The 576,716-nt window shown below is 43.9% G+C and overlaps 2 protein-coding genes across 5 annotated transcripts; one reads left to right on the plus strand and one right to left on the minus strand.

Moving 5' to 3' along the window:
• The first annotated feature begins 245,345 nt into the window (after window positions 1-245,345).
• On the plus strand, window positions 245,346-354,705 carry LRIG1 (leucine rich repeats and immunoglobulin like domains 1). Its single transcript, XM_044253201.1, has 19 exons — window positions 245,346-246,181; window positions 283,005-283,076; window positions 291,119-291,193; window positions 321,300-321,437; window positions 323,588-323,731; window positions 325,374-325,517; window positions 327,778-327,921; window positions 330,446-330,589; window positions 332,598-332,678; window positions 338,280-338,351; window positions 339,137-339,208; window positions 343,072-343,235; window positions 348,157-348,477; window positions 349,647-349,928; window positions 350,391-350,810; window positions 351,163-351,288; window positions 351,880-352,026; window positions 352,635-352,919; window positions 353,017-354,705. Exons 1-19 carry the CDS (start codon window positions 245,961-245,963, stop codon window positions 353,274-353,276), a joined length of 3,312 nt encoding a protein of 1,103 aa, XP_044109136.1. The 5' UTR covers window positions 245,346-245,960; the 3' UTR covers window positions 353,277-354,705.
• Window positions 354,706-355,493: 788 nt separating this feature from the next.
• Window positions 355,494-484,377, minus strand: SLC25A26 (solute carrier family 25 member 26). Of its 4 annotated transcripts, XM_044253202.1 has the most exons (10): window positions 484,118-484,375; window positions 470,423-470,579; window positions 466,181-466,290; window positions 449,829-449,933; window positions 448,642-448,689; window positions 384,483-384,527; window positions 367,283-367,352; window positions 360,981-361,045; window positions 359,942-360,015; window positions 355,494-355,838 (listed from the first exon to the last, which is right to left on the minus strand). In XM_044253202.1, the coding sequence occupies exons 1-10, from the start codon at window positions 484,148-484,150 to the stop codon at window positions 355,721-355,723; spliced, it is 825 nt and encodes a 274-aa protein (XP_044109137.1). In that variant the 5' UTR covers window positions 484,151-484,375; the 3' UTR covers window positions 355,494-355,720. The 4 variants fall into 4 exon arrangements, with proteins under 4 accessions (XP_044109137.1, XP_044109140.1, XP_044109139.1 ...); XM_044253205.1 differs by lacking the exon at window positions 470,423-470,579 and having other exon boundaries at window positions 484,118-484,374; XM_044253204.1 differs by lacking the exons at window positions 448,642-448,689; window positions 449,829-449,933 and having other exon boundaries at window positions 484,118-484,377.
• Window positions 484,378-576,716: the final 92,339 nt, after the last annotated feature.

Consider the following 576,716-nt stretch of genomic DNA (forward strand, 5'->3'; position numbering starts at 1 on the left):
TAATTCACTCCAATATATCTTCTTTTCCCTCTTTCTTTTTTCTTCTTCTGGAATCCCAATTATTCTAATATGGTTTCATCTTATGGTATCACTTATCTCTCAAATTCTCCCCTCGTAGTCCAGTAATTGTTTGTCTCTCTTTTGCTCAGCTTCTTTATTCTCCATCATTTGGTCTTCTATATCACTAATTCTCTCTTCTGCCTAATTTATCCTAGCAATAAGAGCCTCCATTTTTTAATTTTACCTCATTAATAGCTTTTTTTATTTCAGCTTGGTCAGATTTTAGTTCTTTTACTTCTCCAGAAAGGGCATTTATTTCTCCAGACAGGGTTTCTCTAATATATTCCATGCCTTTTTGAGCCTAGCTAGCACCTTGAGAATCATCATTCTGAACTCTAGATCTGACATATTACCAATGTCCATATTGATTAGGTCCCTAGCCTTCGGTACTCCCTCTTGTTCTTTTTTTTTTTTTTTTTTTTGGTGAGTTTTTCTGCCTTGTCATTTTATCCAGATAAGAATATATGAATGAGAGAATAAAATACTAAAAGGGTGGCAAAGACCCTATAAAAATGTATGCTAACTAAGTCAGAGAGACCCTAAATCAGGGGGGAGAAGAAAGGGACTAAAAAGAAGTTTAAAAAAATTATATATACATATAATATATATATATATATATAATATATATGTGTGTGTGTATATATATACATACACATATATATATTTTATATATATATAATATATATATATATTAGACTGGCAAATAAAACAGAGCCACTCCCTTGATTTTGGGTGTATTTTGGTCTCTTAGAAGAAACTACCTCCCAAAATTTTAAAGACAGAAAAACTTATATATATATATATATATATATATATATATATATATACAAAAATCAGGCTAAACACGATGAAGGGATGGAATATTACTGTAAAGGTGAAAATTTTATAAAATCTAAGAAAGTATTTGGTAAGTTGGTTGGAAAAAGAAAGTGGAGAGAATTTTCTTAGGCTGGAGAATAGAACAAAGCCCTATGCTAGATTTAGGGTATATTTTGATCTATTAGGAGAAATTATATCCCAGAATTATTTGGAAGAAAAACCCTATATGTATATAAAAAAATAAAGTTAGATACAATGAAGGATAAAATATTACTATAATAATGAAGGTTTAAAAAGATTTCCTTTTAGAAAGTTATTGTTAGGATAAACTAGTCAAAAAATGTTAAAAGAGGAGAGAGGAAAAGTTAAAAAAATAGAATAAGAAAAATACAAAATTTTAAAAATTTAATTAACTTCGTAAGACTACGGAATCATGGGGAGAAAGCCATGAATTCCATGCTTTGCTTTCCCCTCCTCTGTAATTCCGCTGTTCTCCTTGATCATTGAGCTTGGTCTTGGCTGAATGTTCTTGTTGATCTTCTGGGGGAAGGGCCTGTTGTAGTGATTCTCAAATGTCTTTGCCTGAGGTGGAACTGCACTGCCCTTGCTGGGGGCCAGAATAAGTAATCTCCTCGGTTCTCTCTCAGAAGTTTTTGTTCCCTGAACACTTTCCATAGAGCTCCTGAGGACAGGAATGAAAATGGCGGCTTCCCAATATGTGACCCAGAGGAGCTAAGAGCTTGGGGCCCCATTCCTCAGTGTGCCCTCGGAAAAAAGCACTCAATCACTCCCGTCTCCCTGATTTTTGACTGTGCTCTGAGCACACACGGCTTGTGACCAAGTGTTTCTGTCTCTGGTGCACAGCCCCGTTTGGAGTCTCCAAACCCAGCAGATTCCTGCTGCTTTGCTCTTCTGGTCGATGAAGGTAGGTCTCCCCAGATCTGCCACTTCTGGGGTTCCTGCTCAAAGAGAATGGCCTGACTATGCCACAGATCACAGTTTAAGGTAACCCGGAGCTGGGAGCTCACTCCTCTGCTCCATCTCTGTAGTTGGCTTTGTTGCTCTGACACCTGCAAGCGCTGCTACATTCAAACACCCCTGATCCTTCTGTGACCCTGTGGGACCTGAGACCACACTGTCTCCGTAAGGGTTCCACCCTCGCTTAGCCTCGGGAGCAATGTCCCTCAGTGGAGCAGACTTTTAAAAGTTCGAGTTTTGTGCTCCATTGCTCCACCACTTGCTGGGAGCCAGCCCCTCCCCCCACAGTCTATCTTCCCGTTGCTTCAGATTCACTTCTCTGCACGTCCTACCTTTCATAAAGTGGCCAATTTCCTCTTTCTAGAATTGCTGCTCTCCTTCTCTTCCATCTCCTATTGGGTTTATAGGTGTTCAGAATGGTTTGATAACTATCTAGCTAAACTCCTGCGACCTAATGTCATCTCAGTTGGCTATTCCTCTGCCACCTTGACTCCCCCGCTCATTTTGGTTTTAATTTGCACTTCAGGGATGACGAGTGATGCTGAGCATCTTTGCATGTGTCTGTTGGCCATCCACATGTCTTCTTTGAAGAAATGTTGTTCATTTCTTTTGCCCATTGTTAATCAGATGATTTGCTTTTTTGGTGTTCAGTGATATAAGTTATTTATATATTTTGGATACTAACCCTTTGTCAGATATGTCATTTGCTAATATCTTTCCCATTCAAGATATTATCTTTTAGTTTTGTTGATTGTTTTCTTTGCGGTGCAGGAGCTTTTTATTTTGACATAGTCCCAATGGTTAGTTTTTGCTTTTTGTTTCCCTTGTCTCAGGAGACATATTTAGAAAAATGTTGCTATGGCTAATGTCAGAGAAACCACTGCCTATGCTCTTTTCTTGGACTTTTTAGGGTTTCAGGTCTCACATTTAGGTTCCTCATCCATTTTGAGTTTATTCTTGTATATAGTATAAGAAAGTGGTCCCTATCTGTGTTCTTCTGATCTGTTTGGAACTGCTCAGTCTATATCTTTTGGATTTGGGGAAGTCAAATGCGGGAACAGGTTTGGAAGTGCCTTAGAAAGTCTGTACACAAACAGAGTGGTGATGGAGTTACCATTTATGCCATGGTGTAGCTGTGGTATTTGATTTGCATTCATTAAAATGAACCACAGTGCTAAAAACTGCTTCCCCCCCCCCACCCAGGGTCTTTTCTCTTTATATGAGAAGTGTTCACAAGTTTCTTATCCAAATGCTATAGCATGAGGGGCCCTGAGAGCCCCCCGTCTGGTGCCACAGGTCTTCAGCAGAGAAAAAACTGTCATCTAGAAACTTTTGAGACCTGTATGACAGAAGGTAGTTTGATTCAATATTCTTAAAACAGTGAAAATGCCAATTTAGAGTACAGTGGTGTGTCTCTTTCATGGGGGTAAAAGAGCAACATGGAAATCCCCAAAGTATGGGTTATTACTCGGTTTCTTTCTTGTTGTTAGGGTATTTTGTTAAGGTTGGGCCCCCCCCCACACACACACACCAGGGTTATCCTGAAGGTCTGGCATTGTGTCCTGAAAAGCCCTTACCTGTTGGCAGGATCTTTAGGAATGTTGTTACTAGCGACTTCCAAAGCATGCAATTCCTTTTGTTAACAAGCCACCAATAGAGAATAAAGGGAAGGGCAGTCCCCAGGAAAAGCAAGGGGGTAGACATCAAGGTGTGGAGAGAATATTAAGAACAGTGTTCTATCTGGCCTTTGATTATTCTTGAAATTAATCAAGTCTGACCAAGGGGTAGACATCTGAGCAAAACAAATGAACAGTTACAATGTACAAAATAGAGAAAGTCTATACCTTCTTGCAGTTTACATTCTACTATAGGATTTTAACCTCTTCTTGTGCCAGGGACCCCATGGCAATTTCAAAAAGTCTATGGATCTCGTCTCAAAAGGGTATTTTCAAGCATATAGAATAAAATACATAAAATTCAAAGAAAAAACAATCATATTGAATTTCAGTAACTTGCAACACTGTGCTTGACCCCACATTACTGCATGGTCTATCAGCAAAAAATTACTTTAAGTAACACAATTTAATAATTATCTCCACCATCCACTGTGTTTGAACTTACCTGGTCTTTATTCCGAGATAGTATGCTTAGTCTTGTTACAACAGGCCATACAGCCTTATAAAGAATTAAGAATTATCATTTGAATTGTTAAAAAACAAAATTCAACAAATTAAAGTTTAAAGATCTTATTGGCTTTATTTAGTGATTCATTTAGCAGATAGAAAGGAGCTCCAAGGAGCCTTACAAAATGAAAAGACTTTTGGGGCCCCTGTGTGGCTCAGTTGGTTGAGTGTCTGCCTTTGGCTCAGGTCATGATCCCAGAGCCCCGGGATAGAGCCCTGCATGAGGCTCCTTGCTCAGCAGGGAGTCTGCTTCTCCCTCTGCCCTTCACCCTGTTGTGCTCTCTCTCTCTCTCTCACTTTCTCTCTCTTAAGTGAATAAAGTCTTGAAAAAGAAAGAAAGAAAGACTTTAATAGGTGGAAGGGAGTAGGAACAAGGAAGTTATAGGAGGCAAAAAAGCAGGTTGATATTGCAAGGTCACTTCCTTTAGGGGATGGCAGGAGTCTCTTAGACAGGTTACCTAACTATGCTGATCAGGTGGTGCTTAATGGACTGGTTTAAGATTCCATTTTTGGGAGAGGAGAAACTGCAATTCAGTTAACTCTTAGGTTGGTGGCCTGGGACTCAGCATAGAGTCCATTTGGACTCTATTGTCATTTTTTTTTTAAGATTTTATTTATTTATTTATTTGACAGAGATTACAAGTAGGCAGAGAGGCAGGCAGAGAGAGGGAGGAGGAAGCAGGCTCCCTGCTGAGCAGAGAGCCCGATGCGGGACTTGATCCCAGGACCTTGAGATCATGACCTGAGCCGAAGGCAGCGGCTTAACCCACTGAGCCACCCAGGCGCCCATCTATTGTCATTTTTTTTAACACAACTGTCAAGTCCTATAAAATTTTAACAAACAATAGAAACAACTCCTTCTATGGATTGGTTAACATTTTAAGTAGGAAATACTAGAAAACAATGAGATGTCTGAGTTGCCAATATGAGAGGCCATGATTTCACTATTTGGTGACTGAATGACAACCAGGGACAGTGTGTCTTTATAATTGACTGGCTACATCTTATGAGCATCTCTGGATGGAAAGTCTTCACTCACATGTCATCTCACTGTGACCCTAATAACTACCATAATTTCAAAGTGATGAACATACATGATATTTAAGATATTGTTAACAACTATAATGTGATAAAGCATATCTGGGACTTTTGCTGATAAGAAGTCACAGGCCCTGCTAAACCAAGGGATTTACTGCCTATACTCATAGTTGAAGGAAATGCAAAATTTCAGTTAGAGGGTAATAAAGATGTGAGTATTTTTATATCCAAGGATCTCCTAGACACCCAGGTTGACCCTTGGTATCAATTGCTTGTGGGAAGGCATAGAGTCAATAAATAAATAACATGCAAAGTGATGAGAGATATTACAAAGGCTAATAACACAAAGGGAGATAGAGCCATGGAGGCAGAAGAGGAAGGGTTCTTATTTTATATCAGGAATCCCACTCTAGGCTTACATTTGAACAGTGATCTGAAGGAAGTAAGAAAGTGAGCCCTATTTAAAAAAAAAAAAAAAAAAAGAAAGAAAGAAAGTGAGCCCTATGACTATCTGCAGAAAGAACATTGTAGGCAGAGGAAGCACCAATTTTGGTCCCACATCTTTGGACTTTTTAGATTACATCAGTCAAGTTTCAGTCAGGGAAGCAGAACCACTGTGAGGATTTTATAACAGGAATTTTTATAGGAATTAGACTTCATACAACTGTGGGATGAGCTGGGGACGTAACAGCGTGGAAGAGGTTATTGGATGTTGGAGAAGAGTCACTAACCAGAAGCGGTGAAGGTGAATAAGCTTGCAAAGGGGGCTCTAGCAGCCAGGCACATCCAGCTGTTGGGATGGGAGGAGTCTATGGAAAGCTGTGGACTGTGCAGAGCCACCACCTCTGTGGGTCCATAGACAAGCATCAAAGATGGGCTTCAGAGGGTTGTTGATGAGTAGCCAGGATGAGCTAGACATGGAGCAGAGAGAGAAAGAAACACCTAGGAGCTGCTAGGCACACCTACGTCTGTCGTTTACCGTATTTGACTATAAAGACCTTCCAACAGTAATGACCACTCTTGCACTCCTGCCTTCCAAATCTCAAACAAATTCCTCTTTGGCCTCTCTGGCTCAGAACCATTCAGGGAAGAGGATTCTGGGGAAAGTAGTTCCAGCCTCACCAAACTGACAAAATGCGAACGACCACATATGTCAGTATAACAGCTTTGACTTTTAATGGGGAGACAGAAAGCCACTGGATTGTTCTGAGCAGAGGAACATATGATCTGCGTTGTAAGAATGACTCTAGCCCCACTATTTAGCACAGTACAAAGAACCATATTTACTCTGATTTTGCAAACTGTCACTATTTACTTGACACATAGAAAAAGTTTCTCTTTCCTTCCTCCCTTCTTCCCTCCCTCCCTCCCTTCCTTCCTTCTTCTAACCAGGATAGCCCCAACCTGAACCAATTAACTGTATCTACACAAAATCTCTGGAGTTCTGATTTTCCCTGTCACTGGAAGATCAGAGAGGGTTGCTTTCAGGTAAAAGACCTATAGCTTGGGGGTGGGGTGGAGATTCTGTAAAAATAAATAAATAATGGTGAGTCACTTTGGGGAATAATATGGAGGTTCCTCGAAAATTTAAAAATAGTGGGTGCCTGGGTGGCTCAGTGGATTAAGCCACTGCCTTCGGCTCAGGTCATGATCCCAGCGTCCTGGGATCGAGTCCCACATCAGGCTCTCTGCTCCATGGGGAGCCTGCTTCTTCCTCTCTCTCTATGCCTGCCTCTCTGCCTGCTTGTCATCTCTCTCTGTCAAATAAATAAATAAATTCTTTTAAAAAAATTTAAAAATAGAACTACCATATCAACCAGCCATATAAACTCACTATGTTGAAGATATACCTGCACACCCATGTTCACTGCAGCTCTTTAATAGTCAAGGAATAACCTAAGTGTCCATTAATGAGTGAATGAATAGACAAATGAATAAACAAGATGTGAGATATATATATAGAGAGAGACTGATATAGATATATGTACATATATATGTATTTATATAATATATACACACACACCTACATATAAACAGTGGAATACTATTTATCCATAAAAAAGGAAATTCTACCATTTGTGACAGTATGAATGGATCTTGAGAGCATTTGTGCTAAGTAAAATAAGTCAGAAAGAGAAAGACAAATACCATAGATCTCACTTACCTGTAGAATCTTTAAGAAATAAGTAAAAAATTAAAATATTTATTTATTTATTTAGCACCTTCTGTGTACCAGTACAAGGCCACTCTTCTAGAAATGTGGTATTTATTTTGAACAAAGCAGACAAAAATTGCTACCCTTGTGGATCTTACATTCTAGTGGGTGAGATAACATAAAAATTAGGTTACATAGTATTTTTAAATGCTTTGGGAGAATAATAGGGTACTCAGGAGTCTCAAGGAGGGTTAGGGAGACCAATCACAGGATGAAATAGGGTAGTCAGAGAGGGTCTCCTTGAGAAAATGAAATGTTAGCAGACCCTTGGAGAAGAGAAGGAGTAAGTCATGTGGGTGGGTATTTGGGGGCAGAAGGAATATCTATAGTACAGGCCCTATAGCAGGCACATGCCTGCATGCTCAGGAAACAGCAAGGAGGGAACAGGAAGGAAAGTCATAGGAGATGAGATCAGAAAGCACAATGGGTCCAGAAGCTTTGAGCCTTGAAGCCCCTGTAAGGGCTGTGGCTTGTACCCTGAGTGAAGTAAGGAGCCATTTCAAAATTAGAGCAGAGAACTAACAATGCATCAAACTGCTGACATGTTTTAGGAACATGTAACTTCATTATCATATATTGCATTTCAGAACTAAAATGCAGAGGTTGCCTGGTCTCCCCATTGTTTTCAAAACCAGATAAGAAGACTTAAGTCTCGGGACCTCTGGGTGGCTCAGTGGGTTAAGCAGCTGCCTTCAGCTCAAGTCATGATCCCAGGGTCCTGGGATCGAGTCCCACATCGGGCTCCTTGCTCAGCAGGGAGCCTGCTTCTCCCTCTGCCTCTGCCTGCCTCTTTGTCTGCCTGTGCTTGCTTGCTCTCTCTCCCTCTGTCTCTGACAAATAAATAAATAAAATCTTTGAAAGGAAAAAAAAAAAAGAAGACTTAAGTCTCTCCTTAAAGAATAATAAGAAAAGAAAAGAAAGAAGGGACCATGAGCTACGTCTACACCATCAACTTTGATGACTGCAGAGGGCTCAGGAAATGGAGACTGGACTCACCTGAGAACATTCTACATGTTCTCCAGGAAGGATTTCAAATGGCTGAAGCAGCCTTGCTCCAAGATCCCCTGGGGTTTGGAATTAGCCCAGACTTAGTTTCTGTAGGCCCAGAAATACTAACTGGGACTTCCCAAAGTACATTTGATGTTGATTTATGATAAAAAGGTCTCCCCGTTCTGTTCCTTTGAGTAATAGGAAAACCACCATCTCTAGGTGCTCTGATCTCCCGGTTGGAAGAATTGTCCTTTATCAAACTGGAAAAGCTCAAGGGGGAAGAGATCCAAGCTCTTGTGAGTACCTGGGTTAGATGGGTGTAAGAGCCAGCCTGGGATACTCATGCCACCAAATCTGTTCTAAGTCTAGTCATTAAATTACAGTGGATCCTGGACACAACTCTACATTCTAAATGATGGAACCAAACCAAAGGATGTCCTGAAGAAAAAAATAAACCACCCCAGAAAGTCACTCTCCAGCCCTCCAATTAGACCATTCTCAACTTAGAGCTTAAAAAATTACATTTCCAGCACCAACTTCTTTTATATCCAGGTGAAGAAAAGCCTGCCATTGAAAGTAATTAAAAAAAAAAATGGCCTGGAAGTACCATTTTGGAAGGAGGTTGAAGAGAGATTGCCCAATACTTGGAATACACTTTGAGACTGAGTCCCATCCTATATACAGAAAATTGTATTCAGTCCATTCCCCGAGGCACAGTGATGAAATCCCCTGTGGAGTAAACAGAAAAGAGAATAAGCATCAAGACCCAACAGGACTGACTCGACCGGAATCAGAAGAGGACTGGCAAGCTCACAGCAAAATCATAATACTGGTCACAAAATCCTCCCTAAGGCTGCCAGTTTCCAAAAGTGTAGCCAGAGAAAATCAGCATGTTGAAAGACAACTATGAGAGACTCAAACAACGAGACTTTTTTTTTTTTAAAGGCATGGCCCATGATACAGTTCACCTACAGAAGGTGCCACAGATGGTGAGAAAAATGAACATCTTCTCCCAGGAGAGCAGGAAATCAAGAAGGTTGCAAACCCCAGGGTAATTTAAAGTAACACTCATTATCTTTCCAATTTTTAAAAGAAGCATTGAATTGGGCCCCTGTTAGCTAAAGATTTACAAAGCTGGGCCAAATTCCAACAGCCTCAACTCCTTCCAGCTCCAGGAAGCTGCTGTACACATTTTTGGGAAAGGGGCCTAAAGAGCTGGAACCACCTGGTTTCAGGGTTACTTGGGGGCATAGAGTTTGCTTGACCTGGTTCTTTAAGGGCCATAAAATCAGAACCGGCATTTACTAACCTGGGCCTTATTGCTAGGTTATAAATTGTCTACTTTATTCCTGCCCTGGGTTAGAAACGCTCCATTTTGCTTGTTAATTCCTGCAATGAGAATTGCCTCCTTAGTGATTTAGTCTAGAGACTGATAGAAGCACGATCTAGGCAGACGATAAGCTTTGTTCTGCGGGCAAGAACATTGTTTTAGGGAACTCCCCAGACCACAGTGAGGATGTGAGAACCAGGGCTCTGGACATCAGCTAAGCGGTAACACATCCAGGGTCCTGAATATCAAGCATCTCCTACACGTTACCTCCTTCACTCAAGTTGGTGGGAGAGTGTCAGGGCCAAGGGAAGTCATTACTGGCAAAGACATTGCCCTGCACTGAAGAAGAGCCCTGCAGTCATCTTCAGCAGAGAAATAGTGACGGCATCTCTCTTCTTGGACTGGGTAGTCATTTGTTGGAATCTCCCTATAACTTCAGTTGAGTTGGAGAACTGAGTCTTTCCAGAAAAAATCTTGCAGATGGAAAAAGCCTACAAACAGAAGTTGCTGGTTTTGATTTGAGGCCCGTGCCCAGCACACACCCCCTCACAAACCAATGGAATCAACCCAGCCAAAAGTGCCTAATACAAACACACAAGAGAAAATAAAGGTTCTAGACAGAACCTGAGTATATCTCCATGCATAACTGAAATCTCTACCCCTGTTGGGAAGAGCAAGGTTCCATTCCGAGGGGCTTCACATATCTTTCTAGTTATAACAAGGGCATTGCATGGTACCCTCAATGCAATTTTAATAGGTCTCACTTGTAACAGAGCAACCTTGACCATGAGCAGAGCAAGTAACACCTCTGGTATTATTGTATGAACTCTCAGCCTTTGTCTTCATATATTTTGGTGGGTTTGAAATCTTAGCACCTGACCTAAACATAAAAGTCCATGCAACCTAGTGTCAGTCTGTTTTTTATAGAGACAAGTGGCATCCTGTTCATTTTATCAAAAACATTGTCCTTAAAACCAAGCAGAAGAGACAGAGAAAGAGCAAGAGAAGAAAGAAAAGGGATCATTCTGAACACTTCTTACTCACAATAAGCATAACTTATTCTGTCAACATATGAGTCATAGGATTTCATAAATCGTCTAATCCACCCTTCTTATTTTACATACAAGATTAAGAGCCAAAGAGGGGAAATAACTTGTCCAAGTTCACATGTTTATGAGTGTAAACATAATGTCAAAATCTATGCCCAGCTACCGATTTGCTTATTGTTATTTAACATCCTGTTCATTCCTTCTAGAAGAGTTAAAAGCATCCCAATATTTGTGTTAAAGAAAAAGCTGGGCGTGTCACCGTCAAAAAGAAGGGAAAGGTAGTTGAACCAGCCGCATATCTGTCCTGGCCTGAAAAAGCTATTTCCCCCAGCCCTGGCGACCAATGCCACTCTTGGGTAAATAGGTTGGTCTGTGAGGGGGAAGAGGGGGTGAGGGTTGCAAGGCCGAAGATGGTAACTTCACTTTCACCCTTCCCTCTTTGCTGGGAAAAGAAAACTCAAGAATCAGTGATCCCGCCATCTTACTAAGACATCATTTCTACCTACAATGATTCATTCCATTGTTTTTACCTACCTACGATTCCTCACTTCTGTAGAAATCAGACTTTTAAACTAAAAAGTTGGTTCCTGGGCTATGCATTAGCAGTGTTCCAATTTCATGGGGAGAGTGCGCCCTTAGTTATCTGAAGGTGTGGTTCTCGTTTTCCTTTTGACTGGATTATTGGGAAATTCAGAGATGCAATAGCGCGAAAGCAGTCTTCACATGTGGCGTGTGGCCGCTGTTAGAGTTTATCAATATTGGGCGTAGCTGGACTAGTCCTCCCTCCCTTTTACTGAATTAGTATTTTATTTTTTGACATTTTTCTCTGGCAGAAATCCCTTCAAGTTTCTGTTCCAATTCACCAAATTCTCTGCCTGATAGAATCTCCATCATGTGTGTCTGGGACTTATTTAAGATAAATTTTAAGTTCTATTCTTTACATCTATATTGAAGATAGTAGTTGATCTATGCCAAGGTTTCTCAATGACAGCACTATTGACATTTGGGGTTGGGTAATTCTTTGTTGAAGGGGCTGTAGCATGGATTGTAGGAGATTTAACAACATCCCTGGCCTCTACCTACTAGGTGCCAGTAACATTTCCCCTTTTTGGTTATGACAACCAAAATATCTCCACTCATCCCTGGGGGACCTCAATTAACCCTGTTTAGAACCGCTTATGCAACTTGTTTCAGAAAGATACCCCAGGGGGCGCCTGGGTGGCTCAGTGGGTTAAGCATCTACCTTCAGCTCCAGTCATGATCCAGGGGTCCTGGGGGCTCCATACTCAGCGGGGAATCTTCTTATCCCTCTCCGTCTGCTCATCTCCCCAACTTGCCCTCTCTCTCTCTCTCTCAAATAAATAAAATCTTTAATTTAAAAAAAAATAAGAAAGAGAGATACCCTATAGAATTTAAGTTTCATAAGACCAAGAACCATGTGGGTTTTTTTTTTTTCACCGTATTATACACATAACAGGTGTTCTAAAAAAATTGTGTGGACTGAATGAAGGACGCAATTGGTGTTAAAGGGAAAGCCTTGCATCTAGGCTATTCCAACATCAATTGGCTACTCCCTAGCTATGCCTTTTATCTAAATCACTTTATCTCTTTCAGTCTTCCGGGCATAATATGTATTGCAGGAAATAGTCTTCACCTTGACTCCACTCTCTTGTGAATTTCAAATAGACATTTGTGCAAGATGCCTGTAACCTGCAAAATGACCTTTAGATCTGAAAGATAATGGAGGACAAATGTCTGAAAGTAGACGCTCAACTCCAGAGTAAAACCCAGATCGACCTAAAATAATGGTCCCTGCATATCCTATCCCCAAGAGTTCTAAGCCAGGCTCTGGCCTTGAGGTGAGGCAAGGACAGAGGAAGGAAACAGAGCTGGATGAAACCGCTCCAGAAAACCCAGAGGGAGGTGTCAGGCTAAGGAAGTGGGACAGGGCCTACTTGTAGTTTCTTTACACAACATAAATTGTTCTATAACAATCCAGGTACTAAAGGAAGTTAGTATGTTCCTAAGACAGAAGATTCAGGAGCAGTTAGGAAGGAAGACCTTAGATGCCTTTACACTGAAAGACTATGATTCCCCATTCTCCCTATTACGTAAGCAAATCAATTGAAAATGATATATGTGTATGTACATGCACAAAACCAAAATTTGTCTATATTCTCACTCTCTCCCCTAAGCTGCTAGCTTTTCTAGACACCTAAGGGCATGACCGGTCAGCATGTTGGAGAGTTCAGTATAATGTGGTAGATTTTGAGGGAAGAACCACCAGGAGTCAGGTTCTATGCAGATGGAGAAGAGGTAGGGAAAAGGGAGGGGCATCCCACCTGGATATCCTGGGTAAAAAGATCTCAGTAGTGTGTGTGCAGGAGCACTTTGTGTCAGGTCCATTTCATGATACATCCAGTGATCCCAGAGCTATCTGCCGTTAGCTATCAATGAGCAGAAGGGTCAGGTGTCCGTGACAGCACATCATCGTTACAAAGCTCTGCAGGAACAAGAAAAGGCTGCAGAAGGAGTGTTGCCCCTCTGTGTTATGAATAACCTCTTTGTCGGGGCAGGGGGCCATTGGGCTTTTGTATGTCACAGCTTCCTCGCTCGGGAAAAAGAATAATGTTCCTTACCCTGCCTAACTTGGAGTGCCATTTTGGGGGCAAATGCAGTAAGGAACTTAGCATTCGTTTGTTTGTTTGTTTGTTTGTTTGTTTGTTTTACACAGATTAACTAGTTGTTGTGTTATTCAGGATTCTCCAGAGACATGGAAGCAACAAGAGGTATGTGTGTGTCTAGTATTTATACACATACATACTTACTTTAATTTTTCTTTATTATTCAACTTTAAAAATTTTTCTGTTTAGACATGTCATGTATGTCATTGTAAAAATTCAAACATTAAGAACTGAATGTCTCACTAATTCCTACCCATAAGAGTTCACTCCTGGGAATCTGCGTACATGTGAAGATTTATTTGTATGCTTGTATTACCATAAATACAAAGAGCATGAATCACCATCCAGTTGCGGCTTAACAATTGTAGGATCCAGGGTCAGATTGCCCAAGAGCAGTGGCAAAGACAAGGTCGTGCAGTGGTGTCTACAGACCAGCCCTAGTCAGCAGCAGGGGCCATGCCCATATGCCTAGAGCCTGCTAGTTGGCTTCTGGCTCAGTGCGTTTCCATGTTGTCCCCTACCTTTGTAGCCAAGACCTGTCACGTTAATTACTGTTCAGGCTTTCTAAATGAAACATAATACTCCTACCTAAGTCTTAACACTTTCCAACTTCAAATATTCCACAGTCTCTCTCTCTCTCCCCCACCCCTTGTCCTTGTATGCTACTCCTTCCTCTGGAATGTGTCTTGAGTCAAATTCAGTACTGCCAGTACTCCCGCCATGGTGAGTAATGATTGGTATATTGAGAGTGATCCCCTTGTGGGAGCAACTGAAAGAGTCAGCCCCGGGTAGGAATAACTGGGTTAAAAAGAAAGACACAAAAAGATGTCTGTTATGAGGGCATTTTTGTTTCTTTGTGTTGCTGGGTATTTCCCAAGCTTGAGCTACTCATCTACCACCGTCACTATATTTTAGCTTTGTTTTCATACCAATGGTAGTATTATTTCCTTCATGTTTTTTAATCAACTTCACTTTTTTACTTCAACTTACTTTTTAACTTAAAGTTGTCTTAGCACTTCTATCATTGGCATAAATGGAAGGCAGCATCACTTGCTATACGTGGAAGGTAACCATAAAATAAATACATAACTCTTAGTCGTTTAAGTCTATTCATAAAACAACTTTTCGCTAGTTTGGGAAATATTGCTTGAATTGTCCAGTTAGAGAATCTACTGTGTTAGATTATGAGTGGGATCTTGGGATTCTGGAGAGATCTGTAAGAAAAACTTTAAAGAAAACTCAAGAGTACAGGCTTTGCAAGACTCCTTGAACATTTGGAGTCACAGAGTCTTAGAACTGGGAGCAGAACTTAATCTGACCTCAGCCACGGAACCGAAGGACCTGAAGAGGGAGCACCAGCTGTTCCCCTCCTGGGCAAAGGTAATAGAATCCAGTCAGTTCTCCTGACCTCTACCCTCTACTCTTCCCATAAACTACCTGGTGCTGGAGGTCAGCCAGCCCCGTGTTTTACTTGTCCATAGTTGGTTGCATAACCAACAGCCCCAGAATTTAGCAGCTTAAAACAGCAGCCAACTTATTTCCTCACAATTTTGTGTGTGAGGAATGTGGGCAGCATTTGGCAGGATGAAGCTATTGCTCTGCACGGCATCAGGTGAGGTCATTCACTGAACTCTAAACCAGGTCAGGCTGGAAGGTCTAAGAAGTCTTCATTCACATCTGGTATGTTCTGCTTCTCCTCATGGCCCTGCCTTACATTGATGAGCTTGGGCTTCCTCACAGTATGGAAGCCTTAGAATAATCAAACTACTTACATGGAATCTTGCTGCGTAAGTGTGAGGGAAGAGTCCAAGACAAACACAGGGGAGACCACAGATCTCTCTTTTAGTTTTTTTTTAAAGATTTTATTTATTAATTTATTTATGTGACACAGAGAGAGAGGGAACACAAGCAGGGGGAGTGGGAGAGGGAGAAGCAGGCTCTCCACCAAACAGGGAGCCCAACATGGGGCTTCAAGATTCCAGGACCCCGGGATCTGGACCTGAGCTGAAGTCAGATGCTTAACGAATGTGCCACCCAGGCACCCGAGACCACAGATCTCTAAAGAACTGTCCAGTCTTGTTGATCAAAACTAGCCATAGAGCAAGTCAAGGTTGAAAGTCAAGAAAAATCAACCAAGGAATAGAGTGGCAAAGAATCTGCCGCTTTCTCGAATCTATCACATTTGGGATGACCACCTGCCAGCTATTTTGCCTTAAACAAATTGTTTAACCTCCATACCCTCATAAGGACAAATGCACATAATAATATTTACCCAAAAGATTGCTATGAGGATTCAAGAAAGAAAGCATATAGAATGATTAACAGTGTCAGGAAGATAGTAAATGTTTAACAAATTTTAGCTCTTTCTTTCCCTTTCTACCAAAGGTTGATTTTCCTCCAATGTTAGGATGTTCAGGAACCTCGGTGTGGAAAACCATGATCCTGGGATGGAATACTGAAGCATAATAGAAACACTATCTACCAAAAAGTTAAGCAAAAGGGAAATGTCCTCAGATACCAGTCTCGCAGTCCTCCCAGACTAAACCCATGTCCAAGCCAAAACAGAGGCTATGGATTGGAAGGTTTATCTTCAGAAGCTGACCTTTAAACATTCCAAAGCCCTATGTAAGAAAACAGAACCGCAGAACCCAGCCATAGCTGTTTGGAGTCTGATCTCCAAATGATAATTTTATGGATTGTTTTGTTTCTTCCAGTTCCTAAATCTGCTTTGTGTCTGAAACCCAGTGAATACTGAAGATATTCCCTCTGCTTCCATTCAAATCCCGATAATTTTATTAAGCTAGGCTGTTTATTAATAAAGCACTGGAAATTTTTGCTTGGAAAAGAAATGCCTCCTATACTGTAGGACAAGAGTTCTCACCTGGGCATGATTTTGCCCCACCCATCCAGGGGACTTGTGACCCTATCTAGAGACAATTATGGTTGTCACACCTGGGGAGGGAGGGTCGTATTATTGACATCTAGAGGCTAGAGGCCAGAACAGTGTCTATGACAGCACCCCACAACAGAAGATTTAATGGCCCAAAATGTCTATATGGCTGAGATTGAAAAGTGCTGGTCTAGGACATCACTGCATTGCAACTTGCTCTAGGAACTCATATAAGATTTATGTAGATTTATGTGGATTTATGTGGAAAAGGCTAACTTGGAATCTACTCTAGCTTTTATTTTTTTTTTTTTTTTAAAGATTTTATTTATTTATTTGAGAGAGAGAGAGTGTGAGAGAGAGCATGAGCGAGGAGAAGGTCAGAGAGCGAAGCAGACTCCCCATGGAGCTGGGAGCCTGACGTGGGACTCGATCCCCGGACTCCAGGATCACGCCCTGAGCCAAAGGCAGTCGTCCAACCAACTGCGCCACCCAGGCGTCCCGTCTACTCTAGCTTTTAGTGACTGATCTCTATTACATCGCCGGTGAAGTGGCATCCACTGCAGGGGTGCGGAAACAGATGGCAGGGGGTAGAAGTCATATTGTGGGAAGCGGTTGCTTCCCCTGAAGCACATATTCCCAAGTGTTGGCTTTTCAGCACTTTTCAGGTGGTTTCTGCGATCATGATGAACAGATGTCGGAAGAAACAGTATGAACACAAATCCAGACAACAGACGGAGAAGGTAACAAAGGCTGGCATAATTTTTGCATATTTGCTGCCCCCCACCCAGCTTCTCTCTACTTCCAAAGGGACCCCACCTCAACCCCCGACTCTAAACCTTGAGTATGTTTTTGCTGGTCCCCAAGCAAAGTACCAGAATCTAAGTTCCTTCTCTATCTCTATATCTCCCCACCCTCCAGCACCTACAAGAGCCTGGCAGGAAATGGCTGCTTTTCGGTTATCGAATAAAGGAAAAGGCAAAAGAATGAATGAACCAGCCATACGTCCGAAAACACGAGTGAGCAACATATTAATTCCTGTCACAATAAACCAGCAGTGAGTGCAGTTTTTTAAGGTGTCGAAAGCAAAGTCGTAGAACTAAGATTTGAAATTTTGAAAAAGACCTGTATATTTTGAAAAATATCTTCAAGTCAAAATCTGAAGTAAAAAAAAAAAAAAAACAAAAAAAACCCCACTTTCTAAAAAGTGAGGGAATGAATGCCTTGCAGCAATGAGAATGAGTGCAGAACTGATCCAAGAAACTATGGGGATGAGTTTCACGGAAATCGCAATGAATGAGAGAAGCCAGACACAAAGGAAAACATCCCCAATGATGCTATTTGTGAAGCAGAGTTTCTTGGTCTTGGCATTATTAGTGACTTTTGAGACCAGAGAACTCTATGTTAAGGGCCATGCTGGACATTGTAGGGCTTCACCTAGGCTTCATCAGGCTCACCCACTCCCCCACTGTGACAACCAGCGATGTCTCCAGGCACCACCAAATGCCCTAGTAGATGAGGATCACCCCCCACAGAGCCTCTGCTACAAAGCAACCTGTGGTCAGTAGAGTGGTCAGTGCCCGGGAGGGGGTCCAACAGGTGTTTTCATGGGGACTAGTAATATTTTTTCATCTTGGTTCTGGCTAATTTTGTGTTCTGGCTTTGCTAAAAATTCATCGAGCCCAACACATATGTTTTGTGCCTTTCTGTCTGTATACATTTTGCTTGGAAAAACATCAACAAGGCTGTAAGAAGAGAGAAACGAATTTTCAACAGCTGAGGGCAAAGGGTTTGGGCCACTGGAAGAACCCATACAGAGGTCAACATTTTCCAACAATACAGGTTTATTTCCAACATGCGTTACTATTGCTGGTGTTTAAGTAGAGTTTTCAAAATGGTAATTTGGAAAGAAAGCCATTTCCCAGCTCATCTTTAGAGGCAGAAAGCTGGTGGAAAAACAAGTCTCTGACCTCCAGATAGTCTGAGGCCAGCATGTCCTCTGGGCAGTCCTTGGCCCGCAGCCTCTGAGGTGGAGTTGCACACCCACTTACAGATTACATTGTTGAGATTATCAAGAAAGGGTTCCGTTTGTCAAATGTCCCTTCCTTGCTCTGATAATTGTCAGGTTCTTGGGCTGCTATTGTCCTTCTTGTTCTCACAGTGAGTCATGGCTGTAACTAAAATAAAATTCTTCTTTGAAATGTCTCTGTTGATACTCTCTGGGAACCTTTACACTTGCCAGGGCCCAGCAGTCCTATTGAACTGACCTCTGAGGGCCTTGTCAGATCCTTTTCTTATGTAGGAATTTTGCTTTATCTATTACTGTTTTAAATCAATAGACCAGTGGCTAGAGCTTGGAAACATTTTTACTCTTTAGGGATTATCTTTGCCACGTGGTGATTTTAACATAACCTATCTGACATCCAAGTCATTCTATTTTAACATCTGTACTAAGGGGAAAAGTAAAGACTGGAGAGTTGATGCTTGGATGGTTTGGAATATACTCAGGACACTATTTTTCTATAATTCCCTAAGGAGAAATTCTCTCAACTTTCCCACTCTTTATTTTCACCCTTGGCAAAGTGGGTTGTCGGTGCCTGACCCACAATTTCACTGAGCTCAAGGACATACACAGGCACAGAAGTACAAAGCAAGTGTTCTTGGAAGGTTAAGATTTCTAGCAAGATCGTCAAAAGCTACACAGTATGAGCTATTCCTACAGGTACAAAAACTTGATCATGCATCTTCTGAGCAAATTGTATCTGATTTTCCTCAGGTTCTTAGCTGTCTTTCTGGAGAAGGACCACATGGTCCCAGCCAGGATCCTTGTTCTGAGCCTCCAAGAAGATGGCACCAAAATCTACAGATCTCTTGTTCTCTTGTGGCACAAAGCTACCAACCTTTAAAAACACACAAGATCCAAATTAGTGGAACAAGTGAGAAGTTGGGGGAAAGAATCATACCCCAGAGTGTCCCACCTCAGGAAACATGAAGTTTCCTGACTTAACACAAAATGACGGCCTATTAACATTGGGCAAATGATGGGAATGTGTCCCAAGACAACATTTCTTCTTTTGAATCAAAAGATGTATTGAGCGAACTGGGTGGCTTAGTTGGTTAAGTGTCCAACTCTTGATTTCAGCTCAGGTGGTGAGTTCAAGGTTGTGAGATCGAGTCCTATGTTGGGAATAGTTGCTTGAGATTCTCTCTGCCCTCTTTCAGCCCCTTCCCCTACTCATGTGCTTTCTCTGTGTCTGTCTCAGTCTGTTTCTCACTCTCTCAAATAAGCAAACAAAATCTTCAAGAGATGTATTGAAAGCAGTTACTACTACTGGGTGCCCCAATCCAACCATACTCATTCATTTATGCATTGTTTGTGGCTGCTTTCGAGATGTGACCTCACAGTTGAGTAGTTGTGGCAAAGATCAGAGGACCACAGACCCTCGAATATTTGCTATCTGCCCCTTACAGGAAAAAAAAGTAGCTACTCTGCTATGATTAGAAAGTTTCATTTTATCTATGAATTGTATCTTTAATTGTCAGAATAATATAATCATTGTCTTCATTTTTAGGTTTATTCTTAAAGAGTTAACAGTCTCCTCCCCTGTCCCTGAGATCTATCTACTTCTAAGTTTCCCCTGGAACACATCTGTGCAATTTGGTACTTTTCTCCTTGTTCACTACTTGCAATCTCACTCTTGCTCCCTCGCTTACTCTTGCTTCCTCTGCCTCCCCACTCATTTTGCCTTTCCTTTTCTTTCCAGCTGTCCCTCTCCCTTCTACCCACCTCTCTACAGCCCTGGTAAAGAGAAAGGACTTTTGATAAGACAGAGAAACAAAACAAAGACATGGGACCTTCATAATACATCAGTATATTTCTGTGAAAGATGATCCTTACTGCTCAAGGATTTATTTGTCCTGAGAGATGCTTCCATGTAAAGACTCTTAAGGACACAAATCAGAACCTCTCAGGGGCCACGGGAATCTGCCATTTTATAAACCCATTGTAGTTGGAGACCACCCCAAGGTTAGACAAGGCTCCAGACCTCTTCTGGCTATGGATCACTTTCTATCTCCTCTTTCCCCTTGTGAGTTTGTGTTTGGAGGTAAAGACAATACATTCTTCCTGTCAACTGTCTTGAGTGTCCTCTGCCCTGATCACCAGGTTCTTGATGAATATAGATCTTTGACAAAGCCTGGAGCACCCTCAAATGGTTAGAACAAACCAATGGCTGTCCAGAATGTGTGGAAATGGAATACTAAGCTTAGATGTGCTTTCTGCCAAACTACGCAAGGAATAGGAAGTTCAGGCACATGGTTATCATACAGAAAGAAATTTCGGGATTGGAACCATGTGTGCAAAGGCCTCGTACCTGGAGTAAATTAAGACTATGGTGGTGCTAGAAGAATGCCATTAAAATCTGGCAAACCACCCACCCAGTTTCATGAGGGAAAGCTCAATGCAAACAAGCTATTTCCCTAAGACCTATCATATAATTGATAGCTGTTTAAAGAGTTTATAGCCCAATGGCCTCTACTCTCACACCTGATTCCTCTCCTAGAATCCATGCTTGCTGCGAACCAAATGGCCCCAGTGAACCAGAGACCCTCATCTTATCAACTCACCAGGGAGGTTTAACAGAATTATTCTTCTCTTGTCAGTGTTGATAATTATTTGGACATATTTTCTATGGGGGCTTAATAAAACTGTGTTCCAACCACATGTTTACAATCCCTGTCACTCACAAGATTGGGAGCTCCTTCAAGACAACCACTTCTTCAACCTCCTGTGTCACCTCACACCATAGCTGACACTGAATGAAGGCCGCAAGTCATTGATTCACCAGGGAAGAAAAGCTATGCTTTGTTTCGTGGACTGGGGATAGGGCTTCTGAGGAGGTGGATAAGAATAGCCAGCTAACTTGGAGAATTTTCTTGCAGTCCGGCAGTAGAGATGAAGGCCAATCTCTCAGTGGGGGGCAGTGGAGGTGGGGGGGGGCACCACACACAGCTGCTCAGAATTTTGCTTGTGTGGCATTGGTTTAGGGCCAAATTATTGCACTTTTTGCAGACTCAGCCCCATAAACGGACATTTTCTGGACCAGAGTTCTCTGCTCAGATCCCTCCCGCCACTCTGACTACATTTGTCCCAATCACGTCACTCTGTGGGTTGAAGAAATGTGAGGCCTTGGGGAAGATGAAAGGACATCTTTAGGCAAGATGGCTCATATGTTAGCCTCACAGCTGCCATGAGGGCCACGTGAAGATTGTTTTCAGTGCTTTTTCGACTCTTCCTTTCCTGCTGGGAGTACCAAAAACTCACATCAAGTTATGTTGGTATGGTGGCAGTGATCTTGAAAGAAAATTTTATTTTCAAACGAACACGTGGGAGAGAACATTCTTTTCCTTTTGAGCCTGGCCCCTTTCCCCCAATCCAGTGGCAGCGTGACTGAGCCACACTCGTTCCCATCTGTTTTGCAGCTGCTCAAAGCAGGAGACTGGGATACTTTCTAGCACTGGGGCTGCGTCAGGCCTGAGTTGCTTATACATTGCTTTTGGCACTCATTTCTCAAAGCACTCAGCCTATTTTCAAATAAACCCCTGAGATGCCTTTTTTTTTTCCCCAAAGAAAAACATTCTCGACATTCCCATCTTCTTTTGGGCACAAGGATGGGAGCATTTCCTTTGTCTCTAGCTTAATGTTTTTGTTCAGTTTAACAGAAGTCTCTCAAGCACCTACACATGGCCAGACTCAGCCCTGTGTGTTGTAGGAAGTCTGATGCTGAATCCAACATAATCCTTCCCTTCCAGAACCTCGTGACCTCTCAAAGTGGACACCAGTGAATAATTCATTGTAATATAATATAATAAGTGCTTATGTAAGTACCAAAGTGCTGTAGAAGATAGAATAATTAGATTCTCTCTCTCCCTCTGCTTCTCACCACCCAGCCCTGCTCTTGCATTGTCTCTCTCGAAGAAGAAGAAGAAGAAGAAGGAGGAGGAGGAGGAGGAGGAAGAGGAGGAGGAGGAGGAGGAGATGGAAAGAGGAAGAAGAGAAAAATGATATGGAGGAGAATGAGGAGGAGGAGAAGAAGAAGGAAAAGAGGAAGAAGAAAACAAGGACAACAGAATACTTAGTTCTGTTTGGGAGTGACAGAGAAGACTGAACTCAAGTTGGAGTTTTAGGGGGATAAACAGAAGTTCGACAAGCAAAAACAATAATATAATAAAAGTAAATATCTATACCTTTTATTATGTGATTTATAAGAATGTATATCTCTAGATTATACCATTTATTGAGCACATGTGATATGGCAGACATTCTGCTGAAGGATTTATATATATTATCTCATTTATTTCTCACAGTAATTGTTATAATAATAGCAAACATATTTCTAATACTTGCTGTGACAGACACTTTATATATACACATAAAAGAAATGCAGTGGAATCTTTGGACTTTTTTTTCACAATTCTGTGGATTACTACTCTGAGACTCATCAAGAAGAAAATATTAAACATATTTTCAGTGCTTCTAAACGTCTACTATGTCAAAACCATGCTTAATCTATAGAAGAGGATAAAGGGAAGAAGCATGGAAGGAAAGTTGAAGGGAGGAAGAAAAAGGGAAAAAGAACAGGATGTCCTCTTCCCTGTCCTTGGTAAAGATCTATAATGAACTTTCTCATAATCTTTTCCCAAGCTACATAGAATCCTGCTGGCAAGAGTCTGCTAACATCAGGTGCCTGGGTGGCTCAGTGGGTTAAAGCCTCTGCCTTTGGCTCAGGTTATGATCCCAGGGTCCTGGGATGGAGCCCCAAATCAGGCTCTCTGCTCAGCAGACAGCCTGCTTCCTCCTCTCTCTGCCTGCCTCTCTGCCTACTTGTGATCTCTGTCCGTCAAATAAATAAATAAAATCTTTAAAAAAAAAAAAAAGAAGAAGAAGAGTCTGCTAACATCAAGGCAAATTAGTCAACCGTCTTGGTTCCCATCTGGAATGGAGCTTTGGAGCCAGCATTGTTCTACAGCTGATGTCCAAGATAGTCTGTAACTTGACTTTGGACTTAGTTCTCCTTGGTATATTCGTAACTTTCACCATTAATTCTAAAAGTCTGTGTTTGTATTTGTATTGACACAATTGGGAGGATTCATTGGAATGATGAAACAATGGGGAGTACTTTTCACACGGTTAACAGTTACTTATTTTCCATACAAAAACTATTCTTTCTAGTTTTCTCTCTTCTTCTTCTAACTCCAGAGTGTAAAATGAAGTGAAAATAGATTACCCTCTTGCTACAAAAACAGGACAATTTCATGGGATACAACAGTCATTCAGCTGACAGTTTGATGTCATGTATTTTTCACTTCATTTGTCCCAATGTGGGAAAAACCAAGTTAAAATATTCCCATGTCCAGTGATCAACCCAAGACCAAATCCTGCCAACAGGACACCCTTCCAGAGAAACCCTTCATGGCATCTTCAGAAAAGACCCTCAAAATTCAGTAAACTCCTCACAGTGTGACTCAGTGAACAAATTCCTCTTCCAACCAAGGATTATTTGCTTCTAGAGCTTTCCACCCAGGCTCTTCAGAGAAGCTGCACACTATAGAATGGAAAACTCCTAACTAATTTTCAAAAGCCTGCACAATGACATCATAAATTTCCATAGTTTCAGTAGCCATAAAAATAGGCTTTGCACAGAGAGTCCAGGGTCCAGATAACCTTAACAGAGATCAAGTCAATCACAGAAGTAAATCAAAATATTTAGCTGGATTGATTAAGAAATATCAATACACAGATATGCCCTCTTCTCTTTTCTTCAAAGAATCTTCCCATATCTCTACATGGGAAGTGGGCAGGCAGGATATGTTTTTCAAAAGGCAAGGCAAACATTATTTTTAAAACTTGTTTTACTTGCTTTTGGTTATCTTCTATGCAATAACACTGTTTCTTGGCTTTGCTTCCCTCTCTTCATTTTGGTTTTCAATATTGTCCTTTCTTTGTTACCATTCCCTCCCTATTTTATGAGAGTATTACATACGTCATTTAAAATCTCAGATTAATTTAGCAATCTCAAGAATTTTGAGGATGCTCAGTGCCCACAAAGCACAGCGTTGGTGAATCTGTGGCCTCACGACCGTGATACAAACAGTCCTGTGATTCCCCAGGAAGTAAAGGGCATTGCTGAGAGAGAAGGGAGGTAGCCTTGGGAGCTAATCTAAGCATTCATTGAGGTTCTTAAATGTGAGCTCTCATTGCAGGCTCCAGATTCCCCCCGGAATGAAATTACATTGAACATTAAACATTTTTCAAAGTTCACCTTCCACTTTAGAGAAGAAGAAGAAAATTGCTTTGGCAATGCAGATGTCTATTAGTATACACATCAAGAATAATAGGGGCACGTCTTAAAGAGAGAGAGAGGGAGCTTTTTAAAAAAGTATGTAGAAAACAGGTCCCAGAGAAGTAATTTTTCAATTTCCTTGATTTGTTTAGTGGGAAATTGCTCTCCAATTTATTATAATTTGAAAAGACAATGAATTCTTCATTTGGAATTAATATAAAAATGACTGAAAGGCATCTTGCTTGTCTCACAATTTACAACCTGTTTGGATAAAGCATTTTGAGTCATGGATCACTGTTAAAACCCAAGACTTAGTGAAGGCTGGTAATGCTTTCCATATGGTTTTCCCTAAATGATAATTATAGCTCATTCTGAGCTACAAATTATATACACTAAAAATGTTAATTTAATTTAGGGTTACTGACTAGATTTTTTTTTTTCTAAAAGCAGGTGTAACAGGAATTACATTGTCTCAATATGGTCAGTAATGCCAGACATGATGAATTGATGTAACCAGATTATTCCTGAATTTGACTTGATTTTGTGGAATCTGCTTGCAAATATCCAGCCTGGTGTGCATTCTCCATGATTTGTCCTGAATGGATTAAACACTAATGAGGAGAATCAAAACAAATGCTTCTCCTGGACTCTCCAGCAAGGCTGTTAGACACGACCTATCAAAGACAGAAGAGAAGAGGATGCAGTGGAAAAGCCATCTCCATGTGACTCCTTGGTATTTCATCATCAATCAGCATGAAGTCCAAAACACCACTGAGTATTGAAGTTGAAATTAACTGCAACCTCTGACGGAAAAGTACTTACTTAGAATCTTTCAGTTAGTTTCTGTAATGAAATATGGCAATGAATTAGCCATGATGGTCTGGAGAAAGGTGCTTAATAAGAAAAACTGATCATACTTAGAAGCCACGTTCTTCTCATGTTTATTTGAGTGACTCCTCCTCTTCCTTTCCCCCTCTGCCCCCTAAAGCTGTCTTTTCGTGAAGCCATCATGGCTGACAGCAGAGACAAATCGTCAGGAAGAGCTTTAATTAGACTTAAAATTTGCAAGGTGTCAGGAGACTTTGTAATCGTTAAAGTCCAGAGGCTCTCACAAATTAGTATTCAGGGGCACCTGGGTGGCTCAGTGGGTTAAGGGTCTGCCTTTGGCTCAGGTCATGATCCTGGAGTCCCAGGATTGACGCCCATGTTGGGTTCCCTGCTCCTTCTCTCTCTACCCCTAGCCTGCTCCTTCTCTGTCTCTGTCTCTCTCTCCTTCACTCTCTTTCTCAAATAAATAAATATTTTTAAAAAAAATCAATATTGAGAAGAGATGCAGAGTGTACAAGGGTTAGGGACTGAGGTTCTGCAGCCACAGTACTTGGGTTGAGAATTGGCTCCCCACACTTACTCCTGAGACCTTGAGGAAGTCACTTGGTATGAGCCTCAGTTTCTTCATCTGTCAAATGGGTATAATAATAATAAAACTTATGTCATGGGTAGGTATTATGACATCAAAAAAAGCTAGATTAGAATAGATTCTGATACCTAGAAATAATCTCTAAATGTTCACTGCCTTCGTGTAGGGAAAAAAATAGAATGTGTTTTTAAAATGTAGGTCTCTGGATCTCCACCTTGAGGGATTCCAACTCATTAAATGTTATTCAGAGCCCAGATATCTGCATTTTGACCCCCATCCCAGGTTGTCCTGGACCACACTTCAAGTGGCATTGTCTTGACCCAAACCCATTATTTGGAAGATAAGAAAAATGATTTCTAGAAGGTGACATGCTAGTGTCAAGATCACACAGCTAGACAGTGATCCACCCAGTAGAGATCTCAAGCCCCTCATCTTCTATTCTTACATGGTCTCCATCAGAGCTGCCTCCATTTACTGAGCCTTTAGTAGGAAGTTCTTAACCAGAAGGGCGCATCAAACTCCTAAAGAGCCTTTCTAGATACTCAACTCAAAGGCCCAGCCGGGACCTGCAGAAACTGATGATCACTGGCAGATCTCATACCTAAACCCAACGCTGCCTGATAGTTTCACAGTACCAGGTGGTAACCTTGGATTAACTTTTCATACTCATTTTAGTCTAGAGCCAAGGGCACATACTTTAACCCAGATTTGAGTCATTCTTTTTTTCCTAACCATACTGCTGGATCTTGGTAGTATAATAGACACAAATTATTAACTGTAAATATATTTTCCCTTTCCCTTCCCTTCACTCAGTGGGAAACTGGCATTGGCCACTGCCCAGGCAAAACATTTTGCCTCTTCTCTGTCTCTGAGGTCCTTTAACAGATAGACTGGGATCATCCAGTGGTTCTCAGCTGGGGATGTTTTGGCCACCCAGGGAACAGTTTGCAATGTCTGAAGACATTTTGGACTGTAACACGTGGAGGGACATGTTTCTGGCATCTAGTAGGTGGAGGCCAGGAATGGGGCTAAATATCCTGTAATACACAGGACATCCCCTATAACAAAAAATTATATGGACCCAAATGCCATTGATAACTCAAGCTATGAGAAGAAAGAAGGACTCAGAAAAGGCATTTGTGTCAGAAAGCCTTGAAAGCCACTTCTTTTTTTTTTTTTTTAATATTTGTTGTGTTATGTTATTCACCATACATCATTGGTTTTTTTTTAATATTTTTATTTTTTTATTTATTTGACAGACAGAGATCACAAGTAGGCAGAGAGGCAGGCAGAGAGAGGGGAGGGGGAGAAGCAGACTCCCCGCCGAGCAGAGAGCCCAATGCAGGGCTCGATCCCAGGACCCTGGGATCACAACCCGAACCGAAGGCAGAGGCCTTAACCCACTGAGCTACCCAGGCGTGGTGTTCCAAGATTCATTGTTTACTTATAACACCCAGTGCTCCATGCAATATCTGCCCTCCTTAATACCCACCACCAGGCTTATCCATCTCCCCACCCTGCCCCATCTCTAAAACCCTCAGTTTGTTTCTCAGAGTCCAGTCTTTCATATTTCATCTCCCACTCAAATTCCCCCATCCACTTTTCCTTTCCTTCTCCTAATGTCTTCCATGTTATTCCTTATGTTCCACAAGTAAGTGAAACCATATGATTATTAACTTTCTCTGCTTAACTTATTTCACTCGGCATAATCTCCTCCAGTCCCATCCATGTTGATGCAAAAGTTGGGTATTCACCCTTTCTGATAGCTGAGTAATATTCCATTGTATATATGGACCACATCTTCTTTATCCATTCATCTGTTGAAAGACATCTCAGCTCTTTCCACAATATGGTTATTGTGGACGTTGCTGCTATGAACATTGGGGTACAGGTGGCCCTTCTTTTCACTACATCTGTATCCTTGGGGTAAATACCCAGTAGTAAAATTGCCGGGTCATAGTGTAGCTCTATTTTTAATTTTCTGAGGAATCTCCACACTATTCTCCAAAGTGATTGCACCAACTTGCATTCCCACCAACAGCGTAAGAAATTTCCCCTTTCTCCACATCCTCTCCAATATTTGTTGTTTCCTGTCTCGTTAATCTTTGCCATTCTAACTGGTGTGAGGTAGTAACTGAGAGCCACTTCTAGAGGGAATAAAAATGCATGTGGAAAAAGAAGGAATAAGAGAAGAGTGGGGCCTACCATTCAGAAACATTGAAGAGTGTCTAAAGAGAATACGAGCGGCAAGGGGAAAGAGACTTCTGGTGGCTTCAAGGTGTGAGAGAGTTAGAAACTGAGAGGAAATGGTGCTTTGAGTTAAGAATTAAATATTTTCCACTTTCCCTCAAGAGAAGCAAGTTAAGATTAGAATGTCTTTCACATTTGATATCCTTAAATTTGAGGCTGCTCCAAGATTGGGCCCACGGATGGCTACCTTATATTATGATTATAGAAGAGTCCTTAGAATTAGAACCCCTTCCTAAAGTTGATAAAACCAATCTTAAAGCATCAAAATAATTCTGCTTTTTCCTTATTGAAGCCTTATGTCAATATCCTATACAAATACATATACCATAAACAGTCCAAATGCTTTCCGGGAGGAGAAAGAGCAGGAAGGTGGCAGAAGTCAATCCGAAGACCCAGAAAACCCTAGTAACAACTTTATGCTTTGGCTTTTCCCATTGTTTGGTCATTAACTAACGACACTTACTAAAGGCCATTAACTATCTTGTTGACTCCAGAAAACCAACTAGCCATATAATTTATCAGTAAAACACTTAGGGACAAAATTTTCTGTAAATAAAGCCTGTGGGAAAGAATACCCCCTCCATGGATGGTTATAATAATGGCCCCAAGTGAATCATGCCTCCTTGTCCATGCATCTCTACAATAGGATATTGTCATTCCTCCCTACCCCTTACAATCTGTGCTAGTCTGGGGACTTCTACTGACCAATCAAATGTGGCCGACGTGATGTACAAACTCTGAGCCTCGGCCATAAGAGACTTTGTGGATTCAGTTCCTACCATCTGAGAACCTTGAGACCTCCATGCTGTGGAGAAGCCCTATCCAGCCTGTTGGAGCATGGCAGGGGCAGTAGGGGTGGGGTCTGTAGGGGAGAGCTGAGACACCTTGCCCATAGCAGTGGCCACCAACCACTCACCATGTACACGAAGTTCTCTAGACCCTTCAGCCCCAGTCAGTCTGTCACATATCTACTGCAGCTACATGAGCAACCTCAGTTGCCACTCCTCCCAGTTGGAAGAAATAAGTCATTGCTGTTTGGGGATGATTTGTTGCTCAGAAATAAGTACCTGAAGATTCCCCCCAAAGACCCCAGGATCAAACTTGCTTTAGGCAAAGGTGGCTTGCTCTAGAAGAGGAAGTAGCTGTGTCCGCTGCCCTCTGTTGTGTTTCTGCTTCTCCTGGGCCCACAACAGCTCAGTGTGGACCCCAGCCTCACCCTAAGCACTTTCCACTTTCTTGTTATGTATATTCTTCCCTCTTGTAGCACCTTCTGTCCTCCCACAGACACCTCCAAGGTGCCAGGGCCCCTAACAGGGTAGCTTATCCCCACCAGCCTTCTATCAAGTGGGGCTCCTCCTTTTTCCTGCCCACAGAAACGTTTCTTCCCTAAATATCCTGCTCCTGCCTCACCGTTACAGGGAAAATGGTCCAGATCTATCGAGCTACTAAGGTGTGAATGACGATGGAATGTTCTCACAATCATTACTATTAGAATGCTATATACCTCAGACATACACCACCTCTAACTTCCCACTGACTGGATAAGGGGGAATGCATGAGGAAAAAGAATGACTTTCCCAAGGTCATGGAGCTAGTAACGATAGAGCTTAATATTTTCCGATTCTAAAGACAGCGCTTCTCTAGTATTTAACATTTCTGGGTCTATAGCTGTGACCTTGGATACTTAATTTCGGAAACTGGGTCAGGAAGGAAATAGTTTGGAAAATGCCAGGCATTCTCTAGGTGTCCAGTGCGCACTCATTGTCCATAAAACACTTTCCAAGCCATTGTGGGAGCTACATGTAAGAACCACCCAAGATTTATGAGCAAGTGGCTGCATGTTACTTGTTTTTCCCTGAAAGGTCCCTTTCCCAGTAGCACTGAAGAATAAACTAAGAGACAGAGTGAGCTGCTAGGGGGCTGTTTCTGTGTACCAGGTAAAAATAGGCAGACCTGAACTAGGGCAGGTTAAGAAGTTTAGATGTTGCATAGAGGTAAAATTCACAGAGTTGTAGTGACATTATGAGGTCTGGGATTTAAAACCTCTTCTTTCCAGTGACATATAATAATAAGCCTTTGCTGTGGATTAGCGAAGTGGGGCCAGGCTTTGGAATCAGACAGAAATAGATTTGGATTCTAGTTCTATCCTTTTCTCAATAGCTGTATCTGTTTGGGAAGAACACTTGACCTTCTAAATCTCAATTTCCTCATATGTAAAGTGGAGCTGTGATAACAATACCAGTTCAGAGGCTGTTGTAAGTACTGAACATGACGATGTAGGCAGAGCACTAAGCATCGTGCCTTGACTATCATAAATACCCAGTAAGTGGTAGTTATTATTGTTGTTCTGCTTATATTTGAGTATTTGAATGTTTTTGCCACTTACAAGCTTTTCTTTTTTTAAAGATTTTATTTATTTATTTGAGAGAAAGAGAGAGGAGAGAGCATGTGGTGGAGGAGGGGCAGAGGGAGAAGCAGACTCCCTGCTGAGCAGGGAGAGGAATGTGGATCTCCTGGGATCATGACCTGAAATAAAGACAGATGCATAACCCGCTGAGCTACCCAGGTGCCTTAAGCATTTTTTTTTTTTTTTAAGTAAACTCTATCCTCCAATGTGGAGCGTGAATTCACACCCCAATATCAAGAGTCACATGCTCTAGGGTGCCTGAGTGGCTCAGTTGGTTAAGCATTTCACTGTTGATTTTGGCTCAGGTCATGATCTCATGGTCATGAGATCAAGCCTGATGTTGGGTTCCATGCTGAGTGTGGAGTCTGCTTGGGGTTCTCTCCCTCTCCCTCTGCCCCCTCCCCCCACTCATCTCATGCTCTAAGAAAAAAAAAAAAATAGTGGCCTGCTTTACTGACCAGGCTGGCCAGGCACCCCCCCACTCCTTGGTAAATTTCTAGGTGTCTGTGGTCCTCTTTGCTTTGCCTCCATTTGTGTGGTGACGTTGGGGTATGTTTAAATGATTGGTCAAGCACTGTGGGGGTCTTTGGAAAAACTATAAATACCATCATGGATGTCCCTAACTTGTACCCCTTTTGTATATTAAGTTGACTATTTTAAGATGTCTCATTGAGTATACAGTGGTACCCTAGTGTATGACACATATTGTGATTTAAAGAACTCAATTATCTGAGAAACGGAACATCTCGATTCCGGATTTCATTCTGGAAATCTGCCTCGAGAAAATAGCCGGTATAACAAGGAAGGTAGCAAGCATATTCCCTCCAGCAGCAAATGTCTCTGAAATATCAAAGTTTTGCCCGGTGTTTGAATTGAGTCATATTGTCAGGAAAAACACATTGCATTCCTTTGCCATAAGACAAATGCCATATGTTAAGTTTATTTTTAAGTGGTGGATAAAAACAGGGAGACCATGTTCCAGTCTGAGAAAATATTGATGCCGTGGTGTCAGCAAGGCAGGTTATGGTAGAATTCATACCTGCAGATTACCAAATGAAAAATGAACCCACAGCCCCAGCCTGACATCTGTGTAAATGGGGCACAGGGACGGAGGGCTGTCTACCTTCCTTAATGTTCTTGGGATAAAGTAAATACTGAAGGGCTTGACGTCTTTCCTAAGCCTAACAAAGTTGGCACAGCTGGCGCCCAGATGCACTGCTGGGTGGGTGGAGGGTCCTAGGGACTGGTCCTAGCAGAATCGAGAAGATGTTTTAGAGTTAGGGGACTTAGGGGAAATAGTGGAAAATGCCTGCTTTTACCCAGGATTGTTCTTCAATGCAGTTGAGAAGTGGATGAGCAGTTGGAGTTTGGGGTGTCCCTTTGCGATCCCCTTTCTGGCCACCTTGCCAGCCCTTCCTTACTCCATAGCCCATCCTCTTCCATCTTGGTGGTCACAGTGTCACTTGATAAGGTCATCGAGACAGTTTGAAAGTGTCTCCTAAACCTATAAATGCACACACGTCACGCTCAGCTCTTCCCCTTTTCCTGCCCATGCCGACACTTACACACACCCTCATACCAACACCTGGACAAGGGGGTTGATAGTATGTTTGTCGTGGCAAGCAGCTAGAAGCACCGTCAGTGGCCAGGAGGAGATGACATAAAGCATGGTGTTCTTATATTGATTCTGAGATTTCTCCTTTGTCACATGGGACCAATATCAGCAGCTTACATCATGGAGTTCCGTGAGGATTCAGTAAGAACACTTCCTGGCAAATAATCAACAGACCATAAATCGTTGCTATGATTTTGACTCCTACATGGAAGAGTAGTCAGCTGTTAAAAAGAGGGACCTAGGGGCGCCTGGGTGGCTCAGTGGGTTAAGCCGCTGCCTTCGGCTCAGGTCATGACCTCAGGGTCCTGGGATCGAGTCCCGCATCGGGCTCTCTGCTCAGCAGGGAGCCTGCTTCCTCCTCTCTCTCTCTGCCTGCCTCTCTGCCTACTTGTGATCTCTCTCTGTCAAATAAATAAATAAAATCTTTAAAAAAAAAAAAAGAGGGACCTATGCTCTTTTGTAACAACTGATAGTAAAGGGAGGGAATAGCAAGTGCAAAATGACAAGTCCTGTATATACCATTTATATTTCTATTTTTTTTATTCATAACACCACCAACAGCCTTCCACAAGCACGCATGACCAACTTTCAGCCCTTATTTGGGATAGCACATCAGCCAGGCAGTGGAACTGGAAAACAAAAATGTGCAGAAATTGCATGTATATATTTTTGAAAACCTCACAAAATGATGTCAACCGTTTCTTTGGCTACATATATGTGTAGAAAACAGAAAACTGGGGCACCTGGGTGGCTCAGTTAGTTGGGCATCTGACTCTTGGTTTAAGCTCAGGTCATGATCTCATGGGTCATGGGCTCGAGGCCCATGTCAGGCTCCACACTCAGCAGGGAGTCTGCTTAAAGGTGAAAATTCTCTCCCTCTGCCCTTCCCCTCACTCACACTCTGTCTCCCTCTCTCTAAAATAAATAAATAAATCTTGAAAAAGAAAATAAAAACAGAAAACTGTCGGGAAAAGCACAGGTCAAACTCCTAAAGGAGTAAAGTACATAAAGTCTGGAGGGTTTTGTGTTTCTTTGATCTTGAAAACAAGGAGGCAGCGTGGGTTGGGCTGGGTAGAAAGAACAATCTTGAGTCTTATCTACAAGAGCTTTCATTTTGCGTAGGAATAAATACTCACACGTTACCTGTGCCATTAAAAATACTTCAAAGTAGAATGAGTAACAATGCCCAGGTGCTCACTTTTAACCAAGTTATGGGTACTTTTCTTGAGCAGACATGACCTAAATCTGACAACTATAGAGTAGGAGTGTGCTCAGAGACCTTCTGGAACATGACTTGTCTCCAGCTAAGGGAACCAAGGCTTTGGGATGGGGGTGACTAGCTCAGGGTCACATAGCAGAGGCAGGTGGGAGAGAGGAAGGGACAAGTGGCCCGCATCCGGGTGGGGCTAAGTCGTTGGGAAGAAACTGGCAAAGTTGTAGATCAGGTAAGATTAAAAGGGCATGGAGCTCTGAAGAGGAAGGGCTGAGTTGCAAAGGTGTTAGAAGTTTTGTAGCAGAGGTCCACAGAAATAAAAATTGAGGGTGCAAGTTGCTTATGTTTCCCCCTTCCCATTTCTTCCCAGGAAGCTTCTGGGTGTGTCTGCTCACCCTCCAGGGCCTTCAGGTGTGTTAGTGCTGGTGATAGCAAAAGGAGAATTGAAAGATACTGTGAAAATCTAGAAATCTTTACCTGGGGGCGGTTTGGAAAGAGTGGGAGGCACAGCAAGCAGTGACAACACTCCAGAGATAAGGGCAAAGGGGGAAGAGGACTTCACAAGGTCAACAAGGGCTGAGAATGTAATTCACTTTGCACCATATTTCCAGAGACTTCAGTAAAAATTTAAATTGCTCTCAGTATTTTCTGGATGTCAGACTTGGTATTATGTTGAATGGCCAGTCGCCCATAGTCCAAGATCCTCAAGTTTGCACCCAAAAAATCACCATTGCTGCTGAAGACGGAGGCAGACAGCCAGCCCTCTGAAAAGTTAAGTCAATATTAGGAAGGGGACCCAGAGTCCTCAGCCATCTTTAGTCCGAATCGTGCCCTTCAACCACCTGTAGGCTTTGCTCTCATCCCTTTGTTTCTCTGGCAAAGGTGAAAAGGAAGTGATGGCTTTACAGAGCCCACAAATAAAACCTCTTTCTCTCCCAGTGTAATGGAAAAGGGATTTCATAATGGTACCAGCTGCCAGCTTGCCCGGCTTTCGACTCCCATCTCAATGAGCTTCTAAGACTTCCAGCAGAATTAAAAATAAAAATGTACAGAAATAACATACATGTCATATCATGACCTGAAAAATAAAATGCATAGGCACACGTGTGCACACACACATACATACGGGGGCAGGGACAAGACACACATCCTTGGTTGGCAAAGCACCAGGTGGGGAGTTAAGGAATTTCCTACATTTGGTGCCCTGTTAAAAGTAAGCTGAAGGTTTCCCTGTCTCATTATAAGCATCGGCCATAGAATCTTGGTCTACCTGCCCTTGGTTACCTCAGCCCCAATAAATGGGCTTTATATGCGGCATTTTCCAGATCAAATGAGAATAAGCCTTGACATTCATTTGCCAAAGATTACCTGGGTGGCACCTTCTTAGAAGAATGGAAATGCTTTCCCTGAATCCCGCACACGTTGAACGAAGAATAAACAACCTTGTTGAAATCGTCCACATGACCTGGAATGCTAAAAGCCTTTGGTTTGCTTGCTGTAGCACAAAAATATGAGAAATATTTAATCTTTAAAAATACACAATGGTATCATAATTTTGCTGCAGGTTCAAAGAGAGCACAGTATAACTCAGTGTATTTAAAATGTAATGTCATTGTATATTTTCAAAATGCAAACAGCAGAGAGTTTGATGAATAGCTAAAGAGCACTAGACCGTATCTTATCCTTATAAAAGTGTCTCCCGTGAATGTTAACTGTATCTCTTAGAACATTCTTAATATGCTCCATAACTGAATGTATAGACAACAACTCTATAGAAATATCTATCCCTACCTGGTGTGTGGTCTATGTCAATTTCATAGTGGAGGTTATATAAATTCTGGGTGCCCAGCCTTTTTCTTTTGAACAAGGAGACAAATCTGAAGGTTTACAATTTTTCAGATATCTTATATACCTTAAGCTTTTCAAAAATCTGTTTTTGACACAATATTCCTCTATTATTTTATTACCAGATTTTGTATAGTGTATCTTTACCTGTTTGAATTCGTGTCTAATGTCCAATCATGCATTTAAAACTCTATTAGTTTTATAATATAACATTGATAGGTGTTCTTATAAAAAAGAATTTGTACAGTGTGCGTTTAATTGAGCTCCAAGTAACGAAGACATAAATATATGGGGATCTAGTCTCTCTTGCAGAGTTTAGAAGCAAGCCGTAAAGCAGCACTATGCAACTGCACTTTCTGTGATGATGGGATGTTCTGTTATCCTTGTTATCCAGCTCAGTAGCCACTAGCCTCCACATGGAGCTGTCAAACACTTGAGATGTAGCTAGTGGGGCTGAAGAACTGAAGTTTTTATTTTATGTCATTTTAATTAAATTAAAATATCCACATATGGCTCATGGCTCCCAAAGTAGACAGCAGAGCCCTAGTAGCTTGGTATGGAGCAGACTTACGCTCTTACTGCCTATATTCTCCTGTTCATGGTCCAAGATGGCTACTGAAGCCGCACCATGAATCCATATCCCAGGCAGCAGAAAGGAACATGGGCAGAAAGGCTAGTCCCTTTCCTTTTTAGGAGCCTTGCTACCTGTCCTACATAACACTTTTAACTTCCAATTTGCCCAGAACATAGTCATGTGGCTACGCTGAGCCAAAAGGAGTCTAGGAAATGTTCTGCCTTGTTTTTTGACTGAGAAAGGGATTTGAGGGAAGACAATGGTCAGTCCTTGCCACAAAAATATATAAAGTCCATTATTCTCACCTATTGCTCCATCCCCAACCCAAATTCATTCGTAGTCCTTAAAGATAACTGCCTTTAATAACATTTTGTACAACCATCTGGCAAATTTATATATGCAAACACATAGACTTTTTTCCTAAACGTTTTTCTCTTTTCATATACTCCTCTACAAATTGGGTTTTGCATTTTTACAACATGTCTTGGATGACTTTCGTTGATGGACTATATACAGCTACATTGTTCTACTTCATCTAATATATAGTAAATTCTATGAAAACAAGAATTAGGCCTGTTGGTTCATCTTTGTGACTTATGTATAGTAGACATTGAAAAAAATTCAGCAGCATAGTGTCTCATTTTATGAGTGTACCATAATATACATAACCCATTCTTTCCTCCAGCCCCCCAAAATAACAAACACCCCCTACCAAGAAAAAACAACTTTGTTTTGTTTCCTGAGTAATTTAGATCACTAATTAAAGAAGCTGTAGCCCTACCCATCCCATTTCGTAATTGTCTCCCCCAGTCAACTGCAAAAATTGATTGTCTCCACTCTTGTGATTTGAGTCAGTTGTTGTAACAACTCAGAAATATGTGTCCATGTGTCTTTTCCTCCATCCATGAAGCTATGTGGGAACTCAGAGCACCAGCTAAGGGAAAAGCCAGACCAGTTAAAAAGTCCCTCAGGAAGAGAATTGTGTGAGTATAGACAGACTCTACAGTTGGAGAAAAGTGGTTATGGATGATGCTTAGAATAGAAGTGTCGTGAATGGATGGCGTGGAAGGTTCTAACCATCCCCAGCTGCTCCCATCCCTGGGGGATCTTGCTGCCGAAAGTGTAGCTGAGGAAACAGAGACAAACAAGAAGAAAGCAACAGCTTTAAAATCAGAGAAACCAGGGTCGACCCCTTTCTAACTGTGTGACTCCAAGTAAGTTATGAAATGTCTCTGAGGCCCAATTTCCTTGTCATTAGAAGGCCGATCGTGCCCGTTGCTTCCTAGCATTGTAAAAATTAAATGAAGTATCATGCATTGCCTGGCACTTAGCAGTACTTGCACAATCAGAGCAGTACTTTGCACATATGGAAAATAACCCTGTGTTGCCAGAAGATTGGAATGGGTCCTATAAGCCACTAGGTCAATGGACGGAGGGAGACTTCTACAACAGCAGAATTGCCCGTCCGTATTAAGTCACTCAGACTGTAAGGGCCTAAAATTGAGCACGTATTCATTTCTCTCAAAAGAGAACAATTGTCCTTACTGAAATATAGTCCAGACATATTTGGGCAGCTCCCTCACTAACAGATTTGGTCATTTTTGGTATCAGGATGACATAGGGACGGGTCTAAGAAGAAGGACAAGAGCAGCCCACTCGACCAGAAGCTCAAAATCCCAGATTCTAATTTAGAAATATCTCGAAGCAAGAGTTTTACATTGACTAAATGCGGGAGAAATACTTAGGGCTGTGACTTAAAAATGCAAGTTCCTGTGGTCCCTGGCTGGCTCAGGTGGAGGAGCATGCAACCCTTGATCTCAGGGTAATACGTGTGAACCCCACGTTGGGTGTAGAGATTACTTAAAATGAAATCTTTTAATTACAAAAATAAGTAAATAATAAAAATTTTTTAAATGCAAGTTCCTGAGACCCAACTAAACATGCAGAATCAGAATGTGTGGGTGTGGGGTCTCCCATTTTAGCAAGCTTACCAGGTGATTTCTGTGCACAAGAAAATTTTAAAATGATTGTCCAAGGGAGACTTATTTTAAATAACAATAACTAAAATAAATAACTGTATGCTTTTCAGAACCTACCATGTGGAAGTGACATCGTTGACTGACACTAGAATACAGAGATACCCCTCTTCTCAAGGGGAGGTAAATAACCACAGTGTGATGAGCACAGAGTAGAGATCAGTAGGAAGTCCAGAGAAATAGGGCGTAGGGGGTGGGTCACTCTACCAGACATTGCTAGAGAAGGTTTTAAAAAAGAAGTGATAGCCACTTACGTTTATTGAGGCATGATTTGTAGTAGCAAAACTGTAAAAGCAGCCCAAGTGTCCGTTAATAGAGGAATGGATAAAGAAGCAGTGATATAGATGGATATAGATACAGATATAGATATAGATTAGGGATATATATATATAAAATATTGGAATATAAAAAGATATTAGAATACATATAATGGAATATTACTTAACCATCAAAAAGAACTCTTGCCCCTTGCAACAACATAGAAGGATCTAGAATTTATAATGCTAAGTGAAATAAGTCAGTCAGAGAAAGACAAATACCCTATGATTTCACTCATATGCAGAATTTAAGAAACAAAACAAATGATCATGGAGGAAAGAGAGAGGAAGACCAAGAAACAGACAATTAACTATAGAGAATGAACTGATGGTTATCAGAGGGGAGTTGAGTGGGAGATGTGTGAAGTGAATGATGGGGATTAAGGAGAACCCTTGTAATGATGAGCACCAGGTGATGTACGGAAGTGTTAATCATTGTGTTATACACCTGAAAGTAATATAATGCTGTGTGTTAACTATACTGGAATTTTAAAAAGAGAGATGATATCCGAGCTGGGCTTTGAAGGATGATTAGGAGTTCACCAAGTTGCCAAGATAGCATAATGCAAATTCTAAAGCAGTATCTCTCAGGCTTTATTGCATATAGGGATCACTTGAGGATCCTGTTAAGTGCAGGTTCTGTTTCAGTGAGTCTAGGGTGATGCTCCCAGGTGATGCTGATGATTCACAGATCGTGCTTTGTGTAGCAAAGCTCTGGAGGCATTGGGTATTATTGGGCATTAGACCAGGTTTCTGTTCTGTCTATATGGAGGAATGAACTATCTATTAGGCTGATGTTTATTGACTTCTCTTTGATGGAGAACCAGCTGACCCCCTTCTTTCTGCTCAGAAATTTATTAACCACCATTAAATAAATAAATCCCTTAAGCGTCCCACAGCACCACCCATGTAAGAAGCAAATCAACTCAAAACACAGCATCGGCAATTCTAAGCATTTAGAAACCTGATCGGTAAATTTTAGTAGTTACTGCTTTTTTTGTTTTCCTTTATTTTGTATCCTTCTTTCTTTCCACCTTAGCCACAGATTCACATTTTTTTTTTCTTTTATTCTATCCCCAAATGAAGGAACAACAAAACACAATCTTTCCCATACAAAGCCTTGGTACTCTTCAGGTCTTTCCTTTATGATATACCTTAGTGCAACTGCCAGAGGTTGACTCTTGTTCTCTTGTTATCTCCTAAGAAATATCTTTCTGTCATTGTCGTTGTAACCTCTTCTTTGGGACTCAAACTGTCCTTTCAACAGAAAGCAGAGTGTTGAACAGGGATTGCCAGCCCAAACTTTGGGAGTGGACAATCCGAGATTAAAACTGGGGCTCTGGCACTAACTGTGTCACCTTATACAAATGACTTAACCTCTGTCTTCACATGTAAACTGGAGATCACGAGCACCCATTTCATAGTGTTTGAAAGGCTTCAATAAGCAATCCGAAGTAAAGAACATAGTACCTGGTTCATGATATGTATTACCTCCAAAAGGTAGCTACAAAATCATCATCTGCACCCACCCTCCTCTAATAACCTCCGCCCCCCCCCTTCCATTTCAGTTTCAATCCCTGTGCTACCCTACACCCACCCTCGCCATTGTTTACCCTGTTTTTTGCCTGAAGCCAACTCCTGCTTGTGTATTTCTTCTAAAGGACCCAATCTTGTTTGCACAGAAAAACAAATACACCCACACAAACCACATGTTTGCTATCTCACCATGTTTCATTATAAGCCTCCAGGACAATCACAGCAGGCAAGAGGAAAGGCAGCCTAGGGAGAAAATGTACTTAGGCACACTTGCCAAGGGAAGGTGTGGCCATGACAACCCAGGTACACCCAGGGTATAACTGAGATTTTTCTGTTTGGGGTTTGGCTTTCTTAACGACTGATCGTATCTAATCTGCCTCCTATGTTTGAAGTAATAACTACTGTTCTCTGTCCTGTAGTGCAATAGTAAAATTATGTGATACCACCTTAACCACAGGCATTCCAACCTTCAGAAAGGCTCACCGCTGATTCCAAGATGGACAGAGGCTGCTGCAGTTATGTCTGGAAACACTGAAGTAATTAACCAACTTGTTCCATTATCAGTGAACTCTTTCGCCACATACCTCTGCCAGCGTCCAGGATCATATCAAAAGACTTTATAGAGTGCACATATCAGGAAGAAGGGTTGTTTCTTTGTCCTGTCTTATTGTCCTTTGTCCTGAAACAGACTAGGAAGGGAGGTAGTGGATGGTGAAGAGGGGAGGGAAGACTGACCTCCAACTACTTTTCTTGCTCATATTGATCTAGGGGAGCTGAACTTTATTCCCAAGGCTGCTGCTTCTCAAACTTACAAAGATTTATTGATTCATTTAAAAAAAAGTATGTCCTCAGTGCCTCCTATTCATGTGAATGGGGTCCATTGGGAATACACTGATCCCAGAGCAGCTCCTAGATTTCCCTGTGGCGAAGGTCCAGGGGCGGCATCTGGCAGGAAAGGCGGGCAGGAGAGCGAGGAGGGGCTGTGGTACCTTCCGTGGAGCTACGTTATGTACAGCAGGGGTGTGGCTTCCTCTTTAGTGACTTATTGATTTGGGGTGGATTGGGGTGAAGGTCCTACCCCGAGGACCTCAGGAAGGCCTGAAGCTACCCTTTTGCTCTGCCACTGAATGTTCAACGAAATAAACACGATGCCTCCCCGCAAGAGAATTATAATCTGGGGGTGGGAGAAACAGATACTAAATGAGGAAACAAACAGAACATTTGACAAAGGGAATGGCCAGGAGTGCCATGGAGGAGATGAGTAAAATAGGGTGACGGAGAATAATGAGGAACACCAGGGAAGGTGACGTTTAAGGAGATACTTGAAAATGAGGAGTCATGGGGCGCCTGGGTGGCTCAGTGGGTTGAGCCTCTGCCTTCGGCTCAAGTCATGATCTCAGGATCCTGGGATCGAGCCCCGCATTGGGCTCTCTGCTCAGCAGCCAGCCTGCTTCCCTCTGCCTCTCTACCTACTTATGATCTTTGTCAAGTAAATAAATACGATCTTTAAAAAAAAAAAAAAGAAAGAAAATGAGGAGTCAGACATAGAACAAGGAAGCAGGGGTGTCAGCGGGTACGGGTATGCGGAACAGCACACAGAGCTAGAGGTGGGAGCCGAAAGGCAGTGGAGGACAGCTTTCCCACCAGAGGGGAGTAACCCAAGATGAGATCAGGGAGGAGACAGTGGCGGGTCCCACAGACTCCGTGCTGAGGGGTTGTATTCTATATCAAATGCCGTGGAAAGCTACCAAAGGGTTTTAAAAGCGGAAACTCATCCCCCCCACACCCTTACTGATGGGTTGATTGATTGATTGTAATCTTATTTGGCTTTTGTTTAAGATTTTATTTATTTATTCATCAGAGAGAGAGAGCGCACAAGCAGAGAGAGCAGCAGACTCTCCCATGAACGGGGAGCATGATACGGGACTCAATCCCAGGACCCTAAGATCATGACCTGAGCCAAAATCAGACGCTTATCCGACGGAGCCACCCAGGCGCCCACGTTGTAATCTTATTTGGAAGATCAATATTTAAAGTGATTAAAGGGGATCTTCTTTGACTGGAGGGAGAATGACACCCCAGAACCGGCCTGAGAAGGGTTCTCTTCTTGAGTTCCTCCTGAAGCACTGCCCTCCACCCCCTACCCCTAGCCCGGAACCTTAGCTCTGCAGGACACCGTTACCTCACCCTTCTAGACCAAGAGGAGCCACCGCCCATTGATACTGAAGGCTGGGAATGATTTTAGCTAGGAGTGAGTGAAAAGACTGACGTTAGAGCCTGGAGCCTCGCTGCTCTGGAGAAAGTGGATATGCCATGATGCCAGTCAGGACTGTTTTGTGGATTCTGTGAGCTTTCTTCGGCATCCTAGGCCGGAATTCAAGAGAACGGATGATCAGAGTTAGGCAAGATGGGTGTGATCAAAATGCTAACATATTGGCTATGGGTCCAGGGTGGTTAAGAAAACAGAAAATAACTCAGGAGAGGACTGGAAAAATAAACTGGGTCAAGGAAACTGAGCTCACCAGGAGGTCAAAGTGCACATTAGCTAGGCAAGAACATGGAAGGAATAGAAGAGAGTCAGGGGGATGTTGAGTGGACATGTTCTGGGCGACAAGATCCAAAAGGCAGCCTGTTGAGTTCCTTAGGGCAAGTGATGTCCAAATTTGCTGACGCATAGAAGGACCAGGACCGGTGGGGTCAGTGACTGTTTGAGAACATGTGGGTTCGTGACTGTTTGAGAACAGGGCTGCGGAAATCAGGGCTGCAGGTGATGATAGGAAGCATGGAGAGGAAAACTGAAGGCTGGGTATGGTAAGAGTTCATCAGTTATGGCATGAGAGGGCGCTCTGCCTGAGTTGCGAGGTCTTAAAGAGAAAAGCTCTTTTGTCTTAAAGTAATCAGTATTCAGACTCCAATACAATATAAAGAAAATATAATAAATAGCTTTGTATCTATTGCTCAGCTTAGGAAACACAGCTCTGCACTCACTATTGCAGGCCCCTCTGTAAACCCTCATAGATCCTTGCCCCTTCTTACTTCCAAAATGACGTCTGTCCTAAATATGATGCTTATCATCACCAAGAATTGCTTTGTTTTTACTACATATGTGTATATCCTTGCACAAAGCCTTGTTTTCCACGTTTTTAAATTTACATAAATGGTATAGTTGATCTTCTGTTTTTCTACAATTTCTTTTTATGAAATGAACATTACATGGTGAAATTTATCCAGGTTGAGATATATGAGTATAAATATCAACACACACGCAAAGACCTACTTCTGTTTCATTCGTGTATCCCGCTACAGAGTTTTTCACTGGAAGCCTGTACAATGTAGCCTTCTTCTTGGTGAACATGAAGTTGTTTACAACTTTTGTCATCTCAGACATGGCTCCAGTGAACATTTTGTACATAGTTCTTTTGCATCTGGCTAACAGTTGTTCGGGACTCGCCCAGCAATGACACTGTCGGGTCACAGGGTAAGAGCTCTTCTGCTTAACTAGATACACCAACTGCTCTCCAGTGTGGTCCTCAACACGGATGCTCCATCCAGAAGTCCACGTTTCCAATACCCAATATCATTGCTTGATGTTGTCCAGCTTCTTAATTGGGTGTGAAGTGATATTTACTGAGGTCTTGGCATGTGTTTCCCTAAGTAGCAGCCTAGTTCAGCATCTTCTCATTTTTGGGTGTGATATGCATGCTTCCTGATCTGTGGATTGCTTCAGATGTTTTTCCCATTTTCTTTAAATTGAATTATTTTTGTATTCATATCTAGGATTTCATTACATATTCTGGATACAATCCTGAATTGTATATGCATTTAAAGATTCTGTTCTTCCTTTTGGCTTCTGCTGTCTTTTGTTGAACCAAAGTTCTTAATTTTAATATACACAAGTTTATCGAGCTTTTCTATGCTGTATTTTTTTATATTTTATTTATTTATTTATTTTGACAGACCGATATCACAAGCAGGCAGAGAGGCAGGCAGTGAGAGAAGGGGAAGCAGACTCCCTGCTGAGCAGAGAGCCCCATGGGGGGCTCGATGACCCCAGGACCCTGAGATCACGACCTGAGCCAAAGGCAGAGGCCCATACCACTAGCCACCCAGGTGCCCGTTTTAAATGCTGTATTTAAAAATCCTCAAAGAAACAGTTCTAGAGTGAATGTGACCTTGGAAGCAACCAAGAGAAGGGAGGGAAAATTTAACTCTTATTTTTTGTCCTGAGTTATACAAAGTAAGAAAGAGTGAGTGGTTTCTACTTGAAAAAAGAACTTCTATGAAGGCATGAGATTTTTCTAGAAAATAGATCAGAATATATAGCACTATTTCGTGTCAAACAAAGAGGATCTGGCAGAGTTAAGTAGAAGGGTTTGAGTGGTGGACAGGCAGGCGAAGGAAACTGAAAGAAGAGGGAAGGATGAGCCTGGCAGCCGTGGAGAAGAAAAAGACAGGGTTGGAAAGACCTTACGGACTTAGCCATGAGCAAGGGAGGCCGAGCTGAAGAATCACCCATGTGGATCTCTCCGACCTCCAAGGCTCTTCTTAAACTTTAAGGTGCATATGAATCACCTGAGGATATTTGTTCAAAGTGATGCTGATGTTGCAAAATAGCACAGTATGCCTTGCAATTAAGACCTTAACAGCATTTCTCAAGATAATCTAAATGGTCTCAGAAAGAATATTCACAAGCCGACAGATAGACAGAAATTTTATTTGACCCAGGACATATCTATGGTTCCTTCCAGAGATTGAGCCTTACCCCACTACCACCACCATGGCCAGTTTCCCAGACCATGAGACTCAAGCCTTTGAATAAGAAGGCTCTGATGTGGGGCACCTGGTTGGCTCAGTGGGTTGAGCCGCTGCCTTTGGCTCAGGTCATGATCTCAGGGTCCTGGGATTGAGTCCCGCATCGGGGTCTCTGCTCAGCAGGGAGCCTGCTTCCCTTCCTCTCTCTCCTGCTTCCCTTCCTCTCTCTCTGCCTGCCTCTCTGCTTACTTGTGATCTCTCTCTGTCAAATGAATAAATAAAATCTTTAAAAAAAAAAAAAAAAAAAAAAGAAGGCTCTGATGTTCAAGTGCTTAGTCGACTTCCCAGTTTACGCAATGCCTTGGCCAGGAATTGAGAAGTGGGCTGATGTGTCCAGGGCCTTGGTCACCGAGGAAGCTGAGCCACTTGAGGCTGACGGAACACAGTCTCTTAAAAGGAAATATGCCCCAACTGCCTAAAAAATAACACTAGCCTCTACCAGGGAGGCTGGAAGAGCTAACCTGTCTTGCTAAGGAAGGTGGGCAAACAACAAAGCTGTGCAGGGAGTTGTCCTAGAACGGACAGTCAGACAAATAGGACCTTGCAGAGGTATCAGATTGAATTTGTGACTTCAGCGAATTCAAGCACCTGAATTCGTATTACATGTTGTCATGAATGGCACCATGGCGGGGAGAGAGGGCGGGGGGCGGGGGGACATGAGAATTAATCTTTCACAGTTGATTTTCCCCAGACATACAATTATTGAACCCCTAGTTTGTTTCGAAACAATCACAGGCTCTAAAATAGGTTGTATCTGTAGAATATAATAATGTCTGAATTTAGCTGACTTTTAAGCCCTAGGTTTTAAAGAAATGAAGGAAATTCAAGTCCTCCCTGACAGTTTGTCCTTCACCCCTTTTACAACTGGGGGCAAAGCCACTTCCCTTCTCTGGATCCCAGTGTCTTCATCTATAAAATAAGGGAAATGATGTTCATACCATCGAAAGATACAGTCCATGACTTTCCTTTCATTTGGTTATTTTTAGCTCGTTTGGATGGAAATTTCTATAGAGGCACTAGGAGTCGGAGCTTCCAGATGCTCAGCAAATGCCTGGGCCCTTTAGTCTGACAATCTGGGAAACCAGAGAAAAAGGAACCATCATCTCTGGAACAAGCAGTGGAAATATTCTGGCTTCAACTAGCCTGTTGTGAATCTGCTGGTTTGTAGATACTCTGTCGCAGCCATTTTAGCTTATCTGGAGAAACACTGTAACTGACCCAGGGACTTCTAGAACCCTGAGACAGCTCCAGTGACATAGTTTTAAGATGATTTTGTTCTCCTCCATGGAATTATTAATTAGCCCCCTGAATGGACTCAGCCGACTGAATTATTTTCTCGCTGTGCTGACTGAAGAGATGACTTTCATTGGTAGGATGTTTACTGGACTGTAGGCACAGCCCCCCTCTCTCAGTCCCAGCAAGATTCCAAACTTTGTCCTTGCCCAGGGGGAGGAAAAAAAAGAAAAATTCCCTCAACAATGACCACCGGTGGCAAGAGACTGAACTGCCATTATAGCTCAAGGAGATGTCCAGCTGGAAATATTTGAAAGGATTTTGATACCCCGTGGAGAACTCCAGAAGGGGTCCCAGGGTTAGAGGTCATGTGTGTAGCCTCGAAGGCTACGTGTGACAGAGTTGTTTTTCTATCGGCCCTTGACAGGTGAGTGGTGGACATCACATCTGACTCCTCCGGGGAGCTGACAAAATGTCAGGGCTCTACGCCCTGCTTAGTTCAGCCGTCAGTCACTTCAGGGCCTTGTACAAACAGTTACCAGTCTCCAGGCCCTTCCTTGCCATTCAGCCTTTTTAAAAGTTAAACAAAGTCACTGACCATCACAAAGAAAATATTCAAAGCATTGTATGGGAAGAAAAGGGGGTGCAAAGTGGGACTATTTGCTCGGCTGTGTTTGGATTATAAACAAATATTCACACCTGTGCTGATGAAGAACCGAGCCAACTATCTGAAACAAACACATTTTCATACTTTTCATAATTCCAAGTTTTTCACCACAGATTGCCAAGACTGAAAATTAAAGCACAAAAAAGACAACAAACCAAGTATTCTGTGGGAGGTTAACCAAGGGGGAACATCGCTAAATTAGCTAATCCTCGTAACCAACCTGGGATATATTTCATTTCTGTATTCAACAATCTTGCTGGAAATGGAATATCTTTAAAGTAGCATTTAAAGAGCTGATGGTGCGGAGAGATTGTTCTAACATGTAAAGTGAAAAAGCCGTGAATGCATTTCACCACAGCGTTCATGCCAAGTGTTAAAATGGGAAGAAAAATCAAAGTCGGGAAAACTAACATGATCAATTTAGTAAAAACTGTGGTCAGGTCAGCCTCACCAAGGGCAGCTTCTTGTTTTTGACGATGGTCAGCCCAGTAGCATAATAACTCTGTAGTACCCAAATATTGATGGGGTTTCCAACACTCCAGAGTCTACTGACAGCATAGAGACAGTGCCTATCAACAAACAAAGGAGTCCTTTGCTGGTGTACTCTATGCCGTTAGGGCATTTTCTTAAAAGTTCTTCAGAGGTAATTACCTGCTATTTTTAGAGGCATTGAGGGCACTGTTTCCTTGCTCCATATCCTCAGACATCTGTGTACAACTATTTGTTAAATTTTTATTTTCTGGAATTCAGGGTTGGCTTAGGGACTCAGTGAGTTTGCTCAAAGACGCCAACTGGTAGTCAGTTTCTAGAGTAGACACAGCCAATGAGGTTCCTCTGGTAATGAGGGAGCTGCTTGGGTGCTCCATGGCTGACTCGCTCTTAGACACCCCAGGCTGGTCCAGAAGTAACTGTAATACTTAGCAAATGTTAAAAGAAGGAAGGAAGGAAGGAAGGAAGGAAGGAAGGAAGGAAGGAAAAATAGATAATTACCCGTTTTCTTAGATAAAGCCTGGAGGGTTTGTGTTAACCTTCCAGACTGAAAATTCAGTCCCTGGGTTTTCCTTCTCCCTTGCAGACACTAGTTATGGTTACCAGTCACAAAGCCATTTTGTGGTTCGTTCCCAAAGAGCATTTTAAATGAACTGTGTTTGAAATGGCTGAACATTCACGGCCCGAGGACTGTATACTAGAGGAGAAATGAGTCCAGACTCAAAAATGAATGACGCAAGGATCCTGGCCTAAAATGAGTTTCCTGGCGTCAGGGAGATGAAGCACGTACATGAAGATGAGTGTTAATGTGGAAAAAGCTATGAACGTTCTAAAGAGGGTGATGTCTTTTTGCTTTGAGGCCAGCAGAGAAGGAATTTGATTTAGAAGAGATGTCAAAGTAAGGCAGGGTTTCTCAGCCTTGGCATTACTGATATTTTGGACCAGATAACTTTGTTGCAGGTCCTGCCCTCTGCTTTGTAAGATGCTGAGCAGAATCCACAGCATCTACTTGCTAAATCCCTACAGCGCGCACACACACAGGCACATCAGTTGTGATCATCTAAAACGTCTCCAGACATTGCCAAATGTGCCCAGAAGTGGCGGGGGGGGGGTGGAATGACTCCTAGTTAAAAGTTTTATTCTAGTCTAATCTAGTCTAGTTCTTGTCCAAAGTTGGACAAATAGGTTTATACAAACATATACATCAGAATCACCTAAGTACATGTTAAAAATAGTTTCCCCAGGCCTCTTCCTGGCCCTGCTGAATCAAGGACTACCTAGTGAGACCCTAGAGTCTGCATTTTAGCAAGTTCCCCAAGGAATTCTTGTGTCTATAAAGACAACTGCAGGCTTATATTCTCCTTGTTTGATAAAGTTGTCTTTCTGTTCCAAGGACAGAAAACGACTAATGCTTAAAGATGGCTCTTGAGAACTTGAAATTATGTATTTGTATAGATGACATTCAGGGCTGGCTTCCCTATCTTGAATTTTGCCTTCTGTCAAGTTATGTTGGAGAAAGTTCAACTCCATCCTGACTGCACATCAGGAGCACACCAAGAGCTTTAAAAATGACAGATGTGTGAGTTTCACTATCCAGAGAATCTAATTTGATGGGACTGGGATGTGGCCTGTGCAACAATATTTTTTAAATCTCACTGGGTGACTCTAATCCATTTCCAAGGCTGAGAGTCACTGTCCTAAACCAGAGATTCTCAAACTTGAATAGGTTTATACAAACATATGCATGATACAGAAACTAGTGAAACAAGTCCCTGCTCTAAGGACTTGTCTACGTTTATCATAAATCCCTGATCCCAGGCTTGCAGAAAATAAAAGGAGAGCACCCTTCCCCCCAAGAAAGATAGAGATGGTGGAAATATGTGAGACTTTGAACCTAATGAGATTTTTTTCTCTCATATTTTCCTCTTTGGGACAGTAAGCTAATGAGCTAAAGAAAACAGTTCATGAAACTCTCTAAAAAGCAGTGAATCTCCTTAAGGATCATTCCTCTTAAAGAGATTAATGTTAAATGTGAGGGTCAGGAGCCCAAAATAGTTATGTCCAGTGATGCAAATGGACAGTGCCAAACTCACAGAGCAGCAAGTTCAAACACTGGCCACTTGGGTGCTGGCTTGGCCCTGCATGGACTCCAGCCATCCCCTGTTCTACAACTGGACAAGCCTTTCTCATGCTCACCAGAAGGTCAGTTTACTTTCTCTTTGCAAATATATTTCCCTCAGGCTGGTTACACCTGCAGTAGTAAACTCTGAGATTCCATGTCCCCAACTATCTGCCTTTTCTAGTTCCCTCCCACCGTGTGGCAGCCACGCTCATTGAGATCTCTCATCTCTTGTCTCAGGAAATATTTGTGACCAGACCACACCATCATGATTCCCAAGATGGTGGGGCTTAGTGGACATGGGAACAGTATTTGAATCCCAACCCTACTGCGGAGAACTTACCTAGCCTCTCTGATCTTCTGCCTCTTACCCCCAATGAGACAGATCTTCTTTTCATTAAAGTTTCAAAATGCCAAGCCAAGTTAAAGTTCAAAATGCCCTCATCAGAGAGGCTTTGCTTGAAAACCCAATCATTCCCTATTATACTATATTTTAATTTTCTGCATAGCATTGACTGTTTATGAACTTGTCAGTTATCTCCTCTTACTGGAAAGGAAGTTTTAAGCAGGGACTCAGGGTACCTTGCTTATCGCAGTATCTTCAGCAATTACAGTAATGCCTGGTACACAGTAAGCTTTTAATAAATATTAGTGGATTCCTGTAAGGTGCTCAGTAGGTGCTTAATAAATAGTAGCCATAATTACTACTTCTAGTTAAATTTCTTTGAGATGAAACAAGATTTCGATTCAGAAAGTGTCACTCTGGGGGCGCCTGGGTGGCTGAGTGGGTTGAGCCGCTGCCTTCGGCTCAGGTCATGATCTCAGGGTCCTGGGATCGAGTGCCGCATCGGGCTCTCTGCTCGGCAGGGAGCCTGCTTCCTCCTCTCTCTCTGCCTGCCTCTCTGCCTACTTGTAATCTCTCTCTGTCAAATAAATAAATAAAATCTTTAAAAAAAAAAAAAAAAGAAAGAAAGTGTCACTCTGTTCATGATGGAGATGATACAGACTTCATGTGGGGGAAGCCGTGACTGATGAGACTAATTACTGAACAGAGTCTGAAGAGGCAACAGGGCAAAGCTTTGTTGCCATTATGTCTAATCCTACTATCAAAGTTAATGCTAACTACTCTGTTTTCTCTAGTGCTCATAAAACATGATTACTTTAAAAAAATTTTTAATGAATTCCAGCACAGACACAAGGGCAGACACAGATGCACTCTCAATTTCTCTCCATTTTTTTTTTCCTGCTTTCACTGATCTTAGGTCACTGAATATTGGCACATGTTTCTTGCTTCTTACAGCCCTAAACTAACCTCATTACCACCATCTTGCTTTGGGACAGAGAACAGAGCCACAAATCAGAGCCTGGACCAAAAGCAAGAATGGTTTGGGGTTTTTTGTTTGTTTGTTTGTTTTCCTAAAGTCAGTGTTTAAAATCATAGCATAAACAGGAGCCTCATGTGGTCTCATAGGAAGTATGGCAGATTTGGGCAGAAGTGGTTGGGTGTTAGGTGTTTTGTTTCAGGTTTGGTTTTGTTTACTGTTTGTTTGTTTGGTGTTTGGTCTGGTTTTTTATTTTTTACAACTGTGTCATAACTGGAGAAGATAAAGCAGGTAGTACGAGAGGCTTTCGTTAAAGACTGTTGCTGACCTGACTGGTTAATTTTAGCCATTCTGACTGGTGCGACGTGGTATGTCATTGAGGTTTTGATTTGTATTTCCCTGATGCTGAGTGATGTTGAGCACTTTTTCATGTGTCTTTTGGGCATTTGGATGTCTTCTTTGGAGAAATGTCTGTTCATGTCTTCAGCCCATTTCTTGATTGGATTATTTGTCCTTTGGGTGGTGAGTTTGATAAGTTCTTTATAGATTTTAAGATGTGGAGAAAGGGGAACCCTCCTACACCGTTGGTGGGAATGAAAGCTGGTGCAACCACTTTGGAAAACAATATGGAGTTTCCTCAAAAAGTTGAAAATAGAGTTATCCTATGACCCAGCAATTGCACTATTGGATATTTACCCCAAAGATACAAATGTAGTGATCTGAAGGGGCATGTGCACCCCAATGTTTATAGTAGCAATGTCCACAATAACCAAACTATGGAAAGAGCCTAGGTGTCCACCAACAGATGAATGGATAAAGAAGATGTGGTATATATACAATGCAATACTATGCAACCATCAAAAAATGAAATCTTGCCGTTTGCAATGATGTGGCTGGAACTAGAAGGTATTATGCTAAGCGAAATTAGTCAAGCAGAGAAAGACAATTATCATATGATCTCACTAATATGAGTAATTTGAGTGGCAGGGCAGGGTGTCATGAGACAAGATGGGACCAAGGAGGGAGACGAACTATAAGAGATTCTTAATCTCAGGAAACAAACTGAGGGTTGCTGGAGGGAAGGGGGCTAGAAGGGATGAGGTGGCTGGGTGATGGACATTGGGGAGGTTATGTGCTATTTTGAGTGCTGTGAATTCTGTAAGACTGATGATTCACAGACCTGTATCCCAGAAACAAATAATACATTATATGTTAATTTTTAAAAAGCCTGGTGTTGGCCTTCTAAGACAGAATCATGGCCCTCAGACTCTGACAGGCAGTAATATTTATGGAAGTTCAACAAACAAGAAGATCCATCTGACCATTAACACGGTGGCTGCTGGCTCCGTGGTCTACGTGTTGTTGTATTATAGCCATTTCACTGTGTGTCTCAAGAGGATGGTGGAGTGAACTGCATTCTAGAGTCGACCCTTTGTTTCTAAAACTCACCACTATTTACAGCAGGAGCCAGATACTTTCAAAGAAAGGAAATGTGATTCTCTTTGCATCTTCTGTGGTCCAGGCCACCCTGCTTCATACTGAGATCTTTCTCAGCAAAGAGACATGGACCAAAACAAAAGAAGCAACAAAAATCCTGTTAGCAGCTATTATTGACCTGAGCTTAATGGTCTGAGCTACAGGTGTTACATATGTGACCTCACAATCATACCTGCTCCCCCATTTCTCTAATAGAAATGTTGGACCTAGGATTATTCAAGTGTCCCTGCCTAGAAGTACACATTGTGTATATGAATTCATACAGTGTCTATTAAGTATGCCTAACTCATATCTCCCCCAAGATGTGGTGTGGGCTGGAAAGATACGCAGATTCAAAGAATACTATAAGAGGTTAAAGCTCACTGCTACATTATTTATATTAAAAAAAAAAATTCTAAATGATCATCAAATAAGCAACGGGCTAGGTAAACTAGGGTATATATATTCATATCTGTAATACCATGCAGTTATTAAAAATAATGTACATGAATAGTGACATGAAAACACATTGAATCAAACATGAGTACACACATACGTGCACACATACACACACATACGCCCACACATCCAACCCTACTTGCTATGGAAATTTGTACACCTATAGATATGGTCAGAGAAGTGCATTGAAGGGTAGTCACCAAATCATCAACCCTACTCATCTCACATTGAAGAAGGATGCTGGGTGATTTTTAGCTTCTGCTTCGTGCTTTTCTATGGTTTCAAAAAGTTCTTCCAATGAGCCTATCAATGTGTATGATTTTTTAAATAAACTTTATTTTTTAGAGCAGTTTGAGGTCCACAGCAAATTAAGCTGAGGGTTCCTATATAGCACTTACTCCCACCCCCCCATCCCCCCCCCCACATACACATACACATGCATGCTTAGTTTCCCCCCGCTGGGGACATCCTGCTCCAGAGAAATACATTTGTTACAGTCAATGAACCTACAGTGACACAAGATCATCGCCCAAAGTTCATAGTTTACATTGAGTTCACTCTTGGTGTTGTACATTCTATGGACATGTGCAACTTTTCAAAGCAGGAAAAGTATTTAAAGGGTTTTTTTTTTAAATAGATTGATGAACTATTCTGAGTTATTAAAGGGAACTAGGATGTTTATGGTATCATCTCCTATCAACTTACCAATCTTTTGGGGATCTTGAAATGAGGATGAATCATAGAATGGAGAGTGTGGATTTAACCCACTATAGCATCATGTTATTTGTACATTTTCTCCCTGCCTTTGGGTTGCTTGGGAAGCTGAAATAAACCAGCTACTCCCCACCTCTCCCTTTGCCCACACTCCCATTACAAAAAAATGGAGTTGTGGTTCTAGGGACTGGATAAACAAGAAAGCAGTGAAGAGACACAAAAAGATGTCCGGGTAGGTGATTCCTAGAACAAAACTTCACGTCGTAAAGGTAAATTTCTTGGTGTATGCCATGATGTTTCAGACCCTCGAAACACCTTGGGTTGTATTTCAGCAGTGCTCCCCTAACTCTGCATCCCCAAAAGTGGGGAAATGGAGAGAATGGGTTCAACATGAAAGCTCACCAGATTCTAGAGAGCAAGATAAATGTCACATTGTTCTTGTATCCCCAAGATTTCACTTAAAGCCCGGTTTGTGGTTATCATTCAACAAATCTGTGAATGAAGGAGAGAAGAAAGCAGGAGAAAAAAGGGGAAAGACGAGGAGGCCAATGGACAGAAGAGACTATATCATAGACCAATTATCACCGACTTTTTAGTGAGATCCATTACACTTTACTAAACTCTCCATGACTTAATATTTGTGTTCCTTTAAAAATAAAAATTTATTTATTTGACAGAGAGAGGGAAAGGACACACAAGCAGGGGAAGCAGCAGAGGGAGGAGGAAGGATAAGGCTTTCTGCTGAGCAGGGAGCCTGATGCGGGACTTGATCCAAGGACCCTGGGATCATAACCTGAACCAAAAGCAGATGCTTAACCGACTGAGCCACCCAGGTGCTCCAATATTTATGTTCTTAAAGCCGACTTTGACCACACCTCCCTGGTCATGTAGATTTGGCTTCTTGCTTTACAATGGTTCTCCAATGAAAATCAAGTTTAATTTATTCTTTCCTCCTTTTCCACCACCACCTTCCGAATGCTTACAATTTCCATTTGAAGTAACAACAAAAATAATCACTCATTGTACATTGGTTAAAGTTGCATAGGCCAACTTGCATTTCTAGTAGGATTCTCTTAACTTCTGACTAAAGAACATCAACCCTTTCTCTAGGTATTGATCCCAGACATCTCTTTAGTCCTCATTCTCACGCTTTCATGGGGCAGAAGAACAGCAGAATGGAAAGAACATGGATTTCATTCTCGCATTTGCATCTCGACAGCCGTGTGCTTTTGGGTAAGTTCCTAGAACTGAGTGTCAGTTCCTCATTTGTAGAAGAGTGAAGAGAACTCAGTTGGATTGTGAAGTTCATATTAAATGTGTACCTGGAAATATCTGTTTAAATGGTTCTCTTTCTCACAAGGCTTTATCACCAAAACAGTGAAGGAAGTTCTCATTTTTCAGTTTCTGCATTGTGTTAAGAGAAGAGAGAATGGCCAAAAGCTTCAGCCCTTCTTGGGAAATATTTATTTTCAATTCTCAAAGATTAGGTCTGGTTTAAAAGGAAGGCCTAGGAGGTCTGGACGCTGGGGTCTGATGAACTCAGTGGGAGACACCTGGCTCCAAATTTTTATGCAGGGAGGTAACTTTCAAAACAAAGAGGCATACCACCTGCTGATTTCTTTATTGGGAAACCAAGAATTACATAACTCAGAATCATAAACAATCCACATACAAAATGAGAAGATATAGAAGGGACAAGTTTAGTCAAGTTTATGGGCACTTTGAGACCAGTAAGCACAAAGCAAGCACAGGTGAAGAAATCGTCAGTTATCAGGCTGCTGTATGCCAAGTCAAGCCTCAGGATAAACATGAGGTGATATGAAGGTTTTATCCAGCTCTGGCATGAGTGAGCAAAAGGGCAATGCAATAGGAAACCTAGAGTGAAAATACTTTGATCGTTCAACAATTTCGTTTGTGGGAAATTATCTCAGATCATTAACTTAGTGGCCATATTGCAGAAAGAGTTACAGGGAACAATAACATATGGGGGGCTGATGATGTAATGATATGAACAGTTGGCTGCCTTTCGCTGATAGGGAAAGCAGGTGTATAAACATAAATGTACCAAACTGAATGTGAGGAGTGTTTTCTTTTTTTAAAGGATCTCATTTGGCATCAGAACATCTTTCCTGTAGACCAGGGGTCAGCAGACTTTTTCTGTCCAGCCAGATCATAGGTGGTTTTGGCTCTGCAGGCCATATGGTCTCTGTCCCAAGGACTCAACGCTGCTGTTGCAGTATGAACACGAACAGAGGCAATTCGTGAAAATACGAAATTTATCACTGCCTTCTAATGAAACTTATTTATAAAAGCAGGTAGTGAGCCACTCTTGGTCTGTGGGCCATAATTTGCTAACCCTTCTTCAGACCAATCTACTCTATGTTGGTTACCCTGGGCTCCCAAAATCTTTATCTATGACCTACCGACATCGTATTCTTCATGTTCAAGAAGCATTTAGTTTGGTTTTTCAATAGAATGGATTTGTGTTGTGTATTCTGAATCTGTGATTTAGTCCAGGAAATATCCCTGCCATAAAAATATCACAGTAAGATGATATCTTCCCTTCTTAACATTATCCCCCCCCTTGGGTGATTTTCAGGACACGGCTGTAAACTGCCTCGTTCAACTTGTATCTCTAGTTTCAATCCCATCTTTCAACAGATTCTTCAAGCACCAATAAACCTTCATCCTACACACAGTAGAGAGGCCCCTGTTTCTTTCAAACACACTGGATGAGCAAAGACAAGTGTTTTTAAGACTGTGTCTTATCAGTGGACACTCCCGAGTGCCTTGCTGCTCATGTGTTCAGTGAATATTAGATGAATGAAAAAGCAAGCAAGTGAAGGACCAGAAGGAAGAAGGGAGAGGGGAAAGACAGAGCAAAGAAAAGAAAAGAAAGGGGAGAGGCAAGGGAAGGTAGGAAGGAAGGGAGTTATCGAGCATCATTGAATCAATGAATTAGTGTGTTTCCCACATCAATATTTCTAGTTCTTTCACTGGCAGATTTTAGTAAAGGGCCTTCAGGATACATGTTTTGTGTAAACAATTCAGTAACAGGAAAGAACCCTTCACTCCTTCCCTCGACACATATTTATTAAGGTGTGTCAATGAGCCGTGATTTGGGGATACACTCATGAACATACTAGACAAAATTCCTGCCCACGCAGTGCTTACCTTCTGTTGGCGGGGCAGACAATAAAAAACCAAGTCAATAAATAAGATCCATGGGATTGGCTTCCAGTTCTCTCTCTGTACCCATCAGCACTTCCCAGTTCCTGGCCCTCAGCAACTGTTTCTTAAAAAAGTATTCAAAGTCTGTGAGCCAGTCCCCTCTCTTCCTCTGGGTCCCTCCAGCAGGACAGATCTGCAACATGGTCGCAGGGGGATGTTGGGACCATAGACCAACATCCCAGGCACTGTGAATAGTTCATTTGCTCCAGCATCAGGCTGGGGGGCAAGGGGGTGGGGGATGGGGCGCGGGTGTTGTGGGAAGGTGCTTCTTTCCAGTGACTTGAACTTCCCCAGGCTAGTGGCTGGCAGGAAACTGTAAACTGTTGGTGGCAGCTTCAGGAACGAGAGCCAGCGGGCTGTCCCTGACAACAGGGAGCTCGTGCCATCGTGGGGCCATATCAATAACACCGCAAAAACCCTGGCAATGACATGGGAGGGGGGGCGGGAGGAGGTCTGCTTTTTCTCTTTCAAAGCCCGGTGGTACACACCTACAGCCGAGGCTCCTGCAGGGATAAACAGAAAAGGGGATTAGCAGCCAGCACTGAGAGAAACAATCAAGGATGTTTGCTGCTACGGCAGCCAGACGGGCCTCAGCTTGTCCAGACAAAGCCCATCTCCACCTTGAAGTCTCCAAGGAAATGTAGCCAGCATCAGGAGACAGGCACAAGAGACCTAGGGAGCAGACCTCAGGAGAAGCCCCACCGCAGGGCAGGGCCGGTACGCTGCTCACCCCAGAAAAGCCAGCCAGTTTCACGAGCTGAGAAATGTTTCAGGGATGCATCTGGAGCCTCAGATGTAATATATGACCACAAAAGAGGGCTGTCAAAGAGAAAGAGGCTAACAGAGCCATGTCCTCTCCCGAGAGCACATAGCTCAGGGGAGCGATCATGGACCGCGTCTCTACCTACTAATAATCCTATCTGTGCTTTTCAGAACACTCTCAATTAAAAAAAAAATAAAAGTTACTATTTGTCGAGGGTTTACTAACCTGCCAAGTGACATGCTAAGGAGTTTTTATCTGTCGTCTTGCTTAATCCAGCGGACCACTCTGTGAGAGAGTTATCGTGAAACCCATTCTTCAGATGAAGAAACTGAGGCTCAGGGAAGCTAAGTCAACATACTACAGGTCACAGCGATGACAGGGGATGAAGCTGGGGTTTCAGACAAGCCATCTGACCTCATCCCACGAAGCTCTCTTTTATTTCTATCGCTTCATTTATTCCTCACCACGACCTCTAAGATAAACAGATTGCAAATTATTTTCCTGATTTTGCAACCCAGAAATGTGCTGTCTAATACATAGCCACCAGCCATATGTGGCTACTTAAATTGAAACTAATTCAAATTAAATAAAATGTAAAAGTCGGTTGCTTAGTCACACTAGCCAACTTTCAAATGTCCAGGAGCCACCTGTGAGAGCACAAATACGGAACATCCCGTCTCTGCAGAATGTTCTGAGGGACAGCACTGGACCAGAACTCCAAGGTTCAGTTCAAGTTTCAGAGCTCTCTGCCAGACACTGTGCTAGAAAGTAGAGTGAGGAAAAAGGCATCGTTGGGGAGGTTACAAATTCCCATAGGAAGGTCAAACCCTGGAAGCCATACTGGATTAAACAACTTGTTGTCGGTACAGATAGGGGCCAGAACTCCAGAACCCTGATCATACCTGTGTTCTCCACCACATTGACATTTTGGCCCCTTAACCAGCAGGAAAACAGAATGACTTCAACTATCCCAACGGTGGGTCTTTCTAGGTGTGTTTGCATTAGACTTGTGATAAACCAGGGTGCTCTTTGAGAAAGGGTGTGTAAGAGACAGAAGTAAAAAGGAGAGAGTTTGTGTTGGGAAACGCTCATCAGGGTGGACATGCACGGGTGTCATGCCACACCTGCTGGGAAGCGTTCTCTTGCACACCTAGCAGGCACGAGAAGATATAAACCCACATCTTCTTGCATGAAGCCTTGTCTTTGTTTGGGGCAAATGCTCTGGAAACATCCATCACAAGCACCTAACCCTCCCCCAAGAAAACCCTAACAAAACCAAGGCCACCCCACAGCAATGGGAGTGTGGAAGGAGCACTAAAGAGCACAGATCCTAGTTCAAGTCCCACTGGCCCTCTCTGCAGGTGCAGCCTTAGGCAGGACATTCTCGCTTGGCGATGCCGCATATCCTGTCTCCGTAAAATGGAGATGATAATGGTTCCAGGATCTTAGATTTCTTGTGTGAATTAAATACAGTACTATGGGGGCAGCTGGGTGGCTCAGAGGGTTAAATACAGCACTATGAGCACTCCACAACTCCCACGTAGGTCAGGAGCATAGGAAGCAGTCTGAAAATGGAAGGTTTGGGTCACTGAAAACTTGTTTACCCCTGTGCAGCAACAGATTCGATTTTTCCAGACCACTAAGTATTAAACTGGTTTTATATTTCTATTTGACACATCACTGTCACTGTCGCACTGAGTCTGATACAAATACAGTGAGTTGTAGTCATTTGATTATTTTATTCATGTAGTTTGTTTATGTAGCCATATAGTAAAATTTTGGCCATAGGGAGAATAAGAAATCACATAGCAGATCATGGTCCTTTGAGCAGTTCAGGGAGGCTTGGCCAGGAGAGCAAATCTATTCGCTTGTCAGACATTTACTGGGCATCTTCCATGTGCCAGGCAAAGATGAGTAGGGTATAGCCCCAGCCTGCAAAAGTTTGAGGTCCAGGAAGAGAAAAGGCAAGAACACTCACACACAAGTCATCCAAGTACCACCAAAAAGATATAAAAATCCTGTGAGGACCTCAAAGGAAAGCCAAGTCATATTCAGTTATGAGGAAACATTTCCTCATGAGGAGTGTGGTTGGGGTGGTAGAAGATAGGAAGCGGAAACCAGTTGGACATAGTCACGATAGACCTTGATAGGATACCACTTCTGTTCGAGACACTGGTGGTACCAGTTACGAGCCTAGGCCATAACGGGGTGGGGGAGCCCTTCTGAGGAGGGAGACTGTGAGTTCAGATTGGCCCCGGGCTAGTTCCGTTACTAACAGAAAGGCCACCCACGCCTGGATGCCAAGGCACTCGTCCTCCACTTCCAGCCATTCCTTAAGTTACTGTACTAGCTGTTGCTGCATCACAAATTACCCCCAAATTTAAGCAGCATCAGAAAACAACCGTTTATGTCTCCCACAAGTTCTGAGGTCCGGGCATGCTATTGTGACCTGGCAGAGAGACTCTGTCGGAGGCAGCCCTCAAGCTGTCCCCCGGGGATAGGGGCCCTTCAGGGCTCAGTTGGAACGGGAGGCTCTGCTCCCCAGCTCACTCCTGCTGCTGGCGGGCCTCGGGTCCTGGAGGCTTAAGCCTCTCCACTGGTTGTCCCAACAGCGAGGGATCCCGGAGGAAGAGCCCAAATGCAAGGCACAGTGTTTGGCAACCCCATCTCGAGAGGGACCTACCACCGTTTCCACAGTCTGCTGTTGGTCGCGGTGAGCCTCACCAGGGCCCACCTCCAAGACTGCCACGGCAGCTCCAAGCCCTGCCAGTCAGCCTCCATGTTTCTCAAAGCTTGCCCCTGTTCTCCACGTCACTTCCGCGGCTCCTGGCCAGGTAGTTGGCGGCTATTGAGTCTCTAACACGCTACTTTCAGCTTCTCTGCCCGCAGCTTCATCCTTGTTACCACTCACTGCAAGAATGAGGTCTCAAATCAAGATCTGCCTCTCTCCCTACACACCCCTCCTACGCCCTCAGCTTGAAACCCATTGCTCAGATGAGGCAAATCAAGCTCCTTAGCATGGGAATGGGTCTTCTGTATGTGGGCTCAGGGAGGCTCCAGCCTCATCCTCTGACACCCTCTGCCTGGGACCTTATGCTCTAGCAGGTCAGGACTCTGTGTCTCCTTCACTCTCTGTTCCATTTCAGCCATCCACACCTTTGCTACACACTTCCCTCTACCCGCGCACCCTTCCTCATCTCTCCCCGCCGTTGCAGGATCGAGCTGTGATTCAGAGCACAGACACAGACTCTCACCATGTCGCTCAAAGCTGAGCTCTACCACTCAGTGTACAACGTGGCCCATTGTACACACTGTATGTGCTGGACATTGGCCAAAGCGATTGTGTGCATATGTTAACTTTTCTATCCCCACATTGACCTAAAGGGAGATGATTATTACTGTCACCATTGCACAAATGAGGAAACTAAGGCTCTTAAGGAAGAGCTGTAAACCTATGTGCAATTCAGGACTAACTTCTGACACAGTCTCTGCCACTAAACCTCATCCTTCTAAAAACAGGCTCCCCCCTGGAGGCCTCCCATCATACCCTGGGAATAACTCTGACATGGTAGCTACCATATTGGTTTGAAATGATCTGTCTTTGAGTCTGCCCTTTTAAAACTCAGCTCTGAGGGGAGGGACTGTTTCTCTGCCAGTTAACCACCCAATGGAGTCTTGGTCAGTAGGTTCCTGGAGAACATACCTAAGTTAGCAGTGCCTGCGGAATATCGGGCAGACGCCATGGTGGTTGCCCAATAAAGGAGAAGATAAAAACTGAAGAGAAGACCTTAAATAATAATAAGAAGTGGCGGGGGGGTGGGAGGTTGGGGTACCAGGTGGTGGGTATTATAGAGGGCACAGCTTGCATGGAGCACTGGGTGTGGTGAAAAAATAATGAATACTGTTTTTCTGAAAATAAATAAATTGGGAAAAAAAATAATAAGAAGATGAGGTAGTGAAAACACTGCTTTATTTTTAGAACATTTAACCTTTTCCTTAATAAGACTAAAGCAATGACTCTAAACCACTAGTCTGAAAAACCAGCTATGCAGAGTTCAATCTAGCAGATGGAATCAGATCAAGAAGTAGCCAGAGTGGATTTCTCCCATGTTCTGTTCTCAGGGAAGACGGACTGTGCCTATCTACGGGCTGAGGCACAGTGTCCCGAACAATCGTGTCTACCGTGCTCATTCCCTGAACACTCCTATTTCCATATTCTCAGAAGCCACGAGTCTGTCTCATGGTGTCATGGAGGCAGGCTGGTCTGCGGAACCAGGAAAATCATCACAAACTAAGCAAATGGAGAAATTTTTTTAATTAAAAATTTTTTAAATAAGCTTTAAAGGAATTTTATGAAAGTCACAAGATTTTATTACGATATTTTTGAAGGGTTTCCTTTATGAGGGAAGGTATCAAAAAGTCTTCAGACTACTGTGAACTTTATGAAAATATCTTTGGGTTTTTTGCAAATGGTGGCTTGTGACCCAAAAGTCCTAGTCAAACCTTATTCGGAAATAATAGGGGAATTACGGTAATTTGTCTTTGGTGATCTAATCTCTGACCAGGCTTGCCTCTCAGACACACCTTGTAATTTGTTGTGTGTTGAATCTGTGTGAAAAAAGAAATTAATCCCCCAAATTAGTCCTTCCAGGTGTTTCTAAAAAAGAAAAAAAAAATCGTTTCCATATGACAGCAGCTCTTGTCAATATCCTGCTAAAGAATGAGACTAATTTTTTTTTTTTTTTTTAAAGTTTATACAGTCCTGACTTTGGCTAGGGACCTCTTCGGTTTTCCCGTCTTCAGTAATATCATTTTAAACATTTCCTTTCTCCAAATGACTTCTGCCCTCTGTATGACTCTACTTGTGATGCACCTTGGTATTTTACTGTGAAAATATTAAATCATTCCACATGTGCATGTGTTTGCCTCTCCAGGTATATTTCAGAATTTACTTGAGAACTGTGATTGTAGCTTCTCATCCTCCTCTGCCTGCTCTTTCTCTCTCCCTCACCCTCTCTATCCTGCAAGCCCCTCCATAGTGTTCCCTAAGCAAGTACTCCTTCACCCTTGATGGGCTGATTTCCTCATGAAGAAATAGAAACTACTATTTATTGACCAGTATGTGCCCTGCAGGAATGAAGTGCTGTACCTGTGTCCTTTCTTTAGTCCTTACAACAAACCTCTGAGTATTGTTATCCCTCCTTTCCAACTCTGGAAACTGAGGCATAGGAAGAAAAGGCAACTTGCCCAGAGTCGCAGCTGCGAGTGGCAGAGTTTGAGTCAGACCTGAATTGTCCGGTTCTAGAGCCCATGGCTTCCTGGGATCCCACTCATTTTCCATCCTTTTAACTAGCAACTTCTTGGAAGGCATTGCTTTGCAGATTTGAAAAGGAAAAGTGGTACCTCGGGCTAGTAGATCTGACATCTCTGATAAGACACAATGGATAGACTGCTTGTTGTACAGTCTTCGTTTCTGGAAGGATCTTGTTTCCATGCCTTTAGGACAGTGCATAATAGGCATCTGGGAGCACCCGGGCTGGCTGGCATTGACAGCCATCTGTTAACGAGTCCACCATCTTCTACCTGCTTGCTCCTGAAAGTGAGCTTCTTGGACCAGAAGAATCAGCATCACCTGGGGTATTAGCAGACTTGCGGCTTGCCTCAGCCTACTGAGTCAGAATCTACATCCGAATAGTATCCCTAGTATCCCTCGATGGGCTGGGCACGTTGCAGTTTGAGAACTGCCCTATTTATCAGTTGTCACATGAAGTGGGACTTTTGTCTCCTGTGGCTATTGGTAACGAAGTCAAAATGGGTCAGCACTGATTGCAGTGAATCAGAACCACATCCACCCAGGGGATAGTGGTGGTTTTCTCCCACGTTCACACAGTCATTGGCCCTGGCTATTCTAGTCTATGTATCCATATCAGTATTTCAAGTTAGCCGAAAATTCTCTGGATGTAGAGTAGTGTTAGGATTAAAATACAAAACCTTGTCTAAGGATAGCTTGAAAATTCCCTGTGCTTTCTAGAGTATGTCCCTAATGCCCATCTTTGGGATATCCAAAGTTCAGCTGCTAAACCCACGTGACATTTTAATCTAGCCCAATGTCAAAACACTATAACTTTGTTAAAGAAGAGGTGAGTTTAGGGTTACAGCCCCTTTGTAAGATCTGCCACCAGTCTCCAGCATGTGCCAGGTTGCGTTGTTGCTGTGGGCGTGGGATAGAACAGCCTCCTCATTTTTCTCTCTAACCTGCTTAGAGCCTAAGTAAGCATTTTCCTTGCACTGGTTTGAATGCACTGTTATTTTTAACATAGGACTGGTGATTATTCTGCAGGAACTTAACCGTGTTTTGCTTCACCATGGAGATCCTGCTTCTTTTCAAAGAACACACTTCAATTCATTCTGTTTTGCCACGCTCACCTTCAAGTATTTATCAAGTGATGTGGCCAGTACAGAACAAGTCAGACATGAATGATTGTCCCCGAGGAGAGTATATTCTATTATAATGGGACCCTGCGGCAGTTGAAAGCAACGGGTTCAGGCAGAGTGAAGACCTTGCAGGGGGTCTAGGGGAGGGAACCCATTCCCTGCAGAGGACCAGGGGGTACAGAGGGGGAAGTGTACAGGGCCCACAGATCTGAGGGGTGGCTCTTGCTGATCCCATGACATCTCTCCGGGGTCCAGCAGTGGGGGTTGTGCAAGGAGCACGTGCCCATCCCCCACCCAGCATGCAGGTGACATGGGAACACTGCTCCCTCTTTCTGGGTTTGTTTGGCACATTGAAGCTCAAAAAGTTAATCCCTTCTTTCAACAGACTGAGGTCTTTGTGGCTGTGTGGTAGATGCTGGGATCTCAGCAGTGAAGAGGAAGACAGTGTCTGTCCCCCAGACAGTTTCCTCTAGTGGATAAGCCAAAGAACGAGCACATAAGTTAGATAAAATAAAAATTTTAACAGGAGAGTATCTTTTGGAGAAGTATACTCACAGGAAAAAGATAGGAAAGAGTGTAAACTAATCTACAAGGTAGTGTGGCGGGGAAACGAGAGTGTGACCATGGTCTGGGAAGGTCTTACAGCAGAGGAAGGACTTGAAGCCTGCATAGGCAAAAAGTGAAGAAGAGACTATTCCAGAAGGCACATAATCTGAGCAAAGGGGATAGGGCTAATATGAGCATGGAAACTTGGTCACTGCATTTTTGCCTGGACCTGACATATGTTGACTAATTTACCCAGGGTTCCTGCGTGTTTCTTCCTCTAAAACATTAGGTTAAAAAATGCATTTAGTTAACACTAAATGCTAGTGTTATTAACTAAGCTTCTCTAGAGCTTAAGTGATAATCTATAACTACATATACTACATAACTATACAATTACATATAATTATATAGCTCATCTTATATAATTATATAATTAATAATATGTTAATTTTATAGCATAGTTCATAATTAATGGTTATACTACATAATTAACATAGTAGTGATATAATTCATAATATTAATGTATTGGTTAATATTAATATGTAATTAAATGATATTATATATAAATATGTTATTATATGGTTATGGTTATGGTTTTATATATATGTAATAATCTATAATTAGCATTGTTAGGCCTCTTTATATGCATGGTTGAGTACATTTAATACTCACAGCAACCTCATGAGGGTATTTTGATCTCCATTTTATTAATAAGGATCAAAGTCACATAGCAGACAGTAATGTTGTACATGGACGCAAATTTGGACAAGAAGCCCATATTCTTAACACTATGCCAAGCTATTCAGGTATTCTACACACTGTAGAACCTTGAATATTGTATACTCAGGTACAGCACAACATTAAGATATTAGAACAATAAAAAAGAATCCCTTTGAACAATTTCCGTTCTAGATGGGAAGAGAAGGTATGATGTATAGAGCTGAAACTATTGAAGCAAGATCATGCGTGGCAATCATCTCTTCCTTAAGTCCAAAAAGCACATAAAAAGGCATGGGGGTGTGGTTATTTGGGTAAGACTTCTTAGAATTGGTCATTTTGAGGGATCTACTATGCGAGGCCGAAATAATGGGCCAATTAGTTTATTTAGAGGGCCTTGTGACTATCTAGTGTCCAAATGTCCCTTCCCAAGATGGCTAAAAATGCCTACTCCCCAACTGAGAAGGATTTGGGTCATTTGGGAAATTATATCCATTGAATTTTTGACAAGATTTCTAGAGTGTGTGTTTGCTCACTCATTCTTTTTCCAGTTCATGGGAAGCAGATTATCAACAATAATTAAAAGAATGGACAGAGTCACACACACAAAGCCGGGTTTGAGAAGTGACCCTGCCGCAGTGGCCATGAGTCTAGGTTGCTCACCTAAATGCTCAACCATTACACTTACGCTGTGGCCTAGGCCCGCAGTCATCTCCACCAGGAACTCAGTAGAAACACAGAATCTTGGGCCCCACCCTGGACTGGCTGAATGGGAAGTTCTAGGGGCAGGGACCAGGAATCTGTGTTTTAACAAGCTTTCCAAGTTTGGGAAGCCCTGTGCTGGGCCTTACCTTCCTCATTAACAAAAGGGAGATAATATAGTAATAGTAGCCCGTTCACAGTATCATGGTGAAGATCAACAGAAATAATGTCCATAAAGTACTTTACGTAATATCTTAAGTAAGAGTATTTGATAATTATTATCTTTAATAATTTTGTTGGTTGTTTTTTTTTTTTCTTATTTTTGGTTTAGAGGGATAAGCAGATAACTCTGCCTTAGGGTTCAGCAGAAATCCGCTCTTAGAGTCAGCGATGAAGACTTGTCTGATATACGTGGTATGGTACTAAGAAAATCTGAATTGTATAAATAGGTTTCTGTTGTGGTCATTCTTCAGCTCTTGTTTGAAAATGAAGGAGGTCTGTGGCCGAGTGTTTTTACGGCGGGTCCGGAGGCTGTGTGGAGCAGGTCTGATGGATGTGTGAGTCAGACGGCAAGACACTCTGGACTGGAGCAGCTCAACAGGGCAGTTTAGAGAACCACCTCCGGGTTTCACATTTGGGAACACAAACACTTAGGAAGTGGAGTGCTTCTCCCCAGGGAGAAAAGGCACTGCGTCAGCTCCCTGTGAAGTGCCCATACATATCAGGGGCTGAATAAAGTCCTGTTCAGGCATGGCTTGACCCACTGTGACCTGTTCCAAACCATCTGAATCCTTTCTAACTTCTCTGCAACTTTGTTTAGTATTTATTTGTATGAGTTTGGACATCAGTCTTGCTTATAGCTTCCTGGCTTCTCACTTGCTTTTTCCCTCTCAGACAAAGGTCTGTAAACTCCTCTGTAATGGGCCAGATGGTGAATATTTCAAGCTTTGTGGGCCCTGGGTTCTCTGTGCCAGCCACTCAAGTCCTCCACTGTAACTCAGAAGCAGCCATAGACAAGGTGCAACCCATTGAGTATGGTTGTATCCCAATAAAACTTTATTTATAAAAACAGGTGGCAGGCTAGATTTGGCCCACAAGCTTTAGTTTGCTGACCTCTGACTCAGAATCTCAAAACATCCCATACAGAGGACCCAGATGATCAGGCAGAAGAATAATTCAGTGTGTACAGGTAAAATTCTGGCTTAGAAGGACTTCCTGGCCCCCACCAAGCCATGCCTTGGGTAATGAAAGGTAAACAGCACTAATTGTCCCTGCGGACCAGCTGAACCAAAACCCACTCTAAAACTGTTTTTCTCCCACCTGGTGGGAAAACACCTTCTCTCAGTTTAACAACTTTTAATGAAGGTATTGCCTCACAGGTTGGGACCAACCACCTCAAGTTCCACATCTGGAACAAGGAAGTTTTCCTGTAGGTGATGAGATCTAAATATTTAGATACCAATGATGTAGGCAGCCAGGGCCCAGACTTAAACCATGATAGAGAGTGAATGCCAGTATCTAAATTTTCTGGAATAGTTCAGGGTATACATCTCCTAGTGTTTAGGGGTAACTACACTGGCCCTCTGCAAAGAAGTAACCCAGAAGGTGTGGATGTAATGAATTACTTTCTCCTTGCCAAAGTAATAATACCAACCTCTGTATGATACTACGGCAGAAGAAACCAGTTGACAAACGTTGTGACCTAGACTGTTCTTTCATTCGAAGAGTTTTTTTTGTAGTGCCAGGTGTGGTTTGAGACTCAGCCTTGTATGACTTATTCATTCCAAAGCTGGAATTTGCTTGGTTCCAAGGGAGCCATTTGTAACAAATGTCGTTGGTGGCTTGTCCAACAACCACTCCAACTCCTGCTTTCTTTTTCCTTGAAGATGAGCCACTGATTTTGTTGGCGTTCTTCATGTAACAAAGATAAATCTCACTTGGTTTAATTCAATGAGGATCATCCCATTAACCATAGCAGTGAGTTCACAGATGTGTATGTAATCCTGCGTCACCCCATGACAAATCAGGAAAAATCTGTGGGGAGGCTGCAGGAAAAGGTACCTCCTTCCTTAAAAAGAGGCAGAGGGGAAAATGTGTTCTTGGGTGGGCACTATGGATACAGAGCTTGGAGCTGTAGTTTCCATCTCTGAACCCCGTACGGGTAACAAAGCATGATAAACCTCCAGCTGCCTTGTCATGAGACCTTCTGTTATTGAGAAAGTAAGTGTTCCTCATTATGTAAACTAACTTGAATTTTCTGTCTCTCACAGCCAAAAGAATCCCAAATGATACCCCTGCCTGCTTGGTCTCCCCCAGGCCAGTTCAGGTCCTGCTGCTCTGTCAGCTCTCCAACTCTCTGCTTTCACTATCCACACCTCATCTTACCCCCCAGGAGAGATTTGGGAATTGTTCTTTGTCTTATTTTGTCTTAATAGCCCTTGAGGTTGAGATCTTACCTCTTAGGATTTCACCAGGGAGCCACTGGTCGGTAAAGAGTTATAAACACAGCTACTCAACAGATCGAAGTGATCTTAGTTTGTGCTTTTGTTATTGGAGGTGTTGGTAAATACTAAGGCTGTGTTTATTTTTCATTTATTCAGTGCAATTGTCCTTCCCCAACAAAGATTGTAGGCTAGTGGATACAATCAAGTAAGCCACTACCTACAATGTAATGATAGAACAGAGAGGGAACTGGGGGCTGTGGAAGTCCAGAGGGAGGATCCAATCATGGGCTCATCCAACAGTCAAAACCTTCCCATTTCTTCCATGCTTGCAGAGACTCCTCCCCTGTAAATGCCAGACACTCACTCCCCAGCCCCTGCGGCAGCTTAGGCATCCCCATATATGAGCTCCTTCTGGCCAGCGAGACATGACAGAAAGCCTTCAAATGACTTCTAAGAAGGACTTTCCTTGAAGATTAAGGTCATCACAGAGAAGTGTTTTCTTCCCTTTCTGCTCTTGGTGGCTTCCTGGGAGGGCATAATCAGAGCTACAGCAGCCGTCTCGTGACCATGAAATAAAAGCCAAGGGCATTGCAGAAATCTAAGTATTGACATTATCACATCATAGAACCAATCCTATATCTGTGTATCTCCAGATTTCTTATTATGTGATGTTAGCACTACACTTTCCTATCTGTTATATTTTGGCCATAGCACGCTAAATAGTACAAAGTGTATGTAACCTGGACTGGGGAATCTAGGAAGGCTTCCTGGAGGAAGTAACTCATAAGCTAAAGCATGAAAGATATATACACATGATGTAATAGGAGGAGAAATAAGGGAGTGTTCAGAGACTTGGAGGAGAGAGTATGGCAAGTTTAAAAATGCAAAATCAGTGGCTATGGCTGAAGCATAAAATATTTTCTATAGAATGGCAAGAGATAAGGTCAAATAAGTAAAAGGAGGGAGGACAAATCATATATAACCTTGTAGGTCATGTTAATAAATTTTGTTTTTTCCTAAAAACATTACAAGCACTATTGAAATCTTTCTCATTCTCAGATCAGAGTTAATCACTTCTTTTACACACCCTGATGACACTGCTGATGGTTCACTGTCATTTGCTCCTCTTAGAGCTTATAATTTGTTATTCAAGTATTTGTTTCCTCCAGTTTAATTCAGTAATGCTTATCCCATCAACCAAACCAGTTATTGGTTTACAGATGAGTATGTAACCCAGTTCTGCCTAATGGAAAATAAGGAAAAATCTGCTGGAAAGCATCTGGAAAAGTTTTCTCCCTTGAAAAGAAGCATGGAGAGAATGCATCTCCTGGAGGGCAGGCTATGTCTTATCTCATCTGTATCAACCCCCTCTAACAAATCCCCATCGAGGTTTGTTGAACCAAATTGCTTATCTCATTAGAATTTACAGAACCTGGATCTATTTTAAAGTACTTTACCTCCCTTGATCCTTTCAATACTGCAATGAAACCTAAGGGAAGTCCAGGCTTCTCACAGCTGGTTAGCGCAGAACCATAAGGGCTGGAACAAGGTTGTATCTCTCCTCATCCGGAAATGCTTTTCACTGTATCATACAGTTTTGCTCCATAGCAAGTGCTTCCATCACTAAGAGTTTGTACGTTCATTCATTTGCAATGAGGTTGCAGTTTATTGAAACTTACAAAAATTTTTTTTTCTATGTAGTCATTGCCAGAAGCTTTGTCATAGTAGAAACATCCAGTCACACTTTCTTTTCTTGGGGAGAATTGAGAGTGGTCCTTTGTTGTGGTTTGAGAAAGGCTAGCATTCTCCCCATATCTCCTGGTCCTTAAAGTTCACAGAATACTTCAGGCTGGAGGACACACTTGTGTAGGAACTCTCTTAGTTAGCATGACTAACTACTTATCATAACAGATGAACTTGAACATCTCAGTGGCTCAACTCAATGTTTTATGTCTCTCCCACATAGAGGTTCATTTTTAGCGGGACCACATTAGAGAGCAAGGCTATTTCTCTTTTGTGAGTCCATTCTCCCCTGTGGTCCCTGTGATCTTCTTAGTCTAGTAGACAGACAGAGGAAGAGAGAGAGGAGCTTTTCATGGACCTCCCTTCTCCCACCTTACATTGAACAGAACTCGGTCATATGGCTGCACTTGCAGGCATGTAAGAATGGGAAAAGTAGTCCACCTCTATGCCCAAAAAGTTAACCAAATTATTTTGAAAAACAAGTGGTCATCTCTGACTTACAGATCAAGGGGTATCTTGAGAAGAAAGTGGTGATAACCCTCCACCTTCTGAGGTTCAACTTTATAGTACTTGTTCTTTTTCCTTAGAGAGAGAGATTGTGTGAGTTGGGGTAGAGGGTGGGAAGGGGATGGGAGGAGCAGAGAGAGAGAAAAAAAGAGAGAATCCATCCCCAACATGGGGCTCAGTCTCACAACCCTGACATTATTTCACCCTGATTGGAGTGAAATCAAGAGTCAGATGCATAACTGACTGAGCTACCCAGGTGCCCCCAAACTTACAGTATTTCTGAAGAACTAGGATAGAGCAGAGGAGGTTGGGCTATGTAGAGGGGACTTTGCCATAAGGGAGAAGATAGACTTGCCTGTTGATTCACCTCAAAGCCAAGATCATGTTTTTCATGAGGGAAGATTAGTTCCAAACATGACATATGGATGAAGTTAGAAATCCCTCCTTATCCAAAAGGATATTTTTATCCATTTGGTGTTTATATATTGTTTATATATTAAATTAGAATCTTTTAATTTAAAAGATTTAAATATAAGTGTTTAATATATTGTTTACATATTAAAAAGAGCTGTGTACTGAAGAATTGCATGTATTTACTGGAGCCCATGCCCCAATATAATACCATTTAATACCATGAAATAACCCATCCATTCATTCATTTTTTTCAACAAAGCTTATTGAGTACCTACCGTGTGCTTAACAAATTCTAGGTGGTGGGATACTGTTGTCCCTGCCCTCATACCTTCAATAATAAATAAATATGATTTCAAGTAGCCATAAACACAATGAAGAAAACAGAGTTTGGTTGCAAGGTAAAGGGATAGAACGTGACTAGGGGAGAAGGGTCTGGCACTCTTCTAAATTGGCTAGAGCAGGATATAGCGAATGTTTCCAAGGGAGAGAAAGGCTTCCTTTCCCCATTTCTAAGACCCAGTGAGACTTCGGCTGGGCCAAAAAAATATTGATAACCAAACAATTTTCTGTGTTTGTTCCAAGACTACTCCGTGTTTCTGGACCTCTTGCTTTCAAGAACCACACTAGGCAGCCATGGTGACGAAAACAATAGCATAATATGAGCTTTGGGTATAGACTCATATTTTCCAGGATTTCTCAGTAGAGAACAGTAATTAAGAATGACCCCTTGTGCCAGTGAACACCGCTGGGATTCTCAGACTTATCTCAGGAGGTACAACTCCTTAGAAATACACCGATGAGGGATTAGGCATCAGGATTGCGAGGTTTGAGTGGGATCAGGAATGGGGCCTCGCAGGTGGAGGAAGGCATATCAATTCCGCCCTCATCCCACAATTATTTCTTTAACACTTTCTATGTGTCAGATACCATGTTAAGGCCTCGAGATACAGGGAACAAACATGGCACAGCCCTCATTTAGAGAGGACTTAGCCTCAAGGAAAAGAGAGAGCTTGACAAAAAATCGAAGTCGTCCATGAACACATGTGTATGCTCCCACTGTGTGCGAAGCCCTTTGCCCAGTTCCCTAAATAGCGATGTGTAGCCTCTTGGGTTGCTGCATGTGCCCCTTCATGAATACGTGAGTATATTTTTTCCTCCTTGAGGCGCTTCTCCCTGAAAGGGCACTTACTTCCCGCTCTTACTAACTCTTCTGCAGGTGCTTCCCTCCTGAGGGAATTCAGCCTCGTTCTGCTTCATGACCAGGCAGCTGTAGGGGTCCCGCAGGGCAGTACTCTTACCTTATCCTGGGATCCAGCCCCAACATGTGTGTTCTCATTCTGACCCTCCCAGGTCACCCTGTGGCTGCCAGAAACCACGAGTCCCTGTTGTGCATCGGTCCTCCAAAGTCAACCTTGTCATTATGCAGATGCTCTCAGAGGCCACGTCTGAACACTGTGCCAAAACAACTAGTCCAGAAGGAACATTCGGTCAATCTGGTTTGTCAGAAAGCCAAAAAAATAAGACATTTGTTCGATTGAATTCATGTAAGAGTTAGTTTGTTTTATTTTTAGCTGAATTTAGTCTTGTTGGCTGGCGTATCTAGGCAGAGTTCTTGTCTCCTAGGGTTACAAGACCTCACGTAGTCAACAGCCACCACAACAAAAATGTGTCCGCTTTCCCCACCAAGATCTTGGTCTTATCTCCATAACACTGTGAAAAGCAGTTGAGGGCAAGAACTGTGTCATCTTCTCCATCACTCAGGGTAGGTCTGTCTTAATATTTGTGTCAGTCAGGGTCCTGCCAGGAAATAGATAGCCCACACGATTGGAATCACTTGGGGAAAGTGTAGCAGAAGGACAGTTTGCAAAGGTGTAGGCAGCTGGAGAGAAATGCCAGGGAATAGGGCAATGACTCAGGCTAGTAACAGAACTCTGGCTAGGCCTGAAGGGACATGAGGGGCAGCCATCTTTGTCCAAGGAGTGCATCCATTTTATGTCTCATCCATAGCAGGAGAGCTGGGAGGAACTGAACCCCAGCCTCACTCTCCTCCCTCCCTTAGATCACCTCTCTGGGATCCCTTATAGCCAGACACACCTGGCATGGGGGCACAGAGCCTGTGGATATAACTCATATCTGTCAGCCTCCCGGAAGACAGAAGACTCCAGAAGGGTGGAAAGTAGAGCCAGAGGAACAGACAGAAGGTGTCAAGCCCAGTACTGTGTCAACTAATTTCCAGGAGAATTTGATTCCACACCCTCCCTGGACCAGCATCTCACTTTTCAAGTTAAGCAGTCTTGTGGATTCACAGACTCTTGAGCATAGGGGAATTTGAAAACACCAACTCCTCTGGGATGCAGAAAACTTCTCTCAAGTCCATCCTCTTTTTGAATGCCTCTGTTGATAGGAAGATCACTACATGCCAAGGCATTTGAGGGACCATTTAATGAGAAGCCTCTGCAACCCAGCCCCTTTTTCTCTGGTTTCTAATGTTCTAGGTCACCAGAACAAGTCTAAATCTCTTTCACAAGGAAGAATGTTAGAGCCTTAAAACTCCACATCTGGGCATGGGGTGAGGAGGAGAAGCTGCAAAGCTTGGGCTGATCTCCCACGCCAAGGCAGAATGCATCTCATCTTGTGGAGAGGGTGGGGAAACCACTTCTCTTTTTGCATCCCACCACAAACTCCTCTAAAATTCAGAGCATCCTAAAAATGAAGACACGACTGTGAAATCCCTGAGAACCAGAGCTGGGACCCTTCCGACAGATTTAATTATATTTCAAAGCCACACACTCCCCTCTGCAAGACAGAGGAATCCAACAGCGATGGCCAATGGCAGCCAGTGTCCTTAATGAAAACCTAGCACTAAAAATACCCTCGGCCAGCTCCGAGGACCGCCCTGCTGCCAGGCTGTTCTATTTCTTCTTCTCAGAAATCCCAGCCTGCCGAAAGCACTCCACACAAGAAGGGCTGGGTTGTTTGCAGGCATCAGTGTAAAACGTAGACAGTAGTTTATTTGTTAGACTGGTAACACATGAGAAATGGAGGAGAGATTTGTTTTCTGTAGCAGGAGGCAAATCAAGCCAGCTGGCAACGTGCCTGAAACAAATGACCAAGAAACAACCAGATCTGTGTGAAACTTAGTGAGAAAGTTTAGGGTCCGTCGGGCAGAGAAGGGGCCGCCAGTGGAAGATCAAATGGGCAAGTGGAGAGGACAAAGAAGATTGTCGAGTCCTCTTAGGGGTAAACTCCCTGCCCTATTTCTTTTGCACCCGTTTTAAGAGCTGAAATTAAATTGGGTTGGTTCCCTTTTTTGGATTTCTCTTCAACAGCTGTAAGCTTTAAAAGATCAAGTGAGGACTAGCAAGAAGTCATTTGGGTTGTCACCCCACTGTTTGCTGTGGAAACTCAGATGCCACGACAACCTTGAGAGACACGTGTTGTGAGCCCATTTTTTTAACCGTACAAATATTTTTAAATTTACATTCCGTAAAATTCACTTTTTTTTTCCCTGTACAGTTAGTTCTATATGAGTTTCGTGAAGGCATCTGGTTGTGTAATCTCCACAGTGAAGATACAAAGCAGTTCTGTCCCCTCAAAACGCCCCCCTCGCGCTAGACTTTGCTCCTCACAACCTTCCCCGACCCAGCACTAGCCCCTGGAAACTACTGTTCCTCTGTCCCTAGAGTTCTGTCTTTTCTAAAATGTCATATACATGAAATCACATAGCATAGAGCCTTTTGAGTCTGTCCTGGCCACATTTTACAAATAAATCAAAGGACGCTCAGAGAAGTTCAGTAACCTGCCCAGGGTCACACAGCTAGAAAAGCAGAAAATTGAATGCAAACACACTGATTCCAGATCTTATCCTTTCTCCCCAGTGCTGAGCTGGAGCTCTGTTTCCTCAACTCCCTCATCAAGATTGTGGGGGAGGAGAGAGCGGGAAGAGGTGGGGGAGGGAGGGTGGCACAATGAAATCATGGATGCAGAAGGACTTTGGAAAATGTAAAGCCCTTTGTCCAAGGCAGCATTGCTTCTTGTTTGTAGCAGCCTTTGTCCCAGACCAAGCATTTGCCAGAGGGCACTGAGCTCTCCAGATGACCCTACTGAACTTAGTGGCATACCTTTGAACCTCGCCCTATCAGTCTGTTTAAAGAAACTCTCTCACCCTCTCTCTGTCTCTCCCTCCTTCTGCTAATGTAAGAAGCACCTCAGGAAGTCAGAGGACCTATCTTGACTAGAAAAAAGAATCACTGCTTTCCACAAACACAGATTTATTTATGGGCTTGGGGTCGTGCAGGGGTGCTTTGGTCATCTGAAGGGATTTTTCTATTCTCAGGACATAAAAGTAACTGCTATGAAATAGAATTTGACTTGACTATTATGTCACAAGAAGTAAACATCATCTGCTGGCCTGATGGCTTGGGTGCCTCTCTCTAAACTTCTTCTGCCAAAGGCTTTGAAATGTTTGCTTTCGGGCTGGATTCAACCATCAGAATATTTAGAGAAGCACATGCCAGAGCCCCACAAAGCAGATCCTTCTCTTGGAAAAGATAAACCTGCAAAGCTGTGGTTTTCTTGAAGCCACAGAAGTATGAGTGTTGTTCCTTCCTCCACCCCTGCCCCCTCTAAATGTTATTGAAAGCAAAGGTCTTCTTCTTTGTTACTGCTGCAGATGGGGCAGTTTTAACAACAGATTCAGCCAAGGTTCGTGAGACACCTGGAGGGTCGCTCGGCTCCGACTCTGCCCAGTGGAGAGATGATGCCGGCCACACGTGCAATTTCTAATTCTGTAGGACCCCATCTTCAAAAGCAGAAAGAACTAATGGAAATTCATTTTAATAATGTGTTTTAAACTCAGATATCCAAATTCCATAATCAACATGCAGTTATTCATGAGGTGGGTTTTTTCTCATCCGAGAAAACGACTATGATGTCTGCTCACAGAGTAGGCTCAAGGATTAAAGGACTGTCCAACTGAAGAGCATGACATGTGGTAAGTGGCAGGTGAATGTGAGTTGTTACTAGAAGCCTCATCGGTATGACGGTTGTGACTGGTATCATGACTCTTACCATTGCTATTCCGAAGCCAAACCTCAGGGGCACCCGGGTGGCTCAGTCAGTTAAGCGTCTGACTCTTGATTTCATCTGTGGTCAGGATCTCGGGGTCGTGTCCAGCTCTACACCCAGCAGGGAGTCTACTGGAGATTCTCTCCCTCCCTCTCCCTCGGCCGCTCCCTCTACTCGAGCTCTGTCTCTGTCTCTCTCTTGCTCTAAAATAAATACAGCTTGAAAAAAAAAAAAGAAGAAGGAGAAAGAGAGGAAAAGGAAGAGGACGTGGAAGAAGAAGTCGTCAAACCTCACCGGCCTGTCTTTGGATTTTGTATGGAAATAGAAACCAGAATCAGATTCACCACCTCCGAGGTGGAGGGGATCTAGGAAAAAGGCAACCAAAGGAATGAATCATATTTTACAGCCCTTAAGAGTTAAAAAAAAAAAAAAAATGGGGGGCACCTGAGTGGCTCAGTTGGTTAAATGTCTGCCTTTAGCTCAGGTCATGATCTCGGGGTCCTGGGATCGAGCCCTGCATCGGGCTCCCTGCTCATCAGGGAGTCTGCTTCTCCCCTGTACTTCCCCTGCTTGTGCGCTCTCTCACGCGCGCTCTCTCTCAAATAAATAAAGTCTTTATTTAAAAAGGGAGAGTTAAAAAATTCTTTCCTCCATGTTATTTCTTTGATACTCACACTTAACCTGTAATGTAGAAACTATTCTATCCTCTTTATGGATGAGGAAAGGGAGGCTCAGAAAAGTTAGGTGAGTCACCCAACCAAAGCAGGAGAGCCAAGACTTAACTACAGGGCTTTTAGCCCCAAAGGTATTTCTTTAATAAAACTCACAAAACCGGCAGAACCTTGGGCCTCTCTCTGAACGCTGGTTCTGCTGCTCGTGGTTCTGCTGGGCAAGATGCCTGAGCTTTCTGAGCTTGTCTCTCATCTGTAACACAGTTTATCTCTTCGACCCAGGAGTCGGGAAGGATTGTAGACCGAGTAACAGAATACTCCACAGAAAGTCAATGTACACTCTGTTTCTTAAATCAGAACTTTTCTTAAATCAGAACTTTTCTTAAAGTCCGTTAAATCAGAACTCCTGCTGGACCCTCAACCTGGATGTTGTGTTAATTGGATGTCAGTGTACACTTTCGGTAGAAACGATCAGTGTCCAATAGTCTCAAAGTTACACTTCTTTCCATGAGAAAGCTCACTGAGGCTTAGGGCTGAGCGCGGGCACCATGCCTTTTATGTGTGTCCATTGACTTCAGTGTCCCCATCTGGCTTCACGAGGTTTTGTTCCACTGTGAAGCATTCCTCATCCCCCAAGATCCCGTGAAGAGGCCTCATCTTGAAGCCATCACTGCCATCCGGCTAGCAGACACTGAGCTGAGCTCTTCAGTGAAGGCATAACTGGGAAAAAAAATTACCCCACATCAAGAGAAGTGTGGCTCGACGTCTTAGCAGGACACATATGGCTGCCTCCCATGGGACAGTTGTGGAGAATTTAATAAAAGTAAAAAGTTGCTCATAAAAGTGTGGGTAGGGTTAAGAGAAACCAGCAAGGATGGTATAGAGCCTCATGCTTAACTGCAGAGAGGCTGTGTCGGGCCACGCTTGAATGGGCAAGACAGAGACAGACCCAGAACTTCTCCGGAGAGTCAGCTGGGCTTGAGGGCTGCCTGACAGGAAGCATGACCTTCAGGAGAAAGTCACAGCTAATCTGTAGAGGAAGGAAGAACGGAGGAACAAGGAAGAGGGACAATAAGCATGATGACCTCACTCTCAGATCTCAGGCCAATGCTCCTGATTGGCTACATTCAATAGAAAGTCAGAGGGAGAAGGAGCCCATTGAGGAGTCCATGATGATCAGCACACCCCCCGCCCCCCAGATCACAGCACTTGGTCAAGAAGGGAGTGGAACTGGAGGGACAAATGGGAAATACACAGCACAAAATTATTATTTGATTTGGATCTTGAAACATTTCCTAAATGACCAATAATTCTCCAGCCTCTGGATTTAGGAGGCATTTTGGAAGAGAGCATGACCAACCTGTTACTCTTCAAGTTCTACCCTTATTGATGGACAAAGTCCTCTTCCTGCTTCCTTTCCAAATACCTTTCTTTCTGAATGGCATTCTTCCAACCTGCATACTAGACCAGCTCTATAAAAGTGTGTTCAGTGTGCAACTTAAGAAACCAGTACAAACCATGAGAGACTATGGACTCTGAAAAACAATCTGAGGGGTTTGAAGTGGCGGAGGGGTGGGAGGTTGGGGTACCAGGTGGTGGGTATTATAGAGGGCACGGCTTGCATGGAGCACTGGGTGTGGTGAAAAAATAATGAATACTGTTTTTCTGAAAATAAATAAATTGGAAAAAAAAAAGAAAAAAAAAAAAGAAACCAGTACAAGAGGGACACCTGGGTGGCTCAGTTGGTTAAGCAGCTGCCTTCGGCTCAGGTCATGATCCCAGCGTCCTGGAATCGAGCCCAACATCAGGCTCCTTGCTCAGCAGGGAGCCTGCTTCTCCCTCTGCCTCTGCTGCCACTCTGCCTGCCTGTGAGCTCTCTCTCTCTCTCGCTCGCTCTCTTTCTCTCTGGCAAATAAATAAATAAAATATTAAAAAAAAAAAAAAAAAGAAAGAAAGAAACCAGTGCAAGAGAACCAAGATTGATTGAGCCCTATGGTAAATCAGGCACTGCGCTAGGTAGTTAAAACAGGTTAACCCTCAGGCTGGTTCTATCATCTAATTAGAAAGGGGGAAAACATGTTTGAAGTTTACCACTTTAAAATGTAAACGTAAATGTTATAAAGATACGTTATAATGGAAAACTCAGTTGGGTTTTGCAATAGATCGGGAAATGATTAACACTCTTCAGAAAGAAGTGATTTACACCAAGAAAAATGATTTGACATGGTGGAAATCTGATGGAGGTGGACATGGTATTTTATGGCAAGCAAGAGGAGAGACTGCATTTCACACAAACCAAAGTATTGGCCAAAATGTCTTAGTCCCTGAACCTGATTTTTATTAAGACTCTGTCTGATTTATTTCAAGCTCTTAAGGTTAGGAAGAGGTTAAATCAAAATAAGGAAGCCAGTCCCACAGAAGCAGCCCTAAGGACCTATACAGCTGCATTCCTGACTGTACAGATTATGAGACTAAACCCAAAATAGCCCATACATTCAGTGGTCGTAATGAGTAGGGCAGAGAAGGAACAGGAAAAGAGAGAGAATTGGTCATTTGTCATCTTATAGCCCCAACAAAGGTAGAGATGTTTTTTCACTTCCCAACTGACTCTGGACACAGAACACATTTGGCTGCCATGACAAGGATCAGTGTAGTAGAAGTTGGGGTTTGGGGTAATTTCAAGTTTTAAAATGGGAACTCTCTCACCTTCGTAAGTACTTAGTCAACTGATTCACTTACTAACTTTCATAAATTTTTTATTGATTGTACATCTAATAGTCATGTGGGAAATTGGAAGTAATGCACACAAAGAATAAATAATGACTGTCAGTCACCTTTTATCCCATCTCACAAAGATTTCTGCCGATAGCTTTTCAGTAAATCTTCATGTACATTTGGGTTTGGGGCCCATTTTCTTTTTCCTTTGGCACATTTGGGATTATACTATAATTACTATTTCCTCTCAGTCCCTAATTTAAAGACTAACTATCATCTTGGGGCACCCAGGTGGCTCAGTCTGTTAAGTGTCCAGCTGTTGAGGTCAACCCAGGTCATGATTTCAGGGTCATGAGATCAAGCCCTGCATCAGGCTCTGTGCTCAGTGCAGAGTCAGCTTGAAATTCTCTTCCCCCCTCTGCCCCTCCCTGCAGCTTGGCTATAGATAGATAGATAGATAGGTAGATGATAGATAGATAGATAGATAAGACTACCTATAATCTAAAACAATGCTTCTTTCTCAGAGACTTGCATTAAAATCAATTATACATTTATTTTTTTTAAATAATTTTAAAATAAAGTAAAAACAAGTTTTCCCTGGAAATTAGGATTCAGTATACGTGAGGCACATGGACCTTCGGTATCTTTAGGTTATGATTTTATCATTTTTGATTCATATCACCAGTTGTGAATTCGTGCACAGCATAGGAGTAGCGTCCCTATAATGTGAATACAAACATCCTCATTTTCAACATAGCATCTTTTTTTATTGTATCTTCATTATTTATTGTATTCATTGTATTTTCCTACATCACAAAATATTTCTTTTTTTATTGTGGTGAAATATACATAACATGAAATTTACCATCTTAACCATTTTTAAGTGTACCACTAACAGCATTAAGTATGTTCACGATGTTGTCTAATCATCACCACTATCTCTTTCCAAATCCTTTTCAACATGCCAAACTGATACTCTACACCCATTTCTCCCATACCCTCAGCCCCTGGAGAAAAATAATATTTTCTAAACATTATTTCATATTGATGAAATATTTTGTAGTCATATAAAATGTTTCTTATATGGATATGCTATATCTACTGAACCATTATCATAACTTTGGACAATTTTGTTGTTTCTAGTTTTTTTCTAAGGCAGCGACAAATGCCCATATGTGTGTGTATGTTTCTATTTGGCTCTACTTGTATCTTCTGTTTCTCTGCAGCAATATTTTATTTTCTCATTTGTATCAAGTGTGTTTGAAATTGCTTGTCAGAGCATTTGCACAATGGATGGTAGATAGTCTTTATCACATAATTTTACACATATATTTGCAAATAATTCATGTGCATAATATATGAATATATAATATATAACCCATATACATATTATTATATCCTTGAAATAAACACTTGGAAGTGAATTTACTGGATGAAATGTGCAGTATTTAAAAGCTTTAAAGTTTCTGACAAAATAGCTTCATTAAATCTTTATCGTTATTATTAAAAAAGACTTTCACCATATTCTCTCTAAAACTGTTTATCACATTTAGTAGACAAATAAATAATTTCTAATAGTTCTGATTTCTCTTTAATAGCTTATTAATGAAGAATATACTACTTTTACGTGTTTGCTAGCTATTTCTTATTTTGTAAATTATCAAGATATTTGACTGTTCATTTGCTTGAGTTCTAGTATTCGTTTTATTCATTTATCTATTTTAATGTTGACAGAGAATATTTCCCTTTTGCCAGTAATATTTGTGACAAATATTATTGCCAGTTTTTTGTTGGATTATTATTGGTGGTTTTTAGAGCAAAATTCAAAGTGTGAAATCTCTATGTGATACAATCTTTTTAGCCTTTGGGATGTTTGTCTTTGTTTTTACCAAAGTTCTTCCCCAAATGAAGAGTCAGTAATCACATATTTTTTACATATTTATGGTTTGGTTTTCCCCTTAATTCTTAGGTATGCCTAAAATTGATTTAGAAATTGTGTATCTAGGGCGCCTAGGTGGCTCAGTGGGTTGGGCCTCTGCCTTCAGGTCAGTTCATGATCCCAGAGTCCTGGGATCAAGCCCGGAGTCAGGCTCCCTGCTGGGTGGAGAGCCTGCTTCCTCCTCTCTCTCTCTCTGCCTGCCTCTCTGCCTACTTGTGATCTCTGTCTGTCAAATAAATAAACAAAATCTTTAGAAATTGTGTATCCAGGGTCTCCTAGGTGGCTCAGTGGGTTAAGGCCTCTGCCTTTGGCTCAGGTCACAATCCCAGGGTCATGGGATGGAACCCACTGGGCTCTCTGCTCAGTGGGGAGTCTGCTTCCCCCATCCCTCTCTGCTTGCCTCTCTGCCTACTTGTGATCTCTGTCTGTCAAATAAATAAATAAAATCTTTTTAAAAAGAGAAAAAAAGAAAGAGAAATTTTGTATTCAGTAAAAAGTCAAACTCCCCCCCCCACACACAAATAACTAACTCACTGCCATCAGGTTATCTCTTTGTTAAAAAAAAGCTTCCCCACTGATTTATTATAGCATCTTTAACATGTTTGTCAGAATTCAATGTGCTGGCTCTTTCTCAGGCTACCTAGTCTATTTCGGTGATTACCTTTTTATCCTATAGCAGTGCCATACTGTTAAAATCATTTCATTTTTTTAACTTTTTACTTTTACTAGGTAGAATTTCAGGAATATACAAAATAGATAAAATTAAATTGTGAAATCCTATGTACTCATCACCCAGGTTCAACCCTACAGTTTTTTGTTGTTTGTTTGTTTTGTTTTGTTTTTATTTATTTGATAGAGATCACAAGTAGGCAGAGAGGCAGGCAGAGAGAGAAGGGGAAGCAGGCTCCCCGCTGAGCAGAAAGGCAGACTCGAGGCTTGATCCCAGGACCCTGGGATCACGACCCGAGCCGAAGGCAGAGGCTTTAACCCACTGAGCCACACAGGTGCCCCAACATTACAGTTTTTTAAAAGGCCATGATAACAAAGCACAAGAAAAATGGCAAAGAGAAAGGAGAGAGGAGATTAATAATGTTACCATTTCATCTTACCCAGTTATGACTTAGTCTCTACCAATAAAATAAGTATAAAATAGTAAGACGATGGGGGAAAACAGTTGTTCCAAGAAACTTAGCTAAGTAGAGTCAATGTAGTTGAACAAAGGATATGGGAGGTATCCTATATTCTTAGGATATTCCTAAAAGGCAGGACAAAGAGAAAACCTAAGTAATATAAGAAGCATGTGAGTTCATAAGAAGCGATGAACCTTTTCTTTACATGAAATTCAAAGAGGAATGTTTTATTTAAACATTGTTGAACAAAATGGACAATGTCTTCCAAAGTAGAATTGCAAAAGATAACAAAGCAAATTTTTGATTACTTTTTCTTTTCTCAACCTTGGATAAAAACCAAAGTCTGTTTTTAATCACTGTCTTGAACACATTTCCAGCAAGAGCTAAAGTCATAGCATCCAGGTAAATAATTTTTCAAAGACACATAGAGAATCTAAGACCATAAGTCACACATGTTTAATTAATGGTATCTGTGTCATGATGAAAAGACTGATAAATAGATATTTGTTCTTTTCTTAGAAAAAAATAGGAGATTGAGCCACCTTGCTTTTGACTGGTGATTATCAAAATATGGCAAAATGCTTTTTGTGACAAGTGTTAGTGAATTTTATCTTTTAAATATTTTATTTATTTATTCAACAGAGAGCATAAGAAGGGGGAGTGGCAGAGGGAGAGGGAAAAGAAGGCTCCCTGCTAAACAGAGAGCCTGACATGGGGCTCGATCCCAGCTTGGGTGAAGGCAGATGCTTAATAGACTGAACCACCCAGGTGCCCCATTTTGTAAGACTGATTTTATTTATTTATTTATTTATTATGTATGTATGTATATATGTATTTATTTGACAGAGAAAGAAAATTTTTAAAATGTATGTTTTTGATGCTAAATGCTCAGGGCTGGTAGACTATTCTAATTCTCTAGTCAAAAAAAAAAAAAGTATATTTTACGGTTCTTGTTCCAGGCAAAATGGAATAAGCATGTTCTTCACTGTGTCTCCTGTCGAACGTAATTACAAAATCTTGATAAGATGCACAGAGCAGTTATTTGAGGACTCAGAAACATAATTAGTAGCAGGTGAATTGGGGAAGATTAGAATCTGAAGTTACAACATGGTTGTGAGTTTATCATTTTCCTCTTCCTGCATGCCCTGGCCTGAACACACAGCAGCCCAAAACCCCCAAGAGAGCACAGTGGTGCACACAATGCTCCAGGAGAAACCTTCTAGTCCTGTCTTGAAAAAAAGGGACCAGAAATTTCTAAGCCTCAGAAACTGGGGAAATCCTCTATTTGCCTTCTTATTTCCTTCTCTTGCTTCTCTCCCACCCTGTCTCTTAAGCCGCCCCATAGTGGCAGAGACAAAGGTTGTCAAGGAGCTGGCAAGACCCCTCCAAAGGCAAGGGGTCTTGAGGGAGTGACCCCTCCATTGCACTTGATTCCTTCTCTATCCTCTTGCCACTTGGGCTTAGGCACGGTTGCAGTCACAGATATGCATGACGGAAAAGGCAACTAAAGCCCCAGCTATCAGCCACAGCGCCAAAAAGAGGAGCCCAAAGGAAATAAAAAGTATCAAGGACATCATAGAAGAGGAACTTGAGAAAGCAACTCTCAAAGTTATTTATGAATACATGGTTTCACCCTAAATGTGTATGCAGGAGTCTGATCCTAATCGGCCAACCAGAGACTGTGAGAATTGAAATAACAGATAGACTGTGGCCAGGCTCCCAAACTAACCCCTACATGACACACACGTAGGACAGATCTCAATAACACTTGAAGACTTTGAAAATTGAAATAGCTTAGGAAACAAGGCTTATAGGTTGGAATTTGTGGTCTTAACCTCACCAGTTTGATTGCCTGTCAAAATAAAAATATGAACAATTTTCATCAGATTTAAATAAGACACAGACTTTTATAATATAATATTCAAAATGTTCAGAATACAATCCAAATTACTAAGTGTACAAAGAATGAGAAAAACCTCAAACTGTGTGGAAAAGGCAATCAGCAGACATCAACATGACAATGACATAGATATGGGAATTGTCTGACAAAAATCTAACAGCAGCTCTTATATAAATGTTCCAACAAGTAATCACAAACACACTTGAAATAAATGAAAAACAGAATGTCTCAGCAAAGAAATAGAAAATATTAAGATGAACCAAACAGAAATTTCAGAACAACAACAAAAAAAATCAGTAACCAAAATTTAAAACTCCTTGTGTGGGATCAATCGCACGTAGAAGATAATGGCAAAGAAGCCATGTGCTTGAACATAGATCAATAGAAATTGTCTCATTTGAACAACACAGAGAAAAATATTATTTAAAAAGTTAAAGCCTCGGGACGCCTGGGTGGCTCAGTTGGTTAAGCAGCTGCCTTCGGCTCAGGTCATGATCCCAGCGTTCTGGGATCGAGTCCCACATCGGGCTCCTTGCTCAACGGGGAGCCTGCTTCTCTCTCTGCCTCTGCCTGCCTGTGCTTGCTTTCTCGCTCTCCCTCAACAAATAAATAAATAAAATCTTTAAAAAGTTAAAGCCTCAAGGACATGTGAACCACTAACTGAAAGTCTAACATTCATGACATTAGAGTCCAAGAAGAAGAAAAGAAGAAGGAATAAAATGCTGAAAAAGCACTTGAAGCATCAATGGCTGAAAACTTCCCAAGTTTGGCAAAAGACATTTATCTACATATTTAAGAAGTATGGCCAGCCACAAGCTGGGTGACTCCAAAGAAATCCAAGACCAAACATAACCTAAGTTGTATATCAAAGAGAATAAATTTTCAATGAAAATTTCCTGAAAGCTGCCAGAGGAAAACATTACATTTCCTAAAGGGAAACAATGAGTCAAGCAACTACACATTTCTCACCCAAATACCAGGGATGCCTGAAGAATGTGACACAACATTCTTGAAGCACTGAAAGTAAAGAACCACTAACTTAGAATTCTATATCCAGTGGAAAAAATCCTTCAGTGATGAGGTTAAAATAAAGATATTCTCAGTAAAGACCAACTAAAAGAATCCATTGTCAGCAGAGCTGCTTTTTAAAAAAATCCCCAGGGGCGCCTGGGTGGCTCAGAGGGTTAAAGCCTCTGCCTTCGGCTCAGGTCATGATCCCAGGGTCCTGGGATTGAGCCCCGCGTCGGGCTCTCTGCTCAGCGGGAAGCCTGCTTCCTCCTCTCTCTCTCTTTCTCTCTGCCTGCCTCTCTGCCTACTTGTGATCTCTGTCTGTCAAATAAATAAATAAAATATTTTTTAAAAAATAAATAAATAAAAATAAAAATAAAAAAATCCCCAAAGGAAATACTTCAACAGAAGGGAGATGACACCAGAAAGATAAAATTGGAACATGGGGAATGGAGGGAAAGCAAGAGAAATGGTAAATATAAAGAACTCTCAGTTGAAGATTTATTTATTTATTTATTTAACAGAGATCACAAGTAGGCAGAGAGGCAGGCAGAGAAAGAGAGGAGGAAGCAGGCTCCCTGCTGAGCAGAGAGTCCAATGCAGGGCTGATCCCAGGTGGGATCACGACCTGAGCTGAAGGCAGAGGCTTTAACCCACTGAGCCACCCAGGTGCCACAGAACTCTCAGCTGATTTCTTAAAAATACTTGATGACTGAAAGCTAAAATTTTAACACGGTATAGGAAATTTTTAATGTATACAGATATGATGTATAAGAACTATAACATAAAGAGAGGAATGTAATGAGACCTACCTAGTAATGAGCTTTCTACATTGTATTTGAAGTGGTAAAATATTATTTTTAAATAGATTATGTGACATTAAATATGTATAAACTTTAATCATTAGGCCAATCACTTAAAATCTATGTAAAGAGATATAGACTAAATTACAATACATAAATTAAGTGATACTTACCCTAGGGCAGAGGTCAGCAAACCATGAGCCAAATCCAGCCCAAAAGCTTTTTGTTTTGCCTGTGAAGCAAAAGTTTAACATATTTAAAGATTCTAGGAAAAAATGAATATGAAATAGAGGGCAGAAAAAAACATCTTATTGTATATAGCCCACAAAGCTTAAAATATTTATCATCAGGCCATGTGGAGGCAATATTTGCTAACTCCTACCCAAGAACAATGAAAACATATTCACATAAAAATCTGAATATGAATGTTTATACCTGCTCTTTTCATTATCAACAAAATCTTAAAGCAACCTAGATGTCCTTCAACAGTGAATAAACTGTCACATATACATATGATGAAATGTTAGTCCATAATTTTAAAAAAACTAATGAACTTTTGTTACACACAATAACATGGATGAATCTCAAAGACTTGTGTCAGAGGAGAGGGGGGTGCTGTAGTTTCAGAAAAAGTCAGCTAAAACAGACAGTCTAAATAAGTTCCAGAGTCTCATAACATCCACTTTTCCAGCTTTAATCAAAATATTCATCAGACCAAGAACCAGAAAAACTTCAACAATGAAAAAAGACAGTATGTCCGAAAATCAAGATGGCAGCAAGTTTAAAATTATCTAATAAAGAGTTTAAAGCAAACAAATAATCCAATTTAAAAATTGGCAGATGACATGAACAGACATTTCTCTAAAAAGAGTACGGAAGGCCAACAGACACATGAAAAGATACTTAACATCACCCATCATCAGGGAAATACAAATCAAAACTACAGTGAGATATCACCTCACACTAGTCAGAATGGCTAAAACCAAAAATGCAAGAAACAACAAGTGTTGGCAAGGATGTGGAGAAAAAGGAACACTTGTGACTGTTGGTGGATATGCAAACTGGAGCAGACACTAGTATGCAGTTTCCTCAAAAAGTTTAAAATAGGACTACCCTATGATCCAGCAATCACACTACTGGGTATTTACCAAAAAAATATGAAAACACTAATTCAAAAGGATACATACACCCCTATGCTTAATGCAGCACTATTTATAATAACTAAATTATGGAAGCAGCTTAAGGGTTCATTATAAATGAATGGATAAAGAAGATGTGGTAGCTATATACAATGGAATATTAGTCAACCATAAAAGAGAATGAAATCTTGCCATTTGCAACAATATGGATAGAGCTAGAGAATACCACACTAAATAAAATAAGTCAGAGAAAGAAAAATACCATATGATTTCACTCATATGTGGAATTTAAGAATCAAAACAAACAACCAACGGGAAAAAGGGAGACAAACCAAGAAACAGACTATTTAACTATAGAGAACAAACTGAGTGGAGGGGAGTGGGAGAATGAGTGAAATTGGTGAATAGGATTAAAGAGTACACTCTTCATGAATGTATAGAATTGTTGAATCACTGTATTGTATGCCTTAAACATTATAACACTATATGTTAAACTATACTGGAATTAAAATTAAAAATTTAAAGAACAAGAATCTAATGCCTTATCCATGAGCATTCATGAGCAGAATCAAAATAAATTAAAAATAGAAAATCTCAATAAATGCATAAAAGATATAGAGAAAAACAAAATGAAAGTTTTGGAACTGAAAAATACAATAATCAAAATTTTAAAATTCAGTGAATGAGTTCAATAGCAGAATAGAGTGGACAGAGGAAAGAATCACTGAACTGAATGACAGGATAATAGTAATTACCCAATCTAAGCAACAAAGAAAAAAAATGGACTGAAAAAAACATGAACAGAACCTCAGGAATCTGTGTTACTATTACATTAGTACCCTTGAAATCCTAAAAGGGAGAAAAAGGGCAAAACTAAAAAGTACCTGAATAAACCTACAGACTCAAGAACCTAAGTAAACTCCAAACAAGATAAATCTTCAAGACACATTGTGGTCAAACTTCTGAAAACTAAACATAAAGAAATAATCATAGTACCAGCAAGAGAGAAATGACACCTCTGGGAGAAAACCCATTCGGATGACAGTGCATTTCTCATCAGGAACCTTGGAGGCAAGAAGGAAGTAGAATAACATTTTTCAAGTACTGAAAGAAAAAACTGTCAACCCAGAATTTTTTTTTTTCTTTTTTAGAGAGACAGAGCACATACATGAGCAGGGGTCGGGGGAAACAGAGGAAGAGGGAGGGAGAGAATCTTAAACAGGTTCGACACTCAGCACAGAGCCCGACAACACGCTCAATCTCACAACCCTGAGATCATGACCTGAGCCAAATCAAGAGTCAGACACTTAACTCACTGAGCCACCCAGGAGCCCCAACCCAGAATTTTATGGCTATTCAGTAATAAAGGGGACATGAAGACAATTCTCTAAGGAAAACAAGGAAAATTTTTCACTAAAAGAACAGCTAAAGAAAGTTTTCCAACAGAAAGAAATTGATAAATAAATAAAAACTCAAGAGTATCAGGAAAGAAGAAAGACTATAAACAAAAATATGGGTAAGTACAATAGACTTTCCTTCCCCTTTTGAGATTCCTAAGTTATGTTTGATGATGGAACCAAAAAATTACAGTGCTGTCTACTGTAATTCTCAGTGTATAAAGAGGTACTCTTTTAAGATGATTATAAACAGGGAAGGCTAATTAACATAAAGGGAGATAAGATTTCCATACTTTCCTTAAACTAATACAATGATGGCACCAGTAGAACAATGAGTCTGTGTGTATATAATGTAATATCTAGAGCAACAGTTAAAATAGTTATTAAAATAAAAGTGAAATTCTAAAAAAAAAAATGTTAGAGTAACCTATGAAAGTAAGAAAAAGAAGACAGAGCAGTGAAAAGAGAAAAAGAAGAAAACAAATTTTAAATGGCAGACTTAAGCCCTAATATATAAATAATTATTTAAATGCAAATTATATCTATACCAATTAGAAAAGTTATAGTAGATATAGTATATTGTATGCAATTATATAAAAAAAATACACATCCACATTAAAAGGCTGAGATTGGCAGAGATAAAAAAGACATGAATAATGTAGACTTCAGAGCAAAGAAAATCACCAGTCCAAGAGGAATATTATATGATGATAAAAGGGTCAAACTACCATGAAGACAGAGTAATATCAAGTTTGTATGCAGCAAACAACAGAGCTGCAAAATATGGAAAGCAGACACTGATAGAACTAGGGGTGCCTGGATGGCTCAGTGGGTTAAGCCTCTGCCTTTGGCTCAGGTCATGGTCTCAGGGTCCTGGGATCAAACCCCACATCGGGCTCTCTCCTCAGCAGGGAGCCTGCTTCCCTCTCTCTCTCTCTGCCTGCCTCTCTGCCTACTTGTGATCTCTCTCTGTCAAATAAATAAATAAAATCTTTAAAAGAAAAACTGATAAAACTAAAGGAGAAATAGACAAATAAAAATTATATTTCAAGCCTTCAGCATCCCTCTCTCAATAATTTAATGGGACAAATGGAAGCCATTTGTCCATCAACCAGCAGCATCAAATCAACATTTATAGAAGACTCAACCCAATAAAAGCAGAATACACATTCTGTTCAAGCACCTACACAATATATACCAAGAAGTGGTACATCTTGGACCATACAATGAACACCAGGAAATTTAAAAGAACTGAAATCATACAAAGCATGTCCTATGACCACAATGAAATCAAACTAGAAATCAATAAAAGAAAGTTAACAGAAAAATCACCAAAATTTGGAAACTAAAGAACATACTTTTAAATAATCCGTAGATCAAGCAGGAATTTTAAAGAGAAATTAGAGAATACATAGGACTGAGTGAAAATGAAAGCATAACACATCAAAATTTGTTAGAAATAGCTAACGCAGTGCTGAGAGGCAAATTTATAGTGCTAACTGTATTTAAGGAGGGAAAATCTCAAATAAAGAATCTAAGTTCCCACCTCAAGAGCCTAGAAAAAGAACAAAATAAACCCAAAGGGAAAGAAGGAAAGAAATAATAAAGACGAGAATAGGAATCAGTAAAATTGAAAACCAGAAAACAACTTTTAGAGAAAAATCTATGAAAAAAAGAGCTGTATTTTTGAAAGAACCAATAAAATTGACAAACCTTGAGCAATAGCAACAAAGTAAAAAGGGAGAAGACTTGGATTACCAATATCTGGAATGAAACAAGGTGAACACTACAGACTCTGCAGACCTCAAAAGAATAACAAGTAAATAGCATAAACAACTCTACACACACAAATACAGCAACTTAGATGAAGTGGACCAGTTCTTCAAAAGACAGAAACTACAAACTCACTCAGTATAAAAAGGATCATTTGAGTGGCTGTAAAAAAATTATAATTAAAATTAAAATATAAATTTAAAAAATTAAATACAATGCAAATAAAATAAAAAACAAAAATACAAATTAAAAATTTTTAAAAATTGAAATTAATTATTAAAATTAAAAATTTTTAAGTTATTAATCAGATTTGTTAGAAAAAACTTCCAAAAACATGACCAAGTGGGGATTATTCCCAGGATGCAAGATTGGTTCAGTTTTTAAAAACCACTCCTTGGAAAAAAAAAAAAAAGAAAGCCACTCCTTATAATCCAAAATATTAACAGACTAAAGAAGAAATTTATAATCACATTAATTGATACAGAAGAAACGTTGACAAAATTCATTACCTATCATGTAAAAAACTCTCAGAGAAATAGACATGAAACTTCTTCAACTCGTTCCAAACATCTGGCATTATACTTGATAGTGAAAAACTGAATACTTTCTCCCTAAAAACAGGAACAAGGGAAGGATGCTCATTCTCACCAACTTTATTTAACACTGCACTGTAAGTTCCAGCCAGTACAATAAAGAAAGAAAAGAAATACAGATCAGAAAAGGAGGAAACACAACAGTCTCTCTTTGTAAATGACAAGATTGTCTCATAGAAAATCTCAACGAATCTACCAAAAAACTACTAGAACTAGTAAGTGAGTTCAACAAGGTCACAGGGTACAAAATAATTTTTTGAAATTAATTGTATTTCTATGTACTTAATAATGAAACACATGGATGCTGAATTTTAAAATGCCATTTAAAATCCCTCAGAAAACAAAAATGTTGTATAAGATATGTACAGAATTCTGTGCACACAATGCTGATGGAAGAAATAAAAGAAGATCTGAATAAATGGAAAGACGTAGTGTGCTCATGGATTGGAGGACCAAACACAGTCAAGTTGTCATTTCTTCCTCCAATTTTGTACAGGTTTCGTTCAATTTCTATAAAAATCTCAGAACATTGCTTGTAGAAACAGACAAGATTATTCTAAAATTTATATGGGAAGATAAAGCAAGTAAAATGACCAAAATGATTTTGAAAAAGAATAGGTGGGAGAGATCAGTCTATTCATTTTCAAAATATTTTATACATCTACAGTAATCAAGACGGTGTGGTATTGGCAGAAGGTCAGACACGTAAATGAATCGAATCAAACATAGAGCCCAGAAATAGATCCATACAAATATGCCCTACTGATTTTGACAAAGGTATAAAAACAATTCAGTGGAGAAGATGGCTTTTTCAACAAATGGTGCTGAAGGAAGTAGACATCCATAGCTGGAAAAAACTAAACTTCAGTATAAACTTCATACCTTAAACAAGAACAAACAAAAAATGCACCACAGAATTAAATGTAAAGTGTAAAACCATAAAACCATTTCAAATATAGCAGAAGATCTTTGGTACAAAGGAGTAGACAAAGAGTCCTTAGACTTAACATCAAAAGTAGGACCCATAAAAGGGGGAAAACGGTAAGTCGGACTTCGTCCAAATTAAAAACTTATGCTCAGCAAAATACTCTGCAAGGGGATGAAAAGACAAGCAATAAACTGAAAAAAAAAAAAATCTGCAAAGCATGTATCCAACAAAGGACTAGTATCTAGACTACAAAAGAATTCTCAGGCTCGCCAGGGAAAAAAATAAGCCAACTAGAAATTGGGCAAAAGACATAAAAAGACATTTCCCTAAAGAGGATATACTGATGGCAAGTAAACACATAACATACTCAACATCATTGACCATTAGGGAAATGCATATTGAAGCCTCACACTGATCAGAATGGCTAAAATTAAAAAAAAAAAAAAAAAAATCGGGACCACACCAAATGTTGGAGGTGATGTGAAAAAAAAACTGGACCACTCATGCATTTCTGGTGAGAAAATAAAATGTTAGTCATTCTGGAAAGCAATTTGGCAGTTTTCCAAAAGGTTACATACTGAATCATTCCATTGATATAACGTTCTTTTTTTTTTTTTTTAAAGATTTTATTTATTTATTTGACAGAGATCACAAGTAGGCAGAGAGGCAGGCAGAGAGAGAGAGGAGGAAGCAGGCTCCCTGCTGAGCAGAGAGCCCGATGCGGGACTCGATCCCAGGACCCTGAGATCATGACCTGAGCCGAAGGCAGCGGCTTAACCCACTGAGCCACCCAGGCGCCCTTGAAACGAGAAATGGACACCAGATTACGGTTGCCTGGGGTTAAAAAGAGGGTGTGGATGGGAAATAAGTGGATATACCTATAGGAAGATAACATGGAGATCTTCTGTATCGTGATTGTGTCACAAGGTGGTTGTGCTATTGCACCGTTATTACCATTGCGGGGAACTGGGTAAAGAGTCCACTAGATCTCTCTTATAATTTCTTATAACTGCATGTCAATCTACAATTATCCCAAAAAGTCAGAATTTTTTTTTTTTTAATGTATGGGTTTTTTTCTTCTGGGGCTTCTGGGTGAATGATTTCTAATTCCGTGGATGCTTGCTTTATGCATGATTAAAGGCTACTTCCTAGTAACCTAATAAGTGAATTATTCAGAGTGTTTTAAACCTGATATTCACTCATTTGGGCTAGAAGATTCTAGCTTTCAATTCTACTGTCTGTCATGGGTTCAGAGAACTAGGAAGCTCTTCCTGTGTGTAGCCAACATCTGATCATTGGAATCTCTGAGCCTTGGGGGGTAGACTATGTTGTAGCATGTTATCTAACTCGACCGTAACCTTTAATTTTTCTTCAGAGAGTTTTGGGGGTTTTTAAATCTTTTTTTTTTAAGATTTTATTTATTTCTTTGACAGACAGAGATCAAAAGTAGGCAGAGAGGCAGCCAGAGAGAGACGGAAACGCAGGATCCCCACTGGGCAGAGAGCCTGATGCCCAGCTCAATCCGAGGACCCTGGGACCATGACCTGAGCCGAAGGCAGAGGCTTTAACCCACAAAGCCACCCAGGCACCCCCTAGGGTTTTTTAAATCTTAAATTATTCTTGGTTTAGCCTCCTAGTTGATGGAGTTCGTGGACTTGTTTGCTTAACTAGACAACGTGTAAAATTCCTATTTGTATGAGCAAGATGTCTAGCATATAACTTTCCACTAACTTGACTCTCACGTATCTTGGTGTTGTGGTTAAGAATGAGTCATCCTCCCCTGTATTGCTAAAGCCTATATATATATATATATATATATATATATATATATATATATATGTAAAATCCCAACATAATTTGCTTAGAAACTGACCCTACATATTATCACTGAATTATCTTTCCACTGGAAAGTGGAAGAGCTTGGTGGGGTGGACCGGGAAGACTTTGGCTCCACTAACAGCCTAGGACCGGAGAAGTATGAAGGCCCTCATCTTAGACTGTCTGGCTTAACAACTCATTTTCCTAGCTGAGTCAAATAGCAAACAGTCCAGATTGGGGTTGCCTGCAAAGGCAGATACTGTGATACTTGAATGAAACAAGACGGAGATACGTCAACCACAACATGCATAAAAAGCAGTGATGGCCATCGTCATGAGTGGGAATGATGCTGACTTGCATTAGGGCCCAGGTGCAGGCTCTTCCTCTTGCAGACCAAGGATGCACTGCTAAAAATACATTTTTATTTTCCACAGAACAAAATGGGCTTTGTACATTTGCTGGTGTCATTTGTGGCAGAGAAGAACTTTCTCGAATTGCTTTGGAATGATGAAGAGTGCGTCTCTCATCCAAGAACTGAAATGATACGTTCAGGTGAGTCTGGAGTCCAAATCCTCAAAGGAGGGATTTAGGAGAGATTTAGCATTTGGGAGGATCAGGTTTAAACCAAACAATCCCTTTGCGAAGAAATTCCGTTCAAGTTCTTTCTTTAAAACAGGAAATTAAACAGAGTCATTCGAAGGCAAACTCGGGAGAGTGGTGGCATGGTTTCTTCGTACTGTTGGTGGCATGAATTTCATCTGGGGTCATCTGTGAATTGAAAACTCCATTTAAATTTGATCCTGGTAACCACAGCTCCTGGAAAGGGCAACAATCCGAATTCAAGGCAAAATGTGTCATTTTAGAAACGTATGATATACCTGACGTACAACTCCTCCCATAATTATCAAGATTTAAGTCCTCCTAGAGTATTGTTTTAAGTATTTCATTAAATTCATGGGCCTATTTCCAAAAATCCTGTAGCAGTGGAGAGGGCCAGATCACAGAACATGAATTCCTTCAAGACCCTGGTAGAGTTAACATACTTTATTAAAATTACTTGAGGCAAGCCAGAAAGCTGAACTGGTAAAGCAGGCATCGGTTGGCACATTTTCCAGATGTTTTTAAGTTTCATTAAGTGAGTATCGGCAGAATAGCCAATACTGGGTAAACGCAGCAAGATCACACCCCACCCAGTAAATAACTCTTTCAATTGCTTTCAACAAAGCCTTCTCTCTGAAACTGAATTGCACATTGTTCTTTATGAACACAAGAAAGGCTTCCTACACATCCTCTTAAATTCTTAGCAGGGCAGAATGTTGGTGAAAATTCCTCTTGAAACATTTAATGGTGAATGCTTAAAATTGATCTGATTTTACTGGCGTATTTTTTTCTTTGAGCAAAATTGAGGGTTTGGGGAAAAACTACTAAACTCAGTCAAGGTCTTCACCTATCTTATTGGGTGAGATGTTCACCAGCAGATCAGAGTGTTCAAGAGGGTCTGAGGGTCGGAACATGACCACCATATTTAAGAAAGAGCAAGGGAGGCAGTGATGAGCAGAGAAGGGCAGCGAGCTCTGTAGGAGATGAGGTTGGGGTAACGGCCACTGTCTATAGAGCCTCGTGGCCCCATGGAAACACTTTGGCTTTTTTACTCTGAGCAAGAAAGGGGGACATCTGTGTCTTTCCAGCAAAGCAGTGACAAGACATGGAACTGGGCGTGGAGTCAACATCCCCGGGACCCCAGATCCCCAAAAGGAAATCAGGGGCTGTTGGGAAGAGCAGAGGGGAGCAGATGCTGGGGAGAGAGCCAACAATGTGTACTGCACCCTGGGTTTTCCCACAGTAAATGATAGAAAGAAAATAAAACAAAGTATGCTTTTGAAACCCGGGATCCTCACACATGTGTAACACATACACATACACAGAGAGAGGGAGAAATAGAACTTTTCTATCCCACATACCTTCGTAGCCATGAAAAAAAGTGAACAAAGTATAGAAACAAAAGAATTGAAATGACTGAAGTGCTTTGATCAAAACTAATTTTTTTTTTTTAATTAGGGTCACTTTGAGGAGTTCAGACTCCTCAGGAGTACATCTTCTTGGTTCCATCTGTCCAATGTTTCAGGAAACAGTCTGTTTTGGCAGTTAACTGTGTCTACCATTCTTACATAAAATATGTTAAACATCTGTCCCTGATCAACTTAAATATCACTGCCTTTATTGTGTCTAATGCGGGCCCATCAAAAATATAACTTACAAGAGAGGATTTTTTTTTCCCCCAGCCCATCTTCAGAAGAAGCATAATCATATTCTCAGGGCTAAAGAGGAAAATTACAATATAACAATCTCAGTATAACATTTTCTTTGTAAACAGGGATCATTAATTTGGGGACCACATGGGATGAATTTGACCCAATCGCAATTTAAATATGTCCATCCTTGTTTGCAGCTTGTAGCTTAAAGGTATCTCTTTGTTAGCCAGGACAACACCAAACCCATCATCCAGGAAAGAATGAACTTTCAACCATGCTAACCTGCCAGCCGACGTGGAATTTCTACTTTCTGATTCTGGTACTCCTAAGGGGAGTACCTTGGGAAACTTAGGCGTACCTTAGGAAAGGTTCTCTCTACACATAACACCATGAATACTGTTTCTTGTTGAGACTTTGCTGTGTAGCAGGTACTGCATGGAGCTCTTCACGTACAATAGTCCAGCTTCACCCCTTAGAGCGTGCGACCTTGAGTCATGAACTTAATAGCTCTGAGCTTTAGTTTCCCCATCTGTAAAATGGGGAGAACTTCATAGAGTTCTTGTGAGGATCAAGTGAGTTAATGTATGTAAATTGCTTAGAATAGTACCAGGCACTTCATAGTGCCAGGTTACACACTTCATGTGTAACCTATTAGAATCTAACAATCCTCACGGCAGTTAAAAAATCACACCATTATGTTTCCCACCTTACTGATCAAAGGTAAGAGAAGATAAATAACAATAACCATGATTGTGATAGACTACTAATAGCTGGACTAAGCAAGTTATATACATTATTATTAATGTTTACCACACCCTTATTCCCATTGGGATGTTAAGAGGTTAAGGTCATATGGCTGGACTGATGGAACCAGGATTCAAATCCAAGTCTTCCAACAGAAATATCTGTGCTCTCTCTGTTACACCAGGCTCCCTCTTTGGGAGTTTGGGCTGCATGGTAGGAATCAATCTAAATCTAAGTCTTCATAAATCAGCCAGTTGGTCTTGAATACCCTCTTTTCTTCCACTGACCAAATAAATAAGTTTGGCATCTTAAGGTCATGATTTAAAAAAAAAAAAAAAATTTTTTTTTAACTGTATCCTTTTTCTCCAATGCTATGCTTTTGTCTATTTCTCTCTTTGGTTAAAAAGTGAAAGTGGTTGTTAAAATGGACTTTAGAAGTGCTTCTTGATATTAAAGCCTATCTCAGGAAATGACTTGGCCATGGGAGGATGGGTGGTGCACTAATATGGATTGAACGCAGGAAGTCCCTGCATGCCAGAGCCAATATTTTCTTACTCAAGCAACAAGTTTCAAAGCAACAGACTATCAATGTGAGCATGGGTTAGAACTATTTCCACACTGCACGGTCCAGGGATGATCCTGCCTGGAATCATCTGGGCCGGTGCTAAGTAAGGGGCAGATTGCTGGACTGAACTGGCTGAGTCCAGAGGTCGGAGGGAAGAGTCAGCCATCTGTATTTTCACAAGTTGCCCTTGGGATCCGTGTGCACTAGACGGGCCGGACTGTTGCTTCACACATAGAACTCTCCCGCACCCTCATCATCTTTAGCACAGGCTCCCACAATCAGAGTGGAGAACTTTACACACCAACAGTCAGCTCCCAGGAAAGCTCCTATCAGCAGTCAAAGAGAAGTAGAGAGCAGAGCAGGTGGGGAATTACGACGAGGAGAGAGCGCGTCACGCTGTAATCCCTAGAAGCTTCTCTTATGTGAGAAGTCCAGCCATGAACTCAGTGGCCCAGGAAATCCTGGATGCAGGGTTTCTCCTCCCCATTGTGCCTGCCTTCTTGGCCACAAGCTGGACAGGCTGCAGCAGAGGACAAAGGCTGGGCCTCCTTTCAGCCTGCCTGATGCTGTTAATACACATTCACAGCTTGATGAATTAGAGGTGAGGTTCGTGTATCCCGTTCCTGATTTGAGCCAAGCTCCACAATGAGATGATGGGGAGGGCGGGGGAGGTAGAAATCATACGTGGCCCAATAACTGAGGACTTAGGATGGACTCTCTCTGGCTAAACATTTTGTGTGCAATATTTCATCTGATGCTCACAACCCAAGAGACAGGTCCTCTTTTCTCCACCTTTCGTTAGATGAGTAAACAGAGGCACAGAGGAGCTGAATCATTTGCCCCAGAGCATTCAGATAATGGGACAGGAACAGACTACTACTACGGCTCATTTCTCCACTAGGTTTCAGAGGTTTGGCCTCAGTTAGTCCAAGATCCCTTACACTGCTTGTCCACTGATTCATTCTCTTAGATGCATAAGTGTAGAAAACAACAGAACAGGGAGTGTGTTTTGACTCACATGTCTTTGGAGTTTGAATATGGGTATAAAGGGGTCTAAGCTGAAACTGACCAGCAGCAACCATCTGAAGACCAAAGAGATAAGAATCTGGTGAACAGGGATGCCTGGGTGGCTCAGTGGGTTAAAGCCTCTGCCTTCAGCTCAGATCATGATCTCAGAGGTCCTGGGATCGAGCCGTGCATCAGGCTCCCTACTTGGCAGGAGCCTGATTTTATCCATTTGACCTGTGTCAAATGGATAAAATTTAAAAAAAAAAAAAGAAAAGAAAGAAAGAATCAGTTGAACACTCACCACATTGCAGTTTATAGGGATTCTAGACTTTTTTTTTCCCCTAACATCAAGACAACCCAGCAAAACCACAGCCCACTCTATGTCTGTGATGTTAAATGTAGGCGATGCTTTGGGTAATCACCATGTGCCAAACACTGGGTAGGAACCTCCCATGTATTTCTTCATTTAACCATCAAAACAATCCCAGTAGAGAAGTGACCAAAGTGATCCCATTCTCCTGATGAGGCAAATGAGGTCTAGAGTGAATCCTTCCAAGTGAGGTCTGTATGACCCCAGAGCTGAGCTATTCTGCTGTACTGGTCAGGGTTCTCCATAGAAACAGAACCAATAAGATGATATAGATATACATGGAAGAGGAGAATTACTACAGGAATTGGGTCACATAATTATGGAGGCTGAACAGTCCCACAATTTGCCATCTACAAGCATCTATATGAAAACTAGTGTTCTCAATCAGTCTGAATGAGAACCAGAGAAGCCAGTAATGTAAGTTCCCGTCTGAGTCTCAAGGCCTAAGAACTAGGAACATCCATGTCCAAGGGCAGCAGATGGATGTCCCAGCTGAAGGAAAAAGACAATTCACCCTTCCTCTGTTTTTGGTTCTATTCAGGCCCTCAACGACTCCAATGGTGCTCACCCACATTGGTGAGGGCAATCTTCTTTACTCCATCTATAGATTTAAATACTGATCTCGTCCTGAGTTAACCATACAGACACATCCAGAAATGATGTTTGACCAGCTATCTGGGCATCACTTAGCCCACTAAAGTTGACACAGAAAAGTAACTATCACACCTCCCTTTATAGCTACATGGGGGTAGAGGTCAGTAGGAAGAAGCAGGAGATTAGAATTCTAGTTCTGACTTTGTCATTTCCACACCTGACCATTCTGTGACAGTCCCATGTCCCCTATGGACTTCAGTCTCTCCCATTCATGAATTGCAGATATTGCCCTAATTATCTTACAAACCACCAATCATTCTTTCAAAACCCTAGAACTAACCATAATAGAAACCAAAAGCCCAATTTTTTTTTTTTCCAGAGAAACCCAATTTAGCAGGCATTCAGTTGTCATAGTGGCCACATATGAACAGTTTCAAGGAACAAAACTGTAGTAGATTTACGGAAACACATTAGATGGCAACATTCAGTTTTGTCTTGTAACTGGAATAAAATACCCACAACCTATCAAGAACTCTCCTCCCCACTCCTGGGGTGAAAAATGTTCACTTAAATAATATTTATAATCTCATTGCTTCTGACACTAAAATGTGACCAACCTATGCCCGTGTTTCACCGTGAAAGAGCAAAGGGGGGGCGCGGAGCTTCTATAATTTGCATGTCGTGTTGCATTTACCTGTTGCAAACAAAATCTTAGCTGGTATGGACACCAAAAAGATAGCGAAAACATTGTTAAGATGTTTCAAATATGCTGAGAAATAGGTGCCCTGGTGATACTTAAGGACACATATCATCAAATAAAACAGGTAATTAGCCATGATAATGGAAATATAAACATGACCTAATTAGCAGAGCTTTTCAATACTGTCTCTTGGTATGGACAGTAAACATTTGGTCTATTGCTATCACACCCATGTGCATAATTTCTTAGTTGATTTTGGCGCCACTGACTCGGTAGTAGTCAAGATGTCCAAAACAGTGGAGGGTAGTCATGATGCTGAAGGTTTTATATTCGTACAGTTGCCAGTGCAGCAAAGATAACATATGTATGCACTGGAGGTGTTCCGTGTTACCAAATCAAGCCTCTTAGAAGAATTACCTTCATCTGATGTCTGTGCTCCAGCACATTCTGTAATAGCATAGAAACAGCACTTGACCCCATGCCTTCCATGACTCTAGGTTGGAGGAGAGGCTTAGCTCGTCAGTCAGCTGCTGACTGCCTGCCATTATCCATCAGTCTACCAGATCTGCTCAGCATAGAGTTCCCAATGACCACCCTCTTGCCAAGACCAATAGATTACATTCTCCCCCATCCTTTTTGATCTCTTTAGAACTTTTTACTCTGTTTACCACCCTCTCTTTAAAAAAACACACTCTGTTCTATGATGTACATCTCTTGTGGTCTTTCTTCTACCTTGGGGGTTATGTCTTCTCCATTTACTTTGCTGCCTCTCACTCTTCTGCCCACTTTAAGTGGAACTTTACTGGTCATATGTCACTCTTCTCCTTTCATGAATATCAATATGAAATCTCCTGCCCATAATAATTAGAACTAAGCTTTAAGCTTTCCTTTAGTTCTTACTGGCAGCGCCTTACCTCCATCTCTTGTTACTTGTCTCTTGGATCCTCTCAATACACTCCCAATTTTTCTCCTTGCTCCTGTTTTGACATCCATTCTGGATTCAATATTTCCAAATCATCTGTTTGATTCTGTTGTTCTTTGTTCTCTGCCCTCTGGACTTCTTTTCACAAAGTCATCTTGAATATGAGGCAGTTAGGGTAGTTTGTGACTCCCCAGTGCTGGGTGGCCTGAGGGGCTGAGGTGAAAAATGTGATTGCTCCTGTGACAAACAGATTTTCCTCAGGGACAGCTACCAGACCGAGGGAAGGGTGACTTTCCCACAATCTTCCAGAAGCAGGCATTTTTGTCCCCGGAAATATGATTACCAGAATGGATTCTGATCATTAATAAACTGTTGTCAAGTTTCATTCTGGCATAAGGACAGTATGTGGACAAACACTGCAAGTAGGGAGGATCAGTAACCACCTAACTCAAGGATACCAGGAAAGCCATTGAAAGTCTTTTCGTTTCTCTGCCAGCCTGTCATAGCGCCCACTTCATTAAGATTAAGTTAAGTCGCTATAAAACCCAAGGAAATAGAAAGCTAGACTGAAGTTTAATGCTCTCTTACATAAGCAAAGGTCCAAAGGTAAGCTGCCCAGGTGGGCTGGGGTGCTCCCTGGTCACAAGATACAAGCTTCTTCCAGCTTCCTTCTCCATTATCATCCACACACTACTTTAACCTCAGGATCCAACATGACTGCTTAAGCCCCAGCCTTCAGGTCTGTGTTCCAGCCAGTAGGAATTAGCATAAAAGATCAGACCACCTTCCATCAAGGATGCTTCCTGGGAGCTGCACAGACCACTGTCTTTGCATACCATGGGCCAAAAATCAATGACCTGGTCACCACACTTGCAAAGGAGATTGAAAAATGTAATATTTCTTTTGGGTAGTCATGGTCTCAGTTGAAGAATGGGCATCCCATTATTAAGGAAGAAGGGGCAAGTTCAGCTATGGGAAGACCATCAACTCTTGCTGGAGCACCTGCAAATCCTTTGTTGGAGACACAGACCTTTAGTCTGAAAGATTTTCAGTGATGCCCAACTCTTTATTAGGTACCCTTGTGATTCCTCAACAAGCAATGATTCATCAGTTCCCTTCCAGTATGACATCCACGATAAAGGGGATGTCAGGCCAGTAGGGAAGGTTACCACCAAGAGGCAGAGGGGTTCTAAAGCCAGAAGGAAGGAAATGTCAAATACACACAATCCACTTAATAACTTCATGGGGAAGAACAATAAAATAGAGGACTTAGAACCAATCCCCGTCCACTGTATGAACTTGGAGTAAATTTCCCTCCTATAAAACAGCAATAACTGGGTTATTGTGATGTTGAAAGAACGAGCATGTTTTAAAGCCACCAATGCCCTTCCCTGATGGGTCATAGACATTAATCAATGTTCCTATGACTAACTACAAATATTAGGTTGAACAAAAGCTGCCAGAAAGAAGCCAGATTCGAAATGTAGATCTGATGTTGTCTGTTAGCCCAGCTGATGGCAATTGGCTTGTTGTTGGCTTCACGAAGGTGGGAATAGAACCAATCTTGTTCCCCACCCCCCGGATCCTCTGTGCCCAGCACAACACTTGGCACGCGATGGGGACTCAAGAAACATTCCTTGAATTAAATGAGCGAGTGACCCAAAGGGGTCAGAAAAACTATGCCAAAAATGGTTATGGACATCGTAGTAGAGAGTGCAGGCATATTCCAAATCCAATGAAGGGGAAACGAGTGTAGGAAACAGAGATGATTTTGAGAGCAGCTGGAAGACAAGAAGAGCTGACTTGCACACTGGACGCCAGGCAGCTATCCGGCAGAACGGCGCTGCTTTTTTCCACAACTTTGGGACGTGGACCTTTTTGGTTGTTCTTGAATTTGGGGGTTTTAAGTCCTTATTTGATACTTTATAATTTGCGTGGGAGAAAAATGTAAACCAGAGTTGATGTAATTCATGGGGCAAATGAACACAAGCAGAGAAACCCGTTACGTGAAACGACACCCGTGAAGAAGTAAAAGCCCTGGGAGCCACTGGCAGCTTCCTGGGGTCTAGATTGTTCTTCCCTTGAATTAAACAAATCTCAACGTTTGTAAAATTCTTGAGAAAATATGGTGACCACATGAATTAAGTCAGTAAGCACTTTCTCTTTATAAATCGTGACACTCTGTTAACGGGGTATTTATGGTGTCAGTATGATCATTCCAGGTTTGTCACAGGACATTTGATATCCACCTGGATTCTGTATCATGTCACCACTGGAATGTGTAACTATTTCTCACCAGCACCACCAATAGCTCCTACTGGACTAATGCCATTTAAGTCTTCTTTTGTCTTTATAAGAAAGTCATATGTATTGGTCACCAGATGTACTTTTTCTCTCGCATACACCCTATCCCACCTCAGTATTAGCTTGCTGTGTCTTAGTCATCTTTCAACAAACAGAGAGTCTCAGTTCAGGATTCAGGTGTGCAAGGAATATCATTTTTTCTACGCTTTGCCTTAATTACTGTCTCGAGTCCCTTTCCGACAAAGATGGAAGAAACTTAATCCCCACCAATTTAGGATCTTTACTTTACAAGGGGGCTGCTAAGTTCTAGAGATGAGACTCATCTTCAGCCAAAGCAACGAAAAGAAGCCCATCTGCTCTTCTGTTGACTGACACCTGTCTATGTAGCAGGGGCTGCGGGTGCCCCCTCCGTAACTGTCTGGGCATCTCGGGGAGGGGTGTGTCCAGTCAGTGAAGGGCGGTCCCTCTAAGAAGGATGCAAGTCTGAGGTGTCAGCAGTAAACACCTCAGCAGCCGGGAGACTAGAGCATCGGCCAGGTACAGCCCAGCAGGCTAACCATCTGTCCAGGCTGCTGCTACATCAGCCCCGTTCCTACCATGAAGCCGCTTCAGATCTAGCGCCTCTTCTGCTCTCCCGGCGGGCACACTCCAGGATGTATGGAAATTCTTATCCTGGACCGCGATAAACGAACTAAGGCCGCTAAGACCCTGTTGGCTGAGACAATGTATGGTCATCTCTTTTCTAGAATCCTGCTGCCGTGTAAGAACTCTTGGCTGGCAAAGCGTTCTTGATCCCGAAACCTTATCTGCAGAGAACACCATCCCCTCTCCAAGTCTTGGGCTGGAGAGTTACAGCTCATGCAGGGCGAATGAAAGAACCTGCACCTTAGTCCTCATGGCAAGCCTTTGAGCCTCCTCACCCAGGCCAGAGATTCTTTTTAGTGGCAAAAAAAAAAAAAAAAAAAAAAAAAAAAAAAAACCTTGCTCTGACTGAATACATTTTCTCCCAAATCTGTTGACTATACCCATGACTCTTTTCTAGTCCTCCATTGTCTCGGTGGATGCTATTGAATAGAAATAAAACGTGCCACAATGGTGAGCCATGTACATTCATCACTTTCTAGTAACTCCATTGATACTTTAAAAAGGGAACAAGTGAAATTAATTTTAACCATATGTTTTACTTAGCCAAATAAAATACTATCATTTCAATATACAATCCATCCTTTAAAACAAGGAATGAAGTATTTTACATGCTTTTTTTGTACTAAGTCTTTGAAATCCAGTTTGTCTTGTAAGCTGACAGCCAGAGCAATCACATTTCAGGCAGGCGGTAGCCACGTGGCTAGTGGCTACCCTATTGGTCAGCCGTGGTGTAGGACATGAGTCTCCCTTTCTATTCCTTTGTTGTCTAATTTTTAAAAATGCAAACCCAGAAGTGTCTCCTTCTTATCTGCTTTTCTGCTGCTCTGTTTCCTGAGGCAATAAACCCAGAATGGACAACTTCCCAAATGAGGAACATGGTCCTGGGATAAAAACAAATTCAGGAAGAGGGATGGAGTAACAAAGATTAGTGATTCACAGATGTTACCCCACCATTGTTTATTAATAAATTATTTATGGTTTATTGTAAATTTATCATTTATTATCTTCTATGGCATATTTTATGTTAATATGAAATATTATTATATTAGTAAATATTATGTATCATATAATGCTATCCTACTATTATATATTGAGTGCCTATTCTGTGTGCATTATAAACCTTATTTCTAAGACTTACAACAACCCAACATAGAAGTTATATGTAAATTTATCAACCGGAAGGCACAAGCTCATAGAGGTTAAGTAACTCACTCATGATCAGGGATTTAAACCCACATCTTTCTGGTGACCCCCAAGTCCTTTCCCCCTTATACGGAGCCATACCAATTTCTTTCTTTTCCTGCTTGAATTAGTTTTGTTTGTTTGTTCTCCCTCCATATAGTGGCTTTTGCAGAGCATATAGAAAAGACTGCCTGCTGCCCCTATGTGACCTTGGTTGAATTAGCTCTCAGAGTCAACCAGCAGGGGAATCCAGCAAGGCTGTGGAGCAGCTGTTGGAATGCTGGTTCAACCAGAGATTGCCCTGGCCTTTGCTGCCATTCAGAGTGGGGCCATCACTGCTGCCCATGACAGGAGAACCTTCGTTTCTGATAAATGATGGCAGCTGGGATTGGAAAACCCATGCCCAGCTTTTGGCAGCGAACTATGGGCTCGTTCCCTCAAAATGACTGCCCACACGTTCATAGGCACAATTGGATGTGAGTACTGGGATCTCAACCATCATTCGGGATGCAATAGAGCGTGACTTGGGGTTTTAGTCCAGGCTTAATCTTTTCTATAATAATTTTCATTCTTTATCTGAAGACAGCTATTTCTTTCTATTCTGCTCTGTGCCACACAGATCTGATTTTCTTTTTCCTTTTTGAGAGAGGGCAGTCCACAAAGTTCAAAGGGCTGGTTAAATTACCTACTTCAGTTCTGCTTAACTCTTAGGTTGGTCTTCAGTATATGGATTTTATTTTCTCCTTCTTATTAGCAATCCTAGGTTAGACCACATTTACCTATTACTATATAAATAATTTACCTATTACTATATAAATAATTATTTACACATCTGTCTGACTCGTTTTTAGCAACTTGAGGGAAGAGATCTTGTCTTATCTATGTTGTTTTCCCATTGGTCAATGCATTCATTCCACATATATTCGTCAAATACCTAGAAGTATGCCAAGAACAGGCCTGCAAAAAAAGATACAATGAAGGGCTCTATTTGGTCCTTACCCCCAAGGAGTATAGAGCAGTGTTTCTGATAATGGAATGTGCATCAATTCTATAGGAAAGAGATTCCTTGAAAAATGTCATGTTAAATTAAACTCAACCTCCACCCATCAACACTGCAGGACTTCTCCATGTCTTTAAAATACTGATATGCACCATGAATCTCCAAAAAGAAAAATAAGATAATATAGCATTTCCTGAAGTGGTTTTTTGTTGTTGTTGTTTTTAAAGATTTTATTTATTTTTTTATTTGACAGAGATCACAAGCAGGCAGAGAGGCAGGCAGAGAGAGAGGAGGAAGCAGGCTCCCCACTGAGCAGAGAGCCCGATGCGGGGCTCGATCCCAGGACCCTGGGATCATGACCCGAGCCAAAAACAGAGGCTTTAACCCACTGAACCACCTAGGTGCCCCTCCTGAAGTGTTTTAACCAGAGAACTCTTTTATGTCATACAATCACTTGTGAAAAGTGTTTTGTGGAACATGTTTTAGGGAATGGCAGATTTGAGGCTAGTAGAGGGGAGATGCATGGAGAAATAATTACAATAGTGTTGGCTAACAGTTATGGAGTTCTTACTCCATTCCAGGCTCTGTGTAGATGCTGAGAAAAGGAAAGCCTCCTAAGACCAGTAGAAAAGACATCATCAAGGAAGGGACTCAAGCTGGCAGTTGAAAGATTGGGTAAAGACGTACATGTAGATCTTGAAGAATATTTATTGACAAAATGAGTAAAAAAGATATATCTGTACTTGACTTTGTAGGTACTGCCATTATACATGTTAATAGTTTCGTTTTGGGTCGATGTTGAGGATCCTATCTGTAAATATCTCAAAATTGGAATTATGGGAGGCTAATTAATGGCACCCAAGATGTCCCTGTCCTAATTCCCAAAACCTGTGAATAAGTTATGTTAGATGGCAAAAAGGACTTTGTAGGTGTGATTAGGTTAAGGATTTTGACATGGGGAGATTGTCCTGGATTATTGAGGTGAGCCAAGTATAACCACAAGGTTTGTTATAAGAGGGAGGCGGGAGATCAGAGAGACAACAGACAATGTAACCACAAAAGCAGTGGTAGATTTGAAGAGGCTCTACAGCCCACTTTGAAGATGGAGAGAGGATGTCAAAAGCCAAGGGCTGTAGGTAGTCTTAGGAGCTAGAAAGGAGGGGCACCTGGGTGGCTCAGTGGGTTAAAGCCTCTGCCTTCGGCTCAGGTCATGATCCCAGGGTCCTGGGATCAAGCTCCACATCGGGCTCTCTGCTCAGCAGGGAACCTGTTTCCTCCCCTCTCTCTGCCTTTCTGCCTACTTGTGATCTCTGTCTGTCAAATAAATAAAATAAAATGATGAAAAAAAAAAAAAAAGGAGCTAGAAAAGACATAGAAACAGATTCCCCCTGAAGTCTCCACGAGGAACCTATTTTTGACTTCTGTCCTCCAGCACATTCCATTAGTAAATCTGTGTTGTGTTGAGGCCATTAACTTTGTGGCATATTGGTACAGGAACTATGCAGCAATAGGAAACTAATGCAGAATGTATTTTTTCTTTATTTTTAAAACCACACTTTTAAAAATTACTGGCAATTCCAAATAGCTCGTGTTTATATGAGTTAGGGCTACTATTGCATGCCATATTAGAAATCCAAACGAAGAACATGGTAAGCAATTCATATATTTAAAATGACAATAGTATTTTCTATTTTCTAAAACAAAAACAACAAAAAAGAGTAGCCTTATTCCATATTTTTGCTCACTTTTTTAATGGTTAGCCTAATAGAAGACAGCTGAATTCTAATAACTGCTCCTGCATTCCATCTGTCATGATATCACACATCAGGTAGCCTCTGGAAAACTCCAGTGATTGAAAGGGCAAATACTATCTTAATATTAGCATGAAACCCATTTTGACCTCACCGACCCCCTGACAGACTCCTTGGAGTCTCCAGACCACAAGGTGAAGATCCTTAATACAGAGAAAGGACTGTAGTCCCTGGTACCCTTTGTCAGACAGGTAGTCTGACTCAATCCTCACAACAATTTGATATGGCCGACACTAATATTAACCCATTGTACAGATGAGGATGTCGAGATTTGGACAAGGTAAATAACTGCTACCGGACTACCTACTGGCAGAGCCAAAATTCAAACCCAGTGGCATGACTCCACGCCCCATGATGTTTCTCCCACCGCTCTACTGTCCCCAGTTATCCTGATGGATTATTAGTGGGCATCATTAACCCATGTGCATAGGACTCCCTCTTTTCTGCCTTTTTTTTCTTCTAGATCAGACCACCTGCCAAACACTTCAGGCCACCCATCACATTTTGTCTCGTTATCTGCTTTGCAACTTTTAAGGAGCTGTAGAATCACAGAGCTGAAAGACAATTCAAAAATCCCTTCCCCCTCTTTGGACCTTTGGAGAAACTGAGGCCCCAGGAAGAGAAGTCACTAGAACATGATAACCCAGCTAGTTATTAGCAGAGCCAGAAAAAGAGCTCAACTCTCCTGACTGTTGAATTGTGAGTCCCCTGGATACCATGTTACATGAATCCCATAATTCAAATGAAGATTTTTAAATATAATAGGAAAGGGACGCCTGGGTGGCTCAGTGGGTTAAAGCCTCTGCCTTCAGCTCAGGTCATGATCCCAGGGTCCTGGGATCGAGCCCCGCATCAGGCTCTCTGCTCAGTGGGGAGCCTGCTTCCCTCTCTCTCTCTGCCTGCCTCTCTGCCTACTTGTGATCTCTGTCTGTCAAATAAATAAATAAATCTTTTTTTAAAAATCTGTTTAAATATAATAGGAAAATAGCAACCGTCTTCACAAAGCATTTCCTCTTTAACAGCTACCCATTGTGTCTGTTCTCCAAAAGGGGTAAGGAATAGCTGAAATTTTCCAAGGTTTGGGGTCAGCTCATGAGGAAGACATCTTGGCTTGATCCCTTGCAGGCATGATATCCAACTGCACGGTGACAGTAACCTCAGTCCCCAATACCAAGGGATCTTAATAAATATTGACAGGATGATGGGATGCCTGGGTGACTCAGTGGGTTAAAGCCTCTGCCTCCGGATCAGGTCATGATCCCAGGCCCCACACTGGACTCTCTGCTCAGCAGGGAGTCTCTCTCTCTCTGCCTGCCTCTCTGCTTACTTGTGATCTCCGTCTGTCAAATAAATAAATAAAATCTTAAAAAAAAAAAAATCACCTAAAAAAAAATTTTAACTAACTAACTAACTAAATAAATATTGACAGGATGAAAGGAAAAGCTGGGTGGCTCAGTCGATTAATCATCTGACCACCATGATTTTGGCTTAGATCATGATCTCACTGGTCATGAGATCAAGCCCCACGTGGGACTCTGCATTCAGCATGGAGTCTTGAGATTTTCTCTCCCTCAATCTCTGCCCCTCCCCAACCTCTCTCAAATAACCAATCTTCAAAAAATTTAAAAATTAATAAATATTAATAAAAATTAATAAAATACATACATTAATATTGATGGGATGCATAAGTAAATGAATCGCTCCTTCCCCTCATTCCACCTCTGTGTGGTTTCTGAAAGCCTTGTTGGCAGGAACGTGGTCAGTTTTGCACTTCTACCTATGAAAGCCAGCTGGGAGTTTTCTCCTAAGCAAAAAGAACCATTGAGATTCCAGACAGTAAAACAGCTTCACATTTTGCCTTTTATTTCCCTTTCAAATTCCTGCTCCTGATCAAGGCCTCCACCCTCCCTGCCAGTAAAGAAGGAGGGAAACTTGAAGAAGGAGAAGGAGGAGGAGAAGGAAGGGGGAGGGGGAGGAGGAGGAGAAGAAGAAGAAAATGAAGATAAAGTTCTTTTCTAAGAGCTCAGACTTTATCTACAGCTTCCTCTTAAAGCTACCCAGCCCTTCCCTTTAGATTAGAATAACTGGACCCTTTTCTTTTAGTTTTTCTTATCAAGGGGAAAATAAGAAAAAAAAAAAGTGCCTTTTCACAGGCTCTCAGAAATCATCAGATTGCATCTCTGGAAGGGGTGAAATGTTCAGACATTCAGGGAATCAGGCCCAAGGAAGGTCTCCTCCCAGTTAAGGCACACCTGCTTCCCAAGAAGGTTCTGGCTCTTGTGTCTGGGGACAGAAGGGGGTTTACGGAGCCCGGGGGTGCAGCTGTTTGCTTTAGGAAAATAGCTTATGCTGTAAATACTCCAAGGTATTGTGCCTCGTGTACAAAAATCTTGGTTCCAGAGCAAATCCATAAATCTGAGCCTGACGGGGGAGCTTAGTGGGCCACATGTTCGGAAACATTCGGAGTTCTCTTTAATGAAAGCAGATTGCCTTGCCCGGTGGACTTAGGGGATCCTATTTTCTTTTTTCATTTCAAAATCCACAGGCTCTCAGAAGAATTGAAAGCAAGTAGGTTACACCAGGTGCTTTGAGGACAATGAAAAACTGCCGCCGGACCTAAAAGCATTAGTCATTTGGGGAATTTCTCTTTTTCAAACAAGACCTGGTGGAATTGGATGCTCGGAGAAGTTATTACAATTTAGCTGCGCCAGGTGGTTTCTTGGGCAATGTCTGCAATGGACCCAGTTCAGTCGGCGTTGTCAAAAATCTGGCTTGTTTCATGCAAAAGGAGATAGCCAAGCAGATACCAGAGTTCTCCCCTAAAAAAAGAAAAAAAAAAATCAGTTAAGTTGTTGAATTATAATAAAACCTCTCTTACAAGCTTCTCTGCACTTGCACTCAAAATCTTAACGAGAGACGTGGATGAAACTAAGGATCGTTTGTCCCGAGAAATACTCCAAACCGAAAATTAGTGCTAAAATCATTCAACCTTAAACCCGGGACCCAACAAATTACTCAAACATTGGCTATTTTGACAGTTCAGTTCTTTATAGTCACCTCCCTTTGTTACTTTAATTTCTTCCCCTCAAAAAAGAATGGTTAAAATTTATGGCAAGGAGAAATAACTGATTACTGCTGGCAAGTTAACTGAAGGGGCCAATTGTTCCATACGGCAAGAATCAGAAGGCTAGGAAGCCATTCACCAGGGAAGACTGATGTGCGAAAGGGCAGAGCCATGTTCCCTCCATTGTGTGATAAAGAGTTTCGTGTTTGCTTCCAAATTCCCAAAGGCAGCCTGGTGTGCAACCGACTGGGCCATAGGGAGAGCATGCGAAAGTTGAAAGTATACGCTTCACACACAAGATGGGGTCAACTTCCAGGAGACAAAGGTTTCCTGTTCACTTTCGTTAGAGTGGTCTGCACACTCTATGCCTCTGTCAAGACAGGAGAAGCAAAATGGCCACTTGGCTGGTTTCCCATGGAAGCCAAATGGCCCCGGGACTCATCAGACTCTAGGAATGAGGTCATCGAGACCCCTTGGGACACCCACACACATGTACAGCAGCAGAGTGTTTCTAGGCACCCCCGGGGAGGCTCCCAAGCCCTTAAGCCAGCTGTAAGGGGCTGATGCTGCTCCGGGCAACCTCGCATATTGCCGAAACTTCTCTGCCATCTCCTACCAGAATCTCAGCATCTCAGCTGGCTCTCTCCCACCGTCCCAGGGGACGTGGCCATCCATGTGTGAGGACTCCCATGAGCCCAAGACAGAGCTGGGTTCCACCAGAAGTGGGAGAAGGCTCTGCCCTACATTTTGTCACACGACTCTAAGCAACGCTCTATGTGCCCATAGTTCCAGAACACCCCCCGTCCTTTGGAAAAGCTACGATTGTAGCTTTTCCATGAAACTCCCCTCAGGACTTATAAAGGATCCATGGGATTGGGGAACAGACCCTGCTTCGCATTGGTTATTTCCCTCCCATCCCCAGGTGCCTGCTCACAAAACTTCCTTCTCGGCAAACCATTTTTCTGTCAGACTCTAGCAGTTCATACAAATAAGACGCCAAGTAGACCCCAAAGTCCAGCCAGGCCCTGAACGCCCATGAAGATCATGTTCCACACAGTGGGTCCACGCAAAACCTCAACTGAAAAGGTTGAGTGGGTGGCTCTCTGTCTGACACACTTCCTTATTACCTCACCAATCATTTGACGCGTTTATTGTATGTGTTGCTAAGAATGAGAAAGTCATAGAATAAGAATAAGAAAATGTTGTAAGTAAGAGCGAGCTACAAGATGATCTAGTCCAGCCAACTGCAGGAAGGAGAAACCTCAAACCTTATGTCCTCTGCATGGTCGTAATCACCACAATAGCAACCGTAATGACTAACAGGCATGGATCGCTTTAGAATTTACGAAGCATTTTACATACATTATTTCATTTAAATAATGAACTGAACCCACCCATTTGGACCCCTAGTTGTTAAATAGCAATGAAATGGAACTTTCTGTTTCTAAGTAGAGAAGCTTAAAAAAAAAAAAAAACTTATTAAAAATAGCTCCAAAGGCAATTTGAACATCAAAGAGCTTTTTATGAAACAGCATTTTGATGAGTTAAGTGTAAATGAATCAGAAACATATGGATTAAATTTTATTTAAAATAAACAAGGGTTTAAAAATTAAGAGGCAAAGTAGTTTGAAAACACATCCGATTTAATCCAAAGTGTCTGAGCCCAAAGGGCCGGGGGCTTTGTAAACCAGGGAGGTAAAAATTGACAGTCTTTTACCTGGAGTTCTTGTCCTGGGTTCTACACCAAATAAAACCCTACAGACATTAACTCCTACACAAAAGGAGACCTAAAAGTTATTTTGAAATTTCCCTTTAAGTTATAAAACTATTGTATTAATACCAGATGGCTAAAATTATGAATTAAGCTAGCCACAGACTGATAATGTCATTGAGCTTCTGTTTTTCTAACATTTTAACTCTTCTGTGCGATGCTCGGTTTTCAAAGATGTTTTTGAGATTTGTATCTCTTCCTCTCTGTTTCTTTTTTTAACATCCAAATTTTTTTTTTGAGCTCTGTTATTTTTTTCCTTCCAACATGTAATTGGCGGCCCACAGACTATGAAATTTTTATTTCCATTTTATTCCTCAAAATTGTTGGTTGTTCCCTGAGCCAGATTTTTTAAGATCCGCAACTTTAAAATCCACCTGCCTTGGGGCGCCATAGTTGTTTTCCAGTTACAATAAGAACCCTTGGTTCTAGCCGGTTACCAAAACTGGCTAAGTTTGGGTTTGCACCAGATGATGTCCTCTTGTCCTGAGAAATGCCTACCTTACTGACAATCCTTTATTTGCCTTTACTGAACATCACAGCTTGGCATATTCTGTACACATTCCTTATGTAAAAAGATCAATGTTCTTACTCCATTGCAAACCTGAGTTTTCACATGAGAAGATTCTCTTCTCCTGCCTTGGTGATGAAATCCTCAAAGCAGTTGTCGCTTAGTCCAGCCCCAACAGCTATTAAATAAGTACCACTTGGTAGAGTCATTATACTTAAGAGATTTCTAGGAGACGTTTTAGACAGTGTCTGGATGTCTGCAGTAAAACTGGAGGGAGACACAGATTCGTAGTACCAATTTTCCTCTGCCCATCCGTGTCATCCCGTCCTTAACTGGGTTCCAGAAACCAGAGCAGCCTGGGGCAAATTGTCAAATTGTCCAAATTTGTCCTCGGCAAACTTCCAGCTTTTCGTATTAGTTCCACTACTTCTGTGCCCACACGCAGACCCAGTGTTCTCATGCCAAAAGTCGTCCAGACCCAAGTTCAAGACCCACATCTACCACTTCCTGGTAGAGTCAGTAAGAATTTGCCCCCCACCCCCAACATGGCATGTCTTTATTTTCCAAGTCGCTTCCTTTCCATTTTATGTTTGAGTGTCCTGGGCATAAAGCAAGATGGGTTGTCACATTACTCGCCTTTGATGCCATCTGGGGGGCTGTACATTCGAATGTGACTTTTGTTGCATTCAGAAGATGCCGCATTCTTGTCTGACAACCTGACAACCTCCATCCCTACTTTAGTCTTTGCCCACATGCTTCCTCTGCCTGGAATTTGCTCCCCATAGCTGACTGCCTTTCTTGCTGTCAAGAACCTGTCCATCCTGCAGGTCTGCCTTTCCTGAGTCTCCTCCATGAAGGGCCTGACCAGAAGTGATACCTTTGTCCCCTCAATTCCTGTGTCCCAGTGGTGCACCACCCCCCACAACACACACACACACATACACACACTGTATCAACATCAATATTTGGTCTGTGACAGTCTCACTTCCCTTCCTAACCCGGCTCTGTCCAGAGTGGGACCTACTTGCCATGGGTAGCATCTTCGTTTTAAGTACTCAAAATTAAGTAAAATTTAGAATTCAGTTCCCTGGTTACAGTAGCACCATTTCAGAAGCTTGTTAGCCACATGGGTCTAGTTACTGTCATTGGACGACACAGACTTGGCATATTTTCATCATTGCGGCAAGTCCTCTTGGACAACACAGTTCTAGACGCTATGAGACTTAGGACTGTGCCTCTGTGCACTTTCTCTTCTGCAAACTCTCCCCACCACCTACTGCTCAGACAACAGTGCCTGGCAGGTTCTATCTGCTTCTGTCAACTTCCTGCCTTTCATGGGGCCAACTCAGTACCTTTTGCAGAGTGATGATGGTAAAATCTTATTTTTCCAAGTGCTTTATACCATAGTACACACTTTAAGAGGCAGGTGTTAGTAGCTTCCTTGTACAAATGAAAGAAGTAAGTGATCTGCCTGGGCGGAACACACGCGTTAGGTGAAGAAGTCAGGATTTGAACACTGCCATTTCTGACTCCGGTGCCATGGAATTATGCGCCGTGGCCTGAATTAGGACTTCTCAACTCAGCCTTAGTGATGCTCCTGTTTGAGGCCAGAGAATTCCTTATTGGGGGGGGGGGGGGCTGCCCTGTGCACTCGTTTTGTAGTATTGCAGGCCTCTACCTGCTAGATGTCAGTAATGTTACCTGACCACACCCCCCACCCCAGTCCACACCAGAAATGTCTCCAAATATGGCCAAGTGTCCCCTTGTGGTGATGGGCGGCGGGGGGGGGGGTGGGGGGGTGGGTAGCAACTTCATCCCTGGTTGGGACCCACTGCTGTAGATGGTCCTTCAAGTGGGTCACAAGGATGAAGAAATGCTCCTCAAAATACTGGCTTCTTGCTTTTAGCAAGTGAGAAGCATGTTTACTCCTACTCTTCAGGGAAACCAAATGAGAATTCTCTTAATCTGCTGTGCAATCCACCCGGCCAACTCCCCATCTGGGAAATGTTCTGTGGCTGCTCCCTTTCATGTTCTGCAGAGATAGCGCCTGGGGTTGCTGACAGCCCAGATGTTTCTGCCTCCCCACGTGACTTACGTTAACACCCACATGCCCTGTCACACAGGGCCCGCCGGCCAGCTCTGCCTTGAGACCACCTGGTTTAGGCAAACAGTCTCAGCAAACAGCACCTCTGGGCGGGGTGGGGCGGAGGGGCGGAGGGGGAGCTCAAGACACGTGGGAAGGAAGAAGGAAGAGCTAAGATCTGGCCTTTCGCTACAGGCGGTGTGAGCTGTTTGAGAAGACCCAGAGCTTAGTGAATGGATCCCAAACCTGTGCAACATGCCTGGGAATGATGTTTCAGTCTTTTTAACAATCACAAGATGAATAAGACAAATAAATGGTCTTTTAAAAGGCCATGGGATCTTTCCAAACCAACTCGTCCCCACCGTAGATTCAGCCCTCTCCCACCCCCCCAACTTTCTGTTTTTCCTTTGTCTTGCAAGTGTGATGATGCTTTTTTTCTTTCTTTTTTAAAGCGTATCCCAAAAGCAGCATTTCCCCCCAACCGGCCCTATGAGAAATGCTACAGATGAAACATGGGTCACACAAGTTGGAGAAAAGCTAATAATTCCTTCCCCTTCCTGGGGTTCCCAGGGCACACTCACATGTAGAAGCTCTGAGAGGTCTTGCAGCAAAGAAAGGCAGATCGCAAGCAAAATTACCCTTAGCTGGCTAACTCACGCAAAAGGTGCCTCTACCTGCCCAAAAACTCTTTAGGAAGAAGCAAGGTCACAAAACAGCAGATATGAAAATATTCTTCAATGTTGAGAGTATAAATGCAAACATCTGGTAGACCCCAGAAAGGCTGCTTTTTGCAAGGAAGCAGGAAAACTCTAAATTATAGGACCACTAGGTTCAAAACAAACTTCACGGGCTCAGAACTTTAAAAAAAAAAAAAAAGGATTTTTCCCCAATGAGTATATAAATCTTTATTCTTATAAAAATAATCTGTTTGAAGAGTTTTATTTTAGGCTCCGAAGTTCAGCTGTTCTTCATGTCTCTTTCTTGGGCGTCCAACTCCTGACTCTAATTAAGAACGTTACACTCAGCTCTTAACGAGCAATAAAACCCAGAGAATGAGGAGTTATGGTTGACGAATAATGACTGTCGTTAGGCTAAAGCACTAACTGGCAGAACCTGTCCGGAAGCTGTTTCTTTCCCGCCTCCCTTCACTCCCAAAGCCCTCCCGTCAAGGTTTCCAGGAGAGGCGCTACGGCAGCTTCGAGGCTCAGGAAGGCCCAGGTCACAGGGCTGGTATGTGGCAGAGCTGTCTGCCTGGTGTGATAGAAAATATTCACTATTACCCACACTACCTCTCAAAGTAATGGCATGGCCACAACAACAGCACCTACATTCACTTTGTGCGTGGTGTTAATGGAAGTACTTTTTCGAGAACAGTGGTGCTGTTTGGATGTTTGGGTCCCCTCTAGAATTCATGTGTTGAAACCTAATCCCCAGTGCGATGGTATTTGGAGGTGAGGCCTTTAGGAGAGGATGAGGTTGTGAGGTTCGAACCATCGTGAATGGGATTAGTGTCCTTAGAGAAAAGACCCCAGAGAGATCCTACACCCTTTCCTCCACGTGTGAACATTGCAAAGAGAGCCTTCTATGATCCAGGAACCAGGTCCTCACCAGACACCAATCTGTCGGCTCCTTTATCCCAGGATCCACGGATGTCCAAAGGCTTAGTGCTTAGAAGTCTTGGTCTACTTGGATTAATTAGATTTAATTTTTAAACTATCTGCTTAAATATTTTGATAACAATATTTTGGTATATTTGGTTTCCTTTGGAATCCTATGTTTTTTATTTTATATTTTTAACAGTATTTTTTTCTGAGAAGGGGTCCACACCCTACAGCAGACCACCAAGGGGTTCAAAGCATGGGAAAGATTAAGAAGACCTAGGGGCACCTGGCTGGCTCTGTCAGTGGAGCACGTGACTCCAGATCCCGGGGTTGGGCATTCGCGTCCCACACTGGGTGTGGAGATAACTTGTAAAAGAAGAAGAGGTTGAAGAAGAAGGAGGAGAAGGAGGATGAGAGGGAGGAGGAGGAAAAGGAGAGACCTAAGGAGCACTCGTTTTACCCATTTTCACAGATTGGGAGACTGAGGCACAGAAAAACCTAAGTCATTTACCCAAGGTCAAAGGGGGATAAGGAGCAGAGCTAGGATAGAAAACCAGGTAATCTGGCTCCAGAGTGTATACCCTTCACCAACACCCCGGGCTGCCTCTCTGATGCTCCTTGTCAGATCGTTTATGAGATTCCAGAAACCCCACATTCTTCCCACAAGTAAGGTAAACCCTCATCCAAGCTTCACACAGCAGCCAGGTGTGGTCAGTGAAAGCTTTATTGGCTTCCCCTTATAATGTCCAGCTTGCTCTGGCTTTGCCTCCCTCTCCCTGGGCCCTCTCCTTCCCTTCTCTCCTCTGCTTCCCAGCCTGACCAGTCTGCTTCCTCCACCTCCCAGCCTTTGAACGTAGCCTCTCCTTTGCTGGAAGGCTCCTTCTCCCTTAACAACGTCCTTCTCATCCTGTAATCTCCTCTTTCCTGTCACCACCACACGGAGGGCTTCCATGATTAACATCTCAAAGTAAGTTATCTCTTTTTGTAGTTTACAGGGTGATTCTTTCTCGGTTCCGGGTACGGAACCCAGATAGCTTCCGGTTGGGAGCTATCTTTCACCTTTATAGAATCATTTAGTGAGCAAAATGCTTAGTTTTAAAGAGTCAAATGGATCTAATCCCTGAGAGTTTGTGCACTTTGGTTCTTGCTTAATAAATCATTCTCAACGTCCAAGGGCAGAGATAGAAAGTTTTGTGTTTCTTCCTAAAAGTTTTAAAGCTTTGCGTCTTACATTTAAGCCCTCAGTGCATCTGGAATTAACTTTGAAGGCTGTAAAAAGGGGATTCAGAGCACAAAGTGGGGGTGGGGGGTGTGAAATAGGAGAAGCAGGCTTCTGGCTGAGGGAGCCCCATGTGGGACTCGATCCCAGGACCCTGGGATCATGACCCAAGTCGAAGGCAGATGCTTAACTGACTGAGCCACCAAGGCACCCTAATTTTTTTTTTTTCTGTATGGATAACAAGGTGTTCTAACATTAATTATTGAGTTGCCCAGTTTTCTCCCACTGGTCCCATGGGGACCTTTAGTTTCTACCGTCTGTTAGCCAATCCTGGGGCCAACTACCCCCACTTAATTTCATATAGTCTTAACATGTGTTGTGGCAAGTTGCCTTTACCAATTTTTTTCTTAAGGGGTGTCTCGCCAATTTTTGATTTTCTATGTAAATTTTTAAAACAGCCTGTCAAATTCAATTTTAAAAGCAAATAAACCTGTTTGGAGATTTTCACTGGAATTATGTTATGCCTTCAACATTAATTTGAGAAGAATTTACATTTTAAACTCTTGAGTCTTTCTGTCCATAAATGGGAATTAACTCTGCAATTATGTAAGTCATTCAATGATTTTTATTTGGGTTGGTCAATGAAATGCTTTTGATTTCTAATTATCTCTATTAAACCTTATGCGTATTTCACTACATTTCTTTCTAAGCTAGATAATTTTGCTGTTATAAGTAGAATTTTAGTTATATTTCCTGTTTATTCCCAGTGCAGAGAAATGTCATTAATTATACTTAGCTATATTCCACAAATTTATAAAGTCAAGTTACTCATGGATTATTTTATGTGTCTTCTTACTATATAGACCTATATATCATCAGCAGATGGTAGGAGTTTCATTTCTTCCTTTCTAATATTTTTGCATTTATTTACCTTTCTTATTTTATTGCATAAGCTAGAACCTCCAAAACAGTAGTGAATAAAATTTCTTTACTTGATTTTGGTTTTGAAAGGAATGTTTCTAACATTTCAACATTTGAGTCTGATGTTCAGTTAAAGGTTTATGTGAATACTGTGGGATTTTATGTTGTTGTTGTTGTTGTTTTTTAATATTTAAATAATTTCTACCCCCAATGTGGGGCTCAAACTCATGACCCTGAGATCAAGAGTCCCATTCTCCAGCTGAGCCATCCAGGCACCTCATGTGTATTTTTTTAATTAAGAAAGTTGCCTGCCAGTCTTAAAATTTACCATCCATGTTTGCTGAAATTTAGTGCTTTTTGTTCATTTAACAGAGTTAATTTATTTCCTATGTTTGTTGATATAGTGATTTAGTACACTTTCCAAGGTTGAACCAACCTTGCTCTCCTTCATGGTTGTGATGCATTATCTTTCTTTATTCATTGATGGATTTCATGTCCTTAGATTTTGCTTAGAATTGTGTGTTGATGATCCTCGTGCATTTGGGCTATCACTTTTCCTCTCACACTGTTTTTGTCAAATTTTGGTGTATGGGTTTTACAAGCCTCATAAAAAGGCACTGCGGTGTAGTCTCACTTCTGCTGTTTTTTAAGATGTGCTGTATGATTGGATTTGTCCGTTCCTTGAATGTTTTGGTAGAACCTGCCAGTAAAAGCATCTGGGTCTAGTACTTTCTTCAGGAAAATATTTTTTTAACAGAATCAACACCTTTGATGTTAGCATATGATAGATTACAAAAAATGGCCACAATCCTTCATTCTTCTGTTGATCTACGGCCCCTCACCGAAGAGATATCGACATCCTCACTTTTGGAATCTGGGCTAGCCATTGTGAATATTTCTTAGCCAACAGAATACAGTTCTTCCCCTGTACTGATTTCAGCCACAGGTCTGTAGAGGCTTCACACTTCTGATCCCTCTCCCACAACCCTGCCTACCCCTCAAGCAAGCCTAGCCTAGCCTGTCAGAGCATAAGGGACCATGTGGAGGTCAGTCAAGGTGTCCCAACTGAGGCCACACCACACCATCCTCTAGCCAGCTGCCCTTAAGAGAGAGTTCAACCTCAATTAATGAGACGTCTAGCCAACGTGCATCCAGCCAAAGACCTATGAGTAAGCCTAGCCAAACTACAGGAACCATCCAGCTGACCCATTGACTTCCACACCGTAAGTGTCTGTTTACCTCACAGAGTGGTGGGGTGGTTTGTGGATAACTAGTGAATGGCACCATTCATACTTTTTGTTTCTTGAATCCATTTGGGTAATTTATACTTTTCTAAGAATATAGGTTTCACTTGAAGTTTTAAAGTTTATTGACATGAAATTCATACAAATCTCATATTTTCATTTTTTTTCCTTGCATCTATCCTCTTTTCCCCTTATAATTGTTTTGTTTGGGTTTTCTGTTTATTTGATTCATCTTGTAAAAGGTTGTCAGTGATATCACTTTCATAAATCAACCAATATCTGCACGTGGAGATCATCTCTATTGTCTATTTGTGTTATCATTCATTAGTGTTGGTCTTTTTGTTTTTTATGTTATTATGTTCCTCACTCCACTTTCTCTGTTTTTTTTCTGTTTTTCGTTTGCATTGTTTGGTTTAAGGTGTATGTTAACTCACTTATTTTCCACCTTTCCTATTTTGAAATATAATCATCGAAGGCAATAAAGGCATCATGTGAAGTTGTAAAGAACACTTTAGCTGCATTACACAAGTTTCACGGATAGTATTTTCAATATCCCTATGTTTGAATGCCCGTTATACTCTTCTTTGACACATGCACCATTGAGCAGTACGTTTTTAGTATCTAAATGAAGGAGAAGTTACACTTTTGTTATTAATAGCTAACTTTACTTTTTTTTTTTTTAGATTTTATTTCTTTATTTGACAGACAGAGATCACAAGTAGGCAGAGAGGCAGGCAGAGAGAGGGGGGAGGCAGGCTCCCTGCCAAACAGAGAGCCCGATGCAAGGCTCAATCCCAGCACCCCCGGATCATGACCTGAGCTGAAGGCAGAGTCTCAACCCACTGAGCCACCCAGGTGCCCCAAGCTAACTTTACTTCTTATAGACAGTGCTGCTGCCAACTCCTATGGACTCACAAGATGTGATTGTTGGAGATTCAAAAATTTTACAGACCTGGGACGCCTGGGTGGCTCAGTTGGTTAAGCAGCTGCCTTCGGCTCAGGTCATGATCCCAGCGTCCTGGGATCGAGTCCCGCATCGGGCTCCTTGCTCAGCAGGGAGCCTGCTTCTCCCTCTGCCTCTGCCTGCCATTCTGTCTGCCTGTGCTCACTCTCTATCCCTCTCTCTCTCTCTGACAAATAAATAAATAAAATTTTAAAAAAAATTTTGCAGACCTATTGTTGATAAATCAATAGTCTGAAATCAGCTGTGGTGGGACTATTTACAACACAGAAATCTGGAAACACTACAAAGCAGGCCTTTTTTTTCCCCCAACAGAGGTAGTTTACCAGCATGCTGTTGCCTATATGATACCAACAGCCTGGAATGTGTTGATACTTGCTTTATGCCCCGGACATGGCCAAATGTCACGTATGTTGCATGCATGCACACAAAGAAAGGTTTCTTCCAGTTATTAGGAATAATACTCTGCATCTGCTCACTAGATTTGTTTTGCTAGTCATGTTAAGTCTTCTATGTACTTCTTTTTTATTTCCTTTATCTATTTTTTATTTCCTTTATCTTTATCAATTATTTTTTAAAGACTTCATTTTCCTTATTTCGAGAGAAAGAGAGAGCATGAAGGGGGAGAGGGCGACAGGGACAATCCCAAGCAGACCTCACACTGAGTGTGTAGCCTGACAGCCAGTTCGCTCTCACAAGCCCAAGATCACAACCTGAGCCAAATCAAACTCAGGCACTTAACCAACTGAGCCGCCCAGATGTCCCTACCAATTATTGATTAAGAAGTTTTTAGTCCTGGGGCACCAGGGTGGCTTAGTTGGTTGGGCGTCCAACTCTTGATTTTGGCTAAGGTCATGATATCAGGGTCATGGGATCAAGCCCCACATCGGGCCCCATACTCAGCAGGAAGTCTGCTTGAGATTCTTCCTCCCTTTGCCCCTCCCCCCACTCATGTTTTCTCTCTCTCTCTCTCCCCCTCGCCCCCAAATAAATAAATAGGTCTTTAAGAAAAAAAAGACATTTTTACTTAGTATTATAGAGGACCTGTTCATTTTGTGTGGGGGGGGTCTCAAAGCTCTTGCTTTAAGATATTTTGAAGTTACATTATTGGAAACATAAGTTTAGAATTGTTCTTTCTCGTGAATCAAAACTTTTGTCAAAATACTGTGACCCTTTCATCCCTGGAAGCACTGTTTCCACAAGTACAGGTACCCATATTTCTTCAGGTTGGTAAATACCTATTCTGCTTTGTCCATCTTTTCATTTTCAATCTTTTTGTATTGCTGCACTTTTTAAACATCACCTAATCTCTGATTTCATTCAGAAATGTCTGGTTTATTTTTATCTATTTGATAGTAACTACTGATGTATTTGGATTTATTTCCACAATCTCATTTTAAGCTCTCTTTTGACTGCCTTCCAAGTCAGACTCGAGGAGACTTTCCTAACTCCATTTTGTCCTCTGCGCCAGCCTGGGAATTTTATGTTGTTTCTCCTCATGTTCTTGGTTAAATTGTTTCCTAATGTCTGTAGTGGTTTTGCCTGTGAATGTCTAGATATGTTCTGAGACTTGGATTGAAACCTGGTTGTGTCTTGCATGCAGGATGAGAGGTTTTCCTTCTGCCAGCCACCTTGCAACCACCTCTAGTTACATTTTTGGTGCAAGGTCCTCTGTTTGTTGATGCCATAGATCCAACACCAAACCTGCAACTGTCTTTACCATAGGTTTATGGTAAGAAATTCTGTTATCTTTCTTTCTTTACCCAAGGTTGGAGCAGGTACTGTACACCCAGTGTTTCCCCATTAGGTTTTTATTCAGTGCACTCGCTAGGACTGTTTCCCTGTTGTCTCCTGGATTTATGTAGAGGTTCATCCATCCAATCTTAACACCCTGCTTCTTGTTCCTAACACATGGCTGAATAAAACCCAGGATTTAGGGGCGCCTGAGCGGCTCAGTCGGTTAAGCCTCTGTCTTCAGCTCAGGTTATGATCCCAGAGTCCTGGGATCGAGCCCCACATCAGGCTCCCCGCTGAGCTTCTCCCTCTTCCTGCCATGGTCCCTGCTTGTGTGCATGCATGTTCTCTCTCTCAATCTGGGTCAAATAGATAAACAAAATCTTTTAAAAAATAAAAATTAAAAAAAAAAAAAAACAGATAAGATCTACCCCAGGGCAATACCAACTCCAGAATTACCTCTCCTCTGATGGTTCTTGCTTTCTGGTCATTTCAAGCCCCTGCAGAATTCCCCTCTTCCCCTGCCCAGGCAACTATGTTTCCTTTGCCTATTGTTTGTGTTTTAATGTCTTACTATTTTTTAGCCAAAATGAGAAATCCTTCCCTGCTCGTCTTTTTCTCAGCTCCTTATCATTATTTTTTTCATTTGTTTATTTTCTTTCTCACCATATCGTATCATCCATGAGGGAGGGACCCTTGTTTTCTTCTTCATCATCCTAACATCAGCACCTAGAGAGCATGACGAGGTTCTCAGTACATTTTTTATTAAATGTGAATGAATGAATGGATGAATGGATGAATAAATGAATGAATGAATGAAAGCTCAGCACACTGGGGGACTAATATGCAAAGGGGAGGCAGGTCCTCGAAGGACAACTTTATATTTAGAGGAAGGAGAAAGTGACCGTGACACTGTGTATCCAGGGGGACACCATGCAGGAAATGACATTCAGGCAGTCTGTGGAGCTGCCCAACAGAAGGGACCTATGGTCCTGCTCTCAGGGTGTCAGGCACCTCTGGTCTCACACTGACTGAGAAGAAAGGGTTTTACAAGCTGTTGTCTAACAATATTCACTGTCTGGGGCATCTGGGTGGCTCAGCTGGTTAAGCATCTGCCTTCAGCTCAGAGTCCTGATCCTGGATACCTGGGATTAAGTCCCACATCAGGCTCCCTGCTCAGCGGGGAGTCTGCTTCTCCCTCTGCCCCTGATAGCACTCATGCTCTCTCTCTTGCTTGCTCACTCTCTTTCTCTCAAATAAATAAATAAAATCTGTTTTAAAAACAAAAATAAGGGACACCTGGGTGGTTCAGTCGGTTAAGCCTCTCCCTTTGGCTCAGGTCATGATCCCAGGGTCCTGGGTTCAAGTCCCACATCAGGCTCCTTGATAGGCGGGGAGCTTGCTTCTCTCTCTGCCTCTGCCCGCCACTCTGCCTGCTTGTGCTCTCGCTCTCTGACAGATAAATAAATAAAATCTTTTTTTAAAAATTAAATAAATAATAAAAATTAAAATATTCACTGTCTTTATGCCATCTACATATTACAAGTTTGATGACCCTGTTGTAAAGTGTTTTCAGCTCCTTTTGTCTTAATATACATTTTTCTTTTAAAGGCTTGGTGCACCAGTGTAGGTGAGCGAAGGGCTAGATGCCCCAAGGACATCCTGTGCACTGTGAGAACAAAGTACTAGCAATGCTGTTTACCCTTTGACCACCCTATTCCCAGTTTCTGCTCCAACAGGTTTTATTTATCTTAAGATTAAAGCAAATCAGCAGTGGACATACAGTTATTGCTTGATGGTGAAGTACAGACACGTAAGCCAGAGGCATCAGTGGATTCTGTCACCTTTGAAAAATGATTTATTTATTTATTTTTTTATGGGCTTTGTTTTTCACTCATGGGTAACCTGATAACATTTCAGAGGTGAAATCCTTCCCTAAGCTAAAATAACCTGTTGAAAGTAAGCGAGTGTAAACCAAGCCTCGGCTGGAAGAACAGGGTTTTGTTTTGTTTTGTTTCTAAAAGTTCTGTGGATCTGGAAACATGTCTGGTCATACAACTGCAATATGGAAAATAAACAGTAATTAGATTTCATTGAGTCACAAATGACCCTGAAATTGACTAACTATATTTCATCAGAAAAATCTAAGGCTCGTCTATACACTGATTAATCTGTCTACTGGAGGCTCTGTGCCATCCTTAGTCAATTATGGTCTTTCTCCACTCACTGGGCCTCAGAATCCTTCTTAACACAGAAAAACAGGAGAAGAAGCCTAATAGTCATTGCCGGTTCTCGCCAAATTAAAGCCTCCACACCATTTGTCATTTTGCCAGCTAAGCAAATGCTAAATTCATCTCTTTAGTTTAAGTTGTGGGTTTTATGCTGGTTAGCTTAACGCTTGGCAGTTCAAGGGTTGATTTTGGAAGTTTGGTGGTACTTGCTTTCTAGGTTTCTTTTTCACATAAATAACCTATTTTCATTTATTCTGCCTCTATCCTACCACAGTTTATTTCCTTCTCTCTTTATAAGAGTTCAAAACAAAAATAATATTGTTTACAAGTGAAGGAAACTCCCAACAACAGAGAAATGTGCAATCAGATAAATGAAACTGTCTTATTTTCCATAAAATGAACTTAGTGGCTCTGGTCCCTCCTGAGCATGCTGGAAGGAGATAAGCTTTATAGGGCAGCAGTGAAAGTTGTGATAACAATCAGCAAGTGATTTTTTTTCCCCCCAGTGAAGAGATTTTCCATCCGATTTCATTTGACCTTGAGCACTGTGTTAGCAATGAATAATTTATGGTACTTATTACAGTAATGCCCCCACTTAACTGACATTATCAGGGAATTAGATGCCCTAAATGAGTGAATGGGCCAGATAGGAAGACTTGACCACTTTTTGCACACACATAGCTTTATTGTAACCATTTCTGGTGCTTTTGTTTTTTTAAATGTGTGGCAAAATTTTGTGACTTATTGACATGCTCGGAAACATAAACATTTATTCATTCAATAAAAATATCTTCCTGAAGCCTAATATGTACCAGGCAATATGCTAGGTGTGGGCAATATAACAGCAAATAAGAGACCCAGTTCCTGTCCTCTGAAACCTGTTTTGGTGGAGAAGAGAGATAAGCAAGGATCGTGCTAGAAGGCAAGAGCAGGAAAGACTTATGAACGACATTGAACTGAGCAGCGGAACACCTGAACTCAAACTTGGCTGAGTTCTCTAGGACTGTTGGCTGCTAAATGGTGTCCAGTGGCTGTGTCTTGAGTTCTTGTGATTGCTCTTGGTAATTTATCATCTTTCTTTTTTTTTTTTAAATTTATTTATTTGACAGAAAGATCACAAGTAGACAGAGAGACAGGGAGAGACAGAGGAGGAAGCAGGCTCCCGTTGAGCAGAGAGCCTGATGTGGGGCTTGATCCCAAGACCCTGGGATCATGACCTGAGCAGAGGCAGAGGCTTAACCCACTGAGCCACCCAGACGCCCCTATCATCTTTCAATTCAGCTGTGTTTCTTGCTGTTTGCTAAGTGTGTGGTGCTGCTCCTACTCTTTTTTTTTTTTTTGTACTACAGTAATATACATAAAATGGTTAAGAAAAGGGTGGGAAATATGTGGTTATATTATCTGTTGTTGCATAACAAATTACTCCAAAACTTACCAGCAGAAAAGAGCACCCATTTATTGTCCTTCAGTTTGTGTGGGTCAGGAATCAAACCTGCTTAGCTGGGTCCTCTGCTTCGGGCTCTCTGACATGGCTGGGTACCCCCAAGGTGTCAGCCAGGCTGTGGTTTCATCTGAAAGCAGGGCTCCGTTCCTCAAGGAATGCTGGACAGAGAGCAAGAGTTTTTTGCCAGCTCTCAGTTCGGAGAGACTCTCTCAGTTCCTGGTTATGTGAGCCTCTTCAAAAAGGCATCTTGCTTCATGAAGCCATTGAGAGAGAGAGAGACTATGTTAGCAAGGTGGGAGTCATAATCTTTCAAAACCTAATCACAGAAGCAACATCCTTTCACTCTTACTGTATTTTCTTGATTCCAAGCAACTCACTAGGTCCAGCTTGTACCCAAAGGAAAGAATACCAGGAAGGGCTTTCCTGGGGGCCACCACAGAGGCTACTACTCACCCCCATATAGCCAGAATTTTATCATCATTCTTCCCAGGGCCATAGCAAACCTCACTCGTCAATCATGGCAGCCTCAACCACTGAGCGCTGAAATGGCATCAAAAGCATACTTAATGGAGGACACCAAAAGGCCCATTACCAAAACATTAGTCGTTGAGATAAGGCCAGTCTTCCTTCTCTTACTTAAAATATAACCATTCCAAGTAATTGTTGTGGGGAAAATATGTAGGTCAAGAATCTGGACAGAGATGAGGGCGCTGGTTAGAAGCAGATCTACAGCTTAACACAACAATAACCACCATTTGTCAAGTCAATGGGAAGGAAGCAAAGCCTGTGGCAAAAATTGACTGGTAGAGACTTAAATATTTCACAGTAAGGACCTTGAATTGATAAATATGTGTCATAGCAGGCAAGAGTCCAAATGAGATCAGATCATATTATGGTTGGATGCATACAAGAAGCATCTGGTCCTGACCAGGACAGAGGTTATCCCCTTGGCTACACTGAATTAGAGTCATCATCATTTTTCTCAATGAAAAATACCAAAGATACACATCAGACGCCATGGCCTAGCCTCCTGTCTCTTTCTTTTGTCTGTCTCAGATTTGGGGGTTTCCCACTATATCTATGATAGTTACTCAACCTTCCTTCACACACCCTCTCTTTGCATAAACATAAAAATCTCATTATCCATCTGCAAAGGAATGTCTCTGCTCTCTTCTTGGGCAATCCCTCACATACATCTCCATTACAAAGTGAGGACCTCCTCATTCTTCTAGAATCTTTTTGTTGGTCCACATCAGATCTGGGCTCCTTAAGCTTCATCTCTGTCTATGGAGCTTCCAAAAAGAATTAGTAATTTTTCAAACAAGGGGCTCACAGCTTCCCAGGAGCATAAAAAATATTTTCTTTAAGATATGAGAGAGAGAAAGCATAAGCAGGGGGAGTGGCAGGCTGAGGGAGAAGAAGTCTCCCTGTTCAGCAGAGAGCCTGATGTGGGGCTCCAACTAGGACCTTGGAATCATGACCTGAGCCAAAGGCAGATGCCTAACTGACTGAGCCACCCAGGTGCCCCTAAAACTTGTTAATTTTTTTTTTTTTTACAGTTTCAAATATTCAGAAAATCTTCAGTAATAGTATAATGAGTAGGCAGGCATACTCTTCATTTAGACTTTTAAAATTTCTCTTATTTCCCTCTTAATATATATACTTATAATTGTTTTCCTGAACCATTTAAAAGTAACTGGCAGAGGGGCACCTGGGTGGCTCAGTCGGTTAAGTGTCTGACTCTTGATTTCGGCTCAGGTCATCATCTCGGAACTGTGGAATTGAGCCCCACAATGGGGTCAAAGCTTAGTGCCAGGTCTGCCTGAAATTCTGTCTCCCTCTGCCCCTCCCCTAGTTCACTCTCTCTTCTCTCTCAAATAAAAATCTTTTTAAAGATTTTTTTCTTAATTAAAGTAACTTGCAGAGATGATATCCCATTAAACCTTAATATTCCCTTGTATGTTTCCTAAAACTAAGGGTCCTTACCTATATAACCACAATGCAGCCATGAGACAATAGCTTCTAATTTGCACACTTCCCTAGCTTTTCCCTGATGATCCCAGTAAGGTACTTCATAGGTCGATCCAATCCCAGTCACCTGTGGCATTTAGCTGTCAAGTCTCTTCAGGTCTCTTCCTTACAGAATATGCATCAATTTGGGTTTATCTAAATGTTTCCCCACGATTAGATTCAGGTTTCGCTTCTGAGGCAGAACTAGCCAAGAAACGATGGTATGTTTTCCTCCATGCCTGCTCTCAGTGGGCACCCAGATACTGTGGCTGTCCTTACATAGTGTCTGCCAGCTTCTCCACCATAAAATTACTCTGTAAGTATTTTGTACTTGGGATTTAAGGAGTCATTCATTCATGCTTTGCTGGCAGACCGCTTGAGACCCTGTAACTGCCCTTCACCATGTCTCACCTCCACTGATGATTCTTGTCTGAATCTATTATTACCCTAATAGCTTTGCCACAAAATATTTCTAAGGGTGACTCTGGCACGAACGGTTTTAAAGGAACCATTTCCAGATTGTCCACTTCTCTCTAGATGCCGCTCTCCCAGGACCCGCCTGTGGCAGGCTGCTTCTCCTTCTAGGGCCTCCAACTGCTTAACTTCGGGCCACACTTCCTGCAGGCTGCCAGGGACACAAAGGGAAGGCTGCCCCTGGGGTAGTGCCTCAGGCCCCAGCTGGTCGCTCTCTGAACTTCCCTTTCACAGCTGCGCCTTCCCCTTTTACAAAAGAAAGGCCCACCTCTTACCCATCCAGAGGCTTACTACAGAGCAGTCCCCCAGGCTAAAAACAATCCAGGACTCCAAACAAAGAAGTGATTCAGAATCTAGCTGTTAGTGTTGAGAAAGTGAACGATTCTAATGATTGGGTTACAAATCCTTTTCAACTCTTTGCTTTCAACAAAATTGAAGAAGGATCTGATGGAGTTGTCAGTTAGTAGATCATTAAAAATAATTTTTGATGATAGATCACCCTACAATTTTTGGCAAATACCCCAGAAGAGTTTGAAGAATTGAGTGATGTTGCTACAAGAAAACTCTTTCCTTTCCCACTACTTATGTGAACAAAGTTTTGCAGTACTTACAAGTATGATTAAAAGAAAAAAAAAGAATAAAACGGATGCTGAACTGATACTATCTCATTTGGACAATCAGAAATATTCAGGAGTTAACAGGAGGGAAAAGTCCCATTCATCTCATTCAAGATACATAGTTCCAGTAAAGTTTTACTTCCCATGTTTCATAACTATTTATCTAAACTTACAGTATATTGTTGTTTTGAGCAATTAAGTACAAATACAAATAATTACAATGACAGCATAGAAGAAATTGTTTAATATTAGAGCATCAAATTCACTGAAAATACTAAAGATTTCCAAGGTCAACTTTGTACAGAAAGTTGATCCAGAAAATTGTGACAAGGGTGATCAATAAAAAGCCTTTCAAGCGTTAAAAGACATTACATTGTAGTAAATTCTGTGCACGAGCTGAAATGGAAACAGCGAAAGGAGCAAGGTGTCCAATCTTTTTACTGTTAACCTTCTCCCATATGAATTGAAGAGCGAATAAAAAGAAGTTGCACAACTCTGAAACGTTATGATGAAATAGCGTAGCCCTCCATTTTAAAATGTCAGGAGGGGCGCCTGGGTGGCTCAGTGGGTTAAGCCGCTGCCTTCGGCTCACGTCATGATCTCGGGGTCCTAGCATCGAGTCCCGCATCGGGCTCTCTGGTCGGTAGGGAGCCTGCTTCCTCCTCTCTCTCTCTGCCTGCCTCTCTGCCTACTTGTGATCTCTGTCTGTCAAATAAAAAATTTAAAAAAAATCTTTATAAAAATAAATAAATAAATAAATAAATAAAATGTCAGGAATAAGTAATTTTTCAAAAACATTCTGGGAGCCACATGAGCGACAGGGATGAAAAAACACTACTAAGGAAGACCCTTTCCCTCTGCATGTATTACCCAAGGTAGTTCTCTTGGCTTTGCCTCTTGTTTTCTGAGGCAAGCATTCTCCTTCCCATCCAGGGTCCGTCTCCACCTTGCTCAGGGAGCCCCACTCACCCATCACACTTTCCCAACACCAGCCCCGCTGTTGCCTCACCCCCAAGTCAAAGATCAGCTCGTCCCTTGGTGTGAAAGACTCTGGATCATCCCCATAGCTCCTCAAATTAAAGACTGTCCTCTGAATATTGCGTTTATTTTACCTACATCCCTAGAATGCATGGCCTCCATCTGAGCATAGTCAGGATCTCATAACCAAAGAGGGAAAACTTGTCCTTGGGGCGGAGGCCGGATGGTCACAGTTCTGAGGGAGAGGCACTCACTCTGGGCGTGCGCACTGTATCAGGCAGGCTGCCTTGTGAGGAGAGCGCCCTGGGAGTCCTCGGAATTCCTAAACTGCAGGATATCCTGGGTAACCTGCAAATTCCTGGGCCTTGCTAAGAGGATGATCTAATTTGGGAAGTGTGGGAGAGGACCCAACACACCCAGTACAGGCCCCTCCAGCTGACTTTGTTGAGTTTTGTCCTTGTACCATACCTCGAGCATCACTGCCTCAGAGTGTGATCTTTCATCCTGATTATAGCTTCTCAAATCCGTTCTTTCACTTCCATTCAGGTACCTGAAATTCCAGAGGGTTCCAATGGAATCATAAATCCGCTGAAGGGTGAGTGAGTTGTCAATGTACAACATTTTTTTAAAAGATTTTATTTATTTATTTGACAGTAGATGAGAGGCAGGCAGAGAGAGAGAGAGAGAGAGGAGGAAGCAGGCTCCTTGCTGAGCAGAGAGCCTGATGCGGGACTCGATCCTAGGACTCTGAGATCATAACCTGAGCCGAAGACAGCGGCTTAACCCACTGAGCCACCCAGGCGCCCCGGACATTTTTTTTTTTTTTTTTTTTTGTAGTTTAGTCCAGCCTGATTATTTCCATCTAAGACTCTATATATTGTACTTTAAAATTACTTTTAATTGGAAGTCTAATCAAGCACAAAGACAATATTAATAATTACATAAGTTTAATTGAATTTTTAAGTATTTAAGCGCCAGCAAAGATAGATGAATGGGGGAAAATGAATTTCCAGAAGAAGAGATACAAATGATAAGCATATTTAATTGATCCTTTCTCATTGAATATAAAAGTATTACAGGATAACAGTGTACTAATATCAGCGATGGTAAAAAGACTATGAATGAGATTAGGACCACAATTAATTTGGCTGTACTTGTAAACAATATTTTTTTTGTCCTTGTTGAGCCCATAATGCCACTTTTATAAATCTAGTGAAAGGAAATGCAAAGTTAAAGTTGAATCTATTCACTGTTGAATTGTATACTAGTTAATTATAGAAAGATAGGAGCAATAAGGAGAAAACAACTGATGTGAGGGATTGGGGAAAATCACCAGAAGAATAATATATAGTTCTTTCCAATATAATTGTCAAAACACATTTAATGTTGACAGATAATGTTCAGGACAGAATATAAAGCAATCAAAGCGTGTTAAAGAGAAGGAAGGTAGGAGGGAGGGAGGAAGCAGGGGAAGGGAGAGAATGAATCTAAAACACATATAAGTAAAAAAAAATAGGCCACCACGATGGTGAGATTATTCTTATTTATATTTTCTTTAGCTTTGAAATTCTTTGCAATGCATGCATCAGTTTTAAATTCCAAAACAGGGGCACCTGGGTGGCTCAGTGGGTTAAGTCTCTACCTTCTGCTCAGGTCATGATCTCAGGGTCCTGGGATCAAGCTCCAAATTGGGCTCTCTGCTCAGCAGGGAGCCTGCCTCCCCCACACTCTTTCTCTGTGCCTGCCTCTCTGCCTACTTTTGATCTGTCAAATAAATAAATAAAATCTTTAAAAAAAAAAAAAAAGGAAACTTCCCCCCCCCAAAAAAAATAAATAAAATCCAAAACAGTATTGCTTTAAAACCCATATTAAGTAAGTATCCCAATTTCTAAATTGCTGGTTTTGAGGAAAACCAGATTATATGCATAGCATATTTGCACAGAGAACCATAGAACTAGTTCAGTCCCGTGTCACCAACCCCCTCACCCCCAAGTCTATGGACAGCTGCTTTACCAAGAGTTAGACCTGCAGGCTGATACCTCTCTCTCTCTCTCTCTCTCTCTCTCATACACACACACCCATGCACACGCGCACGCACAATCAGACAAGGATATTCTAGCTTGTCCCTCGAGAGCCTACTTCCTTTCCTTTATTCTGAATAATTTAAATGGAATTGAAGGAAGCTATTCTTTTCCATGAGCTGATATTAAAGGGTTGAGAGAACCATGTAATGAGTTACTTTCATTTATCAGTATGATCATGATTAAATGTCCTCTCTTACATTATTCATTCATTCAACAAATAGTTTTGAGAGCCTGTTAGACACTCAAACAGTCACTCTGATGGAGATGAAGTGGTGTTCTTTCATTCATCTGTTTAGTCAGTCAGTAAACCCCATTTCCTACAGTATTTACCCAGTACGTGACAGACGTTGCTCAAGACATTACAAAAAATAGTAGAAAACTGGGTAGGCACAGTCCCTGCCCTCAAGGAGCTCACGGTCCAGGAGGAGAGAGAGAGACAATTCAGCACGTAAAAATCATGATAGGGCAGTGCAGTCAGTTAAGCATCCAAATCTTGGTTTCGGCTCAGGTCATGATCTCGAGGTCCTGGGATTGAGTCCCAGGTAGGGCTCTACGCACCGCTTTGGAGTCTGCTTGAGACTCTCTCTCTCTCCCTCTCCCTCTACCCCTCCTGCTTGTGCTATCTCTCTCTCTCTCTAAAATACATAAACAAAATATTAAAAAAAAAAAAAAAAAAGTCATGACACAGAGACCAGCAGTGTTGCTTGACCAGATTAGGTGGTCAGGGAATGGCTCTCTGAGGAGGGATCTGGAGAACGAGGAGTTGAGCAAGTCTCACTGAGGAGTGCTGAGGAACTGTAGCTTTTTAGTCCTCAGATATTCTGAGGGCCTGTGAAGTAGCAGGCATGGTGCTGGACTGTGCGGGAGGGGATGAGCCTGAATAAGGGATGATCCCTGATCTCTATGACTTCAGACACTAGAGGTTGATGGATACATATATAAATCCTCACACAATCTCCTCAGTATGTGAGAGTCAGAAAAGGCTTCTCAGCAAAGGTGAGTCCAAAAATGAACATTTTTCCTTCATTGTAATTGGTTCATTTAGTGTTTGAATAGATAAGCATATTCATATGCCCAAAAATTACAAAAGTAAAAAAGGGTTTACAGTGAAAATTCTCTCTCCCAACCTCCACCCCCTCATGCCCACCCAGTGTTGCTTTCCCAGAGTCAACCAATGTCACTGGTTTCTTCTGGATCCTTCCAGAGATGGTCTCTGTTGATACAAATACACGAGTGTGTTTTTAGTTCTTTGTTTTTCCTTTTTGTTATGTGAGGATCTGAGCTGAATCTTCAAGTATAAATCTTCCAGAGAAGGGGATTTGGACAATGGAAGAAAGAATGTAGCCATGGAAGGCAAGAGAAAGCCCGTGGGGCCAAAGACACAGATTAGGTACATGGGACAAGCTCTTCCGTGTTGCGGAAATTTTAAGTGTGAGGCAGGAAGGCGGGGTACTCAGATCATGGCAAAATCTGACTGCCATGCTGCGGGGCACAGATTTAATCTGGTTGGTAGCAGGACTCCAAAAAAGACTTTTAATTACAAGAGTAACATGTGCTAATTTGTGTTCTAGCGGATGGTAGACGGTAGACGTCCAAGTGAGCCTTGTTCACCAAATGGAAAAGTTGAGCTTCTTTCCGTCAGCCAGTGTGAGCCAGGAAATGTTTTTAAATAGGTGTCTGGTGGAATCAGAGGTTTTGTTAGGCAGACTGATCTATCAGCCATGTGCTGTCCTGAAATACAGCACAGCATTAGAAGAAGAAGAACTGAGCAAAAAAATCAAGTGAGAAAAAAATCAAGTAAGTGAGAATCTAATTAAACACCAACCCTCAGTAGAAATGCAGGCCTTTCCTCTACTTTTTAACTCTAAGGAAGAAATCTGCATTAGTTATCTATAGCTGCATAACAAATTGCCCCAAAACTTGGTGGCTTAAAACAACCCATATTCATTATCCCAGAGCATGTGCAGGTCAGGAATCTCAGCTGGGTTCTCCGTTTCAAGGTCACTCACCAGCTAGAATCAAAATGTCAGTCAGGACTAGAGGTTCATCTAAAATCTTGACTGGGGAAGGATCTGCTTCCATGTTGTTGGCAGGTTCACTGAGGACTGTTGGGTTTTAGTTCCTTAGGTCTCTCCCAATGTCAGGTACCTTGTTTCATGAAAACAAACAAGTCGGGATGGCAATAGAGAATCTGCTAGCAAGGTAGACATTAGACATGTTTGCAACCTGACCTCAGAAGTGATATCCCATCACCTTCCCATTTTTTGTTGGTTAGCAGAAAGTCACTAGCTCTAGGCCATACTCAGTAGAGGGCAGGGAATTTATATGTGGCATGAATCCAAAGAGGCCAGATTGTTGGGGTTGATTTGGGAACTGCCTACCAGGAGAGCTTAATGAGAACTGTTTCTGTGAGTATTAGGAGCGAGGACAGGGTCTCGGGGGATAAAGCCAGTATTGTTCCTCACCCATGATCTAGTCAGGAAATCATCTTGCTTCTCCCCTGGGCTGCTGATTACCACCATCACTCCATGCCGCATTCATGTTTGCCCACTGCCCCTGGTGACAATGCGCCGCCCCTCTGGAAATCAGAGCATCTGGGAACATTTTACGTGTGCTGGGCTGGGCTGCGTCTCCCTGCTGGTGTCGGACACTTAGGAAAGTTTCCTTAATGCTGCTTGTTGCACATATGTATGACATCAGTCCGCTAAAAGAAACACCTTTAATGGTGGTGAAGGTCAACGCTTAATTCATCCCTGACTTTTCAAACAGAGCAGGCTGGTTAGTTTGGTAAAGTAGGGCTTTATCAACCATAAGCGGTAGACAACAGCCTTAGAGCAAGCAACTCAGGGAATGCCCAGTGGAACTTAGAGCCTGGAATGCAGGTGGTGTAAGCTGCCACTCCAAACCAAACAGACTTCAGGGAAATAGAAATTAGAACAGCCAGCACTGTTATGGTATATATGGTGTATATACATATGGTGTATATGTGCACCAGTGACTGGGCTAAGAACCTGACCCTTGTTATCTTGTTTTAGTTCACCAACTGGGTAAGCTCAATGCTGTTATCCCCATTGGACAGAGGAGGAACCTGAGGCCCAGAAAGGCCAACTAGTTTGCCTGCACTCTAGCTAAGAAGTAGCAATACCAGGATTCAAACAGTTAGTGTGGTCCCTGCGTTCTTAAACTGGGATCCGGCAATGGTTTGTCGTTATAAACAGTCATGCTTTGTCCTGAATACAGGGTTGCCTCATCAGCTAAGGATGATTTGGGGAGGAGGAAAGGGGCAGGCTTCACCTAGAATAAATCAAATTTAAATGGAAATCAAAATATAAGTGTAAATAATAGAGGAAAAACTTTTATTAGAAATAGATCTTTAGGGGTGCCTGTATGGCGCAGATGGCTAAGCATCAGACTCTTGGTTTTGGCTCAGATCACGATCTCAACATCATGAGATCAAGCTCCACATCAGGCTCCATGCTCAGTGCAGAGTCTGCTTGAGACTCTTTCTCCCTTTCCCTCTGCCCCTCCCCCCTTGAATAAATAAATCAATCTTAAAAACAAAAAGAACTAGGTCTTTAAAAAAATTTTTTTAATGAAGAAAAAAAGTTTATTTTCTTAAAGTTAGGTCAGGAATCAGCAAACTTTTTCTGTAAAGGGCCAGATAGTAAATATTTTTGGCTTTGTGGTCAATAAAATCTCTGCTGTGACTACGGAAGTCTCCAAGTGTGGTGTAGAAGCTGCCGTGGACAGGAAGTACATGAATGAGCATAGGTGGTTCCAGTAGAGATTTATTTACAAAATCCATGGCTGGCTAGACGGTGGCCATTGAGCTGTAGATGGCCACCCTTAATTGGGTCAAAATTGTAAGCAATACTAATTCTTAGAAAAAGTAAGACTCATGCGGGATTTTAACATAATATTTCTGACAAAATGTGTGCTAAGCCAATACAATGTCATCCCTCCCTATTTGGCATCAGCAGTTTTATCAAAAAGAGTCAACTGTGCAAAACTAGGCTTTATCATTTTTCTCAGAGTGTGCCACTATCCTTTGAGAGCCAAATAATTTTCTTTGGAAACTATTAGAACATCATCCTTCTGGATTTTCTCTTCTTCAGGTGTAAATTTATCCAACCCTGCTAGATCCCTGTTTCCATGTAATTGGAATGGTTCTCCAATGTCTTTTCATCAACTCTGGGAAATCCTGTGCCATTTGTTAAGATTTGCTGTTCACATTCAAGTTGGTTTTCATGGGGATTGCTTGTTTGCGGGGTGGGTACCCGGTGGACGGCAAGACTGGAACCAACTAAGACTGTGACGTGCTGAGCAAAACATGCTAAACAAGGAAGGATTTCAGTAAGAACTTTGAAATAGTCATGTCATTGATGGATATTTCCCACGTTACCACAGTCCTGGCTTCCCTTCACAGCTGTTACCTACAGGTTCTCAAATAATGAATAGGCAAGTAAAGAAAATCTTTCCCATATGATTTATCCACCATTTTTATGCTTACACTGTTCACTTGCATTCAGTTTTTCTAGTACACAATCATTTCTTGAGCATCTACTTAGTAACAAGTCACTTTACTTGTACAAATGTCCCTTTCTACTCAAACTCTTACTAGCTAAGCTCAGTGATATCGACACAAATTTTCCTATAAAATCCTTATTCTAATTTAGGTGTGGAAGAGTTTCAGAAAACACTATATTCCTTACTACAGAAATTCACTCCTTCGGTCTCATAAACCAATTCATCTTTGACTAGGAAGGACTACCTTTGCTTTTGTACTGTTTCTGCTAGCAACTGTGAAAAGTGTCTTACTGTCCCCATCTTCCAGATCCTGAGATCCTAAGAGAGCAAATAATTTGCCCCAGTTTTCCTTGCCAGTCAGCAGTGAAGTGAAATTCAGTCACGTGTCACTGGCTCCAGAGCCCATGATTTTTCTTTAATGTGCCTTTCAAATACAAAATTTATATTAATGAAAGCCCTATCTATTTTTCTCCTACAAAACCAAAGCTATAGATTCCTAAGTTTCTCAAATCACACTTTAATTAATAATGCTGATTTTACATCATGAGCAGTAACACTGCCATTTTTTTTTTAAACCCCCCCCCCATAGAGGCGCTTGGGTGGCTCAGTGGGTTGGGCATCAGGCTCTTGATTTCCGCTCAGGTCATGATCTCTGGGTGGTGAGATGGAGCCCTGCATCTGGCTTCACATTCAGCAGGAGTGTGCTCCCCTCTCCCTCTTCCTCTGTCCCTCCTCCCTGTACTCACTCACTCTCACTTACTCTCTCTCTCTCTGTGTCTCTCTCAAATAAATAAATCTTTAAATCCTCCCATAAATCTGAGGGTTAAAAGAAACGCAGTTATAATGCAATCCCTCTGTTTATTATCACACTGGTTCTTAAACTGGGGTCCCAGCACAGCAACATCATCATCCCCAGGAAATGGGGTAGGAATGTGGATCTCAAGCCCTACCCACAATAAACTGAATCAGAAACTACATGAATAGGGCCCATCGATCTCCATTTCAACAAATCCTCTGGGTGATTCTAATGCACTCTCAAACTTGAGAATTACTGGTTTCTAGGATTAATGACCGTGGTCTCTGGTGATTGTTGCAATAAGAATCAGAACCTACACAGGTGCCAAAAGTCACAAAAGGCTTTGTGACTGTCATAAAACTCTGGTTAATTCTCTTGTTTCCCTTCTCATTCACTCATCTAACAAATACGTACTCGGCCCCTCTCCTGGGTTGTCAGATTCTAAGCCAGATGCTGTGACAAGGTAGGGAAGAAAACGAACAGGGCTGTAGCCTCCCTTGGGCTTACCATCTGGTGTGGGTGACAGTCCAGAGAATTGTCCAGACAGTCAATTCCATTAGAGTGTAGTCAAGGCCAGGAGAGGTCAGCTCAGCGTGCTGGGGGCAGGGGTTCACCTAATCCAGCCCTGCAAGTCAGTGAGGCTTTCCAGAACAAATGGTTAAAGGGGTAGGAGTCCTGAACTTTCCGAGAAGGTCTAGTGTCCTGGGAGGATATTTGGTCTCTCCCCTGGGTCCAAGCCTGCTTGCAACAGCTTCAGATGAAAAGGGGGGGAGGGGGGAGGAAACGCTCAACCTGTTGCTTCCAGCTTGTTGGAACACTTCTCTCTGACATGCATTAAAAACATATGGAAGGTCCCAGCTCCATGTGTTCCCTTGGTAGGGGAGCAGAAAATTGGGAAAGCAAATAAGCCTGCCTCCCAACCCCAACGATTGGACTCCTACTGGCAATTTACGTAATTTCCTGTGCTTATTTCAAAATAGCCAGCAGGGCGGGAGGCACGGAACACCATCACTAGCCCATTTAGACTAGTAGCTGCTGACCTATTGCCCTCTTCTGTGATTTAAAAAAAAAAAAAAAAAAAAAACTAGTGGAATTTGAGCAGAAAGCATCTTTGGGGGAAAGGAATGAATAGTTTCTTAAGAGGAATCAGTGTAGATTTAACAAGCTGCCCTCAGAACAGATTATATGCATCTACACGTGTGATGTAATCGTGTGGAGCTACAACACACACACACACACACACACACCACAGATATAAAGTAGATATAAAACTGATGACATCTGAGTAAGGATGTTGAGTTATACCAATGACAATGTCTGGATTTTGATACCACAGGGGTATCTAGGAACTCGGTGAAGGATACCCCCCTCTGTACTATTTTTACAACTCCCTGCAAGTCTATAAATATTTCAAAATAAATAGCTTTTAAAAAGCAATGGGCTGAATGGCATCCTCTTCAAATTTCACATGTTGAAGCCCTAATCCCCAACAGGAGGTATTTGAAGATAGGGGCTCTGGGAAGGAATTAGGTTTAGGTGAGGTCATGAGGATGGCCCCTGTGATAGGATTCGTGCCCTTATTAGAAGACGCTAGAGCGCTTGCTCTCCCCCTTTCTCTGCCATGTGGGGACACAGTGAGAAGGTAGCACTCTGTAAGCCAGGAACAGGACTCTCACCTGAACCCCTTCTGGCAGCCTGACCTCTGGGACTTGCAGCCTCCAGAACGGGGAGAAAATCAGTCTGTCGCTGAAGTGCACCTAGTATGTGGTTTTGTTCCTATAGCCTTAGCTAAGACAAAGGGGGATTTTTATTCATTCATCCATCCATTTGCTGGTACCATCCATTCATGGCACCCAGCAGGGATTACATAGTTCGGCTGCCCCCCTGGTCTTTGGGGACCCGGGAGTGGGCCCTTGTACGGTCGTGAGAGCCACAGAGACCTCCTTGGACAGAGCAGGACTCGCGGAAAGATGAACAGACACCAGCCAGTGAGATGGACAAAAAGGGTGTGCCAGGAGGAGGTATGGAGCTCCTGGAGCGAGAGAGGGCACATGGAACAATGGAGAATCCAGCACAACATAGCAGACAGCAGAGGGGGAGGGAGAAGCTGAGCAGGTAGGCCAATGGTACGGGCCTGTTGAGCTAGTGACAGCGAGTCCTTATGTGCTGGGGACAGCCTTTGCATATGGCCTTTGCCCGTGGCATTCTCAAGGCCCCAGATCCACATTCAGAAATGTCCTTGTCTGGATGATAATTGAAACAGTCCCCCGGCATCTGAGCCACAGTGAGGACTGCACCTTACCGTGTGGACAAGGGCTGACCCTTGTCAGGATTTTTAGCTAGACTCTTAGTGTCTCGTTTTGATTCTAGAAAGGCCTGGCTAGCTTCGGGATTCACACTCTTGATGAAAAGGGAAAATAAGCTGACCTGAAGGTATTTGTTTAGGGAAAAGGGAGGGGAAGGGAGGGGAAAATTGGAGTGGAGAGAAGGCTGCCAAGGGCTTCAAAACCTAACAGAATCTTTGTGGTCAACTCCAAGCCATCACCCTCCCTTGCAGTTAGGATGGCCGCACCCAGCCACAGGGGTCAGTTCCTTGTTTATTTCACACACACATACACCCTCCCATTCCCCCTAACCCTCAGCTCTCTCGCTGTCCTCCTCGCCCTGCCCTCCTGCCTTCCAGACCCGCTCCTAGATAAAAATCTGGCAAACAAAGGACACAAGGACATGGTGGAAGGTAGGGGTGGGGGGCGCTGCAAACAGGGTTTCCTGGGCAAAGCTGTCCTAGAGCCCAGACAGCTCTGCCCCAGCCTTGTGCCAGAATTGTCCCCTGCAAGACAGCAAGAATCCAGTGTTACCTTTGGGATAAATGCACCCGTGCTTAATGATCATTCTGACCAGAGATTTCCTGCAGGGTTTAAAAAAAAAAAAAAAAAAAAATCAGATTTTCTCCCAATTTCTTCTGTGCGTGCTAACAGGAAGTTAGGTCCTTGTAATTTCTCTAAGAGGTTCTTCTCTCTCTCCTTTATCCTCTTAGCTCCATCCCCACTCCCCTGATCGTTTTACTTGCCAACCACACAACAAGCTGTTATCTAGTGGTGATTTTTTTTCTCCTCCTCTCTATGGGTGATTTTTAACTTCCCTGCACAGTCCTTGCTCTAACCAGAGCCACAGACCTTGTTCTTAAGAATTTGTTAGGGTGCACTATTCATTGTCACAGCAAGCACTGTTAAGAAGCAAGCATTACTAATTTTCCATCTTTAATTTCATTTTAAAATCAACTTTTTTTCTTTTTCTTTTTCTTTTTCTTCTTTTTTTTTTTTTTTTTTATGTAAAACCTAAGTGTTGCCTCTCCCTTTAAATCCAATATCCCAAATGTGGATTGGAGTTTGTATTGGCAGGATCTCGAAAAGAGAATTATTTCCTGACCTTGCTGGGGGAAAGAAAACGTTCTGGCTCTTCGTTTGTGAAGGCAATTTTGATGTAAACTGACATTTCTCAGATGCCCTTCTTGGGAATAGTCAATGTGAAATCCAAAATTTCTGGCAGCTGAAAGCCCAGCCCAACTGCCAGGCCCTGGGCAGAGATAAAAGAATGTCGGGAGCAGCAGGCAGATGGGATTACAACAAGAAGCCTTTTCTCTGAGCCCAAAGAGATGAGCCGGGAAGGGGTCAAGGAGGAAGGGGGAGCCACGCTTCACAGTGAGGGGATCAACAAAAAAGGCACTTTTTCGGCTTTTTATTGAGAGGGCCATTTCCCCTGTGGTCCAGCCATCCCCCTGTTTGGAGCACCATTCATTGAGAGGCGCCTTTCTTCTCGAGTCTTTTATCGCAGGATGCTCAAAGCATTCCCGTGTCCTTCCTCCAGAGAGGCCTCTCCCACACTCCGGAGGCCTCCAGCGGCTGCCCAGCCTCTCACTACTGGCTGCGTGCTGATGCTACCCACTCAGCTTTGAAAGGGACTTTATGCCTCTCCCCTCTTCCTCCTCCTCCTCCTCCTCCTCCTCCCCCTTCCTCTCCCCTATTCCTTCTCCTTCATTCCCAAGACCAGGAATTTAAAAGTTTGAAAAGATAATCCCCCAAAGCAGGAGCGGCTCTTTGGGAAAGGATAATGGTTAGGTTGGAGACAAGGAACACCTGGTTTATTTATTTTTATTTTTTTAATTGGTTTTATTTTTATTTTATTTTATTTTTATTTTTATTTTTTAAGGCTCCATGCAGGGCTCGAACTCACAACCATGACATCAAGACCTGAGCCAAGATCAATAGTGGGACACCGAACCTACTGAGCCGCCTGGGCACCCCAGGGAATTCAGTTCACTCTTGATTTCTTTGCTCTTCTTACATCTTCCAGATAATCTGAGAATTGTACTTAATTATTTTTTAACACTTACAATCAGAAGGAAAGCCGTCAAACACCTTCCTTCGCTACCAGATTTTAGAAATCTCAGATACCTGAGGTAGGGATTCATTTAAACTTGGGCTTGACAGACAAGCCCTGGGTGAATAATGGAACAAGCAGTGAAACTCGGTCTCCTTCCCAACAGCCAGCTGTCTAGTTCCAAATCTCAGTCCTAACTCCTAACTGTGTGACTTTGAGCAATTCACTTAAGCTCCCTGTACATCAGTTTTCTTTTTAATATGTATATATATATATTTTTTTTAATCTATTCATTTGAGACAGAGAGATAGAGAGCACGTGCACACATGAGCCAGGGGAGAGGCAAAGGGAGAAGCAGACTCCCCACTCAGCCAGGAGCCTGCACCCACTGTGGGGCTCAATCCGGGGACCTGGAGATCGTGACCTGAACCAAAGGAAGACGCTTAACCGTCTGAGCCACCAGGCACCCCTGTACATCAGCTTTCTGTATGAATCAGATCGGGAGAATAGCACACATTTTATAGAATTGTTGTGATGATTCATTGGAAGGTGGCCTACTAGATGCTCAAGATTAACATCTATGTATACTTTATAACTATACATTTACTATTAATATACATGTACATATTAACTTAGATATTTCCTTCTGGGCAAAAACTGATTACCCTTCATTGCTCTAAAACAAAAAGCTGGGTACCCTTGCTTTTAAGGCTGGTTCCCTTCTTGGTTTTGGTATTTGCTCCCACATGGCAGGAACAGACGCCAGAGAGAGTGGCTCATAGGACAGAATTCTAGGGTTTTGGGAGCTGGTTGCTTAAATAAATATGAATCTCTGGATTATTATTATTTTTTCTTTCAAAGAAATTTCCAGAGTAAAAAACAAGACACGTTGGCTAGAAGGAAAGTTGCAAAGCCCCTGTGTATACTTCTGTCATTGCCCTGAAGGCTGGATGGGACCTCCCTGCTGTATTACCCCTTTCCTTCATGACCTCAAAGTCATTCAAGGTGAGGTGGGTCCCCAAGAAGCCCATGGTCCTGTGCACCCAAATCCAAACACTTGTCCTGGGGGAGAATGGATTTTCCGAAGCCCTGCCTGTGGGTTTTCCAATGTCCCAATTTTATGCTTGTTGTTATGACTTATAAAAGCTTGCGGGTTTTGTTTTGAAGACAAGGGAAAAAATAACATTACGCTATTTTAAACGCCTGCAAATATTTCAAATATGACCCAAGGCAGTAAAAACGCCTTATTTCCCAAACCACAAACCCCACTCCTTGTTAAAATCCCATTGCCATCAGAATGTGGGGTGAAGGGTCGGGATGCCAAGTCCTGAGCAGCACACACTCTGCCTTTCTTTGGGTGACTGTGCCGTACTCTTTTCTCCATCACTTCTGTGCCTGTGTTTCACCAACTAACTTCAAAAAGCCACTGAAAACCGTGCTCCGCGTGGACAGCTTTTGGACCCCTTTATTGCTTGAGGCCAGGGAACAAACAGTACATGGTAGAGAATAAAAAAGGAAAGTGGACCACCTCTGGTGTCTCTTTCTCAAGATGTTACAGATGGGAAGATGCACATCCATGTAAAAGACACTCCCGTCTTGTTCTTCCTGCTCCCCTTCGGTGCTCGGAGCACAGGGACCATTTCTGGTTCATTCTCGGGTATGTCGTGCCAAGCACGGTGTCTGACACCAAGCACTCCGTGGACGGTTATTGAATGAAGGATCTATTTAAAGAAGGAGGCCTCAACGGGAAGCAAAATTGGCATCACTTGCTTTATTTTTACTGTATTTAAGTAAGTGGGCTGTTTTATGTTAACTGTATAGTTTAAAATTTAAACACAATATTTGTGCCTACATAAATAGTTGGAAAAGGTAAAATGTCATAACACTGGGTGTTTGTTATTAAAGTTGGAGCTTGCCTTTGGATTATGACAACTTGATTTAAAACAAGGAATGGATTGTTCCTCGCTCCACTTACTCTAAGTTGCCGTGTCTTGCAACATCAGATCTTTCCTGGGGAATATAAACAGAGGGTGACTAAGGATAGGTGCCTTGTGGAGTCATTGCCTCGGAACACTGGCATTGCTGGGTGGCTGAAGGTACGGCGGAGGAAAGCTGACCCCAGAGCCAGGACAGAGCAACTTTGATGGCAAACCCATCCCATCTATAGTGGTGGGAGGAAACCAGCCACTCCCCGCAAAGTCCCAGAGGTGGAAGTCTTAAACTTGGCTAAGGAGTTAAAGAGGACAGACATGGGACGTTCTTTTACCTCTTGCCTTTTTTTTTTTTTTTTTTTCCATGAAGGTAAAATTGACATACCACATTGTATTGGTCTTAGGTATACAACATACTGATTCAGTGTTTGTGTATATATTGCAAGATGACCACCACGGTATGTCAAGTTAGCATCCGCTATTATACGTAGTTACAGAGGTTTTTTTTCTTGTGATGAGTACTTTTAAGGTCTGCTCTCTCAGCAATGTCCGAAAGTGCAATCCAGTACTGTTAACTAGAGTCACCAGGCTATGTGTTATATCCCTGTGATTTATTTATTTTATATCTGGAACTTTGTACCTTTTAACTCCCCTTGACTTTTTAATTAAAAATCAAGGATATGGGGGTGCCTGGGTGGCTCAGTCAATTAAGCGTCCAACTCTTGATCTTGGCTGAGGTGTTGACGTTGGGGTTGTGAGTTCAGGCCTTGCATTGGGCTCCACACTTGGCATGGAAACTCCTAGATACATCCATACATCCATAAATAATAACTTTTTTTTAAAAAAAATTACAATCAAGGCTATGTGTGCAGGAGTTGTATGACCTTTATCGCAACATGAGAGGATAGCTTTCTCTCTGAGCCTCAGCACCCCCCCCATGGTGCACGTGCACATGCGCACACACACACGTACACACACACAAGACCTGTCTACTTTCAGCCACTGTGATATCATGGAGTAAAAAGCATGGGTGTGATGCAGATTGTCTTTCACTCCAGGGGGCTTGGATTCCAAGGATGTCCTCAGTGCGTTTGTGTGGACACATTCTACCCTGTTGTTGGCCACTCGAGCTGCGTCTGGGCTCACTGCCTAACAACTGATGTGTCTGAGCTGTGCTACATCCTTAAAATTCTCCACGTTCTATCAAGTCAAAATAAAAAACGAGGAACCCGAAACTTCAAACGGAAGAGTCGATCCAAGGTCAGATCCCAGCCTACCACTGGCTGCCTATGTGGGTTTAGGCAACTTACCTGTTCCTTTGAGCCTCCCACTATTGCCTCATACATAAAAATAGAAATAATAAGCACACCTTCCCCATAGAATTGTTGTGAGACCCGAATGAGATAATGCGTGTAGAGCACTTAGCAAATTGTGTGGCACACAGGAAGTCCTCAACGGAGGTTTAAGACAGATAAATACAGGACTCAAGTTACATGAAGGAAAAAAAAAAAAAATTCAGGGTCTCCCCCAGGATTGCAGCAGTGGCATTTTCTGCAAAAAAAGCATTTCAAAGGGAGGCGCTCAACCTGTTTCCACCCAGGAGGGGTTGGTGATGTTCTGTCAACAACAAAACCACAAGGAAAAAAACACCCCATGCAACCTGTCTGGGCTTCCTCTTCCAGCTTGGTGGATTCCCAATTAACACCTTGTTAGGCTGCACACCTGGGGTGTGACGTCATCCTCTGCCAGCCAGTCTTTAACCCTGTCCTGGACGTCTCTATGGGGTGGGGGGGGCGAAGCTGAGTCAGGGTTTCCTCACTGGAGAGGCAAGACAGAGGACAGGGCTAGAGTCACCAGCTGTAGAACACTTGGTGTATAGCTCTTTGCCTTCTCTTTGACAGCGAGCTTTTGGCAATCTGGTGAAGCCCAGGGACGCCTTCTCACAGTAAGGCTGTGAAATACACAAAACAAAATACATTGGCTTATAGAAGAACACATTAGGTTAAGACACAGTATTTATTTATTTATTTATTTTAAGGTTTTTATTTATTTATTTGACAGAGATCACAAGTAGGCAGAGAGGCAGGCAGAGAGAGAGGAGGAAGCAGGCTCCCTGCTGAGCAGAGAGCCCCACATGGGGCTCGATCCCAGGACCCTGGGATCATGACCTGAGCTGAAGGCAGAGGCTTAAACCACTGAGCCACTCAGGCGCCCCAAGACACAGTATTTAAATTCAAAAGTTGTGTTGTAACAATATGTGAGCTTCTTAGCAGTGCCTTAAATAACACGATCCAGCAGCCAGTCTCGTAACCACCATGATTTTGAAGAGCCGACAAGGGAACGTGCTATTCCAAGGCTCCCACCACAACTGAAATACGATCTGAAAATTGCTGTGATTTCTTCCGGTGGAAGAGAAGCTGATACTACCATGCAAGGAGGATTTATTGCCCATATCGTAACAGACGGAAATGTTAAATATCAGTTAGAGGTGGTTGAAAATTAACGTGCAATTTTTTTTTCCCCATCCAGGCTTACCTAAGTTGGGAAACCCTGAGCAATATATCTCCAATTTTCCTCTTTCCCCATCTTCTCTTTCAGTTTCTAGAACCAGGGCCGACTGGTTAGGTATAGTAGACACACCAAGCCTAGGGCCCCCAAGACTTTTAAGATTTATAAAAAAAGGTTTTCATTTTAATTTATTTTAAAATCAGTAGAAATAACAATAACAGATATATAATCATGAATCCAGCCCTGATTATATTTCTTTTTATACAAATACAGTCTTATATATAATTTTTAATACTTTCAAGGAGGAGGGGACCCATGGAGACAAAAATGACCAGGGTCCATGCCACTTATAATGCAGCCCTACCTGGAACTGATGGTGTTTCCTCAGTCTGCTGTCTTTGAACCTTCAAGTCTCAAACAAACAATGCCAGGAACATAAGTCATATCCTTGGTTGGGCGATCCCTTCTTCCACCTGAACTGTGACCTACTGGGAAGCTGCTCTTTCCCTGCAGGAGCTTTGTGGATCCAAGTCTCCAAAGAGGTTCATCTTTTTCTCCCTTCCTAGTAGAGTCATCAGCATGTCTTGGTTTGCCCGGGACTTCCCCAGCTCATACTCAAAGTCCCATGTCTCAAGAAGCCCCCTACTCCTGGGCAAACTAGGAACATTTGTCACCCCCACCCCCACCCCTTCCAAGGTCCACTAGCCCAGATACCTGCTGTGGCATCAAAGGGATTGTCTGCCAGGGGTTCCCTTTCAAGCCCCATCTTCAGAGAGAGAAAAAGTAAAGTCCACAAAGTGATCGGGAGCATGAGATTTACCTACAGTTGCCCTCAGGAAAGTGACCTTTCTCCATAGTTTAGTACAGAAAATATAAAAGTTAAAAGGTCCATAATCCCAATGACAGATAAGCCCTGCTGATATGTTTTTCCTTAACTGAAAGCCATGCTTGTACCAGTAAGCTTTGTTCATATGATACAGAAAGACATAAACGCAGAGAAAGGAAAGAACATCTCCTCAGCACCCAATGTTCTTTGCAGAAGTAGCCAACATTAACACTTTCTTGTGGATCCCTTCCCAGAAGAGATTCTGAGTTAGTCTCACGTTAACCTTGACTTATCCCAAAGTCTTTGTTTCTGACCACTTAGCCCCACAGTCCACTGGTTGGTTGAGTGTGGGTAACCTCTTGGTACCCCGGTTTCTGTGTCTGTAAGACAGGAGTAATGCGTAGACCTCCCCAGTGAGAGATGGTCCATGCCAGATTCTTAGGAAAGTACTCGGCACATACCAAGTGCTCCATAAATGTTCATGATTATAGCAGCAGTACGAATAGAGTAGTCTTCATGGTTTATGTTGTGTCTTCCCTCACACCAGGTCCTTTGTGGCCCAGCCACGTGGGATGGTCCAGAGCAGGACAGTGTTTCTCCTGTCTGGCAGGAGGACCAGGGTGGGGAGTCATAGGCATTTATGGCTCATCCTTCCCCATTGAGAGCAGTGAGCCCACCATCTCTCAGTGTGTCCTTGGAGAGCCTGAGTATCTAAGACACATGTGGTTTCTTCCAGACCCACATTCTCTAATATGATAGGTACTAGCCACATGTGGCCATTTAAATCTAAATTAGATTTAATGTAAATTTCAGTTCCTCAGTCACACCAGCCATAATCCAAGTGCTCCAAGCTCTGTGGGGCTAGTGGTTACCATATTGGACAACACAGATATAAAACACTTCCATGATCGTAGAAGTTCAGCTGTACAATGCTGTTCACTGCCCTCCCTCGTCCTAGCACTTAGATGCAGACAATGTTCTGGGTGGCCAGTGGAAGCCTTGTCCCCTTCTGCTGTAGTGTTTCAACCCTCTGTATAAGAGGTCTACCCCAAGTCCATGAATGAACTTCATGAAACTTGTCAATGGAGGAGTGAGTGATACATGGTTAGCCACACTTCATTCCCTCTTGATGCATGAGCAGACAACATACATTCCTGCTTTGCTTCTTCCAGGCTGCAGCAATCACTTCTACTTAGCACAGAGCCTACCCACAGCCTCCATCCCCAAGAAGTTTCCAGCAAGTTCCCATGCCTTTGATAACCCAGTGAAGTTTTACATTTAGATCCTTTTACACACCCTCCAGTGTTTGTGTGGACTTTCCCCCCTCTTCTGCTCGAGAGTCTGCTCTCAGACCAAGAGTTCCAGCTCCAGGCTCTGGTGCACAGGACAGCTCTGTGGGGAAGATTCTTGATCTTCCTCTCTCCTGTCTTCACACTGGATGTTCCATTGCTAGCCTTTTCCTTTCCTTCCTTCCCTCCTTTCCTCTTTAATCTTTAATGTGCACCTGTGCTATACCTTGTTAATTTAAAAATAAAAAGGCTTGATCTCTGCACTCAAAACATTTATAGTCTAGGAGGTAAAGGCAAAAAAAATAGTGATAATTATGGCATAATGGCTTGCATTTATTGAGATTTTTTGTGCCAGACTATCTTAAACACTTTATAAATATACATATATATGTGTCATATTCACTTAATGTAATTTTCACAATAACCCTATCAGGTAATATTATCCCCATTAAATAGAAGAGGAAACTGAGTCATAGAGAGATTAAATAATGTGCCTAAAGTCATGCCACTGATAAATGGTAGATCCAGAATTTGGACCAGGACATCCTGGCTAGAAACCCGTGCTTCAACAATTATATTCTACTGCACTTTTAACATAGACCAGTAGTTTCCATCTGTGACTGATTTTGCCCCTGAAGGAACATTGGGCAATGTCTGGAAATATTTGTGGTTGTCACAATTTGGGAGGAGAAAGGTGCTTTTGGCCTCGAGTGAGGAGAGACCACGGATGCTGGTGACCATCCAGCAGTGCACGGGACAGCCCCCCAGCAGAGAGTACCCAGCCCCAAATGCCAATAGTCTGAAGTTGAGAGACTCAGACACAGACTAGTCATTGAGCCTAAAGGATTTGATAAAAGGCTGTATGAATCCATCCTTCAGCAAAGAGTTCGGAAATTGATATTATTGTTGCTACCCTTTTCACTGGTTTCATTTTTATTAAACAAGAGAATGATAAAATTTTCAAATTTTTCTCTCATCCCCCAAATCCAAGAACCCAAGTGTTGTTACTTGAATGGAAGCTTTTGAGGGGTGAAGGAGCATGGGTGAGCTGCTGGTCACCCCTCCACTCCCACCAACCAGCCCCCACTGGGAGGCGGCACACATCCCCCTGACCCCGCAATCTCTAGGTCTCCTGAGTGCCCTTCCGTGCACCGCCATAGGAAATAATTATCCCCTCTGGACTCATGCCAATTAAATTCTCCCATGGCTTCTTGTTAGCAGGAGAGTGTGGGGAGGCGGACTTGTTGGCATCCATTTCCTGTTCATCTCATCTGGTCTCCTGCTTCATCAGCAAGTGAGCTTTTTCTCAGGGTGCCCACAGCTGCATTCCCAGCACAGTCAGCCAAACATTCCTGGCCCCACCCGCAAGCTGACTATCCCATTTATAAGGAAAAGGGGGAAAGAGGCGGTTTCTGGAGAGGCCCGTGTGAAGGTTCTGCTCCCAGGCATTGAGAGAAATCTCCTGTCCAGGGAGTTCTGTTTGGCTGTTGGCCCAGTGCCTGGGAATGGCAGCTGAGGCCACTAGATCCACCCATGAACTTGACGAATACCACTGAGGAAAAGGATCCTAGAGATTATACAGTCCAGCATTTCTCAAACCCTATTCCATGGGGCACTTATTCTGGGGAACCTTAATAGATCTTAAAAGTAAAAAGTTCTGTGGGCACTGAATTTGGAGAACCTTGAGTTAAAGACAGCTGGATGTGTGTCTTTGCAGCAGGACTTGTCAGAGCTTTGAATATGTTAATATGCACTTTAAGTATCTGAAGGAGGAACAGAGCATGCAGTATTTTCTCAAACTATTTGACCATATGTTTTAGTTTGAATTCTCCCAAAAGCAGACACAAGAAGTTGGGTTCAAGTACGGCTTAATTCGGAGTTGATTCCAGTGATCAAAAATGACAGAGTGAGCCAAACAAGACAAAGAAAGAACCAAAGGCAATAAAGATGTGTTAATGGGTTGATTAGAAATGTGAGTAACGAGCACAGTATTGCTGGAGAATGTCTGAGGAACCATAAAAAGTATGCCTCAGGATCAGCCCACTGAAGGTCAGGCTCCTTGGAATGGAGGTTGCACCTTGGGGGGTGGGGTTGGGGCGTTAGGTGCCCCGCACTTCCCAGGTTGCACCTGACCTCCACAGCTCTAGGGAAAGCTCTGAGGCAGCAGAGCAAAGAGACACGGAGGGAAACACTTGACATAGAACTTGGCAACGTGCATGTAAGTTTCCACACAGTTACACTGAAATAAGGTGGGCCAAAGGGATGTGGTATGGCACACAAGTTTGCTTACCACTGAAGTCTTTATTTTTCTCCTAGAACATGTGATTTATAGTTCTCCTTGGAAGGCATAGGAAAGTTTGCTCTAAATTGAGCACCTTAGGTTACACGTGAGAGAGAGATTCAGAGGAAGTGTGATTTGCTCAAGATATGCCCCAGGATTCCAAAAGAGGCTCCCTCTGTTTCTCCTTCCTCATCTGTGAAGTGGGGCTTATGGTGACTTCACCTATCATGTGCCTGGCATGCCTGGCACAGAGTAACGTCTCAATAAAATTTACTTGTTGTGATTTGCGCCCAAATGAGAATGGTGGCATACTTGGAAAGTGCTACTGTAGTGTCATGCTCCATACCGTATTTGTGGAAAGATGAAGCCCTTCCAGTCCAGAAACTTACAGACTCAGAATGAGCAAGGTCATGATTCATTTCCCTCAACCAAGAGATTTGGTGGCTGGGGCAGGCATCATGGTGAAGAAAGTAGAAGGGGTTCCTTCCTTCATGGAGCAGACAGCCCAGAGAAGAGAGGAAACTAAACAGACAATCCAGTAACTAATTAGTTACTTCAAATGCGATGATTGTTTTGAAAGAAAATGACCCACGCTGCAAGTCTACCTTCTGGACGTCCAGCAGCCAAACTCTCTCTTTTGCTCCAGCTACACATGGAAATACCAGCCCCCCACCCCGGGGCGACCAGCATGGCACACGCAGAGCTAAGAAATGAAGAGCCCGAGGCCATGTCTCTGTAACACCTACAATCGCAAGTTGATTTGATAAGAAAAAAATTTTAAGCTTGTTACACATCTTCCTCCCTCATATACCCATAGGAGACTCATTTGTGCTTGTCTGGGTTTTTCAACACTATCCGAGGGGAAAATAACAGAAGACCCTGAGGGAGAAAAGAAAATGTTGACTCTGGCATAAAAATGTTTACCATTATCATTGTAATAGTTACCATTTGTTAAACATCAATTCAAGTGGTACTTCATATGGTACTTTGTATGTTATTTCATCGCAGTAAATATTTACTAAGTACCTACTGTCTGCCAGGCTCTGTTCTAGACAGGACATGGCTTCAGAACAAAACAGATGAATATCCATACGCTCTTGGGACTCACAGTATAGCTTCCGGGGTGGGGAGGGAGGGGAGGAATAGTACACATAGCAACTTAGTAAATTATGTCAGTGTATCAGGTAGTTTTTGCTGCATAACAAACTGTCCCCAATTTCGGTGGCTTCAAACTGTAACCATTACTTTAGCTCTTGATTCTGCAGATCAGTTAGGTGGGCTGAGCGGTTCTTCTCGTCTCAGCTGGGGTCACTCACAAGTCTGGGAGGCAGTTGGCTGGCTTGCTGCTGAGAGCTTGGTCATCCGAGGTCACCGGAGCAAACCAGGCCTTCCTGGCTCCCATGTTTTTCACATCCCTCTGACAGGCTGGCCTAAGCATGTTCCCATGGCAAGACAGACATGCAAAGGTGAACAGCCCCATCCTGCAAGGGGGAAAATGGCCACGCACACGTGCATTTCGACTCTCTGCTTGCATCATAGTTATTAATATCCCATCGGCCAAAGAAAGTCAAATGACAGAGCCCAGACTCAGAGTGGTAGGGGATAACAAAATTGCAGAGCAAAAGATGCAGATACAAGGAGGCCATCCATTGGAATATTTACATAAATTGCTTTACCACAGATAGAAATAAGAGCTACAGAAAGGAGTCAGGCCTCCTGGGATGGGGCATGCAGAGACCTCAGAATTTCTAGTGGGAGGATCAGGTAGTCTTCCCAGGAAGGGTGGCATTTGAGAAAGACTTGTCTCTTCATGTATTATTATATACTAATACTATTTCTTATCCTCACAGCAAACCACACATTGAAAATTGTTAACCCCATTTTACAAACAGAGAAATTGAAGCTCAGAGTGGTTAAATAACCCCCAAGATCTCATAACAAGCCAGTGGTTATGATACTAAACAGAGCTTTTCCTATTACAAGCCTTGGGCAACCGAACCCAAGCCTGCACCTGCCAAGAAAGACCAGAGAGGGAAAGTGACCGGCTTCCAAAATTAAAAAGGTCATCAAAGACAGATCAGTAGAAAGACAAGGGGATAGCGTAGCTCGATGGAAATGTTGAACCTCTGGCAATTCTCACCAAAGTTTAGAGATTGAGTCCAACGGAACCAGTTTTGATCCTAAGCATCCCTGACCATTCACAGTCACCAGGAGGATGTCAAGTGAAACCTGCCTTCTGCCCCACCCAGTAGGCAGGCTCTCTGACTGATAACTAAGCAATGTAGTAGGCGTTTGACGAGTATAAAATCAATGAATGAATAAACAAACAGACCTCAATAGGACTTAGTAACTTGATGCGCATGAGTAGTTTCATCTATACTAGCCTATCTTCTTCCCAAATAAGGTCTAAAACTCCTTACTTCTTTATAATAAATGATAGTAACTCTCCCAGCGCTTTCCCCCACCCCCAACACACACCCACCACCTTTATGGATACCAAGCAACTTTGCAGGAATTGTGGATTTCACTCTGCAGTGCACAGCTGATGGAGCACCTATGACACAGAGAAGGCACTCACTTTACCTGGAGTCACACAGCAGGCTAGTTCTACAGTCAGAAAACAGAAAATTCTGATTTCCAAAGGCTACCAACCCATTGCCAAAACTCGATTTCTTCTTCTGTGGAAGAAAATGCAAGGGTACTGTTAAAGAGCTCTTTCAGATGAAGCAAAGACGAAATTCCCCAAAAGAAGGGCCAGGATGAAAAATTTTACACGATCACCATAATGAAAGGCCTCCTACAGGAATTATGTACATCCTCAACTGCTTTTCTGAATGTCATGGCTGATAGCTTTGCAGAGCAGGTGCTTTGAGAAATCACTTTGCATTGCATCTCAACATATACAATAAAATCTGAGATCACAGTGTGACCCAAAGGGAGAAAGGTTAGCCACCTTAATTCAGTTCAACAAACATGCACTGTACTCCTACACGGTGCCTGGAGCTGGGCCATCCCATAATAAGGCAGAGATATCTACAGCTCAGGTGACCTCAAGAGTCAGCGGACATTTCTCCAACTCCATACGATGGGCACTATTCTAAGCTTTGGACACCCATCATCTCATGTAATCTCCAAAACAACCCTATAGGTGGGTATTATTATTCGCATGATTCCAATTAGGAAACTGATACAGAGAGACTGAGCAACTTGTCCTGGGTCACTCAGCCAGGAAGGAACAGAGCAGTGAATCAAACCCAGGCAGTCCGACTCCAGAGCATGTCCCCTCCTCCCACCTCAACAGCCCAGCTTCCTTCTGGTTCACTTCACGCGAGCCCTGAAGATGGGATGAGAGTCACATGATCCTAGAGCTTTTGGCCTCAAACCACAAGTGCCACTTCTTGAGTCCCTCCCCCGGGCCAGACACCTGCATGCAGGGATATTAACACTTGGACTGCAGGGTACCTCTATGAAGTTAGAGTGATTACCCCCACTTTTCTTTTCTTTTTTTTTTTTTTTTAAAGATTTTATTTATTTATTTGACAGAGAGAGATCACAAGTAGGCAGAGAGGCAGGCAGAGAGAGAGAGAGAGGAAAGCAGGCTCTCCGCTCAGCAGAGAGCCCGATGCGGGACTCGATCCCAGGACGCTGGGATCATGACCTGAGCTGAAGGCAGCGGCTTAACCCACTGAGCCACCCAGGCGCCCCCCCCACTTTTCAGTTAAACTGAGATTCAGACCAATTAAATAATGCTTGAATGACTAAAGATTGGTGAGGTGATCAGAAGCAGGGAAGTACGAGCAGGACCACTCCCCACCCCCTTAGTGATTAGAGCTACCATTTATTGTACATTTATTTGCCAGCCCTGGTACTAAATATATATGTTATCTCCACTATTCTTCATCGGGAAAATGAGTCCTAGTATTTTACTGAGTTGCTTGAAGTTCACACCACCAGCAAGTGTCAGGCCTAGAATTCAGTCCCAGGTCCAGCGGCCCCAAAGCCGGTGCTCTCAGCCAGTAAGGAGAGTAAGAAGAGATGGGGGCCTGGCCCTATGGTGGGGAATGGTTGATATGCCGTAGGACACCCGTACAATGGGACACGATTCTACAATGGAAAGGAATGAGTTACTGATACAAGAGGTTGAATCTCAAGTGTGTTGTGCTAGGTGAAAGAAGCCAGATTCTAAGGCTTGCTTCTTGCTAAGGGCAGAGACCAGATCAATGCTGGAGACATTGGTGGCAGGGGAGGGGTCACCTAAGTAGCACAGGGAATTTGGGGTGTGACTATTCTGTATCTTGATTCTGGTGGTCACGTGACTATTGGCATTTGTCAAAACTTGCACAGGGGGATGGATTAAGATTGATCTTACTGCTTATTATTGATACCTTTATTTTTTAAAAAGAAAGAAGAACTGGGTGGCTCAGTGGGTTAAAACCTCTGCCTTCGGCTCAGGTCATGATCTCAGGGTCCTGGGATTGAGTCCCACATCGGGCTCTCTGCTCGGCGGGGAGCCCGCTTCCTCCTCTCTCTGACTGCCTCTCTGCCTACTTGTGATCTCTATCTGTCAAATAAGTAAATTTAAAAATCTTTAAAAAAAGAAAGAAAGAAGAAAGGGAGGAAGACCATGGAAAGGAGCTCAGGGAGCACAAAGTCTTCAGAGAGGCCTGAATTCTTCCTAGAAAGTTTATCAGACGGAAACATTTGTCAATGCAGCCAGCAAAGGTTTACTGAGCACCTACTGTGTGCCAAGCACTACAGGCATACCTAGCAGACGGCTCAAGGTTTGGTGCCAGACCACCACAAGAAAGCAAATATTACAATAAAGCAAATATTACCATGAAGCGAATATTGCAATAAGGCGAATCAAACTAACTTTTTGATTTCCCGGTGCATATAAATGTTATATTTACATTATGCCATTGGCTATTAAGTGTGCACTAGCATTCGGTCTAAAAGAACAATGTAAATGCCGAGACTCAAAAATACTTGATCGCTGAAAAAGCCTAAACATCGTCTAAGCTACTCTAAGGGGAGTAGTAATCACTGATCACAGATCACCCTAACAAATAAAGTGTAATAATAACAAATAACAAATAAAACAAAACATAATAAGAGTAAAAAAGTTCGAAACACTATGGGAGTTGTCAAAATGTGACACACAGACACGAAGGGAGCAAACACTGTGGAAAAAATCCTGCTGAGAGATTGCGCGACGCAGGGTTGCCGCACACCTTCCATTTGTAAAAAATTGCAGATAAAGCAAAGCGCGATAAAAGGAGGTATGCCTGTCTATGAGGCAGAGAGAGAACCACAGTGAACAGGACAGAGGCGCTCCTGAACCTCACTGCTTATGTGCCTGGTTGAAATTTTTAAAAAATAAATAAAATTAAATAATATCCTTCCAGCTAATGGTAATAAAATAAGCGAATAAACCCAGAAGACAAGGGACGGTGAATGTGCTCTAGCTCAGAGAACGCAGCCTCCCTGGGCAGCAGAGTGCAGGGCCTGGAATAACCTGAGCAAAGGTATCAGTGGGCAGTCGTGGATTTGAGGGGTTTTTGACTTGGGAAAGGTCCCAGACAAGAACACACGCAGTCAGCGCTCACTGATGCCTGCCTGAGCTCTCCACAGGAACGTCTGACCCCAGACAGGGTTTCTACGTGCTGCCCAACACACAGGTCACCTTTCTCCAGCCACTCAAGGGAAGCTCATTCATTCGAATGGTAAATTGCAGAAAACATATTGAAAAAGAAATATGCTGGGGCAAGACATCACATTAGTCCTTCCCAGGATTGGAGCAATGCTTTTTGGATTATTCACACACGGCTCCTGTCTATTCTTTTTTTTTTTTTAAAGATTTTATTTATTTATTTGACAGAGAGAGATCACAAATAGGCAGAGAGAGAGAGGAGGAAGCAGGCTCCCCACCGAGCAGAGAGCCCGATGCGGGACTCGATCCCAGGACCCTGAGATCATGACCTGAGCCGAAGGCAGCGGCCCAAACCACTGAGCCACCCAGGCGCCCCCTGTCTGTTCTTTTTTTATTTCTTTTTCTTAAGATTGACTTATTTATTTTAAAGAGTGTATGTGTGCGCATGCGCTTGCAAGTAGGGGCGGGGCAGACGGAGAGGAGCAGTCTCCTCGTTGAGCACGGAGCCCAGCATGGGGTTCCCGTCTCACGACAGCGAGATCACGAACTGAGCTGAAACCACGAGTCAGATGCCCAAGCGACCGAATCCCCTGGGCGCCCCACTTCTGTCAATTCTAAGAGGATTTATCATCTATTCTTTTGCATAATATGAAAAAATTACAATTCCTTTCCAACCTGCACTCTTCGGTTAGGTTTATATTTTATGAACAAAACATTCTTCCCTTCCCCTGGACTCTTTCCTATGCTTTATGCCAGGAAAACCACACGACTTTAAATGCTTTGGAGCTCCGCGGCTCCTTCCCCTTATGTCTTGAGAACCTGATGCCAGAAGTCCCCTCCCACCTTCACAAGGTATGCTCCTTGTTGGACTAGAATGCATCCTTCCTCCCTTTGCCTTTGTCCTGTGCTCACCTGGAGAAGGCTTCAAGTTCAAAACCTGTAGAGTCAAACTATTGTTAGAGTTGAGAGTGGGAATGGCATTAGTATCTTTACAAATAGACCACATGGCCTCCAACACCTTCATTCCAACCCTGTTTCTCTCCTTTACTGTCCCCCAGATCTAACCCAGTGTGGGCTGATTCCATGGCTATTTCTGGCTTTCAGTCCAAGAAACCTGGTAATTGGTCCTGAAGCCATTCCAGGAGTAAGATGATTATGTTATGATACTCAAACTCTTGTGAAGGTTGCAAAATCTGACACACGTTGTTCCTGAATTTCCAGTGCTCAGAAAAGAAAACACCTTGTCTTTTGTCTCCGTAAGCTGTTTACTTAGGGCTTTGACCAGGCTCCCCACCTTCCATACACAGAAAAGATGACTTCCACCCAGTTGGCGTTAGCTGTTTTAATTTGTCCGTGAGCACGTCTTTTTCTTCTTTAACTCTCTGTGAATGTCAAGAATCTTCACTGGAAACTCAAAAAGAAGTTGAGAATTTTTGGAATCTCTGGTAGAAGAGATTATGAAGTTGCTCCCTGCCAAAGGCTGGCCTGCCCCAGCAGGTTTAGACGATGTGAAAGCCATGTCTCTAGTGAGAATTGGCTGTGCTGCCTTGTTTCTCTTACAAGCTTGGCTCTTCAGTCCATATTATTAGGAGAGAGCAAGCACTTGCATTTTTTTGCTTGAAATGTTTGTGGGTTTGCTGTTGGCCGTGTCATCTCAGTTAAATTCAGTGACACCAAGTGATTCCCAAAGCAGTTAGGGCCAAAATGATTTTGACAAAGTCATCGGGGATGTGTATAAAGGGGAAGACACAAAGATGTTCAAGACAACAGTATTTATGATAGGAAAGAAAGAATAGGAAGAGGGAAGATTGGGAGAGAGGGAGGAAGGGAAGAAAAGGGAAGGGAAGGAAGAGAGGAAGGAAGGAAGGGAGGGAAGGGGAAGGGAGGGAGAGAGGGAAGAAAGGAGGTTAAGAAAAGAAAGAAAGGGGATGAGAGCAATCTAGATGTCCAACAATATTGTATGAATAAATTTTCATATAGCCATTTGATGTTAATGACATGTAGTTGTGAAAAAATGCTGCTGTAGAAAGTTCATCATTTCATGATACCATGAAATTATTCTTTCTCTCCTGTAAGCATCAACACACTAGAAGGGGACTAGTAATATTAGATAAAGTACTGAAATTATTTCTTAACTTGCAAACACAAGTGATTAAAAAGTATACATACAATGGGATCTCGTTTTTATTTTTAAAATGCAAGTAGATACAGGACAAGGTTTCTCAACCTTGATACAGTCAACCGTTGGGGCCGGATGATTTTTGTGGGGGCTGCCCTGTGCATTGTAAGATGGTTAGCAGCATCCCTGAGGGATTCATGGTATTAGCACTCCCCTCCACAAGTGTCTCCAGACATAGATGTATGTTCCCTGGGAGACGAAACTGCCCCCAGATGAGAGCCACTGCTCTAGTACGTAATGATAAAATGTGAGAACTATTACAAAGGAGAGGGACTTTGTGAGAATGTGTTGAGCACATCTGGTTCAATCTGTGGGGCCAGGGAAGGCCTTCTTGCAGAAGCAATGTTGTAGTTGAGGTAACCAAGAGGCACATAAACAAGGGGGACTTCAGGGAGAGAGTCCATGGATCACAAACCAACGGCTGGAGCACTGGGGATCATTTTGCATCCATTTGGAGAGCCTTGGCAGGTCAGAATCTCAACGTGTCACCCTCCAAAGGAGAAGCTGAAGAGTTATGACTTCTTCACCATGAAGAGAGCTTAAAAGATTGAGAAGTTCAGCAGGTGGGATTCAAGGTCAAAGAGCCTTGCAATTTATCCTGCTGCCTCCACTTACTAGTCACATAACATTAGGCAAGAGAGGTTATGGAACCTGAGTGTTTCCCCATCTGTAAAATGGGCACAGTGATTCCAACCTCATGGGGTTTCTGTGAATATTAATTCTGTAAAGCCGCTTGCACAGTGCCGAACGTGTGCCCTGTGTTGCACAAATCATGGCTGCCGCTGCTGACTCTCCCTTTTGGACCCGTCATTATGTGCCCAGCATCATGTTTAGAACAGGATACACATTATTGCACTTAATCTTCCTAACATGCCTGTTTTAATATTTTAATCTTGCTTTACCCATGTGGAAACTGAGACTTCTAGAGGTTAGGTAATCTGTTCAAGATCACGTAGCCAGTAAGCAGTGGAGCCAGGATTGTATCAGAGAAGTTCAAAGAAATAGCACATTCTCTTGATCCACACATCACTGCCTTCTGGCTGTGGATCTAACTGTCGTCTTCTGTACTATGATTCTCTGGTCGAGTAACAAATTGCCACAAATGTAGCAGCTTCATACCACACTGGTTTATTATTTCAGTTTCTGTAGGTGAGCCATCTGGGCATGGCGACGTCTGCTCAGGGTCTCATTGGGTGGAAATCAAGATGGCAGCCGGGACTGCAGTTGGCATGTGGGCCAATAGCTCTTCTTGCAAGCAGGCTGGTTGTTGGCAGAATTCCCTTCCTTGCAGCTGTAGGACTGAAGTGCCTGCTTTTCTGCTAGCTGTCAACCAGGGACCACTCTCCCATATATAGGTCCTTGTCACGTGGCTCCATAGACATTGCACAGACACAGACCTCTGTTTTCTTCCGGGTCAGCAGTCAGCAGATACACGTCTCTGACCCCCTTCCACGTCTTCTTTTTTGTTTTGTTTTTTTTTTTTTTTACTTCCACCTCTTCTTTCTCTCTTCTTAAAGGATTCCTGTGATCCCCCTGGATCAATACCCTATCTTAAGGTCAACTGATTGGAGACCTCCGTTACCTCTGTGAGATGCTTTCACAGCAGTGCCTAGAACAGTGATTGATTCAATAACTGCAGGAAATGTACAAACACCACAGGAATCTTGGGCACCATCTCGGCATTCTGCCTACTCCTGTTTTTAAGGCTGCGTTTCCAGGTCGAACTCGGCTGTTTGCAATGACATCTCCCTGAACAGGTGTCCTATCCCACTTGCCCCCGTTCAGCTCCACACCCCGTGCAAGCATACAGGAGTTGACCACACGTCTCCTGGTGTGGATGCTTTGTGCTGTGTCTCCATCAGCTCTGTGAATTCCCCTGTGGTCCTTTCCACCTCTGTTCTCTGTTTGGAGAGCCAGGTAATTCCCACCGTAAACAAGGGAAGTCTGCGCTTTTGCAGAAGGGACAGAGATACCATTGCCAAATGTAACCAGGACTGATTCCAATTCAGCTGGCCAGTGCCACTTTGTGGAATCCAAAACTTTTCTCTGACTTCTCAGGCATGGCTCGCACTCCCCCACCTTTCCTCCTCCCTACTATGTTCTCTGGTTTCCCCTACAAATTCCTGTGTTCTTACAAGCGTGCCAAGAAAACTGTACTCAAACCATCTGGACAAGTAATCCCAGCGTGAAAATTATCTGGGTACTTGGACTTCCCAAACTAAAAGGGTCTGGGTTTGAGTCATTCATAGAGACCCACCCTAAAACAGCCTCGTGCTTCTGAAGGAAGGGAAGTGGCCCCTCAGTGGAAAGGCAGCATCTGGATCAGAAGATTTCACCTTGCCTTAGATTTCTTCACGTCGGATCTCTGCAAAAAATTCCACTAATTTTCCAAAAAGAACAGGTGAAGAATGTGAAAGACAGGATGTGGAGAATTAGCTGTACCAAGCCATGTATATTCGTTGAAAGGTTGAAAGTTAAAAGCCCTTCAGAAATTATCAAATAAAGTGCTATCTTTGTACCAACCAGACCACTCGGCATCTGTTTATTTGGTTCTTGATCACTTCAAGAATATTGGTATTGGTTCATTTAGGAGAACCATGGAAAAGTATAAAGCAACCCTATGCCAGGAGTATGAGTTAGTCAGACGTCCTAATAGAAAACAGAAGCTAGCACCATTTTTCAATGAATGTATCTTCTGTGATTATATCTAGTGAAGATAAAGATCAAAGAAATGCTAGTTGTGCTCTTGAGGAGAAAATATGACAAGCAATAAATACATGGTCCTCTCATGACCCCTGGGCTTGGAGGTCAAAACACCTGGAATCTTAACAGAGCCTAAATTCAGCAACTGAAATCATCAAAGCCGGCTCTCTCCACAGTTCCCACTGAGGAAGGGGAGAAAGGCCTGTGAAAGCCGGTTGAAGAAAAGCTGGGACAGAACTCTACCAACACTCGTGAGTCATTGGTTGAGGGCTGCTCTCCACAGACATCAACTCCCCAGGAGACACCCCCTGCCAGCCCTAGATGTTTCATTCCTACAGGGAAGAACTGTAATAAGTTCTTCTCTGATACCCTCTTAGAACTTATTTTTTCTTAATGTCCAAAACAGAAAGAGACAGATTTTCAGAAAGTAAGTTACAGTGTTAAAAAACAGGATCAAGGTCAACATCCCGAATGTTCCGTCCCCTCTGGTATCCCCTCCTCTCCTCCCTCAGCCCTCTGTGTCCTCTGTGATCCTCCAAACTGGCCTTTTTCCAGGGACTTGAACCCCTATGTTCCCCCCACTGCAGAAACCCCACATCCCTCCCACCCCAGGCTAGCTTAGGTCACCAGAGGATGCGAACCTGGCCTTATTAGGTCTACCAGTCCATAAGCTCCGTGAAGGCAAGGACCACCTCTGGCTCTTGTTCTTTCCCCCGTCTGCCCAGGATCTGGCACAGAGAGGTTAGTGAATGTTGGGTCAATGAATGGATATTAAAAAAATAAACTCCAGGCATCAGCCATGCAAAGGAAATCAGTTGCAGATATTTGCAATGGCTCAGACATGTATCCTTGTTCTTGTTTCTTTCTTTGAATAGGTAATCGAGGCACAGACAAAAACCAAAGGTATAAAATTACTTAACCTTATGGTTTAAAATATGCCCTCTCATCTGCACCTCCCTCCTCTGCTGTAACTTAGCTCTGCGCCAATCCCTTCCGAGGGTGAATTCCCTGTATAAATACATAGTAACACATGCCTGCAGCCGCCTTCTTTTTTTCTACAACTGCTAGCGCGCCACAAATACTATTACTTTTTCCCTTAACAATAAAGTAACGAGTAACCGGACATAAAAGCCTCCTCATTCCTCTTTTCCCTGGCCTTTTATGAACATTTCAAAAAAAAAAGCAAAGAGTGAGTAGTTTGGCCATCAATACCTATGAGCACTTACCAGCTAGGTTTTACCATCCGTGAACCTCCGGTGCTTCCCTGATCAAATAAATATACTACCATGCTGCCATCTTTCTCTTCTTCCGTCGTACCAATTATCCCTGGATTCATTTCAAAGTAAATCGCAGATTTCAATACACCTTCACATCAATACTTCAGCCAGTGCATCATGACCTAGAGTTTACCATGTCTTTAGTTTTTTTCTTTCTCTGTGAAATATACATACAGCAAAACGTGCAAATCTTAAGCGAATGTTCTGAGTTTTGACAAGTGCACAACTCTTAGGTCCATGACGCTGATTTGGACAAATGAATACATTTGCATAACCCACACTCCTATCAAGACACAGAATATGAACATCACCCCCAGAAACTTCCCTCGTGCTCTGTATCAGAAAATTCCCACTGTTTTGTCCTCAAATGCAATTACTGTTCTCTTCCTACCATAAAATAGCTTTGCCTGTCTAGAGTTTCCTATCAAGGGAATCATTACAGTATGTACTCTTCTGGTTTTGAGCCTCACGCATGTCATTGCACGAATCAGTAATTCATTCTTTTTTATTGCGGAGTATTCACAGTGTGGAGTGTCTTCCACAGCATACACGCTGTTCACTTTCCCTCCTCATTCTTCCTATAAAGTATGTTGTACCCCATTCCTGATGAACATTGCTGCTGTTTCTACCTTCTGCCGCCCCAGAGATTTACCTCTCTTTATAGCATGTCGCATGGATTACAAATATATCAATATATTGGCTGAATTCCAAGAACTGAAACCCCACCCCCACCCTTTCCCCCCACCCCAGTCATAGTTCTTGCTTTTCAGCTCTCAAACCTGAGAGCAAAACTTGGTGCATCACAAATTTGGGACTGAGACACCCATCAACTGGGTATAAAGGGCAGGTGATTTGCAAGGCATTTTAAGAGAATGAGGACTGTGAATTACCACACCAGCCACCCCCCAGGGTCTGCGAGGGAGGGCAGTCAGGGCAAATGCTAACACTCTCAGAAAGCTGAGGGTGCCTGGGTGGCTCAGTGGGTTAAGTCGCTGCCTTTGGCTCAGGTCATGATCTCAGGGTCCTGGGATCAAGTCCCGCTTCGGGCTCTCTGCTCAGCAGGGGGCCTGCTTCCCTTCCCCTCTCTCTGCCTGCCTCTCTGTCTACTGTGATCTCTCTCTGTCAATAAATGAATAAAATCTTTAAAAAAGAAAGAAAGAAAGCTGAGAGGTCAAAGAGAACAGATTTCTGCAAATATTGCGAGGTAGTAAAGTCCTCTGGAGTGGATATCATTCTGTGCACATTCTTCTAGTTCCCCCACTAAACCTTTTGTTTCCGTTGGGCTGTATCCCTGAGACTTTATTGCAGAGGGGCTGCTGGTCTCCCTCTCCCTCACGGTCCTTTGTTTGAGAACTCCCATCCCGGGAAGGCTCTGGGTTTCATTAGATAAGCTTACCCTCCACCCTTTTTTCACACCCATCATCCCAGGCCCCTGAACGTGGTGATGGGTTTTCCTTACTTTCCCCCCTTTCTCTTTTATTTCCCACTGATAAATGGCAAAAGCAGCTGCCGGGTTTGCTTTGAAGACGCTGATGGACGAGCATGATGAATCGGGCCGGATTAGAGCAGATGAATCACATAACACGGAGAGGGGGCCGGGGGGAGCGAGCGCGAAGCCGGCTTCCAGCTTTACGTCCTGCAAACTCGCCTTAAAAGCCTACATTTCTTTAATCTGGTTCCAGTTTCTGCGATGACTCTGCATATGTTTAAAAGAAGGAGAGCGAGAGAAGCCTTGTGGATATAAACAGGGAATTCCATTCTTGGGGCGGACTCTAAGAGCGCATTGTCATTCAGGGAGAGTTGAAATAGCTAGGAAACCACTTCAAGGCTCCTCAGCAACAACTGGGCAGCTCCAGGAAGAGGAACAGTTGGCAAACCAAGTGACAGAATTTAAAACTGTAAATCTTTAACATGAGGATTGACTAGTAAAATACAGCTGTTGCTGTTGGTAGCCGTAGCCTTGTTTGGACGGGAAGAGTATTCTTGAGCTGATTATCATAAACTCCTTGGTTACTATGAAACAGTCAGCATTAGCAGGTTGGAATTGGGTCTCATTTTGAACCCAAGAAAAATAAGAACAGGTTTTTTTGTTGTTGTTTTTTGTTTTTTGTTTTTCACTGCCTGGACTGTTTTCTGGTCTTAAAGGGACAAAGGAAATGAGCCGGCGTTCTAGAACTGCATTCTGGGTTTCAGACTAAGAAATTGCAAGTCCCCCTTTGAAATTCAAGAGACACTTAACTGAGAAGAAAGGTCCTGGTGAATGGATGGTTCCTTTGTATTTGAACAAGAGGGGCCCTTTTCCTCCCTGGATGGAAAGCCATTCAAAGGAAATCATTAAAGGACATCCCTTTTTGCACAGCGGAGACTGAGGATGCGGGCAGGCAAAACGAAGGGCTGAGCTGATGCCTTTCCCCAAACAACAAGGGCTGGGATAGAAAGGGGGAAACTGCGGCTTAGCTGTTGGGCTAATTGCTGGGGTCCTGCCCTTCGCTGCAACTCCCTTACGTGTGATCGGCGTGAAAGTTACTCATCGTGTTCTAATTCATATTTTAAGTAGAGGAACTATTAAATGGTGCAAAGCACTGCTGAATGGTGGGGAGGGGAATCTCGATGTGCTTTATCTAAAACCTTTTGACCACGAGAGTTTTAGGATTATCGGTTACGGTTATGGGTTCCGAGAGCAAAAATTTGAAAGAGGCTCTCCCCGCCTGCGCTGCTGAATGCTAATAGTCCTCAGGGACGGTGTGATGGAGCGCTTGCTTGTTATGAGGCCACCACTTGGCTAAATCCTTTCCATGGATTATCTGATTTAATCGTTGTCTCATCCCTATGGAGAGTGTGCATTTCTTTCTCTCCGAGAGCTTTAAAATAAAGTGGGTCATTTTTAAAAAACCGTTCTGGCTGCTTTGCTTCAGGTGGATCTAAATACATTAAGCAGTGGTTTGGAAAGGCATTTGTTCCCCAGCCCCTGTCTTTCCTTGCTCCACTCCTTGCACTGGATTTCCTGAGAATGTGGGTTTAAGCGGAGCTCCGAGGGGGCCCTTGTCAATTGTTAACTGGTGTCCCCCGTTCATTTCTACACCCTCTGTTGCCAAGCAGCGGACCGCTTCTTGGTCCTGATGAGTGGAAGAATAATAAAAGCAGAAAAGAGGGGAGATGATGGAATTGCTTTGTGTGCGTTTTGACTGCGCACATTTTATAAATCTGTTTTCAAGGCGAGTGTAGCTCCCCCTCTGTTTGGGAAAGTGCCGTTAACCGTAAAGGAGCGTTAAATGATTCATCAGATTTTCCCTCTATTGTCATGATTTGTAAATTTAACGAGGTATCTGGACATTAACAAAACTAACCCAGAGTCTGATCAAGTGCCTGTGGTTTGTTTATAAGTCATTCCCACCTACATCTTCCTTCTGACCGCAGGGAGCCTGTTAAGATAAGGGGTTTCTCACGCAACAAGTATTTATTGAAAAATTGCTATGTGCCAGGTTATCTACTTGCTCCATTCTGAAAATTCGTTGATAAATAAGATACACATTGCTCCATTCATGTTATAGCACAGTGGGTGGCTGACATTAAGTAGGTAAGTATATAAGCACCCAGGTGAAAATATAGTTACTGACTATAACAAGTGCTAGGAAAGGGATCTGAGAGAAAGAGAGGATCTAATTTTGATGGGGTGCCCCAAAAAAGCCTCTCTGAGAAAGTGACGTAACAGGAGGGGTACAGAATAAGAGGCAGCCAATTCAAAATAATGGCACTAATGGCAAGGATATTCCAGGCAGAGGGACTTGCAGTGGCAAAAACTCTAAGGCTGGGAATTGTTAGGTGAGCTCAGAGAATTGATAGAAGTCTGGTGTGACTTGTTAGCAGGATGGGAGAAGGGGCGGCAGTGAGCTTCAGGGTTAAGGCCAAGACCAGGCACCTTGCACCGAATGCCAGGAAGGGACTAAATCCAGCAGGCTTAGTAAATATTTCAAACCTTAGCGGAACAGCGAATGGGATGCTCTTTGGTGGTTTTAGGCAGAAAAGTGAAAGGATGAGCTTGCACAGTTGAAGGACTGGAGACAGATTGAGGGGAGCAAGGGTGGTCTCAGGGAGAGCAGCTAGGAGGCGACTACCATGGCCCAGATGTGAGTTGAATGTGGCTTGGATGACAGCAGTGGCGAGAGAGATAGGACTAGTTTTAGAGAATTGAGTAATGAATATCCTTCCACATTCCCTGTACGCTGAACACAGAGACCATAGGCACAACCACTGAGCAGAAGTAAGCGTAGCTTTTGGTTTTCTGCTTTGTTGACCACATAAAGTAATTCTCATCTACAAAGGCATTTTAGGGGGAAGAGTTTTCTAAATAATTCTGATTAGTTGTTCTCATCACGCTCTTAATGTTGATGTTAGCATCCAAAAGCCATAAACTCACTCAGTGATTAGCACAGCCTTCCTTCAGCTGATTTGTTGGAAAGACTCTTCTATGGTACTTCTATGGTACTCTACAAGTACCCCCATAGAAGAGGACAGAGCCACTGTGTGTTTATCTGCCACACTGTAGAAAGCACTCACTAGAATTCACTGTAGCTTTAGTATCCCTCCTAGTAGCCCTAGCAGCATGCAATTTTGATCTTTCTCAAGTGCGATGGTTTTCTTATCAACCAAAAGGCCACACCTTCATTCCTGAGTCATGAAGTCTGTCTTCTGAACACCATGACTCGTGATGAATTACGTCCCCATGCACAGTAACACTCTGTAGCCTGGTCTGTATTAATTCTTTGGGTGTCCATTATCTGGTTACACATGTTGAGCTGAGCTCTTATGAACTTCGCTCATCCTCAGCAGGGGCAAACGACAGGCTCTGCTTTATGTGATGTTTGTCTTTGCTCCACCACAGCCCTTAGCTGGATACAATCTACAAGTTGCTCTTAGAGCTGAGTTGGCCAGGGCTCATCATTTCGGCGGTGAAGGTCGCATATTCTGTTTCCAATAACACATGTCTGTGATGAAGCAATAACTGGGGCACCTGTCTGTGAATGGGTCATTACAACACTGTGACCCACCATAGTCACAGCAACACGGTCGTCACCACCCCTACAAGAATCAGGGACTTTCTTCATTTTAACCTTTGGTATTGCTCCGGACTTGTTTGAAATTTCACGTTTTAATAGAGTTTTAATGGTTTTTTTTGGGGGGGGATCATTAATAACACTTTTATTCTATATGGGAAGGTAAACTTTTGATGGATTTCAGCGATATCTCTCTAAAGTTATCCCAGCTGTGTCTATGCACACATTGAAATGGCTAACAATAAGGACAATTTTCTGGATAAAATGCCAAGAGCTGAGATAAGACTCTGAACCAAATCCAAAGTCCTTTTGCTTCACTCTGTCTGCTCACTTGGTGGGTGGTCTCCTTTTTCCATTTCTTTCTTTCTTTCTTTCTTTTTTTGTTGTGGTAAAACATGCATTACATAAAATTTACCATTTTAACCATTTTTAAGTGTCCAGGTCAATAGCATCAAGTATGTTCACAGTGTGTGCAACCATCATCACTATCTGTATTTCCAGAACTTTCCCATTACCCCATACAGAAACTCTGTACCTCGTTTTCCTCCTCCCCCCAAGCTCCTAGTAACCTCTGTTCCACTTCCTGTCTCTGTGAATTCCAGGTACCTCATACAGGCATATGTCATTCTACTGTGCTCCATTTTATTTTGCTTTGTTTAATGGTATTTCACAAGATACTGTGTTTTTTACAAATTGAAGATTTGTGGCAACCCGTGGTTAAGAATCTATCCATGCCATTTTCTTCTCTTCTCTTCTCTTTTTTTAAAATTTTATCTTTAAGTAATCTCTACACCCAATGTCAGGTTTGAACGTACAACCCTGAGATCAAGAGTCACATGCTCTACCAACTGGGCCAAACAGGTACCCCAATCAGTGCCATTTTCCCACAGCATTTGCTCACTTCACTTCTCTGTGTCAGATTTTGGTAATTCTCATAATATTTCTAACTTGTTTATCATTATAATATTTGTGATGGTGATCTGCAATTGGTGATCTTTGATGTTGGGGTTTGCAGTTGGGGGCAGGGGAGCGTCATGAACTGTGCTCATATGAGACAGTGAACTTAATCAATAAATGTTTTATGTGTCTTGACTGCTCCACCGACCAACTGGCTCTTCCCCATCTCTCTCCCTATCCTGGGCCTCCCTATTCGCTGAGACACAACACTATTGAAATTAGGCCAATTAAGAATGCTACAACAGCCTCTCAGAGTTCAGGTCAAAGGAAAAATTGCAAAAAATGTGCAAATTTTGCAATGTGCAAAATGTACAAAATGCAAAAAAAATGCAAATGTGCAAAAATTGCATATTTCTCGCTTTAGGCCAAAAGCTAGCAATGACTAAGCTTAGTGAGGAAGGCATCTCTAAATCTGAGATGGGCTGGCTCTTGTGCCAAACAGCTAGCCAAGCTGTGAATGTAAAGGAAAAGCTGTTAAGGGAAATGAAAAGTGCTACTCCGGTGAACATGGGAATGATAAGAACATGACCCAGCCTTATTGCCCATCTGGAGAATGCTTCAGGGGTCTGGATGGAAGATCAAACCAGCCACAACATTCCCTTGGGCCAAAGCCTAATCCTGAGCAAGGACCTAACTCTTCAATTCTCTGAAGGCCGAGGAAGGTAAGGAGTCTGTAGAAGGAAAGTTGGAAGCTCGCAGAGAGGTTGGTTCATGAGATTTAAGGAAAGACGCCATGTCCGTAAACAGAAAAGTAGAAGATGAAGCAGCAGGTACTGATGGAGAAGCTGTACCTGGTGATCCTGAAAAACCTAGCGAGGAGAATTCATGAAGGCGGCAACACTCAACAGTAGATTTTCAGTGTAGATCAGGCAGCCTTCTGTTGGAAGGAAATGCCATCTAGGACTTTTCATAGCTGGGGAGGAGAAGTCAGTGCCTGGCTTCAAAGCTTTAAAGGACAACCTGACTGTCTTGTTAGGGGCTATTATGGCTGGTGACTAAGTTGAAGTCCTTATTCTCTGAGCATTCTGAAAATCCTATGGCCCTAAAGAATTATGCTAAATCTACTTTGCCTGTGCTCTATGCACAATGCAGCAACATAGCCTAGATGACCACACATCTGCTTATAAGATGGTTGACTGCATATTTTAAGCCCACTGTTGAGACCTACTGCTCAGAAAAAAAGATTCTTTTTCCAAATATGACAGTGCTCATTGACAGTGTACCTGGTTACCCAAGAGCTCTGATGGAGAAGGACCATGAGATTAATGTTGTTTTTCATGCCTGCCAACCCCACATCCATTCTGCAGCCTTGGTTCAAGTTGTAATTTTGAGTTTCCAATATTATTATTTAAGAAATACATTCCATAAGGCTGTTGATCTCCTAGATAGTAATTCCTCTGTTGGTTCTGGACAAAGTACATCGAAAGCCTTCTGGAAAAGATTCACCATTCTAACTGCCATTAAGGACATTCGTGGGGCATCTGGGTGGCTCAGTGGGTTAAGCCGCTGCCTTCAGCTCAGGTCATGATCCCAGGGTCCTGGGATCGAGTCCCGCATCGGGCTCTCTGCTCAGCAGGGAGCCTACTTCCTCCTCTCTCTCTCTCTCTCTCTGCCTGCCTTTCTGCCTACTTGTGATCTCTGTCAAATAAATAAATAAAATCTTAAAAAAAAAAAAAAAGAAAAGAAAAGAAAAGAAAAAAGAAATTGCCACAGCTTCCCCAGCCTTCAGCAACCACCACCCTGATCCGTCCGCGCCATCAACACCACGGTAAGACCCTCCACCAACAAAAAAATTATGAATTGCTGAAAGTCCAGATGATGGTTAACATTTTTTAGCAATAAAGTATTTTTTTATTACTGAAGAATAGTTGACATATGGCAAGGAATTCTGTCATCTTTCTTTCTTTACCCAAAGGTTGGAGCAGGTACTATACACCTAGTGTCCCCTCATTAGATTTGTTGTTGTTGTTGTTTTTCTTTCAGTTCACTTGCTAGGACTCTTGCCCTGTTGTCCCCTGGGTTTATGTAGAGGTTCATCCGTCCAATCTTAGACCCTGCTTCTTGTTCCTAACACATGGCTGATTAAAACCCAGGATTTAAGGGTACCAGCGTGGCTCAGTAGGTTAAGTGTCCACGTTCGGCTCAGATCATGATCCCAGGGTCCTGGGATTGAGTCCCACCTTGGGCTTTCTGCTCATCAGGGAGTCTGCTTCTCCCATCTCTCTGCTGCTCCCCCTCCTCATGCTTGTTCTCTCTCTCTCTTTCTCTCTCTCTCTCAAATAAATAAGTAAAAATACTTGCAGAAAAGCAAGGGTTACTAAACAGCATGTAGGGGGAAAGAGATAAGGACAATTCACATAAAGAGCCCCAGAGCCACGATGAGAAGCAGCTCTCAAAAGAACTGCAAATCGTGGAAATATTTTGCACTGAAAACTGTGACCAGAGACATCCTCACAGAAACTCAGCAAGACTTCCAGAGGCTCTGTAATTTTAAGGGGCAGCTGTCTGGAGGGACAAAGGCTGACAGAGAAATTGTAGTGTCATCTACCAGAGCTCTGAAAAGACCCTGAGTTTCATAAACACACTCTCAGCCCCTCCACATTTCCCAACGGCACGCCAGCATCACTAGGACCTGGTACGGCGCCAGAATATGAAAAGTAGCAACCACCACTTCCGAGGGCTTACCAGCAGCCATAGCCTCAGCAAACCTGCCCACAGTTTACCTTTGTGACTCCTCACAACTCTATAAATTAGACCAGTATGCAAATTAGGACAACTCAAGGCTCATATATTTGCTCATCCCATAAATATTCCCTGGGTACTCCCTACCTCAGGGACATAGGAAAACACGGGATGGAAAATGAGGCCAGGAAAGAATTGCCAAGTGAAAGAAGCCAACCTGCAAATGTTCCATATTGTATGACTCCAACTATATGACATCTGGCAAAAGGCAAACCTGTGAAGACAGTGAAGAGGTCAGAGGTCGGGTGTTGAGGGAGGGTGTTGAGGTGGAGCGACAGGGCATTTTTAAGGAAGCAAAACTGTCCTGGATTATCTTTAAATGACGGATACATGTCCTTAAACCTTTGACAAAACCCACAGAATATCTAACACCGAGACTGAATCCTAATGAAAGCTATAAACTTGAGTTTATAATGTATCAATGTTGGCTCACCAGTGGCAACAAATGTGTCATGCTAATGAAAGATGTGAATAACAGGGGAATTTCAGGAGTGGGGGGGCACATGATGGAGTGTGTGGGAAGTCTCTGTACTTTCTACTTCTTTCTGCAAACCCAAGCAGCTAAAAAAAAATAATAAAATAAAATAAAGTCTATTGGGGTGGGGTTTTTTTTGGGGGGGGGGCGGTTAACAAGAAAGGAAGATCAGAACCCCTGCCATTATGAAGACTGGCAGAGGATGAGACCAACACAAAGCAAGGAAACGGAGACATGGGGAGCTGGTGCTCCATGCAGGGAAGGAAGGAAACAAACAAGGCGAATGACTGGGCCCGTGCTGATGGGGTGGTCGCGGAAGGCCTCTCTGCAGAGGTGACATTGAAGCAGAGAGCTGAAGGACCCACCATGCAGAATGGAGGAAGAGTATTGCACATAGAGGGAACAGCATGTGCGTAGACCCTGAGAATGCAGGGACATCTAGGAACACCAAGATCATCCAGCTAGCAGAGAGCAGAGTCAGGATTCGATTTTCCTTCTGACCCCAGTGCCTTGTCATTCATTTCAACAGCCACCGTCTTGAATATGGAGGCTCAGTCTTTCTCAAATTCCCCCTGTATTCCTTTCCCTATGGTGTGGCTGGATAGCGTAAACATTACTTAAAATGGGAATAAATTCTTCCATCGCTGATGGCAGCGTTCCGCCCCACTCTTCAATCAGTAGAGAAAATTCCAGGGCTTTGCTTTCCCAGCTATCTTTAAAATTCAAGAGGTTTGAGGGAGGAGCATTTTGTCATTTGGAAAAAAGGTCATCTATTCATCATTTTCCAAAAACATCCAACACACACTGCTTAATTCTTATTGAGCACTTCTCTTTGCATTATGAGAGAGGTTCCTATGGTCTTGATAAATATTTATGATCCCCGACCGGTCATGTTATATATACTGTGCTTTGCTAATATTAGTCATGGCTCTAAGTCTTCCTGCGCCCAGAGCATGGTGACTGTGGATATGCAGAATGGTATCCTGGCCAAGGGAGCAAAGACCCTCATTGCCATGGTTCTGCGGGTCTGCTTAAAGAATTTGCCCATAACTGAGTCAAAATACAGGTACTTCTCTTCTTGAAGAAGAAGAAAAAACAATCTGTTTCAATCCATATGAAAAAGCATTTCAAAACTGAAAACATGGCACATAAAGAAGAAAGAGGTAAGTGTGTTATTTTAAATGGGAAAAACAGCTGCTTGGGTCAGATAGAAACCAGATGGGAAAGAATCAGAAGAGTGGAGCTGAAATGCGTTCAGGAAGAAGACATCAGAGGTGAAATGTGCTCACACGCCAGAGAAGCGGTAACTCCCAGACTTTTCTTCCTGTGGTGCTGGACCATATGGCTCCCAGGAACGCTCCTTCTCCAGGAACACGGAGGAAAAACCGAGGTGGACACACCAAGTTATCCAAAGAACTGATCCAAAAAAACAACCCTGTCACACCCCAGATGGCTGGGTGTCTTCACTGGGGAGGTGCGGAACTTGGCGTGTTCTCTGAGGGAATGGCTAGAAGCCTCAGAAGGAGAAGGATGTCGGTCCTCCAGCCCCAGGGCTAGGGGAAATATACCAGACATGGACAACCGGGCCTTTTAAGTTTGTGTTTATAGGAGCTCTCCTTTGTCACAACCCACCTGTCTTTTAACACGATTCTCCGGGGAGTGTGTATTGAGAAACTCAGAGGCATTGGTCCCATCCCAAGCTCGGCCATCTTGTCCAGCAGACGGGAGGTAGAAAGTTCTGGTGAACGGTTTCCTCCATGCTGTGTTGTGGCTTTCTCACACTGATGAAGTGTATTATTTGAGTTGCCACACGCTGACCACAGGCTTCCGGCTGTACCACATGCTGGCCTCAAAGGGGAATGGCTCACAGTGGTGCTTCCCACTAAGGCTTGCTGTGGTTCAAGAGGAGGAGGCGGTGGCCTAGGCGGCTAGCACAGCCACCCACACGAAGCTGGAGACAAGCCCACCTCTGACTGCTGAGCGTCCCATGCCCAGATTCATGTGGCCAGTCTAATTATCTTAGCTCGTTAGCGTTCTCTGGGCAGCTACTGATGCGTGAACCCACCAGGTGAGGAAGAACAGTCAGCCGAAAAGACAGCTAGCTCCTTACCACACCATGAAAGGACAAAGCCGGTATCCAGGATTCTCATCCGAAACCCTTGAACAACAAGGGCTTAGCTGATAAAAAGTAAAAGCTCTAATAAAGACTAATACAAGCGGCTTTCCTAAAGCTCTATGACCTCAGGCCAGTGACTTAATATCTCTGAGTTTTGGGGGCACATTTATAAAATGGTGATCCTGATTATATCTCTCTCATCGGGTGGTTGAGAAAAATCAAGTGGGATAATTTATATTAAAAAACTTGTGTTATAAACAGGATCTTTATAGCCAAATAGGAGAACCTCAACTTAAACTAGTTTTAACAGAAAAAAATAAAACAGACTTACTGGCTTCCATAAACTGTAAAGTTCTGGAGTACATCTGCCTTCAGGCGTGGCTGGATCCAGTTACTCAGATTATTTCTTCCAGATGCTTGCTTGCCCTTGTCGTCTCTGTCTCAATCTCTTAATCTCTCTCTCAGTCTGTTTCTCCTTCCTCCTCTCCTCCCATCCCCACCTTCCTCTCAGTCTTGCTCATTATCTCATTTTGGGCTTTGCTTTCTTCAGTGTTGGCTTCAGACTCAGGCGGTGTCTTTCAAATGTCATGAGAAAGATGGCCCCTTGCAGTTCCGTGCTAAATGGTCTGTACAGAGGAAGTGAGGCTTCTGTACATCCCGCTTCATGGAGGGACTCTGGTTCGATCTGGAAGTTGCTCCTTGCTTCTACCTGTTCTGTATCTACTGAACAGGCACGGATCCAGACTTACTCGTGTGTCCTCTCCTATACGGAGGAATGGGGAGGGGGCGGCTTTAGGCTCTTGAGCAGATGGACCCACCAGAATCATGTAGGGTGAACAAAGAACAATTCTCTACAGAGACAACATGTGTTCACAAAAACGGTTCAGAACTCCATGAGCCGGTCCATGTAATTAGTGTTTGTCTCTCTTATCTCTCCATATCAAAACCTGCTCATCCTGGACCGTGTTTCCTTTTATTTGGCTCTTACTTTAGAAAAGAATTGGATGTAGACCAGCTTCTAATCATGTGTCATGGAAAGAGCTTCTGCCAGAAGCCAGAGGTCTGCCTTCCAATCCAGGTTTTGCTGCTAAGTGGCTTAGTGACTTTCGTCCAGTTAGTCTGACCTCCTGGGATTAAGTTTCACCAGTTCTCACGTACATGAGGGCTGCTGTCAGTTTTCACCCAGACCCCTTCCAGCTCAAAGGCCTGTGTTCCCGTGATTTCATCCTTGTTGCCAGATACGACTCAGGGGTATTCACATTTTAGCCGAGACTTCCTGAAATGGCAATGATTGGATACATTGAATGAAATGTGATAAGGAGGGGCGCCTGGGTGGCTCAGGGGGTTAAAGTCTCTGCCTTTAGCTCAGGTCATGATCCCAGGGTCCTGGGCTCAAGCCCCACATCAGGCTCTCTGCTCAGCCGGGAGCCTGTTTCCTCTTCTCTCTCTTCCGGCTTTCTCTGCCTGCTTGTGATCTCCATCTGTCAAATAAATAAAATCTTTAAAAAAAAATATGAGAAGGATATTTGGACAAGAGAAAGCAGAAACCTCTTTCCAAACCCCCTAAGCATCATTCCAACAGGCAGTACCTAATCATGGTACAGCAGCCTCCCTTGACCATGGCTTCACTTTCCATGGTTTCAGTTAGCCATGGTCAGCCACAGTCTGGAAGCAGATGATTTTCTTTCTAACAAATCATACGGAGGTGAGCAGCAGCCTGACGCTGCATGAGGACGCCTGTCATTCCCCTCACTTCCTCTCATCACATAGATCTTCTGTCATCCCAAGAAGGGCGAGGACAGTACAATAACAGATTTTGAAAGATAAAAACCACATCCACATACCTTGTAGTACAGCATATTTTAATTTTTCTATTTTATTGTTATTGTTAATCTCTTTCTGGGCCTACTTTATATATTAAACTTAATCACAGGTGTGTATGTACAGGAAAATACTTAATATATATAGGGTGTGGGTCTGTCCATGGTTTCAGGCGCTCCTTGGGGGACTCAGAACTCACCTCCCACAGATAAGAGGGGTCTGCTGTATTTTGAATTTGCTCTCCAAGGCAGTGGAAAGTGCAGCTTAGTTGGCTGGTGTCAACACAATGGTGGAAAACAAGACTGAATGGAGAAGGCATACTCCAGCCTGCCTTCCTCTGACCAGATTGGTGGTCTTCCCACCTCTCCTGCCAATGATGCTTGTCCTCTTTGGGGACAGTCCTTCCAAGGGTTCCCCCCTGGGGTTCAATCTGGGGCTACTTCACAAAGTCCCAGCTCTCCAAATCTCTGCCAAATCCCCGCCCCTTTGCCCACCCTGGATCCCATTCCTTTGAAGTCCTATCACCATGCAGAGTGGCAGGCACTCCATTCAAGGCACGAATCACTTCTTCCTTTTTCCTGAGTGCAGAAAAGTCACCCTCCAGAACAGTGTACATGTGCTTCTCCAGGGTCTGGTGAAGACGATGTCTTAACCCAAAAGAGTGAGTCCAATGGGGGAACCCAGCATCCATGAAAGTTGAGAAAGGGGAGCTGGCATAGGACCTAGGTCTGGTGACCTCCCTCTCAGGTGATTCATATTTCTTACTTTATATACACCACCTCTTCCAAACAAGTTGGAGGCCACTTATGAAGAGAAAGAAGACATGTATAAAGCACTATAAATTAAAGAAGAGGAAACATACAAGTCAAGTCCCTAGACTAACATATTTATTAGGAGTATAAAAATTTACCCCAGGGATGCCTGGGTGGCTCAGTGGGTTAAGTGTCTGCCTTTAGCTCAGGGTCTTGGGATCAAGTCCCCTTTCCAGCTCCTTGCTCAGCAGGGAGCCTACTTCTCCCTCTGCCTGCCGTTCCCCTGTTTGTGCGCACTTTCTCTCTCTCTGACAAATAAATAAAATCTTTTTAAAACATGAATGTTAAAATAAAATAAAATAATAAAATAAAAATTCATCCTGAAAAAAAAAAAAAATTCATCCTGAATTTGTTGATAGCCAAGGCAAAAGCAAAACATGGTGGACCAAATCACTTTCAACCACCAGTTAAAAGGAAAATCATTAAATCCTAATTATAAATTAGAAGAGGGAGGGGCACCTGAGTGGCCCAGTCAGTTATGCATCAGACTCTTTTATTTATTTATTTATTTATTTTAGATTTTATTTATTTATTTGACAGACAGAGATCACAAGTAGGCAGAGAGGGAAGCAGAGAGAGAGAAGGGAGGCAGCAGGCTCCCTCCTGAACAGAGAGCCTGATGTGGGGCTCCATCCCAGAACTCTGGGATCATGACCTGAGCCGAAGGCAGAGGCTTTAACCCACTGAGCCACCCAGGCGCCCCTGCATCTGACCCTTGATGAGGCTCAGGTCATGCTCTCAGGGCCATGAGCTAGAGCCCCATGTTGTTTGGGCTTGGTGCTGGGCACAGAGACTGCTTAAGATTGTCTCTCCCCACCACCCCATCTCTCTCTCTCTCTCTCTCTCTAAATAAATAAATAAATAAATAACAAGTAAATAAGCAGAGGGACTCAAATGAGGGACTTTAAAAATAGTAAAAAGATGGGGCACCTGGAAGGCTCAGTCAGTTAAGCATCTGCCTTTGGCTCAGGTTGTGATCCCAGGGTCCTGGAATCAAGCCCCACATCCGGCTCCTCGCTCACGGAGGAGTCTGCCTCTGCTTCTCGGTCTGCCTCTCCCCCAGCTCATGTTCTCTCTCCCTCTCTCTCTCAAATAAATAAAAAATCTTTAACTAAAATAGTGTAAAGAACAATGGAAAAGACGGCTCCTTACGTGGAGGCAGGTATGTTCTTCACATGAGCTTTGTGTGGGCCTTTGAGAAAAGGTGATCTCACAGAGTGAAGGGCTCCCTGGGTTTCTCATGTACCCCCACCCGCAGAGCATGAACAGAGTGGAGAATTACTGGTTATCGCAGGCAACCGAAGTGGTGACGTCTCCTGTCTGATTTGAAGCATAGAGATTTGAATTATCACCATATCCTGTAATTTGTACATCCTTAGTGCTCTCAAACCAGTACACGACCCTTTCTCACCATGGTCCCCAGCCTCAGGACCGACACCCTCCGGTCTCCCTGGAATTGATTTGTCTCCAACCCTCCCATCCACTCTGTGCCCGGATGAGTTAAACACAGCCTTTTCCAGATGCGACGTTGACCACGCTGCTTCAGGACCTTCCCACTGCCGCCAGGACGTGAAGGTCCTAGCCTGGCCTTCCAGACCTTTCATGATCTGGCCTCCTGTCAGTGCTGTGGGGCTCACCCCGCAGGTGAGCGCGGGGGGCCCCGTGCCTTGGTTCCCTCATCTCTAAAACAGGACTCCACTCTATCACACTTCTGCTTCTCTCTCTTCTGGAATAGGTTTATCTCTTCTGGATGCTCTACGACCTTTATGACCTGGCTGGTCGTTCTCACTCTTTTGCTCCCCAGCCTAGACATCCTGTCTTGCAGTTCCTCAGCCTTGCCCGACAGCCCTGTCTCTGTGTGTCTGCTGTCTTCTCACTTCTCAAACAACCTTGCAATCACCCACGCACCCACCAGCTGGCTCTGTGGGATTCTCAACATCATCGCTGGGGAGCACAGCCCCCAGAACCAACCCTGCTTGTCTACTTCCCAGCCATGTCGTCCTGAACAACTCATTTCAGGACCCCGTGCCTTCATTCCCTCATCTCTAAAACAGGACTCATGGAACGCCTGGGTGGCGCAGTGGTTTAAGCATCTGCCTTTGGCTCAGGTCATGATCCCAGGTTCCTGGGATCGAGCCACACATCGGACTCCCTGCTCAGCGGGGAGCCTGCTTCCTCCCTCTCCCTCTGCCTGCCACTCTGCCTGCTTGTGATCTCTCTCTCTCTGTCAAATACATAAATAAAATCTTTTTTAAAGGGACACCTGGGTGGCTCAGTCGGTTAAGCGGCTGCCTTCGGCTCAGGTCATGATCCCAACGTCCTGGGATCGAGTCCCACATCGGGCTCCTTGCTCGGCGGGGCGCCTGCTTCTCCCTCTGCCTCTGCCTACCACTTTATCTGCCTGTGCTCCCTCGCTCTCTCTCTCTCTCTCTAACAAATAAATAAATAAAATCTTTTTAAAAAAAAATCTTTTTAAAAAAATAATAAAAAATAAAACAGGACTCGTGACATCACCTGCTTCATAAAGTATGAGGACCCAATGAGAAATTTCATGAAAAGTACTTATCCTTACACATAGTAAGTTTGATTAACAAGTGTTACCAGCATGAGTTGTGGTATTGTATTAGGAGAGAAATTTTATCTGGCTTATTCACTGTTTTATCCCCACACCCAGCCCAACATCTGGCACAGAGGAGATGCTCAATGAACATTCGCCTGACGAAAAAATGAATGATCGAGCGTTGAACTATCTGGTTTTATCACATACGTAGTTCGGTCTGTGCATTATTTGGGTCTGCGTAGACCAAAAGAACCAATTGTGCCGGCACCCTCCCAGTTTGTTTGTGGTGGTGTTTTTTCCATCTACTCTGTTAGGAGAAGGATTCCATGTTACAAAGAAGGGAGGAGGGGGAGCCTGGTTCCAAAGGCCTGTTTGTTCTCATTATTAATTTTCCTCTCCTCTTCCAAGTAGAGTTTGAATGATTTTGAATGTGCACTCATCTGGAACGGTACCCTCCTTCTCTTGTTTCATGCCTGGCTGCAGTTAAAGTCAAAAGCAAAATTTGAAAATACAACTTTATTATAGAGTGAAAGAATTGTTGAATCAGGGACGAGCCTGTAATCGCACAACATTACAAGAAAAAAAAAAGAAGAAGAAGACGAAGAAAGGGAGGGGGGGAGGAAGAAAGAAAGGAAAAAAAAAAACGAATACCAAGCTGTCAGCTAGTGGGTTTGGTCTCACCAGCAGAGACTCGAAACTCCAGAATCAATAACTCAGTTAACTTCGCTGGTTGCTAACACAATTATAGGAATTGGAAAATTGCCCAAATGCTCAAAAAGGAATTAAGGTCTTACGAGAACATCCCCACCCCCTTTCCTAAGGAAGTGCTCGAGCGATAAAAGCAAAATAACTGAATGGGGTGAGGCTCGGCCGTTTCCAGTGTCAGATCAGAGAGCTGTGGAATTTCGGAGCTGGAGGAAAGCTCGGAGGTCATCCGGAGGCCATTTCACAGATGCGATCACTGAGACTCACGGAGGAAGGAATTCACCCAGGTTTACACGGTGCGCCTAAACCTCGAAGCGTCTCTATCATGATTTCTTCCTCTGTGCCAGAAGTGTCTACTGAGAGTCTCCAGGGGGCCGGACGTGGTGCAGCACATGGAGAGGTCGTGGAGAAGTCAAGCGGACGTGTTCTCTGCCCTTACAGGGCTCACCGTCTAGGGTGGAGGCGGTCAGTCAACAGGGAGCGAGCCTGGCAAATTCAAGAAAACAAAGGGGGCAGCGTGGCTGGGGCACAGGGAGTGATCTGACGCCCATATCCTAAAATAGACTAGAACGGTGCTCCCCCTCGTGCTCCTCGAACCTGAGAGGCCGCAGGCCCTGGGCAGAAACCGGCCCTCAGCCCCTCGCCCTGAGAGCTGGGACCCCTGGACCCACCAGCACACTCACACCTGTTCACTTCCCCTCCGAAAATGGTTTCTGTTCACCAAGGAGAAGAGCGTCGGACCAGACTTCATAGCAGACTCAGTGCAGCCACCAAAGCAGGAGAAAACCGTGTCAAAGGGAACATGGCTGTGGTGAGAAGGGTCTGGAGCGGGGGCTGAGGCATCACAAAGTGGGAAAGAGCATGAGCTGAGGAAGATCTAGTTAGGCGTCCTTACAAAGAGACTGTCTTAACCCCCATGGAGCCCAATTTCTCCGGACGGTAGTTTTCTCCTCTGTAAAATGGGTACCTCAAGAACTTGGCACCCATTGCCACATACTAGGATCAGATTTCTTAGGTGCACACACCAACTGGCATTCTTCTCCCTTGACCCAGCCAGAACCCCAATTCCACAGCCCCAGGCCATTATCCCCCCTTCAGTAGTGGCCACCAGAGGCCCCCTCAATGAGAAGCTAATACTCCAGGGCCCAAGGACCACTTGGCACCAGGCCCCATAGGCTGCCTGCCCACCCCCCACCCATCACCCTGTGAACCCCGCAACAGATGACCTCAGCAGAATGAATGAAATGAATAGCACTGTTTTTGTTTAAACGCCAGTGAGGTGATGTCTGGTTTTTATTAAATATCATAAGTAAATAATTAATTCATACCAGAAACAAAAAGTATAAACACGGCTGTATTATAAACACGGATACTCACATGGTCTGGACATCACGCCAAGGGCCCCGTTGGCCACTCTCTAGAACCATGGGCTTCACTGGCTGAAGGCCTTAGCGTCACCGGAATCCCAGCAAGCAAGTATCCTGGAAGGTCGGAAAATAGGATGTTTCTCTGCTCTGTTCCACCCAGCCAACCTCCACAAAAACAAGTCCTTGATCCTGTCACTCAACACTGAGTAACAGTGGTGATATTTACATCAACTGTAACATTTCTGCAGCATTTCTTATGTGCTAGGTCCACACTGTCCACTAGGGCAGCCACTAGCCACATGTGGCTATTGCACACCTGAAATGTGGCCAATCAAAATTGAGATGTGCCATAAGCATGAATATGCACCAGGGGTGCCTGAGGGGCTCAGTCAATCCCAGGGTCCTGCGATCGAGCCCCGCATTGGGATCGAACCCCGCATTGGGCTCCCTGCTCAGCAGGGAGTCTGCTTCTCTTTCTCTCTCTTTCTCTCTCTCTGACAAATAAATCAATAAAATCTTTTTAAAAAAATTATACACTGGATTTCAAAGATTTAGTATGAAAAAATGTAAACTATCCCATTAATAATGTTTTATGGATTGCATATTGAAATAGTATTATTTTATATATATTGGGTTGAATAAAACATCTTATTAAAATTAATTTCACCTGTTTTTACTTTTTTACTAGGGCTCCTAGAAAATTTTAAATTATGTACATGGTTCTCGTTTGCTCTCTCATGAAGAAGCAACCAAGTGCAAAGCATGTTACATGCATTATTTCCTTCCAGCTCCAAGTAACCTGTTCAGGAAAGGACGGTTATTACCCCCATTTTACAAATGATAATTCTAGATTGAGTAGTTCTGACTTTAATCCCTCACAGCCTGGAGACTGTTGAAGTATTCTGGAGATACGTCTTTCCCTGACTTTCTTCACTAAATTCTACTTATGCCCAAGGCTTAGAACTATGTCTTCCTCCTCCTTGGAAGTCATCCAGGGTGACTGGACCCCTAACAGTTGTCTCCTCTCTCTCTCTCCTTTTTTGCTCTCTGTCTTCCAAATGCCTGACCGTAACCCTTCTTGCCTGCTCTCCACAATTAGGTGCATAAATAATTAGGTGCATAAATTCCATCTGCCCCTGTCCTACCCACTTCCTGTATCATATTGGTTGCATTTCTCTTTGTAAAATAGTATGTTCTCCTGCACTGTTTTTCAGACCATGGGTTGTAATCCCATCATTGGTAGGATGTGAAATCAATTTAGTGAGCCATAACTAAAAACTTTCAAGGAATGAAATAGAAGAGCATAGAAGAGAATAGAACGGAGGAGGGAAATCAGCGTACATGACACAGTGAAATACTGTTTCCTAGTGTGTGTCCTGGGTCACGATGTAACTCATATTTCTGACTCTGCTCAGAACTCTTTCTGACTCTGCGGCTCAGTCCAGACAAGTTGGGGAAACACTGTGCTGGTGGTTAAAGGCATGGGTTCCAGAGCTGGGCTGCCGAAGTTTGAGTTCAGTTCTATCACTAGACGTGCCTATCAAAGTTGTTTCCTGATTTGATTCGTTTGGCATTGTAAGAAGCAAGCTGGTGCTGAGTATTTTTCGATGGCTATGTAAGCCAAGATGAGCTGTAAATCTTCATTCAGGAATGTATGTGAGGATTATGGAATGGACACAAGATTACTGGTAGGGGGAGAAAGTGGGTATGACTAATTAGATCCTTCATGGTCCCACGCTCTATCCTTTTTTCTGAAATTTTTTGGAAAAAAAAAAAAAGGGAAGATCATTTCGTTGCATTCCTCCGTTCTTGTTTTTTAAAGAATAAGCCCCAAGCCCTACAAATGGCTTGTATTGAAATTTCTTATTTGAATTAAATGTTGTAAAACATGGTGGGGGTGAGGGGAAGGAGGATTGTGATCTCGCCTCATGGGACTGTTGGAAAGATGAAATGAGACAGGCACGAAAGGTGCCTGTAGCGCAGGGACTGACACACAAACCTATCAAATCGCTTCCCCCGAGCAAAATAATAATAGTAGTAGTAATACTAATAATGCGTGGTTAGGATTCCCTTGCTCAGAACCTCCCATGCCTCCTTACTGTGTGCTAGATAAAGCATTGGCATCTCATCCTGGAAATCGCGCCCCCCCCCAGTCTGATCCGAAACTACTTCTGTAGCTTTGTGGCCCACATACCAGGAAAGGCTCACCTTCCCCTACAGCCCCATGGGCTGCCGGCCTGACCTGTGGAAAGCCTTGTCCATTTCTCCCCCTGCGAACACCACTCTTCTCCTCCACCTAAATTCTCCTCGTCTGAGCTCTAGCAGGTCAAAGTCGGCCAGCTTTCAACACCAGACGAAGCCGGCACTCTTCGGCAGTCTTCAGTGATTTCTTTCCCAACTTCTTATCTCTGTTTTAAAAGCAGGATGCTCTGTATCATCCTTTTAAGACATCTCCCCACATACACCCAGAACTCCAGAATTTACCGAGGAGACAAGGAATTACTCCCTCTTCCACAGGACACAGCAAGTCTATGGGGATGGGCTTACCCCTGCCATTGCTTCTCATGAACACACGGGGGCGCTGTTGAAGACTGGTTCCACACCACCCCTGGAGGTTGGCCCTTAACAACTCGGTTGTCCTAATTGGTCTGGGCGCCTGCCTAGGTGCCCTGAACCCTTGTGTTGGGCTTTACTGTTACAGCTTTTTTCCCATGAACCTGTTCACAATCAGCCATTTTGACCGAAGCTCGACCACCGTGCTAAGATGGTGGGATCCGAGGGAGTTCAGTTCACCAACCAACCCCTATGCCAAAACCAGCCCCCCTCCGTGGCTTTTCCAGCCTTTGAGTTGAACGCAATCATTGCAATCATTAGTCTGATTCTCCTCACGGTAACTCTTTTAGGGATTCCGTTGTCGGGTCCCACCATTGGTAGCGGCCATCCTGAACGTCCTAGAGCTCTCTGAAAGAGACCCGGGCGGGGGAGGGGGTGGTTATAAAATAAAAAAATAAGAGATTGGGAGTCATTTACACAAAACTGGCCAATTCTCTGCAGCCACAGCTTTACATAACAAAGGAGAGAAGCAGCTTTTGGTAAACCACTCAAAAGAACAAAAAGGTGTTCTTTATTCCTTTTTCCAAGACAATGGAAATCTATTTAGGCTTTTCATTTGCACATTAAGAGGGGCTTTTCAGGGCCTTTATCCTGACCCAGCTGACCTGCTCCTAACCCGTGTCATTTTTGCTTGGTCCAGCACTCCACCCACCTCCAGTCTGCTCCTCTAACTTGAATCTGCACGTCAGTCCCCAGTGGATCATAACAATTTAGTGGGATTGCAACTCTACTCTTTTTTTACTGAAAAAGTGGAAATCAGAGGAGCATTTTGCATGTATTAAAGAAAGAATTGATGCATGGAACTTTTGTTTTTCCTTGTATACGAAGACATGTCTATATTGGATCAAAATTTTAAGTGAATTTAAATGGGGAGCAAAGTCAAAAGATTTGAGTCCCCTTCTGTCTGCAAAAGATCTAATTTGATACTCAAATATTTCCCCCTTTTCTGGCGTTCTCTTCATTCTTTTGCCTAAACCGTTGGAAGCCTACTTTGGTCCCCTCTTCCTCTTTAAGAGACTGGCATCCAAGCTCCCAGAAGATTCTTACCAGTGTTGTTATGCAGTTATCTAAGGAATCGGGGACCCCTCCTCCTTCACCATCCACCCTCCATAGACCTGGAGCTCCTTGAAGGTGGATTGTGTCTTAATCCCCACGGCACCCCTAGTGTGAACACACAGCATTCGCACAATTCACATCAGCTGAATGTCCCCACCTGCCCTCCTGAGTTGTCGCCTTTGGCACCTTTCAGATACCTACGTTATAGCTGATAAAAACTCTTCCCCAATCTTGTGTTTGGTAACTCGGTGTACATTTCTGTAGCTCATACGTTTCTCTTAGAAGGTAAACCCCTTGAGGACAGAGAATGTCTCTTATTCTTTGGATCCTGAATCCTCAGAGAAAACAGGATATAAATCCCAGCCTGATGGATGGAAGACTCTGCTGAGCAGACTACAGGAGATTAGACATGTCTCACTTTCTTTTATAATATATCGGTGTGTTCCAGAAAGTAAGGGTGTTCAACGGGATATATTAAATAAAGCACGCAGCATAAATTAGAAGCCAGTGAAAACTTCTGAGAACTTTAACTGAAAGACCAATATATATGCATAAAGATTCAGCTCCATAAGTGTTTACTGAAACTTTTCTTATATAAAAAGAAAAAAAAAATTAGCAACAAGGCAAGATTCAGCAACCCTACATTGTTTGAATAAATTATGGGACATCTACAAGACCAAAAATGTGCATAATATAAGGTAGGAAGTGATGCTGCAGAGGACTGTTCTAAAATACTATATACGGTATTCATTTCGTTTTGTAAAAGAAACGTGTATACCACTGGGGACTGGGGATGGAAGAAAATACACCAGAACATAAATGAGTTTCTCTCCTGGTGTGACTAAGTGAATTTTACCAATTTTGTGTTTGTCTCCTGTGTTTTCTACATTTTCTAAGAATGAATCTATATTACTTTTGTAAAAGGACAGGGTAAGAAATTCTGTTCGTTTGGTTGTAGTTTTTTGTTTTGGTTTGATTTAGGGTTTTTTTTTCTTTTTTTTTTTAATTTTTTAAAAAGATTTTATTTATTTATTTGACAGAGATCACAAGTAGGCAGAGAGGCAGGCGTGGGGGGGTGGGGGGGCAGGCTCCCTGCTGAGCAGCCCCAATGTGGGGCTCCATCCCAGGCATGACCTGAGCGGAAGGCAGAGGCTTTAACCCACGGAGCCACCCAGGCGCCCCTTTGTGTTTGTTTGTTTGTTTTTTTTTTTTTGGTTTGTTTTGTTTTGTTTTCTTAAATTGGTAGATGAAAAGAAAGGAAAATAAGAGCAGGGAGCTAAGAACGGGGTTTCTTCCAAAACTGAATGCGTAAAAGCCCAAACAAGTCACAAGTTCGGCTCTGAACTTTAACTCATAACCCGCACAGCGACATAACTCGCGCTGTCCAGGGAAAGTGTCCTCTTCCTGATTACATAGGTGTCCGTCCGTTTCTCCTTTGAAGCCCTCCGAGGATGTTGTGCAATGTCATTAATAACATCCTCTACAGATCCTATCACCCAGAATTTCCTAGAGCTGGCCCAGCAGGAGAGCAGTCTCTAAATTAGACTACCAGGTTCCATGCCCTCATTCCAAGCATGGCCTCGGGGCAAGGGATTTAATCCCCCGCTGAACACCTCTGCTTACGAGTGGTGATTAATTATTTCATATCTAAATAACTGGCGTTATTAATAGATGCAGTGAGCAAAAATAGTTATTAATCCGTCCTAACCTCCGGCTGGCTTCTCTGAATTGATTCCCTTCCCTGCACGTCGCCAGGAGCCCCTTTCCGGGGGTGTGGTCTCAGGGCCCTCCAGTGACTCAGTGAGTCCCCTTCTCTCCTACCTTGACCTCATCCCAGGGTACAGAGGCAAGATGCCCAGAAAGACTTAATTGTTTAGTGTCTCCTATCTAAAGCCCAAAGTAGCCAGTAAGACCAAACTAGTGGCCTTCTTCTTCACAGCCGGAGCTCTTGGAATAGACGTGTGGAGAAAAGGAGAGAAAGGCTGCAGAAAGGCATGTATACCCCAGGGAAGTTCCCCAGCCTTTATCTATGGGAGGCACTGGGGCTCGACTTTTTACAACACCCTCCCATAAAGGTGCTGAGGTTCACAAGTGAATGTGGGCAGCAGAGAGGGCTTCTGCATTGGGGACCAGATCATCTCAGTAGCATAGGTTAGAGAGGGCACAAGCAATGAGGGGAACGTAAAGATATCCTTATCTATCCCTAGGCATCAGGGAAGGCCTCCTGGTGGAGGTGATATCTGAATTGGGACTTGAAGCATCAGTATGGCTTTGCAGAACTGACAAAAAGGTCAAGAGCCTTCCAAGGAAGCCAAGGCATGCTGTCCTCTGGGAAGCTCCCATTATCTTCTATTGCCAGGGCATAACATTCAGAATAGGATGGAGACAAGGCTAGAAGAAGCCCTGTCATGGAGGTCAGGGCTGTAACACCAAAGAAACAGGTGTGGGTTGATATACACAAATGCCAACACTGGGCAGGTCATGTGGGTCGGTGCATTGGCCTGGAGACAAGAGAGGATGGTAGCCAGTATAGCAAGCCAGAGTGCTCTTGAGTTACCCAAAGAAGCCAGTCAGCAATCCAGCCAGCTGTTATTGTGGGAGAATGCAGAACTAGCATTGCTAAGATGTCGGAGAAGACAAATCCAGGTCCCTAGGCGCGAGCCTCCCCATTTGTAAATGTTGATGACTAATTCAAAGTTAAAACACCGTGAAAACCATGGAGGGCCCCAGTACTCTATCAGTGAGCATGAGGCTAAACCCACCATGTTGCCTCTTTCATCTTGGGAAGTAGAGAGCCATTCAGAGCTCTCAGGTGGGGGCAAAAGGTAGACTTGTATTCTTGCAAACCTCCGTGCAGCTGTATGAAATGCTGTTTAGAAAGGGCAAGACTGGAAGCCAGAGGCATGGTACTTACAGGATGTAATTCTAAGAATGGGTACCTTGAAATGCTCAATAGCCAATTCTTTTCACCCCAGTGGTTTTCACTATTAATATGCAGTATCAGACCCCGTGTTGTGAGGGCAAAGAATTGAGAATAGGTACTGGAAGGACATAGGACTCTGTTGGTCCGTGATCTCCTACAGTGCACTTAAATATGTGGAGAACAGCTTCGGTTAGGTATGTGAGGATAGGGGCCCTGTCTTACCTCTCTTAGAACCTTAGCCTTCACCTACAACAGAATCCTGTGAAATCAGTGAGGACTGTAATGAATTGACTGATTTACTAAAGATGTGAACTGAGCTTCAAGTTCTGGCTTGGCCACCCATTAACCAGACAACTCTGGTCAACACACTTGGTGTTTCAGATCCTTAGTTTCTTGCTCTGTAAATGGGGGATTCTAAGACCTACCATGTCTACCTTGCAGGCTCAAAATCAAAAGGCAGGAATGTTTGTAGGGAAGAGCTTTATAAACTTGTTAGGTTTATAAACTTGTAAGGTAGACCGGGATGGTTACTATTACCTTGCCAAACCTGGCTTCCTTTTTCTTTTTCTTCTTTTTTTTTTTTTTTAAGATTTTATTTATTCATTCGAGAGAGAGCATGAACAGGGTCGGGGGCAGAGGGAAAGGGAAAAGGAGACACCACTACCAGCTCCACCCCCACCACCACCACTGAGATCATGACCTGGGCCAAAGTCAGACACTTAACCAAATGAACCACCCAGACGCCCCTAAACCTGGCTTTCGTTAAGAACAATATACTTAAGTGTGTGGAACAACCCAAGGGAAAATGTATAGCGTCAGATGCCTTTCATGTAGGCCTTTCAAACCTTGACAGGTTCTCACCTTTTTGCAAGAGTTATGGAGCCCAGGGTCAAGGTTTCAACCCTGTGCCAACAAGCATCTGTAAGGCAAAGGCACCTCCCCCACAAACCATTCCATCAGCTGCTGTTCTCAACATGTGTGCTGTGAGCTGCACATTCTCATCCCACAGACCCACTTTGAGCCAGGCCTGCGCAGCTCTATACAGTCTTCGCACATGCTGTTCCCTCTGCCTGGAACACTCCTTCTTTCTTAGCTTTTATGCAGCCTGAATGTCAGCTGTGTAGTATTGTTATGAAAGGAGTTTTAAATTTTTTTTTTAAGATTTTTATTTATTCATTTGACAGAGAGAGATCACAAGTAGACAGAGAGGCAGGCAGAGAGAGAGAGAGAGGAAGGAAAGCAGGCTCCCCGCCGAGCAGAGAGCCCGATATGGGACTCGATCCCAGGACCCTGAGATCACGACCCGAGCCGAAGGCAATGGCCTAACCCACTGAGCCACCCAGGCGCCCCTGAAGGGAGTTTTGAGCTCACACGTCACTTCAAAGATCTCAGGGCCCCCAGAGCTGCTGGCTGAGCTGTTTCTTAGCAATGGTTGTTTAGTTACACATCTCTCTCTCTCAGACTTAAATGTTGGCTCAAGTAAGACCAACCACATAGACTAATTGAGCTGAACTTCCTTCGTAGATCCAAAAGCGCTTTAGATGGCAATCACTCTGAAAAAATGTACTACTCATTTTTAGTTAAATAAGTAACTTAGCAGCCGTTTTCAGCAGTCCCCTTCTTTTTGCTTTTGCTTTTTCTTCCTGAAATATTTTAAAGCAAATCTGACAGGATGTCACTCACCCTGGAACACTTTTGCATGAGTTCTCTAAAATATAAGGACATTATTCCTGCAAAATGCAATACCGTTATCACACTTAATAAGTCAACAATAATTATTTAGTACCATTTACTAAGCATTCGCATGTCCCCAGCCATCTCAAAAGTGCCTTTTGACGATTGGTTTATCCACCTGTTGCACTAGATGGTTAGGTCCCTTCCATCTCCTAGTCTAGAGCAGATCCCCTTGACTTACTGCAACAACAAAACCAAATAAACAAAAATAAAACAAAGTCAACTCTCCTGTCCTACTGAGATGCACTGATTGCCTCCAAAGCCTAGAGGAGTTGAACTTGTGCCTCTCTCTTCCCCTTGGTTGGCAGACAGCAGGCAGCAGGCAGCAGGGAGGAGGAGCGCTGATCAGCCTTTTTTCACAATAAATGACATATTTATGTGTGTTTCACATAACCTCCTCAAGAATTACCACATGCCCAGTTGTCCCAGGAAAGTACTTTTCAGTACTTTTTTTTTTAGATGTTATTTATTTATTTATTTATTTAAAGTGCGAACAGGGGGAGGGGCAAAGGCGGAGGGAAAGAAAGAATCCCAAGCTGACTCCCACTGAGCGCAGAGCCCACATGGGGCTCATCCTAGGACTTCTGAGATCACGACCCCAACAGAAATCAAGAGTCCTACCCTCCACCGGCTGTGCTACCAGGTGCATTACCTAGATACCCCATTTACTCTTCACAACAACTCGGAGAGGTGTGTTCCGTGATTAGTCCCATCCTACAGTTGAGAGGAAACTGAAGCCTGGAGGAGGTACAGGCTTTGCCCAAGTGCACACGTCTAGGAAGCAGGTCTCTGACTGGAAGCCGTCCATGTGCCTTACAAATGGGCAAGACAGTGGTTTCTGTTTGCCACTCTGTTTGCCACGGACTCCGTGTCTTAGGTGGGAGATCGTTCCTGCCCTCTCCCCGCTCCTTACCTTCCACAGCTTTGCTGGCAACCATTCCCATGCTCAAGAGTCCACTGCCTCCTGACTTGGGGCTTTTCTATGAAGGCCTGGTGGAAAAGAATGCCTCTCTTCATTTAGCCTTAGCAAACAGATATTTTGCTCCAAAAGATAAGTTATGCAGGTATGTATGTATACATCTGTCTATAAATAGACATATATACACAGTCAGTCCTTGTTATTCCTGGGTTCTGTACTTGTCATTTCACCTACTTGCGGAAATGTATTTGTAACCCTAAATGCAATACTTTGTAGCACTTTTGCCATCATTCACAAACACAAACCCCAAGCAGTTGAAAGTTTGAGTTGGGAGAGAGAGAATCTGTGTTCCCAGATGAGGTCAAGGAAACTGACACTCTGCCTTCTTCTCTCAGTGCTCATACTGTGAACAGGTGTCCTTTCCACGGTCTATTTCGCACCATGTTTTTTACATTTCTGTGCTTTTTGATGGTGATTTTGCTGTTTACAGTGACCCCCCCGAGTGTAGTGCTAAAGTGTTGTCTGATATTCCTAAGCAGAAGGCCGTGATGTGCTTGATAGAGTAAATATGGGTGTTGGATAAGCTTCCCTCAGGGGACCTAGGGGGCTCAGTCTGTTGAGCAACTGGCTGTTGATTTTCGCTCAGGTCGTGATCTCAGGGTGGTGGGATCTAGCCCTGTGTCGGGCTCTGCATTCGGAGAGGAGTCTGCTTGAGATTCTGTCTCTCCCTCTGCCCTCCCCCTGCTGGCTCTCTCTCTTTCCCTTTCTCTAATAAATAAACAAATCTTTTTTTTTTTTTAAAGACTATGTTTAAAAAAGATAAGATTCATTAAGACATGAGTCAGTGCTGTTGGCTTCAAGTTCAATTTAATGAATCAACAATATATATTAAATCAGATGTCTTTAAACACATATAACAAAGTTTTGTGTCGATGGGTTAACAAACCGGTATGGCCAAGGCTCAGAGGAATAACCCGCTATTTCCATTTGGGGCTATGATACACTATGTGCTAATTCAGCGGGCTACAACTTTAGAGAATGTGACTACCCCAAATAGTGAGTCTTGGATCTATAAGCACTCACCTTAAGGGTACTCTTTTAGTTTTATCAAATCTGATGAACTGTTTTCAAATTAAACATTTTGAAAAAAAAAAAATTTTTTTTTTTTTTTTTTAGTTGCGGGGAGAGCAGGAAATGTGCAGAGCACGTGACCAGGAGTCAAAGTTTAAAAATATATGTATCAGATTTTGTTTTCTCTGCTCCAATCAATTCAGGATAAACTTTTCCACTGAAGCGTATCTTGATATTGCTGACTTTTCCAAGGCAAGCTGGCTTTGGGGAATCGGTTCAGATCTGCTACCAATTTATTGTTACTCCGTGCTGAAGTATTTATAACTTTGTTTTGCTGAATCATTATACAGTATCTGAGTAAAAGAAAATTAATCAATTCCTGAAGTTTTTATGCCTCCAGGGTTTTGGGGGATTAAATGAACCAAACTTTATTTTTATTATAATTGGTTTTCAGCCTTCATAGGTGTCTGTAACCCTTAATGTAAGTAATTTCATATTGATCCTGGAAAGCTGGGTTCCATTTGAGAATTTTCAATATTCTTTCATTCTTATTGCTACAGGTTGGTGAAAAAAATGAAAAGAAATGAGGTGCCATGAAAAAAAAATCTATTTTAATTACACACACACACACACACCCCAAACAAAACTACCCCAAACTTTTTGGTTTGTTTGCAAACCATTGGTAAATTCTGTCAAGCTGGCTGCCCAAGGTCATTTCAACCTCACACCATCTATTTTTAAACTTTCAGTTGTATGTAGAAGATGAGATTCAGAACTTTCAGCTAAAACACAGTACTTGGGCTAAAGGGAGTGCAAGTGTGACTTCTCTGGGTTTTAAACAACAGTTCTTCAGATCATGGTTTTCATCAAAGTCATTCTCTACGTTTTTGTAAACATGTTTAATACGAAAAAATTTTAAAAAGCAAAAACAATATGAAAGATTGCTCTAAATATGGAAACATTGGGATGAATGTTATGTTTTAAAGGCTCTTACTTAGGAAAACACTAATTAAAAAGTCCACACCGTGCCTCTTAGGGAAGGGAGATATTTCTTTACTGCTTTCTAAAAAAATTTAAAGAATTAAAAAACTAATTTTTCACTATCTTTCAGCCGTAAGCATGCAAGAAGGTTGGTCTTCAGTTGTTCTTACTTTTGCTTGCTACAACTCTATTCTTCGTTTCTGAAAGTGATTTGAAAACAAAAAAGGGGGATGGATCTAGCTCTCTGAGTGCAGAACTTAGCCCCTTCCCTTCCTGGCTGTGCCATTTGGGCATGTCACTGGGATTCTGAAACTGTTCCTCTGTGACTCAGAGCCCTGACACCTGCCACACAGCCTTCATCCACGTCTAGACATTAACCAGAGCACCCAGCACATAACCAGTGCTCAGTACAAGTTGGTTGCTGTCCTTAAAACTTGCACCCTCTAATAACCCTATTTATAATGGGAACGCTGCTGTCACATTGGGATAAAATGGCCAATGGTACTCTAACCAACATGTATTTGTAAAGATTCAAGGCATGTTCCTGAGGAACAAATACAGGAATTTTCCACCCAGAGTTCTTGTTTACCAAATATCTGGGGGCAAATACAGGTTTGTCTTTTTTTAAAAGGGAGGTGGGGCAAGATGAAAAGAGAGGAATCTCTCATAGAAAGACAGTTTGGTGTAGATTTTCTCAATAAAAAGACCGGCTGCCCTGACTCCTGAGTGTTTTCCTGTGGTCACAGAACTACAGATGAGATATCACTAGAACTCCCATTCCTGTGACCTGCCCCATGAATGCTTTCTTGGATGCAAGAAGAGAGAAAATCTCCTTCTTAATTCTCCCCTCGGACTTCCAATAAGAACATTTTTTTCAGCTACAGAAAAGCAACGTGGAGAATGACTGCCAAATCCATGGCCACTTCTTCCTTGAAATAGAACTTTTCTCAGTGTGCACAGCCTTGGGAGATGACCCGTGATTGGTCTAAGCCAGCCACCGGGACTAGTCCATTTCTCTTTGCCAGTCATTTGTCTAGGGCAATGGTTCTCATCCCCATCAATTTGACCTACACACACACACACACACACCCATAGGACATTGTCATACCTGGAAATATGTCATTGGCATTTAGTGGGCAGAGGTCAGGGATGCTGACAAGTATCCTTCAATGCCCAGGAGAACCCTTCACAAAAGAGGATTATCTGACCAAAAATGTTGGTAAGGCTGAGCTTCAGAAACACTGGTCTAGGAGCTGATAACATGACACAGTTCTGATGATGAAATGTGACAGGAAGGAAGTGGGGAAACTTCCAGGAAATAATTTTTGTGCATGAGGAGGAAATTCCCCCCCACCATCTCCTTCTTTTTTTGTTGGAATGCTGGGGTGTGAAGATGTGATGCTTGGAACTGCTGCAACTATCTTGGGACTATGAGGGGAGATATCACCAACATGCTGAGAAGATTTGAATCACTGTCCCCAGACTTCTTGTCCTATGAGAAAATGAAATTACCTTTACTTTTAAAACTATTAGTTGATATTTTTGTTCCTTGTAATCAAAAGCATCATAGTTATTACATCTACGGTGGCATATAATTTTTCCCTAAAAGGCCCACATCAGGTTAACAAGAAAATGGCAGAACTTTTCTAAGATTCAGGTACTGCTCAGTGATTTGGGGCTCAGTCACTAAGTGTCTTGCTTCTTGCACAGAGCCCCTCATAGCAAGTGAATTTCATTGCACTCTTCTGAAGGATGACACATGACTTTATACTGTGTTTCTGCAGACTGACTCCTGGACGCTGAAAATTGTGAAACCATCCTGTTGTACTTCAAATTCAAGCTTTGCCACCTGGCAGGTGTCTGATCCTGGGTAAGTTTACTTCTCTGTTTCTTTGTCTGTAAGATGGAGATAACAGCCCTCAGAGGTTAAACAAGTTATCCCATGAAAAACTTTTTTAGGATAGTGTCTGATACATATCAAGCACTGTGTTCATCTCATCATTATTATTAAATATTACATCTGAGAGTACTAAGGGTCTGCTAAACCATTTTCGCGTCTGTATCTTACCTGATCACGTGACCATCCTTCAAAGTTGAAATGGACAGCCGAGGGGGCCTTTTGTGGGGGCTGCTGATAGAGAAATGGACAAGCAATACTCTATCCAGTCTTCCCAAATTCCACCACTGGGTAAGGGCACAGTCAGGTGGTCTGTGCAAACTCTTCCCAGGACAACCGAACATGATGCTAGAGGACCCACCGCAGGTGTGTCCCTTGCTGGCCAGGAAACACGTCTCCTTGTCTTCCAGGATGAATGACTCCCTCACTCTTCTAGGTGTGGACACACTGTTATCTGTTCACATTCATTCTTAATTCGGTTAAACCAGTACCGGGACAGACGCCTTGCAGTTCTGTTTCCACATACGCCTGGCTGGAGTAGCCTTCCTCAGAGTCTCGCTGTCCTCTTCTCTGTCTTCAAAACCCTACCTGTTGTCGGAACAGCTGCATCATGGGACTTTGGCGTGGGGCATGCTGGGATTTGCCTTGAGCTCTACAGCTCAGTTGCCATGTGACTGCAGGCAAGTTACTTTACCTCACTGTAGTTCCTCATCCTTAAGACGGGACTAATGACGGGCGCCTGGGTGGCTCAGTGGGTTAGGGCCTCTGCCTTCGGCTCGGGTCATGATCCCAGGGTCCTGGAATCGAGCCCCACATTGGGCTCTCTGCTCTGCAGGGAGCCTCCTTCCTCCTCTCTCTCTCTCTCTGCCTGCCTCTCTGCCTACTTGTGGTCTCTGTCAGTCAAATGAATAAATAAAATCTTTAAAAAGAAAAAAGAAAAAAAAAACAGGGCTAATGAGACCGCCTTTTATACAGTTGCTGTGCATAAGCTAACAGTAAAAGTCTCTACCACTGCTCGTGGGATAAGGTAGGCACTTGAGAAATGCTTGCTCCTGGTGTGATTCTGTTTGGTTCTCTCCAACCCCTGCTCAGTTCTTTAATAACAAAATCGGTCTCATAGCCTGTTTGAGGGCTTGGTGCAAGCTGAGGACCCTGAACTCCGCTGCACTCCAGCCACATTTGATGCTCTCTTTTCATAAATACTTGCACGGTACTTTAACCCAAGAAGGCAAAGAAAAAGCAGTAGGACCCAGGAGGAGTCCGCCAAGAATCCGAAGTGGCGCTCTTACAGTCCTGGCGAATAAATCTTCAACCCTGCAGCTCTGTTCTTTTTTGTCGACTCCGAGCCCTACAGCCTGACAACCTCTTTAATTGGTTGCCAGGTCTCCCTAGGAGAAAGTCGGCCTGTGCACAATGAGGTTTCCTGTCTTGTGTACATGTTCCAGAGCTTGGCACCAATCTGTCTCTTCTCAGCCTCCCTGACCCTTTCTTCATCTGCCCCCTCTGTGCCCCAGACCCCAGGTTACATACTCACCCCAGGCTCAAGACCCAAGTGTCCGCAAGGGACATGATCCTGAAATTATTCCTTTACATCCTTGGGTCCTCCTTCCAGGGATTCTCCAAGTAAGGTGTGTTTGTAGCCCTGGGGAACCCTCGGGGTGACTGTGGATGGTGCACAAAGATCATCTTTTTGGACAGGGGCCATGCTCATCTTCTCTGTGCCATTCCAGTTTTAGTATATGTACTGCTGAAGCAACCAAATAATCTTTTAGATATGGGGTTTCTTTTACGTGAAAGTTTGATTATTGAAAGTGAAAAATTAATCGAAGTAATGCAAATGGATTTTTCCGTGGTGAGTTTATTTTAGGATAATATAACTTTGAGAACCTTTCTTAGTAGCTAACACTGATGGAGGATTAGATACATCCCAGGTAGAGCATGCTGGGCTCTGTGGGCCTCATGTCTGCTGCTATTTTGGGGAGTAGACACTATTTTTCAGTTTACTCAAGAGAAAAGTGCTGCTCAGAGAGGCTCTCTGATTCACCAGTTATTGCATGGGAGCTGTCTGAACCTCCATGCTCTTCTGCCCCATTGACAGAGTCACTGTAAGCTGTTGACCATGGAAATGAGGCTCCAAAGCAACAGAATTAGGGACTCGGTGGTTCTGGCACTGGCCCAGGAATCTGTAGATCTATCCCAGCAGATGCTGGTGCAGCTTTCTGGAAGCTACCCTTGTAGATCCTCAAAGTTGGATGGTGCCTACAACCCCTTCTGGCTGGAAAAGGTAGCAACAAATATCATCTATTGAGCGAAACATGTGCTGGAAACATGGCTATTTGTAACTTTATCTAACCCTCTCTCCCAGTAGTGTTATTTTCTCCATTGCGACGCTGGGGAAACCTAGGCTGATTCGTGCACAAGGTCCTGGCTCTTATGTAGCGGAGTCAGGATGCAAACCCAGTTACGTTCATCTCCAGAGCCTATGCTATTAATTTCCATAATGTAATCCTTTGAAAATATGGCTAATTCCTGTTCTTCTTATAGCTAAAGGTCATTATGAAGATCAAATATAATAATGTATGTTAAAGTCATGTGTAGTATGTGAAGTGCCATATTTAATCAGTATCTAGTCTGATCATATAGTTCCTCTACCTAAAACCTTCTAGTGGCTTTTATCTCACTCAGAGTTAAAATCAAAGTCCTCACAGTTGGGACGCCTGGGTGGCGCAGTTGGTTGGACGACTGCCTCTGGCTCAGGGCGTGATCCTGGAGTCCCGGGATCGAGTCCCACATCAGGCTCCCAGCTCCATGGGGAGTCTGCTTCGCTCTCTGACCTTCTCCTCGCTCATTCTCTCTCTCACTGTCTCTCTCTCTCAAATAAATAAAATAAAATCTTTAAAAAAAAAAAAAAAAAAGTCCTCACAGTGAATGATCCAGCAGCCCCATCACCTGAGTAAAAAGAACTCACTTTTTACTCCCCTCCTTGCACTCACTCTTCAGCAACCACTCCAGCCTCCTTGACATCTTCAAACACACAAGGCATGCTCCTGCCTCAGGACCTTTGCGCTTGCTTTTCCCATGCCTAGAAGACTTTTCCCTCACATATCTCCATGGTTTACCCTCTCATCATCTTTGAGTCTTTGCTGAAACTTTCAGTAAGTCTTCCCTCAACCTTCCCAGGTAAAACTGCAACATTTCTCTACCCTCCAACCCACTATTTTTTTTCTCTGATTTATTTTTTCCCAAAGAACTTACCAGAATGGAACATACTATATATCCAATGACCTGGTTATCTCCCTGCAGTTAGACTATAAACTCCTTGAGGTACGTGACTTTTAGTTGACTCAATTACTTAAGAATGGTACCTAACCTAAAGTAAGTACTCAATAAATACATGTTGAATGAATGAATCAATGAATCAATGAAGTTAGTGAGTATTCTTATGTGCCAGGCCTGGTGCCAGGTGCTGGAGATTCAAAGATAAAGCCGCTATATGCAGTAGTGGCCTTCCTGTAGCTTTGTAAAGTGTTCATTTTTGGTTCCTCTTTGACATTTGATTTATTTCTGGATTCTTAAATGCAAGAGCACAAATTGTAAATAAATGTGACCTGAGTAAATCTCTCAACCTCAGCTTTCCCACACTGACAAAAAGCTTGAGAGTGTAGCTCCCAAAACATCTACAACTCAGGTCCTTCCCTGTCCTTACCTCAGTCATAGAAACTGCCCTTATTCCTTCCAGGAAAAGCCCCAGAGCCTCTTGGCTTTCACCCAGATTTCCTTCCCCAGGGAAACCAGCATTCAGCTGGATGTCAGCAGCGGTGAACACTTGACTTTTTCCCCGGGGATATGGCGTCTTAGTCACCCTATAAACCTTTAATTTTATTTAGCCATATTTTATAAGCTGGCACATTATCAGAGCTGTCTCTCCCTATGCCCTCAAGTGCCTTTGAAGGTACCCATAATGCCTCTTAATTTTATGTCACTCTTTGCATCTAGTAAAATGCGGAAATACACAACAAGAGAAACTAGGACAGACAGAGACTTGCTGCGTTAGCCAAGAGTGCCTGTGGAAGCCCCTTGGAGGAATAAATACGTGCTATTTCAAGGGCAGTGCCTTTCTCGAAGGGGAGGTCATGTAATGACCTGCACAGATACTGCCTGGGGACTCCCAACCCAACCCCCTCCCAGGCAAGACAGCGATTCTATAAGGCTGCGGGCGAGCTCTGCAATTAACATGTCAGCTTTTCACTGAGAGGGTCAAGGACAGAAAAGCGGAAATGATGTCCGGCTTGGTGAAAGTTCACGCGCTAGTGCAACCGGGATTATGGCCACCCCCTCAGAGGTGTCTGTGGCTAGGTTGCCTTTTGTCACTGCCTCTCTCCAACAGTTGTCCTGAGGTTACTATGGCTTATGACCCAGAGATTAGCTTCGGCCAGTTTCTGCACCTACCTAAATGGAGACATAAACTACATGCTCTGAGGTATCCGGCTTCCTTTGCTCAACATTCTGCTTGTGAGATCATCCATGCTCTCGCATGCGGTGGCATTTCATTCGTTTTCATTGCTGTGCAGGTTCTTATTGGGAATGCATGTTTTATATTTATTTGATGATAGACAATTGGATAGACTCCTGTATGCAGCTCTTATGAACTGAGCTGCTATGAACATTCCAGTACATGTTTTTTGACGGATGGATGTACACATTTCTGTGGGGTAGGTACCTTGGAGAGAAATGATAAGGCAAATCAGCATGTTTAACAAGCAGCTCAGGCAATGCTGACTCCTACTGAAATTGAAGAGCCTTATTGGGATGCCTGGGTGGCCCAGTAGGTTCAGCCTCTGCCTTCAGCTCAGGTCATGATCCCAGAGTCCTGGAACCGAATCCTGCATCAAGCTCCTTGCTCAGCGGGGAGCCTGCTTCTCCCTCTGCCGGCTGGTCCTCCTGTTTGTGCTCTCTTCCTCTCTCTCCCTCTCTCTCTCTGACAAATAAATAAATTAAAAATATTTTTTTAAGAAGGAAGAAGAAATTTAATAGCTATATGAACAGACTAACTAGCGAGTACCATTTACCAAGATGATTCATCAGTTTGGATTATACTCTGGTACAGAATATGTAAACTAGATGTGAACTGCCCACAAAAATATTACAGTCATATTAAGGAGGGTCTTAAAAAAAAGAATACCGAAAATACCATAGACGAGCACATAGTGGAGAAAAACACTGAAGAGAAAATAACTCGGGGATCCAATCCAAATGTCTGTCTTAGTTTAAAACAATATACACATTTATACAGAAGAGTTGCAAATTGGCTTTCTCTAAATAAGGCCCTGGGTTGTATCTGGCATAGTCAAGGTTTCAAAAATTAAGAAATGTCATAGAAAGTCTTTATTTCTGATTTCTCTTTGAAGATTAAAGTCCAAGAGCACTGGGTCCTCATTCCTACATAGCTGCAATTAGCTGGAGGTGAACAATGACTGCCCCTTCAGATGAACCCTGTGGTCCCCAGGGGCAGTAGTCCCCACCAACTCTATTGCCTCCTTCTGGCCTCCCCTCATTCCCATCAGCTGCCTGACTCCTCTAGGTATTAGGCTTCCTGATAACTGATATGGAAAATTACAACGAACATTTTCCCATGCAATGTCGGCCTTAATCCACGCAAGAACCTTACAAGCCATCAAGGGCTTGATAAGCTCATACCCATCTTGCAGGGGGAGCTGAGCAACTTGAGGTTCCGAGAGCGATTTCACACAATTGCACAACCAGCAAGTGGTAGCTTTCGGTTTCCTAACCCAGGGGGCTGTTTTGAGTAGTAGTTACACATTGTAATTTTTATGTTAAGTAGTTACAGTTAAGTAGTTACAGTTAAGTAGCTTTTTTATGTTAAGTAGTTACAGGTAAATCAAGATATGTATAATAAAAGGCTTATAATAAAGTTCAGAGAAGTCGTTTTAAAGACATCAGCAGAGGGAAAGGGTTTTGTGGAATGAAGGGGTCACAGACACGTTTCTCCCAAGGACATGGCTTTTCCTCTGAGCCTTGACCGCTGACTGAGGAAAGGGGAAGTGAGGGCCTTCTGAGCCAGGGCTCAGAGAGAGCAGAGCCAAGGAGTCTGAAATAGGCAGATGGGGTAAGGTGGGAATGGACAAGAGAGAGGCCCGGAGGTGTATTGGGAAGTGAGCCTCCTTACACAGCTAGCTGTGGCTAGGTTGCCTTGGGCCAAAGTCTTCACCGTGCCGCGTCTCTGCTCTCTTTCACATTCTCTAGCTCATTAGACTTGAGAGGACGAAAAGAAATTCTGTATGCTGTTCGTTGAGATTGATTCATTCTCATGAGGATGAAAATCACAGCACGGACACTGGAAACCACAAGAAAGACTAGGGATGTGGCTAGCTAGCGTGCTGGAGCGGAGAACTGAGGGACTCCCGGGGGACCTGAGGTATCCCCGAGCTAGATGATCTCCACGCTCACGCCGTGCCCGCTTCAGCACCAACCCCACACCCCCTCCCTTCTCCTCACCGCAGAAGCTCATTCGATGTGAAGTCAATCGTCCTCCACCTTCCTTTTTACTTCGTTCTTGAAGTCACTGCCAAGAAGCATCATCCACTTGGCAAAAAGCATTAGGATGTGGTCTTCCCTTAGAGGCGCCCAACTTCAGATTGGCCTTGTGGTCCGCGCGGTACGCTCTGATGCCGAAAAAGGGAGGCCGTGTGGAGTGGCAGACGAGCATGAGCTCTGGTATCTGATCTGGATTTGACTCCGTGGACATCTTACTGGGCGGCCTTGGGCAAGCCAGCCAGCCGCTCCCGGTTTCCATTTCCATGGTCTGCCAAACGGGAAAAAGAATATCAACCTCTGGGGGTGATTGTGAAGGTTCAAGATAAATATATAAAGTGACTGGCACACAGTGGGTGCTCTCTCACTGTCATTACTGTTGTTCCAGTGCAAGGTCATTATCAGAAGAGCCCATGAATTCACTCACGTTTAATGTTGAGGGGCAGGTGCAGAGCGCAACATCGTGAACACGTTAGAGGGCCATCATGTCCGCTGATGTTCTAATCTCTTTCTGGGGGTGACGGACATCACCTCCACCGAACACAGAGTTGAGCACCTGATTCTTATGTCACCTGCCTGATTGATGACCGGCCCATGAAGTGGGAGTGTCATTCAATTAGGCCAATCAGAGTTCTTCCCTAGGATTTTTATAACAAAAGCAAAAAGAGTGAGACAGACAGACACTGTTGGCTCATTAAGCTAACATTTTATAAAGCCAAAAAGGTCTTTGGCCATGCTCTGTGCCTTGAGGAGAAAACCTTTCTGCTCTATGAGATACATAGAGAGGATTATGTTCAGAGAGAAGAGCTGAGGGGTGTTGGGGGTAGGGGGCAGGGAGCAGTCAGATCAACATCTCTGAGGGTAGCACCTGAGGCTTCAGTCTTAGCCCTTCCTAACTCATCTCCTCTCCTACTCTTCCAAGTAATGGGCCCAGCACTCTCCTTCTGTGCTTAAGTTACACTGAGTGGGTTTGTTGCTGTGACTCAAAGAAATCATACTCTGTCACGATCACGTTTAAAAAAAAAAAAAAAAAACTTATCTGAAATCATGAGTAACTAAGGATCCCACCCCGGGGACATCCTTGCGTTCGAAAGTCTTTTCTTTGCCCTACTGACTCTTTCCCCCATCATCCCCTCCAAACACAGGATTGAGAGCACTCAGTCTTGACCCTTCTGAAAGAATGGGTACAAGTGCTCCTGAGGTCTTGGCTTTGAAAGCTAGATGTTACACTCTGGGGTTCGGCTTACTAGAATCACTACAGAATGCTGAGAGAGACAGCCGCTGGTTGTAACCTGTCTGTTAGTATCCAACCTGATAAAGAGAATGTGCCAAAAATATGTTGTTGAGGCTGGCAGGCAAGGGAGTCTGGGCAACAGTGCCAATATGTTCTCTGTGGGTCCTGAGCTTGGGGACAGGAGAGAGGCTGTGTGGCACATGGGATGCTCTTTTTTAAGACTTCTCTTCAAAGCAAAGAATTATCCACCAGGAAGGGCTGGTGATGGGTTCGAGGCCATGTAGAGGGGTATATCCATTAGGCTGGGTTCTGATACCAGTAACAGAAAAAGGACTAAGAGTACATTTTAAAACAGAGTTATCTCACCAGTAAGAAGTCAGGAGTATCAGGGAAGTTTCAGGTTGTTTCCAAGGTTCAGCAGGTGCTGAGGATGTAGGTGCCTTTCCCATCTTGTCCCTGCCATCTCCTTTGTGATAAGGATTCAAAACCACTGCGGTTCCCATCACCACTTCTTCCCCTAAGCATGCCCAGGGACCCAGAGGAAGGGCAGTATCTCCTCCTGCATTATTTTATCAGGGATAAAAGTCATTTTCTCCTCAGCTCTCTCCTTTTTTTTTTTTTTCAGATTTTATTTATTTATTTGACAGACGGAGATCACAAGTAGGCAGAGAGGCAGGCAGAGAGAGAGGAGCAGGAGCGGAAGCAGGCTCCCGGCTGAGCAGAGAGCCCGATGCAAGGCTCAATCCCAGGACCCTGAGATCATGACCTGAGCTGAAGGTAGAGGCTCAACCCACTGAGCCACCCAGGTGCCCCAGCTCTCTCCTTTTTAAAATCATTTTTATTTAGGTGTAATTAACATATCACCCTATATTAGGGTCAAGTGTATGGTATTGGATTCGGTGTTCACATATATTGCAAAATGATCACCATAGTAAGTCTAGTTAATATCCTCCATTATACATAGTAGCAGAATATCTTTCTTGTAATGGCGACTCTTAAGATAGACTCTCTTAGCCACTTTCTTTTCTTTTTTTTTTTTTTTTAAAGATTTTATTTATTTATTTGACAGAGAGAGATCACAAGTAGGCAGAGAGGCAGGCAGAGAGAGAGAGGAGGAAGCAGGCTCCCTGCCGAGCAGAAAGCCCGATGCGGGACTCGATCCCAGGACCCTGAGATCATGACCTGAGCCGAAGGCAGCGGCTTAACCCACTGAGCCACCCAGGTGCCCTCTTAGCCACTTTCAAATAAGCAGTGTAGGCTTATAAACTATAGTCTCCATGCTGTACGTGATATGCCCATACTCTTTTTTCTCAAAACTGAAACTGTGTACGTTTTGACTCTCTTTACCCATTTTGCCCCCACTCCCCACCACCTGCTTCTGGCAAATACTAGTCTGTTCTCTGTATCTATGAACGTGGTTGGAATTTTTTTTTTTTTTAGATTCCACATATAGGTGAGATCATTGGTATTTGTCTTTCTCTGTCTGACTTGTTTCATTTAACTTAACGCCCTCACGGTCCATCCATGTTGTTGCAAATTGCAAGATTTCATTCTTTTTTATGCCTGAATAATATTCTGTTCTATTTGTGGCTGAATAGTAAGCTAATATTCTAATGTATATATTCTAACATTATGGACATTGTGAACACATTGTTTTAGACATGTATCACATTTTCTTTATCCCTTCATTCATCAGTGGACAGTAGGCTGTTTCCATGTCTTGGCTATTGTAAATAATGCTGAGTGAACATAGGAGTGCAGCTAGCTCTCCGAGTTACTGTTTTCGTTTTGTTCAAATAAATACTCAGAAGTGGAATGGCTGAATCATCAAGCTTCCTCTTACGCTCACAATTTTATCACCTTGGGAAGGAAATGGAATTACTGATTCATTTAGACCAAGATTTCTCCATCACGGCACTATTGGCATTTTGGAGAAGATATGTCTTTGTCAAGGAGGCTGTCTTACACAGTGTATGAACTTTAGACACATCTCTGGCCCCTCCCATTAGACGCCAGTAGCAGCTCCCTTGTTATGTTAACAATGTCTTTGGCTGTTGCCACAGGTCCCTTACAGGGCAAAATGCCTCTGGGTCAAAAACCAATGAACTATACTAATCAGTGCTCAGTCCTTCTTGAAGACGGGAAAGTCTCATCTTCCCCAAAACACATGGCAAAGCCAATATCTGACGTCATCAGGTTTCTGTCAGCCAAGAATGAAGCAGGGGGCTTGAGAGGGGGCAGAGAAGGTCCCCCTTGGGTCTGACATGGGCAGGGAATTGGTAGAAAAGCTAGATGCATGCACTCTGGAAGTTAGAAGCCCTCAGAAGCATGACTGGGAGCTGTCCCAGTGTTGGTGACATAGGCCTGAAGACAGGCAGGATGGTACAATGAGCATTACAGAGGACCTCCAGTTTCCAGTCCTTTGGGAGCCTCTGCATGGACTTTGATTTTAATATTATTAGGGCTGCAATGAAGATACTAAACTTGGGCCATTTAACCCCAAGAGGGTTACAGCAGGATCTGTAGTGTAGACCCTACAGGAGACAGACTAACTTTTTCTTGTTCCATGGACCCATTTAGTGGTCTGGAGAAGGCTAATGGGTCCCTTCTCAGGATAATGTTTTAAAGTGCATAAAACAGAATATCAATACTTGTAGTTGTTTGGGGACTGTGAAAGGATGCCATTGAGTTCCTTCTCTCGGACAGAGACAGGAGAAATGGTTAAAGGGATTCTAGGGGCAATTTCTGGTGCACATGAGTTTGGGCTTTTAAAAGCCTGCTCCAATTGATTCTTTTTTAATTCTTATTTTTCTCATTATAAAATGAACGCATACTGACTAGGATAAAAAAAGAGATCATAGAAAAGTATATAGAAAAATATTGTTCATATTCTTATCACCCAGAAATAATTACCATTAACATTTTTATTGGCCCTTCAGACTTTTGTATTTATATATCTATATACATATGGACAAAGACATACACTTTTTTCAGCAAAACGGGACCCTGCACAATTATTTATCCAAAAAAGTTGGGCACCTGGGTAGCTCAGTGGGTTAAACCTCTGCTTTTGGCTCAGGTCATGGTCTCAGAATCCTGGGATTGAGCCCCTTGCACAGGGCTGCCTGCTCAGCAGGGAACCTGTTTCCCTCTCTCTCTCTCTCTCTCTGCCTACTTGTGATCTCTGTCTGTCAAATAAATAAATAAAATCTTTTTAAAAAATATTTATTTTTTTCACTTAGCAGTTTAGGGACATTTTTGTCTGTTAGAGAATAGCTCTCTAGGCTGGGGACAGCAAACTGTGTTTCACAAGCCAGATCAGGCCCTCTGCCTGTTTGAGTAAATAGTTTTACTGGAGCACAACCACGCCTCCTCATTTACATATTGCCTTCTCACTGCAGTGGCAGAATTGAGCAAAGCTGACCCTTGAACAACATGAGTTTGAACTGTACAGTCCACTTATATGTGGACTTTTTTTTTTGTAAAAACAGTACAATACTATAAACATATTTTTCTTCCTTATGATTTTCTTCATAACCTTTTCTTTTCTCTCACTTACTATATTTTAAGATCACAGAATATGATACATATAACATACAAAATAGGTGTTAAGCAACTGTTTTGAGGAAGGTGTCTAGTCAACAGCTATTACTAGTTAAGTTTTAGGCCAATCAGAAGTTATATGCAGAGGGCACCTGGCTGGCTCAGTTAGTAGAACATGCGACTCTTGATCTCAGGGTTGTGAGTTTGGGTCCCATTTTGGGTGCAGGGATTACCTAAAAATAAAATCTTCAAGAAAAGTTATACACAGATTTTTTTTTACTTCAGAGGGGTTCAGCACCCCTGCTCCCCACATTGTCTAAGGGTCCACTGTAGTTGTGACCAAAAAAGTATGACTCATGTGCCCACAATATTTCTTTTTGTATTTTATTTTATTTTATTTATTTATTTGACAGAGATCACAAGTAGGCAGAGAGGCAGGCAGAGAGAGAGAGAGGGAAGCAGGCTCCCCACTGAGCAGAGAGCCCGATGCAGGGCTCGATCCCAGGACTCTGGGATCACGACCTGAGCTGAAGGCAGAGGCTTAACCCACTGAGCCACCCAGGTGCCACCCACAATATTTCTTATCTGAACCTTTATAGAAAATGTCTGGGGACCCATCAGCTAGACCCTGGATTTTAAACATCAGGGCTTATGAGTCTGGTTGGAGAATAAGCTTATATCTTTATTTTTACTGATAGTAACTGACATTTGACATTTCCTCCAATTATTGATGTAGGCAACAAATCACAGTCATGTTAGCAGCACCTGTGAATCAGTCTCAAGCTTGTCACACATATCTTGATGTACTTGTGTTTTCCACTACTTCAAAATTTTAACTATTAGACTTAGAAGATCTTCGTTTGTGCCTATAAAAGGAAGAATCACATTTATTAATATGTTACAATTTTTTAAATGGCTGATAATGTTATTTCCGTGTAATTTTTTTTTCCTTTGCAATCCTGTGTATTGTGTTTTATACAGCTAAAAACATTATTTGAGAAAGGATCCATTAGGTTTCTCCAGGCTGCCAAAGGGAGTGAACAAGAAAAGTTTAGGAATTCCTGATGTAGGTAATTCTTTTTTTTTTTTTTTTTTTTAAGTGGGAGCCATGCCTAACATGGGGCTTGAATCACAACCCCAAGATTAAGAGCTGGCATGCTCTACCAGCTGAGCCAGCCAGGCTCCCCTAATGTAGGTAATTCCTGATGAGGCTGCATACTATTCCATTCCTATTTAACCAACATGCAGCCTTATTTCAGAATTTTCACTCCTTTTCTTAAAAAATACTTTTAATCCGTGGGGCACCTGGGTGGCTCAGTGGGTTAAAGCCTCTGCCTTCTGCTCAGGTCATGATCCCAGGGTGCTGGGATCGAGCCCCGCATCGGGCTCTCTGCTCAGCAGGGAGCCTGCTTCCTCCTCTCTCTCTGCCTGCCTCTCTGCCTACTTGGGATCTCTGTCAAATAAACAAATAAAATCTTTAAAAATAATACTTTTAATCCCATGTTGTACACAAATATTTATGTCCAGTGGTTCACTTAGAATACATTTCTTAAAGTGAATTGTTGGATCAATCGTGATACACTTTTTTTGCAAGTCCCCGATACCTGTTGCCAAATATTTAACAATAACAAGGGTGATAGGGGTGGTTGTGGTGATAGGAACATAGGGCTTGCTTCAGGCCAGACACTCCACTAAGCATCTTCCACTGATCAGCTCATTTAATCCTCTGAGGCCACCATCACTGTCCCCTTGTTCAGAAGAACAAACTGAAACAGAGAAGGAAACTCTCCCAAAGACACATGGCTGCCAGGTAAGAGAGCTTGGATTTATATATTTTTTTAAAGATTTTATTTATTTGGCAGAGATAGAGAAAGAGAGCACAAGCAGGGGGCTCAGCAGGCAGAGGGAGCAGGAGAAACTTCTGGAGGAGCAGGGAGCGCGATGTGGGGCTCGATCTCAGGACCCTGAGATCATGACTTGAGCAGAAGGCAGAGGCTTAACCCATTGAACCACCCAGGCGCCCCCAAAGCTTGGATTTAAACTCGGGCAGGGTGGCTTCGCAGTTTTCAGTTCCCAGAAGATGGTAAAGCGGCTGCAAAGGATGCTGAGATATCATGACAGCTACTGGTCAGTCCAGATAAGACCAGGAGAGGAGAGCATCGCAGGAGGAAGGAGGAAGGGAACAAGCAGAAGGGACAGTGGAGGGACGCTGTGGCCAGAGCAGAGAGTGGATGGAGATGGGGCCAGAGGGAAGGGGAAAACCCCAATACACATAGATATAGATATAGATATACGTATGTTACAGACTTTCCAGTTACCCTGTGTGTGTATCGTTTCTCGGCCTTTTGGCTAAGATCAAGTGTCCAGTTACCCTGTGTGTGTGTGTATGTGTGTGTGCATACACACATATGCATGTGTAAGTCTGTAAAGACTCAGATAGATGAATAGTTGCCTGGGGCCGGCTGATGGGGGAATTGAGGTGTGCCACCTAAAAGGGGGAAAAATGTTCTAAAACTGATTGTGGTGACGGTTGCCCAACTCTGTGAATATACTAACACTTGGTGAATTGTACACTTTAAATGGATAAATGCTATGGTTTGTGAATTGTATCTCCATAATGCTTTTCTCCCAAAAGAAAGCGTATTTACCTAATCATCTAAGACAAGAATGTGAGTCAAGAAGACCCTCATGCCTGATGACGGAAAGAGTATATAGGACAGGAAAGTCAGAACCCCTCCCCCACAGCCACGTGACCGTCTGGTCCCTCATCTATGAACGGTGCCTACACTACCGGCTTAACCCCCTGGTTCGTTGAGATGGTGACATGACAACTTACTCTTTCATGTCACAGTTACTGTCACTTACTATGTGCTGGGGATAGTTCTAGATACTGGGATATAGTAGACCAAAAATAGATGCAGTCTGCTCTCGGGAAGCCCCTTCTAGTGGTAGAGACGGATAGCTAGCTAAACAAATAAATATAGTGGATGGTGCTAAAAAGGAAAAATAAAGGCAGGTAATGCATTAGAGAACAAGGGCCCTATTACACATCCCCAAGAGCACAGGATATTTGGGGATGCTGTTCAGAGAAGGCCTCCGTGATGGGGTAGCGTTGGAGCGATCTGAGAAATAGTATGAATGAGCAAGTTTTATGAACTGCAAAGTACTGAGGAATATTTATTATCATTACTGATGACAAAATGGCACGTATGCACTCTGCACAACATAACTATCAATGTGAGATTTCTCTTTTTAACCACAATTACATGCGTTATGGACTGAACTGTGCCTCCCCAAAATTCATATATAGAAGCTCTAACCCCCAGTGTGACTGTGTTTGGAAACTAGGCCCTTAGAGAGGTGATTAAGGTTAAATGCGGTCATGAGGGTGGGGCCCTAATCTGGTAGGACTGGAATCATGGTAGGAAGAGAATGAGATGGCCGGAGTGTGGCCCACTGAGAAAGGCCAGGGGAGGACACGGTAGGGAGCTAGCTTTCTCTAAGCCACGGAGCGAGGCCTCAGGAGAGACCAACGGTGCTGACACCTTGACCTTGGACTCCCTGACCCCACAACTGTGAGAAAATAACCTTCCATTGTTGAAGCCATTCAGTCAAAAGTATTTTGTTATGAAAGCCGTGGCATATCTTACTCTGGAAAAATGTGTGTATTGAACAGTAATTTAACACAAGCGGGTGACTCAGTCGGTTAAGCGTCCAACTCCTGATTTCAGCTCAGGTGGTGATCTCAGGGTCGTGAGATCAAACCCAACATCGGGCTCCGTGGTGGGCATGAAGCCAGCTTGCGATTCTCTCCCTCTCCTTCAGTCCCCCCTACCCAGCCTCAACACACATGTGCACATGCTCTCTCTCTCTCAAAACAAAACATACGAATCATCTATTTCTTTGATGTTGAAAACTTTGTTTGGCCACAGAGTTTACGTTAGAGGTAATTTTCTGATAAATAGTTCAATTTTCTTCCATGACTATTTAGTGATTTTATATTCTCTCAGAAAAGCATTCACTTCTTTGAAAGCCTCAAACACGTTAATAGAAAGGACATCTCTTTTTCCTTTGCTCTTTTTCGTTTGAAATTTTATTTATTGTATTTTCTCTTTTTTTCTAGGTAACAATTCCCCAATTTGTCTATTATGCCTTTTCTTTTTTAGTTCTTAGAATTATTTATCAATTGTATGGCTGTTCTTTTTCCAAATCCACTAATTTTTGCAATAATATTTATTACTATTTTCTTGTTTTCAATATGGATGTTTTATCATTTTGATAAGTTTTTGTGTCAAACACTCACCTCATGTACTTTTATTCTTTCTTATTTAATAATGAACACATGAAAGCCAACAATTTTGCTAATGCTTTGGGTTTGCTGGTTTTCTGAAGATATTCTCTTTCATTAATTTCCAAATTGTCAGTAGGTATACTTTTTGTTTTCTTATTTACTTCAGTGTTTTGGGAAAAATTATTTTTATTTATTACTTTTTTTAAAAAAGAATTTATTTATTTATTTGACAAAGAGAGAGACAGAGAGAGGGAACACAAGCAGGGGGAGTGGGAGAGAGAGAAGCAGGCTTCCCACTGAGCAGGGAGCCCGATGCAGGGCTCTATCCCAGGACCCTAAGATCATGACTTAAGCTGAAGGCAGACGCTTATCGCCTGAGCCACCCCTTTTTATTTATTTCTAAGATTTATAACATACTTTTATTATTTATGTCTAATTTTGCACTATGATCAATATACTTACTTTGTGTATTTCCATTTGGGGAAGTTATTTTGTCAATGTGTTCACACATAGTCAATTTTTATAAACATTAATGGGTACTCAAGACCCCCTCGAGATAGTTTCTATATACAAAATACATATTAAATCTTATTAAGTTTATGGTTCAAATTCCCTCATCTATTGATTTATATTTTCTAAATACCACATCTGTGAAAGTCTATGGAGAATGTTTTTACATCTCCCACAACAACTGCTTCCTACCCATTTCTCCTTCTTTCTGGATCTGTGATAAATGGCGTGTTTAAGTTGCCGACTCTTCTATCCTTGCTATGGATTCTAACTGTCGTCAGTGTAGAATTACCTCTTTTGCCCCATTAATGCTCTTTGTCCAAGAATTTACAATTGTCAGAAAATAATTTTGCCACCTCTGTACGTTTTCGTTTGCTGGAAAAATTTTCCTCGCCCTTTAAGTTCTAAACTTTTCTAACTTCTTGTGGGTGTGTATTTTCTTTTGGCTCTTTTAACCTCTGTCAGTTCATTGTGAACACAGTGTTTTTTTCCTTTCTTTGGAGGAAGGAGCCGGCCCTGTTTCATGAGAATCGTGACTTGTTTCCCTAGTACTGCACCGTTGGATTTATCACTGATGAAAATCCCTCTGATGTTCTGCACCTGATCATCTCTCAGGACCGGTTTCTATCTTTTTGTTAGTTTTTCTAAGTGTTGGAGGGGAAGGTGGCACATTCCATGTTCGAGCCTCCAGGCAAATGCCATTTTAAATTTGACTCTGTACAGCCTAAAGTTCCTTCTTCCTAACAACTTCATAACTGAACTTTGTTAACACAAGAATCCTGTCCCTGCTGGAGAGTGGACTGCAATCATACACTCACGTTTGTGTCACTCACTCAAGATTCGAATCACCCCCCAAGCAAGCCTGAGAGAAAACTAGGATTAATTTTAAGAATTAAGAAGTTGTCATGGTCCTGCCACAGAGCGGGCCAGCTTTCATTTATATATCTCCTTAACAAAAAAGTTATCGGGCTCTCACTTTGTGCTGGGGACTATTTTGGACCCTGGAGATAAAGTGAGGAACGAGAGAGAATGTTTGTATCCTCATGGAGCAAACATTTTAGGAGGACAAAAATAAACAGCCAAGAACTTGAACAATAAATACATAAGGCTAGAGAGTGATGGTCACATATAGAAAAATGGACTTAGAGAAGGCAGATGAGATCGTTATTTTAGGGGAGGTGGTCAGGGAGGTGACATTTGAGCAGAGACCTGATGGTCAAGGAGGGCAAAGGGGAGGGCTGGGACCAGCACCATCCAGGCGGAGGGAGCCGATTAGCACCACAGCCCTAAGACACCAACAGACTGCCTTGAATGAACATTAAGATTCCTCTTGTGACACTCAACCGAGACTCAAAGCCCAGGGGCTACTCTGGGCTCACACGCTCTCATTCTGGCATCCAGAGGGAGGAAAGCAGGTCACTCTGTCATCTCCCTCTGACTTCTGTAGTAGGAGGTGGAACGCATGCCATTGGCAGTTCCCCAAATTAGAGATGAGAGAGCTGCTGAACAATTAAGCGTCTACTGCAATTCACTCCTTTCGCTGTCCAACATGCCTTTTCATACTTATATTTTTCAAAAATATTTCCAGCTCACATTAGGCAACCGGATTCCAGACAGCCACAAGCATATTGACCCCCCTACCAGGGGAAGGCGGCAGAAAGTCTCTTCATTTCCTGCATCCCCAAAGCCAAGCCTGGGAGAGTGTGCGTGAGGGTGATTCCTCTAGGTCTTTTGGATCATATTATGCAACGTCTGTGCCCAATTACAAAGTTAACAGGCATAACACATCATATATAAAAATGGTACAGGAAAGAAAGACAAGAGAAATTAATAAGCATGAGCCTATGTAAATATCCACACATGTAATTACAAAAAGATATTAAAGTAAATATAAAATATTGAAATATTTACAAATGGTTTCTATTCCAACATTTTTTTTAAAAAAGTACAAATCAGAATGAACAAATACCAACATTTTAAATCAAATTTATTTAAATAAAGCTGAATTTTAAAATTAACTATTCATGGGATGCTTGGGTGGCTCCGTGGGTTAAAACCTCTGCCTTCGGCTCAGGTCATGATCCCGGGGTCCTGGGATCGAGCCCAGCATCGGGCTTTCTGCTCAGCGGGGAGCTTGCTTCCTCCTCTCTCTCTCTGCCTGCCTCTCTGCCTACTTGTAACCTCTGTCTGTCAAATAAATAAATAAAATCTTTAAAAAAATAAATTAATTAAATAAGATAAAATTAACTACTTGTAGTTTGGGGGTATGAATTGATGCTTGTGATAAATAAGATTAACAGGGGCGCCTGGGTGTCTCAGTGGGTTAAGCATCTGCCTTCAGCTCAGGTCATGATCCCAGGGTCCTGGGATCGAGCCCTGAGTTGGGCTTCCTGCTCAGTGGAGAGCCTGCTTCTCCATCTCCCTCTGCCTCTCCCCCCCCAGCTCATGCTCTCTCTTGCTCTCTCTCTCTCTCTCTCTTGCTCACTCGCTCTCGCTCTATCTTAAATAAATAAAATATTTTTAAAATACATAAGATTTACAGAAGTTGCAACAGCAACAAAAAATCTAATTTCAGTTATCTCACTTTTTAAAGAATTTAACTTTTTTAATTTTTTAATCTTATTTTATTATATTTAATTTCAATATAGTTGACAAAATGTTATATTTTATATATAAAATATAAAATATTATATATAATATAATATAAAATATAGTTAACGAAATGTTATATTAGTTTCAGGTGTACAAAATGGTGACTCAACAATTCTGTACATTACTCAGTGTCCATCACGATGAGTGTACCTGTTTTGTTTCTTAAACTCCACATATGAGTAAAATCAAATGGTATTTGTCTTTCTCTGACTGACTTATTTCCCTTAGCATTGTACTCTCCATCTATGCTGTTGCAAGTGGCAAGATTTTTTATGGCTGAGTAATATTCCATTTACATAGACACCACATCTCCTTTATCCATTCATCTATCGATGGACCCTTGGGCTGCTTCCATAATTTGGCTATTGTAAATTAAAGGATTTTAAATGTTTTTGCTTAAAAATTTGTTTTACATTAAAAAAAAACAATATGTCAGGGTTCTTGGGTGGCTCAGTCAGTTGAGTGTCAGACTCTAGCTTCCAGCTCAGGTGGTGGTCTCGAGGTCAAGCGATCAAGCCCTGCATCAGGCTCTGGGTGGGCATGGACGTGCTTGGCATTCTCTCTCTCCTTCTCCCTCTGCCCCTCCCCCACACCCATAAAAATTAGATTAAAAAAACAAAAGACACAGCATGTGAAATTTACCACCAATATGGCACTTCAATATATAAGGAAATTACAACAAAGGACAAAAATCTTTGCACGACAGAAACTGTTCTCCAAAGTGATTGAACCATTTTACATTCACACCTGCAATGTATCCAAGTTTCTCCATGTTCTTGGCAACTTATCCTTGTCTGTATTTTTTTTTTAATTACAGCCATTCTACTGAGTGTGAATTAGCATCCTGTTATGGTTTTAGTTTGCCTTTTCCTAACGTCTAATGATATTAACACCTTTCATGTACTTACTGGTCGTCCATGTGTTTACTTCAGTGAGATGTCTGTTGGATCTTTTGGTCATTATTTAACTGGGTTATTATTGTCTTGTAAGAATACAAGTCCTGGGACACCAGGGTCCTGAGATTGAGTCCTGCATCTGGTCTCCCTGCTCAGCGGGGAACCTGTCTCTCCCTCTGCCTGCCCCTCCCCCTGCTTGTGCTCCCTCTCTTTCTCTCTCTCTCAAAGAAGTAAATAAAATCTTAAAGTTAAAAAAAAAAAAAAAAGAATATAAGTCCTTTACCAGATGGATGATTTACAAGTATTTTCTTTCAGTATGTGGCTCATCTCTTCACTTCTTAACGATATCATTTGAAATGTAGAAATTTTTAATGTTGATGAAATTCAATTCATCCATTTATTTTCCTTTGTCAACTATTCTTTTGGGTGTCCCACCCAAGCATTTTTAAAAATTTTTTGTTCAAAGAAGACAACATAATTTTGACTTAAAAATACGTAATAGAATCCCAGCATCCTGGGATTGGTTAAGAGGCTGCCTTCGGCTCAGGTCATGATCCCAGCGTCCTGGGATCGAGTCCTACATCGGGCTCCTTGCTCAGCAGGGAGCCTGCTTCTCCCTCTGTCTCTGCCTGTGCTCACTCTCTCTGACAAATAAATAAATAAATAAAATCTTTAAAAAAAAAAAAAAACAAGAAAACACATATAAAGTGGTGGGATTCAAAAAAATACGTAATAGATACATTTTTTCTTCCCCCATCACCAATTTTGAATAAACCTCATATTACGGTGGCAGCACTCTCCTAACCTAGCATCTGCTTTGCAAAGTAGGAAATAGTCCCTGGGGAAAGCATGTTGTCACCAGTGCGCACCAAGCCTGCAGGTTACTATTAGGTGAGTTTTGGCCTGTGTATCAACTCATTGTCTGCCTGTACCTTCTATCTGATTTTCATGGAGAGCTTTGAACCATTGGCTTAGTTCGGCACCACCCAGGGAGATGCTCCTTTTGAAAGCAAAGGTCAAGCTTTCCATGCTCAGCTCCACTGAACCTGCAAGAAGACATTGGAAAATGAGAGTTGTCTTTAAGAGCCCATCTGGAGAGCCACACAGTTCTTGAGTTACTGCCGTGCAACTTCTGAGCAATGAGAACTTGAGTAAGTTCTTCAGTGTCTCTGAACCACAGATGGTCATTTAATAAGACAGTAACAGGTATAGTTAGGCTAGGCTTGCCCGTGCCTACGAAGCCCTCCATAAATGTCCACCATCATTGTTCTCTTAATTTTTTTTAAAGATTTTATTGATTTATTTGACAGAGAGAGCAAGAGAGCACAAGCAAGCAGAGCAGCAGAGGGAGAGGGAGAAGCGGGCTTCCCACTGAGCAGGGAGCCCGATGCGGGACTCAGGACCCTGGGATCATGACCTGAGCCCAAGGCAGTCGCTTAACGGACTGAGCCACCCCAGTACCCCTGTTTTCATAATTATTATTGCTATCATTAGTTATTTAACAAGAAGCAGCAAGAAAGAACCAGAGTGTCAGCTTTCAGAAACTACTTTGGAACCTAGGTTTTAACCATACTTAGGGAATCAGAGCTATTGCTTGCTACTCAGTGTGGCCCCTGGGCCAGCAGCATCAACATCCCCGAGCCGCTTATTAGACATGCGGGATCTCAGGCTCTACCCAGATCAGCTGAACCAGGGTCTGTCTGCATTTTTGCAAGGGATTCAGGTGATTTGTGGGTACTTGACAGTTTGGGAGGCCCTAGAATCTTCCTAGTTTGTGGGCGAAGAGTGAATACCCTGATGGTCTCCTTCTCATCTTGGACTCTACCCACCGATTGGCTGCTAAACTATCCTCCCTTCATTGAACAGGTGCTCCTGGGAGATCACAGTTTGGCTGTGGGTCGTTTTTTGTTGTTGTTGTTTTTAACCTGAGCAAAGGAAGTTAGGGAAAGGTCCTGTCTTATCTTCCAGGTGCCGTTACAGCTAATCAGGATTTGGCGGGGGTACTGTACCACTTCAAAGAAAAAGATAGCAGACAATTAGCATAGACAAGATATGGACAGATAAGTAGAAGTAGTACATTGGTTTTCCTCTCCTCAGGAGCGAATTAACAGGCTGATGAAATCAGCTATCAAAACTCTCAGTTAATCTTTTAAAGAGTCGTCATCTGCCTAAACTATTTAAATGTGAAGTGTGGCCTTTCAGATGGATATTTGTGGATTGGGGCTCTTTCCAAAATCACAGGCTCTTTACAAGAAAAAGTCATCTTTTCCAGTATAAATGAATAGAAAAGATAAGACTTGGACCTCACTGCCAGACTCGTCTGTCCCCAAATCCTTAAAAAGCAGTGCTTCCACCAGGAAAACAGATTCCCTTCTCTTTTTTTTTTTTTAATTAAAGAAACCCCAGAGAAAATTGTGAGAAAAATCACACCAGAAAAATCATGCATTTGGGTTTGTGTTTTGCTGAAACCAAAACTAGGATTTGCCCAGAAATTTCTCAGGTCAAGGTTGGCAAGGAAGAGAACGGGAGGGAGAGAGTTAAATGGTGAATTCCACAAGCAGGGTCTCCTAAAGGTTTCTTTTTCTTAACCGTCTTCCCCAAGTAAACCAGTAATTAAAACACAGCGGGATGAGCTGTAGTGAGTAAAGGCAAGTAAGTGAAGGCTTTGGGGGCAACTCCCCGTCTAATCTGAATCTTGCAGGACAAGGAGGAGTTAGATAGAAGGAGAGGAAAAGTGGCCCAGTGGGCAATTTTTAAAAATTGAATTTTTAATTAAACAATTAAATAAATAAATTAATTAAACAAAATAAAGCAAAACATCAGACTCTTAATACAGAGAACAAAGGGGTAGCTGGGGGAGGGGAGGGGGATGGGCAAAAGAGATAAAAGTATTTAAGAGGTACAAACTGCCAGTTATAAAACAAGTAAGTCCCAGAGACGAAGAGCCCAGCATAGGGAACATAGTCCATAATATCACAATAATATTGTCTGGTGACAGATGGTGACTACCCTTGTCGAGGTGAGCCCTGAGTAATGGATAGAATTGTGGGAATCAGCGTGGTGTACCCCTGAAGCCAATCTAATATTGTGTGTTGATTATACTTCAATCAAAAAAATGAAGTAGAGCTAAAAAAAAAAAAAAAAAAAAAATTGAGCTGTAATTCACGTACCACGAAAGGAACCCTTTCAAGATATACACTTTTTTAGTATATTTACAAAGTGGAGCAACCATCATTACTGTCTTATTCCATGACATTCATTACCCCAAAAAGAATCCCAGTAGGGGCCCTAGAGCGGCTCAGTTGGTTAAGCATCTGCCTTTGGTTTAGGCCCTGATCCTGGCACCCTGGGACCCAGCTGGGGCATCAGGCCAGTCCATGGGATGATGAACTAAAAGTTCTTCAGGGTCGCCTGGGTGGCTCAGATGGTTAAGCATCTGCCTTCAGCTCAGGTCATGATCTCAGGGTCCTGGGATTGAGCCCCATGTGTTGGGTTCCTAGTTCAGCAAGGAGTCTGCTTCTCCCTCTCCCTCTGCCTCTGCCTCTCCCTCTACTTGGACTCTCTCTGGCTCTCTCTCAAATAAATAAATAAATGTATTAATTAATTAATTAGTTAATTCTTCAAAACTGGTAAGAGTAGACCAAAGGAATCCTTTCACCGTGTTGTAGAGTGTCCTGCGATTTTGTTTTTTTTTTTCCAATATGGTAAGGTAACAGATCTGGAGACCAGTGTTGCTGAAAAAATAGTTTGTAACTCGGGGTTGCCTTACGGGAGAAGGCCTGCCACAGCAGGCAGAGCTCCGGGGATAAGCACTAGGGTGGGCAGGAGGCAGAGAATGAGGGGAAAGCATGGGCCAGAGCCTTTACTGTAGTTTTCTTGGAAAGGAATGGGCAAGTCAGGGAGGATAAGCTGATCGGATTTAGGATTGGTTAGTTTCATTACAGTGGGTTCTGGACTCGAAGGTGGTCTAGTTGTCTGGTACTTTGCCTGGGGAGACTTAGGACTGGGCAGTACCATCTGCGACTGCAGGAGACTAATAAAAGGAGATGAATGGGGATTTTGGATTCAGGATGAATTGGTTTGCATATCAAAGGTGTGCATTCAGGGATGTTGTTTGCTATCCCTAGGAACTCGCTAACCCGGAGTAGTGGGCTAGGGCAGGGGCAGTCCCTCCCTGGCTCCACAAGGCCCCAGCCTGTCAAAGCATCACAACATAGAGCAAATAACATGATTGATACACTTCAGTTCAGCTCATCAGCTGGGAGACACATCTTAGGAAATCAGACCGGCGTCTGTTGTAAAATACATTTCAGCTTCTTCTTTCTAAACTTATATATGTTTCGCCTTGTTTTAAGCAATAGCATCAAATGGTGGATTTCATAGGCTTAGTACATTTTCCAGGCAAATATTGAAGTGCATACATAACAAAACTCCCTCAGCCAGGCCGCATACCCCTGGTGTTTCGTGGGTGCCGGAGTGGGAAATACTGGTCTGGCTCACCTTCATGTTACAGAGGAGAAATTTGAAGGTCACAAAGGGCATGTGACTCGCCCAAGATCATCTAACTTTGTTAAATTTGTTGCAAAGTAAGAGTTGGAACTCATCCCAGTGTATTTCCTTCTCTGCGTGATGGTGCTAACAGAAAGCAAGGCAACCACTTGGAGTAGCTTGACCCCTTGTGTTATTCTAACGATTTCTGGACCCAGTTATCTGCGTAGAACTACTAAGGTCATGAGCCTGGAAACAAAAGCACTTCTCCTGGTGTATATCCGTATTCTATATTGTCTTCCTCAGGTCACAACGGAATGGGGTTAGAAGGTCTTCCAATGACGAACACATCCCTTGCTTTAAAGCCAGGGCCAGGAGCACTTAGTGTAATCCTGTCCTCAAAAAAGTCTGGTCAAAGATCAGAATTTACAGAAGGCCATGACGTGAAAGCCAAACACTCTAGAGAATCCCAAAAAGGTAATTCAGAGCCTGGATGCAGGATTTGAGATTTTATGTAGAAATGCCCTAGTATTTTACAGAGTAAGCAGGGAATTTGATTAACACGAAGCACGGCAAGAAACATTGGTCCCTTTGGCAGGTTTTTTTTTTTTTTTCAATTTATTTATTTTCAGAAAAACATTATTCATTATTTTTTCACCACACCCAGTGCTCCATGCAAGCCGTGCCCTCTATAATACCCACCACCTGGTACCCCAACCTCCCACCCCCCCGCCACTTCAAACCCCTCAAATTGTTTTTCAGAGTCCATAGTCTCTCATGGTTCACCTCCCCTTCCAATTTACCCAAATTCCCTTCTCCTCTCTAACGCCCCTTGTCCTCCATGCTATTTGTTATACTCCACAAATAAGTGAAACCATATGATAATTGACTCTCTCTGCTTGACTTATTTCACTCAGCATAATCTCTTCCAGTCCTGTCCATGTTGCTACAAAAGTTGGGTATTCATCCTTTCTGATGGAGGCATAATACTCCATAGTGTTTATGGACCACATCTTCCTTATCCATTCGTCCGTTGAAGGGCATCTTGGTTCTTTCCATAGTTTGGCGACTGTGGCCATTGCTGCTATAAACATTGGGGTACAGATGGCCCTTCTTTTCACGACATCTGTGTCTTTGGGGTAAATACCCAGGAGTGCAATTGCAGGGTCATAGGGAAGCTCTATTTTAAAACCACATTGAGATATCACCTTATACCAGTTAGAATGGCCAAAATTAACAAAACAGGAAACAACATGTGTTGGAGAGGATGTGGAGAAAGGGGAACCCTCTTACACTGTTGGTGGGAATGCAAGTTGGTGCAGCCTCTTTGGAGAACAGTGTGGAGAGTCCTCAAGAAATTAAAAATAGAGCTTCCCTATGACCCTGCAATTGCACTCCTGGGTATTTACCTCTTTGGCAGGATTTTTTCTTGAAGTGTCTCTGCTTTGGTTAACCGTAGTGAGAGTTGACCTTGAGTCCTTACTTCCCAGCAGGCATCAGTCTAAACCCAAGGAACGTGAAGAAGGCACTCTAATTCTCATTTTACGGAAGAGGCTGGAGTTGAGAGACCGTGAGCGCCTTGCCTGCTGTCAGACCCATAGTAAGTGGCAGAGCTGGGACGAGGCCCAGGGATGTCTGATCGCAGAACCCACGACCTTAGCCATGCTGATCCATGGCCCCGCACCCCTGCCAGCCACATACTGTCTCATTTTCTAGAAAGTCATGGGCTTTGTGCCAAGATACCCACCTCAAATTACACTGCCTTGAAAATATTGAAATGTTCAGATTTAGAACCATCTTCCTGGCACAGCTACTCAACACAGAACAGCTCCTGGGTCATCAAATAGAGGGCAACTCAGGGGAGCCTGTTGTCAATACTCATCAGTTTCTGATTTGCTTGCTGCCAGGTTCCCCCCCCCCCCCGCCGTTTGGGTTTTTCATTGTTGTTGTTACTGTTGTTTGTTGTTTGTGGGGGTTTTGCTCTTTTTTTTTTTTTCTACTTTTCATCTTTTAAAAAAAAAGATTTTATTTATTTATTTATTTATTTATTTGACAGACGGAGATCACAAGTAGGCAGAGAGAAAGGGGGAAACAGGCTCCTTGCTGAGCAGAGACCCCGATGTGGGACTCAATCCCAGGACCTTGAGATTATTATCTGAACTGAAGGCAGAGGCTTAACCCACTGAGCCACCCAGGCACCCCTTTTTGCTCTTTCTTAATCAATAGGAAGGTCATTAGGAATTCTTAGGAGGTAGGAGGTCCTTGGCCTGTGCTCCCTCCCCTAAGTTAGGATTGAGTTTTGTGTCATTTCCTAAGGAAATGATTACAAGTATAATAATATATTAATACATCAAGGTTTGATTCCTGTTGTTTGGTCCAACAGTGCAGGCCAGGGGATGTGGGGAGAGGTTTTGTTTTTGTTTTTGTTTTAAGGCTTAGAAGCCTTTTTTCCCCCTTCACCTTCTTTCTACCTTCTTAGCTGCAACTAATGCAGGCCACTCTTCAGTTCCTAAAACTGTTTAATTTCAGTACTAGGAAGAACATTACCAACATCTACATCAGCATTCCCACTACAATTAGTAGTGTGGCACTGAGAGTAGGGACTCCTTGCTGATAATTGTATGTGATGTAGGTCTCATCATGCTTTATAATAATAAAATTCTGTGCCTCCTTTATAAAATTAGAACACAAGCCCTGCATCTAAGCTCAATAAATCAGAATACATACAAAGTTATGCCCATCCAGACGTCACTTATATTCTCCCATCCAAGTACTAACCAGGCCCGACCCTGCTTAGCTTCCGAGATCAGACGAGATCGGCACGACATCACTTATATTCTGAGATGACGTCTTGATGGGGAGAGGGAAGAACGCTGTCGCTAGAACGGTGTAATTTCCCCACAGCTGGATTATACCCACTGAGGCTCTGCACGTGGGAATGTTCTCTATCAGGCATGTCATGGTGAAACATACAGTGCTCTATCTAATCCCCTCATGTAACAGACGAGGAGACTAAACCTCGGGGAAGTGAGATAATTGATCGAGGTCCCGCTGGGACCAGAGACCATTCTGAGACAAAAAGTCTGTGTTTCCTGTAGCAAGAAAATAGAACCACAGCCTAAAGGGAGAGGAAGCTTATGAGAACCCTGTCAACTCCTAATTTCCGATGCCCCTTGCAGCGGTGCTCCAAAATATCGCTCACTTGTAGAAATCTGTGCTCATTTTCTCTCATTGCCATAGCAAATTTCAGAAAGTTAGATGCTTCAACGGCACAAGGTCATTGGTCTCGCTGTTCTGAAGGTCTGAAGCCAGGTCTCACCAGGCTAGCATCAAGGCGTTGGCAGGGCTCTGTTCCTTTCTGTAGGTTTAAAAGGAGGATTCATTTGCTCACTTTTCTGGGTTGTTGGCAAACTTGAGTTCTTTGCAGGTGTAGGACTAACGTTCCAGGTGGGTTTTTTTGTTTGTTTGTTTTTTAAAGATTTTATTTATTTATTTGGCAGAGAGAGATCACAAGTAGGCAGAGAGGCAGGCAGAGAGAGAGAGGAGGAAGCAGGCTCCCTGCTGAGCAGAGAGCCCGATGCGGGACTCGATCCCAGGACCCTGAGATCATAACCTGAGCCGAAGGCAGCGGCTTAACCCACTGAGCCACCCAGGCGCCCTCCAGGTGGGTTTTTTATGCTGACTGTAAGCTGAGGGCCCTTCCCGGCCTTTTAGGATGATTGCATTCCTTGGCTCCTAGACCCCTTCCTCTAACTTCAGAACAATGGCAGCTCCAGTCCTGGTCACGTCCCTGTCTCTGACTCTTCCTCCATGTTCACAGCGCTCTCTGACCACACCTGGGAAATGATCTCCATTATAAGGATGTGCGGGATTACAATGGGCCCATCTGGATAAATACAGAATGATCTTTCCATCTCAGGGTCCTTACTATTCATCACATCTGCAAAGTCCCCACTTGCTGCAGAAACTAGCATATGCACAGGTCCCTGGGATTCGGACCTGAAATCTTTCTGGGGGCTAATCTTCTGCCAGCCAGGCCAGTTCTTCCTGTGATCCCACTCCTACCCAGGAGAGAAGTCAGGATAAATCTCCAGCTCCCCAATTACAGGACCTTCATAACTGGCTCATTCCTTCTTTTAACTACCATCTTCAATCCCACTGGTTTAATTTCTTCTAAGGCACACGATGAGCATCCCTTCCCCGTTATAATAGTGTTTGCCTTCTCCTTGTCTACCTGTCACACCAGTGTTCAAGGCCTTCAGTGCTTTGTTACTTCCTTCCAGCTTCTGTTGGGTTCCTCTCTGTCCTGCAACCCCCTTTTCTTTGCCAAAACGAACGCCTCCATCTTCCCCACACGCATCAGTTACTCTCTTTCTTCTGAGCCTTTACCTGCATTATTTTCTCTGCATGGACTCTCCTTACTCCACCATGTCTGAACCTCCTAGTCCTGAAGTTTTCCAAACTCAACTCAAAGTGACCACTTCCTGGAAACCTTCCCTGTTTCTTTCCACTGTCATTAAGGCTGGATATAAAGTTTTCTTCGGATTTCTTATGGCTGTACGTACCCCTTTTTATTGACAATAACCAGGTTCAAGTCATCTACTGCTGTAGGACAAAGTATGCCAGTGGCTTAGTGGCTTAAATCTACCCTCTATTATTACTATTACATTTCATGATTCTCTGGGTCAAGTTTGGTCAGGGCATAGCAGATGACATATCTTCATTCCGTGATTTCTGGGAACCGGCTGTGTTGACTTGGATGTTTCTCTTGCTCATTCTCTATGCAGTTTTTCTTTTTCTTTATCTTTAGATTTTGTCCATTTATTTGAGACACAGAGAGAGCACAAGCAGGGAGAAGGATCAGAGGGAGAAGCAGACTCCCCACTGAGCAGACAGCCTGACATGGGCCTTGATCCCAGAACCCTAAGATCATGACCTGAGTCGAAGGCAGATGCTTAACCGACTGAGCCACCCGGGCGTCCCTCTACAGAGTTTTTCCAGATGCTTAGCTCGGGCTTCTTCACAGCGTGGAGGCCTCAGGGTATTTGGAATGTTTTCAAGGCAGCTCAGGGCTCCAGTAGACCAAAATGGAACCTGCCGGTCCATGCAAAGGCAGGCCTGGACCTGGCCTAGCATCACTTTGCCTTACTTCATTGCCCAAAGCCACCAAAAGCCAGATTCAAGGGAAGGAGAAGAGGATGCCCACTATCCAATGGGAAGAGTATCAAAGAATTTGACAACATCTTTTAAATAACCTAAGTCATTTTCTAGGTGCTTTGATACATGCCTGATCTTTTGTCTAAGACTATGAGTTCTGGGACATGCCTGGGTGGCTCGGATGGTTAAGCGTTTGCCTTCGGCTCAGGTCATGATCCTGGAGTCCTGGGATCCAGCCCCACGTCAGTCTCCCTGCTCAGTGGGGAGCCTGCTTCTCCCTCTTCCTCTGCCTGCTGCTCCCCTTGCTTGTGTTCTCGCTCTGACAAATAAATAAATAAATAATCTTTAAAAAATAAATTAAAAAAATTAAAAATTAAAAAAAAATAAGTCTGTGAGTTCTGTGTGTAATTCACTTAGTAGCTGCCGTAATGCCTAGCACAGTGCTTAGCCCATAACAGGAACTCAGTAAATTCTGTCACATTAATGAATAAATGTGTTTAACAGGTTCTTGCTGAAGGTAACTACAGCTGACTTTACATGCTATAGAGTGAAAAAAGATTGGGGGTGCCTACAGTTCTTTTTTTAAAGGCCACCCAGAAGATGTTGAAAATGTACATTATGAAATAGATGATCGTGTTCTTTAGAGGGGAGATTGTGGGTGTGATTGTATAGTATGTGTAATGTGAATTATGGGTAATCAATGTGGGATTGTATGAACCAATCTTTCTAATTGGATTCCAATGAAGCACCTGCTTTCTGTCAAACCCGAGCTCATGAGGGAGCAAGTCTCATAGAAACCCATTTCATATCGATTTTCAATGCTGCTTAATAGTTTGTTTTGCTGATTCAATCAAAATTTAAATCTATAATAACCATAAAGTGCACGCCATAAAAATGTTTTTATCAGTTCTCTGCTCCAAGACTGCATGATATCAGCTTTTAGAAAGTAAAAACCTTTGTCTAAATATACAATTTGGGGGGCACCTGGCTGGCTCAGTATGACTCTTGATCTTGGGGTCATGAGTTTGAGCCCTAGGTTTGTTGTAGAGATTACTTAAAAATAATAATAATAAAACCTTAAATATGTAATTTTCCCTCCAAAATTCATTTAGCAGCATCCCTCCCATTTTTTTATTTATTATTACCCTTCCAATTTTAACCACCATTGTATCATGAAAAACTTCTACCCTCTTTTTTCTCTAAGAAGAACACTGAAAAGGTTTTCTAGAAAATGTTTTAAAAATTTAATAATAGTAATAAGATAATCATAAGAATAAGGCAATCACGGGTGCCTGGGTGGCTCAGTGGGTTAAGCCGCTGCCTTCGGCTCAGATCATGATCTCAGGGTCCTGGGATCGAGTCCTGCATCGGGCTCTCTGCTCAGCAGGGAGCCTGCTTCCCTCTCTCTCTCTCTCTCTCTCTGCCTGTCTGTCTACTTGTGATGTCTCTCTGTCAAATAAATAAATAAAATCTTAAAAAAAAAGAATAAGGCGATCACTTTTATAAGGCGAGAATTATAGGTTGGGTAATGGGATTTAAATTTAAAAAAAGAAAAAAATTAAAGATGAAAAAAAAGAAGAGGACAACATAAAGAATAAGAAAGTACAGGCTTGGAAAAAAAGCACTCCAATTGCCTCTTTCTCAGAGCTATTTTCTTCTCATCCACAAACCAGAGCTGATAATCTCTAACTCACGAGATTGTTGAAAGATTTTGGTGGAAAATGTATATTTCTGATACCTCCTGGACCATCCTTTCTTTTTTTTTTTTTTAAAGATTTTATTTATTTATTTGAGAGAGAGAGACAGTGAGAGAGAGCACGAGCGAGGAGTAGGTCAGAGAGCGAAGTAGACTCCCCATGGAGCTGGGAGCCTGATGCGGGACTCGATCCCGGGACTCCAGGATCACGCCCTGAGCCGAAGGCAGTCGTCCAACCAACTGAGCCACCCAGGCGTCCCTGGACCATCCTTTCTTGCCTCCCCATTTCAATATGACACTGAGCTGTTAGTTCTTAGAGGATAAAGGCATAAAGTGTCATGCCTCTGAGGGGACATTTGCAATTTACTAAGAAATCTAAATTTCCTGGCAAAGGAATGAATCTCTGATGGTAAAATCTCAGCTCTCAGACGTAAGACTGGAGTCAGGGAAAATCCTTCCAACCACAATAAGTAAAGACCTTCATCCTCACCTAAGGGTTACATCAGCCCAGGAAGGCATTATCAGAAGGGGCTAGTGGTCTTCTTAGTGGATATTTGGACTTCAGACAGATCCACATTTGATCCCCAGCTTAGCCATTTACCAGCTGTGTGAACTAGCATGTTTTCTTTCACATCTCTGTGAAACTAGATGTTTCTTTCACATCTCTGATCCTCAGTTGCCTCGTCTATAAAACGGGGCAAAAAGAGAACCTACTATGAGAATCAAATGAGGTAAGACACATACCATGTACTGGATAAGGGATAGCATTTGATAGCCAGCAGGAGTAGTTTAGTTGATTTTTTTTCCCAGTGATGATGAAACTTAAGTTTTAAAGTCCCCAATTCTAAGGGCTGAAATTGGGAATACATTGTCCAACCCATGGAGGGAACGCCAACATGGTAACACTCGCTGTGTTCATCTTTGTCTTCAATTCTCACCCCCTTCCTCCCCGTGCCCACCAGCCTATTGCCTCATATGCATTCCACGCTTAGTAGAAGCTCAAGGAAAGCTCCGGGCCATGAGGAACAGGAAAGTGATCTTCGAGTCATTGTAATGACTTAAAATTAATGGGATGAGCGAAACATACTTAATGCTTTGAGGAAAGTAGGGCTTGCTGCCCAAGAGGCAGCAGGGCTTAACTGTGGCAGCTGGCATTTAGATACTGCTGCTTTCTCCCTCATGCCCACAAGGACCCTTTGGGACTTGGTCATCTGAGATAGACGCACAGAGGACACAGTATCCATCGCTCTACCCCTGGCAACAAGCCTCAAGGGTAGAACCATGGCTGTCATTTTTCCTTACAACCTCGCTGTAGCCTAGGAAGTCAATGTAGCAAAATCCGCCACATGGGTCTAGCCCCACCTGGGTCTGGAGCCCACTCAGGGAATCCATCCCGGGTTTGGTGTCGGCAGAGCTGCACACCCTGAAATGCCAGAATCTGCTCTTATTGAAACTTCCATCTGCGACGCAGGGGACAGAAGCCTCTCCTGGAGGTACCTCAGCGGCGATGGAAAACAACTGCTTTCTTTGGCGTGGCTGAGGGAAGGCTTCCATCGAGGAGATGAGCATCAGGGTTTGCCCCATCCACACTGCTTGGCTGACCCTGAGGGTCTCAAGAGAAACTTCTCCTGGGACCATGGGGCCAGATGCCACTGCTCACTGCTCTTATTTATTTATATAAGAGAAAACACTGAGCCTTCGTTGCTTAAGCTTTTCTTCAGGAAGTAGAAACCCTTCGTTTAGCCCAAGATGAAGTTTTTGCTCTTGGAATAACAACCACGCTTGCTCCAAGGTTATGTGCATCATTCACTGGGAGCCATCCTATTTCATAGCCCGTCCACGTCCTTGGTGTTTAGGAAACTCTGTTCTATTCTGGAGAAGAGAAATCAGGTTGTCATTGGCCTGGATTTCTTCTATGACTTTACACTCCTAGGACTGCAGCTGGGTAATATTTTATCTGTGTAGCCATTGAGCAATATAATGAGAAGTTTGCAAGACACTAAGGAAACATAAGGTATAGTGCTGGAGAGTTTTGTCTTGTTCACTCAGGTACTTACCCTGTGATGGGCCAGTTACTGTTTAGATACTGAAGACACAGTCAAGAACTCAGACAAGCTCCCTGTTCTCCTAGAACTTGTTTAACTTCAGCAGAGGAAGACGCGTCCCACAGGTGTAAACTAACAAAGGAACCAGAAAATCTTAAAATAGTGATAAGCGTGACTGTGTAATTTTAAGAGGTGATGGGAGAGAAAGGAACAGGAGGAAGGAGGAACATCAGCTACAGGCCTCAGGAATGGCCTCTCTGAGAAGCCAAGAGCTGAGGGGGCCTGGGGCACAGGAAAGCACTCGCCATTAGGAGACCAAAGGCAGAGGGTGGTTAGTAGTGGTCCAGCCCCGATTTCCAGCTGACACCAGTTTTGGGTGTGGCCCGCAAGTTGAAATGGGGTTTTACATTTCTGGGTTTTTTTGTTGTTTTTTTTTTAAGATCCTATTTATTTATTTCACAAACAGAGATCACAAGTAGGCAGAGAGGCAGACAGAGAGAAAGGAGGAAGCAGACTCCCCGCTGAGCAGAGAGCCTGATGTGGGGCTCGATCCCAGGACCCTGAGACCAGATCTGAGGCTTTAACCCACTGAGCCACCCAGGCACCCCACATTTCCTGGGTTTTTTGTTTGTTCGTTTGTTTTTGGTTTTGTTTTTAAGATTTATTTAATTTAGAGTGAGAAAGAGCAGGAGCAGGAGGGGCAGAGGGAGAGAGAAAATCTCAAGCAGACGCTCACTAAGTGCAGAGCCCCACGTGGGGCTCGATCTCACGACCTCGAGATCATGGCTTGAGCGGAAACCAAGAGACAGACACTTAACCAACTGTGGGGCCCTGGGTTTTACATTTTTCAATGGCTGAAAATAAATCTCAAGTAGCGAATATTTTGTGACACATAAAAATGTTGTGAAATTCAGGGGTGCCTGGGTGGCTCAGTCCTTTAAGCATCTGCCTCTTGATCTCAGCTCAGATATTGATCTCCAGGTTGTGAGTTCAGGCCCTGCAATTAGGCTCCATGCTGGGCGGGGAGCCTACTTAAAAAAAAAAATCGTAGAAAATTCAAATTTCAGGATTCATCAGGTTTTATTGGAACAAACCCAGGCTTGTTTGTTTACATGCTGTCTTTGGCTATGTTGGTGGTACAGTGACAGAGCTGAGTAGTTAGTTGTAAGAGATCTCATGATCCCCAAAGCCTGAAATACTATATAAACTGCTCAGGAGAAAGTCTGCTGACCCTGATCTAGGAGAGGAGCATTCACACAGAGGGAGCCACACACACTAGGTCCCAGCACGAAGACCTGGAGGACAGCAGGGAGGCTGGGATTCGGGGTGGACATGATGTCTAGTAGACACACAGAGACCAGGACCAGGGGACATGGGCCATCTGTGTCATCTAATCATAAACAACCTCTTATGGGCAAGAGTCTAGTCTAGTCTCTACCCCAACCAGTCTCAGCTTACTGAAAGCAAGGCCGTAGTTTTACCATGATAATGGACAAAATCCTACCTCCTCCTGGACCAGTGTGACCTGGGAACTCATAAACCTTCCTCCTGCCTCCCTTTGGCTCTCAGCTGTGGTTTCCCAACTACAGCAGATGATCAGACTCCCAGCTCTGCGGCTTACTGGCTGGGTGACCTTGAACCAATGACTTGACTTGTCTCAGCTCCCATGTCCTCTTGTGCAACGTGAAGCTACTACTACCTAATTTAATGAGTTCTGTGATGGTTAAATGAGATAATGTGCACAAGGCACCTAATAAATGCTGTGATTAGCAGTTGCTATTATTATTATTATTATTATTGGGCAAAAATGTCACTGGCAAATGTGGTTACCTGGCCCCACCCCCAGGGCTCCCGATTCAGTGTGTGTAGGGCAGGGCCCAGGAATCTGTCACAAGGAGTGTGAACCACACATTGAGAAATACTGCCCCAGGAAGACAGGTGTGCGGCCATCTGGCCTGGCAACATGACCTGGCCTAAGGCATTGATAAACAGGAACTATGTATCATTGAATGGGTAGAGAGTTTGGGGGCGGGATTTTTTTTTTTCCCCTCTGCAAGCCCAAACCTGAGTTTAGACAAAGAAGTGGACGTGGAGGTAAAGACGGAGAGGGGGTGGGCCTCACACCAACCCCACTCTGTGTGAATCATATTGAGCACCGTCCCATTGCAGGCAGGGACCTGTGCAGCTTCAGTGGTGTACAGAACAAGTGCTCCCTGCCTTGCTTTGTGAACCCAGGAATCGCTGTGTGCTTATTTCCATTCTTACCCTGTGGATGAAAGTTAGAGTCATTGTTACACTTCCTGGGGGGACCATTACAGAGGGAGACAGGTTTCCTCTGGCTCCCCTCCCCTGTTAGTTAGGTCGCGGTGGGGAGAGGGGTGGGAAGGTAAATGAGGGAGGCAGAAGTGGTGTGAGGCAATAGAGAATGGCGGAGACTGTGGTCAGCCAGAGAGGGCCTGCTGCACCTAAAGGGCTAGCTCCTCCCTCTCCTCCAGCCAACTGTGGTCACACAGGAATGCAGACTGAGAATGGCCAGAAATTCCTGATTTTCCAAAAGAAGCCAACTATCCAGATTTTTATGCAATATATTCCCATTAATAAACATTGGCAAGTAATTAAAAAAAAATGTTTTAAACCCCATATGGGCCAAACAAAACAAATCCTCTGGCTAGATCCAGCCTGTGGGTGGGCCTCTGATTTGCAAACTCTGGTCTAGACTGAATAATTCAAGCTCTGGGACCTGCATCCCCACTTCCACCCCACCCAGTGGCCTGGTGTAGGGATAGGAGCTGTCCCAGGGCAGTGGCTCTCAACCTTAGTGACACATTAAAAGTTCCTGGGGGGGGGGGCACCTGAGTGGTTCAGTGGGTTAAGGCTCTGCCTTCGGCTCAGGTCATGATCCCAGGGTCCTGGGATCGAGCTCCACATCAGGCTCTCTGCTCAGCAGGAAGCCTGCTTCCTCCCTCTCTCTCTGCCTGCTTCTCTGCCTACTTGTGATCTCTGTCTGTTAAAAAAATAAATAAATAAAATCTTTAAAAAAAAAAAAAAAGTTCCTGGGGAGAGAAAAGCCATATACTGATGCTCCAGCTCCATATCCAAAGGGTCTGATTTTATTGGTCCGGGGGTAGGGGGCTGTGGGGAGGAGGTCCCCAGGGAACACGCGGTCAGGGTGGAGCTCTGCTGTACAAGCATGTTTAGAGAAGGAACTCCTGGGGACGGGGTTTAAAAAACAAAGCCAGGCTAGAAACCCCTGTCCAAGGGTTAACTTTCTCTGCTTCCCCACTGGTCTATGGGTAACAGTCACACAGACAGTGGTGAAGAGTTGGACATTCTTTTTTTTTTTTTAAAGATTTTATTTATTTATTTGTTTGACAGAGAGAGAGAGAGATCACAAGTAGGCAGAGAGGCAGGCAGAGAGAGAGGAGGAAGCAGGCTGCCCCCTGAGCAGAGAGCCTGATGTGGGGCTCGACCCCAGGACCCTGAGATCATGACCTGAGCTGAAGGCAGAGGCTTAACCCGCTGAGCCACCCAGGCGCCCCAAGAGTTGAACATTCTTAAATGGTTCATCTTGGCCGTTTGCATCCGACAGCAGCAGGTGTTTCTGAAATCCTCCTAGCCTAGCACAGACAGTCTTATGAGGTGACGGTCCGGGAAAGAAGGGACAAGGTCAAGGTATGTTGTTGCTCCTGTTCCCCTCTGCTAAATGCCCATGCAGAGAAGCAGCGGAAGCCTGGGAGCTCCAGGTAACTGCCAGCAGCCCAGAGCAAAGATTTCTCCCTGCAGAGGAGCTGCGTCTGGCAGCCTCCCTGCTGAGACCAGGCAGACCACCCCTTCTCCCAACATCCCGGAAGAAAATGACCCTTAAAGTTGGGGTGGGAGTTGGGGTTTGAATGAAGAATTCTTCTGCAGCTTTTGATACCTAGTCCCCGTTTGGCCCAAGGTATGCGTTGAAGGACTGGAGAGCAAGAATGAAGGAGTCAGGGGCCGTCTTTACTGCCTTTTTGCTTTTTGAGGCAATTCATAGTCTTCTTACTCCTTCCCTGTGAGCGAACGAGGGGGGAGGGGTCTGTATGGGAATCAAGTCCACCAAACTTTGTTTTCCATTAGCTGCTGGGCTTTCCAGCAAGTTCACAAGTTGCCAGGGTGGTTTCATACAAAGGCTTCACTCACGTATATTAATTGGCCCTTAACACACAGGAAGACACCAGTGAGTTTTTATAGTGTGTGGAGGGTTTTTGAACCGAGGAACCAGATTCCTTGCTTTCCCTGCACCCACTATTTTCCCTTTGAAGTCCATGGGAGCCTTGCTCAGGATGTCTAGAGAGAAACAAGGATCTGGTCTAAGTGAATTGTTAGGAAAATGTATTAAAGTGCTAAAGTAAGATTAAGTTACCCCGAGAAAATACACTTTGGCCAGAAGAAACTGCAATCAGAACCGTCTGAAGGGGGTCCTGTGGTCAGAGAAAAGAAGAAAACGTATTTTAAAAATTCAATTAATGGGCTTGGTTGCCTCAGAGGAAATAAAGACTCATTGTCTTTTACATGTTTAAAATATGAATTGCCAATTAATGATGTGATTGGCAAATTGCTCTACAATTAAAAACAGAAATGTTGTTGGAGGCAATTAGAATAATTGTCATATGTTAATTACGGGTTGATGGATTTTGCATGCTGCCAGCAATTACCTTTTGAGTCTGAGCTTTTCTGAACAGAATCCAAATCCATAAAGACATTGATAAAATAAGAACTATCTTCCCTGTTGGCATGCCTGTCGTATTTTTAGTGTCTTTTAAGGTATGTAATTATTTTTAATTAGGTCTCCAGAAGAAATTTTCTTAATATATGTTTTACTAGGTCATCATTAAAGAACCTTGCAACCAATAAGAAAGGAGAGGGGAATAGAAAGAATACAGACTTGAAAAGTCAAGGAAACTTTGGCTTAGATATTTACTAGCTGGGTACTTAGGACAAATTGCTTAGGCTTTCTTAACCTCAAAATGAAATGGGGAAAATATAAACCATCACTAGGAGGTTTATATGAGGTAATATTTATATATACCCAAGTACTATGAATGATGCATAGCAAATGATCAATAAAAGTATTGCTTTTCTAGAAATGGTAGGATATACTGCACTAGCCCCTCAACTAAAAAAGTAAAGTCCTTGAAGTTACCTTACAACTAGGACTGTCATATGTAGCCATCCAGATTATGGTCTGTACCACTTCTAGGAGAGTCACTGATTTTGAAGTCTATGTGAATAGTGCCCTTTGAGGTTGTGCAGTGTACAACCTTCACAACTATACGTAGCTGCTCTGCTTAAGACCAGTATCATAAACTTAGGTCCTTTTAAATCTTTGGTCCTCAGATAAACATGTCTCATTTTTGTTCATGAGACCTTCTCTTAGTTGGTCTTCTTTCAGCAGCACTCATCAGAGGTTAGCATATGTTTACCTGGAGACCTAATATGGCCTACAGACTGCTTTTGCAAATAAATTATTATGGAATGCAGTTACACCTGTTCATTTACATATTATCTTCAGCTACTTTTGAGCTACAGGGGCAGAGTGGAATAGTTGCAACAATGACTCTGTGGCCCGCAAAACTGAAAATATTTGCTGTGTGGCCCTTTATCAAGAAAGTCTGTTGACCCCTGGTATTAATGACTATCTCGCCGAATATCTGTTTATATTAATTCCAGGCAAAGTTAATGGCTGATGGCTGTGGTGGTTGTTTCCCTTCTCTTGTACCTCTTATATTACTGAACCAGGAGGTTTTACCCGATTCCTCATGGCCACTTCTAGACCCTTCTCCTTTCTCCTTCCCCAAACTCCTACAACCCTGATATGCATGATTTTAGATTTTCCCATCCACCACGCCCTCCTTGTGGCAGTCATCTACTGATTCCTAAAACTTTTAGCTCCTGGATCACTGCCACTCTCTCAATAATCTTCCCATCATAATTCTTGGTACTTTTCATAGCCATTTGCATAAATGATCTTTCCATTATGCTGGCCTCTGAGGTCTTGAATCAGATTATCTCCCCTGATTTCACTTTCATCCCACAGTCCGGTAACTATTTATTAAGTGCCAGAGCTCTGTCTTGCACACTCTCTCAGCTGCTTACTCCCATGGTCAACCCCAACCTAGCCTTTGCCAACTAGAGCAACCCCTGCCCCATCAAGCCTCCCAGCTCACTTCCAGTACCTGCCTGCCGTCACTTCCAGTTCCCTTGGAATGGATTCTCTTGATCCTGCTACCTTTTCATGCCCCCCTGCCAGCCTTGTGTTATATTTACTCCCAGTATAAAACTTCAAGCCCTCTCGCCCCTTCATGGCTTCATCATGCTCTTCTGGCAAAACTTCAGTCCTGGTGATGTCCAGTCTTGGACCATAGCTGCACCTGAGCACAAGCCCTTGACCGAAGAGAGGCATACAACCCAACTGACGGGTTTCAGTATGAGTCATGCCCTCTCCCCTCCAGTGGATATGTATGGCCCCTGATAATCTTGCTCCGTTTCTCTTACTCCCACGCTCATAGATGATTATTTCATACCTTTTCATGTCTCATTAAAACTCCAACACGTTCACCCTTACTCTCTTTCTCAATGACTTTGCCTCCTTTGTCGCTCAGGAAAAGAAGCAATTAGAAGAGAACATCCCAAACCCCCTACCACCATATCCACCTGGTTCTTTGCCATATACTCTGCCTTCCAACTCTAAGGTTCTGTGCTTCTACCTAGGACCAACCTCTCCACCTGTCCGCTAGACTCTGTCCCCTCTTGCCTATTCAAGAATATCACTCCCACATTTCTCCCCTTCCCTTCGTGCATTACTGGTTCTTCCATTTTATGTAAGAATATCTCCATCATTACAAACATTTTATTCTTTCTTCCATCTCAAAATAAAATGAAACAAATTCTCTGACTCCATCTCCATCTCCAGCTAACAACCATTTCTCTGTTCCCCTTTAGAGCACAACTGCTCAGAAGTGCTCTCTGTCTTCATTGTGCCCAGTATTTGTCTTCCCTTCTCTCTTTAACACTCTAATCATGCTTTTGTTCCCTGTAGTCCACAGAAAGTGCTCTTGTCAAGGTCAAAAAATATTTTTTGTGAACTGTAATAGTCAGTTTTCAGTTCTCAACTTGACCTTCCAAAAGTACTTGATAGGCCCGCCTGGGTGGCTCAGTTAATTAAGCGTCTGCCTTCCGCTCAGGTCATGATCCCAGGGTCCTGGGATTAAGCCCTACATTGGGCTCCCTGCTCAGCAGGGAGGCTTCTCCTCCCTCTCCCTCTGCCTGGGGCTCTACCTGCTTGTGCGCGCTCTCTCTCTCTGTCAGATGAATAGATAAAATCTAAAGAAAAAAAAAAGCACTTGATACAGTTGACTTTTCCTTCCCCTTAGCTTCCAGAACACGATGTTCTCCTCAAAGCAGGGGGTGGGGTAGGGGGAGGGTAGTCTAACTCATGGGAAAAAACCATCTAGAAGACCCCTGGGATTCATTTGGATCGATTATATTGAACATAGGACTCCTTTTGTGGAAGCCTCACCCTTGTAAAACAGACCCTTTATCTGACACAAGATGGCCCTCTTGTTCCCATGATGCCTAGAGAAATCCAGGGGCTAAGGAGGTGGTAGGGTGGATGGGTGGAGGTAGGGAAGAGTTAGCCTGGGTTGAACCCTGTTCTCCCACTCTTGAGCATATGAGGTTGGCCGGGTTACCGATACCCACGGAGGCTCAGGCTTTTCATTTACAAGGTGTAGATGAGAATGCCTACAGCATAGGTTTGTTGTAAAGCACAAATGAATTAGTATTCGAGAAAGCCTAGGATTATAGCTGAAAACTCAAGCGCCTCCCCGGGGCAGGCAGGCAGAAACTATAAATGAGGATAGTAAGCAGATGCTTACCTCCTAAAGGCAGGTCAACTTCAAATTTTGAAAATGAACACACTAGGCCAAATAAATCCCACCTGAAAGCCAAGTTTGGCCTACTTTTTCACCTGGATGGAGCCAAAACATGGCAGCTATTTGGCTAACACAGGGTCCCCTTTCTTTTGAAAACCCAACTCAATCAGCCATCTGGTCAGCCTGCTACTCCGGGGCCCACCACACTCGGCCGACACCTCTGTCCTCAGCCCACTCCATGCCAGGGGCTGCACAAGGCAGGGTGGTGACCCCTTCCCTCAAGTTCCATTAATACCATTAGAGACACTGGGGTACCAAAAGGCTGACAGATTGTGGAAACAGCTGCCAAGTGTGGAAGGTGTTACCAAAAAAGGTAGAAGAGGAGCTGGGAATCCAGTACAATAAATACAAAGTAAAAAGAGTGATGGTTCAGAGTTCATGTTGGGGAGTCTCATTTCCTGACTCAGTGACCTTAGGCACATTCCAGTGTTCCCCGCCCTCCGCCCTTATCCGTGGTTTTGAGTACCACTCCTGCCCCCCTGCCAGTCAGCCATGGTCTGGATTCCCCCTTCCGATGCATCGTCAGAAGGTCCATCGTAGCCTAGTGCTACGTCACCATGCCTACGTCATTCCCTCACGGCAGCTCCTCATGTAGGCATTTCCTCATCTCACATCATCGCAGGAAGAAGGGTGAGGACAGCACAACAAGATATTTTGGGAGAGAGAGGGAGAAACCATGGAACTTTTGTTATGGTATATTGTTACAGTGTTTCTGTTTTATTACTGGTTGTTAATCTCTTACTGTACCTAAATTATAAATCAAATCTTATCACAAGGTTGTATATGAGCGAAGAAACAGTATATAGAGGGTTCCTGGCATCCTGTGGAGGTCCTGGAAGGTATTTCCCATGGATAAGGTGGACTACTGTACTTTTCCTTTCTGTGCCTCCGTGTTCCATTCTTTAAAATAAGGATTATAAGAGTCCCTGCCTTATAGGACTATGGAGAGGATTAAGTGATGAAGACATTGAAAGCACCCATGTTGTTCCCTGGCACCTAGTTGGTTCTTACCTAGGTTAGCCATATGGCAGGCAGAGGGTTCTAGATGTGAATTCAGAAACTAAGGTTCTCATTAAGGTGACCAACTTGTTCTGATTTGCCAGGAACTCACTCTGCATTAGCATGGGAAGTAGTGTGACCTGAAAACCCCCATGATTAATGGTTGGTCAGGCTGGTTCAACCTCCAGCTACTAATTAGTTGCGTTACTCTAAGACCATCTTATCATTCCTCTGGATCTGTAAAATGGGTGGTTCTCAAACTTCATCGTGCATGAAAATCCCACTGAAAAACATGGACTGCTGGACCTCCCTCTCCCCGACCCTGGAGTTTCTGACCCAGCAGGGCTGGGATGGTCCTGGCCCACTGTCCTAGATGATCACAAAAATCCCTTTGTCTTCTACTCACCTGTGGTTCTATGGCTGCTTCCTTTAACTTGCTTATAGTCTTTATGGGAAAATGAGGTTCGCATACAGAAAAGCGTTCATTCATTTCATCATTTATTCATTCAACAGTATTCATTGGTGAGGCACTGTTCTAGATGCTGGAGATCTAGCAGTCAACAGAATCGGACGATTGTAAACTCCTTGATGGCAAGGACTCAACGAACTTAACTTTGTGCCTGCACAGCCCTGTCCCCTCCCCATGCCGTGCACAGTGAAAGCTCTTGACAAATGAGAGCTGGAAAAGAGTGCCAGATGATACAGAGGGGAGCAGTAAGCTATGCCTTGCAGACCCTAAAGGCAAGCTGTTGAGTAGACCAGCTAATCTGTGTCCAAGAGCTATACCCCTTACCGCCCTCACCCACCACCAGTCACGCCATCCCCCCAAATCCATATTTCAATGTCTGTTTTATGGCCGGGCTTCCATTATTTGAGATTCATCCTTGCGTCTTTTATGAAAAAGAGGGCAAACCTTAATCCTTAAACCTCATCGGATATTTTTAGGAAGCATGTAACAGGGCTTCAATTATTTCATCCATTCAACCAGTTTCTTTACTTTGCTGGCAGCTATACATGGGAGAACTGACCTTTTTTTTCAAATAAGCAGATGCTGTGTGTTTCTCTCGTTCCTGTTTCCAGGGGAGGAGGAAGGGAGCTCATTTTGTAGCCCTCTGAAGAACCAGATACGTACTATCCGTAGCTTTGTTTAAGGGCATCTGCTGGTCGACATGCAGCCCTCAATCAAGGACGCTGACACATGTGTCAGGAAGGTCAACTGATAACACTAATTTTTGTGACACTCCTAATGACAGGTTTATGTGATTAGGCTTTATTCCCCTAAAAAAATCTACTCGTGTTTTATTGCATGTTCACTTAGCCACACCTGTTGCCTCAGGTCTCTGTGGCTATGTAACAAATCACCCCAGAACTGAGTGACTTACACCAAGGTCCATTTTGGTTGGTCTCCATTTTGTGGGTCTGGAATTTGGGTGAGGCTCGGTGTCAGGGGGGGATGGCTTGTCTCTGCTTTGGTGGTGCCAGCTAGATTCATGCTTGTAGTTGCGTTTAGCGGAAGACTGCCCTGAGCTGACAGCTCCAAGATGGCCTCACTCCGGTGTCTGGGGTAATGGTGCTGGTTCTTGGCTGAGCTGCCCAGTTTTGTTTTCTCCCTCATGGCCTCCCACTCCTCATGGCCTCTTATCCTCCAGGGCTTTTATGTTTCAGAAGGACAGCCTGGGTTTCTTTTCATGATAGCTTAGGGTAGGAAGAGCACAGGAGTGGAAGGTGCTAGATTCAGAACAGGCAGCAATACTTCTATCACATTCTGTTGGTCGAAACAAGTCATAAGCCCTCCTGGAATTCAAGGGGAGAAGGGATATCTACTCCGCCTCTGGACGGAAGAAATTATTGGTGACCATCTCTGGAGATGATTAATCTACATGCTTGTATCCTCTGCATCTTCGTGCACTTCAAGGAAGAAAGAATAGTGGTTTTTTAGGTGGGGCTGGGGAGGACAGGGGTGTCTAGTGACGAGACCAAGACATTTCTTTGATTTATAGCATCTAAATTCAAGAAGAGCGTCAGAACTCCCTCAGGAAAATAAGGATACTTAAATGATTACGTAAACAAGGTAACTGAAGGATAAAAATGACAGCAAAAAGCGCATAATATGTATCAGTCTCTTTGTTTATGATAAATTTGAAATGTGTCAAAAACCCGACTGGCCTTTTGGAAACCAATGTAACAGCCCATAAAATTCTCTAATGCTTCTAATTAGTCTGAACGCATCTCAAAGAACAAGAGAGTTGAAAGGCACGAGAGGACTTTACCAAAGTCTCAAGGGCAGCAGGTGTTTCGAATGCTCTCGGTGAAGGGCAATAATGCCAACCACATGCTTGCCGATATTTTTGAAATTATTTTATTAAGGGCTTGTGAAAAATGTGGAAAACGTAAACATGCACAGGGACAGAGAAATACATAAAGTGCAAAGGGGCCCTGCTTGCAGCAACATTGGGGGAGAAAGTCAAGAGGAGAAGTGTATGCGGGGTACCTGCGGTGACTGGGATGTCTTAAGTTTTAAGTGTGCAACTGAATCACCCAGGAGCCTTGTTAAAAGGCAGATCCTGGACCAGTGGGTCCGGGACAGGGGCGGAGAATCACAGTGACGTTGTTGCTGCTAGTGCACATGTTTGAAGATGTGCTTGTTGAAGAGGTGTGTGTGTTGGGGCAGGGGGACCTGATTAGGTGTCCTTCCTTGCCAAGAAGGCAGCATTCCTTGCAAATGCTGTGTCTATGCTTCCCATGAGCCTGATATGCTAGACAACAGGAATACCAAGACAGGGCAGACTCAGGCTCTGAACTTCAGGAGCTGCTGGTCTAGAGTAGAAAAAAACGCCCAAAGTAATTCAAATAGAGAATGGTAAGGAAGCAGCTGGGTGACAGACATAGGCTTTGGGGTCTTGATTCAACCCCTAACTAGGATGTGGCTTGGGTAATTGGATTGATCTGAGTCTCAGTATCTCTGTTATGAATTGATCTTTATGGTGACTACCTCATAGTCCCTCCTGGGATTTTACTGGAGTTAAGTCATCATGTGGAATAATGTCCAGGGTGTAGTAAGTGCTCAGTAAATATTAACCATTATAACTGTACAGGTATCGCCATGTTGGTGGGGGAGAGGCCAATATATTTATTGTTAAAATTTTTAGGTTCTTCATTAAAGAGGAAATTCTGGAAAGCTATTAGCAAGTACAGAAAAGGAAAGAAATTATACCCATCTTCACAAAATCCTTGAGAAGCAAACATCATGATGCGTCTCTTAAGATGTGTTTTGAGTATCAAGCATGCGTGGTGATGGACGAGATGGGACTTCGAATTTAAAAAGGTTCTGTAGGGCACCTGGGTGGCTCAGCTGGTTCAACTTCTGCCTTTGGCTCAGGTCATGATCTCAAGGTCCTGGGATCGGGTCCCACATTGGGCTCCTTGCTCAGTGGGGAACCTGCTTCTCCCTCTGCCTGCCACTCCCCCTTCTTGTGCCCTCTCTCTCTCTCTCTGAACAATAAATAAATAAAATCTTCTAAAGGAAAAATAAAAGGTTCTTTTTTAGGGGTACTTGAGTGGCTCAGTTGATGAAGCATCTGACTTTTTGTTTTGGCTCAGGTCATGATCTCAGGGTCCTGAGATGGAGCCCTGTGTTGGGCTCTGTGCTCAGCAGAGTCTGCTTTTCCTTCTCCCTCTGCCCCTCCTGCCACGTGCTTGCTCTCTCTCCTCTCTCTCTGGAATAAATAAATACAATCTTAAAAAAAAAAAAAGAAGTTTCTATTTATTCTTGATCCTATGTGACCTTGACACAATCATTTAACCTCAGCTTTCTCATCTATAAGGTGGGAACAATAACAACTGTCATCTTCAAAATGTATGAGGCTCACATGGCATAATGGATCTTTGGTGTCCACAGAGCTGGCCTGGAATCTTGGCCTTACCACTTATGGGCTTGTGTGGCCTTGAGCACTTTTCTCCACATCAACCCCAGTGAAAAAAGTATATGAAACACTCAGCCAACTGACAGGCATAATAAGTGCTCAGTAAATGGTGGCTGTTGTTATGATGTGAATTGCTTTGAAAAATATAAGGTATATGACTTCATGAAGATTATTATTGTAAGTTATGATAAATGTGCTGTTCTTTGTATACATGGGAGTGTTGCTGCTGAGTTGCTGGCAATAACATATAAACTATGATTTTCCACCCCCTCCCCTTTGACGTACTGCCCCAAGTGACAGTTGGACAGGCAGCCGAAGGAGCGTGAGAGGTGGTCCTTGACGATGATGTAATTAGCACTCCTCTTCATCACCGAAGCGAAGAGACTGCTTCTTTTACCGACCTTCATGGCAGCCTCTCAGAATTTTGAAATGCTGACAAACTTTCATAAAATTTTTCTTTTTCTTTTTTTAAGATGTTATTTATTTATTTGACAGAGATCACAAGTAGGCAAAGAGGCAGGCGCAGGGGGCGGGGGGAGTAGGCCCCTGCTGAGCAGAGAGCCTGATGTGGGGCTTGATCTCAGGACCCCGGGATCATGACCCAAGCCGACGGCAGAGGCTTTAACCCACTGAGCCACCCAGGCGCCCCATAAAATTTTTCTTTATCCTCGCAGTGGACCAGTTCCCGTTGCCAAGGCACAAGGCAAGGACAGGTGTGCAGGTTTGTTTATGGCAGAAGGTGGGCTCTACTGGTTTGGGACCCCAGTTGATGCCGCTCTGTAGAAGGCGGCAGGGTTGTAGCTGAGCATTCTTTCGATGGAAATGAAGCAACAGCAGCTTGGCACCGTTCGGGCATTAACCAATATTCCAACAGCCAGAGACTGCTTCACCAAACACACCTCATCCCTGTTCCACCCAAGGAGAATGCTGGAATCGGGGACCGGGAAATCTCAAAATGGGGTCTTCTTACAGTCCACCCCCGGACTCTCTGGCTTCCTCTCTGACCTTCTCCACCAATCCCTCTCCTTGACAAGATTATTGCGAGGAAGGAGTTAATGAGTACACAGCTTTATTTTCCTTGCAAGAGAGATACAAAACAGGCTCAGAGCAGGGCTGTCATCACCCTGCAAGTCTTTAGGGGTTTGATAGGTAATTATTAACCCTTTGTGGCATTCCTGAGGAAAAAAACCTTGATGCTGAAAGCACCTACTGAAATTTTCCATCTATAGTATGTATACGGACTCTCGATTTTTTTCTAGTCTCACGCGATTCAAAACCACTTTAAAAATCAGCCTTGGGGCGCCTGGGTGGCTCAGTGGGTGAAAGCCTCTGCCTTCGGCTCAGGTCATGATCCCAGGGTCTGGGGATCGAGCCCTATATTGGACTCTTCACTCAGCAGGGAGCCTGCTTCCTTTCCTCTCTCTCTGCCTGCCTCTCTGCCTGCTTGTGATCTTGTCTGTCAAATAAATAAATAAAATCTTAAAAAAAAAAAAGAAATCAGCCTTACATGTAGGTAGCCCTAAACGGCCCTATATCAAAATGGATTCTTCCCTAACTGTCTTAGCACTGAGGTTGGAAGTACCATTATCTTTGTTTTCCATTTGAGAGAACTGAGGTTTAAGGAAAGGTTTCATGGGTAATGAGGCCTGGCTAGTGTCCAGGTCTTTTGACTGCTGCCCTGATGCTCTTCTAAAGTAGGGAACAGGGTAGAAAGTCTCTTCTAATGTGAGAAAGCACTTCTGAATCTTGGTGTTCTATAAAACCAACAATTACCACCACCTTGAACTGTAGTAGATTACCATAATTTGGTCCTATGGAATTTGTGTTAAATTCCCACAATCAACCTGCTTTCTCATTATTTTTATCATTTGCTTCTCTCCCCACTTGGTGATTTCGGGCTATCTAAATGTTGAGGTTCCTCTTTTTCAATGGCTTCAGATGCCTAATTGCTAGGGCTTCTGTATTTAAGAAAGACTTATAGTGGTTCTCACTGGGGATTTGACTCCATGCTAACCCCAGAGTTTAGATTGTGGTAGATTAAAAGTTTAATCATAGATAGATTAAAATGAACCGGAAATCTTAAAATCCCTGGGTGACCCCTTCAAGGAATAAAAAAACTTTAAAATTGTGAAAATGGCTGCAGAGGAAAATGAGGGCCCAGGGTCCCCAAATCCACTGTTGCCGGTGCTGAGTGTGCCAAGACTTGCTCTTTGATAAGCGGGGACACGGACTCCCTTAGAAATTTGCCATTGCTGTCATTGTGCAGGTTTCCTTGATCTTAGGTTGTGGCCACAGATAATGGATTCTCTCCTGAGCCCGACATCACTGCTCTCCAAGCCCACACTCTCCTTTCAATCACAAGCAGGTTGCTAGTATGTGGGCAAACTTCCATACATGGTATGGGGAGCAGACATGACTTCATGCTCTGCTGTAGACGAGATGAACTGCCAAGGCTCAGGCGCCCAGTCCCCCCAAGTGTTCCTTGGTTTTGGAATTCTCTCTGGCTGCGTGGTAACTAGACCACAGGGGATGCTTTAAATTTGTAGGCACACCCCTACCTTGCAGATTCTCAAACCCAACCTCCAGAACTTCAGGGTCCCCAAAGAGCATCGCACAGGTACACCCACAAGCATTTGGGAAACATCTGACAATAAATATCCATTTTACAATACTTCGAATGGAACAGAGCTGAAACATCATTTTAGGTCAGCAGCTTAAGAGGTTCAAGGAGTTCAATTTCTTTTTGCCGCATATGTTGTTTCATTTGGGGGTGGGGGTGAGGCCAGGAGGATCTGACAGTTTCTTTTAAGGAAGTGTTCATGAGTAGTTTACATTAAATTACTGTTTTGTGTTCCTTGCCCTTGCAAATCTTAAGAAACACTGACATAGAGGAACTCATAAACTTGGGGGTCCTTCAAATTCCATTCCTTGGCTTATTCTTATTTTGTCCAAAGACATTACAACAAAGAGAAACATTTCTTCTTGTCCAGATGGAAGGTGTATGTTTATGTGGATTAGAAATGAAACATAAAAGCTGGTTAAAGCCCTGGGTAGAATGGGGTCAGGTGCAACATTTTTCTGATAATATTTCTTGGGAACCACATTTGGATTGATTTATACATATATTTGAGCATTGCTCCGGGCATCACTGATGAGCTCATGGAAAAAGAGGAGAGAGAGAGAGAGAGAGAAATGAGGCATCATTATCTGATAGCATACCTAATCAAAAAAGGTGTGTGTGGGGGGGAAGGGGTAGGAGGAAATAAGAAGAAATGAAACCAGTAACTACAAGACAACCAAGCCCAAACCCAATTTCAGTTAAAGAAAAGAGACGCTCTTCTGGGCTGAGGGAAAGTTTAACATCTCAATTAAGGCAATCCTCTTAGAAGACATCAAATATAGAACAAAACCCTTTAAAAATGTTTTTGCTTATTCCTTCCGAGAAACATCTCTCCTCCGTTTCCATGAAACACAAGTCAGATTTCATTTGTTGGAGCAAATATTTTTCGACAGGCTGGACTTGCTTTATTGCCCTGACAATGTGTGCAGTTTTGCTAGCAACTTGCATCGCTTGGAAAGGAGCATGAGACACCAGCAAACCAAAACGCCCAGAGGGGCAGCTATATATTACTGTGCTAATCTTTTCCCTTTCTCGGTGTGTGTGTGTGTGTGTGTGTGTGTGTGCGCGCGCGCGCGCGCGCGCGCGCGCTCCCGCTCCCGCACGCTCCCGCTCTCGCTGGGCCTTAACGGTTTGGACGCAGTCATAACACATGGCTACTATGTTCCAACTTGTAAGGGCTAAAGTTAGAAGATTTGTAACAATCACTATTTTTCTTTCTACTCTGTCTCTTGAAAACTGGCTTGAAAAGACTCTGATTTAAACAAGGGAGCAAACAAAGCAACTCTTCATGGAAGGCTGGAACATTTTCAGACTTACTCTTTATTTAACTAACTAGGGTGGGAGTGGGGTGGGAGTGTGTACACCTTTGAGACTTGGTTTCTGCAGTACACCCTCCTTTTGGTAATTGAGGACATATTGCTGGATTTAAGAGGTCAAGACCAAGTCAGGAGCAAAAAAGAGCTCCAAGTTGTGTGAAGAGGAAGGCAGCCACCACTAATGAGATAACTAAAGATAACCCCAACCGGTAGGACATTTGCGAAGTTTTAAAATCTGTGTCTTTGCTCCTGGAGGGCGCCTGGAAAGTGGGTACAGATTTGCTGTATATTCCGTCGCTATTTACAGCCAGGGGAGAAGAGAAGTAACCTTGTGCCCAGACAACTGCAAAGCGGAGGCGTTACCCTCTTAATCAACTTTCTCTCCTCCCCTAGACCCAGAGGGCACGTCTCGCCTTCTCTCCCCAGTCCGCGTCCTGCTTCTCCGCCAACAGACAGCACGTCCCCTTTAAGAGTCAGAGGCCGCCTCTCCCTTTCTCCTCCCAGTTCCCCCGCCCTTCACACCTTGGGTGGGAAAAGAGAGTGGGGCGGGGTGGTCGGAGAGGCGGGAGGGCGGGATCACGGCGAGCGCCCCAATGGCTCTCCGGGCCGGTCGCCCTGGTCTCCGGCAGCCAATGAGCAGCAGGCAGGAGGCGTGGCGCGGCGCTGTTGCAAAGCATCCAACGTGGGCCGGCAGGAGGCCGCGGGGCGCGGAGCCCAGGGGGTGTGTGAGGGCGAGCGGCTGGGGGCGGGGCCTCGGGGACCCGCCGGGGCTGGGCGGCCCGGAGGCCAGCGGCGAGCGGCTGATTGTTCCGCCGCGAGGTCGGCGGGGTTCTCGCCGCGCTGAGCAGCGGAGCACAGCCCGGAACTGCGCGCGCGCGCTCTGCCTGCGGCGCTGGGACAGTGAGGCGCACGGGGCCCTCCGAGCAGTGCGGGGGTGACCGCGCCGTCCAGACCCGGGTCTGCTGCTGGGCGCTCCGAGCCAAGAGGAAGATGCATTTGGGCGCACAGTTCAGGCTGCGGGGCTGAGCGCTTTCCGTGCTGCAGCGGCGGCACCACTGCCCTGGGCGGACGGCGGCGACACTTGGCGTGCGCGGACGCTCCGGAGCCAGCCAGGAGCGCGGCGGGAGGACAAGGAGCGTCGGCGGAGCAGCTCTTGCCCGGATCCGTGGGCTTCGCAGCGAGTCCAGCCGGGTCGGCCCGGATGGGCGCGGGGCTCGCGGCCCCAGCCGGGCGCTGCGGAGCGGCCCGGGCACCTGGGGCCCGCTGAGCGCCAGAGCCGCGGCAGCGGGGGAAACTTGTGCCGGCGACCATGCCCCGGCGCGGAGCCTAGTGCCGAGCGGAGTCCCCGCGGACCGGCCCGCCTCTGCGGTCGTCCGGGACCTCGCAGTCCCCGCGCCCGGAGTTCGCCGCGCGCTCCAGACAAGATGGCGCGGCCGGTCCGGGTAGCGTTCGGGGCCCAGCGCTGCTCGCCCTGTCCTCTCCTGTGGCTGCTGCTGCTGCTGCTTCGGCTGGGGCCGGCGACGGCGGCAGCCGACCCTCGACCGCCCTGCGCTGCTGCCTGCACTTGCGCGGGGGACTCGCTGGATTGCGGCGGGCGCGGTTTAGCGGCGCTGCCCCGGGACCTGCCCGCCTGGACGCGGAGCCTGTGAGTGCCGCCCTCCCCCGGAGCCCCGGGCGCTGTCACTGGGAGACGGGGCGGCGGGGGGTGCTTACCCAGGATGGGGGTACGGACTGAGGGGTGTGCGCGTGTGTAAAGTTGTATGGGCTGAGGACTGTGAGCGTGGGTTCGTACATGGGGCTCCGGAGGAGAAAAGAGTGTGCCTCGTGGGGTGGTGCGGAGGTGAGTGAGCAAAGGTTTTGGGGTGTGAGGGTGAGCGGGAGTGGGTCGTGGGGGTGTGAAGGTGAATGGGCCCTGAGGCTTGAGGGGATCGGAGGGTAGTGAGTAGGGGGTGTGGAGGTGAGGGAATGTGAAGGAAGAGTGGAGGCGAGTGTGTTGTGTGTCTGTGTGTGGGTGGAGAGTGGGAAACATCTGGAAGGGAGAGTGTGAGGAAGTCTGTCTGGGGTCTGCGGGTATGTGTTTCTCTTTTTCCTCTCCTGTAACCCAACTCTTTGGTGTCTGAGCTCCTTGGCCTTCCAGTGGGTAAGGAAGGAAGGTGACACTTGGCTCCAGTCTTCCATTTACATTATTTATTAGCGAGAGTACGTGTGTAGCAGCCTCCTCATCCTCCAGGACCTTGGTGCCCTGACTTGGCTCTGGCGGAGGTCGAAGACAGCCTTCCATGGAGGACCCCCAGGTTTGGGGCTTTGAAAGTTCTTGGATCTGTGACCGCGGAGGCTGTGGCTGTCCCTTTCCACCTGATGGGCACTGGGGAACTGTGTTCCAGACCCTTCCTGTCTATGCCTTAAGGCCCCTGTTGGGCTTGATGATCCCGTGGGCTGGAGCCCACACTTGAGCATTTCTCCTCTGTAAATGTGCAAATTGGTTTTGGAGTGGTGCTACCTCAGGAGAGGGTGCTAGGGACCTGGTTGATATAAGCTGTTTGTTTCACCTGAAAGAGGCTCTTTTCTGTGCTGTCAGGATTTTGGCCTATCAGGACTTAGTGGGACCCTACTTACAGGAGGTTTGGGGAGGGGTGTTGGGGAGAGGGAAGAAACTGCTTTAGACATCTATAAACATTGGTAGGGTGTAATACCCTTTCTTCTACCTCTAAGAAATCTGGTTCCTGAGTCAAAAATCCTCTCCAGTTATCAGTAATTAGCATCTCTGCAGAACTGTTAGTACCTTCCAGAAAAGACCTAGCTTGAATCGTCTTCTTTTCAGTTGAATGATTGGACATCTTTCCCAGAAGATAGGTGGGGGGCAGGAGAATAACCTCAGGCATGACATTCACCGTTTAAAAATGAGGAAACTGGTGACACAAGTTTTAACCAACACCTGTGGCTTCATCTAAGAAAATATGGTCTGGATATCTGGCTGCTGAAAGGGGAAAGAAGAGAAGTTGATTCCTTTCTCATGTGAAGATCGGGTACTTCAGAAAATAGGGCACACATTTGTCACTTGGACCCCACTACACGTTGTCTGTTGATCAGGTACTGCAGAGTTTGGAAGCTGGACTTTTGTTGGGGTTAGCTTTTCTCGGCACTTCTCTGCTGCTTCTTTGGGATTCACAGACTTAGTGAAAACCAGTGGTCTGGGCATTGATGGGGGGGGGAGCAGTTAACACAGGCACTGGCTGTTCTGTAGTGGGAGACAGAGTCCAATATTGCCAGTAGCAAGTGTTTTATTTACTTGGGGGCAGTCTGGGGTATTGTGGTTTTCCCTTTACATATTCCTAAGGTGGTTTTTAAAATAGAAAATCATGTGGGCAGAATGAGAAGAACTTCTGAAGTGTTCACCTGTGGGAAGAATGATTATCAGTGCCGTATGTCAGTGGTATGGTGGGGAAGGCACTTAGTTCAGAAATGGTGACTTCGCCGAGAAGACAGGGTGTCCCCTTATTTGTTCTTGCCTATGGTCACAAGATCCACTTTTCCTTGGCCTTTAATTTTTGGAGCAAAACTACTGGCCATTTTTTGGGCTTCCTGTTGCCTAGGAGTGACATTTCACATAACACAAATACCTTTAAAATTGCAGTCTTTTCCCTTTTACTCACACATTTGATGACCAATAAATACCAAACTGGGTATTTTGAGCTTCAGTAGATTTGGTCATACTGATTATGGTGTTAACCGATTAGATTTTGGGATGTGAATGGTGATTTCAGATTAGCATGTGGCAATACCATGTTCACTACAAAATGGGTATCTTTTGAAAAATATTTGTGAAATCATTTTTTCTGATTAAAGAAAAATGAAGTGGGGTGTGTGTGTGTGTGTGTGTGTGTTTTCTAGACCAGATTTCTCCATTTAAGTCATTAGTGTTATTCTGAGTTTTCCATTGGGATTTTTATACCGTTTATATTCCTGGCTGTGATTCAGCAAGACTTTAGGGGAGAAAGTCTCTGTATATAATAAAATAAAATATCTTGTAGTTTCACCAAGTTTACACCCTCCGAGTCCATTGTGTCTAGAAAATGCTTTGAGCCCGTTTATAACCCCATGAACTAGATTTACTGCCACTAGTTCAAACAATTTCAGGCCGTGGGTTTGAGATAGAAGGGGACCTGTGGCTTTATGGAAATTTTCTTTTTTTCCTTTGTAAACAGTGCATCTAATTTTGGAGTTGCTCCTAGTCCTAGCATACGGAAAGCAAAACTTTGTAAAAGTGAATGTAAATGCAGTTTGAATAGAGAAAAAAAAAAAGGAATGGCAGTGGTAGAAGGGAAAATACATTCATTCCTGGGGCCTGAGGAGAACTTCTTCAGCACAATAACTTATGGTTGTAGTAGTTGAGCCATAACTGAGTCCGCCATCCCATTACGTAGGTGAGATTGGCATCGTCCAACCAGCACATTCATAAAAGCACCAAGCACTGCCAAGCCTTATTCCAACTTCCCAGAACCTTAGAAGAAGTTGAACTTCTTAGAACTTAGATGTTTGCTTTCTTTGAAATTATTTTTGAGAGCAGGGCTTGAGAAGCTGTTGAAGCAGCATTAAATAGAATTTACCTTAGACTTTTCCCTGTGGCGTCAAGTTGAGCACAGTATGTTGCTCGTGTAACTGTTCTGGGGCTGAATGGTAGCTCCTGTGACTGTGATAGGAAGGAGGGAAGGCAGGCCCTGGAGGAACAAATCCGGGTTCTCAGTCATTCTTACTGGGGTGGGGGTGGAGGGTAAGCGGGGAAGGGCAAGAGACGACTAGCTTTTGAGAAAGCACGGACTTCCACTCAAGGGCGCCCAAGTTGGGTTATCCTGAGCCACATTAAGAGGAGTGTATTGATTTGGGTCTCTTTGTATTAGGTGCCCTTATGTATTTGCTGTACCAAACCCAGGTGCTTAAATCTAACCTTGTTTTTGGCATGAAAAGTGGTGCTTGAGATCCCATTAGAAATTAAACACCAGCCAGAGGTTGCCATTGTAGTGGTGAAGCAAAGAGGGCCTTTGTCTTTCTAATTTTACAGCTGTGCTGGAAGGGCCAGGTGTGCAGGGTGTTGTGAATTAAGGATTTGGAAAATACTTCCCATCCTGTTTATGCAAATTAGATTTAAAGTGATGATGACCAAATTCTTCCAGAAACTCAGCTGAGATTCTTTCGTGTGTGTGTGCATGTGTGTGTTGTGTGTGTGTGTGTGTGTGTGTGTAAGAAGTTGATTATTGTCAGGATGGCCCCGAGGTCTTCCCTTCTGCCCATTTTCCTCTTTGTGTCCCTATATGACTTAGGAAGAACTCAGCAGACCTTGAACATCTTTCGATTTATGAGGACGGAAAAGGGTTATTTGGATTAGGGAACCTTTTTAAACACGGGTTAATGGCAGAAAATTTGAAAGGTACAAGTGCCTTCAGAGTTTTAGGGACATTTAGCTTGGGCTCAGTGTCCTTTTCTTTGCAACAGGCGTCAGAAGCGTGGTTCTCCCTTCCCTTCCAAGACGGAGCACTTGTCAGTTTCTCGTTCTCTGATACCTGCTTTGAGTAAGGGAAGTCTGGTGAATAAAATTAGTTGCCCTGAGAGAAAGACACACTTTTTGAGTCCTTCTGATACGAAATTATAGCTATCAAATCCAAGTTTTTGAATACTGTGAAGTTAGGAAGTGTATGGAGTCTCCCAAGTTCCCATGGAAGTCTCTCTTGCCTTTAGGATGTGTCGGAACTGTTCGTGCCCCCTTTCCCAGGGATGATTTAAAAAAGAAAATACCTCCTTCCATTATTACATTGGTCAGTAGATTTCACAGACTTTGGACTTTGGAATGTATTGTCCAGAATAATTTATCATCTCTGAAAATACGAAGATGATTCCACGTAGTGTATTAAGAGCTGATTGCCGCTGGATGTCCGGACGTCCCCGTACGCTCACTCTGCTCCTCCGGCTGAAGGTTTCTCTCCCTGCGGTGCTCATGTCTTTGCCTGGGTTCCCCACGCAGCCTGCCCTGCGCAAGTTGGGATGGCCTCTGGCTGACCTTTCTCTCCCTTAGACACTGGGCTCACAATGAAAGGGCCTCTCCCCCATTCGCAGAAGTGTCTCCTTGGTGCAGAGGGCTGTTCAGCATCCTCCCTTTCAGGGTGGACAGGAATGCGAGAGAGCCACTAGGGTTTTGTGTCACTGAACAATGCACCTGGCCCAGTTCTGTGCACCTGCTGAAACCCTGAAGGCCTGTTAGCCAGGGAAAGGGAGGTAGTTTAACATAGCCTATGATTATTTTAAAGATGACATCCACAGGAGAGAGAAGCCTGGAAAAGGGATTCATTGAATTCATAGTCTCTGTAAGTAATAATGGATGTTGGTTGTACCGTGGTCTGTTCTTCTTTTAGCCATTTGTTTAAAACTCAAAGGGATTCTTCTGATTTACCCCATAGGTTGAAGGACTTTAAGTTTCCTGAGCAAGCCTAATTTTCAGCTCCTTTTGAAAGAGCTTGGTGACATTTACTCACTGGGGACCTTCCCCCTCCTCAGCAACTGCAATTTGAAACCCTGGGGGTCTTTTAAAAGCCCACGGGACTCCAGGCTGTGTTAATATTCAGAGCTGTTTACAATGGATGCAGTTTCAAAGGCTGGAGGCATTGTCTTGAGACAGGAGGAAGGAGGGGTGGAGGAAAAATTCCCAGGCAGAGAAGGGGAAATATCTAAAAATCCCCAATGTTCTTTGGCCTGTGGGAAATTCAGGGACTGTTAGTGGTGTTTTTCTATGACTTAAGCATGACCTTGAGCCTGTGCGGTTCCTTCCATCTGCCTCACGGCTACAGTTCATGTTGTGTGTACGTAACGTGATTGTCTAAGGCTTTGGTAGTAAGTTCAAGTCTGAGAATCAGTAAGAAGCTCAGATCTGTTCATATCTCCCTGTGCGAAGAAGTAGGGCTTTGAAGACCGGAGGTTAAAATTTTCACAGTAGTTTACTGTCTTGGAACCAGCACTTATTTTTTATGGAACTGTAGAGTTGAGTAGTACAGACTCACGAGTTTCACGGGCCAATTCCATTGAGAAAGTTTCAACTGAAAAACTTCATACATGACCATTATTGGCATGAGGCAAAATGAATAGATCAATCAAGATTGTCAAAAAATGAAAGTTGTGGTTTGTCTGTCGTCTAATTGGAAGTTGCCAATTTGTATCCTTGTTTTTGTTTTTGGAGGGCGTATGCTTATGAACTTTTCGTATCAAAAGGCTTTTTGCTTTATGTTTCTATATCATTACATTTTATATAATCTGATACTTTATATGTGGCTTCTGAGTATGTTTTGCATATTTACAAAAGTCACTCAATTTCTTAAAAAGCTGTTCCTCCCTCTTGCTGGGTTTCATGGTCTTTGTGTCCTCTGTTCTGTTGTTGTCTTTGTCCTCACAATGAGCGTCCCCTGTCCTGGGTATTGGCTTGGGTTATTGATGGGGAGAAGAGTGGTTGAGGGGGAAGCTTTCTTTCCTGTTACGCATGGGGATGCCCTCCTCCGCAGTGATCACACCCAGCACACACCCTTCACCAGGAAATAGTGATGAAGAGGATGAAGGTGATTTCTAGCGGCCATCTCTGGCTCCACCACCCCACAGCTCCCATGTGCTGTGGGGCGAACCTCCGTCCTTCCTCTCTAAAAAAGGGAATCATAATATTCTGTGTGGCAGCGGCTGAGAGCACAGAGTTAGATACATGTGTGTTTGGCCCACTTGCTCCCTGTGAGTCTGTCTGCTCGCTGATGGTTCCGAAGCCCAGGTCAGAGGTGAATGAAAGCCCCGTAACTCAAAATTTTGCATCTTGTCATGGCCAGTCCCTTCACATCAGATTTCCTGGTGACAAGGGCTCCTTCGGAAGAGCTGACTTCTCTGAAAGGAAGGCCTGTTTTGAAATGTGCAGGTGGCAGGGCTCACGTCCCACACAGCCTTCTCTCCTGAAGGTTTTGGCCATCACGTATGAAGTGAAACAAGTGGCACTTCATGTGCTCTTGGGAATCTCAGACCAACCTGGCGGGCAGGCCGGGAAGCTGTGAACAGTTGCAGCAAATTATACAAATTATACAATTAGCAAAAATTATTGAGGTGGTTTATAAACGTATTCCAGTTGTGCAAATACTTCTGTCTATTTAGAATTGTCCTTTGGGAGGGGGGTGTGGGAAGGAGGCCGAGAAGCGAGAGGCCCTTAAACTAATAATTTTATCCTATTATTTCCCTGGTTTCATTGAAATTGAACCCCACTGAGATGCAAGTCGTGCCTCTTGGTCAATAGCTCGGAAAAATGCAGGTGCGCTCTTCCAGACAAGGGTTAGGTTACAGACTCTGAGGCCCTCTGAATGCTGCGCTGTACCCATTTCTCTCTGGAAATATTTGAGGGTGGAGGAGGGGTGGGGCAAGTTGATTATTGGGCTGGATACGGAGAGCTGGAGAGCAGTGACATTTGTCATTTGTTTTGGTTTATTTGCAGTTGAATTGTATGGGACACGGGTGGTGAGCAAGGGGTCATCGGAGGCGTCTGGCAGGGATGCCACCTGAAAAGCCATTTGCTCTCGTTCCTTCTGCACCTGGACCAGCATCCCTGCCCCAGTGAATGGCCATGATTCATGGCTTGCCCACAGGAACGGCCACGATTGTTGGCGTCTTTATTACTATTTAATCTGGCATAACCGGTAAAGCCCATTGTGTGAACAACCGATCCGTTCATCTCTGCAGGTCCTAATACACCTTGGTTTCCTTATGAACCAGGATGCAGGCTCCAATCACTGCTTGTTCGGTTTGTCTTGGCAGAAGGTGGCCTTCAGAGAGTTTAAGGAAAGCATGGCCTGTCTCTTTTGAAGCACTTTGCATTGATTATTCTTTAAACTTCTGGGGTGCTAAGGTCTCTAATCTTCTAAGATCTCTAGGGTTTTCTTTCTTTTTTTTTTTTTTTCCTCAAGGTGTCCTTATTAGGAAGGCAGTGAATGAAATGAGTATGGGTCTATCCAACAAGCAGAATTATCTAGTTGTTGAGAAACAGGGTGGAAATAATGAAAGATTTTTTTAAAGATGATTAAAAAATTCACATCATCATCTTCTAAGACCCCTTTAATGCAGCATTTAGCAGGTGTCCCCCCACCCCCAATTCCTGTCCTTTGCTTCTTGCTCCAGTGTATAATCTGTCATTCAAATAATTTGTCACTTATTTTAGAGCGTACGTTGCCCTGGTAAATTCCTTCTCTCTGGATTACCTACTTGATGATACCTGTTACACACAGTGAGAAGGAAGGAGCACTTCTGAACTGGGGGTCAGATCATCCTGCTTTCGTTCAGACCTTCTAGTTGCAGGGCTCTCTGTTTGAAAGCGTTTGTGTCTCAGGCATTGGCACTTCGGGCTGAACAGAGAGAACGTGGCAGGCCTGGGCTCTGCCTGCTGGGGGAAGGTTACTAGCTGACCAAGGAATACACTGTTGCACATATAATTTCTTTCTCTTGTGAGAAGATCTGAAGAGTCTGATTTTTTAAAAATCTGAATGTGTAGCCAGTTGCTTTAAGAAAAAAAAAAACAACAAACATGTCTGTTGGCTTAGGGTGTTTTTTCTTTCCTTTTTATTAAGGAGATAGCAGACCTCTCTACAAGTGTGTGGGGTCAGTAGTGAGCTCTCTGTCCCGTCCACCAGCTTGTACAGTCAACCAAGGTTCCTGGGTTATCAGTGCCCCAACACACTTCTACCCTTTCATGATCATGTGTGAACATATCGGGTATTTTTCTTATTATGAACAGCTTTATTCAGATGTAATTCACATACTATACAGTTCACTAAGGAGTGGTTTTAAGAAATGTGAATTTGAACAACTTTTGAAAAAAAAGTCACCATGTAAGTGTGTCTTCCCAAAAGGAATTTTGGTTAAGCTATATATTTACAGAATGTTTATTGAGCACATACCGTGTGTGTTCTGAATTTATATGTTCTTAGAATAGGTCTTCCCCCCACCATTCTTAAAGGAGGTGCTTCGAAAGTTCTTTGGTCCTACAGTCCTTTTGCAAAAGTGTGCAGTTCTGAATAACTATCCCCTCTCCCTTGTTGCTCTGCATCCGGATGTTTCTATGATGCTATTAATTGCTGATTAGAAGCCATTAGTGAACAAACATAACTTGGATTGGGTCATTTAAAAAGTGGTATTTCAGATATTGTTGGCTAATAGAGGGGTAGTTCGCTGCTGGGTGTAGTCAGGGCTTGAGTCTGAGCTGGGTTAACTGTTGTTTACTTTGCAAGGCCTGACCCTCCAGCTGTGGCTCCTTGAGGCAGCTTTAAATAGAGTGAAAGGCACCCTGTAAGAAAATCCTCCAAAAGCAAAGAACTAGGTTCCTGGAACCCTCTGTGCTTGATTTAAACTTCACAGTCTTGAAAATCGTTTTCTTCAAGTAGCTGCAGAATGGTTTTGTTTTGTTTTGTTCCATGTAGAAGTCCATGGTTTAGTTCCTCTGCAGTCTGCACTGGTGGCATTCTTGGGGAGAGACCCTTGGCGATTTTACACGGACTGCCACTTCATTAGGAATCTGAATGGGAGTTCCGCTGTTGCCCAAGTACCCTTCGCTCATCCTGGTTTGTGGAGTGATTTCCATATTCTGTTTGTGAAAATCGAATTCCATTTTGATTATGGAGTGTTCAGTGGTTTGAAAAGCTGCCCACAGCGGTCAGGTGAAACTCATGGACATAGTAAGCTTAATTAAATGTATATATTTGATTAGATACCATCTTACATGGATTCTACCTTTGGAAAAGTGGAAGGCCATGCCAGAGGGTTTAAGGAAAGTATATGGGGGAGAAAAACGTAGAATCAAGAAATTTTGGTTGTGAATTTAATTTCTGTTCTGCAAATTGGGAGAACTCTGAGCCTTCATCCGATTTCAGCAGCGTGGTACCCTGGTCTGTCCCTGTGTCTCTTGCCTACATTGTAGTTTGCATTTTACTTTTTATTATTATTATTGTTATTATTATTTTATTTATTTACTTATTTTTGGTCAGTGATATCCTCCCTCCACCTGGGCTGGTCTGAGTTTCTGGCACACAGGCTCCCAGCGGTTGCAAAACTTCTAAACAGCCAGAAGAGCTCCTTGCTTCCAGGAAGCTGGTTGATACAGTGAGGCGGTGGTTGCATGCGGAAGCTGCTACTTGCAGGGGCCGGGGTTTCCTTCCATCTCCCGAGGAGAGGAGATCCAGAGAGCACGCTGAAGTGTTGTGGAGCTGGTCAGGCCTGCCTCGTCCCAGATTCCTCTGAATGTTTTCTCAGATTCGGTGTCTGGGTAGGACTCTTGGCCATGGGTGATTTGACCTCATCGAGGGCTGTGCTCTGCCCAAGAAAAAAATCAAGAACTCTTCTTTGGAGATTTTTGAGTTCTTTCACAAGTTCATTTGAAACAGTGCTTAGAAATGATTAAATTATATTGAATTCCAGACTGTCCTAAAATAAAGACTGGCTGACCTCAAGTGTTGTTTGTCGGGGTGGGGGTGGTCTAGGGAAATTTATTATATCGTAAATCTTGGCATTCAGTACGTCTTTCTGGACAGAAAGGAGGCTACATTTTCGTGAAGCTCGGTAAAGAGGTTCATGACCAAAGAGGGATAAAAACTAGTGAACGAAAAGGAAAAATTAATTTTCTTAAAGCTCTGAAGGCAGACATGTGGTAGAATGAAAAAATAGCCCATGGCTGGCTGTCAGGAGACCTTGGGGTTTTGTCCCAGCTCTGCCCCGGATCGGCAGGGTGACCTTGGGTTAATGAATTAATTTCCTTTCTGGAGAAGGATGTATGACTTCTAAGACTCTTTATTTTCAGGTTTATGATTTTATCCTAATAGAAGCAAAGAGGGAATAAGGTTACTATTTCTTGGATAATAGAAATTAGAAAACTGATCTGGGTGTCTAGGATACTTCTTTAAGAGTGATCTTTGCATGTTTGGCAGTTCTGAGGGGAATCCTCAGATGGACACCCTGGGCAACAAAGGGAAATAGGGTGTGCATGGGGACTCTGAAGGAGTGGGCTTGTAGGTGTTATTGAAGCAGAGCGAATATTCCATGGTATTTCTTTCTTTGACCTTTGCCTCTTTTTTTTTTTTGCCTTTGGAAAACTCAAAGAAAACTTTGGAAGCTAGAGTAGACATACTTTAGATCTTTAATTTAACTTTTTAAAGATTTAGGTCAAAAAAAGCAAATGAATTAATGGCATGTTTTTCCAAAGAGTTGCTTATCTCTGCTTTTCTTGGGGCCACTGCGGGCAGCTTGTCTTTCGAGCAGGCTGTCCGTGTGTACTTGAGATGAGTGACCTTGTGAGTGAGGCTGGTCAACTGACTTAGGTTTCTAGAGGGGCCATCTGTGATGGATCTCCGTAGCACCTTCCAGAGGAAGGGCGGCTGCGCACCACCTGGTCTTGTCCTTCCCGAGCTGGTTCTCCAGGGCGTGAACATGGTGGCTACCAGAGGAGCTTTAACCCTTTTACCAGGAGGTGTTCTGTGTGTCTCTTTTAAGGTAGAAACTCAACAACCTAATATGTACAGTCCAGTGGTGTGGTTTCTCTACTTTCAAAGTCTGTCTCTTGCTCTTTTTTTTTTTTTTTAAAGATTTTGTTTATTTATTTGACAGACAGAGCTCACAGGTAGGCAGAGCAGCAGGCAGAGCAGCAGGCAGAGAGAGAGGAGGAAGCAGGCCCCCTGCTGAGCAGAGAGCCCAAAGCGGGGCTCGATCCCGGGACCCTGAGATCATGACCTGAGCCGAAGGCAGAGGCTTTAACCCACTGAGCCACCCGTCTTGCTCTTTTTTTTGGTCAGGTTAATACCAAAGCAACCCATCTGCCTGTTTTTTTATTAGTTTGCTCTTGATCAGACGCTGTTCTTAAAAAATGGTGATCCTGTCATCACCAGGCCCTCAAAGTCTTTATTTATCATGCAAAATCTAGACGGTTCTATTTTCTGTGTTCCGAGTATCTCCCTTTCTTCCCCATGGAGTCTGTTAGGGCCTTCAGTGACAATTCTTGGATTTTTCTCTTCTTTCCACTCATTCTTTGTCATGGAAATTGTCATAAGGTGGAATCTTTGGATTTTTTTTTTTTTTTTTCCTCTAGAACAAATGCTTGGAATTTGGAACCCTGTTTGGGGATACAGCTAAAAGGCAGTGAATTTGGAGGCACAATTAGTGGTTTGGAACTTGTTGACAGGAAGTTTAACAGGAATTAGGGACTACTTTAGGACTAAAGGAAATAGTCCAAAGAACTAGAATTTTTTTTTTTTTTTAAGCATTCCCCTTTTAAGACCTAAAGATGGCTTTTTTTTCATGTGCTTTCCAAGATCAAAATAGACCAAACACTTTTTCCATCCTTCTGTGAGCCTCTCTTGTCCATGTCAGACATTCTCTGTTTTTCACTTGACTTTGTTCACTCCTTGTTTTTATCTGGTCCCCTTTCAGGCTTCTTCCTCCGCTTGGATTTGAAAGCAGAAGGGGTTGTTTGATTCACGTACCTAGGAGTCTCCTGGCCATTGCATATTTTTTGCCCTGTGACTTTTCTTTCTTGGGGCTAGGGACATCTTTTCTGGGCAGAAAGGATCCCATGTTTCCATTGTTTCTCAGAGGGTTCCTGAGGTTTACCCGCTAAAGTGTGATTACTGCTAATCGACCTGTGTGGAGGACTTAACAGAGGTGTTTTGGGAATTTAGATATAAAGAGTAAAAGGCCATTTTCTTGGTGCTGCGACTCTGTTTTCCCATCTGGCATTCGTGCTGAGTAAAGGGGTAGATCCAGAGGTGAGTGTTCCTTGCGGTATGGATTTAGAGTGACAAGTCATACCTTGTGGTTTGTCTGATTTTCTATGTCAGGGCGAACGTTTGAAGAGACCCTCTGACCTAAAACAAAAGTTATGGATGGTCCTCCCTTCGTTTCCCCTTTCTCCTTATTTTCTCCTTTCTGACTGAGAACCACTTCAAAGAATCAGATGTGTTGGTGCCAGACGCCATGCAGTTATTGTTAAAAGAATTTGGAAATATAATTGAAAACAAACTTTGTTGAGCAGAGTAGATCCAGGCGAGTTCTTATTTTGAGGGAGAAGGGAATTCCAAGTTTTTCCTCTATTTGGAGCCGATGTCTCCGAACACTTGTTCTGCAAGATGAATCATCTGTGAATTCTACATCTGGGAGTTATATATTGGGAAATGGCATTCTTTTTAAATGCAGAAGAAACACAAAAGCTTAAAGTTACAGTGTAGTTGGAAAAATCTAGTCAGAGTTTTTAAAAAAACGAACATCGAGGTGAAATTGGCAGCATCATTGGACATCGGGATTATGATACTTAAAATAGACTTGCCCATATATGGAAAGCAGCCTGACAGCCACACTTATTTATGGGGACCCCTCCCCTTTGTTTCAAGACACATGACCTTTTAAAGTTTTTTGTAAACATCAACTCATAAGAGTCACTAATTAAGGCAAATGTGACATGGGTCTGAACTTAAACTTAAGCATTTGTCTTGAACACTTCAGATAAGTTCAAGCCACATTCACCAGTGAAGAGCCCAGAACGGTGCAGGGTTTTGGGGGCTGCTAGAAAAGATAATACTGTGTCCTTATCCTCTACAGAGGGCCCCCCCACCCCCATTCCACACATGAGGCAATGGAGATAAAGCAGCCATGTTGGTAGGTGACACAATGGTCAGAGTGGTGTCTCTGGTGTCATGGCTGCCTGCGTGATCTTGGGCAGTTGACTCAGCTTCCTCTTACCTCAGTCGAGGGTAATCAGGAGGTAAACCTCACTACTTGTTATGAGGACAAAATGGAAATAATCTGTAATTTTTAGAGGAGGGCCTAACACACAGCAGAAGCTTGAGGAAGGTTAGCTACTCTTGCTATAACTCAGGCAGTGAGAGCAGTTTACATTTTTGCACTTGGAATCCTGTCCTTTAATGTAATTATCATCTTACCTCCATGAAGTGTAATATCTCTGCATTATCCACGAGACCCAGAGCGGCTGGCTGACTTGCCCGGGGTCTCGCCATTGCCACAGTTAGGGCTCAGACTTGACCCTCCATGCTGGTATGGAGAATGACCATGGTGAAAACTAGTACCGTTTGTTTTCTTGTGTTTCTCTTGCTTCCTTTTCAAGTCTGTGTGTTCCTTAAGCCCCGGATTGGTCCTTCAACTCTTGGGGGCCTAACGCACCGAGCACAGTTCCTGCTGAGCCGCCTGTGTTCCATAAATGGTGTCTCGAATGTGATCTTGAAGAGCATGCGTCTTCATTGGTAGACTCGTGTGTCAGAATCCATTTTTGGTGTGCCCCTTTGGTGAAGGGGGTGGTAGCAGGCACATATGTCTCACCATCTGTTGTTTATTGTTTCTCTTAGGTTGTGGTTTGTGTTCCCATTCCATGTTTCTTTGGTTTCTGGAGCAACTGCGAATATTATATGCTCAGGGATCAAAAAAGTAAACTATTTATAAACAGTAAAGTATCCTTGGGTTTGGAAAGTGTTTTTCTCAAATGCGTGTATATTTGGTGGCTTTACCATAATCTCACTGATGGATCATTAGACAATTTGTAGACTGAGGCACATTTAAAAGATGGGTGAGTCCTAGACTGGCCTTGTGTAGCTTGCTTACAAACAGCCTTGGTGATAAGGCCCTGGTGTTAACGGTGACCTGAGTGGTGTATTTTTAACTCAAGAACATATAAACAGTTTAGCCTGCCGATGGAGTTTATACTCCGCCTGAAATCCTTGGCATGCCTTGAGTTCTGCAGCCCCGGGAGATATATGTGGTCCTGGGAGACTGCGATGGTCACCAGTGACCCACCGGCCCCCACTCTTCATATTAAAAAAAAAAAAACAAAACCCAGCAGGAGAAGCTGGAAGGAAGAAAGGGAGAATTCCTCAGTGGTTTTGTAGGGTACATTTTATATTCAACTCTTCTTCTGTACTATTTGTTTGTGGAATGCAGACTTTAGGGGACATGGGGAGATTTTCCTTCTCTATTTTGCTCCCCCGCCAGCCACAGGGTCACTGCAGAGTCACACACTGGAATATGGGATTCCCACTGCCTAAAGCTCTGGCTCTCCACCCACCTCTCCAGCATTCATTGTTTCTTCCTACGGGTCCTGGCCACCAGGTGGGACTTTTTCCATGCCCTTGGAATGCGCCGCCTGTGTCCCATCCCTCACATCCTCTTCCCTCAGCCTGGAGAAATGTTCTTCCCTCCTTGCATTGCCAACTCCTCCTCATCCTACCTTAGCTGTCTCTTCTCTTGGAAACCTTTTCTGACCTTCCTGCTGGGTTAGAATTCTGCCTTGAGAACTCTCTAATGCTTTATAGAGAAGCGTTGAGTTGACTACCCTCTGACTCCCCACTCATCTGTAAGCTCCTCACAGCAGGGGCTGGTTTTGTGTCTGACCTACCATTGTATTTCTAGAATCTGGCCCACCTTGTATTGTTGAATACAGATATTGATGTAGACAGAGCCCCTGGTGTTCATTCTATGCTGGTGTTCCTTCTATGTGGTCCTATAAATCCTATAGAGATATATTTTCCAAGCACTTAGGATAATTTAATCCTCCCAGAGGCTCACCTGTCTGTACATTTTCTAAATATACCTTGTCTGTTTGATAGTATCCTCTATTCCCCACCAAATATTAGTGTTGAGAGACTTGGAAGAATGGAAAGTCGAAGTTAAAAGATAGGCAACTTCTGAACCCCAGTAAGGGTCAACTGTTTTTTGCCCCTCTGTTGGGGGAAGGTGACTTTTAAATCCCAAATCCAAGTGTTGTTACCGAAACTCCTGTTCAGTTTGGGCACTGCATGTGGCCTCTCTCCCACATGGGGTCCCCGGGCATTGCTTCCCTTCCGGATTTCTGGTGGCCATCCTTAGCAGGTGGGCCAAACCCGGCTGCTGTCCTGCATGTTTTGTTTGGCGAGGGAGCCCACAGGCATTTCCCAACTGTCAACGTGGTCTCTCCTCTGCTCTTTTGCTAGAGCTGATGTTTGGAGTCTATTTTTTGAGAATTGACACTGAGGGTAGGGTTGTTTCTTACCTAGACTGAGGCTGTCTAGACACCCTTCCCCTTGTGGTTATTTTGCTTAGTTTATGCTGAGCCCCGGCCAGGCAGCTGGTCTGGTTACTTGGCTCTTCTTGACTTTCCAAAGACCTCTACTTTGACAAAAAGGATGGTCAGGCCAAGGTCGTTTTTCTCCCTCTTTGCCGGCCGAGGAAAAGGCTGCTCTCCTTGACGGGAGTGAGTTGTGAGAACACGAAGGGCAGGTTACCCTGTCCTTAGTAGCTCAATCCAAATTAGCAACTTGGGTTTACAGAAGCTTCCATGGCAGGAGACTTGGAGCAGATAGAGTTCTAAATCTGGCGCCTTACTGCATGGACCTCAGGTGTAGGCAGTCTCCTGGAGATGCTAACAAGAGGTAGTGGGGAAAGCTGTGTTTGGCACAGTGAGCTCTGCCTCCAATGTTTGTCTAATGGTATCGAGATCTTGTAGGAAGGCCCTTGTATACCCAGTAAGCTGTGGTAGTCAAGGGCCATGGTTTCATGTTAACAGGGTTTTCTACTATTGACCTATAGTCTATAATGCTTTTATTTTAATTACTTTAGATTTTCTGGTGACACGTGGTAGACAGGTTCATTGAATAAAGAGGAAACTACAACAGAAAAAAATAATTGGAGGGAGACAAACCATAAGAGACTTTTCATCTCAGGAAACACACTGAGGGTTGCTGGGGGGCCGGTGGGGGAAGGGATAGGGTGGCTAGTCGTGGACAGTGGGGAGGGTATGTACTATGGTGAGTGCTGTGAATTATGTAAAACTGATGATTCACAGACCTGTACCCCTGAGCCAAATAATACATTATATGTTAATAAATTTAAAAGAAATAATTGATTTTATTATTGAATGATAAACATGATCACTCTGGTACATGAATATGTTTGTGGTTGAATATCTGTTTTGAGTTCTATTTTTTAATGCAAAATTAAGGTTTCTATACATTTGTAATTCTGCTTTTTGTTTTTTAAAGATTCAGTGTCACAAATATTTTCTCTAATATTAAACATTTTTTTAAGAATACAGTTTAATGGAGCTCCTGGGTGGTTCAGTGGGTTAAGCCTCTGCCTTCAGCTCAGGTCATGATCTCGGGGTCCTGGGATCGAGCCCCACATCGGGCTCTCTGCTCAGCAGGGAGCCTGCTTCCCCCTCTCTCTTTGCCTGTCTCTCTGTCTACTTGTGATCTCTGTCTGTCAAATAAATAAATAAAATCCTTTAAAAAAATACAGTTGGAAGTCATAGTTCAGCTTTCCCTGATATTAGACATCTAAGTTTTTTCCTAAACTGAGGTAAACATCTTTATATACATATGCTTATATGTTTCATATTTCCTTCGATTGAGTTGCTAAATTCATATTGCTCTGGATATACAACTTCTTTAAATTTTTGGTACTGTCACCAATTTACATATGAAATTGTGCCCATTTCCCCCACACCCTCACGAACATTAGATGCTGCTTTTTTTTCCCCTGTATCTGTACACCAGTTTAATACGGGAAAATTGCATTGGATTATTTTAATGTACATTTCTTTGGATGATAAGGCTGAAGATCTGTACACATGTTACTCCTATACGTTTCCTTTCTTAATTTCCTTCTTTTTCGGATACTCCTTTAGCCAAATAAATGAACTTCGTGCCCTCAGCTGTGAACTCTGGGCTTGAACACTATTCCAGGTCCTTAATTCTGGAGATGATGTGTTTCTGAGAGACGGAAAAGCCTCTCTCGCCCAGGTGTCACCACAGAGAAAGCCGTGCTCTGTGTGGGCATATCACAGATTTTGGATTCTGACCTAGGAAATGTTTTGGTATTCTTCTTCAACCAAACGTGTTCTGGAGGGGAGCGATGGGGTGGCTTTGCAGAGAGCCACAAGTCACCCCAGACAGCTCTAGCCCTGCAGAGCCGGCCTGTCTGTGCTCGAGCTGCCGGGTCTGTGGCTGCCGTGCCCCGTCTGTGGCTGCCGTGCCCCGTGCCTGCAGCTGGTAGGAATCAGAGCAGAGTAGCGTGGCGGAGAACCCTTCAGGAACAGCTTCCAGCAAATGGAAATTATTTTAAAACAAATTGATGTGGTTTTTCTGTCAAACCTACTTGGAGCATAAACAAGGTTGCTGCTTCCCTCCTACAAACGAGGCCGTGTTTAGAATGTGGCTTTCAGCAAAGTAAACATGGTCTTGAAAGTGAGTTGTCATTGTGTGTGTGTATCTGATTTGAAAAGTAAAAGGAGCGCCCTAACCCGCGTTCTCTGAGCCGGCCCGACGGCGCGGAGGCGCGGAGGACGTCCTCTTCTCCCTGGTTTGTCTTGGCGCCCCAGCTGTCACTCCCTCCTGGAAGGGTTTGCAAGGTAAGAAGCAATTTGGTGTTGAAAGGATTAAAAGGAACTGAAGTGCCAGGTCAATTTCTGTGGTGAGATAAGCGTTTTAATCTTATCCCTTTGCCATGTAGGAATACCAGAAACATCTTGTGAAATACTCCACTCTGTGTGCCTGTGAGCAGAGACGCCTGTGCGTGCCCTCCGGTTGGGGCGTCTTTGGGTTCTCTGCCCGTGGCGAGGTGGTTCCCGCATCCTGGGGACAATGTCAGCTTTATTAAAGTGGCCACAGACTCCCTAGAAGGTGAAACAATGCTTTTAATGTTCTGATTATATATTAATGAACAACCAGGCCAAGGGGCACTTGCCAAAAAAGCTACAAAGTGAGAAAGCCACCAATATCAGAGTGAACTTTGCACTCTGAAAGTGTGAATGATGTTGGGTGAAAGAAGTTTATTGCACAATGGGGGCAACGGGAAGCTCTTTGATGTTGGTTAGAATCCAGGCCGCGTTAGACTTTCGGACTTCCAAGTTAACTGCATCTTTGCTGGTGAGGACAGCACTTTGAGGTCTAGGGAAAGTGCTCCTGGCCAGGAATGACCAGCATACCTGTGGGAAGGTGGGGTGTGGGGGTCCTTGGGCATTTGTAACAGCTTTCAGTGATCTTCAAGTAATTTTAATCTAAAATTGAAACGTGTGGTTTCCAACCTTTCCACTGGAGAGCCTTTTCCAGAAATAGCGTGCTATGATTCTAAAACTGGCCTGGGGTTAGACCTTCATCAATTAGATGTTCATCTTAATCTAACAATTTACTTCTCCCCTTTGGGGGACATTTTTCCAGCCTTCTGGCTTGTTCTTAATTTTTGAATGGCTGGCCATTGGGAACTCTGCTCTCCATGGCCTTATTAAATAATTACTCAGAAGAACAAAAAAATGCTCTTTCGAAATCCTGAGACTTTGTTTTCAGCGGGAGCATACACTCCAACTGAGGTTTTCCACTTGTGAGGAATTCATGAGCAGAGCTAGGGGAGTGCGTCTAGTACAGTTTAGGAAGCAGGCAGGATTGACGAGGGGGGAGGGATTTTTGAAGGTGGCATCCTGGCTTTACCATTCAGAATGCGGGTGTTTTGCCTGCTCTCCACTCCATTTATCTACCAGCACTTGGAAAATTACTTTCGCATTTTTGCGGTATAGAAGTGGCTAGTTGGCATTTTCAGATTAGAATTTTGAGAGCCTGATAAGGCAGCAAGCCTTTATTGAGCTATAATTCAAATTCCATGAAAATCATCTTTGGAAATGACAGGATCCAGGGTGTTTTGTTATAAATAGGCTCCATGCCCAGTGCAGGGGCTTGAACTTACCACCCTGAGATCAAGACCTGAGCTGAGATAGGATCCAGGGTTTTTAGTGTATTCCTAGAGTTGTACAATCATCCCTACAATTCCAGAACATTTTCATCACCCCAGAATGAAACTGTGTATCCGCTAGCTATCCCTCCCTACTCTTCTTCCTTCCTCCCCTCCCTGGCAAGGCCTACTTTCTATCTGTATGGATTTGCCTATTCTAGACATTTCATATAAATGGGATTGCGCAATACCAGCCTCTGGGTCTGGTTTCTTTCCCTTAGCAGAATATTTTCAGAGTTCTTCCATCTTATAGCACGGGTTAGCAATTTTTTCCCTTTTTATGGCTGCATAATGTTCCATGGTGTAGATACACCACATTTTGTTTATCTGTTTATTGGTTAATGGACCGTGGGTTGTTTCTACTTTTTGGCTCTTTTGCATGATGCGACTCTGACTTTGGTGTGCTGGGTTTTGTGTGAATGTGTCTTTTCATTTGCCTTGGCGTATAGGTATACCTTAGGTGGAATTGCTGGGTCATAGGGTAAATTTGTTCAGCTTTTTGAGGAACTGCTAGGTTTTCCAGGGACTCTGCCCTTTACCAGCAGTGTGTCAAGTTTTCTCTTATCCCCATTCTCACCAGTAGTTGTGGTCTTTTTAATGACCGTGGTCCTAGTGTGTGTGAAGGGCTATCTCCTCATGGTTTTGATTTGCATTTTACTTACGACAGGTGATGCAGAGCATCTTCTGCATTTGTCCGTCTTTTTGGCCATTTGTCTATCTTTTTTTTTTGGAGCAAGTCCAGATTCCTTGCCCACTTTTTAATTGGGTCATTTTAAAAAGAGAGAGGTTGTACCATTTTGAAAGGTTTGGGGTTTTGCACAGGCAGACATACTTTTCTCTGTGTTACTTTCCTTAGATGAGATGAATTGCATTTTTAATACTTTTTTAAAGACTGAAGATCTTTGGATAGAAATATAATGGGCAATACTTTCCTGGCCTTCTTGGTTTACTTGCCCCCTGGTTTGTCTCCCAGGCAGAGGAGAATATGTAAAAGAACAGAACCGTGGTCCATTCTTGTGTTGCATCCAGATTTGGGAGGGGGGTGTCTCCTTGGGAACCTCATCATACCCAGGGTTCTCTACCCTGAGAACAGGAGAATTTGTCCACCTGTAACCTAAGGAAACTTGCTGTGCCTATACATTTATAGCCAAGTCTATTTTCTGTGCATTTCCTCTGCTCCAGGGCAAGCCTGCCTTTGCCGACAGGACTTTGCAGCTATAAATTAGACAGAAACGCAGTATTGAGGCTGTCCAAAGGCAGGCAGGGTAATTGCTCTGGACGGGTTTACAATAGGGAGGTGTGAAGTGCTTGGTGGCAACCGGAAGCTGGGGGAGGGAAGACAAATTGAACTTGGACGGCTTTGGGGCGGTGGGCTGACACAGCTAATTGAAAACGCGGGCCCTGGTGGCTTTTAATGGGAAAGGAAGCTGAGGCCTTGGGAGGGTTTCCTTTACAAGAAACCAGAGGGAGGGGGCTCATTGAGTTATTTGGGAGTTAGTACTGAATCTCTGTAAGCATTTAGAGCCTTTGGCTTGGATGTCGAGGATCAGATTTTCTGTTTTTTTTTGTTTTTAATTTCCTACTCTTTCGTTCCATTCTAGATGAGCCAAGTGGAGGGAGGCAGGGATTCCAGGTGGTGGGGGAACCCTGAGGGAAGGCCTCCGGGGACAGCTTGGACACCGTGACAGCACTGCGGTTGGCGAGCCTCTGATTTTTCGGTAGAGTGGCCAGTCGGCTCCCTCTCAGCAGGTGAAATAGGGGTTACGTGGTGGAGCCCTGTCAGGCGTCTAGATAGCTCTTCCGTGTTCTCTCACTCCTCCATCGACCTTGGAGTCTGAATTTGTGGTGTGGGGCCTGGGAGTCAGCATTGGAAAACTGAGAGGGTCTTGGTTTTGGGGTGTGAGAGTGGCTGCGGCGGACGGGAGGGGGGCTGCTCCCTGAGGCGCAGCCCCAAGCCTGTGTGACTCCGAGCGCCTGTTCCCTTTCCTCCTGCCTTCCTCGGTGCTTGCTTGGGGACCAGGGGCTTTCTGGAGTTCCCGCCCAGACAGGACTGGGTAGTTGCTTCCCCAACAGAACCTTTTCCTTCCTCAAGGCTTTTGCCTGTGGTCCCATCCTGTCCTCCTTGACTCATCTCTATCTTCCGGTCTGAGGTTAAACGTTTCCTCAGAGTGCTTTCCTAGAACGCCCAGACAAGGGCAGCCTCATGGCGGGGCGGCGGGGGTGGGGGGGGCCTTCAGAGCACATCTCTAGTTCCCTCCTCCAGATTGTAAACTCTTTGTGTATACAGCATGGTCCTAGAGCCCAGCGCCATTCCCAGCACCCAGCAGGTGCCCAGTGAGCATTTGTGTGTTTTTTAAACTTCCACACCCAGGTGAGTGACCCTCGTCTTCTCTGCCGAGTGAATCACCCCAGGCACCGTTTCCTTGTGTCCTTGAAACATCTGCGCACACGCACTTGTAGAAATAACCACAGGTTGGCCAACCTACACATCTTTTCAGTGGGGTGTTATTTTCTCCCTCCTGGGGGATCATTTTGGTGCCTTTGAAGGATCAGCGGCATGTGCTGAAAGTAGCCATTTCTTAAAAACCAAAAAATGGACTCGTCGGCATTTATTTTAAACGCTGCGGCACCATTTCCAGGAAGTCCTTTCAAAGGCAGGGTGTGAAAGGTGTGGAGATGGTGGAGGTGATAGAATCTCGCTGGAGATGCGTGGTGGTTAATGTGTAACCTCTTTAACGAGGCTCCTGAACAGGCCCTCGGCCTTGGAGCTCTCGGGGATGGGTGAGCCGTTTGGTGGGTAAATCGGTAGGTCGGTCACCTGTTCGTAGTAGGTCCACGGCTGTGCGCCGAACTCAGACCTCTGAGGTTTCCTTTCCTGGGATTGAAAACCTACCACAATCACAACTGGGAACCCTTCTGTTCTGCAGCAGGGTGCAGACACTCAGAAAGAGGCTGGCAAAGACTTCCTCAGGTTCCCTCTCCCTTCCCCCCCATACTCAGCACATGATTTTAGAGAGGGTGAAGCTGAGTGAGATCAAGAACAGAGGTGGAATGTGTGTCAACTCGACTCAAAAAACTAGTATCCTAGGAAGGAAAAAAATCAGCAGTATTAAGTATCACAGTATGCTCATAATGTAATACCAAGAGTATACTATTAATGTCTTAGTATCATTGGCGTTCTCATAATTTATAAACAAAAAGCACTGCTGTTTTCCGTGTCAAAATTTGTTACACACTCTAAGAATGTCTCCTTGTTACCACATAAATAACGTGTATTATTTCATGACATCTCAGACTGTTCAGTTACGTTTAAAAACTGTATTTTCCAAGATCAGGAAACCGTGTGCCCACATTTAAGCTTCTCTGTTTGTAAAATCAATTTCAGTTGGTACTTCCATGCCTGTAAGAATAACCTGATAATTTAGCCTGTGCCCACCCACACCAGAAAACAGAGAAAAGAACGAGAGATGGGGAACATGAAGTCTGAGGGCAGAGGGTTAACCCTAACCCTTCCTCTTGGGGGAGGTGCATCCTCCTCATGGAGAGAAGGCTGTCTGGTCCGAGATCCAGGCGGATGCTAGGCTGAGCGCAGCCCCAGCCATACTGAGTGCCCCTTCTGTGATGGGCGGCTTCGGGGAGAGTCTTTCAGGAGGGGATTAGAAATGGGAGAGCATTGATTACAATCAAGTACCGAACTAGGGCGATTTTGTCCCTTATCTTTGCCTTATGAGCATTGTCCAGCTGTTCCATCTGAGAGGGAAATAATCGCTGGAGTTTGGATAAGGTGAAACTCGGAAGCTCCGTGTCCCCCGTAGCGTGCATCTACTGTCAGAAGTAACATTTTTTTCTGAAAATAAATAAATTGGGGAAAAAAAAAAGTAACATTTTGAGGTACTGCCTGCTCCCGAGGGCAACAGAAGCCCTCAGTTAAATAAACCCGCTGTTAAGTAAAAGCCAGAACACAAGTGCTTGCACAAACCACCTTTACATTTTCTGATCCTTGATGAAGGTCAGTTGGTTTGTGAATTATTAACTTTGGGGTGCGTGAGGAGATACCGGCCGCTCAAGTATCCTGTATATTTTTGTGTAAGAAAAAAATAAAACCGACCACACCCTCAGCTGCCACCATTTGGGGCTCCGTGTGCTGGCCCGCTGTCACTGAGCAGGCATATTTAAAGCAGAGGTAGGAATGTTGGCCCCTCGCAGACCACACGTGCATCAGATATCAGAGTTCATCACTTGCCTCCGTAATTTTGCTTCGGAGGGAGCCGAAGTGATTTGCAACCTGTTGGCAGATCACTCCGTGATCGTGTTTATCGGACTGTGTGGAGTAACCAGAATCCGAGTGAGGGGGTTGGTAGGGATACCTGTCTTGCTGGGAAAAATTGTGTAGGTTGGGTCAGAAAAGTAGATTCAGTAAATCATGGGTAGCTGGCCTCAGATGTCTGTCACTTCCCAGTAACTTTGCAAGAGGGCTTTGAGGCAGGTTCTTTAATTTGTCCCTGGAGAGGGAGCCATCCTTGTCTAGGGCCTGGGTTTCCTTGGCATGAAAGCCTGAAGTCAGCACCGCAGGGTGTCTCCTCGGAAGAAGCCAGCCCAGCCCATGGAGGGAGCTGCAGTTAGCGTCCCTTGCAGAGAAGGGATTTAATGAAGGACTCCGAAGGGGAGAGATTGGAGGAGTCCATCTGTGAACCTGGTTTCTGCAATGCACAGCTATTTTCAGAGGTCTGAAGGTTATATAAATAGACTAGTTACCCCTCTGCCTTTTACCTAGGAAGGGGAATGGTGTATAGGTCTTTACGTGGAGGTTCAGGTATGTAGACTCTGTAAAGGGTGAAGAGAAGGAGGATTGGAGCCCACCAGACAAGGTCTGTCGAATAAGTAGCAGATGTCTTCCTTTGGGCATTGCATGCCTTTGGGAATTGGTTGCTGGATTAATCCTGCATTGCGAGTAAGTCACCCTCAGAAATGCCCGGGCGTGGTTCTAGGAGTTCAGTTACTTTACTGCAAGGTCTAGGCTTTGCTCATTTGCAGTGCAGAAAACATGCATGCCATGGGAAGGGAGAGAGCTGGTGCTTTGTTTCCCTTTTCCCTCTCTTTATTGTCCTCAGGTGCAATGACATTTGATACTGGAATACACTGAGCGCCTTATTCTCAAACTGCCAGGATTATTGCTGACCTAGACCGCGCGGGCCCCGCGGCCAGCCTCCCGTATGGAAATGGAAGAAAAGAAATTCAAGCTGTAAATGCATCTCTGTTTAGGGGCTTTGTAGTGGTAAATTACGTGAATGAGTAAGTTGAAAAAGTGCCTGGTTTATACCATCATGAATACCTGGGTTTTAGATAAATATTGACACCAGCAGTGTGGCAGGCCTACTATTGGTCCCATGGCCCTAGGAATAAAAGATCTTTTCGGAGGCGCTTGTGACCTTATAAACCACCCTGACGGGTTTGTGCAGGTGCTTTCTGCCGTAGCTCTCTGGGTCTGAAAGTGGGTGGTTTTTCTCTTCGTGCTCCTGCAAGCTTAAACCTAACTGAACCCAGTCCCTCTCTGGTTTATCGGTCACCGTGGAGTGTGTGTCAGGTCAAGGAGGCGGGTGCTCTTTTGCAGAGTCACGCTTGTGTGGCTTGTCTGCTTGTCTGGACCAGGCCTGGGACCGGAGGGTCTTTGATTTGCTTTGACCTTATTTGAGAACAGAGTGTGGGGGGAGGTGAGGAGAAGGGAAAGTTAGCATGGGGAGTCTTAGCTAGAGGAAGACTGAATGAAGCCAACTACGCCACACCCCGAACCATACCTGGTTCGATCCTGTATCTTGTGCCCTCTAACCTGAGAGGGCTTAGCGGTGCCAGTTTTGTTAATGTCAAGTATGCAGGAGCATCAACCTCTCCCTGTGAGTTTCTACGCCCCCCCCTCCCCCCAATAAGGCAATGAGCTTTTTAGAAGGAAGCCTTGATAGGAGTTACCTGGCTAGGGCGAAATGAACAGAGATTTTAACCAAGCCGTGTTTGATGACATCATCTTTAAAAAGGAGTCATGGCGAGAGAACGGCGTACTTCTCGCTAGCACACAGAGAGGCTGCGGAGTATCCGAAGGGACACATGGGGCCCCGGAGGTTTCTCCAGCCTGTAGCTGGTGCTGCAAAGGGGGGGGTCCATTAACCATCGATTATCGATTATAGGTAGGGCTTTCATCACCGTTGGTCGTGATTCACTTTAAAAACAGACTCCCTTCCCGCAGGTGCCAGTATTCGTTACATGACTGACGTCGAGTTTAGCAAGTGGCCTTTACCGTGAGGACCCACCCTTGAAGACACACCTTTGGGAGTCCAGGACCGGGAACTGCAGAGGCTGGAGTGGAGGGGGGAGGTGTGGGGAGACGGATGTCAGGGCCTCGCTGTGTGTTACGGTGCCCTGGGCCCTGCTGAGTGTAGACGGACCATGTGGAAGAGGTGAGGCATCTTTTTAGAGGCCTTGGTGAAGGAGTCAAAACAAAACAAAAAAAAAAACCAGCAGCAGAAATGAAAAGTACAATGGTTCTGTCATTTCCACAGCCAGTTTCCCATTTGACATAGTAAAATTTTAGTGTGTTCAAAGATGGACGTCACAGGCATCATCTGATTCTCTGTGCTTGTAAATCTCAGTGAAAAGGAAGTGCCATGTTTTAAGAGCAGAAAGCAGTCCGTGTGGGACCGTGCACGCTGCCGGAGTAGGTGGTTGGTGCACCTTGACCTTGGCTTTCTCAGCTGTTCAGCCACCGGGACTGGAGAAGTCCTCAAGGCCCCGGGAAAGCTATGCAGACAGGCTTTTAAGTTTACACATTTCATGACATCTTCGTATCGTGGAGAGAGAAAAAAAAAAAACTTGCCTTTTGGCTTCAGCCAGGCACTTCGTGACACATAAACTTGAAAAAGCCCAACGGAAAAATTGACAGAACGAGATCCCAAGTCGATAAGCTAACTAATAAAGTCAGCGACTTAACTGTTAGCCAGGCGGCTGACCTTTTAAAACTGCGTTTTCTTCTAAATACTTAGTGAGAGACACACTCGTGCTCCATGTAATACAACAGGATGAATCCTTGAAAAGTTGCGGGTAAATTCAGTTTTTTTACTTCGGCTGACTTAATACCAGGGATCTGTTCTCTGTGTCTGAGAGATCTTCATTTTTAAGTTTGAGGTAGCCAGAAAAGGAAGGGAAGGTAAACCCAAAAGCTAATATTTGAATATTTTGAAATCCAGAAGACAATGTTGAAAACCAACAAGAGAATATTATATTGATAATATTTGAAGGAGCCTTGGACTTAATCACTCTGTAACGTAGGGTATTGTGGTTAAGTGCAGGTACACCTAGAATTTTCATTTGCCTTATCAATTCTGGGTGCATGGGCTTCAGAGAGGCACAAAGATGTCAGAGACTTTAGTGAGGTGTGGGTGTGATTTCATTTGGAAAAATAAAAGATGTACGTATGTTCCAGTGGAAGCTGATGGAGGACTCCGGCGCACACCCTTGGGAAGTTCTGGCTTCCCAGAAGGATTTTCCTTATGAGCAGCTCTAGCCTGGGAAGGTAGTTACACCCACTTATGTCATTTGTCCCTTAAATTTTGTGTGTGTGTGTGTGTGTGTGTGTGTGTGTGTATGTGTGCGGGTGGGGGAGGAAAGAGATGCTGATAACACTAAGGTAAGCTGTTGTTTGCACCGATGTATTTGCTTAAAAAAAGAAAGCTTTCATTTCCTTCTTTCTCCCTTTTAAGGGAGACAGTTAGGCAATTTACTATATATTGCTGTTTTGTAACCCAAAAGTATATTTGCCTAAAATCACCCTTCTAAATACGGTTGACCTTCAACAGTGGAGGAGGTGGTTAAGGGTGCTGACCCCCTGCGTGGTCGAAAATCTGTGTCTAATTTTTGACTCCCTGAAAAACTTAGCTACTAATAGCCTACTGTTGGCCAGAACCCCTACCACTGACATAAGCAGTCACTTAAGGCATATTTTGTGTGTTATGTGTATTATATACTGTGTTCTTACAAGGAAGTAAGCTGGAGAAAAGAAAATGTTAAGAAAATCAGAACGAAGGGGAACCACATGGACAGCCCCGCTCTGTAAGTGGACCCACACAGTTCAAATCCATGTTGTTCAAGGGTCAACTGTACTTGTAGCAACAGCAAACCCCGATCGTTACCTGTCCAGAGGGTAGTTACTGCGAAGTTTTTTCTTTCTTTTTTTTAAATCTCTGGGTGTAAGTTTCTCTAACAAGAGGTTTGTGTACTGTCCGAAGTTTCGTTGACCGTCTCATGTTAGAAAGCCTACCAGATGCCTTGACCCTTTTCCTGCTTTTGGGAAACTCCTAGACAAGAGGGTTTGAGGAGGATGTGTAATGACTCTGAGGGAGGGAAGGAGAGATTTCTGTTGATTTGTTTTGTATATTTGAATGTGTCTTCCGTGCTTGAGTAGTAGTATGTTACTGGAGTATTGGAGGTTTCAGTTCTGAAGACTCCAGAGTCAGTGGTATAGAATTCCCTTATCCCTTTATCCCAGTGAAATGCTCAGCTGTACCTTCTGGCAGAAAGACAGGCTTGGAATTTGACCACCCTGTTCTTGTGACCAGGAGTACTTTTGGATGGCTTACGTGTTTTTTATGTGTTAAAACGTTTACTTTCCTCTCTGCGAGGCCCTCGGTGAGGGCACGACGTGTGTGAAACCCGTTGGGGTTAAGTGGAGAATCGTTTCAGTGTGCTGGGAGGGGACATTGATCACAGTGTCACGTAGAGTTGATGGTTGTGCCAATGTTTACATAATTTTGTCGCGTGATGCATTGACTCAAAAGAAACAGTTATGGGCTGTTGCTAGTTGACATTTCCGTACGTGACACCAAAGTGAATGAATTCTAAGGCTGCGCCATGGTATTAACACGCACTCTTAATCTGCAGTCCTGGTTCTACGAGAAGCTCAGCCTCCTGCAGAGGTTGGTGGGGGCCGAGGGGTCCAGGTGAGGTGTTAGGATAGGAAAACAGTGATCTGTGACCAGAGGAGGACTTCACAGAGCACTTGGTGAGGCAAGGATTCCGAAAGTATCCACCAGATTAATATGTCCCTCACTTCCTCTGCCTCTTGCCCGACCTGTTTGTAACTACTGTGGAGGCAGAAGTCTCTGTTTCCTGCCTTCGTGGAGCGTGGTTTTGTAGGAGAATGCCCTCCATCCTTTCACTGAAGGAACTCCAGCCCCTACGTGTGACGCCAGAGGTGAGCACGCCTTCTCGCTACACTTCTGTCTCCTCTCGGTCATGATTGATGAGCCTCCTGCTCCCACCGGAGCGCCGGCTGCCTCGGGGCAGGAGGGCCACGTTGGACAAGAGATTGATGAAGCAGGCGAGCCTGCCTGGGAGGCAGCAACCACCCTCTCTTCCCCAGCAGGGCTGGGCTGCCGTGCTGGATGATGCCTGGCAAGGGAGATCCCGTCCTGTTGTGGGCGTGATGAATTTGGAAAGTCCTCTAGAGCTTGAGGACTCTCTGAAAGGGCGAATTTGTGATCCCTTTTCAGAGATTGGATCAAGCAGAGAGTAGGTGATCAGAGTGGGTGACCAGAGTCCTGACCCCTCTGTTCCCCTCCCCATTTCCAAGTCTCTGCAAAGCCACTTCTGTAATAGCAAAACCAGATGGTGGCTGTAGGCCCCTCTCCCCTGCTGGGGTGGTCATGGGTGGTGCTCCCTGTAGGACAGGTTTGTGGGAGGGGCAGTCTGTGCCCGGCAGCTCTTTCCTGCTCAGATTCCCTTTGTGAAATACCCACCAACTGCAGAGCGGGTGAGGCCAGAGTGCCTCCTTTCCATTAATTAATCTTTAGGGGTTAATGATGCATGTACCATATTTACCGAGAGAGTGTTATGGGATATTTATGGACTTCCCTCCGGGACCACCCCCACAACCAGGCATGAGAGCACATTCAGTTGTTTTGTCTCTTCAGCCAAACTAAGATTTGGGTAGGAAAAACAGGTTTTTGAGTCTTCCACGTTACGGGATGTTAGAGAAAGCAGATGCTGATTACTGTCCTTGGAGGTGGGGCTGTTGGTTCTTTTGGTCAGAACTCTTAAGTAGATGAACAAGGAGCTGTTCTCTTCCTCTGGAAATCAGCTTTAAATGGCCCCATAGATAACTGTCAGGAGGGACCTGGCACTGGGATTTGTTTAGGTTTATGTAACCCTTAACTTAACCAGCCAGTGGGTTGTGATCTGATAACACAGACGACTCTTCTTGACTTTGCCCTAAAACTGTTCATGTCTTGCCCTTTTCCTTTCTATGAGGTCTTGACTTCTTGGCTTTTTGTCTCGTTTCATAATTTTCACACCTTATTTTACTTTTCTGGCTTTATTTTCTGGCATTCTTCCTTTAAAACCACGCTCCTTTTCTCTTTTTTAGGGTGCACTAAGGTCTTTCTTTCTGATTAACCTTTCTCATCACAGCTAATCTTCCCCGCTCTACATGCCGTCTGGACGCAGTGGTGTCCATGCAAGGATGACAAATACAGGGAGTGCACCTGAGTAGGGAGGGCCTGGGAGAGAAAGTAGGAGCAGTGAGGTTCATGGTCAGCTGCAGTCCTTGCCAAGTAAGTGTAGCTGGTGGCTGGAATCAGGAATGCTGGCCTAATGGTTGTTCTGAAGAGGAGCTGCAACTTTTATGTTTTTGGTGAAAACTTTTTCTCCAGACACTCTTCAGTCTCACAAACAAATAAATTTCCCTGCAGTTCAGCCTTGGCCCAAGAACCACGAATGTACAGTGTACCTCCTGGTCTACCATTCAGAAGATGCTTGCCGTTATCAGAGCCTTTGACTGTAATTCTTTGGTTCAGAGTCTTTTCTGACCGATAGGTTACAGACTAGATCTTACCCTCATTTGTATTAGAATTTATCACAGTGCGGTAAACGTTGTAGACCGTGAATATTTGAACTTGACATCTGTCTGTTACTAAAGGACAAAGACTTAGACCTGTATTGAAATTATCTGTGGGGTGGGGGGTACGATGTGCGAGCCATTAAGATAGGGAGGCACATATGAGACTTCTGGGATTCTGGAAGCAGGCAGGGGTAACTTCTGTCAGGTAATGTGTTAAGCATTAAGAGTTCAGAGGCCCATGCGGATTTCTACAGCCAATTTTAAGGAGTAAATGCAGGCACTTACTGTGAAGTCCTTGTATGGCTGGAGCATATTATCTCTTCTTTTTTGAGTTGCTTGCAGACCTGGTGTGCACAGAGATTTAGCAATGGAACACTTTCAAAAATCGAAGTAACTGTGATTCATTCCTTACTTTCTTAAATCTGACCGAATTACAAAATGAGCTGTATGTAGTGAGTTGATAGCTGAGTGACTTTAACAGTTTGCAGAATGTGTTTCTTTTTCTAAGCCTCAGTTTAGGGACTGTGGGGCTTCTTAACTTCCTGAGGAAAGATGGCAGCAAGTACAAAATCCATCTCCCGAGTGGGAATTCGTGGGTGAGGATGCCAGAGGCATGATTCCCATTTAAGAAGCAGTTTTATTATTATTCTCCATCTAAGCCTTTAATGCATATTATCAGCCTTTTAGTCATGGATTTTGGTCAAGGAGGGGAAAGCATCACAACAGAAAAAAAGATAAGAGCATTCAATATTGTAGACTTAAAAAGAAATCCCTTATTCTCATAAAACCTGTAGTGTGGGTCTAGGGAGCCTAACGTGGTGATTTTATTGGAACTCAATGTGCACCACACGTAACTTCTCAGAAGGTAAGAATGCAGCAGAAATGGCCTTAAAAGATTAAGGGATTAAATAACTTTAACAAGTTGTATGTTCTTCTTCACTCACACCCCTTGAACTTTGAAAGGACCAATCACTTTTTCCCGGGGAGTCCTAAGCAGGGGAGTCCTTTTTCAGTGGGTGGCAAGCACAATTTTTGAGGTCTGAATGGGACCCCAGTTTTCCAAGAAATAAGGGGTTTCCAGGCTAGCCCTGGGTGTTCCAGTAGCGCTCACCAGATGGGTCATTGGATGGCTTCGCACTTCTCTTTTTGGCTGTATTACTCAGTTTAGCAAATATCAAAGGCTTAAAATACGCAAATACTATGACGTTCAGGGGTCCAGACGGAGTTGAGTAATGGGAAACAGGCTGGCCTGGAAACCAAAGTGAGTAAAAAAAAACCTCCCTCCTCAGGGAAAGCTTGTCATGGAGTTAGGACCCCTTCCTTCCACCATGAATTAGGATTCCTAGTCATGTTGAAAAAGACAGCCCAGCGTTTCACGGCTCTCCCAAGCAGGAGGTTTTGTCTGTGTTGGTCAGTGGTCTGTGAGCAAGGCTTGCATTTGAAGAGGAAATACTCATTACATCGGTCTAAGGATGCTGGGGTTACTTCCTCACCACAGCTTACTCAATAGCAAACGGAACTTTTTATCCCTCAGCTTCCAGAGAGTCAATGAATTATTGTTTGCCAGCTTTGAATAATGTTTGCCAAGTTTGTAATATGCGGTTCTGGTTGTAATCCAGGAAGATGCTGGTCCGATTATGTAAATACTGATTAAGCCTATAGAGTTACACTCAGAGGGCATTTTTTATGGAGTATCTTCCTAGTGCATTGAATTTTCAAATGCCCTCTCCTCTCTTGGGATGGTTAAGAATTTTGTGCGGCTAAAGGGTGTGTATTAAGGTCAGTGTCCATCTCTCACCACATTTTTAACAAAGCTCTTGAATTATCAGGAAATTCGGTTTTATGTTTTGAGATCCAAGTTTCTTCCATAAGTGCCAGTTCACTCGAAATATGTATTAATTCTTGAACAATTTCAGTACAGGACAGTTTAGTAGAAATTTCAGCCATGATGGCAAAGTCCTCTGTCTGCATTGGGCCTTACCACAGCCATGAGCTTCCCGTGTCGGTTGCAAGCTTGGAATAGAGCTAGCATGACCAAGGAACTGAATTCTTAATTTTGTGCAATCTTTTTTTTTTTTTAAATATTTTATTTATTTATATGACAGACAGAGATCACAAGTAGACAGAGAGGCAGGCAGAGAGAGAGAGAGGGGGAAGCAGGCTCCCTGCTGAGCAGAGAGCCTGATGCGGGGCTCGATCCCAGGACACTGAGATCATGACCTGAGCTGAAGGCAGAGGCTTTAACCCACTGAGCCACCCAGGTGCCCCAATTTTGTGTAATCTTAATTACTTTCAGTGTGACAGTGAGTAGCTGCATGGCCAGCCACGGGCTACCGGGTTGGATGGCATGGGTTTCTGTGACGGTGGTGACTGCTCGGCTGTTCACGGACTTAGCTCTTCCAACACAGTGGGGTCAGGATTGGGGGTCTTTGTCTGGAAAAACACTCAGCAAGCAGATTGTTGTCATACACTGTTGAACATTTTACTTCTCCGACACAGATAAAACCGGGATAAAACTTGAGCCATTCTCCGCAGAGGTCCCTCCTGTGTGTTCTCCCAATGGTGGGCCGGACAGTCATCTTTCAGCGGATTAGCTGAAAGAATGTCTACGGCTGGGCCCGATTGTTCCAAGCTCTGCGCACCCTTTGTACAAGGAACAGGGAAAATTTGTGTTATGACAATGGCTGACAAAATGTTTAGTGAAAGCTGCAATTCGCGGTAACTGAATTCCCGGAGGTTTCTTTCCAGCCCTCGCTGCTACTGAAAGGTGCAGAAATGCTTCTGACAGCATCTGTCCTGTTGACAGATGAATTGTTTTGACAGGAGAATCTGAAACCTTCAGCCGAAGACACATTCAGATGTCGGGCCTGGGAAGGGGCGATCGTGTTTGGAGAAATACGTGAGATGCTTTAAATTTGTGTGCGTGTCAGCTGCCACCTGAAAGAGAGATCTCATGAAAGATTTTTGGGTTTTTTTTTGGTGGGTTTTTTAAAAAAACTAATTAACCCTTCGATTGTTCTTCTGACCCAACATGAGAATTCACAACCCTCCGTGCACAATTCTTGGACTGAACAGACATATTTCCTTAACTGCTGAGAAATGAGTGATAGCCATAAGCAGAGCAGTCAAAGAGTTTAAAAAAACTAAGAATTATGCTGAGGTATCCTATCATGATGTTGGGGACCTGTTATGTCTCAATAAAAAATTGTGCTGGGAGAAAAAAAACAAAACAAAACAGTGCTGATGATAGTGTACTTGATCATCGCGGAAAGGTGGAAATAACTCACAGGTAACTCACAGCTGCTGCATGGATAAACAAAATACGGGGTATGTGTGTGTGCAGGCACACAAAATGGAATGTTATTCGGCCCTAAAAAGGAAGGAAATTGTGACACAGGCTAGAACACGGACGGACCTTGAGGACATGTTGCGGAGAGAAGTAAGCCAGACGGGAAAGGACGGATACAGGAGGTCTGCAGAAGAGTCCGATCCACAGGGACAGAAAGCAGAATGGAGGCTGCGGGGGGTTGAGGGGAGGACGGGCCGTCCGTGTTGACGGGCTGCAGAGCCTCGGCCGGCGGTGACAGAGTTGGGGAGCGGGGTGGTCGCAGTGGTTGCACGCCAGCGTGGCCACACTTCATGCCACTGAGCTGCACACTTCGGCGTGGTGAAGACGGCAACTTCTTTTTCTTTTTTTAAGATTTTATTTATTTATTTGTCAGAGAGAGAGGGAGAGAGAGAGCGAGCACAGGCAGACAGAGAGGCAGGCAGAGGCAGAGGGAGAAGCAGGCTCCCTGCTGAGCAACGAGCCCGATGTGGGACTCGATCCCAGGACGCTGGGATCATGACCTGAGCCGAAGGCAGCTGCTTAACCAACTGAGCCACCCAGGGGTCCCAAGACGGCAACTTCTTACATTTTGTATCAACCACACCAAAGAAACGTGCGGCCCGCTTGTCTCGCTGGGATGGGCCAAGCAGAAAATGTCTCTGAGGCTTTCGTTTCAGATTCTATTTGTCAAGGAGACGGCAGTAAATATTTCCCCCATTTCCCGATACAGCAGTTGAAGGTCAGCAGCTTGTCCCCAGGTTTCAGGACTGGTCGCTGCTCAGACCTCACAGCTGGGCATCTCTGTGGCCAAAAGTCAAAGCTGTTGCAGGGGACCTGAGCTCTGGCCTGTGTCCTCTGTCCGTAATGGCTGATGGGAGGATGACCCTTCAGACCTGTCTCTGACACTCATCTGTTGATAAGATGACTTTTCGAGTTCGTTCGATGTCAAAAAGGGGCCCCCTCCAGGCAGGCCCAGGGAGGGTGTTGATTTCCACGTGCAGGTGTCTTCATCTTGGTTGCTGTTTGCTGGAATCTCAGCGTGAGGGCCTCGTACTGTCCCTCTTCCGCATAAGACTAGCTTGCAGAAGACCCTTTCCCAAGGAGCCTCACCTAATGAGCAGAAATTATACAACGTTTTTGAAATTTAAGTAAATTGTGTCTGCTCTTTACAAGAACGATGGACCAAAGGGGTGTCACGATTTAAAAAATGGTTTTATTCTAATACCATTCCTGGAGTAGGGAATAAGGGGAGTAGTTTCATTCCAGAGACTGTTCCCATCCTTGGCTACATCTATAAGCCAGAAACAAGACTTGCATTTTGAACTTCATGCCTGAAGAGTTGGTGGCCCAGAACACGAGGTTAAAAACTGGTGGTCCTCAGTCTGATGTGGCCTGTTTGACCCATCCAGATTTACTTTATTTTTGTTTGTTTGTTTTGTTTTTTAAGAATTGAAAGGATTTCATCTAAGAATTCAGAGTTTGAGCTTCTCTTCCAAATGAAGACTGGTCTGCATTGGCCTAGTTTCTAGAGACAGGAGCAAATTCCCCCTTTTGATGGGCCAGCAAACACTTCTGTGTCGGCCTCTCTGCATACCTGGCAGGGGGACCATCCACACTGCCTGCTTGCCCTCCAGGGCTCTTGCCTTTGTGACCTCTCAGTCTTCCCTGGATGTCTCTTCCGGCTCAGTAGCTCTCATAAGCAATGATGATGCAAACCTTGGAGATACTGTAAACTCACGTTATCTCTAGACCCAGAAACAGTATTTCCAGCCCTCTTAATTATGGTAACCCTCTCAAAATAGAAGAAAATTTCATTCTGTCCAGTCTTTTTTCTGATGTGAAAGAATTCTCTTCATTTGTGGATTTTCTTTTTCAAGTCTAACCTGTTGATTTCTGTGTACCCGATCGTAAATACCCCCAGGCACAGACAAGCTCGCACTTGACTTCAGTATGTGGTTTAAAAAATTACCACCTTCAATTTTTATAGTAACATAATCTCTGGACAAATTGCTTTTAATTCAGGCTGTGCCCTGAACACAGATGTACCATTAATTTCAAGTGCAGTCTGACTTTTATTTAGATGAATGCCTTGAGTCGACAGTGAAATGGTATCAGCTGTAGGTTAGTATTGATTGGAATGTCTCTGGAGGAAGTTTAAAAGCTAGTTGCCACTTACGTGCTGCTTAATGATAGACTTGAAACTCACGATTCGCAGTTCCGTTACTTGGCATTAATGCCAAGGGGGTTAATAGCTGAGATGAATAGTGCTGCCCTCTTCGGCATACGTGGGACTGGGTGTGTTTTGGTGGCAGGGAGCAAGGCACAGTGTGCACCAAGGTTCCACTTGGACTACGTCTCGGGATTTCTGTACCTGAAAGATCAAACTGGCCAAGCCTAAGGGCTGATCGAGATGCTTGGCTGACTGAACACAGGTCAGCTTGCTAGCTCCTTGTCTAAGGGTCTAGCTTTGGGAGGAGAGGAGAGAGAGGTCATTCTGAATGATCGCGGCAGGTGCCATCTTCTTGAGAAGGTTGTTTGCGTGGGAGGCTTTCACTGCCTTTGGCTAAGACCAGCCATGAGTTCCCCATAACCGCAGCTCCTCTCTCTTGTGGGACTGTCACTCCCAGTATTTATTCATTGATGGGTGCATCATGTTCGTGGATAACCTTATGATTAGGGTCTCATAAGGTCTCAACTCTCTAAGCAGTTCCTTCAGCTTGGAGTGTGCATCTTAGTGATTGTCATCATCAGATCTTGCTCAGACCAGGGTTTCTCAAGCCTTGAATATTATTAGCATTGGCACTCAGGGCGGGTGATTGTTGTGAAGGGCTGTCCTGTGCCATTGTGGGATGTTGAGCCGCATCTCTGGCCTACACACAGGAGATGTGCGTAGCAACCCTACGCCCCACCCCACCTTTCTTTGCAATTGTAACAACTAAAAATGTCTCTAGATATTGCCAACGCCATCCCCGGTTGAGAACCACTGATTTGTAGACAGTAAAGGGTCGGCTCCTGACCCCTCCTTTTCTGGACTACTGAGCAATATTTGATTGTTTTACTAAAATACTGATTTTTAAAATGCTATTCAGAATAGCCTGGGATCTGATTCGGTGCAAAATGTTTGGATCAGCACACTCTACGTAGATAGAGGACTGACTTACCTTTAGAAGTCGCTAAGGGGTGAAGTTACATCGACTGAAATCCATTTGGGTTTGGCTACTTTCAGTGATTTGAGATTTTCACAGTGACTTGTTTGTGGATATATGTGGGGAGGAGCTCTGTCTGTAAATCTCAGTGTTACTAAGGTTACTTCAAATAATGAATGGGATGATAGGGGCGGTTACAAGGGAGAGGGTCTGGTGGGAGGGGCGGAGTAGAAGAGTTCTGGATTTGGGGTCTAATGTTTCATGTTGCTTTAATTAATTAATTACTAATTGTTTTTTGCTCTTCCTTTACCAGAAACCTGAGCTATAATAAACTTTCTGAGATTGACCCTGCTGGTTTTGAGGACTTGCCGAATCTACAGGAAGTGTGAGTGCTTTCTCCTAAACTTGCATTTGGGGGTGGGGGACTAAGAGCTCCTGGGGAAACCCTCTCACCCAGCCTGGATCAGCAGAATAAGCTTGCCAGCTTTCTGTGCTCCTTCCCTGTAGCCCTCCCTTCTCATGGGCACACTAGAATCCCAGGGAAATAACGGGGACATGGGGGGAGCGGATAGGAGGGTCCCCTCCCTTATGGACCTTGTGGACCCTCTGTGTTGGCACACCGCCTGCTTCTGCCCCTGCGGTTGCTGGGGAAGTAATCCCCTGAGCCCAAGCATATTTGCCATATGTGCCAGCCCACTACCTCCACTTCCCCAGGAAACACAGGTGCAGGAAAATGGAAGACAGGGCTAGCTTGTCGCCTCCCATCAGCAGTCTCAGCCAGTCCCCTGCCTTGTGCAGGGTCCTGGAAATCAGGCCTCCCTCTTTCCTTCTTTTTGACTGTGAAGAACTCTGTCCCCCCTTTTTAAAAGGATTTTATTTATTTATTTGATAGAGAGAGATCACAAGTAGGCAGAGAGGCAGGCAGAGAGAGAGGGGGGAAACAGGCTCCCTGCTGAGTGGAGAGCCCGACTTGGGGCTTGATCCTAGGAACCTGAGGTCATGACCTGAGCCAAAGGCAGAGGCTTAACCCACTGAGCCACCCAGGCACTCCAAGAACTCTGCTTTTAACATAGAAGTTGGGGTTATCAGGATTTTAGTTCACAGGGACTTTAAAGAAATTCTCTGTAAGTCGTACATAACCACAGCAGGAAATTAAGAGAGTCTAGAAATAAGTAAAGACTAATTCAGGATGTAATAACCATTATGAATGCTTTGTGAAAATCGACACTTCTACACATAGAATTTGGAGATCAAACTGTATATACATCGTACAGTTTTCTATCAGTTTTTGTACTTAACCTTCACATTTTTGAATACTTCATCATGGAAGTTAAAATTTTTTAGATGTCCCACTTAAATTTTTATTTTGTTTATTTATTTATTTTTATTTATTTGAGAGAGACAGTGAGAGAGAACACGCATGGTAGGGGAGGGTCAGAGAGGAAGAAGCAGGCTCCCCTCTGAGCAGGGAGCCCAATGTGGGGCTCAATCTGGGACTCCAGGGTCATGACCTCAGCCTAAGGCAGTCACTTAACCAAGTGAGCCACCCAGGCACCACTTAAATTTTTATGTAAAACCTACTACACATGGATAGTCTATAAATTATTCACCCTGTTGTGCTTCTATTTTCAGTGATTTTTATTAGATACTATTAGGTAAGTGGTTTACACATTTTGGTCCTTATATGTAACCGATAGAAGCCCTTGTTTATTATTCTTTGATTTCATTGTTGGATTTTATCTAAACAAAACTTAATTTTATCCCTTGGTGCAATTGGCAAAATACTAGCATCCCCTAGCCCTATCTCCAGATTCTCCAAATTGAGGTTATGATTTCCATGTGTCTTTAAAAAAGGTTTAAACTTCCAAAGTTAAAAGAGCTTCAGAGTTGGAAGGAGCCCTTGGGAATATTCTGTCCAGGACCCTAGTCAACAGCCAGTGGAGGGAGCAAAAAAGCGGGAGGTGGGTCACTGTGCAAATTTGACCTAATAAAATAGACCCTTTTGTCTCCACCTTGAATTTTCTCCCTCTTCGGAACTCCTGCTGCATTCGTGAGCCAGATGAGGCCCCTGCCCGCATCCCGAGCTCCTTGTTTTGTGTGTGATGACTGCTCTCCTTCATCTTCTGATATTGCACTCGTGAAGGTTGACCTTAGCTAGCCATTGTCCTTAGCACAGCTGTCCTCCTCACTGTCGCTGCCACCTTCTCCAGACAGGCGAGGGAACCAAGGCATGGACCAGGCGTGGCCAGGATTGCATGCTAGCAAGTGGTTGAATAGGCCTACCCACGCCCCTGCCAGTCTATTCTTGCCACGCTTTCTGTGCCAACACTCCCTTCCTAGTGTGGGAGGCCTGAAGACAGAGATTGCGTCTTTTGGATATTGTGGTGTAGTGGAAACCATACAAATTTTGGTAGTAGACAGACCTGGATTTGAGCTGTGGTTTTGTTCTTTGCCGGTCTGTCGTTGGGCAGGTTACTTTGTGCCTCAGTGCTGCTTTTCCCTGTCTGCAACATGGATGTATGAACACATGACCAGTGGTACCTAGAATTATTAAATTGGAGGTGATGTCCACCGCTTTGCACATGGTGAGGCTACTGAGTGTTATTTCCTTCTGCAACATTTGGAAGCACGTAGCCCCCCAAGCTGGGCTTGACTTATTTATTAAGAAACAAATCCTGGAGGGCCTCTTACCATTATGACCGCTTACAGTCCCTGCTGTCACACCAGGATGGTCAAGACGAGTTCCCTGGCGCCCAGAGCAATGGAACTTCTCACTGATGCAGATCTGGGCCTTTCCCGGAGGGAATTCTGATCCATAGTGGAGGCAGACGGTAAAGAGGAGTAAGGGGTGGGGAGGTGGGAAAGGGTATTGAAGAACAGAAAAAAAAAAAAAAAAGTCATAGTTGACATACAGTTGCTTCTAAATTAAGTGGGTTCAAGGCCTTCCCGGGAGCTGTCAGCTCTCTTAAACCCGGCACAGTCCTCCCTCTGATCTGGAAACCCCAGTGAGAGGAGAACCACAGGCTGGCAAAGCAGCAGGCGGTGGTTTAGCAGTGGTTTTTATTTTGGAGGTCTGGAACCACAGTCCATCGTGGCCCATTGGCGAGAGAAAGCAAGGCTGTTGGAGGCCCCTGGAGGCCATGAGGATGCTTGAGCAGCTGCTGCCAAGCCACACGGTCTGTGCCGCCCACAGCTCTGAGGAAAGCCCACCAGGGAGGGCCTCCAGCCAGGGGTCCTGGACGGCCAGGCTCCTCTATTAATAAGAGGGGCTATTTATACCATCCTCTTTAAGAGCTGCACACAGGTCACGTGCTTGCTGCCTGGCCCGAGAATGCTCACTGTGGGCGCTGCTGTGTGCTTTCCAGGGCTGTTGACCTAAAATGTTCCTCATGGCGGCCGGGAAGCCTGAGTGTGCCCTGCCTCTGGGTATTTATGGCTCACTTTCTGGTGTCTCAGGACCATGCCCCGCCCCCCGTGTGTGTGTGTGTGTGTGTGTGTGTGTGTGTGTGTGTTTAAGGGAGGGCTGCAAGAACCAGGGGTATCTTTTTGAGGCACTGTTCTTTGGCTGCGAATTGCCACCACCTGTTAAGCATTTACTCTATTTCTGGCTTGATCCTAAGCCGCTAGGTTTAATTATTTCAGCCGGGTCCTGCCACAACCCTATGAAGTTGATCCTGATGTTGTTTACTTTTTTTTTTTTTTTTTGCAACGGAAACTAAGGCACAGTAAGGTTAAGTGACCTGCTGAAGGCCCTCCAGTTGCTGAAGAGTTGGATTGGGGTTGAATGAAGCCAGAGCTATCTGATGTGCAGATCCGAGCTATAAACGTCCCTTCCTAATAACCTCCACTCCATGACTCTCTGACGGTGCCTCACTTTCTTCTTTTAAGGTGGAGGGAACTTCGGTGCCTTCCTCAAAGGGTTGGCATGTGACCCAGTGAGATGGCACGTGTCAGCATTGAGCTGAGGGTCTCCTGCACAAACTCCATCCTTAGTATTCTTGTTTGCAGTGCTCACTTAATGTAACTATGCGCTGCATCCCTTTCCTGAACCAAGCCCGTCTGGCCTTCTGGTACAAAAACAGTGTAGCATTATGTATCATTATCAGTATGCCTTAGTCTTAAGGAGCTAAAAGCCTTCATAATAGTTACTGATAATGTGACTCTGACTCTGAAACCTTGGCTCTTACCGGCTATGGATGACTTTGTCCCTTGGAAAAAGCAAAGCTAACTGAAGTATCAAATTTCTGCTCCACTGTGTTATGAAGGGCAGCTCTCTTCTTGCCTGTGGCAACACCCAAAATGCCTCCCCATAGTAGATTGGCTAAATAAGTGATAGTTGATTCATGCCCACTGAGGAAGTACTCTGCAGCTGGTCAGAAGAATGGGGGGAGATCTACAAGACGTATTACTGAGGGAAGCTGCGCTCTAGAACAGTCTGTATAATTCACAAGCATCTGTGTAAAGGAGAAACACAAACATCTCTCGGAGCTGGCAGCCCACACGCTTCCTCTTGGAGGCCGACCAGGGGACTGTAGTGCAAGGAAGCTGCAGGTTTCATTGTATATTCCTGCTTATTCTCTTTTGAAACAGTTTGAAAATTTTACTGTGCGCTTAGCTCAGCTATTCAATAAATAATATGGCAATTAAACAAACAAACAAAAAGGCCGAAAAGCCCCGTAATCCAAAATCACTCCTTGGGTTTGTTTTCATTGTCTGTGGGAGCCTCACTTGATTGAGATACTAATTAAACTACTCTGAAACGCCCTTCCTAGCATTTTGCATCGTACAAAATATAAGTACTTCCTTTCGGCAAGCTGACGAATGGGACGTTTCAGAGTCCAGAAGGCCCACACTCACCTTACGACGGGTGAGCCGGAAAAGGCCCCCCTCTCGGTTCTGCCCTGCAGTCAGCCAGTCCTTGGAGCCCCATTTCCCTTATTTACTCCTCTTTCAGCTCCAGGTTTGGGCCGTGTTTCGTGGTCTGATGCACCCAAAGGAGGCACTTCTTGGTCCCGAATCATCAGGAAAAGTCAGTTCAAGAAGCAAGACATTTTAGAGGGGCTTTTAGGACTTCGGATGGGAGCAAATGTGGGGGGAGTGTGAAAGGTAGAAGACTGCACATGCCTTGATATTCAGAAAGTTTCATCAAACCCTGTCCTAAATCCCTAGTTTCCTGACTCGTGGAGACTGCGCTCAGCTTTCCCTCCGAGCTCTGGCCGTGCTATTTTTGACCAGTCTCTATTTCGGGCTGGTAAGTTGGTTGTGTCTCAGAGCGAATGTGGTCTCCACTGCCTTGTGAGGATACCGTTCTCGCATCTACAGGGGACAGGGCACACAGAGAATGCCAGGAGTGGCGGCGCCAACCGATTTACATTTAACTCGCGGGGCTTTTTATGTAGGAATGATGGAGAGGTGGGTGAGCCCCGCAGCTCTCCTCCTTTGGACGCCGCCTGTCCTCTGTGTAGATCGAGCTGCCCTGCTGGGGTCAGAGCCTGTGATTTCTGCCTGTATCTGTGGACTGCCTGTCTAGATAGAAGATGCCCCGTTTATCTGTAGCACTGTGGCACCTGTATGCTCCTCTTCCAGCAGTTTGGGCAGCATTTGATATCTTACTGTGCCGCCCCTTTTCCTTGTTCATTGATTTCTGTGAAATCAGGGGGAACAGTTGGTTGTATGTGTGGTGGGGCCGCCTGAGACCGAGGTCGTTCAGAAGTTCCCCCACAGAGAAGTCCGAGCTGCTGGTTTCAGGTTTAGCATCAAGTCAGATCCTAAGCAGCCCGAGGCACAGCCACCATATTCCCTGAGGGTTTAGGAGCCTTCCGGCTTGCTGGCTTTGCCATCGTGGCTCGCCTCTGATTGGCAGCCATTCTTGGGTTCTGCTCTTGTCTGCGCCACTATCTCGTTGTGCGGCCTTAGTCACGTGATTGCAGCTGAAGGTTGACCTAGAGCCCTTAGCTGCAGGGTAGGGACCAGCACAAGGACTTGGTACCTGAGTCTGAGTGGTAATGATGCAGTTGCATCATGCATGTGGAGTTGCTGCTGTAATTATAAAGAAATAGAGGGTAGTGAGTGGTTAGGAAGGTAGACTTGGAGGCAACACTTCCCGGGCCACTGCCACTTACTACAGCGACCGTCAAATTAGTCCACACCTCAGTGTTTCCATTTCCTCCTTGGTACAATGGGAATGTCCATGGGACTTCTTACCCTGTAGGGGTCTAAAGTGAGTTAATGCACTGGAAGGCCCTTAGAACCATGCCTGGCACCTAGCAGCCCCTCCATAGGTTGGCTGCTGCCAGCATTATTACTAGCACCAACATCATGTTCTAGAATAGATCTCTAGGCACTGAAGGCTTCCTACACAAGCTCCCTTACTGGCAGCTGGCCCTGACGTTAGTTTTCCTTGCTCTGCAAAGATCTGAGGGTCTCCTCGAGTACTAAGTGCATTGATGGTACCGTGAAAGTGTATTAGCGGAGATTAAAGCCGCTGGAGAGTGTTCATCATCCCCACACCAAGATGGGAAATGGATCACTGCAGCGTTGGAGGAGCAAAGAGGGGAAGCAGAAACAGGCTGATTCCGGGGGCCGTCAGATAAGAGACTGTTAAAGTAATTAATTGTCTACTTCAGCACACAGACAAGGGCCCTTTAAGTGAAGAAGGGATTTGCCACATGATACGGATCTGCTTTCTCTTTGCCAGATGCTTCAGTCATGAAGCTATTGAAACAGACATTCTGTGTCCCACGGCCCAGTAATTGCCAAGCCTCATCTCTAACTGGCTTTGGCACTGAAGAAAGCAAATGGGATAATTCAAGGCCTTTTCTTTTTTTTTTCTCCTCCTGTTCACATCTATGGAAGATGGCAGACAACCAGATTATTCTATTCAAGCCAATACTAGCTGTATACTTGTATGAATGCAGCTGTCACTTCAGCGGCCTTGTCTTGAAACAGTAACAAGATGGTCCATGTAAGCACACAGTCTCTTAAGGAGAAAAAAAAAGAGTTAGATAACCTAGTGTTACTCCTTTGATTCTGCATCTCAGATACAGTTTCTTTCCAGCTTGTCACCCAGCTGAAAGCTAGATCCCTGTGCTCTGGCTTTCTTAAGGATATTTGGGCTCACTTTGCAAGTCTGATTTTGGATTCTCTCCCCCGATTTGGAAATACATGTCCATGTAAGGAGGCTGGCTTGCAGAGCCTCTGGGGGCAGACCCAGCAAACGGTGTTTTGGTTTGCGGGCTTTCCCTTTCATGAAGATGTACACGGCTGGAGCGGGAGAGGGGCTTGGAGAGCATGTCTGGTCTGGGGAGGGTTTTCAAAATGCCTTTGTGCAAAAGTGTGTGTCTGTATGTACGCATGCCTGGAGAACGTGCCTGGAGGCTTCATCCAAGTTCAGGGAAGCTAGAATCCCAAGTAGATGGGACTGCGCAAGTCCAGCTTCCTTGTTACTTGTTGCACAGCTGAGGCACTGGAATAATGGGTTCACATATCCCAAGCTCCTGGGAACTCTGAGCATGGGGGAGGCTCTGGCCCTGGGTACGAGGGCACCGTCCTTTGGTGATGGCAGAGCTGTGGTTTGTAGAACCCAGTGTCTCAGATGTGGAAGAGCAATCAGGAAGGGATGGTCTTTCTCCCCAAATCCTTTTCTCACTCTTCCAGCCCACCAGGAACATCCTCGTCAATAGTTTCGGGTGCTTTTTGTTCTGCACCACGTACCTTGACCTTTCATTACTGCTCCCTGTTTGTGAGTGTTGAATTCGGAACTAGGTGCGAATCTGGAAGACAGGTAGCACCCCCTGAGAGTGTGTTTCTAAACCATAGTTGTGACAGATGGTTTGTTTTTGTGAGCTCATGTGACTTAACTATCTTTAAAAGGTCTCTTTTAAAATCCTTTATCTTTTGGGTCACCTTGGTGGCTCAGTTGGTTAAGCGTCTATCTTCAGCTCAGGTCTTGATCCCTGGGTCCTGGGACTGATCCCTACATCGGACTCCCTGCTTGGTGGGGAGTCTGCTTCTCCCTCTGCTTCTGCCCCTCTCCTTGTTTATGCTCTCTCTCTCTCTGTGTCAAATAAATAAAATCTTAAAATAAAATTCTTTATCTGTGAACATTGCAGTATCATCTTCCCATGGCCAACTCAGCAGTGTTTTTTTGTTTTTTTGTTTTTAAGATTTTATTTATTTTATAGACAGAGATCACAAGTAGAGAGGCAGAGAGAAAGAGAGAGAGGAGGAAGCAGGCTCCCGACTGAGCAGAGAGCCCAATGCGGGGCTCGATCCCAGGACCCTGGGATCATGACCTGAGCTGAAGGCAGAGGCCTTAACCCACTGAGCCACCCAGGAGCCCCTCAGCAGTGTTTTTTGATTTACTTTATATATGTGAACTTTTTCAAACAGCTGACTTAAGTGAGAAATGTTTTCTTGTTGTTACAGGTACCTCAATAACAATGAGCTGACAGCCGTGCCGTCCCTGGGTGCTGCTTCATCTCACATCGTCTCTCTCTTCCTGTAAGTGGTGCCCCTTGGGGAACCCTGGGCTGGGTCTTGAGGCCATGGTATTGTCTTGCTGACATTTGGTGGCAGGCAAACTTGTGTTCCTGTGCTCGCTGGTGCAGAACAGCCTTTCTCCACAGAGCCCCAATGCTCACGACAAGTACCTTGCTTGCTATTATGTTAAAACCTGGAAGACTCGCCTCACCTCACCTGATTTGGGGGGGACACTGGTCTTAATTGATAGATAGACTTACTAAGTATCTTGGTCCTGCTGGGTAACTTGCAACTTGGAGTGAATGAACTGGAGTTAAAGGAAGCCATGTGAATTATAAGACAGCAAGCTCATGTTTGTGACCCTGGACCTCATCATAGGACCCAGTTCACTTTTACAGCTTAAAAAAAAACAACAAAAAACCCAGGCCTCTGAAATCAAGCTAAAAGTAAGGAATCTGTTGATGTGATCAAGTGTTCAACAGCACGCTGGAAATGAAAAAGGCTATAAAGGGACTTAAATGAAAAAGGAAGGGAGGATGAAAGTAAGACGTGTTCTCCTCGGAACTGCTCAGAGCTTTTGCTCAGAAGTGATGCCCACTTCAGCCCTCAGTGGGGGACAGGGGCGTCACTTGTGTGAAACCAGCACAGAGGTCTTTCTGGATGCACCCTCTGTGGGTCCCACCAGTTTTCTCAACCACATTTCTGTGGACGGCCTCAGCAGAACACCTTTCTCTTCACACTAAATTTCCTTTTTTCCACACCAGCCCTATTTTTATTTGATTTTGATTCTGCTGGTGTTAGAGCTCGTTTGCTCCCCTGCACGTATCTTTTCTCGGCACTGACGCTTGGCAGGCCGAGCAGAGGGACCTGGCGGGAAGGCGTCATCCATGTGATGGCTCTTGTAGCTTGCAGGTGTTGGGTTTTTGCTGGCAGCAGGCCCTGTGCTGGGGAAGTGCTCCGTCCTTATGAGTTGGGGTGTCAAGCTTAACCCTTTTTAAGGCATTGCAGGATTGTAATAGCAAAGGGTTAGTTAGAATAATGGCCCCAGCTCCATGTCCTGGACAAACAGCTTTCTCTCTCCAAACCTCATTGTCCTCATTTACAGAGTTTCCTTAGTCCTTTACACATGGGAAAGGTGAACCAGAGGTCCGAGAGAAGTGCACTGTAGTATAGGAAACTCCTGGCATCGTGCAAGACACCTGGGAGGTGTTTGACAGATGGTGGCTGCTGCTTCTGGCTTGTGGCCGCCCGTCACATGGCCCCTGGGGCCCTAGCATGATCTTACCCGTAGGGCCACGGGATCTGGAGGGCAGTCCTTGTTTCTGTGGAATGCTGGAATGAAGGTTGTGGCCTTTTGTCCCAAGATGGGCAGGCAGGGGTCCGACTGTGCCTTTGTACCCATCTGCCTGTGCATCCAGCATCTGGAAAGTGTTGAACTGCTGCTAAATTAAATGAGTTACCCATACCAGAGGCTAATTAAGGATGTGATGCTCCCTTGTATGTTCATAGAGGAAGGCACTAGAAGATGCTTTTAACTTCTTGTTATTAAAAGTATAGTTCCTGGGTTAACAGTGTTCTACCCGCACTGGGCTCATTGGAAATGCAGAATCTCGGGCCTCAGCTCAGCCACGCTGGATCAGAAGCTGCTTTAGGAAGGTCCCTTGGCCCTCTGCGCACTCATTCAAGGGTGAGAAGCTCTGCCTTCCCTCGGGGAGGAAACCAAGGACACAGAGAACATCTTTGTGTCACTAACAGGAAACCGAGCATCCCTGAGTTCCTGTAAATTGCCAAGTCGAGAGGTGGGATGGAGACTGGACCCCGATGCCGGTGCCTGTGCTCTTTTCCTTTATGTGCCCCCATGTACTTGGTGCTGGAGCACGGCAGGTGACTCCGAGCCGGCCGTGCCAGAGATGGGCAGGGCCCCCAGCTTGGCCTGGGGGCCTGTCGTACTTGAATCACGCCTTGCTCTGCTGACTAAAAATACATTTCTGTTCCTTGGGCCAAGAGCCTGGAGCCGTCGGGCCGGTTGGCCTCGTTCCTGCTATTCCAATTAGACAGTGTTAAACTATGTAAAGCAGGGAGGAGAAATAAAGGCTCCCTCCTGGTTTTAAGTGAGTTTGGGAAATGCCGGTTAGAGTCGGCAGGCACCTCTTCGGCCTGACACTGGTCCCCATCTGACTTGGTCAGTGATTTCCTCCGAAACCACAGGAACTGAAGGGTGTTGATCTTCCTTAGCTCTGAGAGGCCTGACTCCCTGGCTGCAGCCCTGCAGATTAGGTTAGTGGCGTGACATCTGGGCAGCAGGATTGTGGGTGATTCTGCTGTCATCCTTCATGCCTTTCTGTATGTTCCCAAGGGGACGGTGCACAGGATGGGGACGGAAGTAGCAGTGGGCAGCGGGATGGCCTGTCCTTCCAGGCCGGCCCAGGAAGTGCTCCGCGTCTCTGTTCCCAGGATAATTCCCATCCGTCAGGCTTCGAAGAGCTTGTTCTGCTGGTGTGTCTGTGGCTTTTCAGAGCCACTGAATTCAGAAATGTCATATGTTCAACAAATGTGGAGTAGGTCCCTTCTGTGCCCATGAGGTTGGGGCCCAGGGGCCCTCCGAGAGTGTCCTCACCGGGCTTCAGTGCTGTCACATCTGGGAAGCCCCTAGCACAGCGTGTGAAGACACAGTAGGTCGGCGAGCTCCGTACATGTCCCGTGTCATACCCTAATCCCCAGATTCGTGTTTGCGTCTCACCCTCCGGTGGTGGGCAGCCAGAGGATCAGGAGAACAAGTGAAATGTGTCAAGGGTCTAGCTGGCTGAGGCCCGCTGAGGTAGAGGAGCCAGCACAACTTTCTGGGGACCCATTTCCAGGTGGGGGCTTCGAGGGAGGGGCTGACCAGGCAAGCATCCTGCTCTGATGTCGTGACCTGGGACGGGGAGCTTCTGTGTCATCAGCTGAGCGAGGGGCTGAGACAGTTTCACGTTCCTTCTGTGACCCAGACATTGAGCACAGGGGCAGTGAGGGCACCAGAGACGTGACGGACCCTGCTGTGCCGTGAGCACCCGTGGGGCACACTGGCTTCCACTGAGGTAGTGGCTCTGTGGTCCGCAGCTCCGACACCTGTCGGCACTGGTGTGTGCCTCTGCGGATCAGCTCATCGTCTCGGTGCGTGGTTCCCAGTGTCCCGGGGCCCCGTCCGTCACCCGGCTCCTTGCTCACAAAAGGGTGCTCTGAGGCCCCCGACGTCAGGGCGTCAGGGCCCTCCTCCTCAGGGGTCACAGTTGGGAGGGCCCCAGGGGCGGGCTTTCTATCTATCTGGCTTTACTGTCAGGACTTCAGAACAGACTTTCTCGCAGAGTTTTGGGAACTGAAGTCATTCAGTAAAATTTCAATAGGTTAATCCTTTCTGATTAAAGGAATCTAATTCAATTGAAGAATTCGTCAGGGAGCAGATTTTCGTCCGGAGGATAATGCCAAAGCCATTTGTCCTTACTGACAAAAAAGCATGAAATGTAAGGAAAGCTCTTAATAGAACCGGGGTGAGGAGTGGGGAAACTAATTTGATAGAATAGTTCTCAGGAAAAACAAAAAACAAAAAACAAGAGTTTTGTTAAATGGGAGCGAAATCTGCCGGTAGATTTTTACATTTCCGTTTTGTGTGTGCTTTTTAATTTGAAGTCCAGGAAACTCATGTTACAATTCCCACGGCAACAGTAATTTTGTCTGATGCATAAGTGACATTTCTGGTGAAGAAAAATTTCCGCTTTTCCTGGGGTGTTCCTGCACTTGTATCATGGAGAAGATCTGTTACAGTGGAAACGGTTGGATTTTGTTCAGTCCTAGGAGTAAAACGCCTGCTGTGAAATCGACGTTTGCTTTTGTCTCATGCGTGTCAGCTGTAACAAGTTTCCCATCCGGCCCTGGGCTCGGTCCAGGTAACTTCTTTTCCAGTTCAGGGGTGGGTGGGTGGTGTGTGTGTGTGTGTGTGTGTTTAAAAAGATTTTATTTATTTATTTGACAGACAGAGATCACAAGTAGGCAGAGAGGCAGGCAGAGGGGGGGGGAAGCAGGCTCCCTGCTGAGCAGAGAGCCCGATGCGGGACTCGATCCCAGGACCCTGAGATCATGACCTGAGCCGAAGGCAGCGACTCAACCCACTGAGCCACCCAGGCGCCCCGTGTGTGTGTGTTTTAAAGTAACCTCTGTCCTCAGGGGCTCCAGCTTACGGCCCTGAGACTGAGAGTCCCATACCCCACCAACCAAGCCAGCCAGGTGCACCACAGCTGGTGTGTATTTTAAACCTCGTCAGTTCCCCATTTCTTGTCTTTCGAGTGAAAGACCACTGCCTTTGGCCTAGATCAGGTGGGAGAGCTTGGCAGAGATGCCTTGCACACAATTACTTGTGACTCTGTAATAGTCCTATTAAAATCCGTCAGGTTTCTGTCTTGTTTGAAAACACGTTGAAACACCTTTTACTTTGAGTCATGAAAAAAAAACTTTTTTGAAAATTGTTTGTCCTAAAGATCTTATTTTAAGTAATCTTTATACCCTTATTTGTTCTAAAGATCTTATTTTAAGTAATCTTGATACCAGTGTGGGGCTCGAACTCACAACCCCAAGATCAGGAGTCATGTGCTCCGCCGACAGAGCCTACCGGGTGCCACTCGAAAAGTAACTTTTTAATTGAGATAAAATCAGCATAACAAAACTCGCTGTTTTAAGCATTTTAGAGTATACAGTTCAGTGGCTTTTAGCCCATTCGCGTTGTGCAGCCGTCATCAGTTTTTAATTCCAGAACATTATCGCTACCTCAAAAAACAAACCAACCCCGTCCCCCATCCTCTTCCCCACACACTCCTGGCAACCACTAATCTGAAAATTTTTCTTTGAAGAAAACTATTTTTCTCTCATGTTAATAAAAATGTATTTGGAAGACTTAGACTAATTTAAGTAAAAATACCGGAGGTGGTTGTCCGTCTCTGCAGTTACCTGTTTTCGCTATGACCTCTTGGCTAAAGAGAAATGGATTCAGTAAAAGGGATGGTGTATTTAACATTTCTTTATTGTAACTTCCGGAGCATAAAAACCTGGAAGGAAAGAAACCGGGTGTCCTGTGTGTGACCCCACTCAGAGCCAGTTAATTGGAAGGAGCCCTGGGTGGGGTTGAGGGAGCCCAGGGCTATGAAGGATGGAGCCCTCTTCTTGGCTGTATCTTCTAGGGAAGCACAATCAATAGCCGCCCTTCACTTTCCCTGTGCCTGCCGGGTGAGCCCTCTAGAGAAGCCAGGGCCCAATCAATCTTCTTTATAGGCTCATTAAAGCAAAGATCGGTTCACATTAAGGTGTAATTAAAGAGCAGACCTCAGAGGGGAGTCAGGGAGGATTTGGCCACAGCCCCTAAGGGCTGAGGGGAGGAGTTCGTCTCAAAGAGGGCCCAGAAGTCACTGAGAAGGGGACCCACAACTCAAGCTGACTTATCTGGGGGACTAGAGGTAGGATGTTAGTGAACAGGAGAAAGTACACAGAGTCATAAATAGATCGCTAGGGTTACTAAAAGCGCGCGCGCGCGTGTGTGTGTGTGTGTGTGTGTCCCTACTGAGTTGGGGTAAGGCATCTTGCCTATCTCTTAGCTGCCTCTGAAGTTTGCTTCCTATTTCCTCACCTGGAGGAAGGTCATCATCTGCAGACATAATTCAGAATTGATGGTAAAACCTGTGTTGGTTTTTGTTTTGTTTTGAACACACCATGTTTATCCTCAGAAGTATGAAATAATACTTCATCTGGGAACCTTGAGCAGTGAACCAGGGCAGTGAACCTCCTTGTGTTTTGAACGCAGCTGGGCGGGGGGCTGGGAGGGGGGCGCTGTAGGTATGTGTTGGGGGAGGAGAGGCAGCTCTTCCAGAGGTAAAAGGATCATCCGTCCTTTCCGTCCTTCCTGTAGAGGAATTTGCTAGCCCATCCACACATCAGGAGGCTAAGAGTGGACTTAATCCAGTCTCTTAGAAAACGTGGACTCCGGTAGCCCTTGGCGTGTTCTGCTTCAGAAACGCGTCCTGCCCCAGAGAAGCCCGTGCAGCCATCCATGCTGGTGAAGGAAGGCCCGTCTGCTTTGGCGTTGGTGTGCAGGGAAACCCTATCTGGGCGATGGCAGCATTTTACGGCCTTCTTCTCAGGAGTGTGGAATTAACAGTGACTGAGACACTTTAGGCAGAAACTGAACAAAGTTGTGTTTAAAAAGCCCGAAGTGGAATTTCAGTGAATGTCCGTGTTGCGAGCAGTCTGTGGCTGGTTTGTTTCCCACACACTAAGCAGAAGGTACAACCCTGGTCAGAAAACAGCACATTGTGGATAAAAAGGAGGCCGAGGTTCCTCTCCTGTGTCTTCAGAGCCGTGCCCACGTTCTGCCTTGTCTGCCCAGAGCGGTGCTGGTGTGAACTGAATCTCTGCCCTGGATGAAGCAGCCCCCCCACTCCCTTGGGAGATGTTGCTCTCCCATCACCTCCGTGATTCTCAGACTGAGCCACGGGTCAGCGTCACCTGCAAGGCTTGCTGAGACCCAGACGGCCAGGCTCTGGCCCCTTTCTGATCCAGCAGGTCTGGTGTGCTGCTGAAGAATTTACCTTGCTCCGAAGTTGTCGGGTGCCGCTGCTGGTCTGGAAACCCACCTTTGAGAACCACTGCCTGGGCTTACATGGGGATGGGGGCCAGGCTCTCCAAGACTCAGGTGCGGAGTCCCTGCGAAGCCGCTTAGCTTTTGGAGGACAGTAAATTACTTAAGATGAGTTCCTGATGTTCCCATTTTGGCAATAGGCGTTTGGGACAGCAGGGCTCAAAGGCCTGGTGGGGTTATTTACTTCTGAGGAAGGTGCTGGGGAAACAGAACTGGCTGTGGCTTTGAGGCTCATGGCTGTTACCAGTTTGTCTCTGCTTCGTTTGCTGCGTCTTGGTGGTCATGCAGGTCTCCCCAGCAGAACTTCCCCAGTCACTACAGAGGCAGGGAGTGCCCAGCGAACAGCCTGGCCTGGCAGGACACCTGTTACGGCGTCCGTCCGTGTGTGGGTATGAGAGGCTGTGCGTACGGCCCGGCCTCCCTGAGCAGGAAGAGCCTGTGCGGGGACGAGCCTTCTGCCACCACTCACCTTCCTGCTGCTGATCAGCCATCTGCGATCAGATACATCTTTGCCCTTGTCGAAAACAGGAATGGTGCTGCTTTGTCCCAGGTGCCGGTGAAAGGAAGCGTCTGAAATGTGGGCAGTTATCCCCTGCGCTAACGGAATCCAAACTCAGGGCCCTCCCCTGGCCGCCCACCCGCTTACTCACCCCCTGGTGTCCTTGCCCTCTGCCGCTGGGAGGCTGTGGTCTTGGCGATCGGAGAGTAAGGGATGGACGGGGAGGCAGCTGCAGTGGGTGCAGGGTGGAGACCAGGGGCTCCTGTGCAGGGCTGCCACGGCTTGCCATGAGGTGAAGTCACACAGACATGCCCTGTGGACTGGGGTCTCTGCCCCCAGGGAACTCATAGGCTAGCTGTAGAGAAAGATGGGGAAACAGACCATCATAGTCATCATAATGCGGGCGAGGGTGGGGGACAGTCTGCAGGATCCCTCACTGCTGGCGCTGATAGGGTGTAAGGGGGGTGACGTTTTAGCCGAGCACCCCCCTTTCGGTCCCAATCTCTTTTCTCTCCCCCCACATGTGAGTGGGTTACAGGCGTCACAGGGAGCACCTGGCATGCTTGACCATGGACCAACATTTTGCGTACTTGGAGACATACTCACAGGACATGGCCCGTCCCCTTTTTTTGCTTTGTCAGCAGGCGGACTGCTGTGAAGAGCCAGCAAGCTTCTTTCGGAAGGCAGAGCAGGACCCCTGGTTCCTAGAACAGCAGCTACATCAGCCGCTGGATACCACCAGTGAGCCTCAAAATAGAAAATTAAACACCCAGTTTACAAGGACAGCAGCTCACTGTCCCGGAAATGTCCCAGGGGTTCTGTCGTGCACACTGCTTCTTGCCCTGACTCTCAGGGAGCCTTCTGCTGGGAAAGGAGCTACGGGGGCCCCCACGGCAAGCCTGCCAGATCACATAGTCCTGACTTGTCATTTTCCTTTTTTTCTCTCTTTGTGAGTGGGGGTGGTGAGGCAGCCAGATGAGCGGTCCATCTGCAAGTCATTTGCTGAGAAAGTGAAGCGAACACCAGCTGTGGGTCTGGGGAGCCCAGCAAGGGGAGGCCGGGAAATAGGAGCGTGCTCACGGAGGTCACTGTCTGTTCTGGGAACTCGGTAGCTTAGGGTCTGCGGTTCAGAGTTGGCTTTTGTTGTGTGTGTGGCTCTCCCCTCCTCTCTTTCTCATTTCTTCCGGTGACCATGTAAGCTTGAAATAGAGTCCGAGACCCAGGGAGCACAGGGGTGCTGGTGCAGGGTGGCCGTTCTGGGAGGGAAGTGCCTCTCCTCGCGGCCGTGGGTGCAGAAAGCCCTCCAGGGCTCTGGGAGCCCCAGCCTGGAGGTGGAGTGCCTTGTGGGCTGCTCAGTCTCCGTGTAAAAGGAGCTGGGCCGGAATCAACAGTCTCCTTCCAAGCGGGACCATTTCCTCCCCCTCCTCCCCCTCGGCCACTTCCTGCAGGTGGCTTCCGTAATCCCATTACCACTGGGGAAGCCTCAGGAGCGTGTGCACCTAATCCGAAAATGGCTGGCTCGACTTTGACCCGTGAGATGACCTTGCAAAGAAGGCAGGGCCCATTGTGTCTGCTCACACCTGGGAGCCATTTCCCGCTTTTATAGCCCAAGTGGAAGAAATGTGTTTGCATTTATGCTGGGCCTTCCTTTGACAAGGTCTGTCGTTGTTGGGTGTTAGGGAATATGAGAGTCACCCTACTTTTTCAAAGGCAGGGATTCTTCAAGATAGAAGAGTTTACTCGTTGTATCGAGTACATAAAATTGCCTTTTCTTTGTAGTTCAGAAGTGATCAAAACATCAGCTGTCTCGGGGTGCCTGGGTGGCTCCTCAGTTGTGATCCCTCTCTTGGTTCTGGCTCAGATCATGATCTCAGGGTTGTGGGATCGGGCTCTGTGTTAGGCTCCCTGCTCGAAGCAAGTCTGCATGAGACTCTTCCTCTCCCCCTGCTCGCGTAAGCTCGCTCTCTCCAGAATCAAATCAGTCTCCCTCCTTCCGAGATGAAATGTGGCAGGGGTTAGTGTCCGTGGTTCCCTGACGTTGGAAGGCATTGCCCTACATGCCTTCATGGGCCTCATTCCATTGTAGTGCCTCTGTGGTCCCAGGAGAGGGCATAGGGTATGTTTTAAGTCCCTTTTGCAGATGAGGCACCTGAGGCACAGAGAGGGCCAGAGACCTGTCTGAGGTCACACAGGAAGTGGCAGAGGTGGGTCTTGATTTCTTTGCTGTCCACCTTTGGGGTTTGTATTCATTGTATAAAAAGAAGTATGTGGCCTGGGAGGGTGTTGTCATCTCAAGTGCTGACAGACCAAAGTGTGTTAGGTGGGGGAAGCCTGGGGCTCGGGCCGGAGGGCTCTGACATAGCTCCTGCGTGCAGGTGAGTGCTTTCTCCCACCGCTGAGCCGAGGGCATGGGTGCCTCCTGCCTCAGCAGTGCTGCCCTCAGGTGAACCTTCTTTGGGCAGCCCCAGGGTGATGGTCATCAGCTGACGCAGGGTACTCGGAATCCTCCCCTCAGCCCCTGACCACACCCACAGGCGAGTCATTTTGAGCTGAGGGCTGGGTTTGAGGGAAACTCAGTTCATCTCCAGGTTTCTGCAGAGACAGACACGGGGCGCATTCGTGCCAGTGGCTTCTCGGAGAGTGGCGACCTGCCCTTGAAGACATCCCTCGAGCAGAATTCCTGCGCCGTTTCCTCATTTCCTGGATGCCTTTCAAACCCAAACAGCCGAGAGAAAGGTGCCAGATTGTGGTTCATTCTGCCCAACTCCTTCAACCAGGATGTAGGAAAGTGTGCGTGAAGGCTGGCAGCAGGCAGCCATATGGTACCCATGGGGTGGCTGCCCTTGAGGCCCGTGTCCCTGCTCAGCTGGGTGGATGGAGAGTGTCTGGGGCTAAGAACCATTTTATGATTGGGGAGGGACCTGAGAGGGCTGCTGGGAGATGAGCTCATAGAGACCCAGGCTCCCTCCCCAGCAGCTGGAGGAAACGGTCATTGCAGAAGGATCTTTCCCGCTTACATCCCTGCCCTGTCGAGCTTTCACAGGGAGGGCTTGCTCTGCAGAGCGCCTAGGAGAGGGCTCGGGATCGGCAGGATCTCCGTGCAAGCCTGCCTTCATCCTCGCCCGTGCTGTGCTCTCTGGGCCTCACTTGCTGGGTCCTGCAGAGGGCCTTGCTGATATGGCAGGTTGTGCGGATTCACTGAACACCACGGGGGCTCAATTCAGTGCGTGCCCCCATGTGGGAGCCGCTCCTTTAAGACTGAGCGGCCTTTGGGGCACCTGGGTGGCTCAGTGGGTTAAAGCCTCTGCCTTCGGTTCAGGTAACGATCCCAGGACTCTGGGATGAGCCCTGCATCCCGCATCGCGGGCTCTCTGCTCAGCAGGGAGCCTGCTTCCCCCTCTGTCTCTCTGCCTGCCTCTCTGTCTACTTGTGATTTGTCTTTTTTTTTTTTTTTTAAGATTTTTATTCATTTATTTGACAGACAGAGATCACAAGTAAGCAGAGAGGCAGGCAGAGAGAGAGAGAGAGAGAGAGTAGGAAGCAGGCTTCCCGCTGAGCAGAGAGCCTGATGCGGGGCTTGATCCCAGGACCCTGGGATCATGACCTGAGCTGAAGGCAGAGGCTTTAACCCACTGAGCCACCCAGGTGCCCCTGTCTGTGAAATAAATAAATAAAATCTTTAAAAAAAAAAAAAATCAAAGACTGAGCGGCCTTTGGTGTGGACGGAGCTGGCCTGGTTCTGCTGCTGTGTTCCAAGGGGGCTTTGGTGGCTCACTGGGGCACAGGCTCTTTGTATCCCCTGAAAACAGACCTCGCTTGGAGATACCCATTATGGGTCCGTCACTCGCTAGTGACCTCTTGAAGTTCCCCACCCCGTATTAGTGTGTGTGTCTAGGCCCTTAGCTCTCTCTTAGGCAAATTCCTGGTGCAGCTCTGGAGTGCAGCCGTAGCCTTGACTCTCTCCTCTCCTCGCTTGCTTCTTTGTCTGGGGTGGGTGTAGCAAGCCCCCAAAACACTAAGCAAATATTGAAGTAGGGCTTTCATTTTTGGCTGCATGGCAGAATGAACTGGGGAAAAAAAAAAAAAAAAACACAAAAAAGCAAAAAACCCTAGAGGCTCAGGCCCCATGCCAGGCCAAATAAATCAAATATCTGAGCGGGGGGTTGGGGTGGCCCTGGGCACAGGCACTGGGTTTTTAAAGCTCCCCAGGTCATTTCGATACGCAGCCCAAGTTTTCATGATCGCATGCTGGGTGATTGCAATTAAAAGGTATTGTCCTCCCTCTCTCCTTCCCTCTCATTCCTGTCCCTGAAGATACCCAGGCTCCCCTGGCGTCCTGCCTTGTGCGCCCCCTTTTGCTTTGCTTTTCTTTTTCTGCTCCAGGTGGAGGGGAGATAGTGCTAAGGCTGACCTTCAGCTTAGCGTTTAGGATTCGGGGGTCCCCGTTAGAGGTTTTCCGTACTGATTTCATTGGAAGACACTGTGAAGTTAACCACATCATGACTAGGTGGCTGCCTTTGGGGTACATGGGGGCGGGACTCGGGTTTGCTTGGATGTACCCACCTCATCTGGTGATCGAGGAATTTGTAGATTTGCACCTAATTTGGGTCATCAGTTTGCCCTGAAAGGCTGCATACTAAATTGTCTCTCACCTGTGTTCCACCTGTCAGAGAAGTCCCGTTCTGTTGGGGGTGGGGGACCCTCTTCACAGTAAAATGATAGGAAAAACTTACTTCAGTCTCTTAAAAACCTTGTTCTTCCTAATTCCCAAGGTAAGACTTTGCTCTTCTTTTAAAAAAGAAACTCTGTTGGGGCGCCTGGGTGGCTCAGTGGGTTGGGCCGCTACCTTCGGCTCAGGTCATGATCTCAGGGTCCTGGGATCGAGCCCCACATGGGGCTCTCTGCTCAGCAGGGAGCCTGCTTCTCCCCCCCACCCCCCCACCCCGCCTGCCTCTCTTCCTCCTTGTGACCTCTCTGTCAAATAAATAAATAAAATCTTTAAAAAAAAAAAAAAAGAAACTCTGTAAATAGCTGTGGAAAGGGAGGGTTCCCCTCTGATCCCACCCAAAAGCTGTAAGGGTCCAGCAGGATTCTAGCGCTGACGTTGAGTATCGATGATGACGGCATTTGTGAGGCTGTGTTTGGAACTGGTGCTTCCGTAAGTCAGAAAGAGTAACTAGAATTTTGGAAATGAGGGGGAAAGATTCCCCGACACTGTTTAGAGTGTGGTGTTTGTTCCAAACTGGCTGTGTTCTTTTTTTTTTTTTTTTTTTTTTAATAGGGAGCAAAACAGTGTTTATCAGCACACACAGTGAAGTGTTTCAGCCTCATAATTTTATTTGGTTCTGGGAGTCCCAGGGGCCCCCTTCCCGCCCTCGCCGGCAGTCGGGATCCAGCCTTTCCCACCCCCGAGGGCCCCTCCCAGGGCCAGGATGGCTCTGCTCCTCTCCTGCGTCCTCCGGTGTGTGTGAACAGGACTTCTCCAGCAGCTCTGTGGTTCTGCTTTAGAGTCCAGGACCCGTCTTCACTTTACCCCGTCCCCGGAGAAAGCACTCTAGCTCCTGAGCGATTGAGTACATTGTCTGGGGAGATGGATTTGGAAAGCAGAGTACCGTGCGTTGTGGACATAATGAGATGGGCTTCCTGTGTGAGGTCAAGGTTCGTCTTCTCTCTGCCTTGGTGGCCTCCTGGGTCTCCTCTGGAAGAGGAAGGTTCATGAGGATCCCGCATCTCCTTTGTGGGCGTTTTTGCAGACAACCTTGGGCCATTCCTTGCCCACTTCCTGACCCCAGAATGCTCGCCATTCTGCCTTGTGATGGGTACTGGCCCCTGGCGTCGAGGGATGGGGAGGAAGCATCCTTTCTTCGGGTGCACGTGGCCTCCCCCTCTTCAGCACCAGTACCCTTCAGAGAGGAACCAGTGTCCAGCCACTTGGCTTTCAGCCCTGACTCTGCCAGAGACCCTGTTGCAGGGTCTTCCACACATCCCCTCTCTTCTCTTGGGCTGCTCTTCCCTCATCTGTAAGGAAAGGGCTGATGCTCTATTGGCCACATTGAACCAGCGTCCGGAATGCACAGGGCCGCTTCCTCTCCTGTCTGCCTGTGGGGCCTAGCTGTGGGACTCTGGGTGCCTGGCAGAGGCTCAGATGGTGCTGAGCTCAGATCAGTGGATCTGCTGAACACTGTGTGGCGAAGTCGGCTTACGTGACGGGAGGGTTAGCACCCTCGCCAACTCCTCGTGTCCACTACCAAAGCCTGGACCTGTAGCCTGTCTCTCCGGGGGCTCCTCATGGCCTTGGCTCCAAAGGTGCCCACACTCAGCCCTTCTCGTCCCTTCTCCATTCTCTCCCCTTGGGGTCCACAGGGAGCTCCAGCCTCCCCGGTACCCGCTCCACACCGACCACCCAGGGAACCGCCTGCCTTACGGGTTGGCCTGCAGTCGGTGTTCGGTGAGGACATGAGGAAGGGATCCCTTTGTGGCTTCCCCATCACCTAGGAGATAGAGTCTTGGCTCTTGCACATTTGTCCTGCCGTCCATTTCTTCCTCCCTCTTGCCACTTCCTGCCTTGACCTTTGTACAAAGCTGCACCGGGAGTGGGAAGGGTCAGGTGGGGGCCCACCTACACCACATCTCTGGATCCTGTCTTGTCACCGGGGTCTGAAATGGCTTTTCCTGGCCTAGCGGACTCCCCCACACATTGTGTCTCCTCTGTCTGTGCACCCATCACATCTGTGTTTTTTTCCTCAATTCCAGTGTGTGTGTTTCTGGTATGAGGGTTGGGGAGAGGGGGACAATGATACTTCAGTCAAATAATACTTTTTTTTTTTTTTTTTTTTTAGCAGCTGCACACAATAAGCATCCTGCACACATTTGACTGAATAAATAAATGCATTAAATAGGTCAGTCCAAGAATAACTGATTGTGGACCATGGGGAAGATACTGGGTAGCTCGAGACATTTATCGTCAAGATGAAGGGACCAACTTGGGACAAGTAATAACAGAAGTAGTCTGTTGGGGGCTCCTGAGGGGCATGGCTCTTCCCAGCCAAGAGGTAGGACTTCGTTTTCCTGATTTGTTGATGAGCCAGGCCGAGTGTTACAGGGGAGAAGATGGAGAGGAAACTTCTGCTTGGCAGGCAGTGTGCCTTAGGGGGAGGAGGGTGGGTCCTGTGGATCCTTGTCTTGGTTGGAATCCTTATCTTGCTGCTTTCTAGATATGAAATTGTCTCTACCCTGGTGTGTGTGTGTGTGTGTGTCTGCTCACCTGTGAGGGGCCAGCACGTGTTTTGAGGGAAAGGCTTTCTCCACAAAGTGAAGTTGGAGAATCATGGCCAGTCCCCCCATGCATCCAGCCCATCCTGACTGCTTGTCTGAGTCAGAAAGTTTTGAAATCGCAAGAATTATAGATAAACAGCTTTCTGTGCTACAGGACATGTCAGAGCCTTTAATAATGAGGGGGTGGGGCACGGTCCAGTGAGCCAGCTTCAGCATGTGTTGTGTGGGATGAGTTCCATCATGTAAATTTAGCAAATGCAGAGTTGAGCGGAATGAAAGGTAGGCTAATTGGAGTTCTTGTCGATACCTTTCCTTGGCTGGCCTGCTTCAGGAGTCTGCACGGGGGAGGACGTGTGCGGATGTTCCAGAAGCGTTTCATGGAAGTCCTCCGAAGCTAGTGTTTCAGGGATGATGCTTCGGGAATCTCCTGTGTGTGGTGCACGTTTGACCTGGGTCTAGGTGTGGACGCCCAGCAAGCCCTGCTGCTTAGCCAGGCAGCCCTGGGGCTTGGCTGCAGTGGAGACACTGGATGGAGTAGGCACTCCCGATGCACCGGGCAGGGGCCACACTGGTTTTCTAGCAGGCTTTATTAACATCCCCCTTCTCACTGGGAGTCCATACCCCTTTGTCCTTTCTTCAGTAGTGGAAAATAATAAGCAGTTCATGCTTATCCCTGGATTTCAGAAATCCCACAGTGCCCAGCCGCGTTTGGTGCATGGCTTTCACAACGGAGGCCTACCAGGTACTTTCTGCTGGTTTGGAGGAACTGCTGGAGACGAAAAGAGGTAACAGATCGGCTGGTAACACCATGAATTCTGCCGGGGCCCCTACCTGATTCCATAAGGAATGTAGTGACTGTTTTTTGGTGTGTTAAACCTCGTATTTTTGAGATGATTGTAGATTCACATGCAGTTGTAAAAAAAAAATAATAACATAGGAAGATTCTCCTATACCCTTAACCCGGTTCCCCTAGTAGTAACATTTTATAAAACTTTTGCAACTAGGATACTGACATTGATACAATCAAGGTATAGAACCCTCCCTCTCCAGAGAGATCCCTCATTTTGCCTTTTCCAAGCCTCCCTGTTTCCCTTCTGCCCCCACACCCTGGGCAATGTCTCATTTGCTGTTCATACCTATAAATGCCATTTAAAGAAGGTGAAGTGAGTGGATTCACACAGCATGTAACCTTCTGGGACTGCCTAATTCCCTGGAGAGTCATCTAGGTTGGTGGATGTGTCAGTAGCTGCCTTGTGTTTGTTGCCGAATAGTGATAGTACGCTGTGATACGGGTGTGCCACACCTTGTCGACCCATGCCCCTGTTGAAGGATGTCTGGGTTGTTTCCTCATTGGGCTGTTGAAAATAAAGCTGGCATGAGCATTCACATGCAGGTTTTAGAGTGAACGTGCGCCGTAGAGTTGCTGCCTTGTGTGGTAATGGTGCATTCAGTGCTCCAAGAAACTGCCAGCCTTTTCCAGGTGACTGTACCATCTTGTGTTCACACCGGCGGCCTGTGAATCATTGGGTTCTCTGCCTGCAGCCAGCGTTTGGCAGTGTCCTGTCTCGTGCCCATTTCCTAATTGGAATCTTTGGCTTTTATTGTTGAGTTTTCAGAGTTTTTTAAAAATATATATTCTAGGGGCACCTGGGTGGCTCAGTGGGTTGGGGCCTTTGCCTTCAGCTCAGGTCATGATCTCAGGGTCCTGGGATCGAGCCCTGCATCAAGCTCTCTGCTCAGCAGGGAGCCTGCTTCCTCCTCTCTCTCTCTCTCTCTGCCTGCCTCTCTGCCTACTTGTGATCTCTGTCTCTCAAATAAATAAAATCTTTAAAAAATTGTGTGTGTGTGTGTGTGTGTGTGTATTAATATTCTAGATAGGGGATCTTTGTTGTATGTGTGGCTTGAAAGTATTTTCTCCAGGCCTGTAGCTTGTCTTTCGTCATAGCAGGACCTTTCCCAAAGCAAATGTTTCTAATTTTGATGAAGTCCAGGGTATTAATTTGTCCTTTTTTTGGTTTGGGCTTGTAGTGTCAAGTCGAAGAACTCTGCCTAGCTTTAGATCCCAGAGGTTTTCCGCGTTGTGTCTAAGTTTGTAGTTTACGTCTTCCATCTGGATCTGTGATGGTAGTTTTTTGTTTTTGTTTTTGTTTTTAATCTGAAGCAAAGGAGGACGTTGAAGCCTTGGTCTCAAGAAAGAAACCGAGCTCCTGCAGGAAGCTACAGCAGGCAGGACGAGGGGATGGTGTGGTCGTGGGTACAGAGCAGGGGTCCTGGAGGCCGTCCCAGAACTGTGCCTGGAGGCCATTTGGACGTCATAGCAGGTCTTACCATCTTCAGGGGAGATAAGAAAGACCGTCAGAGGACCGGCTCCTTAATCCTACTGTACTTATCCTTAACCTCCCCAAGTGCAGTCAGATCTATATTGGAGGCTTGGGAAGCTGTATGCTAAGAGAGATCCTGAAATCATTTGACTAGGAGATCAGAAGTCTAGGTGGGGCAGGAAGCGGGCCTGGCCCTGTTTTTAAAGGCACACCAGTGGTGTCGCTCCCAGAGCAGGGAGAGTCTTGTCTTGGAGACTGCGGCCCAACACAGAGGTAGCCTCCTCTCCTCCAGCCGTAGAGCTGCCGGCAAGCCCGCTTGGGAAGCACTGGTGATGTTTTTTACCGCCGGCAGAGGGAGGGTTCCTTCTGTGGCCCTTGTAGGGATTTCAGGGACTCCCACAGACCCGTCTCTGCCCTCGTAACCACAGGCTGTATGATAAAGCCTCTCCGGCGTTTTTTCCCTTCAGAGAACAGCACGGCCTGGGGTCCGAGGAAAGCAGGGCTTGCACGCTGGTTGGGCCGGTGACCTCAGACCAGGACCTTACCTCTCGGAGTCTGGCCTAACAGAGGCTCTCTGATGTTGTAGAGAGCGGTGGATGAACAGGTGCCTGCTCCCTGGAGAATGCAGGGTTTTGGCTTGTCCTCCTTAACTGCCTGAGGAGCTAAGTTACTCTCACCCCTTCAGGGGCCACTCTGGTGGAAACAGGGGTGGGCGGGCTGGGCCCTGCGACCGCTGTGGGCTGATAGTCTGGGAGGTCCCTGTGTGCTTATGGAGGGGCGGGGGCATGCGCAGTGGCCCACCGCTGGCTGGTGCCCCCGCCCGCCCCGAGTGTGCGGAGTCAGGTCCACCCCTGATTGAAGCACTGGTGTGGGATGTAGTCTGGGTGCGTGCTGAGAGGAGGCGGGTGGCCCAGGGCTGCCTGGAGCAGTCCTGTTCCCCAGGAATCCTCCTGCCTCCTTCCCTTAAGATGCAGGTATCACATGCAGAGGAGGAGAGTGGGGTGAGGTCCTAGCTGCCCTGCTTCTGCTGCACTGACCTCCTGATGCCTCAGCATCCGGATCTGCAGAAGAGGGGGGCAGCATCCATCCCTCGGGTGTTCCCCGGCTGGGCTCCTGGGACGGTTTGAGACCCCTCTTCCTGCTGCTGTGGCCCCTGCTGCTCCTGCCCCCCGTGGACCGAGGAGGAAATGCGGTGTGCCTGGGGGTGAAGGCACGGGGAGAGTGAAGGCCCTGGTGGCCCGCAGGGTGTTGGAACCAGTTCCAACTGCAGAGGCCCCAGGGCACTGTCCTGGCTCTAGCTAGGAAGGCTCTTTGACGTCTTCACCACTTGGAGCCGTCTGTGTGCCCTGAGACTGAAGATTCGGGGGTCCGTGAGGAGACCCTGGAACCCTGCACCATCCCTGCCTGGAGGAGAAGGGATGCCTGGTGAATGGCAGGCCAGGACCCCACCCTGCCAGCGCCTCAGGAGGAAAGGCCACCACCGCTTAGCCCGGCCCTTTGGCGCCGTTCACCCCAGGACACCCTCTGCCTCGGAGCTGTTGGCACAGGCCTGGCCGTTCTACACTGAAGCATCCAGTCCCAGGGTTCAGTGTCTGAGTTGCATTGACAGCTTTGTAAAATAACAATTTAGTTACATAATAAGCACATGAAAATCACGTGCAAAAGAGGAGAGCAGAAATTCCTACTGCATCCAGGGCAAATGTACTGTAGGATTTCCTCCCTTTTTTCTGCAGGCATCTTTGGAAGAGTGGCAGTCCTGGGAATCGGTCAGCAGGACCCCCTGCCTTTCACTCTGGACTGGGGTGTGGACGGGGTCCTGAGTGCAAAGTACTGCTCAGTGCCCAAGGCTGAAATGGGAGGGCAGCCACCAGAACATTCACTTTAGTTCGGGAATTGTAAGGTTCCACTTGCGGGTGTCCCCGGATGTCTGAAAGAGGAGTGTTCTAGGAGACCTTTTGTAAGCTGGAATGGTGGACAGCAAAGAAGCAATGACCGATTTATTTGAGCACAGATCAGTCTTGGGATTTCAGTGGCTTAGCAGGAACAGGTGCTGCTGCAGGTAGGTTTTTCTTAAACACAAAAGCGGCATAACCCAGACTTCGGGACAGCCGGGGAAACCGGTGTTCAAGTCCCCGATGGTGAGGTCTCCCAGGGGCACAAACCACTGGCTGGTGATGAAGCCTACCAGGGTCGTAGGTTCGCAGGCGAGCTCCCCACCGCTGCTGACCAGCATGTACTGCGGAGAAGGGATGCTCACCGTGTGCAGTGCTGTAGCTGTACCCTGTCATGTGGCAGGGCAAGGGGGATGCAGGCACCTTGCCCTCCTGGTGTTGAGATGACAGTTTGAGGGGAACTGCCCATTGTGGCTTCTTCACACCCTCTCAGAGGAGCTGAGTAGATGCCTTTTGTTGAAGGTTTCCGGGACTGGGGCCTGGTCTGGATCCTCCCCACTGCCCTCTCTCTCTACCTTGCCCACCTTGCTTTGCCAGCCCCTCGACTCTGGGAGGACCTGTGCCACTAGATGTATTGATGGATGTAGGGGAAGATAAAGCCGAGAGAGAAAATGGAGTAGCCATGTTGGCCTTGACCAGTAAAGAGATAGTTGTGGCTTTCCTGACCCGGGGGGTGGTGGTGGGAGGCTGTGTAGGTGGGAATTTCGAGTGGAGGGGTTCATTGTTCCCGGCTTTCCATATCTTGGCTCAGCTTGGTGCCACTGTGTGCTGCTCAGATGCCAGAACAGGTTACCTCCCATGCTCAGCGGACTGACTCTCCATGCCTTGACCGTCCCCTGGAGTCCCCACCCGTGTTAAAACTGCACAGCCTTTCTCCCTGGGGGGTGCAGTCCAGCTGCGGCTTGGAGGTCTTCCTGAGGTCACTGGTGTCCTAGGAGCTCCCCGAGTTGAATTCTTCCTCACCCTTTCCCCCTGTGGCCAAGGGACAACAGGGAACTTGGGGAGGGCTGCCCCTCACTGCTGCCAGGTGTGGGAAGGACGGACTGTTGGTTGCTGAACGCTAACCTGGCTAATTGGTCAGTGTCTGCTTTTGGTCTTAAATTGGAGAAAATGCACAGTTAACGTAAAAGTCCATTTCATTCAGCATTTTCTTTTCAATATGACAGCTTTTCTGCCTGATGATTTCCAGGCGAAACCTTTAATTTTATTTAAAGCTTTTATTTATTTGACAGAGAGAGGCACAGCAAGAGAGGGAACACAAGCAGAGGGAGTGGGAGAGGGAGAAGCAGGCTCCCCGCTGAGTAGGGAACCTGATATGGGGCTCAATCCTAGGACCCTGGGATCATGACCTGAGTCCAAGGCAGACACTTAATGATCGAGCCACCCAGAAGCCCCTAGACCTTCAGTTGCTTTACAAATAATTTTTAATTGGATGTTTGGTCTTGCCTCAGTATTTTTTTTTTTTTTCTGAATAATGTTCTTTTGTCCAGGTTAGTGGTAATGAATGTGGGAGACTGAACTAAAGTTGTAATTCATTTGTTTACTCAACAAATATTTATCGAGCCCCATTTATGTTCCAAGCATGGTTCTGGGTGCGAAGGATATAGCAGTAAAGCAGATTGGCTCAAAATTCTAATTACATTCTAATGATGTAATGACCTCGGGACTACTTAATACCTTAGGAGGCTTTGTTTTGATCTGTTTGTAATTAATAGACTATTTGAGCACTGTTAGGTTTACAGAAAAATTGAGACAAGAGTACAGAGACTTCCCGTATACTGCCTCCTCCAGTTTCCACTATTAACATTTTGTGCTAGTGCAGTACATTGGTTAGAATGGAGGGACCGAAACTGATACATTATTAACTAACTCTGTAGTTGATGTTCCCTATTGTGCATTCCTTGGGCTTCTGCAAATGTTCAGTGACATGTTTCCACCGTTACAGTAACATTAAGAATAGTTTCACTGCCCTAAAAATCCTCTGTGCCCCACCAGTTCAACCCTCTCTTCCCGTAACCCTCGGCAACTGCTGATCTTGTCCCTGGTCCCCTGTTTTGCCTTTTCCAGAACATCCTCTGTTGGACTCATCGAGCAGGTAGCCTTTTCTGATGAGCTTCTTTGACTCAGCTGGGAACGTCTCCTTAGGAGGTTTCCCTTTTGTTTGTTTGTTTGTACATCTTGGAATGGAATGCAGAGCCTGGTAGTTTGGATGGGGATTCTGAGAATTTACAGTCCTTCATCAGCTGGGTCACTCTAGACATCACCGAACAGTGGTGGCTGATAGGAGGACCATGCGTAGCTTTCCCCATTCCCGATCTTGGGCTTCCGGCTTGCTGTGTGTAAGGGTGGGGGAACCCCGTGGGCTCTGCTGCATCAAGCTGCCCCGGGCCACCCACTCCCAGGGGGATGGGACGTCATATCTCTTTGCAAGGAGTTAATCAAAACCATTCATCGAAGACCCCAAGGGGAGGGTGACCCTAAAGGAAGTGAAGGGGTCAGGAGGTTGGTTGACACAGCCCCGTCCTGCCTTTGGAGGGGCCGACCCCGCCTGCTGGAGGCTGTTTATCCCGCCACTGGGCTGCTCTTGTTTTTTTATCCGATCTCCACCTGAATAAACAGATGGGGAACGTCATCTGCAGCCAGGCTGAGAATCTGCCAGAATTCCCCAGGGAACTGATGATTCACCAGCAGCAGTGGGGAGGGGTAGGCGGCGAGGAGGAGGAGGAGGAGGAGGAGGAGGAGGAGGAGGAGGAGGAGGAGAGAAAGAAACCTGCGTGTTCTGATTCTCATTTCCTGCCCAGCAAACAATCTCAGCTGGACCGTTCCTGAGGCGTCCCTGGTTTCTTAGAGCAAATTGTCAATTTGTGCAGTAGAACAGATGGTTTTGGTTTTCATTCTTAAGAAGGTGAATGACTGTAAAGCAGGCTGGGGGGGATTGGATGTTTTGGACTGTCACTCTGGGAAGCGGGACGTTTCTTCACAGTGGCCCAGGAACGCTCTTCTGGACTCTGTCTTTGCAGCCTCCTTATCTTTGTATTTCCAGTTGCTCATGGTGTCGATCCTGGTACACGCGGTGCATTATTTCTTGCCAATTGGGGACTAGGAATTATTATTATTATTTTTTATCCTTTCCTTTTTTGGTGCTCATTAGGCCCCCACTTAAAATAATTCTGTTGGACACCTGAACCAAGATTAGATTGAGCCTGGCCATGCTCTCTGGCCCCAGGCTGTTCCTGATGCTTTTCGTGGGGGGACAGGTGCAGACAGAGGGACGGGGAAGGCTGGCAGTCTCTGGTAGTGTGGTTGAGTGAACCGTTGGATCCAAAGGCTTTTTCAGGTACATTTCAACTCAGGAGAATTTGGTTTAAAAGAAAATGAGCAGTGATGGCTGAGGCTGAACAGATGTGTGCCCCGAGATTGCGCGTCAGTGCCACGCCTGGACGTAGACGCCTGCCCCAGGTGCGTGCACACAGGCGCCCCACAATACACGCCCGAGATGTGTTCATAGCTGCGATTGTTGCAATAACCCGAACTGGAGATGACGCAATGCCCATCAACAGTAGGATGAGAAATCAGTCGCTGGCCACTCCCTAGAAATACTATACGGCGGTGAAAAAGAATTCACGCCAGCTCGTGCGACAGCACAGATGAGTCCCACGAGCAGAGTGCCGAGTGACTGTGGCTGCATACTGAAGCCAGCACCCGTCTGGAGCGAAAACGTGTGTAGAAAGCGCAAGAGTAGGCAGGATTCGTCAGAGTGGTAGGGTGGTCGGGTGGTAGAACGGAGCCGTTTTCTTTGGGAAGAAGAACCGCCAGGAGAGGGACAGGAAGGAGGCAGAACATGTCTGAATCGCGATCTGAGCCATTGGTAGGTACGGGGGTGAACACACATGGTACCAAGGCACTGAGCTCTGCACTCGGAATGAGGCACTTCTCTGGAGGCCTGTGGTAGTGCCATGAAAACCTTTGCAAATGAATACAGCAGCTGCCACCACTGGACCGTATGGCCCCTTTGGTAGTGCTGTCTTTTTCAACAAAGGAAAAATGATTATCTTCACCTGTATTCTTGGAATGATTAGCATCGTGTTTGGTGCTTGCTATAGTACATAGCCAACCCCCTCGGGTAGGCATCAGAGCCTCTCTGCCCTGCACGGAGTTTTCCACTAAATCAGTAATAACGGGGGGTCACCTTCTGTGTGGGTTCCTTGTATGGGCTGTACAATTACCCTGTAGCCCCAGGCAGCCCTGAAGGCTGTGTGCGCATCTCTGTCCGTTCTGGTACAACCTTGGAGCACCCGCTGTGGGGCTGCAGGGGCTGGGGTGCAGAGTTGTAGAACAGATTCTGGGGCAGCATGGGATGGGCCGGGCGCGGGGTGCTTCTGGTGCTGGGAGCCGGCAGCGTGTGAGTGGGAGGACGCTCGCCAGGATCACTGCAGGGAATACAGGATGGGGGCGGTGGTGGCAGGTCGAGGACTTTTTTCTTTCTCTCTCCATTTCAGGGTTAGACCATGTGACATGGTTTCTTAGAGGTTCAGACAGAGCAAGGTCTGGAATTTGAATTTTGCTGGTTTTGTTAGACCTTTTGAAAGTTGGATGTTGAGATAATGTGCAAGACATGCTGTTATGAGTGAGGATCGACACTCTGGGAGTTGACAGTGTGGATTTCTGGGAGTCTCCGTAATTCTCTGGAAGAGCCGCAGGGCGTGCTGCTTAGACGTAGGACTGTGCGCTGGCCGGCTTCCGCGTGTCAGCCTCACTGCAGGAGTGGGAAGGAGTGAGGATACACAGGATCTCCAGGCTCTGTAAGGTCACCCCGCTTGCCTGTCTGTCTCCCCTGGTTCTGGTCAGAGTCCCGGGTTGTCTTTTGAGGGACGGAATAATGATGGAGACTTAAATCCTACTTCCCTGAAGCGGTAGAGAAGATGTCAGTGGGAAAGGGTCTGATCGGTGGCGCGGACATGGGCACGTGTCATGGGTCTGCTCGGTGGCGCGGACATGGGCACGTGTCCTGGGTCTGATCCGTGGCGCAGACATGGTTACGTGTCATGGGTCTGATCTGTGGCGCGGACATGGGCACGTGTCCTGGGTCTGATCGGTGGCGCGGACATGGGCACGTGTCCTGGGTCTGATCGGTGGCGCGGACATGGGCACGTGTCATGGGTCTGATCCGTGGCGCGGACATGGGCACGTGTCCTGGGTCTGATCGGTGGCGCGGACATGGGCACGTGTCCTGGGTCTGATCCGTGGCGCGGACATGGGCACGTGTCATGGGTCTGATCCGTGGCGCGGACATGGGCACGTGTCATGGGTCTGATCCGTGGCGCGGACATGGGCACGTGTCATGGGTCTGATCCGTGGCGCGGACATGGGCACGTGTCATGGGTCTGATCGGTGGCGCTGGCGTGGGTGGGAGGGTTCCCTGCTCTAGAGACGCCCTGAGCGCCGTTTTGCAGGTTGTTAAACCAGATGCAGAAGGTGACTTACAGACAGTCCCAAGGCTGCATGAGAGCTAGAATTAGAATTGGGTGACTCCCCCACCAACCCAGACTGGTTGCTATAGTGTAGACCAGGGGTCAGTGAACTATGGGTCCAGTGTGGCCCACAGCTTGTTTTTTTAAATAAAGTTTTACTGGAACTCATTCATTTATGTGTTGTCATTTACACGCCATCATCAGGGTCGAGTACTTGTGACAGAATGCGTGATGCACAAAGCCTAAATTACTTGCTACCAGGCCTATTATCGAAGACGTTGGCTGACTCCTGGTGTAGACAGTAGGTGCATAATGTCAGGAACCAGCTGTAATCCATCTGACTCACCTTGACCCTGCTTCCTTTGATCTCCTTTCCCTTTCTTCCTGGCTGTTGTCTAGGACATGAGATCTTTTTTTTACCACCAATGGGACTACCTTGTAAATGAGGCTTTCACAGACCCATAGTGGAACAATCACTTATGATAAAAAGTTTTAAATGTTGGTTTCAAATGCCTCTGTCTGTTTTACTGTCCGATTTAACATCAGCTCTGAAAATGTAGCCAAGTGGAGAGAGCTTATCTTGCCTGCCCTCTGCCTTTGAAGACTGGTTTTATTTTTGAAGCCTCTAACAGGTGTTGGTTTAATAGACTTGTGCTGTATTAAGTTCTCCTTGCCCCAGAGGGCAGGCTAGGGGGTAAACCGACACTGGGTGGAGGCGAGTACCGTGATCCCTGCACCTTCCCCAGCCCCCCAGAGAGAGGCTGTGCATCCCTCCGCAGCTCTCTAGTCCCTAAGAATAAAGGTAGCAGTTCCAACTTCGAGTACAGGTCCTTAAAAGACACGATCTCCAAGGAACTCATTTTTTTCATTCGGAATATCCATGAGGAAGACCTTGAGCTTCCTCTGCCTTGTTGCTGAGGTGGGCTGCACGAGGCACTCTGCACATTGGCTGCGCACGCAGACTTCCAGGAAGCCGGGACAGAAGCGAGGCCTCGCGGAGGCCAGTTACGCAGACTGCTCTGAGGTGATCAGGAAACAGCCAGCTAGCATTCAGACCTAGCCAAGCTATGCTGAGGGTTCATGGATCAAATCAGGACAGTGTCCTTAAAATTCTGCTGGGAGAGCCTCTCAGTGCATGCCAGATAGTCCTGCTCCCCTGAATTTGCATTCTGGTTCCTCTTGCTTCTCAGCTGTGGGACCTCGGAAGAATCCCAGCAGGTCTCCGAGCCTCAGTGTCTTCCACTATAAAGTACAGAGAATAGTGGTCCGGAGCTCCTTAGGTGGCTGTGTGATCTCCCAGAGGCTTCGTCTGGAGTTACTGGTCAGCTGTCGCTAGCAAGAACTTGAACAAGGATCTGGAACTTACCAGGATAAGCGTGGACCTTCTTGGGAGTGGGACAGTTAGTTACATTAAAGGAGAGACCTGATGACCACCTCCACGTTGCACATGGCATTAGAAGCAGGGTCTTGAAAGTGGACCGACCGTCTGATGGAATCAGGGCAGCAAACACATTTTCACAGCTGTCTCCTCTTAAGGGGGTGGGAGGGCTTCCCCTGAATACTGGCTCTCTGGCCTCTAGCCTTTATGGGTGGGTGTATGGAGCCGGTCTCTTGGACAGACCGACTTCCCCGGATGGGGTAGGGTAGAGTGTGGAGGGCTGGGGCCGGACGGGGGTGGGGAGGCACGTAAGCTCCGCGCGCTGCAGGAGTGAGGAGGGGAATGTCGTGCGGCTGGCTGGGGGTCCAGCAGGTCTCTAGCCGCCGAGTCCTGCAGAAGCTTTCATCTGGGTTTTGCTTTGAAGCGCAGCTGCCCACAACAGCCCGGTCTCCCCGTGGCTAGGTGTGATACTCTCCAGCTGGAGCACACTTACTTCCTGCACAAAGGCTGAGAGCTCTGAGTCAATGCTTTGTTCCCGAGAGAGGAGTCAGGCCTGCCCGCTTACCCTGAAATGTGGCAGAGGCATGGACGGGAACCATTCATTCATTAATTTGGTTCATGTATTCTTTTGCCAGAGCATTTCCCACAAGCCAGATCCTGAGCCTGGCTCTGAGGATACAAATATGACCAATAAAAACAACTGGTTTTATTGAGCAAGTGCTTAGTGATGGGTCCCATCACCCATGGGGCAGAGGCACTTCCCAACCTCACTGTAGAGACGAGGCTCCTCTTGAGGGTCCTACCTGCCCGTTGCCTCACTGGGATTGGAACTCTGGCAAGCCGGGCAGTGCTCCTGGCATGTTCTTCTGTGCTGTGACAAGTGTCAGCCCAGCAAGAGCTCCTCGCCTTGGATGGAGTGGCCACGGTCCACAGAGAGATCTAACACAGTGTGGTTCCTGCGGTGTTGGGGCTGGGGGAGGCTAGAGTCTGTGGGAGCACAGAACCGAGCGGTCAGTGTTCCAGAGCACGGGAGCTGAGGAGGGATTTGATCCAGGCTTTGGGCTAGAGTGTAGAGCAGGGAGATCCGTCCAGGGGAAAAGGCAAGTATACCCTTGGCAGCTGGGACCAGCAGCGTTGGAGCCCCGAGGAACCCGGAGAGTCACTGCGGGCTCTGTCCCCTGTGTTGTCTGGGCAGCTGTGCTGCCTCAGGGCCATTGACCCGCTTTCCTTTCCTCAGGTTCCCGGACTGAACGCCTCTGCTTGCATGATTCTCTTCTGCTTAAATGCTGGCAAGCCCCAAATCTGTCAGATCCGGAAATTTAACTGGTACTCATTTTTTGTGAATCACCAGCACATATTTACTGAGCACCCATTCCGTGATCCTCACGATTCCAGGGTGGGAGACACGTTAGTGGGCGGAGCAGACTGGCATCTCCACCGCCCCAAGCCACAGCCTGGTGGGAGAGAAAGTGTTAGATTGGAAATAAGCACATTACTGGATAGATGAGATGATAATTAGAGCTTTTGAGAAAAATAAAGCAAGCGAAGAAGTGAAAAGTGTGCCTGTGTGCATGCATGTGTGTATGTGTGTGTGTGTGTGTGAGAGAGAGAGAGAGAGATACACACACACACAGGGAGGAGGAGCCTGTGGGTTCAGAGAACCTGGCCAGGTGTGTTCTGTTTCAGACCTGCTTTCTATTCTTGGGGCTATACAGCCAGAAGTGGCATAGCTGGGTCGTGTGATACTTAATTTTTTTTTTTTAAAGATTTTATTTATTTATTTGACAGACAGAGATCACAAGTAGGCAGAGAGGCAGGCAGAGAGAGGCAGAGAGAGAGGAGGAAGCAGGCTCCCTGCAGAGCAGAGAGCCCGATGTGGGGCTCGATCCCAGGACCCTGGGATCATGACCTGAGCCGAAGGCAGAGGCTTTAACCCACTGAGCCACCCAGGTGCCCCGATACTTAATTTTTTGAGGAACTGCTGGACCATTTTCTTCAGCATGGTGCTGGGGTTCCCATTTCTCCACATCCACGTCCACATTTACTTGTGTTTTTTCAACAATAGCCATTGCACGAGTGTGAGGTTAGTGATGGTGAATATCTTCTCATTGCTCACTGGCCATTTGTATGTCTTCTTTGCTGAAATGTCTGTTCCAGTCCTTTGCCCATTTTTAAAAATTGGGTTGTTTGGGGTTTTGTTGTTGTTGTTGTTGAGCTTTAGGAGTTCTTTATATATTCTAGATCCTAATCCCTTATCCAATAGGTGATTCACAAATGGCTCCCCCGTTCCTTGGGATGTCTTAGCAGGATCTCTCTGGACACTGTGTTGGGAGTGGACCGTGAGCAGACAAGGATGCAAGGTGTAGCCACTAACCTGCTAACCCGGTTACCTTAGTATCTGCAGACTAGAACCTTGAGCATCACTGTTTAATGCAGGCCCCGGCTGTGCTCTCCAGATCCCATGGGCCCCTGTCTTACTCTTCTCTGTGTCTGTCCCCGTGTTGCTGCCCCCGCTGTCCCGGACCATGGTGACATGGAGTCCCTACCCCCCAGGTTAGCCGGGGAGGCCTTGCCAGTGCACTCTGGTTTGTATCTTCCCCGCGTCCACCTCCTGCCTCTGGCACCGATCCCACAAACTGCTCAAGGCATGGAATTCAGTGCTTCTGGCACGATTTGTCCCCTGTGCCTCTGTTCTCCTCACTCCCATGCTTGGTTGTGTCTCTTCCCCGAGGCTGCCTCTTTGGCCAACAGGGGACGTCTGTGCACATGGAAGAGCCCCGTGTCATCTCTGCGTCCTTCCTCCAGAGTGGGCCTGGGGCACCCTGGGGCCCAGAACACGTTGAGTCCATGAATAAACAAGGGAGACCAAGAAAGGTAGAAAATGAAAGGCAGAGACAGAGGAGAGAGGCGAGGCGCCGTGGGAGAAGTGTGTGTGGAGGGGGCCTTGCAGCTGTCCTGTGGCCCCTTCCTATGTGTCTGGGCCCGTTTAGTGTGACTTGGGGCCACTGGTGCTGCGTGCCTGCTTTTCTCAGCCCCTCTTTTCCTGGCTCCCCAGTCCTGCATTCACAGTTGCTGGATGAGGTTCAGTGCCGCTGCCTTTATTTCATGTTCTTTTCCCATACTTAACATAATAAAGGTTTTCTTTTCTTTTTCCCCTTTTTCTTTTGGAGTCCCCAAACTGAAGAGACCATCTTTATTAAGAACATAATAAAGAACTAAAAGGAAGTCACTTTGTGGGGGTGGGGGGCGGCGGCGGCGAAGGGACGCCAAGGGAAAAGTGGCCTTTCACGCTGGGGAGACTTCCCCGTGTGCGGAGCTGTGCCCTTGTAAATGGATTTTTGGGTTCAGGGCCTGGGAGAGTTGTGAAAAAAACAAAGGAGTGGACAGGCTGCCCCAGAGCTTCTGGGAAAGAGAGCCTTGTTTATGCCTTTTGGAACCGATTTGGTCAAGTGTTTGTTTAAAAGAGATGCCACTTGGTAAGCGACGCCTGGCTTTCTTGCGTTGTGTTCAAGAATGCTTTGATTGGCGAGGGACCCTGACACTGTTGACTCAGAAACTGGCCCGTGTGAGCGCCCGGGACCCGAGGCCCAGCTCTACCACCCGGCAGATCCTGAAGTATCTGAGTATTGGGATTAGGGCCGCTGCGGTTTGAATCTGTCTAGCAGAGCCAAACCCACAGTGGGGGAGCCTCCAGCCCTGGTTAGCACTTGTTGTCTTTCTCCTGGTTAATAAATACCCGTCGGTCGGTTAGACTGGGGGCTTTCCAGAAAGAGGGCTACAGGTGTAATTAAGTCATAGTGGTAAAACGCCTTTCTCAGACAGGGGTTAAGCACTCGGAACACTGGGGTTAAAGTCAGCTTTCGTGCAGTTTTGTTTGGTCGATCCACGTCCCTGAAGGGGTTGTGACCCCATCTTCCATACGAGGAGCCCAAGGAGCAGAGCTATCAAGGCGGTAGAGTCAGGAGGGTCTGAGGGTTCGACTCAAGGTAGAACAAGCACCAAGTTCATGTCCCCCCTTTAGGTTGTCAGAAGCATGTCATTTAAAAAAAAAGAAAATCCCTTATGCCTGTCTTCACGCCTGGCAAAACATGAGGTGTGTCATGAAGCACTGAGTTGGATTAGACCTGAACTCTGGGCTCTGGCGCCTGCAGTCCCGTACGTGATGGGGCTGGGCTCTGCTCTGAAGGTTCTAGATGGGAACCGCCCCTGGAGCTGGCAGATTTCACCAGGCACATTCTTCATGGGAACATGCACTGGTGAGTTCTGAATTCTGGTCTCGGTGTTCTCCACATGACATTCATGACCCCTGTGTTCTCATCCTTGGGGAGAGCAGCCTAGGCTTTGAACTTGGACAGACAAACTAGTGGCTGCCAGAAAATTCAGTTCTTTGTAGCCCCCAGCCAGCAGGTGATGACTTTGCGGGAAACAGAAAGGGAGGCATCATTTGAAGAACACCACGACTTTGAGAATTTTATGAATCTGCTAGAGAAGGAGCTGTCTGGAAGAAACGATGGGGAAAATCTTGTTTCTTTGCAAAGAGGCATGTTTGAGTCTTCTCCTTTGTGTGTTTCAGGCAGCACAATAAGATCCGCGGTGTGGACGGGAGTCGGCTGCAGGCTTACCTCTCCTTGGAGGTGCTGGACTTGAGCTCCAACAACATCACGGAGATCGGGAACACCTGCTTTCCGCATGGGCTGCCCCTCAAGGAACTGTAAGTGCCCTGCTCTGCCATCGGCCCCCTGGGGGCGGACGCAGAGTGCGTGCCGAGTCTCGGGGGCTGGGCGGGGGACCCTGGTCCGCCGTCTCCTGTTGGCACATCTGCAGAGCATCTCCTCACAGAGCAGCGTTAGTCTGCCGGCACCGGTGGCAGCCGAGGCAGGGAGAGGCGAAGAGTCTCCCAGACCCACCGCTTGGGAGAGCGGCGAGCCCCCAAGGACTGTGCGGCGCTCATCCTCACCTCCTGGGCTGCTCCCAGGAGAGCCAGGAGAGAGGAAGGTTTAGGGGTGCTTAGCAAACGGCCCTGCAGGGAGGCCTCCCTCCGGAAGCCTGGCGCAGGGGCTCTTCCAGGAGGCACGTATGCCCTAGTGTGGTTCCCAGGACCTCTTAGGTCTCTGTGGGCCTACATCCCCTTCACCCGTCCTCACCGGCCTTCTCACACCCAGCGGATGGGAGCGGGGAGGAAGCACCATTCACGCCTGTGGAGCTTACTGCTTGTTGGTAGGGAAATGTTGCTTTGGGGAAGAAACTAAAAACCCAGGCTCCAGAGGTGTCTTCTGATGACGTGTGAGCTTTCACTCGCTGTGTCAGTGACCGATGCTGAGTCATTTGGGGGCTCATTCATGAGGCTGGTTTAGGGGTTGTTTTGACCCCTCTGTTCAGGGAGGCCAAGGCTGGCACAGGGCTTGTCCAAGACTCCAAGGAGGGGGAGTGATTTCTTTTCTTAGGCTGCATCAAGGCTGCAGAATTGGAAACGGGAGGCGCCCTGGCCTTTGTGAGGCGGGGGGACAGTGCTGCGCCCCCCACCTGGGGGCCTTCAGAGGTGCCCACTTGCCACTTGGGACTCCCTGGTTTGGGACAAAGAAACCAGCAGCCACTGAACTGAATGGCACTGACCTCCTTCTGCACAGAAGCAGGGGGGCCTTGCTGTCTTGGCAGCTCCTGGCCTGTGTGTCTCCATGACACAGACTGTTCTCTGCTGTGGAGTGTCAGGAGCGAAGAGTGCAGCCCCCCTGGCACGGGGTCCCCGTGTGCCCGACGCTGGGCCACGGCCTGAGGGAGAGGCGAAACGTGCCTCATCCCCTCCTGGCGCTCTGGAAGCAGATGCGCTCTGGTCTTTTTCCTTTTTTGTTTCAGCCACAAAAAGCAGCCTTTGTCCAGGGAAGGCGGAAGCCAAGGTTGTAGTGGCAACTTCTGAGAGGAATAACATATTGGTCTTCCCTTTTCTCTCTGTTTCTCCTTCTTTCTGTGTGTTGGTGGAGTGTGCGCACAGGTGGGTCCTGCACGTTGCCGTGCGCTCTGAGGGGAGGTGCTGTGTACATGCACAGACTTCTGAGTGGACATCCCGTTACAGAATTGCCTGTTGTCCAGAGGGACCCCATGCAGTCTCCTCAACTAGTGTTTCTTTGATACACTGGAAGTGATTGAAATGAATTGGCTTATACACATTTATAAGAGTATGTGTGTGTATACATGAAGTTGTATAGGGAGAACCGCCATAAAATTTAAGGCTGATGGGGCCCCTGGGTGGCTCAGTCAGTTGAGCATCCGACTCCTGATTTCGGCTCAGGTCATGATCTTGGGGTCATGGAACTGAGCCCTGAGTTGGGCTTCCTGCTCAGCCAGGAGTTTGCTGGAGATTCTCTCCCTCTGCCCCTCTCCCCACTTAGGCACTCTATCTAAAATAAAAAAATAAATATTTGAATAAGTAAATAAAATTTAGGGCTGTTTCCTTACATTAATAAATCTGTTCTGACCCTGCCTGGAGGTTTGCTTTCTGATTCTAGGGTTTTTCTCATCAGCTTTGAACCCTCACTCTTGGTTAGTGGATATTGGAATCCCGCAAGGTAGCTCTGGAGACCGGCTCTGTGCACAGCCCGGCTGGACTGTGAGGGTGCTGGGACGAAGGTCAAGGACACCGGCCCCTCCCCCACAACGGAAGGCAGCCCCAGTGAAACGTCCATCGAGGCCCAAAGTGGCCAGATTTTCTGGCTCCCCTGTTCAAGAGTAAAGATTTTAAGTGTGTCATCGGAAACCCGTCCCTCTGGGTGTGTGCTGGCTTTTGTCCCCAGCCCCACCAGTGTCTGTGACAGAATGAGGAAGGCCCCCACTGACCCTTGTGTTCTCTGTCCTGCTCTGGTCCAGCAACCTGGCAAGCAACCGGATTGGCACCCTGGAGTCGGGAGCGTTCGATGGCCTGTCACGGTCACTGGTAATGCTTCGCCTGAGCAAAAACAGGATCACCCACCTTCCCATGAAAGCATTCAAGTTACCCAGGCTGACACAACTGTGAGTATCAGAACCCGGGCTTTCATTAAGGTGAGCCAGACCCGGTGGAGGCCAGATGTCCCCACGGACCGTGTTCCCAATGCAGCCCCTTCCTCACCCCGCCTCCGTCAGGCTCTGCGTAAACTATCCTTAATGGCCCTGTGGCGACACCTAATAAAAGCAAATTAGACGCTGGGTCTGGTGCCTGTGGCCTGCCTCAGGTTGTGGAGAAACCAAGATCCACTGAGGATATATATGCTTGTCCTCACTGGCACGTTCCAAAATGAAATGCGGAATCCTGCTGGTCGGCTGATCCTGGCTAATGCTTAGGCTCCCGGTTGGGGCATTTGTCTTAGGGGTTTGGAGTGTGTGTGTGAAAGTTCCCATAAAATCTGTACTGTGGACATTATGGTATCCACCAGCAGTCTGAGAGGAAGAAGAGGTGGGCCATCATCTTGCCGATACATATTACAAGGTAGTCAGTTTGATTTTTTGTTAAGAAAGGATTTATTTGTTTTGTTTTTTGATATCCAAAGCTGAGTGCCTTCCTAGGAATGCACAGGGTTTGGATTCAAGAAAACCTATTTCTTGGAACCCAGTGGATCCTTTGCTCCCTGGTTTTTTGTTTTCCTGTGTTCTCTTTGTATGAGAGAGTGTCTCTGGAAAGAAGCCGGCACCAGAGACTGGGTTTACACAGAACACAGCAGTTGTTCAGGGCCAGGTTTGGCAGCAAGACAGGGTGCCCTGCCCACCAGTGGTCTCACGTCCGTGCTTCCCTCTCTCGCTCTCTCTCGCTCTCTCTCGCTCTGTCTCACACACACACTTGCTGTCACGCATGCACACATTCTCACAATATGCTCATTTGCACTCCAGCACACACTCCTGCACACTCACTCTCACACGCACATCTGTGCGGGAGAGCGCTGGTCTCTTCAGCCCCGGAGAAGGTCTGTGATGCTCAGGATGTCCTGTGTGGGGCATCATCGTGAGACACTCCAGAAGTATTTGGGGAAAACCAAGGGCTTTCTGGTCAACCCTGTGTTCTTCCCTTCCCCTACCCCCAGTGTTACTAATGGACCCAGCCCACCCAGATTCCTGAAATCTTGTGGCGCACCGAGGTTTTATCACACCGGGGTTGGAAGCCGGCTGTGTGAGCTTCCTGGTGTGTCAGCTCCTTCCTCCCCCACATGCACTCACTCCTCTCCAGCGGTAGAGACCCCATTAACGCCTCCAGTGGAAACCACCATTGCTGTCTGCTGTCTAGTGGTTAGGTTTTTTCCAGATCAGGGCATCTGGTATGGATTTCTGTTGCTGAGCTAAGAGATACCTCACCTAAAACGTCCCCATCCTGAGTCACGCCCACCTCCTCACTGCAGAGTCATGGATCTGTCACAGGGAGGCATGGTGGGGCTGGCTTCTGTGGAAATCCGTGCCCTCTTCCCTTCATGAATCGTGGCCCGGTCCCTGTCCCTGGCTGTGCGGCGGGCAGGAGCAGCTGGAGGACACTTGGTGGGCCCCCCGCGGTCCGTCCGGGCTTTGCTGGGACATCCTCACCATGTTTCTCCCTGCTGGCCCGGAACCCAGCCGGGCCTGCGTGGGAACAGGTGTAAGCGGGGCACATGTGCTGCGTGACCTCTGAGCCCAAGGCCTTCCTCTCTTTCAGGGACCTGAATAGGAATCGCATTCGGGTTATCGAGGGCCTGACGTTCCAGGGACTTGACAGTCTGGAGGTGCTCAGGCTCCAGCGAAACAACATCAGCAAGCTCACGGACGGGGCCTTCTGGGGACTGTCCAGGATCCATGTGCTGTAAGTGCAGGGCTGGGCTCCCTCAGCCCCTGCCTCGAAGCGTCGCCGAGGACTTCTGCCGGGCCTGGCCCCCTGCCCTCTGGGTCTTGGGAGGCTGGGCCCCGCTCAGTAGCTTTGGTGGCTTTGCCCAATCTAAGAGTCTCTTTCTGAGAGGTGAGGAGAGTCTCAGGGGAGTTCCTGTGGGTCTGGTCGAGGAAGCAGGCTGCTGAAGGCGGAAGACAGAGCCGTTTAGCTTGGGCTTCTCTGGGCTTCTCTCCCGCAGCGCGTCCTTGGTGGGCAGAGGGCCGCAGAGTGGGCCCCTCCCACCAGCAGCAGGAAGGTCCCTGTCTCCCTGTTTGGGACTTGACCGTCTGTCTGGATGTGCAGGTGGGCCTCCAGTGTCGAGTTCCTCCTGGGAGATTTATTTATGTTTCGTGAGCTTGGCAGGCCCTGTGGTGCCAATGTTCCACTTTTTACGAGGGAGCCCTCCCTCCCGCCAGACGTGTGGGCCTCAGAGCACGCCCGCAGGCCGAGTCCCGAAAAGCAGCGGCAGGAAGGCGTGTGGAGAAGGGCAGAAAAGGCTGTTACCGGTCTTTCGTTTTTAAACATCTAAATGAGTTTTTCAGCGGTCAGCAGCATACACTCGTGACTGAGTACAGTCAGAGAGGACGGAAACGGGGCCTGGGCCCCTCTCCCCCAGCCCCTCTTGACCCCACTTCTGCTCCCAAAGGACAGTCTTTGGTCGTCCTTTCTTGGGTGATTTTTCTTTTTCTTTTTTCTTTTTTTTTTCCATGATTTTATTTTTAAGTAATCTGTACACCCAGCGTGGGTCTCAGACTCACAGCCCCGAGATCAAGAGACGCCTGAGCCAGCCAGGTGCCCCTCCTTGTTGGTTTCCACCCATCTTGGTGGGTCCACTGGAGACTGTGTTACAGTCAGTGATGCAGCTTGCTCAGGAACCCCACATGTGTGTGTACACATGCACACGCCCGTGCACACACACCCTCTCCCCGCCAGGGTCTGTAAGTTCCATCGCTGTGTTCATGTCCTCTGTGATAGTTGCAGTGGAAACAGGAAACAGAAACCTGCATCCCGTCTCGTCAGCTCTGTGCGCTGCTCCGTATCAGAAGCCTCTCTGATGACCCCCCTCCCGCCCACCCCCAGACCCACGCACTCAGTGAGATGAGGGCACCTGCTAGCTCTGCGGTCTTCATTCCCCCTCCCTTCCTGGCCCTGGGGGTTCGCCGCACGTCTCTTTCTATCAATTCAAAAGCACTTTTACTTGACCGCCTTAAATCTGTTGTTTTGAACGTCGAAATCCAGGTGGTTCTGTGCTGAGAGTCCGAGAGCTCCCAGAAGAAAATGGAGTCAGCACGTGCCCTTTGGTTTTTATGTCGAGCACATTCATACACGTCGAGGGTTATTTATGAATGTGCTCACGTTTTCAGCAGAGGCAGAAAGTGAGACCGACAAGAGCAAAGCCTCACTGCCCAAAGGCCTTGTAATAGGAACATGGGGCAGCCCTGGAATTAGAGGCCAGTGTGCTGGGGCTGTCCTGGGCTCCGGCGTGCAGGGTCGGGAACCAGTGTAAGAATGTCCTCACTTGGGCACCTCGGTGGGAGCAAAGCCCTCCGCACTGTGCTGAAATCCAGGCCTTTTCCTGTTCGCTTTTCGTAATAGCCTTGTGAAGTTGCTACCCTCAGGTCTCTCCATCTTATCCATGTTTTAGCCCCATTAGGCCAGTCAATTGGCAGAACTGGGATTTAAATCCAAGTAGTCTGACCTTGGAGCTCAGGTGTGTCTCCAGGCATCATGGTCCCGAGCGCCGACTTGGAGGCCAGGCCTGGGTTTGAACGCCAGCCCCTCACCGCCTGCACAGCTGTGTAGGGATTTTTGGACACAGTATCTAACTTCTCCCAGCCTCTGTTTCCTTATCTCTAAGAGGGGGACACAAGGTACCCCTTACTTTCTCTACTCTCTCTTCCTTTTAGGGGCTCAGCTGTTGCTGGGCCTTGTGCTCGGAACCCCTGTACCCAGTTGGGTGCCTGGTTCGCTTGTCCTTGGCTAACCAGGTCCCTGCAAGGAAGTCTCCCCTTGCCCTTCGAGCTCCCAGGTCGGCCCTGCCCCTCAGGGCCATCTGTCGGTTGGGTTGGCGGGTCCTCCTCCACGTCCGTCCCAGATGCCCTTCCAACCTCCCCCCCACCCCCCGCCAGCCTCTCACGCAACCCACCGCCACCGTCGTTAGCTCCTCAGGACCCTCCCCCCTGGGCTGTCGTTGCAGGCACCTGGAGTACAACAGCCTGGTGGAGGTGAACCGGGGCTGGCTGTATGGCCTCTCGGCCCTGCACCAGCTGCACCTGAGCGGCAACTCCATCGCCCGCATTAACCGTGAAGGCTGGAGCTTCTGCCCGAAGCTGCACGAGTTGTAAGTGTCCCGCCTTCACCCTGCATGGAGAGACTCTGCCTGTGGTGACCCTTCCAGAGCGGTGGCGCTGATGGGGTCCGGGGCCCGGCTGATGGGGTCCGGGGCCCGGCGGCCTCGACCAGCTCCGACGGGGCAGGGCGCTCAGGGGCAGGCACCCTGCACCCAGCCAGCCAGGCCCAGTGCGGAACTCGGCGCTTCGAGCTGGCCACCCTCCTGAGCTCCTCTCTGCACCCCTGCTTTCAGATGAGCTGGGGCTGTGGGGATCCCTGCAGGCAGCCTGCATCCCTAGGGCCTTCTAGGCCTTGGAGAGGGTTCCAGAAGGGAAGCCTACATGGGTGTTCTCCTTGCAGATGTCTGGAGGGTTCTTGTCCATTGGCATCTCCACCCAGGGACGTGTGTGTCTCTAGTGACAAGGCTTATTGGGGCTCACACAGAAGGGACCGGAGCGACAGTGACACCCTGACAGTGGGGGAACTGCATGGTCGAGGCGCCCACCTTCCTTCCCTTAGACACGTCATCCCAGCCCTTGACCCCTTCCCTGTCCCCGCTCTGTACCCCTGCGGCGGGGAGGCGAGCTGCCTGCGCTCCTCCCTGCACGATGTGTGGTCCCTCCTCGCTTCCGGACACCCCCAGACTGGGCTGTGGGCCGGGCCTAGGGCCTAGGTCACTGATGGTGACCTACCTGGTCATGGCAGGAGGGCCTGGCCGTGGCGCGGCGTCCGTGCACTGGTGGCCCCTGGAGGGCACACCCGTGCCCGTTTGTTGCTGACCCCTGCAGAAGATGGTGCTGTTGGAGGAAAACAGTAGCTCCTGGCCGTATGGGCTCCTCCCCTGTGACGGCCTCTGGGTTTATCCGTGCCAGCGCAGTCCATTGTGTTTGTGTTTCTAAGACGGTCTGGTTGGGTGTTCTTTTTGCGCAGGCTTCGCTGTCGAAGATTCACCCACTAAAATGAACGGCCCTTAAAAGTGCCAGGCCTCTGTCTTGTCTCCCTCTTGACCTCACCAGGCCAGCAAGGCGATGTTTAAATTCAGTGTTGAGTCTTGCGTTGGTGTTTCTCTCTCTTTCTCTGTACCTGTGGCTGGCTTGGATTTTGAATTTCACTGAGCCCTTGATTATCTGCTGTAAAAATCCACAGTCCCCGCCTCTTTCCTCTGATGTACCCTCCTCGGGTGCGTGTTTGTTAACCTGGCGCACTGGGCTTCCTGGCCCTTCGTGGCAGTGCGGCTGCCTGTTTTTCTTACATGGTATGGATGGCTTCTGGCCACCTCTTGGCTCAGGCTGTGGCCCCCAGAAAACCCCCCAGTCTCCTACTTGGTTGCTGTCCAGGCCTGGGAACCGTGAGGGAGCGAGAGAGGCCTTCTCCGTCTCCCATGCAGTGACGTCTCCCGTCACTGAGTGAGGAGCAGTGCTCGGTCCGGCCAGAGGCCCGCGCACCACTGGTTTTGAGGCGGTGGTGAAGGCGTGTCCCCTGTCTGGCAGGTAGGGCAATGTAAGCTGTCATCTGTCCCCGTTACCAGCAGGGGCAGAGAAGGTCACGGAAATGCCTCAACCGCCTATCCGTTTGCCAGGCGTCCAGGAACCTCAGAGGCAGGTTAGGATAGCTTCCCAGCATTTCCGGCCCCTCCTCTCAGCTAAATTCTGTAATTGCAGGTGAGGATGTAGTTTTGATCACTTGCCAGGTCCTTCCAACTGACAGACACCATGACTTATTTCCCTAGGACGGAAAGCATGTTACTCCCTGCTGCCTTTAAAAACCCATTAATCTTCTCCGAATTTTTTTTTTTTTTTTTTTTTTTTGTTGCTTCTTCCCGCCCCAGCCCAAATTTCCCATTTTTCAACCATGGAGGACAAATAGGACAAGTGGCCAACCCAGGGCCGTGTGGTGGCAGAGGTGCAGGAGGGCGTGCTGGGAGGAAGGTTTGGTTCTGGTGCTGGGGGACGCTGTGGGATTTGGGTCTGTGTTCCCTGTCCTGCTCACAGTACAAGGGGGGCATCCTGCTTGGAGGCCCGCTGCGGCAGGGGCATGGAGACAGGAGACTTACTGGGAAGGCAGCAAGGTGTGAGAGGCAGTCTGGGTCCACGCAGTGGCTAGTGGTGCCCTCTGCTGGCCGACGTCAGCGGTGTGACTGGGCTCCCTTGCTCCGGACACTGGGGAGACCCCCGTCCTGAGAGGTTTCTGATAGCCTGAGTCCAGGACCCCCTCCCCTCCCCCAGCCGTGGACCCCAGCATGAGGGATTGGAGCCTTCAGGGTTCTCGTGTTGTATGACCTTGTGTCATCCTCATAGCTTCACAGGCTTTCAGGTCTCCGGGACCTACACAAACGTTCCAGGAGCTGGGGGTGGGGCGCTGGGGGGTTTCTAGTTGCACGACCCCTCTGGCCCTTGGAAGTGTGGTGAGCCTGCCAGTGTCCTCTAGTCCCATCGAGACCCTGCTGACCGTGGCTCCATGTTCAGGAGCGGGCAGGGGCAGGGCGTGCCTGGGGGACGCAGCAGTGACGATGTGTGCTTCCCTCTCTCCCCCAGGGTCTTGTCCTTCAACAACCTCACGCGGCTGGACGAGGAGAGCCTGGCCGACCTGAGCAGCCTGAGCGTCCTGCGCCTCAGCCACAACTCCATCAGCCACATCGCGGAAGGCGCCTTCAGGGGCCTCCGAAACCTGCGTGTTCTGTACGTCGTTCACGGGGCGGGGGTGGGGGTGGCGGCGATGGAATGAAGGGGTCCCCCGGCGGGGAGGGCACCACGGAGCCAGCCAGCTGCCTTGCTGCATTCCCTTCTCATTGCTCTCGAGTCAGAACTGGGTCCAGAACTGACCCACTGCGTGTGGAGAATACCACATTTTCATAGAATTAGCTGAAAAACTGGCTGAGCAGAAAAATGTCTCCATCCCCCAGGGTGGCGCTGACAGGGTGACAGTGGCCCAGAACCTTGTTGTTACCTGCCGCGCCCCTGGGGGGGATGCTTTGGTCCCGCTGCCGGGAGCAACACCGCCAGCGTGTGCTCCTTCTGTCTCTGGAATCTTCCCCGCTGGCTGTCAGCAGGCTCTGGGTCCAGGAGGCCCCATTTCAGGAGAGGCATTTAGGAAATCTTGTGTCTTTCCCTGAGTTACGGTAGGGTCACTTAACAAAGTAGAGGCAACGACGTCCTTTAAGTTCCTTACGAGGTGGGGCTCCCAGAAGTGGCTTCAGGATGCTCTTCTAGGAGTTAAAACTTTTCCTTTGTTGGCTCCAGAGAACTTCCAGGCAGCTCTGGGCATTCAGCCCCCCAGAGAGGGGTGGACGGTTTCCGCAAGACAGTCACGGTGGGATTCGTAAGCCTCCTTCCCGGCGTGCCCCGCTGCACAGAGGGCCTGCTCTGGTGTGACAGGGAGGGAGGCCTTGTGCGCTTGCACCTGGCCCAGACGCAGCGCTGGGCCATTGTAGGGAGTGTGAAAGAGCCCGGATGCCAGGCCATCAAAGTCGAGGTCAGCCAGCCTCTGAGTGCTTGCAAGGCCCGAATAACAAGGCCAGGAACATTCAGGCTGAGCCAGAAAGAAGAGAAAAGCTTTGGCAGCCGGAGCGAGGATCGAGGAGACCGGCACACACAATGGCAGCTCTGGGTCCCCGGCTTTTAGTCTGAACATAATAGGGAGAGACCCACCGGCAGGAGGGGTCCCTTCCAACAGCAGAATCTTGGTGCTCCGAGCTTTCTGCTCTAAAATAAAGGTCAGAAGGAGCACTGCACTTCTCAGGCAGAGCTCCCCTCCCTCCTGGCAGTGCTGATTCCTCACGTAGGCTCTCACGGGACCAGGAGCAGCGTCCCTTTCTGCATTGGAAAGGGTTTGGGAGAGGAAGGCGTAGGAACCCAGAACCATGGGTCCCGTTAGAGGGGCTGCTGGTGGGGCGGGGGTGGGGGGCCTGGTCACCAGGTGGGAGCTTTGCCTGGCACTGGGATCTGCCCTGGAAGCTGGGGAAAGGAAGCTGAGTCATCCGCCTTGTGATCTGCATTGTTGGAGGAGACTGGGCTGAACAGTTGGCCTCATCCACCAGCCCTGGCAAGCGGGTCACAAGTCTGACTCAGCGCCCAGATGTCGTCCCTGGCTGCAAGTCAGCGCCTCTGCAGGCCCAGCGAGGAGGGACGATTCCAGCCTCCAAACCTACTTGCCGGCATGGAGTGGTCCTAGGGAGGACCCTGTGCAGGGGACTCCTTCCCTGTCCCTTTCCTCTGTGTGCCTTGGGCCATTTCTCAGTCATGTCTGGGAAAGGGACTCTGGTCAGTGTGAGAGCAGACAGGAACCTTAGAGAACCTTTCAGGCTCGTTGTTTGTATCCATGGTCAGATGCCTGCTCTGGGGGTGGGTGGGTTCCCATGTGCTGTCTGCACCCTCTTCCTGCCCTGGGCCCTGGCCCTACCCACATGGGAGCAGCCCGTGGAGCTGGGGGCGCTCCATCTTTGAGGCGTACATCTGGAAGGCTGGGAACACCAGGCCACACCATGCCACGAGGTGTGTGAAACCGGCTTTCTGTGGCTCAGTGCTTACCCTTGTGCTGACCGTACGTTGTAGCTAGGCATCTAGAATCCACCCAGATGTTTTTAGCTTCCAGGTGGCCGAGTGGGTGTCTGTCTGTTTTCCCACTTGTCATTAAAGAGAGTTGAGAACTCAGGCTGGATGGTGAGCTTGCTTTCTGTCTCCTCCCCAGGGATCTGGACCATAACGAGATTTCCGGCACGATAGAGGACACCAGTGGCGCTTTTACGGGGCTGGACAATCTCAGCAAGCTGTGAGTGTCTCTGAGCTGTAGCTTCTGTGGGGCGGGTCACAACGGTTCTGAGGCTCCCCCAAGCCTCCTTTGTTCTGGGCCCAGCTGGAGCAGGGCTGGCTCACATATATCTTCTTTTGTTTGGGAAGAAAAGTCTGAATAAGGGAACCAAGGCATCCCAGCCTTTCTCTGGCCAGTGGTGTCCTCACTGCCCTGGGTGGTGGTTTCCCTGGGGCTGAAGACTAGTATTCAGAGGCCTGTTAGATTTTCTTTCCTGTTGAATTTGTGACTGACAGGAAAACAGCTGAATTTTTGGTCTTGCTTTTGCACAAAGTCTTGCCCTCCTGATCCTAGAAATCGTGTGAAACTCTAAAGCCAAGAACTGTTCGTGGTTTGGAGTCTCTGGTCAGTACTTTTGTTGTCAATCGTAACGTTAAACAGAAACAATCATGACTGTGAGTTAATATAACAGCTATTTTTTGAGGTTTCTCGTGTTTTTATTTGAAGCTCCTAGAGTTTGTTACTTACTCTGCAGGGCACGTACATACATGTTGTATCTTACAACCTCCTGAGGGCATGCTGTGTAAGGCCACCGTTCTGTGGTCGAGGAAGCACAGGTGCAGGGATGCTGCCCCAGACCACACGGCAGGGAGGGTCAGGACAGGCTCTAGAGCTCACACTGTTCTCCCTCATCCCACCGCTTGCCCTCCGTGTGTCACCAGCCCTCCCTGCATGTGTCCCGCAGGGACCCTCCAGGAGTGGGGCTGGGAGCGGCCATGACCACTGACTGGAAACTCAGAGGGAGGGCTTCAGGCGGGCAGGGAGAGGCAGTCACCGCTCCATCTCCACAAGCCTTCTTGGGTGACAGGGGGAGCAGAGTGTGAGTGTCAGGCAAACAGTGCAAGAGCCGCAGCGGAGCGTGGGGTCCCAGGAGAGCCCGTAGCGGTGGGGGGAGTCTGTAGAGTTAGAGCTTCACACTGGTTTTGAAAAGTGTGGTTTTTACACACCTGGTAGACTCTGAGCTCTGAGTGAGAGTCTGCCCTCTTGGCTCTCTCACAGTTCTCTCTCTCCTTGAGCATCCTGTATTCTGACATTCTGTCAGCATGTCAAAAAGTCTGTCAGTCTCTTTTTCCTTCCCCAAAAACGTGCTCTGTCTCACGCCCTCCTGGCCCCCGTACCTAGCAGGCGGGGGAAGAGGCAGGACAGCACCGTGGTGGAGCTGCTGGGGCAGGGCACGCCGGCGTCCTGCAGGGGCCTCCCTCTCTGACGCGGGCCTCCGCCCGAACTCATGGATGTGGGGGGCAGGGGCAGCGCGGCGGGCGGTGCCACCAGGGCCTCTGGGGGGTGGGTCCCTCCATTGGAACCGGGAGCCACTTCTTAGGTAGCACGACATCCACGGGGTTCTGGTGTGTGAGCACAGGTGGTCCGGGGTCGTGCAGAGCGCAGCCTGTGTCTGGAGCCCAGTGCTGCCTTCCTTATCTCCGCAGTCTGTTCCCTGGTGTTTTCTCTCCCCGCTGGACTAGGTTCAGCACTTCTGCTTTAAGTCCTAAGTCCGTGTGCCTCCCTCACCCCGTGCTGTGGGACGCAGGCTCCCTGAAGGCAGCGGCTTCCACACTGACCTGGTCCTCAGACCCGGGACCTTGTTGGAATACGCCGTCTCCAGCCTCCTCCCACCCAGGCCCGCTGAGCAGAGTCTGGGGGCTGGGGGCTGTTCGTGCGTCAGAATGAAGGCAGGAAGCAGACAACTGAGGGAGATGGGGACAGGAATTGTTTAACATGGTTAAATACATGCACCTACTTAGGATGGTCTCATGGTTCTGTTGAAGAAGGAAGAAAAGAACCCTCTTCTCGGATGAAGCAATGAAATGGCATCATGCCTGTGACCTGGGTCCCCGTTCAGCCCGCGGGGCTGGGCCAGGGGCGCGGCAGCGGGGAAGTGAGCCTCGCGCCGTCGGGGGCTGCGCGCAGCCGTGTGAGGGCTCCCTGTGGGCTTCGTGACACCGCGCCACCTGCCCATGTGTGAAATGTGCCCTGTGTGTGAAATCGTCTCCGTTAAAGCAGAAAATAGGAGAGCTCACACGTCGCCGCGGTCCTGGCGCCCGGCACTGGTTAGAAGCCCCTCCGCCCGGTGTGTGGAAGGCGGCAGGGAAACGCTCCGTGCACGTGCGAGGAAGGGGCCCGCCCGGCCTGGCTGTCCTCGCAACTCCGTCTCCTGCCTGAGACGCTCGGCTGCGGGCCCCTGGCAGGGAGGCGTGTCCCCGACCCCATGAGGCCCGTCCGAGCGGCTGGTGGGCAGCACGCTAGGATCTGTCAGAAGCCAGGAGTGTGTTCCCACAGAGAAGGGCTGCCGTCCTGTCTCTGTGGGGCCGCGCTCGCCGCTGGGTCCCTCTGGCCGGGTGCGGGCTTGCCTTGCGAGCACCTGCGGGTAGGTGTTCGCGGACCGGCCCAAGAACGCGCAGGGGGAACTTCCTGCCTCCGCTCAGTCAGTCGAGGACCTGGGGTCCTGCCACGCAGGAGGTCAGACCTAAATGAAAACCTGTACCGAGAAAGGAATAGGGGAGCAGCAGAGCCGTAAAAGGCCTCCCTCTAGGCAGATGTGGTGGCTGCCGCCCTGCTCTGAGTTTCGCACCTGCGGAGTCCGGCCGTACCGGATGGCTCGTCTGCTGGAGCGTCCCGGCAGGGCCCACGGACGGGCACCGGCTCTAGCGCGGTCCCTGCCGTACTGTTGATGCAGCCCTTGCCGGGGCTCTGCACCGTGTCCTGGTACGTGAGGAGGCAGGGAGGCTTTCTGGAGCACCAGTTAGTAGCACCGGGGAGCAGGTAGTCGCGTGTGTGTGGAGCGTGAGGGGAGCGGCTGCTCCGCAGTTCCAGTGCTCTCCACGGCCTTCCCCAGGTAGGGCCACAGTGTGTGCGAAGGGGAATGTTGGGGGAACGTGAAGAACTGGACCTGACACCAGCCTCTTGATTCCGGGGAGGTAGGCTGGGCCTGGGTAGGTCCTGCCCCCACGTGTCTTCGCAGAGTGATGGCAGGGCCCACTGGTGCTGTTCATTGTCACGGGTCAGCGGGGGGAGGGGATCAGCAGGTCACGGCTCCTCGGGGTCAGTACAAGGACCCACCTTAGCAGTCCGCCGGCGTCTGCGAGGCTGTGCTAGCAAGACCCAAAAGGCCTCTGGGGACACTTAGCCATGCTAAGAGGTTGTATAGCTGACTTTTGGGGTCACTCTCTGCTCTGAGGCGGGGCCATGGGGCAGATCAGGCCTGCAGCCCCTTCTCTGGGAGCCCTGGATCAGGTGTAGCCAAGTGTCAGCCACCGCTCTCCTGGGGACAGTAGGAGCCTCCCCCCAGCCCGTGGTCCCGGCTTTCACCTCTCCCCACAGCCACCCTTTCTTGGAGCCGGCCCAGCCTGCCAGCTTGAGCCCCCGCCCCCAGATGTGCGCCTGGAGAATGAAAGGGGCTGTTTTAATCCACCAGCGGGGTGGTTAACCCCCACATAATTGAGAATTTGTTTTATTGCTATTGTTACCATTAGAAATAACGGGCTGCCCTCCCCGTAAAAGAGGTCAGCATGACTAATGTGTAATGAAGGAAATAAAGGCCAGCTTTCTCCTGGATCTGGTTTACGGGAGATTTCACTAAATAGTGAATGTTTTACTGGGACCTGGAGCACAGTGACCCAGCCCGGGGGACCCGAGGAAGCGAGAGGCTGGCAGGCATTCGCAGACGCCTGCGCTCGGGGCTCCGCGTGCCGCTCCTTGCCGGGCGGGCACCGGGGTTCGGGCAGGCAGGCAGGCAGTGTGGCCGGCGGGTTGCTGCGTGCTGGGGTTACTGGTTTTGGAATGAAAGCTTGCGATGTAGACAGCATGTGGAAACCCTTTCAGGAGGAGGCTGTTCTCACATTCACCCAGGCTGCCTCCGGGAGAAAGAAAAGTCAAAGGGGTCTCTGGCCTTTGTGACCCTCCATTCTCCCAGCAGCCGGCCATGTCTGAAGCCAAACTCGGAGCCGCTGGTTGGCTGCTTGGGGGAGGTCTTGCGGGGAGGAGTCTGTTCCTTATGAAACGGGGGGGACCCAGCAGCTCCTGTGCTCGCCCTGCAGGTGTCCGTTGGGTTTTCAGTGCCCCCCATCCCCGAGAGTAGGGGGGAAGCTCCTCCTCCCGTGGCTCGCGTTGCTGGCTGGGCCTGTCCATGTGTGGTCCCATCTCTGGATGGTGGCCCGGGGAGCCCGGTACGGTTGCTGGAGGCTCAGGGCCCGGGCGGCAGGTCCCACCTGGCTGGGACCTCTTCCAGGCTCCTAGACACTTTCTTTGCTGCTTTCAGGGCAGGGCTGGTGGCTGCTGTCTTCCCTCACAGTCTTCATGCAGGTTTGGAGGTAGAGCGGGTCCCCCAGTGGAGATGTCTCTCGAGTTCTCGGGGGGGACCCAGACAACAGCTGTGCTCTTTCCCGGCTGCCTGCCGTGTCCACCTGAGGAAGCCCTCCCTCCCTGAGCTGGGGACTCAGACTTCGCAGCAGCCCCCATTCTCCACAGGCCCTTTAGGTGCTCCTGCTGGGCTTCAGGCGGGAGAGCCCACGCATCTGTCGGCACGACGGGCTAGGGGGGTGCTCGCTGGGAGGGGGTTTCCTCTGCCTGCAGGAGGCACAGGGCATGCCCAGCTGAGCTGTGGTCAGAGTGTCACATAGTGAGGAGGGCAAACTGGAATCTTAGTTCTTTTCATTCCCAGTGTCCAGCCCACTGTGTCCCCCACCCCCGCAGCAGACTGTCCTTTGGATTACACAGCCCAGCAGAAGCAGCACTCATTCACTCCAGGTCTACTGCAAGGGGCCAGGTTTTGGTTTTTGGGAAAACTCTGGGTAGTTGCTTGGAAATAGGAGCCCCTTCTCAAGAGTAGGCAGTCCAGGGGTACAGGGATTCGAAAACCTTGGAATTGACCTTTGAGGACCTGTTTGGGATTTAATGAACTTAGGGCATCATTCAAATTCTGGCTCCACCAACAAGAAGAAATCTGGGCCCTTGCTTAAGGGGCCTGCCCTGCACACCCCGAGGGGCCTTCCCAGAGGCAGGGGTGCAGCTGACGGTGGCTGCCTCCTGGCTAGTAGGGTGTGTGTCAGCTGCAAAGAGCTGGGGAGCCATCAGGATGGATGCCCGTTTTCCTGCCCTTTTCTTGCTTCCTTTGGGAATCTTTATCCCCGGTTTGCAGAAGTGGGTGGTAGATCTTAGTTCCAGAGACTGCATTCCCTCCCCTGACTCCCCTCACTAGTACAGTGACCAGTCCCCTCTTGCCCGTGAGGCTCTTGGGTGGTCAGCCTCACGGGACAGCCTGGGTCGGACAAGGGGATTCCCACTGAACAGCCCAAGGAGCCTTCTCCGACGAGACGGCGCATGCCCCTGCGACCTGTCGTCACTGTTACATTCTAATAAAGATGAAAGTATTTCATTTCAGAAAGAGGGAAGGCCTGCATACCTCAGGCCCGTAATCTGAGTGCGGGTCTGATTTCCACCTGCCCCTCACGGGACAGACTTATCAGACAGCACTGCTCTAATTGTGTGTTCTCTCCTTCCCATTCCTCCCTTGTGTCTTTTGTTTGTTTGTTTTCTTCCCCGTCTCTGGATGTTTGGAAATGGCAGAACTCTGTTCGGAAACAAGATCAAGTCCGTGGCTAGGAGAGCCTTCTCGGGACTGGAAGGCTTGGAGCACCTGTGAGTATCTCGCCAGACCTTCCCTGACCTGCAGGCCTGCCAAACGCGGCTGCTGGGGAAGTCTGCTAGCAATTTAATCACGTCTTTGTAAACCGAGAAACAGCCTATTTGGAAACGCCAGCTGCTTCCTTCTCATTATAGTCTGCTTCAACTTTGGCCTTTATTTTGCCCATGCCAGGAACAGTCACAGAACATATGGCCAGTCAGTGAGCCCTAATTAACGGGGCTGCTGTTTGGATAAATACTGCCCACCACCCGCCCCTGCCCTGCTTCCCCATGGCACGGGCCCCTCCACACCTCAGTGTGGGCACGGTGTCCCAGCCCCGGCTGACCGCACCACGACAGTGGCCTAACAGTGCCGAGCACACCGTGGGCTTAGCTGGGAGGCTTTCTGCTGCCCTGGTTGCCTCTGGGAGGCTGGGGGGGGAAGAAGACGGAGCCAGCCCAGGGATATTGCCGCTGTCATCCAGGGAAGATGCCTCTAGTACTCGATTCTTGGTCTGTTTTGTCTGGGAATCAAGCTTCACCTGAATTCTGTTGGGAAAGGTTTTGCCTGTTGACTTGCTGAGCGGGCCTCAACCCAGCTTTGATGCTGCCCTCAGGCTCATGTCAGTGCCTGGGCGGGGACGGCCACGTAGAGTGGACTTGGGACACAGGTCTGGCTAGTACCTGGTGAAAGCAGGACCGTCCTGCAAAGTCCCTGAGCCTCTTGGCTCAAGCACATAGCTGACTTGGCAGAGGGTGCCCAGTGTCGGTTTGGATAAGGAAAGACTGTTCTTTTGCAGGAACCTTGGAGAGAACGCAATCAGATCTGTCCAGTCTGATGCCTTTGTGAGGATGAAGAACCTCAAAGAGCTGTAAGTACCTGGGATTCCCTGGCCCTGGTTAGCACGGGCAGAGAATTCAGAGTGAGAAATGCCTTAATTCTGTGATGCCTCGATTTATATACCAGATGGGGCCGTTCATATGTGTGTAGGCCCCTGGGGGTGGCTTCTGGATTAGGGTCAGCATACCTGGCCTTAAAAGGTCACATAGTATTGTCAGCTTTGTGGGCCAGAGGGCTCTGTCACAGCTGCTGTACCGTCATCATCACAGACAGCAGCCATCACTAATACACCACTGTATGGGCGTGGCTGTGTGCCCGTAAATTCTTACTTACAGAAAATTGGGCCTGCAGCCTGTAGCTTCCTGACCGCAGCGCTAGAGGACGTGCAATGAATTCTCTTCTAGAAAATGGACAGTCATTCCTTTAATGATGTCAAGGGCAAGTCTCATGCTCCTTTTTTAAAATAGAGCAGCTCTATTGACAGGGGCTTCCTGAAAGAGCGTGTTGGCGGGGGAGCAAGGCCGAGATCACAGGTGGGACGGTCCCAGGAAGCTGCGACCAGCCCACATCTGCTCCGGGGCCGCCGCAGTGATTCGTGGGCAGAGGTGCTGCCGCCGTAGACCCTGACCACGAGTCCCCGGGTGACAAGAGTTGGAAGAGCTTGCTGGTGCCCTCGTCTGTGGCCAAGAGGCTTCTCTGGGTATTTAGGTGGCAACGTCCATGCTTCCCTTTTTCCTCCTAGACGTTAACCCAGTTCTGCAGACAGTCTAGCTGCAGTTTTGATTTCTGAAAGATTTGGCTTTTGGTCCTGGAAGTGCTGACAGAAGGGTAGAAGCCCAAGGGTAGCCATGTTTGCGTCCTGACCTCATCCTTTTTCCCGAGGCTGCTCCTGCCTGGCCCGAGGGAGAAGTGGGGAAGTCGGAAGGCGTGGTCCCTGTACTTTAAAAGGAAAGCAGGCCCCTGATGACACTCCTCTGGATAAGTGAGGGGAGGGGAGGCATTTCAGGCACCTGCCTTATGGCATTTATGTAGCTGTGAGATTCAGGCCTGTTGAGTAGATGTTCTTTCTTAGAAGGGTCATGATCTTAAAGTGGTGAGTGTTCACTATTCATTTCTTTCAACTTTTCTTTGAAACTTTTAATAACCTGATTAAATGGGAAGAGGGTATTTTGGGAGAAAGAGGGAAGGGCAGAGAGATTTTCCTTCTGGCCTCCGTAAAGATGGAGGTTTCCTGAAATACTTTTCTAGTTGGGAAGAACTGGCCCCTTCCAGGTGCTTGGGACCCCCCCCCCCCAGATATGCCTCAGCGTGGTTCTGGAGGCTCAGCCTTGGCCGCTGCCTGGGTTTCCTGCCACTCGCTACATGGACCCCGTGTGGCTGGCCCTGGGCCCAGTCCTCTGATGGGAGAAACGGTTAATTCCACTTGGTCGTTTTCGTCCCCCATCTGATCAAGGCAGGTTGTACTGTGTACTTAGTCATGCTCTGGGTAGATTTCCATAAGCAATGATTAGAAACACATTTTGATCTGGAATCGTGAAAATGCATTGTAAGCCAGCAGAGTGACGGGACGGTTGGAGGCGGGAGATGCGGAAAGCGGAGCGGAAATCTGCAAAGCCTTGGGGTTGCTGGCCGTTCCCGGTCCCATCTTCCAGCCTCGCTTCTGTCTTTAAAGGGGGGTGTGTGTGGTCAGGGGTCAGTGTCCTTTCTATCTGGCCGGACTTGCTCTCCATCTGTCTTGTTGGTCCTTTTTTTCTTTAGAAAGAGCACTCACGCATGCACGTGGGAACTGTGGGGAGGGGAGGACAGAGGAGGAGAGCCTCAGGCAGGTTCCACGCTCAGCACAGAGCCCGACACGGGGCATGAGATCATGCCCCGAGCTGAAATCATTCAGACCTGTTAATTATCCAGCGGAGCCACCCAGGCACCCCCGGTCTTGCCGGTCCTGACTCACTCTTCAGGAAAGTCTTCTTTCTTCCCCGAGGACCCTCTCTGTGCCGAGGTGTTGTCTCCTCTGGTGAGGTGGGCTTCACTGGAAAAGGCAGGAAATCCGGAAGCAGGCTAGGCGGGTGCTAGGTGGCGTGAGGCATAACTCTTCCCACACACGTTTCTGATCGGCAGGAAGTGTCAGGTTTGCTTTCTCACTTTGTTCCTGTGGCTCACGGGAAATCCGTCCCTGTGCATCAGTGCATCAGGTCTCGCCGCAGCAGCCCCGTGTCTTCCTCTAGACTTCACTCAGGCTTTCTGACAGCAGGAGAGTTCCTCTCTGTGCGTCACGGACGCAGCGTTTTCGGCGTGTGGTGACAGCCCCTCCGGCCACCACCCATAGCCCCCCTGCAGCAGCTGCGGGTGTCCTGGGCGGGAGTCAGCCACTTCTCAGTCGTGGCCGTGGGGGCCCTCCTGCCACCGGACTAGCTCTGCAGGTTGATACCTCGAAGAGCAGAGCCACCTGCCCATCAGATACAAATGCACAAATCTTTAAAATAAATAAATAAAATCCAGTGCTGGTTTAAAGGTCAGATGTGGGCAGACACCCCAGTTAGAATGGCTTCGAGGTCAATTGTATCAGTCTTTGAAAAAGCACCTTCTAAAAGTATTTTAATACGAGATATTAATCTGGGAACCACGAGGAACAGGACGGAAGAGTAGATTTTCCTGAATTTAGCTAGCAGTGGGTTCTCTGGCTTGCATGTCACTCTTCCCTACAGTTTGCTAATTTGACAGTTCTCTCCTTAGAAAGCCCGTGTGAAATAGAGGAAAACCAGAAGCTGGCCCATTTGATGTCGTGGTTGACATGTGGGGAAAATGGTGTGTGGAGGAGCTTACTGCTCTCATAGTGGCCCACGTGATACTTGTGGACTTTCTCAGTATACTTGTGCCCCCTCTTGTCACCGTGTACTAGAGGCAGCTGATGACAGGGGGGCCCATGTGTTTTCTCCCTCGGCCCTGTGGGGTGTGGGCTGGCCTCCATCACTGAGCTCACGGCCTTGAGGTCTTCCAGGAACAGGGCAGCTAGATTCTTCGGTTGACTTATCTTCAAGTGACTCCTCAGGAAGGAATGTCCGCTGAGATGGTGATTCCGATTTCTGCTTGAAAAGCTTATCCTCAGTTGCTGAGAAATGAAAAAGAAAATATTCTCTGTTTTGGTTGGAGCCTCACAAAACCAAAATTGTGCATTCTCATGCTCCCTGGGCAGTGGCAATTAACTAACAAGCACTGTTGAGGGAGCGGAGTCCAGTTCTGCCGGCCTCCTGGGTCACGCTGGTGCAGAGACAAAGACACAAACAAGAGGGAACCGCGCTGGTGAGGCTTACGTTTTGGAAGTAAGAAAACAGGCAGCCGTGCCAAATAAAAAATCAACAGCAATGTAGAGAAAGAACACTTCTCGGAACTGGTTTCAGATTTAGATCAAAGTCTCAGACTGGGTTTAGAGGCTTCCATGGCTTATCAGGAGAAGGGGAAAAAACAGGGGGGACGGGGCTCCTCGTCTCTGTCGGATGGTCAGAGGCTAGAAGAGGTTAGATGGTGCCCGTGAGGTCACTTGAGAGCAGTGAGTGTCCATCTCTACGCACACGTGCACTCGGGGTTGTGCTAGCCGTGGGGTCAGTAAGGCCCACAGCGTCCGCATCACCCAGGGGCTTGTTAGAAAGGACAGATCTCGGCTTCTACCCCAACGTCCTGAGCCCGACCTGCATTTTGTGAAAATCTCCAGGTAGATGGGATGTCCTGCTCTAGGTCACTGGAGAAGAACAGAGAAAAATCTTTTCCCTGCCTAGATTGCTGGTGTTAACAGCGGAAGCTGACCAGAGGTGACAGAGGGAAAGAATCTGCACACCGACGGAATGTCCCTGTCTTGAGGTCACACCTCCGACATCCCTTTTTTGTTTTCTCTTTCAGCCACATCAGCAGTGATAGCTTCTTGTGTGACTGCCAGCTCCAGTGGCTGCCTGCGTGGCTAGTGGCCAGGATGCTGCAGGCCTTGGTGACGGCCACCTGTGCCCACCCAGAAGCACTGAAGGGCCGGAGCATCTTTTCCGTGCCACCGGAGACTTTTGTGTGCGGTAAGATGGCCTTTGTGACTTTTTTCTCATGAGGGGCCAGGAGGCCAAGGAGGAACCCCTCCGTATGGGAGTGACTCCTGTGATCAGAGGAAACCCCAGTTCCTGCCTACCAGTCAGCCATTGGGTGCAACCGATTTCCCACGGAAACTACACATAGTATTTGCTGCAGGGACGCCTCATTCTGTGGTCCTGGAAGGACGTGCCTTTAATCAGAAGGGACAGAAGGGAGCCTGTGCTGCCTCAGTTACAAATCAGAATAATCAGTTATTGGAAGAAAGTTGTGTTGTCTGAAGATGGCTCTGGTGCCCAGGTTTAGCTGTGAATTTACTCAGTGTAGGAGGCTGGGGTTTTAATGTGTGTTTCTTTCCAGCCCCAGGAATGAAAGGTTAAACACAGGAAGAACAAGTCTCATGAGAACAGTTACTGTAGTAAAAATAATTCCTTGTTGTTGACTTGCACTCTGGCTGTTTCTCCAAACCACTGAAGTCTGCCCTTGTAACCTTATACTCTTTCTTCCTTCTGATTGTTGGAACATGGGTCGCACCATCTTTTTTTGACCAAGGGTGCTCGGAGTCCCGTGTTTGGTAGGTAGCACAGAGCGTAGAGAGGATGGCCGGCTAGAGACGGGGCTCCTGGTCTCTAAGCAGGAGCGAGGGTGGGATTCCCAGACAAGGTGGGAGCTTGGGAGCAGGCGTGAGTCCTGCCTGCCTTTTGTCCTCCTGTCTGCCCCCTGCCTTGGGTGTGATGATCCCAACCGGGAGCCACCCTAGCAGTGTGGGGACCCCTGCGGTCCACTTCACCCTACTTCTCGGGCAGAGCAGCAGCCAGTGTGCCTGCTGCAGTCCAAACACAGGTGCCCCCCTTCCACGCCTCCGCCCGCCACCACCATCACCACTGCTTCTGGAAGTGGGCTTACCCTCCCTCATGCTGATCCAGTCCAGCGAGCAGCCCTGAGAACAGGGAGTGCGGGACAGGCCTCCAGAATGAGCTTTCCTCCGGGCTCAGTATGCGGCATGTCTGTGCAGAGTGTCAAAGTGCATCCAGCTCCCGTTCCCAGGGACGGAGCGTGCAATCCGCTGTTCACCAGGGACCTGGGCCTTGACCATTCAGTTGTTAATCAGCCTTTCTGAAATGGAGCTTTCTGTGCCTTCCTCCCTTTCCCTGACCCAGGGCATGGTCTTCCCCTTTGGATGAGCCACTGTGGGACGTGGGCCCTGCTGCGCCCAGCCTCCGGCCTATGGCCCTGGCGTGTTCCGGGGTGTTCCGAGGTGCAGCAGCTGTCTGTGCCACACTGTAGCTCAGGCTCGTGAGTCTTCCCCCTCTTCATAAAATGGAAAAACCAACCGCTTCACACCCATGAGCACTGCGTCAGAAAGTCAGCAAGTGTTGATGAGGATGGCGAGATGTCCGAACCCTCCTGCCCTGCAGGTGGGAAGGGAAACCGGCGCGGCCCCTTTGGAACGCAGTTTGGGAGTGTCCCCGACAATTAAACATAGGACAGCCTCCTAGTTATGTACCCAGGAAAAACAAATATATTTACATAAAACCTGGACACAAATGCTCGTGGCAGCATTCTTCGTAAGAGCCAAAGAGTAGAGATAATCCAGACGCTCATCACTGGGACATACGAAACAGCACGGCCATGCTCTAGAGTGTTACTGGGCCATGGAAAGGGATCGTCCGTACAACAGATGAACCATGAAATCTTTGAAGTGAAGGAAGCTGGTTGCAAAAGACCAAACCCTCGGATTCCATTAGACGCTCAGTATTCCTTGATACTGATTTTTTACTTCATTTTATTGCCATTAAAGACACTTTGTATGATTTCTGTCTTTTTTAAATGTATTGAGATTTGTTTGTAGTCTTATATATGGTCACTGTTGGAGAACGTTCCATGTGCGACTGAAGATGTTTATTCTGCTGCTGTAGGGTGGAATGTTCTGTAGATATCTGCCTGATAGGTCTGTTTGGCTTATCGAGTCATTCAGGTCTTCTCTTGCCTTGCTGGTCTTCTGCCTCATGGTTTTATCCGATCATTGAATGTGGAGTATTGAGTTCTACAAACTACTGTTGCGTATATGTTTCATGTTTAGGTCTTGGAGTGGACTGTTTTATATTATAAGAAATGACTCTTTGTCCCTAGTAACCATTTCTGTCCTAAAGGCTATTTTATCTGATACTGGTGTAGACACTGTAGCTTTCTTTTTGGCAACTACTTCCCTATTTGTGACCTTGACTCAAAAGTGTATCTCTCAACAACAAGAAAGCATGTAGCTGGGTCATGGTTTTCTTTAATCCATTTCGAATCTTGCATTTTGACAAGAGGGTTTAACTGATTGGTTTAATGTAACTACTGATAAGACAGAATTAACTCCTTGCTATTTGCTTGCTAGGCATCTTTTTGTTGTTGTTCCTGTGTTTCTTCATTACTGACTAGTTTCGTATTAGGTATCTTCTGATATACCATTTTAATTCTCTTTTGTTTATCTTAGTATTTTTTGAGTTATTTTCTTAACGACTGTGTAAGGACTATAATTAACACCTTAAAACAATCTACTTCAGATTAAAAATAAAGTTAACTTCAGTAGTATGCAAAATTTTTCTCCTACTAAGCTCCATTTGTGGAGACCCTCCTTTGTGGTGTGGTTATCATATAAATTACGTCTTTATTTATCATAGGCCTGTCAACACAGTTTTGTAATTATTGCTGTATAGTTGCCTTTTACATCAGATAGAAGAGCATTACAAAAATATACTGTACTTGCATACTTACATATGTAGTTACTTTCATGCTGCTTATTTCTTTGTGTGGATTTCGGTTACTATGTGTCCTTTCATTTTAGCCTGAAGGATTCCCTTTAATATTTCTCGTAGGGTAGGTCTGGTAGCAGCGAATGCTGTCAGGTTTTGTTTTTAAATCTGAGAGTGATTTAGTTTCTTCTTCACTTTTGAAGGACGGTTTTGCTGGATACAGATTTCGTAGCTGACCAGTCTCTTTCAGTGCTTTGAAAATATCTCCTTCCTTACCTCCATGGTTTCTGATGAGAAATCAGCTGTTCGCGTCACCGAGGATCCCTTCTATGTTGGGTTGCAGCTCTCCTGTTCAAGATTCTTTGGTTTCTGACAGTTTGACTATTAAGTTTTTGGGTGGGGATCTTTGACTTTATCCTTTTTGGGTTTGTTGAACTTCTTGGATAGGTAGGTCCCTGTTTCTCACCAAATTTGGGATGTTTGGGGTCATTATTTCTACAAATACTGTTTCCGTCTCCTTCTTCTTGGACTCGCATTATTTGTATGCTGTGATGCTTTGATGTTCCACAGGTCTCTGGAACTGTTCTCAGCTAACTCCACGGTTTTCTGTTTCTTAGACTGGATAGTTTCGATTTCACCAGCCCTTCTGCCTGCTCAGTGGGGCTACTGAGACCTTCTAGTGAATTTTTAATTTCAGTTATTATACTTTTAAACTCCCAAAGTTATATTTGGTTTACTTCTATAATTTCTAGTTCTTTATTGGTTGTGTGTGTTTGGTGGGAAAGTATTCTGATTCCGTTCATTTTCTTAGACATGATTTCTTTTAGTTCTTTGAAGATATTTTATAAAGCCAATGTAAAGTTTTTATTTAAGTCCAAGATCTAAGCTTCCTCAAGAACAGTTTCCATTGACTGCTCCTCCCCACCCATTTCTTTGTATGTTTTATAGTTTATTGGAAACTGAGCCTTTAAAATCATGTGGCAACTCCAGAGATCAGATTCTCCTTCCATCTTGCTCCTGGTTTGCTGTCATTCTGTTTATTATTACGATCTGTTGAGTGACTTTCCTGGACAAAGACTGTAGTCTGTTTCATGTGGCCGCTGAAGTGCCCCCTGGTTTGCTGATAACCGGACAGAGACTCCTTCAGTCACCTCAGAAGGTCTCCTGTCCTTTGCCCAGCATCTCTGGTGTGCTGAGGACATGTGGCCACTTCTGTTGGCACTGATTTGTAATCACAGGTGGGAAATGAGGCTCCTCCCAGGGCTTTCTTGGGGAAGGCAGATAGCCCTGTGCCTGCACGTGGCCTTCTAGAGCTTTAGGAGCATGTGGGACCTTTTCATTGACTGCTTTCTTTTCCTTTTTGGTTTCTGGGCCAGCCTCCTGTGGGCTCCAGTGGATACTGCCGCCCCTCTAGGGGCTGCTCATTTCTGTCATGTGTCCAAGACCAGGGCTTCCTTGCTGAGCCCACCACATCAGGTCAAACAATGCCAAAGGATGGGGTCCGTGTGGGGGCTCCACAGCCATTCTGTCCCTCTCGGTGGTCACTAGGCTGCCAGGTTTTAAGGCTACCACAAAGCTTGGCAGAGAGGCATGGAACTTAAGCTGAATTAGATGCCACAAAGCTCATGTTCCTTCTTGAGATTCAGGCATTTTCTTGAGTCAACCTTCCATGAGTTGTTACAGCCTTTGCTTGTTACAGCCTTCCAGAATTCTGAAAAAGTTGATTACAACCATTTTGCCAGTAGTATTGTGGCTTTAATGGAGGTACAGATTTTTGGAAGAGTTTGTCTCGCGTTCTGGAAGTGCTTCTCACACCCCGCCTCTTGGCGTGAAGTTGGTGGGTAAGGTCTGTGCATTCCCGACTGATGGTTCCTCACTGCCTGTTAGTGTGTTTTATAAGATGAGCAAGTGAAGCAAATTCTCCCGGAAACTCCTGAAATGCCTGCTTTGGTACAGGAGCGCTGGCGGGTGGGTTTGTAGTCTGGAGGTGTGGTCACAGAGGTGATCCCTACTCAGGGGTTTCTCATCGGAGAAGGCCTGAAATCCCCTGTTCGAGTCGCTCACAGTGTCTGGTGGAGCTGAGGGCGAGCAGATACCCTGCAAGACGTGGTCCCTCTGTGTCCGGAGAACCTGGGCGGGAGGCTCTTCAGTGTGGCTCTCCTCTCCACAGATGACTTACCGAAGCCCCAGATCATCACCCAGCCGGAGCCCACCATGGCCGTCGTGGGCAAGGACATCCGGTTCACGTGCTCAGCGGCCAGCAGCAGCAGCTCCCCCATGACATTTGCCTGGAAGAAGGACAACGAGGTCTTGGCCAACGCCGACATGGAGAACTTCGCCCACGTGCGCGCGCAGGACGGGAAGGTGATGGAGTACACCACCATCCTGCACCTGCGCCGTGTCACCTTCGGACACGAGGGCCGCTACCAGTGCGTCATCACCAACCACTTCGGCTCCACGTACTCGCACAAGGCCAGGCTGGTCGTGAACGGTAAGGCAGCACTCTTCACGTGGGCGCGAGTCCTCTAACGCCGCGGGCGGCTCTCCGTGACCATGTCACAAGGATGCGGCCCCGAGACACATGAGCCTTGTGGGACACTGGCGTCATGGGTGTCACTGGTGTCATTGGTGCCAGGGGGCCCCAGAGCAAGTTCTGGAGGTTGAAGGGTTGTTATCAGCGATTTACCTATTTCTAGTGACTTTTTAAAACCCAGTTATTATGTTAAATGCAATGATGGGCCCAAGCCTCATATTTTTATCCATTTATTATTCTCCACAAACCATGATGTCCTGCGTCCAGATTCCCAGCATACCCGACTGTGGGGAAACTCCTGCCCTCTGAGCTTTGGAGCCTCTCCAGGCGGCTTTTCTGAGGGCTGCCAGCCGTCACAGCGTAGGGCGGAAGAGGCGCCGACAGCTAGAGCGGTTGAGCGGCCCACCACCCTAACCTGGTTTTTAAGCCTTTGGTTATTAAGTGCTAGAACCGGGGTCCCGAAGCCCTTAAAGGCCACCGGAAAACCCATTCTCTACCCCTCACGTGGCCTGTGGTCTTGCTTATTCTGACGGAGTCGTCTGTATCAGAAGCTCTGTGACCTGTGAGACGTGCGGGAACCGCAGTGGTACCCTGGTGTGTCCTGGCCGCTGGCTCAGGGAGCATAGCAGAAGGAAGCTGGCTGACCGCCCCAGCTGGCGAGCGTCCAGTGATGGGGCCTGACACCGCCTCTCTGCCTCTGTTTCCCCAAGAGGGAGGGGCCCTCTCGTTGCCCTGCCCAGGGCAAGGGCTTGTCCTCCTTCCCCCTGTCTTTATGTCCTGTTGGAGCAGATCCCTGTGTCTCCCGGGCTCTGTTCTGGTGGTTAACGAAGGCAGGCAGGCATCCGTGCCTGGTATTTATGGACTGTCCCCCATGGACAGATGGCCATGGGAGGGGGCACTAGGCAGCCTCAGGTTCACAAGAGCGAGCCATGGACGGGAGAGGCTGGCCATTTAGGGGAGCCAACTGCTCCTCTCCCAGGCGGTGGGAGCAGGTCAAGGCAGATGCCGGCACAATCGGCGGGGAGGGGACAGACACCCACCAAGCAGGGGGGCTCTTCGCTAGAGGACTGTCCTGGCTTTTGGTCTAGCTCTTCCTTCCTGCAAGCCTGATGGTCTGTATTTTGCAGTGCTGCCATCCTTCACCAAAATACCACACGATATTGCCATCAGGACTGGCACCACGGCCCGCCTCGAGTGTGCCGCCAGCGGCCACCCTAACCCACAGATCGCTTGGCAGAAGGACGGAGGCACGGACTTCCCCGCCGCACGTGAACGACGCATGCACGTCATGCCCGACGATGACGTGTTTTTCATCACGAACGTGAAGCTGGAGGACATGGGCGTGTACAGCTGCACTGCCCAGAACTCGGCCGGCATCGTCTCCGCCAACGCCACCCTGACAGTCTTCGGTCCGAGCACTCACACCCTGAGTCTAGGAGGCCATGCATGCGTGGAGGGGGCAAGGGGTCACCCCTCCTGGGCACCTGACAGTGGCCGAGTGGGCTGTGCTGCTTACCTTTGCGTAACATGGTCAGGAAAATGTTAGAAAGCAGCACAACAAGTGGTTCTTTTTTTAAGGGAATATTTTCTGTAGGGCTTTCATGGAACATTCTGACTGCCCTCTGACTCGGGCTGGGTGGGGGCTGGGTGGGTGGGGTCTCCAGCGGGAGAGACACACAAGCCGGGCACAGGACAGGTGGGGGAGAGAAGGGGCTTCTCTGTGGCTCAGGAGTTCCTCCTCCTCGTCAGAGCTACCCCCAGAACGGTCAGGATATGGTCAGTGTCAGGTCTCCCAAAAAGCTATGATCCAAGAACTTTCCAGAAGGCAGGGCAGACCCCCAGAATAACCATCTCCTCTGACTTAACTGCAGAAACCCCATCGTTGGTGGTGCCCCTGGAAGACCGTGTGGTGTCCACAGGAGAAACGGTGGCGCTCCAGTGCAAAGCGACTGGGAACCCTACGCCCCGCATCACCTGGTTAAAGGGGGGCCGCCCCCTGAGCCTCACCGAGCGGCACCACTTCACGCCCGGCAACCAGCTGCTCATTGTTCAGAATGTGGTGGTGGAGGACGCGGGCCAGTACACGTGCGAGATCTCCAACACTCTGGGCACGGAGCGCGCGCACAGCCAGCTGAGCGTCGTGCCCGCCCCCGGCTGCAGGAGGGACGGCGGCACCGTGGGCGTCTTCACCATCGCCGTGGTGTGCAGCATCGTCCTGACATCGCTGGTCTGGGTGTGCATCATCTACCAGACCCGGAAGAAGAGCGAGGAGTACAGCGTCACCAACACAGGTCAGCCACTGCTGGCGAGGAGGCAGGGTGCCTCGGGCCTGTGCACGGCGGCCGCGTGCTGGCTTGTCACCGCAGTGACCTCCTGGGGTCATGCCTCTGCTTGTACTGGCTCCCTCACCATCCCTGTGTGCTCGCTCACACTCTCTCGGACTCAGACCCCCAACGGCTGTGCCTTTTACACCCAGGTGGAAAGTGAGGCTGAGCTGGGCCCCCCACACCATCTCTCCGCACTGCTTGGCTGGCTGCCGTTGGGAGAAGCTTGTGTCTGGGCCTGATTGCACATGGGTGTTCTCTCGTCTTGTTCCCACGGAGGACGGGAACACTGCCATCTGACTGTCCTGTCTCCTTGCAGATGAAACCATCGTGCCACCGGATGTTCCAAGCTACCTCTCGTCTCAGGGAACTCTTTCTGACCGGCAGGAAACTGTGACAAGGACTGAGGGTGGCCATCAGGCCAACGGGCACATCGAGAGCAATGGTAAGGCCTCAGAGCCCAATGCGACCCTGTCCTCAGGAGCCCCCCGCCCCCGCCCAGGGCATGGCCTCATGCTGAGCACATCTGACATTGAAGGCTGGCAGACTCGAGCCTTGTCTTGGGGTTTTTTGGCCCTACCCTGTGCATGTTCTCCAAGGTTTTAAAAATCCAGCCCTCAGAAAGTTGATCTATTGGGCTCAGCATCTCCTGGTCAGGATAAGGTAGGATTGAATAAGCTGCACAGAACATTACAGGCCCTGAAATGAGTCCATTTGTTGAGTAGGCCCAGGCCTGCTCTGTGGTCCATCTCTGCTACCACAAAGCTCTCCCAGGGTCAGCTACCGCTACAGAGGAGATTGCGTGCTTATGGGGGGCACGTCTGTCCTCACAGGCACTGCTCCCCGGCACAGCCTGAACACTGAGAGGCCTGCCTGCAGGGGTGGCTTGTGTTACCAATGCTCCTGCTGGTCAGCAGGCACCCACTTTAAAGACCATTGTCAAGAGGACTGTTCCACTAGTTCCTGCCGCTTGTTCTCATCAAGCTTCCTCTGACCAGCTGAGCCCATCGTTTCTAACTGTGGGAATCTACTGCAGGTACTTGTCCAAGGGACGCCAGCCTCTTCTCAGAGGCGGACGCTCACGGCATCATGTGCAGGCAGCCGAAGCTGTGCGTGGGCTCGAACAAGGAGCCCTGGACCGTGATGGAGAAAGCGCCGCAGAGGCCGGGGCCACAGAAGGCAGGTAAGAGCTGCTCTCTCCTCTGCAAGAGTTTTCAGTTCTCAAAACCAAAATTCAGATAGATCTGCTCATGAAATGAAAGCAAGAGATGCGTTATGGGTCTAGGTCTGTCTCAGAATCTGGTATTAGGTGTATGAACAGGAAGCTGGGACCTGGCTCTCCTGATTCTGAGGTAGCAGGTCTCCTACGTCAATCTGTGGGGTGGTGAGCCTGGACTTGAACTTTCCAGATTTGTAATGGGAAAGGCCAACCTGAAGCACCTTTTCACCAGGCCTATTTTTGAGGCTATATTTCTGATTACTCTGAAGACTCCTGACCGCACGTGGCGTGTCGTGCAGTGGGAATTTTTTTCTGTGATGGAAGAGTAGGACCACTTTCTCTCATGAGGCAATTCCTCTGAACTGTTGAGACACGGAGGGCCCCTTCTTCCTTAATGGCTTGGTATCTACCCAGTCCTCCTCCTGTGACCATGCCTGGAGGAGAGGGGAGGTTTGAGAGAGTTGGTCTAAGCAGGGCTGTGGCCTCCCAGCCAGGGACGCAGCTCCCTCTTCTGGGCGGGGATGCACAGCTCAGGGGCGGTGGCTGTGATCCTTCTCTGCTCGGTCCTGCAGAGCACAGCAGCCCTGTGGCATGCGGGGACGGCAACACTGGTGTGGACGGTTACTCCAAGGAGCAAGCTTTCTATCCTCCGCCTATGACCAGAGAGAGTACACAGCCAGGCACACTCAGTAGCCAGGAGCCCAGTCAGACACACCGAGAACATTCTCTGCCACCTCTAACCAGTGGGACTGCTGACGGGTCCCGTGCCGACTGCAGGGGGTCCCTCTACCCCAGTAACCATGACAGAATGCCGACATCCTTGAAGAAAAAGCCACTGGCGCCTCCAGATGGGAAAGGTAGACGTTCACGGCCTTCCCGGGTGGCACCCGCAGTGGGGTGGGGGCGGGGAAGAGGCCAGCCTGGAGCTCTGACGCGCCCCCTCCTTTCTCACAGGGGCCTCTCCGTGGACTTTGGCAAGGTTGTGTGAGCCGGACTCGAGAGACCTCCAGCCTCCCTCGACATTAACTCCAGGCAGTCCTGAGCTCTCCGAAGCCACCTCGGGCTTTCCTGACGTCCCCAGTGAAAGCCAGCACTTGCTTCTTTCCAACGGACACCTCCCCCAGGTGTGCGACGCCAGCCCCGAGTCCCCAGTGCTGACAGGACAGCCTCCAGGGAAACGGGGCGTGCCCCTGCTCTTTTCCCCGAACATCTAGGCTTGGTCTACCTCAGCTCTTGTGTCCGTCTCTACAGGAAGGAGAGGTAGTAGGAGAGGCTGTAAGGAAGCTTGAGTTCAAGCGTCACTGATGTGTACAGAGTTTTTAAACTTCCGTGTGGAGTGTCCGTGGTTTAAAGGACTTGCAACTGAAGCCCAGAACCGCAAGAGGCTGTTGTGTACAAAAGCAGAAAAGTATTTGATACCCTTGTACATAAGAGTTTTCAGAGATTTCCTATATATTATATATCTTTTGCAGAGGCTATTTTAATCTTTAGTGCATGGTTAACAGAAAAAAAAACCCGTACAATTTTGACAATATTATTTTTTGTATCAGGTTGCTGTTTAATTTTGGAATGGGGGGTGGGGAGGAGTTCTGGTGCCTTAATGCATGGATGGAATTTGTAGAAGCTAAAAACATTTGCTCCCAGGAGTTTCTGGAGGGCGGGGCGGAAGGGAAGTCCTGGGGTTTGCCTTGCACTTCCCTGGACAGCCCCCCAGGATGTGGCGCAGCCCGGGCCCTGCTTCGGGTGCACAGGCTTCCACGTCCCATCATCACTCACGTGGGGGTGCTCCCGCAGCTCGCCTCCCTGCAGCGTCCCGAGATGCCCGTGTCACCCTGGACCTCTGCCCTCCAGGCTTTTGTAAGTTGGAGTTCCTTGCCAAGCAGAAGGGGGGGTTGTTGATCCACCGCAAGCCTTCGTTCCAAACAACGAAGCGCTGCCTGCCTTCCCTGAGAAAAGCAGATGTGGTCATCGGTCTCACTCGATTTTCCTTTGAGGCTTATTTTACTAAGATAGTGGCTGCTGGTGTTGGTACCTGTGGATTTTTCAATAGTGATGTTTTAGTTCAGCCAGTAGAATTCACGTGACATTGACCATGGGGGAGAAAAAGGGTCGAGTCCCTCCTTTTCAGGGCTAGCTTCTCTCTGCTGAGGATCCGGAGCATGTCTGTCCACGTCCTTCCCTCACACCGACAGACCCGGGCTGGGGCTGTAACAAGTCAGGGCCCCTGGCCGGGGTATATTTGCACTTTCGAGACCTGTAGCTAACCATCTTGTAAGTGCCAATGTGTTTTTCAGGAAAAATTACATTGAAACAAGGTCCGTAAAATATCTCAGAAAGCAAGTTCCTTTAGCCCAAATGCTGAAGGTACAGACTGACAAAATGGTAAAATTTTACTCTCCAGTGTCATCACTGTTCTAAAAGGTAAGCACATTTAGAATTGTGTTCTCAACAGTCAGCTGATTGTTACTTCCACAAAATATGTGAATTTGCTGCTTCTGAGAGGCAATGTGAAAGAGGAAGTATTACTTTTATGTACAAAGTTATTTATTTATAGAAATTTTGGTACAATGTACATTGTAAAATACTGAAGTGTCTAACAAACAGCATTGAAGTGTCTAAAATAAAGGTTCATTTATAAATGTTGATTGTGTGGCCAGGGGCATTCTTCTACCCACCGTTTCTCCCCCTTCCCTTCCAGAAACTCCCTTAAAATAAAATGCAGTTATGCTGCCTTTGATTATGTTTTCCCAAAAAGGGGAAAATTTCTTCTCAGCAAAGCAAAATCCTATACTTCTTTGCTGCAGGGAAGATACACCGCCCCTAGATTCCTGAGATTTCTCTCTGAATTTTTCTCACACCTGGAGCGTATTAGTCAAGCTCCACAACAGTGACCTCCCCATTTCATTTCCAGTACTGCACAACAACCCTTCCCGACGGGCACGAAGAGCCACGCTCAGTCTCCCAGCCAGCCCCGGCCCCTCCTTTGGGTCTCACGTGGAGGAGCGTGGAGTGGGGCTCAGGTCCTCAGTGGGCCCACCGCGCCCTCCTGCGCCGAAGCCAGCCAGTCCCACCGAGGCCCTCAGCAGCAACTGCTTGCTTTCTCGCACACACCAAGTGGGCTGCCGGACGCTTCTCTGTAAGATAATACAATCGTGTTTTTTAGGGGAAATCTGGGGGTAATTAAGAGCAGCAGCACGGCTGCCCAGAAGGCCTGCCTGCACCTGCAGGTCACTGTTTCTCAACAAAGCCCTAAGCTTCACCAGGAGGAGACACCCAGCCCCGGGCCCCACTTTCCCTCTGAGTCCCCTTCCTTCCTGCTCCCGGTCCAGCCCCACCGTCTCTGCCTCCCGCACTGGGTCCGCTAGTGGGGGGGGGGGGCAGGAAGTGCGAGATCAGCTACAGATCAAATGAAGGCTCCAAGCAGCCTGGACTCAGCATCAACACGTGGCTTTATTCGGGGGACTGAGGACAGGGTTGAGAGTACCGCTGTGGCCAGCGTTCCGTGTGAGCGTGCCAGCCAGACGACAGCGGGGAAGACACATTCTCAAGGTCCCCAAGGTCCCCGTCTTCACACATTGGAGCCTGGGGCGGGGGACCACACGGCTGCCCCCACGGCACCCTTTTCCTTGAGAGCCGAGCAGACGGCACCGTCCCTGCTTCAGGGCCTCTCTCTGCCAACTTCCAACAGCAAGCTGCGGGTTTGCTCATAAGCACCAAGAAAGATGAAACCTCCCAGGCTGATGGCTGCCATTCGAGGGAAGACACCTGCAAATAATCTGGGGAAGGAAAAAGGCAGGAGGAAAGATTCCTTTTAAATCGGTGTGTGTAAAAAAGGTTAAATTCCAACACCCACAGCCTGCTCCGCTCAGCACACCGCGCTCATTAAGCCCCGCACAGCACTTAGAGCACGTGCTCTTTCCTCCCAGAACGGCACAAATTACATTCCCAAGTAGACCTGTTGAAGTTTGGGCCCAGCTGTTTGTTGGCTAACATGGCTCAATACCAAACAGCTTCCTTGTGAGCCTTGCAATTAAGTCCAGTAATTAGTCAAGAAAGACTAACTCTGTCCCCACAACAGGACTGCTGAAAACGTCCAGACCGCTTCTCTCTGTGGGAGATGGTAAAATGGACTCCGCCAAGGCAGTCCAGGATCTGACTCCGGGGCACGCATGGCCGCGGCCGACCCCCACCCACCGCCGCCCCCGGCCAAGAAGGGAAGGTAGGCTCCGGGGCCGGAGCAGCTTTTCCCCGACAGCTCTGCCGCTCCTCCCAGGACTTGGTTGCATTTTGTCCTTAGAGGCCCACAAATGCGATGCCACAACAGGAAAGTTTGTCTTCTCCCCTGAGGAAGGACCAGAAAGGCCAACAGTCTGGGGACAGCACCTCCTCGAAGGTTCAGTCCCCACGCACCCCACAAGGCCGGTCGGAGGAGCGACTTCAGAAGAATCAAAGGCAGAAAAACAGTGTTACTGGGGACGCAGACCCGAGGTTCACTCGAAAAGCCAACCTGTGGCTGTGCACGGGTGTCTGTTCAGAGATGGTCCTCGAGGCACTGCCGGTACCAGCGCGACCGCACAGAACCACCTCGTGGGCAGCCCATGGGGGCCGAGACACACACCTGCGCGGTGGGTTCTGCCACAACTCCCCGAGCTGTACCTGTGAGCACGGCAGGGTGGTGAGCATCTATTCCAACAGCTCAACCTTCTCTGGAGGGCAAGACTAGAAACATTCCCTGCCTTTCTAGGATAACTGAGCCTTTTTAGCAAGAGTATTCTGTAAAGCAGTAAAAATCAGGACCAGTGGGTTAGCAGTGAGGACAGTTTGGACCCAGTCTAGGAAAGAAAAGTGAAAATGGCCAGGTTATGTGAAAAGGACATAACCTCTAAGAGGAGAAACAGCACAGTAAGCTCATCAGGGACTGGCCAAGGAAGCGGACAGGAGGGACCACCCCCCACCCGCCCCCTCATTTCTGCATGGCTGCTGGGATAGGTCAGGCACCTCCCCTGTGAGGAGCACTCAGCACTTCTGAGGAAGACAGACTTAGCATTAGCGGGCCCTTTTGTTAGGGAAGTTGGGATTTAAATCATTAAAATGCTTCAGATAAGATGAGAACCTCTTGTTCTTGTCCAGAGGTAACCATGAAAACTATACAAGGAGAAAAGTTGTTTAGCTCAGCGCCATGCACCCTGTTTTTTGCAGGAGGTGGTAGGTGAGGACAGAAACTCACCCATTACCGCTCAGAGGCCCCTGGGACCTTCTGGCCTGACACGCAGCTGACCCTTCTTGGCCCTACCTGCACAGAGAAAGGTGCCAGGAGGGAGGTCAACAGAAGACCACCTGTGCCGTGAAAGCCAGCCAGCCTCCCTCCCTCCCTCCCTCCCAAGCAGACATTTCTGAAACCTGTGCCTTGGTTCAGCTTTTGCTGCCAATGAACTCCCTGCTCCTGGCACAGGGCAGATGGAAGCAGTTTACGGTTTCACTAGATGACAATTGGATCTATTAACGTAATTACAGCCTTACGGCAGAGTCATTTGTGCAGAGGGAGGCTGGAGCAGAGGGGGCTGTGCTCTCTGGACCGCGGAGCACGCGAGGGAACAAATGAACAAACGAGGGGCACGGGGCCTGGCGGGGGTGTGCACAGGCTCCGCGGTCCCTCCATGAAGGGCTTGGTCAAGGAACACACAAAGCCAGCTGAGGAACAGGACAAGGAGGAAAGCGCAATGCAGGAGGCGCAGGCTTCCCCATCTGCTTCCGGCTGCTGGGCTGGAAGGGCATGTGGTGGTTCTGTTTTGGGGAAACCAGTTGGTCTGAGAGCACATATTCCAAGTAGGTGCCAGAACGTGGTCTTCGCCCACGAGAACCAACATGCAGAGACCGCAGGGTCCCCACTCGCCCCTGAGAGGCCAGCGCCGTTTTCGTGCAGGGTGGGAAGTTGCAAGTGCAAGGCCACAGAACACTCCAGAGACGCACAAGGGGGCTCCAAGGCGGCGGAAGGGCCTGTGGGGGCTGCGTGGGAACCAGACAGGAGGCAGGCCGGGGTGCCCAGGAGCGGTTTTACAACAGCGGCCCATGTTTGCAGGGACTGTTTTGTTTTGTTTGCGTTGAGTTACAATTCTGTTGTCAAATTATTTGGTGTCTCTTATCCCCCTGTTAGTAGGAAGCTAATGAAAACTAGCATTTCTCAATGACCAGTGTGGCCGCTTGGATGCTCTGCTGAGGACCACACTGTGCGTACTCGGGACAGCCCAGACTCAAGATGATAAGCCAAATTCCCAGTCACCTTTTCAGGGCTGACAGTGCGGACAGAGGAGCTCTGGGCGTGTTTAGGTCGCCTGTCCTCTGCCTCTAACTCTGGTGTCGCCCAGTCACACGACACCAAGCACACAGCACAGTGGGGACGGGGAGGGTTTGGTCTCGATCCTGTCCTCACAGGAATTCCTTCTCCACAAGCTCTCGGAGGCAAGGCCCATCCTGCTGTACCCGCATCTGGCCGTCATCTCCAGCAAGGCCGATGCACCGCAGCCCACACCAACCCCACAGAGCTCAGAGTGGCGGTCTGACCGGCGGTTGCCATAAAACCCAATAGGAGCCGCAATGAAACAAAGAGGGCTGTAAAATTCAGCACTTGGACTTACCATCTAAAAAGGCTACTACACGCAACATCTCTGTGCGGCTCAAAACGATCTGAAACACCGAGAATCTTTTACCTGCTACTAAAAAGTGGCTTTAGAGCCTCTTTCTCTCACACCATTTCATTGTGCAAGGTGAAATTTGTGTCAAAACCAGTGTGTCTGAGGCACAAGCAAGCAGACTCTCACGCAGTGTTGACTCTAAGTGGCCCAGGGACGCCTGCTCTGCCACTCCCTGCTCGCTCCTGCTCAAGCGCTCCTTCCTGTTGCACCCACTTCTTGTCTGGAAATCCTTAAGCCCGTCATCAGCCGGCATCAGCCCATCAGAGCTGGCCCATTCAACAAAACCACCCACTGGGACCCAATTTTCAATCAATCTACCAGTTGGAAATTCCAGAGAATGGGGCCATTCTCCTGTGAAAACCTCACCTGGGTCCTCACCAAGAGGCCTCAAGTTGCCCAGCTATCAAGTGGCCGAAAGAAAGACCTGTCAAATGCACACAGCCCACCAGTCAGTCATCGCCACAGCCCCAGGGACAGGTGGTGGCACTGCCTCGCACAGCTGTCCCCGCCAGCCACCACCCTGCCACGACACTACCCCCAATCGCCCCCCTCCAGGAGGCGACCACAGCTCTGCTCTCCCAGGAGAACGCCTGCTAGGTCATTCCAAAGCACACACTGTTGTTGCAACCCGTCCAGACCCCAACACGGAGAGGTGTACAGATGGTAAAAGCAACGTGAAAGCACGTTTGGCCAAGGAGGCATTTTCGGACACAGTGTTTGGAGTCTGGGGCACAGAGCACAGTAGAGAGCGGGCTGCAAGCGAGGCGCCACACACAGGGGTGTGGCGAAAGTAACTGCTGCTGATCATAGTGAGAAGTCTCCCCAACAAGTGCTCTCCTCTAAATGTCACCCTCGCTCGCTTGCATTCCTGCATTCCATAACTGGAATCCTGTTTGCTCAGAGCTGCTGCCTGGAACGTGATGGGGGGGCGAGGGTGGGCAGGCACATGGGTGTCCTCCAACATCCAGACGGACAAGGCTAGTGATCACGTGGCTAGACGCTGCATCAACTTGGCCATGCACTAGCATCTCACACAGGCAATGTCAAATATGTTGGTGCAATGTAAATAAAGAGACCCAACCAGGACGATTGGAAGAAAGGAAAGGGCTTCATCCCGTTCAGGCTAAAGGCAGGAAGAGCCCGTGGAGAGGCGGAAAGGGGGTTTTCACCTTCCTGCATGTGCTTACCCTGACAGCCCATGCGTCCGCCAGACCCCGTGCAGTGCAGACAGTACGTTCCCACTAGCGGTGCTGGAACCAGCCTGTGTGACAGACAACAGACGAAGCCATTACCTTATGAAATTCCCCAGCTGATCCTCAGGGGGCAGCTCCCAACCGCCCTCTGCTCGGATAGTCTGAAAAAAAGTGGGAGCTTCTCAGGAATCAGGACTCCTGGATCACACCAGACCAGAAGCCCTTCCACTTCCACCCACAGGTGAGCCCTGACGGACAGGAAGCTGCTCTCCTAGGTTCTCGCATCAAACCGGACGCAGAGCTCGCCTAGGTAATTCACCAGCTGCAGTCTCACGGGACAAAGACTGAAAGCAGAGTGACCGTGTGGAGAACAGGCACTGACCAGTCTATACGGTCCCAACTTGCCGAAGTAGCTAATCAACACGTTTAATAAAGAGCACGACGTTCCATTTAAAACAGGAGCGATTCCCTCGGGTTTGGCCCTGTCCACCCACGTCACAGAATCCCGTACTCACTGTCCCGCTTTTCCCTAAGGCTAGGACGTTTTCTTGTCTATGGTTGTGCCCCAGATGTTATGCACATGGCATTCCGTGACATCTTGGTCTAGCTTTTTCCATAACAGTTTTTCTTTTTAATGAAAAATGTTTTTAAACTGTCCTGATGGACCCAGTGAAGGCCAAACGCGGTGTGAGTTCAGCGCCTCTAGCCCACCCGCTGCACGGCAGGAAGCGCGGCAACTCTCCAAGCCTCCTGTCCGTCAGCCGTGACCACAGAGCAACCTGGAGCACGGCGTCACGGCCGACGCCCTGCGGCAGCCCTGCCGGCTTAGGCGACGCCAGCGGGCATGATTTCGGGAAGGCGGGGTGCCGCACGGACGCCGCTCACGGGGATGACGGCGGCACCCCTCAACAGCGGCCGCGTCCGGCTGGGCGCGGCAGGCTCACACCGCAGTCACGCGTGCGATACACACGAGCCCTGCGGGGAGCACGGACAAGCTGTGTCCGTGTGATCTAAGTGTCAGACTTACACTTACCTTGGCCAACATGATTCTTGTTTTTGCCACATCCAGAGGCGTGGTGACCGCAGCTGCAAATCCACCTGTGCACAGAAGAAGACCCGACACGTAAAGGAGGGATTGTTTACTGTATTACACAGTCTTTCATTTTCTCGTTCCTCCTAAGTCTGCTGAGATCACTCCCTTATCATTACATCCACTGGCCTGACTCAAGGAGAGGACGGGCGCACATGTGCAAAACCCACACGCCCCGTGGCTCTCAAAGTGATGGTGAAAGAGATGACAGGATAATGCTTTACACACTCAAGTGGGGAAAAAGGCCCCATAATTTATCTTGCTCTTTTGTGGAGCAACAGGCCTGTGTGTGTGCACATGGCTGTGCGTCTGTGTTCAGACACGCACTGTCCGTAGGAGAGGCTCACTGCCCCCGGAGACTCTCAGAGGCCCGTGGCTTCCAGGGACACTGTTTTTGACCCAGACTCCAAAATGCTGCTCTTTTTTCTGGTCTGAGATAAAAAGGGCACACAGAAATATGCATACTGCTGCAGGGACTTTCAGTATTAACAGCTAAATTCTTTTAAAAGGGCAAAGTTTTCTGTCTTTGCAGGCTTCAGAGAACAGGCCAGGCCGAGTAATGACATTTCTAGGCCCCCCTCTGCATCCTGATTCCACAGGCACTTTGCCCACAGCTTCCTTCCCACCTTCTCTTCCACCGAATACCATGACTGCCAAACTGATATTTAGAAAATCCACACATTGTAATATCCATACCTACGGACAGAGGAATTTGAGGACCTTTTTTTTTAAAAAAAAATAGAAACCACAGTATATGTTGTCGACATTTTATTTAGTGTGATACAAAGATGTATTTTAAACCCCAAGAGGCCCTGAGGAGATAGAAATAATAAACCCAAAAGGGCTTTCTCAAGACTCGGCTTCTGTGAGCTGGGCTGCAGTTTCACAGGGGGCTGAACACAACACTTGTACGAAGGATGCTCCAGAAATAGCACGTCTCCCCCTGAAGTTTGTGGTGTGTGAAGGTCATCTGCTCTCTGCCAACTACCTTTCTAAACGTGTTGCTGAAATAAGATCCTCACGCTGAACTCTGGCAGCAGGCAAGAGTGACTTTTGAAAGATGTACCCATTTAACGCTTTTATGTCCCATTTCTGGTGACTCACAAAGGACACACCCCTTAGGGCTACAGATTACTACATGAGCGCCCTTTGCTTTAGCCCCTTTTGTCCTAAGAACATGTGTAACATTTTCCTCCAGATTCAAAAGCTGCCTGAAATTTAGGTACTTACTCAACTTTAGGCAATGAATCTGTACTATCCCACCTCAAACTCCCCACCCCAAATCTGATAGTGTTCGGCTTTGTGTCCTTCACTAGCTGCAAGGATTTGCAGGGCCCAGCCAGAAGAACTCCGGAAGAGTCAGAAAGATCAAGCCTTAAATCCCATACTTAAACACAGTACTTATTCTCTAGGTAAAGCACCCTACGAGACACGTTCTTCTGTAACTGCTACCCCATGCAACCGGTGGGGGAAACAGCCTCAGTGAGGTTACGGAACTCACAGACAGTTTTAGCGCAGAGCTGAGACGTGAACTTCCCTGACTCCAGACCATTAGCACATGGTCATTGAGGCCTCAGGTTTTTTCATCTGTAAAAAGCAGGTAAAAGTATGACACAGGCACTAAGTAAGTCTGTGCCAAGTGTCTAGGGTAGTTCCCGGCTCTTTCCTGCAAGGGCAGAGATAAAGTGTGATTTTCCTTCATGGCTCTAGCCCAGTGCACAAAGCAGACACTCAAAAATGCTTGTCAGGAGCCTGGGACAAGCATCTGTAGTTTTTACAAACCTGTGATTTTAACTTGTCCTCTAAAAGAGAGGAGAAAGGGGAAGCTCGGAGTGGATATTTGGGCTTACTGTGTACCCGGCAGGTGGGACTGTACCAAGCACCGTGGTATCTTGTGTGCATGGGATTATTCCATGTGGCAGACAACTTGCTCAGGGCCCACAGTATGGAGCTGCGACTCAACATCACGAGCATCTTAGCTCCAAAAGTAGTGCTTCTTGACCACGTGATAACTGGTATGTGATAAGACATAAAATGTGCCTGATTGTTAAAACTCAGAAGTGCATACACCATTATCCTATTTGAAACTGTTCACAAGCTGGGGGGTCTTGGTGGATCAGTTGATTAAGTGTCGACTTTCCGCTCAGGTCATGATCTCAGAATCCTGGGATCAAGCGGGGAGCCTGCTTCTGCCTCTCCCTCTGCCCCTCCCCCCAACTTCTCTCTCTCAAATAAAAACCTTTAAGAAAAAAGGAAAAGAAAATGCTCATAAACTTTCCTAAACCAACTCTGAAGACTTAAAAGTTGGTGAAGACATCACTGGTCTCCTGACTACTCAGGCTTTCCTCACTTACCTACGTTGAAAAGTATGTGTCTTCTCATCAACATGGGTACAGTGCACCCGACGTGTCTTGGTCCCTAGCAATAGTGCACCTGTCCCTTACTGTGGCTGCCTGCCAATGCGCTCTTACAGACTGCTGCTGCTTATGAGTAATATGAAGAAAAGTCCAAGAGAAAAACAAATACACTTAAATAGGACCCAATTTTACTATGACAGTAGCTGCATTTTATGAAAGTTATCAATAAATCAATTTTAACGTCTTCAAATGTCAAGAACTGCTTTACTACCCAGCCCTCACCATGCTTTTTATGAGGCTGCAAAGAAGGGCCTATGAAGATCATGTAATATGGGTTACAGTGGGGAGGGGGCTGGGGACCTGCGCTTTTGGTTAAAATGCAGTGATTTTTTTTACTTAAGGAAACTGTAAACTGCTGGTAATAAATACGAGGAACATGCTAACATATTAGACAGGATATAATTATTCGGTGCAGCAACTGTAGGCTGCCTATGTGCTTGCATGGCGTCACACCTGAAGCAATTTTCTACGGGTTCCACAGATGGAGGCTCTCACGGAATGTCAGGCCAACTGCTCTCAGAGACCAGGTTCAGGGGAAACTGGGAGCTTACAAGAAAATGACATATCACATGTCCTTAGGGAACAAATGCAGGTTGGTGACCACCCCAGACAAAGGGGCCACCTTCCTCCAACAAGTCTGGAGCTGTCGTGCCCCAGCATGCGCCTCGGGGGCGTACCAGCGGACAGACACACGGGGCTGCAACAACAGGATTTTTGTGTGTGTTTCAAGGTTGTGCCAGGCCTTTTCATTTGCTACCCAGATAAATCCTTCACCCTATTCGGAAATTTTTTTCTCTCCTTTTTATAAAAAAAAAACCAAAAACCAAAAACTCATTTTTGGAGTGTGAGAGCGCATATGCCCAAGCGCGGACGGTGGTGGGGAACAGGAGAGGGAGAAAATCTTTAAGCAGACTCCCCAGAGAGCACGGAGCCTGATGAGGGGCTCTATCTCATGACTCATGAGATCATGACCTGAGTTGAAACCAAGAGTCGGATGTTTAACCGACCGAGCCACCCAGGCGCCCCATATTCTGGAATTTCAAGCCAGGAAAATGATCTTTTTCTGTCCCTCCCACTCTGTCTTTCAGTCCTGCTCCCTCTTAGAAAATGTAAGCAGATGTTAATTATGAGAAACTGACCAAAGAACACCAGAATATTCTGCACAAATCACTATAGTAGCAAATGTCATAATTACTTAGGTTGAATTATAGATTTATATTTAAAAATTAACTTGTAGTGAGAAAGTTGGCAAAGTCGTCCCCCCCCCCCTTGTTTAACCTCTGACCAGAAGCCAAGGGAATTTCTGAGCATGACAAGCCATCACCACCTCCAATCTCAGGGGACATTTTTGGATATTTGTGCCAAGTAGTTTATAAAACAAGCATGGGCACAGAAAAGGGCCAAAGATAGCACAGAAAATGGTTCATCCCATGATGATTTAACTATTTTAAAACTGGAAAAGTGCACAAGGATGAACAATCTGATTTCTGATATGAGGGCGAGTCTTGTCACTGCCTTTGTGGCTAAGTGAGGCTGGAGAAGCCGTGCGGAGTCGGGAGGCCCTGAAAGGCCTGGGAGGGCGGCCGGGGGCAGGAGCCGATCCTCCACGGGGTGGAAGGCGCAGCGGCACCACAGACTCCCACCGGCTACCACTTATTCACAAGTTAGGGATATTTTTAAATGATATTTTAAAGGTTTTAGAATAGTTTTAAATCAACGAAGGTTTTCAAATCTTAACTGTATGCCTCATGATCAACATACCAACTGAAATTTTAAAACAAAAGGGATATAAACAAAAATATACTTGTTTTCTCGCATGCTAAGTACACGTGAATCTACATGCAATGGATTTTCGCAGACGCTGAGGAACTGCTTCACTGACCAGAACCTCAGCTGAAGAAATATGGTAGTGCGCACGGAGGCGTTTCTAACTTTCCATGCTACCGGAGATCATTATGTACGGACACTCTATCAATAGGTTACTCTCTCTGTGCAATTGTGAATAGGAATCAGGGCGATGACAGCTTTTCATTTTCTGGGCACTGGTTATTACTGCAGCAGAAATCATACCTCTCATCGGGCAGTTCGGTGTCACGGGGTAAAAGGACGAATATACACTCCACCCCACTGATGCCCGGCCGTGGTCCCCGCTCCGGCAGGGAGGGGAGCGTCTATGTTACAGGTAAGGAAACCAGTGCTCAGGAAGGCCCCAAGTCTCACTCCCTAGCTGGGGGCACAGCTGAGACGGGACAACTCTGTGAGTCCAGCAGGCAGGCCCCCACAGGGTCCGTGGCTCTGGGCCAGCCCCTGCCTGCGCCACCCTGCGGCCGCCAGCGGTCCCTGGAGCAAGCGCATGCCGGCTGCACACCCCAGACCAGCCCCCTGGAGCCTACTGCACAGTGGATGGCTGGTGGAAGTCTCTCTTCCCTGCTTCTAATCTAAGTGCTTATTTACAAAGCATTATTCAGAAAAAGACATTGTACCGAATGCACATTTCCTTCATAGAAACAATGCTTGTAAGCAAATCTTTGAATTAGCTACACTCCAGCAAGGGACCAGGAATAAATACTTCTTGCTTCATTCCCAGGGAAGTTTTATGGTATTGGTAAATTTAAAGTGCCCTTCCTTATCCAGAGTGACTAAATTTCCATAATGCTCACTTTGTCCCCTGGAGGGAGTAAAAAAAAAAAAAAAAAAAAAAAAAAAAATCAAACATTTCTCTTAAGGACTGGGGAGTAAAGACTCTTGACCTCTGGAAAGTGAATCAAGACCACCTACTCGCTAAACACAGCTAATAACAAAGTATCATGTGGAAACAATTACTCATCATAATCAGTCTGAGCTGGCTTCATGTCTAGAGGCAAGATGCTTTTTGATTATCAATTCTACAAGTCAAATGGGTCCAATTATTAATAAAGAATCCTATAAAATACATGTTTTCTGTTCTCCTCATCACTACAGCCAAAAAAACCAATCCAACAACCATGAGACAAACTGGAAAAGAATTATTTTCTAATAAAATTGACATCCTAAAACTACCTATTTACTGGTGGCTACACATCGAAATTAGCAGTTCATGGTTTCTGGCAAATCTCCATTTCAATTTATTTCAACTATAATTCTAACTTACCTTTATTTGCAACTGCAAAATGCACTTCTCTCTTTGACTGCTAAAACTAGCACTTACCTAATGTTTTAAAGCACCTGAGTTCTTTTTACAACCTCACTGGAAACTGCACACGACTTAGTGATGAGTAACACAGTATTGCATATTGTCATTTTGCTCTTGGTTCAATGTCTAGAAAATGTCCAGATGCTTCAATCTCCACATTTTCTCCCCAGACCCTGTTTAGCCGTCGGTAAGGCTGCTGAGCAGCCTCACTCTCCCGACAGCAGTTAATCGGCGGCGCTGTCAAACGCGTCACACGAACTGTGAATCATTGCCTTCTGCAAAAATCACTGAAACCCCCAAAGCAGGGCTCCAGGCAGACAGCTGCACAGTAAGCCCTGCACCCACGGCAGGTCTCTGCCCACAGAGGGCTTTACAAATCATCTTTAAGATAATCCAAGCGCCTGAGTGAAGGCTTTAATAAAGATAAAAAGAAAAAGAAAAATTTGTCAAAAACAAATTGGTTGTCTTTCAAACATACACCTTTTAAGCATTCACGGCTTTTCCCCCCTAAGACACACTCTCGTCTCAAACAACTAGTGGAACTCTCTTCATCTAAACAATCTGGAATTTCTAAAGAATGTTGTTTTTGCATAGTTAATATTTTCACATTTTTCTCCCCCCTTTGGTCTTTCCCAGTATAATATAATCCTTTGCACCTGCAAAAGCTCCACACACCGCTGACTGCCAACAATCCACCACATGATCCTGCCTCCAGGACCACAGGGCCTGCGTTTAAGGAGAAAGAAAAATACAAGTTATTAAATATTTGAATTTATCGGAACCTCCTGTGGGTTAGCTCTGGGGATGGGAACTTAAGTGAGAAGCTATTTTGGTGACATTCCTCACTGATGACATAAGTGATTTTCCCAAGGACTTGAATGCATTCTAAAATAAGTCAAAGAAACAAGGGTGACAGCTATATTCAAGGGCTCGAAGGAAACAATTTTCAGGAAATACGTAGGATATACACACACTTGTGCCTATGTGTACAAATTAAGATACAACTCTAAGACAATGTAACATTTAAAATATTTCCCATATATTTCTGAACATATAAGTAACGCAATTCACAAGTTAGTCCAAAGCAGTGTCGGCCACATTCCTCAGTCCTTTTTTTTTTTCTTTTTTAATATTTACCCATATTACACATATTTGAAAGATGCGGATTCTATTACATAAGTCTGGGTTTAAAATTTGTCAGAACACTTTTTTGCCCTGTTTACAACATTAGTTGAGGATTATACAAATAGATACCCATCAAGTTGCAAACTGAGCAAAAAGATGGCAAAGACATGGTGCCTTGCTCACCAAGAGCAAATGAACCAGCAGAAGATAAGACGCAGTGACACCAGATGGTGAACCGAGCTCCGAGTCAGGCAGTGGTCTAGTCTCTAAACACGTGTTATAATACCCAGTCCTCACAACAACCCTAAAAGTTGGGCCCTGTTATTACACACCCTTTACCCAGGCTTTCTAACAGCAGAGCTCGCCCTCCAGTTTTTTTGGTTTTATTTTATTGAGGTGTAAGTATGTGTCCAATTGTGTCCAATGAGCTATACATATTTAAAGTACGCAGCTTGTTAAGTCTGGACACATGCCCATGAAATCACGGCCATAATTAACATAGTGAACCCATCCGTCAGCCCAAGCATCCTTCTCTGTCCTTCCTCTTTCCTGCCCTTCCTCATCGCACCCTAACTCATCTGATCTGTCGCTCGAGTTTGATTTTTCCAGAATTTTATGTAAAGGCAAGTGGACATTATTTTTTTTAATCTGGGTTCTTTCCTTCAGAATTCTCATAAGATTCCATGTCGCCGTCTACACTGATACTTCATCCCTGTTTAACAGCCAAGCAGTACTCCATTGTACGGAGAAATCATCATGTATTTAGGTCTCTGCCTATTGAAATGCATTTGGGAATTTCTCCAGTTGCTGGCTATTACCAAAAAAGCTATTACGACCATCTACATATATGTCTTTATAGGGACACATGCCTTCATTTCTCTTGGGGAAATCCCTAGGAGTGAAACAGCTGGATCTCATGGTAAGAACATGTTTAACTTGTTAAGAAACTACAAAAGCATTTTCCAAATTGGTTCTACCATTTCACATTCTGACCAGTTCTAGTTTCTCCACATCCTTCCCAATAGTATTATTGGGATTTTAAAATTTTAACCATTCTAACAGGTGTGTAGTAATATGTCACTGCGGTTTTTTTCTTAAGATTTTATTTATTTGATAAACAGAGATCACAAGTAGGCAGAGAGGCAGGCAGAGAGAGCGGGGGAAGCAGGCTCCCTGCTGAGCAGAGAGCCCAATGCGGGGCTCCATCCCAGGACCCCGGAATCATGGCCTAAGCTGAAGGCAGAGGCTTCAACCCACTGAGCCACCCAGGCGCCCTGATGTCACTGAGGTTTTAATTCATGTTTTCTTAAAGACTGATGTTGACCTTCTTTTAATGTACACCTATGCCATCCCTGTATCTTCTTCCTTTTTTAAAAAATTAGGGTTCACACCCAGAGTGGAGCCCAAGGTGGGCCTTGACCCTGAGGGTCAAGACCTGAGCTCAGATCAAGAGTCAGATGCTTAACCAACCAGGTGCTGCTCCCTAGATCGCCTTTAGTGAAGTATCCGTTCAAATGTTTTGAACAATTTTTGAATTTTTTTCAGTTACTGAGTTTGAGAGTTCTTTCTATATTCTGGATACAAATGCAAATATTTTCTCCTAAACCATGCCTTCTCATTCTCTTAACTGTGTCTATAAACGGACAGAAATCTTTTATTTTGATGAAGTTCAAATTATCCTTTTATGGATCTCACTTTGTGACTCATCTAAGAAATCTTTGTCTAACCCAGGCCTTAATGCACCTGTGTTTCCTTCTAGAAATGTTTGGTTTTTAGGTTTTACATTTAGATCTACCACTTATTTTGAGACTGTCCTTTCTGCATTTTATAACTTGGCTCCTTTGTCATAAATTAATGAACTGTATAACTTCTAAACTCTCCTTTCTGTTCCACTGATCTATGTGTCTGTTTTAATGCCAATACCCTATTGTTTTAACTACTACAGCTTTGTAATTTAGTCTGAAATCAGAGAACAACTTTTTTTTAAGTCCGACACCTAACTAAGCAAATCAGACATATAACAATGCGTGTTCTCTGAGGTCTCCCAATACCTCCTTCCACCTAACTGATGAGAATGATTACTCAAAAAGTATATTTATTAAATTCACTAGACTAAGAGTGCAGCTGCCAAATAGATTTTTGTGAACATCTCAGGAATGGAGAGATGCTTAAAAAATTACACATGGCCTTCTGAAGACAGTCTTCTTTTTTTTAAATATTTTATTTATTTATTTCTCAGAGAGAGAGAGAGCGAGCACATGCAGACAGAGTGGCAGGAAGAGACAGAGAGAGAATCAGGCTCCCTGCTGAGCAAGGAGCCCGATGTGGGACTCGATCCTAGGACGCTGGGATCATGACCTGAGCTGAAAGCAGCCGCTTAACCAACTGAGCCACCCTGGCGTCCCAAGACAGTCTTGCCATGGGTGTCATATTACTGGTATCCTTTGAGTGAACGCTTAAATGTTTGCAAACATCTCTGTGCTTTTGCAGAAAGCATCACTGTCTGCGTAGCTTATACAAGCACTGGTGACAGCATAAGAAACCAAACAGGAGACCATCATCTTTTTACTTTTGAGATGGAAAAATGTATATTCTATCGGGCTATACAGCCAGTTCTCTAACACCATTACTCACTTCAGTGACTTTTTAGAAAAGGAATGTGAAGCCTCAACTGGACTTTCAGCAATCACTGAAGGCCATCTTCCGTTAATCTATGGATATCTTTGAGCGCTCCGAAGAGCGGAGGTTTACTTGAAACAGACTACTAATGATTATGCTCAGTTTATAAGCAATAATAGAGAACAACTAACATGTCAATTACACATCATACAGGAGGGAGGAAAATCAAAGATGTTATGAAATTCATCAATTCAACATTTACTGAGTACCTACTGGGGATCAGGCACTTTTTTTTCTTTTTCTTTTTTATTTTTTTTTTAAGGTTTAAGTAGACTTTATTGTTACTGGAGGGCCCTACTGAGCAGGGCCTCATAAACCAATATACGTGGTCGCAGGATGTCACCATCGAGAAATGGAAAGGTCACGATTGAGGAAGAGGTCACTGTAATTGAAGGACATGATCCAGCCAAGAATAAAGCGGACATGATCAGGAGAGGCCACGGGTGGTCAGGTCACAGGGTGAAGGACAGGACTGCTCCCTTCACTCCCGCTTCTTGTAGCTCTCCAGATGCGACAGGACCCAACCCCAATGGCAGGAGGCAACACAGGAAGCAGGCGGTGAGCCCAACATCGACATCCATGGTCCCGAGCTTCTCTCGTGGCGGCTTGGAATGCATCTGGGCATGCTGCACTGGGAGCCTCCGGGTAAGACCCGTCAGGCCCCTCAGCAGCTGCACCACGGGCAAAGACAGAGCTGCATGGAATGACCTCAGGCACTTTTTTCAAGGGGAAAAAGAACAGCTGTCCCTAGGTCTAGTATTTGACAGGGGTACAGAGCGGGCAGAAAAGGGTGTAACAGAGGGAGGGGAGGTGATGGAGAAGGTTTCACATAAGTGCCTGCTCTAATCTAGGAGGGAAAAAATTGGTTGGGGAGGCACCTAATCAAAATGCTCAGATGGCCAAAGACACAGTTTAAAAACAGAATCTCCATAGACAAGCATAACTTTCCACTATCAACCTGGCCAGAATAATTTCGTCTAAAAATATATAAAGAGATCATTTCATATTTGAAAAGAAATCTCTAGAGCCAAAAGGTTTGGAATCAAGTGAGAAACTTCAGGAGCAAACACAGCATCAGAGAACGTAACAGCAAGCACAATAAACACTTCTCTACAACCTACGTGGATTCTAGGCACTAAACACTGCACACACATTAACTCACGCAACCCCACCTACAATCTTCTGAGTACGTGCCGTTTTACCTTCATTTTATAGTCGGGAAGTTAAGGCTCAGAGAAGTTAAGCAACTTGCCGAGTTGTAACGGGCAGGTAGCAGAACTGAAACGTGTCTGAGACAACCTGGTACGAAGTATACAAGCACAAGGACTTGGATCTACAGGTTGTGGCACAGCAAAGAGAGCGGCGTGTGTAAGACACCTTACTTCCACATACACACCAGAATTTCTTCTGGAATGATAGTAAAATATCCAAGTGAACGAACAAACTGGGTCACTGCCCCAAAACCACCTGCTTTAAATGAGAGAAGTGTAAATTTTTTTTTAACAAGGAATTATCTAAATAGAAAAACTGGAAAGTTAAGAAGCAAAGCTTAAAAAAAAAAAAGATTATTTACAAATTATGTCACTTGGGAGTTACTTTAAAATTCCTTAAACACCACCGTGGATAACAGTAAGAACCTAACTGGTAAAAAGTACTGTATGTGAATTATGAAAGTACTGTGAAATGACGATTTGCTTATATGTGTGTAGGGACCAGAGGATTGAGATCAACTGAAAAAAAAAAAATGGTTGGAAAGACAGGAAAGGTTACTCACAGAAAGAGTAAATGTTATTGTTTGTGAGTTTTCAATAATCTAAGAGTAGTATTTTTTTAAGATAAATTCAGCAAAATGGAAAAAAAATACAGTGCAGGCAACAGTATGAGTGATTACTAGTATTAATTATCACTTGCTGAGTACCTAGCATGTTCCAGGCAGTATGTTAAAGATTTTACATTTCCCATTTAATTTCAGAAAATGTGTATTCTCCACAACGAAAGGAGTGGGGGCTGTGCTAAACAATGTTAAGTGACTTGCCTAAGCTCACAGAGATAGTAAGTGGGCAAGCTGAAGCTGGTTGGTGCCCCCCCCCACAAAGCCACGGGTCTTGTAGACAGAATAATATATGAGCAATGTTGTAAGAATTCCTCATTACTGTATACAGCTTGACTTCAGTAAGCTACATTACAATATATAAGTGATTAAAGAAAATATTTGGATGTCCGTAAAAGTTGTTTAAATCATGTGGGTTTGTAATGAACAATATTTTTAAGGACATACCTAAACACCAAAACATCTTAAATTGCTATAATTTCTCAATCTAATTAAGTATTTCCGCTTCTGCTCGAAGTCTATGGTTTCTGCGCAGGCAGAGGCAGAGGACTAGGGAGTGTAGGGACAAGGGACAGAAAGCGCGAACGTGAAGAACCACAGTGCTGGGAGCCTGAACTCTTCTGACGGAGATTGTGCACCAAAATAAGTAAGAATAAAAAAAAGCGGATCTCTATACCTCACCTAGTATTGATTTATTTGCCCCAGTTCAGGGTCCTAATTCCTTTCTTTTTCAGATAAAAAATGAAAATTTCAGATGAATCCCTACATACTTGCTAATATCTCAGGTCAATGAGAAATTTCAAGTAGAAGTAATCAGACAGGCAGATATGTTCCTAATTCCGCTTCTGCATCTTCTTGTCTTTTGATTAGGAATGTCAGTAAGTGACAACAGGCAGGGACATTCACAGTAAAGCTGAAAGATTCTAGACGTGAACAAAAGCAAACCATCTACTATGCTCACCATCTTATCCTCACAGCTGCCTGGGGTCTGGTGCACAGTTTACTTTCTACAACTTTTCTTAAGTTACCATACCATCGCTTGATTAGAAAATATTTCTAAGAGCCTCACAGAAAAGTCACAAAAATAACAGAGCTTCCATATATACTTCACCCAGCTTCCCCTAATGCTGACATTTATGTGACCATAGTACCATGATCAGTAGAGCAGACTAAAATAGAAAATATTACTAAAATAAGCCCGATAGGATTTCATCATTTATACTGTCTAAAGGTACCCAATTTTTAACAACGACTTTTTTTAAATTAACATTATTTCTATCATTCAGTAGGATATTATAAGGAATCCAGAATACCTAGTGGTATCACTACAAAACAATATCTTCATTTCCCATCAGTCCTTACTCAGTGCTCAAGGCCGACTGAAGAAGAACAGCATGATGTAATCTGGTTCCCGCCCCCCAACCCCTACTTAACCCCCAGGATAACAGCCACTAGGCCTGAGGATCCATTCAAAGGATAGAAAGCAAACACCAGGCCCAATACTATGAAATGGCTGCAAGTCCACACTTGGGTCAGGTGTTTTCTATTAAAGTATAGCATGAAGACAAGGCTTTGTTTTTCACTTCAAAAGATCCACCCAAATGTACAGTATTGTCCCCTGAATGAGTAACAAATTGAAAATAAGTGTTTTGGCTTTAGTGTAGGAAAACTCAGTTTGGGACTTCAGCTGTTGTATTCAAAAGTAGTTATGTAGCTTCCAATTTTGCAAGATTATGAAACTTTACCAAATGCTTTCTGTGGTACAAGGATAGGAATGTGAACAGAATCATCTACTCGATTCCAAATTAATAATAGGAGACGATAATTTACTTATGACATGAGAAGAGATAATCCTCTGCGTAGGCCTTAGTGCTGTCAATCTACCACCAGAACTTTCTAACACAGGAGAGACACTCAGATGCTCTCCAGACAGTAGCTGACGGAGCTGCTGTGTAGCTTTTGCACATGCGCTTGAAAAAAACGAAGCACCGGCTGCTTTAAGTGTTGTTTTTCAATTAAATGAATTATCTCTCTGTGCAGTACTCATATACTAACATGTCTTAAAGAGAGATTTCCAAAGCGAAGTTTTGAACCAAAAAAATGGACAGAACGACCTCAGTTAAGCTTTCCCTTTTGCCAGACCATGGCTCTAGTGATATCAGCAAGTGGCTAAGAGGCTAGAACGGGTTTGTCCTACAGAGCTAGTTTTCATAACGGCAGGTGGCTTTCCCTACCTGACAACCAGCGATCATTTACATACACAGGCTAATGGTAGTTATAACGGCAGCTGGATTGAAAGCATTCTGAGATGTGTCAAAAGCACCAATTTTGTGTGGGTTGATATGTTGTGTGCCTAAGCTGTGGTTGGTTGCGACAGTAAGGTACTTGCCTTCTTGATGAGTCAGGTGGTGAAGATATTAAGGATTTATAAGAAAGGGGCGCCAGGGTGGCTTAGTCGGTCACACATCTTCCTGCAGCTTAAGTCATGATCTCAGGATCCTGGGACTGAACCCCACGTCAGGCTCCGTGCCCAGCAGGAGTCTGCTTCTCCCTTTTCCTCTGCCCCTCCCCCAGCCTGTGCACACTCTCTCAAATATATAAACTCTTTAAGATTTTGTAAAAAAAAAAAAAAGAAAGAAAGAAAAAAGAAAGAGGGGGTGCATCTGGGTGGCCTGGTTCTTAAGTATCTGCCTTGGGCTCAGGTCATGATCCCAGGGTCCTGGGATCGAGCTCCATATCAGGCTCCCTGCTCAGTGGGGAGCCTGCATCTTCCTCTCCAGCTCCCCCTGCTTATCTTCCCTCTCTCTGTCTCTATCAGAAAAATAAATAAAATCTTTAAAAAAAAAAAAAGAATTTGTAAGAAAGTCTTAAATAAATGTGCTGATAGTTAAAGGGAAAGAAATTTCATTTATTATTTTCTAAAGATTTATTTATTTAGGAGAGAGAGACAAGAGCATGGCAGGAGGGGGAGAGGGAAACAGAGAATCTCAAGCAGACTCCAAGCTGGTGCAGAGCCTAACGTGGGGCTGGATCTTACGATCCTGAGGTCACGACCCCAGCCAAAACCTACAGTAGGATCAAGTGACTGAACCATCTAGGCACCCTTCATTTATGATTCTTGATTAAAAGCAAGATGGGCTCAAATGCGAAGTTGTTTAGTAATATTTAGGATTTATAGCTAAAAAGTATTATTTTGGGGGTAATATGGCTAAATTTTACTAGAGGGATTTTTATTCTGATTGGGCATTCTTTGAGCTTTCTGGATCTGTGGTTGGATGCCTTTTATTAGCTTTGGGTAGGGACAAAAAAGTCCCATTTTGTTAACATATCTAAATGTATCACTAACAGTTAAAACAAATTACTATAACTCATGCTCATGATATAGATTAGGAGTCAACAAAAAAAGGTAAAAGGTATGCTTATTTTTAATAATTCTACCTGCAAAGGCATATTTGGCTGGCTATATTTAAGTACAGAACAACTGTTTTAAAAGATTTTTATGGTTAAAATGAAAGAATTGAAGGACTGCACTGATAAGCCCCATTTATCTGGGAACAAATCCCCTGGCAAGCCTCTATCCTTACCACCACCAGAAAAATATAAATCACAATGAGTCACTGCTTTCATTAACTTTCAAAAGTTGTCTCATCCTAATTCTCTAGGATAGGGAGCTCACCACCTTCATCTCCAGAATCCCAGAGGGCCATGCACAATTCCTTATACAAAGAAGGTGGACAAGTATTTGGTACCTCGCTGAGTACCTACAATGGTAAGCAGTGTCTGATAACTTTACCACGTATAAGGAAGAGGGGAAGATGAGAACTGGGCAAACATAACCCCAAATTTTCATTCTTGGCTCAGCAAAAAACAATTTAAACCAGGAATGGCAAGTAGGTTGTACCTCCATAACTCAAAGTGAGGTGGAAAGGCTTTCTGGCAAGCTGTGCTAAGTGGTTCCAAGGTTCTGTTTAGATTCAGCTGGATGGAGGCTCCGATCAACTGAGGACGTCTGCTGAGATGGAGCGGCTGGAGCAGCGGCCACGCCAGCCCAGGGCAGTGTCAACCCAGACAGACTAAACAAGCACCAAAAATGCTCACAAAGAACCAGAAAGCAAGTCTTTTAAAAAAAAAAAATTAAAAAAAAATTAAAAAAAAACAAAAACAAAAACAAAGCTAACTCCTTTTTTCCCATTTTTCAGAGGAGGTTACATGTGAATCTAGAGATGGGTCCTTTGAAGTCAAATACTGCCAAAGTTTTCTATCTCGAAAGGAACTGGAATCATAACAGGCATTTTTTAAAGTGCTTCTGAATATATATATCTATGTCTGATAATTTGATTACACTAAAGTCTGGCCAACTCCCCTCTTTTCTCACATTGTCTCAGCCAAAAAAAGTCAATATGACTCATCACGGTCATCTTCTATCTGATCCTATTTATCTCACAAACTTGCCTAGGTAGAAGATAAATGTAATAAAAGCAAGAAAATAAAAGAGGAATCCTGGTATGCTTTTTATTGTTTTTGACAGAGGGTCCTGACCCCTCCCCTCTAAGCCGTGGCACTGGTGAGGCAGGGTTAAACCTGACCTTCAGTAACGGAACCTGCATGGAATGTGCTGGGCCTTGTCATCACTGCAGCTTCTCAACTGCAGGTACCAAGGATGATGGGCACCTGAGTGCACAAGCTGAACGAGGGTTGGGGGAGGAACCCAGAGCTCCAGAAGCTGCACCCTTTCCGCCACCCTCTCAGGAACCTGGCTACAGAGGACGCTTGTCCTCCTTAAGTTTTCCATGATGTCTCCTTACGAAGTTTTCCATGATGTCACTACCTGCCTTGGACAAACTACACAAAACAAGAACTTTCTAAACATTTTGCTTAAGACTGAATCCCACTTACTCCCCTAGTATGGAATCTCTCTCCCTCTACCTCAGTAACTTTAGAAACAAGAAAATGTCACGGATTACTTTACAAATTGAATCAAATAACACTGTAACATTCTAATATTTCTTTTTGCACAAAGTGTCCCACATCTTCCAGGGTGCAAATTAAGAACTCAAATGCTCATATAGTTTTGAACTGTTCAAAGATGCCTGTTTCATTGCGTGACTTTGCTAAAATCCTTAGCAAAAATCCTTATCACCTTAGACTCCAACTCGACTAGTGACCTGTACAGAAGAGAATTACTTTGCTCTTATTTTCAGGTGTTTTGTTCCCTTAAATATGCATTTTCTTCCATTAAATATGCGTTAATATTTAATTTAGGGTACAAGCTTAGTGCAGCAAAAATCACATACATACGCACTTTCACGCTTCTCATTCCCTTCTCCATCTTCAGGATGCCTTTCTTAGAAATCTCTGTTCTGACCAAACATGTCTGTGCAGACACCAGAAATCAAACAGTGTACACAGAGACAATGAGCACTGAGCCGCCACTACACTATTACACAGACTGCTGAACAGCATGGGAGAATTTTGTTGTGGGTAGGGGTGGTGATGGACATTTTAACTATTATCAAATTAAGAATCTTAAACAATAAACAAGTTACTTACTCTTCAACTTGAATAAAAATTGCTTTATAAAGTACTTTTAAAAATATTGGCCTAGGGGCGCCTGGGTGGCTCAGTGGGTTAAGCCGCTGCCTTCAGCTCAGGTCATGATCTCAGGGTCCTGGGATCGAGTCCCGCATCGGGCTCTCTGCTCGGCAGGGGGCCTGCTTCCCTTCCTCCCTTTCTGCCTACTTGTGATCTCTCTCTCTGTCAAATAAATAAATAAAATCTTTAAAAAAAAATATTTGCCTAAAAATACAAAGTATACACGAAAAATCTAAGTCAGTGCTTTATACATTGTACTATGACTGAAAGAATAATCCACTGGCCTCTGATTTCTAACACAAAGCTATGATTTCATCTTAAAAAATCATCCGCATGGTGTCATCGTCTTACATAACCAAGATGATTTTTTTTTCATTTTGCTTCAACAGCTGCATCTGAACTCAAAGCCCGCATTTCTCCTGGTTACTGCTGGGCAACTACTTAGACCCGCCGGCATTCTTAAGAATCCTCTAAAGTGCACTGCACGCTTCTGTTCAATATTCAGATGATACAAAAACTGTACCACTCTTACATGGAATTTTATCGTTTCCTTCCAAAATATGCCTATTGCCTCCCTAAAGTTCAGTAAGAGTAAACCCGCATGTTATAGCTGTGAACATCCTTCTAAAAGAAATTATAAATCACCCAGTTAACATATACGGTTATCCAACTTTGCACTGAACTTGAAAAAGAAGGCATGCTAACCTTCAAACAATTACTGAATTGTTATAAACACCTGCTGAGTAAAAGACAGACCAGTAAAACATAGAAACGTAAATATGAATAACCAGAAGACAAAGTGCCTCCCTCAGTGAGCAAGGAGCCGCAAGAAATGAAACACAGACACGTGGGAAAACGTGGTCTGGCCGCACGCAGCACCACGGGCTCCCCGTGCTCACCCTCGGTGGGTCACAGAGCTGACTCCTGGAGCGAATGCTATGCAATCCCTGCCCAAGGACAGAGCCACAGACACTGGGAGAGTCAGTCTTAAAAATACGGCAGCCAGTGTTTTTAAGCTTTACGCTATCAAGTTAAGGAATCAACACAACTTGCAGAAATGCCTAAATAAGCAGATCCGATGTAACAGGACCTCAACTTTTTACCAGCCATTGAGCTCACGAAACAGCAAACACGTTACTGAAGACATCATGTGTTATGTGCACGGCTACATGTAAAATGGCTCAGAGCATCAACTCAGCATTCAGACTGCCTGGGTTCAAAACCCTGGCTGTCTCCTCTAGTATTGAAAACACCTGTGGCCTTGGGCAAGATGCTCCAACTCTTCCTCAGTTTCCACACCTACAAAATGCAGACAGTAACAGCACCTGTCTCAGAACCATCATGAAGACGAAGAGGAGATAATCCGTGGGAAGCGGTCAGCATGGCACCCGGCATCCTGTAACTCTGAGCAGTTCAGTCCTATGGTTGCTTTTATTACTAGAGTTACGATCACTAACAATGTTACATGGTGAAAGGGTGCTGGACAGGAAGCCAAGACTCGGACGGCCAGATGAAAGACAACCTCTCCAAACCCCCTCTTTGTTCAGTGGGGGTGACCCCAGGGCCTCCCACCCCGGTTGTGCATGACGTGGGTGAGACGGTTGGCTCACCTATCTGCTCAGCACCAACGGGGGTCTTTTCTAAGGCTCCAGGTGATACAAGGGCACAACTAAAGACACTGTTAAAATGCCAGGGAGGGAATAAACAGGTGCTATAATTACTCAGGAGGGACGGAGAGAAGAGACCTTCGAAGGGGGTGGAAAGGGCATGTTCCTCTGCAGTGACACGGGGTCTAAGGCCTTGGGAAGGAGGAGCTGGCCATGAGCTAGAATGAAAGTTAACAAGAAAAGGCATTTTCATCACTCCTCTTCACCTCTCTATCCCCAGACCCTAGAAAATGCCCAGCACGCAGCAGGCACATGACTGAGTAGTGCTCAGTGTGACAGTGTTAGAGGGAATGAATCCCGAGTATTCCTGGAAGAGGGCACAATTCCTGGTTAGGCAAGCACCACCCTCGCATGTCCGCAGAGAACCAAAGGGAGGCAGCAGGGCTGTGCGAGGAGGCGGTATGGGCAGTATGGGTAGGGGATAAGATGGGTGAGAGAGAGGGGGCCAGGGGACAGAGGACTGTATCAGCCACAGTTTAAATGCTAGGTCTTTTTCTTTTTTCAAACAGACGCCACCAAAGGGTTTTGCAGGCAGTGGTACTATCTGATTTATTTCATTAAAAGAGTACTCTGGCTGCTGTCAAGAGAGGACATTTTAGGGAAGAAAGAATGGAAGCAGGGAGACCTTGTGAGCAGCCAAAGCCAATGTACCAACTGACGCAGGAGGTGTGTCAGAGGCTTCAATGCCAGCAGCGGACTTGCATACAGGCTGGGTCATGTTGAGGGGCAAAGGAGAACCGTGGAGTAGCCGTAGCTTTCTACTTTAGCAAGCAACAGATACCTGCGCTAGTTACGGAGACGGCGACCACAAGGAAGGAACAGGCTGGGGAGAAGGAGAATAAAAGCCAAGAGTTCTGTCCGAACTGGATGGCCTGAGACACCTTGAGCAAGAACGTCAACTAGGAAGCTGGTCGCACCAGGCTGTGACTTGGAGGAGGTGGTCTGTGACAGAGCCATAAATGTGCAAGTCACCTGCAGGAAGACAGTATCCAAAGCCAAGGGGGCAAGATGAAATAATAAGTGATGGCTCTTTGTTGGGTAAAAACCATGTAATTGATCATGTTTCTCTTCGGGCTGGGCTGCCAGAAAGTTCAAACACAACATAAATTTCAGGGGAAAATTATCCTCTTATTAGAGATTCTGGATATGATAATCTACCCCTTTTACTTTTCTTTTTCTTTATGGTGTCTAGTCTTCTTTCGTGCAAACTCTCAGTCTACGTACTGTGAGAAAGGAGAACCAGAAGAAATGAGGCAGTACAGTGACGTGACTGGGGGAGTCAGGGAGACTGGCTCCCATATTATCTTGAGAAGTCTCCAATTACAGACCCAAGACCTTAACGTTATCTGGCACTCTGTGCCTCTCTCAAAGACTCCAAGCTCCTCAAAAGCATGAACCCTCTTACTCATCCTTGCATTACTGTGAAGGAACCAACGTCCAGCTCAAGAATATGCAGGCACTACATGGGGTGTTCCCAACGTCTGTCACAGATCTGTAAATGCAGGGGGCTGAGGCCTTGCTCCAGTCCTCGAAAGCTGAGGTCTAAATTGTTTTAAAGATAGCATAGTGTGCGATTAAACACCAATAAGCAATGCACACAAATGTGAGGTAAGATAGGGTAAAGCTTTAGGGCCTGGATTGGAAGACTTCAAGGAAGGAAAAAAAACCAAACCCAAAACTGCACTGGCTTTGGAAGACGCACAGTGTTTGCCCATGTGGAAGCATACCTCAGAAAGCAGCCAAGGAACAGAGGCAGTGAGAAACCCATTCTGGCTGGAGGTAAAGAATTTTGAAAAAGTATGGAGAGGGGGAAGGGAGCTGGAAAAAACAGTGCAGGATGCAGTGTGGACATGCCCCTTCAGGAAGTTATACATTTCCGAGATCTTCAAAGAGATGTTTACGGAAGAGCACACAAATTCAATGTGTAGAATGGATAGGAAAGTAAAGAAACTGTCAGGACTTAGTCTAGGCTCAAGTTAATAAGAATCTGATAAAAAGGAGGCCACAGGTTCCAAAAAGTCAGAGTCCACCAAAACTTGGTGAGTGATGCGATATGTACAGAGAGAAAGAGATCATGAGATGATTATTCAGGACTTGACAGCCACTGGGTCAGATTAGTAGTGTAATTAACAGAAACAGTGGCAGCAGGAGGAAGCAATTTCAGAAAAAGATAATACCTTTAATGGTAGGCAGAGTACGTTTCAGAGGACAGTGGCCATTCTCTGTGTTCAGGCTCCCCCTTCCCCTTGTAGCATAATGTGTACGCAAACCTGCTCAAGCTTTTCTGGAGAAAAATCATCCGAAGTAGCATTCTCACATAAACATGACAGAGAAGTTCTTCCACATGCTACAATCTCTCCGTGGCTGCAAAAGCCACCTTGAATGGATAAAATCATAAACATAAAAGTAAAAGAGGTGGTCACAATGGTCTACTTCTACAAAGCACCGTGAGTTCACATTTAGATGTTTAAACAAAAAACCACTATGTGAAAAGATGCTCAGCCTTGCTGAGCTGTAAGAGAACTGCAAATTAAGACCACGGTGAGATACCGGAACACAATTATTAGAATGGCTAACAACGTTTCTTTAATCTAATGACAGAATAAACGATGACGTGGTGGCAGAGCACCTGGAACACACTGCTGCAGAAGCGGACAGCCACTTCGGAAAACAGCCTGACAACTAAACTTACTAAAACTTGCTAATTAAACTTATACTTTCCCTATGACCTCACTTCCAGGTACCTACCCAAGAGAAACAAACACATGTCCCCATACAAATACCTATATACAAATTTATAGCAGCTTTATTCATAATCATCAAAAACTGGAAACTCAAACGTTTATCAAGTAGTGAAGGGATAAATTAACTGTAGTACGTCCATATAATGGGATACTACTCGGTGACAAAAAGGAACAAACTACTGGTGCAGGCAAAAGTATGAATGAATCTCATAAGCATATTAAGTGAAATAAGCCAGGCACAAAATGCTATATGGCATACAATTCTATTTACATGATATTCTGGAAAAGAGAAAACTGTAAACAGTCTGTATTTTGGTAATGGTGGTGGTCAAAATTCATAAAAATGTACAATCACAAAGGGTGAACGTTCCTGTATCAAAATTACTCAATATACCTGACTTAAAAACAAAAAACAAAAAACTACAGCATGCTGCTGCCAGTGTTTCTGTTAATCACACTATACTAATCTGACCCAGTGGGTTTCAAGTCTTGAATGATCAAAAAACAAAAAAAAGGACAGCATTTTAGCATGCTCAAAGCCGACTGTTAAAATGTAATATTATCTATGATTGCTCTGAAAAGTTCTAGTTATTTCTTAACTAGCTAGAATGCTTCAAATGTCCTTAATGCTGAAAAGAAGCAAACCTCATGCTCTTCCCTCTTCGGGCCTCAAAACATTCCTAAGCAAAGATAGAGCGTAAAGATGTTAGCGAGTGTGCAGAAGCTGCGTGAATGCTGGTTATTGAGACGCTAATAAAGCAAGTCTTGTTTGCTGGACAGCTGTTGGCTCCATTGTTCTTTGGTCACACACAGAAAAGGAAAGCTGTTATGCTCATGGAATGTGACCTTCTCATTGGAGAGCTGTTACATCATGCTCAGAAACACTGCCCAAGCCATCCATCTTCACCATGCACCACCAAGAAAATGGTGAAAACAAAAACAGTGAAAGACCCAAGAAGCTATATGTAAAGTCTATTGGTAAAATAAGCTGTGCTACTTAATATTTAAAGTCAGATCACTTGTGAGAAATATTTATTGATATAGAATATTCCAGAGTTTCTTTTTTATGAGTAATGTTTTGTCTCATCTTATTATCCTTAGCATATAAACTCCTAGTGCAAATATTTTTTTTAACTTTTCAAAAGACATTTTGTATGACCAGGATTTGATTACTAATTCCATACAATTATGAAAGTAATTACCTTTTGTATTATCAAATGCCTACGTAGGCACTTTGCCATTTTGCAGTTTGGTCATTTATAAACCATTTCCACTCGGACAGGGTTTTCAGCTCTTTTGACCAGTATGCACAGCGACCCACACATGTTACATCACAACCCCGTACAGAGATGCATGTGCACATGTGCGAGCAAGGCTGAGGTTTTACAAAATAAGACTTATCCTGACCACATAAGATGTTCTCTCTTATTTTCATTCGTATTGGTCTTTAAAATGCTGTCAAATAACCACACAATCCATATCATGACCCACCATTTTCAGAACCATTGCCGCAGAGGATTTAAAAAAAGAAAAACATTTCATCGTGTTTTAAACACAGGCTTTTAAAAATTAATTTAATCAAATAATGAATACTGTTTTTCTGAAAATAAATAAATTGGAACCAAAAAAAATTAATTTAATCATCTGTTTTGAAACAAATGAGTGACCTTCCCTGAGGCTGACTCACAGTCATCACACTCTGTTCCCCCTGGGGAATCCCACGCTTGGCTGGCGTGAGCAGCAGACATGGAAGGGGCGGACAGAGCCCCCGCCCCGCAGCTCCCGCAGCAGCCAGCCACTACAGGTGGGTGGGGGAGCCCTGGGCAAGTACAGGCCTCCAAACACTGGGGGGCCTTGCTTTCTTTCCATTCGCACACGTTGCTATTCCTTAACCTCTATACACGCGCGCGCACACACACAGAATGAAATACAATTCAACCAGGAAGAAAATGAGTTGCAGGAGAGAAGAAAGTAGGTTTTTCCTTAACATCCGTGGACTTCAGTCATGCCTGCTGTGCTTCGTTTCCAGTATTCTGGGTATCAGAACAAGTTTAAAAGACTGAACTGGCATGTAAATCACAAGCAGAAAGTATTTTTAACTATCAACAATTTTGAGTTTTTAAACTGTTAGTCAAAATTATATTCTGCTAATCCACACTGAAAATGGTGGGCATTTATAATAATCAGAGAGAAATTTTACATGAAGACTGAAACTTACTTTTAAGGACTCCCACAAGGGAAACTGGACCAATGAGAAAGGAATCTGAAAAGAAAAGAAAAAAATCAAATAAATTAGGTAGGAAAGATCAGAGTTTGCCTACGACTACTATCATGAACCTATAATTACTATTTAGAAACCTTAGTTCATTGTGACTTTATGTATGTAATAAAGCTAACATTAAATTTATAGGTACGGTAGACATAGTTTTCAAAAAGAAAAAAAGCGGCAACTGCCTGTAGACTTCTATGAACTCTCTGAGCCCAAGAGACATAAAATGATGGTGCAAATCCCTTTTGAAACAAAAAGAGAAGCACGATACAGAGATCTGGCTACCGAAATGACAAAATAAATATTTTCTATCACAAGCAATAAAGACTTTAAAGACTTGACATTTTTCTGCTGAAGAGCTAGAGCTGTCTACTCCTTAGGAGGCCAAGTGTTAAGAGTTTGAAACAGAAACAGGGAGATGGAGGGAGATGGAGGGGGAGAGGGAAGCAGAAGGATCAGGGTGAGGGAGGAGGAGACAGTGGAGGGAACGGAAGGGGGAGAGAAGGAGCGGAAGGGAAGGAGAGAGGAGAAGGGAGAGCAGAGGAGGGAAAAGGGAGAAAGAAGGGGTAGAGAGGGGGAGAAGGACGGAGGGGAGAGGGAAAGCGAAGGAGTGGGGGAGGGGAGCAGTAGAAGAGTAAGGAAGACTTAGAAAGGGGAGGCACGGGGAGAGATGGAGCAGGCAGGAAAGAGAAAGGAGGAGACACTTAGAAGAGGAGGCTGAGAAACGGGGACAGGGCTACAGAAGAGCCGGTGCAGCGTGTGTAAGGAGTGCAGGAGCGCAAGCGGGCCAGTGCGGTCCCCAGGGTAAGCTGGGAGAGGAGTCGTCTGTAGTGGCAAAGGGGATGCTAAGGACCCTGAGCACACTGGGGCAGAGTATCTGCAGGCAGCTGGTTACCAGAAGAGCCAGAACTACCAAACCATTCTCATGCATCGGGCCCTGTGCTAATGAGCACTTCCGGAGCTTTATTCCATGCCTCTCCAGCGCCCTGTAGGACAGTAAGTTATGATCACTATCCCCACGTTACAGATGAAGACAAGGTGCGGGGACAGGGTGTAAAAGACACCCTATGAAGCCCGGACAACCAGACTCCAGGGCCTGTCTACTACTCTACGGAGAAGACACCTAAGTGCATTTATCTGTACATAAATTCACCCCCAGTAGACTCTATTGGCTTTCTGGGACATCTAAAATTTGAAGACAGAACCGCAACCGCACCTCCCTATTTCCCAAGACAGAATACCCGAACTCTAGTCAATGTCACCCACTAGCCTCTGTGACAGCCAGTCCTTGGCCAAAAGGGCCGTGCGGGTCATGCTGCTCTGAGCAGGCCCTGGCCCCGGTCCTGTTCTCTGTGTTCAGCTCAGCTGCTGGGGAGAGTAAAACCCGGACTCTGAATGTTATCGACGTGCACACGGTGTGTGAGTGCTTGAAGTGTGTGTGCGCTAGAGACCACAATTTGGAAGGCATTAATGGACATTCACACGAACCAAGGGCATTAAATTACTTCCGAAGCATCTATACTGAATCACAAATTAGAAGTCTAGCACCATCTGTCTTAGTCTGCTGGAGCGAATGATGGTCCTGAGCTTGAGAGGGGACACAGACAAAAAAATCTGTCTTCCCTTCAGGCAGGAAACGGCAGGAAGAGAAAAAAAAATCAATGGCAATAGTCTAGTCTAGGCTGACAAAGGAGAGTCTCAGAGAAGTCTACGGCTTGCTGTCTTCACAGTAGGCAGCACCCTACCCTGTATGCAGTAGGCAGCACCCTACCCTGTATGCAAAATTCCACAAGAAGAGTGAAATTAGTGTTTTTGTCACCAAAATGTGAAAGCTTCTGACAGAGTCCATTCTGAAACTAAAGTTCAATTAACTATCTATACCCCCCAAACTGACAGTATAATAGTTTTCTAAATTAAAAAAAAAAAAAAAAAAAATATATATATATATATATATATATAGTATATAATAACACATCCAAGAGGACTAACAGGTACTAGGATTATAGATGACTTTGATTTTCTTTGTACTCTCCCCTCCTAGATGTAAATTCATCACATTTTAACAAGAACATAAATATTTCATATTTATAAGATGAAAAAAGGCCTTATACCTTATTGTAATGGTCCGTGGTAGCTTTCCTTACTTTGTGATTAAAATAACCACAGGCGCCTGAGTGACTCAGTCGGTTAAGCATCCGACTCTTGGTTTCAGCTCTGGTCACGATTTCAGGGTCCTAGGATCCAGCCCCACATCAGGGTCCTCACTCAGCAGGGAGTCTACTTGAGATTTTTCTTTCTCTCTCTCCCTCTGCCCCACCGCACCCACCCCTGGTGGCATGCACTCTCTCTGTCTCAAATAAATAAATCTTTAAATATAAATAAATATAATAAATACAAATATAAATAACCTGTAAAATATTATCTGCACTTTTTTAGTACTTAATGATATTGGATTTTGAAGCCCATACATGAACATTTTGCCCATTTTCCTCTATTAAAAGCTATTCATTAAACTGTTCCTTCAAATTTAAAGAAGTGATTTAAAAATCACACAGTTGGAATGGCCAAACTATTCCATAGGGTATTTATCTTAAAAAGTGAACCGACAATAAATCCCAGCTTTACTCTCTAAAACAAGATTAACTGACAGTCTAAGGTAATTAAATGCACTGTAAATGCTCGAAATAATTAAATTTATTTCTGGTTTCTGGTAGTGAAATATCCCTCGTAAGATAAACTCCTGACGTGTAAAATTTTTCAAATATTCCTCAAGTCAAAATCCTATTGAATGCTTTCTGTCATTTACAAGACGAAGAAACAATAACGAAAATGTGTTCCACACATGTGGAAGGAGCACTGCCAGCAAGTATGGCTCCACAGCTTAAACAAACACTTCTCCCAACTTCCACAGAACATGGGCCTGTCAAAGAGCTAGCTCCCGCCCCGTGTCTGGTTTGGAGTTACATAACAGTGATGTTTCTTCAAAACGCGGAATTTTAAACCCCAAACAGATGTAAGCTGTTATTCTAAAATGTTTTATAGATGAAGAAAATGAATAGCAGCACTCAGAGGTCTTATATTCCAAAACACAACACACTCCTTTTATTGCACCCAAAGTTACAAAATGGCTCACTGTTGTGACCTTTTTAATGCCTCCATTTAAGATGTTTTGTTTGAATAAGGTTGTTACGACCCAGGGCACTAATAAGTGAGCAGCAGTAAACCCAGTTACCATCAAAGAGGCAGATGCAGAGGGGGAAAAACCTGCTAAAATTCAACATGGATTCCACTTAGTAATAAACACAGCAATAATGCTGTACAAGGGTGCATGTGAGGATTCCATGCACACTAGATAAAATTAATTTAGGTGTGGTGAAAAAGGGAATGATGTGCTGGGCATTACTAATGAAATAAAGAATTTACAAAATTACATTATGAACATGCTTTACCTCTCTAACTACTGGACCAGATTCAACACTGAAGCCAATCAATGCTTTTAACCCAGTGATCTTAAAACAAGTACCTGTAACCTTACGGTTCTTAAAAAATAATGAAGTGATTTATAACAAACAAAGGGGATATAAAGATATGATTTCTAAGGCATTACTTATCTGTAAAATTCTGTTTTTCAATGGAAAAATCACATTAGAATACCAACACTTATAAAAATAAGACTTGATTAGAAGCTGCAATGAACACACTACCATGAATGCTCTAGAAAGCATAAGAACAAGAAAATGTATTTTAAAAGCTGTGAAATCTATTGTACCTTGGCAGAAATAACCCCAAATTCCCTAGCAATAAGACCAAAATACAAACAAACAAAACAGAAACTTTTTGCTAAGACCTCAAATAAGAAAGGGTTTGAAGTACAGCATGGGATTTGTAGGCCTGCCATGGCCCAAGAACTGGCCTGTTCCAATTTTCAAGGGATCCTACAAGTGACCCACGGAGATGAACTCCTGTGATTCATTTAGGGTTTTCCATTTCAGTGCTGCATCGGTAACAAAGCCATTCTCCTCTTAAACACTCTGTGCCTTTTCCCATTCAATCCCAGGGTTAACAAAGGACAAATCAAGTTGAAGACCTAAAAACCTGGTGCTCCTAACTGACTATTGTTCCAAAATTCAAAATTTAACAAAACAAGTGAGAGCCATTCAAATCTGGTCTGCTAGCATTTGACAGGACAGAAAAGAATTCCAACAGTCAATATATACTGATTTTTCAATCGAACAACCACAATCCATTTATACACACTGTATTTGGAGAACAGAACGTCTATCTAATAAAGGAAATTAACATAAAAGTAGGGAAAAGGTACCGTGAATTATTCCTTATGTTTATAAGAGATATTAAAAAGTCCTAAAATATCTTTTCAAAAAAAAAAGCACAAAATAGACAAAAGAGTATCAAAATCTAATACAGAAAAGGAGATGTGTGTAAGTGTTTTGACTCTTAAGCAAATCTTTAGAGCTCAGCCAGGAGCTCTAAGGATATCACCAATCACTAATTCGATGTGCTAGGCACAGCAAGTCCTCAATAAATGTTAGCACTGAAGGTAATGATTTGATTTTCTCTCTCTGCATTCTATAGAATCATCAGAGGAATTGCGTCTGGGTGGAAGGCACTCCCAGGACATCAATGTACATATGAGTGGGCCAGTCACACAGCACCATGATACAGTGAAGATAAGAGCAATGTCAAAGTAATCCATGGTCCACTATACATCTAAAGTCCTAAAAACAAGTTTCACTGTTTTTACAAAGTGAAAAGTATATATATTTGATGCTACTCCTGAAAAAAAATCTCATGAAGATAAGAACACAAGGGAACTTCCTCGATCTGATAAAGGACTCCTGAAAAATCCATAGCTAATACTATTCTTCAGGGTGAAAGACTGAATGTTTTCCTCTTAAGATCATTAACAACACAAAGATGCTCACTTCCATTCAACACTATACTGGAGTGCAATCAGTGCAATCAGGCACAAAAACAAAACAAAAAAAAGGACAAAAAGCATAAAAACTGGAAAGAAGTTGTCCTTATTCACAAATGACAATTATTAGCCATGCTGAAAATTCTAAAGAATCTGAAGGAATCAATATATGAAAAATATCAATAAAATTCCTAATTACTAGCAGCAAATTAGTGAAAAACAAATGCTTTTTAAAAAATCTGCTTAAAGGTGAATTAAAATTCAATTTAGGAAAAAATTTAACCAAAGATTTATAGGAATAATGTACTAAAAGTGACCAAACAGGGGCACCTGGGTGGCTCAGTGGGTTAAGCACCTGACTCTTGATTTTGGCTCAGGTCATGATCTCAGGGTTATGAGATCGAGTCCCACTTCAGGATCCACATTCAGCAGAAGTTTGCTTGAGATTCTCTCTCTCCCTCTGCCCCCACCCCCTGCCCATACCACCCCTCTCTCTAAATAATAAAATCTTTAAAAAAAGGTTCAGAATATTTTTTTTAACTCCTATAGCTGATATACATCAACAAAAACCTAATTTTTTTAATGGGCAAAGGACCTGACTAGACATTTCTGATGAAAAGATATATAAATAGCCCACAACCATATGAAAAGGTGTTCAGTATTACTAATCATTAGAAATGCAAATCAAAACCACAATGAAGTATCACCTCATATCCAGTAGGAGATTTAAAAAGAAAGAAAAAAAGAAAGAAAGAAAGAAACATGTACGGACAAGGATATGGAGAAAATTGAAACCTTTGCACACTGTTGTTGGGAATGTATGATGATGCAGCCATTTGGAAAACAACAGAGAGTTCCTCAAAAATTTAAAAAACAGAATTATCATATATGATCCAGCAATTCCACTTCTGGGTATATACCCAAAATGACTGAAAGTGAGGTCTGAGAAAGGTATTTGTACATTCCAGTTCACAGCAGCAATGAAGCAAACTAAGCATCCATCAATGAATGGATAAAGAAAATGTGGTGTGTGTGTGCATGTGTATTTTTAAGCCTTAAAAAGAAGGAAATTCTGACAAAGGCTACAGAATGGATGAGCCTTGGGGACACTGTGAAATAAGCCAGTCACAAAATGACAAATACTATCTGATTCCACTTATGTGAAGAAGCTAGAGTAGTGAAATTCATAGAAACAGAAAGCAGGATGGTGGTTGCCTAGAGACAGGGAGAATAAGGAGACGGAGAGTTCTTGTTTAATAAGTACACAGTTTCAGTTCTGCAAGATGAAAAGTTCTGGAGACCAGTGGCAAAACAGTATGAAAATACTTCACACAACTGAACTATATACCTACAAATGTTTAAGATGATAAATGTTACATGTATTTTACCAAATTAAACTTTTAAAAAACTTTTTAAAGGTACTATTAATGAAAGGCAAGCCACGGTGAAAGAAAATATTCACAAAACATATCTGACAAAGGACTTCTATTCACAATATAGAACTTTCAAACCTTATTAACTAAAGAAAGTGGGGGAAAGAATCCAATTTTAAAAATGGACAGAAGACTTGCACAAGCTCTTCACATAGAAATATATACACAAATTTCTAACATAAGCAAATGAAAAGATATGCAACATCATTCATCATCAGGGGAATGTTAATTAAAACACATTGAGAAAAAAGGCAAAAAAGGCTGATGATTCCCCAAAAAGCTAAACACAGAATTACCATATGACGCAGCATTCCGTTCCTAGGTATAGAGGCAAAACAACTCAACTCTGGAACTTGAACAGATACCTGCATACCAATCTTCACTGCAGCGTCATTCACAATAACCAAACAACCCAAGTGTCCTCAAGAAATAAACCGAAAAATAAAATGGGTGCTACCCATACAATGGGGTATTACTGTGCCATAAAAAGGACTAAAGTTCTGACACAGGCTACAACACGGGTGAACCATGAAAAGATCATAGTAGGTGAAATAAGCCAGACACAAAAGGACAAATAATGTATCATCCCTCTTATATGAAATATCTAAAATAGGCAAATTCATAGAGACAGAAACTAAATTAGGGGTTACCAGAAACTGGGGGGAGAGGGCAGCGGGGAGTTCTTACTCAATGAGTACAGAGTTTCTGTCTGGGGTGATGAAACATCTTGGGACCAGGCAACGGGCAGAGTTGCACTAGAGTGTGAATGATACTGAAGTGCACATGTAATGTGATTAAAGTGACAAGTGTTCTGTTTGGCCTACTTTATTTTTAAGATTTTATTTATTTATTCGACAGAGAGTGAGAGAGGGAACACAAGCAGGGGGAGTGGGAGAGGGGGAAGCAGGCTTCCCATCAAGCAGGGAGCCTAATGCAGGGCTTGATCCCAGGACCCCGGGATCACGATCTGAGCCGAAGGCAGACGCTTAACAACCGAGCCACCCAGGCGCCCCTGTTTTGTCTACTTTAGGACAATTTAAAAACTATTTTTCAAAGTGCACACAACGACAAGCCACTGTACAATCAGTAATAAGTTGAAATCAGAAAGACTGACAAAACCAAACAAGGGTAAGGATGTATAGCAATCACAACACTGTGTTGCTGGTAGAAACTTAAAATAGGACAATCACTTCCAAAGGGATTTGCTACATTGTTGTTTGATCCAAAAATTCCACCCCTAGGTATTTATCCAAGAGCAATGACAGTATAGGTCCACAATTAAAGTGCCATGAATGTCAGCGCAGCTTTAATCACAACAGTTACTGTCCATCAACAGAAGAAAGGCTGTATGTAGTGTGGTACAGTCATACAGTGGAATACTGGCAATAAAGGGGAAAGACAACTGACACTTGCTATGATGTTAATGTCCCTCACACCTGGTCTGTCAGCAAAAGAAGTCAGACATAAAGAGTTCATACTGTATGGTTGTTTTTAGATAAAGTTCTAAGAAAAGGCAAGACTATCCCAGGTGGGCAGACTGACTGGGATAGAATACTAGTATCCAGACTGGTATGGAAATACTCAGTATCATAATAGTGATGTGGGATACAGGAGTATATCCACCCCTCCAAGTATACCATGATCACTTGTGAATTTCAATGGATACAAATTTAATCTAAAAGTATATTATAAAAAATAAAACAGTAATCCAAGGAGAGCGAGCGGTGATCTACCTGAGCAAAAATGGCAGAATACAGATACCTGCTGAAGCCTGCAGATGGGCACTGAGGCTTCCTCATACTATTCTATTCACCTTGTGTATGTTTTAATTTCCCCATAACAAAAAATGTGTAAGATAAAGCATGATTACATTCTCATTCTTAAAATTCATACATAGAAGCCTAAAACACAAGGTCAAAGTGAGCTCCTTAACCTCCATTTAACCAAACCTAACTGACATTTGAGATGTATCTTCTCATTTATCCTAACATACTTCATTTTTGGTTCGGGTTTTTTCATTGAACATTAGTATACAGAGTTCTAAAATTTGATTTTTCTTCTAAAAATATCAAAGAGATATTACCATATTTGTTAATATAGATCTATCATTTCTGACCAATGCATAGTATTTCACAATATTCATCTCCTGGTGATTTATTTTCTAATTTTTCTCAGAAAACACTACTTTTGTTTATTTAACATTTGTAATACACAGCAGATCCTAGACATATCGCACAGACTGAACAAACCTATGACAACAGTGGGATTACGAGATGAAGGCCCAACATTAACCCTTCATTAGCACAATCGTCCTTAAAAACGCCCAGGGTTAACATTCAGGTCCCTCAGGACACAAAGAAATCATCTTTTAGGTATCAAGTTTAATTTACCAAATCAATCAAAATGAAAAAACCATAAAATTACACTGGCTTTTACACTGCAAGAAGTGATTCTAACACACTATTCCACACTCCCAGGCAAATGTTCAATACTTGCATTAAGATTGAATCCTGCCTCCAGAAGTCTGTAAACATTGCTTCCACGGTGGGATTATGGTACCAAGACTTACCATGCCTAAGTAGAATGTAATTCTGAGGTCACAGGTAGATGTAAGTTGTACCCTATCTAAAAAAAGAGGAACTATTTTTGTCAGTTGGGATTCTTAAGAAATAAAGTTAGAAATGCTTTTAAAAGTTTTCCATTTAGGGGCACCTGGGCGGCTCAGTGGGTTAAGCCTCTGCCTTCGGCTCAGGTCATGATCCCAGGGTCCTGGGATCGAGCCCCACATCGGGCTCTCTGCTCAGCAGGGAGCCTGCTTCCTCCTCTCTCTCTGCCTGCCTCTCTGCCTACTTGTGATCTCTGTATGTCAAATAAATAAATAAAATCTTTAAAAAAAAAATTTTTTTTCTCCATTTCGTGCAAGAAAGTTAAAAAAAAAAACTTTTTTTTAAAAGATTTTATTTATTTATTTGACAGAGAGATCACAAGTAGGCAGAGAGGCAGGCAGAGAGAGAGGAGGAAGCAGGCTCCCTGCTGAGCAGAGAGCCTGATGTGGGGCTCGATCCCAGGACCCTGGGATCATGACCTGAGCCGACGGCAGAGGCTTAACCCGCTGAGCTGCTCAGGTGCCCCCACGAAAAACTATCTTTACATAAATACACACACATATACATACAGATACATATATACTGACTGATTCCTTCACTGATGCAATTTATTTTCATTGGCTTCTTTAATGAACTGTGAGGATCACCCCACAATTCCTAACAGGATCACTTAGCATTAGTGTGATTCTTACTAATGAAACCTGAACTTCTCTGTTGTGTAAGAAGCAAAGGAAGAAGTTCCTTTTCGGTTCTTCAGAGTCATTTCCAATATGTTAAGCTGTGTTGATTTAAGCCTTCTAAGAAAACAGCCTAGAGTAGTTGAGGGAGATGCTTAAGACTCAGAAATTTCACAACCAGAATTCCTGTCAAGATGTTAGAACTCTGGCACAGGGTCAGGAAACAGATGTTTTCGGTTGGAATTTGCATGCAACTTTAATCCCTTACAAAACATAATCAGGTTGTTCTTCAGATTTTTTTCTGTGGCTGAGAACAGCGTTCGCATGTATAGTCGCTCGGCTTTCCCGCCTGTGACTCCGTCCCTCCCTTTCAGCCAGCCTGGCTTAGCTCTTAGCTCAGAAAGCAAAAAAGGAAAAAGCTGTAAGCAACCCCTCAAGCACTCCTACAAGAGAAGGCAGATTATTTTATTATTCTACCAACTGTCCTCGTTAACTGAGGCACATGCTTATTTATCCGGGTCTTCCTCATTTCCGAAGCAATCTGTTTTTTAGCAATAAAGATGTTCTAATTGATGGTTTCCCAAACTCTAAAAAATACAAATAAAATAAATAAAATTTAAAAGACCAGGGGCGCCTGGGTGGCTCAGTGGGTTGAGCCGCTGCCTTTGGCTCGGGTCATGATCTCAGGGTCCTGGGATCGAGTCCCGCATCGGGCTCTCTGCTCAGCGGGGAGTCGGCTTCCTCCTCTCTCTCTCTGCCTGCCTCTCTGCCTACTTGTGATCTGTCTCTGTCAAATAAATAAATAAAATCTTTTAAAAAAAAAAAATTTAAAAGACCAGCCAAGAGCAATAAACATCTCACCTAATATTTTAATCATCTGTTCAGCTATATCCTTTGGGCATCTATGCAGAATTACAACTGGGAAGAATTATAACAAAATAAAAATAGGTTTGCATCGTGGTTAGGCCGCGTGGGTGGCTCCCTCACTCCCTTGTTCCCTCTCCCACCAACCTACCTTCCTTTCTTGGGGACCCCCCCTGAGCCTCCCCAGAATAATGCAGTAGGAGTAAACGCATATTTGAAAGCAGCCCCATGAACATAAAATGACAACAAGGAGGCTGAGCAGCAGTGTAGCACTGACTAGTTTACAAAATGGTCCGAAGAGAGGAGGAGGGGCTGCGGAGCCAAAGAGAAGAGGAAGGTAGCTTGCTAAGGGCGGGAAGGGAGAGGTGTGTCTGCCTTTCTCCTCACCGCATCCCTGTGCTTGGCAGAACAGGGGGGTCAGTAACTATTTATCACATGAGTGACTGGAGGAAAAGCAAAGGAATGGAAGAGAAGGTAGGCAAAAAGGCTGGCAGCAGAATTAGAGTAAAATCCAGCTCAATAAACGGTTCAATAAACACTCTTTCCTTTTATCACTACTGATTTACAAATATTTGTTCGAACAATGTGCTAAGAGCAGATCGATAAGGGGAAAAAAAGTGGTATCAATCAGATGCGAAAGACATAAAATACAAAAGCAGATCCCATTAGTTTCATCTGTTAGTTAAATCAAAAGTCAGATAAACGCATATATACACATCCCAGGAAATAAAAAGCTTCGCATAGCCACTCTACAAATGTACCTCCAGTGAACTCTTATTGACTTCCAACAGAAAACAGCATTCGAGCCCAAGTAGTAAGAACTAGAAATCATTTACTTTGTACAATTAAAGAGAAGCCATGCTTCCAGAAGAGTAATTCTGGGTGGAGTTTAAAGCATCATAATAAACTGCGACAAGGCACTGCCCCCAGTTTTCTGGTTTCCTTATTCTCAGTTCTGTTACATGTGCAGTGTCCTGTAACTGTGAACACTCCCCACAGGTAGTTTGTGTCTGACCACAACCACAATACCATTTTATGCATGTGAGCCAATTAAGAGAATAATTAGGAGAGACAGGAAATAAACCACAGGGTCTGATACAGACTTTTAAAAATGATGGATAAAAATAAATATTCCCTAATGAAAGGAGGAACAAGAAACTTGGCCAGATTTTACCCACTAACTGTGATGCATTACCAAAACGACCCTCAAACCCCAGTGGCATACATCAAACTTGTTTCTTCCATTCACATCACTTGACAGTTACAGATTGGCTATGGCTGCCTTGAGGCTGTGGCTTTTGCTCCATGTGCCTTTTGATTCTAAGACCTGATCAGAAGGAACCACAACTCGGACATGCCACTCTCAAGGCAAAAGGTAGAAACTGAGAGGAAGTTGTTATACCTCTGATTCAGAGCTAGAATACATCACTTCCACATCAGCTCCACTGATTTAAACAAATCATAGTACCAAGCCTGACTATGGGACAGGGAAACACTGCAAATCACTCAACCCTCTTACAAGGAAAACAGCAAAAATGGAGAACTATAATTTATCCATATTACCTTCCAACTTCTATGTCTAATGCTTTTCTCTTTACTGTTGGTTAAGTCCAGGCCAAAGCATACATCCAAAGCCATTAAGTGAATGATAGAATAAAAATAAAGGCCAAAAAAGATGATGATGACGTGAACATAATACCCCTATTGCCCATGTGTAACACACACTACCATTTTCAATCCCTTTGCTGCAATAGATATAGGCCTGATAAGACTGCTGGAGATTGCTAAATGGAGTTGAAGACTTAGGAGGAAACTGGAATGTGTGACTTTAATTTTTCTAGGAGCTGAGTACCCAGAGTCAAGCCTCTTGGAATCTTGAAATGACAACTATAAACTAATGGTTCTAGAAAAAGCCAGTTCTGTGGAGATCTGATGACCCCTGGGTGGGGGACAGATCTCCTGAATCATCTGAGACCAAGACCAGAACCAGGCCTTTAGGAGCTGACAAGGAAAATAGGACAAACCTAACAAGGTTGAGCATCTGGAAAGACCATTACCAGCCAGGACAAAGGGAGCAAACCCACAACTAAAAAGAGCTGTTTGAAGAGTAAGAGGCCAATAATGGTCAGAAAAAATAATAAGCTAACTGATGGAGACTTAACTGCAACAGAGAGAAGCCTTCCTCCATCTAAAAGCACAATTTTCCAAATAAACCATACAGCAGATTAAAGGAAAGAAAGAATGGATCATGGCAAAAGTCCAAATCTGTGATCTGAAAGATCAAATGGAAAAAATAGCTCAAAGCAACAAAAGGGAAATCATGATAGAAGAGATAAGAGACTTGGAGGACAGAACTAATGAGATGAACAGCAGTTCCAGCAGAAAAAGATGAACAGATAGTAGTGAGGCAATAATAAAATACATAACAGAAGAGATTTTGCTTGGCCCAAAGAAAGACCTCAATCTACAGATTAAAAGAGCTCATTTTATTCTAGACACAAGCCAAGGCATAACTTAGTAAATGCCTGAACTCTGTAAAAAAAAAATTTATAAGCCTGCAGGTGGAAAGAACATATTCCTTACAGAAGGAAAAGCTCAGACAGCTACCAGAATTTCCCACCTGCAAAATCAGAAGCTAGAGCAATGATTCTAAAAACTACTGAGAGAAAAATGGATACCAAAATGGAATAGAAACGTACAGTAGAAATTCCAAAGAAAGAAAGAAAAAAAAAAAGGAAAAAAAGAAATCCAAAATAACTTAAAAAAAAAAAACAGCAAAAATAAGAAAAGGGTAAGGAACAGCAAGTTAAAATACATAATAAATGAAGCAAGTCAAAAGAAAAACTGTTTATACAACAGGTGAAGAAAGTAAATTATGCCATTAAAAGAAAGACCTAGTTATACTCTGGTAAAAGAAATACTCTGTTTAAAATAAAACACAATGATACAGAAATGTTTAAAATAACGGGACAGACATAAAAACTAGGTTTAAAGATTAAAATGAAGAAATGGGATTTTTTTTTTTAAACAATAAGTAAAGGGCACTTGGTTGGCTCAGAGGGTTGAGTGTCCGACTCTTGGTTTTGGCTCTGGTCATGATTTCAGGGTCATGAGACCAAGCCCCATGTGGGGTTCCAGGCTTAGCAGGGAGTCTGCTTGAGGTTCTCACTCTCCCTCTCATTTTGCCCCTCCCCGGATCTCTCTCTCTAAAATAAAAATAAATAAATAAATCTTCTTTAAAAATGCCCAGAAATAAAGTTGACAAAAGGGGCATATGACCTATAATATATAAAGAAAACTAAAAAATTCCATCAGAAGACATCAAACAAGATCTGAAAAAAAATGCAGAAACTACACTGCAGGGCGCCTGGGTGGCTCAGTGGGTTAAGTCGCTGCCTTCGGCTCAGGTCATGATCTCGGGGTCCTGGGATCGAGTCCCGCATCAGGCTCTCTGCTCAGCAGGGAGCCTGCCTCCCTCTATCTCCCTCTCTGCCTGCCTCTCCATCTGCTTGTGATCTCTCTCTGTCAAATAAATAAATAAAATCTTTAAAAAGAAAAAAAAAGAAACTACACTGCATTCTTGACAGTTCTCCCAAGCTTAATATATACTTTAATTCTATTATAAAGCTGTCTTTTTAAAAGCTGTATATTGACCTTAACAATTATACAGAAGGATAAATGCCCATGCATAGCCAAAATTTTTTTTTGCCACGAATATTTTTAAAAACAAGAGCAATACTTTCAATATGTGTCAGAATTTAACTTACGAAAAGATGGGGAATGTTGCTAGCATAATATACTACAGACAAGTAGAAGAAAATAGAATCCTGTCTTACTCCAAGTACAAAAAGTAAATACCACACAAATTAAATGTTAAATAATCTGTCTTGTTAATAACCTGCCAGGGGAGGTAGGTAGGGGAATGGAGTAACTGGTGATGGGCATTCAGAAGGCACTTGATGGAATGAGCACTGGGTATTGTAGGCAACTGATGAAATCACTAAATTCTACCCCTGAAACTAATAATATACTATATGTTAACTAAATTGAACTTGAATTAAAAAATAATAAGCTGCCAGAAAATCTAAGAGAACATATGTACATTATACAACAGAGATCTTAAGCCCAGAAGCTATAAATGAGAAGACACATTTACTACATGAAAAAACTAAACATTTCTAAAGCAAATAATGCAAAAAGGAAAAGAAGAGACAATAAATTTGGAGAAAATATTTCCAATATACAAGACAGAGGTTTAACAGTTACAAGTACAAAGACCTCTTATTAACTGACAAGATGAGTATCTGGGGATGAAGGGGGGGAGGCAGAAAGGACAGAAAGGGGGCAAATTTACAGAAAAGCAATTCCCAGTAGCCACTGTTGTCAACAAATAAGTCACACCCAAACTCTGTCAATGCAAAGTGAACTACAAAGGAAGTACTAGTTAACATCCGTAAGAACAGCAAAACAGATACGACCTGTTCTATTGTAGACAGGAATGCAAGGAAAAGGGTCCTCTCAGACACTGCTGGTGGACGGGTGAATTGCTAGCTTTTAAAGAATGTTATAATCTAGAAACACCTATTTTAAAAACATATCAGATACAGCAAACCCACTCTAAGAAATTTATTGTACAGAAATAAAGCATTTCTGTATAGGGAGGTTTACTACAAAACTATTTATATCGGCTGCCACTTAGAAGCAAAGTATATATACATTAATAGGGAAAGAGTTAGGTACATTAAAACAATCCTCTACCACAGACCAGTAAATGCAGTCACTTAAAAGAATGAATTAGAATGAATTAGAACTGTAACAGCTGACATGAAGAGACTTCTCTAGATAAAACAGAAGAACGAAACATGGAATAATACGGATCACATAAGCCACCTTTTACAAAGCACAAAACAAAGACTGTATTTGGATACAATTATGACAGTGTGGGAGCAAAAGTACACACACACACACACACACACACACACACACACACATCTGAGATGTCAGAAAAATAGTATGCTGGGCGCCTGGGTGGCTCAGTGGGTTAAGCGCTGCCTTCGGCTCGGGTCATGATCTCAGGGTCCTGGAATCTAGCCCCGCATCTGGCTCTCTGCTCTGCAGGGAGCCTGCTTCCTCCTCTCTCTCTCTCTCTCTCTGCCTGCCTCTCTGCCTACTTGTGATCTCTCTCTGTCAAATAAATAAATAAAATCTTTAAAAAAAAAAAAGAAAAAAGAAAAATAGTATGCTAACATCATTAGCCATCAGGGAAATTCAAACCAAAACCACATTGCAATACCACCTTACACCAGTTAGAATGGTCAAAATTAACAAGACAGGAAACAACAAGTGTTGGAGAGGATGTGGATAAAGGGAAACCCTCTTACACTGTTGGTGGGAATGCAAGTTGGTGCAGCCACTTTGGAAAACAGTGTGGAGAGTCCTTAAGAAATTAAAAATAGAGCTTCCCACGACCCAGCAATTGTACTACTGGGTATTTACCCCGAAGATACAGATGTAGTGAAAAGAAGGGCCATCTGTACCCCAATGTCCATAATAGCAATGACCATAATCGCCAAACTGTGGAAAGAGCCAGGGTGCCCTTCAACAGACAAATGGATAAAGAAGATATGGTCCATATATACAATGGAGCTTCCATCAGAAAGGATGAATACCCAACTTTTATATCAACACGGACAGGACTGGGGGAGGTTATGCTGAGTGAAATAAGTCAAGCAAAGAGAGTCAATTATCATATGGTTTCACCTATTTGTGGAGCATAAGGAATAACACGAAGAGCATAGGGAGAAGGAAAGGAAAAGTGAATTGGGGTAAATCAGAGTGGGAGATGAAGCATGAAAGACTGTGGACTCTGAGAAACAAACTGAGGGTTTTGGAGAGAAGGGGGATGGAGGCAGATGGGTGAGCCTCATGTATTAAGGAGGGCACGTATTACATGGAGCATTGAGTGTGGTACATAAACAATGAAACTTGGAAATTGAAAAAATAAAATTTAATTTTAAAAGGTGAAGCACATTTAAAAAAAAAAAGAAAAATAGTATGTTAATTGAATATAATAATAAAAAACAGAGAGAGAGAGAGAGAGAGAGAGAGAGAGAAGCATTCACAACCAGAGGAGATGACCAGAACTCTCAAAACTGTCCAGGTCAGCAAAAACAAAAAAATGTCTGAAAAAGTATCAACCTAGAAGAGCCTACAGACACATGACAACTAAGTGTAATGTGATATCCTGGATGGGATCATGGAAGAGAGAAAAGACATTAGGTAAAAACTAAAGAAACCTGAATAAACTATAGATTTTACTTCATTACAGGGTATCAATACTGGTTCCTTATTTGTGACAAACGTATCACACTGAGTATGATATTAATAACAGGGAGAGTAGGGTACAGAGAATATGGTAACTCTGTATTGTTTTGTATTATAATTCTATAAATCTAAAACTATTCTAAAAAATACAGTTTAGGGGTGCCTGGGTGGCTTAATCAGTCCCAACTCTAGATCTAGGCTCAGGTCATCATCTCAGGGTGTGAGATAGAGTCCTGCATCAGCAACACTCAGCAGGGATCCTGCTTCTCTCTCTCTCTCTCTCTCCCAGACCCCATCTCTCCCTTTGGCCCTCCTGCTCATGCTCTCACATGCTTTCACTTTCTCTCTCAAATAAATAAATAAATGCTTTAAATAAAGTTTATTAAAAAAATAAATAGTACTAAGCTTTTTTTTAAAATAAGACAAATTATCCCTAGAGTGCCATAAGTGGACATCATTTGGGGATGATAAGAATTCAATTGTGTTATAAATTACAATTCCATAATTACACTAAAAATCACTGCTTTGTACACTTAAAAGGAAGAATTATAATGGTATATAAGCTATAACTTGACAAAGCTACTAATAAAAAAATCCTTCCATAAAAGAAATTAAAGAGTATGAAGATATAAAGGTTATTAAAATTTTACTTGCATTTTGGAGCGCAATAGTAACCACAGAGGAAAAAAAAATCTGTATTTTTTTTCTTCTCAAAGAATAAAGATGAACCCTCTCAAACACGTTAAAGCCCATATACCTAGAATCAGACTTTTACTGCCCCTGTGGAAAACATCCTTCAATGATAAAGTATATTATTTGATAATTCTATTTCACATTGTAATTATAACATTTTTAAAAAGATTTATTTATTTGAGAGAGAGAACAAAAGTGGGGGGAGGGGCAGAGATAGAGGGAGACAGAGAATCTCAGGCAGACTCCCCGCTGACTGCAGAGCCCAATGTGGGGCTCAATCTCATGACTCTGAAATCATGACCTGAGCTGAAATCAAGAGTTAGATCCTTACCAAATGTGCCACCCAGGTGTCTATAATATTATAAACACCCAGGTGTTTATAATAATAAAAGTCATAATAACTTTTTTTTAAATTAACATATAATGTATTATTTGTTTCAGGGGTACAGGTCTGTGAATAATCAGGCTTACACATTTCACAGCACTCACCACAGCACATACCCTCCCCCAATGTCCATAACCCAGCCACCCTATCCCAACCCCTCCACCCCCCAGCAAGTTTTTGCACAGCAAAGGAAAGAGTCAACAAAACCAAAAGACAACTGACAGAATGGGAGAAGATATTTGCAAACGACATATCAGATAAAGGACTAGAGTCCAAAATCTATAAAGAACTTAGCAAACTCAACACCCAAAGAACAAATAATCCAATCAAGAAATGGGCAGAGGACATGAACAGACATTTCTGCAAAGACGACATCCAAATGGCCAACAGACACATGAAAAAATGCTCCACATCACTTGGCATCAGGGAAATACAAATCAAAACCACAGTGAGATACCACCTCATACAGGTCAGAATGGCTAAAATTAACAAGTTAGGAAAGGACAGATGTTGGCGAGGATGCAGAGAAAGGGGAACCCTCCTACACTGTTGGTGGGAATGCAAGCTGGCGCACCCACTCTGGAAAACAGTATGGAGATTCCTCGAAAAGTTGAAAACAGAGCTACCCTATGACCAATCACACTACTGGGCATTTACCCTAAAGATACAAAAGTAGGGATCCAAAGGGACATATGCACCAGAATGTTTATAGCAGCAACATCCACAATAGCCAAACTATGGAAAGAACCTAGATGTCCATCAATAGATGAATGGATAAAGAAAATGAGGTATATATACACAATGGAATACCATGCAGCCATCAAAGAGGGGAAATCTTGCCATTTGCAATGACGTGGATGGAACTAGAGGGTATTATGCTTAGAGAAATAAGTCAATTAGAGAAAGAAAAGAATCATATGATCTCTCTGGTATGAGGAATTTGAGAGGCAGGATGGAGGGCTGTGGGGTGTAGGCAGGGAAAAAATGAAACAAGATGGGATTGGGAAGGAGACAAACCATAAGAGACTCTTAATCCCCCATGATAAATTTTAATTAAGTGGTTTCTAATATAAAATCTGGGACATATGCTAAACCTACACAGCTATGAGCGAAATAAGTCAATCAGAGAAAGACAATTATCATATGATCTCCCTGATACGAGAAAGTTGAGAAGCAATGTGGGGGGTGTGGGGGGGTAGGAAAGGAATAAATGAAACCAGATGGGATCGGGAGGGAAACAAACCATAAGAGACTCTTAATCTCACAAAAGAAATTAAGGGTTGCCGGGGGGAGGTGGATAGGGAGAGGGTAGTTGAATTATAATAAATTATAAGAAAAATTATAAGAAAAAAATTATAAGAAATTATAAGAAAAAAACTATAAGAAAAAAATTATAAGAAATTATAAGAAAATTATAAGAAAAATTACCTACACAGCTATAATAGGAGTCAATAAAGTGACTAATAGTTAAACATTTAGTTAAATAATTAAAGCTATTTTTAATAGTGCTCAAAATGAAAACCCTTATGAGACTGAAGTTACAGAATAATAAAATACCACTGAATTATCTATAAATATAAAAACTCAATAATAAACATTTTATTATTTAAGATTTATGTATTTTAGAGAGTAGGGGGAAGAGGCAGAGGGAGAGGGTGGGACGGAATCTCAAGCAGACCCCACGCTGAGCACAGAGCCTGATGTGGGGTTCAATCTCGTGACTCTGAAATCATGACCTGAGCCGAAATCGAGTTGGCCACTCAAACAAAAGAGTCACCCAGGCACCCCAGTAATGAGCATTTTAACAAGAGACTTTCCCCTTAAAATGTTCCATATATTGAAATTATAAATTATAATAAACTTAATTTAAAAAAACCTAAACTAACTAAAAAAAAAAAAAAACTAAAAAATTAACCAAGTGGGGCACCTGGGTGGCTCAGTCAGTTGAGCATCTGCCTTTGGCTCAGGTCATGATTTTGGGGTCCTGGAATCAAGCCCCAAGTTGGGCTCTGCTCAGCCAGGAGTCTGTTTTCCCGTCTCCTCTCCCTCAATCCCTCCCTGCCTTCTTGTGCTCACTCTTTAAAAAGAAAAAGAATTAACTGAGATACAAACACTCTCACAAAAATGCACAAAATCTGACTGCTCTTCTTTCTTCATAAACCACACCCTGTCTTTCAAACCAACTCACCAAAAACTCCTAAAGTCAGGAGTCCACAGGAAGACTGGAAGCTGGGTGGGCAGGGTGGGGTAGAGTGTCTTAATGAATCAAAGCTCCTAGAACAACATTAGGCATATAAGGGGTTCTCAGTAAATGTTTAAGCAAATGAATAGATCTCAGAAAAGGCATAGGAAAACAGAAGGATAAAATGCTTTACTCTGGAAGCTACCAGTTCTAGAAGCTGACTCCTCTCCATCTCAGTCAATATTAAAATAAAGAGGAGAAAAATAAAGATGAACAATCTGCCACAAAATATTAAAATAGATTGGCTTCTAGTGGTTTTCTTCTTCCATTTTACTTAATTTCAAAATGTAATAAATATTCAATTCCTCTATAACAAAAAAATCCTTCAAAAGCCTTAACGGAAAATCATCTTAATTTTGTCTAACTAACATTCTAACATTCACTCGTGGGAGCGGGGGGAAATGAGAAGAAGGGAGAGGGATTTTTTTTTTTTTAAGCAAATTTACTGCAAAAGTTTGTCATTATTAGAATGGCATATGACATGGCTTGTTCCCAGGAGAAATAATCCTTTGCTTTCAAATTCAGTACCACTTAGATGAATTTAATTTGAATGCTTTCTAAACTGTTTGATTAAAAGAAGTATGCAGAATTTTAAGAAAATGAAGAGTTTTTAAAAACTATAGAAAAACCCCAAAAGGAGGAAATGTGTAAAAACAAATTATGATATACATGCTAAGTAAATAACAAAAATTGGCAATCTTTGATAGAGAACTTCAGTGACCATACAGAATTTCAATGTAAAATCAAAAAAGGCACTTCGCTTACATTCTTCCCATCTTTAAAATCAAGATAAGAATAATAATGACAAATTCTTAGTGCTCACTAAGTGCCAGGCATTGTTTGAAGCATTTTACATACTTTACAAACAGATTACAATATGTAACTAATCCTAAGGCAGCTCAACAATAATTGTTATATATTTTGGCTTTCAACAGAGGTTAGCCAAGAGAAGATAATAATACTGTACTACATCACCTGCTCACAGGGTAATTTTTCCTTAAAGATAGTCTTTTCTCATAATCCAATAAGGAAATGTTAATGTTTTATTAAAACATTTTAAATGGTGCCATTTAGACAACAAATGGAAAATTAAGGATACAAAAGTAAATGCAAACCATTATAAAAGAATAACTTGGAAAGAGAAATATAAAGAAAACACAACTGTGTGTGTTCTAATGACACACAATTTTTATTGGTTAAATAATGTATAATACTCTTAATACACCTAAGCTATTTATTGAACACTGATCTTTCTTTAACGTAAAACTTTTGTAATACAGTAGATGACTTTCAGAACTCTACATGAATGGAGGGATTGTTGAACAGGAAACAAAAGTGGCCTATTTTTGAGAATTCCATTGTTATAGAACACAGGATAACAACTGTGGAGGCCAAGAAAAATTAAGGCCATCCCACCTCAGGTTTAGCCTTAGCATAAGTACAGCCATCTCAGACCCCTGTGCCCAAGGGCTGAACTTTCTCCTACTTTACTTTAGTTCCAGGAAGCCCCACCCTGCTTTAGTTCCAAAGACCCCCCCACCCTGCTTTAGTAACAGGAACCCATAAATACCCCTGCCTTAACTAAGCCCGGGGTCCAAGTTCCTACTGTGCTGTGTCGGGTATACTTGGGTCCAAGCTTAAGCTTGTCAAATAAACCCTCATGTGATTGCATTGGTGCTTGGCTCCTTGGTGGTCTCTCAAGCGCAAAAACTCGGGAACAATACAACAAAGCATCTGAAAATATTTGAGCTGTTCAGAAATATACATAAGCCACCGCTGATCTACTTCCTGGTAGGTAAGGCCTTAGAAGATAGGCACGGAGTTTAAGATCACTGAGGGCCTAACACTGATTCACACCATGAGTGCCTCACAGAGTGGTGTCTCGTACCAAATAATATTTCAGAGGAAAAAGGGCTGAACTCCAACCAAAAAGAAGTACTTTTTTTTTTAATGAAGCCAGTCTTTGAATTTGCATCTTAATAGGGCTTCTCATTCTATTCTATTAATAATGGTGTGGAAAGAATGCAAAAGCATCACAATACTAAGAGAGATCAGCATAATTAAAAGAATCTGTGAAATTAGATGTCTTAGTCTAATCCAGTCTCCTTTAACATCAATAACACTACTGAAGGCCCATTAAAATGTGTCCAGAGGGAAGACAGACCCTGGGAATACAAGGATGACTAATAAAAGGTCTCTGGCTTCAAGAAGCCTACAAACTAACATTCTTCCCTTCCCCCCATCTTATTTAATTTAATTTATTTATTTAGTATTTTTTATTATTAACATGTAATGTATTATCTCTTTCAAGGGTACAGGTCTGTGATTCACCAGTCTTGCACAACACACAGCGCTAACATTCTTAAAAAATCTTTATTTATTTATTTGACAGAGATCACAAGTAGGTAGAGAGGCAGGCAGAGGGGGTGGGAGAAGCAGGCTCCCTGCTGAGCACAGAGCCCGATGTGGGGCTCAATCCCAGCACCCTGGGATCATAACCTGAGCTGAAGGCAGAGGCTTTAACCCACTGAGCTACTCAGGCACCCCAGCGCTAACATTCTTTTTTTTTTTTTTTTAAAGATTTTATTTATTTATTTGACAGAGAGAGATTACAAGTAGGCAGAGAGGCAGGCAGAGAGAGAGGAGGAAGCAGGCTCCCTGCTGAGCAGAGAGCCCGATGTGGGACTCGATCCCAGGACCCTGAGATCATGACCTGAGCCGAAGGCAGCGGCTTAACCCACTGAGCCACCCAGGCGCCCCCAGCGCTAACATTCTTAAAAGTGTTTCAAGAACTAACCCTAACCAATGCTTCTCTACTGAATAAAAGTGACCGGCTCCATATCCCACGATGATCACAGGGCCTAGTCGCTACAGCAGCTGAACGGAACCTCGCCTGAAGCACAACAGCGTATAGGTGGGGGTGGCTGCCTTTCCTTCTTCAAAAGGCTGAGAACACAGGGGGATACTGGTTCTGTGGAGGCCCCACCCCCCTCCCTATAGGACACACAGCTACAGAAGCAGCTCCTTATTTCCAGAAGGTTCCTCTCTGAGTACCAGTTCTGCAGTGCCCCTTGATAAGAAGAGCCAGATTCTGGATCTAGGGAGGATAATCAGCCTATTTTAGCTACTAGTTTAGTAACAAAGAGGAGAACTGGTTTTGCCTACGTGTTTGCAATTCTAACTCCAGTTCAACTCTGACCCCCCAAATAAGAAAGTTCTCAAACAACTAATATTGCAAAAAAACCTTACAGGAACTCAGGGAAGGGGTACAGGTGGGGATGGGAGATACATAATAGTTGGTGTACAAGCATACAGACCAAAGGCGTAAGTATTCATTTGAGAATAAGTGTCAATTAACAAAAATTCAAAACCCTTTAAGACATATTGCTGTGATATACACCGGATGAAATATCCATTTTCTATTTGTATAAGCTATAAAGCTGAGCTGAATATGCAGAACTAACCAAGAAATTTGACTCTTGATATACAAATAATACTGTAAAGCAGCCTTGTTTGCCTTGGGGGGGGGGCTGTCTCTTTTTATTTCATTATTAAGCCTCTTCAACCTTACTATACACTCAAAGATATATGCTGGTTTTAATTCAACAAGTTTCTAAGTGTAGAATGGGCTAACATAGGGCCTAGCAAACACTAGGTTCTGGATTTAAATCCTTGGTTTGCTATATCAAAACCATGTATGTGCCATTCTTCAGAAAGCTGTAGAAAACATCACTGTCAACTGCTGCCTCTCTTCTGGTTGGTGTTTCTTGATGCCTTTGGCACCATCTCAGTGAAGTTCTATTTTACGTGGGGTTAGGCTCTATGGGTCTGTGGGTATGTTAAAAGACCACATCACGTTACTCTAGACTCTACTCCAGTCTAGTCTACGCAGACTTCTTACCAGAAACCAATGCAACTCAAGACGGAAAAGAACAAGCAAAGTCTGGGTTCTTGGTTAGGAACCAAGGGCAACTACAGCGTCTGTGTTATGGGCTAAATGGATGCGTGGGCACTGTGAAGAAACAACAGAGTTTGCTCCTTCCCGTTGTTCTTACCACGACACTACATAAGGAGTCAGTGCTAGCATGTCCAAGAGCGAGAAAAGGAGAACAAGACATTCCCACAAAGAATGTCTTTATAGGTTTAGGGGTAAAGGCACAGAAACCACTGAAACAAAAACAAAAACAAAAATGGGGTACTGGGGATAGAGACCCCGGGTCAGGCTAACCTATTTACAGAGTCTAAACCAGTGTGGAAACAGTCCCATGTTAGTAAGTACTAGAGATGGTGATCCCATCTTTGGAGAACCCTAGCATCCCTGTGATATCTGGAGATGTTCTAAGCACTCCAACCATTCTTTAAGTATTAACAGCCAACCCTTTCCCTGTGGCATAGATTTATTTTCTCAACAGTCCTCTGTAATCATACCAATTCACTCATGAAGCCTAGTACACATGATGTGAACACAAGAATAGCTTTTTTCTTTTTTAAGATTATATTTTTTTGACAGAGAAAGAGAGTACAAGCAGGGAGAGCAGCAGACAGAGAGAGAGGGAGAAGCCGGCTCCCCACTGACCAGGGAGCCCAATGCAGCATTAGCGGAAGGCAGATGCTTAACTGACTGAACCACCCAGGTGCCCATGAATAGCTTTCTTCTTACAGGAGGTCAGTAGAAGACTCGAACAGCCTTGTAGGTCCCAAATACATTAAGAATCAGATTTCCAGATTTCCACATAAGAGAGGAATTTAGAGACAACAGACTATTATTCTCCCACATCCTTAAACAAAGAATAAACCATTTCAGTGGGGGAGTTTATATATTACATAAAAGTATAATATCAATTAAATAACATACACAAAAAGTCTCCTCTATACCAGGACATTTAAATAAAATCACAACAAAATTTTGGCGGACAACACCCTCTCTATCCTACCCTAAAGAATTTACAGAAGCTAATATAAAGTTGTTAAAGGAATGTACTGACTTTGAAACAGAATATGGCTTTTCCTAAACACCAGTATTTTAAGAATACTTAGATATGCTAAGGCCTGACCTACTGTTACATTCCACAGCGCTGGTTTTTGTCACTCAATTATACAAAACAATATTTCTTAGAGTGGATGCTATAGTTTGAAGATGAACTTAAAACAGAATTTTCACTAGAAATACGTGAAACAAAACAATCTCTCCAACAAGAGAAGAATAATGAGTAAATGACTTTTTTGGGAGTTATAAACTAGTTGAAGCCACTGGCTAAGAGTTCAACATATCAATTAAGTTAAATACACATCTTACCCTGTGACACAGCAATTCTACCCCTACGTATATACACAAGAGAAATGAGTACTTAAACTCACAAAAAATCACATTCCAGAGTGTTCATATTAGCTTTATTCATAATACCAAAAACTGCCAACAACTCAAATACCTACCAACAGAAGAAGCGATATGTAAACTGCAGAATATTGATATAAAGGGATAATAGAAAACAAATTTTAAAAGAATTATACATAAAATGTGGCTGAATCTCAGTGGAGAGAGGGTGATAAAAAGAACACATGGTGCGGCGCCTGGGTGGCTCAGTCAGTTAAGCGTCTGCCTTCGGCTCAGGCCATGATCTCAGGGTCCTGGGATCAAGCCTGCATCAGGCTCCCGGCTTGACAGGGAATCCTTTTCTCCCTCTCCCTCTCCCTGCTGCTCCCCCTACTTGTGCTCACTCTCTATCAAATAAATAAATAACATCTAAAAAAAAAAAAAAGAAGATACGATGTGTGATTCTATTCACATGAAGGCCAGGAACAAATAAAATATCGATGATGAGAGGGCGCCTGAGTGGCTCAGTGGGTTAAGCCGCTGCCTTCGGCTCAGGTCATGATCCCAGTGTCCTGGGATCGAGTCCCACGTCGGGCTCTCCGCTGGGCAGAGAGCCTGCTTTCCTCTCTCTCTCTCTCTGCCTACTTCTCTGCCTACTTGTGATCTCTCTCTGTCAAATAAATAAATAAAATCTTAAAAAAAAAAAAATCGATGATGAGGAAAGTCACAACAGTGGTTAGTTAACTCTAAGGGAGAGAGGATTCAAACATGAAATAGGATGGGCCCAGGAGCTTCTGAGTGATGAAAGAGTTTTTTATCATGAACTGGGTAGTGGTCACAGGGATATGTATGTTAAGCGCAACACAGTGAGCTGTACACCGAACACCTGTGCGCTGGAGAATATATAAATTATCCCTCAGGAAATAAATGGATACAGGCCTTTTCATAAAAGCAAAGGAAGAAATAACGATGAAGGGGGAAATGATATACTTATCTATGTAAAAATATAAAACCTCCATATGGAACATGAAGGTCTTGGAGAAAAGTAAAAGGTGACTGACAGAACTGGGCATACATTCACAATGAGCAGGACAAAAGACTGATATCCCCAATGTGCACCTCACCACTAACATGCATCCACATTCACACAAGAGTAAGTACGTCTCAGACATAAAATTAACAAAGGATGTCAACCAGAAATTCTCCAAAGAAGCACTAACACTCGAAGTGAATCTGGAGCAGTCACCTCAAGCTCACCAGGTGCCCCACCAAGTACATCCTGCAACGAGGCCCCAAAGCAGCCGACCAGAAGGCTGCTGGCTGTGCCACATAGAATCGGTCATTTCCTAGTAACGAGCTGCAGAAATCCAACAAGTCAGCTTTCTTTTCCAGCAACTCCCCTCGTGGCAGATGGCATTTTCCTAGTATAATTAAAAAACTGAGCAAGGACTTCTACCTCCATAAGCGGCAGCCAACCTTGGCCTGGGATATTGGGTGAGTTTTGTGCCTGTTCTGATCAACACCTGTTCTGATCTGCTCACAGAAGTTCTAGAGCACAGATGGGCTTTTCTGGGCATTCCTGCTCCACTCTCAAATCCTGGGCCTCAAAGGGACTCTCTCAAGTCTTCTGCCCTACCCCCCAATCCTTCTTTTAAGTGGCTGGGCAAGTAACATAAGAAATGAGCTGAATGGGTCAGGGTCCTGGGATCAAGCCCTGTGTCAGGCTCTCTGCTCAGCGGGGAGTCGGCTTCCTCCTCTCTCTCTGCCTGCCTCTCTGCCTACTTGTGATATCTGTCAAATAAATAAATAAAATCTTTTAATAAATAAATAAAGAGAGAGAGAGACTATGTCCTAACACATTTTATGAGGCCTGAATTACCCTGACACCAAAACCAAAGATATTCGGACAAAAATCTACAGATCAATATCCTTCATGAAGACAGACGTAAGAATTCTTAACAAAATATAAGTAAGGCGAGTCCAGAAATACATGAAAATGATAAATAAAACATGATGAGAAAGTGATCTCTATTCCAGGAATACAATGTTGTTTGATCATTCTAAAATCCATGTAATTCGCCACATTAACAGAATAAAGTCATGATCATCTCAAGAGAGTCACAAAAAACTTTTGAAAAAATTAAACAACCATTATAACACAAAAAGTAGCAATAGTAAGTAACTTTTCCCACCTGTGTAAGGACACCTATAGGAAGCACACAGCTGATACCTTACTTATTGGCAAAAGACTTCATCCTTTCCCCTGCCTGAGACTAGGGAGACAACAACGAGGTCCACTGCTGCCACTTCTATTTAACATTTTACTGCAGGGTCTAGCAGATATAGTAAGGCAAGGAAACAAAAAGAATGCATATCGGCACAGGTAAGTACAAAAGTAAGAAGACTGACAATACTAAGTGTTAGCAAGGATATGGAGTAACAATTAACTCTCAATCATAGCCGGTAGAAATATAATACAGTATAATCACTTTGGAAAACAGTTGGGCATTTTCTTAAAAAGTTAAACCCTTGGGGCTCCCGGGTGCCTCAGTGGGTTAAAGCCTCTGCCTTCAGCTCAGGTCATGATCCCAAGGTCCTGGGATCGAGCCCCGCATCCGGCTCTCTGCTCAGTGGGAAGCCTGATTCCTTCTCTTTCTCTCTCTGCCTGCCTCTCTGCCTGCTTGTGATCTCTGTCTTGTCAAATAAATAAATAAAATCTTTAAAAAAAAAAACAAAAAGTTAAACACTTGGCCCCTTTTCCTTACTTCCAGGTATCCGCCCCAAACAGTTAAAACGAACACCCACACAAAGACATGCTTAAGAATGCTCATAGTTGCTAATTTTTTTAATAGCCAAACACTGACAAAACACATGTCTAGCTATAAGAGACTGGATAAACAAACTGTGATATATTTATACAATTGGATACCCCTCAACAACAAAAAAGAACGAACTCTGAAACATGCAACATGGATGAACTTCAAAAGAAGTGTGCTAAGCAAGTGAAGCCAGATGCCACAGAGAACATATTGCACGACTTCATTTAAGTTCTTTAAAACACATGCAGGCTCAGGGCATCTGGGTGTTGCAGTTGGTTAAGCAACCCAACCCCTGGTTTTGACTCAGGTCATGATCTCAGGGTCAGGAGATGGAGCCCCGTGTCCAGTTCCATGCACAGCGTCGAGTCTGCTTGAGATTCTCTCCCTTTCCCTCTGCCCTCCTACTCACGCTCATTCTCTCTCTCATAAATAAATAAATCTTTGAAACACAAACACACACACACACACACACAAGCTCTAAAGTGCCAGGCGGCTGATTAGCAGTTACACAGGGCTGAGGCTGAAGATCTAACTTGAAAGGACACAAAGGAACTTTTCTGGGGATGATGAAAATGTTCTATATCAGGGACTGGCTAACTGTGGCAGGTAGGCTGGCTGCCTGTGTTTGGTAAATCAAGTTTTACTACATCACAGCCATACCTATTAATTATGTGTTGTCTATAACTGCTTTTTCACTATAAGGGCAGAGTAGAGCAGTTACAACACAGATTTTATAGCTGACAAAGTCTAAAATATTTATTATGTGACACTTTATACAAAAAGTTTGCTGATACATGTTCTTTATCTCTATCTTACTTGGGATGATAGGTTACAAGGTTGTATGAAAATGTCAAAACACATTGAATGGCATGCTTGAAACAGACATATTATAGGTAAATGACAGCTCTATGAAACTGACCTAAAAGTAAAAAGTACTTTGAAGAGACTAAATCATAATGTAAAAAAAATATATTAGTCCCAGAATTTAGTAAATAAAGGGGGGGGTGCAAAATTTAAGCAAAAGAAACAAAACTGAGCTATAAACAAACTTTAACAACTGAAAATATGTTTTTAAATATATTGCATTACTTTAAATATAACGCATTACTTTATTTTTAGACCAAAATATCACTTTCATTACAGTAAAGCTGACTGGAACACAAGGTTGTAGATTAGCCAAAACCTGTTAAAGGCAAGATACACAATTCCATGTGCCTTCAATTAATTCTCTTTGTCTCATCATCCCTTCTGTCCTCCCTCACCCCCCAGGTCATGGCCCACCTGAGGGAACAGACACATTCACACACACTCCACCTCCTGTCATTCCACCGCAGAGAGGGAAGAAAGCAGCAATGTCCACTTATGCCTAATCCTGATGCTTAAAGCAGCTACTACAATAAAGGCCTACTTGGAAAGCCTCATTTTCAGCAGAATCTTTTGTAAAGAAGTGAGTTTAGAATATTAAATTATTTCTGAAATGGTCATTTTTATGGAGTATAAACCACAATAATCAAAAACCAAGAAGGTAAGAAAGAGCTCAGGAGGAAATTTGTTCCCTTCCACTTAACCATAAAACTTGAGTAGAAATATACTATGAAAAACTTGCAGAAAATTGCTTACCAAAAATGTGCAATTTTCAATCATCAACAGACACACCAAATGACTGGTGCATGGAATGAAAAATTCCAAATAGTAACTGATAAATTACTTCACACTAAATGCTAAGCTACAAACTGACTTAGAAGTCAAAGTCATGGTATATGTTTAAACTTCTAATTCCAATACAACATTCATTTACCCGTGCTTATTTGTTATTGAAACCACATGTTGGCACTGAACCATTTTATGGTTCATTTGACACAAACATGCAGAAAATTGTGGGAAACAAACAGAGCCCTAGGAGTCTGTCAAAGGCTAGACACTCAACTCCAATGCAACTTCAGTTTGGAGGCTTTATGAAGCCTAAGCTAAAAAGCCCGTCCATGAGTGAGGAGAGATTTGTCTCACCAAGAAGCATCATACTGCAGCTGTGAAGTACAACCTCTGACCACGTTTTCATTTTAAATCCAGAAATTGCAAAACATAGATCCCATTATTTAATGAGAGAATGTGTGCCCAAACTTTACCGTTATCTTCAACTAGTCATGTATTTAAACATTGCAGGGTAAAATTGTCCCTTAAAAAAATCTAAAGCATGTTATCAAACTAGTAAAATAATACTGATATAAATAACTTCCTTGAAAGACACTTGGCTGTACATTAAAGATGAAAACAGAATCATCTCAGGGTCCGCCTTCTATTTTCAAAATTCATTTCAGACAGCCATGTGTATTTTAAAGCAAGTTCCTCCTGCTAATTCCGAATTCTAAACAGCCTACCTTTGCCTTGTCAAAACAAGGCAAAATGTAAAGCAGTGGACAGGAAGCTAAGTAACAAGAAAAGTGTCATAAAATCCCACAAGGAAAAATTTTTCAAAACTTAAATCCATGTTTTGGCATGATTTCCACTACCCCCTAAGTCAAATAACAAACGGCTTCCCTTTTCCTTCCCTGTAATTACTCTACATACCTGTTCCCAACCCACTGCACGCACTATTCAAATGACGGAACCTTTAAAGCAGCTCTGTAACTTGCTAGGCATCCTGACAGATAAACAATTAAAAAATGCAAATCCCTGGGTGAAGGACTTCTCACACTGGAGGAGACACTGAACAAACTCTCAGCACTCCCCAGCAGAGCACTCTGGGAGCCCAGAGCCAGAGGGGGTTGGGGGGAGAAGGAAAGCCTTCCTAGAAGATGCATAGACTCTTCCTATGCTCTCAAGGACCAGGGAAGTACTCTAAATGGGCAGAATGGTCTACGCTCTAGCATGCATCATAATCATCTGGAGGGCTGATTAAAACACAGACTCTGAGCCCTATTCCCAGGTTTCTGATTTAGGCAGGGCCTCAGAATTTGCATTTATACCCAGTTCCCAAGTGATGCTGATGCTGTTGGCCAATCCACCACACTCTGAGAACCACTGGTATAAGCAGATGTGTGTGGCCTGTTTACAGATGCCCAGCTAGTTTCCTGTGGTTGGAAGAGAGTTAGCATTAATTTGTAATAAATTCCTTTTTTTCCACAAAAAATGTGTCCATTTCATTAGTTTCCTTTTTTTTTTTCCTTTTTAGGGAGGCTATAAACACTTTAAAGACCATGACAACTGGGATAAAAATGACCCATGTTAATATATAAAAGAACTAGAGGGTATGTTAACAAATCTTTTTATTAAGTAAAATATTTTAAATTATATTTTTTTTAAATGGTTGAATTCTTTTAAACAAAGCTTAAAGCTTTCATAAACAAATTATCTTCAATTTACTTCCAAACATCTAAGTGGCTTAAACCACCTCATACCTACCAGGATGGCTATAATCAAAAATGACAAACACTTAAGTGTGGGAGAGAAACAAAAGCTCTCATGCACTACTGGTAGGAATGTATATTGGTGCAGCCATTGTGGAAAGTAGGCAGCTACTCAGAATGCTGAACACAGACCCAGTAATTCCACTCCTCGGTATATACCCAAAAGAATGGGAAGCAGGGACTCAGAAACTTGTACACCAACGTTCACTGCACGCTGCAGTGCCCTCAAAACTCATAGGCTGGAATCCTAAAGATGGAATCAGTGGGGCCTTTGGAAGGCGATGAGGTCATGAGAACTGTACCTCATGAATGGGATGTACGCTCTTTTAAAAGAGAGTCAGTCCACAGTACTCCCTCCCCCTTCCTCCAGGTGAGGTGACTCCAAGACATTTGCTACCCAGAAGAAAGCTCTCACCCACCCAGCCTGGTACCCTGATCCTGGATTTCCAGCCTCCAGGCCTATGAGCAATACATTTCTCTTGTTTATGGATCCCCAGTCTACGATATTTTGTTAGGACAGCGCTAACGGACAAAAACACTGCAGTATGAGTCATAACAGCCAAAAGATGGAAGCAACAGGGGAATGGATACACAAAATACGCTACATACATAAAATGGAATATTATTTGGCCTCAAAAAGAAATGAAGTTTTGATATATAAACCATATCATGGATAAAGCTCAAAAACACTCAAGTGAAGTAAGACAAGCACAGATAACAAATATTTTATCATGCACTTATGTGAAATATCTAGAAGAGGCAAATTCTTAGACACAGAGAGTAGACCAGAGCTTACTAGGGACTGGGGGAGTGGAGAATGAGGAGTTATTGCTTAATAATTAAAGAGTTCATATTTGGGGTGATGACAAAGTTTTGGAAATAGGGGTAATGGGTGCACAATACTATGAATGTCATTTATGCTACTGACTTGTACACTTAAAAATGGTTACAATGGCAAAGTCTGTTATATATATCTCACCATTAGCAAAAAAGGTTCAGGGATTCCTGGCTGGCTCAGTCAGCTGAGCATCTGCCTTCGGCTCAAGTCATGACCCCAGGGTCCTGGGACTGAGTCCCATATCAGGCTCCCTGCTCAGTGGGGAGCTGGCTTCTTCCTCTGCCTCTGTTGCTCCCTCCTGCTTGTGTTCTCTTGCTCTCTTTTCCAAATAAATAAATAAAATTTTTAAATAAATAAATAAAAGTTCAAACAGTATAATCTCAATTATTTGTCCTAAAAGCCCACTGGAGATTAAAATGCTGATACCAGTACTTTGATGTCAGTTTAGCTGAGCACATAAGTTATAAAGACATGTCATCAGTGGTTCCACTTTGTTCACAGTACTTATATGTTAAGAAAATCTGCTTATGGGGAAAATAAACAACAGTTTTAATAAAATTTATGTCAAATAAGCTGTGAAAGACAGCAATAGTTCATAAGAACTAGCTTGCTAAACAGATGCCAGGAAGGTACCAGAATGGTGGTAGAGTCTTGTTTCACATAAAAATGATCTAATTTCATTGTACCAAAATCATATGAAAAATGAACTGCCTAATGAAAGCATATAAAGTATTGTGATAAACATACCAGCTAGATGCACCATACATCAGAATGCTATCTTTGACCCTAATTTTTATTTGTTTAGCCATAATATGAATTTCCAGTTACATACAGTCTTGCTTGCTTCTGGCACCTCTCACTTGCTTTCAATACTATGAGTACTTAAAAAAAAAAAAAAAAACCACTGGGTGTGGTGAAAAAATAATGAATGCTATTTTTCTGAAAATAAATAAATTAATTTAATAAAAAAAAAGAAGAGAAAGAATTGCATTAGATGCAAATGATGTAATGTGGTTTCTGCTATTTAGGAAATTTGTGATAAGCTGTGAACCTAATACATGCTCCTACCTCACTAATTTCGATTCTACAACTTCTCACCTGTCTTAAATGATCCTGGCTCTTGATTTCCTACCTCAAAACTGTGAGTTCCTTGAGGGTGGCTATGACTCTGCCTTCTTCTACTCACAGACTCTGGCATATAGGTATCAGTACTATATGAAAGTTTATAAATATAGTGGCAGTCACCATGGGTGGGGGAGGGTAATTGAGTCTAAAAATCCTTCTAAGTTTAATACATAAACTTAGTGTCTGTTAACAACATCTTAGAATCCTAACCAGTAAATAAATAAATAAATAAATAAATAAAAGTTTTATAGTAAGAATCTTTACCAGGAGTCTCAGTTTTTATACCACCGGCTAAATTTTTCAATCACGTTACTCTCAGAGAACCATCTTAGAAGAAAAATACCCCGATCCACTTAAGAAAAAAGGCAAGTTCTTGGGTGTCTAGGTGGTTCAGGAGGTTAAGCATCCCTCTAACTTGATTCTGGCTCAGGTCACTTGTCAGACTTCCTGATCAGTGGGGAGTCTGCTTGTCTCCCTCTCCCTTTCCCTTCTGCTGTTTCTCCCTCTGTCCTTCCCCTGGCTCGTGCACACACTCTCTCTCTCTAAAATAAATAGATGTTTAAAAAAAAAATGTGTTCTCATCTGTCTGTAAATTTATAGTAATACATTTAATAATGGAAAAGAACTCCATCCCCTTTATCTGGATACTGCTTCTCTAAACATCTCTCGTCCATGAGAGCCCAAGAAACTAAAGAAGCTTATGAATTATTATTCTGGGGAAGGGGGATGAAGATCATTTGGAAATAACTTTGGCTTTTGACAGCTGCAAGTGTAAAAGTTAGCTCCTAAAAAAATTGTTAGTTGCTTAATAAAAAATCCCAGGACTCTAACAATTGATAACACTGTTATAAAAAAAACAACTGGGTGTGGTGCATAAACAATTAATCTTGGAACACTGAAAAAATAAAATCAAATTTAAAAAAATAAAAATAAAAGCAAAAATAAAAACCAAGATGTACTTTTTAGTGACAAAACCTCTCAAGTTTCTTAACATTATGGGATAAAATGTAGGTAAGTCTGTCAGGTCTTTTCAGCTCTAAACAATCGCAACCCATGTCGTGATCATCTTCTTGATCCTAATATATCAATACAGCCCCAAGGAAAGAAACTTGCCCATGGCCATATGACCTTGGGAGAGCGCCCCAGGCTTCAGATGGGATCACAGCCCTGGCTGACCCCTTGACTGCTACCTCGTGGGATCCTAAGCAGAGAATCCAGCCTCACTGCCCAGGCTAGCCTAAGGAACTATGGGATAATACATAATGTGTTGTTTTAAGCCAATAAGTTTGTGCTAATTCATGATATAGCTATAGAAAACTAGCACAGTCCTCTAAAGCACCTCCAATGTTCCCTGAAGTGATTCTGATGTTCATGGACCCCTTTTTGAAGTCCTTCATTTTAACAGGGTGAAAACTGTGGGATATTCTGGTTTAAAGATCTTGACTATTAACGTTTGACCTTAGACAAGGGGATAGCCAAAGTAGTGTGAGAGTGTGTGTGTGCACGTGCGCGCATGTGTGCACATGTATACACACACACATATACAGTTAAGGTGTCAGAAATCTTACAGTACTTTCTGTCTTGCAGCCTAAATTTTATCTAGAAAGCATCTTAATCATTATCTGATACAACCACCTCATTGACAGACGTGGCACAGAGGAGGCCCTGCATGACCCGGGCTCCCCGAGCTCCCGAGCAGTGTGAATACGTTCAGCACACTGGGGTAGTCCCTCAGAAGTCTGTCGGGCAGCCTGCTGTTAAAGACATTAGTAGTTGGGCTTGACTGTAGCAGAGGAAGAGAGAAAGAACATCTCCTCTCTCTGCTACTGCATTAAAAGGCCAGCAAAATAAACACTGCACGTTTTAGAAAAGTCCATTTGAAAGCAGATGCTAGAAGATTCAAAGGCTAAAAGCAGCACCAAAGATATCAATGGTAACTAGAAAACAGTAACTACTGTATTATAATAATGTCTTCTGTATCTTTAAAGCAGCGGTTCTCAGCCAGAAACAATCCCCCCCACCCCACCCAGGGGACATCTGGCTGTCACTATTGGGGGATGAACTGTGTGCTTCGCTGCGTGCTTCTGGCATTTAGCGAGCAGAGGGCAGGGAAGCCGCTGAAGCTCTACTGCGCAGCACAGCCCCCACAGCCCGTCCTTTATCAGGCCCCAAATGTCACCCATGCACAGGCTGACAAGGCCTGCCTTCGGACATCACAGCTGTCCCTCTTTCTTCCTGTTGATCCCTTCACACTGTGACTTACCTCAACTGTGCTCCCCTGCATGTTCAAACTCTTTCACATCCCAACTTTCTGTGGCTTGGGCTTCAATCACTTGTGCTTTGGCTTCAGCTTAAACACAGGCTGTATTTCTGCTCTCTCGTTTTCAAAAAGTCGTACCCTGTTCTAATAGCACAGACCCACCTGCACAGCCCAATGGCAGGCAAAACCGAACTATTATGTATACTTAATTTTAACAGATTCATGTTTTATAGAGCAATCAAAATTTGGTAACCTATCAGTGAAGAGTCCGTGGAAATGTAAGTGTGCCTGTCACTGCCTCACCTAAACCGCTGGCAACAAGTAAGTATCATATGGCCCAAACTAATGGTGTGAATGGTCAGAGGGAGGAAGGTGTCAGAGACAACGGGGAGTGGTAGAGACGCTGGTGATCTGGAGGGCAGGGCCTCTGTCTAAGGAGGCAGCTCTTACTCAGCTCGAGCCCACTGATGCCACACAGGAATGTAGACTAGATACTGCCAGATACTCTGATTTTTTCCAAGAAAAGCTGGATATCTAGAATTGTGTTGAAAACCACTCAAGTTTAAGATGTTGGCTTACAGTTTGAAAAAAAAAAACTTCACGGCTCCAGGACTTTGGCCCCCTCTTCGACATTTATGGTCTGGAAATTATAATGAGGGCAAATGAAGAGGCTCCAAAAAGATCAAAATCAGGGTATGCTCAGTACATCAGGTGGAGTACCAGGGACACTCGGGATGAGCCTAAATGATAATGTCCTTGGAAGAGGCCAGCAAGTTTCAGGACTTGTCGGCCCCTATAATAAGGACAATATCATGAGGAAAAACAAAAACAAAAAATCAGAACAAGCAATTTCTATAGGGCTGTATTTAAGACACTCTCCTAAGGCAGTTTATATGTACAAACATGTCATCTCAACGACCTTATGAGCAGGTACTACTATTCACCTCACAGATGAAGAAAATGAGATCAGTGAGATTAAATACTTTGCCTAAGGATACAGGACTAGTAAGTACTAGAGCTGAGATCTGAACCCAGACAGGCTACCTCCAGAGGCCATGCTCTCACCCATCTCCCTTATCATGATTCCCAGGTTTATGTCTGTAGGCATTAAACACTGTGTCTCTCACCATCTGTACCTATAGGTAAACCATGTTTCATCAATCTAAGTTCTTAATGGCAACACTTAGGTAAGAGCTAACATGATCCTCAGTGTACTGCCTAAACATGAGCGAAAGTAGAAGCATTTTTGCCAAAATGAAAACGTTAACCCCTACTCTCTAGAAATTATGTAGGTCTAACAAGACTAAGTGCTTGTTAGTTGGAAGTCTTACCTTCCTAATCATAGTTTGGGCTTCTGTTTACTTAAGAATACTGACAAACGGATGAAGATGTCACACTCTTTGCTGTTTAAGTCAAAAGGCATACAAAAACTGGCCCTGCCCTCTGACTCGAATAGGAACTACGGCAAACAATTCTACAGCCCACCAAAGATTTATGGAGTAAACTTGTCCTACACATGGCAATTCACAGACGGTATACGTGGTACGATCATTACCAAAATTCCTTTAACTGTAAGTACTGGAAATCCCTAATAACTTAGCAAGCAAAATTATATTTCAAAACAGCTAGGATGTAAATTAATTTCACATTTCATTTCATTATAAAACAAGAGCACTTGCTATAACAAATTCTGTGAAGCTAGTAATTCTGAAATGAATTTTAAAAAGAAAATTCTATTTTCCTCTTTAACAGGGAGCGCTGCATTTGCTCTTCTTGAAGAGCCCTATTTCCCATTGCAGAATCAAGAGCCCCGAAGAATGAGTTCTGTCATTTTATTCTTACAGATCAAAAATTGGTCCAGTATTATAAAAATTTACAGACTATTCAGAGATGAAAAGGAACCTGAAGCATTTTCAATGTTATTACTCCCAAATCTGCTCAGAAATCCAAACAAAATCTAATTTAAAAATAGAAATTTAACCGGAATGGGCTCTGCACATTCAGATAGTGTAAATACAGAGTAACAAATGAATTTAACAAGATGCTAAAATACAGTGTTCACATGCTAGCCATCATTTTGGAGAAGGTACTAAAAAAATGAGCCCATCTCACTCTAATATATGTTGCAGTCCAAAACACTCGTATTTCCTACTTTCTCTTTAATTAATAATGCTGTTACAACTTTTCTGATGAAGCAAAAAGAAAAAAAAAGTCTCTCAGAACACCAGGCAAATATGCATAAATCACGGTGGTACTCTCAGGAGGATGTCTGAAACAAACAAAAAATAAGCACCAGCGACAATAAAACAGAAGGATTCTCTAAGAAGTAGTTCTTAGATTTTAACTGTTTGAACTGTTAAAAATGAACAGGAAAGGATATATGTAAAGCAAGAAAAAGTTTTACTGGACACTAACTCAGTATTTCCTCTAGAAAAGCATAAGCTCAGATCATATCACCAATGTTAACAGAACAAAATTCTGGGCCTTACAAAAGGTCCCCCAAACCACAATCAATGGCCCACTGCAAGTGCTCCTTGTCATGGAGAGCCATAGTGTAACAAACAAACAAAACATTTAACCTAAGCTAAAGTCTACTGGAGTTGACTGCAACAGGATTTGAGCTATAATTAAATTTGATTAGTTTGGTTCAAACCTCAAGTTCAAAAGAATTATCAGCATGAATGGATGAAAAGCCCTTTTACACGGGCATTCTGAAAATATGAAAAGGGCTGACACAGCAAGCATCAAAGACTTTAAAAGCAATTGACCCTTCCCCGAGCAAAGGAGAAATGCTAACAGCTGAAACTCAGATGCTGCGTGCAAAGAAAATAAAGTTCCAGATGGTTTAAAAAGCTGGGGATTTTATTAAATATTAAATGCTATTATTCTAAACTGGATTTTGCCCAGGAACAGCCAAATGTGTCATCTATAAAACGTGAAAAAGAAGTCAGATTCCACCTTCTTGGAAAACCGAAGCAAATAAATACTCCCCTTATCAAAAACTGTTAGCCTCGTAGGAGGAAGGTGCTCAAGTTATAAGACATTCAAACGGCTGTGATGTTTAATAAAAGAACAAAACCCAAAAGCACCTATAGCCTAAAAATCCAAACCTGTTTTTACAAAAAAAAAGAATGCTTTGCAGAATTCATCATATTTACTACTCGAAGACAGTTAACTTTCACTCTATTATAAAGGACTGTTGAATACACACATACACTCACACCCATACAAACACACTCCCCCCACTACTTTGTATTTTTGGTACATTTCAAAAGCAAAGTAAAATCAACCAGCATAGTAAATTCAGCCTGTAGAAGTGTGCCAGTGTCCAAGGGTTAACAGATTTTAGAAGCACTTAAAAAACAGTATTAGAGGGCACCTGGGTGGCTCAGTGGGTCAAGCTGCTGATCTCGGGGTCCTGGGATCGAGCCCCGCATCGGGCTCTCTGCTCTGTAGGGAGCCTGCTTCCCCCTCTCTCTCTCTGCCTGCCTCTCTGCCTACTTGTGATATCTCTCTGTCAAATAAATAAATAAAATCTTTTTTAAAAATCTTTAAAAAAAAATTTATAGACTGCACCTTTAAGTGAGTTTTTACATTAAAAGTTTTCTCTTCTACCATGCTCTATCTGTGTACTTCAGGATTGGGGGTGGGGGGGAAGCTGTTTCTCATGAGATAGAACCTTCTGTGCCAAATGAAGCAGGTGTGAGATATCTCAAAGATGAAAGCAATTCTCCAAATAACAGCGTCATCTTGTAATGCTTTCTTGACATGTGCAATTTTGCTACTCCTCTCTTTGAGATTTAATACAAAGCACTGTGTTTGTGATCTTCCCTAATGTAAATGAGTAGTCTGATTGGTGCTCATTTCCAGTGTTTTTTTGCGGTGAGAAAAAAAGTCAGTTCAATGTTGATTTCACTTAAAATGGTAAGAAGGCAGCCACAGCAGACAGGCTACTATCTCCCCTAAATGCCCTTTTCTTAAAGCATTTACTTTACAAGCAGAACAACTGCTGATGGATTTCTTTCATTCTGATAACCATTTCAAATCATTAGTTTTTAAAATACCTCAAGGTCCCACCTAAGGGAAAAAAAATTCCATGAAGAAATCGATCATATTGTTTACTTTTTTAATTTGTTAAAAAAAAATCATGCTGAAAGTGACATCAACCTATTTTTAATAAGTTTGTCATTATATTAAAATTTATACATGGGGCACCTGGGTGGCTCAGGGGATGAGTGTCCAACTCTTGATTCTGACTCACGTCATGGGCCTGGGTCCTGGGGTCAAGCCTGAAGGCAGACTTAATGGGGAGTCTGCTTGAGATTCTCTCCCTCTGCCTCTACCCCTTCGCCAGCTTAGGCATGTGCCCGCAACGCTCTCACTCTCTAACAAACATCTTTTTAAAAATTTATACACAATATTTGACAAAAGGTTTTACTGGAGAAAAAAGATAAAATACTAGCCACTGGCTTTTGTAGTATAATCCAACATTTCATTTTTCTCCTAATTTATTAAATGGTTATAGAACTTAAGTTTTTCTTTACTTCAAAAGAGAACAAGAAAATCTTTTAAGTGAACTTGGTCACCCAGTCCAGTGTTTCTCACACTTGAGTGAGCACCAAAAACCACCTGGAGACCTTATAAAACAGGTTCTGTGCCCTACCCCCACAGCTTCAATCCTTAGAATTTGTAATCTCCCAGGTATTGCTGTTGCTACTGCTACAGGGACCATACCCTGAGAACCAATGATCTAGGCAATATTTTCTGTCTCTTGATAATCAGCTAAGTGGGTAAAAGGGAAAATGAACACTGAAAAACACGGTATATGGTATACTGTCTTTAATAGAAACAGACTCTTAATCTTAGAATTAAAAAGAAGTTGGCATAAAGAAAATTTAAGCCAGGCAGATTACACATGATCTCATTCAAGATTTTGTAGAGAGCCAGGTAATTACCATTTTAGGCTTTGTGGGCCATAGAATCTCTGTCACAACTATTCAACCCTGCTACTGTAGTGTAAAAGCATCAAAGATGAGATGGATATGAATGAGAATGGCTGTGTGCCAATAAAACTTTATTATAAAAATAGGCAGTGGTCCAGATTTGGCCTGCAACTTTGCCAACCATTTTAAAAATGGAAAAAAAGAAAAAAAGAAAAAAACCAGTGCCCAGGGAGGTTAAACAATTTAAAAGGCACAAGATGATAAGTGGCATATTTACAACTAGAACTTGGGTATCTTCATGCTTCATATAATAAAGAAGTTACTATTATAGTATCATTTTGATAAAAGCCACAAATGAAATGTCTTGTAAAACCTTATGTTGTTTAGTAACCAAAAAAGCAAAAATGACTTTACTAAAGAATATATGTCATACTCTCTAATTAATATAAGACATTAGTATTTAGTATTTCTAATATTATTTCTAAACAAGAGGCTTTACACCCTAGAGGACATTCCCTGCACTTGTCACATGGCATTCTTTTATCTGACAATGTGCTGGAGGCAAGGCCCAAGAGCCAGTCTTCTGATCAGGGACTGTGAAAAATGGGACTCCAGGGTCTCTCTCTCAAGTCTTACCATCTTAGTCTTTCATGTTTTTCGTTCTATCTTCCAGTCACTGAATGCCATTCCGCACAAAAATTATTCCCAATGATATTAAAGTTTTGTCAGATGATAGCCAAAAGAAATAGTAAATTATGAAACCTAAGTTAAAAACAATGTTTCGTGCAGACTAGCAGGCTTGCTCTCAATTCAAGTTATTAGTTATTAAAGTTAACAGGATATTTAGCTAATAAAAATAAAGCAGACAGGTTTATCTTCACCATGGATAGCTAAACATATGTAATCACGCATATATACATACACGCAAACACACTTCAGCAGTATGTGTCTATGAATGCATAGTCACACACACTCTTCATGCCTGTGTAACTGCCTAGGCTTTTACTCTGAAAACCAACATCTGAATAAGTGAATCTATTTTAGCAATAAAGTTAATTTTATGCATTGCCTTATCACTATTTATGCCAGTTTATTAAAAAAATAATAAAGCCTGTACACACATACGATGAAAAATGAAACAGTCCAGCTTTACCTATCAAACACAAACCCAAAAAAAGCTTTTCTAAAGTTGTGTATAACCAATTCAGGATAAGAATGATGAGTTCTAAATCTGAGACAAAGTTTCAGACATGTTTGATGTATCCTGAACCATGCGTGAAAAAGCATCTGTTATTTACAGATCAAAGCAACCCTGAGTATCCTAAAACAACTAGAGTGAAAAATGCCCAAATCTAATTTCACCCCTGTCCACATGCTTCTTTGAACTAATAATTCAGAGAACTGGTCAGTATGTTGAACTAATTAGCATGCTTAACGCTTGCCAATTTTGATGGCAACAATTTTTTATTTTAAGAACCGAATGTAAAAACTAGTTTCCGAAATGCACACATAAGCAAATTTGGGAAAATGTGAAGGCTAGCCCAAGCTAACAAAGTCACATAGGTTGAACAATGCCTCAAAAAGTCCCCAAAATGAGTGCCACCTACTAAATACTTCCCAAGCTATGAAATGGGATGTAAATGGTTTTGGGGTTTTGATTTGTAAGAAATGCATTCTTTTTTTTTTTAATGCAGTCATTTTTTTAACATATTCAGCATATATATAACTTTATTTCAACATAAGGAATAAAGGTGTTCCTGATGAGAGATTAACATTTTATTTTTTTTAATGCCAATGAGAGTAAGTTCATTCAAGATTTTTCAAGTGAAATCCCACACATTAAGAGCCAAGAGCAAAGCCTACACCTTTACTGTTCGCATAGCTGAGCCTCATGGACACATTTGTTACCCAGATTTTCCTAACATTTATTTCCAGCAATCAATGAAACACTCACCGTAAACAGGTTACTGAGAATTAAATGGAGATTAGCCATTAGATAATACCTCCAAGATTTCCCCCCCCCTCTGGCCTACTACCAGGTTGATTTTTTAAAAATTCTTCTATTTAATAGTGTTGACACTCTAAGTAGACCCATTCCTTTAATTTACATGAGAACATTACATAGAGCCTTTCCAGCAAATCCCACCTTGGCGTGTAATTCTACTTTCCCCTTCTAACTTGAGGCAAGGCTCAGCTCTTAAGGGGGGAAAAAAAAAGGAATGAACAAAGATCCCAACCCCAAAGGGGGTCCACCACATGTGATTACAAGTCCAAACTCAGTGTTTTATTACCACTTGAAGTACAAGGTAAAAAATATTCTTTACAAGGCAGTCGGCACACTTTTTATTAAATGCTTCCCCATATCAACACATCAATTCCATGACTCTCCTCTTCCTTTTTCCAAGTTTTATAAAAGGACTACCCGAAACTGAATTCATCCAGAGACAGGGATTCACTCCCTGACTTTTCACTTCTCTCTACTCCTGGGAGTACTTAAGCATTTTCACTAGTTTCAACCACTGATGAGCTGCTTCACAAACGCATACAAACACTTGTGCACACAAGTAAAAGGAGATCTCAGAGCATGGACTCTCTGATGTCTTCTGTCTTAGCCACACTAAGGGCTCAGTCCATAGCTCTGCTCGGTCCGTAGCTCTGCCCCCCCATACTCAGTCTGTACATGTTTTCAGGGATGCAAACCCACTGGGTAGCCACCCCAGTCGCAGTATTTTTCTCACAGCCACAGTGAACTACTTCTGAGCTACAGGGTACAAAGAAAATTTCTGGGACTTTCACCTTAAAAGCTTCACAGGAACTCTGAGGTTTGCACACCTGCCGATGTGGAAGGCCATGCTAGACTAGAAGTCACGGAGTCTGGTTCCAGGTTTATCTTCACCAAAATGAGCACAGTGATCTTAGTAAGCCCTATGAGCGCTTGTATTCTACAGGACATTGTAAAAAGGACAATTCTCAAAGAAAGATGCTTCATGCTCAGAAAAATAAAATACACAGCACCTTTGCCTTCTTTGAGTAATAAATGTCAAGATTATTTATACTCTATGGTAATATAACAGCAATTAAAAAAGAAAAAAACCAAAATAGTGGCCCGATCCATGCAAGGAAGTGATACTAACTGGATGTTAAATCAAAGTTGGAAGGGAAGTGAGCTTCCATCACACTGATGCATACATATTAAAGGCAGATTTAGAGAAAATAGATTGTTCTTAGAAAAATGGAAGAAAAAAGGTAAAAGATACTTAAGTTTGGAATGTTCTTAAGTCAGTTTTTCCTAACAGTTTTTTTTTTGGGGGGGGTGTTTTAAGACAAAGTCTTGGGTGAGGAAAAAAAAACGATGGAAGACGTGTAGGTTTCAGGGGTTTTCTTAGACAGCTCTTCCTCTCAGTTAAAGAAAGAAACAAAGGAAAGTGTCTTTCAAAATCAAAACACCATCTTTCAAGACTGTGATGGTCAAAAATATGAACACAAATACCTAAGTAAGAAAAGAAAAAGAAAGACTTTGCTGACACATAGCAAGGAACCAACAGAAATTTGTTCTAGATACAGACCCACACAAATACAGCTCATTTCTTACAAAGGTACAAAAGCATTCCAATGGAGAAAAGACAGTACTTCAACAAATGCTGTTGGAAGAGGACACCCGTATGCAAAACAACAGTGACCTAAACCTCACCCCTTAAATAAAAATCATTTCAAAATAGATCATAGATGTCAATGTCAAACATAAAACTCTCAAACTTGTATAACAAAACGGGGGGGGGGGGTGCCTGAATGGCTCAGTTAAGAATCTGTCTTCTTTTAAAAAAAAAAAAAATCTGCCTTCCGCTTGGGTCATGATCTCAGGGTCCTGGGGTGGAGTCCCATGTGGGGCTCCCTGCTCAGCAGCAAGTCTGCTACTCCCTCTACCCCTGCCCTTCCCCCTGCTCATGCTCTCCCTCTCTCAAATAATTTTTTAAAAAGTAAAGAACACATAGGAGAAAACCTTCATGTCTTGGAGTTGGGGAGAGTTCTAAGAACTGACACCCAAAGCACAATTCATAAAAGAAAAAATTAGTAAATTGGATTTTGCCAAAAATTAAAAGCTTCTGTTTTGTGAATAATGCTGTTCAGGGAATGAAAATACAAGCTAAAAATTATCAGAAAATATCTGCAAATAATCTAAGTTACAACAGATGAGTGTCCCAAACATAAAGTACTTTCAAAACATTATAGTAAGAAACATCCCAACTAAAAAAAAGGGGGAAAAAAAACTTGAAAAGATACTTCACCAAAGAATACCTAAGGATGGCAAATATGCACATGAAAAGATGTTCAATGTCATCAGCCAGTGGGAAATGAAAACTAAAACCATTATGCGATATCATGAGGCACCTATGAGAATGGCTAAAATCCTGCCAAAAATAAGTACTGATGACTTAGAGCACATATTACTAGTGGGAATGCAAAATTGTACAGCCACTACATAAACTTCTTATAAAGTTACCAAAAACTTACTATCAATACCATTTCTGATTTACCAGCAATCCCATTCATGATTATCTACCCAAGAAAAATGAAACATGTTCAAACAAAAACCTACAAGAATATCGATAACAATTCTTTTCATAATGGCCCAAATTGGAAAGAATTCAAGTGTCCTTAGATGGGTCAATGGTAAACTAATTGTGGTGTATCCAAACGATGGAATAATTAAAGAGAACAAACTACAGATACATGCAATGATTGGGTTTGACTCTCAAAGGCATTATGCTGGGTGACAGAAACTAATCTTAAAGGTTGAATATTGTATGATTCCGTTTAAATAACATTCTCACCAAGAATAAACTACAGTGATGGAAAACACATCAGTCACTGCCAGGGGTTACCAGTAAGGACATGGATAGGGCTACAAAAAACAGGACAAGGGAGTTTTAGGGATGATGGAAATGTTTTTTTGTTTTGTTTTGTTTTTTAATTTATTATTTATTTGACAGAGAGAGAGCGAGATCACAAGTAGGCAGAGAGGCAAGCAGAGAGAGAGAGGGAGGAAGCAGGCCCCCCATGGAGCAGAGAGCCTGATGCAGGGCTCGATCCCAGGACCCTGGGATCATGACCTGAGCTGAAGGCAGAGGCTTAACCCATTGAGCCACCCAGGTGCCCCGATGGAAATGTTTTGTACCCTAATTGTACTGGTGGTTATACAAATGGATACATGTATTCAAATTTATATTTCTATACACCAATAAAGTCAATTTTAACAATATGGCAACTTAAAAAATAAGCAGTAACTATTTGTGTTACTGCCTGAGATAAATATGGGAGAAGAGGGAAGGAGGCATAAAAATAATGTATTTCAATTAAAAAAAAACTTTGTCTAATAAAAAGGCCTAGATGAAATAATACACCTAAAGTCAACATCTCGGTTTATAAATATCAGTCCCTTCGAAAAGCAATCAAGGGCTCCTTTGAGAGGGCTCTTTACAGGACCATGACACCCTGTTACAACAATAAGGAAGTTCTTCAAGATCAGCTAGGGTGGGGGGAATGTCCTGAGAAGAGCAGTAGGCCTGAAGAGGCTCCCACTAGCCAAATTTGGGACAGTCTGAGCATCAGAAAAGAATAATGCTAATGGCTTATAGTTATTGAATAAAAAAGAATCTATGACTAATTGTGATGGTTTCACATATCTATGAATAAAATAGAATGCAAAGAATTATCACCTTTTGGGGCGCCTGGGTGGCTCAGTGGGTTGAAGCCTCTGCCTTCGGTTCAGGTCATGATCCCAGGGTTCTGGGATCGAGCCCCGCATCGGGCTCTCTGCTCGGCAGGGAGCCTGCTTCCTCCTCTCTCTCTGCCTGCCTCTCTGCCTACTTGTGATCTCTGTCTGTCAAATAAATAAATAAATAAAATCTTTAAAAAAAAAAAAAAGAATTATCACCTTTTTTTAAAGACTTTATTTATTTATTTGACAGACAGAGATCACAAGTAGGCAGAGAGGCATACAGAAAGAGGAGGCAGAAAGAGGAGCAGAGAGCCCGATGCGATGTGGGGCTGGATCCCAGGCCTGTGGGACTATGACCTGAGCCAAAGGCAGAGGCTTTAACCCACTGAGCCACCCAAGCGCCCAAGAATTATCACTTTAAATGAGTGATTTGTATGGTACATGCTAGATCTCAATGAAGCGGTTAAAAAAAAAAAAAGAACCCATGAGTCCATATGGCCACCTTTAAAAAGAGCTGAATCTGGGGTGAGGAGCAAAAGAGAAGTAGAAGAGAAAAGCTGCATTACATAAGACTGCAAGCCAGCAAATTCAGAGAAAAATGACAGTGTTAGGAAAATCATCATTTTGCAATCACCAACGTAATAAACACTTCAGGCAAGAAGCATCCACAGATGTTATAAGTATTGGGTGAAAGATTATTGGGGAACAGGATAATCACATAGTCTCAAAACATTACCCCACAGATTACTTCCTAGGAAAAAAAGAGAACTGAAACTTTAGAATGCAAAAAACTAGAGCACACCAACTTAACGAAATGGCTAAACTTGGCTTCACCAAGCCGGGGACAGCATGTGTCTTGTCAAACAATGCAAGCTGAAGCCCTGACGCCATCCATGCAGTATTCAAGCACACACACAAATTTTTCAACCAGAGCCTCATCACGAGGAAATGAGACAACCCAGATTATGGGCTGTTCATAGAACTCTGCAATCACGTCAACATCAAGCGGGGAGGAAAAAAAGTTTGGGGAAACCTAACAACCAAATACAGTGTGCCATCCTTTATCAGATACTAGAGAAAAAAAGTTATAAACTTTTTATTATTGGGACAACTGTGAATACTATAAAACTCACTCACTATACATTAGGTAATTAATTAATTAGATAATTAACATACTAATGTTAAATTTCTTGTGTATAATGGTATGATAGTTAAAAGAAGCATAACAAGGAACACCTGGGTGGCTCATTGAACTCTCGATTTTGGCTTCAGGTCATGATCTCAGAGTTGTGGAGATCAATCCCAGCATTGGGCTCAGTGGGAAGTCTGCTTGAGATTCTCTCTCTCTCCCCCTGCCCCTCACCCAACTCAAATACATAAATTTTTTTTAAAAAGAGAAGCATATCTCTATTCTTTTTTTTTTTTTTTTAAGAGGGGCAGAGGGGGAGGGAGAGGGAATCTTAGAGGGCTCCACACCCAGTATGGAACACAACATGGGCTCGTTCTCACAACCCTGAGATCAACCATGACTCCATTTTTAGGAGACATATAAGAAATATTTAATGATGAAGTATCAGGTATCTGCTACCCACTTAAAATGTTTCAGGAAAAAAATAGAAGAAGAAGGCTACAGCAGATAAGGCAAAGTGTTCATCACTGAATCCTGGAGAAAGAAGATCTACTTTTTTTTTTTTAAACATTTAATTTATTTATTTGACAGAGAACACAAGTAGGCAGAGAGGCAGGCAGAGAGAGAGGAAGCAAGCTCCCCACTGAGCAGAGAGCCTGATGTGGGACTCAATCCCAGGACCCTGAGATCATGACCTGAGCTGAAGGCAGAGGCTTAACCCACTGAGCCACCCAGGTGCCCCGAAAGAAGATCTACTTTAACCTTTCTCCAAATTGTAATTTTTCAAAAGAAAAAGTGGGAGAAGAAGAAGAAAAGAAAAAGGTGCTACCATTCACTTTAAAATCTACTCATTCATACTCCCAACAAAGAAAAGGAAATATATACATTAAGAAAAAAGTCTAAGTGTTTAAAGAATTCAGCCCAACTCTGCCGTCTATGAACTGTGTTATTTAATATAGACCAAGTTACTTACACCACTGAGTATCTGCTTTCCCAGTGGTATTAAATAGGCAAATATCTGTTAGTTCATAAAATGGCTTATGAGATACTAACAACTCACTACTTACCAAGAGGTTACTATACTTGTACCAGGCCCTTTGTTTTCATGTTCTCACTTGGTCAAAACTAGTCCAAAACTTAGTAGTTGAGATGTATTATCTACACAACATGTAATTTTTTTTTCAAATTCATATTCAATGTCGTAGGGATGAAGAAAAGAACCTTTGTAAACAACTGTGTGAACCAACAGATAATTGGCAAAGAGTATAACTTTCATAAGATCTTGGTTGCTCAACAGAAGACATATCACAACTCTAAGCACAGACATTACCGATATCTTCTAACAGGCCAAAGACATACTTAATTTACCCTATAAAGAGTAATAAATTTCATTCCAAAGTGATTTTTTTAAAAGACTTATTTATCTGAGGGAGTGTGTGACAGAGCATGTGTGCACCTAAGTGGGGAGGGGGCGGAGGGAGAAAATCTTCAAGCAGACTCCCCGCTAAACCCAGAGCCCCATGTGGGGCTGGATCCCATGACCCATGAGATCACAACCTGAGCCAAAACCACGAGTTGGACAATTAATCAACTGAGTGACCCTGGAGCCCCTCCAAAGTGATTTTTAACTTGGTTAGTATTCCATTCTCCCAAACAGAAATATGGAATAATTCACATGTTGAGGAAGATCCCCAACATGTGGATCAAGGCAAAGCGAGCTTTATTAGAATACTTGCTTTCGGATAAAAATACATTATGTTTAAAATAAATAAATAAATAAATAAATAAATAAGCAACTTAAAAAAAAAAAGGAAAACCTGGTATCAATTTAAAAGGCTCCTACACCAAACATAATCACTTACTTCCGAAATATAATTAGGATACACACTAAACTGATGAGATCAAAATACTTCTCTAAGAATCCTAGTTCAATGACATAATTCCTTTCTACTTAAAAAAAATAATAATAATTCAGGAAATACACCTGACACCAAAGAATCGTTATGAATGGTTATCACCAAATGCTGTTAGTAAATACCTTTGTAAATTTTATTAGGCACTAATAAATAGTTACTAAAAGGTAGTTATATGACCAAAAAATATCAGGATAAAATAAAGTTCTTAAACAAATGAACTATATCCCGGATTCATTATGCTTTTCATTAAATGAGGACAGTTAAGGCACTAGAGATGTAAGCTTGTCAGAGGGAGAGCTGTGGAAGAACCCAAGCAGGCTGGTTGCAAAGCCCAAACCCAGAACCACTATGCTCTAACACCCTGAGAGAGCAGCAAATCCAACCCAGGAAGGCAGTGCAAAGTCCAGACACCGCGAGTGACTACACCAGGTGAGCGCAGAATGATAGAAGATTCCAAGCTTCCTAAGGGAAAAAGTCAGTACAAGAAACAAAATGATTTTGAGGTTGTCCCACTTCAATATTTGAAAAAGGTAAAAAAAAAAAAAAAAATGCATACCCCCACCAAAAAAATAAAAATTAGAAACCTTAAAGAGAAAAACCAAAAGTCCATGCCCCAAAATGTTCAGCAAATTAAAATATGAGATAAACTTTAGCAACTGGGGCACCTGGTTGGCTCAGTCATTAAGCCTCTGCCTTCAGCTCAGGTCATGGTCCCAGGGTCCTGGGATTGAGCCTCGAATCGGGCTCCCTACTCAGTGGGAAGCCTGCTTCTCCCTCTCCCGCTCTACCTGCTTGTGTTCCCTCACTCCCTCTGTCTCTGTCAAAAAAAATAAATAAAAATCTTAAAAAAAAAAAAAAAAACCTTTAGCAACTGATGGAGTGCAGGAAGTCAAGTCTATTTGAAATGTCTTTCAGAGTGACACAAAACCAATACTAAAGGAAACACAGGCATGCCTGGGTGGCTCAGTTGGTTAAGTGTCTGCCTTTGGCTCAGGTCATGATCCTAGGGTCCTGGGATCAAGCCCTGTATCGGGCTCCCTGCTCAATGGGGAGTCTACTTCTCCCTTTGGCTCTCCCCTCCTCCTCCTCCCTCTCCCCCTGCTTGCTCTCACCCACATAAATAAAATCTTAAAAAAAAAAAAAATTAAAAAAAAAAAAAGGAAATGCCATTGACCCTTCAACAACACAGGTTTAAACTACACTGGTCCCACTGACATGCAATTTTTAAAAATATACATAAATACACTAAAGTGCTTTATAAGTACTTTCTCTAACTTCCGATTTTCTTAACGCTTGCTCTTCTCTAGCTTACTTCCTTAAAAAAGTGTAATATATAAAACATGTAATAAATAAGATATGTGTTATCAGTAAGGCACCTGGCCAACAGCAGGCTATCAGTAGTTGAGTTTTGGGAGAGTCTAAAGTTATATATACAATTTCCACTGCACAGGGCAACAGCACACTCTAAATATCCACACTCGTCTGAAGGTCAACTATACAACCCCAGCACACTACTTGGCCAGGTGATCCTTCCTGAAGTCTCAAATAATACTAAGCATTCCCCATGTTCAACTCTGAAAATCAATCCAGAAAAAAATCATGGAAGAAGTGACTGTGGATGAAGGACAAGGTGAAACGGCCAGGCAACTTGACCAACTGGAGTCAAGTGCAGCCGGAGGGTCATTCCAGAAAGTGGAATTCGAAAGTCGAAAAGGGTTAGGAGGTAAAAAGAAGTAACAGCCTCAACTCAAACAGAAAGTTACAAGATAATAATACAAGTTTATCGGATAAAAACCACAGACACAAATATGTGACTTAAAGTTTCTAAAATAACCAAAGTAATGATATTTATGGAACCAGAATGCTACAAGGAGGTATGTTTGGGAGGAGCATAAAGCCAGCTAAACCACATATTTCATTCCAAAGAGTCAATAGATTGTATCTAAGGCTGACAAATTAAGAAACAAATGTTTAAATAGGTTATCCAGAAATATGGATATAATAAGATGAACTAAGCACAGAAACAGTTTAACACAGAATAGAGGTTATCTCTAGAGAATGAGACTAAAATGGAGATGGAAAGATAGGAGACTTTTGCCTTCTTAGACTATGTTCCATACTGTTGAACTTGTTACCAATTCCATGCAGCATTACTTGGATAAAAATAAAAAATGAAAACAGAAGTTTTAAGTTTAACTTGTCCTTATTTTAGAAGATCACTTAAAAAATAAAGTATTTCATTCAATGCCTTCTAGCGTTCTTTTTCAGCTTTCTATCTTTTTAAATAACTTCCAGACATCCATACAAGTCACTAACATAGTACAAGGAGTTCACATATACCCTGCAGCCAGCTTCCTTCCCCTGATGTTAACAACTTAAATAACCAGAATATGATCATCAAAACCAGCTACTAATATTTCAGCTACACTAGTAGCTAAACTCTACGCTTTTCCTGAATTCCACTGGTTTTCCTTCCTTCTACTGTTTCTGTTCCAGAGTCCAGTCCAGCATCCCACACTGCACTCATCTGTGTTTCCTGCTACATTTGAAAATTCCTTCATCTTTATTTTTCAAGATCTTGACAATTTTGTACAAGTCTCTCCATTTCAGTTTGTCTGGTGTTTTCTCATGATCAGGTTTAGATGATGCATTCTGGGAGGCAGAAGATCACAGCAGAGTTTTGTGCTCTTCTGGGTGCATCATATCGGGGGTGTTGGATGTCAACAGACCTTGTTAGTGATGCTGTTAACTTGGTCACTTGAATGAGGGAGCATCTGTCAAGTTTTTCAACTGTAAATTTGGATACATAATAAGGTATTTTTTAATAAAATGAGGTAATGTGCAGTATTTGCTTCAAAATAATGTATGGAGAGGGGCTGGGTCGGAGTACAGATGAAACAATATTGGCCAAGAGCGGATGCTTGCTGTAGCCTAGTGACGGGCCCACAGAGGTTCATCTTACTCATCGACTTTTGTGTATCTTTACATTTTTCCATGACAAAAGTTTTAAAACTTCAAACCCAAATTAAAATCTGTACATATATTTATCCAAAGATAAAACATACCTACTTATTTAGAAACCTTGGATTGGAAAACACTATTTATGCTTGGATTTTCATTTCTTAATTTGAACTGTTTTTAAAGGTACCAAAGCAATCACCTCAGGAGGAGCTTCCCCAGTTCATGTAAACAGTCTGCCGCCAACATTTAAAACACAGGCGTTGTGTACCCTCTAGTGGTTATTCTGAATACAACTTCTGTATCGTCAAACTCAATTTAAAGAATGAAACTCGACCATTCTCTTACACCGTGCACAAAGATCAACTCAAAATGGATAAAAGACCTCAACGTGAGACAGGAATCTATCAGAATCTTAGAGGAGAATATAGGCAGTAATCTCTTCGATATCAGCCACAGCAACTTCTTTCAAGATACGTCTCCAAAGGCAAAGGAAACAAAAGCGAAAATAAACTTCTGGGACTTCATCAAAATCAAAAGCTTCTGCACAGCAAAGGAAACAGTCAAAAAAACAAAGAGGCAACCCACGGAATGGGAGAAGATATTTGCAAATGACAGTACAGACAAAAGGTTGATATCCAGGATCTATAATGAACTCCTCAAACTCAACCCACACGAAACAGACAAACACATCAAAAAATGGGCAGAAGATATGAACAGACCCTTCTCCAATCAAGACATACAAATGGCTATCAGACACATGAAAAAATGCTCATCATCATTAGCCCTCAGGGAGATTCAAATTAAAACCACATTGAGATATCACCTTACACCAGTTAGAATGGTCAAAATTAACAAAACAGGAAACAACATGTGTTGGAGAGGATGTGGAGAAAGGGGAACCCTCTTACACTGTTGGTGGGAATGCAAGTTGGTGCAGCCTCTTTGGAGAACAGTGTGGAGATTCCTCAAGAAATTAAAAATAGAGCTTCCCTACGACCCTGCAATTGCACTCCTGGGTATTTACCCCAAAGATACAGATGTCGTGAAAAGAAGGGCCATCTGTACCCCAATGTTTATAGCAGCAATGGCCACGGTCGCCAAACTATGGAAAGAACCAAGATGCCCTTCAACGGATGAATGGATAAGGAAGATGTGGTCCATATACACTATGGAGTATTATGCCTCCATCAGAAAGGACGAATATCCAACTTTTGTAGCAACATGGACGGGACTGGAAGAGATTATGCTGAGTGAAATCAGTCAAGCAGAGAGAGTCAATTATCATATGGTTTCACTCATTTGTGGAGCATAACCAATAGCATGGAGGACAAGGGGCGTTAGAGAGTAGTAGGGAATTTGGGTAAATTGGAAGGGGAGGTGAACCATGAGAGACTATGGACTCTGAAAAACAGTCTGAGGGGTTTGAAGTGGCGGGGGGGTGGGAGGTTGGGGTACCAGGTGGTGGGTATTATAGAGGGCACAGCTTGCATGGAGCACTAGGTGTGGTGAAAAAATAATGAATACTGTTTTTCTGAAAATAAATAAATTGGGAAAAAAAAATTGGAAAAAAAAAAAAAAGCCAACTGTTTCACAAAGGAAAAGAAATAGCTTTCTCTCTCTCCACTTTCTCCTTCTCCACGCGTCAATAAATTATCTGTTAATTACTTAGCTAAATACCAAAATCATTTCGATGCCAAAGATGATCAACTTTTTCCCACTACTGTGTTGTTTTCTCGGAACACATGCTGCTGAAGTCCGTGGAAGAAAAGAGGACAGAGTATGAAATCAGTCTAAGCATTTTTAAGCCATCTTCACAAAGACTAGATGAGGGATGTTGAAACCATATTAATTCTAATTTAGAAGCATCTGGTTGTGTTCTACTTGTATATATGGTTCCATTTCTACGTTTCAGAATCTTAACCCTCAGAAATTGTGCTCTACTTCAAGACAATAGATTTGTTTCAAATCACTTTATTTTCCTGGTTTACTGAAAAACTCCAAGAGGAATGAACAGTGAATTTATCTGCAAAACATGAGCAGGAAGCAGAGTGTAACCAACCCATCAGGCTTTGGATCACGCAGGCATGGCCTCTGCTTCCAGGCCTGCCACATACTCCCTGGCTCAGCTTACTTATCTATAAAACAGACGAGCACCCTAGAGTTTTAGCTGCAGCTTAGAAAAATATATGTGAAGTACATGATCAGAATTCAAGTTGTAACTATTAACATCATATAATCCTAAGGTAATGTGCAATCAGGAAGTCAAACACACAATTATTTTTAATATGTTTTCAATCATTTTTATCCTTTAAATGGCTCCCTTCAACCACAATACTTGAATACATAATAAGATTCTAGATTTTTCTTTCAAACTTAGTTTTCGTAATGTTGTTCCCTAATTTTCCTTATAAGATAATGTTTGCTCAGACATTAAGATATTATACACTACTCAGAATCTCAAGAGTAATTTCTGACCCACAGTGTTCAGTGTATGTAATTTGCCTATGTCTGATGAAGGATTTTCTTCGTAAGTACTATCTTTGCTATTTCCTACATCATTTGAAAAAAGTGTCTTAAATACATGAAATATTCAGACAACAACCCTTAACTAGAAATGACAACATCAGAATAAAAGCTTTTATGGAGGGCGCCTGGGTGGCTCAGTGGGTTAAGCCGCTGCCTTCGGCTCAGGTCATGATCTCAGGGTCCTGGGATCGAGTCCCGCATCGGGCTCTCTGCTCAGCAGGGAGCCTGCTTCCCTCTCTCTCTCTCTGCCTGCCTCTCTGTCTACTGTGATCTCTCTCTGTCAAATAAATAAATAAAATCTTTAAAAAAAAAAAAAAAAAAAAAGCTTTTATGGAAGGCACAATATACCAGGAAATATGGTAAAAGACAAGAAGAAAATGAACCTCATTTGAAGTGCAGAAAGTTTACATGGCAAAAAACCACTACCTTGCCTGGGAATTAAGTGAGGATTCCACAATTCTTGCCAAATCCAACTTAGTCTGAGCGTCTGTAGGAGATTTTAAATATCTAAGTACTTTAAAACCAGTCTGCTTCTAAGAAGTAAGTATGATTAAGTCACTGATCTGTCCATTAAGTATCTTCTGATGTGCTACATAGCAAGCAGTCTTCTAGGTGCTGAGTTAACAGAAAGTAACCAAACAAACAACAGGCATTTGCCCTCACAATGCATATATTTTTGTTGGGGGAGGGAGGCAGATACTAAGTTTATAAATAAGAAAAGATTATTTCAGATAAGGATGCAAAGGTAGGGTACCAAGTGAGGGCTTGGGGCTGGTGCATTTCAGGCTAGAGATGTCACAGCAGTCCCCTCAGAAAAGGGAGAGGCAAACTACTGCCTGACGGTTAAGAGCTAATCATGCAGACATACAGGATAATACGCACTTGTGAGCTACCGTCCTTTCGGAGCATCTCAATCAAAGCAGATTCTCTAGGCTTAGTTCTCTAACTTTTCTTTTAAAGTCAGGTAGGCTCCTGGTGCTGAGAACCTATTTTCCCCAAACTCCTAGCACTAGTGCCTACTTAAATGTATAAGAATCAAAGAAACATACTACTAATTTGAAATACTTTCCTCCCTAGAAAAATTTATTTGCATATAAAATGCAAAATGCACAGCTGACCACAGGGATTCAGATCATGGGCTCTGGAGTGCTCAGCTCCCTTCCTTACTTACTGGATCTAAGACTTTGAGTGAACCACAACCTTAACAAACCTCAGTTTTCACAAAACAGGGATGTTTTGGATTATTGGGAGGATTATGTGAAATACTGCATGTGGGGGCATGTGGGTGGTTCGTTGGTTAAGCGTCTGCCTTCGGCTAGGGTCAGGATCACAGAGTCCTGGGATCAAGCCCTGCATCAGGCTCCCTTATCAGCACAGAGCCTGCTTCTCCCTCTACCACTCCTCCTACTTATGCATCTCTAATAAATAAAATCTTTTGAAAGAAAGAATGGAAGGAAGAAAGAAAGAAAAACTGTATGTGAAGAACTTATCCACCACAAATGGAACAGGTTAAGTACTTAGGAAGCTGATTTATATATATTTTTTAAGGGAAGTGTCTACCTACACATATCAACAGAAGTATTCTGAGATCTTAACTTTAAAATCAAAACTGTATAAAAAATAAGTAACTTTGAAGTAAACTCTCATTTTCAGAATAATTACAATTCAGAATTACAAAGGGACAACTAAGTGTTTTTTAAATTAAGAGCTTCCACAATGGTGCCCAAAAAACAAAGGCAGCAAAGAGTAAGAGCAGACATTACAGTTTACAGAACAGAATTAAATGTCCAAAAATTGTGGTCCAGATAAGTGCTCTGGACATCCTTTAGAGGGAACCCAAGTACAGGATGAAATGGGAGGTATATGATATGGTTTCCTTTCTGAAGAAATGGAACTTGAGCTAGGAAAACATGAATAGCCAGAATATAGCGACACTGTAGGGTGACTCAGTAACAGCAGTCCCAACCCCGTTTGCCTGGTTTCACCTCCTACACTGAAAAGCTCCCTACACGTTAACTTTCCACTCCCCATTCAACTCAGGAAGGCATTAAGACACCTGGCCCAAGAAAGCTCTGTTTTCCAAGTACATAGAATGACAGGCTAGTCCTGCCCCCAGCCCTTCCCCAACCTTCATGCTTGGAAGGGGGCCGTGATGCCTAAAATGGAGCAGCCATTTTATGACCATGAGTAAATGAGCCACAGTATTAAGGTCAACCAAGAAGAATGAGAGAGGCTGTTTCCTGTATTTCCTCATCTAACCAGTATACCCAGCCTCAGACTCAGTGACTCCAGATTTCTTATTATAGAGGTAGGGGGGAAAGCCCTTATCTGCACCAGCCAATGTAGTCAGATTTCCTGTTATTTGCAGCTTAAATGCAATCTACACATACAAATTCACATACAAAGATGAAGAGGATATTTCATATAGGATGAAAAACACAAACAACGAGAGAGAGGTCCTTCAACGTAATGGCTCATGATGTTACCCCTTAAAAGGAAAAATTAAGAGATCATTACCACCTTTAACCAGCTTTCTTATGTGCATATATGAAGAGTCAGTATACTGCATTTACATCCCAGTAAACCCTATACACAGGAACTGGTGTCCCTTCAGGATAGCATGGCCATCGTACAACAATGGAAACAGGCAGCATTTTCCAAACTGCACAGAGCAAAGGAAATGTGTCCAAAGAATGAGCAAAGTAAATAGCAGCTGGTTTCTTGTAAACAAAACATGAGAAAATATGCACTGAAGGGCTGGAGTAATTTTTCTATATTAAGATAATTTTACTAAATTGTTCTTTCTGAAAATGTTTGTTTATTTAAGAGATGATGAAAAACTGCAGGCTGAACTCCTTATTTGAGAAGTAATAATTTTAGGTTCTCATAGACTGAACCATCACTCATTCTTCATAGAATATCTCCACAGTATAGTTATAATAATGTAAATGCAACCAAGGGACTCATTTTATAATCCTCTGTGATTAAAGAGGGTATTTCATTTTCATTTGTTTAATATTCCCATTAAAAAGAATGTCCCATTACACATCTACTGAAAGCCTGGACAATAAAACAATGGAAAAATTCCAAAACCAAACCGATTTTTTTTTTCTTTTCCCATGAAGCTAACATTATGGAATTTTAACAGATGTTCTGTTTGGTCATAGTTAATAAAATGAATTATGTAGGATTAAAACAGGGTTCAATATGTTTGCTTTGGAGTTTAAGTGAAAAACAATTTCACATTCAAAGTTTGGAAAGATTTATAATCACCTTTTTCCTTTTCAGTGGAATTACTCAGATGTGGAAAATAAGTAAATTATTACAACAATTAATACTTTTCTGATGAAATCAGGCTTATAACAACAATTGTTTTCAAGGTTTAAGAAGAATGAAATCTTGGAAAACTATATACTCTTTGTCATTTCGTCAGCTATCTAAAGCAAAGGTCTCATAATGCAGTGGATCAAAAGGCTGAGCCACCACCCTGCCTAATTCCTGGTCCCCTCAGAACAGGCTCAGCACTCTGAAGGGGTCAAGATATCCAGCAGCATCTGGCTAAAAATTAATCAGACTTAAAGAATGAAAAAACCAACAAATATTTTTTTTTTAAGATTTTATTTATTTATTTATTTGAGAGACAGAGATCACAAGTAGGCAGAGAGGCAGGCAGAGAGAGAGGAGGAAGCAGGCTCCCCGCTGAGCAGAGAGCCCGATGCGGGGCTCGATCCCAGGACCCTGGGATCATGACCTGAGCTGAAGGCAGAGGCTTTAACCCACTGAGCCACCCAGGCACCCCCCAACAAATATTTCTTGAGTGCTAATTTCGTAGAAGGCATTATGCTACGGCCTGTGCATGCTACAGAGAGGCAAAAATCCAATAGCTCTTTCCAAGGCAAATTCATAGGCATAACTGGAGGTAGCCCAGAAGAACTGAAAGCTAAGGACAAACCACAAGAGAAAGAAGGGAATCAAAGAAAACAATTTTACATAAACATACACAGATACACAGCAGCGACACCAGGAGAAAAAAAGCCTTTCTTATCAGCTAGCACTGTTTTTCTCTTTTTACAGTAATGAAAGCAGACAAAGGCTAAAGGACCTTAAATAAGTAACAGAAGTTCTAGCTATAGTTGTTTCTTTCCATGGAAAACATTCAACTGTTGCAATCTCAGTGAGAAAGTTTTCCTCTACCTGGGAAATAAATTCCAGTAAATTACCAATGTGACCCAAAAGAGAATAATCAAAAAATTGTTCCTACATATTTATGTTAGTAATTCTGACCAACTCAAACACCAATTAGGGCAACTTTACATTATCATAACCAGTTTGTTGTTTTTCCTACAGAAGTAGCCAGTGAATATGAAATCAGCCACAGGTTACAATTTGTTGACTGAATACAAAATTCCTCTCTACAAGGCATTTGGATAAAATGCTCTCCAATCGCAGCCGAGGAGCTTTACAAGTAATACCAACAGCTGGCCTCTAACTCAAACACGATTGTTACTCATCATCACAAAATGGCATTCGGATGTGTGAATACAGACAGATCAGGGTTGTGTGGCTGGTCAGGGACCTCACAACCTAGAGTCAGGTTTCTTCGTCCGATTCCCCTGGCAGACCCTATTGCTGTTAACACCTCTTTCCTAAGACTGCTGGGAGATTTCACTGAGAACAGTCTATGTGAGGTTTTTAGCGCAGATGGGCAAATGTGGGCTCAGAGAAGTTAAGCAACTTGCCAAGAGCAGAGAGCTGGCTTGGGGCAGAGGTGCCTTTCACACTTAGGTGTTATTTCCTGTCGAAAGCCCTTCGGGTTACTAAGCATACAAAACGCAACCCGTGTGATGGGCTCTGGAGAGAGCCCTTCACATGGATCTCTCCATCTCATTCACACGGACTTAAACATAATCTAAACAATTGGTTCACAGTAAAGGAGATAAAGCAGATCTTGGATATATGCTCACACACTCAGGCTCAGATTTACAGCTACGGTGAGATCAGCCTTCCGCTCTCAGATTGCTGGTACCGTTGGTAAGGCAGAGCGGAGGAGCTCCCGCACTCCCGGCCCAAGTGTCCACTGCTGTTTCCGTGCAGCGCGATGCGGCCACAGGCATCAAAATTACGAACGCCACACACCGACAGCCAAGCTCTGTGAGACTGAGCCAAGCTCAATCTCGCTCTGTGTGTTTAACCCAACATCCGCGGCCATGTGTGGAATGACACAAGAACGAGAACACGCGCTGCAGCATGTGCGCAGCGTCAAGCAGCGAGGAGCCGGCTCAGTGACCAGCGGCTCGTGTGCACCGTGGATCTTTATTGAGTGACCAAAAAATCACCTCCAAAATACGCTGGCTAAAGAAACAAACAAGCGGCGAAACACCTAAGACAGGGAGTCTCTGCTAAGACACAGAGGAGATTACAGAACATCAAGAGTTTGAGGGGCAAACAACAGAGCTGGGGTAGACGCTGAAGGGCAATCCTGAGGCTTGATTCCTAAAGGTCCCCATTTCCAGCCGCTGCATTAGGGGGAACGCTACCGTCTCAGACAGACAAGAAGTAACCACATGAGAAAAGCTGCCTTTTCCACCTGAGAGTGAGCTTTGCCAGCAGTGGTGATTTGGGCGGGGGGGCAAAAGGGACGGATCTAGGGCTTCTATGAACTTACAGAACAGGCTGAGTGATGCATTTGGCCTGCCTGATTCTGACTGCGTGTGTCACAGTTTGTAGGGAGACCTGTTTTCACTGAAACCTGGGCGCAAAACTGTGGGGAGAGGGGAGGTAATCCTCACCCGTCTCGGCTCTCTATAGTGGCGACTGTCACCTACCAAAGAGCACCCGGGAGTCATTCATGATCATGAAGGCAACATGCTGCCACTGAGGCAGCTCCAATCACCATCTTACCGTCAGATTTATGCACACTAGAGTCAAATGTCAGTAATTACTTCCCAGATTCTGGGGGACACGTGCCAGGCTCTTCCAAGGCCCTCTCCCATGTATGGGACTCCAGTCCCCTGGTAGGCATCCAGCTCTGGAGAGAGGCCCAACCCCTCCTCCAAACAAACACTGCACCTGGCTGAGTGCCTCCCTGCAGCATCCTCACTTGGAGAGAGGGAGAGGGAAATCACTCTTGCCTCTTCTGTGGGCATGAAAACGCCACTGCTAGGGAGCTCGGCGAGGTACACAGGTGCTTTCACATCTGTGTGCTCTTGCTCGTGACGTTACCGCTGCCTGCCTCCTAGACTGTTTCTGACCGCCACTCCAAGAATCAGGTCAACAATTCATCTGCATTAATGCAACAAATACCAACTGAGTATATTCAAGCACTGCTTCCACTATCATCTCAGCCACATTTGGTCCTACAGATCACTGTGGCACCAAGACTTGTCTACTCCTAGTCGCTTCCCCTCAAGAATGTGAATCTTTGAGGAAAGAATCATTCTGCATGGTGCCCAACACACTGGAGGCCCCCTTAAAATGACTGCTAAGTAGAATCTGTGGATAAGGCGCTATTTGCCAAGCTTCACTTATTCTTACTTCTTTTGAAACAACTTGCACTTCTCAGCTTTCCTTCTCTTTAGAAGTCCTTCTAATTCACATACAAGATCGTGAGGCTGCTCTCCACAGAACGTTCAGGACAATGGATGCTCTGAAATCCATCCAGCTAGGAAAGCAGCTGTGGTTTTGCTCCCCATTTCCATCCTACTACAATAACACCACTCCAGCTCAGGGGCTGGCCGCATCTAATTTGGCCAAGATCATGAGACAAAGGAATACTGAAAGGGTGAGGTACAGAGTATAATCCGTTGACCTTGCTTACACTCTGTCCACAATCCACAGCAACTACAATAATTGAAGTGAACATAAGGGGTAAGCACACAATCTCCACAAACATCAAATGCAGTAAAAAAAAAAAAAAAAAAAAGTGATGGCATTCACAAATCTGAAGAACACACATAATCTACCTTATAATGCACAGATTCAAACTTCAATCTCATTCTAATGGGTTACCGCTAGGGAGATAAAGCTTGTTTTAAAGAAAAAATTGTACACAGAATAACCATATAAGTTTCCTGGTGATTCTCACTACGGCTTCAATGTATTTTCTTATTGAAACAATCAAAGAAGCTCTTGGCAAAAAAAATTGGTATTGGTGTCAGAATAATGTAAGAATTGAAACTATTTATAATGTAAAAATTCTGTTTAAAGCAGATGTATCACTTCTTATTTTTCTCATTTTGAAAAGAAGCTATGTTTCATTCAGTGATAATTCTTCTCTCATCCTATCAGAGAATCTGTACAAAAGCAATACTTCAGCTAAAATCAGTTCTGAAGGATCTTTTATGAATACGTATAATGCAGAAGACCCCAATTAAATTTCCAACGAAGCAATGCCATTTTCAGTAAACAAAGTCATCTCAGTAGGGTCACACTATTTGCAAAAACTGTAGCCTAGAAATTAATTACTAGTATGACATATGTCAAAACAAATTTTTAAAAGACCAGAATGCAGTTGTAACCATGTGTTTTATCTGTTTGTATGCAAAACCAGTATTGCCTGGCATGTAAATATATTCATTTATTCAGCATCTCTCAGAAAAATAAAAAAGGTTCAGTGCCCCCCTGGTTTGCTGTTCCCCAGTGAAATCTGAGTAAATCACACGTTTAGTGAGTCAGAAAATAACTACAGAATGAAGATACAGTGTGGGTGATATTTTTGAGAGACAGAAGTCACCATCACACAAATAAACTAATTTTGAAACATTCAGTTTTCCTTCAAAGGAAGTTTTTCTAAGATCCACATCAACCACACCAGCCTACACTAAAGGCTGTTACCTTGTGGAAATCAAAGCTTTAAATAACATGTAACAGTGCTGGTATTTCATAAAAAAGATTGCCGTCTATAGTAAAAAACAAACACACAAGAACTACCTGGGAATAAAATTAGGGATTTCAGACAATTTCAATGTTCTGCTAATTACAGCAATATTTATTTAAATTAAAAACATTTTTATAAATGCAAATGTTTTAGCACCCAGGAATCCAAGTAGAAAAAAGAATACAGAGCAAGGGTATGCAGATTCCCCTTTGTATTTTCTTTAATAGGAAATTAAGTCCTAATCCTTTTCACAATGTATACATAAAGACACACACACACACAAATCCATTCTACCCATTCATTAGATATGTGTGTGTGTGTATCAAATCAAATCACATTGTACACTTTAAATACCTTACAAGTTTAGTTGTCAATTATATCTCAATAAAGTTGAAAAAAAATCCTAGGATTTAAACTCTTAAAAAAAAAATTATATCCCAAACCAGACAAAGACTATCATAAATCTTGCATAAACCAACTTTTAAACTTCAAAATATTGTCCTCTATGTGAGGCAAAAATTAAGACGTATTTCCTATAGGAAGATCCTGGTATCACTTTGATTTTTCCACTAACAGGAGAAGAAATATCCTGAATCCCGGACTTTCCTAGTAATCACAAGAAGTGAGGTGGCTGCTGGGCACACACTGAGCAGCGAGCTGCCCGCAGGGCCAGCACCCAGTCCCAACCCAACGCCCCAGCTCATCACGCCTTGTTATCGGGAAGACCAGAGTTGACAACACGACACAGACTTTAGAGACGCTTGTCTCCTCAAGCGCTTCTTTTCATCACTAAGTGTTCGTTAATTCAGCGTATTCTGGTAACTAACGTGGTATCTTACCCTTAGCAGTTGTTTCTTACTATTTCAGCCAAAGCAGACATTCGGCCACCCCAGCAACAACCACGCCACAGGCTGGGTGCCGTTCGGACCAGGGAGACTGATCTTTCAGCAAACCCATTCTGCCCATTCGTTAGATCTAAGAACCAGGATAAGACTAAACAGTATTTCAAAAAGTGATAATTTCTCTTAATTTTTTAAAGCAGTTTCTCTGAATAAATTTATTCAACAAAATATATCATTCTTTTGCACTTCAATACTGAAAACCGAGTGAGTTACCTCTCTTAAAACTGTGCTTTTGTAGCCTCGATATAATCCTTGGACGCCCTGAAACAAACAAAAGGCCAAGAGCTCAGAAAGCTAGAGCAGCAGAGAGTTCTGAATGACATTCTCTAGTCAGAATTTTACCTTTGTAACTTCTCTAAAGTCAGAGTTTTAAAACATTCACAACGACCACAATTCTGTAAGAGGTTAAAGATTATAAATTAAAGCATACAAGGCTCAGGTCAGCTCCCTTTAAAATAGGAATATCTCTAAAATAATCAAATGCACTACCTCAGTTGTTTTCAACATTTCTGCTTGAAAAATAATACTGAGATGTTTTAAATAAATACATTTCCAAAAGCAAAGGCATACATAATGCCAATCATCCCTTCACATAAAAACATAATTATATTTCATAGTTTCAATCAGAAGACATCAGAAATTCACTAATAATCCCTCCACAGTGATAAATATCTCTGGACAAGCCGTGACTTACTTAACTGTCCACATGATTCACAACAGGGTCCCTCGACTCGACTGGACTGATTTCATGATCCTATGATGATTAAATACTCAGTACCTCCTCACCAAAGTGACAAAGGGACCATTAAGAAGAATAACTTTTCTAAAACCTAGACTCACTGAAAATTTCCATGTGACTGAGTACTATTTGTTTGTTTTTTTAAAAAGGCTTCCTTAAAAATTACAAGAAAAGGAGCTCAATGGTCCCTTCCGGCAGGGCCAGCAAGACTGACTTCTGACCCATAATGTAACATTAACAAGGAAAAAAATAACTTTAATATAAACTTTATGATGCTAGTCCCTATGTCCATTACTACACTTCTCTTCCATGGGTCCTCAAGTTCTGTAGTAACATTTTAATATATCTTTATTCACTTCACATTTTTACGACTTATTTCATGTCTGATTCTGAAACTACTACAGGACAATTACAATGTAGGACACATACACAGTAGTGATACTCGGTATGTGTTACTCAGAAATTTGGGGGGAAATTTAAAATTAAAATTTGAAAACAAAGAAAAGGCAAAGAGAATCTTAGCATAAAAAGCTACTGTGATCCAGCATTAAATTTAGCTTTATGGTCTCTTCTAAGACTCCTGGGATAAAAATCACAATGCTCCTAATAGCTACTATAAAATCTTTCTCCAAAAGGAAAAAAGTTTAAAAACACATCTCACCTCTGTATATAAGATGTTAGAGAAAATGTGAAACGTTCTTGAAGAAGCAGATACCTGTGCCCTCTGCTTAACAACTTCAGAAGGAACTCGTATCAGGCAGGCAACCTAAAATACATAATTTAATTACATCCTAAAAAAGAAGAAATTTCTATGAAAATTTTTTAAACTAGGGTTAAAAGGGGATAATGTACAGGTTCAATGCAAGATGTCAAAGGTATTTTTTCAGCCTAAAAACCTTAGACCCTTAATGGACATGCATTATTTTGTCAGCCCAGAACCTCCCCTCCCTTGTTCTATATCAATCCTCACACCTCCTGCCGTGTTGTTTCAAGCCCATCTCTCTATAACCCCCTCAAGGGCAAGAAACACATTTACATGCTCTGAACCCCCAATGCCTAGAACAGCATCAAGTGCTCACATGAAAATAGGCTCACATGAAAACTGAAAGAATGAACCAAAAGGGCTTTTGCTCTATTGTCAATAAGGCACACATCAATAGGGGCAAAGCTGCTCATCAGCTGGGTACATCTCATCTTTCATCTCCCCACCCACCCCAGCCTCAACTAGCTCCCCACCTCGGCAACATGACCCTCACCCGCCACCCCACTGACTACTGCACACAACAACTGAGGAGAAACTCCAGGTGCTCCTGGGCCCTGCTCTAGGATTCCAACTGACTAGAATCCTGACTAGTCCATACTCAACACCTGACTGGTCATCAGCCAATATTCTACAATTTTTTTTAAAAGTTTCATTGATTTACTTGGGAGGGGGGGTGGGGAGTGGCAGAGGGAGAGAGAGAATCCCAAGAAGATTTTGTGCTGAACGCAAAGCCCGACACAGGGCTCAATCCCACATGACCCAAGCTGAAAGCATGACCTGAGCTAAAATCAAGAGTCTACTGCTTAACCAACTGAGCCACACAAGCTCTCCTCCAGAATTTTAAAAATATTTTTATCTTTGTACTGAACATTAGATTACCTACATATATAGTTACATAGACTTGAAAAAACAAACTGAGATTACAGGTAACATTTCTCCAACTTTTCTGCCTCCTGGCATTTCTAAATTCTCTAAAACCAATAGGTATTACAACTTGGTAACTTTCTTTAACATAATATCAAAAGGTAAATATATCTACTCTGGATCAAAGATCTTTTTTTTTTTTTAAAGATTTTATTTATTTATTTGACAGACAGAGATCACAAGTAGGCAGAGAAGCAGGCAGAGAGAGAGGAGGAAGCAGGCTCCCTGTTGAGCAGAGATCCCAATGCGGGGCTCGATCCCAGCACCCTGGGATCATGACTGAACCGAAGGCAGAGGCCTTAACCCACTGAGCCACCCAGGCACCCCTGGACCAAAGATCTTAACTGAGGGAGAAAATAAAATGAAAGGACTAATTTAAAATATTTTGGGGGGTGTGCCTGGGTGGCTCAGTCAGTTGAACATCTACCTTCAGCTCAGGTCATGATCTCGGGGCCCTGGGATGGAGCCCCAGACGGAGCTCCCCACTTCTCCCTCTTCCTCTGACCCTCCTCCAAATCATGTTTTCTCTAATAAATAAAATCTTCCAAAAATCATAAAATAAAATGTGCTTTTCAATGCAATTCTTGACAAATATTTATTTTTAATTTAGAGATAACTGCATGTGCATGTGCGTGTGAACACACACACACACACTACACACCTTACCACTAAGGCCTGAAACTGGGTATAAATCATGTTACTCTTGTAAGGGTATAAACTTTTAAATCCATACTTATATACCAGGACAGAAAATAAAGTTTATTAAAACTTACATGAATCTAAAAGGATAGCTCCCAACATCTAACACTCATTAACGAAATGAAAATAAACAAATAAAAAAGAAAAGAGTAAAAGAAAGAAAAAGGTTCACTAACTCCTTGTATTTTTCAATTCAAGAGGTCAAGAGTGAAGAATGACCCCAATATGTCAAGAAAATAGGAAATGTCTACTCGTGTGGCTTGGCATAAATATTTATGGAACTTCATGCTTCATAACCCCTCATGTTCTTACATTATGGTTTTATCTCTTAAAAATACAGAAGCAAAACAAAAACTTCGCAAAGGTTCTGGGATGAAAAGCAATCTCGCTAACTGAAGAGGTACAAAGCAGCCAGCACGGTCTCCTGACTTGCGCAGCATGGCGATTTCGAGAGAACAGAGGCCACTCTCTACTTCCTCCAGTAACTCTGCTGCCTTCGATTTGGTTTTCTATTAACTCTGATCTTTCTTGGATTTGAATGTGAGCCACAATAGGGTATTTCACTGCACAAGAACAAAAACATGTTACGGGACTATGATTCCAGGAAAGGAAATAATGTCATCTGCGGGTCTCTCAGTAAATCCATTCTTCAGAGCATTCTTTCCTCACAAATCTAGGGTTCAATACTGAATCCATGACACAGGAACGGTGGCATTTTCATTAAACCCAAGAGTCTTTTGTATGTCAAAGGTCTATCCATAGACAAAATGACTAAGGTTTTACATAAAGAAAATACATGTTCCCATCTTTTATCAACATTAAAATGCAATACTGGCTTCATTAGAATTAAACATACCAAAAACATGATAATTAGATTAAAAATCAGAATGATGCTGCTATCAAAGATTTTTCTTTCTCTGATATAAATAAAAACTTACCTGACATGTTTATTAATTTATTTTTGTAATGGAGAGCTGAATGTCTCCTTTTAGTATTTATTAAACACCAAGATCCAGAACTACAGGTCATAAGACTAAGTATGTGAAAAGGAGAAAAACTACTGCGAACTTCAGCTTCCCATTTGGTAATGACAGCAAAGGAGAAAGAGAGAGAGATGCTGCTCAGTCTCTGGACCTTTCACTGCCATAGCCACCTTCCGTACCACACAGCTCACTGCCAGCTTGTCACACTGTCGCTTCTGACTTTTTTAAGATTTTATTTATTCATTCGAGAGAGGAAACACACACAGAGCAGGGGAGAAGCAGACACCCCACTGAGCAGGGAACCCAACATGGGGCTCAATCCTGGGACCCTGAGATCATGACGTGAACTGAAGGCAGATGTTTAACCAATTGAGCCACCCAGGCACCCCTGTCCTCTCACTCTTGAAATGCTCTTCAAGGTCACTGGGCATCACCGATAGTGCTTTCCATTAACATTATATCCTTTCCCCAACTATGCCAGCACAGCTCACAATAACTGACCTGATTCTTATTTTTCTCTGGGAAATCTAGTCAACAGCCTATTAATACGCCTCTGATAATTAGAAGCCAATTGTCCGCCTGTTTAAATACATACCAGTCTGAGACAGAAGTTATTGAAGATCAGAGTACTACTTGGCTTAGGAGGCAAGGGTGAAAGCCATATCTTTTGATTATCATCTCCAGAATTACTTCTCATCAAAGAGCTATCATATTTATATATACCTAATAAACTTAAAGTTGAAAAGCTTAGTATTGGCAAATTCTTCAAATTCTGACATGCAAATCTATAGTAAGTGCAACCGAGAAACCTAAATAAGGTGAATACAGCCAAAATTTAATCACAAAGCAAAAGCTGCTTTTGACTTCGCAGAGTAAACTCCAATGTGGCAAATTAATATGAGGGAGAGAAACCTCATGACACCCTGAAAATTTTTCAAATGCATAATTTACTTATTTGTTTTTTATTCCACATTCTTTGTGTAATTCTCAAAACCATGGGAAGCAGGTTTCCAAATTAATATATATAGTATATCTATTCCATCATTTAAAACCAAAACCCCGGAACTGAACAGTTCATCTGTGTGTCAATTCTGCCATCTCCTGGTTACAAATGGAATCACAGCAGGTGATAAAATACCCTAACAGCAATTTCGAACTCCTAATTTACCATCTTTAGGGTTTAAATTTTATCCATGGATAGGGGAACATAGTAAGTTCATCATACCTTTCTTACTTATAAGACTCTTCCCACTTACATAAATAGTCAGTAGGCATTAGGAAAAAAAATTAAATTTTTGTAGCTATTAGTCTTCTCTTGTCTGATAAAACTACTGTCCTTGATTATCTCCATTCTGGACAGAAAGTTAATAGTCTTCTCACCAAAAATAATGACATCATCTTTTGAGGTTTTGTTTCTGAAGGCTGTTCATACAATTTTACACAAGACTTAAGCCTGAAATGGCTTTTTCAATTTTGTTCCTTTCCATAACAGAAATTAGCCATGATTTCACAGGAGGTGACAAAGGCCCCACAGACAGATGCACGGACTGTGACCCACATAAAATCTCACAGTGGAGGAAACTGGCATTTAATGCTAATAGTATTAGTTTCCTATTGCTGTTCTGACGAATTACCACACATTCAGAAACTTAAAATAACACAAATTTACTCTTACACTTGTGGAGGTCAGAATTCCAAAACAGGTCTTACTGAGCTAAAATTCAACCGCCAGCCAGGTGCTGTCTTTTCTGGAGGCTCCAAAGGAGCATCTATTCCTCGTTTTTAGGGGCTACCTGCATTCTGTGGTTTGTGGTCCCTTTCTCCCTTTTCAGGACGGAGTACAGTATCTTAAAAGCTCTCTCCGACACTTTCGGCATTCCTCTTATAAGGACATTTATAATTACATTGGGCTCACCTAGATAATCCAGGAAGATCTTCCCAACCCAAGATCCTAAACTTTATCTGATCTGTGAAGTTCTTCTCACCATGCTTAGGTAGCATGTTCACAGGTTTTAGGGTCTAGGACATCTTTAGGGGACCATTATTTTGTCTACCACAGTAATCAATGGCACACTTTAGAACTCTAACCTTTTCTTATTTTAAGAAACTCACAATGGGGCAGCTGGCTAGCTCAGTCCGTACAGCACACAACTCTTGATCTTGGGGGTATCAGTTTGAGCCACGTGTTGGGTGTAAAGATTACTTTAAAAAATCTTTTAAAAATAGGGGCACCTGGGTGGCTCAGTGGCTTAAAGCCTCTGCCTTCAGCTCTGGTCATGGTCCCAGGGTCCTGGGATCGAGCCCCGCATTGGGATCTCTGCTCTGCAAGGAGCCTGCTTCCCACCCCCCACCCCTGCCTGCCTCTCTGCCTACTTGTGATCTGTGTCAAATAAATAAATAAAAATCTTTAAAAAAAAAAAAAAACTTAAAAAAAAAACCTTTTAAAAATAGAAGAAAAACCCTATAGTGATCAGAGTTCACAATATTACCCGAGTAATACACATCTCGTCTCTAGTTTTGCACCACTTCTGCCATTTTAAAAATACTCCATTGAAAGTAAAAGATGAAGGTGCTCCTGGAAGTACACAGAGAAGCAGCTCTCTAACTCCTCATTCTACAGTGATGTTTTACTGTCCACAGCAACTGGGAAACGTTCAATGAGTCACTGAAATTCTTTGAATTTTAATTTCTTCATCTTCTGAACTGATTTCCTCCCAAAACTATAAAACTTTCCAACTGTGCCAAATATTGTACTTTCCTTGGCATGGACTGGAACCAACGTTTACTGGACACTTTACAGATCAGATGGTGGGCCGCGTACTTTGTAAGTGATGTGTCACTTCATTCTTAGAAGAACTGTGTGTGGGGTAGTATTAGCCATTTTTTTTTTTAAGATAAGGAAAAGAGCAGTTCAGTGAGGTTAAGGAAATGGCCTACTGACACACAGTAAATAGGCTATGTGACAAGTCAGAGTTTCGACCCTGATCTGTACTACTTGCCACCTATGAGCCATATACTGCCTCCTTACAGAATTCCTCAATATATACTCTAGTTATATAATAAATGTACCCAATTTCCAGTGATAGACACAGAAAACACATTCAAATATTGAAGAGTACACAATTACAAATCAAAGCCATTTTGTAATAGTGGCACATAATTCCTTATGTCCCCAAGAACCCTAATCTTAACAAAACAGTAACTGAGAAAGTAAAGGTTTGTCACTGACAAGTGCAGGCTTGCGCAGAAGTGGCTAATCATATCTTCACTAGTTTGGTCCCTTGAAGAGAGGTATTTGGTTTTTCCATTTACAATGTGATGGCAATAATTGACCAAATAACACTCCTGTGGCTTGAAACGATTTCAACTTCATCATCTTACATGAAAATCTTGTTCACTACTTCTATAAAACTGAGCTTAATTTAATTGTGTTCCAAAAATTGATACTGCTCTTAAATAAAAAGCCAACACAGAGCTTCCCTTCCCTCTTGACCACTAACTAAACAAGACAGTCAATGAAATAAACTCTCCTAGATCACCAATCAATACCATCTGAACCAATGCTGCATAGCAAACCAGGGAAAGAAAACCTATAAAACAGGAAACAATCTGAAGTGTTTAAAAAGGAGGTCATCAAGAAATTGGGGCAGTGGGGGTACCTGGGTGGCAGTCAGTTAAGTGGCCAACTCTTGATTTCAGTTCATATCAAGATCTCGAGGTTTTGGGATGGAGCGTCACATCAAGCTCTGCTGGGAGTCTGCTTGAGATTCTCTTTCCCTTTCCCTTTGTACGCCCCCCCCACCACTGCTCACCCTCTCTCACACTCTTTCTCTCTTTAAAAATATGTAAATAAATAAAATCTTTAAAAAAAAAACAAAACAAAACACTGGAGGGATGGCAGTACAGACTCTTCTTTATAAAAGCTCCCTAAAAAATTTCTCTATACATTCATGCTTCTCCTTTAAGCAGGGTCATCATCAGACATGGGTCATGCCATGCCTGGACTGACTTCCAAGCCCTGCCTTCCTTCCCATTCTTCTTCCCCCCTCTGCACATTCCTCAGGCTCAGATGGTTGGGACAGCTGGAAAGCACTAGCGGACTTAGTTCACAAGGATCCCTCTGAGAGTTTAAGCATGTGTACCACACACACACACACACACAAACATAGTAACGAAGGCATCCATGAAGAAATATGCACTAGAGGAATGCTTTTGGAAGGACTTTTGAATGAATTGCCAGCTTTATGCCAATTCTACCTTTTAGCCCTCAAATTCACCTTCTCTCTGTGTACACCATGTCTTAGTTGAGGCTCTGCTCATCTCTCGCTCTCTCCTAGGGCTTCTGTAGTAGTTTCCTCCCCTCCATTCCAACACCACGTCCACCTCCACACAGTTACTAGGAGAGGTCTTTAAAGTCCCAACCAATGTTGCCCTTTTGCACAGCCCTTCAAAGGGTTAATGGCCAAACTCCTTCCACAGCAGCCCAGGCCATCCAGCCCCCACGCCCTCCTTACTTCATGATGGCCCAGTCACACCCGCACTCCATTTAGAACTTGAAAGTGTCTCATAAGGACTTCTCAGTACCCCTGAGTACCCCTCCCTGCACCCACCCACCTAACAATCATACCCTAAAAGGCAACTTGAGGATTAGGTGTTCTTTTAGGCCTTTCCTGAATCAACACCCATCTAGACAAAACCAACCATTCCTTCTCTTCTCGGGCTCTCATTGTACCTTGTACTCACTTTTCTTAAAATACCTGTAACCCCCAAGTGTACTTACACCTTGCACATCCTTCTCCACCTGCAGAAGGCTGGCCTCTCAAAGGCAGTATCACATCTGGTCGTTTTATCCTCAATGCCTAGAGCACAATAAGGACTTTTTCTCTAAATCCACACTTCTAATTAAGGGCAACAGGCATGGCAGGGGAAACAGAGGAGCTGAAGGAAACCGGCCTACATAACAGGAATCAAAGAGGTCCAAGTGAGGAACAGACAGGAAAGGGACAGGCTTTAAAGGATGACAGTGAAAAGTGACTTACTTTTTAGATTCTTGAGATAATTTTTTGTTTGTAGTTCTTACAGTTTATTGTTCTTAGGAAGCTGTTATAATGTCTGTGTGCCTCAGAGACTTAGGGCCTGAAGCAAAAAAAGAAAAGGAAAAAAAAAAGGTTCCAGGCGGTGGACACACAATTCCTAATCCCAGGGTTGTGAATTCAAGCCCCACGTTGGGTGCAGAGATTACTTAAAAAAATAAAATCTTTTAAGGGAAAAAAAAGAGAGAAAGAAAGGAAAAAAACGTTCCTAGAAACACTAAGAAATAAACAGAGCAAGGCAAAAGGCTGCCTTAGCATAACCCCATGATGCATGTGCTTAAATACATCAGAAGTGTGTGTTTTGCATGTGGTTAACTAGCTGATAGTGTGGTCTCAGCTTCTAATTGTAAAGCAAGTCTCCTAGCGAACCTGTACATTTCTGCCTCCTTCACCTTTACATACATAAGCAACTCCAACTGCAGGACCACAGCAGGCTTCCTCCTCAGTGAAGAAGCATCCTTCATCCTTCACTTCCAGGGCAACTGTCCTCTCTTCTACTCACCCTATCTCCGTGGACAGGTCATGCAATTGCACACATTTTAAAAATTTATTTATCTGAGAGAGTGTGTGCAAGAAGGGGATGGGGCAGAGGAAGAGACTCTCAAGCAAACTCCCCGCTGAGCAAGGAGCCTGACGTAGGACTACCTCTAATGACCCTGAGATCATGGCCTGAGCCGAAACCAAGAATCGGAGGCTTAACCGACTGAAACACCCAGGCACACCTTAATTTTTTTTTTTTTTTTAAAGAAATCTCTACAGCTAGTATGGGCCTTAACTCACATCCCTGAGATCAAGAGTTGCACCAACTCAGTTCACCAACTGAGCCAGAGGAGGTGTCCCTATAAATACATTTTAAAACATATTAACAACACAATCAAAAATGGCTTAAATTCCCACCTGGAGAAACCCAATGGTAACTAACATATGCACTATGCTTTATTGCTCACAAACACTCCTGACCATCAAGGAATGAACTTCCAAGTAGCCAATTCAATGTGTAAGTTGGGGGGACTGGGGAGGGGGGGGAAGAGGTGCTAATGATGTGCTTAATCCATACACTGATAACCAATGAGCCCTGAATGGACTATAGCACACGGGAGGTCCAATGACCTTGTCAGATGGTAGATAAGCTAAACAACAACTGCCTTCGCTTTCAAGGGTCTTGGATGGCATGGGCCCCCAAGAAAATGTCAGGCTTGGGTGCAACCCTCAATTTATTCTCAAAATCCAAATCAATATGTCTGAGTGTGCTGCCAGTTACTAAACTAGGCCTTTCAGGAGCTCCGCATGGATCTAACTCAGAGGAAGACACAAGGAACTGCACTTCTGAGCAGCATGTGGCTGGAGCTCCTCGTGCCACTACGCACAGGATCTAACAGATTCCTGAGCGTGGGCCTGCTGAACCAACCCAGTCACGATATGTAGTAGTGGGATACACACATACTTAAATGTTTGATAACTCTAAATCCGTGGTGCTTAAATATCACTGAGCGCCAAAACCACCTAGGAATCTTGTTTAAAATGCAGGATTCCTGGTGCTGTCTCCAAAAATCATCATTTGTAACTTACTGCCCAGGCCACGGAGTCTAATCTAGGTGCTCTCTGGGCTACATTTGGAGAGTTACTGGCAGAGGCTGTTGGCAAAGCATCTACAAAACATGATACAATTTATTTATTAGCTTTCTCAGTTGCAAATGAGAATGCCGCCAGAAAGGATAATCAACCAGCCATTTGTGTGTATCAGGACATCTACACAGGTCACCCAGGCACACATTAAATTCAGACTGGCTGCATTAGGCTGCAAAGAAATTTCAATATTCTTTTATTTCTGCAAACAACATGAACTTAGGCAAAAGGTAGGATAAGACCTGGGAAAAATCAAATCTTAAAGACTTAAAAAAAAAAAAATCGCTATTGCTGTCATGTTATAACATCCGCTGCATTAGAGTAAACCTGCCCCTAACCCTCCTGATCTAATTACAGATTCTACTTCTCGCAGAGCATCTCCTGTGTCTGATGAAAGCTGAGCTGTGAAATAATTGAGGTAGGGATTTAGAGATTTGGTGCAGCAAACTTCCTCATAAAAATGGCACAGAACGCCTCTCTTACTGTTGTTATATATTAAATCTTATGTGATCGATTTCACTGTATTCCAAATTACAAACGTAAGGTAGAGGGTTGTAATTATAGTTTTATTGATTCATCATTAAGTTTTAATCAAGGTGCTGCTATAGAGAACAGTTACTAGTGCAGTGTGCTTTTGTTTCTCTCATATACTTAAGGGTTGCTAAAACAAAGTCATTGTGGACACAGTAGATACCAACAAAATGTGTTGTTTCTAAGGAATCTATTTGCAGTGCAACAATCTTCTATCAAAGTAAATGCTACAGAACAACCACCCAACCAAACTACCTATTTTCTCTATGTCTCTATACCTTTCCAACCACTGACAGCAATGAATGTTTCTGTTTCCCACTCCTTTTTATTCTACCCATGAAAATTTGTTTCTCCTAAACTCACCCATTTCTGGGGCGCCTGGGTGGTTCAGTTGGTTAAGCAACTACATTCAGCTCAGTTCATGATCCTGGAGTCCGGGTATCGAGTCCCGCATCAGGCTCCCTGCTCAGCAGGGAGTCTGCTTCTCCCTCTGACTTCTCCCCTCTCATGCTCTCTATCTCTCTTTCGAACAAATAAATAAAATCTTTAAAAAAAATTTAAAACAATTCATCCATTTCTTTCTCTTATTTTTACCAACACCAGTATGAATCTGAAACCAAAAGTTTATGCTCCATGAAACTGAAACAAGTCACTAAAATCAGAAGGCAATTTATTAAGCATTTATTAAGAAAACAGAGAATATAGATACTGAATGGTTTGGAAGTATTTTTTTAAGAAAGTGCAAAGACAGGATCGCCTGGATGGTTCAGTCGGTTAAGCATCTGCCTTCAGCTGAGGCCATGCTCCCAGGGTCAGGGGATCAAGCCCTGCTTCAGGCTCCCTGCTTAGTAGGGAGTCTGCTTCTCCCTCTCCCTCTGCCTGCCCCGGGCTATACTCTCACTTCTTCTCAAATAAATAAAATCTTTAAAAAAAGAAAAGAAAGAAAGAAGTACAGTAAGATAACTGGAGCATCAGAATCAACATTTCCACAAAAACTCTAAAAATCTTTTCAACACATGACCCTGTAACTAAATTTAAATTCAAATAAATCTCAACATCAAGATATGTTTCTCCTATGAAGTCATTCTATATATCCACTACTGATCACTTCTCTTTTTAAAATTCTCCAAGAATCACAGGAAATATAAAAAGGCCTCTGATATTAGGCCTCACCACCTAAGGGACCATAGAGATCCTAAGAGACATAATAAAAATATGACTGTCCCAGAACTGTTTATCTCCGGTGTTAGACACTTGTTTCCTAGCTCACATCCACCTACATCACCTCCTACACCCAAGAGTTCACACACATGATACAACAATAAAGGCTTCAGTATTTTTTAAATGTCAGTTACAGATAGTATTAGAATAGACAGTATGCTCTATATATGAAAATATGTATTACATAATTAATCTAATAATCATTATTTACCCTAATTACCTATCACTTTTTATATTCTTTTTTTTTAAAGATTTTATTTATTTATTTATTTGACAGAGATCATAAGTAGGCAGAGAAGCAGACAGAGAGAGAGAGAGAGAGAGAGAGGAGGAAGCAGGCCTCCTGCTGAGCAGAAAACCCGATGTGGGACTCGATCCCAAAACCCTAGGATCACGACCTGAGCTGAAGGCAGAGGTTTTAACCCACTGAGCCACCCAGGTGCCCACTTTTTATATTCTTCTTAAGTCTAAGAGACAAAGTTTTCAAAGTGAAGAAAGCCTGTCCTTCAAGGTAAACCAGCTTTCAGGCAAGATGGCCCTATGTGAAATGAAGTAAGAGGCCAAGTTCTTTTTGCTGCCTGTTCTGAGTAATGTACTATAAAATATAAACCAAATATTGAATTTATGAGAAATTTAAACTTAAAGCAATATGCAAACCTAAAATAATGAGAGGCAAGAGATGTCACAAGGGAAGACTTTCACAACCTGAGACATTGAAACTCTCACAACTTGTTATTCATATATATATATATATATATATATATATTTATCCCCAAAAAGTACTGCACATAATGAGGTTCTAAAGCCAAAACATAATCACACACAAAAAAATCTAAACGTAAGCTAATAGGTTAAAGGATTGTTTTTAAATTAAGTATAAACTGATTTTAAATTGCAGTTTAAGCTAATTTTCCAGTGCAATTCAAGCACAGAAGTTCTTACTTTACGTAAGAGTAGAGGGAATAAAAATGTCCTGAAATTCTATGCAAAATGACCATGCTTTCAGTTTCCTGGAGAGAGAGCCATAGGTTTCTTTAGACTCCAAGAGGGGTCCATAGCTCATGAAGGAATTACCAATTGCCACTCAAAAATTAATACACTGTTGGGACGCCTGGGTGGCTCAGTTGGTTAAGCAGCTGCCTTCGGCTCAGGTCATGATCCCAGCGTCCTGGGATCGAGTCCCACATCGGGCTCCTTGCTTGGCAGGGAGCCTGCTTCTCCCTCTGCCTCTGCCTGCCACTCTGTCTGCCTGTGCTTGCTCTCGCTTCTCTCTCTATGACAAATAAATAAAATAAAAAATCATTAAAAAAAAAATTAACACACTGTTAGTCCCATCACTTTTTTAACTTTAGTAAATCATGAAGGCATAAAAATATATATATATCCAGAGTTAACTTGGGTTCTGAAAAATCCTTTTTAAAACAATGTCAAAGGAAGTTTTATAAAAAACCACTTTAGTGAATTTAATGTCTCTTAGGCTAATTTCAACACTCTCCAAGGAACCCTACAACAGATTTCTTAGATTAAGAATTCATTGTACAGTGGAATCTTGCCATTTCCAACAACCTGGATGGATCTAAAGGAATTTAAGAAACAAAGTAAGAAAAGAGAGAGACAAACCAAGAAACAGACTCTTAACTGTAGAGAGCAAATGGATGGTTACCAGAGGGGAGGTGGATGGGGGAATGGGTAAAATAGGTGATGGGAATTAAAGAGTACACTTACCACAATGAACATTGAGTAACTGAAACTAATATGACACTGTATGTTAACTATACTAGAATTAAAATTCTTTAAAAAAGAAATTTATTTTACAATAACGGAAAAGTAGAGGGTTTTATATATTCCAGATACAAAAAATAAATTTTTAAGATACAAAAATACCAAAGAAGAACAGAGATCATCTTTTGTCTTTATCAATCATAACCTCACCAATTCATTTTTTTAATATTAATTTATTTTCAGCATAACAGTATTCATTGTTTTTCACCATACCCAGTGCTCCATGCAATCCGTGCCCTCTATAATACCCACCACCTGATACCCCAACCTCCCACTCCCCTGCCACTTCAAACCCCTCAGACTGTTTTTCAGAGAGACTATGGACTCTGAAAAACAATCACCTTTTTTTTTAATTTATTTTTTATTTTCAGCATAACAGTATTCATTATTTTTTTATAAATTAATTTATTTATTTTCAGAAAAACAGTATTCATTATTTTTTCACCACACCCAGTGCTCCATGCAATCCGTGCCCTCTCAAAAATTAATACCACCACCTGGTACCCCAACCTCCCACCCCCCGCCACTTCAAACCCCTCAGATTGTTTTTCAGAGTCCATAGTCTCTCATGATTCATATTTTCATAGAGAGTGACACTGCTTTTTGAATATTTCCACCATAATTCCTTTTCTCCTGGATTTCCCAGAAATAATCTGATATGCTTTCATTGACTATAATAATATAATTAATCTAACTACATTTCTTTAAAATAACTTTCCTTTAAAATATCTTAACACTTCCCAACTCCTGCTATGAAACCAATTTAACCTTGATACCAAAACCAGCAAGACACAAAAAAAATTAACTATAGACTTACATCTCTTACAAATAAATTACAAGTCCTCAATAAAATAATAGTAAACAAAACCTAGCACTAAGTAAAAAGTGTTATATACCATGGTGTATATATATATATATATACCATATATACCATGATCAAGTGAGATTTATCCCAGTAACATATGAGTGGTTTAATATCTGAAAATCAATTAATGTAATACACCGTATTAGCAAAATAAAAAACTAGTCTTATAATTATCTCAATAGATGAACACAAACATGAACAAAATTCAACCTTCACAGTGTTTTAAAAAAAAAAAAAATTCACCCAACAAGCTACGAAAAGAAGGCAACTTCCTCAATTTGATAAAGGACATCTATGTAAACCTCACAGCTAACATTATACTTAATAGTGGAATACTAAATGCCTTCTCCCTGAGATCAGAAAAAAGGTAAGGATGCACACTACCCCCACTCCTATTCTACACTGTACTAGAGCTTTTAGCCACGTCAATCAGGCAAGAAAAATGAAATAGAAGGCATAGAGAATGAAAAGAAAGAAGTATAACTACTTCTATTTGCAGAGGATATGATCTCATGTGTAGAGAGTCCTAAAGAATCCACCAAACAGCTTTAGAACTGATTAATGAGCTCTGCAAAGTTGCAGGATACAAGATCAATATAAGAAAATGAATTTACTTCTATAAGTAGCAATGAACTAACTGAAAATGAAATTTCAAAAAATTAATTTAGAACATCATCAAAAAGAAAAATAAGAAATAATTAGCAAGACAAGTGTAAAACTTATATTCTGAAACTACAAAACACTGGTGAAAAAATTCAATAATACTAAATAAACAGAAAATCATAAATTTATAGATCAGAAAATTCAGTATTTTTAAGATAGCAAGAGTCCCCTAATTGATTTGCAGATTCAATGCGATCCATATCAAAATCTAAGTTGCCTTTTTTACATAAGTTGACAAACTGATTCTAAAATTCACAAGAAAATTCAAGAGACCCAGAAGAGGCAAAACAATCTTGACAGAAAAGAACAAAGCTGGAAGACTCGCACTTACTGATTTCAAAACTTACCACAAAGCTGCAATAATCAAGACTGTGGTACCAGCATAAGGACAGACATGGAGAGCAACAGAAAAGAACTGAGAGATGGACTGTCTCATCACTGCTTTCCAATTTTCCTCCATCATAATCAGACACCAAATGATCTGTGCGACATCATCTCTACACAACACTAAGTTGAAATTCACTTTGTTGTACTACTGGTTCATACGTTTTTATTAATGAGCCAGGTATACTAGAAAAAAATGAATAATCTTTAGCTGTTAGGAGCAGAGCTCCATATATATTCATTACCCCAATCTTGTCATTTTCTTGTTCACATCTTCTATGGTCTCAATAAATGTTTCTGCCTGCTTGGTCTTAGGATATGTGTTAAGATATAAGTTAATATCTCCAACAAAGATTATAGCTTTGGTGGGTGGAGGGATAGGCGACGGGGATTAAAGGATACACTTATCACGAGGAAAGAAAAATTAAAATTTAAAATATTACATTTCTATTCATTTCTCTTTGTACTTCCGGCAATCTCTCCTTTAAAATTTGAGGCGCTATTATTTAGTCCAGGTTCAGGTTTATTACATGCCCCCAAAGCACTGTTCCTTGTATCACTTTACAACAGTCTCTTTGTTTTTTGCCTTTCAGTGCATTTTTTGCCTGATACTGACATAACCCTATAAGCTCTTTTTGGTTCGTATTTCTCTATCAGTTTGGGTTTATCAGACAAGTGGAACCACTATAAGAGATAAGAATAAAGAGTTACTATAGACGTGAACAGTAATTATGGGAGCTAATTAAGCAAGTTTGGTAGAACAGTTGATCCTACCTCTAGGGTTAGGACGGAAATCAGAGGGCAGGCAATGGGCAAGGATGAAATGATATGAAATGGGGAAGTGCAAGGACAAACTGGTCCATCTGTTTCTCATCAACCTCAATGATGTGGTTACGCGTAGTATAAGCTTGCATTCTTTACTGCAGAGCCCACATATCTAACCAAGAATTCAGAAAAGCTGAAAGACATGATCCAGTAGGAACTGGAGAGGCTGTAGACTAGATGTATCAACTGCACCAGTGCCTGACTTCAACACCAAACCTGTAAGTATCAAGCCAGCTACTGCTTCGCTTCCACCTTACAAATGTTGTGCTGGTTTCTCTTGTAGCCTGCACAACCGGGAACCATCCTGGAAAGGGAGTCCTAGGAAATGGAGTTCCAGTTCAGTTACGCTGACACAATACAAAGCCACCACAACGTGCATGGATATCTACTTCCATCTCCATAATTTTATTCTTTCTGTAAAATAATGTTTTAAGTATGTCTCTTGAAAATAGCACATTGCTGGATTTTTCTTTCATCCTATCTAGACTCTATCATTTAACAATCATGTTTAATCCACTTACATTTATTGGGGTTTATGACTTTCATAACTTAAAAGAACTATCTTTTAAAAATGAAATAAAGTATCATCTGTACCAGAGATATAGGCATGATTTGCACTCCTTAAGTATTTTATATGCATGACTTGTTACTTACCACTTCTCCAGCAGAGGCAGCCAACATATGCTTCACAGGCATTAAATATGAAGACGAATCAGTGTGCAAAAACCATTTCACATATTCATAGGTGATAAAAAAAGCAGCAGCTGAAATTTAAAACAAACTTTCTTTCACAAAGTTTAAATATATATTCAAACTGTTTAGAAATGTTTCTCAAAAACAATTACAACTCGAATTATTAAATTATGAGGTAAGAGAAAATAGTTGAAACACATACTCTTCCCCACTGCCCCACTCTTGTAGAATTTACAGTGTCCATGTTATATGCCCGAACTTGGGACTTACTAAAAATGCCGAAGACATGATCCCAGCCCTGAGGGAGCCTAACACCTAAGCTTACATTCACCATTTTGTATTAATAAGTCACTTGACATTTTTTAGTAATTATCTAGAATAAGATAACAAATTTCTGTGATCCTAACTATCTTTACATACAATAAAACAAGCCACTATGCTGATTTATAGACAGGTTAAGACTGAAAACATATACTTTAACTAAAACATCTATTTGATAATGTTTTATTGCTATTTACTCAAAATAGCTATGGCCACTTTTTACCATATCATGTCACCTTTACATCAAGGAAATAGTCAACTATTTAATTACAACTGGAAATCAAAATCTCAAAAAAGCTACCCCTATCACCATGAACTAATCTTAACAGCACAAGAGGGCTTTTAAAACCAGCTATGTGCTGTTAATCAAAAGATGTTTATCACTTCCATGAAAGATAAATGAATGACAAATTCATCTTTTGAAGGACATTTGGACAAAATCACATTAAAGTCTAAAACACTCAGAAAAAGAGCTTCATAGTGAAATTAGTTTTCAACAGTTAAAGTCAACAAGCTTTTAAACTCTCCTCAGGCTGCTAACAAATAAAAACACCGGGCCAAATGAGGACTCTTGTAACTGAAGGAGTAATGACCAATGCAAACAGTTTTACATAATTAACACAGATCCCTATTCCCACAGTGGTTCTCAGTAAGGCTTTCCCTACTTCTGCACACTCACCAAATGTACACCAAATAACCGAATTCAGTTAAGCAGTAAGTTCCATCTGCTACACATTCCACCCTCTCACCCCATCCCCAGGGAACGAAGATAGTGTTACCCGTTTCTTGGTTTTCCTGGTTAATCACCTCAACCTGTTTAGACTATATTGCAAATTTGTGATAGACAAAATCTTTTAGAAATGTAAATCCCAGAGGCACCTGGGTGCATCCAACTCTTGATCTCAGCTCATCATGATCTCAAGATCAAGAGTTCAAGCCTTACTTAGGGCTCCACGCTGGGTGTGGAGCCTACTTTAAAAAAAAAAAAAAAATGAAATGTAAATCCCCAAATTCTCCAAGGTGACAACCAAGAAAACACCACTAATTAGAAATGATGTCACAAGGTTCCAAGTGAGGCTCTGGACAAGTTACAATAAAGAAAAGGAACTGGGCTGATATCTACAGTCTCTTCTAACTCTTTCTTTTTTTTTTTTTTTTCAGATTTTATTTATTTATTTGACAAAGAGAGAGACGGCAAAAGTGAGTGAACACAAGAAGGTGGAGCTGCAGGCAGAGGGAGAGAAATAGGCTCCCCATTGAGCAGAGAGCCCGATGTGGAGCTCGATCCCAGGACCCTGGGATCATGATCTAAGCTGAAGACAGACACTTAACTGACTGAGCCACCTAGATACCCCTCTTCTAGCTCTTTAAAAACAAAAACCTAGTTTCTCTACACTCCCTTCAAATAAAAGTAAAGATTCTGAATAGGGTCTGCTGTTTCCTCTTTCAATCCTCAATCCCTTCTCCCCCAACTCTTCACCCGTGCAGAATACTGCAGTCCCCCCATATCCCCAGGGTATTTTTTTCAAGAGCCCCAGTACACGACTGAAATGATGCACAGTACCAGACCCTGCATATCCTGCATTTTTCCCTATACATACATATCCGTGCTACAGTTTATCAATTAGCCACAGTAAGATATTAACGAGTTTATCAATTAGCCACAGTAAGATATTAACGAAACAGAACAATGCACTGTAATAAAAGTTAGGTGAATGTGGTCATTCTCTCTCAAATATACCTATACTGTACTCACCCTTTTTCTTGTGATGGTGGGAGATAATAAAATGCCTGCATGGTGAGATACAGTAAGATGAACGAGGTAGACATGTGACGTGGCATTAGGCTATTACTGACCTCCTGATGATGCATCAGAAGTAGGATCATCTGCTTCTGGAGCATGACTTACCATGGGTAACTGAACCACCACAAGCAAAACCACGGATAAGGGGGGACCACCATATGGTCTAAGAAAAGTCTACAGCCACTGAATGTTACACTGGTGTATTGTAGGCAGACTAGAGCCTTAACGAACAGTAAAAGAAAAAAAAGGGGGGGCACAGAGTAAACTTAACATTCACCAAAAATTTATAGAAAAAAAAAGGCCATTTCTGAACCACAGGCACTTTGATGGACTACCCAGCACCACCCATCCACTGATGTTCTATGGATGGCACAAAAACAGAGTTAAGGAGGGCAAGAAAAACATTTTCTCACACATGCAAAAGTTGAAAACCACATGTACGTGACTCTTGCCCCTATGGGCAAGAATCTATAACAGTCCTGTGAGCCTGACAGCCCCATGTACTCCACAGACTATTGCTAATACTACCATCTACCAATACGAATTCCTCTCTGCAATTTGTAAGAGAAAGAGAATTTTTAGAACGATAAAGGAAATACCATAAGAGGTTTTTGTTTGTTTGTTTGTTTTGTTTTTTTAAATCCAATGCCCAGGCCACACTTCAGATCAGGGAAATCACATCTTTGAAAGTGGGACACAGGCATTGGTACTTTCTTAACCTCTCAGGTGATGGCACTGTGGTCAAATTTAGGAACAGCTACATCTCTCCCACATAGAGAACTACATGTGACAGGGAGCAGGTGCTCCAGAATAGCTTCCCTACAGTCAACTCCTTACTATAGTAAGACAAATGAAAATTGAAGGGTAACCTCAAAGACAGTTTGCTGTTCTAAGGGCTGCTGGGAGAGGGAGAAGAAGAGAGAGACCAAAGGACCAAAACACTATTTTCTCGCTGCAATACCGATCTTTATGTGAATATTATGCTCCAGGTGAACACAGATGAACACCTAAATGTCAGGTGAACATGAAAGAATTCCTCATGAACTATCCTGAGAAAAGCTCAAGTTTAAGAATCTCCTAGAGCAGAGGTTAGTCTATAATTGACTGTGTGTGTGTGTGTGGTGTGTCACTGTTTTGTTCACTTGCTTTGCTAGTGAGTGCCACTGAAAGCCTCAGTAAACAAAATAAGTATCTGAAAAAGTACACTGAAAAGTAGATTCAAAAAAACAATTATACTGGGCGCCTGCGTGGCTCAGTGGGTTAAGCTTCTGCCTTTGACTCAGGTCATGATCTCAGGGTCATGGGATCGATCCCTGGGATCGAGCCGCACATCAGGCTCTCTGCTCAGCAAGGAGCCTGCTTCCCCCTCTCTCTCTGCCTGCTTGTGATCTCTGTCAAATAAATTTTTAAAATATAAAAAAAAAAGATTATACTGATTACAAAGTAAGAGGACCATAAATCACATAATGTGACTCCAAACCTACAACAAAACAAGACATTCAAAGGAGGGTATACAGGAGGAGGGTAGTGGGAGTTGGCAGTATCATCTAAGAACAATTTAGTTAAGACAGAAAAGGTTTAAGGCCTCTCAGGTTCATGTGCTCCCAAAGAATCTTCAAGGCAGTAGTTATTAAACTCAGCCTCACAGTGGAATCACCTAGGAAGCAACTAAACCCCCTGATACCCAGGCAAAGCCCAGACCAATTAAACTTACGGAGGTGACATGGGCATCAGTATTTTTTTAAAGCTTCCCAAGAGATTCCATGGGCGGGCAAGGGTGACAACCATGGCTCTGAGGTATGACAAGCAATATTAGAGTAACATTTTCAAGATTCTAACTGGGAATTTTAACAAGAAAAACCATTTTAGAAAAATTGCTTATATTCTATTACAAATACAGTGGAATGGGATCTCTAGCACTAGCTGATTCAAAGCAGTGGGTTAATGAATTGAAAACAAATTCAAGAGATAAACACAACACATGAGCAATTTCACACGGGGTAACATCACATAGCATTCTGAAAGTAAATCTCATTATCTTGGTTTTCTAGCAGTGAGAATATCAATATAATTTTTACCATTAGGAAAGGATCCAATAGCAGCAGAAGGAACGCCAGCATAGATTCCATGAAAACCACCAGCCTTATTAAATCCTTGTGGACTCTGAAGCCTGGTTTTAATGGTATCCAGAGGAAATAATATCAAGTCAACAGCAACACCTGCTACCCCACCAGCCTTTAAAAAAAAAAAGAAGAAGAAGAAGAAGGAAAGAAGGTTACAATCAAATAAGCTCTCTGCCATATCGGGGTAGGGATAAGAAAAAAGTAATCTTTAAACATTTTTCTCACCTATCAGTCCACAGCTTATTTGGCATAGTCAAAGGAACTTCTACCTAAATTTATGGATTTTCCATAGGGAAATAACTACTGTTGTGCTATATTCTTAAACTGTAATTTTTTAAATAAATTTTTACTTTAAAAATGTATTCTTAAATTCATTTTTAATGCCTCCGCATGGTTCAAAAGTCAACAAGCAACCTCAGAAAGGTTAAGAGTCTCTTTCCGTAGTCTAACAACTCGTAACCGCTTTCTGCTGGCTGCTTACTATATCCTTCTGAAGTTACTCTAGGCATATACAAGCAAATATGAAAACGTACTTTATTTCCCTTTTTGGAAAAAAATGTATATACAATATGCACTGTGCTGCTCCCCGCTTTTATCACTTAATTTATCTTGCTGATCTTTCCATATCAGACAAAATGTGTTTTTGCCTTTTTACCAAATGAGTAGTAACACTGAAGTCAGACCATTTGGGGAGAGACTTCCATTTTGAAATGGGTACTTGTTCTTGGAAAACTAGATCTGTATTTTAAGATTCACACATCTAAGAATTCCTGTAGTATTCACACTCCATTGTGTATATTTTAAAATTCCTTGATAATTTTTAAATTAAGTAAAAAAAAAAAAAAGTGGGGAAAAAACCAAGTTCCCAGAGCATATTAAAACGTGGCCCCTTGGGGTGCCTGGGTGGCTCAGTGGGTTGGGCCTCTGCCATGACCTCTGGGCTCAGGTCATGGTCTTAGGGTCCTGGATCCAGCCCTGCATTGGGCTTTCTGCTCAGCGGGGAGCCTGCTTCCCCCTCTCTGTCTGCTTGCTTCTCTGCCTACTTGTCTTATCTCTCTGTCAAATACATATAAAATCTTTAAAAAAAAAAAAAACCTGGCCCCAAGTAGTCATCTCCCAAAAGACATCACGTTGCTTTGAAGAAGTTGCATTTTAAAAACTACAGTAGAGCCTATATAGAATATTTTTAAACTGCTTATCACTTAGGCAAAGTGAAAAATTTCAGGAAAAAAATTTCAGAAAAATATGAACTTAAAAACAGTGTCATAAAAAGCTCAATACACAAAGTCTAAAAGGCATCATTTAAAAATGTGAATCAGAACCAGTTTGCCATGAGCAGAAAGAATTATAAAGAGAAAAAGACTCTCAATATGGCTCCTACATAATAATTTTTAAAATGAACTCATTAGCTTTTCTCATCTTTTGAATTTTGAACATGAATATATTTCCTATCCAAAAGGTAGAAATATATATATTAAAACTATATATTCAAAACTAAGGTATAGGGGCATCTGGGTGGCTCAGTGAGTTAAAGCCTCTGCCTTCGGCTCAGGTCATGATCCCAGGGTGCTGGGATCAAGCCCCGCATCGGGCTCTCTGCTCAGCAGGAAGCCTGCTTCCCCCTCTCTCTCTGCCTGCCTCTCTGGCTACTTGTGATCTCTGTCTGTCAAATAAATAAATAAAATCTTTAAAAAACAAAACAAAACAAAAAACTAAGGTATAGAAAAAGAGAAATCAGCATTATTCAAACATACAGGCAAAGTTCAAAATGATGAGTTGTTTCCATCCTTTGGTTACACAAAATGCTCGGGTGGTACAAAGCTTAGTACATAGCAAACACACTCTGCTCTACTTACCACTTACCATAAAACCATTGTAAGAGTTCACTGCAAAAATGAAATTACCCCAGTGAGAAATCCAGTAATGAACTAGGGGAGGTAAACCATTAAAAATTTTTTTAATAGAAACAGGAAAGTATATTACCATAAATATTAATGCTGTACTGTATGATCAGCCTGAGAGACATGACAGAGCCTCAAAAACCACGAAGATCTACTCTGCAAATGACCTAAAGAGATGTCATCAAAACAACTCAGAGATGTCCCAGAAGAAAACCACAAGAGGCAGTAAAAGAATGACAAGAAATTGGGATTTCTTCCTGGAAATAAAGGTGGCCTTTTCTATGTCACAAGAGTATGTTCCTAAGAAATGTAGGAAAGTAAAAAAAAAAGAGCCAACCTTTTCCAACATTGTTCTCAATTATTTTTAAAGGGTTTTGTTAAATTCAGTACATAAATAAATATTGCACCTGCCTCTTTATCTTCTCAAAACACAAGGAAAACAAAAATCCTGCTGGGAATGTCTAATAAGACTAGATTCTTTACAAACATGCTGCATTTCATTGTAATTTTCTCTTTAATCTTAGGAAAGGACTCAGAGATGCTTGCTATCTACTGCTAAATTTTAATCAATAAGTTAATTAGTCTTTTAATCTATTTGGCTTCTTTGCATGCATTGATTCTCTAACCCTTCTTTCATCAGAATTCTTACCTTCAGAGAATAAAATAACCAGATTCAATCTGTTTATCTAGTAAAACACGAATCAGAAGTTACTAATTGCTTTTGCAGATTTCAAACTTCTATAACTCAAATGTCATTTAAATTCATGAGACTGAAAACAAAAAAAGCCAGAAGAATAGGAAAAAGAAAAAAAATAACGATATATTTAGCCACATAGCAACATATTTAAGATTTAAACAAAAACTTTTAGGAGTGCTTATAATTTTATATTAATACTGTTTTGTCCATAATTATGTTCAAAATGCCCAACCCTTATAATCAGTTGGATATAAGGAACTCCATCAAATTCCTTTATTCTTTAGTCTAAGAAATTTGTTTTACTTACAACCATTTATCAAAAAGGTCATCAGGCAGGTATGCCTGAGTGGATCAGGTAAGTGTCTGGCTCTCGGTTTTGGCTCAGGTTATGATCTCATGGGTCATGGGTCAAGACTCATCACATCAGGCTCTGGGATGAACTCGGAATCTGCTTCAGATTTTTTTTTTTTTAAGATTTTATTTATTTATTTGACAGACAGAGATCACAAGTAGGCAGAGAGGCAGGCAGAGAGAGAGGGGGAAGCAGGCTCCCTGCTGAGCAGAGAGCCCGATGCGGGGCTTGATCCCAGCACCCTGGGATCATGACCTGAGCCGAAGGCAGAGGCTTTAACCCGCTGAGCCACCCAGGCGCCCCTGCTTCAGATTCTTTCTCCCTCTCTTCCCTCCTTCCCTCCCTGCTCGCATGCACATGCACACTTTCTCTCACCAAAATAAGTTTCAAGATTTGTGGTAGCTTACACTTAAAACTGTAGTTAAGAACCAGACAAAATCCAAATATACAGAACATAACCTCCATAACCAGCAAGCCTCACTACAACATAACAATTTACTGAGCCCTTGATACAAAATATGCCTCTAGCTTAAGAAATGTAAAATGCCAGCAGGCTGTAGAGAGGAAATATCTAATGAGTGCTTTGAAATTACTCTGGGAGTTGAAAAAATTCAAGATTGCATACTATAAGACCTTTATTTTTCAAAAGGAGGCTGGCACAAGAACAGGAAAATAAAAATCACTGCTGCTTGACTACAGACCCAAACATAACCACCTGTGTAATTTAACTAAGCAAAATCACAGGACACTGGCCTGAACAACAGCTAAGAACCAGTCAAACCCTTGACATGGCTTCCCTGAGGAACATCCCTCCTTGGCCTTCTCCACAAGGCAGCCGCTAGTGACCCTGCCTCAGAGACAAGTGCTGCCTCTGCTTCCTGGCATACTTGTCTTTCTTCCCCAGCAAGATTCACAATCTTTCCAGTGTTCCTGGTCCCCCTACACTAATAGCAGCACCAGCTTCATGAAATGCAAATGTCAATTTCATCTTGTCACTCCCCAGCCTGTAAATCACCCAAACTTTCCAAGAGCCCTTAGGATAAAGAACAAAATCATAGTACAGCCTACAAGGTTCTGCAGTTCAGGACCCCATCAACCGCTCATCTCCACCGCCACTGCCTTTTGCTTGGCACCTTCTTGCCACCTTGCTCTCTCTTTTCCTCCAAGTCATCTGATCTTTCTCATTTCCAGGACTGTGTACAGATGCTCCCCAATCTCCCAGTCTAGGTTTAGACCCTCTTGTATGCTTGCGCTGATCAAAATTTTAATTTCACAGTTGAGCATCTGACCATTTCTTCAATGTCTTGCCTCCCATCAGACTGTAAGATCCATACCTGTTTTGTTAATCAGTATGTTACCAGCACTAGTATATAGTAGGCACTCAATAACTACTTAAAGAATGAATCAATGACCCTAATGAAAAGCTACTATCTCTATGTTATAAGTTCCTACAAATCAACCTTAAACAGGTACACTGAATTAAAAACAAATGGCAATAACAGGACCATACAATTCACAGAAGAAAAGTATAAATAGCCAACAAAATTATGAATATATTGATTCCCCATCATTAATGATCAACAAAACTAAAACTTTTCCCCAATAAATCAGAAAAGGTTGAAAATAAGAGAAGTCATAGGCACTATTAAGGGAAACAAATTAGGGGCTCCTCAGTGGCTCAGTCATTAAGCTTCTGCCTTCGGCTCAGGTGATAATACCAGAGCCCTGGGATGGAGTCATATATCCAGCTCCCTGCTCTATGGGAAGCCTGCTTCTCCTATTCCCACTCTCCTACTCCCTCTCCTTGTGCTCCCTCTCTCACTGTCTCTCCTACTCCCTCTACTTATGTTCCCTCTTTCGCGGTCTCTCTCCCTGTCAAGTAAACAAATACATTATAAGCTCCTGAAGGACAATTTGGCAAAATGAAAATTTTAAATTATAAAGCCTTGATCCTGTGATTTTATTTGTAAACATTTCTTCCACAGCAGTAGTGCATAAATATACAAGATGGTTTACTACAGCATTACCTGTAACAGTAAAAACACTGGAAACAGGGATGCCTGGGTGGCTCAGTTGGTTCAGTGTCTGCCTTTGGCTCCGGTCATGATCTCCGGGTCCTGGAATCAAGTCCCACATCGGGCTTTGTGTTCAGTAGGGAACCTGCTTCTCCCTCTACCTCCCACTCCCCCTGCTTGTGCATTCTCTCTCTGACAAATAAATAAATAAAAGCCTTTAGAAAATGGAAATAACCTGGGGCTCCTGAGTGGCTCAGTGGGTTAAAGCCTCTGCCTTCAGCTCAGGTCATGATCCCGGGGTCCTGGAATCGAGCCACACATCGGGCTCCCTGCTCAGCGGGGAGCCTCCTTCCCCCCTCTCTCTGCCTGCCTCTCTGCCTACTTGTGATTTCTGACTGTCAAATAAATAAGTAAAATATTTTTAAAAAATGGAAATAACCTAATGGTCCACCCTTGGAAACTTATTAGATAAATTATGTTACCTCTGAGTAATGGATTGCTACACAGCCCTTAAAAGAATGAGGTCAATCTAAACACACTGGCACAGAAAATGTTATCTTTTTAAATCAATCAAATAAACTATAAAATATATGCTGTATCATCTCACCTTTCAAAGAACTGTGTACTACGTGCTGATTTGTATATATGTGTAACTAGGAGTCTGGAAGCATACACACTGAACTGCTACAAGTCATTACCTCTATGGCATGAAATTCTGGATTAATAGTATTTTTACTATCTTGTTAATTTTTGGTAATGTTCCAGTTTTGTAATGAGTATTATAAACATAGAAAAGTAAAGTTTTTCCAAATGAATACCTCTCTAAAAAAAAAAAATCCTAATTCCCTAGCTACGTGTGGTATATAGTAGGCACTTAATAAGACTTAACTAAGAACCTTGACCCATGGACCCTAAACTACCTATCCAGCTTCATTCTGTATCCTCTTACAGACCATGAGCCTCATCCAACCTGACTGTTTCCCAAACACGTCCTAGAACTTCTCATTTCTGCCCTCCTGCTTAGAGTGAAATGTCCTTCCTCTGCCCTTTGTCTCATGTCGACAGCAGACCTACTCCCCTGCCACCACACCTGCGTACATACATGCACACACATACACACCTGCCAAAATCCTGTCCACTGTTAAGGCTATGACCAAATGCCACATCGCCCAAGCTCCCAGTCAGAATTACATGCTACTTGGGATGCCTGGGTGGCTCAGTCAGTTAAGCAGCTGCCCTTAGCATGGGTCATGATCCCAGGGTCCTGGGATCAAGTCCTGCCTTGGGCTCCCTGCCCACCGGGAAGTCTACTGCTCTGTCTGCTGCTCCCCCTGCTTGTGCTCTCTCTCTCTCTGACAAATAAATAAAGTGTTTTAAAAAAGGAAAAAAGAAAAAGAATAAGGCTTTAAGAAAGCTTGCCATTTTGGGGCACCTGGGTGGCTCAGCTGGTTGGGCTACTGCCTTCAGCTCACGTTGTGATCCTGGAGTCCCAGGATCGAGTCCCGCAGCAGGCTCCCGGCTCAGCGGGGAGGCTGCTTCTCCTGCTGATCTTTCTCCTCTCATGCTCTCTCTCTCTCTCACTCTCTCTCTCTCTCAAATAAATAAATAAAATCTTTAAAAAAAAAATTACATGCTACTTCCTTGACTCCCTCATATAACTTCGTTTATATTTCACTTTCGTTACTAACCACTGTGTCTGAGCGGACACGGAGATCCTTCAGAACAGAACCCGTGTCAGTCACCTTTGTTCTCCTAAATATCTAACCCAGAACCTCCTAAGCAGCAGGGCTTCTGCACCTGTTTGCTGCTTTGAATCAAATGGAAATGTGAGATGACAAGAAAACCCTTCATAATAAGATTAAAACGGGCCATCACTCTTTAATTGTCCCTGTTGTGGTTTGCCAGAGCACTTGCGACCACTGCAAGCCAGTGCTGTCTGCTACTTACCATTCCACATTGACACTGACAGCTTGGTGGTCTACTCAGGATGACTTCTGACATTCTGTGCACCCTCACCTCCTCATGGAAAAGGCTGTGTCAGCTCACTATTTTTAGTAAGGCTTTTCTCGAGAACACAGTAATGGTTCTGGAATTTGACTTGAGTATCCTTTCCATTTCTCCAGAAATTCTTTCAGATTAACTGCTAAGAACACAGCTTTGACATCAGACAGACAGACGTGGCTTCAGCCAGTCTCAACTGAGTCTCCTTAGGAAAGCTCTTTCACCCTAAGTCTAGACTTCTTTATGTCTCAAATGGGAAAATAATGCTTACTGTTTGTAATAAAAAGCTTATATGCTTTATTACTGTTTGTAATAAAAAGCTGGAAATGTCTGTAAACACTGCAAAATGCCAGTCTTCATCATTTATCAATAAACATGAGTTATTATTTTTAATATGTTACTATAAATATCATTTAATGTTTCCTAATGCAGTATTTCTGACATGACAATATTAAAACCCATCAAAAAGGATTAATAGAGGGTGCCGGGGTGGCTCAGTCCATTGGGCGTCTGCCTCCGACTCAGGTCATGATCCTGCAGTCCTGGGATCAAGTCCCGCATCAGGCTCCCGGCTCAGCTGAGAGTCGCTCCTCCCTTTCTCTCTCCCTCTGCCTCTCCCGTGCTTGTGCTTGCTCTATCTCTCAAATAAATAAAATCTTCAAAGAAAAAAAAGGCTTAGCAGAGACTGAAGATTATATTTATATATTAAATCTCATACATATATATAGAACACATAAATTCAAGTCTTTCATTAGTAATAATGAATTGCAATGTCTCCTCCAACTCTGCTTTCTGAACAAGAATCACGCATGGACACACTCCACACAAAGTGAAATCATGCAATGCATGGCAGGAACAAGTCAGCACCAACTTTAAAATTTGAGGAATATTTATGTTCAACTTTGTGACCATTAGGTTTGAATTTATAAGTTTATTTTTTAGAAGCAGAATACAAAATTGTAACTACATGACTTAGGCTATGAAAAACCTGCAGAGGCACATGTTAAAAAGCTCAGGAAATGGTTACTTTTTAACCACTCCTTGCCACTGCATAGCTAATTTGTTTCTTTTTTTTTTTTTAAAGATTTTATTTATTTATTTGACAGAGAGAGACACAACGAGAGAGGGAACACAAGCAAGGGGAGTGGGAGAGGAAGAAGCAGGCTCCCCACTGAGCAGGCAGCCCGAAGTGGGGCTCGATCCCAGAACCCTGGGATCATGACCTGAGCCAAAGGCAGACCCTTAACGACTGAACCACCCAGGTGCCCCTCATTTTCTTTTTAATGTCTGCCTCCTATTTGAATGTAAATCCATGAAGGCCGGGACCATATCTTTGAGGCACTCTTCCCAAGTACCAGAGCAAAGGCTGACAAATATGTCTCATTGAACAGATAAAAATACCTAATTTGTAGAGGTGGGAAAACTATGGGTACAAATTTTATCTCTCCTCTATGACATTTCATTAATGTTATTCAAATGCTGGATCATAGATATTCTCAATATTAAATGTTTATTTCGACATGTAGCATTTGTTTGGGAAGTGGTAACAAAAGCACATTAACAAGTCCTTTACAGTTATCCAATACTAAAACTTTCCCAGCAGCTCCTCTTACAGAGAAAGAGAAATGAGAAAGGAAAAGTAGTCTTATTCTTCTGGTACTTGAGACACAGAAAAAAGGCTTCCATCACAGCACTGGTTCTCAGCTGGTCCTAGATGACTGGTGGGTCTCTGAGGGTGCATTGATGCTTCACTGACTGATCAAAAGTTACAATATACTTGTGTCCAGGTGACTGTCTGCTCAACATAAAAACAAGCAAAAAAAGACCTGCTCCCTCTGACTTAAATGCCATAAAGAAAAAAATCACACAAAGCAACCTAGCAAAGGTGGAAGCATAATTCCTTACAGATCTGGAGATAATGCTTCATCATCAGATACTAACTTCCCGTTATACCAGATTGAAGACTAGGAAGGAACCTTCCAGAAAAGAAAGATCTGTGGCAAAGAAGGTCGAAAACTTCCCTCAAAGTATGTCCAATACTGTGGTGCCTGGGTGGCTCAGTGGGTTAGGCCACTGCCTTCAGCTCAGGTCATGATCTCAGGGTCCTGGGATCGAGTCCCGCATCAGGCTCTCTGCTCAACAGGGAGCCTGCTTCCCTTCCTCCCTCTCTGCCTGCCTCTCTGCCTACTTGTGGTCTCTCTCTTTCAAATAAATAAATAAAATCTTTAATTAAAAAAAAAAAAAGTATGTCCAATACTTGATTCTTCTCTTTTCTTCTGGTTTTTTTTTTTTCACCCCACTTAAGAAGCCCTGGCTACATTACCTGTGCCATTCCCCTCAGGCCACATTTGGCCAATGTTTCTCAGCAGAAGGTCAGGCCCAGGGAGAGGACACTACTACATGAAGAGTATAAAAAAGCTTTTCCAGTACCACCTCACTAAGAAAACAACTTAAAAAGAATAATCAAGCAGCCAGTCCTTGCTTTACACAGTAAAAACATGCATGAACTTTAATTCCCACAAGTAACACAAGTCATCCAACATCATGGTTCAAATTGCAGTTAACACAGCTACATTTTCCAAAAACAGATAATCATAAGAGGAAACTGGCCAACAAAGATGAAAGTGGAGCAAATAAATGAAAAGTGTTAACAATGAAAGTGAAGGTCAAATCTAATATAAAGTTACAGAAGACACAGTCAGCCATGGGAATATGGACATTGCTCTCCGAGAGACTCCAGACCCATGTCAGAGGAAATTTGTGAAGGCCAACTTATCAACATAAGTGAGGAAAGTGGCTAAGACCAAAAGGATGAAGATGTCCCAGAGGAAGGGATGCCAGCAAAAGTCCTCCCATTAAAGGAACTCTTGGAGAGATTTCATAAGGTTGAAAGCACACAGGACAAAATGCTGGAAGTTGATCCAACCTTCGAAAGCAGTAGGACACTTTGCCAAAGCATCAAAAAGATGTTTGTCTGTATTTTAAGCTATCTGACTAGAAGACCAGCACTGGTCAAATTACTTTTGACACATTTTTCACAAAGAAATAGATTATTGGTTTCTGATGTTTTAAATTACAGTGTTCTCAATATTAGCTTTCCTGTTTTTTTCACTTCCCTACATATTTCCGATCAACAGTAAGAGTCTGTCATTTAACACTGACAAGAATTTTTAGAGGTCATTAAAGAATCATGTGCTCTGTCATCAGTTATTTGGACCACTCTGCATGGTTTCTGCTTGCACGTTTTGACAACCCAGACTACCAGCAAGACCGCCTGCACTTGACACTGCACGGCACCCACACTTGCCAAGATTTTTTCCCCTACAACCTAGGACAGGTTAGAAGTAACTACCACGGGATGTTTTTGGTTTCATCCAAGTAACAAGCCAGATAAATGCATGAACTACAAGGACAATGAAACAGTTAAGTACTGAAGGGGAGAGAAGAGTCAGGAAGGAAAAGAGATATAATACAGGGTGTGGTTGTTTTCAAAAATATAAAGTACTTCTTTATATTTAAAAAAACTAGAAGGCAAAAAGTAATGCTACTATCAACATTATTTTGTATTATCTTGGAAAATTGCAATAGTCCTTTTTTAGTGAACGGAATCGTCTTTTTATAGTTTTAATTAAGCATGAAGATGTACCTATGGGCGGTGTTAAATTTTTTTTCTTTTTTAAGTATTTTCCATGTTATAGCACATTCTCTTCACAAGCACTGCTGTTTATGGCCCCTGAAGAGTTGATGAAATGTATGTTTTAAGGTTCACCTAACCATTCCTGTGTTTCATGTTTAAGTGGCTTTCCAGTATCTTCACTGACTTAAATGTTATGAACATCTTTAAGTTACTAATACTTAGTTTCGAACTGCTTTCCTAAAAGTATGCACCAGTCTCTGTACTCTGAGGTCTTTTTTGGAAAGTCTACTCATGCTAAATGAACACTAATCCCGGAGGCTCTTCCCATACTTTACTCTACAACCCTTCCATCCACCTCCTGAAGCTTTAGGGAGTGTGCTCCCAGACTCTGTACTGCATGTTTGACATTATCTCATTTAATACTTGGAATCAGAATTTTAAAACCAGCAGTCATTTAGATCTACCTTTCATTCATTCATTCATTCATTCAGTAAGTAAGTAAAGCTGAGTAACCATATAATGCCAGGCACTGGTAAAAGAGTAAGCAAGCAAAACAAAACCCTCCCAGGAGCACTCAGCCTGCCTCAAAGACGCTCCAAACCTAGGGGGTAAAAAAAAAAAAAACTCCAATCCACTGCTGAAGTACTTTGTTAACAAAACTTTCTAATGGCTTCCATTTGCTTCAAATAAAATCCAAAATCCTTTCCATGGCCCACAAAGACTCACTTCAGCTCATTTTCTCTACCTCTCCAATATACCCCTGCCACACTACCCTTACCCACTAGGCCCCAACCACCACTTTAACATCCTCAATTCTTTCCACCTGAGGTTTTCCTTCATGCTGCTCAACAAAATGTCTCTCGATTTCTTATCCTTATGTCTTAATTTAATGTCACCTCCCCAGAGGCTTTCGTGGCCACTCCATCTCAGGCAGGTTCTCTAATATTATTCTAACTCTATCCCACTGCAGTTCATTTCTTTTTTAAAATAATTTTTTAAAAGATTTTGAGAGGGAGAGTGAAAACATAAGTGGGGGGAGGTGCAGAGGGAGAGGGACAAGCAGACTCCCCGCTGAGCAGAGAGCATGACAGGGGGTCCATCCCACTACGCCGAGATCATGACATGAGCCAAAGTCAGACACTTAACCAACTGAGCCAACTGAGCGGCCCTCAGCTCATTTCTTAAATAGTGTATGAGTTTGGTCTGTTCATCACCATACCTCCAACAGCTATCAGAGTGTTCGATGGGCAAAATACATGGCAGATAAACTGTGTACATAATAAAAGAAATCATTCTTTTTTTTTTTTCTTTAGCGTGAATGAAATCTAACTTCATCAAAACTTCTCCTTTTGATCCTAGTTTTAACTTGTGTAACTATAATAAAAAAAAAGTATATTTTTCGGCATTTGTACCGTACTTTAATAAATTCTAAAACTACTGTTCATTTGTTAACTCTGACACCGACCTGTTTTTAGCAACAGCTACGGCAGCTGACCTCAGAAACGTATCCAGAAGTGTTTATGGGCATGGAATCCCTCATTACACCACCTGGATTCGAATCTGAGCTAAAACACGTAGATAATGTGAAACAGATGTCACCTGTGTGACTTTGGAGGCGTCACCTAACTTCTCTGTACCTCAGTTCCTCATTTGGAAAACCAGGATAGTACTTAATTGTTTGTCAGAACTGATGTATGCAAAGAGCTTACCCCAGTTCCTGGCAGGATAATGTTAACTGTCAAAACTACAACCATTGTCTCTCTAGCGACAGAGGAAAACCTCAAAGTGGTAACATATTTCTTTAGATCTTTAAAACCTAGTTGACACAGGTCTCAACAAACCTAAATTTATAACCATCAGCCCGCAAGTGTGGCTAAGGCACTCCCCTGCACACCTTTCTGTAACACCCTGAAACTAGCCCTGATGTCAGTTATACTAACAGTCACTTTAGTATTCCAGCTCCACCCCCTGACCCAGGTGAGCACCTTTACCTAGCTTGTTCACCATGTTATCTCCAACACCTGCAACAACAAACCTTCAATAATTAAAGGAAGAAATTCCACCGAACTTCCATTATTCCATGGGAGCGTTTTTTTTTTTTTCCAAGCTGTCTTAAAAAAAAAAAAAAAAAAAAAAAAAAAAACCTGTTTTGGGGGGTGCCGGGGTGGCTCAGTGGGTTAAGCCCCTGCCTTCAGCTCAGGTCATGATCCCAAAGTCCTGGGATTGATCCCCCCATCCGGCTCTCTGCTCAGCGGGGAGCCTGCTTCCTCCTCTCTCTCTGCCTGCCTCTCTGCCTACTTGTGATCTGTCAAATAAATACATTAAATTAAAAATAAAGTAAAAAATACTGTTTTTGCCTACTCTTCCACAATGACGAATCCGTATTCACTGCTGTATCCACTATCCCTACTGGACCTGCCACGGCAGTGGCTTCAAAATATTACAGAAATTTTTGTTCCTAGAGTTTGTTTTTGATAGGAAAACATATTGATTCTTGTAGTTTTTTCTTTAAAAAAAAAAATTAAACACTACTACTTGACAAAAAAAATAGTTAAACACTACTACTTGACAAAAACGCTTGAAAGAAAATAAGCAGATTTCTTATATATTGGATGAACAGATAGGTCATTTTCCCAGAGTGAAAACAGATAAAGCTAACTGAAAACCACAGTCCTGGACAAGGAGGAGTCTGTGCGATGTAAGCGCTTTTTGTTTTGTGACATATATTCCCCAGTTCTCCAGAGTGTGGTTACAGTATGTAACTGACGCTCTTCTTTTTTTCTTTAGGTAAGCCATCCTGCGGAAGACTGTCCGGCAGCCTGCCCCGCGTCTCCTTCTGTCGTCCGGGTAGGAGTGACACAACCGTGACACAAGGCCTGGCGGTGGCCCAGAAACCCAGCGATCCCTGCCAGACGGGCCTAGTGACCAGTGACCCCAGGACGGTTCAACGCGCAAAACCGGAAGAGAGTGGTAGGGCACAGAAGCCACAACGGGCTCCACTGCGAGACTCTGGCACCCCAGCGCCCACCCTGCCGCCCAGCACTCACCACCAGCGAAGCCGTGAACCCCGGCCGGTCCATGGTCCCGCAGACACCTCTACGGCAATCAGTCCAGGCTATCAGTCGAGGTTCAGGAGGTCGCCACCCCGTTCAGTGGGCGCCGCCATCTTGAAGGCGGACCTGTAGCGCGGGCACACCCGCGGCCACGTGAGGTTGAACCACAACAACTACACGTGCAACCGGGGACGCTGGGCCCTAAAGAGCGCGGGGAGGGAGGGGAGGAGTCCGCAGAGGGATGAGGTCCAGCCAAGTCTCGCGAGTCTTCTCTGTCACCCATTCCTGCAGCTGCTTTGCGATTGGACGAGACGAAGAACTCTCGCGAGCAAACGAGCCGGGGCGGGATCCTAGAAAGAGGACCCCGGCTGAAGGCTGGGTCAGCCCAAAGGGGCGGGGCTTCGTGGAGGGCGGGGCCGGAGGGGCAGGACGTAGTTCTGGAATCCGGGCTTGTGGTTTAGAGTTTCCCTCTTGGTTTTAGGTGTGTGGGATTTGTCTGAATTTTTATAAAACAAACTCAACATCAGAAGATTATTAAATAGGGGCTCCTGGCTGGATCAGCAGGTGAAGCCTCTGCCTTCTACACAGGTCATGATCGGGGGTGCCGGGGCTCCCTGCTCAGCGGGGAGCCTGCTTCTCCCTCTCTTCTGCAGCTCCCCCTGCTTGGGCTTAATCTGTGAAATAAATAAATACGTAAAAAGAATTTTTTAATTATCAGATAAAGATATAGTAAAAGACTTTAAAAGTTTCTTTACTCCAACTAAAAATTAGCATCCTCTATTCTTACTGGCAGTTAAATTGTGCTTAATATTATTTACTTTTAAAATTATTTATTTGCTTATCTTGTTCACTGCAGTACTAATGTGCATATCTAGAAACCCTCTTTATTAAGTACTTAGTAAAAGTCTCTTGGAGTGGATCTACCTTTATATTTATTAAATAAAGTCCTGTGTTTCCTTTATTCTTATCTAGATGTGTGTGATCTAGAAATGATCAGCCAGCATATCTTTAAGGGTTTCGGGTTCTGAGCTTCACCTACTAGGTTTGGGCATAACTTCTCCAGGATTGAGTTTCCTCCCTTGTGAAGTGGGGATAATGATAGTAACTTCTTCATTTGGTACTATTACAGATTCCATGGGGGTAGTACATAGACTTTCTCAACTTCATTCCTGGTTCACAGGAAGCACTGTCTAAAGATAATGGTAATGTCACCTTCCTGCTTTAAATTACTCTCTTGCTGCACACAGGAGATACTCCAGCTCCTTAACATGATACACACTTCCCAGATGGTGTCTTCTGTCACACTTCCCACTGGCTAGGCTACTCACAGACAGACTATACAATTTCAAGCCTCCACATTTTACCCATGTTGTTCCCTCTACCAACACCACCTTTCCTGATGCTGCCTGCAGAATACTGGCCCTCTCCTGTTCGCCATGTGTCACAATCAATAGGCCATCTCAAAATATATTGGTTCACTTCCCCCGGGCCAGCAGGAGAACTTCTTACAATGTTGTTTGTCTCTTTCAGGGGGTAATATGGCTACATCAGGCCCCCCAGGATAATCTCCCTTTTGATTAACTCAATGATTAGGGACTGTAATTACATCTGTAAAATCGTTTCTTGCCATATAATGCAACATGATCATAGAAGTTATGTTTCATCATGCTAACAAGTTCTGCTCACACTCAAGGGAAGTAATTGTACAAAACATATGAATTACAGGACAGGAATCTTCAGTGCCATCTTAGAATTATGCCAACCATATTCACCCATAAGCCCTTGCCGGCCCGCTCCACAAAGGCCATCAAGGTTCTGTCAGTAGGCTTGCACTAATGCTTTCCTTAACATCCCATTTCTCTACTGTCTGGTGACAGAGTCACCCCTATGGCTTAAATGTTTGTTACAGTAGCACCTCATTTTCAAGGCTCAAAATATGTACTGGTTACCTCTTGTTGGGTAACAAACTACCCCAAAACTTAGAACAACAATAAACTTGTATTACCTCACACAGTTTCTGTAGTAAAGGAATCCAGGAATGGCTCAGTCCCAGAGTGTCTCTCACAAGTCCGCCGTCGGGTTATCAGCGAGGGCTGGATCTGAAGACTTGACTGGGACTGGAAGATCTGCTCACAAAATGGCTGGCTCCCATCACTGGCAAATTAGCATCATTGGCACACGGCCTCAGTTCTTGCGGCACAGACTTCTCCATAGGGTTGCTTGAGTGTCCTGATGATATAGCCCCTGGTTTTCCCCAGAGTGAGTGGTCTCAGGGAAAATAAAACAAACTATTACAGTTTTCGATGACAGAGCCTCAGAAGTCATTCAGCTGTCATTCCTGCAATAGCCCATCTGCGACACAGGTCATCCCTACTTTTGATGGCATTGGACTAACAAATGCGTAAATACCAGGAGATATGTCATTGGATGTCACCATGGAAACTAGATACCACATCAAAGATATGCAAGTGAAAGCTGTGATGAGATACGAGAAACACCCTAGAACAGCTACAATTAAAAAAAGACCCAAGAGGACAAGTGTTACTAGCAAGGTTGAAGAGCACCTGGAACTGGTGCACTGCAGAAACCAGTGCCCCTCTTATTTTTTTTTATGTATGTTTTTAATTAGGCTTTAATTCACTCTATTTTTATTATTTTTTTAAAGATTTTATTTATTTTTTTGACAGGCAGAGATCACAAGTCGGCAGAGAGGCAGGCAGAGAGAGAGAGAGGAGGAAGAAGGCTCCCTGCAGAGCAGAAAGCCGGATGCGGGGCTCGATCCCAGGACCCTAAGATCATGACCTGAGCCGAAGGCAGAGGCTTTAACCCAATGAGTTACCCAGGCGCCCCTTCACTCTATTTTTCTTGTATGAAACTATGTGGTGGCCATAGCAGGAGCCAGGATCCTCTGCGCAGAGACTCTGGCGTGAGTCTTTATAAGATGGTCAGTGAATTCCTGATAGGGAGACTTGGTGAACACAGACTCCACAGGTCAGGGATGAGATACCTATAGATCTTGGAAAATGGCATCAAAGGTGGCCTTGGCAAAGTTGCCCAGAGTGGCAGTGCAGGCCCTGGCCAAGGTGTAGGGTTATTAATCCCAGCCAGAGGGGCCACAGCCCCACCCCAGGCTCCATGCTGAGTGTGGAGACTGCTTGCCTGCTTAAGATTCTCTCCCTTTCCCTCTGCCCCTCTCCCACTCATATGTGTGTATGCACTCCCTCTGTCCAAAAAAAAAAGAAAGAAAAAAGAAAATAAAAGAAATACCAGCAAAAAAATCTCTTACCACTTTTGCCTGTCTTTTAAATGGACTATGTCAGTGTATCAACATTTTTACCACATTGCAGGCATAAAATGTCTTCTAATCTTTAACTTGAGAAGATACAGGATAGGTGCCTGGGTGGCTAAGTAGGTTAAACATCTGATTCTTGATCTCAGCTCAAGTCTTGATCTCAGAGTCTTAAGTTCAAGCTCTGCATTGGGCTCCACACTGGGTGTGGAGACTACCAAAGAAATGTAAATAGGTAAGTAAATCAATCAATCAATAAATAAAATTAAGTAAGCACTGATTTACATTAAATTTAGAAATTGTATGATAACACCGTCTTCTTCAGTTAAATCTATCACTGTAAGCCAAATTAACTTTTTATCAAGTTCTAAAATCTTAGTACTTAGTACTTAGTACTTAGAAAAATTTGCAGTAAGTCAAAAACATACATCAAAAACCAGATTAAGTCTGGCTTAGGGGAAGTAAAGGGACAAAATCTTCAGGACAAAGCTCCAGGCTCTGTCTTTCTATTTCAAACAAATGAAGAAAACAAAGATGGTCCTTTCAATAAATGGTTTTGGGACAGTCAGATAGTCAGTTAGAAGGATATAATGTTTTATCTCTATCTCATACTTAACCACCAAACACTGTTTCAAATGGATTAAAAATTTTATGTGACATAATTAAGCTATTAAAATAAAATTAAAAAGTAAACATTTTAATATTCTTTTGTTAAAGAAACAGATTCTATGCGAGACTTTTTTTAAACTAAGAAAAATATTTACAGTGTAGATGACAATGAATTTTTACCATTAAATACCCCCTATAAATCAATGAGAAAGATAAATACCAATAAAAAATGGGCAAAGTTCACAAAGGAAGAAATACGAGTAGTTAATGAACATGTAAAATCAATTTCAAGTGGATTCCCTGCTGAGAGCAGAGCCTGACATGGGGCTTGATCTCTGGACCCTGAGATCAGGATCTGACCAGAAACCAAGAGTCTGATGCTCACTTGACTGAGCCACCCAGGTGCACCATAAAGTATATTTTTTAATCTTACCAAATAAGCAAAACAAATTTTTGTCTAAAGAGAAAGGAAAGTTATTTTTCTAGTAAGCAATATGGCAAGTTATATCAATACCCTGAAAAATGTTTTTTGTCCTTAATTATGTCTACTTCTTGCATTATGCTCGAAGGAACTATTTTTTTTAATCCATACAAATAGGACTATAAGGATATTCATCTTACTGTTTATCATAGGAGAAGGAGAACTTTTTTATACATCCAAAATGTTCATCAGTATGTGACTGAGATAATTTGTAGCAGTGCCCATATGTAGCTATTTAAAACCACGATGTCGAAGAATCTTTAATGATACAGAAAGATGATCAACATAAAAATAATTGCACAAGAGCATATGCATATGCTGGTTTTTCTCTTTATGCCTTAGCAGATCTATTCTCTGCTTTCTCTGCCTTCTTCTCTGTCTTAGGGAGCTGACCCCTAGAAACTGCTCTGGTTTCCAGCTGGTCTTGGCCAATGACAGTCATGGGCAAATCTGAAAATGGCAGAAGAAAGAGACCAGAGTATTTCTTCCTTGCTCCCTATCTTCACCCAATTCTGACCGCTGGTGTGCCCCTTGACAAATCTGCTCCTATAAGACAGTTTTGCTCTGTGGCTCCCCTCTTTTTGTAACATCTTTTCCTTCCCTTCCTTCTTCTGGGCTACAGGTGATAATGGCTTTTCATTGTTGTAAGCCCCAGACGCCTTTCATACCTAACTGATTTTCTTAACACTGCCCGCAGCTCTCCTCAAAAATCCCAGTTGAGTGCCCTCTATTTTCTGATAAAACTCTGACTGACAAAAGATAATATATTATCCAATTTTGTAAACATATACATATTAATTATCTATTGCTGCATAACAAACTACCCCACATGGCAGCTTAAAAGAACAAACATTTACTGTCTCAGAGTTTCTTTGGGTCCACGCTCTGGATATTGCCTAGCTACATATAGGCTACTTCAAAGTCTTCCAGGAGACTACATTAATGCTGCCAGCCATGACTGCCCTACTTGAGCCATCATATGGGCTGCTGTCCCATCTGATGGCTCAAGTAGGGAAGGATCCACTTCCAAGCTCACTCACATGGGTGTTGGCAGGACTCACTTCTTTACAGGATGTTGGGTGAAGGACTCCAGTCTTCCCTTTCTGTTCTCTGGAGGCCTTTCTCAGTTCCTTGCCACATGGGAGCCTTTCCATATGGGAGCTTGCAACATGGCCCCTGGCTTTCATCAGAGGGAGCAAGAAAGAAAGAGTGAAAGAGAACACCCAGGATAGAAGCCACTAATTTGGTAATTTAATCTCTGAGATGACATCCCATCAAATTTGCCAGGCCACACCCAGGGAGAGGGGATTACACAAGGAAATGGATATAGGCAGTAGGAATCATTGGGGGCAATCTTAAAGGCAAAATAGAATTTGCAAAGGCACACACACACACAAAAAAAAATTCTATATGAAAACTGGCTATCTTTGAGTACATTAATGATGATCTGCTTTCTCTTTGCATTACTGGCAATTTCTTTTTTTTTTTAAGATTTTATTTATTTATTCGACAGAGAGAGATCACAAGTAGGCAGAGAGGCAGGCAGAGAGAGAGAGAGGAGGAAGCAGGCTCCCCGCTGAGCACAGAGCCCGATGCGGGACTCGATCCCAGGACCCTGAGATCATGACCTAAGCCAAAGGCAGCAGCTTAACCCACTGAGCCACCCAGGTGCCCCAATTACTGGCAATTTCTAATGAATAATTACTACTGCTGTGACTACTCTCATCATTGCAATATTTTGTTGCTAACCTCTATCTACTTGACAGCCACTCACATGACATTGCTTAATTTTTTACCTTTTTCCATGAACACATTGATATAAACCTGTCTAGACTTTAAGAAGAGTGAATCAGTCATCTGTCATAATTGGGTTCTGCTCAATATTTGACCCAATATGAAGCTTTGTCTAAGATTTCAAGACATGTATAAAAATAATCAGGATGAAATTTGTTCAGCTAATTTTTGCATTCTCTGACAAAGATCTCCACTTTATTGGACATGGAAATTATCTTAAAACTGTGTGCCTTGTACATTTTCTCCCCATCGGTTTGGCAAGCCTGTCACACTGAAACAGAACACAGAAGTGCCCTTGCTGTAATTGCTCCCCTCTGTTGAAGTGGCAACAAATAATTACAGGTCACCCTTGGGACACAGATGAGGACAGCAAATGATTTTTCTCAGTCACTCACTATTGTTGTATTCAAGGGCAAATGGAGCTGATTTTTTTTCTTTGCAATATAGGAATTAATGGGAAAACATTAATGGGGTTCATGATCTTCCCATTATAGGAAAATTAATGAAAAATGTTCACCATTAAACCACAGTTCCAACTAAGCACAACAACTTCCATTATTCCTCAAATTAATTCCATCAGCAAGTACTAAATAAGCACTTCTTGTGTGTCCATGTTGTCCTTTTTTTCCATAGAAATATCTTACCCTACCAACTTCCTTTTTTTCATGGCTCCGTGATCCTTACAATCTATTAGGTTAAGAAGGCTGCCCCTTATTCAATTTCTTATTTATCTTTGATGCAAACCATTACCTAATCCTTCGGAGACACCCCTCCTCTCCTCTCTCTTCTCTCAGCAAAACACCTTCAAAAATTATATCTGGGCTCATTAGGATGAACCAGTCATAAAAACATTCTCTTGACTCCACACCTTCCTTTTCAGTTCCCCTGGACAACTCTACATGAGTGAAATGAATGGCAGTCACTTTGTATCAAGCCCTATGAGATGACTGAATGTTTCCTTATTTACTTTCCCACTTAATCCAAACTGTCCCCTGGGACTTAGGCATCATAATTGAGCCTGGACTCCTGGTTTCTTTTTTTTTTTTAATTTTTTAAAATTTATTTGACAGACAGAAATCACAAGTAGGCAGAGAAGCAGGCAGAGAGAGAGAGAGAGAGAGGAGGAAGCAGGTTCTTTGCTGAGCAGGGAGCCTGATGTGGGGCTCGATCCCAGGACCCTGGGATCATGACCTGAGCTGAAGGCAGCTGCTTAACCCACTGAGCCACCCAGATGCCCCTGGACTCCTGGTTTCTTAAAAGAAAAGAGCAAAACTCAAAAGGAATTCATTACCACCCAGGAAAAGAGTCTGGCTGTTTCGTACAAAGGTAAACACAATCTTAACGTAAGATCTGCTCGTTGCACTCCTTGGTATTTACTAAATTATTGAAAACATGTGTCCACACGAAAAACTACACATGAATGTTTATAGCAGTTTTATTCACAAGTATCCAAAACTTGGAAGCAACCAAGATGTTCTTCAGTAGGTGAATGGATAAAGGAACTGTGGTATATCCAGACAATGAACTATTATTCAGCACTAAAAAGAAATGATCTCTCAAGCCATGAGAAGACATGGCAGAAGCTTGAATGCCTGTTACTAAGTGAACAAAACCAATTTGAAAAGTCTACATACTGTATGTTTCCAACCCCATGACATTCTGCAAATGGCAAAACTATGAAGACAATAAAAAAGATCAGTGGTTGCCAGAGGATAGAGGGAGGGAGGAGTGAGTAGGCTGAGCACAGAGGATTTTTAGGTCAGTGAAATAAATTAGTATGTTAATGATGGGTACATGTTGTAATACATTTGTTCAAACCCATGGAAAGCACAATGCCAAGAGGGATGTGTCCAGTATCAACGACACATTTGTAATGATCATGATGTTTCAGTGAAGGTACGTCAATTTGAACAATTACACCACTCTGGTGGGGATGTTGGATAAGCTGGAGAAGGAGGCAGGAAGTATACGAGAACTCTACTTTTTGCTCAATTTTGCTATGAATGTAAAATGGCTCTAAAAAAAAGTCTACTATAATTTTTAAAATATTTTATTTATTTATTTGACAGAGAGAGAAATCACAAGTAGGCAGAAGTATGCAGAGAGGCAGGCAGATAGAGAGGGAGAAGCAGGCACCCCGCTGAGCAGAGAGCCCTGTGTGGGGCTTGATCCCAGGACCCCGGGATCATGACCCGAGCCAAAGGCAGAGGCTTAACCCACTGAGCCACCCAGGCACCCCATTAAGATTTTATTTATTTATTTGACAGACAGAGATCACAAGTAGCCAGAGAGGCAGGCAGAGAGAGAGGAGGAAACAGGCTCCCTGGCTGAGCAGAAAAGCTGATGCGGGACTCGATCCCAGGACCCTGGGATCATGACCTGAGCCGAAGGCAGAGGCTTTAACCCACTGAGCCACTTAGGCGCCCAGTCTACTATAATTTTTTTAGTCATTGTAAGTCATTGTACTATTCCCTGAGATTCCCAATGATAACAAAGTTTAGTCAAATTCTATCTTCCTTATAGCCAGGAAAGAGACAGGGAGAGAAGGAAAGGAGAAGGGGAAGGAAGGGGCAGAGAATGGCAAAGAGGAAAAGTAAGATAAGGTAAGGGAAATAAAGATCATGTTGATATTAAGACACATTTTCTCCAACCCAAATGTCTGTTGACAGATGAACAGATAAATAAAATGTGGTATAAACATGCAATGGAGTATTATTCAGTCTTAAAAAGAAAGGAAATTCTCACAGATGGTACAGCCCAGATGAACCTTGGAGACATTATGTTAACTGAACTAAGCCAGTCACAAAAGGACAAATACTGTATTCTTTTTTTTTTTTTTTTTTTTTTTTTTTTTTTTAGATTTTACTTATTTATGTGACAGATCACAAGCGGGCAGAGAGGCAGGCAGGGCGGGGGTGGGGGGTGGGGAGCAGGCTCCCTGCTGAGCAGAGAGCCCGATGCAGGACTCGATCCCATGATCCTGAGATCATGACACGAGCCGAAGGCAGAGGCTTAACCCACTGAGCCACCCAGACACCCCCAAATACTGTATTCTTTTGTTTACAAGAGGTGCCTAGAGGCGTCAAATTGATAAGGACATAAAGTAGAATAGTGGTTGCCAGGAGCTAGAAGGAGCAGAGAGAGATGGTTAGTTCTGTGTTGAATGGATACATAATTTCAGTGGGGGAAGATGAAAAATTTCTAGAGGTGGATGGTGGTGATGGTTGCCCAACAGTGTGAATGTACTTAGTGCCACCAAACTACACGGTTAAAACGGTTAAAAGAGTATACGTAACATTTTCAAGTTATGTATATTTTACCACCATAAGCAAGACACTTCTTCATAGGAGGTGGGATACATTTCATAGATTCCATTTCAAAGATGAAAGGCAACACGGTCTCACCAAAAAAGCTGATGCACAGCAGTGGTTTAATCAACCAATACCTGAAGTTCTCCCCACCCCACCAATGCCATTTTGCCTCAAGAGTCAGAGTTGCTGAAGGGAAGGAGAGGGGGAAATGGCAATGAGGGATGCACTCTCTCACACAACACAGAGCCCCTGATCAATCCCCGACATGGAAAATTTTTAAAGAACGGTATTTATCATTTCAAGTTTCCATTCACCAGTTCCATCATCTCATGCCTCTCCCAACTCAGTTTGCCATTTTATACCTTCTACCTTCCTCACTGCAAGCCTTGCAAAGAGCTCTGTGGCACTGTGGTCTTTTTACTTATTACCCTATCCCAAACAAACAGCAGTTCCACATTCAAAAGGGCACAACCTTTTATTGTTCTGAGCTAGCAGCACGTGTCCTAACTGAACACTTTGGGCTTAATAATAGAGGCCAAATATTCATCTTTTTGATCTTTCCTAGGTGAACCTGTTTAGAGTTCAAAGACTCATGAAAAAAAAATTGAGCTTATACTTTTGTCATTTCTCAGGTGCAATGCTGCTAACCTTCCCAAATGGCCGAAGTTCCCCTAAATCATCACAAGAGAACACGTAACCTCCTGCAGAGCAATGTGTCAGTCAGGTGCTGCCCCACATCGGTGGTTAATTCTTACTTTTGTTCCTCTTGCAAGATTTATTTCTCAACAGACATTCTGCATTTTTCCCTTAAGCCTGAGTGATTGGTCCCTGAATTAGTGCTTCAACTTCATGGCCTGCCAGCCACCCTTCTCTGCTAATGAAACTTTAGCAACATTGGGAGCTTTGAGTGCCTCAGATGAGTTGAGCTCGTCCATACCTTCAGTCTCAGGGCCTTTGCACATGCCTAACCTCCCTACACCTAGATTTCTCCTTCTTACATGGCCTTCCCTGAGGGCTCAGGTAGTATGGTTTCCTTAGAGATTGTCTTCTCCTTCTCTCCACCCAGCTTCTGAAAAGGGTTTTCTCCCTCCCTTTCCCCCTCCTTCCCCCTTCTCTTTGCTTAGCCAACACCCCCTTCTCCCACTCCCTTAAACAATCCTCCCATGTTGTAAAAAGTGATAAGATACTACAAGGAATGTTGAAAGGTCAGTCTACATGCAAATAAGGGATTGTAGTCTGACCAATGCCGATGGTCAGTCTACATGCTAATAAGGGATTGTGATCTGGCCAATGCCGATGGTCAGTCTAAATGAAGGATTGAAATCTAGCCAATACTGTCTGTTTCCCTTTTGTTAACGACCAATGAAAGTAACTTCTCACTATGTAAATGAAGGATGCTGAGCGAACCAATCAGGGGTATTCCCGCGCGCCAAGTATGCCTTTACATTTGAACTAGCCAATCTACAAACACCAAGTATGCCTTTACATTCAAACCAGCCAATGAAAACTTTGTAACCGTGCTTTTGCTTCTGTACGTATGCTTTCGCTTCCCCAAACCCCATAAAAAGGCCCTGAACAAAGGGCTGGCGCGCGAGTCCTCCTAAGACTTGACCGCCCGCAGGTACCTGTGTCTACTCAATAAACCTCGTGCTGTTTGCATCTGACCAGTGGACTCGGCTTGGTTTTTGGGTCCGGGGGTCTCCTCCTGAGAAGGGGTCCATTCCGGGGTGCTTGGAGCCCCGGGGGGGATCTTTCACTTCCACCAGTTTTCTCCCATACCATCACACTTTTTCCATAGCACTTGTCACAACTTGTAATTCTGTATTTGTGTGCCCCTTTAACCTCTTTCTCCCACACTAGACTCTAAGATCCATTAACATGGGGATGATGTCTATCAGGTTCACAGCTGTGTACTCAGTGCCTGACATATAGTTGAGGTCAAATATTGGAATGAACGGAAGATAAAGAGGAAGGGAGGAAGGGAATGAAGGAAATTGTCTGACACAAGTCTATCTTTGGCTCTGTAACAAAGCAGACATACATTAAGAAGGGTATGGGTGGCTCAGTCAGTTAAGCATCTGCCTTTGGCTCAGGTCATGATCTCAGGGTTCTAGGATCGAGCCCCCACATCAGGCTCCCCACTCAGTAGGGAGCCTGCTTCTCCCTTTCCCTCTGTTTCTCCTGCTCGTGCTCACACTCTCTCACACTTTTTCTCTCTCAAATAAACAAAATCTTAAGAAGAAGAAGAAGGAGAAGGAGGAAAGGAGAAAGAGAAGAGCAAGAACAAGAAGAACAAGAAGATGGAGAAGGGGAAAAGGGGCGGTAGGCATCCACCATTCCTGGAGACCAATACTAGAGAATTAGTAATGTTTTGGAAATTCAGGCTGCCCTCTTCCCTGGAAAACTATTCCTCCTGTGTTTCAGGCATTTGGAAAACAAAGGATGTCAATTTGGAGTATGTGTTCTTGGTGAGAGAACATGTGAAACCCACGGAGAAATCTCCATCCTGATTTCCCTGATCCCCACCTCTCCCGGAATTCACTGTCATTGGCCTGCCAGGATTTCCTTTCAAGAAATGAGCTTTCTCAGAAACACAGATGAATCCAACCAGGGCAATGGGAAATCAGTTTTGTTGTGACCTTGTGGACGACAGATTGGCTATTTCATAACAGCTGGTAACTCTCTATGTTGCTTGAAGAAATGAGAAGATCAAAGAAAAACTAGATTTTTGTCTAAATAAAACTGGGGGAAAGAATGATTAAAATTAATTCTCAAAAGTGAAAGAATACCATTAACTAATCCCTTAGAAGTAATTTTTCCATAGCGTTTCTATTATACTTATCCTGTGCAATATGTAAGTTACCCCCAGTAAGCCCTCAGAAAACCTTCTTGTGCTTACACAAATACCCATAGTACGCTTACTTCACGCTTACATAGAATGAATTTTTGGCTCATGGAAGCCAGCCAAACTATTTCTGTCATGTTGATACACCATCTGTTTTAACAATGGGTCAATAGCAATAATACGTGATCAGGGGGTCCTGGGGGACTCGGTTGGTTAAGCATTGGCTCAGGTCATGATACCAGAGTCCTGGGATGGAGCCCTGTGTTGGGGCTGCTTCTCTCTCAGACCTTCCCCTCTCTCGTGCTCTCTCTGACTCTTTCTCTCAAATAAATAAATAAAATCTTTAAAAAAATAATAGTTAATCAATTGTGCTTTCCTTTTCTGCCTCTGTTTCTCCTCAACACCTGGGGTGCTGGGTGGCTCAGTAGGTTAGGCATCCAACTCTTGGTTTTGGCTCAGGTCATGATCTCAGGATCATGAGATTGAGTCCCATGTCGGGCTCCATGCTCAGCGCAGAACCTGCTTGTTCCTCTCCCTCCTCCTCTGTTCCTCCATCCCATTCAATCTCTCTGTCTCTATCTTATAAATTAATTAATTAATCACTTAATTGATCCTCTAAAAGATCATTTAGAAAAGAAAAGTGGGACAGGACTTACAATCAAGACTGAAAATTAATTTGAGAAATATTTCTAAAATCCATATTGTGTGCCTATCTTCTTTCCCAAATACTCCACAATTAATAATGAGAGTCATCCTGTAATTTAAAAAAAAAAAAAAGGCAATTTGGTTTTAACTATGCATTTGTTTACATGAAAGTTCACAGCATATGTCAGTTGCTTCGGGCAGGAATTTGGAGATGAGGGCAATTGTTTTCTGTGCACTGTGTTTTTACTCATCAAAGAATCATGCAGAGTATTTTGAGTACAATGTTAACATCACGCCTGGGGCTGAACCCAGATGTACTTTTAAAACAAACTCAGAACGTGTCTTCTCCTACTACTGTCTCATTACAAATGACAAATTAAGATACATGGGGAAGGTTCTATCTGCTTCATTTGCAATAAAGGCTCTGACTGGCACCACGCTGAGAATGAAAGAGACTTGAACTAGACTGGACTTCAGGATTGGTGGGAAACTGAGGCTGCAGGCCCTCTAAGCTAAGGTGACACACTCATATTTCATGTGTGTGGCAGCTATATGTGTTCCATGTGGGTGAGAAAGGCCACAGAGCTGGGAATCTGAGAAGGAGTTGGGCTTCCCAAAGAGGCTTGGTTGCTGTGCGTGCAGTGCTGTATCTAACCACCTCAACAGCTAAGTAAAGATGGCATTAACTTGAAGCCTACTCGGTCTCCAGAGTCTAATTGCCATTTGGAAACTGTAACTACTGCTGGGCTGCTGCAAATATATTAAGTGAAGTCTATTTTATTCAGAAATGTCCCCTTTCGATGCTTTATAATAATTTGTTCACTCTTTCAAAAATAATTATCCACCCTTCCTAGGAACATTTTCTTACAAGAGAAACCACATGCATATTTAGCTTTGCAGATTGTGCATTACATGGTTTACAAGGAATGTCAATTATGATGCAATTCACGTGAGTATCTTACAGATTTTTTTCATTGCCAGCTCTGGGGGACAAAAATTACACTGCATTCTATATAAGCACCAACCCTTGGAGTTGCACAGAGCACAACCTACACAACCTATATGCTGGCACTGGGCTACCTCAGTCCTAAGTTTGTTAGCTCCAAAGTGGACCCTCACTTGGAGTACAAAGAGCAAGGATTTTATAGTCAATGCTACTGACACTCTGTCCCATCTGTCCTTGGCTCATCTGAGTTCACCTGCAGCTATGGTCAACAGTCCCTGAAAATATATCAACTCAGGAATCACCCACGGTCTTTCATCATCTACCTGAGTCCTCCCTTCAGCACCGTTGGAGCTTTGCAGACATGACCAAGATACGCGGCTAAAGGAATGCCCCAGTCTTTGTTCAGACAGGGAAATGCTTTGCATGTTCCACACTCTCTCAGAGGTTCCCCAGGACAATTAAGCCCTACTTGCTTGTGGCACCAACTTGCTATTTTATGTATACCTTGTAATTTTTTGTCCTTTCCTGTCTTGCTTTTTTTCTCTTTTTTGGGCTTCCAGAAACTGGTTCTCCCAAAAAACTACCTGAACCCAAGCCTCTGATTCAAGTTCTCCTTTAGAAGAAATCCAACTTAAGACAGATGATCTTAGAAACAAATGACGTTAGGTTGATTTTGTAACTTGAGTGCTTGACCCAGCGCTACATATTTGTTGAGTGAATGAATGAAAACTTCTTGCACGGGATACAGGCTGCCTCCACTGATCAGGAAGATGGGAAGCAAGAAGAATGGGTTAAGCAGTGGGGTTTTGTTTTGTTTTGTTTTGTTGACAGAGATCACAAGTAGGCAGAGAGGCGGGGCGGAGGGGTGGGGGCTGGCGGCAGAAGGGAAAGCAGGCTCCCTGCTGAGCAGAGAGCCCTATTCCCGTCTAGATCTCAGGACCCTGGGATCTTGACCTGAGCCGAAGCAGAAGCTTTAACCCACTGAGCCACCCAGGCACCTAAGCAGAGGGTTCTAATACTTCAAATTGCACGTGTGACAACATGACAGAAAGCTCAACTATCCTCACAAACTCATCAAAGCGTGCTCCATTCCAAATGCAAATGAGTGCAGCTTTATATAGCAGTGACATCATTCACATTGTAATTTTGAGAGGGGTGAAGTATAAGAACCTTTGTGTTTATGCAATAAAATGTCTCCTCCACCCCTCAAATTCACTTTAAGCTCTTAATGAAAAACCTGCAAATACCCGCATTCTGATTTTGGACACAAAGCCTAGAGATAATCTAGATTTAGAAAAATTATGAGTACATCTGCTTCCCAACCAGAGAAAGATATAAGACTCTGGGGACTGGGAATTATAAATCCATGTCTTTGTTCCTTAAAATCATTCCTCTATCTCTGAACCTCAACAATGTTTTCTCTCTCTCTCTCTCTCTCCCTCTCTAATTCCAGGAGGAATACATGTGCAAAGAGTGTGAAATTAACACAGTACAGGCACAACCTCCATAAATAAACAGGAAAACATTCTCGATGCACATCACTAGCTCCATTCAATTAGTAAAATGTTAAAACATTATTGCATTGCACAACCTAACCTTTTAATCTGTGGAAAAACTAAAACAAACTGCCAAAAAACTAGCAAAAACAAAACCAAAAAAACCCAACAACTTGAAAATTGTTCGTTTTCCACCAAGGTACTCAGCTAAATAGGACACTGCAGAATCTGTTTTCCAGAATTCTCATTTCCATCTCAAGCCCTTTTAGTCCTCCTGGTCAATACCCTTTTCCACCTTCGAGTACCATAGTCTTCCCCTTTGCAATCAATCATCTAATAAAGCATTGGCTGGGGGGAAAAAAGTGCCAGCTGACAGCTAAGGTAAGAAGAGTGGTTTAACACATTCATGGTAAACATTACAAAAGCCCTTACTTTGTACTACTGTGCACACGGCAGACATCACTAATCGAATGCTGAAAGACCACATGCTCCTTAACAAGCTGCAGCCAGCAGCCAGCAGCCAGCAGCAGAGTTGGTACAGGAAAGTCATTGCCTCAAGTGATCTCTACTGAACTCCTACTGTGTTCTAGTCACTGGTCTAACGAGAAACATGGTAATGAAACACAACAGTCTTGACGGCATGATAGAAAGGTGAAAACAGACAATATCGTAGCCTGTCCTAGGCTATCAGCATTTTAATAAGTGCTTGTGACAACAGGAAACTCTGAAAACCCAAAAGTTGAACCTCCTGGAGTAAAGATTATGGGTATTTTTGGCCACAAACTCCATCAAATAACTCTTCTTGATATTTTCATGGAAACTTCCCACTGTAAGGCCAGGAAATCAAGCACTACATCATTGGGTGAAAGACCTCCTTCTTTTTTTTTTTTTTTAACAAAAATTCAGATAGAGGGGAACAAGGGAAATAAACTAGGTGGAGTGTTCCTATTCCCTCTTCTTTCCAACATGCAATATGACTGCTATGTGCCAGGTTCTAAATTGGATGTGGGGATCACTCATGACTGGGTTTCATCCTCTGTCACTGTCATGTTCCAATATAATGAGGGATGTGGAATCATGAACAGGTGAACTCAGAGTAATAGTATGGCTCACTCGGGCCTGAGCTCACTGTGGCAGCTGACCACGCCAACCTTTGAGCATAAGCGATCCACTGTGCAACTGCTGAGCCAAATGGTCTCAAAGTCATCAACTTTGAACATAACTGCGAGTAACTGCTGTCTTTAAAGTAATAAACATTTCTTTCTTTTCTCTAGACCTAAGAGACACCCAAAAGACAGAAAGTTAAAACCTGTCCTGGTCCCTGATTTTGAGCTAAATTACAAAGTTATAGTAATAAAAACAGTGTAATATTGTCATAAAAACAGACACATGGATCAATGGAACGGAAGAGGAAGCCCAGGGGCACCTGGGTGGGTTAAGCCTCTGCCTTCGGCTCAGGTCAGGATCTCAGAGTCCTGGGATGGAGCCCCAAGTCCGGCTCTCTACTCAGCGGGGAACCTGCTTCCCCCTCTCTCTTCTGCCTGCCTCTCTGCCTACTTGTGATCTCTCTCTACGTGTCAAATAAATAAATAAAATCTTTAAAAAAGAAAAAAAGAGGAAGGCCCAGAAGTAAACCCATGCACACCCAGTCAATTAATTTACAAGAAGGGAGGCAAGAATATACAAGGAGGAAAGAAATGCAGTTCCTTCACAGATGGTATTAAGGAAACTGGACAGCCGCATGCAAAAGAATGAAACTGGACCCCTACCTTATACCACACCCCAAAATCAACTCAAAATGGATTAAAAATTTGAACATAAGACCTAAAACCGTGAAAGCCCTAGAAGAAAACAGGCAGTAACCTCCTTGACGCAGATCTTAGCAATGATTTTTTTTTTAATCTGACACCAAAAGCAAAAATAAATGAGTAGAACTACCTCAAACTAAAAGTCTTCTTCGCAGCAAAGAAAACCATCAAAAAAATGGAAGGTAACTTACTGAATGGGAGAAAATATTTTCAAATCAAATACCTGATAAGGAACCCTCTTACACTGCTGGTGGGAATGCAAACTGGTGCAACTACTCTGGAAAACAGTATGGAGGTTGCTTAAAAAGTTAAAAATAGAGCTACCCCATGACCCAGCAATTGCACTAAGTGTTTATTCAAGGGATATGAAAATAGATTCGAAAGGGCACGTGTGCCCCAGCGTTTATAGCAGCAATGTCCACAATAGCCGAAATACGGAAAGAGCCCAGATGTCCATTGACAGATGGATGTACAAGATGTGGTATATGTTGACAATTGAATATTTCTCAGCCATAGAAAAGAGTGAAATTGTGCCATTTGCAATAATGTGGATAGAACTAGAGGATATTTTGTAAGCAAAGTAAGTCAGTCAGAGAAAGACAAATCCATATGATTTCACACATGTGTGGAATTAGACAAAACAAATGAACATAGGAAAAGGGAAGTAAAAATAAAATAAGATAGAAACAGAGGGAGGCAAACCATAAGACACAATGAACTCTAGGAAACAAACTAAGGGAGTAGCAGTTGGGCTTCCCAATGGAAGGGAGTTGGGCAGGGAGATGGGGTAACTGGGTGATGGGCATCAAGGAGGGCCCATGATGTAATGAACACTGGGTATTATATGTATCTGACGAATCACTGAATTCTACTTCTGAAACTAATAATACACTATATATTAACTACACTGAATTTAAATTTAAAAAAATTTAAACCAAATATCTGTTGAGAGATTGATAACCAAAGTATATAAAGACCTCAGATAACTCAATAGCAAAAAAACACCTATTTAACAATGGGCAGAAGATGTGAACAAACACTTTCTAAGAGAAGATATGGATGTCAAACAGGTATGTGAAAAGATGTTCTACATCATTATTATCCAGGAAAACAGAAACCAAAACCACAATGAGGAAGAACACCCAGGGGATGCAGCCAGTTAAGTGTCTGACTTGGTTTCTGCTCAGGTTGTGATCTCAGTGTCCTGGAGAGAGCCCTGTCCCAGGCTCTGTGTTCAGCACGAGTCTGCTTAACACTCTCCCTCTCCCTTCGCCACCCCCAAATAAATAAAAATCTTGGGGCGCCTGGGTGGCTCAGTGGGTTAAAGCCTCTGCCTTCGGCTCAGATCTTGATCCCATGATCAAGCCCCGCATCAGGCTCTCTGCTCAGCGGGGAGCCTGCTTCCTCCTCTCTCTCTCTACCTGACTCTCTGCCAACTTGTGATCTTTGTCAAATAAGTAAATAAAATCTTTAAAATAAATAAAGATTTTGGTGACACCACAGTGAGGTGTCACCAAAGAGCTGTCAGAATGGCTAGTATCAAAAAAATTAAAAAATAAGTGTTGACGAGGATGTGGAGAAAACAGAACCCTCATGTGCCATTGGTTGGAATACAATCTGGCGCAGCCACTGGGGAAAACATGAGGAGGTTCTTCAAAAAAATTTAAAATAGAGCTACCCTATGATCCAGGAATTCCACTTCTGGGTGCAGATTTATCTGAAGAAAATTAGAACACTAATTTGAAGAGATATATGTATCCCCAGAAGGAGGTAAGAAGAAAGACATACACCCTGCATGTTCATGGTGGCATTATTTACAATAGCCAAGATATCGAAAGAACATACATGTCCATTGATCAGAGCACCCGGATGACTCAGTCCGTTATGGGTCTGCTTCGGCTCAGGTCATGATCTCAAAGTCCTGAGATCGAGCCCTGTGTCGGGCTCCCTGCTTCTCCCTCTCCCTCTGCCCCTCCCCACTGCTCATGCTCTCTCGGTCTCACTCTCTTTCTCAAATAAATAAAAAAATAGAATATTTTAAAAATAAACAAATGTTCATTAGTGGATAAATGGATAAAGAAATCATGGTGGGGCGCCTGGTTGGCTCAGTGGGTTAAGCTGCTGCCTTCGGCTCAGGTCATGATCTCAGGGTCCTGGGATCGAGGCCCGCATCGGGCTCTCTGCTCAGCAGGGAGCCTGCTTCCTCCTCTCTCTCTCTCTGCCTGCCTCTCTGCCTGCTTGTGATCTCTCTCTGTCAAATAAATAAATAAAATCTTTAAAAAAAAAAAAAGAAATCATGGTGTAGGTCGCCTGGGTGGCTCAGCGGGTTAATCCTCTGTCTTCGGCTCAGGTCATGATCCCAGGGTCTTGGGATTGAGCCCCGCATCAGGCTCTCTGCTAAGGGGCGAGCCTGCTTCCTCTTTTCTCTCTCTCTCTGCCTGCCTCACTGCCTACTTGTGATCTCTTCAAATAAAAAATTTTTTTTTAAATCTTAAAAAAAAAAAAAAAGAAATTGTGGTGTAATTTATACTACGGAATGCTATTCAGCCATAAAAAAATAAAATAAAATCTTGCCATTTGCGACAAGGATGGGCCTTGAAGGCATTATGCTAAGTGAAATAAGTCAGACAAAGAAAGACAAATACTGTATGATCTTTCTTATATATGGAATCTTAACATAAATAAATAAATGATATAAATAGGTAAATATATATCTATGTGTATATATATGTATACACACACACACATAAACATACAGCTAACTCATAGATACAGAGAACAAGTAAGTAGTTGCCAGAGGTAGGGGGGTTGGGGTGATGAGAGAAATAGATGGGTGGTGTTCGGTTTTTTTAGCTTAAATAAATCAAATTTTAAAAAAAAATCTATCCTGGTAACATTTTATGAGCACTTATCTCCTACTATTTTACAATTTTAAAAAGGCAAAACCAATTATATATATTAGCATCAAAAGGCATTTTCATATTTTATTAATCTACTGACATTGTTAGAAATAAAGGGAAATTAAAATTCTATTTAATTATTACTATAATTAACGTATGAAATAATATTTCAGCAGTCTTTGAATTTTTTTTTCTTTTAGAAAAATTCATGCAGCGGCACCTGGGTGGCTCAGTTGTTAAGCATCTGCCTTTGGCTCAGGTCATGATCCTACAGTCATGGAATTGAATTAAGCCCCATATCAGGCTCCCTGCTCAGTGGGAAGCCGGCTTCTCCTTCTCCCACTTCCCCTGCTTGTTTTCCCTCTTTTGCTGTGTCTCTCTCTGCCAAATAAATAAAATCTTCCGGGACGCCTGGGTGGCGCAGTTGGTTGGACGACTGCCTTCGGCTCAGGGCGTGATCCTGGAGTCCCGGGATCGAGTCCCACATCAGGCTCCCAGCTCCATGGGGAGTCTGCTTCGCTCTCTGACCTTCTCCTGGCTCATGCTCTCTCTCACTGTCTCTCTCAAATAAATAAATAAAATCTTTAAAAAAAAATAAAATAAAATAAAATAAAATCTTCCCCCAAAATTCATGCATTTAAAGATTATTAATTAAACATTAAATATTATTAAATTATTAAAATTTTAAAGTTAGTTAAGAATCTGAAAATCACAACTTAGTTAACATACTAAATCATTATAAATTGTATTGTAAGTCTTTTGTAGAATTAAGCCATCTAAGGAGACATTCACTCTTATGTTATTGTTAAATACAATTTAATATATAATTTTTAATTGTAAGTTTAACCTTGGTCTTGAACAAAGCAAAATATTGCACTAACTTTCTTTATGGTAAACTAACTATTAGAAACTCAATGATGTAAAAGTTTCAGGATTGCCACTCAAGAACTTAACACTAAAATTATTTAAATGAAAAAGCCAGCTTGAGGTTCCTGTGTAGCTCAGTCAGTTAAGCTACGGACTCTTGATTTCAGTTCAGGTCATGATCTCAGGGTCAAGAGATCAAGCCCCAAGTGGGGCTCTGCTCTTGGTGTGGAGTCTGCTTGGGATTCTCTCTCTCTCTCCTTCTGCCCCTCCCCCGTGCTCTCTTTCTCAAAAAATAAGTAAGTAAATAAATAAATAAATAAATAGTTAAATGAAAAAAACCAGCTAACTCAGCAATGGTCTACATTTTGTTTGTATCTTTCCTCTTCTCAAAATATGATGTCTTAATGGTTTTTCTGAAGCTTGATGGTATATACAATCACATGGGGTGAAATTAGAACTTTGAGAGGAAGGACTGTGGGACTCCTGACTGGTGAAGAAGGTTCTGGGGTGATTCTCAGAGTGTGGCAAGTTTGGGACACTTGAATACTTTTATTGAAGCAAACTTGGCCAGTTCTTTCTTCCTTTCCTTCTTTTCTTCCTCCCTTCCTTCCATCTCTCTCTTTCTCTCTCTCTTTCTTGTTTTCCTTCTTTCCTCCCTCCTTCCTCCCTCCTCTCTCTTTCTTTCTCTTTCTTTGTTTCTTTCTTTCTTCTTTCTTTGTTTCTTTCTTTCTTCCTTTCTCTCTCTTTCTTTCTTTCAAGATTTTATTTTTAAGTAATTTCTGCACACAATGTGGGGCTTGAACTTACAACCCTAAGATCAAGAGTCACCTGCTCTTCCTACTGAGCCAGTGAGGTGCCCTTTTTTCTTCCTTAAATAAGCTTTTATAGGAATCTCAAAGCTTTATAGCAGTTATTATTTGCTTCTGCTTTTACTTTCCTGCATAGTGAACAATGTGGGCTGTGTTTCTTCAGTTTTGATACTTTAATAATAGAGTCATCTGCCTTGTCTGTCCAGGAATTTAGTGCCTGTGGCTCCATAAGAAATAATCATTCATGATGTTGATGATGGGGCTTACAACCAAGTCAGAAATGACATGACAAGATCAGTTCCTAATGTGGAATTCATAACGAAGGACTAAAAGCTATTCACTGCTTCACAAGTTGAAAGCAATTGTATTTGATCAAGAAAATGCCCTGTTTTTAAAAATAAGTCGTGGCCATTTCTTCCTTTCTTTCCCCTAATATCCAGAGTTTTCCTTTACTTACTGCTCTGATTTTCCTCTGGTAAGAAAGAAAGAAGAGCATAGTCAGGAAAATATGACTGTAACAATGTATAATCAGCTATTTTTCTTCTTCCTGGACAATTGGCTGCTCCAATGAAAGGTGTGGTTATTGTCTACAAAGTAACAAGATCAGAGTCTTTTGTCTGAATGATTATACTAGACTAACCTCTTTGTGGTCATAGCACCCTGGGCTGTTTCTGGCACATAGGAAGTATTCTGTAGTCTTAAGATATTTTCCCCCACTATGTCAAGGACTCTTAAGCTATTTCAGAGACATTTTCATATAGGAAAGTTCTCACTGGAAACCTTACCCAGTATGAACTCTCAAAGGTTAATACCACCTCTAAAAGTAATCTCTGGTTTCATTTTATAGGATACATAGCTCTGTGGCCTATAAAGCCAATTTTTCAATTTTTAAAAATAGCTTTTTAAAAAAGAGCTCCTAAAAACACAAGCACTGGTTTGTTGGTTTTTTCCCTTGGGAAAAAGCATTAATCTCTTTCATTCTTGTTAGGCATGACTGCTGTGTTTGTATCACTTTTATGGAAGTATACCTGTAGCATATCATCTTTATAGTAATAGAAGGATCCTAAAGGACCCATGGTAATGGGCATAGCATTTGGGTTCGTAGCTGCAAGCCATGAGCCAGAAACTAAGTTCCTGTGTCTTGTGCCACCCTCCCTTCCTTGATGCCTGGGTCGTGCTGCCAGCTCATCTGCCTACCCCCCACTTGCTAAGGAAAAGGGAGCAGTAGGTGGAGCCAAGCTTGACAAAAGTCCCCCTAGCCAGCCAGGTGGCCCTCCCAGAGGGCTGGAATTGCTTTGGAACCCTAGGGAAGTTTGCATTTTTCAGTCCTCTATGCCTTAACCCTTAAGTAGGGCTAATTTACCACAGTAACAAGAACAATAATAGTCCCCCATATTTGTTTTATTTTTAACCTCATTGTATTAGACCATTTTAACATAAACAGAGCAGTCTGTTTGAAAATAAACAGTACACATATAAGTTGATAATTATACTTTGTTTCAAATGCATGTCCTTATTTATTTTATTTTATTTTATTTTTTAAAGAAATTATCAGGGGGGTCTGGGTGGCTCAGTGGGTTAAAGCCTCTGCCTTCGGCTCTGGTCATGATCCCGGAGTCCTGGGATCAAGCCTGGCATCGGGCTCTCTGCTCAGCAGGGAGCCAGTTTCCCTCCCTCTCTCTCTGCCTGCCTCTCTGCCTACTTGTGATCTCTGTCTGTCAAATAAATAAATAAAATCTTTAAAAAAAATTATCAGAGATACAGCCTCTTGTTTATGAACCAGACACCACCCTCATCTGCTTGGTTTGAAAGGACTTCCTCATCTACATTTTATTTATTTATTTTTAAAGATTTTATTTATCTTACAGAGAGAGAGAGAGTAGGGGGAGTGGCAGGCAGAGAGAGAGGGAGAAGCAGGCTCCCCGCTGAGCAGAGAGCCCCACGCAAAGCTTGATTCCAGGACTCAAGGATCATGACCTGAGCCGAAAGCAGATATTTAACTGACTGAGCCACCCAGGCGCCCCCAATATATGTCCTTATTACAAGTTACAAGAAACCTAGATGGAACCAGAGGTCATGCATATACCAAATTTCATCCCCAAACTCAATATGGTGATGATCTGTGTCAGGCTCAGGAAGTGGTTGCAGGAAGGTCCGAATCGGGATCACTGTGAGGCTCCATCAGGATCAAGACCTACTTCAGGATGATAGTGAAGGCCAGATTTAGGGTGAGGGTAAGGTTAATGTCAGGGTCATGAAAGGGTAAAGTTGGGGGTAAGAGTCAATGTCATGGCAACATTGAGATTCAGGGTCAGGGTGAGGATCAGGATAAGGGTTAAGATGTGGGTCAGTGAAGGTTTTAGTGTCAGGATGAAGGTGAAGAAGGGTCCAGATCAGCATCAAAATGAAGGTGAAGAAGGGTCCAGATCAGCATCAAAATGAAGGTGAAGAAGGGTCCAGATCAGCATCAAAATGAAGGTGAAGGTCACAGTCAGGGTTAGGCTGACTGCACATTTCAGGTTCAGTGTTGGTGTAACGGTCCATGACAGGGAGAGGTTGAGGTTCAAGGTCATTATCAGGCTTATGGTAAGGGTCAGGGTCAGAGTATGGGTCATGCAAGAGTTAAGGTGTGGATAATGTTCAAGGTCAGTTTGAGCATCAGAATAAGGGTTAGGATCAGAGTCAAAGTGAGAATGAGAATCAGGCTCTGGATACGAGTTCCCAGGGCAGGTATTAGAGAAAATTTGCATCAGGTGAGGGTCATGGTAACGTTCAGTGCCCCTGTGAAAAGTTAATGTATAATTTAGTTCATGGTCAGGGTCATTGTAAGAATCAAGGCAAAGATAAAGGAAGAGTCAGGTTCAGGATAAGAGTAGGGTCAAGGTCAGAGTGAGCATCACAGTTAAAGTCAGGGTGTTGGCCAGGTTCAGGGTGATGATCAGGGGCAAAGTCAAGTTCAGTGTCAAGTACAGGGTATGGCAGGAGGGGTAGGGGACTCAGAGGCAGTGTCAGGGTTATATCAGGGCCAGAGTCAAATCTGAGAGTAAGGGTCATGAGAAGAATGAGGATGAATATAAAGATCAGGGTAAGAGGGGGCACCTGCATGGCTCATTTGGTTGAATGTCCAACCCTTGATTTCACTCAGGTCATGATCTCGGGGCGGTAAGATGGATCCCTGTATTAGGATCTATGCTCAGCATGAAGTCTGCTTGTCTTTTGCCCTTTCTCCCCCTTGCTCTTGTTCTCTCTCTCTCTTTCTCTCTTTCTCAAATAAATAAATAAAAATCTTTAAACAACAACAACAAAATCAGGTTAAGATCAGATACAGGGTCTGATTCAGGGCCATAGTCAAGCTAAAAGGTCAGAATTGTGGTAAGGGTAAGGAACACTTTGAGAGTCAATGTCAAGTCAGCCCCAGCATCAGCATCAAGTTCAGAATAATGATCAGGTTCAAGTAGGGGTAGACTAGACCATAGTCAGGGAGAGGGTCAGGACCCAAATGAGTATAAGTGTCAGAGTGAGGAAGAATCAAGGTAAGGGTCACTGTCCAAGTGTGACACTGTGAAAGTTAAAGTGTTAATGTCAGATTCAGGATCAAAGTCAGGTTCATAGTAAGGATGAGGGTTAAGGACAGATTAAAGGTCACAGTGAATACCAGAATCAGAATAGAATGTGGGTCAGGGTCAAGCAAAATATCAGAGACACGAAGAAGGTGAGGGTCTGGTCAGAATAAAATTGAGAGGGTGCCTAGGTGGCACAGTCAGTTAAGTTTCCGACTCTTGGTTTCAGCTCGGGTTGTGATCTCAAGGTCATGCGATCGAGCCCCACGTCCAGGGAGTCTGTTTGAGATTCTCTCTCTCTCCCTCTGTTCCTCTCCTTTCCTTCTCTCTCAAATAAATAAATCTTAAAAAAAATATATTAAGAATGAGGTTGAAAGTGCAGCTACTGAGAGTGTCAGTATCAGGATCATGGTAAGGAATAGGGTCAGGAAGAGGGTTAGCATTAGTGTCTGGTGAGTTTTATGTTCAAGGGCAGGGTCAGGATGAGAATGAGGGTAAAGTTCTAGGTTAGGATCAAAGTCATGGTAATGGTGAGGGTCACTGAGAGTCAGGTACACATCAGAGTCAGATTTAAGGTGAAGTTCAGTATCAAGGTCAGTGTGAAGACATATATCAGGGACATAGTAAGGAATAAGTTAGTGTCTGGGTGAGCATGAGGCTGAGTGTCAGGGTTTAGTCATGGTGAAGTTTAAATTCAGGTTCAGGGGGCGCCTGGGTGGCTCAGTGGGTTAAAGCCTCTGCCTTCGGCTTGGGTCATGATTCCAGGGTCCTGGGATCGAGCCCCGCATCGGGCTCTCTGCTCCGCAGGGAGCCTGCTTCCTCCTCTCTCTCTACCTGCCTCTCTGCCTACTTGTGATCTCTGTCTGTCAAATAAATAAATAAAATCTTTTAAAAATAAATAAATAAATAAATAGATTCAGGTTCAGATTTAGAGTCAGGCTCAGCTTCAGTGCGGGGAGGGTGCAAATCAAGCTGAGGGTCAAAAGAAGAATCAGGATCTACGTGAGTGTCAGTAGTAGACCCACACCAATGTCAGGAGCAGGACAAACTTCAATGTCAGAGTCAGGAAGAATATGGGGTAGGAACAGAGTGAGTGTCAGGTGACCAACAAGGTCAGATTAACCTCAGATTCAAGTCCACTTAAGGAAAAGGGAAAGGGTTAGAATAAATCTTGAGATGAACGTCAGGGTCAAAGTCAGGCCCACATGACAAGGAGATTCAGACCACAATGAGGGTCAGAATTAAGTGCGAAGTAAAGGCAATGATCTGGATGAGGGTAAGTCTAAGAGTCGTGGTGATGGCAAGGGTCAATATCAGGTTCATGGTGACAGAGAATGTAAGTATAAGGTCCAGTTCACAGTCATTTTGAGGTAGGGGGTGGTTCTGGGTGAGTGTACATTTGTGGGTAAAGATCAAGGCTGTAAAAAAAGAAAGATCAATGTTGTAAATGTAGTGAGGGTAAGGATGGGGTGAAGTTCAGGAGAAGGTCAAGGTCAGATTCAGCATGAGTGTCCCAATAAATGTAATGGACAGTCAGAATCAGAGAGAAATGATGGTTAATACCAGAGTAAGAGTAGGTGTACATTTTCGGGAAAGGGTCATGTTGTTGGTCAGGTTGCCTAACAAAGAAAGAGTCAGGGTCATGCTAAAGGTTAGGGGGAAGGTTGGAGTCTGGTAAGTTTTAGAGTCAAATTCAGGATTAGGATCAGTATAAGGATAGTATATAGGGTAAACCACATTCAGAGTAGGGTGGCAGTTGGGTACAGGCTAGGTTCACGGTAAGGATAAGAATCAGGGTTAAAGGGTTAGAGGGTGATTGTAAAGTTGGAGGAGATCAGGGCCACATTCAGATGAGGGTCAAGGTGAGAGATCAGGTTAAAGGAAAGGATGAGGATCCTGGTGTGGGTCGTCATTGGTTGAGGGTAAAGATTTGGTGAAAGTTCGGATAAAGTTCTGCACAGGGTAAGTTTCAGGACAGGGCCAAAAGGAAAGAAGTATAAAGGTTAAGAATGGTTCAAATCCAAGTTTAGGATGTCAACCAGGGATTAATCAGGTTAAAGATCAATTTCAGGGTAACTTCTCATGGGTGGGGAGGTCAGAGAGCGTTAGGGTGACAGATAAGAGTCGGTTTGAAGAGCGGGGTCTTCTAAAGGGTGAATAAGAGGGCCGGGAACAAGGTAGGGTCAATTTCAGAATCTGATTCAGGCTCAGGATCAGAATGATAGTCAGTGTCAGAGTCAATTTGAGAGCAGGGTCAGGTTCAGTGTCAGGTTCAAGGTCAGAGTCTGCACAAAGGTCGGCATGAACACCAGGGTCAGGGTAAAAGTCATAGAAACATTAGGGGTCAGGTTTAGGACCTAGTGAGATTCATAGTTGATGTCATAGCTGGGGTGAAGATCGGAGTCAGGGTAAGGATAAATTTGAAAAAAAAAAAAGGCGAGTCTAAAATTCATGTCAAGATCATTGTGAGGGGCCATGTGAATCTATAGTGCCTTGATAAGGATGAGAATCACAATTGGGTAAGAGTCATATTCATAGACATGGTAAGATTCAAACTCAAAGGCATATTGAGTGTCATGTTCAGTCTGAAGATCAACTTGAACCCTGACAATGCCCAGAACCAGACCTTGGTTATCACTGAAAATACCCTGATGTTGACCCCGATCCTAAACTTGACTCTGAACCTTACCCAATCCTAACCTTCGTGTTGACTTTCACCATGATACTAGCTCGGATCTTGACTCTCAACCGGATCCTGACACCAACTATCAAGCTAACACTTTCCCTGAAATATACTCATACTTATCTTGACACTGATAACCACCCTTTAACTGACCCCACCCCTATCTGTGTCCATCTCCTGTCCTTGACCCTTATTCTGACGTCATGCTGACTCAGACCTGACCTTCACCATGAATCTGACTCTCATCTTCTCCCTGAATTTCACTCTCAAATTCACCATTTCTGTAACTTTAACCCTACTCTCACACAAACACTAATGCAGAATCTCCCCCTCAACCTGTACTCAACCCTGACACCAATCTTCAACCTCACACTGAACTTATCTCTATGAAACTGACACTGACACTCATGCTGACTCTGGCCCCTACTTCCCCTAACTCAGACACTCATCTTCACCCTATATCTTAATTTGACCTTCATCCAAGTCTGAAACTGACCCTCACATTGATCTTGACTCTGTTGCTCACTCAGCTGATGATTCCAACCCATTGTTACCTTACCCTGAAGCTAACCCTAACTCTGATCCTCCCTGATACTGCAGCTGACCCTCAACCTGATCTTGATCTGACCTTGAAACTAACCCTCAGACTTATCCTAACCCTAACCCTTCTTACTGCCCCTTACACTCACGACACTGACTTCTATTATAACACTCAATTTGTGATGACTGTTATATTAAATCTGACCCTGAACTTCACCATGGCCTAACCCTAACATCCTTACCTTCATCCTGACCTTATTCCTTACCTGATGCCTATCCTTACACTGACCTTTGCTCTGAATCTGACTCTGATACTCGCTGTGCACCTGACCTTCCCAGTGATCCTCACAAATACCTCAATTACCTCGTATGACCTTGACCCTAACCTAGAACTTTACTATCACATTCATCTTGACCTTATACTTGGCCTTAAAACTCACCTGACCCTTACCCTCACCCCAATCCTATTCCTCACCATTTTCCTGATAATGACCACCATATACAACCGTAACTTCATTTATACCCTTATTGTGTACCTGACTCTGCCTTTGACCCTGACCTTCAATTTCAGTTTGATCTTTTATTTATCCCACTCCTTTTTCTTGACCTTCATCTTCATCTTGACCCACACTTTTGCCCAGTTGCCAATCCTGAAGCTGAAACCCTGACATTAACACTCTTGATTTTACAATGGCACATTTTGACACTGACCCTTACCTTGACTCTCCCTTCACTCTGACCCTCATTCTTATTTTGACCCTCAACTTCTCCCTGTGATTCTTACTTTGACCATCATCTGAACTTGATCATCACCCTGATCTTGACCTTCACCCTGAGCTGACTTGACAGACTCTCAACATGACCCTTACCCTTATTATGTTCTGACCTTCACCCTGACCAAGACCTTGCATCAGACCCTCACACTGAACCTCTCCTTCACCTTCTCCATGACCCTCATGCTCAGTCTGACTCTGATCCTGGCATTGCCTTGACAGTTTCTGACCTCTTCACTCCTTCTACCTTAGCTAACATCTACCTTGACTGACATTCAACCTGATCTTGACCCTTACTAATACACAGATCTTGACACCAATGCTGATCCTCACCCTGGACATGACCTTTACCCAACTTGGACTCTGATCATGACTCTGTCTCACCATGACTCTGACTATACCTTGACTCTTATCTCACATTGATTCTGAATGACCCTAACCCTTACCTTGACTCTCTTCTAAACATTGACTCCACATTTTGTCTTGTCCTTGATCTTAAAACTCACCTTGTTCCTGAAACTGACACTAATTCTCACCCATAATTTGACCCTTACTTGGCCATCCCTCTGACCCTGACTCTTGTAGTGACACTAAAAGTAAACTTGATTCTTGGGGTGCCTGGGTATCTCAGTTGTTTAAGTATCTGACTCTTTGTTTCAGCCCAGGTCATGATCTCAGGGTCATGAGATCAAGCTCCATATCATCCTCCACACTGGGTTTGGAATCTGCTTAAGATTCTCTTTCTTTCCCTCTCCCTCTCTTCCTCTGTCCCTCCCTCCACTTGTGTGTGCATGCATCCGTGCTCTCTCTACATCTCTCTCTCTCAAATAAATAAATTAATTAAGAAGAGTAACCTGGATTCTTAACCTGATGCTGACTATCACCTGGACATCTACCATAATAGTGTACTCATCCTTCCCCTGACTCTGACTTTATCTTCACTCTGACACCAACCCAGACACTCTACCTGCCTATCCTTTGAACCTCACCCTGACAATAAACCCTTCATTGACTGTGATCCTATTTTGACCCTGACACATACTTTGACTCTGATCCTGACACTGATCCTGGACCTTACTGTGACCATGAAGCTCATATTCAACACAAAACTGATCCTTAAAAGTCATCCTCCACTTGTCCATTACCTTCTTTCTGACATAAAGCCTCACTGTTACCCTCATCAATATCCTGACCCTGACATGAACCCTACCCTCATCCTGAGCTTGATAATCCCTACAGTTATGAAATACTGAATCAAGATCCTGATGTTAACTAGAGCCTGACACTGGCCCCACTACTGACCTTGACCTCTGTTATGACCTCTGGTTCTGATTTGAGCCTTGCCATCATCAAGATGAGTCTGAGTAAGATTAGTTCCATCTAGATTCCTTGGTAACTCATGAGAAGAATATGTTTTTGAGGACGGTGTATACTTCTGAATTTACCTATACTTGTACCCCATGTTTTCAAATATGCTGTTCTGATTTGTATTAATATGATCCAGCTCAAAATAAGAAAGAACAGTTGAAATGAACAGGTGGTTCTCATTGATTTACCTCAGGTAGCACATGGGTTCAACACTAACAGTTAAGTCTAACCAACATTAACAATTCTCTTTAGAGGGGCACTTGGATGGCTCAGATGGTTGAGCATCCAACTCTTTATTTCAGCTCAGGTTGTGATCTTGGGGGTCGTTATTTCGAGATCGTGGGATGGAGCCCTGAGTCTGGCTCCCTGTTCAGTAGGAAGTCTGCTTGAGATTCTCTCCCTCTCCCTCTAGCCCTGCCCCTGTTCTCTCTCTCTCTTTCTCTCAAATAAATAAATAAATCTAGGAAACAAACAAACAAAAAACCAAAAACCTCTCTTTAGAGATGAATGTTTGGTTCTGAACTTGGTTTCTTCTTCATGGCTTGTCTGTACACATACATACAATTTTTAACTGTATTGGCTTAGTTTGCAATGAGAAGTTAGTGTGAAACAATGTATAAGTATGGGCTTGTTTTCACAGCTACAGGATAGATTACCCTTACCTTATAGTAACTCTTAGGAAGGCAGAGAGCTGGAGATGAAGTATGCTTCTGAGTTTTGGGCTTTTTCCTCACAGAACTCTTATATACATCTCAGTTTAGATGAACAAGAAGTAGTATTGCCAACAATTCACGTTTGTGCAAACTGCCTCAGCCTTTGACATTCCTTCTATAAGTCCTTATTGCTCCTTAAACTGAAATAAACATCAGGACAGCAAAGCGCATTCCTTTCAAAGGCACATTCTTACTTGCAGGAAAAAAGAAGACATAAAACACTGTTTACAAACCATAATTTTAATTGACCCCCTTGTTTCTTAAAATACCAGTGAATTAACATATGCAAATGCCTCTGGATGATAATACATGTATATTTTACTTAACTCCTCAAAATTTTTAGTTAATAGGAGGTCGTGCTCAAGAAATTACCTGGATGGTTTTTAAGTTTCTGTCCTCTAGGTGTCACTTATGTCTATAGAAAAAGAAAGAAAAGAATTATTTTTTCAATTAAAGATGATTAATATACATAGTTGATTATAGTGGGTACAATAATTACCAAGAGCTTCTACTTGATTTTCTACTATTTTATTTTAGAAAGTTGTTGTAGTGTGTCTACATAGTAAATTTAAAGCTATATATATTGCCTTCCTTAATATACTGACAAACTATATTTTATGCTTTATAGTTAAGAACTTCAGGGGTGCCTGGGTGGTGCAGTCAGTTGAGCATCCGACTCTTGGTTTCTGCTCAGGTCATGATCTTGGGATCATGGGATCCAGCCCTGTGTCAGGCTCTGCCCTCTCAGCGTGGAGTTCGCTTCGGATTCTCTCTCCCTCTCCCACTGACCCTTCTGCTCCTGCTCTCTCTCAAACAAATCAATAAATTTAAAAAAAATTTTTTTTAGTCTTTATAGTTAAAAAACTTTAGGGGCATTTGGGTGGCTCAGTTATTAAGCATCTGCCTTCTGCTCGAGTCATGATCCCAGAGTCCTGGGATCAAGCCCTACACGGGGCTTCCCACTCGGTGGGGAGCCTGCTTCTTCCTCTCCCACTCCCCCTGCTTGTTTTTCCTCTCTCGCTATGTCTCTCTCTGTCAAACAAATAAATGAAATCTTTTTTAAAAAATTTTAATTACTTAAGTGTGTGTTTGTGTATCCACAAAGTACCCAATCATAGAATTGGCCCCACTTTCTAACAACACTCAATCTAGAGCAAACCCTCATTTCCTTAGGCCTTCCTAAAATCACCTATTAAAGACCAAGTTCTATAATAGGTACTTTCTAACATTCTCTTACTGAGACTCCCTGTGGTTCCCAGTGGCCGCATTCTTTCCCAGTGCAACCAGCAACAAGCTCAATTTATTCAGTCACAGGTATGTTCCCAGTCTGGCTCAAAGGCACTGACAAGTCAAACGCACACGTGAGCACAGACCCTGTGGAGTCAGCTTGGGCAGTGTTAGAACACCTTGTTTTTGTTTTTTCAAAAATTTAAAGTTATGGGAGATAAGTGCTTATCTTTAAGAAAGCTGAGTGGTTTTAAAATTTGTTTTCTAGGTGAATTTTACCTCTATAGAAAGGAAAAGAATGGAAGATTCATTAAAGATAATAATGAATATAAATGTTATTTACGGATATAAGGATTGTAGAGATATGCAGGTCTATGTATAAGATATATTTTTTTTAATTTTTAAAGATTTTATTTATTTATTTGACAGAGAGAGAGAGACAGCTAGAGAGGGAACATAACAGGGGGAATGGAGAGGAAGAAGCAGGATCCCTTCCAAACAGAGAGCCCCACGTGGGGCTGGATCCCAGGATCCCAGGAATCATGACCTGAGCAGAAGGCAGATGCTTAAGGACTGGCGGCCCAGGATATTGTATTTTAAAGTCATAGTCATAAACTACATTATCACCTATTTATGAATATGTATGAATGAGTGAACCTCCAACTTCATACAAACAAATGCATAGCAACAGATCATTTTAAAATCTGTTACATAAATAATGTGTCCAAGGAATAAATGAGGATTTATGTTTTTCATATAAAAATTACTGAATTATTTTATGCACAGATCCATAGGAGTTCCTTCTGTCGCCAAATCATTGTTAATTCTCAATGCTTTTTGCATATCCCTCAACTATTCTTTATGACTCCCTTGGATAGCCCTGACCTAATTTTATTTGTTCCCATTCTAAAAACGCACTACAGACTTCAGTTCACCCTGAAAATACGGACCACGTCACCAGCAGGTGGAGACGCCGAGACGACGCTCCGGGCCCGCAGCACCGCGGTTTCAGCGCGCGTCCGCGGGAAGCCCAGCGCCAGCGCATTTTCTTGAAGGACCAAGTTGGGATCCGCTGTTTATCCGAGCCCCGGCACTGCTTCCTGTGTTGTTCTTCCACTTGAGGAAAGAGGGGGATGCAACAGATCTCCCCACACACCCTTGCGCTCGCCGGCCACCGCAGCAGATGTCCCCAGGGTTGCTGATGGCTCCCTTGCACTCGCCCTTCCTGAAGAGCAGTTTGGCAGCCAAAGCACCTGGAGTTATCGGAATGTCCTGGATGGCTGGCCAGGCGGCTTTCCCCCGTGAAGGTCAGTAAAGGGCAAAGTCCAGTCTGCTAGGGCCTTCCCTAGCAACAGTAAGTACTGACCGCCCCAGGTTCTGAGCAGTATGCAGGGGCAGCGACCCCTCTCTCTGCAAACTTTGCCAACAACCATACTGCCTGCCAGCGAGCATGCGCTTTGAGGAGCAGGGGGAGGGGACTTAGGCCAAAAAATTTAAATCACAGAAGGATGCTGGATGGGGTAAAACCTGCAGTTGTCACTGGGTCCTGGGTAAAGGAAGTGGGAAGGAAGCGAGCAGTGAACTCTGTCTCAGCTCCCTCCCTTTCCCCAAGAGAGGAATGGATGGATGCCAGGCAGGGTTGGACACCAGGTAGACTACAGGGTCCAACCACTTGTCCCTCTGAGAATGTTTTGCCCCTGCAGAAGAAGGAGAAAACGTGGGAGTCGCCGAAAAGGTTGACTTTACAGATTGGGAAGCTGATGGTAGTTTTGAGTGGTGGGAGTTCGAGGATTTTTGAGAGCTTTGTTAATTTTACTTTAAAATTCTGTTCTCTCTGGTGACCTGGGTGGCTCAGTTGGTTAAGTGGCTGCCTTCAGCTCAGGTCATGATTCCAGGGTGCCGGGATCAAGGTCTGCATGGGGCTCCCTGATCAGCAGGGAGCCTGCTTCTCCCTCTCCCTCTGCCTGCCACTCTGCCTACTTGCGCTCTCTATTTCTCTGTCAAATAAATAAAAATCTTTTTAAGAATAAAATAAAATTCTGGTCTTTCGATATTTCTTGAAGACTTGGAGTTGACAAGGACAGTGAAGTTTCTATGTAAAAGTACTTAAAGTACTAGTAAGATGAATGTCTCTGTCATTAGAGATGTGAGGATTTCCCAGGTGGGAAAGCAAAACCAAGCCATTTACCCCTCCCCAAGTATGGGACTAGCTTGATATGGCAATGTAAAACACTTCAATGCCCCCTGAGAATAAATACACAATAAGCAGAGTATATTTCTAATTCATTGCAGAAAGTATTTGTATGATGTCCATTTGGAGCTGTCCACAGGGCCCCTGGTTCCCTCTATGACCCACCTTGACCATTTTATCAAGATTGTGTGATTGGCAGGTAAGACTTGGTTTGAAAAAGCCACAAGTATTAGTTGAATATTATTGCTGACTTACCTTTTTTTAAATGGGCAATATCATGAAGATTTTTTGTTAAACTCCATTTTCAAATGTTCTGGATTAATCAGCCATCCTGAGGTGCTGTGAGCGTCTCAAACTGAATTAGAGACTTCTTTCCGACAGTAACATCCTCTTTGAATTCCTCCAAGACTGTTCTTGCCTGTGTGATTATAAGGTATTTATCTCGATTAACATTATTTAACATAGTGGTCTGCTAAAACATTGCTGTCATATTATAGCTTTTTCTTTGACCTTTTATTTATTTATTTTTTAAGATTTTATTTATTTATTTGACAGAGAGAAAGAGAGAGTACAGCAGGGAGAGAGGAAGAGGGAGAAGCAGGCTCTCCCTGGAGAAGGGAGCCTGATGCAGGACTCCAGCCCAGAGCCCTGGGATCATGACCCAAGTGGAAGGCAGACGCTTAACAACTGAGCCACCCAGGCACCCCAACCTTTTATTTTTATTTAAGCTATTTTCTTAGGTCATAGAAAGCATCTAAACATTCTTTAATATCCAATTTATATAAGGTTTTCAATGTTAGAAACATCTTTGTTTCTGAATGGTTCCGAATTTGTAGACTAGCTCAAAAGCTCATTTACTCTCAGCACAAATATTGGCACTTCTGTTTTTTGTGAGCTGACAGTCCCCAGTAAGGACAATCATGGTAGTCATCTGAAGTGATTTAATTTCTGGAAGTTGTCTATGTCTAAAGGATAAACTTAACTCTATGAAAGCATTTTTAACTCTAAGTAAATGAAATTAGAGCAAGGGTGTCCCAGAGAATAGCTAAGAAAATGGTTGAAGAATATGCAACAAGCATGAGCATTAATATTAACCAACAGTGAATAGTTGGTGACAAAAAGGAACTTCTACTGATCTGGGCATAAAATAAGTTGTTTTACACGAAAGGCTCAAATTCTAATTTTACTCTTTTGTACATTACTTATGTAACAAATTGTCTGCATTTACACCTATAGGGATATGTGGGGCACCTGGCCAACTCAGTTGGTAGAGTATGTGACCCTTGATCTTAAAATTGTGAGTTCAAGACCTACATTGGGCATAGACCTTTCTTTTAAAAAAGATATATATATAGATGTAAAACATATATATAATTTAAACTATAGCTTTAAAATATAATTGTCAATATAATAAATAAAACGATATAGCATCTTAGATTTATTATATGAGTACACTGCATAACTGTTAAAAAATAAACAAAAAATCCCAGGATACAGGTGTGTATCTCTCTGCAATACTTGTACTGAATATAATCAACTACTTACACCAAATACTTTTTTAAATCATTCTTTTCTTTTTTTTTCTGTAGATGTAAGACATACCCAGAGGGCAGAAAGTTAAAAACCACCAGGTAATTTTTTTATGAGCATTTCTTTCACCTTCATCAAAGCTTTGAGAAGGCAAATACAAATGTACATGTATTGCTATCCAAAGTCATTTGCATATTTTCCTAATCCACAGACATTTTAAGAAGAAAGAGTCAATTAAAACTATGTTTAATAAGCAGTACATTTTTATCTGTTTTTCTCCTTTTAACAACAGCATGTTTGGAAATGTGTTTTCTGTCCTTGTGTTTATCTTGCTTTACTCTGAGAAGCAATAAGGGTTATTTTTATTTAAAGATTTTATTTATTTATTTGACAAACAGAGATCATAAGTAGGCAGAGAGGCAGGCAGAGAGAGAGGGGGAAGCAGGCTCCCTGCTAAGCAGAGAGCCCGATGTGGGGCTCCATTCCAGGACCCTGGGATTATGACCTGAGCCGCAGGCAGAGACTTTAACCCATTGAGCCACGCAGGCGCCCCAATAAGGGGTTATTTTTGGCCGGAATGTCTGAGACTAAGCTTGTTTATATTAGTACAAACTCTTCTCACCACTGCTTTTAGATTCTTTCCCATTTGCTGTATGGCACAGTAAGGATGTACCTTGGAGATGAATGGCACACATTGATTCATGCTTGGGTTCACCTTCATTTACTTCAAGAAGTGCTAAGGAATTTCTGTTAAGAGAAATGTCTGAGACTGAGCATCTTTGCACTAATACAGATTTTTTTTCAATTCTACTTCGGTTTGCCTACGTAGAGATGTATGTAAGGTATGACCAAGAACAGTTCAGAACCACTTATTAGCATTCATGTGCACATTCACAGCATTTTCGTCCCGTGAGTTAGAAGAAGAGGAATCCAAGCCATATATGTGAAAATGAGTACAGATTTACACATTGTTCTGCACACAGTAACTTCTTATTGTGAGTTAAAACAAATATCCTTAGAAATCATATTTGCTTGAACCAACTAGCAGTAAAGAAAAAATCAGACATCAATCTCTACAGAAATTTTGTACTGACTGCTAGAATTAACCCATGCTTTATCTGAGGCAAATCAGTGAGAACATGTTCTCCTCAAATGCCTTTCTTACTTTGATGTAGACCATATTAATACCAGTCAAAGCAGCATGTTTAAAGATGTGCATATAAGGCAAGTTTGGAATTATGCATAGATTTTTAATGTATGTTCTTTTTGCTAGTTATAAGAAATCTAGTTGAAACTAGCATGTAAATATACAAGAGTTCATGTTCAAACTCAACTTGGAATACTTAGGTCATTTTTAAGGTCAAAACCATTATAAAAACCATTATGAGGGTCAGAATCATGTTGAAGGTCAGAGCAAGAGTCATAAGGTGAGACTAAAGGTGAGGGTCATGATGACAGTGAACTTTAGGATCGTGGTGGATGTCTGAATCAGTGTTGGGATCAAGATGGGAGGCAGAGTGAGGAGTGCTTGGCTGGCTTAGTTGGAGTGTATGACTCTTCATCTCAGGGTTGTGGGTTTGAGGCCTACATTGGGTGTACAGATTACCTAAAACTAAAATTTTTTTTTTTTTTTAAAGATATGGGTCAGAGTGTATGTTAGGATCAAGTTGAGCGTCTGGGTCTGTGAAGGGATTAGTGTCAGGATGAAGCAGAAAAGAAGGTCTGCTGCAGGGTCAAGTGAGGGGGTACAGATTTAAGGATCAGTGTCAAGGTGATGGTCATAGTGAGGGTCAGGTTGAGGATCAAATTCATTATCAGAGTCAGGGTGAGGGTCCATGTGAGGGTTAGGTTAAGAGTGAGGGTAAACATATGAATGAAGGTCAGGGTCAGGGTTAAAGTCAGCATTAGGGTCAAGGTGAAGTAAAGATGAGGCTCAGGGTAATAGTCATTGTTCAAGGAAAGGATGTCCTGAGGATTTGGGTCAGGATGAGAATTCTAATCAGATTCAGTGTAAGTGTGAGGTAAGAATCAAGGTATGATTAGGATTAGGGTCATGTTGAGAATCAGGGTCACATAGGATGAGGGTCAAGGTCAGGTTGAGAGTAGCATAAAGGTCAAAGTCAGGGTGTTGGTCAGTTTCAGAATAATGAACAGGGTCAGGGTCAGGTTGATCATCAGAGACAGTGTAATGTTTGAGGTGTGAGGAAGTCAGAGATAGTGTTAGGGTGACATCAAAGTCAATGTCACATTGAGGATAAGGGTCATGAAAAAGGTAAAGATCTCATTAGGATCAGAGTGAGAATCAGATATGAAGTTTGATTCAGGGATAGTCACAGTTAAGGACAACTGTGGTGAGGGTCAGCGTAATGTCAGCTTCACAGTCAAGGTCAAGAGCAGGATAATAATCTGGGTCAAGGTAAGACTCAAAGTAGGATTCATAATCAGAGGGTGTGATAGTATTAAGAGTCAGGGTCAGTCTCAAGACAGGGAAGAGGTGAAGGTCACTATCTGGGTGAGTGTCAAGGTAGAAATGAGAGTCAGATTTGGTATGAGGGTGAGCATCAGGACCACAACAGAGTGATGATCATATTGAATTGAAGTTCAAATTGAATTGAAATTCCAGTTTCCAAGGTCAAGTGCAGGGTCAGAGACAAGGTGAGGGTGAGGATCTAAGTCTGAAGAAGGTTGATGTTGAATAAGGGCCAATATCAGGATCATGGTGAGGGTTAGAGTTACAGTGAGGGTCAGGGTCATGTGAAAAGTCATGGAGATGGTGAGGGTCAGCAGGTTAGAGTCAATGAGAAGATTATGGTGAGGGATAGGATCAGGCTAATGGTGCAGTTTGGGGTCAGTTGAGTTTCAGGCTCAAATTCAGTCCTGAAAGTAAGCTTCTAGGTCAAGGTCAAATTCATGGTAATAGTGAGGGTCAGAGACAGCATAAGGGTCTACATCATTGTGAGGGCCAGCCTCAGGCATAGGGTGAAGGATAGGTTCAGGGTGAAGGTGAGAGTTGGCTCATGGTGATGTCCAGGGTCAGGTTTAGCTAGAGTCCAGTCAGTCTCAAGATGAGGGTCACATTTAGGGTGAGGGTCAAATTAAGGGATATGGTCAGAATAAGTTGCAGAAAAGGTTAACATGTAGTTCATAATCCAGGTGACAGTCAAGGTAAAATCAATTTCAGGGTCACAGGAGGTCAGGATTAGCATCATGTGAGGGTCAGGATAATGGTGAATGTCAGGGTGAAAATCATGATCAGGTTACTCTTTGGAGTTAGAGTGAGGTTTAAATTAAGGACAAAAGTGAAGTTGGAACCAAGTTCAGACCAGGCATCAGAGCCAGGTGAATGTAAGGATGAGATTCAGACTAAAGTGAGGGTAAAAGTCAAGTGCATAGTCACAGTGAGGGTCTGGATCAGGGTAAATATCAATGTTAGGATCAAAGTCATGGTAAGATCAGAATGAGACTGAAGGTCAGGGTCAAATACAGATTTACTATGTCTGTTTAAGGAAGGGAAGGTTCTGTGTACAATGTGGATAAGGGTCAAGGCTGTAGACACTGTGAGAATAAGAATTCAGGGAGAGGATCAGGGTTAAGCATTAAGTCAGAGTAAGGGTCAAGGGCAAGTCACAGAGAGAAGTAACGGGTCAGAGTAAGCGCTGGTCTGATGGTATTCATAGACACTGTCAGCTTGAGAACATGGTGAAAATCAGAGTAAAGGTGAGGATCAGGTAAGGCTTGGGATCAGGTTCAGGATCTGAGTCAGTTTAAGAGTAGTGTCTAGGTTAGGGTCTGCTTCAGGATCATTGGTTCAAGGTTTTTGAAGTAGGGTGATAATTTGGGTGAGGTGAAAAGGTGGGGGCAAGTTGAGAATCAAGTTTGTGTAAGGCTCAGGGGTGGGAAGGTCAGAGCCAGGGTTAGAGTGACACCAGAGTCAGTTTGGGGAGATGATCATGGAGAATAGGAAAATGAGTGTGATAGTGAAGGTCAGGTTGAAGGTCAGCATCAGGTCAACTTTTGGGATAAGGGCAGTGTGAGATTTAGGACTAGGAGAAGGGTAAGGATAAGGTTTAGTATAAGTATATAATAAGGTTTAGTATAAGTTCAGAAAAGGGGGATTAGGATACCAGAACTAGGATGTAAGGACCAAGGTAAAGGTCAGGGTCAGAATGTGTGTGAGGGTTATGGTCAGAGTCAAGTTATATGAAAAGATAAGTGTCAGTGACGATGCCCTTGTTTCAGTTAGAGTTAAGATTAGGGAGAGATTCAGAGTGAGGTTTTCAAAGAAAGATTAAGTTGACGGTCAGAGTCAGGGTTAGTATTTCAAAGTAAAGATTAGGTTGATGGTCAGTCAGAGTCAGGGTAGAGTGAGGGTAAGATTCAGGGTCAGGTTCACAATCACTGTGAAAGGTAGAATGAGGGTCATGGTAAGGGTATGGGTCAAAATCAGGGTCAAAGTGAGAATGAAAGTCAGTGTCAGAGTTAGGGTGAGTTTAAGGATTTGAGGTAAGGTAAGAGCCTTGGTAGGATGAAGGTAAGAGTCAGGCTCAAAATAAAGGTCAGTGTCCAGGTTAGATAAGTGTGTATTCAAAGCAAGTTTCAAAGACAAAATGAGGGTGAAGTCCAGGATGAAGGTAGGGTAAGGGTGGGAGCCAAGTGCAAGGTCAGGAGTTTATTCAGCATCAAATTCAGAATCAGACTTGGGGTTATGGTAGGAGTCAGTGTGACATTCAAGTTAAGGGTCAGAGTTCATTCAGGAAGAGAGTTTTGTTGAGTGTCTGAGTCAAGGTCAGGGTTAGGAGCTTGGTGAGGGTCAAGTTCAGGATCTGAGTCTTTGTGAGTATCAGGGTGAGGATTATGATCAGATTCAGAGGGAGTGTGAGGAAAAGGTTTAGAATCATCACCAGAATAAGGGTCAGTGTCAGTGTGAGGACTATAGTCAGGAACAGGGATCCACGGTGAGGGTGAAGGTCAGGGTGAAAGTCAGGATAAGGTAGTGTTCAGGATCAAGATTAGGATCAGTTTCCGAGTCAGAATCTATGTAGAGGACAAGTTCAATGTAAGGGTAAAGGTGAGAGTCAGTCCATGTCAATGTCAGAGTCAGGACCAAAATCTTGGCAAGCATCAGACTAAAAGTCAAGGTAGTGTTAGGACAGGGGCAAGGACTAGGTCATGTTCCATCAGAGTGAAGACCAGAGTCAAAGTCAGCTTGAGGGTCTGGTTCCATGTGAGGCTCAAAATCAGGGTAAGGGTCTTGATGAGGGCTCAGGGAATGGTGAAGATCAGAGACAAGTTTAGGGTAAGGATCAAAGAAAGGATTAGGTTGAGCATCAGGCTAATGATCAGGGTGTGCGGATCAGAGTCAAGATTAGTTCTTTGGATGAGGATCACCATCCCTTTCGGGTAGTTTTTTGTGCAGGTTGGATAAAAACCTTATTCCCCAGGGGCGCCTGTGTGGCTCAGCTGGCTGTGTCCGACTCTTGGCTTTGACTCAGGTCATGATCTCCTGGTCAGGAGATCGAACCCCATGTCAGGCTCCAGACTCAGCAGGGGGTCTGCTTCCTCTCTCCCTCTCCCTCTGCCGCTGCCCCTGCTCACACATACTCTCTCTCTCTCTCTCAAATAAATAAATAAATCTTAAAAAAAAAAACAAAAACAAAAACAAAAACAACCCTCTATTCCCTAGAGAGTCATTTTTTATTTGTACAGAAGCCAACAGCTACTTCAAGATCATCCACATCCCTTCCTGTCCAACCCACTACTTCAGGTCTTCAGAAGGACCTACCCGAAGAACCTTGAATTCACAGAAGCCACCTGGAACAGCAAGAGGAGTCTGCTTTTGTGTTCCTGCCACCTTTCTAGTATCTTCCTTCACGCTCGTTGAGCCAGTGCCCTGGGGTCAGTCCCAGCCTCCTAAAGGCATATTTCATTTTCATTTTTATTTTTTTTAAGATTTTATTTATTTATTTGACAGAGAGAGATCACAAGTAGGCAGAGAGGCAGGCAGAGAGAGAGAGAGGAGGAAGCAGGCTCCCTGCTGAGCAGAGAGCCCGATGCGGGACTCGATCCCAGGACCCTGGGATCATGACCTGAGCCGAAGGCAGCGGCTTAACCCACTGAGCCACCCAGGCGCCCCTAAAGGCACATTTCAATTCTCTATATTAGACATAGAAGATGACCTCTTGGAGAGTCCCTGGTCTTTCACTATATCCTCCCACCTTCAGGGCATTGTGCTGGGTGGAGCTTGTTTGGTTACGATTATTAGCCCCTGTGCCAGTGACTTCTCTTTATGCCTTAGCCACCTCATCTGTAAAACAGAGGGGTTGAATTTGATGGTCATTTTATACTCTATGCAAACCTTTCCGACTCTGACTCCTTCTAACTGCCCAGCCCTGCTTCTCTTCTTAAGACTCTGCATTAAAGCGTTTCTCTGCTTTCAGAATTCACATCCCAAATAGCTAGAACTTCATGATCTCACCTCACAATTCAGAACTCTCTTCCTGTCCTGTTGGGACCTGATACAAGTCCTACCCAGCTTTAGGGGTCAAGACTCTGCAGAGTTTTCATTTCGGTCATTTGTACTGGGAGGAAAAGAGATTTTTGTTTTGTTTTGTTTTTGTTTTATTCCAAATGCAAAAATTATAATATGGGGAGCACCCTTCTATCTGTTAGACGGGATGCCCATGCCACCCAATTCATAAATCACCGAATAAAACCAACTATATTTTTTAATTAAAACAGAAATATAATATGGAACCCGCTGTTTCAAACAGTGCCCCACCCCTCGCGCCCCGGAGAAGCCCAGCAGGCTTTCTCAGGCTGTCATTTTCCGGTCTCTTCCCACCTCCCCTTTGGGATTCTTCGCTCTCATGTCACTTAAAGATATTGATTATCTGCTTCACCACTGACCCTGTTCTCTTTCTTTTTGTCCCGGCTGCCGGTGTTTGGTGTCAGTTTTCAGATAAGGAAAGAGAGCGGGCTGTTAAGGCTCTATTTATAATATGCCCTTGAAAGCTGAGTGCTGACTTCTTTGAGCTAAAAAAACTGGCAGGTAAGGAAGGAGAAGAGACACAAGGCAGAGGGTCATCTCCAGTGAGACTGACAGCCCGGGACGCTGGAGCGTGGGCACGCAGGCGCACTCCCAAGCTCGCCCGCACACAGACATCCAGGCCAAAATGAATAAAGAGACAAAGGAGTCCGGGAGAAGACAGGGAAGTGCCCGGAACATGAGAGAAACTTAAATCGTATTTGGTGAAGAGAAAAGAAGTTAAGAGGGGAGGAAATGAGGGAGGAAGAGAGAAATTCAGACGGCAAATTTAGCGAGGAGAGTACCGAACTGGGAGTCAGGAGACCTTCATTTGAAGCCTAGCTCCCCTTGATTTATCAGATTTCTTAGAAATTTGGGCTTGGTCAGGTTTCTTGGCCTCTCTGAATTTAGGTTTTGTCTTCTCTCAAATAGGTGTCATATTGCCTTCCCAACGAATCTCATGAGATTGCTCTGAAAATCCAGTGGAATGATGATTATGCAAGTCCCAGGTGAGCGGAACCTACTCTGCACACGTGAGGCACTGGCCTAGGGGTGAGAGCTAGCAGAGCACCCCACATGCCTTAGAGGACTTAGCCTCACAACAATCTTGCACTATAAACTACTTTTTTATTAACATATAATGTATTATTAGCCCCAGGGGTACAGGTCTGTGAATCGCCAGGTTTACACACTTCACATCACTCACCATAGCACATACCCTCCCCAATGTCCATAACCCCACCCCCCCTTCTCCCACCCCCCTCCCCCCAGCAACCCTCAGTTTGTTTTGTGAGATTAAGAGTCTCTTATGGTTTGTCTCCTTCCCAATCCCATCTTGTTTCACTTTTTCCCTCCCTTCCCCCAGCGACCCCCTGCCCTGCCTCTCAAATTCCTCATATCAGAGAGCTCATATGATAATTGTCTTTCTCTGATTGACTTATTTCTCTAAGCATAATACCCCCTAGTTCCATCCACGTTGTTGCAATGGCTAGATCTCGTTTCTTTTAATGGCTGCATAGTATTCCATTATATATATATATATATATAGCCATCAAAAGATACAGAAGATGTGATATATATAGATAGATAGATAGATAAAGAAGATGTGATATATATCACATCTTCTGTATCCATTCATCTTTGATGGACATCTAGGTTCTTTCCATAGTTAGGCTTTTGTGGACATTGCTGCTATAAACATTCAGGTGCATGTGCCCCTTTGGATCACGACATTTGTATCTTTAGGGCAAATACCCAGTAGTGCAATTGCTGGGTCATAGGATAGCTCTATTTTCAACTTTTTGAGGAACCTCCATGCTGTTTTCCAGAGTGGCTGCACCAGCTTGCATTCCCACCAACAGTGTAGGAGGGGTCCCCTTTCTCCATATTCTCTCCAGCATCTGTCATTTCCTGACCTGTTAATTTTAGCCATTCTGACTGGTGTGAGGTGGTGTCTCACTGTGGTTTTAATTTGTATTTCCCTGATGCCGAATGATGTGAAGCACTTTTTCATGTGTTTGTTGGCCATTTGGATGTCTTCTTTGAAGAAATATCTGTTCCTGTCTTCTGTGCATTTCTTGATTGGATTATTTGTTATTTGGGTGTTGAGTTTGATAAGTTATTTATAGATTTTTGCATACTAGAGATTGTTTTATCTGATATGTCATTTTGCACTATAAACTATTATTGGTCCCCTACTGAGGGATAGTCATTTGCTGGAGGTCACACACCTAGTAAGTGATCAACTGGGATTTGAACAAGGCCCGTGGGAGTCCGGTGGCCAATTCTCTTAACCAGTCTGCTACTGCTCAGACTTTGGTATGTATCTGGTGCCTTTCATAGACCCAAGCAAAATGAAATTTGTCTCCCAGTGTTAAGCCATATTGTCTACATCCCCTCAGGCTGCCATGACTGAACACCAGATACTGGGTGGCTTGCCTAGCAGAGATTGTTTTCTCCCAGTTCTGGAGGCTAGAAGTCCAAGATCAAGTCGTAGAGGGGGTTGGATTCTGATGAGGCCTGGCCTTCCACCTTGCAGACCGCTGCCTTCTTGTGTCTTCCCATGGCCTTTTCCTGGTGCTCCAGGTTCTCTGGTGTCTTTTCCTCTTCTTATAAAGGTCTCGCCCATAGGAGCTCATCTAACACTAATTACCTCTTAAAAGGCCCCATCTATCATTGGGGGTGGAAGTATCCACTATACACATTGGGGGAGGGGCATAATTCAGTCCCTAATAGACATCCCCAAAATAAAAAAGGTTGTCTACTTTTCCCCCCAAAGAGGGATTTTTTGAAATCCCATCAGGTCCCCAGCAGCCACTGCAGCAGAATTTCTCAGCTCTGAGTCCTGCTCAGATCGATGTTCTCCCGTAAGTCCAAGTAGCTCTGCTGTAAAGGAATGAAGCGGCTTTTGCACCAAAATATTTAAGATATTCCTGCTCTCTCCCTCTTGCTCAAGAGCATTCAGAGGTCTGTCCCTTCTTCTCCTCTTGCCAAGGATTCCTATTTATAGCTTCTGGCGCTGGCGGGTCTGAAGGAGTCAAGAGTTTTCGAATCACTCCCACAGCTTTGCCGTGAGCTCCCTGCCAGATTCCCCTCGGCCATTACAAGCTAGTCTTCCTGGCTCCCTGGTCAGGGCGTGGGGAGGAGAGGAAGAAAGAGAAAGTGGATGTTGCAGGATGCAAAGCTGTAGGTCCCTTTAAAAAGCCTCAGAGGAAAACGAACTGTGGTTTTATCCCTACAGCAATTTGTATTTATTTCTGTTTATAACCAAGCCCTTGGGCTCTTTCTGAAAACTTAGAAAGTTTCACATCGACTTCATCCTTGAATCCTACTTTGAGATGCTGATGAGTCTGAGGGCAAAGAGAGAAAGGCCAGAAAGGTTTGTTGCCTGGATGCCAGAAGCCATTATAGGGTTTTACAATTCATCTCTCTGCTTCTAGCGGCACATGATAAATTACCAGCATCCATCTACCTAACAGTATCAGGCTTCAGAACTTGTGAGCCCATATGTTCACGTTATTGCTTTGTGCAAATAGATACTCAAAATACGCATCGATCTGGCACATTTCATGAGTATTTATCAAAATGTTCTCTTGTCTCCCAACATGTGTATTAATAAAAATAATACTAAATATGGGCGCCTGGGTGGCTCAGTGGATTAAGCTGCTGCCTTCAGCTCAGGTCATGATCTCAGAGTCCTGGGATCGAGCCCCGCATCTGGCTCTCTGCTCAGCAGGGAGCCTGCTTCCTCCCCTCTCTCTGCCTGCCTCTCTGCCTGCTTGTAATCTCTGTCTGTCACATAAATAAATAAAATCTTTAAAAATAATAATAATAATAAATAATACCAAGTTGCAGCCATGCGCGAGACTCCAAACTGTAGGTTTAGTTTGCAAATTTAGTGAAGGCTATTTGTGATCATTAAAAGAAAAAAAAAATAGCTCAGTGACTGGAAGTTCTTATGGCAGCTAGAACAAAGCTTGAATGTGATAGTTTTTATAGAGGGATGACAGAGGAAAGATAGAAATATGGTTGAACTTGATTTCATCCCGATAAAAATTCTGGATTGGGTATGTAGCCATCTAGAGCAAGAGCAAACATTCTTTATATGGGGACCCTGTCTGTGTGACCATGAAATGTCACACCCCATATTTAAACTCATAGTGCTAATCTCACATTTTCTGGGGAAAAAAATTAATGTATTTTTAAAATTTCTCTGTTGTCAGTACTTCCTCCCTGGTTACCATAGTCAACAATAGACGTCCTGAGCTCCTGAGGACAGCAAGACTCAAAGTTGCATTTCAAGTCAATGATATTAAGTTAGAAGAAAACATCTGGAAGAAGATATTTCAAATTGGCAATACCTATTATGGTTTGGGACTGAGTTTGTGTAGGCCCTCTGTTCTTTTTCAAGGCTTTGAATTCACTGAATTTTATTAGAACATTTAAAATTGCTTTTACTTTTGAAATTGGGAAACATTTGAAATGTGTGGTATAGAAAAATATGACAAATGCCTTCATACTTTCTAACCAAAATGAATAAATTAACGTTTTATAAGTTTTTCTTTGAATATTTTCTTTAAAATATATGACAGGGGCACCTGGCTGGCTCAGCCGGAAAGCCTGTGACTCTAAATCTTGGGGTTGTGAGTTCAAGCCCCACGTTGGGTATAGAGATTACTTAACAATAAAATTTTTTTAAATAAATAAAGATAAAAAAATAAAATATAGGACAGAAGTTATAGATACAGTTGAAATCTTCTGTTAAACCCTCAGAGGCCCCATTTTCTCATTAACCTCCCCAGGTACCTACCAACACAAATCCAGAATTTGCCCTTCAGCCACAAATATATGTAGCCATCAATGACACGAGATGTATGACTTTAAACAATTATATAAGCATCTTAATGAATCCTTCTTCAACTTAAATTTTCATTTTCATTATGCCTTCTTGAAGGCTTTTCTCCTATGTTACTTGCTGGCATTTTAAACATATTTATTAGTTGTTTAAAAATTCACATTTCTTGGGGCACCTGGGTGGCTCAGTGGGTTGAGCCTCTGCCTTTGGCTCAGGTAATGATGTCAGGGTCCTGGGATCGAGCCCCGCATTGGGCTCTCTGCTCAGCAGGGAGCCTGCTTCCCTCCCCCTCTCTCTCTGCCTGCCTCTCTGCCTGCTTGTGATCTCTCTCTGTCAAATAAATAAATAAAATCTTTTAAAAATATTTACATTTCTTACTTTAATAAAACAAGGTATATCATAACTTTAATGAGTCAAAGTAATTGAAGGACACTTACAGTCCAAACACTAGACAGAGTATCATCAGAAAATGCCGCTCCCTTGATTTCTTTCTTTGGGAACCCCTAAGGCAAGGACTTGAGCGTAAATTAATCTATTGGGAGAATTCCAGAGAGCAAAGAGTAGGGAAGTAGGCATTAGAAAGCCAGTATAACTGTGCATTACTGAAACTACCATTGCTGGGGTGAAGTGTCAGAAGCTCCATTCCACCAGGACCTCTGGAAAAGCTCATGAAATGCTGCCCAGAGTTGTCTGTCTAAAGGAAGGCAGGCTAGACGAATCATCCACAGGCTCCACTGCCCCATTGGTTGAAAAATGACCCCCAGGGCCTTAGCCTTATGCACACTTTTGGTCTACACCTTCCGTAGGCCATGAGGGCATCAGAAAAGACTGTGATGCAGCACAAGAAGGGTACACAGTGCACACTTCAGTGGGGTGTGGCCAGCCAGGGTGGGTCTGAGCTCCCGTGGAATGGTTGGCCTCTAGTTGGGGCCACATTTGATACACAACAGCTATGGGGAGGCCTTTCTTCTTTCTTTTTTTTTTTTTTTTCCAATTTATTTATTTTCAGAAAAACAGTATTCATTATTTTTTCACCACACCCAGTGCTCCATGCAAGCTGTGCCCTCTATAATACCCACCACCTGGTACCCCAACCTCCCACCCTTCCTTCTTTTTTTTTTTAAGATTTTATTTATTTATTTGACAGACAGAGATCACAAGTAGGCAGAGAGGCAGGCAGAGAGAGAGGAGGAAGCAGGCTCCCTGCTGAGCAGAGAGCCCGATGTGGGGCTCGATCCCAGGACCCTGGGATCATGACCTGAGCTGAAGACAGAGGCTTAACCCACTGAGCCACCCAGGTGCCCCACCTTTCTTCCTTCTAAACGAACCCAGTCTGGCTACACAGAATGGGCTGGTCCCGCTTCCTCAAATTCAACAAATGACAGGAAATCAGGTTTTCCAATTCTCAAGAGTTGTCTCAGAAAATTTCAAACAAGGGGCCACCGTCTTTGAAGTCACCCATCTCTTGTAGTCCAGAAAGCAACCCCAAAAATCAATTATTTAGACTTCCTGTCTTTACCACTTTCTTCCTCATGCTTAGAACAAAAAAGCAGCCACCCCGAGGTGTGAGAAAGTCAACAGTGTTTTCCTCACTGGCCTCTACCAGACTGCAGTTAAAGGGAATGGGCCACAGCTATTTCTAAAACTCCAGCACGTCGTAGATGCTCAGTAAATGCACTCACAACTGTGGGTCCCACCTTGTGCCTAAAATAGCATCTTTATTTAATGTCACTTTTGAAGGAGTGGTATTTATACACCATTTAGGTCACCCAAGGACCCTGCTCATTTCCTATACCCTGGGCAATCATAGGACGGAGTAGGGGCCCATCTGAGAAACAAGGGTCCACGGCCCAAGCTCCTCGTAGGGCAAAAGGCAAGAGCTGGGATTCAGGGTGAGCTGGTGGGGAGAAGAGATGCTTATAAGAAAGGGGAAGAGCTCACAGGGAGAGAGGGGAAAACTAAGAACTGTTGTAAGCTGTTGCTGAACAAAAGCGTCTATAGCTTCATGATTTTGCTAGGTGCCTACTGTGCTTCTCCTTCTGTGCCAGGGCAACTTATTCCACTGGTTTTGGGAATAACTTCTTTGTTCAGAGCCTTCCTGTTACTTGTCATTATCACTGAGATTGCCCAAACCAATAAGACTCTCTACTGTGTGTGGCCCAGCTATGTCCGTACTTTCCCAGTGCTGCAGGACAGACACCATGTCCACCGGCATTGACTGTGATGCCTGGAGCACCTGCAGTTCTCAGTGAACCCAACCGACTATCCATTCACTCACTCAAGGGGGCCTTTCTTTCAATGAAACATGCCAGGCCTCCAATGCCAAAGGGAAGGAGAGGACGACAGTAATTATCTAGATGACTCTGGCCGTAATCTCACTTTGGCCCGGGAGTGATCCTTACCTTAATTGCCTCGATAGCTAGAGACAGGCTTTATTCTTGGAATTACAAACTTATAGGGCTCGAAGGAGATCTCAGGTCATTAATCATCAGAAGGGTAAGGTCAATTATCTGGAACAAAAAAAGAGACCAGACGACTCTTCCCCTTCATGCTCTGTGGATAAGTGGGAGTAGATTTCTTTCTTTCTTTTTTTTTTTTTTTAAGATTTTATTTATTTATTTGTCACAGAGAGAGAAGCGAGAGCAAGCACAAGCGGACAGAGTGGCAGGCAGAGGCAGAGGGAGAAGCAGGCTCCCTGCCAAGCAAGGAGCCTGATGTGGGACTCGATCCCAGGACGCTGGGATCATCACCTCAGCCAAAGGCAGCCACTTAACCAACTGAGCCACCCAGGGGTCCTGGGGGAGTAGATTTCTTGGCGTCTTCCCCTTTACCCCATCTGTCACTGATGGTGACAGAACTGAAACTTGTACTCCCTCCCCAGTGAAGGCAATCAAAAATGAAATCCTTATCAGAGCCTACAAAATTATGAGGGGCCCTTGAGAAAAAGGACAATATAAGATGTCCTTTGGTCCCGGTCCACTTTATTGGTTAGGTAGGATGTGATGTTAGACTTCGAGAAGGTTGAGTCAAGTAAATCTGAAAGTCTAGAACATTCTAAACTCTAGCCTCCTGTCTTTAGCTAACATTTTATTCCCCCATGGTGTCAAAATTCAGGTAATATCCTGTAACTGCAAATAGGTTTCAGCAGAAGACTGATTTGATTTTTTTATTTAATCAATAAGGTTCAAATGTATTTTTGATTTACTAGGCTCCAAGATGTCCTCTGCATTTATATTACAGCAGCATACTATAGGAAACCAGGACTGTCATTCGGAAAGGATGTCACCATCCACAACCTCCCTCTGTGTTTTCCCCCTTCTGGCTGGAAGAGCATCCATCATCCCTACTCCTTTATGCTTATATCACGTCTCTCCACACTTCGCTCAGTTTCGATGGAAGATGCGAGAATATTTGCTCCAGTTTTTTTCTTTCTTTTTTTTTTAAAGATTTTATTTATTTATTTGACAGAGAGAGATTACAAGTAGGCAGAGAGGCAGGTAGAGAGAGAAGGAGGAGGAAGCAGGCTCCCTGCTGAGCAGAGAGCCCGATGCGGGCCTCGATCCCAGGACCCTGAGATCATGACCTGAGCCGAAGGCAGTGGCTTAACCCACTGAGCCACCCAGGCGCCCTCCAGTTTTTTTCTTAAAGAACTCTGTACTGTCTGTATGCATGGATGGCTTTTCAAAACGGTTCCTTAGAGGTATAACTTACTCATCTACTGCAGACTATATGCACGATGAAACACTCCTTTCGCAATGTGATAGGGTAGTTTTTCCCAGATTCCATTCACTTAGACATGTTCAAGCCAAAGGATCCAGTGCACTTATGATTTTCTAATTCTTCTCCCCCTCCCCCCTCTTCTTCCCCCACCTCCTCTTCCTCCTCCTCCTTCTTCTTCTTTCTTAAAATTTGATTTATTTATTTGACAGAGAGAGAGACAGCAAGAGAGGGAACATAAGCAGGGGGAGTGGGAGAGGGAGAAGCAGGCTTCCTGCCGAGCAGGGAGCCCAACTCGGGCTCAATCCCAGGACCCTGGGATCATGACCTGAGCCAAAGGTAGACACCCAAAGACTGAGCCACCCAGGCGCCGCTGGTGTTCTAATTATTAAAGGAAAAAGTTGTTGGTTTATTTGTTTGTTTAACTTCACAATGGCTGCCATTTTGCTGAGTGTTTTTTATAGACAAGTGCTCTGCCGTATGATTTCATAGGTTAACCTATTTGATCCTCAAAATAGCCTTACGAGGGATATTGAGGAAACTGATGCTTGCAACAGTTCAGTAACTCACCCAGAGAGTACAAAGGCTGGAGCTGGGATTAAAACCAGATTTGCAAATAAGCTTTATGCTCAGTGTATCCATGGTGCCTCATTTAACATACATACTCACCTGCAATTCTACTCACTTTGTGGATTAACTCAAGTGTGATATATACCAGAATATTCTGGTATACCAGAATATTCTGACTATATCTTTAAAGCTTGAAGCATATCCTCTGCAGAGCAATATTTGGTGACTTTTCATAATGCATTTTTATAAGCCTGACAACATCATCTCATTTTGGTCTTCATTTAGAAATAATGATGAATATTAATAAGTGCTCAAGGCACAGTGTCTTTTCTTGTGAGAACCTTGTCACATGAGTGAGTGAGCTTCCAGAAAGTTTGGTTCAAAATGGAAATTGGGTTATAAATGCTTTTGTGGGGAGATGTGAGTCCTCTGGGCTCCGTAATTTAAGGGCAACTTTTGTAACGACTGCTTATTTCTGATGAGGAGTCTAGGAAGACCTCGAGTTTTCTGAGGAGAGCCATTCCTCAGTTGGGAACTTTCTATCATGGAAGAATTAAATAAGGCTCATTTTGTGGAATACCGAACAGGGGCATTCTGTCTGTTCTCTGCTACTTAATATTTTACACAGGCTCATTTCAAGGAATGACAAAGATTGTCGGCCAACCACCCGAACGTAGGAGAGAGGCATGGAGCAGATGCTCCCTCACAGCCTCAGAGGGAACGAGCCCTGCCCACACCTTCATATGGAACTTCTAGCCTCCAAAACAGAGACAGTAAAGGTCTGTTGTATAAGCCCCCAGTGTGGAATATTTGTCATGGCAATCTGAGCACGCTCAATTCAGAACCACTGACCAGCCTGACAATGACTGGTCCTAAAATGTTCTGTTTCCTGAACCAATACTTTTTTTTTTTTTTTTACTTAATCCAACTTGATTGAGTCTCTGGTATTTGCTGGGTAAGACTCCTCACAAACACTCTGTCAACCTACACCACATCAGGGACAGGGACCAGGATGGTGACAGAACTGAAACTTGTCACCTAGAAAAGGTTGAAGGAGCTGCAGCCGTTTTACCAGCAGAATGACCCCTTGCAGGAAAGAAGGAAAGGAAGGATAAGGCTATTTTCGGATAAGCTCCTTGAGAGCGGAACATTTCAATGTGGCTCTCGCTGTATCCAGTGCCTGTCACATAGTAGCTACTCTGTAAATGTTTGATGAATTTTCAAATGCAATGAAACCTCGAGAGTCCTTAGTTGAAGGTAATAGAACACAGCTAACAAAAATAAGGAGGGGGAAGTTTACTAACAGAATATTGAGGGGCGCCTGGGTGCCTCAGTCCTGGGATCAAGCCCCGCATCAGGCTCTCTGCTCAGCGGGGATCGTGCATCTCCTCCCTCTGCCGCACCCCCTCCTTCTGCTCTCTCTCTTTCTCGTGCTCTCTCTCTCTCCCAAATAAAGAAATAAAATATATTTTTAAAAGGAATGTTGAATAAGCCAAGTAATTGCAGGGATGACTAGAGAACTGGACTAGAACACATAGCCAGACCATAATCAAAATCATGCCACATGACCAGATGCCGGCGGTCCACAGCCTCTGCCCTGAACACCGCACATCACATTTTGGGCTGCATTCGTCAGTGTCACCAAGGACAGAGCCATGTTTTACAAACACCTTGCGGTCCAAGCTGGGTTTACCCATATTAAAATTTGGTTCTCCAAAATAGAATATTCATAATGTCCTCTGGGATAGGGCTGCTTAGGGGGTGGGTAGCTCTGCTGCTAAGGATTCCAAAAAGGAGGGCTGCTTTCAAGGAAACAGAAACCTCTATCCAGTGCTTGTGCTGGGCTCCACGTTCCACAGTCATCTTCCCATGCAGTCATTCCAGCAACCCTGGAGACCGTACAATATGCCCACTCTTCATCAAGCAGGGTGTAATTGTGTATGTATGGGACATGTAATAGCTGTGTATCTTTGGTCCTCTGTGCCTCAGTCTCCCAGTCTATAAAATGGCAATGATTTTTAAATGGCATATATATATGTATATATATATAAATATATATTTATATATTATATATATTTACAATGTATATTGTAAACATACTATTATATTTATATGTTATATATAATATATATTATTTATATGCTTATATATAAACATATATTTATGTTTTATATATGTGTGTCTATATAAATATATATTTGTATATTATATTGACTATTGTAATATATGTAATATTTATATAATACAATATATGCAATATATATTATACATATTTAGTATTTAATATTGTATTTTTAAATGTGCTTATATATTCTTATGAGGAGTACATATTATTATACTACATTATATTACATTACATTATTATACTTAATGCTGAGCTAATATATACAAAGTAGCTAGAAGAGTACTTGGCATATAATACCCCATCCCAGTCCTCCATGGCTTGAGACGCTGAAACCAAGGAGCAGCCCGTGCATGATTGCTCAGAGTGGCTGCACTTGGATTTGAACGGAAGGCATCTGACTCCAGAGCCTGAAATCTGAGCCATCCACAAGATCGCCAGCAGAAGCAAACGACGCTGAAGTGCCCCATTTACCCCCAAGCTGTCAGAGCAGAGAGAGAGTTTGGCGCAACCAAGAAGTTATCAGAGTTTTCAATACATATTTACTGTTTTGTTTTTGCGCCTCTGTCCACAACATTCCTAGGAACTTCAGTAGTTTTAAGTATTTTTTCATATACAGTTTTTTTAAAAGGCCATAAAGTGGGGCACCTGGGTGGCTCAGTGAGTTAAAAGCCTCTGCCTTTGGCTCAGGTCATGATCCCAGGGTCCCACATCGGGCTCTCTGCTCAGCGGGGAGCCTGCTTCCCCGTCTCTCTCTGCCTTCCTCTCTGCCTATTTGTGATCTCTGTCAAATGAATAAATAAAATCTTTTTTTTTTAAGATTTTATTTATTCATTTGACAGAGAGAGATCACAAGTAGGCAGAGAGGCAGACAGAGAGAGAGGAAGGGAAGCAGGCTCCCTGCTGAGCAGAGAGCCCGATGCAGGACTCGATCCCAGGACCCTGAGATCATGACCTGAGCCGAAGGCAGCGGCTTAACACACTGAGCCACCCAGGCGCCCCTGAATAAATAAAATCTTAAAAAAAAAAAAAAAAGCCCATAAAGGAAGGTAAGAGTACTCAGTTTGCAAGCTGCTGAGAGTGTGAGTGAACGCCTGAGTTGGAAAGGCGGAAATGCTGCTTGCCTGGGTGTGTGCTTTGGTGCAGGAGAATTGGGTTAGACTGTCCAGATTAGTGGCAAGTCAGCTTTAGCCAGTGCTGCCCATACCACTGGAAACAAGAAGAACATTTCTTCCCAGAAAAAATATGTATACAATTTCAGAGCATTCACAGGCCTCTAAAACCCATCTATGAATTGCAATGAAGAACCTTTTTATTTTTTTTAGGTTTTACTTTTGTTTAAGTAATCTCTATACCCAAGGTGGGACTCAAATTCACAGCCCCAAGGTCAAGAGTCACATGCCCTTCTGACTGAGCCAGCCAGGTGCTGCTTCGTTGAAGAACATCCCTTGATTACTGGCTCTAACCCTTTTTTTTTTTTTTTTTAAGATTTTATTTATTTATTTGACAGAGAGAGATCACAAGTAGGCAGAGAGGCAGAGAGAGAGGAGAAAGCAGGCTCCCTGCTGAGCAGAGAGCCCAATGCAGGGCTAGATCCCAGGACCCTGAGATTGTGACCTGAGCCGAAGGGAGAGGCTTAACCCACTGAGTCACCCAGGTGCCCCAGACTCTAAGCCTTTTGAAAAGCCTGCAGTCAGGATGCCTGGCAGGCTTGGTCAGTAGAGCGTTTGACTTTTGATCTCAGGGCTGTGAGCTTGAGCCCCATGCTGGATATAGAGATTACTTAAAGATAAAATCTTAAAAAGGAAATAAAAAGCCTGCAATCTTTTTTTTTTTTTTTCGTGGAGCAAAAAACACCATAGTCCCTCTATGTTGCCTTCACCCAATGTCCAGGCAGCATCCAGTATCTGCTATCAACTATGTAAGGTTCCTGGGAAGCCAGATCTTTTTCATCTGACAAATGCTTACTGAGTGCCCCCCACACATTGGGTGCAGTTTCTAGAAACTGGTGTTATAGACGTGAGAGAGATGAACAAGGCCCTTGTTCTCAGGGAGATTCCAGGGATGAGACTGACAATTAAGCATGAAAAGCAATGTATGAAGCAAAATAGGAGAAGGTGACCAAGAGAGACTGGTGGGTGGCTATTTTAATGAGGTGAGCAGAGAGGGCATTCCTGAGGAGTCATTTGGGCTCAAACCTGAGTGAAAGAGGGAGCCAAATGTGTGAAAAATTAAGAATGCTGCATTCCAAGGCAGAGGACATAGTGAGTGCAAAGGCCCAAAGTAGGTCATGAACTTGCTCTTCCTGGAATAAAGAGGAATAGAGACAGGGCTAGTGTAGCTGGCACCTGGTCAAGTAAAGCTCAGTCTGAGGTCTCAGTGCACGACATTTAGTTCCTGCAGTCAAATGCTCCATCCCTGAGCAATCCCCCACTTTAGTTTCTGGATGTCAGATTTGAATAAACATCAGTAACTACTTAGTAACTAATAGGATTTTAGGAAGAGACTCCATGAGTAATCATGAAAATCTAGGAAACCAGCATTTTTTCCCCCCAGTTATTAAGTACCTTGTCAGGAAGACCTATGGGCTAAAGATCAATTTTTAAAAATTATTTTATTTATTTATTTGTTTGTTTGCTTATTTAGAGCGTGGGTGGGGGGAGGGGCAGAAGGAGAGAGAGGGAGACTCTCAAGCAGACTCCAGGTCCAGGTGCCTGACACAGGGCTCACTCTCCTGACCCATGGCATCATGACCTAAGCCAAACTAAGAGCCAGATGCTTAACCAACTGAGCCACCCAAGCACCCCTAGATTAATTTTTAGGAATGACTGGGTTTGATGGCTTCTAGAGGACTCAGAACTGCCTGTATCAGCCAGAAGCTCAGATCCACCAAGCTTTGAAATCCCACTCCAGCGCCTAATGTCACTTCATCTTTCCAATCTTCAACAGGTCTAATTTACACTCCAAATATGTACTTACTTTTGGAGAAAAGGCGAAGTCCCATGTTTCCAGCAGAGATATTTCAAGTTTGGGGGCAAAAATAAAACTAATTACAGTTCTAACTATAGGTCAGAACTCCAAAAGGACTTCCTATAAATGCTTTGGAAAGGTTAAGGGTTTTTTTTTTTTTTCTCCTTAATTGCCTGAGCCACCCATAGAGAAAGAGAGAGAAATAGAGAAATTAATAGCAGAAAACATCTGGTGAAGTTTTTGCCTTCTCTCAGAATTTCAGGAATGTTACTGGGATGGATTCATCTTAGCACAGATGAAGTCAAGGGCAATGAATGGTGGAGAATTCTAGCATCCAGAGCGGTAGCCATTCTATGGTGATTAAAGCAAAACTTCAAGGGAGCAGGGATTCCCTTAAGGTTCTTGTTATCAAGTAATGCCAAAAGCTGGTTGCCCTTAACTTTGAGGAGCTCTGCATTTTTAACCTGTGTTGGAAGAATATAGAGAACTTCCAAGGTTGTTATTTGGTTCATGGAGAAATCTAATAAATGAAAAACATTAGCTTAATGTCAAAAGAAGGGAAATTGAAAATTTGCCCCGTCAGCAGAACGTCAGGCTGCAGGACAGTATTGCACGGAATAGAATCTGTTTATGCACTTGGAAATGTATGGAGAAATTAAAAGGTTAGTTCTGGAGAACGTTACCTAGGTTTTTATATTTTTTTCTTTTCTTTCTTTGTTTCTTTCTTTAGAGAGAGGGAGAGAGAGGGGCAGAGGACGCTGCAGAGAGAGAGAGGCTGAGAGAGAATCTTAAGTAGGCTCCATGGCCAGTGCAGAGCCTGACTCGGGGCTCTATCTCACAACCCTGAGATCATGACCTGAGCAAAAATCAAGAGTCTGACTCTTAAATGACTGAGCCACCCAGGCGCCCTACAGTTTTTATATTTTGTGTTTTATGAAGGGTTTTCAATAATTTTACATTGTCCTCATGATAACTTTTTAAAACATATTTTATTTATTTGTCAGAGAAAGAGAGCACAAGCAGGGGGAGTGGCAGGCAAAGGGAGAAGCAGGCTCCCTGCTGAGCAGGAGCCCAAGGCGGGAGTAGATCCCAGACCCCCGGGATCATGACCTGAGCCAGAGGCAGATGCTTAACCGACTGAGCCACCCAGGCACCCCTAATAATTCTTTCAATTAGCATGTTAGGATTCTTAATGTGAAATGAAAGAAACATAACTCAAACATGCATGAGCATAAATGAGAATATATCGGCTTATATAAAATGGCCTACATTCAGGTCTGGCTAGATCCAGAGGCCAAACTACCTCTCTCATTATTCTCTCATTCTTTCTTGCTCCTTCCCTCTCTGTATCTTAGCTTCACTTTTTTCAACATGTTATTACCATCTCCTATTGTAGATGGTCTCCTACAAGCAGCTAAAGCTTACACCATCCTCGCCGACTGTAGTTCTAGATGAAGCAGAAATCAAGTCATGTGTAGAAATTCTAAGTGGTCCTGCTGTGGCCATGTACCCATTCCTTGAACCAATCTCTAGGAACAGTGGAGCTATGGCTACTCCAGTGCCCAGGCCGTGGATTTTATTGACAGTCCAACCACAGCCACATGGAATCATGGCTGGGGTTACTATTGCAGCCCTGGAATGAGGAGTACTAAGCTAGCAAAAGCTACAAATAGGCAGTGTTGCGGCACTTGGGTGGCTCAGTTGGTTAAGTGTCAGACTCTTGATTTCAGCTCAGGTCATGATGGCAGGGTCGTGAGATTGAGCCCCCCATCAGGAGCCATACTGGGCATGGAGCCTGCTTGAGATTCTCTCTCTCCCCTTTGGAAAACAGTGTGGAGATTCCTTAAGAAATTAAAAATAGAACTTCCCTATACCCTGCAATTATACTACTGGGTATTTATCCCAAAGATACAGATGTAGTGGAAAGAAGGGCCATCTGTACCCCAATGTTCATAGCAGCAATGGCCACGGTCGCCACACTGTGGAAAGAACCAAGATGCCCTTCAGTGGACAAATGGATAAGGAGGATGTGGTCCATATACACTATGGAGTATTATGTCTCCATCAGAAAGGATGAATACCCAACTTTTGTATCAACATGGACAGGAATGGAAGAGATTATGCTGAGTGAAATAAGTCAAGCAGAGAGAGTCAATTATCATATGGTTTCACTTATTTGTGGAGTCTAAGGAATAACACAGAGGACATGGAGAGATGGAGAGGAGAAGGGAGTTGGGGGAAATTGGAGGGGGAGACAAACCATGAGAGGCTATGGACTCTGAGAAACAATCAGGGTTTTGAAGGGGCGGGGGGTGGGAGGTTCAGTGAGCCAGGTGGTGGGTATTAATGGAGGGCACGTATTGCATGGAGCACTGGGTGTGGTGCATAAACAATGAATTCTGGTACACTGAAAAGAAATTTTAAAAATTAAAATTAAAAAAAAAAGGTTCTCTCTCTCCCTCTGTCCCTCCTACTCTACTTGCATACATGCTCACATACTCTCTCTCTCTCTAAAACAAAACAAAACAACAAAAAAACAAATAAGCAGTGTCAATACTGTCAGCCCCATTTTGCAGATGAAGAGATGTTAACGGTAGCTTGCCCAAATTAAAAAAAAAAAAAAGTCTGGTAACGATGGCCTCAGATTTCTTTAACAGGCCATCAAACCTTCCAGCCCATAAGACAGATGAGATTTAAAGTGCACAGTAACACAGTAATTTAAACCCACATCAAGGTTAAAATGTCTGTTATAAGCTCGTTCTCTGAGAGTCAGTCTTATTTAAGGAGATGAGTACAGTGTACATATAAAGGGGGAAGGAGAAGTACAGAAAGAAGAGTTATTTGAGTCCCTGTCATTTCCCCTCTAGACTGCAGGCTTTTTGAAGAAAGAATCTGTGACTTCCCTCCTTTATCCCCTGCAGAACTTGGCAAATGATAGCAAACAGCAGTAAATGTGAGCTGAATAAAGAGAAATAAATTAGCACTCTTTGCTTGTCCTCATTTCCTCGGTAAGTTGATGTGAGTTCAATATATCACCTTTAATGCTATGTCCATCTGAGAGACAAGGCTGACCTTCGGCATTGGCAGAAACTGAACAGGGGATTTGACAGGGATTTGAGAGCCGTGCACATAACCTGGAATCATGAATTTACAGATCAGAGCTGAGTTTTAAATAGCACATGATTCAACTCTTCTAATTTTATATATCAAAGAATGGATGCCATAAAATGCATATCAAGCCCCAAGTGTTCTGTAGGGGGAAATGGTAGAGGTATATAGGCTACTGTCCTTGGTTCTGAACCACTGCTCCCTGCATAGTTTCTTTTCCTGATGTTGGACACTTGTAACCCTGCATACCCTCTCCTGCTGCCATGGGTTTTTCTGCATTTTTGTTTTCAAGATGGATGGGGAAGAAAGATACATGACTTACTACCTCGGAGAAAATAGAACTGAGCCTTGCATCACAAAATATAGGTTATTTCACAAACTTCTGATAGTTTTCTCATTTTCCTGACATTCACCACTCCTCCCCAGGATTTGCTTATACTGTCTAAAGAAGTGAGCCAATGTGCCCCAAGTTCACAAATGCACTGGGAGTCCCAGGTTTCCCAAGTCCCAGTCTGTTGCAACCCACCCCAGCCCACCCCCCGTGCTATACCTTACCCTCTCACTGATATTTGAAAATTCCATCCTGAGAGTCTTAAGGCCAAGGCATTGCCATCCCTCCCAGATGCCTCTGTATGTGTTGTCTGTGGCTGCATAATAAATCAACCCCAGACTAAGGGACCTAAAACAAAGGAGTATTATTTTGCAGGTGCCATGAGTCAGGAATTCGGAACCAGCTGAGCTGAGAAGTTCTGACTCAGCCAGAGGTTGGGGTGAAGGTAGCAGTCTGAGCTTCAGTCAGCTGAAGGCTTGTCTGGGGCTGGAGCAGCTGCTGGCAAGGCGGTTCATTCACACGGCAGGTAAGCTGGTGCCAGTTGTGGGTGGAAAGCCTCAGCTCCTCACTACGTGGGCCTCTCAGCAGTTGAGTATCTTCAAATACAGCAGCTGGCTTCCCCCAGCATGGGCTCTCCAAGAGAGTGAGGCAGAAGTGACAGTCTTTTATGACCTGGCCTCCAAAGGCATGTACTGTCTCTTCCGTTAGCCCAGCAAACACACTTGATACAAGAGTATGAACACTAGGATGCATAAAGCATTGAAGGTCATCTTGAGGCTGGCTGCTACAGCTTCTTGTCTGCATTTCTATAGCACTGGCACCACTGTCTTATAATTACATTTACTTGCACCTTTCCATGGCAGACACAGTTCTCTGCCTACCAACAGCTCTTATCCCCATTCTCCCTGCTCGCAGAATCCTGATTTTGTACAGGTATTACAGGGATCAGCAAGCTGTGGTCCCTAGCCTCTTTCTCTGCAACACCTGAGCTAAGAAAAATTTTAACATATTTAAAGGTTATAAAAATTCAAAAAAGAATGTGCAACACATATCATATATTATACACAAAGCCTAAAATATGTGCTACAATGGCATTGTATCAAAAATAGTAGGCTGAGTCCTGCTCTCAGTACCCCATACTAATCCCATTCCTATTCCCTGCAGGATTTAAAGACAGGCAGGTGTCCAGTTTTGGCACAAAGGATATAAGCAAGCAAAAAGCTACTGGGTTTCGGGGAGCTTCTGGAAAGAATTCCTTCTCCCTCATAAGAATGGACACATGAGAAGAGATCCCTTATGCCTCTCATCCATCCTGCCTTGAGGGTTGTCTGGTGAGAACAGCGGGGTGACAGCCATTTTGTAACGATGAGGGTAAAGCCAAAAATATTCTGGAGAGGCTGACTCAGACACCTGGCATTGCTGAACTGTTTGGTTAAAGGATCCCCAGTCTACTTCCAGATTATTGTTACAGGAGAAAATTGCAACTATCTTTAAGCCCTTCTTTGGGCATTTTGTTACTTTTAACTGAAAACATTCTGAATTATATATAATCCCCTCTAGACTGAGTTTTTAGGGTACAAAATATATGTTTCTCACAGAATCCCTTATTTCTACTCTAAGGTCTGACATAGAATAAAGTCTGAAGTATTAGTGTTCGTCGCGATCATAGTTTCTCAACTTCAGTACCACTACATTTGGGGTTGGAGAGATTTTTGGTTAGGGGTGGGGGGGCCTCTCCTCCCCCTGGTATGTGTTCAGCAGCATCCCAGTCCTACGCCCACTAGATGTTACCGACACCTTTCCCCAGGGTGTGATAAACAAAAATGTTCCCAAACATTTTCAAGTGTTCCTTGGGGAACAAAAATCGGTTGAGACCCACTAGTCTAAATGAATGATTCTTAGGGTATGAATTTCTAGTGTGGATTACTTATTAGGCAACATGTCAGGTTAAACATAGGACTCAGTCAGACTCTAGTCAAGGCCAAGTGGCCTTGGAGATAGCGAGGCTCTGAGAAGGCTAGATGGGACCCAAAAGGCAAAGGAAGGGGAGAGAGGTGGGTAACATAGAAATCTCAGCTGGGGGGTGCCTGGGTGGCTCAGTGGGTTAAGCCTCTACATTCGGCTCAGGTCATGATCTCAGGATCCTGGGATTGAGTCCCACATCAGGCTCTCTGCTCAGTGGGGATCCTGCTTCCTCCTCTCTCTCTGCCTGCCTCTCTGCCTACTTGTGATCTCTGTCTGTCAAATAAATAAATAAAATCTTTAAAAAAAAAAAAAGAAATCTCAGCTGGGTCTCAAGTGGGCAGGACTCAGAGATGACCACCACCAGCCTCTTCTTCTGGTCCCTTTGGGCATGGAGACGCTAGTGGAGCATGAGAAACGTTTCTTAGTCTGGACCTTAGACAAAATAGTCCTGGGGACCACAGAGGGTCAGATGATAAAGACGAAAAGGAAAGAAATATGAACTTGCTAATGGCACCCAGAAAGCTCAAGGAGGCTTTAGGGCAAAGATTTTGATAAAGGACAGGGTGGACACAAGAAGCGATGAGAAGATAGCACATAAAAGTGGTCAAAAAAAACACAAGCCAGTAATGAGCAAACTCTATCACTGTATCAGTGTGGTTCCCCATAACGTGCCCGTCTCTTTTGAAAATACAACAGAAAACTTTCCATCAAACTATTTTCTGTCAAATGCTGGCCCCTGACAGATTGTGGCATATGGTGGTTTGTCTTTTAAGTCACTGGGGTTTTCTCACTCAACTTCGCCAAATGGTGGCTGTAATTACGGCAGTAAATGCCTCTCAGATGACAGCTTTTTTTCCTCCTTAAAAGAGGGAACGTTTTAACAAGGATGTTGAGTAGACCACAGAGAGCGACGTGCTGCAGGGCTTCTTGGGAGAGAGGCTGGAGAAAGGAAGATGAGTTTCTCAAAAGGACTGCAGCAGCCAAGAGACGAAAAGGCTAGCGCTCCTATTCAGCCTCACCACCTGCTGGTTGGTTCCTCAGGCAACATTCTTGACCTCTCTGAGCCTGGTTTCCCTAGCACTGAGGTGGCAGGATAAAAAAAAAACAATCACCTACAGGAAAGAGCTTCCTGAACGGCACCTGTACTTGCGAGGAGGATGGCCATCCTTGGCACCTCCACAATTCACGTCTCTCTGGAACCAGTGAACAGCCCCACTGCCAGCTTGCGGAGGCGAGGGCTCGTGCTAGGTGTCCAGGCGCCCATCAGCAGTCTTGAGGTATCAGATGACTGCAAATACAATGCTCAGTCTCTTGCCTAAAAGTCTTCCAAGTGCCCCCTTGTCCCAACCATAACTTGGATGGCAAGAACCACCACAAGCCATCCCTTCTCGTGCTCGGCCTCAGATCTTGTTGCTTTGCATGTCCCACCGAGGCTCTAGCCACCCCAGAATGCTTGCCCGGTGATGACTGTGCCACTTTCTCTCACTTCCAGGCCTTGGTGTGTGGGCGCAGAATGCTCTCCCTCTTCCCCAGCTCCTGACTTGAGTCAATTCTGCTTTTGCTTCAAGTCCCAGCTTGAATGTCGCTTCCCCTTATATGGGCTAAATCGTGTTCCCCTTTCAAATCCATATGTTGAAGCTCTGACCCCTAGTACCTCACAACGTGAGGAGACGGGGACTTTAAAGTGGTAATTTGGGTGACTTGAGGTCATAATCTAATAGGATGGGTGTCCTTATAAGAAGAGTTTAGGACATAGTATACAGAGGGAAGACGGTGTGAAGACACTGTCTGCAAGCCAAAAAGAGAGACCTTGGGGGATATCAACTTGTAGGCACCTTGATCTTAGACTTCCAGCCTCCAGAACCGTAAGGAAGTAAATTTCTGTTGTATAAACCCACCGGACTTCGGTACTTTGTTACAACGTTATGGCAGCCGGAATGAACTAATGCACTGAAGGAATTCTGCCATGAACTTCCAGAAACCAGCCATGACCTCTTTCTCACACCACCTTTCATTTTTCTTTTCAAAATACTTATCATGTGGGGCACCTGGGTGACTCAGTAGGTTAAAGCCTCTGCCTTCAGCTCAGGTCATGATCCTAGGGTCCTGGGATCGAGCCTTGCATCAGGCTCTCTGCTTAGCGGGGAGCCTGCTTCCCCCTCTCTCTCTGCCTACCTCTCTGCCTACTTGTGATCTCTGTCTGTCAAATAAATACATAAAATCTTAAAAAAAAAAAAAAAGCCTCTGCTTTCGGCTCAGGTCATGATCTCAGGGTCCTGGGATCGAGTCCTGCATCAGGCTCTCTGCTCAGTGGGGAGCCTACTTCCCACTCCCACCGACCCCCACCTGCCTCTCTGCCTCTCTGTCTGTCAAATAAATAAATAAAATCTTTTAAAAAAAATACTTATCATATGCTATTGTCTCTCTCTCTCTCTCTCTCTCTTTTTTTTTTTTTTTGGTTGAGGAGAGAGAAACAAGGTGTTACTTTAACATCAGCAATGACGCTGTGTAACAACACAGGGAAGAGGGAGTGAAGAGAAGACACTCAGGCTTCTTGTTTCCTGACCAGACTTAGCTGTAAAGGCAGAGCCCCAGCAACCCAGAAGCACCTCACACAGCCTCTCAGTGGAGGGCGAAGGGGCAGGAAATTGGAAATCTGAGGCTCTCACCACATAGAGAAGGGCTGATGGCAAGCCTGAGGAGAGGCTGCATGGCTATGGGGAAGACCCTGGAGCAGGTCCTCAGCAGTGAACATGTCCCTGGCCCAGCACAGGATGGAGTCCTTGGTGGCATCCTAGGAAGGCTCCTGGGACAGGATCTCCAGAACAGCATGAATGGAGCCCTGGTGGGTGTCAGCACGTGCCACACCATCTCTGCAATGTACTGGTTGGCGGGCACAATGCCATCGTCATCCCAGTTTAGAAACTGCTAGAAAGTGTCTTCGATGTCATCGATGGTTGTATCCTTCTCCATCACCAGGAAATGAGAGGGTGGTGGTTCTTGTTAAACTCCCCATGTCACTCAGCATGACTCACTCACCCTCTCCTTATATCCAGCCACCACGAGGAGCTCCTTCCTATTAGCCATTCTTGCCGGCAGGCAGAGGTCAGCCGCTGTGGCCTCTACACTCTGTCTCCTTTTTAATGTGGTTTTTTTTTTTTTTTTTAGATTTTATTTTTATTTATTTATTTGTCAGAGAGAGAGAGACAGTGAGCACAGGCAGACAGAGTGGCAGGCCGAGTCAAAGGGAGAAGCAGGCTTCCCACAGAGCAAGGAGCCCGATGTGGGACTCGATCCCAGGACGCTGGGATCATGACCTGAGCCGAAGGCAGCTGCTTAACCAACTGAGCCACCCAGGCGTCCCATAATGTGGGTTTTTTGTTGGTTGAGGCAATGTCTCCAGGAGTAGATGACTGAAGGTCTTGAGGTCAGGGATGGTGTGTCTCTGCATGATCAAGACCGACGGGATTGCCTATAGGCATATAGATGGCATGGAGTATGTTTTTCATAGGTGGATGGATATGAATGAAAAAAATATGTCAGTCATCCAGATAATTTAGGCAAATGAAAATTCTCATTGCATCATAGGCATGGATTTGGAACAGCATTTTCCTGGGTGGTTTACCTAAATTCCCTAACTTCTAATAAAACTTCTAATGAAACATCTGTACCTCACTAGACCTATGAAGTCACAGATTGCAGATGTCCCCCAAATTTGGTCCTGGAATCATTAGCAATGAAAGAAAATTTTCTGGGGAGTTTTCCATTATATATCTCAGTTTTGTGACTCACCATTTCTACATTGTCTTCCCCACAAGAATCAGGAAGGGAAAGATAGAAGAGAAAAGAAAGATACTTGGAGTAATGAGGAATCCACAGTCTGGAAACTGTCAAACATCTAAACTTGGTTTGTCCTGCTGTAACTCAAATCCACTTTTATCACTTCTGTCAAAAAGCAACGGGTCACCATTTTCCACGCGACCATCGATCATGGTGCACATGGACAGAGTTTGAAGGAGTAAGTCCAAGCTTAGAGAAGTTCTTTTAAAAAGTGGAATGCGAATTCGTGTTTTTAGTAACCGAAATTACCCAGTAACACCCAGGCTGGCTCAGCTTTTTTGATATTTGAATAGCAAACAGTTGAAAGCCCTGATAGCCAGAAGGAACAATTAAAGGGGAAAAGAAAATTAAGAGTTCACAAATACATTCAGTTTTATCAACTTTGTCTGGTAAGTGTTCCCTTTAATTACTATTGATTTTCATAATCGTTTATTAACCCAATATGCCATTCAAGTTTGTCATAGATGACTGTGTACAGAGGAGAACTCATTTTACAGTACTGGAGGGGAGGAGAGGCCAAGTGTTTTGGGAACAAATGCATCCCCTTACACATTTGTATCTGGTTTTTAAAATTGTTTTGCTTGGGCAGAATTTTATTTTTTTTTTAACTGAGCAGATCAGTCATTCTGACAACGTTTCAGCTCTAAGCCCTAGCTTCTGAAGAGGTGCATTTACTCACCGGCTCTGTGGGATGGCGGAGAAATGCAAGACAGAACGAATTTGATACATCAAGTCAATAAAAACATCTCATCAATTTCATTATGAATATTTTATAAATGCAACCCTGGACTTGTGTAGAGTTGAGAGAATCAGGACAAGATTCACGTTTTGCCACCAGTGACTGTATTCGAGCCTTAGGTTTCATCACGGGTTAAAAGGCGGCTTTGTGATATCTACCTTACTCTGCCTTTCGGAGTTGGTGTGGGGCCCAAGGGAGGTCGTAGAAGGGCTTCTTAAAGTTTAAAGTACACAGCAAGTTAAGGCATGACAGCCTTCCTTGCGTCCTGAAAAGCATCAACAAAGTACATAGAATCCTCTTAGAGTAAATGCCCGGAACCAGAATCTCCCAAGATTTACCAATGCTGGCTAATAAAATCGAAATTAAATACCAATTACCATGGGAGGGAAAGCAGATTAATGTGGTGGCGTTTTACCTGAATATTCATTATGAGTTGGGAGATTCCATTACCGGGCTCAGGCAGGTCGTGCTTTATCGGTTCATCAATAAGGAGCTCATGCTAATGGACTAGCATAAAATATCCTCTGAGGAACAGCCCTGGCTTTCCAGCCAGAGACCATAAACTCAAAATAATTTACATGGCACAAAATCTATTTCCTTCCAGTCTGTAAAACAGTAATGAGAAACATCAAGCTGGGTAGAAAAATGAGGATTTAAAAGGTCATGGATGTTTCCACCTTTCTTCACTAGGGTCAAGGCTACGGATACCTGTCTAGCTTAGAGTTCCTTAGAAGGCAAAAAGTGCAAAGGTGTGGGTTTGCACAGAGCACATGTGCAGGGCCATGCGCAAATGGCACCCACCTTTGCCCACCTGCGGGTCAGTTTCAGTCCCCGACTCTGACCTCCTACAGCGGGACTTGAGCCTCGTCCTGTCACAGTATATTCTGGAACCCTGGCCTCCTTGTGGAAAGCACTGCTACCAGCTATTTCAGGATGGCTTCTAGACTCTGCTTCCTCCCCCATGTCCTTGATGAACACTGGCAACTGCGCCCCCACTGGGCTTGTGTCCCTCAGCCCCCTCTCTGCAGACCCACTTCCCAGCATCAATCAATGGGGAGAAGTCCCCATGCTGAGGAACCTGGGTCTTGGGTCCCAAAGCATCCTGCTGGGGCACGGAGTCTTCAAGCTCTTTCAGGAACTTCTTGGGCTCTGAGCTATCTCCTCTCTTCCCTGAGTCTCAAGATAAATTCATTAGACAAGACTGGGGGACAAAACTCTTCCTTGTCCTCCTCCCCCCCCTTCTCCCCTGCCTCTCCATGTACAAATGCATCAATAAATCCTTACTTCCCTTCAGCCAATAAACCCAAAGCCACCTAATACAAGCATTTGTGAACCAAATAGCTACCAGAATCTCCAGTGTGTAACCAAAAAGAGGGATGACTTCGAGTGTTGGCAAGGTTGTGGGGCAACGGGAGTCCTCACACACTACTGTATATGTCAAATGACAGAGACGCTTTGGGAAAGAACCGCTTTGGCGGTTCCTTGATGACCAAGTGACCCGGCAACTCCACTCTAAGTATGTGTCTGAGAGAATTAAAAATAATTACATTAAAATAATAATAAAAATAATTTAAGAATTGGGACCCTGGGTGGTTTAGTCAGTTGAGCATTTTCCTTGGGCTCAAGTCATGATCTTGGGGTCCTGGGATCAGGTCCCACCTTGGGCTCCCTGCTCAGGGGGAGCCTGCTTCTCCCTCTCCCTCTGCTACTTCCCCTGCTTGTGCTCTCTCTCTCTCTCTCTCTCTCTCAGACAAATAAATTAAATACATTTTTTTTAAAAATTAAAAATCCACACAAAAACTAGTACCTACATGTTGATAGCAATATTATTCATAGTAGTCAAGAATGAAAACAATCCAAATGTCCATGGATGAATAAATGGATACATAAAATGGGGTATATCTATACAATAGAATTTTATTAACCTATAGAAAGGAATGAAGTACATATAGGAACATGTTACAACATGGATAAAACTTAAACATACTGTGGTTAGTGAAAGAAGTCAAACACAAAGACACACGGTCTGATTCCATTCCTATGAAATGTCCAAAATAGGTAAATCCATAGAGAGAGAGAGTAGACTGGTAGTTGCCGGGGATTAAGGGAAGGGGAAATGGGGAGTGACTGCTAATAGGTATAGGTATTTTTTGGAGTGAAGAGAATGTTCTGGAATTAAATAGTGGTGATAATTGTACAACACTGTGACTATACTAGACGTTGAAAGGTTAGTTTTATAATATGTGAGTTAGATCTCAATTCAATTTTTTTGTTGTTGTTTATTTGGGAGAATGGGGGGTGGGGAGAGGGAGCATGAGCAGGGGGGAGGAGCAGAGGGAGAGGGAGAAGCAGACTCCCACTGAGCAGTGAACCCCCCCCCCGCCCCTGTCCCCAAATTGGGGCTCAATCAAGATCATGACCCAAGCTAAAGGCAAACGCTTAACTGACTGAGGCACCCAGGTGCCCCTAAATTTTTTTTTTTAACCTGAGAAATAGGGAAAAAGACTCACCAGCTCTCCAATTCCTTCTAGCAAAATCAGACTTGGGCTCAGCTGTTACATTCCACTGCACTTACTAAGGATTGTGCTGAGAAGCTTCAAGAAACCGCCCTGCCCCCACATCCTTCCCCACCTGCTTACTGATGCCTGAACCTCTTCTGTAGACCTTCTTTCCATCTGAGTATCTTAATACTTCCCCACCCTCCACGTTCGTGGGGCGATCTCTGGGACTAATCTTGTCCTTCAACGAAGACAAGCATAAAACAATACCTTCTTCCCTCACTGAGTATCAGACTAAAATGGTTTGATAGCAGGATTGCAGAAAAAAAAAAAGGCAGACAAAACACCACCACCAGGACTCACATAGACACACCATTCTAAATTGGACTTAAAATCCATATATTTCCCTCTTCTTTTCTGCATTTGAATAGGAGCTTTGAAAGGTATTGGATATGCATATGGCACTTATTCGAAGAATATTCAATGAAAATAATAAGCATCATGTAGTCATTTAGTTGAATTAATACTTACTTTGAGAGAAGCCAGACAGGGATCTGAATCAGCTAGAAGTGGGCATTATTCATTAAAAACCATAGTATTTATTTTTGAGCCGGAATGCCACAATTTGCAGTCTAGTTCTATCATATGACTTTGAGCAAGTTTTTTTTTTAATTATTTTTATTCATTTATTTGACACAGAGAGAGAGAGATCACAAGTAGGCAGAGAGGCAGACGGCGGGGGCGGGGGACGAAGCAGGCTCCCTGATGAGCAAAAAGCCCGATGCAGAGCGTGATCCCAGGACTCTGGGATCACGACCTGAGCTGAAGGCAGAGGCTTAACCCAATGAGCCACTCAGGTGCCCCAACTTTGATCAAGTTTTATAAACTTTCTGGCCTTGGTTTCCTCACCTGTAGTATGGGGATACTAGTAGTACCTACCTCATAGTAGAAGTGTAGAAAATAAATAACTTAGTACACATGGAGCTTTTAGAACACTGCCTAGCATATGTTAAGCATTCAGGAAGCCTTAGCTTGTTGTTATTTCTGAACAACAGGGCTAGAGAGCAGCCCTGCCCTTTGCTGCAGCCTTTCTATGGAAGACTACCGTGGTAAAGTCCAAAAAGCCTGACACATAGGTAACTAGGTGGGTCTGCTCTCCTGCCACATTCTCTCTATTTCCCCTGAAGCCTGTTTTAGGCAGGCCCCCAAATCAAGCAGAGGCAGGTGGCTCTTGGATGTCCTGAATGTCCTGAGCCATGCAGGGCCACATTAATAAATTCCACAAGAGTGTTCGAGAGGGTGACTGCAGGGCCTTGCTGTTCCAAAACCAGCCCAAACTAAAGCTTCGTCCCCCACAACATGACAAGCAGAGGGAGAACAGCAAAGAACATTCTGAACTCTATGTCACTTCCTCCTTTATAAACAGAACAACCAGATCTGGGCACTCTCTTCGGTATTTTTAGCCAGTTGATAGACTAGGACGCTCTACATGGCAATTTGAAAATAGCTTTCCCACCACTTGACCTGTCGCCTTAAATCGAATTGCCAGTTTCTCCGTGTACTTACCACGATCTGCAGTTATCTTGCTCATGTTTTTGTTTGCTGTAATGGAGAATTGCGTGTAGGGTAGAATGAGGCTCTCGGGAAGGCATGGCTCTTGTCTCTCTTTCCACTGCTATATCCTCAGCACCGGGAGTGGTGCCCGGCCCAAAGCAGGCCTTGAGTGAATAGTTCTGGAATAAATGAATAAACAGCATGTGCCTCTGTTCTAGATAGGCCTCTACTCATGATGATCTCTCAGACTCCACGCTTCCTTCCTGGAGGACCCTGTCTGCACCTGCTCCTCCTGCCCAGTGGGGCAAGTGGTCGGGGTGGGAGGGAGGCTGGAGGACCTTTCTGACACCGCCACATGGCATCACAGCTGCTTGGATCTGGGATGGATTCCCTCTCTAACTAAGACAGTCATCCTTTCTTTCTTGGCAATTTGGGCTTGGCACTCAGAGACTCTTGCTAATAAGAGTTGGTGCTTCAAACGAGAGGCTGGAGTGTTCTGGTCTCAAGTATGGTCAAAGCAGAAGGAGCCCGTAGGTAGTAAAGATCATAAAATTACCTGCAGAGAATAAGCGAGGAGATGAGAGGGGACTGCCGTAACGAGAGAGAGAGAGAATGCACCGGAGTCCGGGCAGGTGGACTGGCTGATCTGAGCGTGCTCAGAACCCAGCTGCCCTGTTTTCCCTGTTCCTCCCTCTGTCTCAGTGCTCACTGTGTCCCTGAAGACCCAGCCAAACTTCCTTGGTTAGAGCGTTGGTTATTTCTCTCAAGTCATATTAGCTTGCCTGGGTTTCTATTTCTTGCGCACAAATAATTCCTGAGGACAAAGCCCTAGCGTACAGGAGGCATCCTCAAAGCCTCTGTGGACTTGAATTCTTTTCTCATGTATTCGTTTATATTCACTTCCTCAATAAATACTCATTGAGTCCCGTACTGGACTAGAAGACAGAGGCGAACAGGTACACAAAAAATAGACCTTGTCCTGCCCTTCTGGAACTTTGGCAGGGAGACAGTGATTGAGTTAAGACAAGAAGAGAGGGCCCCTGGGTGGCTCAGTCATTGGGCTTCTGCCTTTGGCCTGGGTCATGATCCTGGGGTCCTGGGATCGAGCCCTACGTCGGGTTCCCGGCTCAGCAGGAAGCCTGCTTCTACCTCTTGCACTCCCCCTGCTTGTGTTCCCTCCCTTGCTGTGTATCTCTCTGTCAAATAAATAAATAAAATCTTTTTAAGAAGTAAAAAACACAAGAAGAGAAAGAGTGGGTTTAACTTTGCATCGGACACTGCCGGGTACGTATTGGGAATGGTGCTGGGTTGCATAGATGCCTAAGTCATCATGCATATTGGGGACCATGGTCTGCTCAGAGTGAGGAACGCTCATATGGTCCTTCAGCAAAATCTGATACATACTCTGTCTGATTTGCCCCTTAGGCTGATTCCGAGAGCCTGGTCTCAGAAGATGCCTGTGTTATGGACAAGTCTGGAAAACTGAGCCCCAAAAGGGTTAAGGGACTTATCCAAAGTCAGGGAGGCTAGTCAGAGGCAGAGTCAGAACCCAGCTGCCCTGTTTTCCCTGTTCCTCCCTTTATAAAATGTTGTCTCTTCCATGTAACGGCAAGCGTGCAAGAACCAAACACACTGTACAGGCCTGCAGAAGCTCAAGGCAGAAGGCCTCCAGGCGGGCCTCGGAAGGGCTATTTTTAGGATGAACTCTGCCAAAACAATGCAAGCAGCAAAAAGGAAGAGGCAAAGAGAAAATCCCCTTTCTCTGCTGAAGCGGCTACAGTGTGGTTCTCAGCGGGATTCTTTGCAGTGCTGGACCCAATGGAGTGCCTGGCCACCCCCGTAGGCTGAAGTCTGTGAAGAAGTCCCTTCACCAAACCTCCTGGGGCTGGGACCCCGGCTGCATAATTAGGCACCACAGGGAGGCCATCCACATGGAAGCTGGAACAAGGCTCCTCACAATTACCTTCAAAGACCCAACTAAACTGTACATCCCTGGGCGGCGGCGGGGGGGCATGCGGGGGCTCATTTTCCTCCCTGTTTACCTCACATCACTCCCAGGTTGCAGATGTCACCTTTCATGAGGCTAGTCTGCGCTCAGGCTGGGCTCATCCCGGAGACCACAGCATGAAGTATGCGGTCTGTCACCGTGTTCTCAGAGCACGGTCTCTGGAGCTCCTGTATTCAATGCAACTTCAGCAGAATGGAGTTAAGATGACCAGGCCCCACTCAAAACGAATGAATCAGAACTTCAGGGAGGGGGCTAGTGGGTGTTTACTCAAAGAATACCAAGACACTAATTGGAAGGGATAGGAGCACCCCTATGTTCATTACAGCATTATTTACAATAGCCAAGATATGGAAGCAGCCCAAGTGTCCTTTGAAAGATGAGTGGATAGAGAAGATGTGATATATATACACACATATATGATGGAATATTATTTGGTGATGAAAAAGAATGAAATCCTGCCATTTGCAACAACATGGATGGAGCTAGAGAATATTATGCTAAGCAAAATAAGTCAGTCAGAGAAAGACAAATACCATTTGATCTCATTCATATTTGCAATTTAAGAAACAAAACAAATAAGCAAAGTTAAAAAAAAAAAAAAGAGAGAGAGAGAGAGAGATAACCCGAGAAACATAATCTTAACTCTAGAGAACAAACTCCTAGTTACCAGAGAGGACAAGGTGAGGGGCAGGGGCAAGGGTCAAATAGGTGATGCGACTGAAAAGCACACTTTTCATGAAAAAAAAAAAAAAAAAAAGCCCTGAAACTTTCATTTTATTTTACTTTTTAAAAAGATTTTATGTGTGTATATATATATATGTATTTATTTATTTATTTTGAAAGAAAGAGAGAATCAGACAGAGGCACAGGGAGAGAATCCACACTGAATTCAGAGCCCAGCACAGGGCTCAGTCTAGTAACCCTGAGATCAGGACCTGATCCAAAACCAAAGTTGGATGCTTAACCAACGAAGCCATCCAGGCGCTCCCTGGAACTTCCATTTTAAACAAGCCCTCCTGCTAATTCTTAAGTAGACTCAAGTTTGAAAATCGCTATTTTCTACTCCGTATTTTCCTACCAGTATGCCAGAATATACTCCTAATAAATCATCCATTCTAACATCCTGTTCTAGGTAAATGGCTCTCTATGTTGATACTATTACATTTGGGCCAAGTAATTTTGGGTGTGTTGGGCGGGGGTTGAGGTGGGTTGTCTTGTGTGTTGTAAGATGTTTAGCACCATCCATTAGATACCAGAAGTAACTACCCTCTAGGCATTGGCTGTTAGCATTGACAAGTGTCCCCTGGGGGTAAACTCCTCCCTCTTACCCCCACTGAGAAGCACTACTCTACGTAAGTGGTTTCCAACCCTGTTGCACATCAGAATCCCTCAAGGATCTTTGTAAAAATTGACTTCTTGGACCTTACACCAAGAAATTCTTATGTGTTTAATCTAGAATGGAACCTAGGCAACCACAGTTTTTTAAGTTTCCCAAGTAATTGTAATGTACCAGAGATGAGAACCCTGCTCTGGGTAGACATTTGGAGGCAAATACGCAGTATATGTTTGTGACTTCACAGGAAGTACAAGAACTCAAACCCCAAGGCGGGGGGTGGGGTGGGTGGGAATTGTTTGAGTAGCCATGGATCATCAGGACAACGCACCCAAACAAGACATGAGTCACCTCTTCTGATGTTAACAAATGGACAACTTCAACCTGATGCATTAGAAATTCTTCACTCTACCCTGCATATAACCTAAATCGGTTACTCAGCTTCTTCAACTAGGTTAGATGCTTTTATGAGTCAACACCTCAACATTATTGATTCATTCATCCTTTTATTCAATCAACACATATTTTTCGCACCATGTTTATAAATTTAGCAAAAATATTTAAAAGTGAGCAAAGAAGAGAGAGGAGGCCGTCTCTGCTCTTAAGCAGCTCACTGTGTGTTTGAGAACACAGATATTACCTAATCATACAGAAGAATGATAAGGTGTCGATTCTAGAAGTGCTACCCTGGAAAGGTACACGGGGGAGATCTCATCTCATCAGGATGGTTAGTCTAGGCTGCCTGAGGAGATCTGAAGGGTGAGTTGAGAAGGGTAGACAGGTGAGGACAAAGCAAAAGGGAAGGACACGGCATAAGCGTATCCAAGTGAGAAGAAGGATGAACTCAAGGAGCTGCAGAGGATAGAAGGATGAACTTAACCCTAGCATGCAGAGAGCTGCTGGGAGCAGGGAGATGCACAGTGAGTTTGGAGAGGGGGCCAACAGCCAGATCATACAACAATTTAAAACCCATGTTGGGGAGTTTTCCCCCTTGATCCTCAAACTAACGAAAAGCCACTGATGCACTGTCTTTTGTTTTAATTTCTATTTTGGTGAATAATTTTTTTAGTGTACACTATTGTTGACTAAATGTTGACAATATTATAGAGCAGACCTCTAGAGCGCATTCATCTTCGTTAACTGAAACCTTATGCCTGTTGATTCATACCTCCCTATTTCCCTCTCCTTCTAGCTCTTGGAAACCCCTATTCCACTCTTGGATTCTATGAATCTGATGATCTTAGATACCTCAAATAAGCCGAACCATGTGGTATTTATCCTTCTGTGACTGCCTTATTTCCCCTATGATAATGTCCTCAAGCTTCATCCATATTGTTCCATGTTGCAGAATTTCATTCTTTTTATGTACATCCCATGTCTTTTTTATCCATTCATCTGTCAGTGGACAACTTGGTTATTGTGAATACTGCTGCAGTGAATGTGGGAATGCTAATATCTCTTCCAGATCCGGACTGCAGTTCTTTGATAAATACCCAGAGGTGGGGCTGCTGGATCATAAGGTAGTTTTTTTTTTTAATATTTTATTTTTTTATTTGAGAGAGAGACAGAGAGTGAGAGAGAGCATGAGAGAGGAGAAGGTCAAAGAGAGAAGCAGACTCCCCATGGAGCTGGGAGCTCAAGGCAGGTCTCGATCCTGGGACTCCAGGATCATGAGCCAAAGGCAGCCACCCAACCAACTGAGCCACCCAGGTGCCCTGATCATAAGGTAGCTCTATCTTTAATCCTCTGAGCATCTGCCATACTGTTTTCCATAGTGGTGGCACCATTTTTCAATTCCACGAACAGCCTGCAAGTGTTCCAGTTTCTCCACATCTTCACTACCCCTTGTCTTTTTTGATGAAAGTCATCCTGACAAGTGTGCGGTGATATCTTGTCGTGGTTTTGATTAGCGCTTTCCTAATAATTAGTAATATTGAGCGTTTTTCATGTATTTCTGGGCCCTTTGTATGTCTTCTTTGGAGAAGTGTCTTTTCAAGATCTTAGCCCATTTAATCAGGTTATTAGTTTTTGTTTTGCTTTGTTTTTGTTTTTGTTTTTTTGCTATTGAGTTGTAGGAGCTTCTAATATATTTTAGAGATTAATCTCTCAGTGGATATATGGTTTGTAGTACTTTGCCCATTCCATAGGATACCTTTTTTTTTTTTAAGATTTTATTTATTTATTTGACAGAGAGATAACAAGTAGGCAAAGAGGTGGGGGGTGGGGGGAAGCAGGCTCCCCGATGAGCAGAGGGCCCGATGTGGGGGGTGATCCCAGGACCTTGGGATCATGACCTGAGCCGAAGGCAGAGGCTTTAACACACTGAATCCCCCTGGCGCCCCACCATAGGATACCTTTTCAATCAGCTCTGTAGACAGTCACTGATACATTTTAAATATAGTGCTTTCCAGCATGGCACAGCTTGTGGGTTCAGAATGACATACACATTTCTCCCAACACATTTTGCTCATCTTTTTTCTCGTTCCTCATAACCCAGCAGAGTAGACCGGCTTGGCTTACCATGTTCATGCCATACTTATTACGTGGGGCTGACAGGCAGAGTGGAGCAATGGGCCCAGCTGACTTGGATTAAACCAGTTTCTAGATCTTCTTTGCCACCATGGCAGTGACCGCACCGTCATGGCTCCACACTCCGTGCTCTAGCAGCTACCCTGGCCCGAAGAAGGAAGTCAAAAATACCCTTTGGATGAATGGCCCAGTTCAATTAATACAGGATAGTAATACCAGCTTCCTAGGGTTGTGTGAGAGAGGTGACCCTGCAAACACACAGCACAGTGCAAGGCCCACGCCATGCTTCCCCCACCCTGTCCACACACATACAACATATACACACCGGAAGGGATCCCAAAGAGAAGACACTATGAACTCCTGGTTTCCACCATGAGCTGCTGCAATCTAAAACAAAGGGTCTAGAAGATACTCAATACTGGACAATCCAGACGGTTCTGGGAGTGGATGGAGCTTTTAGATGTCCTCCCTGACTACTGCCTCAAAGTTTCCAAGACAGTGTCAAATTCATCCAGGTGCCACCTGTTTTTTAAAGTTCCTACTTTTGTTGTTCAAGCAACTCAATAACCACCTTTTAACCATTTCACCCTTGTGCTTCAAGTTCCTCCTCTTTAGAGACATGGAGGCAGGCCTTTTGTGCAAAGCTGCACTTTGCTCTCCTGTGCTTTTGTATTGATCTGTGAATGTGGAGGGTGTGGGACCTTGAAAAGCCTCACGTTGGGTCCCAGGCTAGACTCTGGTGTGCCCGATGGTCACCTTCCCTAATCCTCATCCTTCCAACCACGGAGCTCTGACATGCGCTTGCCCGTGACCTCTCTACATCTCAGTTTCCTCAGCAGTGAAGCAGTGATCAGAAGAGCCTCGGTAGAATGGAGGGGAAGTTGGTGACCCAGCATGCCTGGGACAGTCCCGGTTTGGGTCTGGGTCCCAGGATTTGACTGACAGTTTAGGCCCTTAGTGTCATTAGCAAGTTGCTTAACCTCTCTATACCTCAGTTTGTTTCGCTGGAAAATGGCATCATAATATTTCCCTCAAAGGGTTATTATAGGAATAAAGGAAAAAACAGGTAAGAACACACCCTCATCTTCCTCATTGGAGACTCTATTTCTCAGGACTCTTCCAGATTCATGTATGGAAATACAGCTCCGAGTAATGCAAATAGAAAAGAATAGTTAAATGTAAAATGGAGACATCCAGGGGTTGGCTGACTTCAGGTGCTGCCAGGCTCATGCACATAAAAGATGTCAGCGGGGATTTTGTTCTTTCTCCATCTCTTCCTTCTCTCTCTCCATGTTGGCAGCATTCACCATAGGCTCTCTAGATGGTGGAAAAGGCTGCCACGGAGAGCTCCAGATTTCATCTTTTGAGTTCTTGGTTTCAGAAGGAGAAAGCTCCTCTTTCTCCCAGTGTTCACACCAGTCTTTGAAATAGGCCTGTGAATGGCCCTAACAGGTAACCCCTCATCCCCATGTCCGGGGAGAGGAAGGACGCCTAGCAGCCTCCACCAGTCACGAGCCTCCCACAAGGCAAGGGAAGCAGGTACCCTTGAGGAATGGCTCCATCATGGTCTCTGACACACGAAGTTTATTTCAGTTCCATAAGAGCCAAGAAGAAGAAAATTATGGATAAAGAAGCAAAATAAATTTTTTCCCAAAATGGTGGAAACAAACAAACCAATAGCCTACAGCAGATGATGTATCTTTAGTTTTTATTTAAATTCAATTAGCCAACATATAGTACATCATTAGTTTCAGATGTCGTGACCAATAACTCATCAGTTGTGTATAACACCCAGTACTCATCACATCACGTGCCCATCATCCAGTTACCCCATCTCCCCAACCACCTCCCCTCCAGCAACTCTGTTTCCTATAGTTATGAGTTTCTTACAGTTTGCCTCCCTCTCTATTTTTATCTCCCTCTTTATTTTTATTTTTCCTTCCTTTGCCCTTGTTCATCTGTTTTGTTTCTTAAATTCCACATATGAGTGAAGCAGATGGTATTTGTCTTTCTCCGACTTATTTTGCTCAGCATCATACCCTCCGGTTCCATCCACATTGATGTAAATGTACGTATTTATCATTTCTGATGGTTGAATAGTAGTCCATGTGTACATATACCACATCTTATTTACCCATTCAATGGTTGAGGACATCTCAGCTTCCCCCACAGTTCGGCTATTGTGGATATTGTCCCTTTGAACATTGGGGTGCACATGCCCTTTTGTTTCACTGCATCTGTATCTTTGGGGTAAATACCCAGTAGTGCAATTGCTGGGTTGTAGGGTAGCTTTATTCTTAAGTCTTGAGGAACCTCCATACTGTTTCCCAGAGTGGCTGCACCAGCTTGCATTCCCACCAACGGTGTAGGAGGGTTCCCCGTTCTCTGCATCCTCGCCAACATTTGCTATTTCCTTTCTTGTTAATTTTAGCCATTCTGACTGGTGTCAGTGGGTATCTCATTGCGGTTTTTATTTGTATTTCCCTAATGATAAGTGCTGTTGAGCATTTTTTCATGTGTCTGTTGGCCATCTGGATGTCTTCTTTGGAGAAGTGTCAGATCATGGTAGATGATGTGTCATTAGGACATGGTTGCCTGCACAGCTACTTCTCCATATGCTCCAGCACATCCATTATCCTCTGCCCTCTGCTCTGCTCTTGTCTTGAGATCTGTCTCTTAGGAATGCCTACCTTGGGCTCCACTGGGCTCAGATCAGGGGAAGAAAGTGAGGCTAGGTAACTCTCTCCCCCTACTCTGTCTCTGATTGGCTGAGGTCCTATCAGTTGCAAGCTCTCTCTAGGCTCTAGAGTCAGGTTGCTAGCCCTTTGGGCTTTTGTAAGGCTGGTAACAGCTTCCCATTGTGCTAGTCCTTGGGTGCATCAAAAGCCCTGTTAATTCCCCTGCCCACTCCTCTCCACAAAGTAATTAGACACTATTGGACCCCTGAGCATTCCATGTACGTACGGCCAAGACTCTGACCCATAGTTTGCCTACATTTGTTTTCTCTCTCCTCCCATTTTATGATACAAATATATATATCATTGTAGAATATGAAAATACAAAAAAGAAAAAGTATACCTAACTTTACCCCCAGATGTGATGATTACTCACATTTGGGGATATACCCTTATATATGTTATTATTATTATTATTATTATTTTAAGATTTAATTTATTTATTTGATGAGGGCAGAGAGAGACAGAGAGCATAAGCAGACAGAGAGGCAGACAGAAGAAGTGGGCTCCCTGTTGGGCAGAGGAATTATCATTAGATGTTTAAATGAAAATTTCTTAAAAGCAAAAAAAAATGCGTAAAAATAGTTTACCTTTCTTGTTAAGACAGGTAATTAGGGAGGTCATGTTTTCAGATTCAACTTCAATCATATAAAAATTAACTTTATGGTGGTAGAATATTAGTATGACTAGGATAACTTCCCCTTTTCCAAAACAATTACAAAGTAATTATTTTCCGAGTTTGCTCTCATAAAGATGACTGAACTTTCAAATTTTACTCAGGTCAGGAGAAATCAATGTGGGGAATATTTTTTGACATGACTGGTTTTCTGTGAATTTTTTATGCTATCATAGTAGAGAGAAAAAAAAAGAATTGAAATGAGATGGAACATTTTCTAATTCCTATTTCCATCTGGAGGTGTTATATTTAGCTCTTAAATTAGAATATAACATTTTCCCTAGGTACTTCACTTTGAAAGAATAAAAAAAATTGCCCAGTGATGATGAGTGCTTTTTAAAAACACAAAAGTTACATATTGTACCAGTTGAATGCAATGCTGATTCAGCAGTTCCTGTTAAACAGGAAGGATTTGGGACTCTGTATCCTGCCCAACATGGTCCTAGAGCTGGACCCCAGGCATGGCTCCCACCACTCACAAATATTCTCACCAATTGGTTGTCCCACAAATGCAATGAACATGAAGGCCACATCAGAACCTGACATAATCTGCAGTGCAATGAAGGTTTGCAACCCCCCAAATTCATATTTTGAAATCTTAACTTTCAACATTATGATATTAGGTGGGGGGCTTTGAAAATTAATTAGTTCACAAGAGTAGAGCCCTGAGGAATGGGATTTGTGCCTTCAGAAAAGGGACACCAGAGATCTCTGTCGCTGGCTCTCTGCCATATGAGGGTCCAGTGAAAAGCCGACAGTCTGCAGCCTGGACAAAGGTCTTCACCAGAACCCAAGAGCACTGGCACCCTGATCTCACTCTTGAGCCTCCAGAACTGTGAGAAATAAATACTTGTCACTTAAGCCACCCAGTTTCTGATGGTTTGTCTCAGCAGCCCCAACAGACTAAGACAATGTCCTTTGAAAAGAGCGTGACCAGATGTGTGGGAAATGTTTACTCATACAAGTTCCTACTCAACCACTTCCATGATATGGCATCTTTACCTTCTCCTCTAGGAGGAAATTTATGGCTCTTCTCTCATAGTTTCTAATACTGCTTAGGGAGGACATGGCAAATATAGATTTTTTCCCCGTGCTAAGAGACAGTATCCAGCCTCATTAATTCAGTTTTCTGAATCATTGATTTTTTGGTAATTCCTAAGGGATTCCTTCTGGACTGCATCTCTGTGACTCACCATGCAACTCCAGATAACTTTGGCATGTTGTAAGCCCTACTTCTTGGGGTTGGTCTTCCCCAGTGACAAAGCGAACTGCTAGATCAGCCGGACATCTGACTCTTGAACCCCTACAGTCTTTGCACACTGTCTAGAGCAGGGTCCGCATTTCTTCCCGTTCCCAGAACTGGAGGAAGAGGAGAGCTTTTGAAGGCATGCTTAGAGAGATGAAAAGGTGTTCAAACAGTCAGCAGTGAGGGCAGCGTGGTGTCGATTCTAGTTAAATGCTATCTGGTAGTGTCGACGAGAGTGTGCACAAAAATTCTTCTGTTCTCCTGGCCTTGCTTCGGCCTCCTCGACTTCTAGGACTTTGCTCCCAGAAACCCACATTATCCAGAGATCCCAGAAGATAGCCTTGGGCACAATGTTGACGTGATGGTATGCTTCTTTTCACTTATTAGCATCAAACGGTCCTCCACAGCCATCACATCCAGCCATCCTTCAGCTCCACAGTCCTACAGATACTCACCCTCTTTCTTCCATGCTACTCCTACAGATGTGTTCTCCGTTGAAGCAGAATAAATTTTACACATTAGGCAAAACCTGGGGTTCACCTGGGAAGTACCTGGGGAACCCCAGGGTTCCATACCCTGCTCATTGAGAACCATGGGTCCTGAGCCTGAAGTTACCAAGACAGTTTCACCAGCTTCATTCCAAAGAACACACCCAAATTCATATTAATCAGAAATGTGGGGTGCCTGGGTGGCTCAGTGGGTTAAAGCCTCTGCCTTTAGCTCAGGTCATGATCTCAGGGTCCTGGGATTGAGCCCTGCATCAGGCTCTCTGCTCAGTAAGCAGCCTGCTTCCCCCCTCTCTCTCTGCCTGGCTCTCTGCCTACTTGTGATCTCTGTCTGTCAAATAAATAAATAAAATCTTTAAAAAAAAACAAAAGGAATGTAAAGACTTGGGGGCCGTCTTCAAGAAACATAATGTTGGAAAGCACACTTAGAGGCTAAGGATAACCAAGCTCCAGCCGCACTGTCCTTCTTTTGTTGTTTTGTTTTCTCAACCAGGCCACGTGCATTCGCATCTCAGGGGCTTTGGTTCAACTGTCTGCTCTCCTTGGATACTCTGCCCATAGATCTTAATACAGCTGGTTCTTTGGTATCATCCAGGTCTGAGTTTGAATATGACCCTTCCAACCACCTATCCAAATCACCTCACGCGTTTCCAGTTGATCTCTGGCATGGTGCCCCGTTTGGTGTATTTGTGGGTACCCGGCAAATGATCGTATTCTATTCTTACTCTCAGAGTTGGTTTCGGAATGAGTGACCTGTGTCGGGTCTCAGAGCTCAGAGCTCCATGCTTGGAAGCGCCCTCCATGGGGTTTAATGCTCTCCTGTTGCCACTGAGAAATTTTTAATAGTTTTTGTTTGCTTCTTGTTGTTGTTTACCAAGAAGACCTGAATTTTCATTCTGCCCCTTAGGTTATGTACCACGACTGCTCATTTTTTACTGGCCCTTTGCTATTAGAGTATATGCCCTAGAAGAGCGGGGATCTTATCTCTTTGCTTTGATATTGTTTTACCAGCACTACAGGGAATATTGTAGGTACCCAATAAACATGTATTAAAGTTAACCATAGGGTCACCATATGACCCAGTGCTATTTTATTCCCTTGTATATAACCAAAAAGATTGAAAACAGATACGTAAACAACTACTTGTACGCAGATGTTAGAGCAGCACTATTTATCACAGCCCAAAGGTGGAAACAACCCGAATGTCCAACAACTGATGAATGGACAAGCGAAATATATATCCATACAATGGAATAGTACTCACTTGTGAAAAGGAATGAAGTACGGAAATGTGCTACAACATCAATGGACATTTTCTTTAGCAAAATTTTAAGTTAAACGAGCCAGACATGAAAGTTCACATGTTATGCCATTTATACGAAATATCCAGAAAGGGCAACATTCCTAGAGATAGGAAGCATGCTAGTAGCTGCCAGAGGTTGGAAGGGACAAGGGAGGAAGAAGAGGCTGCTTAATGCATATCAGATTTTATTTTGGGGTGGTACTATTGTTTGGAACTGCACAGAGATGGTGGTTGCACGACATAGGAAATGTATTAAATGCTGCTAAATTGTTCACTGTAAAAGGGTTAATTAGGGGGCAGCTGGCTGGCTCAGTGTAGAGCATGAGACTCTTGATATTGGGATCATGTCTTCAAGCCCATGTCGAGTGTAGAGAGTACTTAAATGAAACTTTAAAAAAGTAAAATGAAATGGATAATTATAGGTTTTCAAATTTTCAAATTTCATGTTATGTGAATTTTACCTCCACTTAAAAGAAGAAAACTGAAAAACCAAGTAGTTGCTGAATGACTATCTACTTAAAAAGTTAGTTCAGAACTCTTTGCACAACAAAGTCTGGAGTATTCTTGACCTAGTCCAGGGCTTCAACAGTTTCAACTTTTGAGTCTGCATGAAGATAAGAACATAGTTATACCATTATTTGGAAAAACACTTCAAGTATTTGTCTCCGACAAGGTATCACAGGACACTCTTATCAAAACGCTAACCTTATTACTACTTTTTGGGGAGTTGTTTTTGTTTGTTGGGCTTATACGGTTTTTAAAAAAGATTTATTTATTTACGAGAGTGAGAGAGAGCAGGAGAGCCTATGTGAGCAAAGAAGAGGGGAAGGGCAGAGGGGGAGGGAGAGAAAGTCTTAAGCAGACCCAGCACTGACCACAGAGTTGGCCACGAGGCTCAGTCTCAAGACCTTGAAATCATGGCCTGAGCCTGAATCAAGAAGAGGACGCTGAACCAGCTGTGCCACCCAAGTGCCCTGGTCTTTTTTTTTTTTTTTTTTTTTTTTGCTACTACCACCAAGATCTGCACCTGTGGTGGTGGCTCTACCCAGGCCTGCATCCTAGGCTTCAAGGCTCCTCGCACTGGCCCTCCTACTCATTGAGGCACAGCATCTGCGGGGTGTGGGTTGGAGGTAACCGGAGCAGCCCCCGGAGAAGGGAAACCACTGCCCCCCTCTCCCGTGTCCCTCTCACACACGTCACTGACTGCCAGTGACAGCCAGGTATGGACACAACACTCCAGCGCCATCCAATTTCAGGGCTAGTGATTCGGCAAGTGAGTGAGCTACACACTCTTTAGCAGATTCCGACTTCCACGGCCACCATCCTGCTCAGGTGCCCTGGTCTTAATGCTACTTTTAGACAAAAATTTTGGAGATAGTTGTACATGCATGTGCAGTTCTATAAAATTAAAGAGAGATCCTATATTTCTTTTACCCAGTTCCCCCCCCCATGCAAACATCTTGCCTTGGACATTGGTAATAGTCCATCTAGCTCATTCAGATTTCGGTGGGTTTATATGCACTTGTGTGTGTGTGTATGTGTGTGTGTGTGTGTGTGCCCTGTTTTCATACTGAAGTAGAACAATAGTTCCTTTTAGGATTGTTGTCTGTTACCTAGTAAGAAATTCCAAAGAAACTGTGGCAACACCAGAGTAACCACAAGTAAATGATTCCAAGCACAAGTTAAAAGAAAGCAGCATTTCCAAAGTAGTGGCAGGGGCTTAGCAGTCTGGAACCTGTTAGTTCAGCCATGCCTTTTCCATGCACTTGACCCTTTCAGCGCCATGATTCTGAGAAGGGCCGCCATGCATTTTGCTCAGTTCAACAGTCTGAGGGATGCGATACAGTAAGAATTTCTTCTGCCACTTGAGGAAAAGGGGAACGTAGATGTTGGCAAATGCTGAGCGGTAGCATGAAGAAGGTGCCAGGGAGATAGTCCTTAGGAAGAACACTTTCAGCCCAGCCTGCTAACAGGTAGTGGGAGTTGGACCCTCAGGTGAGTTAACAGACGTAAAGACACTTTCAGGCTTTACTGGAAGGTCTATTTTGCGTGTTAATTGAGTTCATTTGAAGATTCTGAAGTTCATTTGAATGCTCTTTTCTAAATGGTGTGGTTGAAGGATTGCACATCTCGTTTTTGCCTACTTGGCATTGATCCCTCCATCTTCTACTATGGGCATATAGATTTTCCTTCGGAGGGGGCCATTCATCTCCTCCCCTGGTCTAGTTATTTTGCTGGCACCATCCACAAACCCACTCACCTACCCCCAACCCGTACACATCCTCGTGGCTCGCAGAGGAGCCCATGACTTAGTCAACGTAGTCCATCCCTGTGGACACAAGGACCAGTTCAGAAAATGGACAGACTCAAAACTGGCTGAAGAGATGTAATTCCTGATCTTTCGCCAGAATGATTGGGACAGAGTAGTTTTCCACTGGAATTGAAGGTATTAATACGCATCAGAGAGAATCCATGAACAACAACAGCGCCAACATGCTGTAAATGAAGGCAACAAAGGAAGGGAGCCCACCTGACAATCTCACGGGGAGCATCTTGAACCAGCTAGAGTGGAAGCTCTGAAAGTCTTAATTCAAGAAGCAATAAGATAATAAATTACTTTTTGTGTGCACCAAAATAAATCTGATGGTTTTGGTGGCTTTCTTTCTTTCTTTCTTTCTTTTTTTTTTGGTCCCTTGGACCTCAGTGGTAAAGACCAGTGGCAAATCCCATATATTAGGTTACAGTTGGGGCCGTAAATCCTTAAACTTCATTATTCATTGGTCCTCTCATCATTCTGCAATTTGCTTACCTTCTCATGGGTCTGTATAACTGCCTGCAGTAATGTGCTGGACCCACAGCTTTGGTGCTTAGTGCGAAAGAAGTAGCTCAAGTAGGTAAGTGAATGGCACTGTGAGTCCATTAATGCCTCTGACCCTGTAATGTGCTCTTCTAAATAAACAGGTTATGCGTGTGCAACGCTGCAGTGACCCTCTGTACTGCTTATTTAAGTTCTGTAATAAAATGGCGGGGGCCCTCATTGTTTATTTATGTGAGACAGGCCGCCTCGCTCTAAATCCTAATTCAATCTCCAGTCACTGTTTTGCAGGCGAGGAGCTCTAATGACTGCACAAAAAATGCTTAGTGCTTCAGATGTTGCTATTAAAAGATTACTGTTCCCAAAGAAATTCTCATCTCCTGGTGGGGAGGAGAGGGGGTAAAGCTAAATGACTATAAATTTATAGAAGAGGAAATTGCAAATGTGTCTTGCTTTCTCTTTATTGAGGCATTGTTTTATCACAACTGTCAAGTAGGGCATGCACCTATTTTGAAAAGCTTTTTACAGCTTTGAATTAGGCACCAATGAAGAAATAAGAGGCTGCATAATCAGAGGAGTTAACAGAGCGCAGCTTGGCAAGGTGAGGGCGGGGTTTTGCCATTACTTTTTCATTCATGAATGGCACCAGCCAGGAGGCGGGGCGTGGCAGGGACTGGGAAAAAGAAGAGAAAGCCACGGCGAGATACAATGAAGAGAAACCGCCAAGGGGATCACCGGAGCCCAGGCAGGAGACTAAGAAGAATCTTGAAAAGGAAACCTGAGACCTTTCAGAAATCTCCTTCTTCTGGGGCAGAGAAAAACAAGGGGTGCGAGGAGGGGAAGGTGGGCCTCGGATCCCAACTTGTTTCGACCGAATAAGCACAATCAATCCACCAGTCCATCAACGCTGATGTAAACTTTGATCTGTAGAAAGGGTGCTGTTTCTCTTTTCTGTCCACCGCAGAAGGTTTTAATGGTCTCCGCCCCTCTTTGGCCCCCGCTCCCGTTAATCACGCCGTGGACGGGTTCCGCGGAGCCAGCAGAGGGAGCGCGAGATCAATGGGTAAGCTCCAAGTTCTGCCGGCAAAAAAACAGCCTCCCTCTGCAGGACCTCCCCATCCAGTTTGGGAAGGGGACTCCAGGGCCCCTTTCCCTAGCCACCTCCCTTCCTCTGCTTCTCTTTTCCGATATGTCCCCAAACATCCCTGTTCCCCGTACCCAAATTGTCTAAGTGCTCCTTGGGGAACATTTTACTAAAGAGTTAAGGGGTTAAGGTTCTTGTTGGCAGATTCCAATGATGCAGGAGAAAGGTTGCAAAATTACAAATATAGTAGTATCTCAAGTATATAAAGCTTTTGTTTCCAGACCTTTTTGTTGTTGTTGTTTTTTACATTTTACTTCTTGGTCCAGACTTTTTTTTTTTTTTTGCTATTTTTTTTTCCCAATTTATTATTTTCAGAAAAACAGTATTCATTATTTTTTCACCACACCCAGTGCTCCATGCAAGCTGTGCCCTCTATAATACCCACCACCTGGTACCCCAACCTCCCACCCCCCCCACCCCCCCCACCCCCCGCCACTTCAAACCCCTCAGACTGTTTTTCAGAGTCCATAGTCTCTCATGGTTCACCTCCAGACTTTTTTTTCTTTTTAAAGTAAATGCTACCTGCAAAGTGGAGCTCAAACTCAGGACCCCAGAGTTCAAGAGTCACAAGCACTACCAACTGAGCCAGACAAGCAACCTGGGTTCATGCTTTATCATGTATTTCTGTATTTTGAATGTATATGCCATATGCAATGTACAAACTGAATGTACACAGGTTTGATAATTATGGGGGGAAATAAAAGTTTGTAAATGCTTCTGTATACTTTATATGTTTGTATAGAATACTCTCTGCTCTCCAATATCATAGGAAGGATGCAGGTGACCACGCTAAGTAGCACACCAGAAAGTGAACTCACTGCATCCCATGTGGAAGGACTATGTGAGAAGCTGAGGATAAAAACATGAGCTTCATATACTCCGTGACCTCTGGGGGCTTATATTCACTTCTATCACCTTCTTTCCTTACTGTCTGTCCAGTGACTTGTATTGTTGGAGGACTCTGAGATAGAAAGTATGATCTTCAGCTTGATGTATAAGTTCCTGCAGACAGGTGACCCAGGGCCACTTAAGGATTACACAGGTGACCGGGACAGCCCTGGATTTTCCAAAGATTCTCCTCCTTCCCAAATTGGAGTCATTGTAAGACTCATAATTTTTGCCATCTGTTAGCTCATAACTGTTACCTGAGTTATTTAATCTTTTTTTATATCAACCTATTTTTAACTGAAATTTATCTTTTGCTTAAGTTTATTTATCCATTATTTTTAGTAATCTCTACACTCCATGTGGGACTCGAACTCATAACCCAGAGTTCAAGAATAACATGAGCCAGCCAGGAAATCCAACTTAAAGTTTGTAAGTTTGTTTTTTGTTTTTGTTTTTGCTTTTGTTTTTTTAAGGTTTTATTTATGGGGCACCTGGGTGGCTCAGTCGCTAAGCGTCTGCCTTAGGCTCAGTCATGATCCCAGGGTTCTGGAATCAAGCCTTGCACTGGGCTCCCTGCTCAGCAGGAAGACTGCTTTCCCTCTCCCATTCCCTCTGCTCTTGCTGTTTCTCCCCCTTGCTGTCAAATAAATAAATAGAATCTTTAAAAAGAAACAATTTTTTAAAAGATTTTATTTATTTATCTGACAGAAAGAGAGTACACAGGCAGGGGAATAGTAGGTAGGGGGAGGGGAGAAGCAGGCCCCCTGCTATGCAGGGAGCCCAGGACCTTGGGATCAGGACCTGAGCCAAAGGCAGATGCTTAATCGACTGAGCTACCCAGTTGCCCCTGAAATTTATCTTAAAAGCAGCTTTATACTACTAGTGTAAATGCAAAGCAGAATTATTTTGCATAAATCAAAGTTAAGCATTAAATAAGCACAGTAAAAACAAAAAATATATATATGCTGACTTTGCTGGGAAGGCTCTGAAGCTCTCTCTTTGTTCTAAGAAGCAGAGCTGCGGGACACCTGGGTGGCTCAGTCCATTAAGAATCTGATTTCAGGGGCGCCTGGGTGGCTCAGTGGGTTAAAGCCTCTGCCTTTGGCTCAGGTCATGATCTCGGGGTCCTGGGATCCAGCCCCGCATTAGGGTGTCTGCTCAGCGGGGAGCCTGCTTCCCCCCCTCTCTCTGCCTGCCTCTCTGCCTGCTTATGATCTCTGTCAAATAAATAAATAAAAATATTAAAAAAAAAAAAAGAATCTGATTTCAGCTCAGGTCATGATCTCAGGGTCTTGGGATCAGGCCCCAAGTTGGGCTCTGTGCTTAGTGCGCAATCTACTTGTCCCTTTACCCCTCCCCCAACTTGTACTCTCTAACTCATTCACCCTCTCTCAAATAAATAAAATCTGTGGGGGAAAAATGGCTGAGTAGCAGGTATGAATTGAATGAGATGTTCAAGACACACTATCTTCTCCTTGAGGTCTTCTTCACATAATCAGAAGGTCTGAAGGGAGACTTAAAGGTAGGAAGGAGCTTTGTATGCAATTTAATACATACCTTAAGTGACACCCATCAGGGTTTTGAGAAATATGATTTTTTGGATGCAAAACCAAGAAAAATACCCAAGCCAAAGCAAAACAGGGAAACAAGGCTGAGTTAAAAGATGATATAAATCCAATTTTACAACCACAAATCTCAAGATTATGGGAATAGGCTGCTTTGTTTGTTTTATAACAAGTAATTACTTTGAAACATCAGCATCAGCTGAAACACAAAAAGATATTTTTAAGCAATGAAAATGTAGAGGCACTTGGGTGGTTCAGTATGTTGTCCAACTCTTGGTGTTGGCTCAGGTCATGACGTTGGGGTTGTGGGATCGACCCCTGTGTCCAGTTCTGCTTGGGATTTTCTCCCTCTCTGCCCTTTCTTTCTCTCAAATAAGTAAATCTTAAAAAAAAAAAAAAAAGAAGAAGAAGAAAAATGTATTTCTCAATGAGAAGGCAATGCAATGAGTTGTTCTGGGTTTTGTTTTTTGTTTTTTAATTATCAGTTTAGGAAACAAATGGACATGGATTCAAATCCAGCTCAGCAATTTATTACATAATATACTCCGAGTTTCCCTGAGCTTCAATGCCTTCATCTATCAGCCTTGGGAGAAGGATGAGTGGTTTTCTATTACGCATGGTCATCTGCATAATACCTTAGGTTAAAGGATAATTTTCCCACAAATGAATACCTGACAAATATTTTATTTAACTCATTACCAGTGGGATCAATGAGATGTCACACTTCTTTCAAAGGAAAACTCAGGGATGCGTCATTGGCTTTGTCAGTAGAGCATGTGACTCTTGATTTCAGGGCTGTGAGTTCAAGCCCCATGTTGGGTGTAAAGATGACTTAAAAATATAATTCTTCTTAAAGGAGAAGTAAAAAATCAGAGAGATACATAGATGAGAATGCTGAAGTAAATTTACAAATAGATTAAAAAAAAAAACAAGTCTTCTTCCACTGTGTAAGAGGGAAATCAACTGGCTCTCCATAGGACAGAATTTCTTTGTGTCTATGGACAAGAATTATTTGCATTATTACAGGTTTATCATCAACTTCTAAATTTTTCTGGTCAATACAGAAATTTATACAAAACAGTTTTCAAGTTAACTTTTATGTCAACAGACATAAATAGTCAAAAACAAAGATGTATATTTCTGTAGGATTACATGACCTCCAGTGACTTTAGTATTCTACTAAAAGAATATCCGTTCATCCCCTTTGTTTATTTCAAAGTCTTAAATTTTTTCTTACACCAAGTCAAGACCTAATCCGCAGAAGTTAATACCATTTCTGAAAATAACATATTTATAATACAAAATAAACCAAGTAGAAAAAAAATTTGTTCACATTTAAAATATCACCAGTGTTGGGCACCTGTGTAGCTCAGTTAGTAAAGCGTCCAGTTCCTGGTTTCAGCTCAAGTCATGATCTCAAGGTCATGAGATCAAGCCCCTCACTGGGTTCTGCAATTATCAGAGTCTGCTTGACTCTTACGGCTTGAGATTTTTCCTCCCTCTCTCCCTCCTCCTCCCCCTCTGATACACTCTCTCTCTAATAAATAAATAAACCCTTAAAATAAACAAAATGGGGGCACCTGGGTGATTAAGTGGGTTGAAGTCTCTGCCTTTGGCTCAGGTCATGATCCCGGGGTTTTGGGATAGAGCCCCAAATCGGGCTCTCTGCTCAGCAGGGAGGCTACTTCAACCCCTCTCTTTGCCTACTTGTGATCTGTCTCTCTGTTAAATAAATAAAATCTTAAAAAAAAAAAGTCACTTGGGGCGCCTGGGTGGCTCAGTGGGTTAAAGCCTCTGCCTTCGGCTCGGGTCATGATCCCAGGGTCCTGGGATCGAGCCCTGCATCAGGCTCTCTGCTCAGCGGGGAGCCTGCTTCCTCCTCTCTCTCTGCCTGCCTCTCTGCCTACTTGTGATCTTTGTCTGTCAAATGAATAAAATTAAAAAAAAAAAATTAAAAAAAAAAAAAGAATGAAGTCTTTAAAAAAAAAGTCACTTAAAAAAATAAATAAATAAAATGAAATCCGTATTAATGATTCTGTAGTAATCATCTCACTCATGGCAAAGATAGAACAGAGAAGGTCCCTTCCAATTCTAAAATTTTAGGATTCTTTTATCTAGCAGGTTACAGTGTTTATTCATAATTTACTAAAGCAAAGTTTCAAAAAGGCTAGGTAGAAATTGGAAATCAACCTGAAACAAAAATAATTTCTGAAATGAAAATGTAAGTTTAAAAAAAACAAAAACAAAGAGTTGATAATAGAAAAACAAAATTAAAACAATTTTCAGTAAAATTTAAATTATATATTCCCAGGCTTTTCCCTACTGAAGAAATAGTAACAGAGAAGGACACTACCAAACATGAAAGAGGACAAGTCTCTAAATCATTGTCCTGATCGATACAGAAATCTATGGTGAAACAATTTCTAAGATTCTTCAAAGGGACCCGCATGATTTTTAACTCATTTGTTTGCAATCTTAAACACTGCTTCAGTAACAGATTGTCATCTTATAAGTAATAAAGGAAATTCAAGGTGTAGTTTCTAAACAATTAACATAGCTTCTGAGCATTCAGAAGTTGATTTCTTAATTACATTCAATTTCTTAAATCCATTGTGAACTCGGATTTCCAATGAAGCTCTGTAAGTCTTTTAACATCCCCCCCCACAGC

Source organism: Neovison vison, chromosome 6 (genome assembly GCF_020171115.1).
Source record: "Neovison vison isolate M4711 chromosome 6, ASM_NN_V1, whole genome shotgun sequence".
Taxonomy (NCBI): Eukaryota; Metazoa; Chordata; class Mammalia; order Carnivora; family Mustelidae; genus Neogale; species Neogale vison.

Coding starts and splice junctions, on each gene's coding strand:
- SLC25A26 (XM_044253202.1), bottom strand. CDS start 484,150: ATGGACCGGCCGGGGTTCACGGCTTCGCTGGTG. Junction 470,580..484,117: donor GGTTCACGGCTTCGCTGGTG/GTGAGTGCTGGG, acceptor TTTTTTTTAAAG/GCTGGTGGGGTAGCAGGTGT. Junction 448,690..449,828: donor CTAACATCTTATATACAGAG/GTGAGATGTGTT, acceptor TGTTTGTTTCAG/GGCGTCCAAGGATTATATCG.
- LRIG1 (XM_044253201.1), top strand. CDS start 245,961: ATGGCGCGGCCGGTCCGGGTAGCGTTCGGGGCCCAGCGCTGCTCGCCC. Junction 327,922..330,445: donor TGCCCGAAGCTGCACGAGTT/GTAAGTGTCCCG, acceptor TCTCTCCCCCAG/GGTCTTGTCCTTCAACAACC. Junction 352,920..353,016: donor GGCGCCTCCAGATGGGAAAG/GTAGACGTTCAC, acceptor CCTTTCTCACAG/GGGCCTCTCCGTGGACTTTG.